This window comes from Cloeon dipterum, chromosome 4, assembly GCF_949628265.1.
Source record: "Cloeon dipterum chromosome 4, ieCloDipt1.1, whole genome shotgun sequence".
Taxonomy (NCBI): Eukaryota; Metazoa; Arthropoda; class Insecta; order Ephemeroptera; family Baetidae; genus Cloeon; species Cloeon dipterum.
This window is the reverse complement of record NC_088789.1, coordinates 25517219-25984926: the sequence shown is the minus strand read 5'-3', so window position 1 is coordinate 25984926 and position 467708 is coordinate 25517219. Positions and strand designations below refer to the sequence as shown.

Here is a 467708-nt window from a genome sequence, read left to right as displayed (position 1 = left end):
GAAGCTTAGTTGATTGTTTTACGCACATGCACAACCGCAGAAATGAATTTGGAAATATTTATAACCACCAACGCCATTCGTTGAATTCCTTATTTAACAATAAAGCTTCACTGGAACTTACAAAATGCGGAGGGATGTGCATCGTTCAAGGCTAAAAATATTTCCTTCTTTATATGTTGAGCATTTCTCTTGCTGATTGTAGCTCCCTGCCGTCTAGTAATAAACGCGTTTTCCGTGACAGACGAGAAAAGCAAATTTTAAATTAATCTTTTTTTGATGTTTCAGATATAATTTTCGGCAGTGTGCTACCTTGATTTTGGAGCAAGGTTTCCAAAAATGGATGTTGGGCGAATGAATCCCATAGGTGAGTTTTTTTCTACAGTTTTTCGGGCGGCTTTGAATTCGTTACCAATAAAAATTGTCCTTCTTTTCATTTGAATTTGTTTTTAGAGCGAGATGCTTATAGGAACTTTGACGACTCGAGTGTGGTCCGGAGCGATTTAAGGTATTTTTTTTTTTTAGTATTCATGTGCTTTTTAATAGACCCAATATTAATGCAACGGTCTTAATAGCTGCAGTAAACCCTTTTAGCTCTCTGAAAATATTGATAAACCTCTTAAAGCGTATTGGTCAATAATCTCTTTCATTACCAACTGTGCAGGTTCGACCGAGTTGAAACAAAGCTGCTCCGCCAACAGCAGGATAACGAATACCTTCAATGTTTGCGCGAGGACCAAGAAAGAGAGCAGAGGAAAGCACAAAAGCTGCATGACATTGAAAAGCTTCTGGCAAATTTGTGTTTAGATGAGGAAGAATACCAGAAAAAGAAAGAGGTCTGCTCATATCACAATTACATCACATCTTTCATTTTTAATTTAATGGACCTGTTGTGAACAAAATAAAATTAAAATTTGGTTTTGCAATTTCTATAGGAATTCGTCAAAATGAAGGAGTCAATGCTAATGGCTATTGAAGAAGAGCTTTTGAAGTTGTGTTTGGAAAAACACGAGCGCGATGCACAAAAGGAGGTAATTAAATTTCTATCGTACGGAAGATGTATATATAAATATCGAATTGTTTCTATTGAATGAAAGACACTCCACTTTGAGTGTCTATTAGCTTTAACATATTTAACAATGAATAATTTCCTTCAGCTACTCGATAAAATGAGGAAAGAAAAGGCCGCCAGGATTCCCGTGGAGCCACCAGCAGGCCTGCCAGAATTGTCGCAATTAGCAATCAGATTGCCCAACGGAGAGCGAATCACGCGACGCTTTCGCCACTCAGACAAGCTGAAGGTATGAAAAAATATAAACCCTCTCAGCGGAGCCAATATTTCAACATTTTTACTTCTTACAGGACGTCTTCGATTTTATTTTCTGCTACCCCAACGCGCCAGACTGGTTTGACATTTCTGTCCCTTTGCCCCGACGAGACCTTCACTGCGAAGGATCAAATGTTTCACTACTGGAAGCAGGACTTGTCGGCAAACATGCCTTGATTGTTACGCAAACTGACGCATGAGCAAAACCAGAGAGAGAAACAGACTGTGTGTGCCTAATTCACACACGTAAAATAGTTTTTAACAAAAATATCTGATGAAACTACTAGAATTTAAGTGTGCATATGTTAGCTAGGCATTTAAATACAAAATTTAAAAATAAAAGACTGCATAAACAAGCGGTAAAAAATTTAATTATTTCTAGGAAAACCTCAAATTTACTTTATTTACAAAATTTTCATTTAGAAACGTGAGTAACCCAAATAATTTAATCAACTTCAGTATCTAACAATTGAATTTCATGTAAGCTTTGCATCGCATTGATAAGTGATGAATCAATAAGAATGATCTCATTTTCTACCACTCCGTTGAATGAAGATTCAATTTAACTGATCATGCTGTTTATCTGCGTATAAAAGTGCGATATTTATGACCGTGATAGAATGAGATTAGGGTTCAACCGATTTTTTCATTCACACGTATTGATGACGAAATGACGTTTGATATAAAACCATTCCTCATAATCATGAGTAAATAATGAATTAATTTTAAGTACAAATATCTGCTGGCGCTGTCTTACTTTTTCATTATTTAAAAATTAGCAAATCTGTCTATTAATAAACTAAATTGAATCTACTTTGCGGCCCTTTGTGACAACGTAAAAAAACAATCTTCAGCCTCTAATGCGAAATCAGGGTTCGAATTTTTCCGCGGGTATTTTACGGAATTTGGCGCATTATTAAAAAACAAACATGCATTAATTTTGATCGCAGATCATAAATATTTAATGATTGACCAAAATAAACAAATTCTTAAAAAAATCAATTCTAGAGTGCCAATGATTTCACTAAAAGAAGACTGAAGACCTCCGGGTCTCAATTTTCAAAGGCGAGCTGACGCTGATGATATTTTTAGATTACTCCAAGGCCTTTGATCTTGTTGATCATTCACTTCTTTTGATTAAATTGCAGCAGTTAAAATTTTTCGGAATCGGCAATAAATTTTTTTCGCAGTTTTCTCAGCGGGAGAACGCACGCGATCAGGGGTGAAGGCGGAAAATTCTCAAAATGGGTTGAAATCGAGGCAGGTGTTCCACAGGGCTCGGTTCTCGGCCCATTATTGTTTTCCGTGTTCACGCATGACGTTGTGCATCTCTTTAAAGGGCGCTGCAATTATCACCTTTACGCTGACGACATACAGCTATACTTGAGCTGCAGGCCGGACGAGATTGTAAATTCTGTCGCAGTAATGAATGCTATTTTAAATGATGTTGTCATATGGTCTGAGCGACACGGGCTTAAGCTGAATCCGCGGAAAACGCAAGTTCTGCTGGTCGGGTCCGAGCGAGTTCACTCCAGGCTCGACTTAAAGAACTTGAGTAATGTGCGCATAATGGAAACGGAATTGCCGTATCGTGACGAGGTGGATGTAGATTACGTCGAGTTTGATTTCAGCGACCGAGTCAAAAACTTAGGCATTGTGTTCGACCGATACCTGTCATGGGAAGGGCAAGTCTCGCGAATTTTTCAAAAAGTCTTTGGCACGTTAAAAACTTTAGAGAAGTTTAGGAATGTGACTCCAGAAAAAATCAGAATTAAACTAGTAAAAGCGTTGATACTACCCCATTTCGACTACTCTGATGTTGTGTTTTGTAACTTGAGCGCGGCGCAGATCAATAGGCTGCAAGTATTGCAAAATCATCTCATAAGGTATATTTTCGGAGTGAAACGTGGTCAGCGACTTTCCCCGTTGTACAAAAAATGCCAAATATTAAATGTCACTGATAGACGTAAACTGCATATTCTAGTCCAGACTCACAAAATTTTGTATAATAATAGTCCTCAATATTTGCGCAATCTTGTAACAACAATGCATGATGTCGATTTTTTGGGTAGGTCACGGGCGCATCGAATGCGACTTCGGGCCCCCTTTGTCAGTGTAACAGTGCCTGAGCAGTGCTTCCAAGTCATTTGTTATCGCCTGTGGAACAACCTGTCGCCGAATCTGTGTATGAATGGGAACTCAAGTGCATTCAAACAAAAACTGAGCCAAACATTTCTTGCCAAATACTGATATGATAGACTGATTTTACTATTCCCTCTGTTATCAAATACAAAAAAATGCTTTGTTATATTTTTGTTAAGTTCTGGATGTGGATGTATGGGGCACAGTTGCCCTGCTGATCCGTAATAAACCAAAATTTGAATCTAAAAGAGGATTAATATAATTTTAAATAAAAATTTGAATTTTTCGAACTCTGGATTGTTTGGCGCAAAATATGACATCTTATCAAATTCGGAAAAAATACGGAATAGGAGGAAATCCCCAAATACCTGTTTTTTTGCTGCTAAATTTGTGAGCAATATATTAGGCCGTCTTTTGTTGTAGGAAAAAATTCCTTTTGACAGCCAAAATCACTTCAGTAAAGTGCGCTACATAAATTCTATAAACTATAGCAAGTGTGCGAAAGGAAATTTGACCTTTTTTATTCTTTTCTTTAAGATTATTGAATTTGACAGAATTTGTTGTTCTAAAAAATTGTATTTGCTGAATTGTGTTACAGGGTACAAGAACAAAAAATAGCTAGCATAAACGTTGAAAGCCTAAGACTTTAGAAATATATGCGACCGCTCGAGGTCGTTTTTTATGTTCAATATACATATATAAAACCAGGCTCAATCAAACCAGACGAAGCATGGTTACATTTCTATTGAACATATTGTTAATAGCCTATTTATAACTCGAGCAGAAAGACCTCTTTTGCAGGAACCAAAGCAACAACAATGTTCTATAGATCCTCCGCTTGACAGATTCTTCCACTCGAATAAGTTACCGACCGGGCTCACACTCAGTTAGAGGGGGAGAAAGAGATCAAAACAGCACAAGTTTTTATACAAATAAAATTGTCTTGAAAAATCGAAGCCGATGATGCAATAATGTGTGCCGGGAACTTTAAATGTCCTAATAAAAATATTTGAATATTCAAAAAATATTCATGGAAAGGTGTAAAATGTGGTGTGAATGTGGATTTTGTCCCAGAATTTTGTTATTTGGGTGTTATGTTTCAAGTATCAGGATTATCCTTTGGTAGGCATGTGGAGAACTGGAGAAACGAGCAAGGGCAGCCCTTATGGCAACTTATAGTATTAAAAACTTGCATGAATTTTCCATTGAAACGGCAGTTAAACTCTTTGACCTAAAAGTTTCTCCTACTGCCTCTTATGGCATAGAAGTTATTTGGCCTTAACTTACTTATGTATGCGTTTAATAATAAATTCATTCAAAATAAAAAAAAATATTCATGGCATCAAAATTATGATATAGCCGCGAATGTGCTTTCTTTTATTTTAAGTAATACTTCTTACAACAAACTAATTGCTGCCTGTGGTGGAACTGCCTGTTTAACTAATTGTCAGGGGTTTCCCTGACGAGAACACTATTTGGGCTCAACCCTGAAATAATGTACAAAGCTATATCCTTCTGCCCTGCGTTGCCGCGGTCAAGCTAAAAAACGGAGCTGTAATTCCAAAAGGGAGAACGAAGGGAGAGGAGCCTGATAACTACTCCGCGGAGAGGGCTATATTCAATGCATTTATTGTGTATTGACCATTGCAGGAAATAGAGAATAATAGTATATATTCTCGGATTCCAAGGACAGATGCCACCTGTCCATCCGACCGCAGAAAAGACCAGCGATACTGGCTCTCGCTCTCTCCCCCCTGACTCAACCTTCAGGTAGCTGCGCTCTATAGGCCTTGCAATTTTCATCGACGTGCACCACAATAAAAAATATATATCCAAAGGAATGGATTTTAAAGCTACAACCCTGCTTTGCTTTACAACTATGCCGTCAACCCACCTGTAGTAGCTTGGCAAATAGTAAGAGAACAGGCTCACGACTCGGCGCTGACACAAATTTGCATCAAAATCATTATTTCTACTGTCATCGCTATTATATTGTGTGCGTACATATTATGAAAAAATGCAATTAATTGTAGGGCGGGATTAGAACTCTCCACTGCCAATAATTTCTCAGTAACAATAAGTCAAAGACTTTTCCGCGCGTGCTTATTGGCTAGACGGCTGCAGCGCGCACTTGCCACTTGCCTTTGTCAGCTGCACTTGTATGAATCCTATGAATCATTATATTGCTCCGCGTCTCCTCGTCAGTCAAGCATCAGCAGTTTTATCAAAGTTGTTATATATTGTGCGCATTTGTGTTTCAATCCGACAAACAACCTTTTTTCCAGTGAATAGAATATGTTTTCTTTGCGATAGGGTAGAAAAAACAAGAATAAGCTAGTTTTAACCTTCGTAATTTCTTCATTCGCTTCAATTTCAGCCAAAGAGGTTAGTATTATTTTCCATATATATTTTAAACAATCGTGCATATGAACACCGTGCAAGTAAACTTCCTTTTATAATTTCAACCGTGGTAGAAGATAATATTTTGAGCTAAACTTCCTATTTTTTTTTTTGCTCTTTTTATCCCTGTCCTCTTGGACCGGGAAGGGCGCGCACTGCACTAGTACGAATGCTGAAACCCGGGTCCCAATAACACCGCGAACGGATAACATGGGCGCACCAGGCCGCACAGGGACCCAGCCCACTCAAGGGCCACTTGCCTCCGCACCGAGGACTGCATTGAAACGCTAGACATTCGTCCCGTGAAGCCAAATCACGCATGCTGGAAAGGTGCAAACCAGCAAGTAGCGAGTCGGCGCCGGTGCGCCTCCCAGCCCGTTGAACAATTTGAGCGTTTCGAGTCACTGAACTATTCACTTTTTGCCATCTCTGACATATTTGGTAGCCAGTATTAGATCTCCGAACTGCTCAAATACCTCTCATTGCTTTGACACTCCTGAGAGTGCCTTAACAATGCGAGCCAACGGGCTGGTTAATTTAAGTTGCCTACTCCTATGAAATATTATTATTTTTGCCTCTAAATTAATGTTGCTTTAACACTAATTAAAGTTTCAAATAATTAAAAAATATATCACGACTTCAAGACGGAAATCCCTTTCCTTTTTCGAGCAAATAAATTATCCGTTCGCGGTGTTAATGGGACCCGGGTTTCAGCATTCGTGCTAGTGCAGTGCGCGCCCTTGTAGGTCCTCGGTCAGGGATAAAAAGAGCAAAAAAATGAGAATCTATTTTTTGTATCATCATTTAGCCAGAATTAAAACAAAATTATATTTTGATCAGGGACCACCTTGTCTAATAAAAAGCAGCGGGCACCAGATTCGTGCGACGCGCAGATATGGCGTCCGGTGGAGTATGGTGCGAAAACACGGTCACGTGAAAATGCGCTAAAAGAACCAAGTTTTCGTGAATATTTGTGACATAATTTGCATTTTTTTTGTACTATTTGAGTCTTTTGGATCGTAAAAACAAACTTTTGACACTCGTACGGGAATCCAAAGAGGGCTTTTTGCTTCCCACATTCAGATCTGCGCAGTTTGGGAATAAATTTTATCGCACATCTGGCCCCCGCTGATAAAAAGGAAATCGATAAAGATCTGCTGATTTTGCAACTTGACGCAATGCATGAAATATTATTCTTTTTTATTAAACCTAAAAATATTCGGTGTAGAGTGAAAGCCAAATAAATATTTTCTGCGTTTCGCTTACGATTTGGTTTGCAATACTTAAAATGGGCATTTAATTAACAAATATATATATTTAAATTTGATTCGGAAGTTTCTAGTGTCGGCAGAAGTCTTATAAAACGTCCTTGACCGGATTAAAACCACTCTTATCATCGACTGCGAGAAAACATATCAGGAACTTTGCATTAAACGTCACACCGAATATCACACAGTTGGAATTCTTAGAACTCTTCTGTTATCATGACGATTTTTTATCTGGGAGAAAGCGATTGGGTTAAAATTCTAATATATTATGCCACATACGTCTTATAACAATTAATACTTCGGAAAAGTTAGTGATTTTTCGTCCAATTTCTGGAAAAAAATAGTTTTGGGGAAATTGCATGCAGAACTTATGCTATTATTGTAATTTTTTCTCAGTCATTTGTCATAAAATCCAGCTTAATTTTGGCCTATTTTGGTCCTGGTAAGTTCAAATCAATTTTCGAACGGATTTTCCGGGAAATTGACCTGGGGAAAATATTTTGTCTGCATTGCATACAATTCCAATTTTTATAAGCTTTCCAAATTTGAAAAGATTTTGGATCTCACACTCAGCTTAGCAGCTGAATTATTAAGTCAAACTCGTGCGCCTTTTATGTGATTTTACAGCCGTAGAAGGTTTTCAAAAATGGAGAAAATTCGGAAACCGCTAATAAAAGAAAGTTTTCCTTTGAGATAAATAATATTATCATCTTATTTTATATTCTGTGTCATCTGTGTGATAGCAATAAGAAAAAATCGCACTTTCTCGGATCAATAATATCATAGTTGTTGCGTGACGTGTTCTCTTTGTTGAGAATACAAAAATTCCCGCTCAATGAGGCGATCGCAAGGCTCGACTTTTTATATGTAATACAGCATCACGCTGAAATCACGTTGCGGTCACGGTCCACAGGTGGCGTCGTAATCGACTATAACCACCACTAACACACTCAACACTCAACACAGTATTGTCAACTCGATTGCGAGACATGACTCACGCTTTTCTCACTCATTTCGACGTGTTTTACACTTTGTTGTCTGCTTTGTGATACAGTTTGAGACAGACGGCAGCCACAACCGCGCTCACATTGAGGACGACACCGAGCGAGGAGGGCCTGGACAACCGTCGGGACGCTTGGTATGGAATGGAAGGACATGGGGGGCTGTTTGAGCATCATGACCTGCAATACACCTTCTGCAGCTGACGACAGATCCGAGGACGCAGAAGAAGAGATTGACGGAGCTCTGTCTGCAGCGATGCAACCATTGCTCAGGAACGTCGTCGCCGGAGGGATGGCCGCTGAGCCACAGGTGCCCCGCATGACCCCCGAACAGGTCGCCTGCATCAACAATAGTATGGAATCGTTGGTCACGGTTACAAACAGCGTTAGTATCCATCGGATTATTGAGGTGATGCGCCAGAATGGAGTTGAAATTGAGGAGTACAAACTGGTGAGTGAGTTTAGCCCAGTGACCTTCCGGGTCAAATATGAGCAGTGTTGTTTATTAAGTATGTATGTATGTATTTAGATATTTTAAATAATAGAGATCATCGATCACTCGTTTATTGATAAATTAATTTTGGAAGAAGGGTTGTCAATCATTTTATGCCTATGAGTTTAAACGGTTTTATAAAATGTTTGCCTTGAAAAATTGAAATCTGAAGCTTTTGCTTTTGAATTAGGTTTAAAATTAGAGGATAAAACCTATAATAATATTTGGATGGCAAATTCAAAACTTTTATAAATAAATTATTACTGTTTCAAGCATGATAAACTCTGCGAATTATTTAATTTTAGTTTTAAACTTTAAAGGACGTCAAGCAAATAATATTTGAAATTTCGTGCTTAAACATTTTTAGTCAAAAAGAGTGTCTTTGAAATTATTAGAAATGGCCACAGCGTCAGCAGACAAGAGCTGGACAAAGAAGAGAGGCCATTTTAATTTTGTGACAACCCTTAATATGAAGGCCACTTATAATGAAGCTTAATAGGTCATTATTTGTAAAAATCCTTTTTGCCTTAATTTGAAATACTATCTAAAAATTAGGAAATGATTAAAATTTCTCGCCGTTTTTAAATCTGCATGCTAATCAAGCGGTGAGCATCATCTGTCTCCCAATTGGAATCATGATCTGTTTAGCGTAGGTGGGAAATTTACTTCACAATTTGCACGCCGGAGAAAGGGATCAAAAGAAAGCTTTTTCGATAAATTTGGCAAATAATGCCAGGACTGGGGACCCTCCTAGACTTGGTGGTCATGCCCTGCCAGGTGCTTCCCATGAAGGGTATTAAATCCAGGTCCACAGAAAACATGGTCCTGGGAATACCCTCTTTAATCCCATCAGGTTGGCGCTGAAAGGGTTTTTTATTGTTGCTCCATTCCGATTGTTTGTCTATAAAAGCAACCCTGAAAAGCGATGACGTCACGATGCACTTGTTTGTAGTATCGCTTTGGCCTATTTCTCAAAATTTAACGACGCTCTGACTATTACAATTAAAAGAAATATTGACGTACATGTCCTTAAAATCACTAAATTTTGTATGAATCATATAGGATCTGTGAAACAATAGCTCACTTTCAAAATGTATCTGATTCATTTCCGTTCTGCAGACTGGAGACAACTCAAAGACCGAGCAGGATGTTCGGCAGTTCTACACTAAATTATTATATTTGGATCACCCCAACATGTTTGAGGAACTCTGCAACACCTGTCATCTTCTGGGATTCGACGACATAAACAAGCACTTCATTAAGCTCATGCCGTCACGTCCACGCCCCATTACACGGTAATATTCTAATTAAATAATTTGTTTGGTACAAGGTGATAAAATAAATCATCCAGACCTGATCGCAAATAATAACAAATTTAAAATTGGCTCGTGAAGTTAATTTTTTGGTTCTAACAGTCACTTTTCTTTTTATGTAAATCCAGGAAGTTGAATTTATCAACTTGCTCAATCGGCTTAAGCTCTACTTAGGCTAAGGAAATAGATCTTATCAAAATTGAAAAGATCTCCTTATCTTTGCTGTATATTTTAAGACTGATAAGTCTCAACTAATCAGCTATTTTAAATTGTCTTTTTAATCCATTACATAAATAAATATTAATATTAATTAATATGTTGTGTTTCAGCCAAATTAGTGAGGAGTCGGAAACAACTCAAACGATGCTTTCGTCAAATGGCGATGAGGCTCAAGAAGAATTTGTTGGCATGAATGAAGAACAACGCAATTTGATCATGAGCAACATAAACAAGCTCGCGGACCATATCTCCAACGCCAATCTCAAAGATGCTGTGGACTTGATGAGTGACGTGATACCTTCAGATCAATACTCATATTTTAAAGTAAGTCCAATTTGCGCATTTATTAATTTCCATCAAGGGTTTTCCCAAACGCACAGGGTTTTTTTAGTAACAGAAAATATGTCGTATTCTATCGTAATGTATATGATGTAGACCGACATAAAACTTAGGTTTGCAAGTAATGAAGATTTTATATTACAACGTTTTTAACTGACCAAAATATGGAGAGTGTTAGCTGAATGATTTTTACTTTTTATTCACTACTTGAAATTGTTGCTGGTAACAACGTAACAGAAGTTTTTGTGATAAAAATAGAAATACATATGTACAGTTTTGAGGTGTAAGTGTTGACTTCCTGTTTCACCATCTTGCTTAATTCAAAGTTACAAAAGTTGAATAACAGTATTTGAATTCCTTTCTTTCGCACGTAAAGTCATTATTATCGCTTAACATTTTTAATTTATTGTTCTGTTATTTATTGTTAATTAAGTTTTTCTTTAAAATATTAAGAACATAAGTATTAAAAATTTGGATTCCAAATTTGCAAGTAAAGCTGCGCAGAAAATGTATGCAAAGTCCTCTTATTGAAATATCTAAAAATTAGGAATATGCAATAAAATCCCAGGTTGCCGTTTGAATTTTTGAGAAAATCGGTTTAAAGAGGAATGATACTGGAAAAGCCTGGAAAATGCTCTTTGCCAATGCATAAACTCATCCCTTAGGATTCAGTTAAAGCCTAAATTGATTTGAGAAGCACTGGAATTTTTTGAGAAAATTGGCTGGAAAGTTACCGTGCTTTTCAAATGGCAATGGCTGTCTCCTTACTTGAAATCCGATTTAATTTCAAAACCAAGAGTTTCCCCAATGAGTGGCACACACCGTTGGACAGATCTCGACGAGAGGAATCGGAACATATGCCAAGAAAATATTCCAAGCACTGTAAATTTCGGAGAAAAATGGCAAAATGTTGAATTTTTATTGTAGGATGCCTTAAACAATTGACCGATAAACAATTTGTTCAACAATTTGCAATAATAAAAAAAACCTTCCTACAATAAAAATTCAAATTTCGACAATTTTCTCCAAAATTTACAGTGCTCGAACATATTTACTTGGCATATTCCGATTCCTCTCGTCGAGATCTGTCCAACGGTGTATGCCACTTATTGGGGAAACTCTTGGCTTTGAAATTAAATCGGATTTCAAGTAAGGAGACAGCCCTAACTAATCATTGTGGTGTGCTCAGCTCAACAGCCAAATAATGCAATTTTCCTTGTTGAAAGAAAAGGGTAAGGATCAATTCAACAATGAAAATTGGAAGTTTATTGAACTGTGCGCAATTTGTACGGCACCGAGACGCCTGCCTTAAATCGAGTTATTTTGTGTTTCAGAAGACTTCACACACCAACTCCAAAATTGTTGACTTTTTCTCCTACGTTACGCAGATGGAGTGTGAGGACCCGTATAGGCGCTTAGCTGCCGCGTTCATGCGCAATACCCAAGTGACAAATATCCTCAGCCAGTATTATTACTCCAAACCTCGCGAAAACATCTCATACCAAAAGTATCTTTTAATTTGTCCTTGGTTTCTGTTTAAAATAATTCAAAATTCCGTTTCAGCCCGCCTAGACAAACCAATGGAAGCGGAGCCAAACCATCTATTTTAACAGAGAAGCTCAGTGACATCAATCCTGATGTTAAAAAAGCGGTCAAGGAGGGAGCATACAATGAAAAGGCTAAGTTTGTTATGGAAACTCACCAAGATTTGGATGCTGAAGTAGTCTCGAATCCCGGACACATCAAAGTGAAACCATCCAGGAAGAGATTTGATTTGGACGCAAACAACAAATTAAATCGCAAGGTGAGTGCGTTAATATGTAAAACAAATGTAATTATCATTTTTTGAGTAATGAATGTTCCGGTAAATCATTGTATTTGATGATTTGTTGTTATGAAAGAACTGAACTTATCAGCCGCCAATCAGTTTGTTTACTTAACAATTAAATAGTGTCTTATTACAATCACAGGAAGTCTACAGATGCCTGTCCAACCCTAAGGGCTCGGCACTTGTGTTGAACATCTATTCATACCCCCATTACAACCATGAAGAGAAGGAGCGCCAGGGTTCAGAGATCGACACGAAAAATATTACTGCACTCCTGAGGGAGCTAGGCTTTCTAGTTACCAATTTCCCTGAGAATCTTAAGGAGGAAGTTACTGCGGAGGTAAAATCAATTTAACTCTCTATTTATTCAAATGAATTTGACTGGTCTTTTGCAGATGTTTAAGGGAGCCATCAGAAGCTTCGCCCAGAGCATAGACCACTACTGCACTGATGTGTGTTTCATGGTGATCATGGCGCACGGCGAAGAGCTGGAGACTAGTGGTAGAGGAAATGCAATCTTGTGCTCAGATGGCAAGTCGGTGAGTGACATAGTAATTTATTTAACATTTCAATTTAATAAATTCTTCCATTTTTCTCAGGTGCCTATGACTTGGATACACTCGCAGTTCAGCTCACAGTCGTGTAAATTTTTGATAGGCAAGCCGAAAGTCTTCTGCTATCAGACGTGCCGGTAAGAACTTGAAAAAGTTCTTTGGTAATCCAACTAAATAACTAACTCTAATCGTCAGTTACATGCAAACTTTCGGAAAGGTGGCGTTATGAAAAGGTGTGCAGTGAATTTTTCAATCAAAATCACTACATGCACATCTCAGTTTTAGTTATTCACACCAAGCAAAGTTAGGAATGTAGGCTGTTTGCATGCTTTTAGTTGGGCTGTAAAAATCTTTTCTAGTTCCGCCTGATATTATTTTCTCAATTAGTTAGCTGTCATTGTTGCTAAATTTTAATCTGCGTTTCCTTGCAGGGGAATGAGTCCTCAGAACCCTCAGGTGAATCAGTACAACCCGAAAATATCTCCTTTAAGAGTCGGTTGTACTGACGGACGAGGCCATATAGGTCAGCAGGAGACGGTCATACCGACGACTCTAAATTCGAATTCGGAAAGAATTCTGGACGATATGCTAGTGTGCCATGCTGCTCCGCAAGGTATCTGAAAAAAACTAGACCAATTTAATCAATTTACTAAAAATTTGAATTTCAGGATTTCAAGCTCAACGAGACAGAGAGATCGGCTCTGTTTTCATCCGAACCATAATCGAGGTGTTTGTTGCAATGGCCCACGACACACATGTCCAAAGGATGATGGTTGAGGTGAGTTACAACTAAATTACTTGCAAATAGAGGTCTGAGCGATCCGCGCCACTTTTTTTGCTAATATGGAAAGCCAGCCGCGCCAGCCAGAATGTTACTATTATTTTAAAACGCGGTAATTGGGAAAACGATTTAGTTGACTGTTACAAAGTATAGTACCATTTTTTAATTCGTGAAACCTAATTAGATACCCTTGTAAAAAATCATTTTGGGAAAAATTGTTAGAAAATAAACGTAATATGCGAGTTACTCGAGCCGCGCCATGAGCCAGCAGCCGCTTACATTAGTTGAGATTAAGGCGGCTAAGCCGGTTTAGCCAGCAGCCGACAATAATTCGGCAGCTCAGACCTCTACTCACAGAGCATTCAATTATTGTAATGTTGATTCATAACACCATCAAAATCAAGTAGTGAAGCCTGCCAAAAATTTTGGCCTTGAGCACTTTTTTCTGGTGCTGAAATCGTCATGCTGCACGTTACTGTAGGAGCCTGTTGCATGAAACTCTACCAGGCTGACTTGACAAACCTAATTTTCATCAAAGTCCATTTTTAGAACACTCCAGTGTATTAATATTTCGCTCATTTTTTATTTGTTAGTGCATTTCAAATGCTTGAAAAAAAATTGATTTTTATTGAACAGTTTTTTTAATCGATTTATTTTCAAATGTCATGCAATGTGCAAAATTATGTTGTTACTTACAGCATTGAAATTTGTTTTTAGGTCGATCGAAAAATTAAAAGTATGACCAATGAAACGTTCTGTCAGACGACGACATTCGAATCAATTGGATTCGACAGGGAATTGTACCTCCACCCTCACCTGTACCGCGACACGGAAGAGGAGCCTGAAGAAGGCGCAAGTTGCGTCACAGAAAAAGCTGGGACCTCTGAAGGAGGAGACTGTTGATTTAAATCTCGGTTGCTAATTTTTATTATTTATGATTTGCGCCAATTATGTATGTAATTTTGGCGACATTCCTATTATGTGTAAAGGTGTCATTTTCAAATTTTTGGTCTTTTAGCAAGGAAAATTGATTGATTCTCAATCTCAACACTTCTGGGTCCAGTATGATACACTGACTGCGATAGTTATTGCGATAATAATTGTAAACTTTGTGACGAACAAACTAAACCTTTTGTCAACACGATCAAGCATAATCGAGAAACTAAGTTGGTGAGCATTTACTCATTTCATGAGGTTTTCGAAATAGAAAAAATAATTTTTGATATGCAATAGTCACGGACAATTCGTAACTGATGAGTGATATATAAAATAAGTCGTTCTCAAGTATTTGCTCAGTTCAATATCCAAGCAAGCCATTGTGGGATTTAGAAGTATGTTTTGTGTGCTCTCTGTGGTGAAGTCTCGACTGATTATTTATGACATTTACGAAAAATCATGTAGAAACCTCTGTCAATTTTTATTTTGATTTTTCCGTGCCCAACATGTTCTGCGGACCATTTGATACTGCTTTTTAGTTTCATCTGTCGTTGTTTACGATTTTAGAACTTATCATCTTTAGATAAAATTGACTAAAAGCATGTTATTTCATTCATTGACTCTTTATGCATAGCTATCAGAGAACCAAGTGCAATTATATTAGATGTATGCAATGGAATATTGTGAATGCGTAAACTAATTGGGAAAGTTGAATTTCCTCAAAATGTATTATAAGTTACGTTAAGGCCAAATTAAAACTCATCTATTTTAGGTGAACCAAAGTTATTTTTTTTTATTTGAAATAATCCCTGCTTTTTATAGTTAAGGAAAAAATATAAATCATTTGCTTTTCATAACGCAGCTCATATAATTTTTATGCTGAAATCCCAAAAATATAGCCGTTTGCTTTAAATTAATCATTTTTGGAGTTTTAACTTGTAAAACCCTCATATAATTTACCAAAACTAATCAAATAATATAGTGCACGCAAAGAAAAACATCATTAAATTGATTCAACACAAAATTAATGATTAGAAATATTAGCAAAAAATTGCAAGGCAGCAACAAAATTGGCAGAAAATCTGCAATAGCAATGGAATGCCGCGGAAAAGCAAAAATCGACGTTTAGAATTTTAGCAGCGACAATGCGTTGCATGAAAAGAATTCAGATAAAGGCCAAAACAGTTAAGAAGATTTTCACTATAGCAATATTTCATTGTCAAAATTCTTTGTGAAATTTAGCAACAGTTTATCCCTAAAACCAAGGCCAAATTTCACTTCTGGCGAAATTTTGAAACTAAATCATGGTTTTACAGTAGGGAGACTTGATTAGCATGCAAGCTTTTGAGCCAATATTCTCAAAAAGGTTTTTTCCTAATTTTCAGGTAAGTACTATAATTTCAAGTAATTTTCACAAATTTTCTGTAACTTTTTTATTATAGAAGGCGTACAAATATAGCGATCGAGCTGCAATTAAGACTCAAGGTTGAGGTGCGGGCAGTGCGCGGCAGGTAACTCCCTCTACCTGAGAGCCCCTGAGTCAGGTTGAATACGTCATCGCCGTCTCGTTCTCTGGCTGGGCTGTCGGAATCTCTCAGCGCAAAGGTTGCAGCCATTCTGAGTGTGTGTCCGGAGAGAGCTGCAAGGCGCCAAGTGCAGCCGCGTCGACCGATCGTCGACTTTGCCATGGTTTGAAGTGGATTGCGCCGCTCCAGCGTCTGTCCCCGCGTGACAGATGATACGAGCTTGGTGACCAAGTGCGTGGCTTGATCGAACCTGCTGAAAAGTCATCCAAAAATCGCAGGTGAGTGCCCAAAATTCGCTGCGAACGGTCGGTCACTCTCGGCCAGGTGAGCGCCTCAAGGCCCCTTTTACTTTTCTCTGCGCGGCGTTTCTGTTTCGAGCTACCAAACGAGATTTACTTTTATTATATTCGTCAGTCAGACAATGCAGGGGTTTGTAAAAATATGAATCTCTAGGGGAGTTTTGTTGAGTGTTTACTCGTGTCGTAAATCACCGAAGGTGAAGAAAACCTGTGGGATTCTTTCCGCGGTTGCAGAAACTTGTAAAAGACGTGTGAGATTTTGTGTGTGATTCAAAAGTAATTGTCTATGTAAATTTCTGCAATGGCTTTGTCTACTACGTTCAAGATTTCATTCTAATAACTAAGAATATATTGTGTCTTTTACGTCATTCACTATGCTTTTTGTCCATAAGTTTCAACAAAAAAAATTGAAATACTTACAATATCCTCGTTCATATGCAACAAAAACCAAAAAGAGGTATTAAAAAATCTGAAATAACTATTGATATATTTTTAACCATTCAAAAGAACAAATTTAAATTATTGTATATTATATTTTACAAACAAAAGGTCCGAAGGGAAATAGTTTTATTTTGAAAAAAGAAATCAGGAAATCTTAAACCTTGAATTTCGCAAAGACAAAAATTTTTAAATTTTATTCTCTGCCCTTTTTTGCATTAATAAAAAAATTGAATTAAATTGAGTTCCTATATCAAGATAAAATCTGTTAAATAAAATTTCCCAATAAAAAAGATATGATCTAAATTTTCATTGCTTTTACTTTTCTCCCCCGATAAAGTTCAATTAACCCGGTACTTCTTCCCCCTCAATTTCCAATCCCTACTTTCGATCGAAATCGACAGCAATCAGGTCTAACAGCAACACTGCATTTTTCTCAAAAACGTTCATATAAAGAGTCGTGGGCGAACGTATACATATGAGAGTACTTGAGTAGGCAAAGCAGGAAAACTGGCTGGCAAATAAAGGGGCTAATTCTCGCCGCCAGAGCTGGATCGCCCACTGAAAACACAAAGCGAGAATCATGGCTCGCAACAATTAATTAAAGTGCATTCGAGAAGGCCGTCCTACACGTCGCTGTACAGTACACGCTGCATCTAAAGTGTTTTGCTGTTATTTGTTCACATCTGTGATGCGAGGTGATTTACTTCTGTCTCGGCGTTGACAGACGCCTCCAAGGATTTACCTTGTGTGTGCGTTTTCTACAAAAGAACTAATTTTTTTTCACAACAAAAGTTAAATGAGTGTAGCAAAAATATTCAAAAATTTATCGGATGTAATTTTATTTGATTATTTTTAATAATCATTAAAAACGAAATTTAATTTTTTATGTCTTGTTTGTGAACGTTTTGTTGTTATTAACACACAGCAAAAATTTCTAAACCAACAAAACGTACCGCAGCACCTATTTACGGATTTTCGGGCCGAGAGCGTTTTCACTTTCGTGATGTCAACAGTCGCGTACACGTCTTTTCGTTCCAGACCTCTCGCTCATTATGGTTGTTGTTATTTCTCCGCAAATCCTCCTCACCCACTGGCGATATAATGTGTAACAGTGCCTGAGCAGTGCTTCCAAGTCATTTGTTATCGCCTGTGGAACAACCTGTCGCCGAATCTGTGTATGAATGGGAACTCAAGTGCATTCAAACAAAAACTGAGCCAAACATTTCTTGCCAAATACTGATATGATAGACTGATTTTTACTATTCCCTCTGTTATCAAATACAAAAAAAATGCTTTGTTATATTTTTTGTTAAGTTCTGGATGTGGATGTATGGGGCACAGTTGCCCTGCTGATCCGTAATAAACAAATTTGAATCTATAATGGATATAATCTGACCCAATTCCTCTCAGCGTCTCCTCTCTCATAAATACAACATTATTGTGCTCTGCTGTGTGCGTGTGCTGCTGGTGCAGACTGACTGATCTTTTGCTTTCTCTTTCGCAGATATGAGGGCCCAACTGCTAACAACTGTGATCTACTCCTTCATGGTGAGCCCCTATCCAACACACATCATGATTTTTCTTTCGTTTTCGCGTTCGGCCGCATTATAATAATGATGCACCTGCGAGCCGGTTAATTACGCAGCTCCTGGATTTCGCCTTTTTCGGTAAATCACGGAGAGTGAGAGCCGCGCGCGCGTCTCTCTTGTTGACTTTCGTGAGATTTTCCAATCCAGCCTTCGGTGAAAAAAAAATAAATAAATACATCCATCAACGCGGCCTCTATGGCTTTTCTTGCGTGAAAATCGGCAAAGTCTGAGCAATGAATGACGTAGGTGGATTAAATGAGTGGGATGATGCGTATTGTGTGCACCTTTACGTGCTATTTAATCGTTCGGACCTTGAACGAAAAGGAAGAGCGCTTCGTGGGATGACGGATTATATTATAATGCGGCGCTTAATTGCACAATGCCGCACTGGAAATTTTATATCCTCGCTCTGTCATATAGATATACAAATATAGTGATAAGAACCAATTATAATAATGAAAAGATACGTATAGATATGAAAAACCTGCTTAGAATACGATCAGGAGAAATTATATATGGCAATGAGCAGAAAAATTGATATTCAGATAAAAGCATAATTGAGCTGGTGTATTGTTTATATATTCCAAGAGTGATTCGTGATTAAAAGTCTGCGGTCACCTGTTACCGCTATGCAACGCCAGTCCTTGTTTGCAACCAGAAAATCCAGTCGTTGGTAACGACCTACAATTAAATCGCTCCGGATTTTCATACTCGCTTGACTATACATCGATTGTTTCCTCGCTCACGAAAGGCATGAGTTTGGGGACTGTGCGAAGGTAAACTGAAAAAAAAACGGCAAAAATCAGGGTTTGCCAGAGTGTATTTAAGAAGGTCAAATAATGTTAAAGAGGAATGATACTGGGAAAGCCTGGAAAATGCTTGTTGCCAATGCATAAACTCGTCCCTTAGGATTCAGTTAAAGCCTAAATTGACCTAAGATGAAGCACTGTTATTTTTCGAGAAAATTGGCTGGAAAGTTACCGTGCTTTTCAAATGGTAATGGCTGTCTCCTTACTTGAAATCAGATTTAATTTCAAAACCAAGAGTTTCCCCAATAAGTGGCATACACCGCTGGACAGGTCTCGACGTGAGGAATCGGAATATTTTATGCCAAGAAAATAAGTTCAAGCACAATAAATTTTGGAGAAAATTGGCAAAATTTGAATTTTTATTGTAGGAACGTCTTTTTTATTATTGCAAATTTTTGAACAAATTGTTTATCGGTCAATTGTTTAAGGCATCCAACAATTTAAATAATTTTCAATTGTTGCCCAGTATCATTCCACTTTAAAACGGATGGTGCCCTAGAAAATTCAGTAAAACTCTTTTAACTCGTTTAAATTGTCGCTTTAAAACTTTTAAGATAGAATTCAAGTTTTCTACTGCCACTCAAAATGGACAGAATTATCCCAAAGATCGTCAGATTTTGAACGGTTTTCCCTTATGACTGGTTAAACCTTGCAGATTTTTTTAATCTCTGCTCAGCTCAGCACATGCCGTGGGCTATGAGCTTACCAGGTCTCAATAACATTGGGTTATCTTTTCGCCATCGATGTTTTTTATTGAAACTTCAGATATTCATCACTAAAGCCGCTGGAAACGTGCGAAAACTAGCAAAATTGGCACCCATTGAGCTATTTTTGAGCATTTCAAAGTAACTGAATTAACCTTTGACACGGACTGCCAGTAATTAGATCTCCGAAATTCTCAAATATAAAATATCTCCCATTAATTGCCTTGACTTTTGAAAGAATGCCTTGACAATGTGGGCCAATGGGCTCTGGCCGTTTATAATATTTATTATTCACACGCTGTTTCAAAACCCTGGCCGGTGCCAACTGCAACAAAATATATTTTAATCTAAAAATATCTTGATCGAAACGGGAAGTCAGGTACTCGCGGCTGCATTTTCTTTGATTGTGAGAGAACGTGAGTCGCCTCGCTCCCCCTGTGACAAAAAAACGTAATTTTCTTAATTTGAATACACGACGTGCGTGAAATTTAGAGTCCCAAAATTTTCTAGTATAGAAAACGAGAGTCTCAGCCGGAGAAATTTTTCCATCCATTATGCGTGAGGATCTCGTGCCGTGAATATTAATTTTCCACGGCGGTGCATCATCCGAAGCAAGGCAAATTTATTTGTCCCGAACACAAAGCGCCATTGTATGGATATCTATATACCCAGATTCTTTTTTCTTCTTAACAATCAAGGAATAAATATGTGTGTACCGAGTGAGTCGCATGTACATACGTACGTTATATATTATTCTTTCTCGGAGCGAGCAGGAGGCAAACCTTGAAAGCCCTGGCTGGCTGTGTGGAGGTGACGTCACCTGAAGGCCTCGCGTAGGCGCTGCGCCGACTCGCCTTGCTTGCAAGGAGGCCCCTGAGCCTGAGCGTACCCTGACGAGCAGCATAAAGGCGCCTTATGTCATATATGCATGCCCTTTGCTGATGTCACGCGCCGGGGATGCTTCATCTTATTTGCTCCGCGACCTTGCAGCGGCAGACGATTCCGGCAATTGTGCCGCCGATATGGAGACCAGATCAGCGTTCGACGGAGCTGAAAATTCGCGTGCAATTGATACTCGCTCTGACGCACTCTCGGCATAAACACACACGCGACTTATATAACTAACCGCCGAAGGAATTCGATTTCTTATAGAAAAGAAAATAATATCGTCTTACTCGCTTCTGTAACGAGGTGCAGACTCGAATTACGCGCGAGAGCCAATTTATTTACCATTTAAGCTGCAGTGAAATTAGCGCCGAGTCGCGATCTGATCGGTTCTTTGATGCATAATGGATGAAATACAAGCTCCAGTGCTTATTGGAAATGTTAGCTGGATTTTATTCAATGATGTGGGCACATTCTTTAACCTACGAAGGGTTTGATATCCATATTTTCAAATGATATAGAAAAATGCTGCAACAGTTGCAATTTCTACATTAAAATTTTGTTTAAAATATTGAAAAAAATCCGTTCAAAGTTCGCAAGACACGCGACACTTTATTAATATAATTTTGAAATTTTGAGTCACGTGTTAATTACATAAATAAAAGTAGGACGAATTTTTACATCATTTCAAGTTCAAAATAGTCAAGCCGTAGCGATTTCAGAACTGTTGCCAACCTATTCTCTCAATCGTTTAAGCAGCCGGTTTCTGTATATTTATGCGAGCCTGGCGTTCGTTGTGAATAAGTTTCCAACCATCTTGGGTCGCGCCAACATTTCCCAACGAGACATTACGCAAGCTGCTGCGCTCTTCAGCTTGTCGCGTCCACACCTGTCCAATTATCGCCGAAATATTAGCAGAAGTCCCGACCCAGCAGACTTTCCACACAATGCAAAGTCCAAACTGTAGAAAGCAGCTGCAAATATTTAATTTATTAACGCAGCTTTCTTCCTTTGTATAAATTGCCGAGGGTGGCGATATGGCGAATGCGAGTAAATCTCTGCAAAGACGTGTGTGACGTAAGTGCAAGCGCAGATATATATATATAATAACGATCATAGAGCGCCCAGTTGGTGTCATATTCACTTTCTCTGTTTGCGCCGCAGCGAGGCTTGTGGTGACCCACGAGCGTCTCTCGAGGGTCCCACGCTCTTGTCCTAAAGCGCTGCCTCTGCAAAATCTTCCTACGGCCGACCTTCCCGGACTCGCACTCGCTCTCGACGGACCTTTTTGCATTTTTTTTTCACTCTCTGCACGCGCGTGTGTGGGAACTGGAAAAAATATCTACTTTCATATAAATATGCATTTGATTATAATTTTAATGTGCATTGTTGTTTTCGGCGCGCAGCGGCCTATTTCGTGCCACTATTTTAAATTTGAGTCGAAGGCGTAGATGGCACCGGCGAAAGTAATTTTTGCGTCACCCGCGACTCACTTTTTTCGCGGGAATTTATTATTGAATATATATTCGCCTCCACTAGACGCTTTCTTTTCTCCGGTACATTAAAAGTGCGGTTCGTAAAAAGCCGCATTTAACCTCTCTGCTTACCGAAAGAAAGAAAGAAAGTCACGCTCTTTGCAGTATTTAATGCGGAAAACATGATTTTGACAAGTGGCTGACAACGGTTACGCAGCAAGTGCAATAAAAGTCAGATAACTAGGGCAATTTAGATAGTCATGCAATCGGCTTTTGAGGGTAAGACAGTAATAATGAGTTATGTTCAAACCATGCAGCTATAATTGTATTAACACGATCTTAAATTAATATTTTCAAACCAAAGAGAGCGTTATTTTCCCTTGAATTATCTTAATTTGCATGGTATTGATTTTTAACTGCTTTAACTTGATTACTCTCAATATATTATTGCACTCGTCTTTGTCATAATTATTAGAACGACCAAATTAAAAAAAAACACTCAGAAAATGTTCAAAGCCCTTAAACGATTGGTTCTTGGCTACAGAGGCGCGATTTTACAAGACTTTTAAGGCTTTGGTGTCAAAGCTAAAAGCTATGCCGTAAATTACCAATTATTTCGTGCAGCCAAAGCGAATATCAGAGGCGAGGGGCGGTTCGCGGCGCCGAACGACCAATTAGGCACCTGGAACGAAATGCTGTTATTTTTTTCCAGCGAACAATTAAAGCATTTATTCACGAGTGACACGGGCAAAAAGCATCTCTGCAAAGTGAGTCACGCAACCAGCATTTTTATCTTGATACAAAACGAACGACGACTCTGCTGCTCTGCTGTTGTAAATTGTCGAGGCGCTTTTTGCCGCCCATGCAGTTGAATTATCGCCAGCGCCTCTGCACTCGACCTTTTCTCGGAAAAAGTTATTTACTGCAAAACCACTTTTTGCTCCGTGTAAAATACACAATGACCGTCTCCGCTGCGGTGAATGCAAAATGTCACCTTTCCTCGCTCAACAGCAGGACAATGACTTTCACGTTCCGAAAGGTAATTATAAACTGGATAGATTGGATTTTTCGAAAACTACTTCTCGGGCGCCGGTGGAGGCGGAAAATTAAGGCAGGTCCACAGGGCGTGGCGGTCTCCAACATGCGTGGTGGCTATTTGTTGCTAACCTTCACGCTCAATCTGGAATTGCCCCTCGTATATAATATTATGTTATACAGATTGCACGCTTCAAATCGCCGCACTACGGTCTGATTGAGCGAATCGGCGCCTTTTCGGTGCGAATTTCGCGTTTGCGTTATACAGTTGGGCGCGGTGTCGTGCTGGTTCAGAGAAGCGTACCGGATGCATGATTTGGTGCTGGGAATCTTTGCTCTGACAGTTAGCAAAAACCTGTGAGAAAATTGTTCCAATCTTTGCTGCTAGAGTTTTTTTGTTTATTATTAAATTAAAGATAGAATATATTTATTTTCAAAATATGTTTTTATATGTAACGCAATTAGACTAGAGAATGGTGCAATTTATTATTCATCATCCTAGCATCGCAAAAACGTACAGTTGCAATTGCTCAACTCTCCATCCCGAATGCATAAATAAATAAGAGGATTGCATATTGCAAGCACAAGAGTTTTTCCTTATGTATTTGAAATTATTATCCTGCTCAGCGACCGCATTATTAAACGCATTCCGTCTCTTTGAAAATCATTGCAGCAGAACTGTTTGTTCTTGACTAAAATAATTGCTGGATGCCCAGAAACACACAGAATCGTGATTTTGTCTACTCGCGGTGAACGGCTCAATTAGCAAAGATCGAAAGTGAATTGAACCAGTTTAAATTGCACTCTGATTCATGATTTTTCTCCGGCTTATGTACCGCGCGCAGCCCACAAGAGCCTTATGTATTTTTACAATAAATTTACAACGCCGTGAGTAAGTATAGACGTTCACAAACACCTACAATGGGCGCGCCTCTCACACAGCCGTGCTAAAACCCAGCGAGACACTTTCACTGCTGACTGCACAATATCCAGCCAGTGCATTTAAACACGTACGTTGAATAATCATAACATGCAAGCAGCTGCAAACCAGCTCTTTTCAACTTTTCACGACTCCAGGCTCAACCGAACAATGAAATTGCGTTTATTACTATGCGCGTGTGTGCCGGCAGATCTAGTTTCTTGTAATTACTGTCTGCGTCTTGCGTCTTGTTATATTTAATAGAGGACGAAATTCAAAGTGATAATTCGTGTTATTGCCTTGTACTGTCAATTTGATTGAGTTGCAACATTCATGTAATTTAAATAGAGGTGGGGAGTAATTTGTGTTTAGCATTCTCTTAAGTAAATTTTCTTACTGTTTCACAACCCGAAGTATGAATTTTGAGACTGTATTTTTTTGCTTAAAGAGGAATGATACTGCAAAAGCCTGGAAAATGCTTGTTGCCAATGCATAAACTCGTCCCTTAGAATTCAGTTGAAGCCTAAATTGACCTAAGGAGCGCTGTAATTTTTTGAGAAAATAGGCTGGAAGGTTACCGTGCTTTTCAAATGGTAATGGCTGTCTCCTTAATTGAAATCCGATTTAATTTCAAAATCAAGAGTTTCCCCAATAAGTGGCATACACCGTTGGACGGATCTCGACGAGAGGAATCGGAATATGCCAAGAAAATATGTTCAAGCACTGTGAATTTTGGAGAAAATTGGCAAAATTTGAATTTTTATTGTAGGAAGGTCATTTTTTGCTATTGGAAATTGTTGAACAATTTGTTTATCGATCATGGAAATGGTTTGACTTTTTCTAGAGAAAATTAAATATCGTCCCTGCATTGGAAATAAATCAAAAGATATTATAATGTATAATAACAGACGCTCTCCAAGGCCAAAATCGAATGTTCGTTTTTGTTGAGATTTTAATCTCCAAATTAAAGACGAGTTTCCTCCAATTCTGTTGCGACCTCTGAAATGATTACAACACCAGTGCATAACTATGTGCGAACGCTAGACGGGTGGCAAACAATAAGGATGTTCCTCGAAAGGCAGCGAGCGCTTCCTCTCCTCCGCGGCTCCTGCCGTGTTGGAAGCGACCCTGAGAGCATCGCAGACGTGCAGTGGAAAAAAAATTCAACAAAACGATGAGTCAGGATGCTCTTAACACGTTGAAAGCTTTCCGTGAATGAGAAGATGCATTTTATTTGTTACTCACTTCCTCGCGAATAATAAAAGCGTTTATTATGCACGCGTTCGCCATTTTATTTCCGAGTCAATGCTCCATCGGAGCAGAGCGCCGTGTCGGTCTTTAATTAGCCGATTAAAGGATGCGCGTTCCTCCTTGCTTAATCGGCTGAATATAACAATTTCAGACGCAGCTGAGTGTTTCATTCACGTCATTATATCAGCCGGCGGCGGCATCTCCGATTTGTTCCTCAATATTCATGAGTTCACTTTAACTTAACGAGGCAGCTAACTGTAAAGTTGCCGCGGGTCGCGCGAAAAGGTCGCAGCAACATTTGGGCTTATTTGGAAGGAGGAAAAAACCGATCTCGGCCCTGGCGAGGCGCGGTTCAACTTCACAGTCAGAAAGACAATAAATCTGTACAAATGTTTCGCACGCCTACTCAAAGCAGCAGGGCTTTCCAGCCGCGTTTGTGACGATATAAGTGGACCTCGCTCCACTCCACAGGCAATTTGGCAGCTATATATATCGTAAAAAAACAAACAAGACGTCTTGATTTTAAGCAATGAAATATTTTAGATAGTTATTATTGTTCTTCTCCATATCTCCTACGAGATCTTCAACAAACTTTATTGAGTTTTCCAGAAATAGGTAGGAAATTAATTTTTCTCCTTATGCTGAATTTAAACTTTTGTAAATTAATTTGAAACGTTGAAAAAACACTGTGATTTATATTCGAAAGACAGTTGAATTTGTAATAGAAACCATCTAAAAACACTCGTATTAGCTTGAAAAAAATGGATTAATTTGACTATAACAATAAAATTCGGACCTATTCCCACTATTTAAATTGCTCAAATCATTTCCGAATTAATTCTTAATATTATGTGAATCAGAGGAATTCGTTTATGCAAACGGTGGCATTTCATTTCTCCATTAATAGTTGTGAGCCAGAAGGCTTGCTTGACGTGGGGTTTTTCTGTTACGTGAAAGCCTGCCACCATCTGTTTGGCAAACAAGGAAATTTTTCCTAAATCCAGATATGTCTGCCTTTGCACTGCATACCTCTGTAAAAGGAGCAGTCTGAACAGCAGTTTCACCGGTCGATGAGGCGAAATACTAACTTGCTTATTACTTAAGAGCTGGGAAAAATTATAATTTGTCAGCGTGGCGACCTCCGCCGATGAGGTGCATTACCCTCGTCACAAATGCAACAATATCTCATTCCGCTCTGCATTCAATATCCAATCCTTGTTTTTCTCCCGAGACGTACGTGCGAAAGAAGGAAAAAGCGTTCAACCCGAGACCGAGTTCAATATTCGCCGTGCAGCAGCAGCTAATTAAAATAATAATACCCGCGCTGCGACCGAGTACTATGCAACTGTGGAAGCGCAAAGTTCAATAACTGCTAGACTGCAACCTTCAGGCCGACGAGGAGCCATAAAGACGCGCTTGTGGAGGCGTTTGTGAGTCTGCCCCGAGATGAATTCTGCATCTCCGGGGGCAGACCGTCGACGTCGACGCCGCGCGCGCGGTCCGAATAGGACGATGACCCCCGACGCGATCGTATTGGTTCCGCGCCGAGCGTGTGTACCTGAAACACATGTACGTGTACATCCCCGCGCGTCGACGTAATTGCTGTTGAATCACACTCTTGAATTTTTACTCATATACACGCCGCGCGATCGAGGGAGCAATAAACGTGTTCCTCTCGTTCTGCTCGAACGTGCAGCTTCCGTCCGTTGGTGCGATGCATTATTAATTCCGCTGATAATTTATAATGCGAGCGAGTGAGCGAGCGAGCGCACGCCGGAATGTGAAATATACAGAATTATTGAACGCGAACAGCCGACATGTGCGCGCATGGTAATAATTATTATTATTGTCTCTATTGTACACACTCAAAAGTGAAAAGAAAATGAAACTTTTTCTCCTACGAGCTGCTTGAGAACTGCCGGTTGTTAACTTTACGATATACTGTAATTTTTAATTATTTGTCATGTACATGTTTAGAGTGTTAGATCATAAAATCCACGACGGAGGATGCCGAGACGAGCAGTTAAATTAATAGTTGCGTGTTTTCCGCGGGTACAGTTAACCGTCTTTTTGACACACACGCGGTAACAGAAAAAATGCACTTCCAATTATTGCTCTTTTAACTGTTTCCAAGTTTGGCATCGCTCGTGAGTGTGAAATCAGCGAACGGTGTGGCTGACAAGAGGTGAAAAATGATGTGTCTAACTGCATTTTTCAAACAACAAGAGCGTGCTGTGTCTTTTGACGCCGTGTGATCACGACAGGATTTATTAGACTATGTCTTTTTGGACTTGGACCAAGAGAAAACAAACGTGCGTGATGAGCCAAGCAATAAAAATGACTGATGGAGTTTCAATCGGTTTAAAAAAAAATATTTGTGTGAAAATACAGGGTTTCAGCTTTCAAAATTTCCACATAATTATCTTTTGCTATATGCATATTTTGAGATGGTATTAACTTTTCGGAATTTAAATTTATCTGATGATGGGAGTACCGAAACAAGTCGTTCGAGAAAACCTTGGTGAAGTAGTACGTAAAGCGCGAGCGACTCTCTTTCACCGTGCTGGAAAATCCCCAAAACTGGTTGGAAAGGTATAAATGTCAGTTCCATAGGCTCTTCGCAATCACTGCCATATGAGCGTGGGGTGTTTTCTTGTTTGAGAATACACAGGAGAGGGATAAAAATTAAAAAAGTATACAAAAACCTCACTCATTCATAGTAACAGATGACCGCTTTTTCTATTTTCTTAGATGCGGAAATATATTTTTTAAATCAGCCGTCACGTTATAGCTGACAAGCGCTGGACATAAGGAAAGCAGTCGCAGGACATTGTGACGTCACAATTGCTCAGGGTGTCAATAATTCTTAGGCTATATTTCTTTGATTTCGTCCTGGTCCCGGTAAAATTGCGCAACTTTGAACAAACACCCAAATTTTCACTGTCGAATTAATTGTCCTTTTCTAGCAACAAGGAAATTCGCGTTTGGGTGTTGAAAGTTGCGCAATTTTACCGGGACCAGGACGATTTTCCAGTTGCCCATTTAATGGATATAGCCAACAATCAGGGCAATAAAAAGAGGAATTATTTAATAATACCAGTCTTAAAATTAATGACATTACGATGCCCAGCACCTGCAATGTCTGAAATTCCAAAAATTCCACTGCTCTGATTTTCATTTTCTGTTTCTCGATTTCTATGTCCTGCAGGTAAGAACCAAGAATAACCGCAGTTATACATGCTCACCCTTATTACGAGTCAGGCAAAGATGAAAAGTTTTAGTTGGTTTTAGCTTTTATTTGCTTATTACTTCACGCTTGACTTGTTACTTCTCTGGCTCCTCTGGCTTGTTAAATTTAAATTTAGGATTGAGCACATTTCTCAAATCAAATTTGATCACGAGAAGTTTTAATAATACGCCGTTTAAAACGTGAAAGTTCGGTCATGCTCATTCTGCATTTTGCAAGGGAGAGCGATGACATCACGCGCAGTCTAGAAGATATCCAATCTGAATTCTGCCACATTCTGCGCTAATTGAACAGGCGAAACATTATTTTATATCCTGTGCATACGCGACTGTCTCTCCAAAATTCATGCCGGTGGCAGTGTGTCCGGCACAATGTGAGTTGTTTGTTGCTGATAATGACCAACTTCCTTTCGAATTTCTTTCACTTTTGCAATCTAGCGCGGGACCTTTACACTCTACATACTTTACGCGCCGCCGACAAATGCACTCTATTAGTTAATCCAGCATCTCAACACCAGAGTGTAGATCAACGTACGTCATTGTCTATTTAGAATTGTTGTACATATGTGTGAAAGGACGCAAAAGTCTATGTGATCGGTCGTGCTGTCGGTATTATGTAAAAAACAAAAAATATAACGCCGCAGCCGCCGGACCGACTTTCGTTTCTGCTGGAAATTCGCACTGCAGGAGCAAATAATAAAGAGAATGGAAATCGTCTTGCAAGGTCACAATTCGTGTGGGTGAAGCCAATTCACTTTTACTGCAGAGAAGATCAAATGAAATGAAATGTTGCAATGCTCCAAATACTTGCTGACAGAGATAACAATTGGCTTGTTAGCATCTGTCTATGTATCATATTTATTAGGCGGCAGAAAGTTGCTCGGCTCGAGATGCATTAATTAAAGCGAGCGAAGAAGGCGGATTATATGGTGCTTAGCTGCGAATACACATATCGCTGCGCATGCAGAAACAGAGCGCGTCGACATTAAACTTGGGCTGAAATTTCACGTCGACCTTCCGAATAGCAAACGCCGCTAGCGTGTGCGTGTGTCGGAGAGAGAGAGAAAGATGCATCCGCGCCGATGCAAATTACCATAACAAGAGATGGCATCGAAAGAAAGGAGAATTGAGCAGGAAAAGGCTTTTCGAGAGAGGAATGTGGCGCGGAAAAGTCGAACGGTTTATTTTCACCAGCTGCGTACGGGACAGACTGCTCTTCTTGCCGGTGTAAGGTTTCGTAATATTCCCATTCTCATGAGACACCGCTACTTTTAATGTATATAAAGGCACACGCATTCATTGGCACTCGAAAAAGTGTCGCGTGCAAGAGCCAACGCAGTGAGATAACAGTTTGCTCGAGTTCCCGTGAAAATTGCTAAAAACGAGCTGTTAAAAGAGACAGAGGAGAGGCACAAAAGGAAGTTTCGCCTAATTTAATTTACACTGACTGCTTTTTTCAAAAGCGGCAAACAATCAAAAGAAATAAATTCTGAATAAAGAAAAAGCTGCAGATAACTATATTGTACTTATCTTTTCCTTTAAATTCTTATGAGTAAAATAACTAGGAACAACCGAGCTCATTATCATTAAATATTATGAGTTTAGATATGTAAAGCGGATTTTCTCACTTAATATTTCCAAAATTTTCGTAAAACAGGGCTCAATTTAATTTATTGTGAGGAATTTACAAGTATTTTTATCTAAAAAATTAATTCAAAGCCAGCAATTCTCATTTTCCTCAAATTTCCTGATTAAAGAATAAATTTTTGGCGGTGAAAAAGGTTGTTTCCCATACTAAAACCATAAAAAAGCGTATAATTTTTATCTAATAAGCGTTTATTGCTCGAGTGAAATTGTCACTCGCACTAAAACTTTTCCCTTGGCTGCTGTTTCTCTTGCGGACGACTTCTACTTTTCTAAATTTTATCCTTATACCGGACGCAAGCCGCCGCCGCCGCTGTCTTTGCGTAATGGAATGAGTTCTCAGTAACACGTTAATAGTTTCTCAGGCTGATCCTTTGCGAACGAGTTGGTGATGCACTTTTACCATAAAGGAAATTGTACGTGCATCAACAAACCACAACAACTTCTCTATGTAACTGTGCGGTAGACCATTTTTGGTCGCACACAATAAAATTTACTGTCGCAATCAGACTGCATCGGTAATAAAATGCGTCGCATCGGCACATTTTTCTAACATACTTTTGTATTGAGTGTCGCTTTTGTTCTTAATTGGCCGTAGATCAGGTCGCCCGCATTTTAAATTGGCTCGATAGCATAATTATGAAACTACACCCGCAATAGAAATTAGAGCTCTTACATGGGAACTGCACGTGGGATAAAAAAATGTAATAATTTAATTAGTTCTTTTTTGCCACAAAATAAAAAATTTGCTTTCCGCCAAAATCAAGTTCCAAATTTAAATTTCACCCTCGTTGTCGTAGGTGCTGAGCCTGAGCGCCAGGGTCAACGGCCTGACCCCAACCAGCAGCGAAGGCATCGTAACAACCCCGGCTCCGGAGCAGGCGCCGGAAATGGACGCCGTCCGAGTGGAATGCGCCAACGACGAGATGCTGGTGACCATCGTTCCAGCGGCCGCCCCCGCGCCTCCTCCCTCGCAGGCCGCCAGACTCGGTCTGCTTGCCGAACCCGGTCTCTTCAGCGGCATGGTCTACCCCCGGGGACTGACCAAGAACAGCTCTTGCCTTGTCGAGTACGTCCGCATGACTGGACCCTTGCTCTACAGGCTGCCCCTCAGCTATTGCAACACCATGAGCAACGATACAGTAAGTTTTGAAATACTTCTAAATTTAAAAAAAGGAAATTGTAATTTTTAGGATTACGGAATATCTATAACAATTACAGCTTTTTTATTTGAGGGCCTGTATGCATAAAGTCACAGTATTTATAAAATTTTGAAATTTAATTGGTGTATTTTTATGCACAGCCCTCTGAGATATTTATAAATTATTTTAATGCTTATATTCATTGCTGTTTTGAATAGAAATTTATACAATTTTCACTTGTATAAGTACTTTGTTACAAGGCAACGAGAGAATAATGAATTGAATTGAATACACTCCAAAGCTCTTAAATGTTTCATACTATTCATTTTTGTTAATATTATATATTTGTTATTAATTTACTCTAAATGAGTGACCTATTATCACACTAAAAATTAAGTTCTAGTCTAAAAGCTCGCTCAGAAAAGCTTTTGACCTTTTCTCTGCAATCAGTTGCGTCTTGATTCTAATTAGAAATTCGCGACCTCAATTCTCCTTGGCGTCTCAGCTTATCGATTTGTAGTTTTCAAAGCTGGGTGGGATACGATGCATCTCGCAACTCATTCCTCAAATAAAATATTGCCCGTCATTCTGCTCATGCTGGTCATTCGCTTTGCGTAAAGTATTTAGATTGATTATTTGAATGGAAAAGGAAAGGGTTACGTTGCGAAGTCGAAAGTGGCTCCTATTTATGGCGATGCTACGCAAGATATTATTGTTTGAGATTCCCCCTTTCTCCCATCACTCGCTCGAGTTATGAATTATGCCCGGCGCGGAGTAGTTGGGTATTTTTTTTTTCTTATTGTTCGGAAATGAGCATGGGAGACTTTAACGCTCGACTGAATGACCAGTACATATTACAAAGCAAGGTATCTTTTCCGTGTAGATGTTCAACATGCGAAAAATCTATTCACGTTAAAACATATTATATGCTGTGTTTCTTTGAAGGAAATAATAATAAACTCTCACAATCTGCCGTACCATCAGACATGGAAGAAATCCCATTTTATATATTGAAAATGCAATTTTCTTTGTCCGCAGGAGGATGGTGGTGTTGAATACTTCAACACAATCGTGGTGCAGCCTCACCTGAAGCTTGTGACCTCCCAGGGTCGAGGATACCAAGTCAAATGCCGCTACGAGACAAGGGAAAGAACGCCGATCGTCGTCGCCGTGAACAAAACGTGAGATCACTCGTGCTTTTATACAAAAGAAGCGGCCGTGTCATCAGACAAAAATCTTTCTCGCACAGGCTCGTTGGTCAAGAGCAACTGACAGCGGCTCTGGTCGACCCGGCCTCGCTGCCCGGAGTGATGATGAGGATCTACACCGGCGACGGCAGCACCAAGCAGGTGCCCGAGAACGTCAAAATCGGAGATCCACTCTCCATGTTCATCAACCTGGATGAGCAGGAAAAGTACGGAATCACAATCTCCGACTGCATGGTCAGAGACGGACTCAAGTGGGGAGAGCAGCGCCTTTTGGACAAGTCCGGGTGAGTGCGATTGAAATGCCAAAAAAAAAACGACAGAAAAACTTATTGACACGCTCCAACAGGTGTCCGCTGAACCACGAGATCATGGGCCAGTTCGTTTACAACAAAGAGATGACCAAGGCTCACGTCAGCTTCCCTGCCCACAAGTTCCCCTACACTTCTTCCGTCTACTACCAGTGTCACGTACGGTTGTGCAACAAAGCTATTGGTGATTGCGAGGTATAACGGCGCTCTGCAGTTTGTATTTATTTATTTTCACACGAGTGATTTTATTTATAGGTGCCGAATTGCAATAAGACGCCAAACAGCGCCAGGCGCCGCAGGCAAGATTCAGGAGACGACGGTGCTCCGGCCACCATTGAGGTCTTCAGCGGACTTTATGTCAACGAAGGTGCTGACACCAGCAACCTGAACAATCCGGATGACGTCAGCAGGGAGAGGGTGAGGATATAATTAAATTAAAACGATTTTTATTGCCAAATATAAAAAAAGCTTTATTCGCATGATTTCGGTTCGAATTTTAATTGGAAAAAATTCAATTGAATCATTATGTGGTGCAAAAAAACCAATGTGCCCTTCAGTAAGAAAAGAAATAAATACTTAATGTTGCTAGCCAGCAGATTTATTGAAGATCAATGATGTAAGCATCAAGCAAAGCAAGTATGATGTCACCTTGTGACGACGCACAATGTATTTTGCAGGAAGTTCTTTTGTGAATTATTTCTCAGTATTTCTCAGTAGAGAAAAAGGCAAAAAATATAAAATAATGGCTGCTCAAGGACAAGATATTAATTAAGGGCCTGGAAATGATCAGATGTCTCAACGGGATGAAAAAGGACTCTCCAGCACTAACTATATATCAGTTTTCGCACCTTTCCAGCGAATTTTTCTATAATTACGAAAAATGTTTTCACTCATCCTGCATTACTTCTGTCTACTTGTGCTCTAAACTGAATTGTTAATTTTTAAATTCTAATTAAAAAAGGAAAAAAATTGTAATAATTTTAAATATTCACTTTACGACTCGGGGGATGAATAGGGATTAAGGGTGAGCACCCCAAAAACAATTCGGCTCACCAGGGAAAGTCAATCCAAGTCAAACGGTACGCAATTTTTGCATTTCTGACGGTTAGAACCCAAGATTTGGCGCTCACAACATTCGGAAAAATTAAATAATTTTTTTTTAAATTGAAAATTAAATTTTTAGAAAGCGAAGCCGAATACATACCATCTTGATATTTTTACACGAGTTAACACGAACACCCTGGGGCCACTTTTGAGGAGCATTTCGGATATTTAAAGTACGGCGCTGGTTTTCAAAATCCCAAAAAACACCCGTAAATTTTTGAAAATGAGCCTTGGTGACCTTTTACCTTGACCACAAATTTGGTGCTCATTCGATCGGGTTTACCTTATCTTTTGAATAATAGCAACAACTCGAAATGAGTTACTGCGTTCTCAAAATTAGTAAAAACCTTATAAATAATAATTTAACTAATTTTATTTTATTTTCACTCATCTCACAAGTAAAAAATATGGTAAAAGAATTAAATGTAAATCCGACATTTTTATTTAATTTTCCCTGCACTTACAAAATAAAGATAAAGTATGATCTGGTGCTGTTTCGACTGTTTCTAATAATTAGATCCGTGCAATAATTGTAGCTAATTTAAATTTTCCTCTTTTGCAGTCACCTGACGACCCCGACAGCCTGTGCATTTCGCAACGCACATTCGCCCTGGCCGTGGCAATCGCAGGCCTCGTGCTGATGCTGTTGGTTCTTCTGGCGGTGCTGATCCTGTGCGCCCGTCGGCGCAGAAGCCACAAGGACGTGTCCACCTCTGGCAGCTCACTCTACAGCGGCCCTTACACTAACACAGCCTACAGCCACAGCAGTTGAATCACATCCAAGTGCAATACAGAACTCTCTTCGTGATGACTGAATACTTTATATTATTATTTACAAAATTCAACTTCATTGTGCCACAAAAATTTAGGTTTAGTCATATTTAACACGATGCTCTTAATGTTTAATCTTATTACCGCCATAATTTAATGCGAAAAAGATGGGATCCGCAACTGTCAAGTTGCTTTGGCGTAATGAGACTGTAGATTTTTTAGCAAAACTGTGCTCTTCAAAGGCAGCTTAACGAAAAAAAGACGACGTTTTAATTCTATTTCACTCGAGGTTAGGGGAATTTCACGTGTCTAACTGTGTCGACATTTGGCTAATTTCCTGAGTGCTGGCTGACGAGATGGTGTTCGCTCGGAACGATTTTTTCTACTGTTAACTTCGTCCGGGCAAAGTTCTGTGGCATTGGATCATGGTTTCATTGAAATTCTTAAATGGAACTCTGGTACACCATTGCCAAACTGACTTGAACAATTATTGTTTAGATTAGTTGTCTGTGTGCGTGGGCCAAATGTCTGGAAAGGATTTTGAATGCATTTAATAACAAAAATTTAATGTACAACTGACAGCAAAGTTCGGCAAATAAAAAAAGTATTGAATCAGAATCACCAGCTTTTTATTGATTGTTAATCGCAAGATTTTTAATGTTAAAAGTGGATTATTACTGGGCAACAATGGAAAAATATTTGAATTGTTGAATGCAATAAGCAGTTCATCTATAAACAATTTGCATAAAATAAAAAATGACCTTGCTACAGAAATTTAAATTTTCTCCAAAATTTACTCCAAAATTTACAGCGCTTGACCACTTTTTTGAGAAATTTCGATTCTTCTCTTTGAGATTTGTCCAACAGCGCATGAAACTTTTTAGTGCAAACCTTTTTTGTGAAACAAAATGGGATTTCAAATAAGGAGACAGTCGTCACCGTTTGAAAATCATGCTAACTTTGCAGACACTTTTCTAAAACAATGCCACTTTTGGGTCAACGACTGAATCCTAAAGGATGCGTAATAATTCGTCCTGGTCCCGGCAAAATTGCGTAACTTTCAACAACCAAACGCGAATTTCCTTGTTGCAAGAAAAGGTCAACAGTCAATTCGACAATGAAAATTTGGGCGTTTGTTGAATGTTGCGCAATTTTACCTGGACCAGGACGAGTTCATGCATTGGCAACAAGGATTTTTCAGTATCAATCCGTGAAAGACTAGACCAGTAGCATAATATTATATTTCAAGATTTTGAATAGGGAAGTAGGATCTCTAGGTGAAATGCGGATTGATCGGCCAGTCTCTCCTACTTTCATGTTTAATTTTAGAATTTTAAATTTATTGAATATTAAAATGCTTGAAAAAAATCTAGTTTCATTTTCCTTTTAAACGTGTATTTTTTTCGCACGTTCCTCGACAAAGACGGTTTTCACTTGTCTAGCAAATCATTGACTGAAAGACGGAGTAATGTGTATAAACAGCTGCAATTATTGTGTTTTCCAATTGAAATTTCTGTAAGCCTGAGGAAAACATGCTTTGTGGAGCAAAATTGATTAGCAACAGAAAATTCAGGCGAAGAGTTAACAAAACTTCTATAATTTACCTTGTTTGCATGGATTTTATTCATTCCACTGTCAAGGACAATCATTAGCTCTATTAGAGTCAAAATTTGACCCGCTGCACAAATTAAATACTTGTCATCTAGCCCTTCTTTGAAAAATACAAGCTGTTAATCCTGTCTGTGTGAGCGATAAGATTGTGATACGACTTTACCGTGTCCCACAGAGCTGTGTATGGCAGCTTGGTTGTGTAAATTGTGTGCAGGTGACCAAAAACGAGAGCGTCCAACTCCGTGGGCCTAAAATTCACGATCGGATTAAAATACATCCGGAATTCAACACAAAAACACTCACTTTCCAAAGAAATACTGATTCTTTTCGAGTCTTGATGAGAGATTGCTGCAAACCTTATCTACTTCGTTGTACACCTGAATAAAAATCGTTGAGAAACAATTCACAGGGGACATAATTGCTGCATACCTCTTCAATACTTTTGTCATACCACTGCAAGGCTTTTAGCCTTGCAATAACTTCAGAACGCTTTGAGTAGCTGAGCACCGTACCTAGAGGCCATGGATACACAGAGCTGTACCTTGGAATTGTTACTTCCTTCAGTGTCACAGGCTCAACCCAGGTCAGGTAAAGCTGAATTCAATTCAATTAGCACAATGAAATGAAAATAATTATACTTTTCCTTTACCTCAGCATTGACTAGAACATTGTTGATTAAAGACAAATCAGCCCGCATGTCGGATTTTTGCTTATCGTTTAGATGGCCCGTCAAGCTTTTGCCCTGAGATTGTACACTAGTTAAAGAACTCTTATCATTATTAAATTGGCTTACCTTGTTGTTGACAAAAGTCACAATATGGTCCAGTTCAGGTATCAAGTATTTTCCACACTGGATAAATGGCACTCTTCCTAAAAGTAAAAATCATAATTATTCAACACCTTTTTGGATGTTTTGTTTTTACCTGAGGGCGACATAAACTCTGCATTTTTCCGGTATTCCACTCTGTACGGCAGATTGCACATCCTCAAAAAAGTCTGCACGGCAACACAGTTGGCATTGTCGGCGAGCAAGATTTGCTCGACATCGTATGGCATGTACAACTTGGTGTCGTTAGCCCACTCTTCATCCTCTGCGAAAAAGGCGCAATGAATCAGTTTTACGAGCTGCGGCATAATTTCCCGAGAGTCAAGCAAAACTGACAACCGAACTGCCCTTCAAAGGCAAAAATAGGGCGGCACGGTATGTAGCAGTGCAATGTCAAGCATGGAAACACTAAAAACAAACAGCCGGTTTGCGTAAGGTGTTTATACTCACGAGCCATTTCATTGGCCGCCACATTGCCGAGCAGGACGGACGGCATTTCCAGCGGAAAAGTTAAGGTGATTATAGCTGCACGTTATTCAATAATCTGAAGCGACTGGAGTCACATACACGAACAGCCGCGTGCGAGCTGATGATGGTGAAAGTGAAAAGTGGGCGTGACCTTGCCGACCGCCTGCACACTTAGGCATCCCGCGCTGATTTCCAGACCGCCGCAGATGGTGCTGCCATCTTTGCACAAGGCCACAGAAGAGTCCGGCCGCAGCCCCTCTCGCGGCAATGCCCGCCGACCTCCCCTCCAATCCCACGGTGTACACTACACACACCACACCATTCCGTCCATTGTCGAGTGTTGAGCGGAGAAAATTCGTTTGAGAAATAATTCAGTTGCTGGAAACTCGCGTTTGAGGCTTCAGGTGTGCGCGTCCTCGACTCTCTCTCACCGACAGGATTATCGGCAGTCGGCGAGTCGACGTGTGTGTCCCCGAGTGCCAAACAAGCCGCGGACAATGAATAAAAAGTGCGCGAGATGTGATAAAACTGTTTACCCCATCGAGGAGCTCAAGTGTCTAGATAAGGTGAGGCTCTCTAATGGTTGATTTTTTGTTGTCCTGAAATTCGCGCGTCCCCTGACCCGCATGCGGAGGACTCCTTTCAACCGGCGGCACCGCCAGGGTCGCCGGCAATCGGTTTGAATTTGAATCGACCGGCTTCGAAAGAGCCCAATTTTCCCAATTCTCGTCTGACAAGGTAAAAGAAGAGACCTGACCGTGCTCAGGTCGTTTTTTTTCAATCAAGCAGGCGCACGTTTGATAATTTCAACGGAAAAATTCGCAATTTTCGCTGCTGAGTGTGTTCGTCGTGAGTGATTTAAACGATCGAATTTCACCCGGCGGGTCTGAAACTTTTAAGAAAATCGTGACCCTGTCGGCATTCTCCTCTCCTGCAATAATTGTGTAATCGTTGCTATGGATGCGTCAGGCGTTATTACGTAGATGGAGAAAGAAACTGACTAAAGAAAGGGGAAAATGTGTGTATGGGTAATGAGGCTGTACACGTAATAGGGCCGTTGGATAGGGCAGCGAAGAAGAAGATGATAGAAGATGAGCTGACCTTGGCTGCATCATTGCCCCGCCCTCCCAAGTCTCCAGCAGCAAACCTGCAGCTGAGTCGGTCTGATATTATCTCTAATCTGACTGGCATTATAAACACAAAAAAAAAGGAAATTTCAACGTTCGCCACCGTTACTTTATTGTCACATCGAATAAATTAATCTTATTTTTCTGCTGTTGAAAAATTTAGATAACTACATAATTATTAAATTTGTTCCGATTTGTAAGTTTCCCTTCATTATGAAATTAACAAAAATTATTCAGTGATAACCAATTGTTTAAAACGCACAATCAAAGTGTGGTTGGAGTGATAAGGACTACGGCAGCCGATTGGGTCTGTGGCGAATAAAAGCGTGCTATAAGTATTTTTGCTTTCAAGGCTCCGTCCAAAGGTTGCCTGTCAGAGACAATTTTGTTTGTTCGCAATTATAATCATGAATGCGATTTCCATTATTTTACGATTATGACCGTTTGTTTAAGTGAGTGTACAAAAAACAAACAAATAAGCTTACTCAGATGTAAAGACAAGAAGAAGTGTTGCATTGTTTAACGAAAGGCTCCTGATTAAATCAAACTTGTGCCTGCCGTTACTTGTGTAAAGTTCTACATTGTAATATTATCTGTTTGCTTTTGGAATACATGATCTAAATAACAAATTTGAACCCCTATCACGGCGTCAATTTGCACAGTTCCTATTTTAAGAGTAAATTTATCTCTTCATATCAGTTTGATAGTGCATATCTGCTATTGAGGCCGAATTGTTATCAGGTGATTCACGAAAATCAATGTGCAAAGGTGCATCGGTTATAATTGTGTATGTAGTGTCAGAAGGTGCGAATTTTGAATTAGCAGGAAAAAGTGCGAAGTTTGTGAGTTTAATTATTGATTGTGAAATTTAGCAAAATTTTTTTACCTTACAAAGTACTTTTCTCTAAAAATTAAATGGCTTTGTCAGTTATTTTTCGCTTGATATCAATCCCTCTTGTCGAGAACTATCCAATGTTGTGCAAATTATGGGGTAAATTTCCCTAAATTGTGAAATAAATCGTAATTTTACAATAAGAAGACTGTATTGATGTTCGCAAACCTTTGATTCAATTGCCTTGCCTTAAATAAATGCAACCTGGGAAATTGAGCTGATTCCTAATTTTTAGATTGTATTATTTGCATTAAAAGTAAAAGAAATTTTTAACAAATATTTTCTTTCAAGCTTTATGCGGTCGCTAGGGAACGAATTTCGATTAAGGCGTGCTGAAATAATCTCGCACAGTGTGTACATTTCGATTCGGACTTTCACTGCTGCGCTTGGGGACAACCTCCTCCATCGACATGGCGTTGCCCTTTTCACGCCTGTGGCCTGTGTCATCTCCGTCTCCGTGCGTGAAGCTGCTTTTCCACCCGACCCCGGTGCTTTCGTCAGCGCCGCGCGGCAGTGTGCTGACACCGAGTGACGCAACAGGTGTTCGGTGTAATTGAAATCTAAAAATATACATGCGCCGCACACGCTCTGCAGGCACCGGGGGATATACCGTGATGAAGAAGTGTCGCTAATTGCCTTTTAATTCCGTGTTGCAGATATGGCACAAGCAATGCTTCAAATGCCAGGAGTGCGGCATGACGCTAAATATGAGGACTTACAAAGGCTTCGACAAACAACCCTACTGCGAGGCGTAAGTATTTTGTTTGCACTCGCGCAACGCTTAAATCCTTTGTCTTTGAAAGACGAAATGGGGGCCGACTACTATCACACGTCGGAATGCGGTTTGAATTTAAGTAATTGAAGAGTTATTGTGTAATATTTGTTTAGGAATTTCAGTCAGTATATGAATTTCTATATTAGGTAATCTTTGATCTTTGTTTCACTTTGGTCTTACTCGTCCTCTCTATTATGGTTTTCTAATCGATCCAGCTGAGAGATTGTATAAATGTATAGCCGCTAATCATCGCGCAGTTTGTTTACTTTCTCAACGCGAAGCGACGAAAGTTTATTAGTTTACGACTTTGAAATTTCCTTTCGTATAAATGAGAAGAATTTCGTTTTTTATTTTATTTTACGCGAGCCGTATAGGAAGCGGTTTTAATAAGAAATGATTTGTCACGGGTTGACTCATGCGTGGCCTGCCTCAAACCGCCCATTTCTGGGTCATGACAAGCTATACCAGCTTGATGATTACTGACTTCTTAAGCAATCCGTAAGAAGATCAATCTTTAAGGGGTTTATTGTTCATTAAATAATCGGTGAACATAAAGCCATAAAAGGAGATTGAGCCGAGAAAATGACTTTGGTGGTCAATCACGCGAATCAGGTCGTGTGGAATTTGATAAGGCTAAAATAGAAATGAAATTTGAAGAGAAATGAATATGTTAAAGAATTTTTTTTAATAAAAACACGAGTATGAGGTGAAATCGATTCACAGTGCTCCAATGCATGGGAACAATACAAAAGGTCGTTAATTTTTAAAATAGAAAAATTACTTTGCATGAGAGATTTCTTAAAATTTGCAAGGTATGATTTTGATTTAAAAATTTTGTTTTTGGTTCAAAATTAACGGACTACAGGGATCAGCCGACGACAAGGAAGAATGAAATAATTTTTTCCTAATTTGAACTAATCCTTTTCGTTTTTTGTTATATATTTTTTTTGGAGCAGTGCCTTTTGCACTGCAAAATAGCACGTAACGACAAAGCTTAACCTTGGTCCGTTCCAAAAAGAAAAAAACTAAAATTCTGCGTACAATTTATTTACATCTGACGCGTAATATGTTAAAAGCAGGAAAGCGGAGTGAAAAATAATAAAACCGCATTGGCTCGAATAAATTGAAATTATATTCGCGCGTATCAAGTGTGCTGTGCGTCTGGGGCGATTCGCAAAAACACGGCGAGGCGAGGGAAGGTGTGAAAATGCGGCGGCGACATGGGAGCCGCGCACCAAAGGTATCACTTTTCAAACTTCACCCCGAAGAGGAAACTAGTTTCGTTCTCCGACTCGCGGAGGATTCGTCTCCATCTCGACGAATTTAATTCCTCGTCAGTGTAAATAAAGTGCACTTTGATAATGCGACTGCGGCGACTTCCCACGCTCGCAATTAAGCGGCCGCCGCCGGAATAGAAAACGGCTTCCTCTCGTTAATGCAAACAGTGTTGCATGCGGGCAGATGTTTGATCGTTTATTTTTCCCTTTTTCGGCCCGATTCCTGAATTCGATTGTTTGCGCACAGCTGCCGTGCCCGCAGAGCACATTGACTGCATTTCCTGATCGCAGTATCGCCTTTTTCGGATACGAAACTCTCTCTAATGATCTGACCGATTGAAATGAAAAGTAACCTGTTCGTAAATGCAAATCGGAAGCCTGAAAAGTCGAGGCTGTTGACCAGCGCTTTTGTTGCAACACTCATGCAGTCGCGTTGAAGCTGTATATCGGATAAATTGGGCGTCGGATTACCCACCGTCCCACCGACCAGCAGCTTTTTCTATCGCCGGCGCGCATCTGCTGCGCCTGCAACGAACGGCCCACTTTATTGTCCAGAGATTTCCCTCGTAAATGCATTAGAACCGCCGCCGGCCGCAACATACTCGTTCAAAACCGATTACAACACGGCCGACATGAAAAATTTACGAGAAAAACGTCCTTGTCTTCTTCGTTCATCTTAAACATTTTGTTACGGATTATTCACAGAACTGTTTGACCTCTGGGGATATTTCACACTTCTTTCATATCAATAAATAAATTTATACACCATCTAGATATATATTCTCATGAAAAGAGAAGAAATAAAAAGGCGAAAGCTATAATTATACAGACAAAAAAGGTTTAGATACTCGCGGAGGAATATAAACAAATGGAAATAAAAACATTATTTACGACTTCCATTTATTAAACTATTAATATCGCTAAATTTGTATCGTACGACTTGAAAAGCATTTTTCCTCCCATGTTTAAAGCTTGTTCTGATACCGAATTTTTGGTGTCTACTTGCAGCTTATTGTTAAGAGTTGGACTATCGATTTATAATCGCAGAAACACATAATAAAAGTTGATTTAAACCAATTTGACTGCGATAGAAAATACCAAAATCAGAGATAAATTTAACAAGAGGCTCTTACGGGAGGAAATATTCGTTTGGTGACTTTTTTGAGACCGTTTATCTCTGTTTTAGGTCTCAAAGTGTCTATTTTAGCTCCCACAATAAAAAATACGCTCCACTATTCCATAAATTCGAAGCTTCGTCAACAAAAGAATATGGAGCACAACGGCAATGAAATAGTTCTCTTTTTAAATTCAACAGTATGCCGTTTCATTTTCCAAATGAATGAGAGCGCAGATGGCGAGAGGCGATGAACTCATTGTCGCCCGAATGTTTGTTGTGCTCTCCTGGCGGCTGCTGGTTCGCACACAAACGAAATTCATATTATGCCGGCTGACAGAGCGGTGCACATGCTCGGCATTTTCTCAGGTGCACTTAATTTAAACACGATAAGGTGGGGCCCTCCGGAAGTCAAACACGAAGAGTCCTCTCTTCTCTTCTGCTGCTCTCGGTGGCGCGACAAAAGGCTTACATTCTTCGCGTCGCGCCGTTCCATTGTGATTTTAAACACGCATTCGGCATTCGTCTTTTAGCGTTTCACAAACATATACTGGCTGGAAACTCGAACGGTCGCGGTCGGTCGTTAACGAGCAAAATTATTCGGCTGCCAATGAGTTACGGGCGCATAATTTCACCTCTCGACGCACGGAAGTGGGGGAGCACGTGGCTTCGTTTGTTTAATATTAATTTAAGACGCGTCTACTCAGTCGGTCGGTCTGGGCGGGGGCGAAACGCAATGAATCGGGCCTCATTAGGCGTCGTCACTCGAGGGCGGCTCCAGTGCTCCATCTCGAAATCCAAACCGCGCTGCTGCTGCTGCTGTTGACTTTCCATACTTTCCAAGCGACGGTTTCGCCCTTCCTTTCTGTTTCTGCTCGGCAAAATGCTCTGTGATCTGGAGCGTACGAGACAAAAAGCCGCACTTGGGAGAAATGATAACGAAAAAAGGTTAAAAAGGCCTTGCTTTTTGCTGTCGTTGTTCAGAGAAAGATTAAGTTTTCTAACAAAGCAAAAAGAAGGATCAGGAAATGGGTCTAAATCGTTTCTATTATCCTTCAAAAGCTGATTTGGCTCCTGGATGCCCCTTTTATAAATTATGATAATTCACCCCTCATTGTCAGATTAAGAGAAACCACATTCTGTGAAATTGCTCCGGGAATGGAAGCCAGGGGGAAAATTCCTCAGTGAGCTTGATAGCCTTATGCGTGTTCGTTTTTTATCTTTAGGTTACGGAAAGAGATTTTCTTTGGAGGTGTAGATAAAATATTTTATTTCAAAACGGTGCAGCAGACTTGAGATCTCTATTTCAAAAGATAATTGGGTCAGAACGAACTTTATTGTGCATTGTCGGCTTTAACGAGTGATCGATTGAGTCAACTGTTTGTAGTTTTTGCCACAGTGCTTTTATCAAAGTATTACCGACTAACGAGCGGAAAATTAGTAAGTTGCCAAGGTCTTCATCACGATCCTGTTCGGTACCTCCGTGAAATATCCAACCGTTTTGGTGAGTCTCAAGAAGTCAAACATGCAAGCCATTCTGCAGACAGGAAAATCTTTGCCTTGCTATGACACATTCCCCCAAGATTTATTATTAATTCCAGTTGATCAGTTCTTCTAAATAAAAAAATCTGCACACTCTTAAGAGTTGGAAACCATTTTAGCCATTTGGTACGGGCTTCTTCGAAGCAATTGCATTAAATAGGCCAGATGTAAAATTAAGAACCAGATAAGGCATTGCCAATGTCATAAAACTCTCAACCCTTTTTTCTTTTCAGTTTTTTTTAGATCCAGTGCTTTGATATAAAAGTGTTGCGCTCGTTTTTCTGACTGACTGTGGACTGTGGGCAACACCTCCCGTCGGTCCACAGTCCACACCCGCGGCGACGACGACTTAACGAATTTTTCAAATGCCGCACAGTCAGCGCGTATTGACCTTATCTGACATTCAGATGCATTAGAAATAAGACGAGACCTTTGGCCCGGCGGCACACGGGCCGGCCGCAGCCTCCAGATGGTCGCCGTCTTCGGCTTGCTTCGCCAGCCGGTGACGTCAAGAATAATAAGTGGCGAAAGAAAGAATCGCGCCACGCTGACGTAATGCCCGGCTCGAGAAGAAAAAGGCATTTGCGCCAATTGAGTCGAGATTTTGCCGTTTTTCTCTCGCGTTCGCCGCCCCCAAGATGTTTATCGGTCCGAGAATAGGAGACGGGCTCCAGACGCCCAACGCGTCTATTTCCAGATCGCTGAGGGTGAAATTCGAAGCGAAGAATCGAGCCAATTTGTCCGTCCCGGCTCGCTGCTAGAGAAGTTTTTGGCTATTCTTGCTCTTATTTGTTTCGTTCAGCGGCCTGGAAAAGAGCTACAATATGGTTTGAATTTATACAAATTAGGAATGACTCAGCCAAAAATATTCTCGTGGTGTGTTTCGGTATTTTGTCAGTCATGATTAACGTTGAGTCATTTTGAATTGAAAAGCATTCTAGTTCAGATATAGGCCTTGGAGCGACATCATGCTGGATGGAGTTTTTGATTTTAGACTGACCGTAAGTCATTGTCACTTAAGTCAGCGCAGTGATCCAGAGCAACCGCGTAATAACTGAATCAGAGATTCCGACTCGAATTAGAAAGTAGCAAAAGCGCGTCAAGATAACGCTGCGCTGAGTCACGGCGGCCGAGCTGCAGATTTGCCATCCACCCAGGAGAAAAATGCACCTCTTTACCGCCAAATTGTTGAGAGAATCCCACGTGTCAGTGAATTACCATTATTTTGTGGCGATGAGTGACGCATTACGCATGTAGACGCAGAGATGGTATCGCGTGCCGAAGCCGCCGCTGGCCCTTTTGTCCCCCTTCCCCGAAACATTAGGATCGGCTTGGAAACGGAATCCGCCGCGTGTGGAAGAAGGAACAATCGCGGGTGGAGCGTGTGTCGCCGCCGCACTCGACTTTGGTTTCACGCCGGTGTGAATGGACCAGAGCTGCGTACACTTTCACACTCGAACAGATGTGCCGGCTGCGCTGACCTGGATGTCCCAACTTTGTGAGCACGAAACCCCAGTCTGTTCACCAAGCAGGACAATATGGAGGTTCAATTCGTAGAGCTATAGTCCTTTGCAGTTTTTGCGGATGCAAAATCAACTTGGAATCGTCTTTTCGAAAAATAAAAAATACTTCTTCATCTCTCAAGGCCCTGTTACTGAACTGTTTGGAATTTTATTCATGCATCGCTGCTCTGTGGGGTCTAATTTTAGTCACTGTATCGCTACATAAATAATCTCAAGTGGCAACATCGTGAAGACTTCTACATTGTGAAATCGTGGTGTTCACATTTTTCGTGTCATTCGATGTCAAATGCTCAGCCAAAATAAATTTTAGCAGCCTCATCAAATGGGACGCACACAGCTAGACTAATTTTTGACAAATGCTTATCTTGCATGAAGAAAATTTATAACCATGCACATTTTTATGCTTTTAAGAGGTGCTAAAACGCTAAATGTTTTATTCTCTTCGAGGAAGTTGAACAATCACTGGCGTTGAAAATATTTACAATCTCTCGTGACCCGGGGTGGTAGTAGTGGCAGCAGATCGAAGGTTGGCATCCGTAAAGAAGGAAATACGCCAAGTGAGTAGTGCCAAGTCAGGAAGGCAAAGAGTGAAAGCGCCGCAATTGTTCAATTGAGCAGGTTTTTGTGCACTCGGCTTTAAATGCAGCTCACATGCAGCCGCGGACGACTCCAGCCACACTCTGCATTTAAATTCAATTAGAACGGGTATTTTTTTTATCGGCGCACAGCCCTGATCTAGAAAATGCAAGGCAGCTCCAGATTTGTTACTTTTTTAATGTTTCGACTTTTATAACAGGGCTGATGTGCGGTAATTGCTGCTGCTCAGAGCAGATGTAGGTCAGAAGAACACAATCGCAGACGAAGAAAAGAATTGGTGCTAATTTTCGAAATAACAGCGCAGTGAGACGAAAACTGAAGCGCAGTTGTTTATGTCCTTCGTGCTGTTAGAAAATCAGAGGAGGAATACAAACATATACAAACAGAAAATAAACAAATTAATTAAGACTTATGCCTCTCCAGGTACTCGTTTAGACTCCATTCACAAATTAGCATAAAAATCAAACTAGTTGTATCGGTATTTTAATTAACAAAAGCAGATTCGAAGCACAAACTGATGGAATTTCTGTATATCAGCTGCTTGGGAAGTGCAACAATGCATATAGCGAATTGGAGTACACGGCGCGAAAAGCGCCCCTTTTATCCCTCTACAAGTTTAACCGCATTGTTGGTTGTAGTGATTCCGTTGACCGCACAGCGAGGGGCACAAAGCCTGTGCCTTATCCTCGTAGCGCTTTCAGCTTTGCGAGACTCGACTCGGCTTATGCCGCAGTGTGCGAATGTAAGTGTAGGGGTTGCCAGACGAAACTATTAGGCAAAGATCTGCCAAAATCTTCGAGGTTTTATAGCCAGCAAACGTCTATAGTTTACTAAGTTTGAAGAAAAAGTCATATAAATTGTTAATTTTCCCTAAAAAAGATACAATCTATAGGCAGTATTACGTAATGGACAGAAAAGGTTTCTGACCTTCTAAAACACGTGAAAATTGTGTAAGAAACATTCGACTGCAACTCAATCAACTAATCTTGCTGTCACTAGATTAATGGATGCTGCATAAACACCATGTGCAGTCGATGACAAGAAAATTGTGAAAAAAATCGCAATTCCGGAGAAGAAATTCACGAAGCAAATTTGTACGTTGTTGTCTGAAGCCGCGTGGCAACCCTAGGTATGTGCACCTCGAGAAGTGCTGCATGGAAGCCCCGCAGCACTCGCGTTTTTCGATCATCTGGTCGTCGAGCAGAAAAGCAAGCGCGCGCCGTGACCCTTTTCAACTTTCTATATACGCGGGACCGACTGGTTTTTGTTTGTCGGCTATATGGCGCCGCGCCTCACTCCTGCCCTACCGAGTGCCGAAATACCGCGACCAGCCCGCGAAAGGGAAAGTCGCTCGCTCGTTCGTGCACTCCTTAATTATTTTTGTACTTATCGCAATCGGCCGGGTATTAGTTCCTTCTTCCTGCTACCGCGCGGAGATGCTCCTTGTGCAAATTAAAATGTATCTGTTTCGCAACGCCACTCATAACTCTCGCGATCGAGATGATTAGCAAAGAACGTATAAGAAAACCTGATTCTTGTTTTCTGATAAGCAATTTACAACATAATAATTACTCGAAAGGTGGAAAATCTTCTGCCTCTGTTATTGAAACTATATTTAGCTTTCTTTGAATTTCTATGGAATTGAGCTAAATTGGCCGGAAGTTTCTTCTCTAACAGAGCAATCATCATTTCGGCCTGTTTTTCACGCGAGTTAGACCAGGTGTCATTAGCAACGGACGAAAATTGTGGGAATAGAAAAAAAACAAACCCTTTGGAGTGGCATATGGAGTCGAATGCAGCGCAGCACCAATTGTCTCGCCTTATTTTCATGTAGGTCGGCTTGTTTCCATAAATTCTTGCGCTCTGACATCACCTTGGCCTGCCATTGCACTGCCGACACTCGGTTCAGAAATCATTACGCCTACAACACAAACACAAGAGTGTCGCTTTATAGACCTCAATGCGAGGAAAAGAGAAATTGCTAGTGTTTAATAAATTTCTAGTTTGCTTTTACTACATAGATACGACCTCATTTTTTTATTTTTAATTTGTTTTAACAATCTCTTTATGATAGTGACGATGTATTAAAAAACATAAACAGGGAAAACTAACGGAACTGCCCTTAAATCAACAAAAGCCGGCATCATTTTTTCCTAGAATGACCTCATCTGGTATTCCCAGAATGCACAGATACACACCGAAAAGAGCTGCTAAAATTGTGCAATGCTGGAGCAATTTTTCAAATTTAAGCCCTGCACACATAAATCAACAATTTTCCCACATTTTCGCCAATGCCAATTCGCAAATTGCGGGTGGCGAGCGAGAAAACAATTTATCCCACGCCGATTTTGGACGAAGCCATGCCTCGCGAAGAACGCATGAAGCAATCAGTAAAAGTGCACGATTTGCAAAGCAAATTGGGCCCGATAAGCGGTGCTGGGCCATCGAGCGGGCAAATTGTTGCGTCGGAAGTGCTCTCGCATTATTCGGCATGTGCACTTAATCGTCTCGTACGTCACACAACCACGCCGTTGCTGCTTCCCACACGTGCAGCCAGCTGCCGTCGACCCACTCAAGAGCAAATTACTCCCAAAATGGCAAAATGCGTGGTCAAAAACTCATTGAAATGGAATTCGCACGTCCACGCATTAAAACCTGTCTCAAATTATTTCATAGAATCAATTAAAACGTATTTTAGTTATTGAGGAAATTTTTCGTCCTTGATCTTGTTGCAAAAAAATGAAAGAAGCTGCAGTGTTATGCTTTGGTCTGATGAAATTTTGAATTGTTCCCAGGCACATCCCCAAGGCCAAGGCGACGACAGTCGCGGAAACGCCAGAGTTCAAGAGAATTGCTGAGAACACCAAGATCCAGTCAAATGTGAGTGTATTTGTTTATATAGCTGCGTTCTGTGGGAAGAGCAAACATCACCCGGTGTGACACGTTCTCGAATGAATTTTTCGCTTTAGAAATAGCACATCTCACTAAGGGGCTCGAAGTAAATCAGCTTTGCTCTCTTTACCATCATGATGTGCAACAGGAAAACTTTGTTATAACTACCACACTTCTTTCCTCGTTGGATTTGTGGCTTTAAGGCATAGTAACAGATAAAATTGACCCTTTCAATTGACGAAGTAAAGAAATAAACGGCTGTTTCCTGTCTTTGTTGGCTGCAACTCTCGACTTCTTCAGACTTAACAGGGGGAAAAGCTCACTTTTTGACTGACCTGCTCGCCAGATGGTTTAATTTCAGGAAACACTAAATCTCACGAGCGTATTTTCAAATCAGCTTCATAGCAAGATGTATGTAATATTGTTTTTGTTCTGTTCTATTTTTATTTTTCCACTCACATTGGAGTGACTTTTCTTTCCATTCTTGTCAACACGCGATTGCAAACAATGCGTGCAATTAGCGAGATGCCGATCACGCGGCTCCCGCGCATTGCAATTATGACGGCTCAAAGCAAAGTAAGCAGCACCAGAGCAGGCGTGATTATGCGTGAGAACGCGTGCACCTGCACCGAGCCAGTTTTTGTTTACGTCGCGAACCGACGCCGCAAACAACAGTTTCATTTAGTTTCGCACGAGTTAAACGATTTAAAAAGAGTAACACTGTGCATGGTTATTTCAGGTCAAGTACCACGAGGACTTTGAAAAGGCCAAGGGGAAAGTGACGCAGATCGCAGACGATCCGGAAATTTTGCGCATTCGGGCAAACACGAAAATCATCAGGTGCGTTCATCGCTCGCCGGCAAGGTCGTTCGTTCTCCGAATAACTGCGGCTTTGTTTGCAGTAATGTGGCGTACCACGGAGATCTGGAGAAGAAGGCTATCATGGAGCAGAAACGAGAGAAGGAGGAAAACGGTGATGCTACTCCTCGTGGTAATTTGGCTTTTCCTTGTCTCGCGACAATTGCAAGCATTTGCTCCTCTAGGGGTCCGAAAGAATTAGTTTTCTGCTTTGTTGGCTGATTTCATTATGATTTGCTGTGATTGCTACTGCATTTTATTTATAATTTGGTGGCTTTTTCCAAAACACCTTTTTGGCTGATTAAAAATCAAAACAATAAAGCTGCGAAATCAGTTTCTTTGCTGTTTTAGTACAGTTTGTGGTTACTTAAAGTGTTGTCTTAAAATGAATACCATAAAATTTTGCCAAAGAATCAGTGCATTCATTTCAGCCGCTTGCTCATTTGCGAGTTTCACCGTCCACATCCTTTAGAAAGAAAAAAAAACACCTCGCTAATCTCTAAACGCACCATGCAATCCAACCCCCGCTCATTAGCCGTCGGCTGTTTAGAAAACCACGTGCACAACCCTCCCATCCAGCACACGTCCATGCCCATGGCGCCCCCCGTGAGCAACAACCACCAGCCAGCGCCGGTGAACAACCACCACCACCAGCCAGCGCCGGCCAAGCAGCCGCACACACCCCAGCATCAGCAGCAGCAGCAGGTGCCCTCGTACCAGCCGGGCCGCATCGCCGACTACGACCCCATCGCCAGCCAGGAGGGCAACCGACAATACATTAGTCCTTACTCAGTCAGGCAGAGTGCCCAAACGGTGATTTACACGTCAGATCGCGGCGCAGGTACGCTCCAGAATTCATTGTCGCTTTGGCCCTCCGCTTGCCAACACACATCTCATTATCTTGTGCTTTGTCGTTTTGGTTTGGCTGCCCTGTGTGAATATGTTAGGCTAGTGGCCAGCTTGCGAGAGCCAAAAAATTATGGGTTTTTTCTTGTGGGTCAGCAAGTCTTAATTAAAAAGAAAAAATACATGAAAAATAAATATGATTTCCTATTTATTATATTGATTTAAATTTATATTGTCAGTATATCTCTTCAATATTTAAAAAAGGGATTTAAATCTGTCATTGTGAAACCAAAATTTATAGTGGGTGGAATAAGATTTTAGCATTTATGATTTCAAAACAATTTCCTTACAAAGGAAAGTCACACAAGTCGATGTTTTAGATTTTATTACAACCATTTTATTCCTGTAGCCCTTCCTCATGTCAACCACAGACAGAAAAACATGGAAATTTTCTGATTCGACGACTTACAGAGAAAAGGGCTCAAAATGTATTTATAAATAAAGTTTTCCTCAATATAAATTAATATTGGTTTCTAGAGACTCATTTATGAGGCAAAATGATTGAGGGGTCATTTTCGACGTTAAGGAAAAAAATATAAATTTCCCACCAGGGTTATTTCCAGGATTCGTGAGCTTAAGTAAACTAAACAAATTCTGAAAACTGAGATGAAATTTCCTATTTTTTAGTATTGCTCTCTTCAAAAATACGTTTCTAGTGTAAATTTTTCCTAAATCATGTTTTAGACACCTCAGAAAGTTTGAAAACGTTAAATATGACCTATTAGAAAATTTCCCGGCTAAAGTCTGTAATGAAGGGACTTTTCCGGAAAGTCATAAAATACCTGTTGATTGATGTGTCTTATCAAATAGAGTCAACAAATCAAATAGCACCACGATTGAATGAAAACTACTGTCTTTCTCATTTTAAGTTTCATAACTCACTAACTTTGTCAAATCTCCTTTTCTTAACTCGTTAAATGCTGTATAAATGATTTAAATTATTTTGCTAAAAACTAAAACGTCGAATCCTAAAAGTTTTAATTTAAAAAAATATATTATTTTAATTGTATGTTTGATCCTAATAAAACAAAAAAAATGAATAACGTAAAACAAAGCAATATTTTCAACCCCTTAGAAAAAAATTAATTGGTCTACAACTGTCCCAAATCGTTAAAACAATTATTACGTCTGTCCAATAACATAAAAACCAATAATTTGCTATACATTCATTATTTTCTTGCAGTAACAAACCCGCCGACGCGGAAAATCGGCTCAATCGCTGACCTAGACCCGGTGAACGAATACTACGGCTCGGTGGCGCAGGAGTACCCCGCAGGGTATGGCGGTGGTCGGCCGGGCAACCAGATGCCGCAGCAACACCACCACCATCAAGCACAGCAACAACAGCACTACCATCAGCAGCAGCAACAACAGCAACACCAGCAGCAGCAGCTCCTCGAGCAGCAACGCTTGCAGCAGCAAATAGCCCAGCAGCGTTACCAGCAACAGCAGCAACAACAGCAACTGCAGCAGCAACAGCATCAACTGCAGCAGCAGCTGAGAATGCAGCAGCAGAGGCAACAACAGCAGGTGCAGCAGCTGCAACAACAGCAACAACAACAGCAGCAGCAGCAGCAACAACAACAGCAGCAAAAATCTGCTGGGGTAAATTGCAAACTAAACTATTACCCCATCAAATGAAATGACTTCAGGATTTTAAATTATTTCAAATTTTTTACCAAAAGTGACCAAAAACGCCATTGAGGTAACTTTCTAAATTTTGCGGGTTTCCCGGTCGCCTTAATTTTTAATTTTGGACTTCAAATTTTCTCCAATTTGGTTAAAATTGGTCAGAGAACAAAAATTTAGACACTGCTGAACTTGTCTCGTCTGGAGGAACAACTTTCCTATTGACCTCAAAGTGGTAGGTCAAAGATCAAGGCCACTAAAATCGAATATTCAAAACGGAAATCACGTTTGATCAAGAATAAATTGAAATTATGTAAATTTGATATTGCCAATTTGTATATCGCAAAAAATCAGGTTAGATAAGTTTAAATCTTGAATGGTGGCATGTCTAAATTTTATATTAAAAAATATAAACTACAAAATGGTGTTTTTTCGGGTTTTCTAAAACGCTTTCGTGTCCAAATCTCAGCCTCTAACAGTCTGATTTTCAAAAACTGCACTCTGCTAATTTAACCTCAATCTCCACTAGAGAGTCAGAGTAGTTTATGGGTGCCAACCCTTCAACCCCCTTTTTGCACCCTCAAAAACGTAAAATTTTACACTCTGTTGTTTGCACCTCACTAAGTAATGGAATTATTTATTGTTTAGACTGTACATCACCCTGCAATTACTTTAATACATCATGGGACGTGAATATGAGCCAAGCAATATTCAGTTTTTGTAATTACATATAAATTATTTCCTTTGTGTCTCAAAAACTGTTTTGTAAAGTGTTCGTTTGCCATTTTCCATTCAGTTTATACAAATTTTTGATACCCATTTGATCTGCTTATTGGTTTAATTAAAATCTTGTATACTAACACAGTGGCTTTGACATTTTGCGTGTTGCAGCGAGTGTACCGTGCCATGTACGACTACGACGCTCAGGACGGAGACGAAGTGTCCTTTATGGATGGAGACATCCTGATCGGCTGCACCCCGATCGACGAGGGCTGGATGACGGGCACGGTGCAGCGCACGGGCGCCCAGGGCATGCTGCCGGCCAACTATGTCGAGCTAGTGAACTAATCAACTAAGTATTCGCACTTTCTATCGCATCAAGAAACAAGCTTTACACAAAAGTGACTTTCGTCCAATGGATTCCACGGTCTAAGCTTTTCAAGCAGTTGAGCAATCACTTCTGCGTCTTTTTTTGTATTTATTGAGTCCGTATTTGTATCTAGATTTGTGGCACGGGATTTTGATTTGCTCAAAATAATGTGGATAGTAGAAAGTGAAAACGTTGAAAAAAAAAAATTCTGCGTAATATTTCGGATTTTGAAGTATTTTTTAAATTTGGACACGGACAATTTTCTTCCTCCTGGACTGTAGTTATTTGTCAGTCAGACAACTATTATTCCTGATCGGGAATTTTATCCTTTTATCCGCCGGACTTGAGAATGCACTTTTTCGGCAACCGTCTATTAACTGTATTCTTAGCCTAGAAGATCACATTTGAGCTAGTTTTACGAGTGTGTACATGGTTTGTAAATAATATACTGTGCCTCATCTACTAGTTGGTAATCCGTCTTCCGACAACTCTCTGACCACCTGTCTGTTTTTTTTAATGAATGAACTATAATGCTATTCGTCCATCGGCAGTCGTGCTTATCGCTGCCGCCACATTCCGTTACAGCTTTTGCGATTGAGTCTATTGTAGAAATTATATCGTGTTAAGCAAAGAACGTAACACACATTTATGCAGAGTTAGGTTGATAAGTTGATTCATTAATAGTGCCTTGGCATTAGCTGCTAGAAAGAAACTGAAATTCAAATCGGAACACAAGTCAAACCACAATTATTCCTCGACCCGTACTAACAGCCAAAATATTTTTGATAATCGCTGAACTTGTGTTTACATTTGCGAATAAAACAAAAACATTATTGCTACACCAAATGCATTTCAATTATAATCACCAAAAAATCTAGAATTTCTTCGGGTTAGTGACAAAGTCATTGACGACTGTGTAGAACTCCGAGGTGAAGTCTGTGCCGACCTTGTTCACACGGCCGATCTTGTAGTACAACTTGTCTTTATAGTATTCGTACCTTGGCCATTCCGGATCGGTGACTTTTTTCGGCACGTTCGGGTTGCCTGAGATGATGAAGTTGGCCCACATGTCGACCATCTTCTTGGAGAAGGCTACCTCCTCCTTGTTGAAGGGCTCTTTGATGTCAGGCTTGGGGGTCAGGTACACCATATCGTCACCGTGCGGCGTACCTAATATTAATTCCCATAATATCATAAATAACTTAATGCAGGGTTTACTAATTTTGTCATGCGCTGAAAACAGCTGGCAAATTTTGGTTTTTCCTAATTTTTTATGTTTTGAACCTTTTAATCAATCCAGTTTTTGTTTGTGAAATTACACATTTTTAAAATTGGACCATTCAAAACTTTTTTACAATAATTTAATGCAAACGCAAAATTGCAATAAAATGTTTTTTCTGAAAAATTAGAGTTTTTGCGAATCCCGAGTCGTAACGATAGTTTAAGGTCTGAAACCCACCTTTCTTGAAGAGGCTGTTGGGACTGTCTCCAATGCCGTTGCCTGGAACGTGCAGGCGTCCATCGTACTCAAACGAGTACAGGTAGTTCTTTACACGGGTATTGTTTTTGGGCACCTGGGCAGCTGGGTTTTTCATCGTTACCGTGGACAGTAGCTGAAATTTCCATCAGCAAAATTTTGGAGGTGCGAAAAACTAGGATAAAGACTCACGTCCACTAATCCTGGAACTATGACAGTGAGGTTGGCCATATCTTTATGTGACGCGTAAGAGAAGAACTGCTTTTTATAGATTAAATCCACCATATGAAGCTTGTCATCTCTTATTCCTATGAAATGCGGCTAATTAAGTTAACAGATCTTCCAAAAATGCGTGCGTACCAGTCAAAGAGTAGATCTTAGGAAACAGATAAGTCCTGTAGAAAGTTTCTGTAGGAACGAACGTAGTTTTGATGTATTTAGCGAGAACTGAAATCAAAGATTCGTTAGCCCTGGCCCATGAAAAACTATTTAAATATTTTAAAATTTACGAAGAATGATTTTTTTTTAACTGTCATTAGAGATGGGGATGGAAATACCTCCATATTATTTATGCGGCTGATAAAAACTAAATATAACTAAAAGCAAAAAAAAATGTCTCACACACCCCTTTAAATTTTGAAAAAATATCTATGCCCCTTTTAATGACGTAAAAATTGCAATAATCAAAGGGGTTAATTTTTGCTACTCTAATTTAAAAAAAATATTTAGCTATATTTTCATATTTTCGCCCATATAATAATGATCATTAAAGGGGGTTCCTACGAATTAAGCTAGTTGACACGAGTTAAAAATCGTTTGAAACCATTCTGACTGATTTAAAGATATTTTTCGCACTGTTAACCATCCACATGGACTCGTGTCTGGTGACTCCAATCAAGAGGGGCACGTCTTTCGCAGCTTTGGCCAGTATACTCGGCTCGTCGGGCACTATTCTGGTAGATTCTGGTTCATCGGGGCGAGAAATTACTGGGCTTGCCGCTTTAATGTTTGCATTGGCGTAGTGCCTGGTATGTGCCTCCAACAGATCAGCGGCCGGCCGGCGCATCAAACACGAGGCAATCACTTGGTTATCGGTCGCGTTGTTGTATTTTCCTAAACATCGAAGCTTGGATGCGACGCCCTTCAAGTCATGATCAGGATTTCGGTTGATTGCCCAGTCGGCCTGTGCGGTACCGCTGTTCATAATTGCTCCGTGGATCAGTCCTGGAACAGAGGAAAATATTTTTTAGGGTTTGGTTGAAAAGATCGTTTTCTTTTTTAATGTTTTAGCTGCAATTGAATCCGTTGACAGATTGGGGGTTGACACGTCCATTTGTAATTAATCCCTGAGTGCATTATTTTATATTAAAAATGAAGGAGTTGAAGTTCATATTTACGTGCGGTTAAGAGTAAGCTTTTTAAATCTATTATAAAATAGAAAGAAGAAATAGTCATCCCTTTAAGCTATGGTATTTTTTCCATTCTATTTATAAAATTAAAATTCTTCTATTAGAAAATATTGCAATTATTTTTTAAATAAAAAAATTAAAGACGCTCAAAACTGAAATCCGGAAATTTAAAATTTTTCCTTATCGCTATACACGCGTGGCAAAATAAATTTAGGATTTCGCTTAAAAGGAGAATACGCCTATTGATCCAAAAAATATGATTTTCACTTATTTGCCATCATATTGAACAGCGTGAAAAGCAATTTAGAGGCCAAAATGAAGCTTGATTTTATGAAAACTAATTAAGAAGAAAATTAAAACTCTTCTACAAGTCTCGTTACATTTGTGAACTTGTTTTTCCAGAGCCTTTTACCGTTAAAAATTTTAGGGTAAAATCACCAACTTTTTTGCAAAAATATAAAAATTAATTTAATTCGGCTAGCTGAGTAAATTCCAATATCGACGAGTTTATTGAAATCGGACCACATTTCAAGAAATGCGGCTCTTTGAAATTTGTTAAAATTTAATTGGCTTAGGTTTAGCGAGCCATAATTATTCCTTTAGAAAATTGTCATCTTTTATCAAAACACTGTTGAATTGTAACGAAAAACACCATATTTTTCAAATTAAAAAGGCGCGTCCCCTTGTTAGTTACTTTTTTTAAAATTTTTAAGTAAATCCGAATCACAAAACCTTTAGCTAAAGGACTGATCATCAGGTAGTTCACGATGGAGGCTCCAGCGCTGTGCCCGGCGATTGTGATTTTTCTCGCGTTACCGCCAAACTTGCCGATGTGCTTTTTGGCCCATCGCAAAGACTCGAGCGCGTCCAAGAGGCCCGCGTTGCCGGGAATGATGTCGTTATTTGCGGCGAGGAAGCCTGAAATTCACGAATTAATTCAAAATTCAGTATTTCAGATAATTAGATACCGAAAGCGCCGATTCGATATTGAGGCACGACCAGGACCACGTCTCGGTCCAGCAGGTATTCAGGACCAAACTCGGCCGCCGAGCCGGTAATGTAGGCGCCGCCGTGGAAGAAAATCACGACCGGCAGCAAGGCCTTGTGCGTGAGCTGCGAAAGAAGCGGAGATCGAGGGCTCAAATTTAAAATTTATACAGGGGTGCTAACAATTTTTTTGGATTAATTAATGGGATCCTTTTGGCGGACGCTCAACCAGAAGGGCACCTTGAGCATCAATGTTAAAGTACAGCTAAGGAGAGTAAGTAAGTAGAGCTTTACAGGCCAACTATCAAGAACATTTTGCATTGTTAGCTTAAGCAAGTGATTCATTGAATCAATTGTTTGTGGAACAAAAGGAGTTTATTTCTACGATGAGCAGCAATGAAATCAGGACTAAGGAACAGCTAGATTTCAAATCGTCCTGGTCGCGGTAAATTTGCGCATCATTCAACAAACACCCAAATTTTCATTGTCGAATGGATTGTTGCCCTTTTCTTGCAACAAAGAAATTCGCATTTGGTTGTTGAAAGTTGCGCAAATTTGCCGCTACCAGGACGAAATGTCGCAAAATTTCTCCAAAGATTAAATAATGATTTTTCGTTTGATTTCTATCATTTTTGTCGGAATTTATCAAAAGGTATGCGAATTATGGGAAATTTTTAGATTTTAGAAAGTATTTCAAAGAAAAAAGGATTTTTTTTGCAAATTTTCTATAAAGCTTTATTTATTTTAAATTTACGGGAGGAGCCCGGTTATCTCGATTAGCCAGTTTGACCCTTAATTATTATTTGGAATCTTACGTCAGGAGTGTAGACGTTCAGGGTGAGGCAGTCCTCAGGATCGGGATCGGAAGAGAAACTTGCAGCCCGTGCAGTTTCTGGTGTGTCAGGCATGAGCCCGTCGTACGGGGGTTGCGGGCAGGCAACTCCTAGACGCGTGGCAAAAAATTGGCCAGACCATTTTTTCGGAATCGGAGCCTGAAATTTAAAAGCGACACGTGTTTCCCAAAACTTTCCAAGACTAATAAATATAAAGGCCCTTTAAGTGAACGAATGATGTCATTCTTATTTGTTAAAATAATTGCTGGCTATTTTCACTGTCAAAAAATAAATTTTTAGTCGAAATTGAATCACTTAACGAGGATGTAGTTCCAATATTATGCAGCAAACCTCGTCGAGTGAAAATTTTCTCAATTAAATAAGTTTTCGTTTGAATATATAATTGTTTAAAACAAAATGGCATCAATCGTTCAATTCTAAAGGCCGTTGACAGTTGGAAGTTTCCATAAAAAGTCTATTCAAAACAAAATAATTAAAAACTCACCACTCAATAGAAAAAATGAAGAAGATATTGGAGTGTTTTTACCTCTCTTACAAAATTGAATAACAAACGCCGCGTGTACGTCTCGGCTCTCGTTTTGATTTGCTGACGATTCAGCGCTTGTAAATTTCACCTTTTTACTTTTTCTGGATCATAGCAATAATGTTATTGACAAAATAGTGACTGCATTTAAGTAGGCCTACTCATTGCCTTTCATTTAATGTATGCCTTTATAATCATGCTATATAGAATTCAATTTTTTTAATCGGCTGGAAGAAAAAATCCAGAAATTCACCCCGAGTGTATTTCGTTTCAGAAAAGTGAAGCCTCTCTTTAAAAGCTGGTGATGAGCGATATATCATCGCTCATCGCAAACTAAGAAAATGCGGGCAGTGATATTATGCTATTAAATAAGATACAAATAACAAGCGCTGAACTCCTTAATTTTCTTCATCATCTGTGTTGGTGTCCCCTTGCAGAAAAATTTATATTTTATAAAAATAATAAAATATACCTTGAATCGATTGGGTCCTGACGGCGGTTCAGCAAAAGGAATGCCCTGGAAGCTGTGTATAATCCTGTTTTCACGAGTCCTGCCCTCTGTTCCGATCAGCGTACCGAGGCCATTCAGGGTGACCCTGGGCGAAGCGTCGGCAAGGACGCATGAGGCCAGTACCAGGGCTAAACCCGCCAGGAAGAAACCTCGAGCTCGCACCATGGTGACTGCCTTTCGTCTGCGTGTTTGCTTCAAGAATTCAGTGCCTAATATGATTTAAATTATTTTTAAATGTTCCCCCGCTTCATTGTTTTCTGAAAGCTACTTTTGCCTAATGGAAGTTATTGAAAACAATTTTAAAATTAAACCTAAAATTTCGGAAGCAAAATTAACCAAAATTGAAGATAATTGATTTGGTTGCATCGAGTTCATTGGCAGTTAAACAGCGCTAATTTCCTTTAATGAGCATTATTAGACGTTTTCTAATTAACTCTTCGACCGTTTTGATGATGAAGAAGACAATCACTTGCGAGTTTCTGGGTCGTATTATATTTATTTGAAATAGGAAATTACAACGAGCGATAATAGGCTCAAAGTGATACTGCTTGGCAAACGTGTGGCCGAGCTGTCCTGGATGGCCACAGTGAACTCATTAGTGAAATTTTGCTTTACTCGGGGAGTGATGTTGATTTCGTAATAGTACTTGTTGGTCGTGTTGTAATTTGGCCAGTAGGGAACTGATAACTTTTTCGGCTCGTTAGGATTTCCAGAAATAACGAAATTCGCCCAAAGATCCACCATTAGGCGTGAAATGGCCATTTCCTCTTCATTAAAAGTTGCTTTTAGTCTAGGTGCCAGGTAGATCATATCATCCGAGTGGGTAACACCTAAAACAATTCGACATGTAATTAAAAAAAAAAAATAAATGACACAGTCCATTATTCACCTTTGGTAAAAATGCCATTTGGATCGTTAATGCCATTAGTTGGAACGTGAAGACGACCTATATAATTAAAAGTATAAAGATAACTGTCAGCCTTTTTTGAGTTTAGTTTGGCCATCTGAAGTGCTGGAGCTTTCATCGTGAAGGTGTTGACATACTGAAAAAGTTATTTCTTACACATCACTCATATTATATTTTTTTAAATTATATTTACATCCAATAGTCCGGCGGTGATTTCAGTAAAGTTTCCTCTCTTCTCTGGAGGCACATAACTGAAATATCTTTGTTCTACCAAGTCATTGATGGTTCCAACTGGGTCGTACATCTCTAAAAAAATTTATGATGAGTTAATTAATTTTATGAAATTTTAACGGAAAAATCTTTTAGTCGATAACATTTTCTATGAATTTTTTATGGTGGAAAATATTTCTCACGGCAAACACGTACTGTCAAAATTCATGACTTGGTCGACGAGGTCCTCTCGAATGAATATTTCATTATTAAGCAATCCTACTGATTTCAAATAGTTGTGCAAAACTGAAATAAATACATACATACAATTATTGAGTCTTTGAAGAATCAACCTATAATTTAAAACAAACTCACGATCAATTATCCACATGGAATCGTGTTTGGTGGCACCAACCAAAAGTGGCACACTGTTGACTATTCCTTTCTTAGCAAGGTCCGCAGGTTTCTCTGGCATGAAATTTGTCTCTGCCGGTTCGTCTGGTCTGGACTTGACTGGGAGCCCTCCTTTGTACAAACCCTTGTTGATGTATTTGGTGAACGCTTGCAACAATTCCTCGGCAGGTAACTTAAGTAAACACTCGGAAACGCTTTGGTCGGCGCCTTGGCAACCGGAAAAATTGGCAAACGACGCAATTTTTCTTGTCTCCTGTACTGGTATTTCATCCTGCGCCCAAGAAGCGATTGCGGAGCCGCTGTTCATGATCACACCGTGCAGCAGACCTATTTCTCGACGTTTTAATACATATAATAAATTTATAAAATCGCACCTTTGGCCAAGGGACTTAGCATCAAGTAGTTTGCAATGGATGCACCAGCGCTTTGGCCAGAAACCGTCACCTTATTTTTGTTTCCACCAAATTTAGAAATGTGTTTATTAACCCACTTCAAAGCCTCCAATGTGTCCAAGAGGCCAGCATTACCAGGAATCATTTCATTTTGCATCGAAAGAAATCCTGGAGCGAAAAAATTTACAAATTAATCTAAATTTCACATTCAAATTATTTAGAATACCAAAGGGTCCTAATCTATATTGTGGAACAACAAGAACGACGTCTCTGTCCAGAAAGAAGTCAGGTCGGAAACTGATTTCGGAGCCAATCATGAATGATCCTCCATGGTAATAAACCAAGACCGGAAGCGACGCTTTATGAGTTAACTGTTAGATGAAATATTACTAAAAAATTGAATTATTTATTAAAAATAAATGTTACATCAGGCGTGTAGACGTTCAGGGTAAGACAGTCCTCAGGATCAGCCCGTGAAAAGTTATTTCGATGCTCCTCATTTTCTCTCAGTGAGCGCTTTTGAACCTGAATAGTGACCTGGCGGTGCTCTGGTTGAATGCAAGGATTTCCAGGGCTTGTCGCGTCCAGTTCGCCACTCCATGCTTTTGGAATTGGAGCCTGGAAACGTTAAATTTAAAAATACATATTGATTGTCATGCAAATATTGTATTTAATTTCGATTAGTAATTTCAATAACAAATTGAAAAATTATCTTATTTTCTATTGAAACAATTTACCGAACGCTACTATTTATGTTTAATTTATAATCAAGTCTCACAACTTCTAAATGCTGAGGTTTTTAGTTTGAATAGCCATATTCGAAATAAGCGCAACATTCGAAAAATAAAACAAATTATTTAACTGGTCAGAAATTAAAAAATAAAATGGCATAATATATTAATCTGAAAACTCTGCCGCCTTGAAGCATATTATAAAAACCTTAAATCTGTTGACTCCAGATGGAGGCTCAGCAAAAGGAATGCCTTGAAAACTGTGGAGGATCCTGTTGCCTCTAGTTCGATATTCCTTTCCAACCAAGGTGCCCAAATTATCGAGACGGACCCTCGGCGACTCCTTTGCGAGAACGGCGGTAGCTGCAAAAAGAATAAGAAGCGCTGCTGCTGCTGGGACGATGCGCTGCGACGACCACCCCATCGTGCGTTGAACAGAACGTGCAGCTGCTCGTGTAGAACGATTGCAGGTCTTTGCTATCTCGAACTAAGTCGATATATATTTTTGTTGGTAATTTCATAACGGGTTTTTCAATATATGTTTTCATATTGCTCATCACCATTTCAATAACAACACAATATTCATGTGTTCATTAAAACTCATCACCACTCAGCCTTGAGATTAGAAAATAAACAGGGAAAAACATGTTTACAAAATTTGTTTATATTAGTTTAAAAATTATTACAGGAAACATTGTTGCTTTAAAAATTGTTACATGCCAATGACAGTAAAAAATTCCCTTAATTTAAAATATTTTTATTCAAGATAAAAAATCGACAAAATCGCCAGTAAAATGATACTCAGATCGCTGCTGCTGCTAGGAAACCGTGCAGCCGAGTTCCGTAAGTGGTCCTGGATGGCTGCAGTGAACTCGTTAGTAAAATCTTGCTTTGCTTTTGGAACAGTGTTGATCTCGTAGTAATACTTGTCCGTCGAGTTATAATGAGGCCAATAAGGAATCGATAACTTTTTCGGCTCGTTTGGATTTCCGGAAATAATAAAATTCGCCCACAGATCCACCATCGTATTTGAAACAGCGATTTCCTCGTCATTGAACGGCTCTTTTACTCTTGGGGCTAAGTAAATCATATCATCAGTGTGGATGGCACCTGAATAATTTTTGTTTAGAAGAGAATTAAGATTTAAATGAAATTTCACCATTTGTTAAAATTCCCTTCACGTCGTCGATGCCTTTCGTTGGCGAATGGTAGCGCCCTTGGTAGTCAAAGGTGTAGAGGTAATTATCCGCTTCGGAATTCAGTTTGGCCATTTGGAGCGCTGGAGCTTTCATGGCGATGGTGTTCACGAACTGAAAACCGCAGATAAATCTTACTTGAAATTGCCATATAATTAAAACGGACTTCCCCTTTAATCTTTCATTTGATTTTGTAAATAATTATTATATTTTAAGTATTAAATTGTGAATTATTGTGTTATCCACGAAATATAGGGCTCATCTGTCAAGCCGCAACTGGTCGGAATGAAAGATGAAAGGAGGAAGTATTAAAGCATAGTTTGTTTTAATTTAAATATCACAGATAGAGCTCGTATATTGATTAAATCACGAGTCGCATGACGGTTTTGGCGGTGTCAAGATAATCGGACTAGAGGAATTCAACGGATACTTTTAAATTGCACTTTACTAATTCAAAATGAGTTGTTGCGTTCTTAAAATTAACCAAAAATCTCCTGTAAATTTGAATTTTTTGGTTTATCTTAAGAAAAGACTGATCAATGTTGTGAATTTCGTCAAATTTTCTTGACACCGCCAAAACCATCAGGCGACCCGCGATTTTCGCAAAGGTTTCCCGCCCAGAAATTTTTCACCCCAATTTATTCGAGATTATTCCGGAATATTCTTAGCACATTCGAAAAGATCAACCATTAAAATTATTCCAAGAGTATTCTAAGAATAACATAAAAATATTCTTTGAACATACTTAAAGAATGAACTTTTGGAATATCCTGGGAATATTCTTGGAATAATTCAAATTGGATAAAGTTTTAAATTTTTGTCAAATGTGCCTAGCATATTCCAAGAACATTCCCAAGAATAAATCTTGAAATTATTCCAAGAATATTCCAAAAGTGGAAGTGAACTTAGAAAATTTTAAAAATTATTTTTTCCAATGTCAAAATTTAAGAAAATTAAGCGGAAATGTATTATGGCCATAAATATAATAAATGATAAAATTATTTTCTTAACATTTTGCTAATTTCAAAGAATTAGTTAATTCAAAATTTTTTTTAAATTCATGCGACAAAGTTTTCACAGTGAGAAGTAAAATTATTTGGTTCCGATAGTCAATTATTCCACATTAGGTATTATTTTCAATTATTTTATTGAAGCGCTTAAGAGAGCGTGGGAAAGTGGAAAAAGAAAGCTAATGGAATGCGAGGGGGAGGCGGGAGAGTATAGTCAGCGTAAGCAGCGGCGGGCAAGCAAGCAGCGGCAGCACAAGGAGGGGGGAGGGAGTAGGCGGGCAGGCAAGCACCAAGCAGACTTCTGTCCTGCTTCGCTATCAGGACCCTCTCCCTAATTCCAGAAGCTTCCATATTCTCCAGCAGAAGCCAGAAAATTCGCATTAGGCTATTAGCATTACGTCAGCCGCGTCCCAACCGTCAACCGTCAACCGCGGCAGTGTTAGTTAAGTCATTTAGTCAATAAATTTGAGCAGTTTGGCCAGTTTATATTGTGTGCAGTGCAGAAGATATGGCCTCGACTTCAAGAACTTCCATACGCAGGTGTGTAAAATGTGTATTTATGTATGTATGTACGAATTTTGCGGAATTTTGTGTAAAAATTACATGTTTTGGCTGTCATCCGTTATTCTTTTTAATAAATTTTCGCAACCTTTGTGGGGTATCTAGATTTATGTATTTATAATATACATTCACATACATAATTCTGACAAAAATAAACTATCAAGAAGAGAAAACGCGGCATAAAAACTATTAATTTTTAAAAATACATTTTCTCCCGTAAGTTTAATATTATGTATGTCTTATAGCGGGATTATGTAATTTATGGGTTAGTATAGTAAAGTTACATACAGTTTCTGCCGGGTTATGTACACACACATCGCGCCAGTTCTTTTGAGAATCCCATAATTATTATGTAATTAGCAGGGGTGGCGAAAATTATGTATGTATTATGTAACTTAGCGGCGAAAAGTGTAATTTTTCCACACATACATATATCCATAAGCTAACGCATGCATGCATTTATCACCATTAAATAAATACATAATGATTCTCTAAAAAAAATGCGTTTGCATGCACATAGACATAAATATTTATGCATCCATCTAAAAACACCCATGGTAAAATTACACTTTTCACTGCTAGTTTATACAGTTTTTGCCAGCCCTATGTATAGTTTTTTTATGGCATTCTTATATAAGAACTGGCGAGATGTGCAGCCCGGAAAACCCCGAATTTTATCATAATTCAACGAAACGTTTGATTGTCATTGGCAACCATTTAAAATATTAAAATATATGTAGTATTGGCCTACTTAAAAATTAAATCTCTAACCTAATTTCGTTTTTAAAATATCTTCCTCCCCTCCTCATTCTGATTTTTGTATTGTATTTTGCAGAAGCGGTCTTGACTTTCTGCTCCTCTACCTCTATATCTTAAATTAAAGTGTGACGACCGGAGATGTGGCTGCACCTCTACCGAAGACGAAGAGGGTTCGGTTAATCTTGCAGCAGAGCAGAATAATGGCATGCAGTGGTCCGAAGGATACGGTATGTTTGTATATTTAAATTCCTTCTTAATCGCCATTTCATCTTTTGGCCAGGGTTTTGTATAATAGAGATAATAGATATTATTTTAATTTTCTTATATAAAATATCCGCTATAAAAATATCCAAAAAATATTAATGTAAATTTGAGCCCTTGACATTCACTCGAGGTGTTATTGGTACCCCAGTTTAAGCATTCGTGCCAACAACGTGTGCGCCCTTACCAGTCCTCGGTCAGAAGGAACAAAAATTTTACGAATTTTTTTGACTCCTGTAAAATGATTGTATACCTGTAATTTTAGTTTATTCAAGCATGTAAATTACAGACAATATGAATTTCAATGCTCACATGGCACTCCCCATATTAAAAAATGACCATTTTTATATGTTTTACATTTACGATCAATTCTATATATTTATCGTTTCTTTTACATTTTCCAGTTTAGTCTAATAATAATGACGATAAGATGCTGCAGCCTGTTCTGGTAGGAGGAACCTAAAGAATTGGGAGACCAGCCGCATTAGAGTATCGGACACAAAGAAGACCTCAACGTGAAGAACAAGGCTGTCACCCTCATCATTGACTCTAAAAGCCACAAGATGTGAAGTTTAGTGAGTGCGACGCTAGTGTATGTGTTCTAGTTAACAGTTTTGATCTAAAATCCCGCATTGGATTTTGAGGTTTATCCTTTCATAGTATGTACGCCCACTGATTAAGTTTTTTTGCGTATATCAAAATTTTACTAATTGTTTTCTATGAAATTTTTATCAGAACAGCTCTTTTTGGTTAAATATTGTGGGGCCATTATATCCCTGTGGATGAAATAAGTCATGTCTCTTTAAAATTCTTTTTGTGTAATTTGAAATTGATTGTCAATTCACCAGTTGCATAACTAAGCCGCCTTTGTTCTCGAAGCCGCTAATAAATGGTTCCGCCGTACACTTCGGTATTAAATTTTAATATAAGGCACTTCCGCTGCGACTTCAGACTCAATCCTGCTGCTGTGCTTTCCCCTATTACAATTCTTCACTTAATATGCTTTCTGTAGACTTGTTAAAATCCAACATCGGTTAATACATTTGCTGTAGAAATGTTGGATACGATTTTTTATTTCAAACAATAGTTTTAACGATTCTACAGCGATTGGCTGACCTGATTTTGGTTTTCGACACGCCCAAAGAAAGCATTTTGAGTGAAGAATGCACATCAGCAGCAGGATATGGTCTGAAGTCTCAGCAGAAGTGCCCTAAAATAAAATTTAATACTGAAGTATACGGTGGCCGGTGTGCCACCAATTGTTGGCGGATTTGAGCACTATAAAGGCTTATACAATTGGTTTATTCTGAAATTTCTTCCAAGTTCTAACACTTTTGGAAGATTTTTAGAATAATTATCAAATTTGTTCTCTGAAAGGTTCCTGAAATATTCATTGCTCAATTTACACAAATACAAATTATCCTTAAGGTAAAAATCTTCCAAAATACCATTAAAGTTTGTTCGAAGAATTATTTTAGGATATTATTAAAGGTCAATCTGTTCAAAATGTTCTAAGAATAGTCCAGAAATAATCTGTCCAAAATTGTAATTTGAATTTCCAGGCGGGGAGTTTTCTAATCTGTGTAGCCTAATGCAAATTGTTGTGTATGCAGTGTATTTACCTCTTTCTATGTCCGTATGTAATTTTTTTATCGAAAATCAATAAAACTCAATTGAGATTATGTAACAAGATAATTGTGTTATTAAATTAAATTAAATAACCAATTAATAATATTCTAGAGAAATTTTAAAGAATATTCCTATAATATATAGAAAGGATATTCCAAGAATAAAAATAAAAATATTCCACGGATAAACTTTTGGATTATTCCCAAGAATATATTAAGAATGTTCCTGGAATATTCTTTAGGGGTCATGATGAGCTTTTTGAAAATCCCACCCAGAATATTCCAGAAATATTCCCAAAATATTCTTGACGGAATATTCCCAGGAATGTGCCAGGGCGAAATAAAGGCGTGACATTTTCATATTACAAAAACATTCTTTCAGAATGTTCCCGGTAAAAGTTGATATATTCCAGGAATATTCTTGGATGAAAAATTTCTGGGCGGGTTTTTAATAATAAATTCACGTCTAAAAATCCGGGGAGAATTTCTCTAGCGTTTCCTCTCTTCTTTGGAGTCAGGTAACTGAAATATCTGTGCTCAATCATGTCATTGATGATTCCAACAGGGTCGTTTAGCTCTAAGTAGAAAAATTATTTTGCATTGAAGAGAACAATATATAGAAAAAAACTTGACGGTGTGTATATACCTTGCGTTTTTATAATTTCATCAACGAGGCTTTCTCGTATGAAGGTTTCATTGTTGATCATTCCAGTCGATTTCAATTTATTGTGAAATTCTGAAATTAGAAAATAATATAATAATCACGTTTAGAAATCACGGTGAGCTTTCACTGTTGGCAGCAAACAAGAAATCGTGTCTGGTGGCGCCAGCTAAGAGTGGTACATTATTGAACGCTCTCTTCCTGGCCAGGTCAGCAGGGTTCTCCGGCATGAAATTTGTCGCTGCTGGCTCGTCTGGCCTGGAGATGACAGGAAAAGGAGTCAATCCTTTATGAAACATTTTCACGAACGCTTGCAATAGGTCCTCAGGTGTTAAATTTAATAAACACTCGGAAACTGTTTGGTCACCTCCCTGGCAACCAGCGAAAGACGCAATTAGTCTGGCCTCGCGCACAGGCTCACTGTCGTGCGCCCAATCTGCGATGGCGGATCCGCTGTTCATGATCACACCGTGCAACAAGCCTAAATTTAGGTTTTTTTTTTTTGCTTAAATACATATTTTACTGTGATTTAAAACTCATACCTTTGGCCAAGGGACTAAGCATTAAATAATTTGATATGGATGCGCCTGCACTTTGGCCGAAAACCGTCACCTTGTTTTTGTTCCCGCCAAATTTAGAAATGTGCCGGTTAACCCACTTCAAAGCCTCCAAAGTGTCCAAGAGGCCGGCATTACCAGGAATCATTTCATTTTGCATCGAAAGGAATCCTAAAGTAATTAACATATATGCAGCTCGAATTTAAAAAAAACAGCGGGGGCCAGATCCGGTGGAATATGGCGCGAAAAAACGGTCACGTGAAAATGCGCGAAAAGAACCAAGTTTTGGTCAATATTGTGACATATTTTGCATTACTTGTACTAATTGTGTCTTTTGGATCGTAAAAAACAAACTCTTGACACTCGTACGGCAATCCAAAGAGAGCTTTTTGCTTCCCACATTCAGACGCCATCTTGGATCTGCGCAGTGGGAACCAATTTTATCGCACATCTGGACCCCGCTGAAAAAACCTTACCAAAAGGGCCTAATCTATATTGTGGTACAACGAGAACGACATCTCTGTCCAAGAGGAAGTCAGGTCTGAAACTGCTTTCGGAACCAACCCTGAATCCACCTCCATGGTAATAAATTGCAACCGGTAGTGATCCATTGTGAGTGAGCTGAGCGATATAAATTAGATTTTTTTTCTAATAATAAACTGATCGCATTATTATTACATCAGGCGTGTAAACGTTTAGGGTGAGACAGTCTTCAGGATCAACGTCTCCAGCAACTGGGTGGTACTCATCATCTGGTTGGATGCACGGTCTTCCTGGACTTGTTGCAACAAGTTTGCCACTCCATATTTTTGGAATTGGAGCCTTTTACATGGGTTCATGTAGAAAATTCATATTAATTTAATTTTTAAATAAATAAATTAATTAAATGCTCGCTGAAGTTTGAAGGAAGGGTTGCAAAATTTGTGTGCAAACCTATAAAAAAGTGAATTTGATCACAAAAGACTAATCAAGCAACTGTGCAGTAAATTTAAGAAAATTCAGGCCGTAAAATTTGTTATTTAATTTTCTTTGCACTATGACGAAGAAACACAGAATCAAACTTTCGTTTTAGCATCGCCTCTTCTGCTTTATTTATGTTTCGGAGAATTTGAGATAATCTCAATACCGATAAGAAGAGTTCAAGAATATTGAAAATTGAATATTTCCAATTGTATGTACCTTAAATCTGTTAACTCCAGACGGAGGCTCCGCAAATGGAATGCCTTGAAAGCTGTGAATCGTTCTGTTGCCTCGAGTTAGGCTTTCCTTGCCGATCAAAGTGCCCAAATCATCGAGACTGACCTTTGGTGGTTCCCTTGCGAGCGCATGGACTGCGAAAAGAAGAGCGGCGCCAATGACACAGACGACGTCACGTCTTGACATTTTCATTTTTTGAATTAAATACTCGCTGCTCGCGTGTTTCGAAAATTCTTTATCAAAAGATCGTTTTAGGCTATCCCAGCAAAAAATTTGGAGCGGAAAAAAGCCGCTTTTTCTTGCTTGCTTTTTTTGGCAACAAATTCGGACCTTTTTGCTTTTTTTTGCTCCGCTTTTTTCTGCTCGTTCTTGCTTCCAAGCGAATTCGCTTTATTTTGCGTTTAAGTACAGAGGCCTATTGCTGAATATTTTGGCAGCTATATTTAGCATTTAACTCGAACCATTTTACATCAAAGTTTGTGGACGTTTTTTTATCATGAATAGAAGTTCAGTTTTAGCTCATATTTCTTGGTTTCTAATGGGTTTCAGTAGATTTATATCGATTTATGCTTCGCTTTTTCTCGCTCTAATTCGCTTTTAGGGTTTTCTCGCATTTATTTGCTTCTGTTGTTGCTCTAATCGCGCTCTTCCTTTAAACTGGTTGTGAATTTAAATTGCTTTTATAAATAATTTTATTTACTCACTCGCTGAACCTACCAGTACCCAAGCTGCAGTGTTTTGTAACTCTTAACATAATAAGGAGACAGGTTTGTGATAAGAATTGAAAACTTAATCGGACAGTTTAGATGCAACTTTTATTTTTTCAAAAATGATGTGTATGTTGATGGCAAAGTATTCCAAAAATAATATTTTAATATGACAATTCCTCTGGCAAAAACCCAGGAAAAACTTTTTTCGTCCTGGTGTGCATAGGTTAACAACCAAACTTAATTTTCTTTGTTGTTAGAAAAGAGCAAAAAATCATTTCCATGGCAAAAATAAAATCAATTTTTTGTTAAGCTATGCGACATTAAAAAAAACAGGAAGAATTCTGCAAAATATACAACCTCAAAATTCAGTAAAATAATCGCCTAAGTGATGAATCGATCGCACGGGGACACATCACACAGCAACGCTTTATACAGTGCATTCTTCTTTGTGCACAAATAAGCAGCTTTCGCGTTCCTAAAACATAGAAAACAATACGGGCATAATAAATAAGAGAGCACAATAATAACCGAGGGAAGAAGTTGGGACCCAAAAGCTAAATAAAAATACATAGTGCGGAACTAAATGGTCAGCCCAAACAGTCGATTTTTAAAATGGTAAAAAAACATGTATGTATGTACATAAAAAATTCCAAGCAGCAAAGACGTTGCCGATTGGCAACACCCGAAACGGAAAATTTTAAGGATAATTTGCATGCATACATGCAAAAATCAAAATTTGATAAATTCACACATATGGTAGACTCACACTTGTCGCTAGGATAGGGCATTACATTGATTCTTCCCATCAGAGAACGAGAAGTGTGAGAGAGCGGAAAGTGTGGGTCCCCCATACATATACATGGGGTAACTTCCCGAAAATTTACCAATTTGGCGTGGAAAAATTATCGGTTGTAGCATGAAAATACAGATAGGGGACTCACGTGCGCTTTCCGATCACTCACACTTCTCGCTTTGTTGGGAAGAATCAATGTTAATAATGCCCTATCCCAGTGAGAAGTTTAGTGTGAGTTGGGCGAAAATGGTGAGTCTTACCATAATGCACGTCTGCCCGACCAATACATACATAATGTACATACAGAAACGAAAATTCTTGTGCCCTAACATTAGCTAGATTCGCCGAATGTCGATCTAAAAACAAATGGGCATGATCCGAACCGAATTACACATAAATCATTTTACAGAGATTGCTGAAAGAATGCATTAAACTCTTACAAAAAATAAAATGTTCGCCTACCTTATTTAGCTGGTCCAAATTCTTCTCTGGTGCAGCGTCAAGGCAGCAACAACGACGTGAATCTTTGTCACGCACCATTGTTGTAAGCTCCTGGGCGCCGAAATGGCCGAAAAGTTCGCGATAAAGGGCAAAACGAGTGAAAGAATTTCGAGCGAGCGTCGGTTTCAAATCAAAACACTTGCGCTGCCTTGTCAATTGGTGATTGGTGGTCATCGGCCGGCCGGCCGGCCAGCTAGCTCCCCCTCCCCCCTCCCGCGCTTGGCTGATCGCTGCTGCTTCTCTTCCCTCCCGTCACCCATTCCCTCATTCCCTACTGCGCCTTGTGTTTAAAAACGCAGTCAACGCACCCACCACACTACTTCCACTTGCACAGTGTTGCACACGTTCGATCCCTGCATTCCACTAATTTTTAATGAAGATGGGCGCGTGCTATTATAATGCTTAACGCGCTCTCTTTATCCATTGAATTGAATGAGTATTTAATTTTGGTTTTTCGCAATTACATTACATTATTGGTAAATGCTACCTAAGATTCTAAGAAGATTTTCTGCAATTATTTTGATTTATAAGTTCTGTTTTTAATGCCCTAAAATGCCATACTATATTTATAATAATGCTTTTTGAGGAAAAGAATATTTTAAAAAAGAATAATTAATCATAAAATACAATTTCAATTAAATTAACTCATATTCTACATGTTATTTTACAAATAAAATCATGAAAATTATCTGATAAAAATCGAAACTATTATATTTATATACATAAAAATGCAAATGTTGTTTATTAAATAATTGTTAATTGAATTAATTTGGTGAAAAAATTTAAAGTTGAATATTCCTTTCAAAAGGTTGCATAAAAATCTATCTGAACTATCTGAAGGAATCGGGCCCGGACTGGCGCCAAATTTTTTACCGGGGACTTGATTTTCGTGGCCCACCGAGCATCCGCGGCCTATTCCGCCCCCCCCCCCCCCGAGATTTTAAGTTGTAAAAATAATGATACATTTGAAATATTCCATTTTTTCTGCTTGTGACGCTATTATTTATAAAATTTGAGGTAAAAATATTTTAACACACCATTGGAAAACTGTTTTTTTTTTTAAGAAAATCGAACGCGTGACAAATTTGAAAGTTTTGGCTAAAATTAGCAAAGAGAGCAAGAAAAAGCGACTTCGCTCGCTCATTCACATTATTGATGATTAAAAAGCATATTTTGCTATCGTGACAAATATTTTGAACAAGGTCAACAGAGCAGAAAAAGCGAAATGGAATATAGATTATTTGGATAAGCAAGAAATTCCCACACAGAACTGCTATGAAAGCTAAAATATAAAGCTTCTCTGCTTTTAAGCAAATTAAAGCAGATTTGCTTTGAATGTAGCAGAAAAGTTCGAAAAAAAGCAAGCATGTTGGCTCATTTTTGCTACAGTTGGTTTTAAAAATTAATTTATATATTTCACATTACTTGAGCATGTTCTTTCTCGTACAATTGAATCACAATGGACAAAGACTGATTTACTATAGCGACTTAGCGACCGATTTTCATTTTACTGCGTTTGACCGACGGTAAAGAACACACAAAGCGAAAGTTGCATCTCGTCCAAATTTGTTATATAGTCGTTATCACATAAAATAAAATTTGTAGTGAGATTCCTAATCATTATTTTCTGTATGTATATTTTTACTGTGTAAACATTTTGTAAATAAATCAATTTTTAATCACTTTTTCGATGAGCAAAACTTCCCGATTTAATGACAAGTAAAATAGAGCAATTTAAAAAGGTTAATCTACTGAAAACAATTAAAAAATGCTGCTTCATACTTAAAAATGCTTCTTTTGCTTCCGTAACAATTATTTAAAGCAAAAGCGAACCGAGCAGAAAAAAGCATTAAAAAGCAAGCATATCCGCTTGGAACCGTTGAAAGCTAAAACAAGCATCGTTTGCTTTAGAGCAAAGACGAGCAAATTTGCTTTAAAGCTTACGGAGCAAAAAAGTTCGAAAAAAAGCAAGCAAGTTGGCTCGATTTTGCTACAAGCCAAAAAGAGCAACGCTTGCTTTTGAGAAAAAAAGAGCAAATTTGCTTTAAAGCGTACGGGAGCGAAAAAGTTCCAAAAAAAGCAAGCAAGTTGGCTCGATTTTGCTACAAGCCAAAAAGAGCAGCTTTGCTCGGCTCCTTCTTGCTACAGATTTTTTGCTGGGTATTGCGTTAGGATAAATTTTTAAAATCATGTTTTTTAAGTTTTCCCCCACACTAACAGAATAACAATTAGTGAGCACTATATACCTCAATACTTTTCCACTAATTGCGTTTCAAAATTAAAAATTGATTCAGTCTTGCACAAGATCTATAGCTAGCTTAGGAAATAATAATTATTGTTTATAATTTTTTTTTAGAATTTTTTTTTTTTTATTTAAAGAAGAATATTAAAGCAAACAAAGTTAATCCCAAATTACTGTTGGCAGCATGGATTTGAAATGCAGCACTTCGTGGCAAGCTGTCTTGGATGGCAGCAGTGAATTCGTTGGTGAAATCTTTCTTAGCTTTTGCCACGGTGTTGATTTCATAGTAGAACTTTTCAGTCGAGTTGTACTTTGGCCAATATGCGATCGGTAACGTTTTCGGCTCATTGGGATTGCCAGAAATGATGAAATTCGCCCACAGATCCACCATTAAATTCGACAAGGCGGTTTCCTCTACGTTAAAAGAGTCGTCTACTCTTGGCGTCAAGTAGATCATGTCGTCGCTGTGGCACACTCCTAAATAAGATATAGAGCAATTATTATACTTTAATCACTTTTAATTAATTGTCCACCTTCTTTAAACAAGCCGTTTGGATCGTTAATGCCGTTGCCTGGCAGGTGATAACGACCTTTGTAATCGAAAGTGTAAAGGTAATTATCCGCTTTGGTATTCAGTTTAGCCATTTGGAGCGCTGGGGCTTTCATTGTGACTGTGGTCATGTACTTAAAATCAGAAAAACGAGCAATAAAATAACGAACAGTAGTGGTGGTCTCAAAATTACGTCCAAAACTCCAGCAAGGATTTCTGTGAAGTTGCCTCTCTTTTCAGGAGTCACATAACTAAAATATCTGCGCTCTATTAAATCATTTATAGCTCCAACGGGGTCTTTAGTTCCTGTAAAAATTAATGCAATAGAATGGATTCAGTTTAGAAGCATTAAAAACGTAATATTTTGATTATTTTTTAATGCCAATTTGAAATTTGCGAAAGTTTTGATTTCAGGCATGAATTTAGCGAAGCATTTAAAATAACTTGGGAGCTTATTATATTCCTTTGGAAGTAATTGTTATATTATTCTATTTCATAAAAAAAACATCGTATTTTCGAATTCCTTCGTTCCCATTGTTCATAATCAAATCTAAATAGCCAAAAATTTGGAATTCATCTGATAAAAACTAATTAATATCCTTTTATTACCATCAATTTGCATCATTAGACCAATTAGGCTTTCCCGAATGTAGGTTTCATTGTCTTCCACTCCTAACACATTCAAGACACTGTGCAAAACTGAAAAAAAATTGTTAAAATTTTACAGGTATGGAGAGGACATAATATAAGTAATACTCACTATCGACCATCCACATCGAATCATGCCTGGTGGCGCCAGCCATGATTGGCACATTGGCAAACGCTCCTTTTTTGGCCAGGTCGGCAGGATTTTCCGGCATGAATTTCGTTTCTGCCGGCTCGTCCGGTCTGGACACAACCGGGAGTCCTCCTTTAAACGAACCCAAGTTGCCGTACATGACGAACGCCGATAACAGTTTGTCGGCAGATAAATTTCGCATGCACTCAGACACTTTCTGGTCGTCGCCAAGGCAGCCGGCCATGAGTGCAATTGTTCTGGCCTCTTTCACGGGCGTATCGTCCAGCGCCCAAGACACAATTGCGGAGCCGCTGTTCATGATTACACCGTGCAACAGTCCTTGATAAGAGTTTTTTAGTCAAATATTTACATTTTTAATGAAAAAAAAATTAAACCTTCCGCCAAGGGACTGAGCATCAAGTAGTTGGCAATAGACGCGCCAGCGCTTTGACCGAATACCGTCACATGACCTTCGTTTCCGCCAAACTTGGAAATGTGTTTGTTTACCCATTTTAAGGCCTCTAAACTGTCCAAGAGGCCGGCATTTCCAGGAATCAATTCATTTTGCATTGAAAGAAATCCTATTAATTAGGAGTTTTAAAAAATATCAGAGTGTATATAAATTAAATTACCAAATGGACCAAGTCTGTATTGTGGCACGACCAGGATGACATCCCTGTCTAGCAGAAAGTCGGGCCTGAAGCTTATCTCCGAGCCTATCATGAACGAGCCTCCGTGATAATAAACCACGACTGGTAGAGATCCATTGTGAGTCAACTGTGCGATAATTTAATATTTGATCGATTGATCGCTCGCAAGATTAGCAAGAGGTTTTGTTACGTCAGGCGTGTAGACGTTCAAAGTGAGGCAGTCTTCAGGATCGGCCCGAGAAAAATTATTTCTGTGTTCCAAATCATGCCACACCAAGTGCCTGCGAACCCTTTGAACGATCTGCTTATATTCTGGCTGAATGCAGGCAATGCCAGGGCTTGTTGCCATCAGGTCACCACTCCATGATTTTGGAATTGGAGGCTGTAATGTTATTTTATCAAAACTCTCAAAAGTACAAATAGATTGAAAAAATGCAGGCTGTAAATTTTATTTACACAATATTAATTTAAAATAAATTACAATGCATACGTTAATTATTCTAATATATTGAAGCATTATTAAAATTTCATACCTGAAACCTGTTGATCCCTGATGAAGGTTCAGCAAAAGGTATGCCTTGGAAGCTGTGGATCGTCCTGTTGTTTCGCGTGAGACTTTCCTTCCCGATCAGGGTGCCCAAATCATCAAGAGTGACCCTTGGAGGCTCATCTTCAGCGAGCACGTGGGCGGCGAAAAAGAACAGTGCGGAGCCAATAAGAGCAAGCCCGACGACGACTGTGTTTTTCTTCTTCAACATGCTGATTCTGACTGCCAGTAGTGGGTCCCCTTTGAACGAGAAAATCGCCAACGCTAATAGTGTTATCTTCGCAAGCTATTTTATCAAGCGGCCTTTGATGGACATATTTGTTTGGTGGCAGTGGAAAGGTATCAGCTAGCTTTTCAAGTTCAACAGTACTTTAGAAAATGGGGTATTTATCAATTAAAAATTAATTATCCTTATCAAATAGTGATAAATCACCCTATAAAACAAAAAAGGACATATATTATCCCCTGAAGGTTTTTAAGTTTAATCATAAAATTACTAATCTAAATTACCTGAATTACCATAATAATTTTTCGTTTACTATTTCTATTCTATGTGTCTATATATTGTTGTTTTTTCTCATCCATGTCACAAGTAAGTACATACTAATCATGCATATATATTCATACGTAATAAACTTAAATTAAGATGAGAGAAATTTAATTTAATTTTTTTGTAAATTTCTTTTGATGATTTTTTCAAGGAAAAATCATTTTAACAGACATTATAACAAATTACCAAATGTCAAAATTTATAATGTAGCTCAGTGCAGCAAAAGATTACCCCGAAATAATTATTTTAAATTATTTGGCTATGTGTGTGCTCCTTTTCTTGCCCTATTTTGATTTACCTACTACTTTAGTTCAAGAATAAACAAGACATTTCAATTTAAATTTGGCTCTAGAAGAAATTAATGAAGAAAATAGACTGATATATCTTGATCTCGTCCTCGTCTATATCTTTAAATGATTTTTTTTTTTGTAATATTAGAAATTTAAGCCTGATTAAAAAAATCGTTCAAATCAAAATTTCATGAATTTATAAAAAAATCTTGCGTTGAAATGAAAAAATCGGCTTATCGCCTGGGGCCAATCTATTGATTGTTCTAATAATAGTCTTCTCTGACCTCATGAAGAGCTTCAGGGATAAAGAGACTATTCCAGAATTTACGGACGTCATGACGCTCCTTAATTCGGCCTGATCTGCCCCAACGCGCGGGAGCGTGGACTCAGAAATTGGTTTTAAGTGAAAGTTGTTCAGGTCGTTCACTTGATGTAATTAAATGCCAATTTTATTCATGAAACGGTACTTCTTGGGTAGCGGCCGGCGGCCTCTCGCCGCGCCTTGGGACGACAACGATTTCCCCGACAAGGTCAAAAAGTGGATCGATTGAAAATAATTTGAATGGTTGGATGCAATAAGCAGTTGATCGATTAACAATTTTATTCCACAATTTGCAATAATAAAAAATCGACCTTGCGCTATAGTAAAAAATCAAAATTTTCAAATTTCTCCAAAATTTACAGCACCTGACTACATTTTCTAGGCAGATTTCGATGCCTCTTTGTTTTGAATTAAAATCAGGTTTCAAGTAGGGAGACAGTCCTTACTATTTGAAAAGCATGTAAATTTTTCAGTCACTTTTTTGTAAATAAGAAAAAAACCTGCAGTGCTTCTTAAGTCAATTTTGGCTTTAATTGAATCGTAAGGGATGATTTCATGCATTGGCAACAAGGATTTTTCAGGGTTTTGCACTTTTTTCAGCAATAATACTCTTTAATTATTACGATTATTATACACCATACTATTTTTCTCCGTCTGCAGGCGCGCGTTGGGACAGATCAGGTCGAAGAATGTCACGACAACGGATCAAAGCAAGCCGATCGTGAAATTGCTATTTTAAACCCTTTTTAACCTTTAATCCCTCGGATCTCTCACAATCAGTATAACCAACAATTTCAACCCTGAACCCTGAAAAAGAGAACCTTAAGAGGCACAATATTGGCACAACAGCTTTGCTCACATTATTGCTCACTGCCTTGAAGGGCGATGAGCTATTATTTAGGCTTTGTTAAGATAAATTCACTTCGCGTACAAAATCACACCTTTTTTCTCACTCCTATTTCAATAGATGCTAGAATTCAAAGAAAGAAAACATAAGGAAATTCCTAAATCTACAATCTGCAAAAGTGAATAGCGCAGCGACGCAGCGGCAGAGGGGGACCTCCATGGAAGTAAATTTCCCGCGTCTCATTCACGTCACTCTGAAGTTATCAACCAGGTGGCGTTGGACTCGCGTAGAGCATTAAATTCGCGTTTCGCGTTTACTTCGACTCAACCTGCGAATCTGCCAATGCGTAAGTCAGCGAAATTCTTGCGTCGAATGGGCTGGTGCGAATGGTGCTTGGGGGAAATTTGGCGCCGAAACTGAAGGTGAGAGTATGACCTTCGAGATACAAGCAAAATACACACTCGTCGAGTCGAACTGAATTTAATGTTCTAAAATCATGTATCTAGGTCACCAGCTATGGACGGTGACGACTACGGGCTGTGCGATGCGGCTTCGGCCGCGGAGATCGCCTACCTAAAAGAGCTGCAGGAGGACCAGAAAGAGGATGTCATTGAGACGGCTGGCGGCATGCTGGTCGACGGGCACGCAGCCTCCATTCTGGACCAGGTCATGTCGAAAAAGAAGACACTCAAACTAGTGGACAACTTCCTCAAACTGAGCGTCGACGACCTGAAGCAGTGTCAGCACCAGGGCCAACTCTGGTCGCTTAATGTCAATGACGCACTTTGTCTGCAACTGAGGCTCGTCTGGCTGCAGGGCGACGTCATCGTTGACTTTCCCGATTTTTTCGTTCTCAAAGACATGACGGAGAACACCTGCAAGGTCCTCAAAACACAGGAAACCACTGTCAGCTCCAGTTGGCTCGCTGAAGGTATATATAAAAGAGAGTAGAGGCTACTTTTTGCATTTATTAAATATTTAAATAACCTAAAAATTGTTAGCTTTTCCTCATATTTAGATAGTATAGGTAAAAAGGATTTTTCACCAATATTCTGTAAAGATTTACTTTAAAAGACTTAATCTTAAAGACATTTTGAATCTGAAAATATTTTTGTCTCAGGTGTCTACTGCTCGGTGATGGGCCAGTTGAGATCGGCCGGAGAAGACCCGCAGGTGGTGGCGCTCAAGCTGACAGACATGACGAACAACAATAATGAAGTCATCCGGAGTATGTGGCCTTTGGAAATCCACCAGCTGAAGAGCATGCTCGCCAGCAAGGGCCAAATCGAGTGCGACTCGTCGGAAAGCAGCTCCAGCAGCTGTTCCTGCACGAGCTCTTGCTCCTGCAGTGGTTCAGAATCGTGAAATGATATCAACAAAACGTGATGCTTTGGTTTTACAAAAATTCAAATTTAATTGTGGTTTACATTGGGGATTTTGCTTTAAGCGAGAGGACCAATAGTTTGTGCTTTCTATTTCTATTCCAGAGTTTTAAATAATCAATAATTGTTGAATTAAAAAGTAGCTGCTAGTGGCCACAGGGAGGCTCTTGGATCTTGCTATATTTTAACAATAAGTATTTTTTGTCTCAGGGTAATCAATGATTGCATTTGATGAATGGCTTGCCATTTTCACGGGTAACTGACTGAACATTAAAGGTTGAACTGAAATGTTACCACGCTAGCTCACAAGAACTATTTTTATGTCACGATGGAACACTCGCTGCAAACACCAATTTTTGCCCTGGACCTGGGAATTGGAATTGTTACTATTGAATTCTGCCTTCGAAACCGTCTTTTGTTTTGAACAAAAACCGAGTTTCAAAAGGTTTGAAATTAAACTCATTCATTTTGATGAATTTGTTCCAAAGAGCAAAATCCAGGAAAGAAATTGATTTTCAAGCAAAAAATAGATAATTTTTCAGAACTCTAATTTAAAAAAATAAGCTAAGTTTTACAACTGATTTTCGCAATAAGACCTGGACATACAAAAAATTGGTGGAGATTTGATTTGTTAGCTAACTGACATGACAAGATTTGTTTGTGGTATCAAAAATCTCAAAGAGGTGTAGCCCGCCACACTAAATAAAAGTGCAATCTTGTGAGAATGATGAAGGTGTTTAAATTGAAACGCTAAACCTCGCAGGTATATTATAAATTTTTATTAAGAATAACAGGGTTCATCCAGGATTACGACGAAAATGCTTGCAGCTCTCTGCAGGCCCAAAATATTGAAGCAATGGAATGTCCACTTTTTAAGTACGTTGCTTGATAACGAAACAATATTCCAGTATATTTATATAGAAATAATAATTACAGCGAATACGACATGTTCTCAATTTTAATCATAATAACCGCAATCGTCCGCGATAAAGCTATTTTATGACACAAATATCTCGCTGCTCTGTCAAGAGCAAAAAATACATTACACACACGCATCACAAGCAAATAATACGTACTTTGTATGCAACAAATGGTCCAAGAAGAGTAAAATCATTTACAACAAAAAGGTGTAGTCATAGTCGCTCGGTAGAAAATACTGTCCACTGCATTAACGGCTAATTTAGGCACAGGTACTCATGTCACTAATCAGTTATTTACAGGGTTGCATTTTCTCATAGTTTTCGCAATTTTCTGACCCAATTCACCGCTGTGACGAAAGCCCCTTTTGTTAGTTTTGGAAGCCGCCACCGTATATTTCCGATTAATATACTCAATCTTGCTGTTGTGCATTCTGCTCTTGATATAATTTCATCAGATGTGCTATAAACAAAAATCAATTCAGCCAATCGCAGTAGAAACGTTGGGAATGGTTTTTATATTTAAAAAAAATTGATTTTCACATTTCTACGGCGATTAGCTGACACGGTTTTGGTTTTCAGCGCACCAAAATAAATAATTTAACGAGCTGAATTCACAGCAACAGGATTAAGTCTGGAATCACAAGGGAAAAGTGCCTTCCAAAATGAAATCTACTGAAGGGGCTTCACTAGTGGTGAATTTATGATACGATAAAATTTTGTACACAAGTCTTTACAATTTTTTAATATCGAAATTTCACGGTCAACTCATCTGCAAGAAAATGTTGAATGAAGAATGAGAAAAATTGGAAAACCAGCGCGGGTATTTGCAACCCTGGTTATTAAACCAGCCCACGTTCGTATCTATTTAAAAACACAAAACTATTACCACCGCTGCGGTTAAACATTAACTTAATAATCAAATAACCTGCTCCGGAAGTTGGCTTAAACTTAGTGATGTCTGCGTGAGAGTGCGAAAGCTTCCAATAGAAAAAAGAGGACAGTGCAAAAAGCAGATAATTGAGAATATCATTTCAGGCATCGGTTATCACTGCAGTTCTAGCATTTTAGGTATAATTATATATATCTACACAGTACAAAAAGCTCGTTCGGCTGCCGAAATTTGAGCTCGCTCTCTGGATTTCCCTGGCATTAAGTGAATGAGAATGCGGTCAAGTCTTGAACATTAAGAGGACGGCACATGGTAAGCAAGGTGCGTAAAATCGAACTATGGACAAAATGAACAAAAATATGTACAAAAACGAGCTGTAATATTGCACAATTAGCTCTACGAAGAAACCAAAAAACGATCCCAGCTACCGTGCTCGACCGTCATCAACATGATAAAATAGCAGTTAAGAGGACGTGTTGCTTTCATTCGTAAGGCATCAAGGTTTCAGGTTACAGCTGGCGGGGAATGGTTCGTTCAGGGCGCGTTGTTGCGGGCGACATGCATTAATTGGACCAGCAGCTCCGAACCACCCGCCTGTCGGAGGAATGGATGGGACAGCAGTTCGGCCGCCGTCGCTCGCTGAGCGGGGTCGCGCACCAGCATTCTGTCCAAGAAGTTCAGCAACCTGGGAGACGCCTGCGGACAGTCAAATCGGAAAGTGAGCCACAAGTTTAAAGACGGGCATTTAGGATTGAATAAATGAAATAGGACTAAAGCCTGGTTGAGAAAAGGAGCTTGTGTTCCTGCCTCCACATCAGGATAGTTTCATTGAAACGCTAGTCATATACGCCCCTGGAAATTAATTCCCACATGAAAGAAAGGATTTAACCAGCAAGTAGCGAGTAAGAAAGCTTTCGCATTCCTCCTGATTCCGAATGTAGGCGAAAATCAGCCCAAACTCAACATCAGGACTGTCTTTGCCCGCTCATTTACCAAATTAAAATAAAAAATCTACATGTACGGCACATTAGGACGTTGGACAAGGTTTTTATGAAGTTTTTGCATGGAATTTAGTGTTATTGTTATTAATGGAGATTATTTTTGCAATAATTGTGTTAAATAACTTTTAAGAATTTTATGTGGAAAGAAATACACACGCATGATTTCATAACTATAATCTGCCAACTTCCAAGCCCTAGTGGAGCGATTTCGTTATTACATTGTTTACTTAAGAACTTACAAAACTGGTTAAAAGATTTTCATAATCAACAAAAGAGGCTAACACCTGTTTATCTAAATCCCTTCAGAAGAGAATTTGACATGGATTAGAGGAATGGACACAATTTTAGCTCTCAGGTATTGACAAAACCCTGATATGGTGCGTTAAACGATCGGTATTGGTTTACGCCCTAAATAAAGATAATTTCCCTCAACAAACGCAAATTTTAAAATGTGTGTACCTTGTGGGCGTTCTTCAGTTTCGGTGGAGGCATGTCTCTGATCCGCCTCATCGCCTGCAGGGGTGGCTCGTTGAAGAAGGGCGGTTCCCCGTCCACCATTTCTATCACCATGATTCCCAGCGACCAGATGTCCACCTCCGGTCCGTACGGCAAGCGCGAAATCACCTCAGGAGACATCCAGTACGGCGTGCCCACTAATGATTTCCTTTTTGGCAACTCTTGGGACACCTGGGCGCAGAAGCCAAAGTCTGACAATTTAACCTGCAAGATAAAAAGTAGTAATTTAATTAAGAGGTTCGATTTTGACCAATTTAGCTAACCTTTCCGTCTGCTGTAAGCAATATCGAATCAGACTTGATGTCCCTGTGGATGACTCCCTGCGAGTGCAGATAGGCGAGGGCTTTCAGGCACTGCAGGCAAACGGTGGCGATCTGCGCCTCGTCCATTCTCGCGTGCGTGACTATGTCGGTGAGCGCACCGCCCTCCAGATACTCCATCACCACCCAGAGCTCGTCTTGGACCAGGAAGCTGTCAAACATCTCTACAATGTGGTCGTGGTGGTAGTCCCGCATGATCACCACCTGAAATTCATACCATTGAGTGAAAGAGAAGCCATAAATAAAAATGAATATATTTAAGTTAAATTATTTTTTATCTTATCCTTTTGTAAATATTTAAATAAGCTATTGCAGAGATTTCTCTAGTTTAAACCACATTATTTCATGGGTCTGTAAACTGAACTTTACCTCATTAAAGAGCAGTTCTCGCCTCTGTTGTCTCTTGAGGTCCATTTTCTTAACGGCCACCTGCCTGCCGGTGGACCTGTCCAGCGCGATGCACACGATGCCTGTGGACCCTTCGCCGATTTTCATGAACGATTCGAGATTCTCCCTGGGATCTTCCCGACTCACGACCATTTGCAGTGCCTCCCGGAACTGTTCGTGGGTAAGTCGTTGTTGTTCGTAGTGTTGTTTGCTGCCAGGTGGAGGTGTGGGCGCACCTTTGCTTGAGCCGGCACCAGAATGCATTGAGCTGATGGAGCCCTGAGGAGGCGAAGGTCGCATGTTTTGGTTTTGGTCTGGCATTGAACCCATCGATGGACTCGCCTGAAATCGAAGCCACTCGGATTAAAAATAAATCGTAAGTTGGGTCTACTGAGTGGGAAGCTAGAATCGAGTCATTTCACAACTCTTAAGCAATGAGAAGGTGTAATTACTACAAAAACAAAGAGGTTGAAATCTAAAACCACTGTGTCCCTTGACAGAAGCAGTGTAACAATGTTAAAAAAACTTGCTCTAGAAAGATAAAGGAAGGAAAAACAAAAAACAAACTGCTTCCGTTTCCTCACTTGTAAATATTTAAATTACATGGTTATGTTTAATTAAGAAGCTTATTTACAAGTAATCAAATATTAGCTTCACAATTAATCTCAAAGAGCTGATTTGATTTCTTAGCCTGGCTGAGGAGAATTTGTTGTAATGATGCAAATTTTTAAAACATGTTGAATCCGGAAATATGCCTGTAAATTATCGGTTTTTTGCGGTTTAAAAAAATTTGCTTGAGTCATCATGTATCATAGCAAATAAATAATGTTGATTAAAAGAGTGACAAATCGCACTGTTGTTTTTTAAATTATTTTTTATGAGTAGAGCTTGATAGGCCAACAATTAAGACCATTTTTTTATGAAATTTGGCAACAGTTTATCTCTACAATGTGCAGTAAAGAAATCCGGACCGCAGACCGCAGAGCAGTTAAACTTTAGAATTACCGGGTTGCAAAAAAAAACGCATTTTTTAAATGAAGTGCAGTGGTAAGAGCGTTTTTTTTTCAATTTTTACCAGTTTCTTGCAGACAATGTTTACACCTCAATATTCAATAATTGTATAATTATTAACTAATAACCTCGACTTGATAATTTGTCAGAAAGAGAGATTGGAGAAATTGAGAAATTGAGGACGTAAATGGCAATTTAAAGAAAAAATCTGCAAAGTAGAGGAAATTTTTATCACTCTGACCGCAAATTTTAGATTTTCACATGGGAAAATGGAATAAATTCTTTTCTTGCTCAAGAAATTGATAAAGATTGAGTGGTAAAAACCAGTAAAAAAGCAGTGGTGAAAAATCTGGGTGGTAAGCAAATGCGACCCTGCAGATTTTGCCAAATTTCTCGAAAAATTAATGATCTTATCGCTTGATTTCGATCTATCTATCAAACGGTGTACGAAATTTAAGGAAAAATTCACTAAATAAATCATAGTTTTGCAGTAGGGAGCAGGGTTCGCAAAAACCTGTTTAGTGCGGGTTTTCGGCAATTTTGCGCATTTTTCCGAAACACACGAATTCTTATATAAAATAAAAAATTCTCATGATGGATGACCAAAAATAGGGATTTTTCAAAATCAGTATTAGAGCCACTGGTTCCACCAAGAGATTGAAAATTGTAACTCTCAACGCAATTTTCCGAAATTTCAGACTCTTTAGGAGCGAAAATTGACTATTTTAGGTTTATAAAATCGGAAAAATGCGGAAAAACCTAAAACTGGTGGGTTTTCCAGCCGGCTTTTTGCACAAAAAGCCAGTGGTGCAATTTTGCGCATTGCAAAATTGGCGAACTCTACTAAGGAGATAATGCTCACCGCTTGATTTGCATGCAAACGTTGGCACCAATTTTCTAAATTATTAAAGCGGCCAAACCTTAGAAAATTTAAGCTTTTTTCTTCATTTTTAGATATTTTTTTAAGTAAAGATATAAAATGTTATCCACAAATTACCAGTAAAGCTTTACTTTGATTTGTTTTAAGTGTGTTTAGACGGTTGCAATAATCATTAAAAAAAAATTCATGCTTTTCAGTCTTCTCACCCTGATCATGGGGTGGTCTCTCATAGCCGGGTGCATCTGCTGGGGCTTCTGCGGCGGGGGAGGGGGCTGGTGGTGGTTGTTGTTGGCCGTTTGGCCCTGAGGGTGAGGGTAAGGGTAGTGTTGCTGTTGTTGTTGTTGCTGCTGCTGCATTTGCTGCTGCTGCATCTGCGCGTGGTAGGCGAGCTGCTGCTGCTGGTTCATGTTCTGCGCCTGAGGGTGCTGGCCGTAGTTGGGCCGCGGCGGCGGCGAGTGCTGCTGGTGGTGCGGGGGCTGGAACTGGTGGTTCATCCCCGGGCCGCCGACGCCGCCGCTGTGGGGGTGTGGGTAGGCCTTCATGGGCTGCGGAGGGTACGAGTCGCGCGGCTGGGGCACATTCCTTGGCACGGCGCCAAATCCGTTGCCCTTCATCGGCACCTGAGCATTCATTAGTCAGGGTAATTAGCATTCAGGAAGCAAACCGGCTGACGGCGATGATTAAGAATGCGATTGCCAGTGTTGAATAACAACATATTCAAGTGTTTAGCAGCTCACGTACCAAATCCAGCGTTAGAATAGCATCTGAATAGAAAATAAACACATGCAAGTTTGTTGTTTCGGTCTAACCTGAGGAGGTGGCGTGTTCACGTGGTTCATGGGTCCGTTCTGCTGGTGTGTGTAGCTGTCTGGTGTCGTGTGCCCGCTGCCGTTCTGTCCAATGTGAGGAGGGTACTTCGGTCCCTGTTGAAATTAATTATTAAACAAAGGCTTTCATAAACGTTCCTCCAATGCTTAAAACTAGTCGTCGAATGAGTCAAATTTACAGGTTAATCCGTAGGTTACAAGCGAAATTATTATTTTTATATTGACGTAAAGGGGGCATTTTAATTCAGCTGTTATTAGTGCTAGATGAATTTTTATCAAATTCGGACAGCTGATAAAATTTGAATTTTTTGCATATACTGAAAAAAAAATATTTTTCTCTTTTTGAGGAAAAATCACCAACGATTGCAATCATTCAATTCATCTCGCTGAGTAGATTAAAAATATATATCAAGAATTTTTTTAATCCGACCACTTTTCGAGAAATTATGACAATTTGAAATTGTGACTTAAGGCGTAGATTCAGCAAACCATAAATTATAGGAGCTATTTCTTTGGAAAATTGTCATCTTCAATCGAACTGTGGCAAATAAAATAACACCATATTTTTCAGATTAATTTCCCTTGTAAAATTTGTTGCTGTCTCATTTCTATGCCATCAAGCAGTTTTAGAGAGTGAATTCCAAGTCATAATTATTATTACTGGGCCAAATTCGGCTTAACACGGTGTATGCCAGAAGTGGTTCGCCCTTTTTCACTTTGTTCATCTCTTGACAAGTAATTTTTGGGACCAACAATAAAAATGTATATTTTAAAATAAAAATAAATTAATTTACCACTGGTGGTGGTGTTTTGCCGAAAGGTTGCTGCGAATTTGGTGAGAGCTGTGGCAGAGGATAATTGTGATTTTGCTGCTCCGTCCTGTAGAGATCATTCCTCGGCGGCATGTTAGCTGGCAAACTGGGCGTGATGTTCCTGGACGGCGGCCCGGACGCCAGCACCTCGCCCTCGGGCACGGCCTGCGGCACGTTGGGCCTCACCGTTGCCGCCAAGTGGCGCATTCTGGTCGGACTGGACGACCGCAGCGAGTTGGAGCGCGCCACGCTCGACGTTTTCGGGATTCCGTTCTCCCGAGACGGCCGACCCACGAGGTCCGAAGGCCCGCGGACAATGGTCTGCAAATTGGACAGTTATTAGATTACCTTTCGGATTACGGATTCGGTCCTACCTTCAGGTCGAGGATTTCCGTCGGGGTGATCTCCGAAGGGTCCACCATGGGAAGCGGTCTGTTTGTACTCCTGAGGATTTGGTTGTTGCCAATGATGCCGGCCCATTGCAGCGGCAGGCCGACGTACCTGCCCTCCTTTCTGTCGTATCCAGTGTGCACCCTGTGCTGGAAGTTGGTTGGCGGCGAAATCAGCGGTTTCTTCTTTTTCTTCGAGAACATGGTTCAGATTTCTTCGAGAAGTGCGGTGAAACTTTTCAGGCGGTGAAAACAAGCGCAGCGTTGCTATGGCGAACTTTATGTATATACTGGGCCACTTTCGGCCAATCCGTTTATTTAATTTGTATGAAAGGCATGCACACACACGAAGGGAGTGACGCCCATTTCGAAATCGCTGGCACAATTTGTAAACAAGCCGCCTTTCGGCGACGAGACACGTGAGGACTTGATTTTTTCGGCGGTGTCAACTCGAAGACAATGCAACAGGTCGCCTCTTACCTAAATTTCGCAACAAAAGCGACGAAAAATAAGAAAAACGTCCACGCAGACGTTTGCAATCAGCCCCAACAAACATCCACGACTGCCATGATGGTTTTTTGTCGCAGCAAAGCAATTACGAACTGTGGCCATCTGTTGACAGGAATGTTACCTGCTAGGTGCGTCAATGATCTCTACCTGGCGCTACCAACTTGACGCAGCGCACGTCCGCACGATCGAAACGCGTGCCTCGTAGGGTTGTGACTTTGTGAAAAAAACAATATCAATTATCGATATTTGATATGATATTTGAAATATCAATATCACTGATATATCAGCGAAAAAATATCAGAATTTGATATATCAACGATGATATTTCCAGATGATCAAAAAATGGCTGCCGGATGAACCGAAACCGGTTATGGCTATTTTTGAGCTTAAAACCGATTTTTAAGCATTTTTCACCGGTTTTTTCATAAATATCGGTTAAATAAGAAAACATTTGAAAAATGGCGGTTTTCCACAGGCATATGGGATGAGTATTCAAATAATTTAAATGTTGCGCGCCTTTAAAACAGATGTTTGACAAGGGGGTGTGTCGGATCCCACCATATGGCGCCAAAATTTGCATCTGGCTGCTTTCCCTTCCCCCCTACCCGCCACATGGGTGTCTAATTAATTAATTAATAGCTATTATTAGGTAATAAATAAAATATTATAATTTAATTGTGCCATTTTAAAATTAATTTTTAAGTTTGATGTTTACAATATCAGCTGATAATGTGAGAGCGTCAATTTATCTTCAAATTAAAATATTGGGGTGTTTTTCTCCACATCATATGTGCTTTTCAACCTTCATCTGGCAATAAATAATTGAGTTGAATAGATACACATAAGAGAAATCAGAATGAAATTACTTTAAATCGTAGCAGCTGTTTCGTATTAAGTATTTCAATTTTTAATTTGGGGCTATGCCATCATCAGAGCAATTTTCGCAATATTATTTGCGTTATTTGTACACATTTTGATTGAAATAGTTACAATAAGTTCTTAATTATTCACCATTCAAATCAAAATTCATTGTTTACAAACAATTTGTTACATATCATTTTAATTCAACAAGTAAATGTGGTAACTGCCAGCTGACAGAGGTCATCTGTGACCGATCAGCTGGCGTGGGTGGCCTTTATTGCTGTCAGGGTTTAACCTGACCTACCTGACGTTGCTGACCATTGTTTACAAACAATTTAATTTAATTTTCATTCAACACAAAAGCTACTATAAGCTGACCACAGCTGAGAGATCATCTGTGATCGATCAGCTGAGACATTTTTCGCGCCTTTGTGCATTGCGAAAACTTCAATATCGGTTACGCCCATGTTTGGGGACGGAAAGTACAGTTTGATCCTAAACTTTTATGCGAAAACCGGCATGAAAAATGCCATCTGTCGGTCAAAATTGTCAACTAATATCAACCTTGATATCCGACTTAGTTAGATATCAATATCAGCCTGATATGATATATCAAATATCAGCCATGATAACTGATATGATATTTGATATATCAAATTTTTTTGATATATCGATATTGATATTGCCAACCCTAGTGCCTCGTTTGTGTGCGCCGTTGCCGTGCACATTCCGATGTTGTATGGGACGGAGCTATTTACACAATTCATTCACCCTCATTGATGTGCGCCCAAGAGACCGCAAAGCATAATAATAGTATTGCGGTACTTGGGAGAGATGATAATATTTTTACTTTTTCCTTCGTTTTAATATTCGTTCTATAGATCTCATTAGCGTGTAAATTCGTGGGGTTAACCACAAAAATTTACAAAATCCTAAATAAAAAAATACATATTTATGAAATTATTTTCATCACTGATTCTCCAAATAATTAATATTATCAAATTTATTTAAGGAGATCAGGGGCATAATATGATGATGATATCTGCGGAATAATCTTAAAAACTGCACCTCAACACATTAAATAATGTTAATCAAGGTTCAAGCAATTAAAATTTAGTAAGAGTGAATTAATATGCCAAAATGTAGAAGATAAATATCATTCCTTCTATGAGAACATAGAAGTTAGTGTTTTATTTAGCAGGGTTTACATCTTTTCCACAGGTTTTAGACCCAAAATGTGGAAACAAGCAGCCATAATAGATGCTGTGGCCTCGCAAAGTAAAAGACGGCCCATGTTGACTTTAACGATCTCTCCTGTAATTTTCAAACAATATATGTATAATTAAAATTCTTATACAATCCATAATCAGTTGATAATTACCAGCAGAATTTTTCTCCACGCAGTAGCAGCTGTCATAGAACTCACTGAAGGTTGTGCTTACTTCGTAAACAAATTCACAGAGTTGGTGCAACAAAAGATCCTTGGTGATCTTCACGAGTACTTCTGGGAATCGCAGCAGTACTTTAGCTAAGTTCCACTCCTTCTCGTGATCCAGCGAGATTTCCGTGCTCTTTGCAGCCTCCCGCAGCTGCTCAGGGCTGACGTTAGCGTTTCGTGAGATGGAGCAAATACGGGTGTAAGCGTATAGCAGGTAGACAGCCGTGTTTCCTTTGTCCTCCAACATCTACAACAAATAAAAAGTGATATTTTTATATGAAATTTAATTTTAAATGCTGATTTAAAGAAGGCAAGAAGTACCTTGTCGACTATTAATAACGTAACATGAAAAATATATTAATTTTGTCCCAAATTACTGTTTTTCGCCCCCATTTCGTACTAAGAAATCAAAGGTTCAATTTTTAAATTATTGAATAAGGCTTGAATTACAAATGAAAGGCAAAACTCTTACCTTATCAAATGAGAAAACATATTCGTGGTTCCGGTTGTGCGAAAGATCTGCATACTTGATACATCCATAGGCAACAGACTCCTGAGCAGCTTTCAATTCCTCTGGGCTCAGCACTTTGTCTCGCTCCTTTTCAACCAGTTTCTCTCCAGCCCTCCTCAAACCTACACAATATTCCCCGTGATTATCTCTCTTCATAGAATTTTAATCCCGCTGAAATACAAACCTTCATCAAGCAGGTCGATCAGTCGCACTGTGTCTCCAGACCGGGTCTTGAACTTCTTTTTGTCCTCTCCGAGAACGACGCCAAAGCCGAGGAAGTCGAGCCTAACCTTTCTCTTGTCGATGAACCCACACTTTTCGGCACACGCCCAGATGGTATCAAAGTGCGTACTCTGAAATGAGCGGCCGCTGAAATGGTGCTTAACATTTCAACCTGTAGAATTTACCTGTCCAGCGTCGACAACGTAAATGAGCCAGTCTCCATTTTCCTCGTGCACTCGGTACCGCACGCACGCCATGTCTGAGGTGTCGTAAGTAAATCCGCCGTCAGACTTGATGATGGTGAGAGGAATTTTGCAGCCGTCCGCCCACATAATTTGCCTGCCCTCATCCTCCTCCATGTAGCCTAATATCAAATTTAATTAATCAGGGTAATTTTTTTATGTTAATAATATTTACCTCCTTTCTTCAAGTGTTCAACTACGTCAAGCATCCTTTCGTGGTAAAAAGATTCACCATATTCCTTCAGAGTAATGTCCAGTCTATCGTAAATCGCTTGGAAGGCTGCAAAAATTTGCGGAAATGATTTTTAAATTCGCACTCAAGAAGGCAAGCACTGACAAAGCTTTAATGTTGTCAATGTCTTTTTTAAAATTTAAGATATCAAGGATGAATAGCTTATTAGTAGGGCTGTTATTTTAAGACTTTTTTAACGATTTTTTTCGGTTTTATACAATGTTTATTATTATTTAATGCAGGGTTTGCTAATCTTGCAATGCGCAAAAATGCACCATTGGTTTTAGCCAGTTTTGGGTTTTTCCGCATTTATCCTAGTTAAAGTTCCGTGCCTAACAAATCAAAAAGTATGTTTATAAAAGAATAAGTAGCTTACCTTTCCTGGAAACGTCACAAATAAGTTGCCAAGCCTTGATGTAGTCAGGTTGTTTTGCCTGCAGCTTCACAACACACGCGTAAGCCCTCTTCTTGAAGTCTTCGTCTGAATCGAAGCGAACTTTGGCTTCCTGCGCACCAAATTTTACAATTTGCCAGCCAAATTTAATGACCTATGCACCTTATAAAATGCCTGGAGGTCAGCAATCGGCGGTGAAACAGTCCTGAAGTTTGGGAACTTGTCCTCAAGATGCGCGATGAGCATTCCAAATTGAGTTCCCCAATCGCCGACGTGGTTCACCCGCACCACGTCATGCCCAAGAAATTCAAGCAGTCGACAGACACTCTCACCAATGATTGTAGACCTGGAACATTTTTAATAAACAGAAAAAACTGTCAAATTATGAAACATAATTTTAAAAAAATACTAGCATTGCCAATTTCATTTTTGTATTAGTTTTAAATTCATTCCAATTATTGATATATATGTTTATTAAAATGAACGTACCTTAAGTGACCGACGTGCATTTCCTTCGCAATGTTTGGGGATGAGAAATCCACAACAACCCTATGCTTCACTTCAGAAGGCGGCGGTTGAACCCCTCGGATGAGTATATTCTTCAGCAGCTCGTGTCCAAACTCTTTCTTCAGGGTGATGTTGATGAAGCCGGCGCCCGCAATCTCAAGTTTGCCGATTAGTGGGTTCGACGGGACATTGTCCTGAATCTTCTTGGCAATTTCTCTAGGAGGGGCCTTCACGCCTTGTGCTTTCAGTGCCTGTAAATTAACAACAAACATGATTTTTACCACCCACCAGGATTAAATTGAAGTTACCTGGGCCATGGACATGGCTGAGTTGCATTGGTAATCTCCAAATTTGGCGTTGCTCGAGGGCATGATGATGACGGGAGCCTCTGGCAAATCAGGGTACGCATTCCGGATTGCCTCGGCAAACACGTCGTTCAAAATTCCCTGAATGCTCAGCATTCCCTCGCCCTTGATTGGGACAGACTTAGGATTGGACTGAGAACCCGAGGCAGATTCCTCTCGTTTTATAGCCTGCAAGACAACAACAACTAAAGATATTACAGGACACTGTCCGTTATCTGTGTTGAGCATGATGGTATGTTTCGCGAGTTTGCATCATTGTTATCAGATATGATAACAAAGATACCTCACGCAACGTTACATCATTTTATATTACCGGAAGTGCATATGAAAAGATTGTGAATGAGTCATCATCAAGATGCCAAATTAAAAAGGACAAAACGATGTGCATTATTTTAATATTTGTGTGTACATATTAAATGTAATAAATTACCCTCATAAGAATGCTAAGTCTGTGCTTTAGCTTTGTGTTTTCTAACTGCAACGCTGACACTTCAGGAGAGGGTTCATCTTCGTCGTTCAAAAGGGCTACCAGACCTTCCACCTCCTTTTCGAGCAGCTGCACCTTTAACTCCTAGAAAGGAAAAATATAATTAAATATAAAAAATGCCACATGAATTTTTTATTCCTGGAGCCGGCGAAAAAATGTGAACCGAATTTTATTTGCACACTCACCGCTTCTTGAGCGCGTTTCTGATATTTCTGCACAACATCATCCATAATTCAAAGCAAAAGGAGTGAAACTGAAAACTGTCTTGACTAAAAGAAAGGTTTGCGGCTATTGTGACGAAATCCAAAAATTAAATTGGTTCTTGTTAGTCTATGTAGCAAAACCACAACAACACGTGTGATCATTGTTGCCAACTTGAATTGTCAGCGAATTGCGCCTGCCCAGTTTTGTAACGAAAAGAGCGGGAGGGGAAATCTAAAAACTCACATGTTGACGTCTTGAACTTTATATTGGGGGCAATAATTGATTCTTGGAATGCGGATTATTGTACGAATTTGTAACCTAAATAACTCTTAATTGTTTTCTTATACTGTCCTTCATGATATTTCAGGTTAAATGAATAAAAAAAACAGGAATTCTATAAAACAACAAATAATTTTGCTAGGTCTCTCCTTATTAAAAATTAAGGCAATCAGATGTGTGTTTCAAATAAGTTTATTTCTCAATGTACAATTTGCAAGTAATAAAATTTACAAAATGATTAACAAAAAAGAGGCAAAAAATAAAGAAAGTTTCAAATGAATGATAATTCCAAAAACTCAACTAAACACATTCAAACATTCAATTATTATCATACACTTCAGCTAAAGTAATTTTTTACCAGAGTTTACATAGCAAGAGTTAATGAATACATTAAGTTAAATCTCCTAAAACAGGAAACAGTAACCTTGCAATTGTCAAGACAAATGTATAGGAAGTTTTAGCTACCACTAAATCATGATTTTTTTAAAAATTTTATTTGAAGTCGTGTATGGGCATACAAAGAAGACAGACTTTAGAGATTTTGTCGTCAAATTCAACTTGGTTGGTATATTCTTAAAATTTGATTGATTCTTTTAGGAAAGAGAAATTTTATCGAATTCAAAAATCATTTCACAAATAAATCATTCACACTTCTTTCACAGTCAACCACTGACTAAAATTTAAACGGCTTCATGTAGTTATTTTATCACTAACCACAGCAATAATCACACATTCTTTCTAAAATCTCGAACATTTGAATTCAATATCTAAACTGAATTTCGATTTGACACTTCGGGTTCATCTACAACACAACCTCTACACGATTTTTCTTTGAATTTGTGGCACATTTCGATTTTCAATCTTTTCCATTCAGGCAAGCAGGAATTTATTTACATCAAAAGCAAATGTATGTGAATCTCTTCTATTTTTAATCTAAGTCTTTGGCGTTTTTTCTTAAAAAAGTTAAATGACTGGTGTGTGAGTGTTTGGTAGGCAGCATCTTTACTCTTCTAATCCTTCGAGATGGGCAATCCCAATCTTGCGAGCACAATTTCCTTCCTTAGCCGCACCAACTCACAATACATGTCATGGGCTGCAAGTATGAGAATTTAATTAAATTTCTGTTCCGCACCAATAGGGTGAAATGTTTTTACCTGAACTCTTTACAAGACCTCTTTCGATGTACCTCAAGTAATTCAGGAAATCACAAACGGCAGTGATCTGTGCAGAAATTTTTGAGTTAAAAATTTTAGGGGTTGAAATTAATATATTTATATTTTACCCTATTTCTGCACATTTGCGAAATGGGATGCCACTGCTCCTCCTCGCTTAGGCGCAATCTGTAGTTGCAAATACGCTGGGCGTCAAGTAAAGCACATTTTCTGAGGGAAGAGAAAATTGATTTTAAGATCTAAATCGCAAAACAGGAAAGAGAAACTCACTTGGGAAAAGTAGACTTGCTTTTCTCGGTGGCTGCCTCGATGAAAACGGTGCCCGACTGAACTGCCTCGTAGACTCTTGAGCCTAAATCGACGTTGCTGAAGTTGAGGCACAAGTCAATGTCTTCTCTGTAGATCCTTGAGAGAAACGCGTTCGTCCTGTCTAAGCTAGGGCTTTCTTTCCACTGCAGGAACTCTTTATGCACCACGGGATCAAACTGAAATTGATTTTTTCTTTTAGAAAAATTGAATTTACCGGGAAGCTTAGAGTTTTATAAATATCAGAAAATTTACCCGAATTTAAAAATGGAGAGTTAAAAAATTATAAAATAAATCAATTAGTTTGTTTTAAACGTGTAACCTCTTTCTCTTTTTTTCACGGTAAAAGACGTTTAAGATACTACACTTTTCTTTCTTTTTGAACTCAAACGTCAATTCTCAGTTCTTACCTCAATTTCGTCTTTTGTAGTCAAATCCTCTTGCTGCAGCTGAGCATAGCCAGTGTGGGCAGGGCTGCCACCCCTTTGCTCCTTGACAGGAGAGTCTGGAGGCGAATTTTCCCTACCGTACTTGAGGTTGAAATGCGACGGCGAACGTCGGTGCTTTCGGTTGAAGAGATTCATGCCTGGAATGGAGATCGGCCACTTTGTTAGTCTCAAAAAAGGCCACTTTGTCCCATTCTTTTACCAGACGAGGACGATGAGGGCGTCGAGTCCGACTGCTGCAGTTGGGGGTGGAGATGCGGGTTGGGCTTGCTCGGGGTGGACGTGATGACGAGCGTTTTTAGGGCCGCCACTTCCGCCTGCAGCACCTCCACTTTCATCTGGCTCTCCTTGAGCGCCTTTTCGGCCTGCGCTCTGGCCTTGTTGGCATCCTGCACCATGTTGTGCGCCTCCTGCAACAAAAAAAAACAGACACCGCCATGTCAAAATATTCTCAACATAAATATGTACATTTCAGTCGGTTCAATCAAGTATGTACATTAATACTATAAGTCGGCTCGCTACTGTTGAAATCCAGTTGTTCAATTTCCAAGGCGAGCTCGCGCAAACTCCTCGACAGCTGTCGCTCCATTCTCTTGGGCTTGGTGTCCAGCCTGACGTGTCCCTGTTTGGCTTTGCCGGTGAGCAGCATTTTCCACGACGGCTCCCGCTGCCCACCGCCCTCCGAGTCGCTCATCTCGAAAAATCAACGCCCTTTCGCCGATTCGACAAGGGGAATTGATGTTTTCTCCACTTCTTACAAGCAACTCGCTTTTCGCTTCCTGTCTGTAAATTATATCACTGCCGCTACGCTCGTTTCCTTGCGTGCTGGTTGAAAATTTTAAAATAAAAAACAACAAAGGAAAGGAGGGACGAGAAATCGAGAGCGATAAGACGGAAGTTGCGGCTAATGCGAGCGAATAACCATGTATTTCGTTCGCCGCTTATCAATTAGGCCGCAGAGGTGAGTAAATTAATTTGTATCTTAAAGTAGTCGTGAAATTCGGGCACGTTGTGCGTTGGAAAGTCTTCGCATAAATCTAATAAGGGGCTCACGCACCGACACAAGCCAAAACAAAGTGTTATTGCGTTTGTGACCTGCGAAAGGAATTATATATTCTGCATTATTATTGCGCCCTAAATTTACGCAACGCGCTGCGGCGAAAACTATCAAGTGCCGCTGTGAGACAGCTAATTAATAATGTAACATTATTGGGTAATCAATAGGCCACTAAAATTGACGAGAAGGAGAAACCTTCAGAAATATTTGATTACGCAAAATATATTCGTCATTTTATTTATTATTTGCAGAAAATTTATAAATAAAACTCAAGGAACTAATTTCTAAAGTGCAAAATGCATTAATTTTTGGCCTGTAATAGTAGAGAATAAAATTTATCAAAATATTTTGTACGACGTTTAAGACTTGTTAGTAGATCAGATCTGCGCAGTGAAAAGTAATCATGTTTTGACTGTTGAACCTGACTGCTTTTAAAGAGATAAGCCTTGCACTGAATAAATTCAAAGTCAGCGTAAAATGTATGTTGCGTGTGTTGAAGAGCAAGTGAAAATCAACAAACATGACCAACAACACGAATGTATTTGGGGGAGAGAGCAGGTATACTAAAAGCGCCGGCAGGAAGCGCGAGTCAACCAAGTGTGAACTCAACCAAAAACCTGTTCCTTGAACTTGAAATGGGTATTATTACACTGCGGGCCAAAGAGCATGACTTAAGACGTTCCAATCGCGTCAGCATCACAAAAAAAGAGGCGATGAATAAACGGGATGTGAATGAAAAACGTTTAGAGCGTTGATCGCACGTCTCTCGATTCGTCCTTTTTTGAATAATTCAAAATTGAAGTGATCGGATTTGAATCGTGCATGGTATTTTAGAAGGAAATTTCCGTTTAAAATAAATAGAATTTTACCTCTAATTGTAAGGCCAAAGCACTGTAAAAGTTTGTATTCCTACCACAAAATCACTTATCTCATTTGTTTTCTGTAGGCGACGTACACAAAAATAAATAATTAAATCTTTGAACTTTTAAAACAATTGTTTTTTTTTCAGTTTATATAACTGCAAATGCCAATTTCGTTATAAAGATCAATTTATTCCATGCTGTCTCAAGTATTAAAAGCGAATTCCCGCTCGTCTTATATTAAATAATTCTAAACCAGTAAACCATTGACTATTATTTAAATTATCAAATTTTTGCATTACCTGAAAGAGGCTGGCGGTGAGGTCTAGGACCTCGGATTCCACATCGGTCCTGATTCGGCTTAGCCTGGACACCTCTTCGTCTCGCAGCTGCAGCTCCTGCTTGGTGGCTATCAGAAGCGACTCCAGCCTGGCGATGGACTTGTCCTTGGCCAGGTCCTCTTTGAGATTCTCCTCCTCGTCGACGCCGTTCTGCTGGTGGTGGCCGTTGACCTCCGCGTTGACGTTGTCGACGTGTCCGTTTGATTCATGCTCCTCGATTTTCCTTGTCAACAGAATGGTGGGCGAGTCCGTCTTTTCCACCACGGAGTTGAGCAGCTCGTTGAGTCTGTTGTTGCTGTCCTCAGGGACGAATCCGTTCATCTTGTAGGGCTCGATGGCCACATGACCGTTTAGTTGCTTGAAGCCGTTGATCTGCAGGGGCGAGGACAGCTTCTTGCTCTGCTCCGGAGAGTGCTGGCTGCCCAGCGGAGGAGACATCTCTGCTGACAACAGAGTCGATTCAGCGCTTTCAGCAGGAGCTACCCATGCTCGCTGACCAGGCACGTCTGAAACAATCGTGTTCAATTCAGAAAGGGCGGACAGCGTGAATGAATTCAGATTTTTTTATGTGTATGTGTGCATCGAATTTGACGCCCGTTTGGCGCACGGGAATGCGCGCAGGCGAAACGTGTCTTTTTTACGACTGGCTGACTTTTGCGAATGCTACTGCATACACACACAGACCTGATTGTCCCATTGAGGAAGCAGCGGCAGCATGGATTGAGCCGAATGGTGGCTTCAATTGAATACCACCCAGAATTCTATATTGTTGCTGCCTGCCAGGCCGTTAATTGAAAACAAAGTTACCAAATGTGTTTTTGTTGTTTTTTTTTCTACGCAACATTTGCCCCCTTAAATATGTCATCATTTTGATAAATTGCCTCGTTAATCACAAAAAGTGACAAGAATGTATCCACGAGCGGAACAGAAGGGTAATTCCCTCTTAAAAGGGTCATAGCGTGCATTTTCTCTGCGACAAGCAAGGGGCCGCGGCTGCGGCTCATTTCTGGCAGATTCATGCCCCCGCGGGAGCAATAATCCGTCTGCGAAATGGCACACGCCACATACACGCATAGGGTGAGTTAGCCCAGAGCCCGGCGCAGAACCCAGAAGCTGCCGGTGCGGCTCATCTCGCTCACGAGCAGAAGAAACAATATACGCACGCCCCAAGACCGGTTTATTGTGTGCATGGGCGACACAATGCTCCAGTGACATTGACACAAATTGGCTGATGCTGCCCGACATTATTAACTGCGGAAAGAGCGCGGTGTCTGCCCCTCTACTCCTGTGTATGATCCACGACACATCGGCCTCGATTATTGTGATCATGTGAGACACAATAATGCACCAAGGAGAGGTCGTCACGTGTCAACGCTCAGCTTCTTTGGGATTTATTTATTGTGTTCGTGGGGAAATTGTGACAGAGGATATTCAATAAGTCGAGAGATAATTTGTACTTCCTCCTTGGGTTCAATTGAGGATTTCCATAATCTTTTTTAAATTAAATTTTAGAAACTGACACACTGACAAATATACAAACGATTAGACGTTTCAGTAATTTGGTTCAAATCTCTGACAAACATGACTTTTTAGAATCGGGGGGTTTTTCAATAATTAAGAACGGAAATTAAAAAAAATATAATGTGATATCCAGAATGTGGTTTTTGAGATTTTGTGTCTCAGGGAAATACTTATTTAAATATAATAACTGTCAATAACCGCAAAGTAACCGATTGATTTTTGAGAAAATAAAAATATGATCAAAAACTGTATAAAATCACTAGTAAATTAGAGAAAAAACATTCAACAATATTTAATTTATTCTTAACAATTATTAAACGATTCTAAAATTTACTTTTCACATTTCTTTTTTACACCAAATGGATCACATCTGTTTCTATTCCTTCTGTCAAAAAACGTTTCTGTTTGCCAAAAATTTCATCCACCGAAACAGGAAATGGCAAAAAGGACAGAAAGAAACTCAATTTGTCGCCATACACGCGGCAGTGTGTCACATGGCAGGAGTCAGTTATTGGGTTAGCAATCACAGTCGCACCGCAACATAAAGGCATCGCAAGGTGCGTGACGCCTCACGTCTGCAGGGTTGCTAGGCAACCGTGGCAAATGGAAAGGCGCTGCCGGCAAAAAGTCTGCAGATATGCCCGGCCAGCAGCCATCGAGCAGCCACACACCGGCATCGATTCTGCGGGGGGCGAACGGGCAGAACAACCCCCTTGACATATTATTACTATTATGTTCAAGTGCTGGCGCTGGCCCGCCGATTTCGCAGCCGCCAGCAGGTAGCAAGACTAGCAAGGTATATATATATATATTCTCCTCTCCCATTGTCGTTCTCCCCAGGGCGAATTGGCCTAATGCATGTATTTCACACGCCGATGCCGGCAATAATTGTCGGATTGGGCTTTGTCATGATTGGTGCCTGGAGACCAGATTGTGCAAATTGTGCAGAAACAGGAGTACGTGGAGTGATGATTTATGATTGTATAAAATCAAAGAATGAATGGTTATACATCCGTTCCATTTTTTTAAATTGGTAAAAGTACATTAAATTACTGAATGATCATGAATTGATGTCTATTAATGTCTCTAAAACCCTTTCTAAAGGTTTTGCTTCAAATCATTATCATTTCATTCAATTTAAATGATATTAAATAGACCTAAAAGCATGAATTTTTAAGAATCTTAAGGCATTTTCTTCATGCCTGGATGGAGTTGCATCTCAATTTCTTTGAATTGCACATAATATCTCATCTTCTCTACCGGAAATATCAAATTGTGATATTTCGATATGGCTCCTAAGAACTTTTAAAACTCCACCGACACTCCTTCCTGATATGAATGCACATTTCACAGCAGGGTTTCTTGTCTCGAAAGTTTCCGCATCAAACTATTTCAAGAGGAGCAATTTCATTTGCCGTACGGAGCGAAAAATCCTTTGACAAGAGGTGGAAAATGAGCAAATTTGCCGAGCCAGCCGTCTGGAGCATTATGAAGGAGAGGACTCTCTGCGTCAATAAACGGCCAATTACTCGCTTCCTGCGAGATGGAGCGACTCCGTTGATAATTGAAGTTTGCCTGCCCGCTGCCGGCAGAGATATGAGCGCAACTCCCGGGGTTAGGAAATAATGTGTGCCATTATTCAGGAAAAAGCAGCCATTCCCTCGAGTTTTTTTTTTATTTTTCACGCCGACACGAGAAATGCTTTCTCCATAACATCAGAGCGAGTGGAAAATTCAGTGCGCCTGCTCAAACTGCTGAGTGAGTGGTGTCGTTCAGCAGACTGACGGATTTTCCAACCAGCTCATGCAAATTGGCTCGGACCGGGCTTCTCATCACCGCGGCCAATTTACTTTTTAATCAACTGCCGCGCAAGTGAGTGAAATCAAATTATTCCACAAAATGTCAACTGGCGCTCAGCCGGCAAATCGCAAATTGCGGTTCTCGTGAGCACCGAGAAGATTGGTTTGAGGCAATTTAAGCCAAAATATAAACCACATACCAAGTCTGTTGTAAAGTCATCAAAATTTCAACAAAATTAACCGTTTTAATTAATTCATTGAATTCCAACCCTAAATTTTCTATGAAATTTAATGAAAAAAATCACTGATTTAAGAAGTGTATGAACATTTTTCTGTCAAAATTCCGCTATTTCGTGCAGAACTGGACTTTCCTCATAATATAATGATAATTGCAGAGGAGTTCATTGCTCCAAATTGCGTCTAGACCATTTGTCTCAATCTCTGAGCAGCGAAATTATCCGTTCCACGCAGAGGGAATAAGTCGAATTAATTGTCGCCCCTTTCATTAGGCTCGCACGCGCGTTTACATTCGCTTTTGTAGGTTTCCAACGTGATCATAGCAGCTTTTGTGCGTTTCCATCCTTCGCCAGCCGATTGACGTCACGCGAGCGAGCATTAATTTTTTCTTTTCTGACAAAGCTTTTATTTAATTGTGCACAGGGACACACGTGAGTACAGACACAGACAAACAGACGAAAATGCGTGCACGTGAGACTGCGCGGAACGAGTGCAGAGAGCCTTTTTGTTATTTTCTGCCTAACGGTGCACACACGAAAAATAAAGGGAGCGGTTTTTGTCAGCAGGCTTGCAAATTCACGTCGTGAGCGAAAAGTGTGAAATGAGGAGAGATTAATGCAACAGCACGAAAGGCTTTTGTTTTAACTGTTATCACTCGGGCTTTATTACTTCGCATTAAGTGTTTTTATGATTTTTATGAAGCATCACAGTAGTTATTACTTGAGCAAAACGTGCTCTTGTTTTGATGGCGAGGACATTTAAATAAAAACACTGGCAACACCATTGTAGTGGATTGGCTTGGAAATCGATAAGGATATACTTGGCCTACTAAAATTTACAAGCCTCATGTTAAATATTACAAAATTTCACTGTTCATAAATGCGCAGGTAGCCTTGTGAAGTGTAATTTGTCATTTTTTTCCTTAAAATTTAAGTGAATCAACTATCGCTTTGCATTGGACAGTGAATGTTTCCAATTGAGCTGAAAAGATGGTTCTTTTATTGATCGGCAATTCGAATTTTTCGACCAGCAGCCTGCTTGTATCGCGCACTTGCCATCTCGACGAGTGGCACGTTCCCCAAACGCTGCAGCAGTAAAAGTTTATTGGAGATCGGAGGCGAGATGCAAATTGGCGCCGTCTTGCACGGCAATCAATACATGCAAAAAAGTTTTTTGCATTGCGCGAAACGCAAAAAAAATTGACCACGGTCGCGGCAACGTGTGTGCAGAGTAATCCAATTTGCATCCTTGATCCTGTTTACCATTCTCGTGACTCAAAAGTTGGTTATTTATGACGCGTGTTTCACCAGGCTAAGAATCGCCTCCGCGTTTAAAAAAAGAAGTCTGGTTTGCGGTGCACGTTTTGTTTCCAGAGTGCGTGCACTTACACTCGGCGTGTGTGTATTTATGTGCGTCACATACAACCACACCAGACTCCGGGAAGAGTTTTCAAGCCATAACACTCAACTTGGAATGTGTCCCTTAACGGCCGTCAAGGGTCATAATGTTCTTTTAGATGCGGTTGTGGCATTTTTCTCGTGAATGTTACAACACAAGACAATGTCACGTATGATTTTTATTAAATATTATAGCATCTTTGTTGATATTTTTATAATAAAAAATATGTAAAAAGCATTATTCATGAATTTTTAAGCACCCATACGCCTTTTAGATTGAGACGAGTCTAGAGATGGGTATTTTTTTGTAATTCTGATGTTTAAAACCCGTTATTTTGATTTGGCAATATTTGCAAAACTCGAAAAATTCGTGTTTTTCAGGTTTTTAAGCAGAATTTCTCGCAAACAAACAATTAAAGACCAATCTAAAATTCCAAGATCATGAGCTTATTTCTAAAAATTTAATTACAAACCAAAATTATCTGTATTGACCCTTGACCTATATTATAGGACATAAAATTTGGTGTCTTTTCAATCGGGCTCAGTGAGAGAAATTCAAAGCACACCTTTTATTTTTGAAATTGCACCACTAAGGTCTCAAGGTTTACCAAAACTCTCCTGAAAATCCATAAAAAAGAATATTATGTAGAAAAATCTTCTATTAAAGACTCATTTCTGGTGTAAAAATTTCTTAGAGTTTGTTAACCTCATGCAAATTTTGTCTTTCGACCCTTGATATTCCTTCTAAATTAAAACGAAGAGGAAATCAACGAAAGAAACTTCATAAATGATGCTAAATAAAGCATCTGAATCCTCGGACAATTTTTGACACACTAAAAAGCAGAGGCAATTCGAGCCGAAGTGGGTCACCGCTTTGCAAACCTGGCGTAAATTCACGCGGCGGCAACCGTGTTCCGGCTAGGAGCTACTGCAATATAATATAAACATGGGAAAATCGATCCGCGCGGCAGCCGGAAAATGTTTGTTTTCCCCTCACATTTGTCAACACAAGGTCTTTGCCACCAATTGATCGTGCAAGATTACAATTCATGGTTAGCGGTTTTAGCGCCGCGAAAAACATTATCTACGCGATCGCACTATTAGACTAATTGGAGAAGATGGCACACGGCACGCAGATGCAATTATATTGGAAAAAGCGGGTCACGGCCGGAATCACCCCCAAGGGTGGAAAAGCACGCGTTTCAAACAGGAAAAGCCGACGAGTTCGCGTGAGAATTGATACCGAATCGGCATGTATTATTTCGATAACGATTGTTAATTATTTATCGATTTTTTATTAATATATTCCGAATTACGACCTTTCTGTACAATCAATACCGGCATTGTTCGAGTCGAAGACAAAAAACGGCCTTTTTTCCGAAGGTTTTCTTTTGTCGGGGTTTATCAGGTGGGCGTCGGCGCGGTGAAGATAAAATCTCTCGTAAAAGGAGATGCGCCCAACAATAGAGGGCTATTGATTACGAATGACCTTTTACAGGGCTTTCTCTCCCGTCCGATGAGCAGTGAGAAACGCGACGATTTGAACATGACACCAAAAATCATAAATTTTTGATGACGATAGTAACAACTCTCACTCGCGGCCCCCGGGTGCGATTAGAAATGCGCGCAATGAATTTGCCAAAATGATTTCTCCGCGTGCACCTGCGCCAGCCCAAAAGTGTATTAGAACGAAAACCCTACAGCGTGGAGAAAGTAGTAGCGATTTGCTCTCACTCCATTGGCAAGACGAGAGCATGGAGGCACAATAAACTAAAAAAAATATTAATAACAATGGAAACAATGCACGCGTGATTTAAACGCGCACGGTTGACGCCGGGCATTGCTCCCGTTTTTGTCCACTTAATTTAAAAGCATTTCATAATTTCTTTCCACTGCGTCTATCAAAATCAGATCCAGATTGCTCAAACGAAAGTGTAAGAGCCGATTAAAAGCTATTGAGTCTAACAGAAAATGTGGAAATTAATTTTCACCTTTAATTCAAATACGATCTAAAAATTAGGTTAATGATAAGAATTCCCAGGTTTTGCCGTTTAACTTTTGAGAAAATCGGCTCAAATGTTTGCATGCATATTATCAAGCAGCGAGCATCTATTGTAAAATACCGATTTATTTCACAATTTTCCTCAAAATTCGCTAAGAAACTTAATGAAAATATCACAGATTTAAGATTTATTTCAAAACGCCGCTATTTCGTGCAGAACTGGCCTTCCCTCCAATTATACTGATAATTGCAGAACAGTTCATTTCTACAAATTGCGTCTAGACCATTTGTCTCAATCTCTGAGCAGCGAAATTATCCGTTCCACGCAGAGGGAATAAGTCGAATTAATTGTCGCCCCTTTCATTAGGCTCGCACGCGCGTTTACATACGCTCTTTTGTAGGCTTTCAACGTGATCATAGCAGCTTTTGTGTGTTTCCATCCCTCGCCAGACGATTGACGTCACGCGAGCGAGCATTAATTTTTTCTGACAAAGCCTTTATTTAACAGAAAATTTGTGGAAATTCCTTTTTACCTTTAATTAAAATACGATCTAAAAATCAGGTAAAAAGATAAAAATTCCCAGGTTTTAGCGAGCATCGATTGTAAAATAACGATTTATTTCACAATTTTCCTGAAAATTCGTCATCATTAGGTAGATCACGACGAGAGGGAACGAAATCAAGCGAAAAATCATATAATTTTTCGAGAAATTTCGCAAAATCTGAAAATTTTCTGTTCCTTGGTTCATTATTTGCACAGAGATAAACTGTTGCTAAAATTCACAAACAATGATCTACTTGCTATAGCCAACAATGCAAAATGTTCTTCATTGTTAGCCTGTAAAGCTCTTTACTTTAATTATGAATCGCTTTTGAGACAAATCTCTTCTTTATCATTTCGTAAATCATATCTTAAAACTTTCCTCCTCTGCAAAAAAAAATCTCTTCGTGAGCTGAATCAAATTTTAATGGTGGGACAAGCCGCAACTAGTTCCCGCATGCAGGCTGGAATACCAGCAAGAGGCGTGTGAAACAATGAGATTTTAATGCATCTCTCGGTAGAGCAAAAGCAGTGCCGTCGAGAATATGAAATTTCAAAAAGGTGTTCGTGTGTGTGTGTCTGTGTGCGGGCATGCATATTTCATCCGGCAGCCTCGACACTAGCTGCGCCGTGGGAAATTTTCGCCTCATTACAGCATATTTTAAACACGCTCTGCACCTGGTGAGCAGTCGTCTCGTATTTCGACAAGTCGAAATATCCCAGTACGGCGTTTACATACTCTAGAAGGATTCCCCGAGATTAACTGCTCGTGAAGTGAAATTAAAATCTCTATAGCAGCCGCGAGAAAGGGGGAATTATAACGCATTTTTCGCCGTGCTAAGTCACGCGTGCAGATTTCCAGTTTTGTCATTTCGCTTCACATTCAACGAACGGCAGTTTATTATTTTGCAGTGGCGCAGAAAGAGAAAATTCCTTGCTCTATGCGCTGAGAGATATTGCGGCGTTTGTGGTTTTCGATCCAATTAATCAACGCGGCTGTTCTGCGTGCTGCTGCATTTTATTAACGAGATTTTCTACGCGAAACAAAACGAACAGCTCCCGCTGCGGTTTGTTTTGCAACATGATTTGGTGTAAAAAAGGCGGCTTCCCACATATCTATGTTTGTTATGACTACATGCTCACGCCATGAGGTAATTTTAATTTTTTAAATAATATGCAAGCGAATTAAAGAGGAATGATACTGCAAAAGCCTGGAAAATGCTTGTTGCCAATGCATAAACTCATCCCTTAGGATTCAGTTAAAGCCTAAATTGACCTAAGAAGCACTGTAATTTTTTGAGAAAATTGGCTGGAAAGTTAGCGTGCTTTTCAAATGGTAATGGCTGTCTCCTTACTTGAAATCCGATTTAATTTCAAAACCAAGAGTTTCCCCAATAAGTGGCATACACCGTTGGACAGATCTCGACGAGAGGAATCGGAATATGCCAAGAAAATATGTTCAAGCACTGTACATTTTGGAGAAAATTGGCAAAATTTGAATTTTTACTGTAAGAAGGTCCATTTTTTATTATTGCAAATTGTTAATCGATCAATTGTTTATGGCATCCAACAATTTAAATAATTTTCAATTGTTGCCCAGTATCATTCCACTTTAATTGCAACAGTATTAGTCAAAGCTGTAGTTTACAGGCCAACAATTAAGAACATTTTGCGTTGTTGACAATATCAAGTAGTTCATTGAGTCTATTGTTTGCGAAATTTAGCAACGGTTTATCTCTACCATGTGTGCGATAATGAAATCAGGACATTTTGTAAAAGATGGAGACCGTTTAGTAAGAGAGATAGTTTCATTAATGACAGAAATCACAAATGACGTTGGAAAAAAATAATGAAGCCTTTAAAATAATTAAAAAAATTCGAAAAATATTCAAATATTGATAGTGTTTGTATTTGTTTAAGAAGCACAATTTGAATTTCCATGCATGAATTGCCAAAAGTTGCAATTTATTCTTGGAAAGGCATCGATTTTGTAAATTCATGCAGTTGAAAAATTTTTAGAGCAAGGCTCTTCCGTCAAACACAGTCATCGGTTTGGAGCGGCGCGACATTCTCGAAATTAGTGCATTTTCCGCTAGAATTTGCGCATATATTTGACAGAACGCCGGGGGCAACATTTCGAGCAATTTCAGCCAGAACGACCGCAGCAGGCGTGTCAGCCAGTGTCATTTTCAATTTAAATGGAAATGAGGCGAAATGCGAGAAAGGGTTGAGTTTGTCGCGCGCGGCGCGTGTCCTGCTAATCCACTTTGTATGTGCGATTGTGTGTGTGTGCGCGCCTCTCTCGCCATGTAGAAAGCCGCACATCGCTGTTTTCGCGCAGCATCCAGCAACTTCCGCCGAATCGGCCGCTCGTAAAGCGATTATATATATATTATTCGTCTCGTTTTATTGAGGAAAGCAGCAGCCGCGCATCTTCGCTGCCCGCGCTAATTGAGTCCCATTTCGGTGCACGCGATCGGCCGGAATTTATGCAAACGACGCCGCCACCCATACACCGAAATGATCCGCCGAGTGTTTTGTCATTGTAGTAATAATTATTATTACTCATGCGTATTCCAGCGCAGCCATGACGTGACGCAACCACGCTGGAATGCAGCAATTGCAGCCGACTACTCGGGCTTCACAATTATTAATTTACAGCGTGCAACCTTTCGCCGATTGGTTTAATTGTTTCATTGCTCTCCGTGCAGTTGTTTGCATTTGGAGGACTAATTAACTGTTCTCGAAAATGGGCTGAGCATGCAATTCACGTGTAGTATATAAATAAAACACAATTTAGTTATTTTTCTTCAGCCTCGAAGAGCTAATTATGTAAGTTATAGGCGTATTATCATAAAAGAGCCACTATTAACAACCTCTCTCAGATCTTTCAATTTCCGCATTAGTTACGTTTTTTAATACAATTTTTTAATTTGTATCATAACAGTTGTATCCTATTCCAAGTGTACTGTAATGTTCATTAAGAGGATGCGTTTATGGGTGAAACATGAATGAATAATAAATTAATATGATAAAATGACTGCCTTCTAGGAACTAGGGAAGTAAAAAGTAAGCAACAAGAATTGTTACTTATGATTTAAATGCTACAAAACCATTTGGTACATTTTTATTCAGAATTTCTTCAAGTAGTGGAATGATACAGGGCAACAATTGAAAATTATTTGAATTGTTGGATACCATAAACAATTTGTTCAACAATTTGCAATAGTAAAAACGGACCTTCCTACAGTGAAAATTCAAATTTTGCCAATTTTCTCCCAAATTTGCAGTGCTTGAACATATTTTCTTGGCATATTCCGATTCCTCTCGTCGAGATCTGTTCAACGGTGCATGCCACTTATTGGGGAAACTCTTGGTTTTGAAATTAAATCGGATTTCAAGTAAGGAGACAGCCATTACCATTTGAAAAGCACGGTAACCTTCCAGCCAATTTTCTCAAAAAATTACAGCGCTCCTTAGGTCAATTTAGGCTTTAACTGAATCCTAAGGGATGAGTTTATGCATTGGCAACAAGCATTTTCAGGCTTTTGCAGTATCATTCCTCTTTAAAAAAATCATTGCAGAGAGTTAGCCAAAAATTTTAACTCTTTGTAACAGTTAACTAAATATTTGCTGGGAGAGTTTAAATGCGTCAGGCCAGGAGTTCCAACAATGCAAAATATCTCTGAGAGCTAGATTTTAGGTCAGCCCTGCGGGCAGTCTGTCGTCTGTCGCGAATTCCGGCACAAAAGAAGAGGCATCTCTTCTCTACCCGCAGACAAAAAGATTCACTCCCACGCTCCTCTCGGTGTACCAAAGTAAGTGCCGGTGCCGGGCAGAAAACACTCCACTTTTGAAATGTGCGATGAAGAGAGCCACTTTCCCTGCGCTCCGTTGAAAAGGCGGACACTGACCTTTCATTCTCCTCTCGGCGCGAATATATATTGATACACTTACTTTGGTCTAAACGTGAAAGAGCAGCGTTGGCGGCAACGGAAATGTAGGTGAGCATATTCCTTGGAATTCCAACGGCGTCACGCAACGATAAATGTCGGTAAACATGTCTCCAATTAGGCGGCGTATTGTAAGAGCATAATAATCAATTTATTTAGAATTGCGACAGTGTGCAGAAATAAATTAATTAGTCTCGCATGAATCATTCGAAAGGGCGGCCGCATAGTGAATGATTTCGGGCTCATCGTTTCCCTTTCATTGATCACAATACAATGTTTGCTTTAAATTCACTTGACACCAACAGGCAAATTGAATTAATTTGCTCTGTCGAGCTTCTCGAAAGATCGCTTTCCTATATAGGAAACGTAGCATTCTGGCTCTCTCCGCAGCCTTTACAGAAAATTTGTGAAACTTAATTGATGCGGGCCGCTTATTTTTTTCCAATAAAAGTCCCCCAAAACGCACACTTTCTGATCATCGAGGGCTTCCAGAACGTCTAGAGGCTGCACCGATTAAAACGACTAATTCTTTGAATTAATTATCTGAATGGGAGTGATAAATAAAGTAAAGTAGAGCTAAATCCGTGCCTTTGTCGCGCCTGAGGCAGGATCCACCTTTTCCTTTTTAACCTGTACTTGAAATACCATTTTAAAATTAGGAAAAAGCCAAAAACTTTCGAAGTTGAAGAAAGACTCAAAAGTTTTAATGCCAATCAAAAGCGGCGAGCATAATAATTGTCTCCTTATTGGAAAAACATGCTTAAAAGGAAAATTTACATCATAAATCGCACAAAAAAGTGATAGAATTCTTGACAAACTGTTTAATTTTGCGAAATATTTGGCAAAATCTGAAATTTAACTCTAGACTGTTCCTTGGTCCCTGTTTCGCATTATTGCACGTTGTATAGATGTCGCTAAATTTCACAAACATTAAACTTGCTATAGTCAACAAAGCAAAATGTTCCTAATTGTTGGCCAGTTAAGCTCTACTTCGTCGTTGGTAGCGGAAAAATCGCGCAACTTTCAACAACCAAACGCTAATTTCCTTGTTGCAAGAAAAGGCCAACAATAAATTCGAACATGTGAATTCGGGTGTTTGTTGAGCAATGCGCAATTTTACTTCGACCAGGACGACTTCAAGAATTTTTGCTGAAAAAAAATTAATTGTTATGTTATAAAGAGCTTCAGAAATGCAGAAAGAAGCCACCATTAATTTCAACTACAAGTTCAATGGCGCAACATATGGCTGCCACATTCGGACTCTTAAGAACTGCACCCCCCAAAAGAGGCCACGCTGAAATCAATCCCCGCCGGCGTGCACTATACTCTCTCCCTGTGTGCCGCGGCCGGGTGCGGGGGATGCAGTCGAGGGGTTTAGGTTAGGGTGACGTTTGAAAGGGGTGGAACGAGGACACGATAAATCTAGCTCTGTTGGCAGATCTGATCGCGAGTGGAGCGTAAACGTATCCTCGGTGCGCACACAATTATATTGAGGTTTTCAGGACGCATTCGAGAAATTGGATTCCGGCCAGATTGAAAGTGATTTCGCGAGGCTCTCGAACGAATTTTCTCCAACACTTCCGAGAATGTGCTTTGGCAATTTAATCAAGCGAGGCAAAAGGCATTAAAAGAAAATTCTGAAATAAGGTCGTCATAAAAGTTTCAAAACTATTCATTTTATTTTTGTTGGCTTGTTTGTACAGTGCAGAGTATTGTAAAATAACTCGAACAGTTTTGGCTCGCGTGTGAATGCCATTCCGAGTAAATTCAAATTTATTTAACTAAGAATTAAAGGGAAGTGTTGATTTCCTGAATTATCGTATGAAAAAAAATGAATGCTTTTTTGGCTCAAGTCACGCTCGCTTACGCTCTTATTACTGCACATTGCAGGGAAATGTCGAAATTATTTCACGGCAATTCAGTCACAATAACGGCTTGTAATGTAGGATGAGAGATCGTGGGCGTTAAAGGTTTAAATGTCAGACCGTCTGGCTTGCCTTGCAAAATAACCCTAGAACGCAGACGCAAAAAGCGGATTCATTATTCAATATATAGAAGGGCTGGAGCCGCTGAAATTTCATCTCGGCAAGTAAAGTGTCGTAATTTCCGGCTCTACGTGTGGAGAATTCCGCGGCCGTAAAGCGGCAAATACGCCGCGATTCGCACAGCAGCAGCAGCGATGAAGAAGAAAAAAACGCTTGCTGCTCATCTTCTTGGGTCTTCTTTGACCTCGAGCGCCTCTCCTCCCCTCCCGCGCACCTCCGGAGCGGCCTCCGGCCATTTAACGCGGCGAGTGGCCTGCGCTGGTCGCGGCAAAAAATGCCGGCCGCCGCTGCCGCAGCTCATCTCAATAATTCCTCATTACATATTATTTCTTGGAAGAGGCAGCAGCTCTCCTAGACTCTCTTGGGAATTACGCAGCGAATAAATTCTTGATTCTTTTAAATCGATGCTGGTATAGGAACGGACTGTTTGTTGTCTAACAATTACCTAAAGCCGTGTTAAATAACTTTTTTTGCATTTATTGGAATTCAGTTTTCAACCTAAATTTGCTAAAAACAGTTAGAATCGCCTCAAAAGAGTGATCGCAATTAAATGAATCAATGTTTAGACTATTTTTTACTGTGGGCTGTCTAATTTAGACGCCAAACGAGCACGAATCTTACATTTTAAGACGTGTTTTTCACTTTTTTCTGTCTTAGGAGCCCGAAAAACCATCTGAAATTATTATTTTAAAACTGTACAAGAATTGAAAAATAAAATATTTTAGCAAAAAAATCGCAAACAACAAAAAACGGTTTATTATTTGTTTGATAATCTTTCAATGGACGAGTTTCCTTCAAAAAAATTGCTAAAAATATGTATGCACCAAATTTAATTTAGCGGATAGTATGTTGCAGGGAATTTAATTTAATTTTTTGACTATCTTTAAGATTTCTTGCCAGCCTCCATCTATCAATCATCAATTTAGATAACTAAATAGAGAGGAATATTTAAAATCAAGTGAAATCAACGTGAAATTAAAAATATCTCTCATCTCTCCTCTGTCGAGTGTGAATTAAAAAGACGTGCCTTGATGGACCACAGGCCAATTTTGGCGAGAGCCGCGCCGCTGTGTTTATATATACACACGGAGGCACGATTGGACTCGGTGTCTCGCAGTCAACGGCCTCGCTCGGCTTTGCACTCATCATCAGCAATTGGGCGACGCCCCGGCCGCCAGAGCTAGCGAGCAAGGCTTGAATGGGCTAATTTCGCGCGTCGGTCATTAGCATAATTTTTGCGCTTCCTCACGCGACCTGCGCCACCCGTGCGCGATAACGAGACCGTGAAACTAAGTCCGAGAGAGATAAATATTGTGCCAGCAGGGAAAATTTCACGCCTGCTGCGCGCCGCGCGCTATTCTCGTCTAGTTATTATTCCAGATAAAAGCGGGCTTTCATTGCACATTCTATGGGAGAGGTGCTTTTCTCTCGCACACGTTTTTAATGAGAGCCGCACAAGGAAACTCGAGGCAAAAATCTTCGACGTGGGAGAGGCACAAGTCGAGAGGAATATTAGCAAAATATTATCCACTTGGCTGGTTTTCCCCGTCAGAGTGCGAATGTTTCCATAATAAATACTTTGCTTTGTGGGAAGTAAAACTTATACAGCTCGAGTAATCGTGTTGATGATCAACAAATTAGTAACAGAACTTCAAGTTCGTTAGTCATATACGATTCACGCTCCTTTAGCGTCAGTAATAATACAAGCGCGAGCACGCACGTGTCTGATAACAATAAAAATCATGTGTAGACGCTTAGGAATCTTTTAGTCATACACTTTTTTCCAAGTTCTAATGACGAGACTGCTTAGCAACAGGCCTCAACGATTTGATTTAGAGTAAAATCAAACAATATCAAATGCGGACTGAATTCCTGACAAACCGTGCTCGAAAGAAAACAAAAAGTGCAGGAAGTCAGTGATTTGATTGAACTGATATGCGGCTGTATTATTTTTAACTTGAGCAATCTATTTTAACGCCTTTAAATATTCTGAGACTTTTATCACCGCAGTTTTCTGAATTGTATTTTTGGCGATAGTTGTAAATTTTCATGTTTATTGCAACAAAAAATTGCTACAAACGTCCTAAATATTATACTTGGTCTAAAATGAACCTCTGCGTACAGCTCCTTCAATAACTCTGTGCTCTCTCAGCGGGTCAGAGCGCAATTATGATTATAATACCAACGCAAGAAATAAGAGAGTGAACGAAGAGCTTTTTACTATCTTTGTTTGCTCTTCAGGCTGTGTGTGTTTTTTTCCAGATGGAACCTTTTCTCCCGGAGCTGTATAGACAAACACAAAATGCATTCCTGGCGAGACGTTCTTTTCATGAAAGGAAGATTCATCATCAGCAGTGAGCTCAGAGGATACTTCTCGAGCGCCGCCGCCGGAAGTGAAAGCAATATATACATTTTTCGCAACGCTGTATTTGTCTTGTATTTTCATGGTCGTGCGTTTTAAAATTTAAACACACAAAGTGTTAATGGTAAAACTGTGTTTGTTGAGTATGTTATAAAGGATAAATACATATAATCTCGACATATTATTTCGTGACGAGATATAAAATTGAAAAAAAATCTAGCCTCCCGGTAAAGTGAACTATTTACGCATGGCGTCGTGGAGAGAAATTTAATTAACTTTGGCGAGAGCAATTAGGACGAAATCGTCGTTTTATATTGAGCGAAAAAGATCGTTCGAGAGAGTGAGAGCTGGCGTGGAAAAGTGCTGCGATTTTATACTCTGTATAGCGAGCATTAGCGGCGAACACTTTATATACGTATATATATTTTGTTTCACGGCGTAACGGGATCGATTGAGCGCAAATAATCTAAGTACGTATCTGCTGAAAGAGAACACCCATCTCACTCCTTGACGGATTTAGTTCTGTTCTGCCAGCTAGGCATTTTATAGCGAAAAATGCTCCATTTTTGTTCTCACAATGAGGAAAAGGCTAGAGAAAATACAGGGTTTGGAAAATATTGAAATTTGTCAACATAAATACCTATATCGTTTGAGCTGACGTAAAGATAACAAATTAAAAGGCCTACAGGCGCATGTGGCAATCAGGCCAGAAATATTGAAAGGTAAATATTTACAGAAAATTTGTGAGCTGTCCTTTTAACCTTTATTTTGATATACTTTATAAAAATGAGGAAAAAGGTAAAATTTGCCAGGTTGCCGTTTAAATTTTTGAGAAAATCGGCTGACAGATTTGCATGCTAATCAATTCTAAAACCATGATTTATTTCACAATTTAGAGAATTTTTCCTCTTAATTCGCACGAGGAATTGAAATCAAGCGAAAAGTCATCGACAAACCGAGAAATTTATCAAATTTCGTAACGGCCCTCATTTCATTAATGCAAATAGTAGAGATAAACTGCGCTAAATTTCTCAATGAACTTCTTGCTAGTCAACGAAGTTAAATATTCTTAATTTTTGGTCTCTACTTTAAGTAAGCCGAGAGCACTTGCTGCGTAGAAGTAATTATAATTCCGAGAGACAAAGGAGTCGACTGTAGTGTATCCAACGTTTCAAAAGCGATTGTCTATTTGCAGTCTGTCTCGGCTGACATTTTGCATTCACGCTGCATCCTTGCCGAGCAGATAAATTTCGCACTCGGACAAATCGCGAGCTGGCAGCTTTATTCCATCTCTGTGCTTTGAATTGGAAATTGCTCACGATAGGAACGAGTTGAGAGATAATAGCAAGGGAGTTATTGTGTAGACGCGCGCGGGGTTGAGTGTGTAAAACGCGGAACTCGGTGCCAAGAGTGGAAATCGCGCGCGCGCGCGCGCCCGCGTCCACAACCTTGGCTCGTGCATAATGTTGTGAGTGTGTAAAAATATCCTATATGATCACTCCTGGCAGACGCACAAAACAAATGCGTGTAAAATTTCACTCGGTATAGGCAACAGTTTTTTTTATTTTTGGATTAGGATACAAACACAACCTAGACCTCGTCCCTCGAAAGTGGGTTAAGGAGTCTCTTCTTCGATTCTGAACCGAAATTCCCGGTTGAAACGTTTATTGCTTTGGCCTACTCTCAAGAAAGCTCCAATTTAAATTAGTAAATGAGCTTTTGACTCTTGCTGACATTACTGGCAGTTAAACTCTCGAATCGCGTAAAAATTATCGTTACTTCAAATCAATACGAGCAATATCGTTAGTTTTATGTCCAAAACCCTCAACAAATCACAAAATATATTAAGTTAGGAATTAATAAACACTTTCCCATCAAAGTGGCCCAAAAACTTGATTTTTAAGTGGTCCAGTCTCCTCTTTGTTTGCAAATTTCTCTTTTTCAGAAACTGCGACGAAGAGTTTTTACGCAGTGACGGCAGCAAAATTGACCAAAAGCGTCACTAATATGTGATAACAACCGCTCACAGTTCATCCTGTCAATAAAAACAATCGTTTTCGCGATAAGCAAATCAACAAAATTCTTTGGATTATGATCTCGATAATCTCTATGGCAGGGAATTTTCTAATGCATCGCGGTGAGTGGCATGACGTCAAGTTTGGGAGAAAATCGCCGCGGGACGTGCTTATTTTGTTTACAATTCGGATTCGCTGCTGGCAAAGGAGGCCGGGCTGCTTTCAAAAAGATCCCACATATCGAGATATATCCTTGTTCGCATTAAATTCGCCAATTTCGTCACAGTACGCATTGTGTTTGTCTGCGGTTTTGTGTGTGAAGTAACAAAAGCGTGCTCGGCTGATTTGCACATAATTGGCCGCTCGTGGAATTTCGGTGCGAATCTCGTGAATGTCAACCTCCCCAAAGGCACGCGTAAGGTGCTAATTGGCAAGCCGCGATAATGAAACCGTTTCTTTAAAGCCAGGAGCACGGCTTTTTCAGACTTTGCTCAGTGCATTCTTTCAGAGTCTGCGGGGGAGATGATAAAGCGAAAGAGAATCTCATTCACAAGCCGAGATAGCGCTTTTCCTCTCTCTCTCTCTCCCGAAAACAATGCGTGAGAAAATTCCCAGGCACTCTCCCCCGCGAAGATGATTAAATTTAAGAAAAATCACTCCCCGAAATTAAATTTGAAAATTTTAAACTGATTCCAGTCACTCACCAAATAGGAAGTGGAGCGGCGTCGAAGCAGTAGCAGAGTATTATCTTTCTCAATTGATGCTGTGGTCCAGCTCGAGCAGGAAGAAGCTGCAATCGGAGCGAGCGAATCGACGTCCCCGCCAGCGAGCAAGCAGCGACTGACTGCCAGGCCTGTGAGAGCGATGCTTCGCGGCCCACACGGCGCGCCACAGCCTTCCTGCTCCCGGTTTAAAGGCCAAGGTAGGCACACTGCGACGCAATCGAGCTCCGTTCCCTAGTTCGCGCTCGCGGCCGCCAGAGGACACGCCAAGCCACTGACAACTACATAATGAAAAACCTAAATTGAGTGAGCTCGACTTTAAAGATATGATTATACAGTTTTATTAAATAAAATATTGTATTATGTTTTCGCGAAGCTTTATAAACATAATTTAACTCCTTACACGTTGAGTAGGCGTTCCAACGCGTTAATTAGATCTTCTTAAGACATTTTTATAGAGGTACGTGAAATTAAAATTATATTTTTATTAAAAAGCGCACCCAAATTATAATTCCTAGGAACTCGCCCCCCAAAAAAGGCACGTTTTACCCCAAAGGTGTGTCAATTGCAACTTATGGTTAGTCAGGAGTAATCTAGCTGATTAATTATTCAAGAATTTGCCTTTTATCTAGAGTTACGTTGCAACCTCTTTCGCGTACCCAGGCATTAATTCGGGCCACAGGACAAAACTCCCCAGTAGTTACCCTCCCAGTGGAGCAGTTAAAAGAATTACTTCTCAAAACATAAGATGAATTAAAATATTATTAAAATATTTAATTTATTAATTTAGAAAATGAAATTTAACTGTGATAAAGTATGAATTTTAGACGAGTGGCTTAAGGTCGCATAGATTCTTTAATTGCTAGGTTGAATTAAAGAAAGATGTACTTAACAAGCTACATTATGTTGCAAACTGGAACTTTAACGATACAGCATAAATTATATTGTGTGTAATTCAAATGAAACTATTTGACTCGTTTGCGAACACTATTGAAATAATTGAAATGCAAATAGGAACGGAGTAAACTAATTGAATTTGACTTTTCTTCGGATTAATACTTGACAAGAAAAGAAATTAAGCTCAGTGAAATATTGTTTCTCACCACTCACTCTGCCAAACTCGTTAAGTTAAGTCTGCGGACGACTTCCACACTAGCCCGTTTTTGTTGACGTGTGGAAAAATAACTCTCAAAGTGATTCGAAGGATTTTTTGTCCAGGGTTATGTAGTGACAAGCGGGTGCTCCGCCCGATGGAAAACATGGCCGAGAGGTATGTGAGGGAGCAATAGTTTCACAACACAGCAAAAAAAACATCTTTACGAAATGAAATCCAGATACTCGAGGATTAAGGGATTTGTTTGGGATTTTCTTTTGTTGCCCAAAAGTATTACTTGTGCAATGAAAACTATTCTGACACAAAGAACGATAAGCAATTTCAATTGGAATCCTGTATTGGTAAAATAAGGAATTCACAGGCGCGCCTCCTATTTACCAAAAATCCTGTTTTGGCTCCAAATCCGTCTCTATGTATTATTATTTTACAGTTAAAACATGATATTCAGGGATCAAATACTATACAATTATTTTATTTCATTTTAACTGTGCGATAACGAACACATAACTGATGATGCCGCTAGCCACCTGAAATATTATCTTCAATTTTATTTTAAAGAAATAAATTTATCCTACCGAAAATATGAGTGAGTTGTTGATTTCGAAAAATCCCCACGCAGAAAACGTGTAATTCGATGCTCTCACCAAGTCGTGTAAAGCTACAAACTGGTTCAAAGGTTAAATGAAATACCTGATATAAAATTTGTAAAATAAGTACTTCGGATTGATCTTTGCAGTCCATGAATGGCCAGCTTTTTGCACGTCCTACTGTCTCAGCCAGCTCCATCACCTGCACACGTTACGCATAATTACAATACAAAATTACGACAGTAAAAAAATAGATATAGTCACCCCAACTTTTACTCCGTGGAGTGCAATGACCAACAGAACAAAGCGTGTTCCACTTTCAAAGCAGGAAACAGCCCACATTAGGCAGCTCGATGTGGAAATCACAAAGAGCGGAAAATCTGCATCTCTGGTGCAAAACAGCGCGCAGCACAACGTTGTCATCAAAACGGTCAACAGCAGTTGCATGAGGTTAAATAAAATGAAGTGTCTGTAACAATTTCAGAATTGAAGGAATTTTCCATTTGAATTTTAGTAATATATAGAAACGAGGATTTTATTTTAAATTTATTGCCACTACCTCTGCCTTGTTCGAAGAGAGTTCAAAATATTCAATGAAATTTCGACTCCGTCTCCAAGTTTGCTAACATCTCCATCTGCAGAATATTTTCGCCTTTTTATGCGATCGCTGATGGCAAACAGTCTCTCTTTCAACTCATCGCAAAATGTAATCATGATCCTTTCTTCAGTCATAATAAACATGGACGCCAAGCGAGCTCCAAAGTGGCGTAATAGTTCGCCACCAGTCTTAACGAACAAGTTGTAGACTACGAATTTGGTGCAAGTGTAAATTAAAAACGCCGATGTTTTCACCAAAACCCAACTCGATGAGTTAGAATATCCAATGAGTTTATCGATCTCGTTGAACTGAATCAAAAGCCTGTTGACGAATTTCCGGTTGGTCCAGCTCTTGTAAATGATGCAAATGACGTTGAGCACGTCGAAAAACTGGAAAACGACGTACACGGCGAGCGTCGCGGGTCGAGAGGAGCCGACGGGATCATCAAAGGCGTCAACGAAATTCTGTATGCAGCGAATTATGTGCAGAATGTACAAAAAATGACCGAAACAAAGGACAAAGAAGCAAAGACCCTGGACCAGTGTGGATGGCACCAGCGTGTTTTCTGCGAAGTGGATTCGGCGGAACGGCAAAACGCACCAAGCGCGGCCAGTGTAGAATAAAATTCTCCATCTCTGCAGGTTGGAAAGAGAAGTAGCGGGATTGCTGCCGTTAGCCGCAAGACTCATTTTGGAAATGGTTTCGCGTTAAGGTATAAATGGAAAAACTTATTTACGAACATATTTCCAATATACCTACGTCAGAATTATTTATTCGTTAAATTTAAACGAACATCGATCGATTTTAAACCTGCACGGTGATTAGCACGTATAGCTGGCGATAGCACCGCCTGCCTAAAGGTGTGTGTTTGTCATTAAATTTTCATTTCATCTGATAAGGGCGTACCTGGAAAAATAGCTGCAGATCGATATCAATAAACCCAAGAGACCAGAAAATTTCATTTGGTGTGAAAGAGTCAGCTCGAAAAATGAATTAATCTGATGCGTAAAATGTTTTTCATATACACATGACTATTGAAATTTACGTCGTGCTGCAGATAAAGTTCTTCTCGAAATTGAGTTATTATACCTATTTCCATTTTAAATTTCTAGTTTACCGCAGATTTAACCTTTCCACAGATTAGGCACATTGTCAAAATTTTGCAAACGCAAAATATCGTTAAAAAAACAAAGACAGAAAGAGATATTTAGACACATTTTCAATCTTAAAGTTATCTGTAAGTAAATGCAAGCAATCATTTACTAATATGATTCTCGCTACAACTTTTTGCGGAAGCATTATGTGTATTCTGTATTCTTTTAGGATTGTTTTAATGAGCGGATTTTCAAACTTGTGATAAAATCCTTTTGCCAGTTTGGATTTGAATTTGCTTATTAATGGCGTTTAATTGAATCTAATAAAATCGAAATCATTGAATGGAACAATCCCGAAACAGCGGATAATTTTGAAAACGGATCTTTACGGTTTGCTTCTGATTCGATTAGAAATGAATTGTGCGCGCCAACGTCCTAGGAAACTAACGCGAGTTTCAATAATTTTTCGCAATTCAGTTTATTTTAGCCTTTTTGCGAATGAGTTTGATGCGGTTTCTGGCGGATCATGGAAATACAAAGGTAAATCGATGTACCCGTTTTAATCACAAGCAGGTTTATTGCACTATTGAATTATTTGCCAGTTTGAAGAAAATTGGTGGGTCTCGCTAATATCAAAATTAATTCTAACAGTGTTCAGAGAAACGAGATTTATTTTTTATCTAAAATAATATACTTATTGAGAAATTTTTCAGGAAATTTTCGGAAAGACTCGCTAGAATTAATTAAAAAGAAAAAATATTTAGGTTCTTCGTGTTGCGAGTGAATTACAATTTGATATATTTTTATCTTTGGTACAAATAGAGAAAAATCTAAATCTAATCTAGAAAGAAAGGGACGTGTCTGACAGACTATATACAGTTCTCAGGCTTTCCTTGAGAGTAATATGCCAGCTAAAATTGTAATTTTAACTCTTACAGTATTTGAACTAATTGTTAAATGAAGCAAATATTACAACTCGGCTATATGTTTAGCATGTTGCAAAACTAATGATTTTAGATGGCGCGCTCGCGCTTTAATCCGTTACTGTCGTTTTGTGTTACTGCCGAATTTGAGCTGGCCAAAAAAAATTTGCAATTACCATTCATGACAAAATAATTATCATAATTTTCTACAACTCATATTCCTTAAAACTATTTATTTATTCATTGGTATTTAATACAAGCGTTCAATTTTAGAATTCTAAGATGATTACAACGTAGCTGACGATTGCACCTCCTGCCTGAAGTTTGTGGTGTGTTGAATTAAAATTTAGCTTGTCTACTAAATAATTATATATACTTACCTGGAAAAGTAGCTGCAGATCAATATCCATAAAGCCAGAGGCAGAAAATTTCAACTGATGGGAAAGGGTCAGCTCAAAAAATGCGTTTATCTTGCGATTTTCGTGTCAAAATTTTAACGAGACGAGAAACTGTATCTTCTTTTACCTCATTGCGAGTTTCTTCCTTTAGATCGTATCTGTATAATTTAACCACTAGATTCTTCGTTTCTGCTGCCTGGAATGGGAACCTGTTTCATATTAATTAAAATCTAAATCTACAGCTTACCTCCGTTTTTACTTTTCCACAGATCCAACATATAGTTGACAGTTTGTAAATGCGAATTGCGGTTAAGTAAACCAAACTATACAAGAGTATTTTTCCTACTTTTTCGGGATATTGTACAATCGCCACTATTTGCAGTAAAAGATTAAAGCAATCTTGAGCTAATTTAAAAGTGAAGTAGTGTCGTACAAATTTCGCCACAATTCTTTGAGCTGAACTAGTCAATTCATATGCTTGCCTTACACAACTTATATTTACATCTGTAAAAATATTACTTTGCCCAGTGTGCAAATAAACTAATTTGGTTTCATTGTTGATCGCTTTCAATCGAAAATAAATTTCTAGAGTTAACGATAGAGAAATATCCTCTAATAAAAAGCACATTAAATTAGTAACAACAACCGAATAATCTTCAATTGGTTGATTTGTTTTAGAAGATAAATAAATAAAATATGCCCAGTCGCCGACGTTGCAAAAAAAGAAATGGAAGAAAAACATTTTCACGATAAATTTACTAGTATCAATGCTGTTAGGTACAAATGACTCGCATTTCCTAAGTAAATTGAAAAATTGGCTTAAATATTCGCATAAACCTAAAGTTGAAATAAAAATGCAAATGAGCATAGGAATTAATGAGTTATTAGATAATACTGCAAGAATCTCTGTTTTCATACCAAAATAAGACTCATCTTTAATGAGAAATAATATTTGATTAAATATTCGGATTACGTAAAGTGTAAGAAGAATTAATTGGACCGCACAGGAAATGTATTTGAGGACTGAGCTCTCTCGGAGTCGACATTTCTTTTCGTCAATGTCCTCGAATGGAAGAAGTCCAAAGCAGCGAAGAATGTGCAGGATGGGTCTATACACTTGGATTGCCATGCTGATTTTGCAGCATATGTGAATTTGTTTTTGGCAGCGGCACACGTCCTTGTTGTTTGCGTAGAGTGACACATTGATCGAATTTTGAATTCAAAAATTCATTAGAGAGAGTGAAACAAACAATGGTTAAATTGCATGTACTCATCTTATCAGAGTTTCATTTCCATTACACTCTACGCAGCTCTTTTTACTAAAAGCAGCTAGCACTAGAATTGCGTCTTTAGTAAATTAATTAAACAAAATATCTAAAAGGTGCACAGTGTCTGTGTTGGAGATAGTCGAATAGCGTTTTAGAATATTGTTAAAAAAAAAAACCATCAAGGACATGCGTTCACTTGAGTTGGGTAATCAAGAAAACATAACTTGTGACAGCTCCTCCGGCCTGTTGAAACATAATTAAATTATTGTTTGATTTGCTGTAAACAAAACTTACGGCAAACAAAAGTGGCAGATCGACATTGAACAGTCCGCAGGCGGAGAAAGTTACTTTCCGTGATAGGGCCAAATCCAAAAACGCTTGCAGCTACAAGAATTAGGAAAATTATCAGTATAGGTAGGCAAATGTTTTAACTTGGCTGTCTAGCAGGTTGCATAGCAGACGATTGCAAGGAGCTCACCTCCTGTGTCGTTTTGTGGTCCTGCCCGTGCCTGAACAAGCGACTCACTAAATCAGCAGTTTTCTCAGCCTGGAACAAAGAAAAGCAGACATTCATGCTAAACTGAATCATCCAAATTTGATGAAGTAATTTGTTAGTGTGTTTTATAAAATTCGACATGCTAGTAACGGTTCGCCGAAAATATTCTCTTGGTGCTTTTGTTAGAGGCTTGCAGGTTGATGGACACATGCACAACGAGGCAAATCGATCTGCTGAAATTTCCAAATTTGCCCCGAAAAGGTTAAATTTCCCGCCAAAAGAGTCAGAATTTTTGAAAAATTACGAGGATCGTGTTAAAATTTTTGGTCTTTTGGTGAAACCAGTGGCTATTTATTAACTGATTTTGTAAAAATCCAATTTTTTGGTCATGCATCATGATAATTTTTTATCTTCAATGCATATGTTTCGGGAAAATGCGCACAATTGCTGAAAAACCCGAAAAAACAGTTTTTTTAAATGCAGGGTTTTTTCCGTAAAAATATGGATTTTTGCGTACCCTGATTATTTTATGTGGTAGTTAGGAAAATATTTGTGTCACAATTACCTCGATTTGCAGACAGCCGCAGCTGGCAGCAAGAAAACAAATTCTCCAAGCGCAGTCCAGACCAAATACCGCACTCGTCAAGCACCAGGTCACGTTTTTTGTGGGATCATCAGTGTCGGCGCAGTGGTTGTAAATATTCATCGCACCGATGATGACCAGCATGATTGCTTGCGACAGATCAAAGAGCAGAAATTTCTGCGTTAGTCGCGCCAATGCAGACTGACTATCCGTCATCGCCGCAAAAATGGACCGCAAGTGAGCGAGTCTCACGAAATTTTTCTCCTCAACGTCGCTCCTGAGCAGCTCATTGAGCAACACGAGCCGCTTTTTTGTCTCCAGGCACACGTACGAGACTAATTGTTCGGTGACAAATATCATGCAGTAGACAAAGCGACTACTAAGGCTGAGCGGAAGCCTCGGATTGGCCGCTCCGAATATCATATATGAGTTTTTCACGAGCATGATGCTGGACGTGACGAGAGCGTAAAAACTCCACATGTCCCTGAACTGGAAATTCAATTTCTTGTCGGCATACTTGAAGTTTTCTATTATGAAAATTATGCATTTCGGCAGTTTTTGAGATAATTGAATCAAGGACAACACATTGAGGTGATCGATGAAGTAGTTCACCATGGCGAAGGCGGTGGTCACTGTCATTCGGATGTTGTAGGATTCACTGAGGAGTTCACTGAATTGGATGACCGAGTGGAAAATGTAGACGATTTCAATGAAAACTTGCAATAGTCCAAACAAAAAACGCGACAATTTCGTGATATACAAGTGAGTGGAGGATATTTTGGAAAAGGGCGCGATTCCAAATAAGCGAGCCAAGCGCAAAAACGGAACCATTGCCGCGGTTGTTCATTCGATCAAAAGCTTTGGAGAGCGATTGAACAGCAAATAAAACGATAAATCAAATTATGAGAGTGACATACGTGGCTGAGTCAATATTTGTGTAGCTTTTCTTCGAAGTTTTTGAGCATGACACAGTAACTTTTCCTTTGCAATATTTTTTATTTATTTAGTTGACACCAATTGGTAAACAGTTTGATTGTACGATTACTTATTTGTTTCTGCACAATGACAAACGAGAATTTTTAAATTAATTAACAAACAATAGAATTGTCTTTTTGTACTTCCATTTGTAAAGATAGGACTCTTAACAATTTGCAATATAAATTTGGTGAGTCAAAATAATTTCTCCTTAACTGGGAGAGCAAATTTATCTTAAGTGGACTGATGTTATTTCGAAATACATAAACATACAACATATTTTTAAATGCAAATTAATTCAAACAAACTTTCTCAGAGCTCATCTCGAGCTGAATTTTTGCTTATTATTTGCACCGACTCTTGGAAAGGAAGGGATTGCCAAAATTTAGCATTTCCTAAATCATCCACCGTCTCCATCTTTGAAGGGTAAGACGAGTTGATCAGCAAATACTGCAGCGGCGACTCAGGCTTCACTGGATTCCATAAAACTCCGGGAGCCAACGGAATACTACAAAAAATCGAAACACAATGTAATTAAACTGATCAGGTATAAGGAATAGGGAAATTTATTTACCCAACTTCTGCGAAAGTACTCCACAAGTCAGTCATTTGCTTCTGCAGATCTGCATCAAGCCCTGTTCTTGGTACGTCTTGAGGGATAAACGTGACGTTGAGGAAGTATGACACGTCATCTGCGTGGCTAGCACCTGAAATTTCAATAAAAATTTGTTAAAATGTTAAAACAAAAATTAAATTGAGCCAGCAAGTTCATAAATCTAAATTAAATGGAGGATGAGGGTGCTTCAAATAATTGCTGCCATCAGGAACAGCATTTCACCGCTTCGAGGCTTAATTTCAAACCTGTTTGCTGCTCATTTTTATTATAATTATTGTACAAAATATTCTGACCGTAGTCATTTGATGTTCCTGACATGAGATCACTCAAGCTGTGCTTTCCCCTGTGGGTGAAATGGTAAAACCACACATTTGGCGTGCGCGTCGCGTGCACCTCGGCAGCGATTTGCGCGTCCAATTTAAACAGTCTGTCAGAAATCATCTAAAAAAATACCAGATTTAATATTTTTGTACAAACCAGAATTTAATAATGTACCGACCTTTATGATCTGTGGCACGGATTTGGAGTCAATTTTCTCTCCGTTGAAATATTCCGTCCTGATCAAATCGAGCACCTTTTGCTTCTCGGCTGCGGAGACAGTGTAGTTGAAATCCAACAAGAAGGGCACCAGGTCATCGAACTCTGCGTCCAGTCTTGATAACTCGTGATCTTTCGACACGAAGGTTGCCGCTGGGTAAAGACCCTCGGATGCCGTGACTCCCGTAACCCATGGGAGCTTTGCGAATTTTCCTGACGCACAAGAAAATAGATAAATAAATACATATTTGCGACAAAAATTAAATTGTAGTGCATTTATTAGCTTTTTCGCTAAAATAAAATTGTCATTAATTTTTTAGGGTTGTGTTACTAAGAAAAAAAAATCTCAAAGAGAGAAATGAGTTTTATTTATTCAAGTTTGTACAGAAGGACAAGCTTGAAATTATAATTAAAAAATAATGAATTTAAAAACCTAATTTTTAAGTTAAAATTAGACTTTCATTTGTGTTTGTTTACCTGACTTAAGAAGATTTGCAGGCGTGTCGGTCAAAAATGCATCCTTTGATTTCTTCTCGACAACTGGTCCCAAAGGTGAAAAGGGCGTGTACTGCCAAACCTGCAACACAGACCGTTTTTTTTTTGTAAACGATACCAGCAGCGAAAGCTTCTCACCTGAAGGTGCTCCACCTGAGCAACGATGTTCTGCGCAGGTCGTTCTCTCAGGCAGTCCAAAATTTCCTCCGACTTTGTCTGCGTGCAGCCGACCCCAGCCGCGATTTTTAAGGATTTTTCTTTGGCGTTTTCGGTGAGCGCCCACCTGCACAAAGCCGTGCCGCTCATTGACACGCCGCGTTTGAATAAATCTGGAAAAAAGTCCACATTCATTTAATTTCTGAACGTTCATTCAAGAGTGAAAGTCACACAAAGGTGAGAAGAGATAAAACAAAACTGGTTTGCCAAGCTGGATTTGTATTTTTTTTCTCTCTCTTCCCGAGTGTGAATATGTATAGCAGCAGATGTAAATTTATAGCCATGCATGCTGCTTAATACATATTTTATTGATGTGTGCAGAGAGAGGCAAGCTGTTACAGTTTCTAATTATGCTATTTAATACTTATTGTAGGCTGTTCACGTAAATGTATGTAAATTATATATTAAGTTGTATTTATTTTTATTACCACTGAACGTTATTAATATTTCATACAAATGAAAGTGTTTTAACCCCTGATATATCCGGATAAAGAAATTTTTAAATGAAGCTCAAATTAATTAGAGTAAGAAAAACCATTTTTTAAACCATCATCTAAATTTACAATCACTGGCAGCTCGAATGAGTACAATTTTTGCAACATTTTTTTTATCACAACTCAAACATGACGGTCACAGTTGCTTTTGTTTATGAAATTTTTAGTTTTCCCAAAGCAAGAGATGTGTATTAGCACGCTAATTGTGAGATAAAACCCCCATACTTTGCTAATTCCTAAAATTTAACAAGCCCACATACCTTTGCTGAGCGGCGACAGGTAGTGATAGTGAACGCTGGATCCTCCTGCGGAGAGACCCATTATGCTAACGTTTTCAGGGTCACCGCCGAAGGAAGCGATGTGCTTTTTGACCCAGCGCAGCGCCTCCACCTGATCTTTCAGTCCGTTGTTGCCAGGGAGGACGTCGTCTTCGAAACTCAGGAAACCTGCCGATGGGAAAAACCGCGTTGAGTCACAAAAGTAATATACAAGTGAAGACAAAAAACCTTACCGAAGGGGCCGATCCTGTAATTGATGGTGACCAACACAATGTTGCGGTCTGCAAGGTATTTCGCTCCGTACTGGTTACTTGTTCCGAACATGAACCCCCCAGCGTGGATGAACACAATTACTGCCAGCGGTTTTTTCATTTTTTCACTATTCTGTAATTATCACATATTATAATCGAAATTTCAAGTATTAAATTTTATGAATAATTATTGCAGAATCGTCGCACAATTTTCCATACCTCAGGAGTGTAGATATTGAGGTAAAGACAGTCTTCATGCCCTTTGATGGCTTGATTGTCCATCGGATGCATGCGGTGGTCAAATGTCAGACATTGAGGCGCAATGATTCCCGCGTCCCATGTACCTTTCCAAGGTTCAGCCGGCTTGGCGAGCTAAAAATAGATCAGTTAGCGAAACAACATTACAAAAAAAAATCCATCTAAACGCGAAACGCTACGATTTTTTATTAGGAACGTTTGTTTAGAACAAATACTTGCGAAAAAGTTTCTAACACAATAAAAACGTCAATTTTTTTAAAATTAAAAAAAAAACACTTTTTATAATTTAAATTTTCAACCTGAAATCGAAGTTTTCCCAGCGGTGGTTGTGCGAACGGTACTCCGAGGTAGGCGGCGTACCTGTATCCCAGTTCTGAGGTCATCCATATTCCCTCCAGCGGGCCGAGCGACGTCGAAATCCTCGGCCTGCTGCCATCGCTGCTTGAAACAAAAGTTTAAAATGCAAGTCACCTCACAAGTCCTTTCTAAAGCTCCGCGAGTTTGTGTTTACGCTGCGTTAGAGCCGAGAACCGCGAGTGCCAACAGCAGGGCCACCGCTCGCCGCCACATCTCGCCGTCGACTGTCGCTCTCTCGCTATATTCGCACACACACCGGCCTCTTTACCCTTTCGTTCAATGCGGCAGGCAGGCTCCCAAACTGCTAATACTCTGCGTCTGTTTTGTGTGATATTTTTTGCTGATCACAATCATGAAGCGAGAAAATGGAGCATAATAATATATTGCTTCTCGTCATTTGAGAAATTTGTCGGCGCATATTTGGAATTTATATTAATCGCGGCTCAAATCAGAAATTTACCACAGGAAATAGTTCAAATAATACAAGGAACAAAATTTCTTTGCTCTTCAGCTTGCGTGTTGCATTCTTGGAAGGCTTTGGAAATTTCGAGATCATCGATCAGCATCTCAAAAATTCCCATTTTAAATCCTTCTTCGACTTTCTCGTGTTCTTTGCTTGCTGACCACTCGCGGGTCACGTTGAGGTGCCAAATATAGATAATGCATAAATTGTGCGGGAACCACAACAATTTCATATATTTTTATTAAATCTGAAATTTAATGAAATGTCGAGGCTGTTATTTTAGACTATCAACTTTTTCTGAGCTATTTTAAGCCTATTTAAACACTAGAAATCTTCCAAAACCTTCTAATTTGTTCAATTTGGCATAAAAGGTTTCTTCATGTAAGATTTTCTTCTTTAAATGAATAGTTTTTTAGACCAATTGAACGACCAAAACATTTTTTCATCATCTGTTAGCTTTTTAAAAAATATACGTGACGAGTGACTCAAATTGCCAATTTTGTCACCCCCAAATCTCGAATTTAAACTGTCAGAATTGCGAAAACTGCACACCGTTCGACTCATCTCAACCTCCCCTAGATAGATGAAGGGTTTTGAGGGTGATGAAACATCATCCCCCTTCCACCCTGTGAATTAAATATACGATCAAAATCGCGACGCTTAGCCCTTCAGCAAACTTATTCACTGATCACAATTATCTTAAATTAATAAATATATATCTACAGGTAGGTCTTAAAAACGAACTCATATTTCCCTTAATAGGGGTGAAAATAAATATCTAAATAGCAGAGCCAGAAATTTCATCGCACTTTTACCAATAATTTATTCTACGGAGGTTAAAAAGGTAAATTGGGGTTGGTGGGGTAGGCGATCACCCCAAAAACCCATCGGCTATCTAGGGTATTAGGCTAAAACAAGTCGAATGGTGTTTTTTTTTAATTTTCATTGTTCAAACCCGAGATTTGGGGATGACAATGTTGGTGAAAATTGACAGTTTTCATTTTTACCAAAGGTCTAATCATATTGTGCTTGATTAGTTGGTTCAATATATCACCTTTACCTTGCTAAACTTTCCAAAATTTGAACTTAAAATGCTTATGTTTCTCAAGAATTTATCATCAACTCAACTTTTTCTATTCACTTTGCAAATGCAAAGACGTTGCCCCACGAAAGACTTAATTTCCCATAGACTTAAAAATATTTTTTGTCAAGTTAAAGGTAATTTATTTGATTAAATATGAAATAGTAATTATTTTTGTAAACAAATTAATTTTATTCAAAATTTATTGATACGAAACATTGTACATGTATCAAAATATCAAATATCGGTTTTACTTTACAGCGAAATATCTATGAATATACATATATATTTACAAAATTTGCACTTCTTCCACCTTCCACTCTCCATTGATTAGGGTTGAAGCAGTGTGTGTGCGTTATTGAAATAACAGCCCTCTGACGTTTTGGCACGAGAACAATGAAACGCATTAATCTGTCATCGAGTGGACGGACGCTTTCGATGGGCTCCTATGCAGCGGCTCATCCACTTGGGCAGCTGGTGGAGTTTCGCCGTCATCCAAAATGCCGCTCTTCAGCGAGCACTGGATGCCTCTGAATAATAGACAAAGCTTGATTGACATCTGATTGGGGCAAAAAGGATTGTTATTTACCCCATAATCGCCATGACCAGGAGCTGCGCGGCAATGGTGATGATGAAGAAGGCCTGCGGGAAGGTGGTTATGGTCGCGTTGTACACCTGCGAGTACACGACTCCGGAAAACAAAGGCACCGCGTTGTCGGCGGAGGCCAAAATTGACATCACTTTCCCTAATAAAATTTCAATCAAATTAATTTAAATAAATTTTTTAGAGAAAATAAACATAAATTATGATCCGCAATTTTTTTAATAAAAAGGTTCTAATTTTTTTGTCCTTCGTTTTTATTTTAAACGAAATTGATTGCGTACCTCTGTCTCTGATTGGCACAACTTTGGTCACCATCGATTTAATCACAGGTGCAACGATAGGTCCGAGGGAAGATAAAGTGGCGCCTACGTAGAGCATGTAAGGCATTTTGGCCAAAATAAAAACCACTCGGGCCGCCGCGTGTGCTGCTGCGCCGACTAGCACAGCCGCTGCATCGGGCAGCTTGCAGACCTTGGTCATGATTGGCATCACACACAGTATGCCTGGAATTCAAACTCAGGGTGGAAAAATTGATGCGTAATTTTTTAAGTACCCAAAACGTAGACTCCTGACTGGTACGTCCTGAAATTGCTATACAAGTTCAGGTCGAAATTGAACGTCAGCTGCGTGTACAGATACATCAAAGAGCTCTCATCTGAAATTATTGAAAAATTAAAATATTTTGTAAACTTTGAGTTAAAAAAATACCTCTGTGGAAGGTGTAAAGGCCCATTGCGATGAGCAGGCCCCAGAGATACGCCCTCCGCGAGCCAGGCCTTTTTCGGAACACCGTCCTGATGGTGTCAGCGAGGTGTTGTCTGTCGAAGAAGTCGCAGAGGAAGGGTTTCCGCTTCTCCACCACCTTTGCGGTGTCCATGACCCTCTTGGCCGACCGCCAGTTGAGCCGCAGAGCCGCGTAGATCAGAGCCAGGACAAGCAGCGCCGCGTTCACCAGGAAACAAATCACCACGGACTCGCCAGTGGCGTTGAAAAGAATTTTTCCCAAAGCGACGCCGGTGGGAATGGTGATGAGGTATGACACCTGCAGCAATGTAATTCGCAAGGTGCGTTCCTGAAAAAATTAATTATAATTTATTTATACAGCAAAAATATTTTCAAATTGAAAGCAAAAAGGGTCTTCTGAAGGGTACAGATTAAGAATTTCAAAATCGAAGATAAAATTGTACCATAATTTGCTCAGTTCACGTTCACGTCAGGTGTTGAACACATGTTTTAATTATCTGTTTATCTTGAATATTTGAATACAAAAGAAATTTTTTAATCTCCTTTCACAATAACACGAATCGTAACATTCATTTTCACTCGATTTTTTTTTTTAAAAAAAATCAAAATTAATACCTCTGGCGTAGTGACGTCAGCCACATAGCTGAAGGTCGCCATGAAGATGGCCAGATCGGCGCCAGTGAGTGCAGGAGGCAGCGTCGCCGTGTACAAAGAAAAGTACAGGGGCCACGAATCTTGCCACGCATTTACGGCGAACATTACAGAGTAGAGGGTCTTGCCGAGAAGGCCCGCGAGGAGCGGTCCTTTCCTTGCACCCCCGTTCTTGTCGCTCCAGGCGCCGAGAAACAGTGCCAGGACGAGAGGAACGCCGTGCATGGCAATGGTGTTGTACTGCAGACAAAGAAAGATCAACTGGTTACATAATAATGAGACAGTTACATGGATGCTGCGGCGAAATTTTTCAATGTATAACGTTTATCACCCGCGCGAGGCAAAAGTTTTCTTAAGCCATCAACTTTTTTCGGGTCCCCTAAAGCACTAAAATTAGAGTAAAAGTTTTTCTTCGGTAATAAAGCAAAATTAAGTCCGGATTTAACCTTTTGATGACGAAAAACACATAATGTTTCGAGCCAAGACTAAATAGCAACCCCAGGAGGCAAGGATTTAACTTCCAAAAAACGACCACTACCTCATTTAAATCTTAATTAGTCATAATTAATCATCCTAACATCAAATCTCCTCGAAATCTGGACAAATTAAAGGAAACCTCGTGTTTATGAGGTTGCAAAATCCCGAAAAAAACACTTAATCTTTCGATTTTGGCAGTTTCAAACTTGGAAAAACTTTTGTCCTTAGATGTGTCGTAATTTTTTAGCTTCACAATCACGTTTTATGACTTTGGTATTTGACCTCCGTGTTTGTCAATGATCAACAAATTTTCAGCTTTTGTCATGAACTAAATTTAGAAACCAAAAATTTATCTTTATCTCGACCAGAAGCTAAGTTACGACCGTTTGGAAAACTTGATTTTTTTCGGAAAATAAAAAAACCTTGAACTAGAAATTGTTTGGAATTTCTGCCTTATATTTAAGAGTTAAACATTGCTGTCAATAAAAGAGCAACACCTTTACAAATTTCATCGAGTTCTGAAGACCTATAAATATGTCAGCAAGGGTTCGCCTTTATTTTGATCCTTTTCCTATTTAAAAAAAATGCAAATATTTATTTTTTATGTAAAGTTTTTCAATAAATTACATAATGGAGCTACAATAGAATGGATGTTTTAACTACGATATAGGATTTTTTAATCAATATTAAGAAATCAAGTTTTATAGAGTTCAAAGGACAATTACCTGAACAAAAACGGCGACGTACTTCTGGACAATGACCTTTTCCGAGGAGTTGCTGGCAATATTTGTGCAGATCTCGTCCGAGAATCCAAGATCCACTCGGCACGCGCGGTCCACGTAAAACCTCTGTTCCACGACGGACGTGAGCATGAACGCGAACATGTAGAGAAACATCACAGGCTCCGTTGTCACTTTGTTCAAGCTGTCCTTCAGCCATTTTCGCTGGAATTGCAAAATGCGCAGTCATTCGCACGAAAATTCTCAAATTTGGTTCGCAGTGAACTTTAAAATCGAGTCAAATATACCTTTTGAATTTTTGCTTCCTCCATTGTGGCCATTTCAGTCGGGGTTGCCTAGTCACTCGTCGCATAAATTTTTCACGGCCCACTCGGCCACCACAGAAGCATGTTGGCCTGCGAACAGAGTGAAAAATCACAGCCCAGCCATCCTTTCAATTATTATCGCGGCCAGGCGTTCGCAGCCCCTTCTGTTTGCGTTCGCTCAATTGATAACATCTCGAACCACAGAGATGCGTGTGTATCGCACATCAGCAAATAATCTCAGACAACTAATTAAATAATGACTGAACCTTCGGACCCCGCGAACAAAGATATAATAAAATTGAAATCAAAGTGTGATTTATGAAAGAATTGCAAAATGTATTTCCAAGTATGGAATAAGTGAGACGTAAATCATCCAGCGGTCCTGTGTGTATGAATTAAAAGAGCATTACAGGCCAACAAAACATTTTGTATTATTGACTATCGCTAGTGGTTCATTGGGTTTTTTTAAATTTATCAACAGTCTCTATGAAATCAGGACCGAAATTTATTTCAGATTTTGTCAATTTTCTCAAAAAATTAACATATTTTTTTGCTAGTTTTTGATCCCTTTCGTGACGGTTTATCCAACGGTGTGCGGATTTTGAGCATAAATTTTCTCAAAAATTTTAATGGAAATTTTAAGCATTTTCCTAATTTTTAGCTATTATTTCAAGTAACGGTAAAAAGGTTTTTCACAAATTTCCTGTAAAGCATTTTACTTTAAGAGTAAATAAAGGAATAATTATTATAAGGATGGAATAAAATGATTAAGTTTGGACTGAGTGTAGCTGATAAAAAAATAACAGATTTTCAGGTATTAAATATTTCCAGCTATTTAATAGAATATTTAAATATTTCCTATTTGCTTGTGGTCGAAATTAAGCTCGAAATTGTATTCATAAACTAAAAATGTTGCAAGTATTGCAAAATTGACTCTTCTCTAATAAATGATTATACAATTATACAAAATATGCATGGTTTATTAGTATACTATAGTGATATATTGTTTTAGTTCCCTTTCCTGTTTCAATTGTATTTCTCATTTCTCTCCACGACCCTGAAAGCCTGAAATATAATTCCTAAAGTCCCTGAAATAATTTTTACAAAAGCTTTTTTCTTCAGCCTTGAAAGAGACGAGAGGGAATTTAATTTATTCTATATTTGTAATCAGGAAATTGCTGAGCAACTCTGCTGTTAACAATATTTTAAAATACAAAATTTTCTATGGGCCAAAACAATTTTAGCCTATATAAATTGATTTATATCTTCAAAAATTTACCAATAATTTCAGACCATCATCCTCACAGTTTTACTTATTATTGCAAATTAAACTCGCGATGTTGATATTGACTCGTCCTCTTATACAGATATCTCGCGGTAACTGTTAACGCGCAGTACTCAGCAGGGCATACTCACATGAGCAGTGCACAATGCACTATTTTGAGCAGCACTTTCTTATAAAGCAGCGTAGCAGCTGATTTCGGAATTTCTCGACAGTCTCACAGTCAGTCGCTATGTCGATTAGACCCGACTTTGTCTCTGCATATAGTGCGAAAATCGACCAAAAGAGGTCTCCATCAAGCCGACACACCCTGGATTAGCGCAGGGATCGAGAGTGGCCGACTTTGAGACTCTCCTAGACACTTGCATAATCATTTTTAATAACCCTGCCAATATCCTTTTCTAAGTTTTCTGGGTTACTTTGGCGAAAAAATTGAATATTTTTACTAAGAAATAAACTAAATAATTTATGTGTGATTTATTTTGCTGTGAGATCCTAAAATAAAAGAGATGTGCACTCACAAAATGATAAGTAAAATTTAATTAAATTGAATTCGAAGGATTTATTTTCTTCCTTATCTATATAAAAACACTTCATAATAAAGAAGATAATAAACCGCATTTGAGATAAAATAAGAGGACTGAATTCGCTGCGGCTGCATGCAACTTTAAAATTGTCTAATAACTTTGTAATTTGATGAGCAATAAACATTAATATTATTTATATATTTTTTATGGTAAAAGCCATTATAAACATTAATATATTATAATGCTTTTGCAATAAATTGATCTATCAACTAATAATTCCCACGGCCTTTACCATAAAAAAATATATAAGAAAATCATCCCCATGCTAGCCAATTTAATTAAATAACTAGGAAGACGGTTAATCTCAAAATTGAATATTTCTAAATTATTTCGTTTCATAAACGCTTCATGTAGAATCTTTTAATAAAGCAAAGAAAACGTTTGAAGCCGTGTGAAATTGTGAATTGCGTGTGACGGCGGCGTTTATACTCTTAAAATTTAAAAGCTTGTGCTTTTCAACCCCTCGGCAAACAACGCACTCTTTTGTCTTTTGTTCCTCTCGTGGAAAGAGCCCTTTTAAAAAGCCAGCGCCAAATACCGCCGCGACGATGAGATGAGAAAGCAAAAAGAGAAACCGCGAGGCCGGGCTTGCGCGAGAGATGCGGTCGGCGGTCCAGCGCGCAGCATCTCTCTCTCTCTCTCTAGCCGGGGGCGAATTCACCGAGTTTCTCGTGATGCAACCTAGATGTCAGGGGGTCTGTTTTGGGTGGATCTCGCGTTGAATTATATGCAGCTGTTGTTTGGCAGCTCGCAGCGGCCGAAATGACGGCCTCCTGCGCGCAAACGGGCCTCGACCGGCGGCCAAACTGATGACCTCGACGGCCAAGACCATGGACAACTGTCCTCCAGGTGAGCGGCCCGCCCCACCCCCGCCCCTCCGCCCCCGCGGCTCGGTCCGCACGGCGGTGGCCGCCCCTGCGGCCGACTGCAGCCCGCGCGGCCGCTGGCCTGCCGAACCCGTGAGTGTATTCGGCTGCCAGCAGCTGGCCACCCTATTCGGCCCCCTGTCGACGCGGTGTTCCTTGCACCTAGGGTGGCCAGGTGTCTGGCCGGACACTAATTAGCCGATTGGCCGCCGTGATAATCTCATTTGGCATTTCGACAAATTATGTTTGTATTGACCGCTGCTTCAAAGAAACCCTCACCGCGGATTTTACTCGATGAGAGCTTGACAAATGGGTCCTACCTGCTTTGAAAACTTACTTTTTTACGCGTCAGGTGCAGTTCATTCAATGGTCAATGCACTGTGAAAAGCATAACATTACTCCCTGCCGCGCCCCCCCACATGAACCTTTTAACCTCTATTTGTCAAGACCTCCTAAACAACAATAGCCCCTAAGATAAATGTGGTAAATATTTCTAAGAGGTTTTATTTTTTTAAATCACACAGACATGTTACTCATGTTATTGGAACGTTTCAAGGACTTAGAAATTCACTGACGGAGCTGATTTTTAATCGATAATTCTGTTGCTACAGAAGAATCCGATCGACTCAATTTTAAAATGCATATTTGATCTTAGCACTAAAAAATTACACGAGAAAATATTTGTAATTTTAGATTTTTTATTACATTTTCAATAAATAGAGCGCAATTGCAATGCTATTTTTGAACTTGCATTTTGTAAACCAGGGATTTTTAGTACACCTAATGGTAATTATTTAATCAAGCAGGAGAATTGTAAAACTAATTAATCACTATGTTATTAAAAATCAAATTTCATTTTTTTAATAATAATATATTTCCCTTTGCGGATTTTTTAGTGCTAAAATGGAGCATCAACATTTAAAAAATTTAGTATTGCCAATTTTGTTTGCAAAATATCAAAACTCGTAAAAATATTTATTTATTAATTTTTTATTCATCTAGAGTTAAAAAAAATTAACTCAAATTTTGGGATTACGATTTGTAGGTCATTTAAGATAACGGTAAAAGATAATCCTTATCAATTTGCCCGTGCTAAATTTTAGCTTGTATATTTTTTTATCAAAAAAGGCATTTTTGCAGTCTTATGGAGGAAGGAGTCTACGAAAAAAAATAAAAGAAAAATACCAAAACGAGTTTACTCAGCAAAAAATTGTCCTAGTAGTACCGTAAATATGTGAGGAGCGTTCATTCAGCGTTGCAAAAAGATTCCCCGCCACAAGACTTGAAAATAGGCAGGTTCAATAAAACAAAAGTCCCAGCGGTGTTAATTTTCGAGATAATGGAAAAAATCTTAAGTTTCATTCTCACTTTAAAGAATCCAGAAATTTAAATTATTTTCAACTGAACAATTTTTAATTTTATTATAATTTATGCTGTTGTTAAACGATTTGCCTTCTTGGTCTGCTATTAATTTAATATACATAAAACTCCTTCCCGCGCAACTTACACGCTTACAAATTTAAAAAAATCTTAAGCATAATTGCCACGAATATAAAATCGGAATGAGAAAGGCACTAAGTAGGTAGAAATAACAGATAATGACCGGCATCCATTAGGGCTTCACGCTCTCAAACTTCCTTCGCTTGCATGTCGACTCCCACAATAGACTCTACTGCTCTTTTTCTCGCTAGAACAGCTAGCTCACAATCAGGCGAGTAAAATACACACACAGAACGAGTATGTCTTTGGATTTGTTGCTTATCCAAAGGCACATACACGTTTTCGAGACACTGTGTATCATTGCATCATTAGCGCGGTCTCGGTCGCCCACGGGGGATTCCCCTCTAGCTTTCCTCCTTGTCACACTCGGCAATTAAACTTGTGGAAAAAATCATTGACGACCCCAAAAATAGCGCGTTGGCACTCGCGGCTGGCACCATGCACCGTCGGGGCCCACTGCGGAGCGGGCCAAGCCCGATTCGGGAAATTCGGCTTGTCAGCTTGGCGCCTGTTAATAGTTGCCTTTTCAATTATCACCAATCAATGAGTCAATCCGAAAGCACTCTTGTGGGCCCGTGCCCGTGCCCGCCCGCGTTCTTTGAGCCATGTGCGTGTTTAAATCGTTATTTTTAAATTGTGGTCTCATGACTAACGAAGAAACACTTTCAACTATCGCAATTATCATCTTTTTGATAATCAACTTCCGCTGAACTCCAAGTGATTTGAATTCAATTGAGTTTATTTTATGTGCTACAGAAGAAGGAATTTGTTCAGATTAAAAATTGTGATTATAGTTACAATTTAAAAATTAATTGCTTTAAAAATTGGCTTTCATTTGGAAGCGACCATAAATGGAGACCAATTAAAAAAAATTAGAAATATGAAGGTAAGGTGTGATGTGCTCTCCTTGCTGGAAATTTGTAATCAATTACCAAAAAATTTAAAGGGGTCTTTGATTTTCCACTAGATTAAACGATTATCTTCAAATTTTCTAAATAATGGGGAAAATTGTGCTTTTTAATTCTTTTGGTTCTCTTAATTGATTGAGAAAAGGAGAAAATTAATCATTTCTCTACTTTTATCTCGTTTTATTTAAACTTGAAATCATTTGTCGCGACGAGATAAAATATTTAAATTAAAAAATTGTTTTAAATCAGAAATTATACCCCTAGTATTCTCGATCACCTCCCTCATTTCATCCAATTTATTTAAATTTGCTCCAAAATTAAGTCAGACCCGAGGAAAAATTAATAAACCAAATTTTATTAGATAAAATTTAAATTGTATTTGTAGTTGGGCCAGTTGCGTTTTGCCAAATCCCGTTAGTTTGGGCCACTTTTCGAGTTGGTCCCGGCCCGGTGCGTTTCCTTCCCTCTCGTGTACCCCTGCTTGGACGAGACTGACCATCCCACCTATGTGGCCGCGAGTGGACAGTGGCCAGTCGGTGTTCGCTGCTCAGACACCGCTTGCTCATTCGTGGTTTTGCGCCATTTCTGCTAAACGCGCGCCCGTGCGACAATCATTCGCCGCTGACCGCACTTTCTCACACGCGCACACTTTGTTTGTTTATGGAAGTTGAATGCCTTGGTTCGACGAATCGCTGCTCGATGCCTCCGAAGCCGAGCTCACCTCGTTTTGCCCCCAGAAACCGCTGCCCCCGCTGCCAAGGGGCAAACACCCCGTCTCCTGCTACGCTCTCCGCAGAAGGTCGGAGCGATGGGGTATTAAGGGTGAGTTCAGCAAGGGTGGCTTGAATGATATTCAGTATGCAAAGCGGTGGATGATACATTATTTTGATAGTTCTCAGGGCAGTTTGTAATTTGATAGTAAAAATTACCGAGCACTAACCTAAAGGTCGATGTGATTAGAAAAATTTAGTTTCTTTAAATGCGTTAATTATTAATTATTTTTTAGGAAAGGTAGTTTGGGCAAGGTCTGAAGATCTTGATGAATTTTTTTTATTGAATCCAAAGAACATATTTGACCAAAAAGCCTTAAAGAAAATCTTGACTTTTCCATATTTGCGGGTTTAACAGGTGCTTGTTTGTTTTATTTTCTCTAAATCAGTTCAAATTGTTCGCAAAACAAAATTTCAGACACTGTTGAACATTTCCTGTTGACCTTAAATTAGTAGGTCAAAGATCAAGGTCACTAAAATTGAATTTTCATAGAAAAGCTAATTTAAATATGTTTATTTGTTTATATTTTCCAATTTTGATATTGCCATCTTGTAGAACATAAAAATAGGTTGGATAGAATAAAATTTGGAATGAACTTTTGTGCCTTAATATTTTTTTAAAAAATAAAAACCATAAAATTTGTGCTTTTTCGGATTTATAAAAAAAGTTTACACACCCAAATTTCAGCTTCTGATTACCAGATTTTTAAAAACCACACACTGCTAGACTAATTTTAATTTCCCCTAGGTATCCGAAGTATTCTAATGGTGCCAATCTTTCAACCCCCATTTATGCACCTTAAATGACGTAAAATTTAAAATTAAATTGTTGGCACCGGAATTTAATGTTTATATCACCCTGAAACTACTTCAGTTGGGTCATGGGACGCGAATACAAGAAAAGTGGAATTTAGTTTTTGTAAATGCCACTCCTTAAACTCGAGATTTAGATGTCACATCGATCTCCAAAAGAAAATACGTTTTTCACAAAATCATATCTGGTAACCATCAGATTTACTAAAACTGCACACAATTCGACTCGTCGTGACCTCCTTTAGATAGCTGAAGTAGTCAAAGGGCTTCAACCCCTTTACAAGCTTATAACAAAAATGGAACTACTCTGTGCTTTTTATTTAAAACAGCACAAGTTTATTTATCAAAGGTTTGCGCCACTTTGCTCAAACTTAAAAACACTCAATAATGTTTATTCCTTTGCAAATGTGGTAGAAAATTAAATTCACTAAAAATATCTAGAAATTAGACCTTTGCCCTGGAGATTTACAGCAGTTCAGAACAATTAATGGTTCAAATACAGGCAATAATTATAAAAATTAGTTTTGCTAGTATTTTAAATTATTGCGTTCTCTTGTATAAATGCCAGAAGAATGTATTTTATTATCCTCTTAAACAATTTTCCCCTATGAGATGTGTAAAAGAGTGTACACAAAAACGTAATTTAAAAATGTCAGTCTATGGACCAAATTAATTACCGCACTATCAAAGCTGCTCTGCACTTTATGTCTTTATCTTATCTCTTCTACACTCTATTTTTGTTTTTGATAGCTTGCGTGCGTGCGTGCATGGTGTTTGCCCATCATGTCAACAAACACACATTATATTTAAACACGAGTCACTGCTTTTCATGCAGCATGTTATATTCAATCTCTCCCCCACTCTGAAAAGATTTTTCCCTTTTTTTCCTCAGAATCCGCCTCCGTTTGCCCATATTAAACGTTGACACACAAAATGCGGCGTGAATGTTTGTCGACCCCGCGGCGCAGAATAATTATCGCGCGCTCGAGGCATAAAAGGAAAGGAATGAGCGATTTAGCCGCCAACGTGGTTAAAGCATCTTTTCATTTCCATTGAGGTAGCAGCTTTAGTGCAGAAGCTGAAACAAAGCAGTGGCTCTCCTGACAGACGGAATCAGTCAGTAGTTAACCAGCAGGCAAAGCACAGCTACTATTTACTAAATACACCAACGACAACAAGATGTGAGTTTCTCCACTCATTTTTGCATGTTAGGTCTACTTTTATTTAAAAAATTAGGTTATATTTTATTTGTAACTGCAATTATAGGCTAAAAATATCACGTTAGTTGCTACATTTAGTGGAATTCATGATTGAAGCAGATTAGAAATTTAATTCAACTCTTCTCGAGTGCTCCTATTTAGTAACAGACAAAATGTCACGGGTCGGAGGACATGAGGTTAAGCAAATAACTCATTGACATTTACACCAGGAAAACAGTTCACTTTTTATTTTTACGGGTTAAATGCGACAATTTTGGAAAACTTTGAGACCTCCGGGGGTCCGGGGCGCAATTCCTCTCCCGATAAAACAATTTTCGTGTCTAATGTTAAGAAAAAAAACAACCCCTAAACCCTTCAGATGGTCAGGAGAGGTTGAGACAAGTCTAACGGTGGGTAGTTTTTGTAATTCTGATGGTTAGGGCCCGAGATTTGGAGTTTGAAATAAATGCAAACACACACTAAAGCTGAAATATTCGTTGCTTAATTAAGTTTTTAAAATATATTTCTCGAAAAACAAAGATAGCACCACTCTGAAACCTTCACAGAAGTTCACACATGTCATGGGACAACTTTAAAACACATTTTAAAAATTCCAAAATCCTGCTATCATTTTCAATATTTAAGTTAGAAACAAAAATTAACGGTATTTAATTTTTATCTTGATCTAGGCCATCAAATTTGATATTAGTTCGATCAGGCTTGTGGAGAGGAATCCAAATCACACCTTATTTTTTCTATATTGCACCTCGGGGAGATGTGAGATACTGAGGTCTTAACGTTTTCCAACAATTTCCTGTAATTCCGACGCAAAATCTATTTGTAGAGACCGATTTCTGATGTAAATGTCGTTGAGTTTGCTTGACCCCATTCCAATCTTGTCCTCGAACCTGTGACAATTCGTCAACAGAGAGCTGTTTTCACAGAATGAACAAAACAAATTAGTGTTTTTGTTTTAATATTGATTTTTTTAAATAATTCAATCAAACATAATTTAAATTACCGGAATAATATGGAATTTTTGGATGTAGGTCATGTGTTGTAAAAACATTTAATTTAAACCTGATTTGGGAATTTTCAAACAAATAAATACAAAATAACTCGCTGAACCTCAATTGTTAATTTATAAGTTACAATTTATTTGATCCTCCTTGACGGAAAAGGGCCAAATAATGAAACTGACAGACCATACTATTTGCCTCGGCTCAAGCATATCCGTCCGGCAGTTATATTTTAAACGAGGCGAGCCGCTGCACAAAATAGTGTCCGGGCGTAATTAATATTCATTATGGCGAGAGACAAGGCAACCGCCAGGCTCGTTATAAAAATATACATTCTCATATGTACGATTCTTTATTCCAACTCTCTTCACTTGACACTGGCGCGGGGTTTGTCTCTTTTTATTCGAATGGGGGACGAAGCGTTCATTAAGCTCTGTCACACAAACCAAGTGATTTACTGCATTATGCGCTCTCGTGATCGTCGTCAAATCTGCATTTTCATTCACGGCTTCTCCTCTATTGTTTGTCCTCTCTTTCTCTGGATGCTTGCTTGCTTATATACAGAGCAGTATCGAAAATGAAATAATAAAAATAGAATATGCGCCGTGGGTGTCGAACGAAACAATGGTCTCTTTTAAATATGACATTTTACGACCGGCGTGGCCGCCACATTAATGATAATTTGTTGTTCTTTAATGAGGAAAATAATATTGTAAAATATTGAACTGTTTCAAAAGCCGCTTTCAGTTGGTAAATAATTACATTCGTTTTTGAAATAATCACATGAGGCTCGTTTGAAAATTGGAGGAAAATTTGCTGCCACTCTGCCTACGCAACGCATTAAGTTTTTTGTCCGCCAACCGACGCACGCTTCCCACGCTTTGGTTTTGTTTTCAACGCGCGATTTTACGTAGAAAAGCCGGTCTGATTCACGCAGTCGAAGCTGACGCAGCGACCACATGCTCCTATATTTACCCATTAATTATTATATATTCTCGTGCATAATGACGCGACGATTACATCACACGACGCCAGCCAGCAGCTGACCGCCTATTATTAGGCCCTGATGCTGCATTTTCTGCCCGCTTGCTACAATTCCGCCAGATAATAAAGACGCGTGCTTGTTTATTTACAACGACGAGCAGTTCATTGAAATAAATTGGTCGCGTCGGCAGAGCTCGTTAAGTTACACTCGGTTGCGAAATTCCAGTGTAATTATTGCGAAGACGTTAAAGGACAATTTAATTGCTTTATTTATTGCCAAGAGTATTTTTTAACCAAAGATGGGGTGTTTTCCACTATTCATTTAATTTCTTTCTCCGGGTATTGTTTCGTATAGTTGTGAGAAACTGACCTCAAACCAAGAAGATAAGAACATAGAGTGCAACAGCTGGTCACCGCAGAGAAAATAACTCTTGTGGCGGGTCATTCATATAATTTTCTTTTTGGCGCGTCAATGCGGTTTCGCATAAGAAGAATTTGTTGCTTTTTTTAAAATTACGCCTGGCAAAAAATTAGTTTAGATAAACTCTTGTATAGATATCCTTGGAGTTGTTTAGAGGATAGACACAAATAAAAATCGCCACGGAGGAGAAATTTATCTTTTTTTTTTGTAAGCCCGAAGCTAGAGAAGCGTCATTGTTTTGTTAACCATTTATAAACACACGTTCCCATTTTACCGAGAAGATAGTGGCAGAAGGTTTCTAAATGTTATGCAGCCAAGGCGTTTTCGTTTCCGAACCAAGCATAATCTGAAAGAAAACATAGCTTTATCGTACAACTGTTAAAACAGGCTACAAAAAGGAATTATGCTGAAAAAGCAGATTGGGAAATATTCCAATTCGTCAAGAGAAATTAAAATCAAGAAAATTCTAGAGGTTTGCCTAATTCTTTTTTATTTGAAATTAATTATGTATTGTGTGCTTCATTAATCATAAATTTTCTTAAAGAGAAATGGACCAAGTTTCGTTCTAGAGAGGACATTTACGGGCAACAATTTTGGTTTTAGATAGGTTTTTCCAAAATTCTTAAAAAATGAACGGTTTGTCGCTTATTTTTTCACATTATTTCGGTTTCTCTCGTCATAATCAATTCAACGTTGTGTCGGTGTGCGTATTACAAGGTGCGATTTTTTTTAAAGATCTGTCTCTGAGAGCAGCAAATATTTGTTCTGTGGGTTCTGGCGATTTTGATGATTATTTTTCTGCTGAAAAGTTACCACAATTTACCGACAAATCAACGCCCTTGAACCGCTTCAGCGCATCATATGATATGAAACCGAGTCGAATAGTGTATTTTTTGTATTTGTGACTGCGTTAGAACTCAATATTTAGTTGACTCAATTTTTTTGGCGGTCTCTCCGAATGAAAAAGACGTTTTTCACCAAATCTCGGCTTTAAATCTTCGGATTTACAAAAACTGCACACTGCTCGACTTGTCATGACTTCCCCTTGATAGCTAAAAGATTCAACCCCTTTTCACCCCTATTAAAAATAGAAAAATGAATTTCTCGCAGAATAAAAGCAGCAGAAAATATTTTAAGCTATTTGTTCCCAATTTTTCATTGCATGGATCCACTTTAATCTGAAATTTTAAACATGCTTGGAGTAATTTTCGGATTAAACTATTTTATTTTAATTTAATTTAGACAAAAATATTCTTTGTTTATTCACTTTAGAAATCCCCTTAGTCAGTCTCGTCCCAACAGAGACAGTCGAGTGTTGGGTTTGCTACTTGAGCAGGAGGAAAGACAAGACACACGGAGAGATATATTTATATATATATGTGTGTGTATTACACCACACAGCACACTACCCCTCTTTGTTCTTTCCCGTCGGCATGCTCAATCTACTCGAGTTCGACACCGTCTGCAAGTCGGGCGCGCGTGCAACACATACAAAACACCGAGCTAACAAGGCAAACGGCCGGCGCTTTTATTTCTGTTGTTGTTTATTGTCAAGGCAGGGCACTCTACGCGGATGACGTCAAGTGGCTAAATATGCGAAATTGCCAATCCTTCTCGTTATATGCATCGATTTGACCGAATCTTCTGTTTTAAAGAAATGCAAATATCCCGTCGAGAGGGGATAGGGCGTGTTTTTATTCGCCCACCGCTTCTATAGACCAAAGGCAATCGCAATAATGTTCGTTTTCTGATCGCGCACGTGGCAACCCCGCATCGATATGTTGACGGAAATGAAAATATTAAATTATTCAATACAAAATTTTTATTTTTAAACATCAGATAGCAACATGGATGACGTAAAAATTAATATTGTGAATTTTAAATTTTCGCTTTTTAAAAAAAAAGTGTTTCGTCATCTAATCGGCGTATCTTTATGGTTAATTAATTAGCCAGAGGGATCAAAAGGCGTATAATATTTCGTCGCGAATCGCCGCGTTCGCCGAGTTCAAGGCACGAATGAATGTCGCGGTGCCTCGCGAGTTAATGCGCGTCCCACGTGATCTGGTGACTAAACGTCGTGGGCCTGGACGCAGCGCGTAGCCTGCTTCCTCGAATCACGCCCAGACAGATCCGAGGCCCCGGCCGCACGGCACACGCATTGCCAAACCTCCTGCTGCTCCGGTGAGCCCTGCATGCAACTCTCTGATAAAATCCTTATCTCGGTCCTCCAGTTCGTTTATTTTTTCTCTTCTTTCACTTCGACACAGCAGAGATAGGTTTATTATCTCTCGTGTGTGTCGCTTTTCGGCGCAGTGCGAGGAGTCGAAATTCGCGAGCAGCATCCGCTCGGCGCGGACGAGTGACGTGCACCACAAACAATCAATCTCGACTCGAGTTTCCGAAACAGTGCTTGTGATTCACGTCGGAGGAGCAGGGAAAAAACGAGCATGATTGCCTTACCACACTGCTTTTCGCATCTTGCCGCTTTCTGACGCTCATGGGCACCGTGCCCTTCGAGGGCCCAGACCCCATGTTCCTTAAACTGATCGTCCTACCGGCTGGACCGAGTTTCTTCGCGCCTGGAGTCTCAGCTCGCACCGCAAAAAAATGTGTTTCCTTTTATTACTATATCATTTGGGGGATTTTTTGAACAGATTGTAGTTTTTATTTTTGAATCATTATTCCTTTACAGAAATTTGATTTTCAGTGGTTGGTCCCATTTTTTATTGTTTCCAAAAAGATGTATTTGAATAGAAAAAAGATACACTCAAACGCAGGTAATTAATTAAATTTAAAACTGTCGAATGGCAAGCTCCGGATAAAGTTATCTAATTAGTTTAATGCTGAAAGGAAAAAATTAAATACAGTACACTCCTATTTCCCTCAAGCCATTTTCTTGAATTAATTTTAAATTTAATAATTATTTTTATTGAAAGGCAAAATTTTGAAACAAAAATCGAAAATCTACAAGAGGAATTTGCATTGACTCATACTCTTTCCCCATGTTGAAAGTATCGTTTGAGCTGTAAAATAAATTGAGCCTCTTTCCAGTGAGGAAAAATGCCCGCATAAAATAATGTAGTTAGGTCACTTCCTTGAGACTCATTTATCAAAGTTCCATTATGAACTCTTAGTCAATTTGCTGTTTAATTTGGAAATATCTTTCAACTTGCAATATTAACGGCAACTGACGCTATTTCAACGAACGTGATTTTTTTTAACAAAGTTTGCTTGATTTTTTACTATTATCAAATATCAACATATTTTTTTAGCCCTTTCTGTCTCTTCTATATCGAAAAATCTATTTTCTGGACAATTTTTTTAATACCGCGTGGAGATTTGATTATGTCATAGGTCCATTGTCAAATCTAGCGAGCTCCCAAGTTTTTTTTGTTTTAAACTCTAAAAAAATTATTGACACCGAATTGTTGAATTGTGTCTATCAAAAAAGACCTACTTGAGACATTGCAAATCGAAAATTATCGCACTCCTGCACTCCACACACACTCCCTTTTAAAATTCCGTTGCAAGAAGATCATCAATTGCGAAATTTAACAATAGCTTATCTCTAAAATGTGCAATAATAAAATAAGTACCGAGAAACAGTTAAATTCCGTCAGATTTTGCTAAAGTTCTCAAAAAGTTTAAGTTTTTCAATGATGTTTTCGCTTGATTTCAATCCCTCTCTTCGCGATCTAACAAAAAGTGTGCCAATCATGAGCTAAATTTCCCTTCTGGTGAAATAAATCATGATTTCAAATAAGGAGACAATCTATGCTCGCCGCTTGATTAGCATGCACACTTTTGTGACGATTTTCCCAAACATTTAAACGGAAACCTGGGAAATTTAGTTCTTTTCCTCGTTTTAGATGGTATTTCAAGTAAAAGTAAAAAGTATTTTTAACATATTTTCTGTAAAGCTTAACTTCAAGCAATTTTTAGGTGCAACAATCAGTAAAAAATTGATGGAACTAATAAGGAAAGTCTCGCTTTTCATTTTAGATCAAAAGAGGTCAAAAGTCAAGCATTTGTAACTGCTTAATCATAGAGGCGCCTTCTTTTATCTTCACAAATTAAAAAAAAAAATGAATTCAGCGATGATAGTCGCAAAATTTGATATGTCGCGGAAATCAACTGGAAAACCCAACCTTATCAGTATGTCCTAGCTCCCCACCTAGTTTGTGACATCACTGTCACGAAAGTTATCCGAAATTTTGGTTGTTTAAATAAAAAAAAAATAATTTATTCAAATTTGTCAACAGACGCTGAGCCTGGAGGCGGTTCTCCGCCTTTGGCGAGCAACAAGGGCGGCGGCAAGTCGCAGCGCGGAGGGAAGCTCGCGCGGCGCGCCCGCTCCTTCAAGGAGGACTTCCTGGACAAGCTGTCCAACATCCGGTCGAATCCGCGCTCGCAGTCGCCGCACTCGCCCAAGATGTCCAGCAAGGCGGCGACGAACGGCGGCGAGCTGGACGCCGAGCCCGCCAACCCGCACCGCGAGCTGGACCAACTCGTCAAGCAGGTTGAATGACAAAAATGGCTCATTTTAGTGCCGAAAATGCTAATGAGTTTCTGCGTCTGGCAGGTGCACCTGGCATTGAAACACCTCCGAGACGTGGTCAGCAAAAACAAGCTTGAGATGCTGCCCGGCAATGGAACCATCGTCCTCGAGATTGTAACCAATATTGTGGCCAACCTGCGCAATTATTTCATCGGCGAGCAGAGGTAAGTGCTGACAGAGAGAGAGAATTGCTGCTCAACCGCGAAACCAAAATTTTGCCACAGGATTTAATTAGATTTTGTGAATCAGGAACAACAATACCTCTCTTCTACTTTTAAAACTGATCCCACAAAGATTTTTCTAGAGCATTATTGTTGAAAATACCTCTTTCCGGAAGTCGAGTTTTAGCTACAATTAATTGTAAATTGGTGTGTAAATTGGCAAACGCGTATCCGTGTAAAATAATTAGTTTATTTTTGTTTCTAAGAGGTTATTTTACACTTACGGTGCTCCGCAATTACTTGTCCAGGAAAAAGAGCAAATTTTTAAGAGCGATCGAGCTGTTTAAAAATTCCTGTTGAGCGGTGCCACATAGTCTTTTAAACAATTATGCGTTCAATAACGTCTAATGCGTCTTACCCATTCAAAATTGATTTAAATCACCCTGTGTGCACAACAAAAGCGTTAAATTTCCAAATTTAAGATATAAAAATACCAAAAAAATCGCGATGATTTAAATTATTCACTTTTAGAGCCAGGGGACGAAATTAGGAGGGTTACGAGCACCCCGAAAACCATTCAGCTGACTAGGGGAAGTTAAGCGAAATCGAACGGTGTTCAGTTTTTGCATTTCTGACTGTCAGATCCCGAGATTTGGCGCTCACAACATTTGCAAAAATTGAAAATTTCGAGTTTTCCGGAATAAAAAAATGAATTTTTTTTCAAAACGAAGCTGAAAACCACCTTAAAAATTTTCACTCAAGATCCCCCTTACCTTAAGACCACTTTTCAGGGGCATTTCGGATTTTTATACTATCGTGTTGGTTTTCAAAATCCCAAAAAACACCCGGAAATTTTCAAAAATGACCTTTGACTATGACGGATGACCTCAAAGTTGGCGTTCCTTCAATCGGGCTTCACCACTTAGCTTATCTTTTAAATTGCACCAAGTAAAAATCAGTTATTTTCAAAATGTCCCGTAAAACCCGCATAAAAAGAATTTTTTCTGTTACACTTTTTGTTCAGACTGTTCGATTATGTGAATTTCTTCAGATTATCTTGACATCGTCGCCAATTCGCTCATTTACAAACAAATCCTTCAATAAAAAATGATTTTGTTTGTATAAATCCACTTTCAACCGCAACGCATTGAACAAATTGTAAATTTCTGGCGTTTTCAATCAATTAACAATAAATTAAAAAACGTTTTTCAGTTCGTCGCTGGTGTCGGCGACGTCGCATCTGCACCAGTGCCTGGCGCGGCTGATCCGGCTGTGCGACGACGTGGTGCTGTACGGCAGCCAGGCGCTCGGCAGGGAGAACATCAACCAGCTGGTGCAGTCGGTGCAGGACGCAGTGCAGTCCCTGGTGAGTCTCGCCCGCGAGAAGCTGGCGGCGCACAAGACCAACTCGATCGTGCACACCAAGTACAAGAACGGCGTGCACCTCGAGGCGAACGGCAGGGCCTCGTTGCCCGACATCCCGCTGACGCCGCGCGAGAGACAGATCCTGGCGCAGACGCCGCAGGGCGGCAAGATGCTCGGACACTCCATGTCTTCAGAGTCCATCCTTGAGGGACACGAAGGACCCCCGCCCAAACCCCCGCTGCCTAATAGGTAGGATTTTTTTAAATTTTTTAATGCAATTCGGTTTTCTAAAAATCTCTTTTGCTTTTTGATTTATTTTTAATTTTATCTTCTAATGAATTAAATTTGATATTTTACAACAGATCTGTTCTCAGAAATTTACAGCAAACGTTCTAATTTTTTTTCTTTTGTAACCAGGCTTCAGTTTTTGTTCTAATATGAATTTAATCCAATCAAAATTCATATTATTTACGGGCTGTCATAAACTTGGTAGATCTTTAAAATTTGTTTCTTGATAAGTTGTTGATATTTATTTTATGACGAGTTAAATTTTCAATTTTATTCCAGAAACCCGGGAGATTCGCCATCTCACTTGCCGACCGGCCGGTCTCGTTCGACGGCGCCGCCGCTGCCACCAAAGAGGCGCAATCGTTCGGCTCACACGGCCAACAATGCGTCCACCCACTCGCTCAGCCCCCCGTGCACCCCTGCGCCGCCCCCTGCGGGCTCCCTAGAGCTGGCCTCTAGCGCTGAGAGGCTCAGCATCTCTCCTGCCCACTCTGCTGGTGAGCGATCCTCTCAAAAATTCATATATATTCTTATTTTAAAATTTGCGTTTTTAGTTTTTATGAAACCCAAATGTTTCTAACGAAACTAAAGAGAATTGATACGAATTTTGATTTAAAAAAATTGCCCAATCATGATTTTCAGAAATGTTGGGGCAAAAATAAGGTTGGAAAGACGGAAATTTTGATAAATATTTTGACCTTGCATTATATCGATTCCTAGTGGAGATAAACTAAAAATATTAACCACATAGTCGTAACTTTTTAAGCCCAACATTTTTGCAGCTAACACTAAAATCGTCTGAAAATTTTAAATTTCATTCACAGAATTTTCTAACGCGAATAGTAAAAAAATATTTTGTTTTACAGGAAAAATGTTGGCCAATGAGGCATGCATAAAATGCCTAGATTAATTTGTGTTAGAGTTTTTATTTTTTTTATACGTCCACTTTTAAAACCATCAACAACGCTTTCCTGCGAGCTAATTTTTATTCCAAACCAAGGCATTTTGAGCTTTACTTTCCTGGAAAAATATTATCTGCCTCTAGAATTTTTGTCTCATTTTCCCTTTAATAAATAATTTTGCAGGCGGAAACGGAGAGGACTCATGTTCCCTGTTGAGCGCCTCAAATGCGGGCAGCATGGACTCGGTCAACAACCAGCTGCACATCTCGGACGACTACGATGACGACTCGTTTTACGTCCGATCCAACGGCAATATTTCCCCCAACTACTGGGGCAGTTCCTCCTCGCGCAGGGCGGTGAGCGACTTTGAAAAGCTCTTCAAACGACTGATTTTATTAAAAAAATCGTTTTTCAGAGCATTGACAGCCCCAGCAGTTTCTTCAACTCACACGATCTACGCGAACCACCCCCAACCACCCTTGCCACACCCTCAAACGGCCACATTAGCAGGATTTTGCTTAATTACAATGAAGACGTTCCTGACTTCAAAAATAGTATTGCTTCATCGAGGTAATTTTTTGTTTAAATAATTAAAACTATTTATGTTTGCGGAGTAAAGAGTTAGAAAGAGTTACATAATTGTGCCATAACTAGCTTTACTTACTTTGTTGTTGCAAAACACAGAGGAGAAGGATGTGCAGTATTTTACGACCAGCGTTAGTTACAGAATAATCTCCGACTGTGTGGAAATCTCATTTATATGCAAAAAAAACCTGTTGCAACTTTGAGCTCACACAGCTTCTCTTGATGCTCGTTTCCTTGAACATAAAGTAAACTGGCACTGTGAGATTTTTTAATTTTATATTTTCTAAATCGAAATCGTAATCATACTTGGGCAATTATTGTCATACTATAACAAAAGCAATTTTTAAAATAGGGGCTACTTGTCTTTTTCTTATAGAGTAAAGCTTTGCAGAAAATTTTATATATATCCTTCTTACCTTTGCTTGAAATATATTATCCAAAAACGAGGAAAAATATAAAAAAAATTAGGTGAAAAGTTTTGAGAAAATAAACTCAATTGTTTGCAGTCTAATCTAGCTCCTTATTGTAAAATCACGATTTATTTGCCAATTTAGAATATTTGCTCAAAATTCGCACATAGATTACGATGGGAGAGATCGAAATCAAGCGAAAAATCATTTAATTATTGTGAGAAATTGGGCGAAAACTGAAATTGAACTGTTCCTCGGTCCTGATTTCATAAAATAAATGCGCACTGTTGCTAAATTTCACAACAAAAATAACTTAAAATGAACTACTTGCAAAATGTTCTTAATCGTTGGCCTGTAAAGCTCTACTTTAATTCAGGGATATTTTTTCAGGATTTAAGAGGTGAAGGATTTGGGGATAAAAACTGAATTTGGTTAATTCCATTATTGCATCTTCTTGTTGACATTATTTGATCCAAAATTTTCAGATTTCTCTTAAACAATTCATCCTCCATTGAAGTATCGATGAAAAAATAGTTCTACATCATCCTTTTAAAAATTTCAGCTCCAGTTACGTGTCGCAACAAAGCTGCAGTTCTACAAGCGTGTCCTTCAGCAGCGAGACGACCAGTTTCGCCAGTCACTCAATGTCCTCGTCGAAGCGGACGGTGGTCACGTCTGAGCTCAGTTCCAGCACCTCGGACTACTCGTCGCAGCAGTCCAACTTCTCTGTTCTGAGCAACGGCACGGGCTCGCCGCCCGCGCTGCCGCAGAAGACGAAAATCCGGACGCCGCGGCTGCCGTCGCAGTACGACAATGTCGGCAGCACGCTGACCAACCTCAACCAGATGCTGCTGAGCAACCCCAACAGGGGTAGCTGCCTCAACAACGACTGCATCAGTCCGTCGGACCGAATTCCGCCTCCTCTGCCGCCCAAAATGAGACACAGTGAGCATTGTTTTAATTTATTTTCTTAATCGAAATATTCAACCACTTCTGATATTTTTATTTTTTGTATCTTTAAAGCAATTTTGTATGCTACAAATATTTTTATTTATTTTTGAATAATGTTTTACATAAAAATAAATATAATTGTTTCCGCAGAACACATAAAATATACATTTTATTAGTGAAACGAGTAATTATTATTGGGCTCCTTCAATCTTGGTAACTTGAATACATTTTATATAATAGCAAAATCTTAATATCAAAATGTGGCACATCCTCTTTTTGTAGAATTTTGAAATTAAAATGGAAGTGGATAAACATTTTTTATAATATATATGTTTCCTCTTATTCATGTTTATGGTCAGATGGAAATGGTTCAGTTTCAGTTCGCCGGAATGTGCACTCGTACATTTCCGTGCTGCTCCCCAATATTGATCCAAACGATCCAGAAAACAGTGAAGAGAATGTTTGTAGGTTTGATTTATTTTTCTACCCTGCAATGCTCTACCAGCTTTTGCCGTTTGGAGTGCCGTGTTGATTAACACAAATCTTTTGTACCTTAAACAGTTTGCAATCCATGAGTAGAAAATAATTATATAAAAAAACTCTTGACCAGTTTTATTTTTATTTGTTGTTTATTGTTCATGACTCATAACAGTTTTGATTATATTAATTAAGCCGTTGGTTTGGAGTCTCAAAATGAAACTTTTTCTAATCAATTTGCTTCCATTTTAAGTAAAAATCTGGCTTGTTACCTCATGAGTAGGGCTGTGAAATTTATTCTGAGCTTACAATCGTTACAGGGTTAATAGCTTTTTGAACCATACTTGAAACCGTCTAAATTAGCTTAAAAATAAGGAAATGCATGTTTTTTTGCTTCAGGGAAATTCTTTCAAGTTTTCATCTTTAAGTTAAGATGAAAAAACATAATCAACTCAACGTGTTGTTTCTGTATTTTTTTATTTTGTATAATTCGGTATATTATCAATATTCTGTCCTTTAGACCAACAAAATTTTAAATATTTACAGTGAACCAGTGTTAATTGGACTGAAACGATGTCTCAAAAAACCGTCTTTCGGCCCAGAAGCTTAATTTGAAAGGGAAAAAGAGTCTAAAAATAGTCAACCATTAATAAAAAAAACATAAAATTCACAGCCCTGCTCACTAGGAGACCTTGTTTTTGTCTAATTATATTTATTTGGAAAGTTCCATTCTTCACCTGGAGTGTTCCCAACTTCTCACAAATTAAATAGTTTTTAAATCTTGTTAAAACTCATTGATTGGAGGAAAAAATTTAGGCGTTAAAAATTAAACACAAAATGCAAAAGTCAATCAGAGGCGGAAGTAGCTCGAGATTGTGTTTTAGAATAGGTTTAACACTGGATATAAATTCAGATACCAGATTCTTGCCTCTGCTGACTTAGAAAATAATCTTCGTCACGCCCTCATTAACAAAAATATTAATCTTTATTTGTTTGAATATCCTAATTAATATTTTTGAACGATTTTTTTCCATTTTTAATCCAAGACTCCTTCTTGGCTTAGCAATTTCCGTCTGATAGCGAATCTATCTTAGACTTCTGAGAAAAATGGCTCATGTATGAAATAAACCCAAAATATAAAACTCTCTTTCCTTCTGCCGCAGTCGAGCAATGAAGCTTATTGTTAGAAAATGTACATTTTGCGCTGCCAAACACGCTCTCAATTCGACTCCATATTTACTAAATCCTGATTTTCAATTCGCAGTCAAGGCGTACATGGAGATGTTCGGCAAGTACTCGTCGCCGAGCACGGCTTGGTCCGAGAGCGTGACGCTGCGCCACTCGATGCACACGTACTCGGCGCTGCAGGCCGAGTGGGCGCGCAGCCAGGCCGAGACGATGACCATGTCGTCGACGCACTCGTGCATGTTCTCCAGCTCCAGCTCGTACTCGTTCACGCACTGGGCGCCGCTCGAGCGTTCCGACAACAAACCCAACCTGGCGGCCGCCTCGCCCGTCGACTCGCCGCCGCCCGCCCTGCCGCCCAAGATGCGAAGCGGCGGCGGCGGCGTCAACAACAACGGCCACCGGCTCTCCATCTCGCCGCCGCCCGCCACCACTTGCCTCGCCCTGCCCACCCTCGCCGTGCCCGCGGCCCCCGCCTCCCCGCTCACCCCGCTCACCCCTGTCACCCCCACGCCAACCGTGCAGCCCCCGCCGCCGCCGATCGTGCAGGCCTCCACTGCCATGCACGAGCCGCCCATTTACGACTTTGGCAGGTGAGCAATTTAAAAAAAAAATAATGTCATCTAGGGATGGGAAATGTGGTTCTGAACGTTCAAACTCTATAAAAATGCGGCTATAAAAGTTTTATGAATTAGGAAAAAATATTATAAATATTTATTTTTCAGAAACATTAGCTAAAAATTACAATTTTATCGGTCTGTGCTCTCTCTGGCAGTGCTAAACCTACTAAACCTACCAAATTTGTTTTTTATGTGTTACTTAATTTAATTTCCTGATTATCTCAAGCTCCTTAATGGACAGTAAAAGTACCGATAACGTTTATGAAAAAAAAACACTGGATGGTAAATTAAATTTGTTTAAGGCCATTATCACCTTACACATATAAAAATTATCCAATTATTTACAAAATGCCCTCAAAACCATAAACCTAATAAATTTTGCCTTATAATTGCGGGCACATTCTAACTTTAATAAATGTCACGGGCTGAAGAACAAAATTGGCATGGGATTTCTCTTGAAAAGCCAAATCAAACTGATACAAAATTTGATTCCATAGATCAAGGTCGGTCACTTTTATTAATTTTAGTTTCCAGTTCAATTCTCGGAATGAGCTCAGGAGTTGTGAAAATATGCTTAAAAGATGTCCCATAAAATTTATGAACTTGTGCGAAAGTTAAATTTATTTTTATTATTTGTCAATATTGCCAATTCCAAATCTCTTAGGTTCTATCCATCAGAATTACAAAAAATAACCACCGTTAGACTCGTCTCAATGTCCTCTGATCAGCTGAAAGGTTTATAGGGGGGTTCTCACACCCATTTCTTTTAACCCCCGGGTTAAAATTATCTTGGCGAAAATTTAAATTACTGAAAGCATGCGTCCTCAGGGCGTAAAAGTATTTTAAAAAATCCAAACTTCACCCTAAATTACTACCACATACTTACAATTATTTCAAAATCAAAATAGTTTGTTTCTCAATTAATTGCAAAATAAATCCAGCGTTTTAAATAGTTTTACTCCAATAAGGTGATCGAAGTATAGAAATTTTGAGGTTGAGGGTGAGTAGAGCATCCCCTAAACTCTTCAGCTAGACAGGGGAGGTAGAGACGAGGCTAACGGTGGTTATACTTTGCAATTCAGAAGGTTAGAACTCAAGATTTGGAGTTCACAATATTTGCCAAACAGAAAAAATTTAATAAAATCATATTTTTTTAGGTTTGAAAAGGTATTTCTTTAAAACAAAGAATAACAACATTCTGAAACTTTCACCGAAGTTCACTCGTGTCATGGGAAAACTTAACAGCACAATTTAAAATTCCAAAATCCTGAGCTCATCTCCGAAAATTTCATCTACTATTCATCATTCTATCTCTTCGAATATGGACGAACCCTGAAATGTTGTGAACGTAATAGTACATAAAAGCTAATGTTGCAAAAAGGAGTACAACATAATATAGCAATCCAGATTGGGCAAACATTGCTGCATGCTAAAACGATTAATCTAATCACAAAAGTAATCTCTGGCCGCACAGAGCCGCCACAAACAAACAGCCACTGATTGCTGGCAACTTACCACTTCAATTTTCACAGAAATCAAATGATTGCACTTAAAAACAATTAACGCAATTAACGCAATTAACTTAAAAAAACAAAAAATGTGTCTTTAAAAGTAAAAAAAAATCCATTAGTTATTCTAACAATATTGAACGATGCTTATGTCCTTCAGAGAGCTCCCACCGCCGCCCCCGAGGCCAACGTCCATCGCGCCCCTGCCGAAAACCACAGTTCAGGTTGCATCTCCTGACCTGACGCCCCAGGCCGACCCGAGCCGGAGCAGCACCTTCCCGAACGACGGAATGACCACCGAGGTGGAGGAGGAGGAGGGTCCGTTGGACGAGACCGACGTCACGGCGTGGCTCGTGTTCAAAAAACCGGAGGAGGAAGGCCCTGAAATCAGGGGAGGCCACCTCGACGCCCTTATTGTGCACGCCACCAAGGCAAACAAAAATGGTTAGTAGAAATAAATAATTTGTGTGCTGAAATCCTTATTTTGACTTGATGAATTAATTCAAAATTGGTCTCATATTGTTCAAAAGGTTAAAATTATTCGCCATTATGATTCATGTTTTTTGTTTTTAAATTGAACAATTGGATTTTTCGGACATAATTTATTTGTGTTACTTCCAAGTCAAGTAAATTAAAATATTTCAATGTTGTGCTTAAGATGAGGACGAAACAGGTATTTCAATTTAAACCCTTCATTTCCCTCAGATTTTATCTAATTGATGCATATTGTTTTGCAGACTTTTTGTACCAAGAGGCATTTCTCACCACATATCGAACGTTCATGTCACCGCTAGAGCTCATCACCAAATTGCAGCGACGCTATCGCAAGTTTGCTCAACCAGTCAATGATAATGCTAGGCAACGGGCAGCTAGAAATTCGTTTTCGTTACTTGTCAGGGTTGTTAGTGATCTCACGTGAGTCCAACCTTCCTTAACCAAAAAAACTCGTTCTAAATTCATTTAATTTACTTCCAGGATTAACGATTTAGAGACTGATCTGCTGAAGATACTGAATGACTTGATATTCACTTTGGTGGAGTGTGGAGACTTAAATTTAGCTAGGGCCCTACGGGGCAAGGTTCTGGAAAAGTGTGATGCGAAACGGTTCTGCAATACTACCCCTAATGCATATCTTACGTCACTTAGCATGCAATCAAGGTACTTTGTTAATAAACACATTCGCTTCTTTGATGATTAATTTGTTTTGTTTGTTCAGGATGTGCTCGCTGCTGGATTTCAAATCGGAGCAGCTCGCCGAGCAGATGACTCTGCTCGACGCCGAACTCTTCATGAAAATCGAGATTCCTGAAGTTCTGCTATGGGCGCAGGAGCAAAATGAGGAGAGGAGTCCGAATCTCACGGAGTTCACGGAGCACTTCAATAAAATGTCTTATTGGTGAGCGTCAGAAAATAATTTTTTGCGTCAAATGACGTAATATACCTCATGTCTTCAGGGCGAGATCGCGGATATTGGAGCAGAAGGATGCGAAGGATCGCGAACGATACGTGGTGAAGTTCATCAAAGTAATGCGGCACCTGCGCAAGGTCAACAACTTCAACTCGTACCTGGCGCTGCTGTCTGCGCTGGACTCGGCTCCAATCCGCCGGCTTGAGTGGCACCGCCAGATCACGGAAGGCCTCAAGGAGTACTGCGCCCTCATCGATTCCTCGTCATCCTTCAGGGCCTACAGACAAGCCTTGGCCGAGACACAACCTCCTTGTATACCATATATGTAAGTTCAAATTATAGAAACTTAAATTAAAGAGCAGAATGGCAGTGTAGCTTAGCAAAAATGCAGAAATGAAAGTTGAGTTGCCTCAAATCGTAACTTTTAAACTATATTACCGGTTATTATAGGAACCAAAATCACTTGTTGGTCCTGTTGTATTTTATAAATTCATAGAAACTGTAATAAATTGTACCAGCAAGACAGTATCCTGATTTTAGAGAAGAAAATTAGGTAACCTTTTCATGGTTAACAATTTATTAATGGGTAAACTTACTAAATTTATCTTTTTCTGAGTTTATTTCAATTTTTTTTGTCTGATATAATTGGTAATCTATCTTTTTCACACTTCTTAATATTTATTCCAAGTACTATTTCAAAAATTCCCGATATCTAAGCGTTTCTATCCTTTTCCAGTGGCCTAGTTCTTCAAGATTTGACTTTTGTGAACATCGGCAACAGCAACGCCCTCCCGGACGGAGCAATTAATTTTTCCAAGCGGTGGCAGCAGTTCAACATAGTTGAGAACATGAAGCGGTTCAAGAAGTGGTAAGTTAAATCCACCCTTCCTTTTTTTAATTTTACTGATTCCATGATTTATTTTATTCCGCAGCCAGTACCACTTCAAGAAGCAGGAGCGCATTCTGGCGCTGTTCAACAACTTTGACGACTTCTTGTGTGAAGAGTCCATGTGGCAGATCTCTGAAACCATCAAACCGCGCGGCCAGAACTCGGCCAAAAAGTAGAATTCGTCGCTGTAGATGTTTAAAAAAAATCGTGTGAACACAACGAACGCGGAATAGATAGGCCTACCACTTAAACTGATATTTTGGTTGCCGTTACAACGACTTCTAAGCAATTAACGAGGCTTTCTACACAGCATTGAGAATTATTTTCTCTTCCAAGTGTGATTTTCGATAGGAATTGTGTGATTTCCCAGAGAGCATTTTATTCGAGTTAAATTTACGTTGAAGCAGGCAATTTTACTGTCCACACGAGATGAAAAGAGCGCACCCGCTTTAAATCAAAATAATTAAAACTAAACACTATCCTAACTCTCGTAGATTTTAGAACAGAAGAAACGCGCGCGCGTATTAACTCACTAAAACAGTCATCGAAGTAGTCGGTAGAAGAGTGTTATTACGCATAAAAATACCCCAAAAGCAGCAGCAGAGTTGAAAACTTACCTCTCTTCGCTCTGTCTCTCTTTCTTAGTGATTAACCAAAGTAAAAGTACTAAAATAGGGAATCTAAATTAGCAAGTAGAAGCATCGACTGCCGCGAGGAAACGGAGAGCGTGTCTTGAAACCCCAGCAATTTTTACTTTTTAAAAAAAAGATTCAGTTGTCTGCCACGGACGCAGATTCCTATCGATTGGCTCTAAAAATGCTTCCTTTCGCGAGGCTACACTTGAATATATTTATAATTACGTACGATGATGTGACTTTTGAATCAGTATTTTAATCGACACGGAAATTGATTATTTATTTTGAACGCCGTAGACCAAATACTTTGGGAAGGAATGTTAGGATTGAATTCAGTGTTGTGCTCTGTGAGTTACAAATTTGAACGAATTGTGATTCCCATTATTTCTAATTTTAGCACGCGCGGAAAAACTGTTTGCGAAATCAGTGTCGTAGCCAATTTTTGTGTGGAGGAAGCGCCGGCCGGCGTGGGAAATGCAGCTTTTGCCTCCCTCGCGCGGCGGCGCAATTACACGTGTAAAGAGCTATAAAAAGGTACTAAAATCACTATCTTGCTAAACATGCAGTAAATACTCGTCGGTGTTTAAAATTAAATGTTAATTTAAATAAATGGCTGTGTGATCTTAAACATTTGTTTTATTCAACTTTTACAAAGGTTTGTACTATAATATTGATTCTAAAAAAATGCCATCTAGATGAGCGACATGAGTTTTTTAATGCAAGAAAATGCTCTTGTATGGAACGTTGTCGAATATCCGCTTAGTAATCTGGGATAATATTTCAGCAAACGCCTCTTCTATCGAATTCCTTAGCTCGCCGAAAACATCAGCCGCATTTTCGTTGAGGAACCTGTTCATGTGCGCACCTGGAGAAGAGACAAAAATTTCAGTCTAATTGGAACATGAGCTAAAATGTTAAAAAATCTCATTTTTTAGATAAAAATAGAAAAAAATAGATAAAAATGAGCGCCAGCCATTATAATTTTAAGTGAATCAGAAAAAATGCTAAAAATAGGGAGTTATTTTATTTAATTTCTATGATTTTGGTTGTTAATCTCGTGGAATCTTTTTGTCATTAATTCCTGAGGGGAAACTTTGATCAATAGTTTTAAATAAATTCGTTTAAAAGTTCAAAAAATTTATCATGCATTTGCTGATGGCTTAGAACATAACAAAAAATATTGAAACCCTCAAATTACATGAAATCATTGTGCCACGTTAGTTTTAAGAATTGATCCCCGTCATTCAAACTTTAAATGAACAGCAAAAAAATGCTAAAATAATCATAAATTAATCATTGAGCAAATCCCAGTAAAAATGTACAGGCAAACTGAATCCACGCATAAAAAATGATAAAGAACAAGTGCTGTCGTTTCTTCTGAATTCATACCGAGCACAGGATCGCCGTCGAAAAGGTTGCCGAAATCAATGTTGATCTTCTGCGGCTTGATGTTGATTTTGAAGGTTTTCACTTTGAAGTATTCCTCTCCAGCTCGCGTTTCAACATCATTCTCGATTTTAACGACCACGTTAACGTTACCTATACGCAAAGAAAATGGACAAAGTGAACCTTTTAGAAGACTTTTCTGAGGCCCCTGAGGATAAATATAAAGGTGAGTCGCGGTCACGGCTAACGACGAGCGAGTCTTTTTTCATTCATTACTAAATTTCGTGCCAAGAAAAGACAAAAAAGCGCATTGTTCGAGGGAAGAGGCGCATACGTTAACTTGGCACCGAATATTATATATTTAAACTTGATCTTTTGCCGGCCTTCCTCGAATCTTAATTACCTGCAAGGCCACTCATGAATCAACGAGCAACGATTATAATCTAATTTCCGTCAAGATTTATGTCTAATCCGCCTGTCAATACTCGTACCCAGCGTTATGTTGCTATCGCCCTTGCCCCTGATGGGCAGCAGCAGCACGTGCCCGTCGATTTCGTACTGGGAGATGATCTCGAGGCGCGGAATGGCTACTTCGGCCCTCAGAGTCGAGCCTCCTTCCGATATGTCGTTACTGAAGATTAAATTAAAATGAGATCAATTAAATCACCGCAGCAAAAAACGGCAAAAATCTGCTTAATAGGATTTTGCTATGAATTCCATTTTAAATAATATTTATAGGTTTTGTACATTTGAGGTTAATTTGGATTTAAAAGCCCCAAGAGTAACGAAATACAAATCACTTTTTTGTGCTTTTTGGCAGTCAAACGGACAAACAAATCTATTAAAACATGTTTTAGCTTATTTTTTTCAAACCAACTCTGCTGGTTTATAAAACAAACTATTAGCTGTGATTAAAAAATCGACTTTAAAAGGAATATAGAACTGCTAAAATACTCTAAAACAAGTTAAAGTTATAGTTCTACTGATTTTACGATTTCTAAATCAGGTCTGGAAGGCTTACAAGTTGAAAAATTAGTTTTGAAGTTAGTGTTAGATTTGAGATTTTGCTAAGACAATATCAAAATCCTTCATCTGTACATAATTCTTTGTTTAAAATGTACCATATTATAATTAAGGTAAATTTAATTTAGGGTACCAACCAGACTTACAAGTCTACTACTTGCTCCTGGACCTTCTTTACAAAAAAAGGTTTCAAATTCGGAGAGGAATTTATAATATTAAAATAAATATTTCCAATGATTTCATTGAATTATAAGTATCAAATTTCTAGATCTAAAACTTGATTTGCTGAGGACCAATGGCGGTATGGGGAGCAGAAGCCGGTTAGTCTGGCTCTCACGCACGTGTGTGTGTGTGTGAGTGTGTGTGGTGTGCCCTATGGCTGTCCTCACCTGCTAGAGATTAGCCTCGTGCTATTGAAACCTTGCAGCTCGGCCTCGCTGAGGGTCAACTGCAGCCGCACGGCTCCTCCACCTTCGGCGATGCTGATCTCGGACACCCGCAGTGGTTCTACCGGAAACACGCCGACACTCGGGATACCTGCGAGCAGACACACGTTTATTCGCCAGGGAAGACTGCTTTTCATTGAGAAGCCGGGCAGACATCGCGGCGGCCGACTCTTCGATAATTTCATTGATAGTTGCGCGCGTTCGCTTATTCAGGAATGATATAATCGAGAGCGTTGCGTGTCGCGGTACTCGCGGTTCCAAGAGAGTAGACTTTTTAGAAACTGGGATCGCTTCCAGGAATGCAGGAATGTTTTAAAGAGCAACCACAGCCTTCAACTACTTTTTATAGAGGAAATTATATTAAGTTTCAAGGGAATTTTGAAAGGGAAACTATGCCAAAGACGAGAATGAACCAGACGGAAAATTTTTAATTAAAAAAAAAATCAAAACAGCTTTGCGCTGTGCAGTTATTTTAACACGAGTGAAATGAAAGAAAAATGCTGATCATGAAGAGAAAAACGGTGTGCAGTTTTTTTTTTTTTAAATCTGGGTATGCTAGAATGTTAGAAGCCAAGATTTGGTAAATAACGTGTTTTCTTTCGGAGACTCAGCATAACAGAATATAGTGTGACAGCTAAATCTCGGGTTCAAAGAGTCGTATTTACAAAATGTGCATACCACACGAGTCGTTTTTACGTCATACGAAGAGCAGAAGTGGTTCAAGGGATTGCAAATTGAGGTGTGAACGAAAATTTATTTAAATTTCGCGTGTTTTAGGGTTCATAATGGTGGATGAAGGGTTGGAACTCTTAGAATACTCCGGCTAACTAGAAGAGGCTAACAATATTCTAGCAGTGCTGAGCAGTTTTTTAAAATCTTATGGATTAAAAGCTGAGATTTGGGCGTGTAAACATTTTCAAGAACATAAAAAGTGCCAATTTTGCAATCTATATTTAAAAAAGAAATAAGCAAATCGCCATTACAGATATCATAATTTTCCAAGCCTATTTCTTCTATCTAGTACAGAATATCAATATAAAAATTAAAAAAGTCAAAAATATTAATTTTTAATTTGAGTTACATTTCGGAAAATTGATTTTGTGACCTACCACCTTGAGGTCAACAGGAAAGGTGAGAACAAATTGCGATGATCAAGTCAATTAAACAAAAAGAGAGACCAATCTACTCATTCTTAGAAAGGCAGTTGAAAAAAGGACGAGTATATTTCCTAACAAATCTGGTTAAAATATGAATTTCATTCGCGTGCGCCTAATTGGCAGCCGCAAGGCGGAAATCGTCAAAAGGTTTTCATTGTCACACACACGCGTGTCGTGTATGTATGTGCCTCGGTTTGTCTGCGTCTCGCGACCTATTGCAACAAAAAGCGCAGAGATATATGTATATAATAATATCCACTGCGGCGGGGCCTTGGCCGCGACACCAAACGAGCGAGTTAACGCACGGGCTGAATTTGTGGAAATGTAATATTCCGACAAGACGATTTATAAGAACGGACAAGACAAGCGGCGGCGTGTGTGTGTGTGTGTGTGTGATGTGTGTTACCTTTGATGGAGAGCACGTGGAAGGCCTTCTGCACAGCGGCGTTCAGGCACGTCGAGTACTCGGCTTTCGGCAGAGACACTTTGCAAAGCGGAATCGAAGATGCTTTAACAATAACGAACCAAAGTGGTGTTAATAAAATACAGATTTTCTAGCATTTCGATGTCTTAATATTTCCTGTCCCAAAAAAGAGAATGACAAGAATGTTCGGAAGAAAATTAATCTCGAGAAAATTAAATGAAATTACGAAGTTGCTTCGCGGCGTCGGCGGCGAAGGCGAAAACGAGCGCCAAAAGCGCCGTCAACGGTGTCTGCATGGTCGTCACTCACGTTCGCCAAAGAAACCCCTTTTCATCTTCAGCCACCGTATTTATATCTTCCTCAGCTTGTAGGTACTCGAGTATTTAGGTTGCTGCTGTTGGGAATCAGGTTCCGATGCCAATAATATCGCTTCGTGTGTGCCCCTCCCTGAAGCCGCGCTAACACTTTTCCAGCCGAAGACCGACCACTCTTACTTAATAATTAAATAATTTCAAATGCCGTATACTCTATGTTTAGCGTGAGAATTGTTTGCTCATGGCCATGCCTCGATTTACCGAGATGACACTTTAGAATGCATTGCTTAAAAACCGTCCAAAATTGGAGTCTTACCATGGTTGCCTTATCCGAGTTTAAATTAGAAGAAACGAATCATGACAACATTGACGCAATGTCATTTTTACCTAACCTATGCTAATTTGAAAAAATCAATTGGAAGGATAGAGTGGATATTTAAAAAACAAGAAAGTATGTAATCTTGGTAATTTCAAGGGTAGCATAATTGTCATTATTGCGCGAGACGAGAGAAAGGAAATTCTCCCACAATATGGCATAATTAGGATTATTATTCTGCTTCATTGCAACTTTTTATTGCTTATATTTGTTCATTTTCTATTTTATTTGCATGAAACAGTTCTATATTAGAGGTCATATATATGGTCAAAGACAACTCTTTCATTTCAACTCTTTTAATTCAATATGAACTGACACTCCAATACGTTTGAAATTGATCCAAAATTAAAAATCTCGCATCACCAATATGTCTGTTTTACGCAAATCGTTTCCAGATAATGATAAGATTTTATTCCTCAAATAATTAATATTTACCCAGATTGTTTGACTTGAAATCAAAAGTTTTTAACTCTATCCTGATTGAAAAATGTCATAGTAGAGCTTCCATTATTTTAAGTAGCTATTTTGCAGATAATCAGAGCACCATGGTAATTTCCGAAAGTAGTTTTTACATATTCCCCAAGGAAATCGATTTTGGTGGACATCATACATCGACAAAAGCAATTTTGTATCATATAATGTGATCCTTGAGATCCGAAAATACTTCCTTCAAATGAAACCTTCAGAAATATTTAATATTCCGTGCGCGGGCATTCAGCTTTTGGGATTCCCACGACGCTCGTTTAACAGGTTTTGACCGTCAATCGAAGAGATACTAATTCGCGCGCTCTGCCTTATTACCTGTTGTCCTGTTGTCGCGTCTGCTTTTCGCACAAGTTTCTGCCTCTTTACTTTCGTCCAAGGATAAATCAATGTCAATGCCGACGCAAATCTTTTTTGCCCACGCTAGAGAAAAAAACAGAGTCGTCAATAAAATTCTCCTTACGCAGGAGATGAGTTTGAAGAATTAATGTGTGTTTACAACAAAAAACTGATGGATGCGTTTCGTAGAAGTCGCGTTCCTAATGACCCCCGCGCTTATTCAATCAATTTCTCTTTCAAGGTGAACGACTAGTTATAATCACACCGCTTGCATTTCAAACGGCACGTTCCTATCCAGAGTGAACATCAACAAAATGTACTAGTTGCATTTTTAAAGTAAAAAAATGTGAAAAATCCTTAACTTTCTTGAAAAAACTCTCTGAAAATGAGGTAAAAGCTAAAAAGTTCCAGGTTGCCGTTTGATTTTTGAGAAAATCGGCTCAAAAGTTTGCATGCTAATCAATCGGCGAGCATCAAAATATTAAATCACAATTTAGGAAAATTTCCTCAAACTTTGCACACAGTTGGATCGATTGCGACGAGAGGGATCGAAATCAAGCGATAAAAATCATTTGATTTTCAAGAAATTTTTTAAAATCTCAAATTTAACTGTTCCTAATTTCACTTTTGCACTTTGTAGAGATAAACTGTTGCTAAACTTTTCAAAATAATAAAATAAATGAACTACAATGCAAAATGTTCTTAATTTTTGGCCTGTAAATAAGCTCTATTTAAAGAGGAATGATACTGGAAAAGTCTGGAAAATATATACATCCCTTAGGATTCAGTTAAAGCCTAAATTGACCTAAGGAGCGCTGTAATTTTTTGAGAAAATTGGCTGGAAAGTTACCGTGCTTTTCAAATGGTAATGGCTGTCTCCTTACTTGAAATCCGATTTAATTTCAAAACCAAGAGTTTCCCCAATAAGTGGCATACACCGTTGGACAGATCTCGACGAGAGGAATCGGAATATGCCAAGAAAATATGTTCAAGCATTGTAAACTTTGGAGAAAATTGGTAAAATTTGAATTTTTATTGTAGGAAGGTTATTTTTTTACTATTGCAAATTGTTGAACAAATTGTTTATCGGTCAATTGTTTAAGGCATCCAACAATTTAAATAACTTTCAATTGTTGCCCAGTATCATTCCACTTTAAAAACTTTCCAATTCAAAGGTTGAATTTGCAACAAAAAATCAGAATGTTCTTTTAAATTTGTTTTATTCATAACTTATTAAGTTTATTTACAATATCATAAATAAGTCAGTCGCACAAATAAATTATTTCTCAGTGGGAAAAATGCTGGAGTAAGGAACCTGGGAGAACAGTCTGTTGGCGATCTGCTTGCAAATCTCTCCGAACGTCTCCTCCACGGTGGGCGAAATCTCGCCCCAAATGTCGATGGCGTGCTCGTTCAGGAACATGTTCATCTGGTCACCTTGAAAGAGAGATAAAAAATAATTTTCTAAATTGCTGCTTTGCGATCAAGTGTCTCACTCAGTCTTTTATCGCCGTTGAAGAGGTTCGCGAAGTTGGTGTACACCTTGCCCGGGCGCAGCTTCAGTTTGAACGCGTTCACCTTGATGTGCTCGCGGCCGTTTTTCTTCTTCACGATCTCATTCTCCATCACGTACGTCGTCTTCAAGTGGACTGTAACAATTAATTTGTTGTAATTATAGTCAAAAATATGATATTTGTAATTGTAAAACTGTCCTTATAAATAAATGAAATCCTTAAATGACTTTTAATTGTGTTAATTAATTTAAGTAGTAATTCAGGAAAGGTTTTGTGGTGTATAAATAGAAAACAACTCTTAATGTCCTTAATTAGCTAAAAACTAGAGAAGAGTTCCTTTTGCGGAAGCGGCAGATTAGAGAAATAAAACAATCAACGGACCCAAGGTGATGTTGGCCATCCCATCGCCGTGGATCGGAAGCAGCAGAATTTTGCCGTTGATTACGTAGTCGGCCATCAAGTCGAGACTCGGAATGAGCATTTCGCCGTGCATATTGGCCCCGCCGGCCAGGAACTCATTTCTGCCAAAAACAAAAGGTCACGTTGCTTTTAAAAATTGGCGATTTTTGCACTCACGACACGCTGATCGACTTGGCGCCCGTCAGACCGGACATGGTCGTGTTTTTGAACACGAGATCGATGTTGACCGGGCCGCCGGTGCCGTGCATCAGGTTCATTTCCGTGATCTCCATGGGGTCGATCGGCAGCATCCCCAATGTTGGGTTGCCTGGAATTAAGGGAAAATTCAAATTATTAAAATGCTACAATGATTATTAATCCGCGATTCCTCACCATTTGCTAGTGATCTTATTCCAGTTTCTATGGCGTTGTTCAGACATTTTTCGTAATTTTCTTGCTTCAAAAAGCAGAGGGGAAATTCAGATGCTGCGAATAAAGAACATAGCTTATTAATTTGGAATTTGTTTAAAATTAAAAAAAATGCTTTGGTTACGTTTATTAAACAAACTTAATTTGAAAAAAATTGTAGAAGCATAAATAAATTATTTTTTATTTGAATTAGTTCTGTTAAATTTGCTATAAAAATATTTCGTAAGGATTTTAAATATTGAGTATGTCACTGAAATCAATAAACAAAATTTGAATCAGCTTTTATATCATTAAAAATTATTCAGCAGAGCTAGTGACATCTTTTATCTTGCTGATGATGCAAAAAATAAACCCCACTAAACTAGCTAATATATTTCCAAAATAAAATGTACTTACGAAGGGTGGCTGGCTGCTTAGCCGCGGTGGCGATCGCGACGAGCGCCACAAACGTGAGCAAAAACGCACTGAATCGTCGCATGGCCAAATTTTTCCTTTCTTCTCGCACTCGGCTTCGGAAACGCACTGACCTAAAATTGACCTTGCGGCTGCATTTATACCTTGGCCAACCCTCCTTAACACTTTTTCTCTGTTTAAGGCAGAACACTTAAAGTAGCGTGTGGTAGGCTAAATTATAAAAATATATAAACACGCGCCGGCTGGTCTGTCTGTGTGTGTTTGTAATTAATTTCATCTCATTGCCATTTCCAGGTTTGTCGGAACTGACATCTTTATGGTCTCTGCACATAGAGGAAGTTGAATCTCATTCATTGGCACCGTCTAGTTCCCGTCCAGTTTTGGCAATTTATTTGGAATAGTGAGGGCAGCGGCGTCTTTATTTTTTCTGGCACGTGCGATGGAATAATGAGGGAATTGTTATTCCAATAAATCTAAGCCCATTTCAAAATGAATCTAAATCATACTGTTATAAATTAGAAACCTATTAAAATCAACGATTTTTAATAATAAATAATACTATGTCATGTATTTCAATTTATGAAAATAAATTTAATTTTCCCAATATTTAAAGAAGAAAATATTTGTTGAAAACTTAACTTTTTTGACAACAAGATTGATTTGATTTTGAAAAATAAATCCATATATAAGATTTATTAAATTATCAATTTTTAATTAATTGTTAGCCATTTAAATTGTTTTTGTAATTTGGAATCCAGGCTGATGTATTGGGCATAAAAGTAAGAGCCATTTTAATTTAAAAAAAGCCATTTTTTTTCAAATTAAATCAGGATGAGTGGCTATTTTCAACGAGTGCAATTTTTCTTATTGTTTATTGAGTGATTCAGTCATTAATACAAAATTGTCTTTTTAGAAGACCGTCTGACAATGAATCGTGATTCGTTAATGCGACGCACTGAATTGTTACGGAATTCCCAAAAATATAAAAAATGCACAATGTAAGAGAAAGTGTTCAAGAGAGTGACCCTGGCACCCCAAATCTGGGCACTCTCTTGTACACTTTCTCTTGCACACATCCCTTTTGTTTGCACCCATAATTCAATTGAGGAAAAATAAAATTTTAAATTGTTGTAAAATTAAAAGCATCCAACAAAAAGCACAATAAGACAAACAATTTCAACAAAAACAACCAAGAGAATAATTTATTTTTAGAGTCAAAACCATAAAACCGTTTTAAACTAAAAAGTAATCTCAAATATTTTTGTTTGTATTTTGGTACCAATTATTAACTAAAGTTTCCACAAAATTTGTTAATCTATTACTGTTTAAAATAGTTTAATGAGGAATGATACTGGAAAAGCCTGGAAAATGCTTGTTGCCAATGCATTAACTCGTCCCTTAGGATTCAGTTAAAGCCTAAATTGACCTAAATTTAAGTTTTGAAGGACATTCAAACATTTCGGTCATTACATGTCTTGAGATGGCTGGCACCACAAGTCGGTCCCACGCGTCCAGAAATGCGCCATGATAGATTCTGCCACTCCTAGTGTAGCCATAGCCAACACAGGCAAACAAGGTTTCACACACAGTTTTATGAAAGAATGTTTCACACTCTTTTGAGGCACGATCTTGATGGAGAGGATCTTCAAGCTCTCGCCTCGATTCAAAGCCAATGCCTGCATTTAAGAATTAGATAAATGACCTGATTTGGTAATGGCGCTAACCGTGTGAGGGCGGATGTATTTGACTTTGATGGAGTAATCCAGAAACTCTTTGAATTTCAGCTGGTTCATCTGGTGCTTCTTTGCATCCACTGATTGCTTCTTATTGGCCCGCATTTTCTTGCTTTCCAGCACGATCTCATGGCGAGGGCAGTTTCTTATGAAGTCCAAGACCTGAGATTGTAATTTAAAAAAATGTAAATTGAACAGTTTGATTGGTGTCCTGTCAAAAGATCTGAAATCCCTAAAACTCAATAAAATTTTGCAAGTAGAAATTTGTGGCTATTCCTACAAATAAATAGGAGCTGACCGATTTAAATGTTGGAGTAAAACAAAGAGACAAAACTCAACCATCTCACTTACAGCTTCGTGTTTGCTGATGACTTCTGCAATGATGTGCATGATGCCAGTTTCAATTTCCTCACAAGACCGAAGCCCTTCAGTGTCTTTTCTGATCATATCTTGGATAATGTCAGGTCTGTCATCACCATTCAAAACTTGATGAGCAACTTGCTCCAGTCCCAAACTCCGCGCCCTCTCAGCTAGAGTGCCTTTTGCCTGGACTTTGAACTGAGCCATCTACAAATAAATTTAATTAAATTCCTCATTTACGTCTCTGATAGTTTCAGCTTACGATATCATCAAGCTCTGACACGCTTTTCGCGGCTAAGATGCTCTTTCGAACTTGTGCATTCATCCTACCCTGCTGCCGAATTTTGGCCATTGCTGATTTAGCCTTTTCTTTGACAGTCCTTAAAATATAAAATTAGTAAACCGAACTGGAAGATTTAATCATTTGTGTACTTTAACTCCTGGTATGCATCTCTGACCACCCTGAGCTGCTCCGCCTCCATGTTGTTGGTCAGTCCCCGCCGATATCGCGCGATGAACGGAATGGTGTTTTCGTTGTCAAACAGGGTAATCAAATTATTGGCAACTTTTGGAGCGGTGTTGTGGTACACGCAGAGAATGTCTGCCGAATCCCACAAAACCTAGCAGAAAAAATAATTGCTAGATCAAGAATTATTTATTGCAACTCACCACACAGTCATCATCCTCATCAGCCTACACCGAAGTTGAGGCAACAGCTGGTCTGGATTTGGCCTTGAGCGATTTATTCGCTTTACCTTTTGGTGATATTTCTGAAGAAGCACAACGCTTCTTGGCCTTGGCACCTACTTTCTTGCTCATGGTTCTTTTAGCAGTCAAGGAAGGCCTGTTGACATAAAATATTAGGAACGATCTTGAATTTTTTTAAATCTTTTGTACCTGATATGAGGTTGTGGAGTTTGCACCTCTACAATATCATTGCTGAGCAATTCCTGATTTAACAAATTTTTAATCAATCCAAAATGAATAATGCAACTTTTATTAGTACCACAATTTCCACATGGTTCGCTTGATTTTCAATCCGATGATTTCTTGATTTTAAGGGTGACAGTTTAGTTGGTCTTTGGCTCGGAGAACTGATAATTTTATCGTTTTTAGTGGCAAAGAGTGAAAATTAATAAACTGCAATACCTTTTGCATGTTTTCTTGTTACTGATGTTGTTGTTGTTGTTGTTTAACTTTGCTAATTTGTTTACTGGACCCTTTGTGTTAATTACAGAATTACATTTCCACTTTTCAGAAAGAAATTCAAGCTATACTACCAAGCTGATAAAGTCCTCTTCTATATCAGGTGTACGTCTTGCACGCAAAGCTTTCTTGCGTGGGACAGGCTGCTCCACTAATATAATGTCATTATCTGAACTTCTCGTATTCCGTTTCCCTTGCACGGCCTTCAGGTATGTATTTTTCGCTGGCTTTGGCAGGTTGACCTCAATTACAGATTCTTGATCGCTTTCGTCCAGATTTATCGTCGAGTTGAAGCTGTCTCGTCTTGAAGTCTGCCTAGTGCTGATGAGGTGGTGACCTGTGAAAGTGAAATTAAATCACTGACAGCTCTGGCAAGTAGCCTGGATTGAAATTGGTCGGGCATGACAATACAAAAACTCACTCGAAGAAAACGGCATGATATCGAGGATTGAACTGCAAAGCGGCTTCCTGGCGAAATGTTAAATGCAAAATGCTTTAAAAGCATTAAAACACAAACAGTTGACTATGCTAAATAGGCTGCATAACTGCGTCTGCGTGTTCGTTTTCGTTTCGAAATGTTATTATTATGTCTTTATTTGAAACTTTGCGTTTTTTACCGGTCAATGCAGTTTCAACGCCATCTATGGGCTACTACCACGATGAGAAAGAGAACGAATTTAATTTTCCCGCGTGAGTAAAGATAGTGGCTAAAACTTATTCCAATATGGCATCTTTCAAAAAATTTTAAAGACAAGCTTTTATCCAATTTATTTAGTTAACCTTAATTTATATACAATATTTAATTAAAATACACATTATTATTCCCTTCAATTTCAAATTAATTATTAAGAGCTACTTAAAAAATGTTAAAAATTATTCCGCATATATCCATTACTTTGGTGTTAAGTTGGCCAACTGATAAGCCTGAGAGATTTAATACCAAACGCGCCATTGTGCTTCTTCTGCCTTCTGCCTTCTTCCACGCGGCACGCGATCAAAAGTTGATCATGAACGCCAAGGTAAAGCTAGAACCAATTTTACGCGGTTTCTTTCTATTTTAATGTTATCCTTGTGTCTAAAATCGTTCATTTTCTTTTGCAGAAGGAGCCTATCCAGTCGGTCCAGGTTTTCGGGCGCAAAGTAAGTTAATAATTCCACTTGTTTATCCTCGCCGGCCATGTGCTCCCGCATGTTGTCACGCTGCTATTTTCCGAAATGAATCTCAATCTTTCAGCGCTCAATCTGTCAATTGAGGCCCAAATCGTGTTATTTTAACGTTTGTTGACATTTTATTACCGCGGAACCCTGCATGCTGGGTCTTGGGCGGGTTGATGCAGATCGGCACTTTCTGCCTTTGTTTCCCATCAAAGATCCCTTGGAAGGGGCAAGGCAGGCACTTCATGCACACATTGCAAGATACCACTAAACTTAAAAGTTTTAAGATCAGGGATTTTAAAAATAAATTTAGATATTTTAATTTTAAGATGGATTTAAACCAAAATTAGTCTCCTTTTGCATTTTGCTTATTTCGAATTCATGTTTGTTACAGAAAAGTGCCACTGCAGTTGCCTACTGCAAATTGGGTAATGGCCTGATTAAGGTAAATGGCCGACCTCTGGAGCTGGTCGAGCCACGAATTCTGCAATTCAAGCTGCAGGAGCCCATCCTTCTTTTGGGAAAGGTTAGTAGCTTAAACTTAAACTGCCAGTTTAAAGCAGTCCTAAAACGTTATCCTTTTGCAGGATCGCTTTTCGAATGTGGACATCAGGGTCCGCGTGAATGGAGGTGGTCACGTAGCACAGATCTATGCCATCAGACAGGCAATCTCGAAGGCTCTGGTTGCTTATTACCAGAAGTGTAAGTTTCTTTTTTAATTAAGTTTCGTAGTCTCTTTTTTGAGTCTCTTATTTGGTGCTTATTTAACGAATTGGTTCATCCTGATTGCAGATGTCGATGAGGCATCGAAGAAAGAGATCAAGGACATCTTGATCCAGTACGACAGGACGATGTTGGTGGCAGATCCCAGACGCTGCGAGCCCAAGAAGTTTGGCGGTCCTGGTGCTCGTGCCAGATACCAGAAATCGTACCGTTAACTTTATTGTATATTCCAATTAAATAATGAGCGAATTGTTATTCCAATAAATCTAAGCCCATTTCAAAATGAATCTAAATCATACTGTTATAAATTAGAAACCTATTAAAATCAACGATTTTTAATAATAAATAATACTATGTATGACCTGATAATTTATTGTATTTTATTGTATATGACGAGAGCAAGAATAAACAAATATAATATATTGTCATGTATTTCAATTTATGAAAGTAAATTTAATTTTCCCAATATTTAAAGAAGAAAATAATTGTTGAAAACTTAACTTTTTTGACAGCAAGATTTATTTGATTTTGAAAAATAAATCCATATATAAGATTTATTAAATTATCAATTTTTAATTAATTGTTAGCCATTTAAATTGTTTTTGTAATTTGGAATCCAGGCTGATGTATTGGGCATAAAAGTAAGAGCCATTTTAATTTAAAAAAGCCATTTTTTTTCAAATTAAATCAGGATGAGTGGCTATTTTCAACGAGTGCAATTTTTCTTATTGTTTATTGAGTGATTCAGTCATTAATACAAAATTGTCTTTTTAGAAGACCGTCTGACAATGAATTGTGATTCGTTAATGCGACGCACTGAATTGTTACGGAATTCCCAAAAATATAAAAAAATGTACCCTTTCTCTTGCACACATCCCTTTTGTTTGCACCCATAATTTCAATTGAAGAAAAATAAAATTTTAAATTGTTGTAAAATTAAAAGCATCCAACAAAAAGCACAATAAGACAAACAATTTCAACAAAAACAACCAAGAGAATAATTTATTTTTAGGGTCAAAACCATAAAACCGTTTTAAACAAAAAAGTAATCTCAAATATTTTTGTTATATTTTGGTATCAATTATTAACTAAAGTTTCCACAAAATTTGTTAATCTATTATTGTTTAAAATAGTTTAATGAGGAATGATACTGGAAAAGCCTGGAAATTTCTTGTTGCCAATGCATAAACTCGTCCCTTATAGGATTCAGTTAAAGCCTAAATTGACCTAAGAAGCACTGTAATTTTTTAGAAAATTGGCTGGAAATTTACCGTGCTTTTCAAATGGTAATGGCTGTCTCCTTACTTGAAATCCGATTTAATTTCAAAACCAAGAGTTTCCCCAATGAGTGGCAAACACCGTTGGACAGATCTCGACGAGAGGAATCGGAATATACCAAGAAAATATGTTCAAGCACAGTAAATTTTGGAGAAAATTGGCAAATTTTGAATTTTTACTGTAGGAAGGTCCTTTTTATTATTGAAAATTGTTGAACAAATTGTTTATCGATCAATTGTGTATGGCATATAACCATGAAAATAATTTTCAATTGTTGCCCAGTATCATTCCACTTTATGATGTATACAGTTTCTCAAGAACAAACGTAATCTCATCAAAAATAATTTTTTGAACGCTTGAAATAGTATATTTACACATTCATGCAATCATAATGCTCTTGGTCACACCTCTCATGAGTCCTTTGAATGTCCTTAGAATATATAAACGTGTAGAAACTTGAGCAAATCGCTACCTTTATCAGCGCTAGAATTGCACGGTTGTGTGCTTGTCTTACACAACCGGGTAGCACGTAAAAATGTGGCATTATCAAAAGCTAGGAAAATCACAGCATATAAAAGATCTCTTTTTTGCTCACACCTCAGATTCAGTCTTTCCTCGTGAAAGGGAATTGCTGAAAGGACACTCTTCAAGATGTTGGTCGTCGTACTCTGCGCACTGGCAGTTACTGTGCCTGCCATGTCGCAAATGCTGCGTAAGTAAAAATTTCTGTTAAAAATTAAATTATTCGAATATCTGAAGAAAACAGCAGTCCACTTATCACATTTAAATTTTGAAAATAGAATAAATTTTAAAGGGTTTTTAAATATTAATAATTTCCCAATCCCTCTTATTGGTTTCTGAATTGTGATACTGAATTTTTCCTCTGCAGCCGCAGGACTTCCCCAATGCAAATCATCGAGCTCGAACTTCACCATGTGCTTGACTGACGCGATTCAAAAAGCAGTTGACATGATGATGCATGAAGGTTTGTTAAAGACATTTTATTTTCAAAAAGCTCTGAGTAAATTTTAAATTTTATTGCAGGCCTACAGGAATACCACATCCAGCCGCTCAGCCCCCTCGTCATCGGCGATATGGATTTTGTGATTGAAAATCCATTCGTCATTGTCGACACTCCGACCCACTTGTCCAACGTCACCGTGGCTGGATTGGACAAAATCAAGTTCCTCAGCACGAGGTGAACATATATAGTTTGCGACTTTTATTAAATTATTTTAATGCAATTTCCTAATTTAGCACTGAATACTGCCGTGGAAAATGTGGCCTGACCGGCGTCGCTTCGGTGCCGATACTCCACATTACCTCATACTTTGATGCCACCCTCAGGGTCTCCAAACATCCCCTGTTTAACAAGAATGGCACTACCAACATTACGATGTGTAAGTCATTTTCAAGTGATGCACTCCAAATAATTTATTTATTTTCTCAGACGACGTGCGTTTCAACTACGGCATGGACTGCGAGAAAATCAGACGATCTGGGGAGGAATTCTTCATGGCCACGAACTTCAAGATTTCCCTCGTTCCTGCAAACGCTACGATCGCCATCGCCATGATCGACAGTGCAGGTCCGAGCGACGTGCTGATGGAAGGAGCGCCGACATGGATGATTCTGGATTCGCTGGACCCGCTCATCAGCAGCATCATGAGCAACGTTTTCCTCACCATTACCAACAAGCTAATTATGTACGTGCCAGCCAACTCCGTTTTCCTGCCCTAAAATCGTGTTACTCCGTTTTATCGGCAAATAAATTTGACTTTTGATGCAAGAAACCTTTGGATTTCTTTTCTCCGAACAATCTCATATGCTGACAAAACTTGAAAGAATTTAAACCTTTTTCCATCTCAAAAGAAAAGATTTACTTAAGAAATGGCAGTTTATAGGCTGGAAAAATTTGCAAATGGATGTTTTTTTAGGAAAAATAACGCTGAAAAAAGTAGTCTTAAAATTTTGATAAGAGTGCTAAGTAAATTTATCAACCAATTTTCAATATAAAACGGGACAATATTTCTATATTTCTAAAGGCTTTCCCTATTTTTAGTTTCAAAGCAATCTTTATTATGGTTCTGTAGGGCTATTTTGCCCCATACATTGCCATTTCCAGACAAAATATTTTTACCGTTTTTACTGTTCACATTCATTCCAATGCATGCATGGGGAAATACATAACACGCCCTGCCGAATCAAGATACTGATATATATTATTAAAAAATTAAATTCCTCTTAAAATTAAGTAATTAAAGTAAAGAAAAGTATCGAGTCATCCTTCCATTCAACACAGAGCCGAGCTTTCATACGGTGACAGCAACATGAGCACTGTGTGTGTTTTTTATGAAAAAATAACCCAAATAACATCATGTTATCCATTTTACATCTGTTTACACGTAGTTAGTTTTCATTAAACAAATAATATCAATAATATTATCATAGTGTGTGGAAATCAAATAATATTTCCCGACCCGCTACTCATTTTAAATTTAATGTGAGTTTATAAAGGAGAGAAAAAGAGTTTATTTTATTGTTGCACCCTTTTAATTTTAATCAACTTTCAAATACACGAAACCGAAATACTCTTTTAAAACATTGAATTGGGCAGTACTTTTATGATTTTGTTGCATAAACAACTAAAATAAGATTTTATTTCTTTGTAAAGTTCATTCTCCCTAACTTACGCCCAACTCTCATGTGTTTTCGCCACGCCCCTATATTTACGCTACGCAACAAACACACAGACAGACGGCACCTTTCGCTAGCACAGTGACAGTGATTCTGCATTAATATTCCACCTGACAATGGGGTCTCAGGGCGAAGAAAGTGTCCACCCTGAAGTTTTGCAGCAAGAAGAACCGGAAATTGTAACCACCATATTAGATGGAGGTGAGATTTGTACTGAATGTCGGAAAACATCGTCCACACATTTTTTGGATTTCCGTGGGTGCCATTGTGAACATACCGAGGTTGAATTATTTCATTATTTGACGTCATAATTTATTACTTTGCATCAGATATAGTCTTGTTTCGATTTAACAATTTATATTTATGCCAATACATCAAGGCTGTGTATCGTCCTGGTCCCGGTAAAATTGCGCAACGTTCAACAAACACCCGAATTTTCATTGTCGAATTGCATGATTGTTGACCTTTTCTTGCAACAAGGAAATTCGCGTTTGGTTGTTGAAAGTTGCGGAATTTTACCGGGACCAGGATGGTAATTATGTACTAGCATGTTTTACTATTATTTGAAAAATGTATCTTCAAGAATTCCAGAGAGAATTGATTAGTTATAGAATATGAACTGTCATTAATTTCTATTTGTCATGACTTGCAGTGGCCTCAATCATGCAGATTTACGGATGGTACATATTCGTGGGCATAGCTGTTGGTATTTTGGCGTGGCACAAATGGCTGAGGCAAAAGTACTGGAACTGGCAGAGAGAAAAGGACGAGCGAGAGTACGCTGCGAAATATCACAAAAGTAGGTAGTTCAAAATACTCGTCTGCATATTTTATTCATGGCGGAAATAATTTTCAGACCCTGACATTGGAGTTGGTAGATTTCGAGAAGAAGCAATGTTGACTGCACGCAGGAAGCAGCAAGAAGAGTTGGCCAGAGCCTCGGCTCTGTACGCGGAACAGGAAAAGGAAGTATGTTTGATAAAACTGTGACAAAATGAAACTGTGTATTTCATTTTTTGATTTGTCTTCTTTTAGAGACAGGAAGAACTAGAAAGACTGAAACTGGAGAACAATCTACAGCGCAATCTTGGCATTAATCCTGGTCGCAGGCTGGGCAACACTTTGGACAGCAATGCAGATGAGGTTATGGCCAATGCTGAGCTCATGAAGAAAGGCCGTGCTTTCAAGAAAGGTGAGCTGGAAAGATGACGTGTTTGTTAAGTCTAGTTTAATCGATTTAAATTTTATTCATTATTCTCTTGAACGTCATTTTCTTTCACAGAATACAATCCTCTTGATGGAGGAAGTGGAGGAGCTGGATACAGGGCTCCCAAGAAAGGTTGTCCTGGAGGTGGCTGTGGTCGCAAGTGAACAAGTATAGTGTGAAAAGAATTTATCTAATATATGTCTTTTCTAATTCAATAATAAATTGTTTGTACAGTCAAGATTTTTTCACGTAATTTGAATGAATTAAATCATTGACTAAAATTTTTGATATAATTAGTGAGATTATTCAAACATCTGGAAAAAGTCTTTAATTATTTTTTAGTGTTACGAAGTAAATGAGTGTTACAGACCACAAAAATTTTATATTAAAAAAGGGAAACGCCATACTACATTAGCCTTTTAATAAACTTATGTTTATTTAACCTGCTTATCTTTTAACAGCCTAAAACAGAAATTTTATAATATTTTACAACTTGAGTCTCTGCCTGAAATGATTGACAAGATTTTGGTAAGGATTGTCCAATTCTTGAGGCGATTTGGGCACTTTGACAAGCCGCCTGAACCTTGGCGACATGATCACGAGGTTGTGTGCCAGTCCGCACGTGCTGGACACCGTCCAGTAGAGGCTCATGCAGCTGGGCACCGTGGCCGCCAGGGGCACCATGCCGACGCTGAGCAGCCTGAAGAAGTTGGTCATGTACCTCTGCAGCTTTCCGGGCGGCTGTCCCGACTTGGCCGTGCGGGTGGCCACCTGCATCTCGACGATGGCCAGGTTGATCAGCCCCAGGGCCACGGGCAGGATCCACGAGGCGTCCGGCACGGTCAGGTTGGGGATCCAGAGGCAGCCGCCCTGCGTGAGCTCGAGGAAGGTGATCTGGGCGGGCACGGCGCTGGCCTCGGTGGCTCCTGCCATGTTCCTCAGGGACACCGACAGGCACACCCACATGGGCAGCTGCGCCCAGATGACCACTGTGGACTTCAAAGGGTGGCAGTTGTCCCGCACGACGCGCTGGTTGAACTGCTTCTTCATGGAGCGGCTGAAGGCGCTCTTCGCCTGCTTCTCGTCCCAGTTGAATTTTTTGATCGCGATGGCCGTCTCGGCCTTCATCTCGGGCAGCAGGTCCTTCATTTCCTGCCGGATGTTTTCCAGCCTGGCGAAGATCTTGTGCTGGTAGACCGTGAGCGGCAGGGTGATGGTGGTCCTCAGCAGGACCGTCGTCAGGCCGATGCTGGCCCACCAGGGCAGTCCGGAAACCTCATGAATGCTCTCGAGCAGCGACTGCGTCTGCTGGACCGGGTAGCTGTCCGCGAGAGACTGGAAGAAGCCCTGAGGGGCGCTTTCGACGTTTCTCCTCTGCTGGACGGCGGGTCCGACGGCTCCTGGCACCCTGACAGTAAGTGACCTTGTGAGGACGGGACAGCATCGTAACACTTGCTGCATTTCTTTACAGCTGCAACAAAAAAATTGTAAAATTATTAGTTGTGAGTGAATCATTGCAGTATTGGAACTTTCAGGACTTGAGTAAAGATAAAAATGGAAAGGGCAGTCTAATTTCAGACTCATATTTGCGACATCAAATTGGTATGAATTAATATGAGCCATTAAACCACTCTAAATTATTCCACTAAGGGAGCTCTTAGGATTTGACCGACGTTTTAATTTTTGGCGAAATTATCGATATCGTGTAGCGGGAATATTTTTTTATTCAACTGAATTTGCGAGTTAGGGAGCTCTGGAGGTTAAAAATCCTAATGGGGTTTAACTGGGAAATTCATTCATCCAGCCTTGGTGATATTTGACAGGTAAACTAGTTGACAAGACAAATCGATAGTAGGGTCTTTGACTTTCCGGAAAAGTCCCTTATTTCTAGGCTTGACTTCAAAAGAACAGGAAAATTCTCATATTTCGTCTACTTAAAAGAAAGACGGCTCAACAAATCATCTCTTCAAAAGCCACTACAAAATTAAGAGCTAGAATATTCTTATAATTATTTAACCTTTCACGTGTAATTTTTGGATACACTATTAAAAATCCGATTATATCCACATTAAAAATTCCACACCTCCTATATCACCACCGCGTTATCATAAACACAAATTATTACTTGTAGTATATAATTTTTATTTATTCAGTGACTTCTTATCTTACACCAAAAAAATGACAAGACAAGGTTCACAACACATAGATTTTATAAATCCAATTTCAATTAAAATTTTCCTTTCCGATGACATAGTTTAAAATATATTTGGGCACATCCATTGTCTGGTCGTCAATCAACACGATGTCAAACATATCCATGAATTTTTCCAGCCGCTCATTAGCGTGGTGGTACAGGAATCCAATCTTGATCATGGCCTTTGGGTTCTGAACTCCGTGGCCCATGGCGGCGTCGCCTTCATTGTCGCCCATCAGAATCACATTTGGTCGATTCGCCAGGAGGGAAAAGTATTCCTCGTGGGCTGCGACTGCACGTTGATTCTTGTTGAAAACGTGAATCATATCACCCTGAAAAATATTTATATTGAAAATCACGCCAGTTGAGTAACTAAAATTTGTTTTTTAATTAAAACCGAGACTACAATATTCAGGTAAAATATTATGAATGTTTGTCATTATTTTGCAGATCTTAAAAAGCAATTTCCTTTCAAAAGCTTTAAAATTTGAAATTTACCTTAAATTTGAAGACAAAGTCATGACCCAGAGAGAAAAAAAAATAAAACCAGAGCTGGCAATAAAAATGATGAAAAAATTATCATTTTAATTCACTCTTTTTCACAGAAGAAATGAAACTACCTGGAATCCAGCCAATTTTCCAGATTCCGAATCCCAGTTGAGAAAATTAGAGATGATTCTGACATTATCGAGCAGCATTTGATGCTTCTCTAGAGCGTGCCGGACGACGTCTCCAACTCCGGCAGAGAACACCAGGACCGGTACCCCTGCCTTCTTCAAGGCGTCGAAAATGTCTTTGGAGCCATCCCTGAAGATGGTTTTTGAGGAGTAAATGTGGTTCTTCAGGTTCTCCTTGGACACGTCTGCACCGAAGAGGAGCTGCTCCGAGTCTTTGTACCACTGGACCATGTACGGCGTCTTCTCCTCCACGCTGAGGTCAGGGTGCACCTCCATCGGGTGGTACTTGTGGTAGAGGACCTCTGACTGCGCGCAGTAGCCGTCGGGAAGCTGCGGCGTCGAGTGGAATATGCCGAAAGTGGTCAGGCAGCGCTCGCCGTCCTCGTGGTCTTTGGTCAGCGTTTGGTCAAAGTCAGAGATGACCTGCAGCTTCTGCGAGTTGCCGTCGATGAACTCTTCAAACACGCTGCGCATGTAATCAGGGTTCTTGATCCGCACCTGCGGCATTTTGATCAGGGCTTCGAGCAACTCGGCCATCGCGCGTCTCTTAATTCTGCAAGCGAGAAACTGCCGTATTCAACGCGCTCGTCAACAGACACTTCAAAATCTCTTTGCCGAAGGATTTCTCTCAATATTTTTGTAAACAGATTCGTAAACGAGTACGTCTGAGGTCAACTCTCACCTGTTTTTGTGCTTTTAGAGCTGCATCAAGAGAGAAATGTCGCTTTTAGATAGGCCGCTATTTGAAGCCACTCGCTCTTCGCTGTTTTAATACTTTTGTCAACATCAAAACATGTGCTTACCAAGGGCGTTCGGTCATTCGCCAATCAGCGCTGACTCTTAGCCAATCAAATTTAAAAGGTTTCTTTCTTCATAATTTTATCTTGTGTGTCGCTTGAATGATAATTTTATAAGGATTTAATCGAAACGAAATATAAATTTAAAAGCATGCTAAAAGTCAAATAAAGATACTAATTATATTGCATACCTTTAGTGTTTAATGTTGCATAATAAAAATGTAATCAAATTCATTACAGAATTATATAAACAATTAAAGTCAAACTTTAGACTTTTACTCAAATAGTATAAATGGTCTCAAAAGAAAGGGTAGTAGGAGTCCATGAACTTTTAAATTATGAAACTTAAGACACCATGAAAAGACGATATAAATATTATCTTTAATTTATTAGACGCCATCGGCGTACAACCTGATTACAATTTTAATATATTACATAATACTATGTATATATTTATCAGACATATTTATTACCCTTCTTTCATTTAATTGATTCTTAGAAAATTGTTGAACTTAAATGAATTTAATTAAGTAAAACAAGACAGATTTCAAGATCATGAACTTAAAGCTTACTTTAATTTTTACATTAAATTTATACAAAACACTGCAATTTGTGATCAATTCACTAAGCTTAGGCAGTTGGTGGTAATTTATGCACACAGAAAATAGAAAAAGAGTTTCAATTGATAGTTTAAACATAAATATCCAGGGTTCGAAGAAACCCAATTTTAAAAAAAAACCCGGTGGGCTGGGTTATACTGGTTAAAACCAGGTTCAACCAGTTTGGGCCAAGACAACTTTGTTTTCTTCACAATTACCATTTCACTGTCAGATAATTTTTTCATCATTATACTTTTCGAAATTTTAAAGGTTTTTATGCTATTATATGAAATGAAAAACCCAGGGTTTAATATCTGGTTTAACCCGGTTCTAACCGGGTTGATAAAACTCGGACCCCTGAACCTATCATTTTGAATTTTGCGAGAGTTCTAGTTGCTGAAAATTAGCACAATTTAGAACCATTCTTTCAGAAGGAATTTCAAATAAAAAAATTAATTCAAGATATGAACCCAAAATAAATCAGTTGATTCAGTCACTTGATAAAGGATCTTGGCGCAAGATAAATATCAAGACATTATTTGATTCCCATTAACAAAAGGAGTGGTGCTATAAAAACTGATGAGTAGAGAAATTCACGATAACTATTCACCCTCACTGTTGAGGTTTTTGAGTCGGCAGAATAATGAAATGTTCATGATTGAAATGCAAGACCAATCCTCTTCCTGGCAACCTCAACATTCAGTACTTTGACCTCAACTCTCTCCCCTGTGACAAGCTTAGCGCCATTCCACTGACTGGTGTGCAGCAAACCACACTGGCCGACTCCAATATCGACAAAGGCACCAAAGGTCGTGACGTTTTGCACGCAACCTGTGAATGTGTCTCCAGGCTTCACGTCTTCTATTTTGGTGCAGCCTGATCGGAAGACAGGCCCAGCGTTTTTCAGTCGAATGTCGTAAGCTGGACCTTGCGTCAGGGCCTCAGTCAATTGAGTCACAGCCTGCTCATCTTCCACCCCAATTTCAGTCGCAATCTTTGCAGCTCCTAAATTAATAATTAAATCAAATAAAATTTTGCTACTGTCACATTTGATCTTACCGGCAAAGGTAACATAATAGCTCAATTTGTGAATGAACTCAGGTTTTCCAAGGTCCTCCAGCTCAACCCTAGCAAGTCTGATCAAGTTCATCGCTGAAGTGTACGCTTCTGGGTGGACATTGGTGCTGTCCAGCAAATTGGGCATGGGGCCTTTCTCGACCTTCACAACAGGCACAGCCTGGTAAAGAAAAAAAATAAAATCAGGCTGAATTAAGCTCAGTCCTAAATATCAAAGAGCAGCTACCTTATTTCCTGGCCAAGCACCAGCTCTGCTGGAAGGTATCACCCTGACAAATCCAGCGCACTGCTCGTACGCCTTTGGCCCGATTCCTTTGACCTCCAGAAGCTGTTGCCGCGAGGTGAAGGGTCCATTTTCACTCCTCCACTGCAGCAGATTCTTAGCTTTGGTCTCATTGAGGCCGGCCACCTTCTGCAGGAGGTACACAGAGGCCGTGTTCAGGTCCACGCCGACAAAGCTCACACACTCTTGCACCACCTCATCCAGGGTAGACTGCAGTTTGGCCTCAGCCAAATCGTGTTGATACATTCCCACCTGCAAAGTAAATTTATTAGAGAGAGGAAACGAGAAAAGCCAACAAGTCTTTAAACAAATCCTCTATTTATAATAAAAATTAAGGGTTTAGAAACAGTTTAAGTTATTAAAAATTATTTGTGAATTAAATAACACTTCTCATCCAAAACAACATAATAAATTAAAAATAAAATATTTCCCGAGATAAAATTTTCATAATAATTATTGTTGGCTAAATACGAATTTAATCTAATTTGAAGCAAAATAAATTCTCAGTCTCACCCCCAAGTGCTTAGGTTCAATTTTGACAAGCTCGGCCAGAGGCTCTTGCAGTCGTCTGCCGATTGAGACAGCGCTAATCACATTTGGGTCCAAAGAAGGAAATTCCGCTTTGGCCACGGGACTACATGAGTAAATCGAGGCTCCCCTCTCGCTGACAATGGTGTACGAGACCTCGACTGGGTGAAATGCCTTCTTTTCGATCAACTTGCCAAGCCAGGCACATGTTTCAGCACTTGCTGTGCCGTCGCCGAGGGCTATCACTTTGGCCGTGTACTTTTTCACAACTTCACGCAGCTTCTCGCAGGCTGGACTTTTCAAGCTGCTGTCTGAAAAATCAGATTTAATTTTACATTGCGCATTGCAAAATTGGCAAACCCTGATTTTGACCCTCCGTCAAATACATAATTTGAAAATGTCATATTGCAGAATTCTTACCTTTAAAGACAGGATGAATAACGTCTGTGTGTTTGACCTCTCCCGACGGAGAGATGACAGCAATCTTGCAGCCGTGCAAGAAGCCGGGATCGATGGCGAGGACAGTGGCACCCTTGAGTGGCGGCATGAGCAGGATTTGCTTCAGATTGGACGCGAACACATTGAGACTCTCCTTTTCGCCCATTTTGGTGAGTTCTGACCTCACCTGATAATTTAAATTCCAATTTAAGTTTTAAAAGACATTCAAACATTTCGATCATTACATGTCTTGAGATGGCTGGCACTACAAGTCGGTCCCACGCGTCCAGAAATGCGCCATGACAGATTCTGCCACTCCTAGTGTGGCCATAGCCAACACAGGCAAACAAGGTTTCACACAGTTTTATGAAAGAATGTTTCACACTCTTTTGAGGCACAATCTTGATGGAGAGGATCTTCAAGTTCTCGCCTCGATTCAAAGCCAATGCCTGCAGTTAATAATTAGATAAATGACCTGATTTGGTAATGGCGCTAACCGTATGAGGGCGAATGTATTTAACTTTGATGGAGTAGTCCAGAAACTCTTTGAATTTCAGCTGGTTCATCTGGTGCTTCTTTGCATCCACTGATTGCTTCTTATTGGCCCGCATTTTCTTGCTTTCCAGCACGATCTCATGGCGAGGGCAGTTTCTTATGAAGTCCAAGACCTGAGATTGTAATTTAAAAAAATGTAAATTGAACAGTTTGATTGGTGTCCTGTCAAAAGATCTGAAATCCCTAAAACTCAATAAAATTTTGCAAGGAGAAATTTGTGGCTATTCCTACAAATAAATAGGAGCTGACCGATTTAAATGTTGGAGTAAAACAAAGAGACAAAACTCAACCATCTCACTTACAGCTTCGTGTTTGCTGATGACTTCTGCAATGATGTGCATGATGCCAGTTTCAATTTCCTCACAAGACCGAAGCCCTTCAGTGTCTTTTCTGATCATATCTTGGATAATGTCAGGTCTGTCATCACCATTCAAAACTTGATGAGCAACTTGCTCCAGTCCCAAACTCCGCGCCCTCTCAGCTAGAGTGCCTTTTGCCTGGACTTTGAACTGAGCCATCTACAAATAAATTTAATTAAATTCCTAATTTAACTCTCTGATAGTTTCAGCTTACGATATCATCAAGCTCTGACACGCTTTTCGCGGCTAAGATGCTCTTTCGAACTTGTGCATTCATCCTACCCTGCTGCCGAATTTTGGCCATTGCTGATTTAGCCTTTTCCTTGACAGTCCTTAAAATATAAAATTAGTAAACCGAACTGGAAGATTTAATCATTTGTGTACTTTAACTCCTGGTATGCATCTCTGACCACCCTGAGCTGCTCCGCCTCCATGTTGTTGGTCAGTCCCCGCCGATATCGCGCGATGAACGGAATGGTGTTTTCGTTGTCAAACAGGGTAATCAAATTATTGGCAACTTTTGGAGCGATGTTGTGGTACACGCAGAGAATGTCTGCCGAATCCCACAAAACCTAGCAGAAAAAATAATTGCTAGATCAAGAATTATTTAATGCAACTCACCACACAGTCATCATCCTCATCAGCCTGCGCCGAAGTTGAGGCAACAGCTGGTCTGGCTTTAGCCTTGAGCGATTTATTCGCTTTACCTTTTGGTGATATTTCTGAAGAAGCGCAACGCTTCTTGGCCTTGGCACAAACTTTCTTGCTCATGGTTCTTTTAGCAGTCAGGGAAGGCCTGTCGACATAAAATATTAGGAACAATCCTGATTTTTTTAAATCTTTTGTACCTGATATGAGGTTGTGGAGTTTGCACTTCTACAATATCATTGCTGAGCAAATCCTGATTTAACAAATTTTTAATCAATCCAAAGTGAATAATATAACTTTAATGAGTACCACAATTTCCACTTGGTTCGCTTGATTTTCAATCCGATGATTTCTTGATTTTAAGGGTGACAGTTTAGTTGGTCTTTGGCTCGGAGAACTGATAATTTTATCATTTTTAGTGGCAAAGAGTGAAAATTAATAAACTGCAATACCTTTTGCATGTTTTCTTGTTACTGATGTTGTTGTTGTTGTTTAACTTTGCTAATTTGTTTACTGGACCCTTTGTGTTAATTACAGAATTATATTTCCACTTTTCAGAAAGAAATTCAACTATACTACCAAGCTGATAAAGTCCTCTTCTATATCAGGTGTAGGTCTTGCACGCAAAGCTTTCTTGCGTGGGACAGGCTGCTCCACTAATATAATGTCATTATCTGAAGGTTTGGACTCTACCGCAGGAAAATTTCCCGCCGAACTTCTCGTATTCCGTTTCCCTTGCACGGCCTTCAGGTATTTTTCGCTGGCTTTGGCAGGTTTGACCTCAATTACAGATTCTTGATCGCTTTCGTCCAGATTTATCGTCGAGTTGAAGCTGTCTCGTCTTGAAGTCTGCCTAGTGCTGATGAGGTGGTGACCTGTGAAAGTGAAATTAAATCACTACATAACAGCTCTGGCAAGTAGCCTGGATTGAAATTGGTCGGGCATGACAATACAAAAACTCACTCGAAGAAAACGGCATGATATCGAGGATTGAACTGCAAAGCGGCTTCCTGGCGAAATGTTAAATGCAAAATGTTTTAAAAGCATTAAAACACAAACAGTTGACTATGCTAAATAGGCTGCATAACTGCGTGTTCGTTTCGAAATGTTATTATTATGTCTTTATTTGAAACTTTGCGTTTTTTACCGGTCAATGCAGTTTCAACGCCATCTATGGGCTACTACCACGATGAGAAAGAGAACGAATTTAATTTTCCCGCGTGAGTAAAGATGGTGGCTGAAACTTATTCCAATATGGCATCTTTCAAAAAATTTTAAAGACAAGCTTTTATCCAATTAATTTAGTTAACCTTAATTTATATACAATATTTAATTAAAATACACATTATTATTCCCTTCAATTTCAAATTAATTGATAAGAGCTTACTTAAAAAAGGTTAAAAAATATTCCGAATATCCATTTACTTTGGTGTTAAGTTGGCCAACTGATAAGCCTGTGAGAGTTGTAATACCAAACGCCATTGTGCTTCTTCTGCCTTCTTCGCTTCTTCCACGCGATCAAAAGTTGATCATGAACGCCAAGGTAAAGCTAGAACCAATTTTACGCGGTTTCTTTCTATTTTAATGTTATCCTTGTGTCTAAAATCGTTCATTTCCTTTTGCAGAAGGAGCCTATCCAGTCGGTCCAGGTTTTCGGGCGCAAAGTAAGTTAATAATTCCACTTGTTTATCCTCGCCGGCCATGTGCTCCCGCATGTTGTCACGCCGCTATTTTCCGAATTGAATCTCAATCTTTCAGCGCTCAATCTGTCTCAATTGAGGCCCAAATCGTGTTATTTTTAACGATTGTTGACATTTTTATCGCGGAACCCTGCATGCTGGGTCTTGGGTGGGTTGATGCAGATCGGCACTTTCTGCCTTTGTTTCCCATCAAAGATCCCTTGGAAGGGGCAAGGCAGGCACTTCATGCACACATTGCAAGATACCATTTAAAAGTTTGAAGATCATGGATTTTAAAAATAAATTTCTCTAAATATTTAGATTATGGATTTAAAAAAATAATCTCCTTTTGCATTTTGCTTATTTTCAATTCATGTTTGTTACAGAAAAGCGCCACTGCAGTTGCCTACTGCAAATTGGGTAATGGCCTGATTAAGGTTAATGGCCGACCTCTGGAGCTGGTCGAGCCACGAATTCTGCAATTCAAGCTGCAGGAGCCAATCCTTCTTTTGGGAAAGGTTAGTAGCTTAAACTTAAACTGCCAGTTTAAAGCAGTCCTAAAACGTTACCCTTTTGCAGGATCGATTTTCTAATGTGGACATCAGAGTCCGCGTGAACGGAGGTGGTCACGTAGCACAGATCTATGCGATCAGACAGGCTATTTCCAAGGCTCTGGTAGCTTACTACCAGAAGTGTAAGTTTCTTTTTTAATTAAGTTTCGTAGTCTCTTTTTTGAGTCTCTTATTTGTTGCTTATTTAACGAATTGGTTCATCCTGATTGCAGATGTCGATGAGGCGTCGAAGAAAGAGATCAAGGACATCTTGATCCAATATGACAGGACAATGTTGGTGGCAGATCCCAGACGCTGCGAGCCCAAGAAGTTCGGCGGTCCTGGTGCTCGTGCCAGATACCAGAAATCGTACCGTTAACTTTATTGTATATTCCAATTAAATCCTGAAAATTTTCAAATCTGGTGTATATTTTAAACGAACACCTTCTAAATTAATTTACAACTTCCATCGGTTAGCACCATCAATAGTCTCAACAACTGCTTGATTGTGGACTTGATTCTCAAAACTAACAAGCAGCATTATTAGATGACATATTTAGTCTAATTAGTTAACCTCAGCCCCTTTCAACCCTTGCTATAATTTTAGCTTAAATTTGCTACTATTAGCATGCATTCTTGGGGTTTTAAATTATTTAAAATAATCAAAAATAATCTTCATACTACTATGTACCATATTTCTAATTTGAAAAAGTTTTTTAAATTTATTGTAAAAATTCCAGCATATTAACTGTTTTCGAGGGGGGTCAAATATAACAATTTGGGAGTGGAGGGTGAGCATACAAGATCTCTAGCAGAAGGAAGGGGCACAATTGATAGTCGACTTTAGACCATATTCATGAAGTGAGTTAATGATTGACTTTTTAAGAGGGAAAACAGGATAGAAATTGCTAGCTTTTTGACCAGGAGTGAGTTTGCGTCCCTTATTTTTATGCACCTCTAGATGTGAATATACACTAAATTAATCATATTAAAAAATGCATGGAAAATCAACAATTTCCTGTTAATTAGCAGTATAGATGACTGAATCATATTATGCCTCAATCTGAAGCTATATTATTTTATTCCTGATTCACATTAATTTCAACAATCTTAATCACTGCATTAAAACAAATAATATAAATAAGATAAAGTACACCTACTCCCCGTTTTTATTTCACTAAAATATTTTTTGACAGTTTTAACCAGCTGTAATCTCCCGAGGAGTTTCCCAGCGATTTTTACCAGTTTTATGCGGTTTATCGCAATTAATAAAAAAAAACTCGAAATATACTAATTTTACCATTAAAACTCATATTAAACGTTATCTGAAAATCTGGGGTTCACGGTGTTTAGTAATTTAAATTTCCGTAAATAAAATTTTTTCTAAACCAAATTTTGTGAAACTTTTGCCTTCAAAAGTTTGCAAGAAAGCTAAGAAGGTAAAATTCAATAGCTGCAATATTTGTTTGCAAAAATCCGGGAGAAATTAGCCGTAAAAAACCGGATTTGCAAACAACCGAATTATTCCCATGCCCTGGTTCTAACACATAATATAATCGGGGTAAAAGGTTGATATTTCTTTTTCAATTTCATAGATGAATTAATTTTAAAATTTGGAAACAGGCCGAGTTAGAAAAACACTTGTAAGTATATCCCTTTAATGTCACGTACCGCCCGGTTTTAATTTTTTGATGCCCTCAAAGATCTTTTCAAAATTAAAATAATTGTTGATTTTTTAAAATTTAATTTCTGAATTGAATTTTTCGGGATTGATAAAATATTTCCACTTTATACAGCTCAAAAGCCATTATTCAAGATTATATAAAAGCGAAATTATAGATCACGAGAAGTTCTCGATCGTAAGCAATAAAACGTATTTCAATTCTGCAATGTTTTTGCAACAAAAATGGTTAGCGGTGAAAATAATCAAAGTCATTTCAAAGAATTCACCTATTGAAAAAATAGTACGCTTTCTTCACAAGTTAAAATAATTTTAAGGCGATGATAAAGAGTGAAATTTATCGGTCTACGCGCTTAATTGTAATTGAATCAATTCCAAGGGTTGAATTATTTGCAAGAGCAAAAATCTGACCGTTGAGTGGCAGAGGCCAGGGGGCGTGTGCGCACAGACGGGCGGGCGGCCACTGGGCGCCTAGCTCTGGCCGGCGGCCAAGGCGTGTGCGGCGGCGGCCCCCGTGCTAAATGCGTCTGCGTGAGTGAGCAACGTGACTGAGTGAGTTGCCTTGCGAGAAGATCACTGCCAGTCGCCCGCCGACCATCCGCACCGCAGCACCCCTGAATACCAGTGCCGCTCCACTCCACACTCAACTATCTTCACGCGTCTGCCTGCTGCGCCCCTGGCCGACCCCAACAGCCCCTCGCCAGGGCCGCGACCGTCTTTTTGCTTTCGTCAGAGGTATGTTCTCTGCGGGGACTTTCGAATTAAATTTCTGTAGCAAATTTCATCGGTTCCAATGAGTACTGTGAAGTTTTATTTTGCACAAGAATAGAGTGGAGATCGGATTCCTGTAGTGTTTTTTTTTAGTTAAATTGAATCGGGTACTGGTTTAAAAATTTAATTCTACCTTATATTTAGGAGTTTCTAAGTCATCTCGTTTAAGCTATGAATATTCTAGTTTTTTATGTGGTTATCTTATAAGTTGTGTTTATCTCACAATTTTTAATCCTTGCAATCATAATTAGTTACATTAAACTGTCAAGAGCCTATAAATAATAGGGATTTTCCTCCTGTCAACAGCCTTTTTCAAGCCACAAATCTCTCTCTGCTGATCGGCAATCATATCACTTTGAATTTGTATAATTGTGCATGCAAATCCAAGCGACGAGCACATTATACAGTCTCCTTATTGAAAATCACGATTTATTTCGCCACAAGGGAAATTTGCTCACCAAAATCATTGAAACCCGTTTCAAGAAATTTGGAAAAATCTGAAATTTAACTTATAATGTTATTCTTTGGGCCTGATTCCATTATTGCACATTGCAGAGATAAACTGTTGCAAAATTTCACAAACTCAATGAACTGTTTATTATCTGTAGTCAACAATGCAAAATGTTCTTAAAATTGTTGGCCTGTAGCGCTCTACTTTAATAAATTCTTGGATGGGTTTTTATATTGTTAATGCAAATAGAAACAAACTATTATGTATTTCCGGTCAATTTTCATAAAAAGATTTTTGTTTGCTTCTATATACATATTTGTTTAAGCAAATGCATAGTGGGGCTTTCATTTTATCCTGAAACGCATATGACCCGAAAGTAAACAAACATTTGCATCCTCTTCATTCAGAGACTTGCAATGCTCTATAAACTTTCAAAATTTATGAGAACATCATATTTTCCGTGCATTATTTTCAAAGAATATGCTTACTCTCCTGCTGAAATAATCTCTCTCACAAACGAAATAAATATGATACGTACGTGCAAGCAAGGCGACGCTCTCACACTTGACTGGCGCCGTTCTGTGCGCTCACAATTTATTAAGAGTGGCGAGGATTTTAACCCTTTTGGCACCAAGCTCTCGTGTTGCAGTCACGTTTTAAAAGTCTTTTCGCCGGCGGCGCGACTAGAGTTAATTTCTTCCGCTCACGTTTTCAAAACAGCTGAGTTTTCATGGAATGAAATTTAAAATGCTCTCTTCACGTAATTAATTTAATCTGCAGAATTTTCGTATGTACCACGAGACACTAATTCGATTCAAATAAAAAGCGTATAAACCAAAGTTAAAGGTTTAATAGCTATCTAATTATTTTTTAATCATTTAAGATTAGTTTTGGTTTGTCAGAACGAGCGTTTGTTTATCAGAAATAATTCGTTTCAGATAAAAAAAAACTAGATAATAATTTTAATTAGTACAAAGTTCAGCCAAATTATGATATGTGTCAGATGACTTCTTGAAATTAAAATTTTGACAGCAGCAAAAGCCGCAAAAATACATTTTAAGCCGAGTTTCAGTTTTGCAAGTTGACGTGCGCTATGTTCGTGTTGTTTTTAAACTTGAAGCTGCCTTCAGAAGTACACATGAATTATCCTTGACGTACCACCTTCGAAAAGCTATATTTTTGGCACGGACACACCAGCCACCAAGGGGCGAACGACCAAGCAACACAAAAATATATTTATATTGGACTTTTTGGCACATATTGTGCCCTTTTGGCAAACTCTTTATTTGTTTCCGTCGACTGCGGGCAAGCCAAAAATAATACCATACTTCCCATGGGGCATATTTTATTAAAAAAGATCGGGACCGCTCAATTTTTCTTTAGTAAGCAGAAAGAAATCTTTGAATCTGATTGTGTCTTAAAAGATTCACAGTCTGCGCGGCTTGAGCACAAGACGTACGTCAATAATCTGCGTCATTCGAGGAAATATACCGAATTTTTTCTCCCTTTGACGCGGCGTGTTGCGTGCGGGGGTGTGTCGCGGATTGAGTAAACACATTTCATTCAGCAGGATGTGGGATTATTGCAGGGCACATGGGCAGTGCGTTTCTTTCTAAATTTAACCGTTTTTATATTTTGTGTGGTCGCTGTTGCCGATGTTAAAAGCTTTTTTATTTAGTCGCGAGCGTCATAAAACAAGAAAAGCAAATCTCAATAGACGTTATAGTGCTGGAGAAAGGAATTTTTAACAACTCACTCAGTCAGTGACTCGTCGAAAATTGTTTTCAGGCCACTGAACGGCATAAGTCTATCAATTCAAAAGTAAACACGAAATTAAGTCTTCAGAGATACTCGTTTCACCATGATAAAATAAATTAAATAATTAATGAAATTTTATGTTTTGAATTTATAGCATTATTTGATGCAGCCCACGTAAATCAAAGTGTATATTTTGCTTTCAGCTGTTCGCCAGCGGCAAGATGATCAAAGTGGACGAGACTGACCCAGTGGGAGGTAAATGAAATGTTCTAAATTGTATACACACACTTGAATCTAGACCGTGCAGTGCGGAATCTTTGATCGCTCCTTCAATTTCACAGCGCGATTTTTCTCTCAAGTGAACTTTACTCAGGGAGTTTTATTTTTCATTTGTATCTGCCCTTGACGCGATATGTATTTTAGAAATTTGCAACCTCACGGAACAAGCTGCTCTAATTATTATGTACTTTCCATACTTGAACCCCCGCGCGTGTTTGCCAGTGCAAAACGCATTATTAACAACAATGAGAGAGTGCAAGCCGCTAAGGGATTGCCTCACTCGCAAGTTCCGCTGGCCACTCGCCAACTCTGCAGCTGAATTCCTATCTGTGCAAAATGTGCGTTCTGATGTGAAATGAGAAATTATTTCTCGGCTTTAAGGAGTCAACAACACAATAACTGATTTTACAACGAATTTTGCAAGTTTTTTCAAATTTTAATTCTGATCAAGATCATTTTAAAAAAATTTTAAATAGAAAATACTCGAAAATTCTGTGAACCAGGTCCAATTAAGTGATCAACTGATCGGCCTTCTCAACGTTTTTGCCGCCTGACGTTTTCGTATTCTATAAATATTTGCGCCAATTGGCACTGCGCTCTGTATATGCTCCGATTAAAAATCGTCTCTGATCGGCGAGGGAAGAAGCGAAAAATAAATTCACACTCTCTTGCTAGCGACCTGCTTTTTACGAGACTGCCTGCATGTATAGACATTTTGCTGTTTTTACTGCGCCGACAGCTGTGTTGGAAATGCCAGCCAGAGCGCGAGAGCGAGACTTGTACACACGGTCGTCTGAAAGCCACTGTGCGCCGCTATTAGCGCCCCCGAGACTTGAGATAAGCTGCCTACGAGAGCAGCTCCATATTCCTCAAAGCTGGCATTTGTCCTCGTTTCGCCAGCCACCACTCGTGTTTTCATTCATACGATACTCATGTCTGTTATCGAGGAACACGCACCGCCATACAATTTATTTACCGCGCCATTTAATAATAATATCCGCTGAACTGGTTTCATTCCTTTGCGAATCAAAATCGGCCGAGTTCAAAGATCTGGCGGGGCTCTTTGGATTCCTCTCGCCGAGCCCGATCGAATAAATACCAAATTTGAATGCCTAGGTCAAGGACAAAGGTCACTTTTGTTAATTTTTGTTTTTAATTTAAGTTTTGGAAAAGAGCTGAGGATTTTGGAATTTTTAAAATGTGCTTAAAAGTTGATTCATTTACATTTGTAAGCTTTTGGGAAAGTTTTAGAGTGGTACTCTGTTTTGTTTTCGAGAAATTACGCATAGAACTTGAAAAACGTCGAATTATTCGTCCTTTTCGTGCTTTGCAATTATTGCCAACTCCAAATCTCGAGTTCTAACAAAAATAATTTCAAAAACTGCCCACCGTTAGACTCGTCTTGACCTCCCCTGACCAGCCAAAGGGTTTAGGGGGTGCTTACTAACCCCCTTACAACCCCCTTCTCTAATTTGAATGGCAAAAATCAGCTAATAGTTAAGCGCTGCATTTAAAATTGCCCAAATCTCACTTTAAATTGCCTTATTTCCAAATAAAAATAAGATGCAGCGTTTGAAATATTTTTTCGGCATTTACAAAATAATTTAAAAGCAATTTTGCGGTTGGATCACCTATACAAACCAATTGGAAATTTACGGACTGCTCTCGCAAAAATAAGCAGAAACGCTGGTTGATGAATTAATTTGCGCGGCTAATATTCGGCTCATTAGTGCATCCATCTCAAGCTCTCGGGTACACACCATTAATCAGCGGCGAATTTATTTTGGCGAGCCGAGCGTGAGTCAGAGGCGCGCTCCCGTGCTAAAATGCGCCACGCGTCTCCCAAGAGTCGCACCTCGAAATCACACGTGACCGCATTCCGCGCTCTCTCGCCTCTATGAAAATCCCACCTAATTGAGCTAATTATAATTACCTCGCTCGCCTTCAATGAACGTATTTTGAAGCAAGAAAACACCAACATTACTAATTATCGTTTAGGCGTGATGAAATGATTTAATTTCAGCGTTTTCTCCGAGTTCTGTGGCACTCGGAATCGAAACAAGGATTTTTTAGTCCGAAAAACCGACAGTCTTGCTTCTAGAATATTTTTTAAAAGGCCCTGGCATTTTGCAAAGTTCTGAAATAAATTTTATTGTCCTGTAAGTCAGCGGGGGCCAGCAGATGTGCGATAAAATTGGTTCGCACTGCGCAGATCCAAGATGGCGTGTGAATGTGGGAAACAAAAAGCTCTCTTTGGATTGCCGTACGAGTGTCAAGAGCTTGATTTTACGATCCAAAAGACACAATTAGTACAAGTAATGCAAATTATTTCACAATATTGACGAAAAACTTGGTTCTTTTCGCGCATTTTCACGTGACCGTTTTTTCGCGCCATTCTCCACCGGACGCCATATCTGCGCGTCGCACGAATCTGGCCCCCGCTGCTGTAAATGAAAATTGGTACAAATTGCTGCAGTTTAGAGCAAAATTAGTATTATTTTTTATTTGTAAAATATCCTGGAATCACATTGAAATTAAATATGATGCATTTCATGCAAATTTTGAATCGTATTTATTTTTCTTATTAGAAATTAAGTCCTTGAACGGGACTAAAATAAAATTTTCCTCAACCTACAAAACGTTGAATGAAAAAGTCACTTAAATATTATTAAATACATATTTCACTCTTCTAAAGAAAATTCTGGCATTAAAGCGTGAAATTGTGTGTTTTAAGTAGCTTTTCATGCAAAAATAGAACTCGGAGTGCAAATAAAATCATTGGTTTTATATTGAAAAATGGCAAAAATTCCAAATCGCTTTCCCTTTTTCTGATTAATCGAAAATTCCCATTTTAATAGGGGTCTAAAATTAAAATCGCTCATACTAGCTGAAAATTTTGAATGAAAGAGTGGCCGCTTGAATTTCGAAATTCTACTTCTCTTCTCATCTCCCGGCAGTCCTTCAAAGTTCAGTCCGTTAGCCCTTGAACCTCGCGGTTTAGAGCAGACGCGCGCGTTTGTCTTTCGATTATGTAATTTGTGTCACTTTTGTGCTGCAGAGTTGGAGCCAAGCTTCCCATACCACGGGGTCAACTTCAGACGGAATGTCGACATGAAAGAGTTCTACGATCTTCAGACCGAAGTTGGCAGGTACGGTACTAATCAGCGAGTGGCCAAGGTCCAATGTCACTCCCGCAGCGCAGAAAAGGCGCCGATCGATGCATTTATCAATCCTTGGCAAGCGCGGCACGCGGCGCCCAATATAGGCCGCGCATTTAATGAGCCGTTACCATAAACAAAGCCCGCACAACTGAGAATTTGATAATTTATTGTAACGCTCAAAGCCGAAGCGCCGACCGGGTTTTACTGACTCGCCTAATTGGCCCTCGCGCGGTTACTTAAGCAGGACGGAAATCGCGTATATTATTTAGTCCAGACGTCTCGTAACATGCTATTCAAAAGTAACCCTTAGGCAAGACCGTCTGAAGAACTTTTGAAGTGTAAAATTCAATAAATAATTGTTTAAAGTTTCTCTCCGTGTTTCTCATGGCAACGAATGAGTTTTTGAAGTCGTTAAAAGGTAGCCCCATCACTTCTGCCTTGAAATTAGTTTTTTTTCTGAAATGGGAATTTATTGACTTGGAAACAGTTCATTTAATATCCTGAAAACCAACACTGGTCCTATTCTGATTGCTACAGAAACTTAATAGTATATAATTAATTATTTTTCTAATTTCTGTGGACAAAATATTTATTTTAATCAGAGGGTTGAGAATTTAAGACATTTTTAATAATGAAAAATACCACCATTCACCATTTTAGTTCAAACCGCCAATAGGTGGTGCTAGCGGTTACTTTTGAATTTAAAGCACATTTTTAGTTGCGATTTCAGACTCAATTCCTCACTACTTAAAATAATTTCTTTTTATGTGCTCAACCCAAATGAAATAATTACTTTCGCCACTGAAAAATCGGATATAAATTTGGAGCCAATTTCGGACTATTTTAGCCGACATTTTTCTCGCAATTTTCTTGCCTAAATAAATTCATTTTTATTTTTTAACAGTAATTCACGAAAGCATATTTTTTTACTATATAGCGGTGGAACGTCCAGAGCAAGGCCATTTCAAGGCTGGACCGCTCGACACCAGTTAGACGTTCCACCGCTAATCTCGAAAACTAAAAACAATGTCATGGTGAATTTTTTTCAGTAATTTTACCTCATATACACGTAGCTTGATAATAAGAATAAAAAGAGAAAAATCAAACGTGTGCTTCTTTGATTTTTTCTTTCTTTAATTAAGGTTTAAATTGCTAAGTTTTAAAGGTCATTAAAACAAACTTGTTAATTTAAAACGCAGCTCACTAACATTTTCGTTTTTTGGGGGTTAATATACGAAACTCAAAATATCTAAAACTAGAAATGAAATTAGTCGGAATTCTGGTGCATTGCGCACCCCATACCACCCTTCAAAATGATACCTCACACAACGTAAATCTATCCAGAATATAATATAATGGAACACACGGCCCTTCATGGAATCAAGAGGTTTTTAATATTTTGAAAAAGGCCTGAAAAATATCATTTTGAATGTTTTTTAAAGTTTATTCAGGCCTCAATAGAAATTTAGACTACTTTGGGATCCAAAGACGCTAAAATAATTTGAAGTGTGGCTCAGACGTACTAGATTGGCAGCAATCTAAAAGTAAAGAAGGGGAGTTAGACAAAAAAAATCGACCTAAATAGACAATTAATCGCGTGTTTGCCAAGTTTGGCCAAAATACTCTAATTTCCAATTCCAAAATGTCTAATAAAAGCAGCATTCGTTTAGAAATGCAGGAAAAATTAATATCATAGTGGGTTTGCCTTATATATGTTTGAAAGACAATAATTATGTTTAGAGTTTAAATTTTTAAACGTAAAATTACGAGCTCATTTCCCCTTCAACGAGCGAAGGAATTTTACACATACAGAAAAACCAGTTTAAAATGCATAAACTTCATTCCATAACTTATTTTTGAAACTGAGATGTTTTCATTTCTCAATCCGGCGAGGAGAGCCATTATTAATTACGCTCGGTAGTGAAATTTAAAGCAGACATACCTGCAAGCCCTTGCGGCTGACAAGAGAGAGAGAGAGAGAGGGAGAGAGAATTAAAGTGTTTTGGATGCGGCGCCAAACTTTTTCACGCTTTGGCTGTTATTCAAGCCGTTTGCGTGCGAAATTAAAAGAACAACGCGACCAACGACACGGCCGCGATTGTCTCATCTGATCTTGGGCCTCGCACAATCTCCGTCCGTCCGCCCGTCCGCCGGATCAAAGCTCTTTTTCTACGCCGCGCGCGCGCTTGCAAAATTTATCCGTGCCCCAAAGGAGCCACAGCAAAAGGAATTAATTCTTGCGTCATGTGTTTTCGTTGAACCGCATAGGAGAAATTATACATAGATTCAAGGACTTATTTATTTTTGTGGTTTGTTTTAGATAGTTCGTTCTCCATCGCAGCTCGCAGTAGAGTTTTGAAATAATATCTGTTGATAGGAGGAATATAAAGTATAAAAGAGAGGAGATTGTGGACAGAGCCTAGAGTTTTTTTATTAGGAACGTGTAGAAAATAAAAATAATTAATGTTACAAACATGATTTAATTAGAGTTTGTTGGCACAAAGGCTAACTTTTTAAATTAATATTATTTAGCACATTAACGGCATTAAATGTTTTTAGGACCTATTTGGAGGAACTATAAAGTCTAGCCCTAAAAAATTTTGAATTAATAAATCGAGATTAGGTAAATGAAGTACAGAACAAAAATGAATTTAATATGCTTGATTTAAATTAATAAAGAAAAATCCCCGTATTTCCCAGTTTCACGAAACAATAACTCACAGAAAAAATATTGATTTTTACAAATTCCTGTGCAGAAATAATTTATTGAGCCTCTCTGTCAATACTTTGAACAGTGGAGCTCACAAGAAACAGCGGGGTCCAGATGTGCGATAAAATTAGTTGCCACTGCGCAGATCCAAGATGGCGTCTGAATGTGGGAAACAAAAAGCTCTCTTTGGATTCCCGTACGAGTGTCAAGAGTTTGTTTTTACGATCCAAAAGACACGATTAGTTAAGTAATGCAAATTTGGTCACAATATTCACGAAAACTTGGTTCTTTTCGCGAATTTTTACGTGACCGTTTTTTCGCGCCATAATTCACCGGACGCCATTTCTGCGCGTCGCACGAATCTGGTCCCCGCTGACAAAAATGAATTCAATGCTTAATTTAAATTAATAAAGAAAAATCCCCGATTTCCCCAGTTTCACGAAACAATAACTCACTGAAAAAATATTGGCTTTTACACATGCCTGTAAAGAAATCATTTATTGAGTCTCTCTGCCAATACTTTAAACTGTGGAGCTCACTAGAAAATTTGATAGAAAAAAATCAGGATCTATCCTAACAATTGAATTAGAGACTGGGTCTAGAATGTAACTAAATATGTACGTGTTAATTTTTATTCCATACGAAAAAAGAAAAAATTACATAAATAAGACATTTTCCAAACAAAAGAAAAATTACCGATGGAAAAGTATCAATTTGGCGAATATACGGCGGTACTCTCCACTGTCTTAACACACTGGGCGGCGTGCCTGGGGGCTGAGGAGCCGAAAATAGCGCGCCGAAGAGCAGGCATTCCGCTCGCTCGCTCAAAGTCATTCATGGACCTTTCGAAAAACAACACTGCTCGTCCGCGGCCGCTGCCGCCAACTAATCGGACGCGACCCGCGGGGGCACTCGCCGCATCTGGTCGCGCGCGCGGTGTAAACAGTTTTATCAGTCGCAATTATTTATGCTACATTGTCCGCGAGTGTCACGCTAATTGAAATTGCAGCGCAGCTGTCACACCGTGTCACTCGTTATCGTGCTATGTCCGCAGTTAAAAATAGTTTGCGCAAGCCAAAGGTCCAGCACTCAATCAACAGCTCCGCGAATAAGTCTGCACATGGAAGTGCTAAAACATTTTTATAGGGGTCTTGGAGAGAAAAGCAAACATTAAGTGGCATTAAAGGATTTTTAACGTGATGTTTCGCCTACATAAACTTAAAAACTAATTGTTTTTTATAATTTCACATAAGGGATGTGTAAAAACCGATTATTGATTATTTTTCTGGGATGTTTCATTGCTTGAGCGGTCAAAAGAGTGCGAATCAAATGATTTTAAGCATTTTTGGCACAATTTCAAAACCGTATATTTTCTGATTTTTAGCCACAAAACATAAATATTTTATTTTGTCATATTTTTACCAAAAAAAGGAAACTGTTTTCTAATTTCCCTCGTATTTTTACATTTAATTTGTAATCGTGCCCATTCTGACGCCCCCTTTTTAAATTCCCGCAAGTTGCACCCCTCCAAGGGCCACATATTTAGGCTCCTAAATGTGAAAAGAAATATCTTTTCGCTTTTATGACAAAAATTCGTAAAGAAGCCTGTGAAAACAGCGAATTTTTAAGAACCACGTGCCATCATTAAAATTATTTTGCCATTTATAGAATGATGAACACTTATCGCAAGTTATTTGTTTCATCAGGGCAAAATTTGCACCGAATTTTGTAAAAACCTTCTCCGCCGTCGATATATACAAAAGATAAACTCCAGTGAGTGAAAATGTGACCACACCGGCGCTGGAATTTATCACTTTGACGTATGCAGCAAAAGTGAGAAAAATGCTTCTTGGATTTGCTCATTGTCAGCATAACATATTGCAGTATTCATGAAAATATAAAAATCTAGAATGTTCTTGGAATGCCTGGAAACTGTCAATCGCTGTACAAAATATTGAGTTTATTAACTATTAAAATTTTCCTTGCTGCGAAAAATCTAAAAAACAACAATGAAAAACATTCTGGGCAACAGGATTTTCACATCCTTCTGAACACTGACGACGCCCTTTTATTTGCTTTATAATAAATGGTTATCGTAGAAGAAGCTTCAAAAAATTTAAATGGCGCTTTGTACAGTAGGTTTGGTGACCGAATTATGTTTATTTCTCAATAATGAAATAACAAAATCCACGGCACTTATTAATAAATAATTGCGTGAAAATTTTAAATATCTAAAAATTTTTAAAACAAAATGTCAAATAATACATGATTAAAGAGGATTCAATTGATAAATTAAAACAACAATTTTCTCTATCAGTTATTTTATTTCTTCGATTATAGTCACATCTAAAATTTTACAGCTATTAGCGAGTAACTTCTGTACGTGAAGTTTTTAGCAGCTATACTATGTATATATTAAAAACTAAAATATCAGAAAAATTAAGATTCATGCCGGTTAAAAGATTTGATTACAAAAAATATTTTAACAAAGCTTGAGCTGAAAGAAAAACCTTTCAGTGGCCGGAATAAATATAGTTTGTAAATAATTTAAAGCCATCAATTAAAGATAATAAAATGTAGCACGTCTTTCTCTCCTTACACACAAACATTGTTGCCGGTTTTTCAACGTGAAAATGTTACAAAATGTGCAGCAAAACTGCAATGCCTTAGTTAAGTCGATGCTTCTAGGTAGGAGAGTGTGAATCTCTTTAATATTGACTATGCCGTATATGTTATTAAGATTGTGGCAACTAATCCAATGTGCTTTTAGTGCTTCAGGACTTGTAAACAGATCCTGGCACATCAAACAATAAGAATTACCACGTCCAAACCGTTTGCATGCTAATTCTGGAAAACAAAAATTGTGTGATTGCAACCGTTGAGTGTAAATAAAAAATTTGCAATTATGACATTCCCTAAATTCACTTCTATGTGAATTTATAGGTACGAGTGTATTCTTCCACGAATCTGACAGAATGATTTCGGTCTTGTTTTTGTGCAGCTCGGTATCTCTGTGTGCCTCAATGTCAGGGTATAGTCTCTCACAAAAGCACACAAAAGCCAGATGCAGACTCAACAGCGTCTTTGGCAGCAATGTTCTTCGGGTCAGCTGAAAAATAGTTTTCGAATTTTTCAAACCGTTCCAAACCTTTTGAAAGGAAATAATGTACCTGAGGAACTCGGAAAATGTCCTTCGACCGCATGCCTTGCTGCACCTTCTTCTTTAAACTTCAAATTTCGTTGATGCTCGGACCGAATTCCGCCACCTGATTCTTGAGATTCAGACACTGGCTTTTTTATCTCCTCAACGGGATTCGCTGGCGACTCTAAAACATAACTATGAACCGCAAATGATTATGACCGCATTTGTTTCGAAATTTTAAACATGATTTATTTACTTAGGACATTTTGTGTTGGAGCACGAAATACTTGTTGGGCTCGTAAAAGAAGAACCACATGTATCACACCGTCGCATCGTGAAATTTTTCGTTGACTGAAAATTGAAAGGTGTTAAAAGAATAATGGATTTTAAAATTGCTTAACTACAAGTATAATATTGTACGCTGAATTCAGATTACAAAAATTACCTGCTATTGAAATTTTTGTCAGGAGAGTAGCGAGCTATGCCCTTCTTTTGCTCTGTCTGGAGTTTATCTGGCAGCTTGGCTGTACAAATGCTCGACTGGTAAATTTTTTGGGGAATTCCTTGTATTCCAGCCAGTCGGAACTCCTTAAATATCTCTTGAATGTAGGATACAATCCGGCAAATTCGTGCATGTGTGGATAAAAATGCAGAAGTTTCTCTCGAGCAATCGGCATTTTTCAAATATAGAGTAATATAGAGTAAATAATAGAGTACTGCAGTGGAGCGTTTTCCAAGGCGCATTTTAGATGCTATAAAAATAAAACAGTTTTTGGCGATTTATAAATGCGTGGTTCAACATGATGCTTAAAATGGCATTATTCGTGCTCATTCAGTGTGTCTGCGACAATATTAGCAATTATGAATGAAAAAACTCGACCTTCCAGTAATATTTTGCGTCTTGAATTTTGAAAAAAAAAATCAAAATTTGTATGATTTGGGTGTTATATTACATGGCATTATTTAAAACGCGGTCGAAAATAAATTAGTCTTAAATTTTGGATCGAAATTAATCAATCGTTTTCCCTCCGAGAAACACGACTAAAACACAGAAGCCACGGATTTTGAAGTCTCTTTCGTACTGTTCGCGTGAGAAGCTCTCATTAAATTTTTCGCTTTCAATGGGAGAATGGTCAAAAGCATATTTTTCAATCTTCAAACACATTTATATCTCGGCTGTTTTCAAAGTAATTTCGGAAAAACAATTTTGAATATATTCAGGGTGAAAATCCGTATGTAAGGCGAAATGTTAATAAAACAAAATGAACAATTATTTAATTTACGATCTTATTTCTATTTAAATTCAAGATTATACTCTATATTTTTAGACATCCAGTACAGTAAAATCAATAAAATCTTTGCTATACCATATTTTCACAAGTAATCATAATATTTTGTGTTTGTTTATAATTCAGAATCATTCCGCGCAATTAATAAAAAATACGCTGATTTATGGTTGAACTACTGTGGAAAATCGATCAACTATACTCTTTTACATGTATTACTCTTCCGATTTACAAATTGGAATACCTGACAAAAATGGCAGCAGAACTGGAAAGCGCCAAGGTGCGTGTCTTTTGGGAGTAAGGTGTGGATTCTCCTGATCTCATTAATGAAGTAAATAATATTATTATACGACAATGGGAATTAATCCAGTGTGATTCATCGAATTGTACTTGGCACATCAAACAATACAGTAATAATAATTGCTTTTTCAAGGCATTACATTTGAAATTGTGGAATTGTTTGTTAGCAAAAGGTGGCATTTGTGGTCGACCGGTTTGAAACGTTTAAATATATTATTTATAGTTTAATAAAACACAGCCCTAAAGCTTTTTGATCTCGCAATCGCGCCTATCGCGAGCTATGGTGTGCAGGTGATCTGGCCGCACCTGACACTGAGTGATTTTGCCAAGCTAGAATCAGTAAAGTCGAGATTTCTAAAGAGAGCACTTGGCTTATCAAAGTATATGAAATCGAGATTGTCTTACAAGCTGGCTGACACTAGTTTCTTTGTAGATGACTTAGCTGATAGATTTGCTCTTCCTCACACCACAAATTATAATAAATTTATTCAAAACCAGTGGTTTAAGATTTTCCGGATTGAGCCGGGGTTTTTCGACACGCCCGCGATGGTTGACCAGAGTTGGAAGGCCGTGTGCTACACAAGCAGGCACACGCTAACACGGCATGCTTGTCACGGCTTTCACTATCTGCTGTGTAAAATTAAAGAATTTCATAGTGAAGCTCTTCCAGGCTGTGTTTGTAAACTTTGTGATAAGAGCATGGATTTCTATCACTTTTTAAGCTGTGACAAGAACCAGATGAGTCTGACCCAGGCAGCAAAATTACCTGCCAAATGACTGACCTGACAATTATCTGTTATATAATATAATCTGTTGTACACAAATAGGTGTTTAATAAACGAAATTATTAGTTTAAATAAAATTAGAGGCCACAGCAAATGGGTCAAAAATCGACTAATCAGTCTATTTTATTATTTACCACATCATATACGTTAGTTTTAAATTCATGTAAATCAATTTGAAAATATGTCCATTTTCGTGTTTTCGCCTGCCAAAAGGTGTTCACGCATTACGTCGTGCACACTGACGTCGCGGGTTGCCTGCCGACGAACCGTGCAGGCGCGCGCCTTTCTTTCTCTCTTTGTTTCCGAAATCTCAACACTCGAGACCTTGAGCCGCTGGCTTCCGGCCTTTTGCTTTGATCAAAAAGCGATTTGCCTTGGCATCGTTTGCCCTTCACAGATTGAGAAAAATGAGCGCGTTAACTCGAAGGACACTGTTGTTGTTCGATCGATGTGTCATTTTTTTATGACGACACTTCACAGCGTTCCAGCTTTATTACTCACTTTCACTTGGTTAATTGGGTCAAAAAATAAAAATTAATGCAGAAAACAATGATTTTTCTAGAGCTGAATTTTTAAATTTCTGATAGTTTACCGCCTAATTTTTTTAAATTATATAAAAATAATATGGAAAAAAATTAATTCCCATTCGCTCTTGGACTGAGAAATACAAACAACCTTGAAAATTCCTAAACGATAACTTTATTTCCTGCAAACTTCGTAGATAATGTTGTATAGCTTAATTGAAACTGAGTTTCCGTGTTTGCAGAGGGAAGTTTGGCACGGTTTACAAATGCAAGGAAAAGGCAACCGGACTGGAACTGGCCGCCAAATTCGTGCTGACGCCGCGCAAGGAGGACCGCCGCAACGTCGAGCGTGAAGTGGAAATCATGAAGTGCCTCCAGCATCCTAGACTGATCCAACTCTACGACGCCTTCGACAACGGCAAAACCATGTGCCTCGTTCTAGAACTGTGAGTACAAATTTTCTGTTTCACCGATTGCTATTTTTGTTTTCAGCTTTTTCTTTTGACATTTTTTTAATTCTTTTACAATCTGAGAACAGTTTAAAGGCAATAAGGAAAAAATTAAATCAATGTATTCAGTTAAATCAAAGATCCGAAATTTAAATTAGGTAACACGATTCAATCAAAATGAATTATATTTAATGCTTTTGCTCAAAATATTTCATTTGAAATTGGTAAGAAAGGAAGAGGAGGGAGAAATATAAAATTTTTAATTTAGAAAGGAGTCTGAAAAGGAGTAAAGACGAAGCCTCGTCAGCTTTCAATTAAAACACTGCTCAAAAATTTATCGAAATTTAATATTCTTATAACTCGTCACCAAATCTTTCTACGTGTAGTCTAACGGTCTTGAGCCCTTCAAAGAAATAAGTTGAATTCTTTTTCTTGCTGACGAAATTTTACCTCTTTTTTTGAGACACTAAAAATGCTCTGCTGTCACGCAGAAGTGGTCCAAAAATCGAAGCGTGCTTGGACGAGCGTGGAACATCATTCGGCAGACGAATTCTTGACGCCAATCCAAGGTTCGGTAAAGAGGACGTTGCACCGGCCGTTCGGATTCGGTGGGCAATAACGCCGGCTTCTGAGATTTAGTGCATGAGAGGGTGACGTCGGCGGCTTTGTTATGGACTACACTCCGGCCGTTTATTTTTGTCCGCCTCAAATCTCCAGTAGCCGTCCAGCTGTGGCAGCGGCAGGCTCAATAAAATTCGCCACTCCATTCATTTCGTCTGCTGGAGTAAAGAAAGATTCGCACTCACACACACACGCCGGGAATAATCAGCGACGGAATGCACATGGCGATTCTCGGCTGGAAGCGTGCCAGTGTTTTGGCTCGGCCCGGAATTCCGGCGCTTTTTACGATATTTTATTTTCGAACAGACACTCTGCATCGACGTTTGAAGTCGCATTTTTGCCTGCATTCCACTCCGTGCTGCATTTGAAGGGGCACAAAAAGTTGCTCACTTGCAAATGGTGCAATGAATGCAAGCATTCCCTTTCAGAAAAAAAATTGGCAAAGAGTGCAAAGTGGATTTTCCTAAGATCTTTGTTAAGAAAATAAATTGTGCGTTGAAACCTGTTGATTGCAAGGGCTTACGAAAATTTAGAGCATTTCTTTTTTAAAAAAAGTGTTCGCGATGCTTAAAAATTATATAGCAAAATATCTAAATACTCATTCAGTGTTTTAAAACAAGTTTAAATCATTTTAAAGAGGAATGATACTGCAAAAGCCTGAAAAATTCTTGTTACCAATGCATAAACTCATCCCTTAGGATTCAGTTAAAGCCTAAATTGACCTAAGGAGCACTGTAATTTTTGAGAAAATTGGCTGGAAAGTTACCGTGCTTTTCTAATGGTAATTGCTGTCTCCTTACTTGAAATCCGATTTAATTTCAAAACCAAGAGTTTCCCCAATAAGTGGCATACACCGTTGAACAGATCTCGACGAGAGGAATCGGAATATGCCAAGAAAATATGTTCACGCACTGTAAATTTGGGAGAAAATCGGAAAAATTTGAAATTTTACTGTAGGAAGGTCCTTTTTTATTGCAAATTGCTGAACAAATTGTTTATGGCATCCAGCAATTCAAATAATTTTCAATAGTTGCATTGTATCATTCCAATTTAAAATAAGACATGCACTTCAAATCGTGTTTATTTGATGCTTGCACGACTAATAGGCACCCAGAAAAATACATTTCAAATCTTGATTTGAATTTTCTGAGAAAGCGACGCTGTACAAACCTCTCGGTTTCACGTGCGCACTGTTTATTCTTTGTAAAAGAAGAAAAATGACGGCGGTAAAAGCCTCAGAAACTAGTTTTAAGTGTTTACAACTAGCAAATTAATTGGCTGCTCGTTTTGTCTCGTGGCGAGAAAAGTGGGTCTTTGCGCGACGCAATCGCTGTCACCGTCTCGCGAGACGCTTATATTCATCGCGCTTGTCCAGCCGAAAGACGGTGCACTTTACACAGGGCGCCGGAGCAGCGGCGCCGACGCCGAGCCATTCGTCACATTTGATAGATTTCTGCGACGCAAAGATCATTTTTACTCGAGACGAAAATAATCACCAGAGCAAAATACTTCCATCATCCACTAATTTGTCTCGGTAAATTTTCTAACTAAAAATAAAATGATGAATTATAGTCTACTTCACAAATTAGGTCAATTTTGCAAGACTTGAAAAATACTGATTAAAATTTAAAATATTTAAATTGCTTTTTCATAAAATACATCAAGATTTTCCATATGAAATGCTATTTTTTTATTCTTTTGAGTAGGGGTAAAGTATTTACAAACAAATATAGCTAAACCAGAGCTAAATTTAACTGTAAAAGTCTGATAAAATCACATAAAAAGGTTAAAAAGTGCGTGTATTGAGTCAGCGTAGCACTAAAGAACCACTATAAAGCAAATGTTGCTATATTTATGCAAGGGGTGAATTAGGGGTTGATGAGTGATGGTGTATAAAACCATTTTGAAGACGATTTCAATGATTCAGGGCCTGCTACTGAGAAATTAGCGCTGTAAATATGAATTAATTTTAAAAAGGCGAGGAGAGGATGCTGAGGGATGAAAAGGGGTGGAAGTTACCACCCTGAAACTTTTATGGCTCGTCAGAAGGCATCAAGACGTGTTAAATGGTATGCAGGTTTTGAATTTCTGACCAGCGAAAGCAGAGATCTCGCGTTCAATGTTTATTTTGATTTTGGACCCAAAGCCGGGTTTTGACTTTTAACCCGAAATATCTCTAAAAAAATATCACCGTCGCAGGTTTCAGGTTAGATGAATATTAAAATTTGCATCATTTTATACATTTACTCTAAAAATATAAAAATGTGCTTCTTTTTCAAAATTTATTATTTAAAACTTGTGACCTTGACCTTTGACCTAGCCAAATATTTATTTAACCTCAATTGTTAGGTATAAAAAGTTACCTAAAATAAAGTTTGGTTCAAGCTCTAAATATTTTACTGAACATTTCTTGGGTCTACAACTCCGACGGTGATAATGACAAAAAATATAGGCCAATTTTTTAAAAATATAATTCAATGAAATATCTAGATATGCGCCGTTCTTAGTAACAAAATTAAAATATACGTTTTTTCCTCGTGACAGACGTTCTATATCATGCTAACGTGTCGTTCGTAATAATTGTGATTTTGTGTCGACGCGGACGCTGGGCATGGGCATCGCACGCAGAGTGAAGGCCAGTGGCGTTTGCGAGAGCAAGAAAGCAAGCAAGCAAGGGGTGTTTATTTTGGGGCCGCCAGTGGCCAAAGTCAGAGTCAGATGGCGATGCGCTTCGGCACAACACACTCACGAATGCGAGTCACTCACTATAACGCCCGACTGTTTATCCCCCGCTCGCTCATTTGCGCAACTTATTAATTCCCACATTGTAAAATCCGACGCACCATATTTGCGTCGTGGCGGGCAAAAAACTCAGCTGAGCCAAACGCCAGTTAAGAAAGACGTGTCTAGATTTTTAAAGTGTCTTTTCAAACTCGGGAGAGAAAATAATATTTTCTAATCAAATTCATGCCGATTTAATCCATTTATCACCTTGAATATTAAGATTCTCATATTTATGAGGACTCTGTATATTCTTTACAAATTTAAACAAATATTTATTGTATCTCAATTGAAAATTTCAATGCTGAGTTAATTTTTAGTAATTTCATAACCATAATTTTTGTGATTTACCGTGCTATATTTTTATTTTACTTTATTAGGGTTGTAAATATATTCAAATTTATTTATAATTTTTCAGGTTTGCTATAAATTAAATTAAATTTTAAGGAAAATTAGGAAAAACGAATTTGTTTGATTTTTTGTTGATTCACATTCATAGCACCGTCGATTCAACTGTTCGTTTATCATGATCAACCGGTTCCTATTTGCCAATGTTTGCGCCTTTTTCTCAACAGTTCTTTACTGCAATGTGGTAGCTTGGGGAAAAAACAAAGATATAATATATCACTAACAATAAAACTAATGAAGTACAATTTCGAACAGATTTTATGTGTTTATCCCGTTTTCTGGCATTTTGAAAGGAAAAGCAGCTCTATTAGTGAAATTCCTCTTTAGTGTCGAAACAACAACAGCATTGGATGCTTTTAGCCGCTAATTCGGTGCTCGCGGACCAATTAGGGAGCATCTGCTGTCAAGGTTTGGTCCGTATTTCAAACTCTCACAGCTCGTGTGACGACGAGTTTCGCGGGTGGGAGGGTGGGTGGTTGTGGTTAATGCTTGCTGGCTGTTGTGCGAGCACACGTCTTGGCATTGGCCTTGTTGTTTATTTAAAATCCGGTCGAAAGGGTTATTTTTCGCGGCTCTATGACTTGCTCCAGAGGTATTCGAACAACACACGGCCGCATCCGCCTTTTCTCTCTCTCTCTCTCTCTCTCTCTCCTTTGCTTGATGGAAACAGCATGTTGTGCGCGCGTCTGCGAAAAATTAAGCGTGCAGCACGCCACGAAATTTATTATACTCGTCGCGAGTACAGAAACGCCGGGCATGCAGGAGGTTAGGACCTATATTTAAAATCGCAAAGGAAGAACAACGTGGCTGTAAACGAGGAAAGAGGAAATAGTGAAGTTCATTGAAGAAATCGTTACATAAATCTTATGTTATAATTTCCAACGCCTTTTACGTGGAAATTGATTCACAGATGTTTAGGCCAGTTAAAAAATAAGCCCTGATTTGTCAATAACTTTTAACGCAATTAAAAGAAAAATTAACAAAAGGCAAGTATATTTCCAACACCATTTTAATCAAAGTCAAATGCACTGCAACTTTCCTGTCACAATTCATTGGCTTCAAAATTAAACTTCTAAGCATTTCAAATGTTAAAATCAAATACACAAAGATTTTATTCCTTCCGAGCTCCCGATCACTTGCTAACTTCGTTGAATCAAAGGTTTTTTCAGTTTTTTCCCTGGTCATCGTTGTTAAAAATTGCAAGAGTATAATTTAATAACACCCCATCAACTGAAATTAAGCTATCAAAGATGGTTTCATTGCTTTCTTGTTAATTAATTTTGAAATTAGAGGATTTACGGGAATTTTGCTTATTCTGTTTTAGAGTTTTGGAAGTATGGATTCAATCAAGAGATAATTGTGTTTTTTTCAGGCAAAATTCAATTTAACTCTTTAAGTTCTCAGCATTTACAGAAAATTAGGGAAAATCCTTATTACCTTTTACTTGAAATACTATCTAAAAACAATAGGGAAATGTTTAAAATTTCCCAGGTTGCATGGCGTTTCAATATTAGAAAATTGGCTAATTAAGTGGCGAGCGTAAATTGTCTCCCTACCGTAAAACCACGATTTAAAGTTTTTTCCCTGAAATCCGCACACCATTGGATAGATCGCACCAAGATCAAGCGAAAAATCACCGATAAAACCATTTAATTTTTCGAGAAATTTGGCAAGATCAGAAATTTAACCGTTCCTAGGTCCTTATTTCATCATTGCACATTGTAGAGATTAACTGTTGCTAAATTTTACCAACAATAAAACTCAATGAAATTCTTCAACAGCGCAAAATGTTCTTAATTGTTGGCCAATAAAGCTCAAATTAAAGTGGAATTATACAGGGCAACATTTGAAAATTATTTGAATTGTTGGATGCCATAAACAATTTGTTCAACCATTTGCAATAGTAAAAAAGGACCTTCCTACAGTAAAAATTCGAATTTTGCCAATTTTCTCCAAAATGTACAGTGATTGAACATATTTTCTTGGCATATTCCGATTCCTCTCGTCAAAATCTGTCCAACGGTGTGTGCCACTTATTGGGGAAACTCTTGATTTTGAAATTAAATCGGATTTCAAGTAAGGAGACAGCCATTACCATTGAAAAGCGCGGTAACTTTCCAGCCAATTTTCTCAAAAAATTACATTGCTTCTTAGGTCAATTTAGGCTTTAACTGAATCCTAAGGGACGAGTTTATGCATTGGCAACAAGCATTTTCCAGGCTTTTCCAGTATCATTCCTCTTTAAAATAAAAGGTACATAAATAAATTATTTTACGATTAATTTCAAAGAGTTGGCCGCAAAATTTCCTTTGAAAATGAGAGTGGATTGCCTTCCAAGAGAATCATCCAAATCCCTTTGACTATTTCCATCCCTAAATCCTTTGCGTGGAATCCAGAAATTACAGCATCTCGCTAGATTACACTTGGCGAAATGTGCAGTCGCACGGATTATTGCGCAACGAAGCCGCCGACGATTGCGGCAAGTGCGGGCACCCACCACTAATGGACCGACGTGCTAATTATTCCGCGCGTGCTCCATATTATCATCTTCATATTCCGGTCTTTTCAGAACGAAGAGTGCAACGGAAAGTTGCACACATGTTGCAACTCGGCCGACAATCGAGTCGCGTGCGCCAGACGCTTGCTTATTCTCTCTCATTCTCTCTAGTGGCGATAAGTATAGTGGTAATAACACGTCGACCGCTTCTCAAAATACGCAAAATGCAATAAATAAAGCGAGAGCGACAGAAAGAGAACATTAAATCTCGAGTTTTGTTTGACTTTAGACCAGCTGTTTCTGTTGTTCTCAGTGACCATTACAACGCGTTTTTCGTGTAAGTTTCCATTAGCAGTTAATTTCCAGATGAGCAATAGAATTAATTATCAATTGCAAATTTTGCAAGAAATTATTTCTAATTTTATAAACAGTGCCACAACGCGGAGCCAAATCATGGTTTCCACATCTTTAAAAAAGGAAACTGTTGAGCCTCTAGCAGGCTTGTTAATTTGTTTTAAAACTTTATACTGTAGTAATTACATTAATTAGAATGTTTCATTATGTTTCCAAGAGCCAAAAGCATTTTAAAATGAAAACTTTAAGAGTATAGCTAATAGTTGATTTCTTTGAATAATTCAGAAGCCCAAAAGAACGTAAAATAAGAACAAAATTAATCTTTTGGAAAGCTGAAAGAATAAAAATTACATTATAATTTAAAATAAACAGGACACAGAGATAGCAATTGCCTTCTCAAATTTGCTAAAATGAGTTAAACTTTTATCCTAGTGAATTTTAATTCATGTTTGAACACAAAGAATTAGAAAAAGGTCAAAATTATCCTGGGATTAAACATCTACAAATGAGCAAATGACAATTTTAATTCTCACGAGGCTTATTTTAATTTAGTGTGAAATTATAAATAACACATTTTGCTGAAAATTCTCTTTTGCAAATTTCAGGATAACTGGTGGCGAGCTGTTTGAGCGAGTCATTGACGACGACTTCGTGTTGACGGAGAAATCGTGCGCCGTGTTCATGAGACAGATATGCGAGGGCGTCGAATTCATCCACAAACAAAACATTCTGCACCTCGACATGAAGGTCAGTTCACTCTAGACACCACACTTCTCTGTGTGTGTATTTTCGCATTCAGTTCAATCTTTAAATCGTGACTCGGTATCTTTGCAGCCCGAGAACATCTTATGTCTGACGCGGGCGGGCAACCGAATCAAGATCATCGACTTCGGTTTGGCGCGCAAGTTCGACCCTGGGAAGAAGCTGCAGGTGCTTTTCGGCACTCCGGAGTTCGTGGCGCCTGAGGTGGTCAACTTCGACCAGATCGGTTTCGGGACGGACATGTGGTCCGTCGGGGTCATCTGCTACGTGCTGTGAGTTTAGGCTTCATTTCATATAGTTCTCGTTCTGGTCGGCGCGGAGACAATCCGGTGTCCAGAAGGGCCGATTTATCGCCGCCGCCTGCTGTGGCTGCTATAATTAATTAAAGCAGCTGCCAGCGAATTTTGCAATTTGGCGCGAGGGAGCTAATAAACGCTTTAAATAAGCCCGACAGTGGTGCGTTTGCAAACCGATCGATTTGTAAACAGAAGTTGCCAGCGGTTGTAATTCGTGACGCTTTTCGCGAATTGGCACAGGGGTTTGAGAAAACTGCGATTATCTTTTGAGAGCGGAGAGACTTTGCTCGACTTTTTTACTGTCATGGAAGTTTTGCATTTCTGGTATAGATTTTGCGTTCAAATTGTGGCAAATTTTTTATCTTATTTTTCCAAAATCATTCGCAATTCACCAGTTGCATAAACCCTAAGTGTTCGAAGCCGCCAACAGATGGCGCCACCGTAGACTTTCGATTTTAAGGCACTTCCGCTGCGATTTCAGACTCAATCTAGCTACTGTGCATTCTTCAATTAATTTGCTAATTTTTGACGTGCTGAAAACCAAAATCGGTTCAGCCAATCGCCGTAGAATCGTGAAAAACTATTTTTTGAAATAAAAAAATCTTTTCCAACGTTTCTACGGCGAATGGCTAAACCAATTTTGGTTTTCAGCACGTCAAAAAAAGCAAATTAATTAAAAAAAGCAAAATAGCTACATTGAGTCTGAAATCGCAGCAAAAATGCCTTAAAACCACTTAAAACAAAATTTTTAAGAAAGTCTGTGGTTGCGCCATCTGTTGGCGGCTTCAATAACTAAGGGTTTATGCAACTGGTCAATTCCGATGGTTAAAACTGCAGATTTGGAGTTAATAATATCTGCAAAAATCGAAAACATTCGTAGTTTTTTAAATTTCATGCATACGTTTTTGAAAATAAAAATATAACTTTGAAAATTTTACAAAAGTTCACACACATGTCATCAGACAACTTTTAAGCACATTTTCAAAGTTCCAAAACCCTGAGCTCATTTCCAAAATTTAAATTATAAACCAAAATTAACAGTAGTGACCTTTGACCTTGTCCTAAGACATCAAATTTGCCGTTAGTTTAACCAAAATTGTCTGAAATTGTTCCATAAAAATTAACATTTTGTAGACACGTGTTTGTGACCCAATTTTTTATTTGAAATTCTCAAAGTCATTCCCTAAATTCTTGTCTTCAACTGTGAAATATGTACACGCGGTGAAAATTAAAATTAAATCGGCTGTGTGCGCGTGACTCAGCTAATGGCTCGTAGATCACAGATCGGCAAAAAAAACGCGGCGTGCTTTTAATTATAACATGCTCACTAACGAAGCCCATCAATCTCTGGTGCGCAGACTGTCTGGACTGTCGCCATTCATGGGCGAGACTGATATCGAAACCATGGCCAACGTGACCATCGCCAACTACGACTTCGACGACGAGGCGTTCAACGAGATCACCGCCGAGGCCAAAGACTTCATCGAGCGTCTCCTGCTCAAGGACCAAAGGTACGCATCCATCTTCTTTTTTGTTTTTAATTTATTTTGGAGGGAAGAACACACTGAACAGAACGTAGAAATATTCTCTTAGTCAACTGCTGGCGAACGCATGGATGAGGCACTACTTTTAGATGCAATCTGAGCTGGTCGGCCGCTTTTTCACGAGCGACATTAGACGCGATCCGCACTCTCAGCAATCGTGGAGGCGGATCTTTTGCACTATATAGAGATTGCAGATGGACAAAAAGCCCACGCATGACTCGGTTTGCCGTTTTTAACCCTCTCTCCGGAGAAAAAAATGTTTGTGTCGATTTTGTTTTTGTAGCTTTTCGATCAAACGCTTTCAAATCATTTTATTTTTGCTTCCAATATTTAAATTTTCGTGGTCATGTTATGCTTAGAATTTTTTGTCACATTATTCATTTGTTGATTAACAATAAAAAAATTTTAAAAACTTAATGGACAAATTTTTAAATAAATTTTTGGACTCTTTTTCATTGTTTTTCTATTGAGATTGGCAGAAAAATCCAATGTAGTAAAACTCTCGAGTTGACACATAAATGATTTAATTATCTTTTCACTCTTTGTCTACGATTTTTTAATAATCTAAAATGACCACTCCACATTTTATTTAATTTTATATCATATAGCTTGTTTTTGATTAGAATAGTCTAGTGACTAACCAGATAAAATCGTTAGAAAAAGAATGGCAAATGCTTGATGTAGAGATTGACGTCTACATAAAATATTGCCTCATCCATAATTATTTATTCATTAACACAAATTAAACAACACCTTGGCAGCAAAGTCAATTACGTTTCGGATGTAACAAAATATGTCGTGATTCAAACTGATGAACTGTATTCTTCATTGTTCAATTCTGAATTTTCTTTCATTGTGCAGAGAAGTTAAGTGCACTTGTCCTGGTTGGTAAAACGTCGAATTTAATCATAAACGATCGAGTTTATTCGGCTTCTAATTATGAGACGGTACAAAAATCTCTAAAGTCAACGAAATTAAACCGGAGCTGTTCAAGATTAAAGAATGTTCTAATTTAATTTTTGTGCCATCATGATTATAGGGCTTGCAGGAGTATCCGAAATTAGGTCATGATAAATAAAAAAAATATGACGCGTTTCCAACAACGAGTGGACAATATTTTTAAATCCATTTCTCTATTTGGTTTAAAGATAGTTGAAAACGAACTTTCTGCCGAGGTGTCACACGGAAACGAAGCACAATATTATTCAATTAAAATTCACTCATGCCAGTTGAACAAGAAACATACATATAGAGTTGGTCCTAATTAGGCAGTCAGCCCAAATTTTACCCTAAAAATTTGAAAATCTGTAGGTAACTCGCTGCTGGTGTACCAATACAAATTTTTACACAAATTTTCCAAATATTTCCAGGAATTCTCTATTTTCCAACCAACAGCGAGTTCCAAACAGATTTTCTCGTATTTATAAAATAATAAAATTTGATTTGACGGCCTAATTCGGAGCCAGCCGCAAAATAAAACATCGTCCATTTGGTGCATGCTAAAATGCCAAAAAAAAAAACAAATCTGGATTTTTGCGCCTTGCTAGTGTCTCTCTAACCCGGGCTTGTTTGTCTGTCCGGAGAGCAGCGCCCGTCTGACGGCGTCCGAGTGTCTGACGCACCCGTGGCTGCGGAAGCGGGCGGCGCCGCAGGGCGCCGCGCCGACCGCCGTAGTGGCGGCCGCGGCGCCGACCGTGGTGGTCGAGGAGCCGCCGTCGCCGCCGCCGCTCGACGTGTCCAAGGAGAACTTGCGCGGCTTCGTGGAGCGGTGGGGCGAGCACCCCAACAGCCCGTACGTGTTCGACCAGGCGTGCCACAGCATCTCGCTGTCCAACTGCGTCGCACCGGCCGGACAGTCGGCCCACTCGATGCGCGTGTGCTCGCCCTCGCCGCACAGCTCGCTGCCCAGCTCGCCGGACTCGGTGCTCGAGTTCGGCGAGGAGTTCACCCACTACAGCTTCCAGGTACAACAAACACCCCAGATCGGATTTTTGCTCAAGAAAAAAACCTGGTTGCTACGCATTTTAAACTGCTCTGGAACCCTTTGACAGGAGAAATCTGAAAAAGGGCTTATTTCAATTTTTTAATTGAATTTTTGGTTAACTAAATTTAAAAATAAAAATTATAATTGAATACAATGTTATAAAAACAAAACAGGAACTTACAGGATTTTTGGACTATTTTAATTTAATTTTTACTCTTTTTACTGAAATTTAGCAGATCCCAATGTAATTTGTAAGACTCTCTTCGGCTGTGTTAAATTAAATTACGATTTAAAATAATTTCAATCTCCAAAAAAACGCCCTGGCAAAAGTTGTTTAAAAATTGCTGTAAGGGCTGTTAATTTTAGACAGTCAACTATTTTTTCTGAGCTTTCCCTAATTGGGAGACCATCAAATGAGCACGAATCATGAAATTTTAATATTTACTATATATGTTGAATATAATTAAAACCAGGCTACTATATACTTTGGCAATTATTTTTATCTCAATCATAGCTGCGCATATCCTGAAATTAATTTCTGCAAAAATTAAAGCGCTAAATCCTGACGTTTTTTTCCTTTAATAAATTGCTCACGAGTTTTTTTATTAATATTTGCTTATTGGCTAGAGAGCGAATTAAATCAGAGATAAGAGTTATCAGAAAAGTCACCGAACGCATTTCAAACCCCATGCCTCTCGGTTATCGCTCTTTATTCTCCAACCAATTATTTGGTGTCTTCTTGCAGCTAAAATAGTTGGTCTATCGATATATAATCGCGGAAACATATTAAAAATTGATTTAAATCGTTTTAAGTGTTTGCACTCGCTGTTAAAATCAACTTTTAATGCGTTTGTGCAATTATAAATCATTAAGACCATCTCTTTTGCTGCAAGTAGACACTAAAAAATTAATGGTTGCGGAATATGGTTTAAGAGATCTTCCGCCGTGGGGTTCTAATTGGCTAAAAAAGGCGTTCGGCAACTTTTTTAAGAGTGCTTAATTCTGTTTACAGTCTCTATGACATTCTTTTTCTTTAAAGACGTTAATTCTCACTTTTCAAATAGATAAATTTATTTCAAAAACTCCCTCGAATTTACCTGTCAAAGATTCTAAAGCAGTATAGTAAAAAAAGAGCCAAAAAACTGATCTCTGGCGTGCATTTGGGCCGCATCTTTCAGGACGCGCCGACCGCCGTGCACAGCCGCCTGATGGAAAGACTCGCCACGGAGCGGCGGGCGTCGGACAGCTGCTGCCTGTCTTCACGGCGCGTGTCCGGCCAGCACCTGCCGAGCCTCAACCTGGCCGACGAGATCAAACGGCTGTCGGACCGACTGTGCCGACTGATCGCGCACGATCTGGCCAACAACAACACCAGCCTGCCCAAGTTCCGGCTGTCCGAGGTGAGCCGCGACGTGCCCAGGGCCAAGCCGGACAGCCCGCTGCGCTCGCTGAGTTCGTCGTCCAGCCAGTCGGCGCCGTCGTCGCCGACGCGCCTCTCGCCGGAGCCGCATTCCACCGCCACCGACAACCGCAAGTGCATGCGCTGGGGACAGATCGAGATCGACATCGACTCGCACACCATCAGAAACATGCGCAACATCTTCGAATCGAGCAACACCTCAAGCAGATCCACCACCGTCGTCAGCAGCAGCAGCACCACCACCACCACCACGACCAGCTCAGAGTGCAAGAGTAGCAAAAAAGTGGTTGCCACCAGCCAAAAGCAGTCTGTGCCGCTCAAGTCGCTTTGATGCCGCACTTCACGAACTTTTTCCATAGTGGGGGTACATATTCGTTTTTGTTTTCAACCCTATAAATTTCCTTGTTTTATAATATCTGCATGAGGTCTTAAATATTTAAAATGCACAACCTGAGGGCCCCTTGAAGTTGATTCATATATCTTTGGATGCCACGTTTTAGTTTTAGGGAATTTTATTGAAATTTAGTGGACAAAATATCATAGTTGGAGGACAAAATTAGCATGGGCTCAAGCAAACTCAACGAGTTCTACGTCAGAAAGCAGGCTTTAATGGGAGATTTACGTAATAAAATTTGCTATCAACATCATATTCATTTTAACGGGTGATACAACCCTTTTGGAAAACTTTGAGACTTCAAGTATCTCATCTCCCTATGGTGCAAGTTCAAAATTAAGCTGTGTTTGGAGTTTGGATTCCTCTTGCCAAGCCTGATCGAACTAAAACCACATTATTTGAAGATTAAAGGTCTCTCTTGTTAATTTTTTTCATTAAAATTTTGGACTTAAATTCAGGATTATGGAATTTTGAAAATTTGGTTTAAAGTGGTCCTGTAACATAAGATTTGTAAACTTATGTGATAATTTCAGAGCGGATATTTTCGAGAAATGCCTCTTCAAAACTTGCAAAAAAACTTTTTTTTACTTTCGTGTCTCGCAAATATTAGCAACTCCAAATCTCAGGTTCTATTTATCAGAATTGCCAAAACTAACTACCGTTAGAGTCGTCCCAACCTTCCCTGGCCAGCTGAATCATTTAGGGAATGTTCGCCCTCAGCTCCTAAGCTGCTATAAATTTCAACCCCCTTGATAAAAAGGAAAAATTTAAAACGCTTGAATTTTTCATTCTTTTAACATTTTGTTGAGAAACAAACTGTTTTAATTTTGAAATAAGGGGAATTAGAATGAGTTCTGGGTAATTTAAAAAAATAAACCCAAAGGAAGCACATATTATGCTTTAAAAGTAGCTCATTTTTACAATTAAAATTGTAGCAAGGGTTTGAAATATGTGGAGGGTAAACTACAGATCTGAGGAGGTCGAGACGAGTCCAACGGTGGGTAGTTTTCGCAATTCTGATAGTTATAACCTGAAATTTTTAATTGGCAATGATTTTTTTTTCAAAATTGAATTAAAATTTATTGAATTTCTCTAAAACAAAATATAACACTCTGAATCTCTCACATCAGTTCTCACGTCATGTCACAAGACAACTTTTAAGCAAATTTTCAAAATTAAAAAACGCTTCAAATTCGATTTTAAAGCATTTTTCATGTTAAATCCACTTGTATTTTTTTTCTTTTTAGAAAAAGACAACAATTGAAATAAAATAATCCTCCTAGTGATCTCACTCGTCTAGTTGAAAAATGCCAAAATTATATTAAGTTTTGTCTAATTTTGCTCTTTGATTTCTGCTTGCAGCGCGCGCATGACCGCGTCCGAGGCCAATGAGCACGCGTTCCTGCGCAGCCCTGGCGCTGAGGGACCGCAGCTGAGCAAGCGCAAGCTGAAGCGCTACGTGATCAAGAAGCGGTGGGCCAAAGCGGTCAACATGATCGTCGCCCTGCAGCGAATGGGCGCCAAACTCGACCTGTGACTGTCAGGGTGCTCGACGGACTGTGTCAAAAGACAGGACTTCTTCCTCTTGATTACTCTTTCTCTCTCATTGAATTATTTTGTTCCATTAATCAACTGCTGCAGATTATTTCAATGTTTTGTCGCCAACGAGATAATTTTGCTTCTTGATTTTATTTGCGAAAGTTTATATTCCATATTGGACTTCTAAGGTGACTCGTAGGTGCAGTTTTTTCGTCTCTCTCAAACCCGAATCCTACTTCGTGATATTATTAATTTTTTTAATCGAGTAAGGCCTAAATGTATAAATGTACATAATCAATAAAAATGAATGATTACGAAAAGTTTGATTTTATTTTGTAAAACACAAAATGTGTTACTCTATCCGCAGAGTTGATACAGGAAATAAAATAGCTGGAACTCAAGAAAACTGCTGGTCGCCTTTGAAGCCTTTCGGGACAGCCACCCCTGAGGCCTTCAGCTTCACTTCGATCTTTTTTATTTTCTTGACTGAAATAGAATGACACATTTAGAATGTGTAAAGCCCTTCTGTTATAATCAAGACTTACTACTAACTTTGTTGACCTTCCCAATGCTGAGTGCTTTTATCCACTTCCTTGCCTCTTTAGAAGAGACAAAGCCTCTTTTCATTGTGTCTTCCAGAGGAACCAACCCAAAGTCGGTCGTTCCATTCACGTCCAGTGGAATATAGTCATCAGTAAGTTTCACCTCTGGAGAAAATTTATCTTTCATTGAAAAATCAACTCATAAAAATTAGTACATACTTTTCCTCTTCTCTGGTTTGGCTTCATCCTCGAGCTCTCTCTTTTTGAGCCCTCTCCTGATCTTCTTATTCTTCTTCTCAGCAGCTTCAGGGACATCATCCAGCTTCTCAAGGACACTTGTGGGCAGCATTTGAATGCCTGTCTCGGTAAAATCTTATAGAAACATCAATGATAAGAAATTTGATTAAATCTCATGAAAATTTAAATTGCTATACCTCCAGTTTCGTCATCATTTTCGCCTCGGTTTTGTGCTTTTGCGGATTTCTTCTCTCCCAAACCCTTCTTCTTAGCCGCCTTGTGCTTTTCTCTCAATTTCTTGTTCTTCCGCGCTTTGAGCGTCTCCTTCTTAGAGACATCAGTTGTTTCTACTTCAGCAGGTGCCACATTTTCATCTTCAACAGCTTCATCTTGCTCCACTTTTTTACTTTTCTTTTTCTTCTTCTTAGCAGGAGGCTCATTTGTGTCCACTTCTTCCTCCTGGATCATCTCAACTGCTTTAGTTATTTTGCTCTTCTTCTTTTTAGGGGCTTCAGCGCTGTGTCCATTTTCCATGATAGCAGCTGGTGCCTCTTCCTGCTCCGTGTTTTCATTCGTCAATTTCCTCGACTTCCTCTTCCTCTTTTTGGCCTTCTTGACGTTGTTTTCTACCTCTTTCTCATCTGCATTCTTAGTTGGAGTGGAAGATTCCTCGGTTTCAACCGGATTGGATTCTTCTTTTTGCTTGGCAGCTTCCCTCGCTAATTTCATTGCAGACCTGTCTCTCCATCTTATCCTTTTCCTCTTCTTTTTGGCCACTTTGTCTGCATCCGCTGTTTCTTTCTTGTCCTCCTCCTTCTCCTTGGTGTTTTCATTGTCCAAAGGCTGCACGACGACTTTCTTTTTCTCTTCCGCCTCCGTCTTTTCATTTTCCACAGGCTGGACGACGACCTTCTTCTTCTGCTTCCTCCGTTTCTTCTTCTTCTTCATCTCAATATTCACCTCTGAATCCTCTTTGGCATACACCTCAGCAGCAGACAGTTTTCTCTCCTTCTGCACTTCTTCTCCAGCAGGTTTCTTCTTCTTCGCCTCAACAACCACCTTTGAAGCCTCTTTGGCGTACACCTCAGCAGCAGACAGTTTTCTCTCCTCCCGCGCTTCTTCTCCAGCAGGTTTCTTCTTCTTCTTCGCCTCAGCAACCACCTCTGAAGCCTCTTTGGCATACACCTCAGCAGCAGACAGTTTTCTCTCCTTCTGCACTTCTTCTCCAGCAGGTTTCTTTTTCTTCTTCTTCGCCTCAGCAACCACCTCTGAAGCCTCTTTGGCATACACCTCAGCAGCAGACAGTTTTCTCTCCTTCTGAACTTCATCTCCAGCAGGCGCAATTTTCTTCTTCTTTTTCTTTTTCTTCTTCTTGTCCACCCCCTCTGTCGCAGGCACCTCATTATTGTCGATGAGGATTTGTTGTGAGGGTTCTGCCACCACTTCGGTACCTTCAGCTTCCTCTACAGGTTCAGCAGCTTTTTCCAATAGCTTATTGGCCTTCTGTTTCAGCTTCCTTTGCTGCTTTTTCAGCTGAATTTCCTTCTTCTCCTGGCGGATGTGTTCTTTTGCCTTGATTTCGTCCTTGATCATCTCCTGCACGATTTGTTTTGACGACTTGACGCTGACCTCTTCAGGAGCCTCGTCCGAGTCTTCACGGTCAGGCACATCTTGGTCATCAACTTCCATCTTCTCAGACTCTTGAGCCTCGACTTCGTCACCCTCAATTTTAGATTCTTCAGCTATGTTGAAGAAGTGTTCTGCCAGAGACTTCTTTATCGGGCTACAGACTTTCTTTGGAGACGCCTTCTTCACGGGAGACACCTTCACAGGAGAAACCTTCTTCACAGGAGACACCTTCTCCTCTGCTGGCTTTGAGGAATCCTGGATCTGCTCTTCCATTGCCTCTGTCGACTTTTTCTGCTCCTTCTTAGGACTTTCCTTTTTAGGAGACTCGTAAAGAGCTTCTTCTTCTTCTTTGTCATTTGTTGTGTTCTCCAAATCCGCCGAATCTTGAATTAGATCCGAGTTCTGATCTTCTGTGATGGACAGCTCCTGAATTGGGCTCCCCACAGACATTTTCTCCAGAGATGTCTTCCTCGGAGAGACTGTTTCTGATTTCGGACTCACATAGGGTCTAGTTTTTAGACTCTTACTGGCGCTTTGGAGTCGATCTTCTGACTCATTTGAAGGTTTCTCTTTCGTAGGAGTTTGTTCCTGAGAAATTTCAGCGTCATCAGGATTTGGAGCCTCATCCTGCTGCTCCACTTCAATTTCCATGACCTCTGTAGTTGACGTCTTCTCCTCTTTTCTGGGACTTCCCTTGACATTTTCCTTGGGAGACTTCTTCTCAGGGGATTTCTTCTTTGGAGAGCGCTGAGGCTTTTCATCCTCAGACTCTGAAGAATCCAAATTCACCTCCACTATCTTCTTTTTAGGACTCTCTTCAATCTTTTTCTTAGGGGACAGCTTTTTAGGGCTTTCTTGCTCCTGCCTTACGTCACAACCCATCAACGCTTCTAGAGATTTTTTAGGGCTCCCCTCAGGAGTTTTCTTGGCCTTCCTGGGCGATAACACACTTCGAGACAAATAATAACGTTCAGTTCTCTCCATGCATTCGGTCAAATCTGAGTAATCTCGAAATAGCGCTGACTCAAATCCATCTTCAGTAATACACAAAACCGGCTCTTTTGTGGGGCTCGCCTCAGGCCGCAGAGGTTCTACCTCCTCGACTTCTTGTTCCACTTCAATTTCTTTTGCTACAGACACCTTTCTGGGACTCTCCTTCATCTTTTTCTCAGGAGATACCTGGAGTTTTGCTTCTTCAAAACTTGATTCAGCTTCCTCAATCACTTCCATTGCTTCAGTCCCAAAATTTTTGGGTGCAGACGCATTCCTCAGAGACCTCCTAGGTTTCTCTTCCTCCTCATTCTCCTCACTCACTGATAACGCTTTCTTGGGAGATACCTTCTCTGTTTTAGACACATTCAATTTGCTGTGTCCATTTTCTTGGCAGTTGTCTGACAGGTCATCTGAACTTTCAGATAAGATGGAAGATATCCTCGTTCGCTTCACTGGAGAGGTTTCCAACTTTTCCTCCAACAGCTGAAACATAATATCAGGATGAAATAAATATATTGTCAATAATTTTGTAGTTAGATTATTTTAAAAAATCTCATTGGACTTTAGTAGAGCCAGGAATACACATTTTATATAAATAACTTGAATAACATTAATTGCATGAAAAAAATATTTCTTAACTAGTAGATAAAATTCTCATTGGTAATGAATAATAGTTTGTAATAAATCAAAAATAGAGAACCAGATAAAATTGCTCACCCCGAGTCCGGGTTCAATTAGTTTGTGTTAAATATACACGCGCTCAAAGCAACCTTGCTCACAGATTAACAAATCACAAGCATGCAACAACTCAAGTCTGAGCTTGCTCCGAGAGAATTAAGGGATGCACTCGTGTCTGCTCGACCGCTGCAGGGTAATTGCGTGTGACACCTGCTGCAGCGACGAGGGCGCAGCAAAGGTGACCAGCCGTGCAGGTACGTACTCTGCACGGCGGTCCCCATAATGCAAGCTTACAAATTTTAATTTTTAAGTAAAATAACTGTCCATGTACCATCCAATGTTTTGAAAAGGGGGGAAAGGGTAAAACTTATAAAAATAAGTTCAAAATGACCCCTAACTAGTGGTCTCGGCCAGTCACGCAAGCCACCGGTGGAAAAGAGTCTAAATTAAAATGTGCAGGAAAAAATGTCTTCTGGCTCTACGAACTGTTAAGCACTATTTAACTTCACGTTTAAAATATTGTTAGCCACGCCAGCCACCGGTGAAAATGGCGCACCGGGCAAAAAATATCGGTTTGGCCATCCCGCCAGCCACCTTCAGTTTAAAAATTGAGACCTCTACCTCTAACCCTTAAAACCCAAAAGGTAAGTTAAAATAATTGTAGAAGATACTGCATTTAGTATAAATTTATAGTGTTAAAAAATCCTGCTTTGAAGCAGGATCATCACTACTAGCCAGTGAAATCTGGGAGAAAATCATAAAATTTAGTCTAAATTACACAATGGATCGATTTGTCTAGTCAAGAAGATTCTCAGAGTCTGCATACCAAATTTCACAATGATTGGACGAAAATATCCATTTTTCTTTGATGGAAATCCGCTTGGAACGTCATACTAGATATTAACATTCTGTGATGATAGATAGTTGGTATTTTTCTTATCTGATTTCATAAAAGGCTACATTATGCATGGTGCAAAAATGCTAAAAATATACTTTTAATTCCGGTTGGTATGTGGGCGGGACTTCCTTGTAAGAATAGTTAGTTATCGTCAATCTATTAAACTCACCGTCATTTTCTCTAGCAAAACTTTTGGTTCCTCTGACAGCTTTTTGTCATCCCTCTTGCTGTCTTTGACATCTGCCTCAAAATCAGAGGCGGCCTGAAACAAGGAAAAATCCAACGTTAGGCGCTACATCCTCTCCAACATAATGATTTAATGTCTGCGAGCAGAGCAACTTTATAAGACCCGTCTCGATTTGCTCCAGAGAGCTCTGCGTAATAATGAAATCTGATTCTTTTGAATAACACGACACGGATCTTAGTTTACAGCAATGTCAAGTTCAAGCTTACCTCAGTGCCTTTGTTGCTGGAAGCACTTGATCTATCCTGAATGAGAAATAATGATGTCATGAATAGTTTTAAATTGGTCGAAATAGCCTTACCTCAGCCGAAAAGAAGTCATCAATGTCTGAGTTCTCCTTTTTGATAAATTTCTAAAATGAAAGAATTCCATAAGACAATACTTACAGACAAAACCAATTTTTATTTACCTTCACCTTTTGCTTCATCTTGAAATCTGTGGATTCATCTCCACTGGTATCTGAAGCACTCGACTCTTCTAAAATTTTATGAATATTTCCACGAACAAAAGATGCCTTTCTGAGGGATTTCCTCGGGCTTCGTGATGATGGCTGTAAGCATGGAATATATTGAGTAAATTCAAAGCGATCACAAAGCGTTGTTGTAAAAAACCTCGGACTTCTGAGAAGAGACATCTTCACCAAATTCAGAGTTTGAATCCTCGTCCTGAAATGATTTTCTCTGGTTAGAAACTCACAAATCTATTTTAAAGTAAGCCCGAACCTTTCCAGCTGTGGACCTTCTCGCAGAGTACCGCCTCGTCCGTTCAATTGTGTCTATCTTTTCGGACAGCATGTGGACAGGTTCTTCTATTTTCAACCTGGACCTGGTGGAGTAAGCAGGACTGGGAGGTGCCTGGTTTTCTGACATTATTTTCTTTACTGGAGTATGAACCACGTGAACAGCTATGTTTGCTGCGGGAGGAAAATGGGAATTTGATTATTAGATATAAAAAAAATGTTATATAATTTCAAAAACCCACGCTTGAAATCAGCATCAAGACTGCTTGAACTTCTTGCCGATCGTCGTGTCGACACTGGTTTTCTGGGGCTTCCACTCATTCTCACGAACCTAATAGTCGCAGTTTAAGAGGGTGGGAAAAACAAAAATTCATAAAATTTCACGATGTTCCATAAAGCGCGGCTACTTGACCGTTTAGATTCTAAACCACATGGCCGGAAGGTCCGCCAAGTTAAGCGCAAAATGTATCAACAAAAGCCGGTTAGAACCGGTTATAATTTAATTTTACCGGTTATTTTTCGCAACGAGATGCACCTTATCATGAAGAAATCAGCTGACCTGGAGCTCTTCTAACCGGTTATAGCGACGGCAGACGGTTAGCGGTAACACACACACGTGTTTTTGTTTTCGTTTCGAGTCGATCAATCTCTTATTAGTGTTTTGAGAAGGAAATTCATTCTAGAAGGTCGAAAATTCTATCGCCTCATCAGCCTGAATATGGTTCGCAAGAAAATCGACAACAGAATCCGACTATTAATTGAAAATGGAGTCAAACTCGGTCACAGGACAATGTTTGCCATTGTTGGAGACAAGGGACGAGATCAGGTGTGTATCATAATTAACAAAATAAAATTAAATTAGTCTTCATACGTAATGATTCGTCTTCAGGTGATCATTCTACATCACATGCTGTCCAAAGCGGCAATCAAAGCGAGACCCAATGTGTTGTGGTGCTACAAAAAAGAGCTTGGATTCAGCAGGTTTGTGTTTTTGCTTATAGACAAAAATTGAAAAAAATCCATATTTTTACTGGAAAATTTCTATAGCAATCGAAAGAAAAGGATGAAACAGCTTCAAAAGAAAATAAAAGCGGGGAAACTGGATGTCAATGAAGATGACCCTTTCGAGCTGTTCATTTCGTCCACTGAAATTAGATATTGCTACTACAAGGACACTCACAAAATTCTCGGCCAAACATTCGGCATGTGCATTCTTCAGGTATGAGGATTGATTTACGCGTGCATACGCTTTAATAAATGATGATTACGCAGGATTTTGAAGCCATGACTCCGAACCTCCTAGCAAGAACGGTTGAAACAGTCGAAGGAGGAGGACTGGTGATTCTTCTCTTGAAATCTGTGGACTCTCTGAAGCAGCTGTACACCATGAGCATGGACGTCCACGAGAGATTCAGAACAGAAGCGCATCAAAATATTGTCGGACGCTTTAATGAAAGGCAATTTTTCCCTAATCGCACTTACTGCTCATTTAACTAATATCGTCTACCTCTCAGATTTCTCCTGTCTCTCTCCTCAAACTCGAGATGTCTGGTCGTCGATGACCAGTTGAGTGTCCTTCCTTTGTCTTCACACGTCCTCAACCTGGAGCCAGTGGGAGAGGTTGGCATTCCTGAGGGGGAAACAGAGCTGCTTGGCCTGAAAGAGAGTCTGCAAGACACGCAGCCAGTGGGCGCGCTGGCCAACATCTGCCAAACTCTGGACCAAGCCAGGGCCCTCCTCAAGTTTATCGAGGCTATTTCAGAAAAGTCGCTGCGCTCGACTGTCTCTCTAACTGCGGCCAGAGGAAGAGGAAAATCTGCTGCTCTCGGACTGGCCATCGCAGGCGCCATCGGTTTTGGCTATTCCAATATTTTTGTCACGAGTCCCAGTCCTGAAAACTTGAAGACTTTGTTCGAGTTCGTTTTTAAAGGTAATGATTTGTCTTATAAAATGTTTAAATAATGAATACAATTTTTCTCACCAGGTCTGGATGCGTTGGAGTACCAGGAGCATTTGGACTATGACCTGGTGCAGTCTTCCAATCCAGAATTCAACAAGGCTGTGGTGCGAGTGAACATTTTCAGGGACCACAGACAAACCATTCAGTACATTCACCCCACTGACGCCCAAAAACTGGGACAAGCGGAGCTGTTGGTCATTGATGAGGCTGCTGCAATTCCTCTGCCTTACGTCAAGAGTTTGTTGGGCCCTTACTTGGTTTTCCTCTCTTCCACAATCAATGGGTGAGTAAATACACAAATCTAACTTTTTACAAAGTGTAATTATTAAATAGGAAGGAAAATCGATCTTAATATGGAATGAGAAAATGTTTCTATGAATGCAGAGAGAATAAAATAATGCTGTTAATTTAAAATCAGCACTCTTGATATTATTCTCTTACATAAATTTTTACTATGGTGTCTATAAAATCTTGCAGACCTTGTAGAAAATCATTTTCTTGTCCTTAAAATCTTGAAAATGGTGTTATCTACCAATCATTCAATTTCTGATTTTGGAATTTCTGTATTTATTTAGATATGAAGGAACAGGCCGATCTCTGTCCTTGAAACTGTTGAAGCAGCTCAGGGTTCAGACCTGTTCTATTGGCGAGAACTCCAACAAGCAAAAATCTAGTTCAGCTACCACAAACCGGGCGTTGCATGAAGTCGTGCTGAATGAGTCCATCCGTTACAAGCCTGGCGATGTAGTGGAGAAGTGGCTGACTGATCTGCTTTGCCTGGACGTGACCTCTGTGACACCTGTCTTGTCTGGCTGCCCTCCACCTGACAGCTGCGAGCTCTACTACATCAACAGGTTAGCATTCATAAAAATTGATAAGAAAGAGTTTCCTTGTAAGCTTTGTTATGTTTTTTTATTTTTAATTATATCTTATTCTACACAGAGACACTCTGTTCTGCTACCACAAAGCGTCTGAAGCGTTCCTGCACAGAATCATGGCATTGTATGTAGCCTCGCACTACAAAAACACGCCAAATGACCTTCAGCTGATGTCGGACGCGCCTGCTCACCACCTCTTCTGCCTGTTGGGCCCTGTGGACCCCAACCAGACGTCACTTCCTGAGGTCCTGGTGGTAGTTCAAGTATGCCTCGAGGGAAATCTGTCCAAGGAGACCGTCGCCAGCGGAATGCAAAGAGGCAAGAAGGCTTCTGGAGATCTGATTCCTTGGAATATTGCGGACCAGTTCAAGGACCAGGACTTCCCCTGCCTCAGCGGTGCCAGGATCGTGCGTATCGCCACCAATCCCGAATACCAGGGAATGGGTTATGGCTCAAGGGCGATTGAGATTCTCAAGCAGTACTACAGCCTTCAAATCCCAGCCATTGACGAAAAGAGCCGGCCGGCGGAGGCCATCGTCTCGGTGGATTCAGAGAGCGTTGGACTGCTTGATGAAGTCATTGGTGAGTTGATTATTTTATTCAGAAAAATAAAGTCTCCTGATAGTCTTGTTTGAATGACCAATTTTTCCAAGGTTGGACTGTCAATAATTGAAATATAAAAATGTCATTCCCTTTGTAGATTTCATTTTCCTATTTCCTGCAACTGGTCTAGTTACAATATCATAAACAAACATTTTCTTCGACAGAGCCGCGCAAGAGCCATCCTCCTTTGATGCTAAAGCTGAGTGAGCGCCCTGCTGAGAAACTGGACTACATCGGAGTGTCCTTTGGTTTAACACAGGAACTCCTTAAGTTCTGGAAAAAGTCGCATTTCGTGCCTGTCTACATCAGGTAAAGTCTCTCATTCCCTTCTCGAAACATCCTTGAACTGAATTAACAGGCAAACTGCTAATGAATTGACTGGAGAGCATTCGTGCATCATGCTGAGCGTGCTGGACGACCAAAATGGAAGGGAGACCACTTGGCTGAGAGAGTTCTGGGTAGATTTCAGGCGCCGCTTCATCTCGCTCCTTGGCTACCAGTTCAGAACGTTCTCACCCTCTTTCGCCCTGAGCGTCTTGCAGAACAAAATGTGGAAAGACGATTATAGACGTGAGTGAAAATGATTAAAATGTATACATTGATTGACGTTTTAATTTCAACAGAAATGTCGGCTGCTGAACTGGACGTTCACTTCACCCAGTACGACCTGCAGAGACTGGAAAAGTACTGCAACAACCTGGTCGATTACCACCTCATCATGGACCTGATGCCAACCCTTGCAAAGCTACACTTTCAGAAGCACTTGGGCGACACGCACATTTCGGCTGTGCAAGCGGTAATAATTTTTTCTAAGAGACCTCTAAATTAATTATGTAAACACATTATTATCAGCATGAGTTTCATATTTCTTTGATTATGTTCAATTATACAAGATAATTTAACTACCATCCTTTTCCCCAGCAAAATTAAATTTAAAATAAACCCAAATATCTTTTTTTTCCCTATATCACAGGCGATCCTGTTGGGCGTTGGCCTGCAGCACAGAACCATCAATGAAATTTCTGAGGAGCTGGATGTCATGCCTTCTCAGTTGCTTGGTCTGTTTAACCGCACCATTAGGAAAGCCCTCGCCCACCTCAGGGGAATTGTGGAGAAGTCGACTGAAGCCCAGCTTGTGCCCATTCCCAAGAGTAATGGTTCGACCCAGCTTCGTCCAACTGAGCAAACTCTTGAACAGGAACTGGATGAAGTTGCTAAGGTAATATTATTGTTTTTCAGCGCAGGTAGATGTCTCATGCTTGTGTTTTTGTTAATTATCAGGATCTCAAAGCCAAGCAGAAGATAGAGCTTGAGCTTTTAAAGAAGGAGAACTTGGCCCAGTACGCTATCAAAGGATCGGAGGACGATTGGAGCAAAATTCTTTCTAGTAACTCCACCAAAAGCATGATTTCAATTAAAAGGTAAAAAGGTTAATAAGTTAATTCCTTGCTATCACTAAAACAATGCAAATTTCAGTGGACTGAAGCGTGCTGTTGAAGAATCTAAAAACACACTTCTCGACAAAGCGGCTGAGTTGCCACAGAAAAAGAAAAAGAAGAAATCTGTCAAAAAATAATTTTTATTTTAGCTAATAAAGTTACGCCAAAAAGGAGTATGTTTAAAAACCTCTTGTGTCTGATTTTACTCGAAATAATTCCGCTGACTTTTGTTAACTAACAGGAATGTGGATTTTTAACAGTTCCAGCTCTATTTTCTGTTATCTCGGATTTTCATTGACGTACAACACTTAAGAATAGGCTCATATCTAATCATTTAAATTGCTAATTCTACTCTGTCGCAAAATTATAGGGATGCTGGTTAAGTAGCATTTTTGTAAAGTCCAACAATAAAGTGGAATATCTATCTTCAGGGAAATTGGATAGGTAAATTAATATTATCTTGCAAGATTTAAATGAACATTAAAACAACTCCATCAAATTTTGATAAATATCATGGTATACATCCGATTTTAAATTTTTGGGATAAATTAATTCAAATTAATTATGTCTATAACATAAATATCCCATCTAAAAGTATATTGAGTCTATTCAAATTGGTGCTTTACCAGATCGTGCGTGAAGTTGTGGGAATTTGCGCCTTGAATGAATGGAAATTTCCACTAACATCTTGGGAATTTTTCTAATTTAAAAATAGTTATAATCATACTCAAATATAATAAATTGTAGGGCATAGTGACTCATTGTCAGCATAATGTAGGTACTTATCAAATAAAAAATATGTTTGCTCTGATATGTCTCCCGCGTCTGGTCATCTGCTTAGGATGATTCACGAGTCAAACAATTTGAACAGCCAGAAATTAGCAAAGCTGCACAAGCATCTTTCGCATTGTGTTCATTTTGCACATTGCTTCCGTTCCGCCGAATTCTTTTTCCCAGGCGGGAGAGAATACAATCGACTCATCTCTGGTCACCTTTTGTTTTTTTCTCGCACACTTTCCTCAACCCGTTAAAAATAAGATAAAGCCGCGCACCTGTTGCGCAAAAAAATAATAATGGCATGCCACACACGTGCGGTGGCGGCAGACGGCGGCAAAGCGAGCGCCGAAGCGCCACGCGAGGGTTGCCACTTGCCAGCTAGACAAATTATCAAATATTATTAATTTTTTTTTGTCATGTTATTAGTCTTCATAATATATTTTTGGCATTTTATAAAACTATAATATCTGGAAATAAAATCTATTAATTGAGTTTTTTGGATTTAATTAAATGCTCTTTAAATCTTACGGTCATTTGTCTACCCTCCATTTGGATTAATATCAGTATTTTTTTCATTTTCTTTCAAATTTTTAAATTAAAATTTATTAGCAGAATAAAACAGAGATTTTAGCAATTTTATAGGATTTGGTAACCATAGCTGTTTTTGCGCAGGAGGTCTCTGAATGCTGCGAGAACAATGCAATTATTCAGACACGAGCACCTTGCACCTGCAACAATTATTAGGGGGCAGCAGGTGCGGTCGGCGGTGCGTGTCCAGATTCCGACGACTTTTAGCTCGATCTCTCGCTTGTTGCTCTCAGGTGATACCGACCGCGCGCGGCTACCGCGAGAGGCATGAGAGATCTATCTGTGCGCTTCTCGCTTCTCGAACAATGACGCAATCAGTGACGTGTCTATGTGAGCGGTGTGAGTCACGGCCAATTTTACAGTCGAGAAAGCAGACGGAGAACACTGACGCCTAATGACGTCACAAATGGAGCCCACCGGATTCATTTTTTTTTTCATTCGCCGCGTCCCCGATTTCGGGTCAAGGCGCCCGGGAAGCATTGTCAATACTAAATAAAGGCTGCAGTTTCACCCACGGAATTTCGGATTTCGTGGACAAGTCGATAATGGCCGTGTTTGCGTGTTTTCCACTCTGCGATCGAACTGACTGAGTAAAATACAAACAGAATTAATGCGGCTGGCCTTGGCGGCGGCTCTCCTTGGAAGCCTACCGCGCAGATGAACACACCGCCGCCCCAGGAACACACTGATATATTTTTTAGCTGCTGAAATGGGTGCATACAGCTCCACTTGATTTTGTTTTGCTGAGAAAGGAAAAAACACGAAATTCCTGTATCAATGTGATGTACAACTGAAACACGTGACAAAATATCGATTGGATAAGCATGCACGCAGGAAAATTATTATATAAGAGCTTTACAGGCGGACAGTTAGGAAAATTTTGCTTTTTTGACTGTAGCAAGTAGTTCTTTGTGAAATGTAGCAACAAGTTCATCTCTAAATGCGCAATAATAAAATTAGGACCAAGGAATAATTAAATTTCAGATTTTGCCGAAATAATCGCAAAATTAACGATTTTTTCGCTTCATTTCTCATCGCGATCTATCAAATAATGATTTAAATAAGTATTAGCATGAAAACGTGTTTGGGCCGATTTCCTTTCAAAAATTTGAACATAATTTTTTAGCTTTTTCCTCATTTTAAGTTATTATTTCAAGTACTGGTAAAGAGAATTTTTACACAAAATTTCTTTATAGCTTTCCAGCAACAGTTTTCAATTTTACAAAGATAGCAACTCGCCGCAGCAACAGTGTTGCGTTTTATTGAAAGCAGAAATCTGCGCCACCGTAAGGACAAGGTCGCAAAGTCTGTGGCTTTGTTTTGTTATCTTTCAAGTAGTGCAGCAGGAGCTTATTGTGGTTTTATAGCCCCGGGGTCTTTTAAATTTCAGCTCGAAATTTACAATATTTCAACCATACTCTCAACTTTCGAATTATATTTCATGTAATTCTAAGAATTGATAGCAGGTTTAATGGCACTCTCATAAAATATTCGTTTATCTGAAATGCAGTTGCTTTAGAGGAAAAATGTGTAAGGGAGAAACATAATTTACGTGGCATTAGGTTACGTGGTTAACCCACATCGAAATGTTTTTTAGTAGTGAATTTAAAATGCATAAATGAAGGAAAAGGTGGCTGAAATGTGTTTCCTCTGTGGTTAAGAATTGAATTCAGCAAAAAGGTCAAATTCAAGGCATAAATTCTATTTTTGAAGTTTTCTTTTTCAAATGAACGTTGCCGATGCGACAGCAAAATATCATTTTTCCTGAACTGATGCAGATTAAAACCTCCTCAAAATTTGACAGTTAATACAGTGTTCACGCCGAAGATTTTGACTTAATTTTGAGTTGATATTAACGACATTTACCATGTTAAAGGTTGTTAGTTGAATGATCAGGGGATTCCTGGTTATTTTGATGTGAAAATTCCACGAAAAAATCAGTCAAAGTGTAAATATTCTGATGAATAAATTGTAAAAATATAGATCGGTCTTAAGAGGTTATTTGCTATTATTAAATTTTAAATCTGCGTGTATACGGAAAGTTCTTAAATTCAATTTGAACCTGATTTCAGATCACAAAAAAATCTTACTTTTTTAACTGAAACTGGAAAATTTGCGTTTACGGTTTGTTGAATTTCACATACTAATTTATTTTTTTTCTCTTTGAGTGGCCAGAAACAAAATACAAAAGTTTTAAACCCAAACCAAAACCCTTGATGCCTTCCTCTGCCCGTAAAATTACCCACAGCTCGAAAAATAAAGCAACTAAAAACAAATTAATTTGCTGTTATTCTGATAAGAGAGTGTTTCAGGCGATTTAATTATTCAAGGGATATCCTCTTTAGCAAATAAATAGACACAGGCGCTTCCTTTCCGCCCTGCGCATTTGCGAGACTATACAAATATACGCAAAATATTAATGAGCCTGCTCAAGTGCGTCACCTTAGTGCGCGACTTTCCCAAAAGGGTGGCTAATTACACCCCATGAATAAAACAAAGGAAATGCGCATGTTTGACTTTCATGGAAAACGAAAGCTTTGACTATGCACGACTGTTTCCTATATTTCTAAAAATACCCTATAAGCTGAGAGATATCCAAATTTTCAAGTTTTTGTATTGTTACCTCTACGATAGACTTTTTAGGTAAAAATATTTGATCCACACCTGATTTTTTTCAGGAAAGGGATGATGGTTTAAAATTTGAAAATAATTCTTGTATATAAGTACTCGACAATATAAATTTTCATATGAAATATGGTGGCAGTAATGAAGAGGAAATTAAAAATTTTGACCGCAACGAGGATAAAAGGGCAAAATTTTATTTTGTTAATGTCGCGTCTGATCAAAATTAAAATAGCTTTTATAGGAAAAGGAACAGAGTGTGAGTTGGTCGTATAATTTAACAGCCAAAATTCACTTGAATTTGTTCTTTTTTATACATTAAACTGGTATATTATACGGTCAATTCGAGCAGGCAATAAATAACGCAGGCCGATAAACACACATGTGGTCAATTGACAAGTTTTTTTCTCTCTGGAGGCAAAGATAAAAGTTGTGCTCTAGGAGCAACGAAATCTGCTGCCGCGGCCGGCGTTTTTCTGGTGCATATGCTTTTCATATCAAAGTCACGATAAAATGTCTTGCTTCCTGTACGCCCTGCTTCAAATCAGCAAAAGAAATAATCGTGCGCTACACGTTGATAAGTTAACAGATTAAAAAAAAAACACCCAACAACAAAATGTAAAAATAAATATATAAAGAAAAGAGGAAAATGCAACTCGGTTTTAGGGTTAGTACCAAAATAATTTATGAATCCAAGATGCAAGCGTGATATCTGAAATGTTACAAGGACAATTTAAATTTTGAAATAATTAAAATAAATATTGGATCCAGATTTCTGAATTATTTTAATTAGATCTTTAACCAGTTTTCTCATGGAAATTTGGAAAATGGCTGTATCACAGATAAGAGTAAATTTATTGGACCGAAAAGGAAGAGGTTTGAATTTATATACAGCCAAAAGAGCAGAACAGATTGAATATTTTTACAAATTTTTAAGAATTATGTAACAGATTTAAAATAAAACTGGCCTACAGCTGGTCTAGACTTAATTTTGCAGGGCCATTATTTTTAATTGCCAATAAAAGAATCCAGAAAAATCATTATTGTTACAAGTAGTAGAGCTTTACAGGCCAACAATCAAGAACTTTTTGCATTGTTGACCATAGAAAGCAGTTATTGAGTTTGATCGTTTATGAAATTTAGCAACAGTTTATCTCTACAATTTTCAATTTTGAAATTAGGACTGAGGAACTGTTAAATTTCAGATTATCTCGTAAAATTAAATGGTTTCGTCAATGATTTTTCACAGCTTGATTTTGATTCTTCTCGTTAACGATCTACACAATGGTGTGCGAATTTTGAGGAACAAAAGCAAATCCCTAAATTGTGATATACATCGTGATTTTCAATAAGGACGCAATTTTGTCGCACACGGCTTGTTAGCATGCAAACCTTTTTAGATAGTTTATCAGAAAAAAGTAAAAAAGATTTTCTGTAAAGCCATTTGAAAGGTCGTGAAAAATTTGTATTAATAAACAGGTTCCTGGATTACTTAAAATATCTGTCTCTCGTTAATTCCCAACCGCATTTAAAAATACGCTTACGCGGTTCAGTAAACGGAATAAAAACAAAAACAAAACCAGCTGAATGCTTAATATCCTTTGTTTTTCCGCAATCGCGGTTCATTGGCTCATCGCGTTCTTCGATTTGCAGAAGGGGCCGTGCAATTCTGCGAAAAGTCAGCCGAAAAACGCAACGCCCGAATCGTACGACGTATGTGATGCTGCTGGCCTGCTGAATATGGTGAGTCACCACCTGTAGCCGCGTGCTGGAATAAGAGATTGGATCCAGCGACGTGTTTTCATTCGGAGGTAAACAGAGAAGAGAGCACCAAGCTTCTCAGAATTCGAGCCTGTCTGCTGCGATTGGTCGTGACGTCAACGGCTGCGGCCAATCAGCGCGCGGTGCCTTCGGTAATTCCAATCCGCGGCAACCAAAGCCGGCACATGGCCCCAGCCTTACGTAAAAGCACGGAGCGCGCCGCGAACAGGCACTATAGACTCATGCCGCCCGTCGAGTGTACTTCGCTTATCAACAACGGTGCCGGGGCACCACCTCTGCAGGCCATTTCGCCGCTCGAGGACCACTACATGCCCTTCTTCGGTGCCAACCCTTTGGAGTACTCCTCAGCCCCGTTCTACATCGGCAGGCAATCGGAGGTGCTCCTTTCCAGCACCATGCCGCCGGAATCCCCAATTCAACATCATGTAAGTACCAAAATTCGCAAAATCCTACTTTGTTGTGGTGACTCAATAAGCGCGCTCAAAGTTCTTTCAACCCTTTTGTCATTAAAATCTATTTGGACGCTTACTGAGTCATGACTGTTATCATTTTTGGCCAGTGAGACGTGTGAGTGTGAGTTCGCGAAATCGCGAGGTCGGGTCAGCAATCGGCGCTGAAAAAATACTATTATCTCATCGTTTTCCTCGCCGCGCAGACAGCAGACACGAGTTTTCCTCATTAACCTCGCGGTTTACATTTTACAAATTGGGTGCACCGCAAAAATGAGGCTGATAATTTTATCGCGGCGTGTCGTATCTTTATGTTATTTTCGCACCGCCGCCGTGGATGAGGAAAAGGGTAGACAAATAATATATCGCGTCACGTCGGCGCCCTGGCCAGCATTATGCCGCACGCACCTTGGGGGCGCGCATTTGCTGGCACTCTGGCAGACGAGCTCAGCCTCTGCGATGCTCAGGTCTGTGGAGCTGCCACCTCGCTTTTCCCACTGGACCGGATGGAATTACAACAACAATGCGGTAAATAGCAAATAGAGTCACAGCTGTTCTGTCCATTATTGTTTTGATTTTTAATGATTTGAATATATGACGGGTTAAATTAATTATATAAATATTTAATCGTTATATAACCTTTTTGTTTAAAATTTTTTAATTTCATTCTACTTATTTATTATTGTTTTTAAAATTTTCCGGCTTTGAAATTGCGCGTTTGGATGAGGTCAGCTCGCGGTTGGAGCCAATAATTGCGTCGCCAGATAATTAGCATCTACGCACACGGGCGAGATAATCAGGGCCCTGCCTGCTTGCTGCCTGCCGTTCACCTTTCATTCTTTACAAGGTGCACACACATACACACACACTCGGATCGGGCGAAATGCGGTTCGAGGCGGCAGTCTCGGCTACGTCATCAGTTCGTGGAATCGTACCGCGGCGCTGGCCAATCAGAACGCGGCGCTATTTGCAATACTTTCCTCGTTGAGTCAGTGAGGTAGTAGGGCAATATAGATTTTGTACGTAGCGGCCGGTTGCCATGGTGACGCGGCTGAACGGCGCCTCCGATTGGTCGAGCAGCTCGCTGGAAAGTCCCGGCAGATATGAAATTTACAGCCCTGACTTTCCTCCTCGGATGACGGATGAGTGGGATAGCGCGCCGCTGCACACGTTTATCCTCGCGCATTTTTACCTGATTCTCCGGGACACATGATTGGCAACATGCAGGCAGGTAGGAAGGCCCCGCCGCGGAGCCCGCTCGTCCTCCTAGTCAGTCCTGGCTGCTGACACGCACGCGAATTTTCCGCGCCTTCTTTTCCTGTCATTTTACATTAATATACACGCACGTGCTGCAACACGCTTCCTTGTCATCGACATTACGCAATCTGCATGTTGGCTAGAAAAATCGTCTTCGACCGTCCCGGACCCGTTACCCCCATTTTCGGATCCATGGAGGTAATAAAATTCCCGCTGGAAATTTTTATAATTATTTTTTTTCATATATTATCATGCATATCGTTTGGTCTGACTCACACGAACGTGTCGCGCAACGTTGGCTAATTTTGCTGCCTCGCCGCAACACCACTGCCACCTCGACTCACGCACGAAATCATGCTCTGTTCCAGAATTTGAATATGAACTACGGTTCTGACTCGTTCCCGTTCTCATTTGACCAGAACTACCAGACTTCAAACGACGACTTTCACCCAATTGTGAGTATAGCGCTATATAAAAGAGCAATAAGCGTGCTGCTGGGGGTATTCTCGGAACTCTTTTTATATTGCCCCTCTTGCATGCATATATATTTAATGTGTGACGAGGAAACCGCAGTGGCGCCTCTCTCATTATTTTGTTTCGCGAAAATCTCGACTGTTTTACGAAGAAGGCTGTGCCTCTTTCAGAGCTTCGAGTCGCAGACCTCGAGCATTTTCAAGAGTTCATGTGACGTGCTTGCTGAGGGTAAAGACATGGCCATGCAATCCACCGCCAACTCCAAGCTCATCCCTATTTCGTCCCTTGGTGAGTAAAAACGCTTTTTTCGCCCGAATTATTATCATTTAGGGTCCGAAAAACTGTCACTTCTTATCGTGCTCCTGCGCCGGAAATGCCTCACATGCCAGGCGCAACAACTGTTTTGGGCGCTCGTTTCCGTTGAGTGTGCGAGAATGGCCTTTTTGAAATTTTTTCTTCAAGGTTTAAGGAATAGAAAGAACAAAATTGCACAAAAAAAGGAAATTTAATAAGTTAATTATGTTTTCCTCGGCTCAATTTCTAGGAGAAGCTGTTTAAAATGTTGATTTAAACTTACCAGGAAATTATACAGTCCGCAAATAAATTGGATATGGCCAAAATAAAGCTGGATTTTAAAATAAACCACAATATAATCCGTTCGATTTTTTTAGAGCATAATTTTAAAATAATCACCAACTAAACCAAAAAGTATAAAAATCGAACATCATTCGCTGATTGTGAATTATGTCGTTTTTTTATGTGAAATCCGCCCACTGTCGTTTGAGATATCTTAAAACTTTGACGCAGGGTTGCATTTGCTTACCACCCGGTTTTTTCACCACTGGTTTTGAACGGTTTTTACCGCTTAATTTAAACCAATTTCTTGCGCAAGAATTGCAAGAAATGAATTTATTCCATTTTTCTTCTGTGAAAATCTAAAATTTCGGTCAGAGTGCTCAAAATTTCCTCCATTGTGCGGATATTTCCTTTTAAATTGCCATTTTGCTGCCTCAATTTCTCCAAAAATTCATCTCTGACAATTTTTCAAGTTGAGGTTAGAAACTAATAATAATTCGAAAATGATTGTAAAAACGTTGCCTGCAAGAAACTGGTAAAAATTAAAAAAAAAACATTTTATACCACTGCACTGCATTTTTTTTAAATGTGTTTTTTTGCAATTCTGCTTTGACATTAGGTGTGGATTTAGCGAAGTATAAATAACGGGAGCTTTATCGTTTTCTTTTTCCAAACACTATCGAATTTGACCATTTTTTTTCGGTGCGTTTTCCCTTGGTATTCTGGTCTTGCAGAACGTTTTTGTTCGTTAAGGAAAATTTAGAGTAAATTCAGGCTTGAAAGTGCCGCAAATGGACTATTTAAATCAAACACTACAACTTTAGATACTAGGCTTTGATGCGCTATTTATATTAATTAATTCATGCAAAATTTCCTTGTTTGAACTATAATATTGGCGTGAATTTGTACAAATATTCACGGTACGAGAAATCAAATTGTGATGTTCGAGGAAAACTGTGCAAAACTAATGTATTACCAGCACCACTTTCCTCCTAATAAATCTGACCGTTTTCTCTCCCGCTGTTGCGCAGAGCTGGATGCGGCCGAGTACGACAAGAAGCCACTGGCGAACAGTCTGTGGACCAGGGAAAACATCTTAAATTGGTTCGCCTCGTACGGCATTGAAAGGTCGCGCGTCGAGGAGCTCAACTTTACCTCGGTGGACGACTTGTACCGCATGATGACCAACGACATCGACCTCTACGCCAGCAAACTCGGCGTCAGCTCATTGGATCTGCAGAAAGCGTGCGACGATCTTTACGGCTACAACCCTCACTCTTCGAGCTTCAGGCAGGACGCCGGCCACGTGTTTCCCGCTGGTGAGTGCTTTTTCGCTCTCGTTTTTCCTCATCCAACAGCCAACGAGGAAAATCTTGTCTCGCACGCACGTTATCTATCTGCGTGATTCATTCTCCGCGCGCGATGAATGAAGCTAATCGGTGAATGGAGGTGTCAATTTGGGTTTGTTTGCTTTCGGATTCCAGGTAATCACGAGATGATGCACGAGGTGAAGCAGGAAAGCAGCTCGCAATTGGACTATCCGTGGGAGCAACAACAGAGTTACTACAAGGAGGAAGACCTCTCCACCGACGGCGAAGCCGAAGAATTCGAGAAGCAGGAAAAACCACAGGTCCAGCAGGCGCCGCGACGCACCGGCAAGAGGGGCCGCCCTCCCAGCATCCTTACCAAGGCCAAGCGCAGAGGTGTGTGTCTATTACTAATTGATTGTCATTATCGATTCGCGGTATTACAACAGCGTATGTGTGCAGGAAAGAGAATTGCTTTAATATAAAGCATATAGTGAATAGGGTATCGGAAAAGAGGGGGCTGGGGGTTTCCCCGCCGTATATAGCTTCTCGGAATTCCCGCCTTATGTGAAATGGGCTGAAAGACTTGGGAATTTCAGACAATTTCAATTCTATCCAGAAATTTGTGCCAATTAATTAATCCTAAAAATGAAATAATTTAGAACAAAATTCGAAATTTAGTTTTTGGGAAACTTACAGATAAACATAATATATCCTTGTAAATCCTACAATTTTGTTCGCTAAATTTTGTTTTACACTGAAAAATAATTTACCTTTCGTTTAAAATCTACTTATGCAAGGCAAAATTATTTCAAGTCTTCTGCAAACTGAATTCTGCTGACAAAACGTTTTGACTCATCTGAAAGAACATTCTCCCTCAAATATGAACTAGAAATTTTGTCACCAACTGGAATTATAATATCCCAATTTTGTGATTTCAGAAAAGTCGCACGGCAAGCTGTGGGAGTTCATCCGCGATCTGCTCAAGGACCCGAAATACTGTCCCAGCCTCATCTGCTGGGAGAACCACGACGACGGCGTCTTCCGCTTTGTTAGCAGCGAAAAAGTGGCCAAGTTGTGGGGCGACAAGCGGAAAAACACCAACATGACCTACGAGAAGCTGAGCCGAGCGATGAGGTGAGCGTCTTAAAGAAATAAACTCAACCGCAAAAAATAACCTCTTTGCATGTCGTGACAACCAATAACCTCACCCAAACACCTGCATGTTTGTCCAGGACCTACTACACCCGTGAAATCCTTGTCCCTGTACCCAAAAATGGTCGGTACCCAAAGAAGTTAGTCTACAAATTTGGCCCGAACTCGCATGGCTGGCGAAGCCACGAAATTTTGACTTCGTATTGACCGTAATTTATAAGCGTAAGGATGCAGTCGCTTCAACTTTGGCTTCTGTATATCCTGGCTGCTTTGTAAATAGAACGACCTCCCAGGGTTAGTCACCTCAGGTTTTTTGAAAACATTTTTTTTACCACATAAGGCTTTGACCTCTAATAATAATTTTCAAAAAATCTCGGTCACTCGCAACCCTGGATTTTTCATTCCTTGGCCACGAATTTTCTCTGAGTAGAGCTCGGTTTTAATTTTGCACCATTTCTTGTTTCAGGTATTACTACAAAAGCCAAATCCTCCTACCAGTAACACACAGAAGATTAGTCTACAAATTCGGGCCCAACGCCGTCAACTGGCGGTGTGAAAACCCCAACTTCGCACGCTTGTCCTGAAGCAAGCGTCGCGAAGACACCCGACTCTCAATTGATCTCTCGACGAGACGCGACTGAACCAAATCGAGAATGCTCATTTAGAATATCAAACGTTTGGCCCAGCCGAACGGAGTCCCAAAGTTTTTTGCTCGTTTCCCTTTGGGGAAACGTGGCGGCCCTCCCACGGTGAAGATTGTTGTTCTTCCTGCTGGTCTCTGCGGAGTTGCTGTTCAGGATGTATTTGTTGCTCTCTTCTGGAATGTCACACACTATACTTCCTCATCGCTCCTTGTAAATTTGCTTTGCATCATTAATTTATGAATTTTTTAAGTGTTATTTCTTAGATGTTTCCCTATCTCTCATCCTTATTGTTGAGACTTTATGTTCCTCATGTTCTTAAAGACACGATCAATGTTATTCATCGTTCTCAAACTTTTGATAGATGTTTGAGCCACTTTTTTCTGGCCGCTTTTATTCATCGAACACATTCCACTGGAATTGATCATGCAACGTTATGTTTTCAATCGAATCAAAAGCATCAGAGCATACAGCTTGGCATTTTGTGCTGGAGTATTTTAACTGTTACACACTAAGAATGAGGGACGCACAGCGTGTCGATGACCCCCTCCACCAAAGGCTCATTGTATTTCAAGGAATGCAAGAGTTTCTTGTATTTTTCGATTATTCATGTAATAAAAATGTAGTTAAGTGGAATTGCCCAATTTTCATTGCTAATTTACCCCAGACGAAACACTAAAAGTGATTTCTTATTAAAATTTATTAACATATATTAGTTAGCTCATAATTTACAATAATATTTAGTGTTCAACAAATTGGCAGCGGAATAATCAATAGTCTTTGGTCGAACCATTTCGTATTTTTGACAAGCGATCTTTTGAATGAAGAAATGAAGAGCTAAGATTGCCAAAAATCTCAGCATAATAATAAGTAAGCGGCCGTGGACAGTTACTCTCGGCGCAGATTATCTAGTCTTGCCTGCAAATCTGCGTCGGCGTCAGAAACAGGCCCGGCGGCCGCAGGGACGGCTGTTTTTCCCTTTGGCGCCACAAGGGAGCCACCTGCTTCAGGCAGCCCTGAAAGTTGGTCCGTCAGCTGCAAGCCTAGCTCATCCAGCACTTGTGAAACCACAGCGTCGCTGAAAGGAAGTTTTAGATTAGAATTATTTGGACTTCCCAATGGATCAACTGTTGCTCAGTTTTTAAAGCCGCCAACCAATCGCACCACTGTCTACTTCGCACATTTAGTGGTTGGTTGACGTCACGATTTTAAATAATATTGTGTGGAAACAGATAACATAGCTACCACAACATTGACATATATTTCAAAACGACACACTTAATAATATTGTCGTCATTAACAGTCATAAAATAAAATTGGCTTCAATTTATATATTTATAAAAATTAAAAGGAATGGTATTACCTTTCCTCCTCGTCTCCCTCATCCTCCATGGCGTCATCGATGGCGTCATTCATCATTTCCTCCTTCATGTCCATAATTTCAGACTGCTTTTCAAACTCCTGCAGGATTTTCTGGATCTGCGGCAGGTTCAGCTGTCGGTTCATGTTCTGCATGGCTTTGGTGACGCCTTTCATGGCCTCAGCCATGGCGTTCTGAGACCGCAAGGTCTGCACTTTAAGTGACACGGCCTGGATGTTTGCCTTCATCAGCATGAACTTCTTGACGTACCGTCTCGTCCGCACCAGGTCCTTGGCCATGATTTTCACAGATTCCTTTGAATGAACAGCATTAAATTGTTAGAACAAGACCGTCATTTGTATTGACATCCCACCATTTGTCCTTCCTTTGCCATTTTCTTTATGTCCATGATGATTTTCTTCTCCTGCTGCTCCATTCGTGCCTTTTCCCTGTCCAGGTCGCGCATTGCCTTGTTCAGGGCCCGCTGATTTTTCCTCAGCATCTCCTCAGGAGTCATTCTTCGCCCAAACAACCACTCCATGGTGAATTCCTTGGAGAAAATATTATTTTAAGGTATGTAGATACATAGATGGCTTAAAGTAATTGACAATTGTTCTTACCTCTACTTCGCAAACGAATTTGAGGAAAATTCAATTTTAATCCAAATCAAGCGTTGAGGCGTTTAGGGAATGATGGGATCAGGTACAATCAACTAAAATTCTGACTCTAGCTGTGAATCATTCTTTGTTATCGAAGCAGTTGCTGTCATCTGATTTTGTAAATAAAGCGACTAGTGCGCCATCTGCGTACAGGGCCGAAACGTTACTTATCTATCCATTGACAGATTAAGTTGTTTTAGCGGGAAAACTTTTGCTAACGTTGCGATGAATTCATAGTGATCGCTCAACAAACACACAAAGTTTTAATTGTTAAATTGTTTGTTGCCTTTTTCTTGCAAGAAGGAAATTCGCATTTGATTGTTGATTGAGCTATATAATTATATGCGCGATTTTTTCTGCTACCATGACGAATTTATCTTTCCGTAATTTTATCATGCTTTTTTTCTCAATTTTTAAAATGATTTTAAATGATGTTTTGATATGAAATGAGCGCTTAAATTCTTCCAAAAACAAGCATTAAACAACAATCAATTTTATAGGATAATTAATTGTTAATTTCAAAAATGAAAGTGCATTTTGAACGTCAAAAAGATTTATTTTTAATCACAAAACAACACCTGTCTAATAACATGGGTTGTATAGAGAGTTCAGTTCTTCCAGGATGCAAGCAGAAATTAACAGAGTTAATATCCAAGAGCGAGAAATACGCTTCTATATAGGACGATAATGTGAATGCAATGATACAAATTTTAAGGGCTCTCAAGACACACCTGGCCACTAATCTCCACAGCGCGTGCATAACATGTATTGTTTCGTTGAATCAACATACTCGAGAAGAATGTGGTGCGATCGTTTGATAACAAACAAATGTAAAATTTTATAATAATGATAAGCTTGAGTATCTACAGACAGTGTTCTCTTTACTCTTTGCCACTCCAGCAGGCGATGTAATTTTTAAATGATATAGACCGCGAAAGAGCCATTTGCATAAATTTAGAGTGTCTAGAACCACTAGAAGCCAACTTTTAGTTGAATTCCCTTTCCGGCGTGACTGATCTTTTATTTCACAGCTTTATTCACTTGCAAACTAGATATTTTCTTTACAAATTCAATTTTGTATAAAAAAAAAACAAAATGCCTGAAAGACCTAGTGACTATGTACACTGGGAACTTAGGCAAATGGCAAATTAAGTAGTAAATTACATGGGAATGTCAGGTACACCACTGGATGATCACAATTTGGCCCTGGCTTTGCAGGCGACGGGCATCAGACCAATTTTGGCCAAAAATGAAGCTACCTCCGCGATGTACTCGTCGGGGTATTTCTGGAAGTGGCCCACGTGGTGCGAATCGTCCCAGACCTTGAAGCGCACCTGCAATTTAGAACATTCAGTCAAAGCGTTTCAGTCAAAGGTTATAAAGGGAAAATTACATCGATTCCCAGCGCTTGCCAGTTCTCGGCGACCTTCATGTTGCTCTCCGGCTTGCCGATTGGATCTCTCTTGGACACCAAGAATAAGGCTGGAGTTCGTACCATTGAGCTGTGGTACATCTGACTAGATCTAATGTAATGCTGCGTGGCACCCTCATAGAAGGTCCGCATGTGGTACCTGGAAACCGTTTCTAGTGAATTATTACACACCAGGATGTGAACTAATTTTAAATTAGGCTTTTAAGTAGTGGAATGTTTCGATTCTACGAAAATTCTATTTTTTTTTTAAATTTGTCTTCATATTTACCGAACATATTTGCGGAAGGCGGTCTGCAGCATCATATTTCTTGGAAACACGGCACTTGGCAGGCCATCTGGTATGTCCTGCATGTCAGCAGCGCTGTCCCAAATGTGGCCCACGATGTTAGAGAGCATCGGCTTGTACCTGGCCTCGTCCTTCTGCACCAAAGAGAGCAATTCGCCCCAAAGGTAGCCGCCGACGGAGAAGCCATGGATCAGCATTGGACGTTCGCGAGTGTTGGCGTCCAGGAAGTGCAGCAGGTCGTTGGCTACCACCTGCAAATCACGCCAGAATTCTTGGTTACCACCCCAAGCATAAATATAAAAAAGTTTAATTTTTTAAACAAATTTGATGAGAAAAATTAGATTCACCTGACTGCCCTTGGCGGGCCAAAGCAATTGCCAAGGTGTAATGCGACACGCGAGCACTTCAAATCCGATCTTCAGGTAGAAGTTGGCGTATTTAGCGATGTGCTTGTTCTGGCTCATCAGCCACGGCAGCATGATGACCAGCGGCTGCTGCGAGTTGTCACCCTGCTTCAGCTTGAGCGACTTGGACAACCCTGGCGCTGCTGGCGTCCCACTGCCATATTCCAGAGACCTCCTTGTGCTGCTTGTCGTGAACTGGAAATAAAGGGAAAATTTTTAGCTTTAATATAGATAAGGGTGCATAATTTAATTGACAGTAAAATTCAAAGGACAAAACTCCTTCACATTTTTTGTTGGCAAATTTTTATTTCAAATAAAAATAACTATATAGTTTAAGAGAAAAAAAGCATCAGCTCTAAAATTCTCACATTATTTCATACCACAATAATCAGATTATCTCGAATTTAATGGTGCTAGAAGAACCATTTAGACAAGCCTAAGAGGATTTTTTGTAAGGGGTAAAATGTTGCCTTAAGTGAGTGTAATTTCGTAACATATCTTAAAGTCTCCAGGATGATGAAACTAGTAGTTTTTGAGAAACAAAGAATCAATAAAGGTTAAAAGAAGGTGTTTTTGAGTTCAGGTAAAGATTGAGAAAACAAAACCGTACGATTGGTTGATTTTTACCCTCAGGACATGCTTGGAGACAAACAAGACCATAAAAACAGATGAGAAATTTGAGAAATCGAACCCTGGCATCGGGGTAGCCCTCTAGCAATTAATATAATTAAAATTAAAATTTGTAGCCACTTGAACGACGCCTTGACAGGATCTGTATTGGTTTGATTTGCAAGATCTACACTGTTGGAATGACCAAGTCGAGAGCTTACACAATAAAGTGCAATTTGACCACTAAAACGCTTTGAGGGTGCTCAAGAACGAGATTGTAGGCACATATCAGGGGGTGGGGGGCGGCAATGGTGCCCAATCAACGCGGAATTCCACGAGAAACGTTTCTAACGCCGGTTGGGTCCGAGTTATGAATTTTTTAACTCCAAAAAACACGAATTTGACATTATTTTTTCCGCGGGACTGCTGAGCGGCCTCTATGGGCCCGGCAGGCCACCGCTTACTCTTGAACGAAAGCCTCTCTAATATAATGTACCACAAGTTCAACGTAATTGCTGATTTTTCGCGCAAAAAACGCATACTGTGACGCATAATTAAGGCTCAGAATGTAACAAAAATTTAATCCTGATCAAATCTCTCATGGAAACACCCAGAAATTATCCTAGGAATCAAGATAATTTACCAGATGCAAATTCTGGGTGAGCTGGTTGATGTGAAGGTCCTTGATGCGGTCGCCTCCCTTGCTTTTGCCGCTGCTATGCCGCACGCTGACGTTCCCACTCATGGCACCGACCAGCTGCAAGCAGGCGAATTTCGATTAAGACCTTGAAATCGAAGCGATCGGATGTTTTCCAATCCTACCTTGAGACCGAAGGCGGGCTGTCTCGGACTAACTAAGCTCAGTGATGTCAATGACTTGGAAAATTTAAACAGAGCCATTTCTTGCAAGCTTGAAAGCTGGGACAGTGACAAGCGCAATGGAGTCTGAAACACAAAAAATGTCTGCATTCAGTAAAAATTCAAAGAAGGTTTTGGTTACTAGCTGATCATAACTACCAATTAATTTTTTTTTCTGAGAAACCAATCGTTGTGGGAAGATAATCGAGCATAAATCATGCAATTATAAGCCATTTCAACCGTTCAAAAATGCTAAAAATATTAAATTGCTTTACCTTTAATTTTTTTTAACAGTTAAACCGTGTTAAATTATTTGTTGTACACAAAGAATTTTATTTAATATGCGAAATTTCTGATCGTGATTTATTACAGTTTTGTACTCCTGTTCTTACGCTTATCTATGAAATAATTAATCTACTGGAAGCTGCAACTAAGATGATAATTAAAATACGATTTAGTAGGCAATGAAATTACGTTGTTTTTTTTCATTCTGGGCTCCTTGACACACTCCTCTGGTTGGGACAGATCCGAAATTATATCAATTTAAAATAAAATCAACACTAAATTCCGCTAAATTCTACAATCGAAATAAAAATTGAAATGGCTTACAACCAGTTTGAAGCTTTCTTACATTTTGGAGTTGATGGCTTGAGAAAACCCACGAGATAAAGCGACCAAAATAATCGGTAAGCTGGCCTAAATCATTCTATTAACATGCGTGCTTTGTCTCTGCTCTGGAAGAGATAATCAAGAAGACTGGCCGAGCGAGCGAGCAATTGAGCAGGTCGTTGTAAGCAGTCGCGCAGCGCGTGGACGTGGACATGTCGCAATCAAAGAATATGTATCTTTTTATCTATCAGTAAGCGGCTGCTTTCTTTTCTGCTCACAACGCGACAAGATTTTTTTAATGTTACTAAGGACGTTTTAAATATTTTCATAATCTGTGGTCCAATACTAAAACACTGAAAAATTAAATTGTTCTAAATTTAATAAAGTGAATAAAAAGCACCCTTCAACCAATCGTATTAATTAAAAAAATTTTCAACTGTAATTAATTTTAATATTTGTCATTGAGATTGGAATAAATTAAGTGTTTTTATTTTAAAAGCCATTCAACCGTTTTTCAATGTGAAATTTATCCGGCAATTACGATTTTTCAAGGACAAACGAATTTAGCTTCGCTCCTTTCTAATGATAATAATGCTCCTTAGTAGTAGTAAAATATTACAAGTCATGGTGTCGAACGCGAATTTGATGAAGTCACGAGAAAAGAGACGAAAATAACAATTTGACTAGGGCCTGAATGAGAGAGTGACGCGATTTTTCTGTGGCCAGCAAAGAAAGCCGCAGACACAACGTGTCTTTTGAAGGCCGTCGAGAAATCCACCATAATATTCACAATGCACAAGAAATGCAGCAAAGGGAAAGCAGGCGCACCACGAGAAATCGATAAATTTTCTCATGCGGATTATTTTTTTGCCGGTTTGAGGCTTGAGACTCTTGAAAGCGGCGTTAATTTAATTTAAAATGCTCAAAAAGCAGTCCTCTTACGAGTTACGGGACTAAAACCTATTTCAGAACAGAACGCTCGACAATCAGTCTCAGTAATTTCGCAATTCATCGACAGGATGCAGCGACCGGAGAATACACAAACAACTAACTGTCAAGCAGCTGTGCGGTGCGCAAAGGGTTGAAAATCGTGCAGGAGTACGAGTTTACGTTCAAATTCTGGGCTCTGAAAGAAAACCTAACGAGCAATCTTCATATCTTCATGCAAATCAAAAAATAATTAATTTCTCACCTGCTAATTCGATCGTAGAGAAATCCAGGTCGGAATTCGGATCGTGGCAGACTGGCCGGCCGTGGGTCGAACGGTACACGTCCTCTCTAGCCGATTATCTAAACAGCGATTCGATTGGGGAAATCTCAGACCGTCTGTCTTATCGCACATGCGGTCTCCGTATCAGCGAGAGAAGAGAGGCGCTCAACCCTTCGGCCTCAGCAACCTGCCACACTCGAGAAAAGGACAACTAACAAGTTACTAGCGTCAGCCGTCAGCGGCGAGGGCAACGCAAAGACAACCGAAGCAAAAACAGTGGCGTGACACTCGCCGCTGGCCACTCGTAATCACGGGGGCGTGGCGCACAACCGGTTTAAACTCTTCTTAATTCACCTTCCAGGCGATTAAAATTTCTTCAATTTTTATTGCGTTCTAATAAACAAAATTATTTTTAACGATTTGGTAAGCTGATGCGACAATAATCTGTAAAATCTGGAAATAATCGGAATGACAGTCGGAAATAATGCTAAACTGCTTTCAAAATCTTGTGCTGGTGCCGCTAGTGGTTGCGGCGGTTGCGCAACCAGCTGGTAGAGAGCAGCATTGGTACCGTTGACTCAAACTGTATTCGAGCGGGTTGCATATACGGCAAATTGCAGGCGTTAGAAATATTTAATCTGCCACAAAAAGTTCGATTAAAATAAACGAACATTTTTCAATCAGCTTGAAACATCAAATTGACGTTCATTTTCCGGAGTATATTTTTTGTTTTTCAACGAAAATCGCATGTAGAAAATCATTGGATGGAGGAAAAATATGAATTTCCCTGTAAATGTTACCAATTATATAACTATAAGCTATATTTTCATATTTTGGCTATCTTCGACAAAAATTAAAAATATTTAACCTACCGGAAACGGGTTTCTAACTTGTGCATTCATTTTTCAGGAAAAGTTGTGGGGCTGAAAATTTTTAAAACACGAGAAAAACTTCAAATTTAATTATCTCTCATGATTCCATTTGATTTTTCTAATTTTTTGGTGTGGTTGGGGTTTCATATTAACAAAGTTTCGCGGGAAAAATTGAAATCACTGTGAAATTTGCAGAAACGGAACAGAAAAATTCCGTTCGCTAGGAATTCAGGTTGCAGGGACAGTGAACGACACTAGGCTACACCTAGAAAGCTTTTTCAGCCGTTTTTCCTGCACCTTTTTCGCTCTGTGATTGAACAAGAATGTGCAATAATTAAAATGCATTGAAATTTCTATTCTGAGAGCGTGTAAGAATGAGGTTTGAGTTATTCCCTAGTTGAAGGGGGATTGGGTTTTTTAAGCCGGCTCGACGACAAAATAAATTACTTGGTCCAACTAAGGGTTGACCCATAAGCATTTTCGGCCACAATAAAAATACCAAGAACATTTAACGCACTTTATTAGTTTATTGCACCTTTTGAAGAAGTGAAACGCGGAGCGAAACGATTTTATTGCGCCTCTTTACCACCTTCTGAAAGTTGCCACTTCAAAGGAACAGCAAAATCATAAAATCATTTTGCGAAGCGACACAAAAGCGCTGAAATGAAGATAAATGGAGCCTACGAGTTAAAAGGTACAATGGACAATGGACAAGGTCAGCGCATGACATGAACAATATAGGCGAGTTACCTGTATTTTTCGAAATTTTATTACCCACTTTTTTGACCCACTTTAAACCCTAAGCTTCTTGGGTGTTCGTATTTTGTCTAAGTGGAAATAGAAAGCGAGAGGCAACGAGGATTTTATTTGCGAAAGTGCGTGGAAAACCGACGGTGAGGTGGTAAGACAAGCAACAGATCAAAATTCCGTTCCAAAAAAAAAATAAATATCATCTTTTACATCGTCCTGGTACCGGCAAAATTGCGTAACTTTCAACAACCAAACGCGAATTGTTGCAAGAAAAGGTCAACACTCAATTCGACAATGAAAATTTGGGTGTTTGTTGAACGTTGCGCGATTTTGCCGGGACCAGGACGATACATATAATATCTTTAAAGTGGAATGATACTGAGCAACAATTGAAAACTATTTAAATTGTTGGACGCCTTAAACAATTGACCGATAAATAATTTGTTCAACAATTTGCAATAATAAAAAAGGACCTTCCTACAGTAAAAATTAAAATTTTGCCAATTTTCTCCAAAGTTTACAGTGTTTGAGCATATTTTCTTGGCATATTCCGATTCCTCTCGTCGAGATCTGTTCAACGGTGTATGCCACTTATTGGGGAAACTCTTGGTTTTGAAATTAAATCGGATTTCAAGTAAGGAGACAGCCATAACCATTTGAAAAGCACGCTAACTTTCCAGCCAATTTTCTCAAAAAATTACAACGCTCCTTAGGTCAATTTAGGCTTTAACTGAATCCTAAGGCACGAGTTTTCCAGCATTTTCCAAGCTTTTGCAGTATCATTCCTCTTTAAACAAAACATGACTTTTCTGTTATTTTGGAACTACTAAACACTAGAATTTTAAGTGACCTGCGTCAATGCATCGATGTTTCCTTATTTGCTTGATTGATTTTCTCTTGTCGAGTGTCGAGTTCCCTAAAGAGTTGCGGAAAGAGTTAAATGAGACACGGAATGGTTTGTTCAAAATTTTTTGTACAGTATTTATTAATGACAAATTACAAATGATTTCAACAATGATTTCTCTTGCGTAAAGTCAGAGGTAGATGCGTTTGTGTGTGTGTGTGATATTAATAAGACCAAAAACACAAAATGATGTTTCCAGCGAATTCTCCACAGCATGCACAGCGAGGGTATAAATAGTACAACTATTTGATTTTTGCGGCTATTGTTCAACAGTTTGAGGAGTTTGTTTGTTTGTTTGTAAAATCTGCAAATAATCACTATTGACCAGATATGGTATATTTATATGTATGTTTGTATAATAATTTCTCCGATAAGAAAATACAGCAAAAGGAGCAATCAGTCAGACTATTGCTGGACGCGTGAGGTAGAAACGTTCGGCGGACAGTCGTGCGGACACAAGTCGCCGAAGTCAAAAATACACATTTACACGTGAGGAATATTTTTCCATATATATAATTTAAGATTACTATATAAACGACGACACACACATTTCGAAATAGAAAAATCTGCATTCACCCCATAAAAATATCTCTGCTTGATTCTTTTAATAATTGCGTTTTCAAAAGTGAATCTCTCGTTCGCGGTGCAGGAAAAAGTGTGTGTGTGTGTTGTGTGTTTGTTTTTCCTAAGATGCTATCAATCAATTTCTCTCGACTTGGTGAAAAGTTTGACCCTGTTTTTCGCTTATTTCATCTCTCATATGCATATTTCAAAGAGATGCAACTTGAGTTTTCGTTCACAAGGCTTCCATTTGTTGTACTCGTGATTATACATTAAATTCTGTATTTGAACGGATTCATCGTCTGCTGTTATCTATCTATATAATATATTATATCGATTGGTCGCGGCGTGTGTCGACAATACATTTCTTATTCAAGAGTGTATACGTGAAAAATTGTGTTGTGTCTATAATATATGTATATTATAGTGTAGTGACTGCAACTAAACGTCTCTGTCAGAGAGGTAGTGAAAGGCACGTCTTTTGACATGTATGTAACTTTTTTTTATCAAAGTCTGCGACCGAAAAATTCTTTCTGCGTAAATCGTTAGTGTTGAAAGCTTCTTGCAAGTGAATTAGACGAAAGATTTAATCTGGTTTGTTTTTGAAGCCGCCAACAGGTGTGTCCGTTGTATAATTACGGTTTTCAGGCACTTCTGCTCAATCTTACTGTTGTGGTTCAGCCAATCGCCGTTAAAGACCGTCTTTGACGAAGTTTCTGAGCACACCAATCGATTCTTGAGGGTAAAATGGACATTTCTCCGGCCAAAAAGTGCAGCGCGACGTGCGAACCTTTTTCCGCCAAAACAATATGAACGTAAATGTGAACGCCAACCGCCGGCTGCTAGCAGCTGACGTGACGCCTCTCCTCGGCCGCATGCGCAGTTCTCGCCTATACGTTCATATTGTTTTGGCGGGAAAAAAAGGTTCGCACGTTGCGCTGCATGTTTTGGTCGGAAAAATATCCACTCTATCTAATTCGACCCTCAAGAATCGATTGGTGTGCTCAGAAACTTCATCAGAGACGGTCTTTAAATAGTAACAAACAAAGTTAAAAATCTTTGCGTTTCCACGGCGATTGGCAGGACTAATACATAAAAAGATATAATTTTAAAGCAGGATCGAGCCTGAAATTAGAGTGAAAAATGCCTCAAAATCTAAATTAACAACTAAGACCATCTATTGGGGTGAAATTGTCGATCAAAATTAATTTTCCGCAGCATAATCGGACCAGAAATCAGAATAAGCCATCTTTCGGAAGCTGCAATCACAATAAAGATGTACGCAAATAGCAATATTGTATGTGTTTATGTATGTGGGTGAGAGCGGACTATGTATTTTTTTTGTACAAGCATTTGGGTGAGAGGAACCGATTACGAATCAATTGATTTTGCTTCATACGCGCGACAAATGATCATTTTTACGGATTAGGAACCTTGCTGTGCTTCATCTTCTTTTACATTTCTGTATTACGCTAAAATGTACATCATAAACACGCACAGAATTCCGCGCCTCTGTAAAAATAATTGCACGAACACTTCAGAGCTCAGTTTTGACGAGGATTTTTTTGCAAACGTGAAAGAACAAAAAAGAGACAATCGACGCAACTCAGCTTATGAATTTAAGTAACCATTTTGATTATATAAAACGCGCTGGCACGTCTCCCGAAGTGTGACGATGATTTTTCTCTCAGAAAATCTGATAAAAAATACAAATCTCTGCTTCGTCCACTTGGGAGTCGGCGGCAGCGCGTTGCGATCACTAAAATACTGGCGAAAATATTAAGATTGAAGTAACCGCGTGAATGGAAGAATGTTTTTAATTTAAATCACTCACGTGGAAACCTCGAGCTTGGCAAGACACAATTAATTAATTAATTAATTAACAACCAAGAACTTAAATTAATGCTAAAAATCCTCTGATTCAGTTCTTTTGATATGTGAAATATGTGACAAATTTCACTTTTATATATATCATAGATAAACGTTATTTACACAGTAAAAGACATGTTCGAATTTCCGCTGATGCGTGTTGCTCACTCTTTGCACAAACAACATCCAGAGAGATAGACCTAGCAACAACTATCTTCAACACCGTCAGCACAGTTCAATTTATTAATCTAATATATATATTTAATTACGGTGAGAACTATTAGGAATATGTGTGAATTCTTTTGAAGAGCGCATGGAACTTCTTACCAATGTTCATAGTTTCACGCAAATTTCATTGCGTGGCGTTGCAGTTTCCTCGTGAATTGCAACGGTGATACACAAAAATAGTGCCATTTGAATTTGTGGTCAAGGACGTGAGCCAGAAAATCTTTGCGACAGATTTTCTGGTAGTCAGGCGCTCGTTTTTTAATGTAGTGGACGTTTCATTTATTTTTTTGCGCCTCCAATGTCCTTTATTTAGCCATCAATAGATAAAAATAAATCGTGACAGCGATTCGGGAGATTTTAAACGTGGTCGTTATAAACTGATCCGGATTATATTGGCGTGAGTGCGCGAAAAACGGACGTCGCGAATGAGAAAGAATAAGCTGGAGGGGTGCGCGGTGTGGCTCGAATTTATTCAAATTCGGTGAAAAATCAAGAAGTATAGTGACACAAAAGTCGCGGGTTTCCGGTAATAATGATCGCAGTTGATTTTCATGCATACGTGATTGACATTACGCATTCAAGAGGCAGGGCGCGCGCACGAGGGTGAAAATATTTTGATCAAGTCAGCCACTCTGCATTTTTATTTGACTAACAATGCATTTTCCTTTCCAATTTATCCGCCCGGCGAAATATAACAATAATCAGAGAGTGAGAAAAAGGAAAACGAGAGGTGGAGAGAGAGAGAGAGAGAGAGCAATCAATTGCGTAATTTGAATGAACTTCCCTGCATCTCATTGTGTCGCCGCCGAGTCGTTGGATGGAAGAATTTCAGCTTTTGACACGTTGGAAATATAACGATTTTTCGGTGGAAACGTTCCGTTTGGCTAATTTATTCCCGGCTTGATTGCAATTGACGCGGAAAGTAGTTCAAACCGTCCAAACGACTGATTCGCATAAGTTAGTCTCTCAGGAAAAATATATGTATTATTTATTTTTTGAATAAAGAAAGCAGCTCTTTGAAAGACGAGAATAAAAATACATCTCTAGTTTATAAAAGAGGAAACGGAAGGCATTATTTAAATTAAAACGCCGCCAATCGAACCTTTTCTTCCCTTAACGAGCCCTCGTTGATTTTCCTGCTGCTAAACCCCCGCGTGCAGCGCACAAGACGGATTTGACTAATTTTCCATCTTGAAAATGAGACGCGCGTTCAGTCTCGCTCGCGGCGTTTTTATTTTTTTTTTCAGAATATTACTTTGTCTCTTTTTCTCCTCTCCACCCCGCAGTTCGGATACATTGTTTAAATTAATGAAGCCGCGGCACAAAATGGGCGCCGACAACCGGGGGCTGATGCAGTTAAACACACCTGCCCACCCACCCTCTCGCCGATTAAAATGCGGCGAGGGATGCGTTCAATGTGCTCCCCGTTATATTCACTGTTAAAAACCCTCTTTGCTCTGCTTTTTAGGGAAAAAAATTCGGCAACCGATTCGACATGGTTTTTCCACTCTCATTCGCCAGCAGCTGAGCTCGCGTCTGATTTATTGCAGTGCAGAATGGGGGAGAAACGGCAATAAGAGGGAAGAGACGGGATGAAAACGGATTAAAATTAAATTTTTGGTTGCGACTTTACGAACAAAAGATTATTTAAAAAGGAATGGGAGCAGGATATTGGCCAGAACGGATTTTTCTCTCAGTGGAGGATGACAAATTAAGGAATTCCGATAATTTTTTAAGCTTAAACCGTTTTAAAGAGAATCATTTTTTTGTTTAAGGCAATGCTGGAGGAAAATTACATAAAATGAAAGAAGAAAAACATTAAAATATAAATAGCTCGCCCTCCATTAATTAAATAAATATTTTAATTCCACAAAAAGCGTGAAAAATAATTTATCTAATGGGAATTTCAATTTATTTTAATGTACGTAGATACTTTTTCAAGAAGGGGTAAAACGGATTGTTCACAAATTTTCTGTAAAGCGTGTGCTTTCAACCCTTGCCTTTCGAAGGTCGAGATGTTTTTTCAATCAACGATCAAAATGGAAAGCGCAAAATTGATTTTTAAACTGCAATACAAAAGGTCAGCGCAACTCCAATATAAAACTTTTTCTCATACGGTTTGAAACTTTGCTCGGAGCAAAAGCCTTTTTCCACCCTCGCACAACCCCTATAACAAAAACGTATTTTTCTTTTTATGTATAAGACGAAAAGCAAAAGCAAAAAATGGACGCGCGCACTCTCTTTCTTTTCTTTCCTCCTCTTTGTCTCGTGCGCTGCAATATTTATTCTCCAGCGAGTTGCCAGTATTAAATTTTGCACATCCGTCATGCACCGGCGAAAAAGGCACCCCCAAAGTGGCCACCCCTTGTGCGTGGAGCCGGCCCTTCCTACGCGCGGGCGGGCGAGGGAAAAAGTTTTGTGCTGCTCGCAATCTCTTGATGATGATAGGGGAAAGGGAATAAAAGTTGAAACACTGCTGCCAGAGAGAGAGAGAGAGAGCGGGCGAGAGAGAGCGAGGAAAAGAGAGGGTGAAGCGCAAAGAAGAAACTTTTTGAGTGGCAAATTCTCGTTGCTGCACCGGCGCATGATATTCCGCCCTTTTCCCTCCCTCGAGCTCGACGAAATGAGCCAGCCTTTGATTGGTCTGCACTCCGTGAAATCCATTAAAAAGTTATTTTCCCTCTTTTCCGCAGATAATAGACTCTCGTTCCAATAAAATTGCTCTCGAATATCAATCCGAGACGGGCATGCACTTCAATCGGCACAAAGAACAGGCGAAAGGATTTGCCGCGTGGAGAGCAGTTCCCGCGCCGAACTTTCTTTTAAGGAGGTCATTTTTACTCTCTCTAAAATATTTTGCTCTCTTGAACTCTGAATTTTCAAAAAAATAGCCCATGGGAATTACAAAATCATGAGAAAAAAGGAAAATGTGCTAAAGGTTCAGCGAAATTTTAGAAACGGAGTTTTAAATTTTCATATTGAACGGATTTAAAGGGGAATGATACGGGGCAACAAATGAAAATTATTTGAATTGTTGGATGCCATACACAATTGATCGATAAACAATTTGTTCAACAATTTGCAATAATAAAAATGGACCTTCATACGGTAAAAATTCAATTTTTGCCACTTTTCTCCAAAATTTACAGTGCTTGAACATATTTTCTTGGCATATTCCGATTCCTCTCGCCGAGATCTGTGCAACGGTGTATTCCACTTATTGGGGAAACTCTTGGTTTTGAAATTAAATCGGATGTCAAGTAAGGAGACAGCCATTACCATTTGAAAAGCACGCTAACTTTGCAGCCAATTTTCCTCAAAAAATTACAGTGCTTCGTTGGTCAATTTAGGCTTTAACTGAATCCTAAGGGATGAGTTTATGCATTAGCAACAAGTATTTTCCAGGCTTTTGCAGTATCATTCCTCTTTAAATTTATAAGAAATTAATAAATAAAATAATAATTAATTAAATAAACAATCTTTAGAGGAGCTTGATGGACAACAGAGAAATTCATTGTTATGCTTGCATTGTTTGCAATTTTTTTTCAAATATATGACAGGAAATGTTTATATCATTGAGCAATTAAAAGCAATTTTATTGTATAAAGAGGTAACTGAATCAAGTGATGGTGAAAATAAGAAACAATTTGCTCTCTATAATTTTAAAACAAATAAATCCATGGATTTCTAAATAAATTTCTTTGATTTGCTAGGTTTCACGGTTTTGCTTGTGAAGGAAATTCTGCCCTTTACGCAAAATAAACCCACGATTTTCAGTCGGCCAACGGGTGGAACGTGTAAATTCATAAATCCCTAAACTATATTAATAAAACTACCACTTTGAAATGAGAAAATGTTCTACCCGATCGGTAAAAAATGAATATCTGTCCGCTCCTCCTTTTTGGCCGAAACCCCTGCTTTCAGAATAAACTAGTTGCGATATAAATTCGATTCAAGGAGAGAATTGCACTCCCCCGTCGCCGTCGCCGCCGCCGCCGGACCATCTTTTCAGATGCCAGGCACATCCATTTCCTATCCGTATTTATCAAACCAGGAAGGGCCGACGCGCATAAAACACGCCGAGTGCAAATCCCTGTAGATAAAAAAGTGCATCTTTTTTGGCCTGGGGATGAAGAGTTGTTGCGATTTCGGCCTGGAAAGTGCGTGTGAGTGAGTCATACACTGCACTCGGGGCGGCGACCACTCCCTGCCTGCACAACCGGCTCAATTTGTTGGCATAAACACACACCCCAGCTAACTTCTAACTGCGTCTTGATCGCCCCAGCATCTCGCCGTCGTGTCATTCGGGAGACGCTCTCAACTCGATTGAGCTTTTGGGAAATTCGCGGAAATAAAAAGAGGCCCTTTTTTAAGAGGATGGGGTGGAAATTCGAGAGGGGCTAGCTGCCGCTTGGACATTTCTCATTTTTTTTCTCGTTTTATTAAATTGAATAAAAAGGAGACGCAAATAGAGGATATAAATCAAGACGTATTAACTGTGGTTTCGGCTTCTAAACAAATACTAATAATGTTTTATTTGGCTGGCAAAAATTTATATTTGAAAAAATTCAAGAAAAATTCTTAGGGTTTGATAAATTTTAAATTCTCCCCAAAGAGTTTGTTTTACGCTGTAACTTTTATGAAACCTTTTTTTTTGGTAAACTCCACTTATTCGGAATTCTGAAATCTGAGAAAATTCTCCAACATTCTTTTAAATTATTTAAAAAAAACTTGGAAATCAAAATTAAAAATATCAGATTTTTTGCACGTGCCGAAGTGGAGCTAAATTAATCAGCTCAGAAAATTTTGAGCTACTTAAGCGATTCTTCCAGCCAAAGTCTAAATTTCCGGAAAATTTTGCCCGATTTGTTTCACCAAAAAACTCATAAAAATACTCACGATTTAACGAAACCTGCTTCACAATTTCTTTTAAATTGCTTCCAATTTTTAATCCTCCTTTTGTTTTTTTTTAGGAAATCTTTGAGATGGTCTCAAGCAAAGCTGCAGCCATTTTTCTTTCTCTTAAGCAGCTGAGATTAAAATATGGCGGGCGAAAATTAATTAATTAGGCACGCGCGCAACCAGAAGGGACGACAAAGGTTTGATCTCCTTTGTTCCGGCGCGCTCGTCTGTCTCGGAAGTGGAAATTAATTTAGCAAAGCGCGTCATTTTTTTGTCGGCAGAGATGCTTTTCATTAAGAGCTCCTTGGCTCGTCTCATTTTCTAATCTGGGTAACAAGTGCTTTTGTTTGTCTGCGTCTCCTCTCCTGCGCCGTTCGTTTCGCCCACGTTAATTTATTTGAAAAATCCACTCTGCATAACAAAGGCTGCAAAATCTCTCATCCCTTTTTTTCGCCCGACGTAATAAATTACTTTTTTATCTTTAATTAGACCGGGACATTGCACAAATTTATTCCATTAATTTCCCAGAGCGCTTTCTCGCTTCCTCCGCCGCTTTTTTTAATGCGTTTTTTTCCAACGGGCCGTAGAGGAAATTAATGGCGAGCATAAAAAAAGCGGCTCAATTGTCTTTATCTCGTTGCTACATACGCAGAGAACTGAACAGAAAAAAAAGAGTTTGCGTATAATAATAACCGAGTGGGTGAGCGCCCGTGGGGTGGCGAGTCGAGGGTGGATGAGAGAGGGATGATATAAAAAAGGTTTTATAGAACGCGCGAGCTGCCAAGGGGTGGAGGCGGGCGGCAAATAACCGCATGAATAATAAGACGGATGGCAAAACGCAACTTTTTCACTTTCCCGCAATACTCGAAAAGGAACAAATTCTGAAACTGGGAATTTTAAAACAAAATAAAGCCGTTTTTTTACATTTTTAATTAAAAATATGAGTTTCAAGGCAGCTGTTTGAGACGGATTTCGTATTTTAAATTTTAAAAGCAGTCCATTTAAAGGAAAATATAAATTTTTACTATAAAAATATTGATTTTTACGGTTTTTAGAAACCTGTGAAAAAACTTTTGACACTTCAAAGTATCGCGCATTTCCCCGTTTTGCAAGGGTTTTTTTATTCATCTCGTTAGAGCTCGATCGAAATAGCACCGAATTTGATGTCCTAGACCATGGTTGAAAGTAAAAATACCACTAATTTTGTTTGCTAATTCACCAGTTGCATAAACCCTAAGTGTTCGAAGCCGCTAACAGATGGCGCCACCGTAGACTTTCGATTTTAAGGCACTTCCGCTGCGATTTCAGACTCAATCTAGCTACTGTGCATTCTTCAATTAATTTGCTTTTTTTTGACGTGCTGAAAACCAAAATCGGTTCAGCCAATCGCCGTAGAATCGTGAAAAACTATTTTTTGAAATAAAAAATATTTTCCAACATTTCTACGGCGAATGGCTGAACCGATTTTGGTTTTCAGCACGTCAAAAAAAGCAAATTAATTAAAAAAAGCAAAATAGCTAGATTGAGTCTGAAATCGCAGTGGAAATGCCTTAAAACCGCTTAAAACAAAATTTTTAAGAATGTCTGTGGTTGCGCCATCTGTTGGCGGCTTCAATAACTAAGGGTTTATGCAACTGGTCAATTAAATTCTGGATTTTGGAATTTTGAAAAACGTGCTTTTAGGTTGATCCATTACATGTGTGAACGTGAGTGAAAGTTTTAAAGTGGCACTTTTATTTTGTTTTCGAGAAATTACGCCTAAAACTTGAAACGCAACGAATTTTTCGTCTTTTTTACGCTTTGCAGTTATTGTCAATTCCAAATCTCAGGTCCTAACCATCAAAATTATAAAAATTATCCACCGTTAAACTCGTCTCAACCTTTTCTGACCACCTGAAAGTTTTAGGATGTCTACCCTTCAACCCCAAGCTCTAATTTTAATAGCAAAAATGCACAATTTCCTCAATAAAGGGGCGTGACTTTGGTGCTATTCCTGGAAGCGGCGGAAAAAGGAAAATGAGCGAGGCAAAGGTGTCTCATTAAGAGCAGCACTCCCGTTTTAGCAGCGACAAAGACAAAATTAATTTATACACGGCGGCGGCGGCGGGAAAATACACATTTTGAAAAGGAGCCTCCTTTATTCTTGCCTCTTTCTGCACAGCCCCAGGGGAGTTACTTCTTTTCTTCCTGCTGCTTTTTGCCCTGCCGAGAGAGCGAGCGCGCGCACCGCTCTTTCGCGAGATCGTAATTAAGTCTGGTAATGGAAACTGCTGCGGAGAAATTTCGGGCCTCGGCGCGTTACCATGGTGATCTGCACGAGCAGGCAGGCTGAGCGAAAGCGAAAGAAAGGGCTCGCAGCAGCAGCAGCAGCACCCTTTTTTTATTTTAGCTGCCGCCGCCTGCTTAAAAAAATGAAGGGGGTATGAAAAAATCGTGTGCGCGCGTGGGGTGCGGCGGCGGCGGCGGCACGGGTGGAAGAGAGAGAGAGAGAGAAATATCTCCCCGGCAATAGCCACCCCAAGGCATTAGACTTGCACAAAGAGAAAGAGCGACTCATTTTTTTGTGCCGAGGGTGCGGAGGAGGAGAAGAAAGTAAAGAGAGGCAGTGGCGGATCCCCAAAGGATTGCGACGCCGAAAAAATACAGAAGGGCATCGAGAGGGAAGCTGGCACCGCGCCGGTGCAATTTATTACTCGGGCAATTTAATTAGAAATCGAATCGCGTTCCCGCGCATTATATGAATTTTAATTAATCAGCGCGGAGAACTTAACGGCTGGACAGTAATTGATTGACTTTTTGCTTTTTTATTATAATTGTGGAAAGGTAAATTTTAAATTTACCTCCGTTTCCACTTTCTTGAGAGTGAAATTTCCATGTTTTATCTTTTATTTTTGTAATTAACTGGCGGCAGTGGAAGACAGTTAGTAATTTCCAAAACGAGGGAATTTACAAGGGGAATTAATCCGAAAAATAGTGTTTTTCGCCACAATTTGACAGTGTTTGAAAAAAAATGATAATTTTTCCGGTATTTAAGCGTTGTGTCTAAAATTTTAAATAAATAAATTGTATCATCTGCTGTTATTTTTAATGTCAGTCATAAAAAGTCTAGTTTCTTTTTCCAAGAATTAATAAAAAGTGGCAGATCTCTTTTTTAAATGTGAATTAAATTTTTTAGGAATTTGAATCTAAAAATATGCGAATAAATTGTGTTTGAAGAAAGGCTCCAGCGATCTACTAATTAATTTCGAGCGGCACTCCCAACTTTCCGTTCGCGGAATTTGCAATTGAAATTGAAATCAATCAGGAGCAGTCGTGTGCTCGAGTGTGCTTCTTTCTCATTCGGCGGCGGGCGGCGGCGCGCACAAAGGAAGAGAGGGACGCGACGCGCTAAAATTTCCCGATCCTGCGATGCTTGCTAGCTATTCAGTCTTGGCCGCGTGTTCCTCCTTCATCGTTCGTGTTTGTGTATAAGTGTGTGTGTAGAATCATGCGTGTGGCAGGGCGGAATCGTCGCAAAATCAAAAAAATCATCAAAATGTGAAAATAAACCAAAATCAAACAAAAGATTAATAAAAGGGCCGAGAGGATAGTTTATTTTTGTTTCTCGAGTCGCCAGAGGCGTAACATAAGCGCTGCAAATCAGAAATAAAAAGAGGGAGTTGAACGGAGACCAAAGCGCAGCACTCTGCGTTTGTTAAAAGGTTGAAATAAGTCTGGACGTTTTTTTAGCTCAACTAATATTGGCTTTTCACAAAACGTCCAGACTTTAATCAAATAATTTTTACATCTTGCTTCATGAAAGAAACTATTAGCCTGATTTAACTCCGTTCAATTCCCGTCTTCACAACCAAAAATGATGAATCTCGCGGCGTGCACACGAATTGCACGCCGCGAGATTAAATAAGTTGCACCACATAATAGACGGCATATAGGACGTTTTTGGCACAATTTGAAATAATAAAAAAAAGGAATAACGTATTGGGAAAAGGGCGGCAAAGGATTGTGCACGCCTCCTCATCACAATGTTCGAGGTAGCCCAAGGCGTGCCGGCCTCGCGCCACTGAGGTAATAAAGTTATTTGTTTGTTGCTTTCGCAAAAAAGAGGAACAATGAGAATCATATTGATCGATTGACCAAGGAACTGTTTGTGTGACAAATACCGACCAACTTACCAACTATATGTACACAATATGATCTAATTTGTTTACTGGGCACAAATTACTTGGCACTTGCGCAAACACTTTTCATTACAAAATAATATTTTCACCTCCTTATATACTGGTGTCGTTCGCAGTAGATTTGTCTCAATTTTCTAATTTTGTAACAACCTCTGCTCAGCACTCGCCGTGGCCTTGAGCTCACCAGGTCCCAGGTCTGCGCGCACACATAACATGGAACCGGGTGGCCGCAGAGGAGCTTGGGCCCAATCTGGCCATCTTTTCGCCTCCCGCACCGAGGTCTTTAAATTAAAACGCCAGACATTCGTCCCGAAACCTGCTGGAAAGGTGCGCAAACCAGCAAGTGGCGAGTCGGAGACGGTGCGTCTCCTAGCCCACATTTTGAGTCTCTCTAAACTAACCACCTTTTGCCATCTCACTGACAAAGGGCAGCCAGTATTAATAATCCCCGAACTGCTCTGATACTCCTGAGAATGCCTTAATAATATGAGCTGGTTAGAATGATAAACCCAGCATACAAATAACAACAACAAGATTGGCCGAACCACGCATTTCTTCGAATTATTTAAATTGTAAGAAACTGGTTTTTGGGATATTGTATTAAATTATCTTTATTAAATTATGGGGACAGGTAGTTGCTGCAAGACTCATAAAATTGTGTCTTGGATGAACAAAAAAATTAATTTTGCGAGTAAATTATGTTGAAAAATGAATATTTTATGTTTTTCCCCTTTGGTCAAATCTGGGAAACCGCGGACAAATTGTAATTTTACGGATTTGGAAAACCCTGCATTATTAGCGTGTCTACTGCGCAACGTGATTCGGCAGCCAGCGTGAAAATGTTTTCAGTCCGCCCCACTCTTCCTTGCAACGAAATTCCTAATTTGATATAGGTTAACGTTCCAAAGTCGACCTTTTGGGTTTAGTGAGCAATTTATAATGTGAGGTTTTGTTCTATCTCTCTCTCTAACCTACTAGTTTGATTCGGCTACCATTAGGAGAGTCGCGACCAACTCGGCAGCAACCCGTTGTTTTTTGATGTGCAACCGAAATCATTGACAAAACGCTGTCCTTCCTCGTCGTTGTTGTTGTTGTTGTTGCTGAGCATCTTGGTCATCGACAAATCTTCTGGTTCTGTCTGCACTGGTGGCACCAACTGTTCAGTAGACTCGTACGGCACCTTCAAAAACACAAGAGGGAAATTTGAACGTTAGTAAATGCAGGCGCAAAATGTTTTTCGATTTTTGGGGCAGGCATGACTGATTTTTGATACATTACTCCTTAAATTTACCTCATCAAGTCATAATTTTAAGCGCATTAAGCCTAAATTTCGGTAATAAATTATTAAATCAACCTGCTAGCAATAAATGGCAAGTATAACATATTTTATATAGTTAAAATTTCCGAAATTTCCGCTTTAAAATGCCAATTTTTGCCTCAAACTTGACTTTCCTGAAGATATAAAATTAAAATTTCAATCTAGCAACATTTCTGAGTACCATAAAGCCGCATCAAGATTGAACAAAAAATTTATCTTAAAAGTTTTTTTCCCAAAAATCACTGGGGTCCAGATTCGTGCGACGCGCAGGTATGGCGTTTGGTGGAGTAAAGAATGGTCACGTGAAAATGCGCGAAAAGAAGCAAGTTTTTGTCAATGTTGTGACACAATTTGCATTACTCTGAACTAATTGTGTCTTTTGGATCGTAAAAACAAACTCTTGACACTCGTACGGCAATCCAAAGAGAGCTTTTTGTTTCCCACATTCAGACGCCATCTTGGATCTGCGCAGTGCGAACCAATTTTATCGCACATCTGGCCCCCCGCTGAATAAAATGCGAGCATGTAAGAGCGGTTCCCTTGTGAGAATAATAATAATAATTTCCTAGCACACTCGAGAGAAAAACAAAATAATATAAACCCACCGAAAAAAAGGGGAAGAACGAGAACTAAATAAGAATGCCAGGTGGGGGCGTGAATCGTGGTGTCTGGCGGCAATAGCGAGCTACTAAAGGTTTTTCATTTTCCTGTGCCTAATGTTAGGGCTCGCGACTCAAAAGCTTGAGGTGTTGAGGTGGAACTGCGTTCCCTTTGCTCCAGTGCACGATTTAAAGCTGCTTCCACAACACCAACGAAAGCCTCGTACACAAAAGTAAAGGGGGAATGTTAAAGGTTATTATTGATATAAATGTATCAGTACCTGAATCGGTTTCTGCGCTTGCGCGAGCGTCAACAGAACTAGCCACAGCGACACAATAATCATTAGTAGCATAGAAGCGAGCGTGCGAGATAGTTCATCCCAAAGCCAGCTCGAAGATGTGATTGATGGTGGCGCCTGTACTGTTTGTTGTCAAGACTGTGCGCGTTGCAAAAGGAATATATCCCTGACTGGGTAAGAAAGTTGTTCTTTTGTTTTAATCAGCGGGGCCAGATGTGCGATAAAGTTGGTTCGCACTGCGCAGATCCAAGATGGCGTCTTAATGTGGGGAAAAATGCTTTATTCGGATTGCCGCACGAGTGTCACGAGTTTGTTTTTACGAACCAAAAGACACAATTAGAACAAATAATGCAAATTTTGTTACAATATTGACCAAAACTTGGTTCTTTTCGCGCATTTTTACGTGACCGTTTTTTCGCGCCATAATCCACTAGACGCCGTACCTGTGCGCCGGCACAAAAAGCCAACATACTATCGAAAGTGTCCGAAAATAACCAAATGCACATTTTTGGATTTGGCATGAAGTGCAGATTCAAAAAATGTTTTTTTTTAAATCCGAGCATTTTTCGAAAAGTTATGGTACATTAAGGAAATTTAAAAAATTATTAATTTCTTAAAAATGGTGTTACTTTTCGAAAAATTCTCGGATTTTAAAAAAACAAACATTTTTGGAATCTGCACTTCATGCCAAATCCAAAAATGTGTATTTGGTTATTTTCGGACACTTTTGATAGTATTTTGGTTTTTCCACGAGGACACTTTAGCTTTTACCAAAAGCAACACGGTGCGGAAAGTGTCCAGTCAAAATCACCCTCTAGCCCAAGGGCGAATTAAGAAAAAAATCTTATGAAAATGTTAAAAACGCGCAGATTTTGGGGCCATTGGGGGTGAAGGGCGGTGATTCTGGCGCCAGTCAATGCCCCTTGATGTGGCACGTCCACTCGTGTTTAGTTTTTGAAAATCCAACCATTTTTCGAAATACCATATTTTTTTCCGGATATGCCGCCTAGCCATCTCAGCGGGTTAACAATATTTTCATCGGTTGATGAAAAATTAGGGAGAAAGATTTTTCAGGGCGAATATTTTTGGGTTCTCTTAAGACTGACTGACGGTGTGTAGCTTGTCAGATTAAGTTGACACCGCCAAAACTGTCCTGCGACCTGTGATTTTCCCTAATTTATGAACGACTTATCCAGCATAATTAAAACTAGATCAGAGCTTCCTTCTTAGAATGCCTGCCCTCTTAAGTAATTCGGTTAAATTTTATAAATTATAAAACTGACCTGCAAAGTGCTGTTGACGCGCACGACGCTTCGTTCTTGCACAATTTCCATCGGTGTGAAATTGTCCGACTGCGAGGTGCTGCTCTCCATGTCGTCATCCTCGATGGTTTCGACGGGCGAGGAGCCCATGCTGGTCAACGTGTTTTCTTCTGGTGCACTGCACTTGTGGTGGTTCAGGTGGTGCCGGCGCCGGAAGTGGAGGGAGCATCGTTTGCACTCGTGCGGCTTTTCGTTTGTGTGGATCAAGTTGTGTGCCTTCAGCTGGTTCGAGTCGGAGAATCGCTGTGGGCAATTCAAGCACTGGTAGGGCCGTTCGCCCGTGTGCACCCTGAGGTGCCGCCGCAGGTTGGCCACCTGCACGAACTTGCGATCGCAGTGCTTGCACGTGTACGGCTTCTCACCCGTGTGCAGCCGCCTGTGCGTCTTGAGGTGGTGGTCCCTGGTGAAGCGTTTCTTGCACTCTGGGCACTCGAACGGCTTCTCACCTGTGTGCGTGCGCTCGTGGTTCTGCAGCACGTGCTTGTAGCCGAAAGTCCGCTTGCACATCTTGCACTGGAAGGTCTGAAAACAAATCAGAAAAAAAATATAATAAAATACAGTATATTTTTTTTTGCTCTTTTTATCCCTGTCCGAGGACCGGGAAGGGCGCGCACTGCACTAGCACTTATGGTGAAACCCGGGTCCCAATAACACCGCGAACGGATAACATGGGCGCACCAGGCCGCACAGGGACCCAGTCCACTCAAGGGCCACTTGCCTCCGCACCGAGGACTGCATTGAAACGCTAGACATTCGTCCCGTGAAGCCAAATCACGCATGCTGGAAAGGTGCAAACCAGCAAGTAGCGAGTCGGCGCCGGTGCGCCTCCCAGCCCGTTGAGCAATTTGAGCATTTCGAGTAGAGCGTATTCCAATACAGGAAATGGAAACAGGAAACAAGAATTCCTGCTTTTTTCCGGGAATTCCGGCAGGACAGGAAAATATTTTTCAGGAACAGGACAAGACAGGAATTTTGCTTCAAAACAATTCCATTCTTGATCTTTTATATCAAAAATATATCATTTAAAGACAGCATAACTATTCATTTTGATATTGCTTTACAACGCTTACTTTCTTTCATGTAACTAAACATTTAGCCTAAAAATTATCCTAAAAATTATCCACAATTTTGCTTTAATTTTTTTTTAAAAAAGCACAACTCTTTAATTATAGTTAGTGGTGTTTGAACCAACAAGCATGTTACCAAAACAATCTACTGTATATAAAAAATAACATTTTTCGCTATTTTCTGCAATTTTTTCATTTTAAGAATTTTTTGAAATCCTTTCTTGGATATTATGTTCTGTGCGGGTGCGCATAGTATTTTTTCCGTTTAGTTCATAATGGGAATTGGATGAATTAGGAATTATATATCAACAGACACAATTCAAAAACTTTGAAATTCTGTCAAAATGGAAGTTTCAAATAATTAAAAGCAAACAAAAAATAGGTATAAAAATTAAATAAGATCAATTTGTTCAATAGAATTTAAATTTAAGAAAAAAAAACAGGAAAAACAGGTACAGGACAGGACCGGAAATCCAAATTTGGAACAGGAACAGGACAGGAAATTTTACCCGGAACAGGTCAGGATAGGAACAGAGAAACCTTTCTTGAATACGCTCTAATTTCGAGTCACTAAACTAACCACTTTTCACATTCGTGTGAAAATTGCTATGGTATGTTTTACTCCGCTAAATGAGGCACATTTATTTATTTCTAATTATTCCACTGATCACCAATAAAAAAAAATGAAAAAGCCACATGTACAAAGCGAAGTTTGCTGCGAATCTGGGCAAATCAAAGATAGTCGAGTCGGGAAAGGTCTACTAAAACACATTCAAAACACGCTAAAATTTATGTCAGCAGTGATATTTGAGATCTGATGGAAAATATTCAAACTGTCGGTCTTTGGATTGTTTGTAATTATGTAACCGATAATATTGACCTTGACCGTTGTGAGCAAGTTGCTGGATAAATATGAAATGTAGATTTTTCTAGACACCAAAATTTTCAATTTTCCTCCATCCTGTCTAAAGTTAAAATTCACCCCAAAAATCTCTAACTTTGATTTCCTACGCATAATATATAGCAAACGAAACTTTTTCTTTCCTAAATTTGGCTTAATATTTTTAATTGAAATCTTTCTGCGTCGTAAGAAATTTAATTTAAATCAATTTAAATTACAAAATTTGAAGCAATTTTAATTTAATAGTATTACAGTCTGACGAGACATGACTATCGTTCTAAGCTGACAAATTCCCTGTTTAAAACCGTTACACCAGACCTATGGCATCGATTATTGTCACAATTGTTGAAATAATTTCAATTTTAATAGGAAAATTTTGAAATAAACTGTTTGTGAAGAAACGGTTAGTTATTTTTACAACGAAAACCACACGAGTAGGTTCAAAGTTTAATTTGCTATGATCTTTTTCAAATTATGTTACCGGCTGAACATAGAAGATACACAGGTTGCATACTACACAAACCTCCAAAGACGCTCAAGTCGCGTGTCTGTTCCCGAATAAATAGGATTATATGAAAGAAGCGAGATAGCAGATATGTATATATTGTGTTATTTTTGTTGATAGTTTCTTTTGGAAATGACAAAAGAAAGTCATCGATTGTAATCGTGATGCTACAAATACACAAAGAGAATAGACCAGACAAAATACTTTTAAATAGCTTAAACTCACTTCATTTCATGTAATTTCTGGTTGATTGAACCCGATTATCCGACTGTGTATGATTGTCCTCCTTGTTCTACAAATTTTCTTAAAGCAGCGTTAAGAAAATCTCTAAAATCAATTTATGGACTTAATTTGAATTTCTGAACCTATTATTCCGGATAAAAAAGGAAAGTTGAACAAGAGTTCGTTGTCTGGTTTAAAAATGTTGATGACATCATGTGACTTTTTCATTCCTGTCAAAGGGTTCACGGTAACTCTTTTTTCCCGTTAAATTACGAAATATCTTTGCCCAATCCTGCTTTTACAGTCTGGTCTGGTAAATAATCACGAATATTGGAAAAAGACGTAATTTTTTTCTCATATTCTGATGTAATACAGGAAACACGTTTTTTTTAATTTTATACAAACAGGAAGGGACGTAGGGTTTTAAGAATACCCAATTTAAATTCGCTTTCCCTCTAAATTTAAATTATTTCTTTTCGCATTTCCGTGCAGTGTAAATTTTTTATGATAAGTTTCTAAACTTCCCAAAAACTGCCAAAAATAAAAAAAAATTACGGCACCTTTCTTACCTTGTTGCGAGTAGGTGCGGGTGAGTTGTCCGGACTGTCTGACGGGCCAGGGTCCATTACTGCCGGGGAGGCGGGGGCCTCGACTACTACAGGGCTGACTCGGGCGCGTGGCCTCCGCTTCTTGGGCACATGCTGCGTCTCCGGACTTACGGGCAAGAAGCTGGGTAGAGGCAGGCCAGAATTGCTGAGCGCTTGCCAACGGTATAAATGCAGGTAGGCAAATGCCGCAAGGTTCGCGCTCAGGTCGGCATTATCTCTAAGGGGCGACGTGCCCGCCGACTCGTCAGACGCCCCCGGTTCAGTCCTCATGAAGCCACAACACTCGACCGTGGAATCTGTGAACATAGTGAGAGAGAAATGGTTAGTTTGTTCAATTCATGCTTAGCGATCGAAACCAATGGAAGGGAAATAATTGTCGTTAGTTGATTGGTCGAACTAATACGCGTTTCATAATCTTCCATAGAATGGTTATGTGTTGAAAATTTAATTTATTTTAATATTTAGGATTGGATTGGAAACATTAAAAAAGCTTAAAAAGATAATTATAGCCCAACACGGAAACATTATGTGTCAATTAAAAATTTCCCAAATTTACCGGAAGGATTTTATAGAAATTGCTTTGGGGAAGGGACATTAATGGAATTTAGTAATTCGGCTAGACAATGTGATAGAAAAGGTTCCCGATATAATAATCACCAAAGACGCGAATTTCGGCTCGAAACCCGGCCAACAAACGCAGGGCGGCAACAAATGAAGCGCCCGGCAGTCAAAATCACCCTCCAGCCCATAAGTGAATTAAGAAAAAAATGCTAAAAAAGCAGATTTTGGGGCCGTTGGGGGTGGAACAGTGCTTAACATACGCAGAGTTTTACGGCAAGTACAACCAACATTGATATTTCACTCTACGACCCATGCTCAGTTATTAATTTTTAAAGGTGATAAAACGTGATTTACGGGGTCCGGTCAGGGCCCTGTGGGCCGGCGGGCGGTGATTCTGGCGCCAGTCAATGCCCCTTGGTGGGGCACGTCCACCCGTGTTTGGTTTTTTTTCAATATCAAACCGTTTTTCGAAATAACGTGCATTTTTTCAGCGAAAATTTCAGAAGAATAAAATTTTTCAAACATGACCCGGAATTTCCCCGGATACGCCGCCTAACAATCTTAGCAAATAAATCAAATTTTGTGAGACTTTCGGACAGTAATTCTAAAAAGTGGACCCGCTACGCTATGCGTGACTTATACCTGCGAGGCGGTACGCGCTATGTGGGACCCGCTACCTGCGAGGCGGTACGCGGAGCTCTCCCATTTTATCCTTACAAGGGGTTTTCACCCTGCGTTTCGAGAATGGCGTCGACCTGGCCGATTTCTCTTCGCTAGCGATTGAATCCCACCGGGAGGGTTACGTGAAGTAAATAATGTCCCAATGATTGATTAATTAATTAATTACAGTGAAGGTTAAGAAATTGTTTACGTAAGGAAAATCATATTTTCATTTCTAGAGATAATGGCATCTTTGCTTTGGTAAGGTTGCATTGCTATTGTCCCCTTAATTAATTTTTAGTGTTTTTCTTTTTTTTTTACTGAAAATTTGAGAAATTGGTTGTTGTTTATCCCGGGTTTTTTGAGCCGATAATGGATAGGGATTGCGCATCTTGATAACTAACAACTTCTAATAGTGGGATGAAGTAACATGTCCGCAGTATGGCTTAAAGTTGTGGCAAACCCACACATAAACAAAATAAAACGTAACTTTATCGGTGCTTCACAAAATCTTATGAACTATGAGCAGCAGGAAAATTTGTCGTATCTTAAAATAAGACAATTTTAGCATTGCTGGTGGTCCGGACAGGGATAAAAAGCATAAAAAAAGAGAAACTGGAAACCGAAATGCGGTCCTTTTTGGTTTTTCACACGGAACCAGAAATATTTCAACCGGAATAGGACCGGACAGGATTTTCAATGCACCAGCAAATTTTCCAGCTTTATTTTTTTAATAAAGATCATGTCCCGCAGCCAAAAATTGGGATAGAAAAACCTTAAATTTCAGAATGATGATATTTTCCACTTAAACTAGCTAAAGTGTTATAGGGACGCTTAGCCCAACCCCTTTCAACCCCATTATTACTATTTTGATAATAATTTAAGCATTTTTCCTCTGGGTTTAAAATCTTCTTCTAAATTGTGTGTCTTTGCATAAAATTTAATAGTGATGGACTTTTGTTTTCAAGAAATATTATTTGAATACACTTCAAGAATAAAAAAGGACTTGTTCATATTCCGCAACTTTTGCAACTCTAACTCTATCTCGGGCTTCTAACCATCACAATTTCAAAAACTAACCACTGTTGAACTCGTGTGAGAGAATAATTATTCGATAAAAATAATTTAAAAGCGTCATAATTAAATTAGTCGTTGCAAAAGTTAATTGAATGCAAGCAAAAAGCACAAAAATAATGCGTTGGTGGTGAGAGAGACCGTCCGAAAATATTTTTTAACTCGTTTCAACATAATCTCTACGCCAACTCTACAACCCCCTCGAAAAAAGTACATCATTGACATAACTCTGAATTTTTTTTGCTCTTTTTATCCCTGTCCGAGGACAGGGAAAGGCGTGCACTGCACTAGCACGAATGCCAAAACCCGGGTGCCAATAACACCTCGAACGGATAACACGGGCGCACCAGGGCCCAGCCCGCTGAAGGGCTTTTTTGTATTATTTAGTATTTAATTTAAAAATAATATCCTGTTTTAGTTTTAAAATAAGGGACAGTGATAATTTAGAAGGAGTTTTGGATATTTTAAAATATTTTTAAGCCCAGAGGACAAAGTATGCTCAAATTTTCACTATCAAATTGTTTACAATAGGGATGGGGTTGTAAGTTGTAAAGGGGATATCGAGATTTGAAGGCGCAAAGAACCCAAAAATTGAATGTTTAAGTTTTTAATTTTTAAGTGTGATTCTCAAAAACTAAAAATAATTGAGCTCAGAAATTTACAAAAATGCCGGTTTTCTTGTTTTTTTTTGTGCGCTAAAACCAATGCTGCATATATATTGCAATATACGTGAACCCTGATAGTAGAAGAAACTATTTTAAAAATTGTTAAGATCATTTTGTTTTATTTGATTTAATTTTTTTTAAAAAATCAGGCAAAAACAGGAATAAAGTTGGTGCAACATCACCAGACAAGAAAATCCAATTTTTGAACAGTAACAGTTATTATTTTTCCCCAGAACAGTAAATCCTTTCTTGAATACGTATTATTGTATTGATAGCGATCATAGCCAGGTGTAGATTTAAGAGAAGTTGTCACTACCTTGACATGGATTTTAGAAAAATAGAAAAAGGGTAAAATTGTACCTGCTTGCATGCAGCAACGGTAGTTCGGCAAGAGTTGTTTACGCAACCCTTATTGAGAGGAGGAAGCGAGAGATCTGATGGACACATAAGCACAGCAGAGAGCACGATAGAAGCGTGCCGAACGGGCGACTGCTGGTCTGCCACTGAGAGCAGACTCGGATCGCGCCGCTCTTGCGCGACTCTCGCTAGAAACTGCCCGTGTGAAGGGTGGTGGAGGGGCGGCCAAAAGCTAATGGTAGCAGCCAGCAAGACAGCGAAAGAGGGGTTATTTTTACTGTATATTTCGGTTAGCTTGGCAGAATGCCTTTGCACGACCTCGCATCACCAACTGACCTAGCCCAAAGGAGGCCTTGCATTAGGCGCCTCCAGCGTGAAGAGCGCCCTCCAGATACCGTTCCAATAAAAATCACTATCAACTCGATTCGTAGACAGCAAAATCTCACTTTGTCGTGACACTTCTCGGCCAGAACTGCCCCAACGTCCGCCAGCAGACCCAAGGCGCGGCACGCCGCCACCACCCAAAAACCACCGTTTTATGTATAAAAAAATTGTCCTTTCTTTATTTTGCCTTAAACGTTAAGCGAGAACTTTTTAACTTGTAGTAGCTTTGGCGTAAAAGTTAATTTCATAACATAAAACGGTGGTTCTTAGGTATAGCGATCGGCGGCCGCGAGCCGCGCCTTGGGTCTGCCGGCGCGCGTTGGGGCACTGCAGGCCGAGTAGTGTAACCACACACTTGGAAGTTTATATATAATCAAGGGGCAGAGAGACCTCACATATCAAACACTAACTCAATTTATTGTTTGTTTTTTCTATAAATTTAGTTCGCTCCCGTTTTCAAAAACCTCAGATTCCAACAGTTTAACAGATATATTTAATCAGAAGGACTTAAAGTGGAATGATACTGGGCAACAATTGATCGATAAACAATATGTTCAACAATTTGCAATAATAAAAAATGGACCTTCCTACAATAAAAATTCAAATTTTGCCAATTTTCTCCAAAATTTACAGTGCTTGAACATATTTTCTTGGCATATTCCGATTCCTCTCGACGAGATCTGTTCAACGGTGTATGCCAATTATTGGGGAAACTCTTGGTTTTGAAATAAAATCGGATTTCAAGTAAGGAGACAGCCATTGCCATTTGAAAAGCACGGTAACTTTCCAGCCAATTTTCTCAAAAAATTACAGTGCTTCCTAGGTCAATTTAGGCTTTAACTGAATCCTAAGGGACGAGTTTATGCATTGGCAACAAGCATTTTCCAGGCTTTTGCAGTATCATTCCTCTTTTTTCCAAAAAGACTTTTTAGGCCAAACTCGCAAAACAGAAAATCATATATGTATCACTGTTTATCCAACTGTTCTTAAAGTAGAATTTTCCTCTAGTGGTATGTCCTCCAATCATACATTCTGAACATTTCAACATTTTTCTTCGGCAGTGAACTATTTCCGAAATTTGAAACTCACCTTGAATTTGTTTTGTATGTGACAAACTTAACCCCACGCGATAAACTTGTCCATTAACCGGCCCACTGCATTTATTTGTAATTGTTGTCCTCCTTGAAGACTTGGACGTCCCCATCAAGCAAATTTATATTGTTTTTGATGCTAGTTTCATGTTTTTTTTTTTTTTTGAGTAAACGATGCGATATTTTTTGAAACCTGGAGCCTAACGGTAAGAGCCAAAAAACCTAATCAAACTTGTTTTTGTTTAGAAGCAACACGTTTGCTCCAACTTTTCTGCCTGCAGCCGTATGTATTATCGGTCATTTGGGTTTAAAAGGTGAAAAACCCCGTTGTTTTTCTTTTTTAAGTGCTACTGCCACTTTTGAAATTCACGTATAGTTAATTAGAAAAGTGTGTTTGTGCCCTTATGTTAACAAGAGTATATGTATTTCGAAATTGCGTAAAGAGATAAAGCAGTTGGTTTTAAAAAAATACGATGATAATAATAACCAAACCCTAAAACAAAGTTCTAAAGTCAAAAACCACAACGGAGTTGAAATGATTGCGGGTAAACGCTCAAGGGTTTGCATGGTATATATATGTTTTAAATAAACAAACTCGAGGGAATTTTTTTAAAGGCAACAAACGTCTGTTGACAGCAGCAAGAAAATAAATAACGTTGCTTTAAAATCTGGACTCATAGCAGACTGAATGTCACATGAACTGTGTATGTCGCGTCGGATCGGCAAGCTTTAGAGACAAAATTAGTACCTGAAGTTTCAAAGAATTAAATAAAGATCTCCATGCGGGGATGTTAAAAAATGGCCACGAGGAGCCCAAGCTCCTCGGCAGCCACTCAGGACTTTTATTATCCTCTTTTCAGGGTTTTACAGGGGAGAGATGACGATGGTGAAACACAAAGGTATTAATAAACGCGCCGCAATAGCATCCCTCTCTCGAGCGCGCGGCCTGCTCGCACGCACACACATCAATGCGCGCGTTCCGGCGGTCGCACTTACACCTCTCGGCGGAGTTATTGGGACCCGTGGTGAGCTCATAGCCCACGAGATGTGCTGGACAGAGGTTAAAATAAATAAATAAATAAATAAATAAATAAATAAATAAAAGTAATGTAAACAATGTAAAGTGTTCAGCAAAATACCCGTTTTTAAAAGAAAGATGAAATCCCGTTAAATTTGGGCGGTAATCGCCCTCCCACACTGAACCAGCCCAATCAATGTTCAACTACTTCTTCTCACGAGCACAAGTCTTTTACGTCGCACTAAATGAGCTGTATTTTTATTAAATAATAGGTTTCATGTAGCATTTTTTTAAATTATAGAGAGGCCGTTTGAAGTATTCCTCCATTAATTAATTGAAATTGTTTATGTTCTTAAATTACAAATAATAAAAAAACTTAAGCAATAATCCGCATGGAATTTTTTAAAGAGTAAGTTTCAGGACTTCTTGAGAAAAATCCAAAGTTTGAAAATACCAAAGTTAATTCCAAGAAACTCGAAAAAAAGTTATAAACAAATATTAGCCAAGCGCTTCTGTGGGAAATGATGCAGCTTCTGCGAACGCAAAGTGTCAATTTCGATGTAAATTTTCGGATTGAGATGGAAAGAAGAGGAAAAGGAAAACAGGCGCATTATATAATCGGCTTCAAGGTGAATGCCGAGTGTGAGAATGTAACCATGTGGGGAGGGCAAACTAGAAGAAGCGAGAATTGTGCGAGGGCGGCCAGGGATGGGTGGGCGGGGGGGGGGGTGGTTCGGCGGGGGGGGGGGGGTGGTTCGGCGGGTGGCTGGCCGCTTTCGCTCCCTTGCAAGACGATCTTAAGATTCTGCCATGCACATGGTCCATCAACGAACAGCGACCTCCTCTCCCTCTTCCTGGCAGCACACAGTTCAAAGACCCCGTGGCCTTCACGAGTCGCGTGATGTAAAAAAGAAGCAGAAAAATTCTCAGCAAAATGATTTCCTCCCTCGTATACTCTTCTTAAAAAAGGTACCTGCATGCATCGCCCTTCTATTCAACAGGCAGGGATATTTTTTAAAAGCAAATCTGTCAAGCTTGTCAGTTATTTGCTTCACTCCGCAGGTATCTTTGTGAACTTCATGTCCGAAAATCTTTTTTTAAAAGATTTAACAGACTTTAAAACTTGGGAATTTGTAATGTGCATCTTTTGTGTTCTTCTGGATCAGAAATCCTTTTTTTTTTAACATTTTCCCACGTTTTCTTTTGTCTTTACGTGCGCCCGATCGCCGATGCTTTTCAATAAATAAACAGTAAGAGGCAAACAATAAGCCATGGGAGGCTAAATATTTGTAAAAGAAAAAAGTATCACGACGTTCTGCTCCTTTTTTGTTTAATTTTTTGCCCCGCAGGGGACAGCGGGCTGCATTTTTGACCATAATGTGTAAAATGTCCTCGCGCAATCTACTCTCAAAGCACTCTCTCGCTGGGCAAAAAACTCATCTGTACCAATGGGAAGCTGATGATTTGTACTTTAACTAGTGACAGAAACAAAAACGAAAAATAAATAGATTTTCAAAAATTCGGCGAACACATTATTTGCTTTCTAGGTCGAGTAACGCGTTTAGTTGCTGTCGCTCACACTTTTTCAGTCACAACAAAACAACAAAAACATTTTGGTATAGCGTTGAAATTGAAACAAACACAAACATCCTTGTTGCAAGAAAAGGTCGACGACCAATTCGACAGTGAAAAATTATAGTGTTTGTTGAGCTATACGCAATTTAAATTTAAAATTTAAACGTTACCAAGACATTTAGTAAATTATTTATGTTGTGACTGAAAATTTTGCCGATTTCTCAAAATCTATCCATTTTTTATTTTTGGTTCTGACATAATTATAATGTTAAAGTTCAAATCTTCACCTTCCCATTGATGCAGAAGAATTTTAGCCCAGCAGAGGGGCAAAATGCTGCACGTCCGCGTCACTTTCTTTATTCACTTTAAAAAAGAAAGGATTAATTACTATTTGAGATAATTAGTGAACCCCGAATAATAAAAAAAACTAAACGTCCGTAAATAAAATCAGTCGGCTTAATTGCTTGCTTGCAGAAGCAATCCGAACGTAACAAATTCTGAGGTGCATGCCGGCGTGTTTCTTTCACTTTTATTTTTCCCGTTTGCGTCCCACGGCCAAGGAACGCGAACGAACGGAATTGATCTTGCGGCAGCTCGATGTGATTATTTCACGGTCCGTCATGTTATTTACTAGCGGCGAATTGTTGAGGAGCAAGGAGGGCATGAATAGAAGAGAGGCGCGCGCGATAACGTTTTGCCCGCTCATTGTGCGTGGGTCTCGAGAGAGCTGGTCTGTTGTCACGCAGACGTCTTCGAGGATCTGTCCGTCACCTTTCGCTTGGCTGCAGCTTTTCCATCGAAAGCGAGAATTGTGTGCGTATTCACTTTCCTGCATGCATGCACCAAAAATTGCATCAAATTACAATGAAGTGCACGTGGCGGTCCACATCCACATGCTGTTTTTCTTCGCTCGAAGACCGTCAGCTGAATCTTGTTACAAAGGGAGCGGATGAAGTGCAATTCACGATCACGTGTTTGAATAAGTTTTCTTTGAAAGTAAATATGAATAAAATACGCGCAAACAGGAAATTTTATGAAAAAATATTCAATTACGAAATGACCCATTCTTTAGACGAGAAAATAAAGTGCTGAGGAAAGGTTTATATCGTTTAGGGAGGACAGTGTTTCGTAAAATTACTTGCTTTAGCCAACAATGCAAACGTTCTTAGTAAAATTGTTAGCCTTCGAAGGTCTATTTCAAATCAATGCAGTGAATAATAGCAATTTTTTATTTTATTATTCAATCAATTAAGTAAAATTGATGAAATAAAAATTTGATTTCTTTTCTATCAGGCTGGTGTACGTTTTTTGGCTATAATCAAGACAATAAATAATAACTAATGAGGCTGTGAAAGAGTGTTTGTTATTTTTGTTGGTTAAATTACTGCGACCTTCGATATATAACGCGATGAAGAACGCACAATTTGTTCATAACATGTCTTGTAAAATGGATTTCGTGATTGTTACGAAGAGTTTTTTTTAAAAACAAAACCTGCTTTGTAAAACCCTTTAATTTAATATATTTAATTGATTGACTTTTGAGCAATAATAAAGGAGAAAAATAATAATAATAAAAAATACACAAGGGACAAAACCATGTAGCAATCCTAAAGAGTTAAAACATGTTTCACAGTATTGAATTTCATAAAGTTAACTGACGGAAAGTGGGCATTTGATCAGTTTTTAGTGGGAATATAAATAATCTTGTTTTTGACAGGAGAAACTTTACCCTCTCCCACGACAACCTTTTGAATAGAAAAAGGTAAGAATCTCTCCATTTTACTCTTCCACCCGCAATATAACCAGGTCAAAACTGCAAAGAGATATCCAATGAAAGGCCTGAAAGACCGAAGCCGTTCGTCCCTTCTACTACCATAAACCTTCTTACCGTGCAACCCCTATTGTAAGGTGCCATAAAATAATGTTGGATTTCTCTTTCCACATAATAGAAAAAGGATCGCACCCGTTAATGTACAACACGGGAATTTAGGTTAACGCCAAAATAACGGTATATATACGAAGATGGAGGAGAGAGTCAGGGTTACTTTTCTGATCTCTCCATTTTTCCCTTTTGCCAAATAATCGTTAGCCTCCTTCGCAGATGCCGCGCGTTTCTTCAGAATTTTCAAGTGCAGCTGCTGCTTGAGTTTCGTCCCTCCCGCGATCGATTGATTTCGTCCGAATGACACGAATGCTGTCGATTTTTATCGTGCATATATGCGTTCGCTGGATGTATTGGATAATTGCTTCATTAGTTGGGCCTAGTAAATGAATTTACGGCTCCGAGTTGCGTTGCGGGCGGAAAATGGGAAACACGCGGGCGGCACATTCAAGCGTGACTATATAGCACCTTGTTACCGTTTTGCTGATAAAATTCCAAAAAAGGGGCTCAAGCCTATTTCCAGGGGTAATTATATCCAACGCAGAGTATAGTCAAAAACAAGAAATTCATTAAATAGGAATAATACTGGAAAAGCCTGGAAAATGCTTGTTGCCAATGCATAAACTCATCCCTTTGGATTCAGTTAAAGCCTAAATTGACCTAAGGAGCATTGTATTTTTTTTTAGACAATTGGCTGGAAAGTTACCGTGCTTTTCAAATGGTAATGGCTGTCTCCTTATGACACCTGATTTAATTTCAAAACCAAGAGTTTCCCCAATGAGTGGCACACACCGTTCGACAGAATTTTTCCTGTATAGGAAGGTCCTTTTTTTATTATTTATTATATTAGACACCAACGGTGTACAACACAGAGTACATTATATAACGATATTATTTAACTGCAAGGTCCTTTTTTATTACTGCAATTTGTTCAACAATTTGCAGTAATAAAAAAGGACCTTTCTATACAGTAAAAATTCAAATTGTGCCAATTTTCTCCAAAGTTTACAGTGTTTGAACTTATTTTCTTGGCATATTCCGATTCCTCTCGTCGAGATCTGTCCAACGGTGTGTGCCACTCATTGGGGAAACTCTTGGTTTTGAAATTAAATCGGATTTCAGTAAATAGAAAGCCATTGAAAAGCGCGGTAACTTTCCAGCCAATTTTCTCAAAAATTACAGTGCTTCTTAGGTCAATTTAGGCTTTAACTGAATTCTAAGGGACGAGTTTATGCATTGGTAAGCTAAAAGTTTGATAAAATTCAAACAATGGAAACGAAAACCACTATCAAGAGAAGCAAACATTCATAAAAAAAGTTGTTTCAATCGCCAACAATTTGATGAAAAATGCAGGCAACGCTTTTTTGTAGATGCAATCTATATACTAATTTTCAAAAAGTTCATATATCTACCTTTCGCCATCCTGCCTGCTTTAATTCCATGCAGCATGCTCTGTCCTTGGTTGAATTTACCCTCTCGGTGTTGGAGGCAGAAAAAAGTGCAGATTTGCGACTGCGACGTGTGTGTGTGCTATCTTGAGGCACGCGCTGCCATCGGCGAACAACTGCTTCGACTCGCGTGCCGTCAGTGATTACGGACCTTGGCAAAATCTGACTGGCACAAACCCCGGTGGCTGCTGCACCACTTTTTTTCCTCCGACCCCCGTAAACTAAAAATACAAATGTGGAGAAAGAGCGAGAGACACCCTCCACGCATCAGATTTTCCATGGCGATTCCCCTCTTTTCGAGCCAAAAAACTCGCGTCTCCCACCTGCCCTAGCTGAATAAAAATGATGCACACACACACACACACACGCGGCGGTGGCGGCGGCGGCAGCCACCCAAAATAATATTGCTGTTAACTGGCGCAAAAAACCGCCAGCATCACTGCTCTAGGTGAAAAAAAATCCGTAGTCGTTATTCAAACAAGCCTTCCGGTATAGTCTGCGGATCATCCGCAATCCTTTTTCTTTGTGAGCACGCTTGATCTCAGCCACAAAGCAGCGCATTACTGCCACTGAACCAGAATCCATTTGTGGAATTTTAACCATACGTCCGTACCACCTACGCAAATACTGAGGATTTAAAATTAAAGAAGAATGATACTGGAAAATGCTTGTTGCCAATGCATAAACTCGTCCCTTAGGATTCAGTTAAAGCCTAAATTAATCTAATAAGCACCGTAATTTTTTGAGAAAATTGGCTGGAAAGTTACCGTGCTTTTCAAAAGGTAATGGCCGCCTCCTTACTTGAAATCCGATTTAATTTCAAAACCAAGAGTTTTCCGAATAAGTGGCATACACCGTTGGACAGATCTCGACGAGAGGAATCGGAGTATGCCAAAAAAATATGTTCAAGCACTGTAAATTTGGGAGAAAATTGGCAAAATTTGAATTTTTACTGTAGGAAGGTCATTTTTTTATTATTTCAAATTGTTGAACAAATTGTTTAAGGCATCCAACAATTTAAATAGTTTTCATTTGTTGCCCAGTATCATTCCACTTTAAAATGAATGCCCCCCGCGATACAGTACATAGTTTCATCCCTGCAAGGCGTAATATACAATAGATTATATAGGAGGCGCTCATTTTTTTTTAAATAATAGTGACTTTTCGTGTTTCCGACTGTGAATAGGAGCTTTACGCAGGTCAACAAGTAAAAAGAGCTTGTATTTTGTATTGTTGACTATAACAAGAAGTTCGTAAGAGTTATATCGCTGGTGGCAGCGGCCAGTGCCGCAGTAACTGCTCTGAATGAACACACAAAATTCTTCTCACGGTCGCTGCAGAATGATTGTGCATCGTTCAACAAACACCTAAATTTTCACTGTCGAATTGATTCCAAAAATGATATTCGCGTTTGGTTGTTGAAAGTTTTGCGCGGCTTTTCCGCCTCGAGTGTGCAAAAATCACTGGACAATTAAAACAACAATTAAAATTCAACCCTTTGTTGGGAGGTACTGGCACTGCCGCTGCCACCAGCGATAATTATACTCGTAAGAAATTGTTTTTTAAATTTAGCACAACTCTTCAATGTGCTACAATGATATCAGGACCGACGAACAGTAAAATTTCACATTTTTCCAAATTTCACCAAAAATTAATTTTATTTCGGTCCCTTGCTCATGGCGAGGTAACCATTGTGCTAATTTTGAGGAAAAATCCCCTAAGTCGTGCGATTTCCAATAAAGAGAGACACAGAAAGTATTTCTCGCAACTTAGATTTTAAACCCGATTTTCTCAAAAATTAAAGCAGCAGCCAGTATATTTCTAATTTTTGATAAAGTATTTCAAGTAATATATGGTTTGTAAAGAAATGTTCAAAAATTTTCCAAAAGTTTTCCCGAGGATTGATTACGAAGAAAATAATTAAAAACCATGCGAAATTGACGATCAAGTGTGGGCGATATTTTGTGCGGAGAAAGTTTTTTTACTTGTGCGAGGTTTTAGAAAACAAATAAATCAACTGCGTTTTATATATTTGTAGCAGGCAATGTATAAGAGCCAAAACCGACGCTTCATCATTATTTCCCTCTGCTGCACGACAAACATTTTATTTTTTAGGAAAACCGCATTTTGAGCACTAGAGGCAGCAGATGATTGCTATCAAATCGATCATCATTCCCGCTGGTTCTTTTTACCCCCATCATTTATTTGTACTGCTTGAAAACAGAAAAGGGTGCTCGCTGCGCACAATGGACACCTCACTCGAATGACATACAATTTGTGCTCAGAGGTATAAATAAAACATACATATATACACACAAACACGGAGAAAATTGCTCGAAAATAATACCTGGCTCTTATCAGTCCACATGCATCTCTCGGCCGCGCATTTTCAGTAAAAAGAACGCAATTATTACTACTTTGTTGTTCGGCTATATACATATAGAGAGAGAAGGAGGAGCAGACTCGCACAAAAAAGAAAAAAAGAAAACACGTGACGCCAATTTTTTCCCCGATAGCCGCGGCCGGCTGCGTATTTTTATTGCATTTAGATGGGTCACTGGCCAGGTCAGCGAGCCAGATGCGATCGTTATTATTATTTCTAGCGCACGAGACAATGCCTAATATCAGATGGTCCGTTAGAACGGTCGGCGAGATAAAAAACTGCTGGCTTAGGCTCAAACGTGTGGACCCTTCAAATTAAACTATTCGCGCTCGCACGGGCGATAATTTGTCGAAAAAAGGTTGGGGAAAGTGCTTTCGATGAAAAGCAGCGGCTTCGAGTCAAAAGAGGAACTAAAAAGGCGCACGCAACACTTATTTCGCCAACATAAGGTGTCTCAGGCCCTTCTCATAAAGTATATTTATTATACCATGGCAACAAAAATGTAGTTGTGTATGTGCCAACGTCGGTTGCTGAATTTAATGAACGAGACACATCTACTGTGTTTACATCTCGATCGAAGGAGGTAATTTAGAAAACGTAAACTAAATTAAGGGATAAACCGATTAATCTTTGACTTGGATGTCAAAGATTTTAAATTTTCATTCGGCCAACCAATTAATAAAAATGAATAATATCTGGCTCCAAACAGGAAATGGTGTATATATGTTTTCAAAGATGCCAAAAGCTAAAACTGACCTCAACGGCAATAAAAATCTTTTTTCCCTGGCACGGTATTATATTTGGTATTATTCGCAGCTAAAATTCAGTTTCAGCAATAATTGGGGGACAGAAAAATATTTTTAACTGTTCTGCGTTTAAAAATTTTCAACCTGAGCCCAGCTGGCAGAAATGTATATTTTTTGGCCTTATGAGGACCACCGAGCAGGTCGCATACTGTGCACGGCGCTCCCGATCGTCTCTAGATTAATTATAACATTTTATTACAATTTAAAAGGCGTGGCTGAATTTTAATCAGGGCGATGAGCAGTGGCCGGCGGCCCTGCAAATAATATCACGCGTTCTCTTGTTCAATAGACGCGGCAATAAAGAGAGGGTAGTAAATGCGGCGTCGGCGGTGGAGACGACTGCCACGCACACGACGATCGGAGTTAGGTGTGTGTTTGTGTGTTTACATTATTTTACAATGGCACAGTACAGAAGCGCTGACGGTCGGAATGACTCAGTGCGAGATGCGAGACTGCGAGACGGACCGGGCGAGTGAGCGAGAGAGAGGAGTGGCCAGCGTGCATGTCCATCAGTCAATATAAACTCACGCATCGCCATCATGGAAACGCGAAAGCAAGCAAGGGGTGCGGGCAGGCAGGGGTTGGACCCTCCCTAGCTTTACCTTGGCGAGCGAGGCGGCAGCTGCCATTATTGTTGTTATACTGGCCGGCCGTTACCCATTCTAATATGCAAAACTCACTTTCCCGTTCGCCGACCATGGGAACAAATAATATAAAATATACTAAACAGGCTCGACGGAATATATATAAAGAGTTTTGCTACGGCTTTTGTACCAAATGCGCACATTATGCACTCGTAGGCGCCTCGGGTTTCCAGCTGATGCAAATTATCGAGTGTTGTTTCGCCTTTTATTCGTGATTGCGTATATTGAGAGGACATAAAAAGGATAAAAAGATCGGCGTAACAATGAAAATTAGCTACACATGCACTGCGAAGCTTTTGATCTATTTTGGAGCCGTTTCGGATAGCTTTATAAATGAAAGTTTTGGTCATTGTGAGCAAAAAATGTTACTGTTTATTGCTAATTTTAAATATTTATTGCTTGAATTATAGAGAATCATGTACAATAACAAAAAAAGACAAGTGATGTCTGCATACTCTCCCGAAACAAAATATCTCACGTGCCGTAAAAGTTTGTGGTCTATCACTACAAGGAATGTACAATGCAACACAGTACCTTACGTTCAGCCCACAACCCACTTAAAATGTTTAATTAATAGATTTAAATCTAGGATCTAGGAATTTAGATAAATTTCTGATATTGTTATTCTTGCCATGTCATATACATAAAATACAAATGTTGAGGTTGAAGGAAACAAAATTTGTATGAATGAATCAATCAGAACTTTGCGTTTAAAATTTTTTTCAACCAAAAAATGCATTTTTTCCGAATTTGACGGGACACGCTTTGACCTTAGTGATTATTTTTACTCGTTGCGCAATCTCAAAAGTATTTTACCTTCTCTCTAATCCAAAATCTAAAGAATTTTATGAGTGTACCCATCGATACTTGCATCAGAAATGTTACTTTATAGATAGAAGCGAGGAGCAAATGTTTCACGCAGAGGAAATTGAAGAGCTGCGTTCAATCTTGTGTCAGTGGCAAGTGCAATAATAAATAATTCTCCCGGCACATGCATGCCGATTTCCACGTCTGGACGGTGATGCAACACTCATCACAGAGCAAATCGCATTCCGGGTCTCAAGAGAAAGGCGGAGAGGGTGCGAGAGAGGCGCGCGTCTCTCTCGTCGCAACAAGGATGCAGATGCGAGAGAAAGTATACGTATATGTGTTCGCATCTATTCATCAGAGGGAGAAAGAATCGAATTTGCAGCCCCTATGGCGAGATGCACCCCTGCCGCTTGTCCGGTGCAGATGAGAAAGAGCTAGAGAGAGCTGACCAGCCGGGGGTGAAAAAATGCACCCCTCCGGCTTGTAAAGCCGCCGCACCCTTTGCAACTCGCTCGCGCTCTCTCTCTCTCTCACTCTCCTGGTGAGTCGATCCCAATTTAAAATCGGCTGTCACTCAAGAGACGCGTTTTTTCTTGTCGCGGCATAGGATGACCTGGCGTACAGCTTTTGGAGCGGAAAATGCGTCTTTGTGCCACTTTCTTGAGAGTCCAGCTGCACGCACCTGGACTTCGCGGCAAAGGGAGTGACCATTGTCGCCCGTGTTCCTTTTCAATTGCAGCATGGCAAAGATTAACGCGCGCCCTGCTTGCAGTTTTTTTCAAACAGCAGCAGCAGCCGTCGAATTACTCAACCGCAATTTACATTTTTTATTATCATTCATCAAAAAGCGCACAAGAGGGTCAAACGACGCATGTTCGTTCGTTTGTTAACGAAAATATTGAAATTCGTTTTCTCTTCTGAGCACCGGCCACCGTGATCGGCCGTTTCATCTCGATCCTTTTCATTGGATGAAGGAGAGAGAGAGAGAGCTGCGTCATCATGGACATTTTCCTTCCGCGTGAATTAATGAGAGCGAGTGTGCGGCTGAGAACAAAAACGATCGTTAGCTGCAATTGGACGATTTGTCAGAGCGCGGAGTAACGAAAGGAGCGTCATTGATCTGCTGATTGGACGGACATAGAATTGGTCATGAGAGCCGCAAATAACTGTATTCAGCCTGGAACGGCCGGAAAAAATAAAATGTGATATTACATTTTTGTCTGCATCTTATATAAAAAAGGCTCTTGTCGGTTGAAAAATGAGAATTTTCGTGCAGGAAACCTGCTGCTAATAACTGAAGTGGATTTATATGGAAAGGATCGGAGATTTATATTTTTTTGGGGTAAAAAAGTTACTGCATCCTTGGTTATTATATTATTACCTTTGTGCAACGGCCGGCTATTCATTGGGAAAACGTGAGACGCTTTTTCAATATTATTTTCGGATGGAATGATTGCAGCCCCCTCATCCATTATCGCATCCCAATGAGAAGAGAAGAAACGCAACACGATTCCAAGAACCCACCTTCGCCATTATATCAGTCCAAAGGAGGGAATCTTGAAAGGAGCAGGCCACATATAAGGGCCAAGAAGTATGCAGCAGGGTCGTTGAACCTGGCCGGGGCTGGGGCTGGGCGGCGCCGCGTGCAAGCCATCGAAGGGAAACCTGACCCTCTCAACGCGATATAAGTAGAGAACCCCAAGACGAAGCTCTCAGAATCCGATGATAATTATACCACCGCTGCTCTGCTGCTGCTGTTGGGCAGTTAGTTTCGTCGTCTTGTCGCCGTTTTTTATGTGACTCGGAAACCGCATTGCACGGCAGCTGCCTAACGTGAAAGAGAAGACAAATATGCCGACAGCGAGGGTCCAGCACCCAGCACTTGTTTTATTTTACAAGATGTGCTCTGCTCTTAAATGACTGTTTTCTTTTCGCAGTTATGCAGCAATATTTTTGCCTCCTATATATATATAAAGATTCTCGAGTGGATTTGGGAAGGTCGGATGTTCGGCCATTTTTATTCTGAAGCGGTGCTGGAGGTTGAAGCTTTGGAACAGATCAAACGAGAGTTATTGACCGCAGAAGATGATTTATTAATGATATATTATTAACTCTAAATTTTGCTACATTAATATATATGATAAATATGTAAGGATTAAGTGTTGGTTAAGATTGATTTCGTTAATCACAGTTTTAAGTAGTGAAAAAGACATTGTTAAGGCATTCTCTGGAGTGTTAAAGCAATGGGAGATATTTGAGCAGTTCGGAGATCTAAAATGCTGCCAGCTGCCCAGTGCCAGAGATAGCGAAAAGTGGTTAGTTTCGTGACTCGAAATGCTCAAATAGCTCAACGGGCTGGCGCGCTGGCGCCGACTCGACATTTGCTGATTTTTTAGCGGCTTTAGAGACAAATTTCTGGCGTTTTAATAAAATACCTTGGTGCAGGGAGGCGACAAGATGGCTACATTGGGCCCAAGCTTCTTTTTGGCCACTTACAATCAGGAACCATGTTACCCACTCGGCGGTCTTATTGAGCTCAGAGCCTATTATACGGGAAGGGTTGTGCACATAGGTTGTAAAAAAGGGTGTATTTGTAGCTGAACATTTCTAAAGAATGAGGTGTTATAGAGATCCGTCCCTGACTCTGCGTGCTGGCACCTTTGTGATTTATCGAACGATTTTTCCCTTTATACTTCATCTTTTGTTTTCTTTGCATCACCTTTTATGCCGCCAACCTTGAAAAGTATATTGCTGCAGCAGAACAATTTAAATTTCCTTGTATGGCGTCAAAAACAAAAAAGCGGAGAAGAGACAAGGGTCCCTGGGCAAATCCACCAGCACAATATTATATGATGCCTCGCTTAAACTTGGTGCATGTAAGCAGTTTCTTGATGCATCGTTAATGGTGATAAAAATGTTAAAGCGCAGGTGGTGTCCGCTTCTAAGATCCATTTTTAAGCCGCATTAAATAATCTCCTTTTCGCTCGTGCTTGCATCACGAGAGAGAGCTTGGGGTAGCGGAATTTTTATATAAAAAAATGAACCACCAGCATATGTCCGGGATCTTTTTTTCCACTTTGGAAGCCGGCTGCTGACCAAAAGCTGCGTCCCTCTCGCATCGAAAGCATGTTTGATAAAAAAAGCAGCACGTGCTTTGTATTTTTTTGAAAGTGAAAAGTGGCCTAGCAATAAGCGTTTGGGGGATTTTTTCTAGTTGTTTGTAAATAAGCAAAGGAGACGACGCGCAGGTTCTGGCCAACATTTTCCCCTAAAGCATAATGGTGTTTGTACGAAATATGAATGGCGAAAATCTGGAGCTTGTCACGAGTGTCACTCAAAATCAGCCGTCGTCTTATTAAGACGTGCGTGCGGAGCGAAACGGTCAACGCAAAATCTGCAGATTGGTCAATATCAATAGAATTCAGAAAATCAGGATGAAAACGTTTCGGTTAACGATCAAGACACGTCACTTTTTAATTGGCACCTATAGATGGGATTTTTACTAAAAAGAAAACTGTCCGTTTTTTTAATTGAAAAAAATTGAGCAAATCCAGGGTTAAAAAAAACATTTTCTGTTAAAATGTATATTTTTGAGCACGCAGTGAATATTTGTTCGTTAACCGTTTTTCTTCTCGTCTTTTTCGATATTTCCTAAAAACTTTTTAAGTAACGTTAAATAAAAATTTAATTTACAATTGAATCGAGTTTCTAAAAATAATATCATTACTTCATGATTCAAATAATTAAAGAATACCTCTGCCGTTGTGGTCCAGTGCACATTCATCTCTTGGCACGCTCGCAGTGGCTCTGATTGCCTGGCGCGACGGCCGAAAGGGGTGAGCGTGCGAGGAAGGGGTTCGTCGTTGATTATCGCAGGCAGGAGCTCGTGGCCCCGCCTCCGCGAGCAACTCTACGCGCCGCCAACCAGCGATAACCCTTTTGTTCAAAGGGGAGAGAAGATCCTCTTGGCTCAGGAATGAGGCTCTGTTATGAAACTCCCCACTCCGTTTGCTACCGCGCTTTGCTATTGACCACATATGGACACAGATCGGTCTATGTCGATTTCTGTACTATTTGACAGAAGTATTAAATAAAATGGGCAAAAATTTTCTTTCTTGAAGGAAGATGTCCTCCTATAGCTCAACATGAATGATTTAAAACTAATTATTTTATTGTTTAAAAATTTGAACTCAAATATTGACGAGTTATTTTAAATGGAGCGTGTTCTTGTTGGAACGATATTTTTTAGAGCATCACTTTAATCCTTTTTTATATATTGTAATTCTAAGAAGTTTGGTGTTGGCAGGCCGGAAATGAAAATATGTGATATACACAAAAATGGAGGGCGAGCATATCACCCAACAAAATAAATTTGCCTGCGCCACTATACGACTATAATATGAAATGCACGCGGGCTGTCACTTTCTTTCGCTTGCCGGGAGTTTTGTTCGCGGTTTGTTTCCTTAAAGAGGCGTAATAGGTTGTCAGTCAAATTAGTTGCTGCTTCAACTCTTGCCACCGAACGACATGCGAGCGCTTTGGCTGTTTATCCCCGACTCCTTGGCAACGCGCGGCGCCCAATTTATCGGCCGATTATGTTTATTTTCGCTTTTTTGTGTGTGTGTAAAGCCTCTTACGACGACGTGCTACATCGTCCCTTCGCAAACTGAACACATTTAGAGTGTGCGCGCGCGTCGGAAAATTCTGGCTCACAAAAGAGTCCCCAATTTTAAGCCATATTCTTGGTTGCAAAATTGCATGGTACTTGAAACATCGATAAAATACAATTTGAGCGCACGACAATTTTCAACAATACATTCTCCTCTGGAAAATATTCTTATACCTGTTGTCTTTTTATTTCAATTTCTACAAATATGGCAAAAAGTTCGAGGTTGCGCATTAATTTCTTTATACCAGAAAGTTTATAATTTGGGGAACTCCTCAAATCCAAATTTGCAAAAATTATAATAGGTTATATTTTTTAAAATAAAAAATATTTTACTGTGTGTTTTTTTATTTTTATTACTTCCAAGATGGGGCAAAAATTAACAACTTTTGGTTGGTTAGTTGGGAGTGGCTTATTTTAGTACGCCAATTGTCCAGAAGAAAAACCGCATCACGCAATGCCCCCGCTATTTATTCAAATGCCAGACATTCGTCCCGTCAAAATAATTAACGCCGCGAATTATGGAAAGGTGAAGTATGTCGGACTGCCGAAAGTAATCCTTTCAAGAACATTTACCATAAAAAAACCTCCTGCGCAAAAACCTGCTCCAGCTGCTAATATATTATTTTGCCGTGTGTGTTATATGTATCTCATCTTGTCCTTTGGACGAATTTTTAGCAGAGGACTCGCATCGAATCGAAGGGGAACGGCTTTGCAAACTAATCCCTAATTCAGAGGCAGTTTCCTCTCTCTCTGAGAAAACCGACAAATCATACATCAAAGCGCAAACTTTTTCCCACAACTTTTGTACCTGTTTCGCCGTCATGTTTCCCTTTTCAATCGAAAGCCTACTTACGCAAGTTGCACACGGAAATCGGAAGTTATGGCTCTCGCCTTTGCTGGACATAATCAATCATGCGAGCTAGCGAGCGGGCGAGGGCCGAAAACGGGAAAAGAAAGAAAGCCCAGCCTCCGTGGCTGGTGCAAAACGCAATATAAGAGTGCACACAGGAGCAGGAGAGAAAATATATATATATAAAAGCGCAGGGAAGAGCGCGCGCTCTCGCTCGTCATAATGAAAAAGGAAAAGGGGGAAGCTGCTTTCGACCGGCGTCCGGGAAATAACCCTAGCTGCTGGCAGAAATGCATGCAGGCGCGCGTATTTTATTGATTGGTCCCTTTCGCAACTGGCCGCGTTCATCCCCTCATTGGTCACTACACTTTCGGCCCCCTGTCTGTCTGCTTGCCCGCGCCTGCCAGTATTGCACGCGGCCCCTTCGAGATGAGAAACAGCATCCTTTCGGCCCCTCGAACGAAAAGTAATAACGCAGCACCTATCCGCGTCCTTTTCACATTTTCTTTTTCGCTTCGCAAATAGAGTGTATTTCAAGACCAAATTTTTGTATTGTCTGGAACTTTTCTTGCCGAAACTGGTATTGTTCCGGTATTGTTTCTGAAATGAATATTTAAAAATTTCTTGTCTTGTATTGTTTTTCAAACCTTCTTGTTTTGGTATTGCTTTTCTGACAAAAAAAATCTTGTTTCGGTAATGTTTTTTTTTTTTTGAAAAAATTCTTGTTTTTGGGATTTTTTCTGGAAGACATCATTTTTAAGTTGTATATTATCAAATCTTACTTTAGCATTTTAATAAAATTGTCGTTTTGCTTGATTAAATATATTATAACACTGAAACTAGAGAGGGGACCAGGGACAGGGATTACAGGATTCCCGTCCCGTCCCTGAGGGACGCGGGTTGAATTTTTTATTTCAAGACAGGGGTGGGACGGGACAGGGACAATCTTCAGCGGGACGAGGGACAGTTTTATCGGCAGCAATGGCAAAGTGCAGCATTAAAAGCCTAAAGATTCTCACTTTGTCAACTCGAGGAGGAAAAAAAGCTATCGGGGTTCGCCAAATTTGCAATACGCAAAAATGCAATAGCAACACTGGTTTTTTACGCAAAAATTAACAGCTGAAAAACACCTAGTTTTGTTTTTGTCCGCATTTTTCCGAATTTTACCCCGAAAGAGTCGTATACATATTTCGTGCAAAAATAGTCAGAAATTTTGGAATATTGCAATGAGAGATAAAATTTTCGGTCTCTTGGTATAACCAGTGCAGGGTTCGCAAAAACACGCATTTTTTTGGAAAAAAACCAACTGCATTGCATAAACCTTTTTGCGGATTTTTCTGCAATTTTTATTGAAAATAAAAAATTTACACGACCAAAAATAGGGATTTTTAAAAATTAGAAGAATTTTTCTATGAAAATTTCTCTACCACCATACAGAATTCAGGAAAAAACAATATTCTTGTATTGCCTTTTCCAGTATTGGTTGGTATTGTTCTGGTATTGAATTTTGAAAAAAATCCGGCAAAACAAGAATTATTTTTCGGTCTTGTTCTAGAAATACAAGCTATTCGCAAAGCAGAGGAGCAGAACTCTTTGCAGCGTAAAAGTTTCAAATTTCAACGACAAATTTTGTTTGCCAGAGTGTCAATAGCCAGGCACTTGGCGAAGAGTCGAGAATATTCTAGAAGTAATTATTAAATAGGTTGTGGTGGCAATGAATATCGTTGTTTATTTGAACAAATTGACTTGTGTTGAAAGACGGGACATTGCGACGCACGTATGCATGGGAACTGCAAGCATCATGACGCGCGGTGCGGAGCAAGAGTCCTCCAGCGCATCTTATATTTTCGCTCTAAAATGCACTACCTTATGCCCGTCGGATTTCTAGTTCAAATAATTATTGAGAATAAAGGATACAGTAGAAAGTAGAGATGAAGAGAAAGCGCAGTGCACCGTTACGTGGCGGCCACGTAAATATTTATAGCATCATTTGAAAAATTACTTCCAGAAAATACCTAATAAATTTTGAATCAGATTCTATGTTATGTGCAGATTTATGGGTGTCTCCTCTCTGTAAACCATTAGATGAGCTGACGCCGGGGGTTTAACTTAACCTTTTCAAAACTTGGTCCTTTGTTAAAAAAAGAGTCAAAAGAAAAATCCTTTTTAATACATTGCGGGCATTCATGTTTTCATGCCCCCATACAAGTTGCGTCTCCTGTGGCCTGCGCCCTGACACACGTGAACAATGCCAGAATACGAAGAATCAACTCCTCTTGTCGCACGTATGAAAGAAAACAATAAGAGGAATTTATCCCTTGCCAAATGGTCGAGGCTGCTTAACCTAAAAAGGGCTTTGTAAATCTTTGGCAGTCTTTGTGTTCCTCTGGGGTCAATGAACGTACCCTTAAATCAATGTACCAAGGTATGGGTTATTTAATTCAAGACATGAGTGGCAGTTTCTTTTTTCGGTCACCTCATATATAATGTTCTGAATTCTGAGAAATGCCCCAAAAAAACTGCTCTGATTTATCTGGGGTTATTGTGTGCACGCCTTTTTTTTATAAAAAAAACCTTTCTTTTTAAATAAAAGGGTTTTTTTAAACCCCCCGTAGCGCCTTGACCTACATTTTATGAAGGAAACAATTTGTTGGTGGAAAAAGTGCCGCAAGTTGCATAAATATGTATGCTATGTCACGCGCAGGTGTAATTTTTTTTGTTTATTGCTACTGCAGTCGGTGTGCTTTGTTCTTTTACTAAATGAAACACATAATATCTCGGTATGATTATGAAAAGACCTCGTGAATTTCTCGATTATTTCAATCTTTTGTCACGGAACAACCGGCCGCGCCCTCCACCACGGTATCGCTGCTCGATGCATTGTCAAAAAATGGGATTCGGCCGTTCGACATCTTGATCGACGCGGCTCGACGGCAACGAGGCCAACCGTTACGCAACACACGTCCCTATAACTAGGGCTGCGAATTTTAGACGGTTGACTATTTTTTTCTAAGCTTCAGATCATTGTGGGACTATCAAAAGAGTGCAATTTTAAGCCACTTTAACCACAATTAAAACCGTCTAAATTTGCCAAAACCGTCTTAAACCGACTAAAACCCGTCTAAAATCGTCTAAATAGTTACGTTTGGCGTGCAAAATTTCCAAAAGTGTGTATTCGGGAGAGTTTTAAGGGTAATTGTCGATTTAAATCGACTTTATTTCTCCATCCTTTTTTATAGCTGTTTATTCTCACAATTAGTCAAAGTCATGTTATCACATGAATGTACTTTAATTTTACATAATATGTTGTTAGGGGTGTTTCAAAGGGTGTATCCTGAACATTTGAACAAAAAATACGGGTTCCTTTGTTTTTTTTTTGCTCTTTTTATCCCTGTCCGAGGACCGTTGGGTAATCGCGATTTTTGGAAATTTTTGGTTCCTGATATTAAATCCGAAATATCAAGGTCTCTTTGTGACAGATTGGAATTTTGATGTGGTCTTTTCACCTCCAGACGAAACTTTTTAAGTACAACAAGTTTTTCATTGGTCAAAAATTTGTTGGTCAAAGGTCAAGGTCACAAATTCGAATGTAAAATGTTCAGTTAAAAATATCGCAAAATACGCCCCCTCAGATTTTTTTCATAAAAACGTAAAAAATGTAGCCCTTGAATGCGTTGAATCGAATGGTCAAAAGAAATTGATGGAGACCTTAACAGATCGCGAGATATTTTGAATTTAAGGATTCGTGTCGGGCGTCCAGCACAAGGACAACATCATCCGGCGATTTTACTTTCGTAATTTACGCCGGAATTCGATCTGTAAACCGACATGTTATGCATATGATTACCAAGAAAAATAAACGAGCTTTCCAGTAGTGTGCTTAAATTTTATTTTGGTTTCACACTTCTCAAGAAATAGCGGCACGCGAAAAGAAAATAGAAAATTTTCGTATGTGTTAATTAGCGTAAAGTGTTACTAGTTACTACTTGTCTTGACGCCGCTTGATGCGGGCGAGCGCTCTAAAAGTGGGCGCGACCAGCAACCAATCAGCGCGCTCGCCCGCGTAAAAGTAAAAGGACCAAATAATAATCTTCTCGCCGGAAAGAGCATGAAATGAATGCGCTAATTTCTCAAAATCTATTCATTTTTCGTTTTTGGCTCTGACATTATGTTAAAGTTCAAATCTTCGGTACCAATGAAAGATTTTTTGCCCAGCGAGAGCGCTTTGAGGAGCGATCCTGCGAGGGCATTAAACATGGCCAGCAGGGGGAAAAAGCAGAGTAGTCCTACAGCATCACTTTTGCGTTGCACGCCACATGTTGTATTCCCACGATCACGCCCACCTCTTCGGATATCAGATATTCCTCGTGGATATATCAGTTGATATATTCTGATATTCAAATTATCGCGGAGGATTACGGAAAGAGAATGGCAACTCTGGGCATGAGGATAGCATTGTACATTGTTTCAAGTTCGAGCTAAAAAAAACAGTGCCGTAATCCACCCCACCAACATTGATTTGATATGGTATTTAGGATATCATATCAAATCGATATATCAAACTCGATATGTTCAACCCTTCAGTATGTGGTTGACACGCATTGCAGAACGCTGCGTGGTGTTTTCTCCTGACTTTGTGTGAGATCAGGGCGGCCCTCTGGTGACCTAAGGAGGCCTAGGAACCCTGAGAGACCAAGGCGAGAAAGAGGTGAGCGACTATATGTGGGTTTTGGCGGGCGATCCGGGTGGTTGACGTGAGGCAGAGCAGGTAAAGTCGAACGGTGACTCCGCGTGGAAATTGGCCCCACCAGCTCTGACGCATGCCCAGTTCTCGCATTAATACAGGTACATATTTTTGGCGGTAAAAAGGTCCTATTTGTGTTACGCACGTCACGCTGGATCTTTTGGTAGGGAAAAATATCGACTTTACCTAATTCGACCCTCAAGAATCGATGGGTTTGCTCAGAAACTTCATCAAAGACGGTCTTTAATTGCATTTGTTTCTTTTCATTCAAAATTATTAAGATACCAAAGTGATAGGGATGAATACATATTATTCCATTTGATTCGGCTGAATACAAAGCAACTCGATGACTTTCGTGGTACCCAAGCTTTCTCGCAGATGGCCGGCACCTTTTAAATAAATAAAGAACCGCGAGAGGAGGTAGAAAAAGCAAATCAGCATGCACTGGAGCCTTTTGTGCGGAAAGAAAAAATTCATGAGGCGGCACTCTCGCTAGCCTTTGTGATTTTGAAGAGAGGGTGCAGCGAACGCAAATATGAAAAATACACTGCAGATACGGCGCGCATCTGATGCTTTTTACAATAACGGAAGGATCGGCGAGCGGAATGATTGATTGTTGAGCAAGACGGAATACCTCCCACCACAGCGGTGGAAAAATGTGCTGATATAACTCCCGAATAATAATCAGCAAATAGTGCACAATCTCAGGTCCGGGACAACAATGGGAAGAAAAGACGGACCTTTTTACTTTATTAAAGCAGCTGGATGGCGTCTTAAGCACGTGAGAGTGTGATAGCGAAGGAGCAAACGGCGGGGAAATGTCAAACTCATCAGCCCTGATTTTGGACACGGCGAATAATAAAACGAGCTTGGCTACAAAGACCCACCGACCGGTTCATGCGCTTCTCTTCTGTCGATCTTTTTATATCGACGGACTTATAAAGGGGCATGTTTTGCTCAAGATTTTCTATTTTTCCGAAGGATCAATCTCCCTTTTCATTCGGACCCTGCATTTAGTTTTTGTCAAAGGACTTGCATTTGCTTTATTCACAATCAGCTGAACATCGAATTTATTATTGCTCGAAAGTATCGCGTCTTCACAAGGCACATTCTATATTACCGTTGATTGAATAACAATTCGTGCCTTATAGCAGAAATTTCAATGAAATAGCCACAAATTTGAAGAACAAACCCATTAACCCTGTCGAGCGTCACAATTTCTGGCTGAAAATTTCCGGCGAAGCCCATGGTGATGCGAAACAATCGGAAAAAATTATGATTTTTCATAAAATTCAGTGAAAATTTTGGACTCCAGCAACACCTGTCTGGGAGTTTCAACACCAAGGGAAACTGAGGGGGCAAAAATCTTGTCAAATTAAGTTTTAATCCGGTATGCGGCTATTAAATAGCAAGCTGATCCTGAAATATTTTGGTGTTTGAAAATCAGACCAAAACTGTCCATTTTCATGAAGGGTCCATAAGGGGCCTTTCAGCTCCGCGACCAAGAGTGTTTACCTGGAAAAACCAAAAAATCGAAAGTGTACAAAAACCATAATTTTACACATTTTTAAACTCGTCAGGAAGTGTTGATTTAAAAACTGTTTGGTTGTCTAAAATCTGAGCATTTTTTTTAAAGTAATGCCATTTTTGAAAATTCGAAATTTTCCAAAAATTCTTTTAAGTTTAAACAATCAATAACTATTTGACAAATAGTCCAATTTTATAAAACTAAACAAAATAAATACAAATACACATCTGTCAAAAATTTCAGAAAAATTACACTAGCTTTTCAAAAAGCATGAAAATTTGAAAATTGTATATCATTCGATTCATCTCGTTCAGTAGACTCCAAATATATCTAGTTTATATTTCATCCGACCACGTTTAAAGAAACTATGGAAATTTAATATTTCTTTGAGAATGGATTCAGCGAGCCTTATTATGTTATGATTACCGGATACTATATTTATTTCGTAAATTGTGATCTTAGGTCTATCTATAGTTGTGTAGTTGTTCCCATTGTAAGAAAAATGATTTCATTTTAGATTCAAAGTGATTTTTTTGCGGTTCAGCAACTATTCTCCACACCTCCCCACATTCAGGACACAACAATAAAAATACAAGACACAAAATAGACATAATCTTATTTTTGTTATTCGACCGTTCTTGTCATCCGCAACATTAGCATTCCTTTGTAAAAGGGGGGTTTCATCGGGTTTGATCATATTTTTGAAAAAGGGTCCAGAAAGAGTATTTTCCAGAAGAGGGGCTTTTTTATTATTGTGCAATGATTCGTTGTTTTTCAAACGATTTATTGTCACTGTATGGCTTTGCTACATTGTTTGGCCTGTTTTTCTGTCGGTTAAACATGCTGGACGCAAATATCACAGAAGTTATTATACCTGCCTTGCACACACCTGCTGTTTGCTACTTGAAAGGGTGTGCCAGACACATTTTTAACCTATTATAGTGGCGCCATACCACAGTGGCCAACCAGAAAGCAATCTATCAATACAGCGGTTTAATTCTCCGACCTTAAAATCTCGCCAACAGGCTCATATGGAATTGGAAATATCTGGCCCACATCTAATCTAACTAATACTGATTTTGAAAACCGGGAAAGAGTAAAAACCGCTATCTGAAGAAATTACTTGGAATTTGGAAGTACAATAGATCTCGTTATGTGTATGAATTTATTGCAAAAGACTATAATTTGTACATAACTGGCTTGAAAAAAATTTAATTTACCAGAGACTGATGTGTATAAAAAAATTTGTGAATCTAAGAAAACAAATTGACTGCTTATTTGTGACGAATTCTTTGAGACTGAAACTATGATTAATGAGAACTGGCGTGGACCAGATTTTCCCGACAGACATATTTTTACAAGATTTGCTTGTCATGGCTATCCCTTTGCTTTCTGTAATAATACAACTTTCCATTATGAACCTAATATTGATTGTAGATGTAATTTCTGTGGCGAGACATATGAAAAATATCATTTTAAAACGTGTACGGCAAGAAAATTGACTCTGAGGGAAGCTTAAAAATATTTAAAAATTGACAAATTGTGTAGATTTAAAATTGTTGCACGCATTATGCGTTTAATAAAATCATTAATTAATTAATTGTTAGATTGCTTTACTGCATTTATTTTACTTAAATTATGTGTGTACTGGTCCCGCAGTCTAAAAAAAATTTGTCCAAAGAATATACCTATTTAACAAGGCCCTGGAGGCGGCCAAACAGGCAATGATACTACGCGCACCAGCCCTGCAAATCTGCTTAGTATCGCCAAATAATGTGCTCGAAATTATACTGAAAAAGCACTGGAAACCAGCCTGGGAGCAGATCTCAGGTCGGGGTACCCTGAACAAGGTCGTTAAATTTACACGTTTAAGTCCAATGAAGCACATAGTCCGATGAGGATTCATGACCGACGATCGGCCGAAATAAAAATCGCCCAAAAACATTCCGTACGCGAGTCGCGATGCCAAAAACACGCTAAAAATTAATTTTCTATGGGCTCGGAAATTCTGCATGAAAATCATTTTCCAGGCCGACGACGGCCCTCCGCTTGAGATGACGTATGTCCGAAAGACTTTTCAAGTTTTCTCCGTTTTGAAAAAATTGCGAATTTTCAATTTCACATGCTATATGGACGAGTGAAAAAATCACGATTTTCAAAGTTCATATTCTATCTCCTCCTTAGGATCTTAATCCGATCGGCTCCTATTCAGTCTCAAAACGGTTCCATGCATGAATTTCGCGTCGATAGAGGGGCAATTTTTTCGAATTTTAGTCCTGGATACGATACTAGGATCTAGGACCCCCGGAACTCAGGAAATGTTGAAAAAAAATACTGAAATCAACCAATAACAATATGCTGTATCAATCGCACTTCTGTAAACTCAAAATACTTTTATCATCTGAACGCGAGATATCATTGTCAGCTGCCTAAAAAGGGTTTTGTACACGTACGTTCCTCCACCAACTCTCCTCTTCAAAACAGAAAACTTAAAAATAAAAATAAATATTTAATCAACATTCTGGAACAATTTCATCAATTTTGAGACGGGTTAGAATATCCGTGAAATTGCAGCCTGATGTATAACAAAACGGGGTGCAATCAAAATGATCACCGTCATTACACACGCGCGCCGGTGAAACCGCGTGGCGAGCAGGGAGGCCTGCTCGTTTTGATAAATTAGAAGACGCGCGCGTAATCGGTTCCTCCAGGTTGTCAGAGCGAAGGCAGGCTGCGCTTGTGCCGGCGCTTAATTGATTAACAAACTGCTACCTGCTGCGGGGAACCCTTTCTTCGCGAGATCAAATCATTCTAGGAAGGCCGATTGGCGCGGGGACGCCTGCGGCCAAATTACACACCGCACGCGGAAAGGGAAAGGGATAAAAAGCAGAACCCTTTTTTTAAAAAGGAGATGAGCAGGTAAAAGCACGCGCGCCAAGCGTGTGCTGCTTTTTTATATTTTTGATTACACTGGCACGCGCTGCGAACAATCGTCGGCTGGCACTCCATAAAAAAGTGTGCTGTAGCTGTTTGAGAGGAAAAAAAATAGGCAAGGAGGCGAATGCACGGCGGCGGCTGCACCCCTTTATCAGATTTCCGCGTTCCGCGCATTGCCTCCGCAGAGCAAATGAGGAGGGAGCCGTGGATAAAAAACCGTGATCTAAGGGCGGTGCGAAAATTTGTAAGAAACTATTAAAAATTAAAGAATTGAGTAAAATTTAATTGTTTCATAACGAAAAAAGTACTTGAATTTTTCCAGGAGTTGGAAGTTGGAGCCCATGATGCCATAGTTGAATTTAAATTAATATTTTAAACCAAGAGCTTATGCTGTTTAATGTCAACCTAAAACATAAAATCTCTTAGCCAAATTATTGTAATTAGCTTTCATAAATATAAATATATATTTTTTTTGTAAAGTAAAATTCCAAACGATATTATAAATTTAGCACTGCCCTTGGTAGATAAAGAAAGGCTTGCAACAGTCTCGATATGATTAAATTTTATATACCTGCTCCTACCCCTTCATGCAGCACAACCCTTGTTGGCAACAACCCCTTTCGCTATTTTTTGTGACCCCTTTTTGCCGTGGCAGCAAAAATGATGAGCGTGATTCGCAGGTGAATTCCAGCGTGCATTATTGCACACTTGCCGCGCCCTTACAAATCGCACCCCTTTCCACAACCCTTTCTAATGGGATGAATTATTGCCGCGATCGTTTTTTGTGCTGCACAAAAAAGCAGGCAACCCTTATTAGCCGCTTCACCCCTTTTGTGGAAAGTAAACATGGGCAACGAAATAATTAACTCTCTCTCCCGATACAGTTTTTTTTTCTAATCGTGACGGGTCTATCTACGCCGGGGGTTGACGTCAGGTGCCGCGGCCTAATGGAAGCGAGACAGGTGCGCCGCGCGCATTGAAATAATAATGAGCCGGCTAAGTGAATTTATAATCAGCTCCGAATTATTTCGCGAGAGACTCAGTGTTCCAGATGCTTTCCTGTCTCGTTCTCTCGCACTGCTACGCACATGGCGATAAATCATCGGGAGTGCTGCAATTAAGATGATTTAGATTTTTATTCCGCATAAATTCATTTGACTCTTCCATTGTTCCGCGATCAGCACGAAATGATTCATGGCTCCCCCGTTTGATTATTTTATTTCGTGTGTTCAATTTCGTCCACATTTCCGCTTCTTTAAGAGAAATTAATAGCATTTTTTTCCGAAAGTAAAGAATACCATTTGCTACCTGATCACTGACAAAAAGTATACTAGAATGAATAAATAAATTTGTTTTAATTTGTTTATTTTTTATATAAAAAAAGAAAAATGTATATAATGTTCCATCATGGAGCATTTTTAAAATTTTAAGGTATTGAAAACAACAATTTGATTAAATAAGTTTCAAGAGATTAAATATTACTGTTTAAAATCAAGCTATCAAAATGTTTAGGTTGTTTAATAAGGACTTAATACGTAGGGTTGGAAATTTTAGACGATTTAATTTGCAAGAAAACGGTTCATTATGATAAAAATGGACTAATGGCCTTGAATGATCTAAACCGTTAATGTATTTCTGTTATAAATATTATGTTGGTAACACCGTTCTTTTATACAACTTTTTAGATTCAATCTTGGCCAAAGGAGCTCAGCAAGCCAGGATTACTTTTATAGATCGCATATCTTACCCTGGAATCCAGATTGCTCTAAAGCAGTACAATCCAAGCCACCCGAAAAATAAACAAACAACAAACCGCGGTGGACAGAGAGACAGATGAGGCAACAAGACTTCTCGCTAAATCGCGGGTTAGCAATACAATGCCAGTTGAAAAAATTCAATACACGAGAAGCGCAGGATTGAAAATCACACGATGGTAATTGGTGTTTTAGTTTTTTGTTTGAGCAATAACATTGCGCAGAGGACCTGCTGGCAAGCACCCTTTCAATTGATAGGATAGTCAGATCAGCCTCAGATCATACAGCAGTGGCAATTGCAGCATCCGCATCCACCAATGATTGCAATTTTGCTCTCGACTAAGCATGGAAAGATGCAACTTTGTATTGCAGTTAAATTCGTAAATACGGAAGTCACAAATGTGTGCAGTTTAGCTCTTCGGCGCTTGCCACGTGTTTTTTTTTGTAAATTTGTAACACCATAATATTACTGCGACCTGTTTTCAGGTTGAGAAAGAGCAAAACGAAGGTGATTTCAAGCCGATTGATTAAGTGGCGTGCAATGCTATTGTTGGAATTTTATCCCGTTCTGGTCCCAGTAAAATTGCGCAACGTTTAACAAAGAGCCAAATTTTTACTGTTATATTGACTGTTGACCATCTCTTGCAACAAAGGAAATTTAAGTTGAGCAATTTTACCGGGACCAGGACGATCCCTTTTTCTACAAAACCAGGTGTCTGGACTTATTTCGCGGAAGGTGTCACTGTAACATTATTTGTTGTTTGCCCTGCAGCTCTTTCAAGGTATTTGGTAAACCACCGTTTCTTCACCAACCACGTGCTCCATTTTTTGGGATTCCAAATTATTACATTATTTTTGTAATAAACTTGTGTAATTGCGTATAATTACAGATTTTACAATAGCTTATGAAGTAAAACTCTCCCTGGCCGGACTTTCCCGCGAAAAATTGTATGACACTTGCATGACCTTATCAATATTTTTAATATTGAGTTTGATCGGTACTCTGGAGGTTTTGGGCTATGCAAAGTAATTGCAGAAACTTGTGTATCTTTTTGTCAGTTATTTTTTCCCTTCCGCGAGCAGGGATCTGAGCGAGAATGAGAGAGCGACTGCATGGTCCTCCAATTAAGACCCGCAGCTGCACAATATCGCCCCTGTCGGCTTTTGATTGACTCCTCCGGCGGCCACAGCAATGAAGAAAGCCGCCGCTTCACTTGAGTATATTTATACCAAGAATGGACCTCTATGCTGGAAATCCGAAAATGGAGATGCTGCTCCAATTACTTTACTCAACTAACATCACATTTTTTTCATAATTTGATCGATCACTCTCGAAGGGCATTAATTGGGAGTAGACTCGATTTGCCATATTATTTAAACAACGCAGTCGCATTAATTAAATAAAAGCATCTAGATTACTAGGACAGCGAACACTCCATTTTTAGGAAATTATAAATTCTGGAAAAATTTAGAATCATTTCCTCCACAGCATAATTCTCAGGGTTTACATATCATGCATTAAAAATTAAATAAATCATCGTTTGACGATCGCTATACGTTCGTTTTTATTTTTTTCTTCAAAACCACGTGCAATATTTAAAAGCTGTTTACAATTTACGAATTTATTGATGAAAAAGTATAGTAAAACATATAGTGGTGTCGCTTGACTTGACAACGTTCGGCGTGCTGGTAAGCCAACCCTTCAACCCCGCTGCATTTATATCTGTATATCTGTTACGTGTAATTTGCACATAAATGATTGAATAGCTGCCATAATATATGTGCAGCTGAACAAGCGTAAGCCGATAATTACTCGGCAGCACTTTCATTCTTAAAAATAAATCGTTCTTAAAAAAATATTAAAGAAGTTCAAGCAGAAATTGTAAAACCATATTTGAGAGAATAAATATCGAATCTGTAGGCTTGAAAGAGATACAGTTTATAGTGAGGTATTGTTAAGGAACACACACCGGCCAGTGGTCTTGTCATCAACGCTTGACAATAAGGATAAGCTTGTACGTATAACAAAATGATGACGCTTGCCTGTTTGGTTGAGATGTCTGAACTTGTCAGATTAACACAGAAGGGTGATAGTTACAACATTTTTGTTACTCTATCTACTCTACTCTGTGGCAGAGGCGTTAGTCAGCAGCCTCCAACAAAGGGTTGAAATGGAGAGCGATTTTTACAACACTCTAATTTGTGTTTCACTGTTGAACACACTGACAATTGCCCTTGCCACACATTGGTTGCCACACACTGTGTCGGGGGTTCTATATAGCTTCGAGGATCCCCTCGTGGGACTTAACCATTGACATTTCACTGTTTCAAAGTGAAATTAATGGTGAGAAAGGATTCTTATATAGAAAACGCAGGTACAAATTTTCCAACAAAGGTTTTTCGGTCCAGTATATAGGTTTCCTGGGAAACAATTCCCACGGGGAATACATTGCTGACACATATTTTTTAGAAGACGATAGATCACTACTTAATGTCTTGTTAAGAAAGGCAAAAATATGAAAATACTTGCCCTAAAATTAAATTATTTTTTTTAAAAGCTAATAATTTTTCATAATATCATGTAATATCAGCCTAAAAAGGTAACTTTCTTAACATAAAACTGCCTTGGCCATGACATGTGAGACAGAACAGGAATATTTCTTCAATAATTATATATTATGTTATATCTTAAAATCTAATAATGGCTGCCCGATGTCAGACATGGCAAAAGGTGGTTACTTTAGAGACTAAAATGCTCTCAGAATATCTCAACAGGCTGGGAGGAGTACAGGCAGTGTTCCGAGTTTTATCCAGCCGGTTTAATCCAGGTTTAAAGTGGAATGATACTGGGCAACAATTTAAAATTATTTGAATTGTTGGATGCCATAAACAATTGATCGATAAACAATTTGTTCAACAATTTGCAATAATAAAAAAAGGACCTTCCTACTGTAAAAATTCAAATTTTGCCAATTTTCTCCAAAATTTACAGTGCTTGAACATATTTTCTTGGCATATTCCGATTCCTCTCGTCGAGGTCTGTCCAATTGTGTATGCCACTTATTGGGGAAACTCTTGGTTTTGAAATTAAATCGGATTTCAAGTAAGGAGACAGCCATTACCATTTGAAAAGCACGCTAACTTTCCAGCCAATTTTCTCGAAAAATTACAGCGCTCCTTAGGTCAATTTAGGCTTTAACTGAATCCTAAGGGACGAGTTAATGCATTGGCAACAAGCATTTTCCAGGCTTTTCCAGTATCATTCCTCTTTAAACCACCGCATGGGGGTGCCGAGTTAACGAGAGAGTGAAAAATACCTTTTTAGTGAACTATTTCACGTAGAAAGTTTTATTGCATGCCGGGCTCTTTATAGGTCAAGACAAAAAGGTGTCATATATTTTGCTCTCTGTTCATTTTTTTTTATGTTTTTAGGGGAGTGAAAGAGAAGAAAAATCACCCGAAGAAGAACGGCTGTGCTTTAGAAATGCGGCAATTTATTTTCTTGGAAAATATTTCTTCATTTTTATGGTATATCAGATTCTCTATTTTAAACCAGGTTTAAACCACCCTATTTTAGCCGGCTTTATTCTGGCTTTTTTTAATTTTTTTCACAGCTTGTCAAAAATCCACAAGCTAGTTTAAAAAATATTTTTTGTTGCAGCCAAAAAAAGCAAAAAAAAAAAACGGAGTAAGCCGGATAAAATCCGGATAAAACTACCTCGTTTTAGAAAAAGCCGGCTTTTTCGGAACACTGCGTACAGGTGCCGACTCACCCATTGCTGGTTTTGCACCTTTCCAGCGGATTTTACCAGACAAATGTCTGGCGTTTGAATAGGAAACCTCAGCACGTGGAGGTGGAGCCACGTTGGGCCCAAGCTGAGCAAAAGGTTAAAACTGCAGTTGAGAAATGCGCCTATTGGGTTGCAATTCTATGAGCATTATCACTACAAAATGCTTATTTGTTCGGTCAATCGAGTGGAAACCAATTATTTGATGTTACACCTCAAGATTTCCAAGAGGCTATACCGAGAGCCTTTGGTGTCTAATGGGCCAATTCGGATTACAAGAAAATATATAATAATATTTGTTCAGATCAAATCGTAAGTGTAAGATTATTTTTCCTCCATTAACCGTTTACATCGCGACTTGATATGTGCGACAAATCTTGTTATCCATATAAAACGAGTAGAGTACTTACCCCTGATCGACATTGTTGCTACTGCCATTGAAAAAAGTTGAAGAGTTCAGAGCTGTCATGAAATAGTTGTTCCTCGTATGCTATCCTTGGAGATACTGATCTCTCTCCCAAGCGAACAACCACCACTCTGCGGTAACCCTTTTGTTGGGCAGGCGCTTTTGCTTTGCAGGTATCAATATGTAGGAATCATATGATTGATTGAATTTTTGTTTTTTCAGCCTCTAACTTTGGCGTTAAAAGTTTCAAATAAATGAAATTTTACGATCAGATAAAATCACAATTATTGCTAATTTTTAATATTCTTGGGTTCTAATCGAGCTCACGAGTTTTTCATCAAAATTTTAAATTCCCAGAACGGACAAACAAAGCCAATAATTTCATTGCCTTTCCTGAAACTATCCTATAGCTCACGCACTATATATAAAAAATGCGATCAATGTGCACATCCATTATTATTATTTCTACTTCCTGGGCGGATTTGACAGCGGCTGCAGTTGCGGTTGCTTCCTTTAGGCTCGTGCCCACGATCCTTTTTTTTATAACGGCGGGCGGCACTCTCGTCAGTTTAATGATCAGTTACTAAGCAACGAAAGCGAACGTGTTCCTTTGTCTTTTGACCCGCCGAAAAAGGATTTCATTGTTAACCCTTCAGCGCGGAAAAAAAAATACAAAAGCAATAATACACCGGTCTCACTTGGTTTATACAGATTCCTCAATGGATGCACGCGCAGCCCCAAGCGTAGCACGCTTGTTCAATTGTTGATTTTAAATGTTTGGAAAATAAACAAGGTCATTTTTTATTATTGTTCAATTTGTAATATAGGTCTGCTGGTTGATGCCAGCCAACAGTAGTAAATCAGATTGCTTGAGTACAGTTGAAATTTTATTGGCGACTGTTTGTTCAGCTTTCAAAAGATGTTAAATTAATAGATAAAAAGAAACATGGATTGATAAAGAAAATAGGAATGCTTCTTGCTAGAAGTATTTTTTTTTCTTGAACGAGACTTTCTTTAACTCCGCAGTCCAAAATTCTTTGTTTTTCTCTCTTGAAAGTGACTGATGTACATTAACTTGATTGGCTTTAACGTTCTAAAAATTTATGTGTTTCTGTAGAAAGTGTGGCTTATATTTCTTGTGTTTGATGCTGAAGAGTGAAATATTATCTCAAATTTTCCAGTCCAACAACTTGCAGACCAGAGATCGGCTATCTGGCTCATCGTTGCGTGTTAAATTTGTAATATAGAGCTCTTACGGAGATTTCGGTCCGGTCGGTTTGGACAACAAAAAGGAGAATTGTGCAGGGCACCCCAAGTGAAAAGAAAAAATGAGAGACGCGCGTTCATCTAATATTCATAGGGGATGCTGATGATGATACCTTTCCACGTGTCTGTGTGCGCGAGCAATATTGCGCCGCGTTATTACCGCACATGAAAGAAAACGCAGCCGGGCGCATTAATAAAATATTTATGAGAGCGTGCAAAATTTATTATGATTAGGGAAAAGCCGTTCTCTGCGTTTTCTTTCTTGCATGCACCAAAAGGAAAATAAAATGCAGCACACAGATTTTCTTCTAAGCTCGACGAGTAGATCAAAATTTTAAATTGAATAGAAAAAATCTAAAAATATTTTAGTAAAAAATAATTTTATTAACATATTTAAATGTTGAATAAATTATATATCCACTATAATTTTATTCAAACCTTCAATTTAGAACACTCGCATTAATTCGGGAAGGCATTAACACAATTTTTTTGAGATGATAAAAATTTGGAGTGTCCATATAAATTTCTGGAACGCTCCAGAGAGCATAAAAATGATAAATGAACAGAAAAATTCCACCATGTAAACAGGTTTTGTGCGATTGATGAATAGTGTGTCATTGACATGCTTATTTTCATGGACATTCCAAAAGAGTTCAAGGTCATGTGTAGCCATCGCTCTTTTACAACTTGACGAATTTGACCCCTTAAATAACCTGAACTTCCTCTAACAAAAATTACACTATTTTAAGCAATACCTTCTATGGCCGAATGAACAAAAAAATAAAAGGCATAAACAACGTGTAATTTTTCAGAAAAAAATTATAAAAGATTTCCCTTATTTTTCACGCGAGAAAGTATATCAAGACAAAAATTTGACATTAAAACGATTTGAATCTGTCCCTAATTTAATTCAATGAGTAGCAGTTTTGCATTTAGCATATTTACAAAGGGCACGTGCGCTGCTGTTAGGAAGCACCGCGAACGTCTCAACACAAGTTTTTACCCTATGCTTCCTATGAACGCTGTGTGCAACCGTTGTTTACGAGAACAATATGAAGAACTCACGCTTCCAGCTTTGCTCTCGTGGCTGCGATTTTTTATTTACGCGTCTAATAAATGGTTAAAAAAGCCGCTTTCATATATACGCTCCCGGCCCCCTTGAAATCCCCTGGAAATATTTTTTACGCGAGCAGCACGCCAGTTTTTTACAGTGAAAAAGCGACAGCACGCGAATAGCTCTGCGAATCACTTGTATTGAAAAGGGGCACGCGCTTTTTTAACAACCTCTCTGCTTTTTTTTATCCCCGAGCAGACGATGAATGCGTCGAATAATCGAATGCGGACGGGGACAGACACACGCACTTTGTGTTCTGCGGATTCTTTTCTGTCACAAGTGGTGGCCTACAGTTGAAATTTTTCCATTTGTGAAGAGTGCAAAAACTACTTTGACTTTGGATGAGAGCCAAAAGGTGTCATATTTGGCAGCTGGTACAATATTTTATGCAGAAAACAAACGATGGTAAGCTCACGACAGATTGATATTTAATTTTTCTTCCTCGAAAGGATAAATTTCTAAAAACACTTTGACGCACACAATAATTCGAGTCGCAGAGAATAAATAAAAAATATACTGTCCCATTAATAAATTCAAATAAATATAATTAATTTTTTAAATTTTAAAAATTGTCCGCACAGATATTTGGCCATTTCAGATGGTTTTGCTGGGACAGTCTCTATTTGACGACTCTACGTGTCAGTGAAAAAACAAATTTAACTGGCTTCAAAGGATCATCATGCGATCAAAATACGCTCTAGTCACGTCGTCACGTCCCATGACCTTTCATTTGTGTTCCGATTGCCATCAATAACGATTGAATTCCTATCACTGTCAACCCCCTGCTCTTAACCCTTATTTAGCACTTTTTACTCATGTGACTCATAGATTTCAAATTTTCTATTATTTACTCTCATTTAATTAAAATTTTACCAAATTAAAGCCAGTAAAGGCCAATGGACGATGGATTTAGCGATCGGAGTGAAAATAAAAAATTAAATACAAATTAACGAATTTAATTATTAAGTAGTTGAAACAGGACGTCGCTCCCGGATCTCCTGTGTGCAGGGTGAAATGCCCAATAAGGTGCTGTGTGCTGCTCCGTGCAAACTCTCTCCTGCGGTCACAACAATAAACAAGCGTTTAACTTGTTTAGAATAGCGTTTGTGATTTAAAAAACATCGATTCAGTATGCCCACTTGAGTACTGCATGCTTGAAACAAAAATAATGAAGAGCTAGTTTACATAATTCGTCAAAGTTCCCACGCTCTTTCACTTTCGTTCGCCTTTTCAAGTTGCGTGCTTTTCGCCGTTTAATAAATATTATTTGGTCCCATCGCCGACGCGTAATAATGCAAACAAATCAAAATAACAACAATAAAAACGATGGCCTGGAGACACGTCAGCCACCGCAGCCGCTGCGGCTTGCACCGTACGAGAGGGAAGAAACCCTTCTTTGTTTATAATTGCCGTCCGATTCATCATAGAGGGCCCCCAATTTTTCATGTGAAATACGGCCGTGCAATGCAAATTCTGCGCCGCCACTGGCCCTCGTTCTAAATGTTATTTCGGTCGCCGCGAGGTCCGAAATAAAAACTCTGAAAACTTATGTTTCGCGATCACGCTACTCGAAAACACCATTTGCATACATTAGCAAGTACGTGAAATTTGGACAGTGTTTTACGACATGCTGTGTGGCAAACGAGAAAACTTTTGACAGCAGCGCTCATCGATTGAACCGCGCATTTTTCGCCGCCTGCCTAAATAAATAATTCACCCCCTTACCGCGCCCACGGGGTACGGGGTGTCAAAGCAGCCCTCAAATTGCCGCCTGTGCCATCTTTTTATTGATAATACATCAAGCGCTAATGAAAATAAATTTCCAGGCACTTCCTTGCGGACGACTCTCCGACAAAGGCGAGCGTATACGAAGTGTAATATGATGGGCGTTACAGGGCAGCCCGCATATCCACCACCATGGTGCGCATGGTTTTACCCGAAAACTCTCTTTTTATGCTGTTCTCCCAAAACCACATAAACAATTTCTTACTCTTGTAATCTAATTTAATAAACGCGAATCTTGAGATCATATTTGTCATTATAGTTTGAGTTATGTCCCTGAGGTTGATTAATTTTTTTTAGGTTGTGGCGATGCGCTGCACTATTGCGCCTACATCGACCGACCAATCACAGAATCACAGCACAGAACCACGCTTACGTCTCTGCAAGTCTATCAACTACCAACATAAACGAGACACGTGTAGTCTGAGTCCCAGAGAAGATCTTCGTACATCCAATCCAACATAGGGTAAGCATAAGCAAGGGCAAAGGGCCTTTTCAAAAAATGTTTTTACGTGTTATTTTCTTTCAAGGAAGAGGTATGTACTGAAGAATATTGCATCACTGTATACAATGTTTTCAGCATTCCATGATCTTTGTTTTTAGATAGAACACGGAACACCCAAGTATCACCGCACAAGAGGACCGATTATATTCTTTTGTAGAAGTAATAATGTGATCCGGACCCATGTAATCCACTCTGCGATGTTATTGAGACCCAGTGAGCTCATAGCGCACAGCATGATGTGCTGAGCAGAAAACAGAAACAAATACAAAAACAAACATCTCAATTCATTCATGTATTTAATATTTCAGGAGATAAAATGATTTTGAATTGTAATCCTCACAACATGATGCCTGTCAGGGTTTTACCTGGGGAGCAGCCGTTGATATAAAATTATCTAAATCCTCAAATGGGGAGGTGTGGAGTAAATTTTATTTTGATTCATACCAGGGCTACCAACCTTAAGCCAACGTACCGTGTGCTTTATTTGCCAAACGCTTGATGATACGCGGATTATTGTTATGCCTGGCTGCTCCCTGTAACTTCCAGAGTCCACACAGAGCTGGGAAGGCTGTCTGACGTACGATCTTTCTCTATTTATTCTCTCTATCTGCTGCTGGGCCAAGCCATTCTCCTCAATATTATTAATTCTGGCTTGCTGTTTATTATATTTGCTCCCTCTAATTAATGCTTCCAACAATAAAATTGCTCTCCTTAAACAGTGGTCCACTGAACTATATTATTTAACCGAATTGAATAATATAGTTCAGTGGACCATTGTTTAAGGTGAGTGATTATTGGTAACATAATTAGAGATTTCCAAATTTCACAGCATTTAACTAGAAAAACGATTTACGTTTCACTAATTTTTTTATTTCTACCCAAAAGCAACGAATTTCCGTGTTTAGCAATGCATTTGATCAGAACTCTCATTTCAGGCCCGTCTGTATGCGTCATATTACGTATACTTTTATTCCTTCCCTCCATGCTGCAGCGATGGAGGATAATTACAATCAAAACTAATGTTCCCCGGGCTGAGGAGAGCAAGGGCAGGGTGTGGCGATTACTCACAAGTCTCTTTCCCATCCGAAACTCTTTACATTCAGCCAAAGCCTACTATATCCCTTCGTCCGCCATATCTCTCCCAACATCACGGTCATTTTCACTAATCCAATTGACCACCCAGTTTTAGTTTTTGATCATAAATGCAATAGGATTTTGGACCCCACTGTCTCGTGATCCCGGAATTCTTAGTCGTGAAAAGGGATTAAAGTGAATTCTTTAGAGATTAAAGTTCACGAAAACACACTGTCTAGACGTCTAGTCTAGAGAGCTTTGAGAAAATTATGAAGCGCAATAATAAGGCTTTCTTAGAACATTTAAATTATATGCTTCCAGGAAAAGAAATAATTAGACATTGCAAAGCTTGAAATTATTGTATTAATATTTTTTGCCAATATTTAATTTTAATGTAGGACTTGTTTAACAAAAGCTCTAATTGTAGTCCAGAGCGGGTGAACAAAAAATAAGTGAAATTTAAAAGTTTAGAATGACCTTGTTAGAGTTGCTGCTCCCAAATCTACAGCTAAACAGAAGGGTGGTAATTGGATCAACATAATGCCAGTTTCATAATTGTGCCTCTTTTTCTAACGGAATCAAACACTGCCTTCTGATCCTGTATGTATTTCCACCAACGCAGGGCACAACGGATTCGATGCATGTGCTGTTGTGAAAGGCGATATGCGCTGCGAAACCCTTCAATAATCAGGCACATGCAGTGCGCGCGGAATTATAAACAATGCGCCGCGTGGTGATATTAATGGGGGGATGGTCGGTCGCGATCTAGGACTGCCTGCGTCAGGAGGGCTTTCTTTTTGTTCTCTTTCTTTCTTTCTCTCTCTCGTGGCCGAAAACAAAAATAATACATTTGTGCTGTCGACGCACGTAATAGTATATTATCCCGAGGACTAACTCCACGCTGGCGGAAAATATTGTGTATTTGTTGTGGGACTTCCTCTTCCTATGCTTCTCTTTTGCAGGAAATATTATATTTGTACGTGTGTGTGTGTGTGTGGGTCTGCCTCACTTCCCTCGTGCACTCATGGGATCCGCGCGCGGCACTCAAAAAGGCTCCAGCAGTCAATTACGGGAAAAAGATTCTGCCTCATCAATGTCCGAGCAAAAGGCACTTCGCCTCAAATGTGTGCACAGGAAGGGAAATTAGTTGGTTAGGTTAGTGCATTGATTGCTACTTTGGAAATTTTAAAAATTTAGATCATTATAGATTATAGTCAAGTCTTTTAATTACCCTCAATTGGTGTGTCCAGTGCGCCCTATTTCATGAGATTGTAGCACCCTGCGCCTCTTCGCGCGCATCTGTGGCACATGCGTGGTACCAAAAGCACGTTTGCCGCGTTTCTTTTGTTCCGTCAAATTTTATGGTCATTAATAACTGTCGACCTGCTGTCGACACACAACCGCATGTTATCGATGCTTACCGCTTGTTTGACAAAATCTGTGAATCCTCATTAGGGGTTAGTTATTTCTACCTAATGTATTAATGCAATTAAGTTACTTATCAAGAATATGTATCAGTGATAAAAACGCAAAGACTCAGTCAGATCTCAAAGATAAATTAAGATTGTAAAATGCCATGTGTAACATCAGACTAATTCTTGTCAACCATTGAGATGTTTGTTAAGATAAATAATCATATTATGCTCAATGTAGTACAAATAATTAATGTTCAACAAGTGATTCAAACAATGACTGCTATAATTGTGACTAATTTTGTATTTGTATTTTTCCAGTTCTAATTCATCATCTACAAGCAACTGCCTTTCTCTGCCTTGCGCGTTCCTCCTTGCCTTGAGAATTAAACAAGATTAAAAATGCAAATATACATTCAGCAATGATAAATTTTCGAAAAGTAAACAAAATAAAGTAAGGGCAAAGTTCATTTTCCCATTAAGTATGTAACTTACCTCTAATTAAAAATTCAGGTTTGAATGATTTTAATTTTTCATTATTGTTTAACAGCAGAAAGATGATTTTAGTTTTTCAGTTTTCGCCCGTCAGTCATATGGTGCTGACGTGGTCGTTTAAATCAGCAGGACCCGATTCAAAGGGGTGAGTCCAACCGTCAGTTAGCAAAATAATTTTTAATTTATATTATTTCTATTTCAGTTTGTGAGTGTCATTAGAGTACGAGCGGTTCTGTAAACCAGGGTAGCAACAAAATTCTTCATAGAATTTTATTGGTCTTCGTCATTTCAACCAGTTCTGTCGGAAAAAACCGTGTGCGCGTCGCCAGTTTGATTTGAATCCTTAAGGGGTAAGAAAATTTCTTTAAAAACACTCATATTAGAACTTAAAAAATTGAAATTCATAAATTTTATATCTGCATAGTGTGTGCTTTAAAAATCGCACTTATACTACAGTTAAAATTCTGCAGATTCGTTTATCGCAAAAATGCAGCAATGTGTATTTACTCCCTACCTTGGAAAAAAGCCTTGTGATTACACAGCCGACGCCTAGCTGATTTCCATGCGGGCCAAAATTAATTTAGCAAGCGTCGCGGGCGAAATTGCAATTTATGGTTTGGAATAAAGTTAAGTGTATGCATTAAGACGGCGCGGTGGTGCTTTTTATTCATCCCACGAGATGAGACTAATGACAAACGCTGAAAAATGTCGAAAGTGCGAGCGGGCGACGCACCCTCTCTCTCGCTTTCTTCCTTTCTTCAATCCGCACCCCACGCGGCTGAAAATCCACCCCACGCGAGCGACATAAAAAAAAACTCATTGCCTGCGTGCATAATAGAGGAGAGAGAGAGAAAGAGAGCAAAAGTGCAGTTGCAAGTCGGTGCAGCGCGGCAGCAGCCTTCATCAATGCTAAATTAAAGCGCCGGGCGGAAAAAAAGGGTATAGCAGAAGGGGTCTGCTGGGGATGCAATTTACTTTTTTTACTCGAGGGGTGCACGCCGCGAGCAAGCGAACGCGCGGGGTAAGAGCGAAAAAAATGAGACGCGTGCGAGCAAGGGGTGCATTTCGGAGAGGCGGAATAAGAGATAAGATTTTTTAGCCGTCGTTCCAGCGTCTCAAGCCACTTTTGCCCAGACTGGATCCCTGATCCACCTTCTTGATTCAAGTTCTGGCTGACTCGGTCTGGTTGCAAGTCGCAATCTCATTCAGATAAAAAACATTATTGGTTTTGAAACTGCACGTGGGGCAAATTGAGAGAAAGAGTATATTATATTATTGGTCAACACGAGTTGCAGTATAAATAATAAAAGGAGTTTCTGCTTCTTTGTTGACACAATTTATTTTTGCGTAATTTAGAAAATATACTAATTTGTTCCCATTCAAAAATTAAAATATAAAAAATGCATAGTTCTGCGATGTCACTGCCAAGACGAAACCCAATAAATCTCGCACTGTCGCAACGCATTTTGGACCAGTTAAAATTTTAAAGGATTTCAAACCTCCTAACTATATGATAAACGACTTCGGCAGCAATTGGGATTTCGAATGCAAGGATTGCATCTCTTGCTTTAGCCCCAATGAAAGAAGGTAAATAAATATTGAGTTTGGTTTTTCATTGTGGACTTCTAACCAACTTTATTATGTGTCTCATTGCAAGAGGCTCTAAAAGTTCTCCCTAACTCCTGCATGATTCTCTCTTAACAGCTGGATTACATTTTGAAATGAATGGTTTGTTAAGAAAACTTATAGTTGTTTGTTGTTTTCTCCTAACAATGCGTATGTTTCGGTTTGTTTAGACTAAGGAGAATAAAGCTTTTGTCGTAAAGCTTTATTCCCCTAATATCAGTCACGATCACTCACTCAATGACAAAAAAGGATGCGGAAGACACCCACGTCTCTATTATTTTAATGTTGACCTCTATTTCTCGTAAGAAATTCGTCCTTTTGTTGATTTAAGATAATTTTCCTTGACTGGATTTTAAAGCTGCGAAACAAATCGTCAAGCTTGTTCGAAAACTATTATTACTAAAGCTTTGTAAATGGTGACAGAAGACTAACAATAAATCCGATAAATCTAAACAAAACGGCAAAGTGCATGAACGCAATGCATGTCTAAGCATCAATTATACGTATTGTGCCGCCTTTGTTAACCATTTCTTCCTTTTTCAGTTTTTTCTGTTACTTCAAGTCAAAATGTCATGTTGGCGGCTAGTTTGATTGATTTTTTGGATTCTTGAGAGCAAAAATAACTATTCCCTGCAGCGCAGGGTTCTACTGTGGGGGCAGAGACGACGGGGCACGGGAGTGGAAAAGAAAGACACTCAGCTAGCAATTTTCCAAAATATTTTCTTAGTTTATACAAAAGCGAGTCGGCGAGAACCCGGGAATACGCGCTTTTCTCCTGCTCGCTGGACTTGCAAAGGGTAGCAGAAAAAACTCGGTGCATTCGTAATCACGCGGAGAGAGCGAGCGACGGGAGAGTGGCGCGCGTGGGGTCGGGAAAGTCGAGAGAAAAAATCTTTCTCCGGGCTGTGTGTGAGAGAGAGTGAAGGGGTGACGATTTTTTTAAAGCGAAGGGGTGGCTGAGCCGAAGGTATCGATCAAGGCTTTGAAGATGATGATGACTCATGGGCGAGGGTGGCCGCTGCCTCGATTTTTTCGTATCACAACTACTGCAACCCCATCCAAGCCCTCTCAAAAAATACACATCTCTTTTATTTTTATTTCGAGTCAAATACTGATGGAAATTAATATGTTTGTGCTTGGGTTATTTAAGTTAAACGATATTATTTAACCGTATAAAACATAATGTTTAGTTATCAATTTCGCCCTCATTTTTTTTTAAATTAGAAAGGTAAAAATTCTCTGTACTTACGGTGGGGAAACAGCAGTGTTTGCCTCGGATCCTGGAACAGAGAGAAATATGAATGAATGAATGAAACGGGAGAAAGACAAATTTATTCATAAAGCCGTGTGCAAATTCGTTAATGAATCAATTAGCGTTAATTGCGGCGGCCGCGAGCTCTAACTAAGAGATGAAAGCGGCACTTGAGTTTAATGAATGCGAGACTTGTGGGGGGAGAGAGCGGAGGGAGCGAGAAGAAGAAAGAGCAGACTTCTCTTTTTAAAATAATAATTGTGTTTGCTGTGCGATTAACTCCGACTTAAAACGCAAAGCACGCCTCTCGCAAAAACAGCACTTGTCACCAGCAGCGAATTATGAAAAATTACAAAATTCACTCCTGCTTCATTCAAATGCTGTGATTTTTGTCGCGGAGTGGAGCGAGGGCTGAGGGTGACGGTAAGTCAACGCTTTGAAGTCAAACGCACTAATGAAATCGAAATTTGATTTTAATATTAGATTTTTTTGTTAAATGAAAAAGTATACTAAAATACTTATTCACTACTTTTGCAAGCACAAAATATCTTTGAGGAAGTGGCAAATTTATAAATTGTTTAACATTTGAAAATTAATTTATTTAGATACGAACGTAGCAAGCTAGATTTGCGGACAAAAATTATAATTTAAAAAAAAATAATTTTTGCCTTCTTTCTTTCCTCTTGTAAAAAAGCATGTTATTGGTATAAACATCACAGGGAGATGGGAGACATTTCCCTCTGGCGGTTTATTGTCAAATAAAGTTTGGATTAGGTGATGGAACCGGCAAACGCAACTTTGATTGCACTTTAGCGGAGCAGAGGTGGCGATTGCCGGCCAGTTTCCCCCTTTGGCGGGACATAAAATGACGTCACGGCGTCCAGCGCGTTTTATGGCGTGCACCACGCCTTTTCATATTACGCGCAGAGGGTTGCGCCTCGTTTTATAGCATCGAGAGCGGCGTCTAGACCTAGGGCAGACCCTTGCGTCGCGTGATGTGCCGCTCTCGCCTTGTGTGTGTGTGTACTTATTCGAATGATAGAGCGGAAAAGGCAAGGGTGCAAGCTTTATATTGGCTTTTCCCCGGCGCGCGCGCGTATAAATTATGCCACCGCCGAGTCTAAGAACAAACTGCAGACGCCTATATAGCTGAATCATTTTCGCGGTAGAGCCGATGGCGGAGAAAATGAAAGAGAGCGAGAGAGAGAGAAAGAGAGAGAGAGAGAGAGAGAGAGAGAGAGAGAGAGAGAGAAAGGTGGATTATTTGTTAAAATGCCACGTGATGTATGAAGGTGATAGAGACGCATGGGTTCTACTGGAATGGACATAATATTTAATATTGGCCCTTTTTACACGTTCGCCGAGCAACTTAGCCACTCATTGTCAGCGCCGTTAATTCCTCAATAGCGGGCGCGGGCCGGTCGGCAAGGATTCCGAGGGCCGCGGAAATCTCAAGACACCAATTGCACCGCAACGCAGCCATCTGTCCTTCTGTCTACGGGAGTTACGGGACTTAACTCCACATAAATTCATCCTACTCAGCGAACAATGTAACCCGTGAAGAAATCGCATCGACCCACGATAAGTTCTGCTTTTCGCAGCCGATCAAACTGTAGCGTTCTTCATTTCATTTCAGCTCAACAAAATTTTCATCGAGAACACCGACAGCAATCCCAAGATCACAACTCGAGTGATAGATTACCAGGCAACCGTTTCCTTGCTCTTTAAATAATACTATTACTGAAAATTCTGAAAAATCCTTTTTACCTTGAAATAGTACCTAAAAATGCGGAAAAAGCTAAAAATTACCCGAGTTGTCATTTACATTTTTTTAGAAAAAGTTTGCATACTAATCAAGCGGCTTGTAAACTGTTTCCTTATTGAAATCATGATTTATTTCGCCAGAAGGGAAATTTAGCTCATAATTCGCACACTATATTGGGTAGATGTTAAGATCAAAATCAAGCAAAAAAATCATTGAAAATATGGTTTTTATTTTTGAGTATGGCAAAATCTAATATTTAACTGCTTACGCGACCCTATTTTGATTCTTGCGCTCAGTATAGAGATAAATTTATAATTCCCATGTTTCACAAATAAACTCGATAAACAACTTCCTATCTTCAACAATGCAAAATGTTACTGTTGGCCTGTTAAGCTCTTAATAACGTAATTCCAGCTTTAATCCCCTCTTTTCATGTACAAGTTTGTTCTCGTTTTGGAGAAAGATAATAATCATTTCTAAACAAGTTCCCATCCCCTGGTGGTTCGTGTATAACAGAAAAACCACCCTCATCAGAGACAAACAGAGTAATTATGTTTGCTCGTGTGCATCTGCAGCGATGCAATAAATAAATAAACAAAACGCACAGCACACACACACACACGAGATTAATAATGCAAGCGGTGCAGAAGAAAAACATGACCTACCCCCATCGACGGACTGCGCGCGTGCTATCCAGCTGTCCATCGGCGGATAGCGCGTAATAAATTAGCCCGGCCGGCAATACTAATCAAAATCGAAATCAGCTTGCACTCTTTTTTTATATCGCGGCGCGCACAAAAAGTGACCCTTTTCGCCTGGCAGCGTGCGCGTGCGATATTTTTTCCTCCGGACCTACAGCAACCCTGAATAATAAATTACGTCTGGCCGACGAGCAGATGAATGGCTGATGCGCTGCCTCATTCCGCCCACTACACATTTCGCTTTTAATAACAACCCTCTCACCCCCTTTGATATACGAATTTTTAACACCCGACGCTTTCAAAACAGACACGAGATGGGAAAATGTGTTCGCAATCAGCAGGCAGATGGAGAAATCGAAATTTATTATCGAAATAATAACGTCTGATGTTCCAATCATTCTCCCATATGAGATATTGAATTAACTGTTGGGTTTAAACGTAACAATGATGGAAAGACATTATTGTAAAGTTTAAAAATGTGGTATATTCAACGAATAAACAGAAACCATTTTTACAGATTTCTGTAGAAATGTCCCAACCGTGATTTCCAGATATGTTTATAGAATGAGATATTTAAGTGTTTATTTGAATTAATCAAACACAAGAGTTCAAGCAATACATTGTATAGGAAATAGGAAGAATGGGAGAGATATGGTAAATAAAAAAATGAATGAAATTGTTAAATTATGAGAAATGTGTAAAAGAAATTGTTACACAATTACATTTTTAGCCAATTTGCCTTTAATTCATATTAACAATTAACTACTGTCATAAGCATATCAAGAGATACTACTTTTCTGGAAAAACATTAATTTATAGTTTAAAATTATCCAAGATTTCCTTGGCTTTACAAATCAAACAAAATTTATAAAATTTATTCTATATTTCAAGAACAAAAATCGTCAAAAAAATTATAATCCTCAACTTTTGAACCTTATATTGCAAAATTAATCTTCCTATCTATCCCGAAGATGTGAAGCTCTTCAGTATTGTTTGCGCTACTCACGCATCCTGCTGTCTCAGTGGCGGGCAATCATCGCGTCGCTCAGAGGCGCAGGATTGATGATGCTTGGCACGTCAGGGAGCCGCTCAAGTTTTGTGTAGAACAGCTGATAAGGGTTCGAGTTTACAGTTTCAAACTATCTGCACTGGTTAAGAGGTCATGTAGCTACACTTAAGTTTTGTAAAAAACAACAAACTAAAAAAAGGAAAAAGTAACACGCTGATCATATTATCTAGAAAAGCATTACGAATTCGATTGTTTCACCAAAAACTGTAACGTCGAATCCAAAGAGTTTACTTGTAACAAATGGACAGATCGCTTGCTTCATAATAATTAACACCCTCATTTATTTTGGAAATGGAGGTCATCTTTTCTTGCCAGTAAGGTCATTCGAAGGACAACTTTCGCCCAATTCTAACTCAAAAATATCAATTTCAGGACGCGTCTGGCAAAAATTGCTGCACGAGCTGGAACGCACTTATTGTCGGCGTCACAGATCGACGGACAGCGATACTTTGGTCAGACTCCGCTCGATCCACCGCTATTAGCTGACCCATCGACCACCGGATTGTTGTTTGTAAGCAATATAGCGATGCTTGCGAGCTGGTCCTCCGTCAAAGCCACGTTCGCGTACTGCAGTTCGGTGACGGCGAAGATACTAAGCTCAATGAATTTACTCAATTCGCAAAAATCTGTTCGCAATCTTCAGTTTATACGTCATATCCCTCATTTAGCGTTATCGTAGGATGCCATACTTGCTCTACCCAGAAGCCAAAATCCCACACTCACTGTATGAAACACCCCTAACAACATATGTAAAATTCAAAATGGAGAAATAAAGTCGGTAAAATTGACAAATACCCTTAAAAGTCTCCCAAACACACACAGAAGCTAGGCTGTGAACAGGCTGCGGTGACGTTCAGCCGACGGAATCCACGAACTTTAATTATATTGAGCAAAAACTAATAAAATTGGTCTGGCTTGTTTAGCTAAAGTAAGAGGTAGGCGAGACAACACGTTAGTTGAAATTAGAATAATTTTTGAGAGCGAGAATGAATGCCTATAGCTCGTAGCAAGTTCATATTTAAATTAGTATAATACATTTACATTTGTTCCGTGAAATAGATACACGCATTCTCAAAGAGTGCAGCTCGACCAGTATAGGGTAAATTTTGAAGCTATAATGTGTTATTGTTCCAAAGGAATTTCAATGTTAAAGGATTTTGTCAGTCAACAATCGTCCCAATTTTACCCACAATAGAAAAATCACAAATAACCAGCCAAAGAGATAATAATACCAGATTTCAGAAGCTCAACAACCTTTTCCGCCAACAGAAAATTTCATGCTCTAGAAAACACGATCCGACTTATCTCAACATAAGCATGACAAGATACATTACAAAGTACGACAGTAAAAGAAACCGTACCACACACAAAGTTTAATCTCAACCACCAAACAACCTTCATTGTAGCTGAATTGCTGTGGGTCATCAAAACAAAATTTGGACAGCAATGAAAATAATAATAAATAAGGGCGCGCACTGCACTGGCACGAATGCTGAATTCCGAGTGCGAATAACACCGCGAACGGTTAACATGGGCGCACCAGGCCGCACAGGGACCCAGCCCACTCAAGGGCCACTTGCCTCCGCACCGAGGACTGCATTGAAACGCTAGACATTCGTCCCGTGAAGCCAAATCACGCATGCTGGAAAAGTGCAAAGCAGCAAGTAGCGAGTCGCCTCCCAGCCCGTTGAGCAATTTTAGCATTTCGGGTCACTAAACTAACCACTTTTTGCCACCTCTGACATTGGGTAGCCAGTATTAGATCTCCCAACTGCTCAAATACCTCCCATGGCTTTGACACTCCTGAACACGCCTTAACAATGCGAGCCAACGGGCTGGTTCTAAAATTTCATTTTACAGCAACCATTTTATAAAAATTTAGTGATATTTGAAATGTAATTAATGATATGTAATATTTACTTCATTATACAGAGCTATAAATGTATTTTGTTCAAATTAATTCATCGTAAAACGTTCGCTAAAAATCATATTTATAAAACTAATGCAATAAAAACGACAAAAAAGACTGGTGGGCACGATATTTATATATACATCGACTTTGAAACCAGTGCAACACGTCGTGGTCCTTGCTTGCCGTTGCAAAATGAACTCTTACAGCAGACAAAATATTTATTTCAACATATGTAACGCAATAAAAGTACTGTTGGATATTGCTGAAGGACTCCCCATTTTTTTGTCCAATAGTGTAAGAGTATACTGCTGAAGAATAACTGCTGCTGCACATGTGTATTATTGTATATTTTCAACGATGAGCAGAGAGGGATCTGGTGAGGATTGTCAGTGAAAACGATCAAACATTCCTTTTAGGATGAAATATAGTGCGTAAAAGGGGTGATTATAACGGCTGGGCAAAACACTTTTATGGTTGCCGCTGCACAATCGTAAAAATTGTCATTTAAAGCGATGCACGTTAGAATCCTTTAAAATGAACAAATAACTTTTTTTCACTCCAGAAAGATCGCGAAGGCTTAATGGTTTTCTAATGTATTAAGAGTCAAAGGATCATTTGTCACTGCCTGTCAAAAAAAGGGAGCTGATGACCATGAATCGGTGCTGACATTATTATTTAATTTTTAAATTTCCACTTGTCCTGTGTCTAAGTATTGCTATAAAATATTCAATAATGTTCCTATGCAGGAATGGGAGGCTCATTTTGGAGCGATTTACAACAATGCCAAATTAAGCGCTTCAGATTCTCTAAATCTAAAAGACCTTTTAATAAATTACACTAAAAATCCTACTGTTAAATGGTTCCTAGAAGAGGAAGTAAATTTATCTATTAAGGAACTAAAAATTAAGAAAGCACCAGGGCTTGACTTGGTAACAAATGTTTGAAAGAGTTAAACGTAGTTTTAAATAGTGAACTAACGAAATTTTATAATGTATGCCTTCAAAATGGTATTTTTCCCGATTCCTGGAAACTCTCTAATTTGAAGCTTTTATTTAAAAACAAAGGTAGTCCGGAGGATGTAAATAATTATAGAGGGATCAATTTATCCTCCTCTATGTTTAATCTTTTGGACAAAATGCTTAACAAACGTTTGTATTCCTCTCTAATCAGCTATATTCCATTAAATCAATTTGGCTTTATTAAAAGGAAATCCACTGTACAAGCTGTAAATTTACTTATTCAACATATTCACTCAACAGTAATTGTAAAAAAGAGACCCCTGTACGCTTTATTTTTAGATTTACAAAAAGCATTCGATTCTATTAGTACAACATTTATCTTTAAGAAAGTCGTAGATACAAAAATCTTTTCTTTTGAAGAGCTAAACTTGCTTGCAGAAATTCTTGACGTAAATTTTCTATTAATTAATGATGGTATTTCCGTTTCTGAAGAAATTTTACAATCAAACGGGGTTAAAAAAGGAGGGTGCATGTCACCCTTCCTGTTCATTTTTGCTATCAGTGATATTAACGATATTATGAAAGATTTCCCTGGCGTTAAATGTATTTTGTATGCAGATGATATTGTACTTTTAAGTGAAAATTTAAATGATTTTTCCATTTTATTGCCCAGAATTACAGACTACCTAGCTATAAGATGTTTAAAATTAAACGAAAAGAAATGCCAAGTCATGAAATTCAGAGCCGGTGGTCACGGTTGCTATAGCAAAGTAGAGTTGAACTGGGAAAAACAGAATAAAATTACCTTCTGCTCTTCAATTAATTATCTCGGAGTTACTTTCCAAACTGCAGGTGTATGTTTTACCAAACATATCGATAAGAGAGTTAAAGCCTCAATATTTGCAACAGGCAAAATTAAAAATTTGTCAAAAAGTTATATTGTCACAGCCAAAAAATTATTTGATTTAGCTATTTCTCCTGTTGCCTCATATGGTATTGAAGCTGTCTGGAAATACTTGACTTTAAAAGACTTAAATAATCTTGAATGTGCTTTATTCAAAACCAGTGGTTTAAGATTTTCCGGATTGAGCCGGGGTTTTTCGACACGCCCGCGATGGTTGACCAGAGTTGGAAAGCCGTGTGCTACACAAGTAGGCTCACGCTAACACGGCATGCTTGTCACGGCTTTCACTATCTGCTGTGTAAAATTAAAGAATTTCATAGTGAAGCTCTTCCAGGCTGTGTTTGTAAACTTTGTGATAAGAGCATGGATTTCTATCACTTTTTAAGCTGTGACAAGAACCAGATGAGTCTGACCCAGGCAGCAAAATTACCTGCCAAATGACTGACCTGACAATTTTCTGTATATAATATAATCTGTTGTACACAAATAGGTGTTTAATAAACGAAATTATAATTAATGTGCTAAGTCAAGATTTTTTAAGAAAGCCTTATGTGTCGATAAGAGAATGAAATCAAGATTTGTATATGAGCTAGTTGAGACTGATTATTTTGTAAATGACTTAAAGACAAAATTCTCCCTGTCAGACACACCTGTGTATATTAAATTCTTGGATAATATGATGCATAAAAAACAAAAAATTCACCCTAATTTTTACAGTACCCCAGCTATGACAAACAAGAACTGGTGGCTACCCTATTGTAAAGATCGAAGTGTTTTTACGAGATACTCTTTCCATGGTTATCATTTTCTGTTATGTAAAGATACAAACGTTTTCATCTTGATGTTTCTGCTCATTCTGTTTGCCAATTCTGCGATGAAATATGTTTAGACATGTATAATTTCCTCAATTGTAAAAATAATTCAACTACCTTATTTCAAGCTGCTAAATATAAGAAATTGCAGTTAAATAATATCGTTATATAATGTACTCTGTGTTGTACACCGTTGGTGTCTAATAAAATAAATAAAAATAATAAAATATTTTAGCTACTTTACAATAATCTAGCAAAATTTTTAAAAGTCTGATTATAATTTTGTAGTATATCGCCATTAAAATTGCATATTTCATTGTTGCGGCGAATCACGCGCAAGTCTATTACACTCACAGAAAAAAACTTCACAGTGAGTATAAAAATGCGGCTCTGAAATTGATAATGCAGCTTTGAGTCTTTCACCAATAGTTTTTAATTGTTTTTACCTACAACTAAATTTTTACCAATTTCTTGCGCAGAAACGCCGATTTTGGTTTTATTTTTTCCCTAATTTTTCTTGCGATTTACAGTAAAATCAGCAGAATTAAACTCACAGAAAAATTTTCACTCTTTTGGATGCCGCTGAGTGTGTAAATTCATGAGGTCTAATCCAAATAATGAATTAATAAAATGGTTAAAAATGACTGAAACCATGATCTGCAGGGTCTGTGAGTACATTAAAGAGATGTGCGCTCGCTCTTAGATTGAGACTGAAAAGCGAGCGAGCGATTTGGCCGATATGGTTATCACAGTGAGTATCAAAAGCGATCGGCCGCTTCTCGTACTCACTGTGATGACGAAAATCGCCGCTCGCTTCAGTCTCAACTGAGAACAAGTGTTTGGATCTCACAGTGAGTACGAGAAGCGTCCAGCCGCCTCTGATACTCACTGTGAGACTCAAAGTTGCATTATCAATTTGAGAACAGCATTTTGATACTCATAGTGAAAATTTTTTCTGTTAGTGTATTATTTTATTTTAAAGGTACAAGCAGCGTAAAAAAGCTTGAGAATATTGACCAATTATTGGGTGGTGTTCTATCCCGTAGTGGAGCTATCCCCTAGTGGGGCTATCCCCTAGTGGGGCTAGAAAACCCCCCAACAACATATGGAACATTCCCCAATTCCTTATGGAATGCTCCAATAAATGCTGTGCAGCAAGTTGTTTATACCCTTTTGTACATCGCTACCTTTTTGTAACGGCAATGCACGAGAAGGGGTTTCGCCGGTGCTGGTTATGAGTAAACAAGGGGCAGGTGAACAACGTTCAGATTGCCAACAGGTAGGCATTGCAATTTCAAAAAACAACCTATTGTAGTGCCTCTACCTAATGGTGTAAACCTTTACCCTGAAGTTCACCTGTGCACCCATGCCCGAGCGTTAAGCAGCTACGTGTTAACGCTCGCAAGGCCAGTGAAATTCAGTGCTCCTCGCACGCCCGTAAGAAAACTTATAATATCTTATACCTTGTACGCAGTGAGTTAAAGTTCAAATATCGATGACTATTTATTAATTGCAGTACGCTGACCTTGCCTGTATTATTCCTGGTGTAATTAAAATTGTTCTCGCCTCATAAACTGACCCGACCCGTTTTACCGGGGTAAGAATTGTTTTAATCAATTTATATTTTATTGCTGTGATGTTAATTATACTATATTTACCTTTGTATTTTAATGTGTTAATTTATGCCCTTTATACTTTACAATTTTAGTTGAATTTTACTTTTATAAATATCTGAGATTCTAAATTGTAGTACGCATTATTGACATTTTCTTGACTGAATTCTTATGTAATTCCAGTTCAATATCGAGGCAACAATAAAATCTGGTATCCAAACCATTTGAGGGAATTTGACTCTCCGTTTATTTCCCCATACTATCCTGGATCCTAAAGCAGCTGCGTATAAATCAAGGTGTACTTTTATTGGCAGCCCTGCCACCGGTAAGTGTGGTCAGCCCCGTATCGTGCTTGCAGTTTTCTTACTGTTTTTTTCGAGTTCTTTAAGGATGTCGTCACCCAGATTCGGATTTACTTTCTGCAATTTTAAATTTTCAAAAATCGCGATTACCCAACAAAAGCCCCCGAATTTTTTGCTAAAAATTTCAGGTTACACCTCTAACAACATATATAAAATTCAGGATGGGTAAATAAAGTCGGTAAAAATTGACAATTACTCTTAATCCTATCGCGAAAATCGTCTTAATTTGTTTGGGCCGGTGCATTAGGTCCCTGAATATCGGGTCCAGGCGGGCTCAAGCAATGGGGTGAGTTAAAAAATTGGGTACAAGTGGGTCCGGGTAGGCTCTAGGCCAACTCACTACTTTCGCTGGTTTGCTCCTTCCTCCATAGCGTGCGTGATTATTTTTTGGCTTTACAGGACGAATGTCTAGCGTTTCAAAAAAGTTCTCGGTATGGGTATCGGTATGGTGCGACCGGGTGCGGCCTTGTTATTCGTTCGCGGTGTTATCGAAAACGGGGTTTCAGCATTGTGCTAGCACAGTGCGCACCCTTCCCTCTCCTTCCTTTCACAGGGATCGAAAAGATTGGAGGAGGTTTGAAATGTCGTGTATGTATTACAAAGGCAACCGCATAAAATATTTATTTTTTTTCTTTAAAATATAAGAAATGGTCAATACAGCAGTTGTATAAGCCCTTAGTGTTCGAAGCCACTAAGACCGTATACTTTAGAATTAAATTTAATTTTAAGGCCATTTTCCGCTGCGATTTCAGACTCAATCCTACTACTGTGCATTCTTAAGAAAAAATTTATTAAGAAAACTACAGAAGTCCAGCCAATTCCGGAGAAGTAACGGCTGGTGCTTGTTCTTCTGCAGAAGGCAGCTCAATTATTGTACATTCATATGCAAATTACAAACAATAAAAAAAATTATTAATCATTTATTAAATTATAAAATCATTTCCGACGTTTCTACGGTGAATGGCTGGACTGATTTTGGTTTTCAGAGCTTCAAAAGAAAACAAATTAAGTGAAGAATGCACAGTAGCAGAATTGAGTCTTAAAATTATGTATATTACGTAAGTATACGGTGGCACCATCGGTTGGCGGCTTCCAACACTAACAATAAGGGCTCATACAACAACTTGTGTATTAGATTTTTTCTGGATTTCGAAACAAATAATATGATTAATAGCAAAATCATCTATCAGCCGTTGAAAATATTTGTATCGCATCAAATCAGAATCGCGCAACAAACCTGTTATTTGTCCTTGTCAACCCATTTCACTAGGGTCCCTTTCTATTTTTCTAAACTTGAGCTGCAGGTAGTAGACAGAACTTTCCATGTCTTTCTGCAGCCAAACGTGCACAAACATATTGTGCTGTCTTGACCTGCCACACAATGCACTAGGATGATCCAACCGACCGCATTTTCACAATAACTCTTTTCGGCCCGGCCCAAGCCCCATACCCACCGTTTTTACTTCTCATGTCCCTCTTTCTTTCGTCAAAATAACAAACTGCCCGTGGGAATGAACGAACGTTTTGCAGAGGTATTCAGGGGATAGAGGATCAAATGCGTAATCGAGAGTGCGTAACAAACAGAATTCAATACCGAGGGTCGAAATATTTGATGAGAAAAATTTAGGGTCTGCAAGGGTCTGCAACCTGGCCTGGCCACCTATCGAATATCCGCCCCTGCAGCGAGAAAGATGATGTTTTTTTACGCATTTTGCACTCTGAACTCGTGGGTCGACGACCCTCGGGTGGGTGAGAACTTTCCATTTCCTTCAAACGTGTAAACAGGCCTTTTAATACAAAAAATTATTATCTAATCGCACGGTCCGCGTAGGCTTTCAACTTGATCCTGCGCAGTCATTGTCGAATTACAGTGCGGACTCTTGCTGGTATGGCATAACAACCTTTCATTTTACTTTTTATAAAAAAGGACCTATAAATTTGAAGGAGACTTCTTTGTCATGTTGGAATATATGCCAAGGATCGTCAATTCGTCAAGAGGGTAAAATGGCATGGTATAGCATGAAGGTACCAATCGATTTATTACATTTCATTTCACAATAAAATGCTCCTTTTTCTCCGGTACCTTTTTCACACAAAAGAATCAGACAAAAATTATTTAACGATAGAAAAATGCCATATTATACTTCAATTGTGATATAAATTATTTCAAGTCCTGTATAAATTTGTTGAAATCGTTTACCAAACTCTCGAGGTTAAAATTTAATTATTTATATAAAATTGTCTTTTTTCTCCTATTTATTTGTTTCACTTAACGATGCGATTTGTTTCAAAGATTAAAGAAAAAAAAGGAAACGAGTTTTTTAACTATCTTTCGAGCCAATTACACAAAGCGTCTGAAAATCCGTTTTCACTGCGTGCTTTTCGGAGAGGATATAACAGCAGTTGCCCGCAATTTGTTTCCATTCCTCAATTTTATCGCGCTCTGCTTTTAATTCGATGTCTCATTCGAGGCCTATTAAGAAGCGGAAAGCGTCGAATGTTTCTGATTCAATTTGTCACCGGCGCGAAGGCAAAAACGAACCGATTGAGCCGCTGCCCGTGCGTGCTCTGCGAGAAAGAGAAAAAAGAATTGCGAGCGCGGTGCCAAGAAAGAGGTCGCATATTGGAAATGTTTCAATCGCGGCCGGTGGCGTTGGGTATAGGAGGCAATTAGTTGGGGCATTTACATTTTGATCGAGTAACAAGGCAGCAACAGTGTCTGCGTCCAACTCCTGTAAGCTTGCCACACTTTAAATAGATTTTTAAAATTTTATTATTTTAATTTAAACTATACACCTAAACATCAATCTACTTTATGAAATTAAATGCAGTGGTCAGAGCTTGTACTTATTAGCAGATTGGATGAACTTAATTTAATTTGAAACCAGAAAAACTGTGAAAAAATTAATTTTCAATTAAGACTGTGCGAAAAATGCACTTCACTAAATTAATCTGATTTTCAGCTGCGGATCTTAATTTAAAATATTTATCAATCCAGCACACTTGAAATAAATGTTAAATTTGAGGAACACGACGTACTCATAAGCAAATTGCATAAATTTCATTGAAACTTAAAATTACAACTGCGAGTAAAACATATTCGCTCTTAAGAACTCTTGTTTTCAAGCTGCAGCTCTACTTCGAAAAAATATCAGTTCAGTACATGCAGATGCAGATTGGACTTCAAATGTTTGGTTATACTAAACTGATCATGAGCTTTAATTTAAAAAAAAATAAATAGCTAATAGTTTTAACATTTATGAAAATTTTTAATGACTAAATTATCAAAAAATTTAGAAAAAACTATAAATTTTTAACCATAGACTATAGAGTATATTTTGTTTAAATAAGTGCCTAAAAAGTATGTGGCAACCCTATAGTGTTGCGTACCGCTAGAAGGTAGGGGCTGGCTCTCGTCCTAATGGCATCACCGGCTCTCTAATAATATTGATGATAAGAAAAGGTTACTCTTCGTGCCGAGCTTCGATGTGACGGAGTGGATATATAACAAGTGGCAAAAACGCAGGGCTGCCTCTTACGCATATAGAATGCTTCAAAATTCCTGTCGGTGGACGGGCGGCGCGCGACGAAAAACAAAAGGCAAGCGCGTGACAATACGCGGCGATAAAATAAAAAAAGGGATCATCGTTAAATGGATTGGCAAGGGTTAAAAATAAAGCCAGCTACAAGAGAGAAAAGAAGTTGCTCGGGCTGAGTTCGTCATTCTGCTTAAACGCAGTAGCCGTTAAATCTGCGCCTAGCTACATATTAAAATAGACCCTGCGTTAAATTGGATCAAACCCTTCTCTTTCAAAGTAATCTCTCGCTTAATGACTCGATTTTGACACAACATCTTGAGCTTAACGGTCACTTTGTTACGAGGAATGGCTTGTGTTTGAAATTGAATGTTACATATTACTAATCTAACTTTTGAACTTTTCCCGCACGAATTGGGAGAGTGCGTGAGGCGTGAATAAAAGTTAGTAAGGAGTGAGTCAAGAAGCAAAGTGCATGTTTGATTATTCCTCCTGAACCTACAATTCAGTATACAGTTACAAATATTAGATTTTTAATAGCCTTTCTCTGGTAAAAAATATTGCAAAAACAAATTTATTTTCAGTCCTCTAGAAACAAAATATAAAAACACGCCGAGCCATGAAAAAAAATTAGACAAATAAATTCTAACCGACAAAATTTTAAATAGGAAATAATACAATGTGTAGATGAAATTTACTTCAAAGGAGCCTTCGTGTATCGTGTATGGCTACATGGTTATAAAAGTCATAAATAGAGACGTTTTTCAAATTAAACCCCACTTTTTGTGCTTCCCTACTCGATGAAGAAACAACTCTCCGACAAGCCTTTCCGCTTAAAATTAAGTCATTAAAACAAAAGGCATGCGTGCAGCCGCAATTTATGCGCATCCAATTAGCCGCCTCGCAACCCCTTGCGTCGTCACTTTAGCCCCTTCACACCGATCGCCTTCCGAGAAAAATGAATTTTACATAAAAACGCCGCTAATGAAAATCGGCCCATCACGCGTGCCGGCAAAAAAAACGTTATAGAAAAATATGGCAGACTGGCTGCGCGTTTTTTTATAAGAGGCTCCTTTCAAGAAAGATACAGACACTCTCCGTCGTCGGTTAATAGAGGGTGGCTTCTTTCGGGGCTGCAAGTTGATTTATACTTCTTGATAATCGCGAGCAGGCGCCACCTGGCGTGGGGAATTAACTCAGGGGCGCGTTTCTTCGCAGACAAGGGATGCTCAAATATAGGGGGACGTGAAAAAGGTGCACATCAAAGTGAAAAAAATTCCTCAGATATAGAACTACTCATATATTCACCCTCTATGACCATCTTGACGACTGGCCGATATATTATTTTCTTGTAGATTCGCAATATTTGCACGTTTAAAACACCTATAAATCAAGAAAACCTTTAATATAGATTTTAATTTTATAATTAGAGTTATTTCTTTAATAAATAGAATAAATAGAAATTAAAAATCCAATGAAAACATCTAAAGCTTTAAAACTTACCAAACTAACTGAAAAAAATTCCGTTTATCACCCGATATTTTTTAGTTTCAAATTGATATTTACATTTTCATAATAATATCTTACATAATTATAACCATTTAAAATTACACTTTCCCATTAATGAATTTATCTTTCACGACCCTGCCGGCAGCCGCGAGCTGCGGCTAAAAAAGCTATTGCTAATCTCTCATGCATCCAATAAACGCCGCGTCCGATGATGATGCTGGCTGGCGCGCGCGGAGCAGCTGATGGATTTTTTATTATTTGACTTTTTTCCATCACCTGCTTGCTGCATAACGTAGGTCAGGACAACAGGCGTGCGCGTCTTAAAAAACGAAACTTTCGACAGCCCGCAGCTTTGGAGCGATATGTGCGCGCTTTTTAATGCCAAAGCCACCCTCCGACGCAGCCCCCTCCCTCCCTCTCCCATCAATGCAGTTGCATTTAACGCCGCCGATGATGCACATCAAAATTTCGTGCTTCGAATGGAAATTGTTCAATGGGTTAATCAACGACAGTGTGAAGAGGGAAAATGATATGAATTGAACAATATTATTTATTTATTTATGCTGTTTGTTCAAAGGCTTTTCAATACAAGCGCTCAACAATTTATAATTTTCGCTTTGATGAGAACAGTTTGTCCTAAATAAAATTTACCCAATTTCGTCAAGTTTAGCCCATATTTTTAGTTGAAATGTTGAAAAGAAAAGAAGTGATTTTATTTTGTACCTATATTTAATCCACCCCCATCTCATGATCCACTCGAGAATGCAATGCCTAATGCCGCGTGAGGATTGCAACGAGGATTAGCACGCACTTTCTGTGCTAGAAGATTTTGAAATAAGCCTGGTTTAATTTATTTCCAATGTGATTTTGAAAAAATATTATCAATATTTTGTTAATCTTAAAGGGTTTTTTTTTGTGATAAAATAGCTGCGATAAGCAGCATATCGAGCACCAAGTTAAAAATTCTGACCTGCCCGGGTAAAATAGGTTCTCTTTTAAAAAATGTCCCCTTCAAGATTTAGAAAATATTGACAAACTTTAGAAAATCTTCCAAATTTCATTTAAAGAAATAGTTTAAAAATAATTGTGAAAATAGAATGATCTGATGAAGCTTTAAGATAATATACTACTTTTGGTAAAATAATTGCGTCGGAAAGTTTTGCAAATTTTGATAATTGAAATAAAAAATAAATTAGTCAGCGGGAATGTACGGTTTATAATCTTTTTGCGTTCCTTAGGTTTGATATTTAACCATTTTTTTTAAACCTTTGCAAAACACTTTCCGTAGGCTACGAGCAGCTATGAGCTCACCGGATTTTTAAAAACTGGAAAAATAACCAGCAATTTTGTATTAAACATAAAAATTCACAGAGTAGATTAAACAAACAATTTTCATTAAAATGATGGATAAAAAACAAAGGAAGCAATTAAGAAAATGCGATTTTTCAAAATTTTTTGTGTTCCGCACACGAGTGGCACGAGCCAGTTTTAATTACACACCATTTTTTGCCGATCACTCGCGGCAGCTGAGCAGGCGCGATTTCCAAAAAAAGAAGGAAGTCGGTGTTCGTTTTGACAATCACACGTATTATTTTCGTCTCCGCGCGCGCTTGCAGCGGCTGCCAGGCTGCCACCCGCCTGATTTAATTTTCCCCTTTGGAGCTAGGTCAGTAATAGAAGCGGCGAAAACGAAAAAGGGGGAAACAGTTAAAAAAAGAGAATGCTGCATGCACTCGAATTATTTACTAACGAGGGAGGAAAGGGACCGACTATTTCTGGCATTCCGCGCGCAGCCACTTTCGATTGCGCACATGTGTTAAGGTCGCGCATCCCAGTGCCGCGAGATAATGATGTTTTGCCTTGGAAATGCGGAAGCTGCACTCGAGATTTTACTCCTTTTACGCAGAAAAGTGTTGCTGCAGCTGCACGCCGAGGAGAGGGTAAAAAATCCAGATTGGGGTTAAGCGTAAACCATGTGACAACATCATGACTTTCTTGCTTCATCACTATTCCTGGCTCTTAAAATAAAAATTTTAAAAGGAAAATTGAGTCATACATTTAAAGAGGCAAACACAGTATTATAAAATATAGCGTTTAACAGCAAATATGTGAAAATCCTTTTTACCTGTATACTTGAAATAATACTATCGGAAAAGTTGCCCAAGTTGCCGTAATTTCAATTGAGAAAATCGGCCCCAAAGTTTGCATATTAATAATCAAGCGGCAAACATCGCAATGATTGTCTTATTGTCGTTCACAATCTCGTTAAATTTCAACCAAAAATCGTATACCGCTGGATGGGTCGCGATGAGAGGAATCGAAATCAAGCGAAAAATGACTGACTAACCGTTTAATTTTTTCGAGATATCTGAAAAAATCTGAAATTTTCCTTTTTCCAGGTCTTGACTTCATTAGTGTATGTTGTACACACATTTTGAAATTCTCCCTGTCTTTTGTCTTTTAAGGCGCTACCCTGAAAAGTTTCCAGTAAATAGAGAAGTGTCTGATCCCTCTGTGAGGTGTACAAGGAAAAACCCCCAAGTGGACCAAAATGACCTATATGTGCCAATGGTGAGTTTAAGATTTTAGCATTCCAAGAATATGCAATCATCTCCAGCATGAAGTGAAAGAAATCTCAGATTATAAACAATTCGTGAAAGTGGTGGAAAAATATTGAGCGATTATAATTTTTATGACTTAAATGGGTATTTAAAGTGTGACTTTAAAGACGTGTGTTTGTAAATGTGTTTAGTACGTGTGATGATGTATTTAAAAATTGATCTTGACAACTATTCAAAAGTTATTGTACCATATATTTCGACTTAATGAATAAAGGAAAAATTGAAATTGAATTGTAGTGCTGTAGTTGCTGCGACAGTATAGTGGCGTGTGAGGAAATTTTTTGGAGATAATAAGAGAGCACCAGGTTAGGGAATTGCCTGTTACTTTGGTGCGTGTCATTCTTTTATGGTGGCAAGGCGCCACAGCCAGTTAGTTAGTTACTGCTCAAAATGACAACCAAGTTAAGTTGTACAAAAAATCGCTAAAGAATTGACGCAAAACTCAAAATTCCAGCTGCGTGTTGGACGTAACTGTTATTAATCGTCGCTGTCACAATGGAAAATGTTCATTGTTGTTGGACTTAAAAGCTGTCTAACAATAAGTGTTAATTCCTTGTTAATGATAACAGTGCTTTGAAGGAAGTGGAATTCAGACCCCCTATAGCTGGAGCAGAATCTGTTATTGGGCGCTTTGGAAGCAATTGTTTAGGATTGATTTGTCGACAAGAGTTAACTGCAATTCAAACGATTTACTGACAAAAGAATCGCAACCAGGCTAAAGTATAAAAACATCAAAGAGGCGGCACCTTCACAGGACCCCTAAACGTGATTAAAAACGGGAAATAGTGCACTTTATAAGTTTCAACAGATGTCATACTTACTGGAAAACTAATGATCTATTTTTATCATAGAAATATTGAAAGTCATTTTTCATTCGCGGTGCGTCGGTGGACCTCACACCGGCTTCCGAATTTGAGTGTCAATATTTTGAAAAACTCGAGCATTCCCTTGATAGCGAATTGCAAAACGAGATAGCGGGTGCGTGACTCTTCAATTCCTTTTCACTCTTACTCTCCTTGTATGAGCACTGAGTACGAATAGCACGAATAGACGCTCGTTTCATATTTATCGCCTTTGGTTCGATTGAATGCGCTGACTCCAGCGGCCGAAAACTAATAAAACGTCAGAGGAGATGCGGAATTCCGGATGATAAACGACGGTATTATTGTTATTGCCGAAGACGCAACTTCTTACATACAATATTCCGAAGAGAAACGTCGTCACAGTGGCCAGGGGCAAGATTTCCCTTCCCCTTTTGCCGGCGAAAACCGTAAATTTTAACAAACGACAGATGGGACTCAAAGGATGCGGATGGGGAAGATCGCGTGCGAGGAAGCGGTGGCGGCGGCGATGTAAGCCGCGCCGAGTGGCGAGTGTGTGCATAAATGAGACACCCTCGAAAAATTCGAGCCGCTCTGGCTTCTGGAATAGTGCGACGCCGGCAGAGAAAGAGAAGAGAGAAAAGCGGCTGATTAGCTCTTTTATTTATGTGCAGCAGCCACGCTCACCAGTTTTCGGCTTGCTGCCTCCGTTGCCTAGGTCAGGGCAACTCCAAACAGCTGCGAAAGCAAATTTTACTTTTGGCTCCTTTTTCATGTAGTTTGGCTCGAAAAATATTTACAAATATTACAAGATGAGCAGTTCGCCGCATATTCAGAGGTCGATTGAACACAATTTTTTGGCGTGTAATATTTTAGGTGGCAATAATATGTATTTTCTTAAATTAATTGGTTAACAGATGGTGAAATTCCAGGTTTGAAGCTCATGAATAGTATCTCAAAATTCCCAGAAAAACAAATTCTGTTAATGAAAGGTGGACTGCAACTCTTATTGACTGCGAAAATAATGACAATAATGCCCAAATTTCATATTGGTGCCATCGGGATAGTTTTGCTGCAATTCTATTTCATTTGCTTACAATTAGAAGCACCGAGAGGGCCTAGGGTAGACCTAGGAAGGTCGAAATCAACCTTCAAGGTTTGGTCCTGTCGTGAACCTGAGACAAAAATTTCGAAAATTTCCAATTTCATCAAACTTGGTGTATTTTTAAAGGTAGGTGCCGCTGTACAGCTCAAATATAAAGCCAAAAATACCGAACTACAATCCTGAAACTGGTCCTTGAAATAATTTTGGTAGCAGTAGATCCTGACGTGATGTAAAAAAATTTTTAAATTTTTAAATCTTCATAATTTAAGAAAAGATCATAACTGTTTTGTAAGTATGGAGTTACTGTTATGAGGCGCTGTTACCTATTTATCGATTTATAGGCCAATACCAGCTTTGCCCTCCTGGGTAAAGTTTTAACAAGATGTTTGCCAGGTATTCTGCCTTTTCTCACATGTTTTATATAAATCTGACGACTTTTTAATAACATGAATGTATTTTGACTAAGTGTGAGAAAAAAACAAATAAACAAATTAGCTATTAAAAACTTTTTAATTCTATTAAACACAATACTCAGTTAAACGCTGAAATTATATTCTATTTTAGTTCCCAAGCGGTTTTTTCCCTTGCCTCAAGAGCAGATGTGCTTTTTTATCCCGAGTGGACGTCGAGATAAAGGTAAGAGTGGTTTGTCGGCGCCGGGAGAAAATAAACCAGAGAATATTCCTATGACAAAAGAGCACAGCATGTGCTGCGCAATAAATTTAATTTTTGACCGGCTGAGCTGCGTTTTACCGATTTTACGATTTCGCTCTGGTTAAAGCCGCGCTCGTTATTACTCCTTTTGAGCGTGCTGGACACGCAATTGTCGCGTGTGAAATATTGCATCCGTGCGTTGGTTCAATGCATCTGGGATTCAAGGGACGCTCGTATTGTAGGAAAAATATAAAGAATGTGATTTTAAAGGTATCTGAGCAGAGCATGAAAGGCTCCAGGCTAAATTGCATTCAGAGTCAGTTATTAGAAAATTTGAGGGTGGAATCATCGGTACCAAATATCTTGTGCCTTTCTGGTAAAAGATACAATCGGGCTGTGGAATTTATCCGATAGATGTGTTTTGAAGCTTTTAGAAATCAATCAAACGATCATTTAACAGCTCCCCCGTTATTCTTGTAAATTGGCTTTGACACTCATTTTATTATTAATAAAATTATTATTAAAAAATGTTACTTTTTATTAAAACAAGAGATAGGCCAACGAGCTTTTTTATTTAATCGTTTTTACCGTAAAATTCAGAAGGAACTTTAGGTAAGGATCTCCTTCTGCTAAAAATATATTTGAATAGTTTAGATGTTTATTCTCACAATTTGTCAAAGTACATTCATGTTATCACAGGTCAGTTTACAAATAAAGTAAACACAAATTTTAAAAAATCACGCATTTATCCAATCAGATGCGTCAAAAATCACTCACATGCAGTTTTTGTGCAATATAATGGTCAATTCGCCAATTACCTGGGTAATCAGCTGTTAATATACAAATTGTGCTGGAGATATTTTCTCGATAAATTTTCCAAGCCAATTTCATTTTACGTTTGTAACTTTCCCGCCGTACTATAAAACAGGCGCCACATCTGTGCGTCGCGTGGATCCGGCCCTGCGGTGTTAACGACCCCCTTTTAAATTATTATCGGACTTAGAGTGGCTCTCTAGAATCCATTTTAAGTCATAGGATTGCTTTGATGTAACAAAAGCAAACCGACTCATTAAATGGCTTTTAGCTGCAATACCATCCTGACGGCAGGTCAGAAAAATTCCGATAATTTATCGGCCTATTCAATTGTCCGGCATGTGCCCTGGCAGCCAAGAGACAATGCTCGCTCATTGACCGGAAGGACACAGATCAGTAGGTCGCCACAGGGGGCAGAGCAGGAAAACGCACTCGCTTTCGTTTTTTTTTTCGTCATCAGAGGGATGCAATGAATCCCTTGTGTGAGACAAGCAATAAATCTCCAAAGGAAAAAAGAGCCGCACCGCTAACTCTTTCGCAGATGGGCAAGTTTTAGGTCGCGCGCTGCAGCTTGATCCTGCCGAGCATTTGTTGCTTCCAGTTGTTGATTTTAAGCCTTTTATTCTCGCAAAAGGAGAAAAAAATTCAGCTGCCAGCATAGAAAGCTAAAGACCGTTCTAATCCTCACACACGGCCATTATGCGCACTGCATTGTCGAGCGGATCATCATGGGGGTGGATTAAATAGAGGTACAAAATAAAGTCACTTTCTTTCTTTTCAACTAAAAAGTATATGGCCTGAACTCGACGAAATTGGCCAATTAGTATTATTTTGTCAATTAAACTTACGGCAAACTCTTTTTTGCACTAAAGCGAAAGATAGTTTTCTTTGCAAATGTAGGTTTTGGGATAAAATATAAAATAATTCAGACGTTCAAAGCAAATTAAACTGTCATCAGCTGTGAAAACTAAGAATTATGAATTATTAATATTATTTTTGCAGACAACAATAAATAATGAAGAATAAATTTAATTTTAAGTCTGGCATGATCTGGTTTGTTAACAATATTTACCACAAGTTTTCGCGTTTGCAGGCTTCAATGAAAATTTAAAACTCTTAAAAACTCACCAATCAATAACTATTTCACCCGATTTTTTAAACAAAAACAAATAATCTTTTAATAAATATTTGAAAGAATTCCACTGTGTCAAACTACAAATAATTCAATTAATTCTAAATTAATGGAAAAAGAGAGTTAATTTTGAATGATCCTTCATTTTTGTAAATTAAAGAATATTTTTTGGAAAAAAATGAAATTTATGTAATAAATAAATTATATTTTTAAGAAAGAAATTAATTTTAAATAGAGGGTTCGAAAGGTGAGCACTTCTTGCCTCTAAGGTCAGTAATAGGCCAAAGAGTGTCACAACAAAGCCTCTTAGAAATTTTCACAAAGCTTCACACGTAACTGGGATCATAATATTTGAGGAGCGTTTAGGATTTTGAAATTGAGGTGCTTTTAAAAGTAAACAAAGCGGTGGACATAGACTTGTCAACATTAAATTTGTTGGTCTTTGGAGCAAGCCTCAACTAACTGTCCCATGAATAGGTTGGTGGTATTTGTAAAGAAGTGTTTTGATTTTTTTTTGTCGGAATTGTGTAGTTTTAGATGTAATACTAATGTATTGTAATATTATTTTAATTAATTACTCATTAATTTACAAATTTCACCGACTAAAAATGACTTGTTGCATTCTAAAAATTTGCCAAAAATGTCCCGTAGAGCAAAAAAAAATGGAAACCGCCGAAACTCGTGATTTTTGCTGATATAATATATAATAGAATTGAATGCAACGCAATTCAAACAGATATTTTGAATAATATATCGGATAAACTACAGAACGCCTCCCTCCTTGGCACAGATGTGCAGTGAAAGAGTTCACCACACGTAGTATAGAGTTGAGCGATCAGCACACAAAGGAATATTTTTTTCTGAAAGAGACAGTCTCTGCATCCCTCGCGTTTTGTTTCCGCCCGATTGCCTTGCCTTTCTTCCACGCATGCTGCAGTGACACTGCTCATATTCTTCTTCTCTAAAGTGCAGCAGCGAGCGCGCGTTTCCCGTGATGCAGTTCCGCAAGATTGCGCCCGTATTCTATCGCTGGCGCGGCATCTTTCTCTCTTACGCGGGGGTAGCACATTACGCATTCTTTGTGCCGGTGTCACAACATTCGCCCCTTTTATCAAAACACCTTCCTCCGCTAATTTTTATAACCGGCGTGCAGTTTACATTGTGCCTTCGATAAAGGACGGTCGATTGTGAACGGCAGCTTGTTCATCGGGATCAAACGGTTAAGCGCCAAATCTGTTTTTTTGTGCCAGCTTTTATCTTTGATGTCTTCAGTATGGTAAATTTCTTCGCAACCTTCATTTTTTTTCTTTACCAAAGGATCTTATTTTAGAATTCAAATTAAATTTTAAAAATATAAATATGTAAAGCTTTTAAGGGCAGGAACACGTCCAAATAGGAATTGTGCTGAAATTTAGAATTTAAATTTTGTCTTTTTTAACCTATTTTTAAAAAGGGACAGTGGCTCTCAACGAGGGAATATGAACACAGCTTTTACAAAATAATTTACCTGGGAATTAAGTTGCATGTTAACATTACGTCAAATATTATCTGTTGGTTAAAAATATTTAAAAGGTTGTTTTATTACATAAATTCCTCTTTACAACTCCTTTGGGCACCATAAATACCTTTGTTCAAAAGCACATTATTTCATAACAATAAAGGATTGCAGGAATATGAAGTGGTTTTATCATCAAGTGCAAGTCGTCGCGTGGCGCTGAGCAACCACACCATAAAAAAGTCTTTTTAGTTCAGCAGCACGTTTCCCAAGCTGGGCCTATCTAGCCGCCCTTTCATAATATGAAATTCCACCGTAAGCAATTAAGCATCTTTTCAAAAAAGTTCGATCCCTTATATGTGCTGCTCTCCGCTCTGTGCTTCGAATCTAGATAAAGCTGCTGTCACTGGACACTCTTTTATTATATATTGCGCAGGGAAACACGTATTAAAAAGCCAGTGCGCTTCGTGAGAGCAGGTAGAAGGCACAAAAAAATCTAGCATCACTTTTCTTTCATCGAGCAGAGGGTTTATTCAACTCGGCATAAAAAACCACACCCTCGTCAAGTTTTAATGCGAAACGCTTCGTTTTTTCGATTCCTATAAGTAGAAATGAAAACGCGCACGTTTTTATAAAAATAAATCCAACGACGTTGGCTGTATAGTTTTCTTTGCTGTCCCGCAGTGACGGTTCTGTGAGTGTAATAAAAAGGGTACAATGAGGCAAAGGGTTAATGCGAACGATTCCCCTTGAACTTGTTGCTACTCACAATGAAAAGGAGATCCACTCAATTTGACAATAATGACTGAACGAATAACTGTCTCACTAACATTGGAAATAAATATTTTTCCTTTATGTAGGCATTCACCATTAACAGAGAAAACATAATATATCTTCCTCTCTTTGTAGTGATTTATCACGAATTTCAAAACGTCAACTGAGTTTCTAATCTATACTGATAAACTGCATTTTGATGAGCATCCAAAATGAAATAAAGCAACTTTATACTTTTTAATAGTCTCGCTACTTGCTGGTTTGCACCTGTCCAGCATGCGTGATTTGGCTTCACGGGACGAATGTCGAGCGTTTCAATGCAGTCCTTGGTGCGGAGGCAAGTGGCCCTTGAGTGGGCTGGGTCCCTGTGCGGCCTGGGGCGCCCATGTTATCCGTTCGCGGTGGTATTGGCACTCGGAATTCAGCATTCGTGCTAGTGCAGTGCGCGCCCTTCCCGGTCCTCGGACAGGAATAAAAAGAGCAAAATAAATAGTAAATTAACTGATGAAATTTGCAAACAAAGAGCGATTAAAAACAAAATTAATCTCCTATTTGAAAATCTCTAAAATTTTAATTTCATCAACTTTTTTCGGAATTGGAATTTTTTCTTAATTTGCGTATTTATCTTCGGTACAACATTGTAGTATCGCCTAGTATGCTGTCCAGACATTTGCAAACAAGTCAAAATATTATTACATAGCTCTGACAAAAAAGCTTATTGACAAAAAATATGGTTTAATGGTAACTGAAATGTAACATTTAATTTGGCAATTTTATATTCTATAAGGTGTTACTAATGAAATAAAAGGATTTGAAGATAAAACTCACAACAACAATTGTTCCTCTTACGCACGTGTAGGTTCTATTGTGTTTAACTCTCCTATTAGGGGTATTTTTTTAAGTCAATGTGTTCCACTAAACGCCACATTTCTTTACAAGAAACACGCTTTAACACGTCTGTTCTAAATGTTTATGGTTTCAAACAGATATCAATTGTCAAATTCAACATGCCTAATTTATCGACGGGACAGCAAGCAGTTAAACAAGTTGACCTTGTAAAGAATAAAAGGTTCAAAGGTACCCTGTAGAGTTAAAACTTGAAGCGAAAAAAAATTCAAACCCACCCATACGATAAGCCCGAGGCTATCGTCATGTGTGGTATAGTGAATGTAATAATAAAGACACAATCGAGAGAAGGAAAATTTGGCAGGTCAGCGAAGAATTGTAATGAGAGCGATATATGCTGACAATGTGTTGTACGTCAATTCAACAGAACAATTTCCAAGTGCCGTAAAAATTGCGCATAGCTCAACATGCCTTTGCTTTGTACATGTGCCTTTTTCACTTTTTTTTTGAATTCGTATCAGTGAAATAAAGATTAAATAAATAAATAAACAGCCAAATGCGATTTTCCTTGTTGCAAGAAGAGGCCAACAATAAATTCGATATAATGAAAATTTAGGTGTTTGTTGAGCTGTGCGCAATTTTTATGGCACCAAGACGATTCAGGGTTGCAAAAACCACGCATTTAAAAAAATGCAGTGCAGTGGTAAAATGCGTTTTATTCAATTTTTACCAGTTTCTTGAAGGCAATGTTTTCACCTTATTTTTCAATAATTTACTAATTATTAGCATAATAACCTCGAAAAAGGAAATTTTGAGCACTCCGACCGAAATTTTAGATTTTCACCGAAGAAAAATGGAATAAATTCTTTTCTTGTATTTCTTACGCGAGAAACTGGTAAAAATTGAGAAACCAGTGGTGAAAAAAACCGGGTGGTAAGCAAATTAATGCAACCCTGAGACGATTTGAAAGAGCAAGAGCAATAATTATTAATGGACAAGCTTCTTGTCTGTGACATTTTGGCATTTATCTTTGGGCGGTGCGATTTCCCTACAAAAATGTGGAAAGCAAAGAAAATTCAACTTCAATGAATACCGCACCGCGGCATGCAATATTGTGAGCTTTATTGGTCGCTACACGCAAACCACTTTTTGAAAAGAAAATACATGAGACGATATTTTTACTTCGCTCATTTGTAACAGACCCCATTCGGTATTCCAAGAAGCCCTTGAATGAGGATGTCAATCAAGTAGGAAAGAAAAGTTACAGAGTAAAAAAATCTAACAATAAGCTAAAAATCCTTTATAGTGAGAAGATTCACACAAGCTTCTTAAAAAATATTTTACCTGTCCAATGGTCAGATTTAACTCTAAGATCCAAAGCAACCGCGCTAACCCTGCAGAGACGAAACTGATGTGGCCAATAAATTACAAACCCCCCAACGTCACACGAACACCCTGAGGCTCCGGCTTAAAGCGTTAATTTTCCTTTGAAAAATTCAGGGCATTGTTCCTTCTTTAAACAAATAGGCTAACTCTTAAAATCCGTGCAAGCTGAACATGTTTCTCATTTTTCACTCCAAACTTATTATGTCCAAACGTCAGATTTAATCCTAAAATGCACTGCATGCGCATTAATGAGTAATATTAAGAAAATCTGCTTTAACTAATGGATGCAAAAAAATCATCCCTTATTCGGCCGCAGAGGCCCATCATCCCTCAACGCGGGAGAAACACCCGATACTTTCCAATTTTTTCCACCCCAAATTAATCCGCGGCGGCGTGTAGGTGCGGTGAATCGAGGCAGGAGAGACGCGTGCAGAGGGGCTGAGAAAAAATCTATTCCAATTTGCAACCCTTCAATAATCACCCCTTTGGAGAGCACGGCGCCCCTTGAAATGATAATGTACTCAGTCGCATCAAACATTATGTACTTGTGCGCGCAGAAAGTTTTAATTGGGGCGACGCCGGCTCAAAGTGCGCTCGCGTTTTTTCTTCGAATTGTTATCGAATTACATCATGCACAGCCGCGTCGCTTGATAAAAGCAGCGCCAGCTAGAGGTCCTAATTAATTTTTCATTCCGCGCAAAAAAATGCTCTTTGAGATAAGTCTTTTGCTACTTTATATTTTGATAGCAAATAATGATCAAATATGACAAGTCATCAATATGACAAGCTGATTTTTTAGCCGACGAAGGTTTTCCCCGATAAATAAGGTTGTTAAGTCCGACACTTTGGATTATTGTTTGTTTTTAATTTTGAGTCCCAAAAGTTTGTAATTGTTTATTCTTGCACGTTCACTACATGAAAAATACTTTAAACGAAAATATTATATTGAAGGGGTTTTTTCAATATTTTTTTTAAGTCTGCTCTTAATGTCATTCACGTGGTGGTTAAAATTTTTATATATGGACTTTACGCAGTTTAAAAGTTTGTAGAAACATAAAAAATGAACTTTTATTTTAAAAAATCCTGTCTGGTTTTTTTCTGGGCACCATACTTTTATTAAACTGTGAATTTAGAGCGCATAAAACTCTTAACTAATAGATGATACAATTTACTATCTAGTTTCTGTTGATCAAAGATTTGTTGCAGTGTTGGATATTTCCCAAACTTTTATAAAAAAATGTAAATTTAAAAGCAGAGATAATTTTAAAGCTTTTTTTAAATTATCCTGAATATATCATATATTTTGGCGACTGCTGGTCGTGGCTCGTCAAAGGGCTCGGTTCGCGCGAGAGGGTTTGGATCGGACTCTCTCGCAGGGTGGATCATCTAGGGGGCAGTTTGATCTCACATTGGATTTTGGGTCGCGTGGGCAGTGGAACAAGCAGCGCTGGCGGTGCAACAGACGGTGCAACTAAAGGCGACAGAGCGCGCAAAGCCTTACAATGCATTTCACACCGCGCCTCACCAGGCACAACAAGCGGAGGCGGCGGTGCAACAGGCAGCTCCACTATCCCTGCCGGCGTATGCAACCTGCACGCAGGTCACTTTTGCTCCCCACTCGTCGCTGCAGCGGCTATCATACTCACAAGCCCTGCAGCAGCCATAGCGACACGAGTGTCTGAATTGAATCTCGAAGCGATCTCCCGCCTGAGCTTCACGCGCGATACCTGCTTTACATTTCGCGACTGCCTGTCGCATCTTGAGCCAGTGGATATTTTTTCCGACCAAAAAGTCCAGTGCGACGTGCGTACGTAGCACATGTAGAACTTTTTTTACTGCCAAAAATATGAACCTATACGTGAGATGTGCGCACGCGTCAGAGCTGGCCCCACCACCTGACGTCACGCCCCTCCTCGGCCACACCTGCTCTGACGCATGCGCAGTTCTCGCATATATTAAGTGCACTTTTTGGTGGGAAAAAAGATCCACTTTACCTAATTCGACTATAAAGGATCGATTGGTGTGCTCAAAAACTTCGTCAAATACGGTCTTTAATACCGACATTTTCTGACCATATTATTTATTTTTTAACATTAGTTATGCAGGAAGATTTTTATCAGCGATATTCTTTACATCGATTTACAAAAACATGACCAGTCTCTTACTCTCAGCGCCTCCACGCCGCGTGCTAATTGGTCAAGCGCAAAGCTCTGTTGTGTAACGCGCCAGCTAACAACATTGTTTTTAATCTCGCGGGCGGGAACAACCATCATTATTTTAATAAAACGCAATTTGCGTTCAACATTTATTTTAATTTTTGTAAACATTATTTGGAAGACAGCCAGCCAACTTTGTACAATTCTATACGCCTCGAGATAATAAGTGATGACTCAAATGTTTTATAACGCGGCACAAAAACTTTTGGATATTATTATAAGCGTCTCGCATTGGTGTTAAAATAGCCATTTCTGGGAAGAATGTTACAAAAAATAAAATGAATTATTCTTTCTTTGAATAATTTACGTGTCAAATCCAGTTTTTAGACAATTAACTAATACAACGTTATACCATAAATCAGTTTACTCCGTGTGCGGACTAAGCTTTCCCTTTGGCCATTTTAATAACAAGACGAGAGGGAAGAAGCAGGATAAACCGTTTGTTGGAAGAACGATGATTCCTTTCCGAACGTCCGCCGCCGGCTATATCTGCCGACGATTCCGTGTTTGGTCGACTCTTTGATATACAACACGTTTGGCGAGTTTGAATGGAATTGGTCAAACAAGCAGCAACAGAGGGCGAAACCCTTCAGAAGCAGATTTCGTGTTTCACACGCCTCACAACGGCGAATGCGTATATATGCGCCCACTTGTCCGGCCGCTTTTCTGCTACATGTTCCCTTATTTGCTGAGTAACACTAGGCCTCCAGGGGCCTCGGCCTCCGCGGGTTTCTATAGAAACACCCTTTTCTCGTGTCAACAGCCAGTCTCCTGCTGGACCAAATAGCAGACCAGCTCACGGAGAGCGGGGAAAACGCACCAAATCACAGCAATAGTTAACCACTCCTTTTAGCACCGATATACGTGCAATCAAATTTCCGGATTTATCACGGGGAAAAATTAGAGGAAGTACAGACCTAAGAAAAAGTGTGTGGCTTATTTGAACCCTATCTCACTTGCTTCCTAATTTTTGAATAAAATTGGCAAATAAATTCAAGGAAATCACGAATTAAAAATTTAGTGGATACGTTTTTATTTGAGAAAATATTTTTGTGTCCATGTAAAGCTAAATGTGGAACCCCCGGAGCGTTTCACCGCACTCGCATGAGGAAATTTTGGTTAATGCCGGCTCATGATAAACGGTCGTTAAACAGAAAATAATAGATCTTCCGGCCATAGGGCGGAGGGCCAGCAACTCGCTTTTTTATGAGCCCTCATGATGGACTCGTTTATATTCACTTTCCTGCTCTTTGATTGTTTCGGACAAATTACTTTCTCGAAATGACTTTTTAACTCTTCCCTTCTGCTCCCTCAATCACGCCAATTCACGATTTAACAAGAAACTACTCGTCTATTTAAGTGGAAAAGGGAGGAAATCAAGATAAAAAATAAATTTGCCGAATTAGGGGCCAATCCCGTTTCCAGGGAGAAAAATAAAAAAATTGAAACTATTTCTTAAAAGTTAGACCAAACCTATGGGGTTGAGAGCTGAAACAATGGTTATAAACCGATTTCAAGCCTAAAACTTGATATGTTTTTCCACACATGGAAACGGAATCTTGAGTGCAAAACGAGATGCCACGGACACAAGACAACATCCGAGCACATTCTTTTTGAGCCGACTTTGTATTGACATATTTATCTGGTGAGAGCGGAAGTGCATCAACACTTCGGCCGCTGCTGCGCCTCCCACGCTCGACCCGCACTCATCTGATCTATATACTTCAAGGCAGGACAGGAGCAGACGAAAGACGAAATTCGCCGGAGCCCCTTTCCAAAGTTAATTTGCTGCCTGCGCGTCCAGCCAGCTCGAGTTTAATATAATAACGGCGAAGGTTTCCATCTTCTCGCATTTTTATTACGAAAAGCAAAGGGGGAATCCGTCTCGGTGTTGCCCTGGCAACGGCCGGACACGCCAAAAGGGGATGAAGCAGCAGTTTATAAGGAAAAGGGTGGCCAGTCGAGCAGACGCAGGGGATGAATAAAATGATACAAAACACCTTGACGCGCTCTCTACCCGCATTCGCAACGCTGGACGAAAACGAACGCCAATTTTCGATTTTGTACTCTCTCTGCAGATGTTTTTTCCTCTAAAAAAAATAATGCTAATCTGCGATCCGCATTTGAACGCACGTGTCGACTAAGGCGTAACTAATTGCGGCGAAAAAGGCATTGATCCTCGTGTCGTTCAATTTACAATCGAAAAGGGTGCATAATAAAAAGGGAAACGGCCAAAAATAAATTTATAGGAAATATAGTTAACTGTTTAAAATAAACCCAAAAGTCCAATCCATACATATTCAACGTTATTAAATAAATGCCTCATTTCTAAACTAAAATAGCACATTTTACAAATCAGCTCATCATAATTTTTAATTTCAATTTTTTTTTAAATTTGCTGCTTATTTCCCAAGATAGACGCTTGGAAGGGATTTCATGATATATTCTCTAAGCTTTTTTGACAACGTATTTCTGTATTAGTCATTTCAGGAAACCCTTCTAATCATCTAAAAATTATCAATACTCCCCTCTGTCAGTCAACAAGAGTTAACTTCTTCCGTTTCCACAATATTTTAGATCTCTCCGCGCGGTCCAAAAGGATAAATGAGCCGAGGGGCACATTAAAGGAAAGCGTGGAAGCGGCTTGATAAAGTGCCAAGTCGTCGACAATAAGACATTGTGCGCTGTTTTTTGTCAGTTCAGCCACATATCCCGTGCAGATAAACTAGAATTTATCTCTCATTCACACTCGGGTGTCGGCGTTTTCCGAAAGGGGCCTGTTCAAACAGCGACCTAGGCTAACTGTATTTGCATTACGCGCCCCAACGCGTGAACCCATTTTGATATCGCCAGCAAACACACCTTTCTTGTGATTTATAGCGACGCGATTAGGGCCAGAAATCGCGACGTCTGCGGCCCGCAAATATTGAGTTAGGCCCCCTGATTACAGGAGAGTTCTCGTGAAAATGGCCTAAAAAGGTCGGCAGAGATAACGCCACGGCTGATAAGTCATTCTCGAAAGGTGCTCTCATTTCAAGAGGGGATTTGCCAGGTGATAAATGCAAAATTACTCCCCTTGGAGCTATACTATGATAATTCTAAAAAGTTTGAATAATTATAACTTTTTAAAACGCAAGTTTTAATTTTTTAAAAATGGAGGTGTCAAGATAATTTGACAAAATTTACTACATTGATTACTCGATCAATCTTTGCCCAAAGAGAAACCTTAAAAATTTAATTTTTTGTGGGTTTAACGGGATCGTTTTACCGAATTTTGAGAACGCAACAACTCATGAGGTGCGCGTTGATCTCCTCTCGTAAAGGTAAAGGTCGCCAAAGGTCATTTGAAAAAATTTCGAGTTTTTTTTTAGATATTTTTAAAACCAGCACCACGCTTTAAAATTCCGAAACGCCCTCCAGAAGAGTATAAATTGGAAAAATTAATACTCTTATTTTAAGCACAGATTGAGGATAGTAATGTAAAACCAGATTTTATTTAATTTCAACGGTTTCCAACAATATTAAAAAATAGTAACACAGATTTAATCTGTATTTTAAGCTTTCGTGGTTAGGGACGGCCGATTGGAACGGATTCATGAGACTTGAGATTTCCCTCAAACACAAAAACAAGATTAGAGACGTTAGCGTGCGAAAAACACGAGCATATAGAATCCGAATCACCTCTTTGGCTAGACAGACACCTGCATTAACTTGCGTGAATTAAGCTGAAAGCTCTGATCGAGTTTGACGTGCCTCAAGAATGTGCAGATTCGGCCCCGAAAAGCAAAGTGTGCGCCCGTGCCAAATCACCGTGAGCACTCTCTGCTTCAATTCGAGCCGCGCAAAACGACGAGCAAGAAAAAAAAATAAAACGCGCGTTCGTTTGTGTAACATATGTGAACCCTTGCTGCCATCAGAACTCTTTTTCGCCGGCAATTAACGCGTAATGAGGAGACGGCTGTCGCGACAATCACTCTTTTTATTCTCTTTGCTCTCAAGTGTCGACTTTGAAGGTTGGCCTTTGTTTGCGACGTGAAAAATGGTTTGACCGTTTCCGTTTTGCAACATTAAAAAGAACAATAAAAATTAGTTAACAAGGAGATCGCAGTCAAGGTGCCCCAGTATGGGGCCCACCGTGCAGGGTATGCAACCTGCACGACGGGACCTTCGTCACTGTCCAGTGCTGGCAGGGCGCCCATCACCGGGGGTGATAGGCGCAAAAAACAAAATGCGGCGCCGTCGCCGGCAGTGCCGGCGGCGGGCGGCGGGCGGCAAAACGGAAAAAGCTTGTCAAAATTGACTCGTTTTAGATAAAATGCGTTTAGTGATTTCTGAGTAACACTTGAACAAGAGAGCAAATTTATATCTGTGTAAAATAGTTGATTTATTTTTCATTTCATGGATGAAACCGTATTTGCGAGCGAATGTGATAATTATTGTTTAAAATAATCGCGCGCCAGCTAACACAAATGACAACCAACCTTCTAGCGTTACTCTTTGGGAGGTCTTACTAAAATGAAAAAATCAGATTATTTTACACAGCTATGTGTTTGCCAATTTTGCCATTACACTATTTCATAATTAATATTGTAACAAGCTATTTGATAACCTAGAATAAAATTTTCAGATTGACATCTTTATCTTTGTTCTAAATAAATTCTGGCAAGTTCTTTAGCCACCTCTCACATGTTACAACTCATTTGGTTTGAGCTTGATTTTTACTGAGTGAGATTTAAAATCTTTAAAACCATGCAGAGATTTGAATTTAAAAATATAAAGATTTTAGCAGTAATTAAAAATGATAAATAAATTGATTCAAGAAGGTGTGTCTAAAATTTATAGTTTCGGTCGGTATATTTGACTTGAAATTAACTTTTACGACCCAAACGTCAAGAATCCCTATAAAAGCTTGGATTTTATGGGCCAAACTCGAGAATAATTATTTTTATTTTAGATCAAATAATGTTATTCGTGCGAAGTAGGAACTAAGAGAGACGCGAACAAAGAATTCGCACCGCCGCCGAAAAACAGATTGACCTCGGAGAGCAGGGGTTTAATTGAATTGATCCTCACGATCGACCTCTTTCTACTCAGCTGAAAACAAATTCTTGTCGCATAGCGGGGAAATAGACTCGCAGCTGTTAGCAAAAGGCAGGCAGACGGATATTTCAAACATATATAGGAGACGGCAGTATAAGAACGCAACCTGCACACTTCACAATCTCGTCCGGTTGCATACACAGCGGAATGGAATTGGAGAAATTATCTATCGTGATGAGTTTGATTAATCCCGCGCGAGGAAGCTTCATTTATTATTTTAATCGTTAAACCTTATTTTGGTTAAGAGATTTACTAATTCAAATTATTCGCAGGAGCTAATAAAACAATAACATAACGAATAAAAACTTCTGTATGATGCGATTGTTGAAGCAAACATCAACACCAGATCTGACAAATCGGAAATCCCTGTCATATTAATTGGGGCCAGCGTCCGGGAGGTGCCAAAATTCTGGAATAAGCTGCGCACTTCCTCGTTTCTGGGCAGCAACGTGTGCCACATCGAATTTTGCACGGCAGGAAAGAGCTGTCGTCGAACATCGCGCGATGAGCACAAGGAAATGCGCGCCGCATCCCCTAATGCTTTTGTTTTTCTCGCTGCCACACACGTAACCATAAATTTCGGGCCGATACACAATAATTCATACATTTCGCCGCGCACGTGACAGGTAAATGCGAGTGCTGATGATTACTCACTCGCTCACTCTCTCCCGTGTGCGTGGACGCACTCTTTCCTCCCCTTTTGCTTTCCCTTATTTTTGATGTGAGCTGGGCTGAGCGAGAGAGAGAGAGAGAGAGAGAGAGAAAGAGAGAAAGAAAAAGAAGCTTCAGCGGACCTCATAAATATAATCCGTCTTATATGTTGCCTTTCTTGTTGCTTCTGCTTTTGCCCGGGTTGCCATGACGACTCTTCACCGTGCTCGCGGTAAATTTTGGGAAACTACTTTCCTCGCACTTTTATACGTACACACTCGGCAGCATTGCTCTGCTCCATCTTTCCCTGATCCTCTCGCCAATTTTATTCTCCATAAAAAGAGAAGCGCACGACGAAGAGTAAACACAGAGCCCGAGCTGTCACCATGTCATTTCACAGCACTAAATCTATATCAAGGGGTTTCACTATAAAATCGTTATTTTTTATCGCTTAAAGTTTTTTTGCACTCTAAGAATATAAAAAAAATAATAATGAAATAATGCATGAGAAAATTAATAAACGTCATTAATTATAAACAAAATCAATACAATTGAGAGCAAATTCAAGCCAATAATGAATTTTGTTCGCTGACACGTTGCCATAATCAACCGAAAGAAACAGATTCGCCAAGAAAACCATGAATGCACCGTTTTTGCGAGTTTAACGGACATTTAAAAGTCCATAATTTCAGAATTTTGAATTTCATGTGACTTTGTTCAGGTTGGTCGTTGAACAAAAATTCGGACAAAGGGGAAAGGCGACACAGTTGAGCTTTGTCTAGTCAATACAAATGACTTGTGTCTGTAGACCTAAGAGCAGAAGGTCATTAAAAAGTCGGGTTTAGGCCGAAAAATGTTTGAGTTTCGAAATTATCTTTTTAGAGTAATAAATTGTCTAGACAAGTCAAAATGTGGAGTGGTTATTTTTACTAAAAATCTAAAGACAACAAAGAAAATCTTTGCCGGTACCTGAAAAATGTTCTCACGCTGGAATCTGAACATTTAATGGCCGCAGATTTTTTTTAAAAACACCGCTATAGACTAGTCTCTACCTGGTAGCCAACGTAAAGTGTCACCCCTTCAACCCTCTTCTTCCACCGAAGAGAAAACAAGATATAGATACTTTTATTTATTTTTCTCGCCCCCACTGTCCAATTGCACAACGGGATTGAGTGTTCCACGCCTCAAACCAGCGCATCATTAGATGTAAACACGAGTATAGAACGGTATGCAGTTTTTGTTGTTGTGACTGTTGGAACTCCAAATTTAGGTTTACATAGAATTAAATTGCGACGGCCTCGAACGAAAGAACGTTTTCCCCCAAATCTCGGCTCCTAAGCATCAGGCTAAAACTGTAGAACTGCACACCGTTCAACTTGTCATGGCCTCCCTTATAGCAGAATAAGCAGTCAAAGGGTTCAACTCCCGTTTCGTATACCCATCAAAATAGAACAAATGCATTTTTCGCAAGTTTAAAGCAAACGACGCGACCAATTCAGCGTGTTAGCAGTTAAAAATAAAAATAGCTAGTACTAAAATTGCAAAACCTCTATGGTTTGTCGATCAAGTTGGCGTAACAAAATTTTTAACCAATGCGGTACACTTTTTCTTAATGCCGCATAAAGATAAAACCAATATGTCATAAAGATGGTGCTGGAAACAAAAAATTCATCCTTCGGCACTATATATGGTCAATTAAATACGACATATTAATTTTGTTGTTTCTTCGAACGAGATCCACGTTTGAAATAGATGTGATTAGGTAGAACTCGTAAAATTAGAATAGAACTCGCAGATAAAAAAAAAATATGTGGCTGGAGGACGGAGGACGTGCTGTTCTGAGAAGTGAAAAATGGCGGATTCCAGGTATTTGCCAAAATTGAACGCGCGCACCTCCTTCAAAGCGATAAGATTACACAAATATTGTGAGGACAAAAAGGGTTCAGTGTAAAACTGCTTCTGCCGGGCCATTCTACAGATAATAAAAAGGATTGTATATATGCGCACGCAGCATCAAAAACGCTGCAACTTTGTATTGCTAGTGTACGAGTACTCATCTGACGGCGGGCATTCATTATTTTGCAGATAACAGTCAAATGTAAACAAAGATTGCCCTTTTGCTAAAACTGATTATGTAACTTTTCACAATTAACTGACGGACACATTTTAATTTATTTTTCATTTTACGTAAAAAAACATGATTTTTTTTTAAACATCTTCTCGCCACTTCCCGTGGGCTATGAGCTCACGAGGTGGTCCCAATAATACCGTAGAGTGGATATGGAAAAATTGGCTCGAGTTTGGCCAGAGCTTTTCGCACCAGAGTCTATTGAAACGGAATGCTAGGCATTCGTCCTTATAAGGTGCGTAGTGCGTAAACAAGCAAGTGTGGCGATGGCGAGTCGGTGCCTGTTGATCTATTTGTGCATTTCGAGCCATTAAACGAACCACCGATCCCCTATCGCCATCTCTGACAAAGGTCAGCCTATTACCTGAACGGCTAAAACTCCGGATAATGCCTTTAACAATGCGAGCCATACATAGCAGTAGAATAAATTGAAACGGCTTAAAGGATAAATAAATCCTCATCAAAAGCAAGTTATCGGACCGTGTAAAGATTTGATGTTTCGTCCGTTATTGAGTTGCCGTTAATACAGGCCAACCTGAGCAGGTACTGAAAAAGCACAGTAAACAAACTGATTCAACCCTGTCGGTGATCGCCCACTCATTGTCAGGCCCAGACGGTTTTATAGACTGTAAACGAGCCTCATGTGTATTTTTACAACGCTGCCAGACTTATAGGAAATCTAATATGCTTTTCCCAACACGCGCACGCACGCAATTAACTCTTTTGTAAACAATATTCCGCGGGGGCTGAAAGGGTGTAATAAAAAAGGGAAGGAGCTGGCCGGCGGAATTCAAGGCGGCGGGCGCGAGATAGACGACAATGAGGCGGTAAATAAAAAGTAAATAAAAAGACCGCAGAATGATCCTCGCTAAACCACGCGAGAAATCCTTTTGGAGAGGCGTAAAATTGGGATCCTATTTTCACATCAAAGTCCTCAAACCGCTAGGAAATTGATTTAAATGTGTCTATAACTACTTTGTTTTTGTTTTTAAATCAGGATATTATTTGCAAAACATTTAGCGCCGCAGAAATTTGGCCGAACGCCCACTTTAATCCCTCTGCACTGTGGAGACGAGTCATCAAACTCAATTAACATGGGGTAAGATAGGACCGAAAATATGCAGATGGCACTGCGAATTGGATGCGCAAACTAATAACCCTATTAAATTTGAATTTATCTTTGTGATGAATTATAAGATGATGATTATGTAGGGTACCTACATTACGTCAAATAATGACCATTCTGCATCGCGTCGGTTTATATATGCTCGTCAAACAATGTGATTTGTCTGTTGTGTGAATTTGTGTGTTGCAGAATGGTCATTATTTGACGGAATGTAGGTACCCTACAATTATATTAAGTTCATTGTTTGAAATCATTATTTTTAAGGTTTTAAGTAAGGAAAATAAATTCCCTAAAATAAATAGAATGAGATTCTATTGCCTGGAATAAAATAATTAAAAAAAATCCGTGCAGAGAAACATGAAAAATGGAAAATATCTCTATCAAGAGATTTTAAAGCTTAAAAAATATCTACCTGCGTAGTCTTTAGCCTTTATCCCAGGAATTTACTTTGTGGTTAAAATTGTAATTTTAAATATTCAAATAATTTTGATGACATCTAAAACATCTCTAAGGCTCTTCTGCTTAAATATTTATATAATATAATGTTGTTTAATTGCCTACTAGATTAAATAATTACTTTTTTCCGACATAAATTGTCTTTAATTGAAATATTACTTAAGAAATAAAAAAAGAATTATTTACAACTAAACGCATCAAACTGGGACAGTTTTTGGGAAGAAATGTTTCAATGGGGAACTCTTTTCATCGACGCTGTTTCAAATTAAAACACCACACGATTTGACAACTCAATTTGAAACACAAAGCCTCGAATCTGAAGAAAGCAATTAACTTTAATTAACCTCTTTAAAACTATTCATCGGAGAGTGTTATACTATGCTTTAAATTATGCCACTATAATTTATGTGCCTTTTTATCGATTTAAGGCGCATATTTCCTTTAAAGCAAAACGTTAATACGTTTTTTGGTAATTTTCTAATGTCCATTGCCGCGGTACAATTGCCAAGCACAAAAATGGAGGAATGATATTAGTCACCTTTCAAAATGGCGAGCATTCAATATGAAACCAACAATTTCCTCGGTGGGTTTCCCCAGGGGAGATTATAACGTTAGAATATCACTTTAGTTCAAATAAATGTTATTCCATGTTGAACTAAAGCCCAACGAAATATAAATTCCTTTGCCTATGGTTGGAGTGTTCCCCTATGATTTAATTGTTCAAAGTGGAGAAATTATAGCTATTTTCGCACAACGATTTCGAATAATGATAAAATTAATTATATTTATTTATAGATTAACTAAAATATAAACTTTACCCCACTAATGAATTCTTAATAAAACGACTTTAAAAAAGTACAAAATGTCCTTGAAAACATAATTTTGCTTTTTACTTTAGATTAAAATCATTTAAAAAATTGTAAGTCTTAACATATTTGCGGTCGCAGCTTGAATCATCTCTTACCTTTTGTCGTCTGAGCTTGTAAATTTCTTTTCAGCCAGAGGGTTCGCAGGCTCCTGGCGTCCCAGTGTGTGCGGCGAATCAGCTCGAACGCAACCCTTTTAACCCTATGAACGAGTGTCTGGCCGACCGAAACAGCGTGACTCCATCTCTGGATGTTGCGCCGAACGAGCCGGCCGACGAGAAATAATAATTCGCACTCTTAACGATTTTAAAATCGATACAAATTCGCGAGACTCGGCGATGGAGATTATTTTTATTCACTTTTATCAGCACCGCTTGGGAATATGAGGTCTTTATCTGCTACGCTAGGAGTTTTCTTAGAAATTGTCACCGAACTTTCAGGTGGACCTTGGCACCAAGACTTTTTGCTGCGCAAGACGTGAGAAAGGGGCACGTCTCGTCATAACACTATCATGTCAAACAAGTCTGAGCGAGCGTTTACTGCGTTTGGCTTTGGAAACTCTTCTCTGACAGTGAGGCACTTTACTTTTTACTCCTTTAAAAGCTTGAAAATATTCTTTGCGGTCGAAATTTTGTAAAAATTACATACATTCCTTACCCACGCGCTTGTGGGCTTGCGTAAATTTTATTAGGTAGCTTTTCTTAATCAAAATGACATACCACAGTAACGAAATACCTATGTAAACAAAATTTGATTTTATTTAAAATAACCTGTCTTGGTGTTGTGTTTGCCAGTGTTTAGATTTAACAACACAATAACGGTAAAAAAAAGCAAAAAACAAGCTCTTTTCCTAAGCTCTGCGCCAAAAAAAATCGAAATTTTTAAGTCGACGCCGATTTCTTGTTGTTAAGTTGCAGAAAACCACCACTACCGTTATACCATTGCAGAGAAATTCATGAAAGGTACTCACCATCACCTGCACTGCAGAAAGATGGTTTTTGTAGAGCGACGAACTCCGCCAAGGAAGATGCAAGTACATTTATGTATGTATGATGAGCTCAAATTCTTGCAGGAAATTCACTCTTCTTCTGTCAAAAGTAATCAATGTTCAATTTAATTATATTAATAATTGAATGAGTTGCGGGTTACCATTTAACAAGAAAATTCCGCCTTATGCAAGATGAGCGATGAGACAATAGTGATCGTTGGAGAAAGGCAGGCAAAGACGAGCAGGCGAGCAGGTAGAGGAGGCAAAGCAGCTAGCGGAGGGGGTTAAGTTCCAAGTTCCTGATTGATGAAAGAAAGAAAAGAGTTGCAGGAATTTGCATGGCGACCCAAAGCAATTTGGTGCAAGCTGAATGCTTCGGATTTCTCAAATTCATCCGCCTACAGCACTAGCATATCCGAGATACATTCATTATAAAATTTTATATATTTTGTTCTCACCTCTCGACGGAAACCTGCTGATGCTTGTCGATTCCATGAGAATCTTTCTGCGTACTAAAATATCTCTTTTATTCACGGGAAAAATGGTTCTGGATGAACAGGATTACAATACAATGCTTATTATTTTTATGATGTCGGTATAGGGCCGTTATTTTATTTTTGGTTTAAATATTACTGCACTGATTGTGAGCAAATGTGCGTTTTGATATCATAAAGGTCGATAAAAGGTGTGTAATGCACTAAAATTCCGACCAATATCATTTTTGGTCTCGGAGATATTGAGTTTTTAAAATCGAAAATGGGCACGGTATTGTGTCTATACTGCATCAAGAAGAGCTTCTAAAGGTATGGTGAAGGTGTATACACAATACAGTGCCCTTGCGGTCGTGTTGTCGTGTTGACTTGTTAAATGGCATATGACTGCCTCAACACCTCTCTATGTATCTCTATACCTCCTGCAGAGATGCATTATTTATTGCCACCTTTAAAATAATTACAATTCCTATTATTTATTGAGCCGTAATAGCTTAAGTACTAAAATTCCTAAAATTTATCAAAATCTTTTCTACATTGTGGATTAAAAGTGTAAATATTCACGAAGGCCGTTTTTTGTCTGGACCACGTTAATTAACAGTTACGCTAAAAAAAAATCGATTTTTTACAAGTGACATTACTAAAACAAAACAACCTTAAAAATTGTATTATATGTGAGATCAAGAACTCCCGATTTTGAAATTGCGAGAACCGGAGCGGATAACACGCGTCAAAAATGAAAGAAAATTCTGACATTTTTAGTAAAGTAGCTAAATGATAAAAAGGATAAAAAGAAAATGATGCAGCCTATACACTTCGTAAACTGAGCAATTTATAATCCGGCCCGTCAAAAATATATGTGGTGATGTCTAATACACAAAACACTCCTCACAATTGTCTTGAATCGCATTATTTCAGGAAAAATTTAAAGAAAGTTGTGAACCAGCCCGTTGGCTCGCATTGTTCAGGCACTCTCAGGAGTGTCAAAGCAATGAGAGGTATTTGAGCAGTTTGGAGATCTAATACTGGCTACCCAATGTCAGAAATGGCAAAAAGTGGTTAGTTTAGTGACTCGAAATGCTCAAATTGCTCAACGGGCTGGGACTCGCTACTTGCTGGTTTGCACCTTTCCAGCATGCGTGATTTGGCTTCACGGGACAAATGTCTAGCGTTTCAATGCAGTCCTCGGTGCGGAGGCAAGTGGCCCTTGAGTGGGCTGGGTCCCTGTGCGGCCTGGTGCGCCCATGTTATCCGTTCGCGGTGTTATTGGGACCCGGGTTTCAGCATTCGTGCTAGTGCAGTGCGCGCCCTTCCCGATCCTCCGGTCCTCGGACAGGGATAAAAAGAGCAAAAAAAAAATATGTATTATAGACCTTGACCCAGTAACCGGTATGTATAGGTTCAGGTAAAGAGTGTGACAAAGATGAAGGATGGCGCTATTCAATGTCGCCAAACAAAAAATCCACCCCCATGGTATACGCCCTAGGGTTCTTTTGTTAACAATTAAGTTAGTACAATGCTTGGACTATTAATTTAGAACCCTCCCGACCCTGAATGTCTTGACTTTGGCTTCCAAGAAATATAAAGGTGTCTTTGAAGTTACTGGCAGGGTAAAATTGCCGTGAACTGGGTCAAATTTTATAATTCACAAATCACTTTGAATTTTCCGAAAAAGGTTTCAGGATAACTTACTTCTTGGAAACAGTTCCCAGTTACTGCGCTGCCATTAATCACAGGATGGTTCTTTGACACGGCAGTTGATACAGAATAATAAAAAAATCAATTTTTCCAAAATCTAATTAACATCACTAGATATAGAAAGATCAAAAGTTTGATTGTATCCGAAATATTTCATAACAAAAAATGTGTATTAGACGCGGCTTCAACCAAAGAAATATGATTTTGCTTTATTAATTTGTCAGAGAATTGATCGCCAGACACTCAAGCCATAGACGTCCCACCACTTATCTCGAACACTATAAACAATTAATGCTATATCTTGGATTTTTCGCAGAACTTACCTCATTTCAGTATAGCTCGATAGCAAGCGTAAAAAGAGAAAAATCAAAAGGGTGCCTCTTTGATTAAATTAATTAAATAAATATTTCATTTAAATTTAGTTGATTTTTTGACGTGATCGGTATACAGAGCAAAACTTTTGGTTCAAACCGCATCTCTCTAGCATCTAGAATTGGAGTTACATACGACTGATCTTTGTTTGTCGAAAATAAAAGGCCAATTATTTTACAAACTATTTACAATGCCATCGCATTTTTTCACAAAATTGAGTTAGATCACTTGTTGGGCTTCATCATTTTTTTTATTGACGAGGAAAAATCAAAGTGGTACATACATCTTTACAGTAATTGACTTTTATTCATTTGAAACTAATTTCATAGCATAGTTTTAAATACAAAAAGTTGTAGATAGGACACTTACAATATTTTGTGTACAAGACCGTATGCATACTGTTGATTTTGTTTTTTGTGGGTTAATTAATATTCTAAACAAAATGCCTTTTTTATTACTTTTTATCCCTGTCCGAGGACCAGGAATGGCGCGCACTGAACTAGCACGAATGCTGAAACCTGCTTGCTGTATTTTCTTTTAATTCTTTAACTTAATGTATTGACATGAATAAACAAGTATACAAATTCTCTGAAACCGAATTCTGATGCATTGCACACCTCTAATCGACCTAAACAACATTATGTGAATTTTAAAATGTTACCACAACGCAAAATTAATGCTCAGTCCAATAATTTATACCAATAATCAAGTAAAAAACGGAACATTTAAATGATTACTGCTTTATTAATCCACTGCGAACAATGTTTTCAAAATACATAGCAATTTAAATTACTTTTCACGAACAGGTGATATCAGTAACTGTTTCTTGGAACAATTTTGCGGAAGAGTTTTCTTGTGTAATGCTATTAACTGCATCAGCAGTCAGCATGATTATGTATATTTAAACATCAACGGTTAAAATTTGTTCAAATAAAAGTCTCAAAAGAGGGTTGCAACCAACAATTAATTGAAAAATCCATCTGTAACTTGAGCCAAACGTACATTAAATAATTTCAACCATCATTGGTTAAAGAGTAAAAACTAAAACTTAATGAGGGTGTTTATACATTCATAGGATTCGAATAAAATGCCTCTTAAATAGTCACAACAATGGATTAAAGCTCTTGTCAAAATAAAAAGCTCAAAGTAAATGCCGCTAAATGAAATCAACCAGATCAATCTCCTGCAGATCAAGAGGTTAAGTACCGGGAATGCTAGTTATAACTGGGTGAAAATGACTTGATTGTTGATACAACCTAACTTGGTACAACAGATCACACTACAATAATTTCACAGGTGACTTCTCACTCAGGTTTCACTCCATGGAAAGAAATTGGTCCTTCCGCTTGAAGTATTCATTGAGCCTCATTTTTGCATACCTGTGGAAAAGGTTTTTATTAATTTAAATTAAGACAAGCATTGTGTCATAGATTGTGCATAGGGTTTTAACTCCAAAAACAAAATCTGTCTCCACAGAATAATCTCTAGTAATTAATATTGTATATATTTTTCAAAGAAACCTATTTTTAGATAAAATCTTATCTGCACTAATAAGATTAGAATTTAAAATTGCGATATCTCATTTTTCTAGTCAAAAAATCTGGCGAAACTCACTCCAAATAATCAAAATCAATGGTCGAGTGTTCAGCTTGAACGAGAGCCCAGGTTGCCCAGAGGAAGTGCGACGCCAGCGCAAACTTGTTAACCAGCACCAAAAGCTTCTGGACCTCGTCGTCGCTCACATCTGCGCCCTCCTTGTACTCGCTCAGGTACACCCTGATCCAGGCCCGCTGGAAGTCCTCGTCAGGGTACAGGGAATAGTCCACAGTGCTCACACCTGACACAGAAATAGCGTAATAGTAGAAAAGCCAAATGAAACTGTCTGATTTTATAATTTCTACGATTCCATCATAATTTTTCACCTGCGAATTCATTGAAATGGTTGCCAATGTCGAATGCCTGATGGTTGTAAGCAGCATACTCGTAATCAATGAAGGTGACAGAGTTCCTCTTCTCATTATACACTACATTACCAAGAAGGAGGTCGTTGTGACAAAAAACCACTGGGCTGTTGAGCTGCTTCAGGTTTTCCTCCAGGCTGGCGAATTCTTTGGACAAATCACTCTTGCTGGGTATCTTGAGCTCCTCAAAACTAAAAATTTCATTAATTTTTTACAAGAATTGAGAATTTTTAGGTACATTTTTTGTTTGGCTGGGTCTGAGAACACGTCCGGCGCAAGCTGCAAAAACTGTTTGGTTTTGCTCCAGGCCATAGCCTCCTGGGGCACCTCTCCGCACTCCAGTCTGTGCATTTTGGCCATCATGGTCGCCACGAGGGGAAAGACAAGGGATGAGTGGCACGATTCAGTGTTCAGGGTCACTCCGGGGACAAATTCGTAGGCCAGGCCGTTCTCAAAGGTGGCGTACACGCGAGGAGCATAGCCAGCATTGTGCATAACCTGAATTAATTGTTTCATTTTAGAGCGAGTTAATTAAAAATCAATCCAATTCAAAACATCCCAATTTGTACTTTGGCACTAAAGGAGGGCTTTTTCAAGGGCATAGGAATAATTCGTTTTTTTGCAAATCCAGTTTTTGCAGGTTTTTAGCGGCTGGTTTCTCCCAGGTTTTTGCAAACAAATTTTGCAGCTGTTGAATTTTACCTTTCTATATCTCTTGCAAACTTTCATAAGACAAAATTTTCACAAAATTTGTTTTAGAAAATATTTTATTTACAGAAAAATCCTTTGAAATTACTAAACACCGTGAACCCCGGATTTTAAGATATCATTTAATAAAAGTTTTAATGGTAAAACTAGTCCATTTTGAGTTCTTTATACTAAGTGCCTAAAACTGGTAAAAACCGCAAAAAACTATTGCACTGCAAGTTTGGGAAACTCCCATGGAGATCCCCAGCCCTGCTAATTACCTTGAGATTCCTTGTTTCCGCTTGTCTATCGATCAGGAGGTCAGTTTTGGCACCATAAACTCTAACTAGAACAACATCGTCGCCATCTGTTAAATCTTCTCCACTCTTGTAGCTACACGCAACTAGTTTGTTTGTAATTCCGTCTGTGAACATCTGCAAAATACAATAAACAATCAATACATTTTCAAATAGATTAACCTGATAATAAACTACTTTTAAACTGTCATCATCTATGTATTAAAAATAATATTAACGATTTTATTATTTCAAAATCGACCCTGAAACTTTGAAAATAACAATATAGGACAGGTTCTTGGGTTCCTTTTTAAAAAGGTGATAACCTCTAACTCTAAGCTGACCTCTCGGATTTACTCAAAATTATCGGGTCAAAAGGTCAGCATATTCAAAGGTCATCAGCAGTTCGTTTCGGTTTCGCAAACGCGTCTCGCGCATTAATTTGCCGGCAGCTAATAACATGTTTAGCCTCTTATTTAGCGCCTGGACAAACACTCGCAAGATACCGATATTCATGGTGACGTGAAAATAAAAAAAAAATGAATGCGTCACTGGGGGGGATCTGCTTTGTGCAATAATTCCCCTTTATCTCTCAAAGAAGCGCGCGTTTGGCACGACACGCGTTTATTATGTTACTTGCGAAAGTGGTATGATATGAGGACAAACTTCAAGCACGCGCCTGTTTAATCAAAATGGAATTTTTATAGATTTCAATTCGACTCATAAATCTATCAACAGCGATATTTAACTCTGAAATTAGTCAGAGTAGAAACAAAAACACGTTTTTTTTCTTTTAATTTGAAATAAACGAGCGCTTTTCTTATAAAATTATCAGAGTAAAAATACAAAAGACTCGATTAGAAATAATTAAAACGAAAATAGATAATGAACATCATACAATGGTATTTAATCGGCACTTACACTTTTTTGACTAGTCTGGGGCTGTTTAAATATCTTTAAGATTTAAATTTAAAGTAAGACTCAAACGAAAAAAATGCGTAGTTTTTGCGTGAGATTGGGATGGGTCATGGTTCACCAATCATTTACAAAAGAAAGTGTGGTAGCGGTCCCAATTAACAATAAAATATTATCAGGCGGTCATTTTTAATTTATTTTTAACGCATTATTTTTTAAAGAGAGCGCAATCCCGGAAGCAGAACCCCTTCTCTTGATAACAACGAGCAACTCTCTAAAAAGAGGCCGTCTCAGGTACAAATTAAAAGCATTCTTTCGCCTGATAAGTTAAACAATATGATTAAATAACTTATTAAATGCACATAAGTTACCATGATTTTAAATTACAAAAAAAAGATAGGAAACACATGTCATACTTCTATCAGAAAAGCTGGTTGCACAAATCATGTAAAAAAGTGAAACCATTTAAATTTGCTGGTGGTGCCGGCATTGAGTGATAAGATTGACAACACGCCACTCAAATTTATGAGAATGCTCCTATATGCCGTAATCGAAACACCTGATGGGAGCTCCTTCGCTGGCTTTTAATTACACCACAAGGCCTAAACCATTTCTAGAGGCAGGTGACCTTGCCCACGGGAGGTTGCGTAGTAAACACAAACAATAAAGCATTCCTAACTGGGCAAAGAAAATCTTAACTGGAATTATTCAAATTAATTCAAATTCTTCTTGGTCCAGATTTTTAAATTTTCACGAAAAGCCAAAATTTAATAAAACCTTGAAGTGGATTTGGTCCTTTTGCCATTTGGGCCGGATGAACTTGAGCACTTCAGCGGCGCCGTTTTTGATATCATTCTCCTCGACAGTGACGGGACAGTGGGGCAGTTCCTGGACGCCCCGCATTTTCCTCAGTTTGGTGCGTGTGTGCGCTCCGAAGCAGCTACGAGTTGCGACTGACTGCTTGTGTTGCTCACCAGTCAGTGCTCATGGTCACTGCCGTCCTGGCTGTTCGGCAACGTGCACAGCACACGAGACGGGCGGGTCGCCTATAGTTTAATCTGCCTAGGAAAAATAAAGAAAGCCGACTATTATGATGATTATTATTGCGACAAACATGTTTTTCTGTCAGAGAGTGGAGGGGATTCTTTCTATCACTGGAGAGCATTGCCACACATCAATTTGATTTAAAAATAGTTTTGTAGGGTTTCGTTTAGCGCACTTCTATCATTAATAGACAAACCTGTGATTTTTGCTGCTCTACGGTCAAATTGTAGATGACCGATAAATGATTGTCTTTGGGTTATGCTTTGGATTAAAAGGCGTAGGTTTTGGTCTAATCACAGTCCTTGTTCTTGGGGAATCTGGGAAATTTTGCGGAAAAACACGTCATTTAACATGATTTCGCCGTCAATGTTTTCGTCGCTGGCGCTGCAATTCAGCGACGAAATCGCGAATCAGCGAATTTGGACCAAACCGGTTTTTTAAAAAGCAATTAGAGAGGAAAATTTGGAATAACTCTCACTAAATCGTCACAGTTTGTATCCAATTAAATTAAATTGACTAAATTTGAGAGTAAATTAACGGCGAACGTTTGCGAAATTGGTTTAAAAAATTTCCGGTTTCGCAATCAGCAGTAACCGTTTAAAACCGAGAACCGAGTGTCTTCTGTCTGTGTTGACGAATGACAAAAGGGTCATCTGATTGCCAGGGTCGGCTGCGATGGCCTCTGCACTAACAGGCCGCCTCGGCCGTCAGGTCGCTAACAAATTCCTGCCGACCCTGTTGACTCCGAAACTGAGGCTCAGGGTGAAGTTAGAGCATGGATTCCGTCAGTCAGCAGCGCTTTTCAGTGCGTGGGCTACGTCCTTGCTGTCTGTCGAGCGGACAACCTAAATAATAAGGTCACTCTTGCGGCTTGCAGTTGTTGGCTCCGAGATCAAGATGCCATCGTTGTCCCCGACCATGGCCGAGGGCACGATCGTCAAGTGGCTGAAGAACGAGGGTGACCCCATCGCGGCGGGCGACGTTCTCTGTGACATCCAGACTGACAAGGCCATCGTGTCATTCGAAATCGAGGAGGAGGGAATTCTGGCTAAAATTTTGGTAATTTTTTATGTTATGAAATGCAGTATATTGTGATCAGGGTAGAGGACAGGGCTACTGGGCAAGTGGGCAACGCCCTGTCCGCCCTCAGTCAAATTTTTGCTTTCTTGCCTGCCAAATCACCAAATAAGTTAAATAAATTGGTGTCCTTCTTGGGGCCAGGTTAAAATATCTAATAAATTGTTCTTGTCAGGTTGGGAATGATGCAAAGGACGTAAAGGTTGGAACATTAATCGCCCTGATGGTGGCCGAGGGTGAGGACTGGAAAGACGTGGAGATGCCAGCGGCAGGGTCAGCGGCACCACCTTCCTCCTCAGCAGAAGCAAAACCAGCTGCTAGTCAAGCTGCACCAGCTGTTGAAAAGAAAACAGGAGGTGGCCATTCAGGGTACAGTGACATTCACAATCAATTGGCCTCATTTTTATAATTAAAATTATCGGCTTCAGCGGTCAAGGTCCTGCGGTGCACCGGCTGTTGGAGCAATTCGGCCTGAGTTCTTCCGACGTTCCTGCCACAGGCCCTAAAGGCAACCTTTTGAAGGGTGATATCCTGAATTTAGTCAACCAGAAGGGTTTGAAGCCCAAGGCCCCTCAGACCGGTAGGATTTGAATTTGTCAAAAAATTTTAATCTGAGGAAAAAATTCAGTTCTGCCACCAGCTGCCAGCAAAGCTGCTGCACCTGCTGCCGCCGCCCCTGCCAAGACTCCTGCTGCCAAAGCCAAACCCCAGGTAGCGAAGGGAAGCAAATTCATTGACGTTGAACTTACAAATATGAGAAAGACAATCGCCAAGAGACTCTCACAGTCCAAGGTACTTGATTACATTTTAGTTTCTTGTTTACTCAAATTCTCATTTACAGTCAACAATTCCGCATTCTTATGGAGGAATCGATTGTGACATTTCTGAAGTGCTAAAATTGCGAAAGGCTTTGAAAGCAGAAGGCATCGCCACGTCCGTCAATGATTTTGTTATCAAAGCAGTTGCAACCGCACTCAGACAGTACCCTCACATGAATTGCATTTGGGATGGCCAACAGGTTAATTTAGCAATACATTGAACGTACTTTCAACTCAATAACATTTTGCTCTGCAGGCTGTTCCTGTAGGTGATGTTGATGTGTCTGTTGCTGTCGCCACAGACACAGGCCTAATAACACCAATTGTAAAGAAAGCCAATGAAAAGGGCGTGCAGGAGATTTCGGCAGTGGTGCGCGATTTGGCAGCCAGGGCGAAGCAAGGAAAACTCCAGCTGAACGAGTTTCAGGGAGGAAGTTTCACGTAAGGGCTAAAAATATACGTTAATGCAGGGGTTTACAAGTTATGAGGCTCCAAATAGCCTTTAGCTTGTTATGAAACTCGCAGTTAGAAAGTTTACATACCTATAAGTCTAGATTTACGGTTAAATTTTCTTTAAATAGGATATCAAACTTGGGCATGTTTGGAATCAACCACTTCAGCGCCATCATCAATCCCCCGCAGTGCAGCATTTTGGCAGTCGGAACTGGCCGCTTGATTTTGGGTAAAAATTTACTTACTCAATCACAACAGTTGTTTCTTACGAAATGATTCTTCAGGTTCTGACGGCAAACCGGTGCAAAGCATGAACGTGACCCTGAGCTATGACAGGCGGGCAATTGACGAAGAGCAAGCGGCAGAGTTTCTTTCTGGCCTCAGGGACATTTTGAAGGATCCGTCTCGCATGTTGCTTGGAGGTGTGCCGCCCTCCATGAGGGCCAGGGTTGGCATTTGAACTCACCACTGTATGTGAGCCAATTAGTTGGAGGTAGATGAATGTTAACAAGCACAATTTCTGCAAAATAGAAACTGTAAATTCGATCGAGCTCCTTGGGTTTTCCATCTACTTGCCGGAACAGATTTCTCATTATGAAAGCTGAACTTTCCTGATTGTTATATTTATTTGACAAGTTATGTGCTGAAATGATCAATAAAAAATTCCTGTTATTCGTTGAAAGGCTGAATTTTCATTAATTATCATTCCAAAATTCATATCCAGATTTTTTAGGAAATTTTAGCAATCAGCTTACTTTTAATGTTTAAAAATGTGATAAAATCTATTGGCTAGGTAATATATTAGAAGGCATAATTTTTAAAACATAAGGAAAATAAAAGCTCTAGATGGAAGATTGTTTTGACAGTATTCTGAGATCAAGCACAAAACAAAAACTATTAAAAAGTTGACTATCTCGTGAAGCTTTTAAGTAGTTCAGATCCAAAGTTTTAACTTGAAGAGATCATGTAATTATGTGCCTTGAAATAAAAGGATAAATGCTTCAAGAACAACCAATGTTAGTTTAAGAAGTTATTTTATTGGAAGTTCATTAATATTCTAAGCAACATTTTCGGTTAATAAATAATAGCAACTGGTTGGTCACTTAGAAACATTGTTATTTAACAAACAACTAGACGATAATAGTGAAAAATCGTTAGCACACTCAATACTAACAGTGTATAATAAATATTCGGAATGACTTATTATTGGAGCCAGAGCTAGCTGTACCTGGGCGTCCTAGGAGGTGGTGTGCGGCCCTCCTTGACTACCCTGAGTACTTGTAGTATTGCAATCGTGTCCATCTCCTTCTGGTTCGGCCGCTCATTGTCCAAATAAATATCAGCCGCGCGGCTGCTGAACCTCTCGAGGACCCTGGTGCGGTAGTCGACCGTGGTCGAAACGGGGTTGCCCGTCAGGGTCAGGTACTCTAGGTTAGGCAGGCCACTCAGGTGGCTCGCCTCGGACACGTCGGACACTGTGTTCCTGGCGAGGTCCAGTCTCTCTAGCGAATACAGTTTGGAAAAGCCGCCCAGGGTGCTGATGTGGTTCTCGGACAGGTCGAGACGCACCACGTTGCCCAGGCAGCAGTGCAAGTCTTTGATCGAGTAGAAGGCGTTGGCCGACAGGCTCAGTTCGGACAGGTGCGGCAGGTGCGTCAGTCCGGTCACCCTGTTCAGCTTGTTGTGACTCAGCTTCAGCTTCCTGACGTGCGCCATCAGCCGAAATGACTCGTCTATCTCCTCCAGATAATTAAAACTTAGATCTAATTCGGTAAGCCTAAAACAAACATAATTAAAACATTAAAAAATCCCTGCTTTCAACCAAATTAATTTCAATTACATGAAAACTGCACAATTAAATCAATTTAGCTAAAGAAAACTGTAAAATCAATGTAATTAATGTAAATGTGGACAAAGCTTCTCGTTCTCACCTGTGCCAGTTGTAATCTTCGCCTGCGGACGCAACGTCCTTGTGGAGGGCGTCGCACATGGCGAGCGTGGCGATGGAGCGCAGTTGCGAATGGTGAACAGCGAGTGAGTGCACGTGCGCCCTGATGTTCTGCGCGTCCTTGATCTGCGTCACGTTGACCTCGGTCATGACCAGGTGACGGAGGCTCTTGAAGGCGCTCAGGTTGTACGGCAGGTTGTTCTGAATCAGGTTGCTCGTGTTGAGCGGAAAATTGCTGCCCTCGATCTCGACCTTGGTCAGCTGCCAGCAGAAATCCAACACGTGACTCAGGTCCAGCCGCTTGTCGGGGATGTCTACCGGAGGACACGGCTGCCGCAGCCTTTCGCTGATTGCGTGCAACTGAAGGGGAAACAAAATTTATATATTATTGTCTCTTTTGATTTTAGAATGATGAAAGAAAAAGGATTCCTTTCTTTTGCATCAGATAAATATTTTTCTGGCCAATGAAAGGTTTAACTTCACTTCTCTTTTAGCGCTTATTGAAATATGTATTTGTCCAAGTGTCACAAACTTAAAAAAGAACACAGAAAAAAGTTGTTTAATATTTTTTGTCAACAAAGAAAACGAACAGTGATTTTCTTTTTTTATTGAGAGTGAATTGAACCCGTTTTTAAGCATACCTGAACCTTAATTTTGTTTTTATTTAATATGAATACTTCTAGCATTACCACCAAAACGAACAAGACATGAATTTTTCCACGTAGAATCATTTGAAAATGCAAAAAATCTTAGCTGTAAAATGGGTAGGGAAACTGTCTAAAATATTTAGATAAAAAACGAGGACAGTTGATAAGCTGTTTTGACTGAAAAACTGATTGGACGAAAATTCCACTAAAAGACGCAAAAATATGAACTTTTTCTTGGTTTGTAGTCTGTTAATAGACGCATTTAAGACGGTTTTGGCAGCTTTAAACGATTACAAGTATGGTTTAAATGGCCTTAAATTGCATGATTTGTGCTCAACTGATGGTCCCGCAACGATTAAATGCTCAGAAAAAATAATCGACCGTCTAAATTTCACAGCCCAAATGATACACGATGAGCTAAAAGACATTTAACTAACTAAATGTTAAAAAAATATTAGAGTAAAAATTGTATAAGTTGATTTTAGAGATAGATCTGCACTGCAGAATTGAATTTTTAATTTTGCTAAACTTCATGGTTACAATTTAAGGAAAGGTTTGTTTTATATCCTTTGGATTCAAGTCGCTTTTAACGCATCCTTCATTACATTTAAAATACAATTTATTTTTCTAAATTTAAGAGCTTTGTTTTGTAGATAGTTACTTGTTAATGCTTTTAAACTTCTAAAGAGACGAAAGATAAAATTTTAAATCTCTTTTTTAACATTTTATGAATATTGAAAACATCTATTGCTGCAATTTTTAAAATGAGTCTTTGGACCCAATAAAACATTCATGTTCACTCCACAAAAAGACTTAATTAAACATAGAGCATTATCTTTCATTTTTAAGTTTGTAGAAATTATATTATAATTATTTTCAGACAAATCTATACTACTAAATTATGCAAAATTATCCTGTACCTGCAACGGAGTGAATTTGTAAGAGGAGCTGTTCTGTAGGAGGAGGTCGCCCTCGTTGAAGAACTGGAGGGCCATACCCTGCAGCAGGTAGAGCACCTCATACTGATGGAAGTGCAGGAAGAAGGCCAATTCTTGTGGCATGGCAATCTTCAGGAAGTTCATCACGCTGCGCAGGTACGTCTCAAGGGCCGCCCTCCGATTTTCGATGAAAACAGGGTCCTGGTTGCCGATCACCTTCTTGGGCGGCAGAAGGTCTTTGGCCACGCCATGGTCCGCCACCAGGATTTCGTGCAGCGCAGCGAAAGCACTATACCGGTGCTTCACCTGGAGTCAAAGGTGTTTTTAGTTTTTCATAACAAAATTCTAATCTAGTTTTTAATATTTTTTAAGAAAATGGAAGGGTTATAGAAAGGACAGTAGAAACGGAAAAGATAATAAATATGTACGTAGGTTAGTAGTTTTGACGAAATGTCACGGGTTGGAGAACAAAATTTGAATGGGGGAGAGCAAACTCAGTGACATTTTCACAAGACATCATTCAAACTAGTAGATTGCTCCATAAATTTTTGTTCGATAAAGAATTCATTTGTACGGGCTTTATGGAACAATTTAAGAAAACTTCGAGACATCAGTATGTCATCTCTTTGTGATGCAATTTCAAAATTAAGTGGCTCTATAAATTCCTCTTGCCGAGCCCGATCTAATAAACACCAAATTTGATGTCCTACATCAAGGTAATAGGCCACTAACGCTAATTATTATGTTTCTAATTTTAAATGTGGAAATAATGAGCTTAATAAGGATTTTGGAAATTTGAAAACGTGCTTAAATGTGTGAAGTTGTTTGAAAATTTTACAGTGGCATTATTATATGTGAAAAACCTTTTAAGACTTGGCAAACAATGAATTTTTTTCGACTTTTTAGAGTTTGGAAAAATGTTAACTCCAAATATCAATTTCTAATCATAAGATTTTCAAAAACTACCCACCAGCTGAAGGGTTCAGGAGGTGTTTAACTCCACACTTTTCACCCACATGCTACAATTCTAGTGGCAAAAATGCTGTAAAGCATGCTTCCTCGGGGCTTACAAATTTTTAAACTAACCAAAACTCACTCGAAATTACCACAAAATAATCTATTTTAAAATTCCTACCTTTTTTAAATGCAAAAGAATAAAAAAACAGCGTTTTAAAATTATTTTTGTTTTCTAAGGTGGTTGAAATTTGCCAACAACCCTTCAGCTGGTCAGAGGAGATCGATACAAGTTTAACTGTGTTCAGTGTTGCAATTTGGATGGTTAGAAGCCGAGGAATTGGGGTTAAATAATTTTCTAAATTCAAAAATTTGAGAAAAAAATCGCGTTATATTGAGAGTTGAAGATGAATTTCTCTAAAAACAAAAAAAACACACTAACAATCTGAAAATTTCACACGAGTTCACACGTCACGAAGCAACTTTAAAGAACACTTTCAAACCAATATTGAATATTGACCAAGATAATATAATATTGACAAGCATTGAGCTCATTCAAATATTTTTGTTTGTAAAACTATAAAAATAACACAGTTCGTTAATTTTCGTAATTTATTGGTTGACAGAATTGATTTGAACCGTTTAAAACAGTACAGTCATAAAAGTTTATGTCTTATGTCATTGAAATGGCTTTATCAAGTTAAAAGCTGCTGCTTAAAAGGTTTCTCAACTCGTACAACGCCAGTTATTAGTTAATGTTTACCTCATCTTTCGTCTTTCTTTCCCAAAAATTAGGTAATAAATAGTAAAATGAAGCAAAAGTTTGGCAACAAAAGCTTTCATCATCTGACAACTATCATACAAATTCGGACTAAATTGAACCTCGATTAAAATTTCAGTAATTCATACCAGTTTAACCGTTTTAAAATTTTCAACCTCATCTTAACTGTTAAAATTACAGTTATCACGCGACACACTTCGCAAAAACGCATCAATTTGGGCAAAAATTTACAATTTCATTCCGAGGTGACTGTCCTAGGCGCATATGTACATAGACAAGGCACTCACCTGCCACTTGACCGGTCCCAGGGTGACATGGATGACGTAGATGGTCACCTTGATGTCCCGCTCCACGTACGGAATCTGCAGGCCGATCTCGTTTCGGTGCTGCAGAAAATTAGCCATTCTTGCCAAAAGTGGACTCGAACATAAGTCACATCCTCGTCATGTGAACCAAATTACGACTCCTCAACGCTGAATTTGTTGACACCCAGCTGTGCTGACAATGAGTAAACATTGTGGTGCAACTGCAGCGTGAGTTCGAATATCTGCGTGGAGATGGCGCACCATTCAACGTCTACGCGGGATAGTAAAATATAATAGATTAAAATTCCTCCACTCTCCATTCTATTGTCAAGTTGTTACAAATAATAGAATATTATAGTACCTCTGCCGGTAATTTCTGAAAGGAATAAACTAAAAATTCTAAAAGAAAGACCTAGTTGCAATTCCAATAAGATTCAGCAAAAAGAAAAAATGGTAGAACTTTTTTAAAAATGAAATTCCAGTGAAAATAATGTTATTGTTGTTTTCGTCAAGATCAATTTTACATGATTTAATTTAAATTTTCAGCATTTTCATGTTCGACATAAATAATTTGTTTCCGATTTATTGAATATTAACGTTAATATTTTTTCAGAGATTTAAATCTCGTACATCAAAGTCACGAGCAAGATACTCTGACAAAAATATGAATTATACCTACACCCTGTGTATGGGTTCAGGTAAAGTGTGGGAAAAAGATGATGAATGGCGATATTGAATCACCAAACAAAAATTCCGCCCCTATTCACCCGTGGGTTTTTGTTAAGCAAGCTGACTATACATATTTAGACTTTTTCAGGCTCCGCGGTCTGGTGTATTAGTCACCTGAAACGAATGGGAAGCTCAAAGGGCAACCCTGGTTTAGCCGCTTCTCCTATATAAAATGAGGGGAGAAGAGCTTAGCTTCAACCGCATAGGTGACTGCTTGCCTTTGTGCCGCGGAAAAATGGAATATCGGGAATATCTCTTACCAACCTTTTTCCGCGGCACGAACATGTCAAATGTTACAAACGAATTAAATTTTCAATAAAATATATTTAACAAAATTATAAAATTCTTCCTGTGACTTGAAGGAAACTTGCCATTTATGAATTATTAAAACCTTTTTAATAGTTTGGATGAAAATCAAAATTTTTGAGCAGTTCTGTGAGCAACCTGCCACGACTGTGACTTTGCCTGGTTAAATGCCGCAGCAATAAAAGCAAAATAATGGGCGATGAGGAGGCAGCTCGCTTTCTTGTGGTGGGAAGGAATCTGGCTAAGGTATAGTGCCCGAGGCAAGTGAACGAAGTTACTCGCTCGGCCCCTCTCGGCGTCAGGTTGTGCTCTCCTCTCTCAGGTCGCGATGAGAAGCCGCCAGTATGGTGTTTGCCGTTGATTCGTGCGTCTAAATTTGGTTCTGTTTGCCCCCGCGTGTGCCCCTGCCCCCTGGGCTATGTGAGTGACCCCCAAAAAGGCCCGACCTCGGATAACCGGTCGATATGCGCCCGGCGTTCAAGTCTCCGCCATCGGCTTCGGCCGCCGACTACTTCGGCTGCAGGTCTGTTCTTTTCTTTATATGTGTATTCTATACCGCCAAGCCCGAGAACGAGGCAATGGCTGTCTAGCATTAAGTTCACTGAAACGAGAGAGAGATTTACTTTTGAACACACACGTGTCTCGGGCAAGTTTCCGAAACGAAATTGTTGCTGAACGTTTTGATTTGGAGTAGTTTTGAAATTATATTTTATGCTTCGCCAGGTGACTTTTCATTTATTTTCGAGTGATATAGAGTACATTTAAGGTCGTTGGTTTTAAAATAAAATTTCAAACAAACAGAATGATATCAATTTAAAATAGAAAGCACCAGTGATTGGATTGACTGGAAATTTTTAAACTTCAATCATCGGCATTTTTCTGCTTTTATGCCAGGACAAAAAAAAATTAAGTTCCTTAGCAAAACAAATAATGCAGTTCCCAGGTCCAGTGGCAAAGCTATTCGAACCCGGAATGAAATTTCATTAATGATAATATGTTAAGAAATTTTCGTTCTAGTATTTGACACCGGCGGAATGCATTGAGACATTAATACTTTTGAAAAGAAGATAAAACTTTTATTGTGGCAGTAATCTTTTCTGTTACGCAACACCTCCACCCATTTAAAAATATTTTGTGACCCATAACAAGGTCTTGATAAAAAGTTTTGTGCTTGAAGTGTCGGCACACTGTTTGATTTTATTGATATTTGGCTTAAAAACTATTAAAATTTGCAATTTAATATTATCGTGATTTCACCCAGATAAGGAGGAATAGGAAATATTCGATTTCAGGTTTTTAAGTTAGATTAAATCTGGATAACATTATAAGTTGATCTAATAAACCTCGAATATTTTTCGAAATTGTGTCACAACAATGGCTAAAATTGTTTCTTTAAGTTGATGCATACACAGGGCAGCAATCGAAAGCTATTTTAGAATCAATTAAAAGTTCACCAATTTTCTCCAAAGTTTAGACCACTTAACAGATTTTGATTCCTCGTAACGTTGATTGTGAAAACTGTTTGTTTTGAACATAAAATTAATATTTCAAGTAAGAAGACAGTCTTTAAACTTTGGAAAGCATGCTTGTCTCAAACATTTACAGTCAATTTGTCTTAAATTGAATCCTTAGATATTTTTTGTTAATGCATTTTGGCAACAATGATCTTCCGGATATTGCAGTATCAATCCTCTTTAATGGAGCTGATTGTGAGTGAAGACTTTCTTTCCATCAGCTGGTCATGCTACTCGGTATCATAAGTTATGGTTCAGCCAGTGTTTGGTGCAGAAATCACTCTAAATTTCGCGTTAGGTAGACGATCACTTTCTCCACCGACCAGATGGGCTGCACCTGATCCAACAATCAATCTCGCCGCACGCGGTGTCAGGTTGCAAAGGTCCGAAAAAGTGCCATTATTTCCTGGTGCTATATTCGTGACGTGAGAGCAGATAAGGATCTTGATAATTTCACAAATAAACTCACCTGCTGACGATTTACATAAATTCAGGTGGAGGGAGAAAGGGAACTAGAATAAAAACTCGTTGACACGCTCAGTCAGTGGGAAATTTTCGGTGCAAGCAGTGGAGACATGATAATTAAGCGCAGTTTAATTGCATTCAGCGCCGGCCGAGCACGATGATTCGACTCTTCTGCTTTTATTCTATTCAGAAAGGGAAAACGCATGTTAAAGAAGACAATCGCCACTTCGCTGGAATCGAGGAAACGCGTGAAAGAGAAGGGAAATGAAATTAGCTTCTTCTTCTCTCGATTGTTGAGCACAAATAATGGTTTTATATTCTTCCCGTTCTGGGTCGCTTTAATTTGTCCGAAACGTGCCGGTCTGAAATCAAATTTTCCCACTCCTCTTGGAAAAATAAGGAAGAAAATCTCTACCTGGAATAATTAAAAAATCTGTAGACACATTTTAATTTAAAAAATCCACAGAAAATTTTTAGAATTCTGATTTAATTGAAGGAGAAGGCAATAAATTTAGAATTAGGAAGACGAGCTGATTCTATGGTTTGAGTTGGTTGTAGTGGATCAGGTCTCTTGCAAGTTTTCTTAACAGGACTAAGTGAAACACCCTTTTTGTTAAAAATTGGTGGGTATGTAATCAATATTTTTCTTTCCCAATTTCTTTGTTGAACATTAATCGGTTGAGAAATAGAAGAATTTTTCCTTGTTCTTCAGGAAAAAGAATTAAACCTCTGATAGTCCAGAGAAAATCTTTACGGACAGAGGATACACGTCTTTCTAATTTCTATTTAAATGCTCTCTCGAGAGTGGGACCGCGTCTTGAGGAGCTGTGTGTGTGTGACTGGCATTTCTCGCTGACTGACCAGCGTGGGAGTCGAAACGAAAGACCAAATTTACTGTTACGTCAAGTAAGTGCCTACGCCGCACAGCGGGTCGGGCGCGCGTGTTTTTTCTGCGTGGTTTTTCCGGCATGTGCCAGCGCATTTCCACTCGAAAGGGCAAAACAGCGAGGCTGTATAAATGCAATCCGAATTCCCGCACGATGACTCACTTTCCAAACATTCGAGAGGTCGACGTGTGGTTTTTTTTATTTTCTCCAGCGCCAGCTGCGGAGGTTGGAAATAAAATCCTCAGACACTCCTGTTGCATAAGTTAAAAGTTTGTCTCTTCGCTGCTCGCGCAGGGTTATTGCTCACTCCGTTGGCATTCATTCCGCCGACCTGCGGGTCACTGCGAGTCGAGGAGTTTTCTGCCACGCCGCTCGCTGCATTCCGCGACTCTTGAAAAGCAACACCAATAATTAATCAATTCGCTTCGAGCAAATGAATCTGAATTGGATCTGATGAAAAGTCGAATTTCCGATATCCACTAGCATATCGAGAAACGGAAACAAAATCGATTCTCCTCGGAAGGTGCGTGCTGCACAATGAATTCCACAAGGTGTAGGATGAAATAGAATGTTGCACCTTAAAGCTGAAGCAGGTCTTTTTGTACACGTAGAGGACGACAGAAACACCTTTAACGCATTTACCCTGATTGTGAGTGAATGAAGAGCCCTCCCCCGAGTGCCGAACGTCTCCCCTTCATCTGTACAGTCATGGTTTTTTTGTTGTTACACTGAAGGTTGGATACATGCAGCTGCCCTCTACAGCTCTCATCCTTCAGAGAGTATTTTCTATTCCACCTGGTTGGTATTCCTGGGAAGTGCAGCGACTGTAATCTATTCAACAATAATTCCTTTTTTTGTAACTTAATACCAAGATGAAATTTGATCATTTAAAGATCAAAGTCCAACACGCGTTAAAATGGTACATGCGATGTTACAAAATTCAAGAATTTGATTTTTTCACTCAATATTCGTCGGTAGAATAAAAACGCTATGTCATTTAGAATGAACAAATAAAAATCTGAAATGATCATTCGTCTAAAATCCTTCTTCTTCGGATTAGGAGTTTAGATAAAATCAATTCTCTGCTTCTGTGCGTGCATTCCTTATTCGCTAACGGAATATTTGTCACAAGTCACTTGTCACGACCACTGTGCAGAACAGCGATGCGGATCGTTCTGGATTGGAGCTTTTCGTCTTGCCAGATTAACCTTACTCCTCTGCGACTGAGTGATTCTCCGGAATGGAAGAAACGTGGCACATAATATATGTATATGATGGATTGAAATAAACGACACAAATCGTGGAATATATTAAGCGTGTTGCATTATGCTTTTCAAGGCTCTTCATTCACTTTGAGAAGTATTGGTGGAGCGAGCGCACAATTTACGGACCAAATCCCAGTTTTATATGATCCGAGGGAACGATAAAAATCGAAAAAGTGTGTAATTGTGTTTGTATCACGATTCACTGGCTTCTCTAAGGGCCAGAAACCCTGCTCGTCCACGCCGGCTGGTCGCTCGGCCATATTCATAGTCACGGCTCGTAATAATAAAGAGTGAGAGAGAGAAAAAGAATATAGTATTATACCTTCCAAGGTCGCGTCCATTATAACTCACACGACTCGCAGGAGAGAGATGAAAAATTTTCGTTGGGTGCGGCCCGCCATGTGCTCGGCAAGACAAAAGCGATGGAAATTCGGCACTCGGCGTTTTGGCAATAAAATTTTATTATTTTTCGTTTTATTTGTCCTGTGCGAAATATAATTGTTGTTGCGGCTCTGACGAAGCCCGCTCACGGCAGATCGCGATAAGTGCAGTGCCAGAGGAGAGTTGAAAGAAAGAAACAGGTTTATCGCGCTTTTCCGCACACAACGCGTTTCAACATTTCAATTGACCTTTGTGCCTCGAAATTCCCCAAAGGCCGCAGAAGGCTTATCGCCGAGTGCAGTTTCTTTTACGGCTTGACCAAGCAGAAACGCTGGAAATTGAACTCACAAAGCTGTAGTAAAGAAGGAAAATGATGCAAGGCTGTATTGTTTACTTTTTAGGCATTTTCTACATAAATCGAATTTAATCTTTGAGGATGAGGTATTGAGCTTTCCAACAAATCTAGTGCATGTTGCAATGAAATTAGAAACTACGTAATGCTACTGGGAGCAATTCTATATCATTTGAGCTAAATTAAATCAACAAATTATGCATGACATTTGACTAATCGTGGATAAAATTACACGCCAATAAGCCCTTACTTATCCTTCGCCTATTTGACGGCTTAGAAAAGCAATGAGCCTCGCAATTTAATGGTCATTACATTACACAGTTTCCAGGCGTATATATATAGATCAGAAGGTCGTACTAAATTATTTAATTTGCGAGAAAAACAGAACTGGTCTCGCTGGCGTCAACCCAGCAGGTTTATTTGTCGAAGAATTTGTTCTAATTACGTGTCTGATTGTGGAAAATAAGAATTCAGCACGAGTGTTTGTTTCCCTTTCGGTTTCACTCACTCAGCGGTTGGTTTCCACTTATAGCTAACCATACGAAATTAACAAGCTGTGATAATCACGCACTAATGCGGCGGAAATTTTGTTCCCACAGGTTGAGCCGGCGTCAGCAGAATCCGCACTAATTGCCGAGCAGCACCATTAAAGGTAAGTGCCGCCGCCACCGCCGAATTATTATTATTGCATTTTCCCTTTTTCAATTTGGGTCCGTAATTCGCCATCACACTTTCGGCTTCTTTTCCGTCCCGAGAACGCCTTTGTTTACTCCGCCGAGTGTGGAGAACGCGAGCATGAGCGTGGAATATTACGATTTTTTGTTTTTTTGCTCTCCACCGGCACGCCAGCAAACCCAGCAGACTGTGCGTTTTCTCCTTCAGTTCGTTATTCGTTCCGTTCGCAGAGTGCAAAAGCGATTTGTGGCCGGCAGGCTCTTTTCTTGGCCTTGACTCGCCGTCGCTCTTTGCGGCGTATCCAGATATGACTCAAAAAGATGACGCGATTCCTTTCCTCCTCGGGCTCGGCCCTTTGTGCATTTTTGTGACTTTTCTAACAGGTGTCATAACTGATATACGCATTGCAAAAGGGCCAAAAGCAGCTAGCTTTCTCTATTTTTTCCTTCTCTGGGTTTAACGGCCAAGGGTATAGAGGACGTCGATTTATTTCGCAGAAAATTGTGATGATAGCTGTCCAGTTTGAAACGTCTATACATAGCTTCTGGCCAAGAGGATAAAAATGTTTTACGGGACGATGGATTTTGGTCCCTATGTGATGCAGCAAGAAACTGTCACTGTCAGAAAAGGAGGATTTATCCAACTTAGATTTGTGCAGATCCAATTATTGATTTTTCCTTAACCTTAAAGTGGAATGATACGGGGCAACAGTGGAAAATTATTTGAATTGTTGGATGCCATAAACAATTGATCGATTAACAATTTATTCAACAATTTGCAATAGTAAAAAAGGACCTTCCTTCAGTAAAAATTCCAATTTTGCCGATTTTCTTCAAAATTTACAGTGTTTCAACATATTTTCTTGGCATATTTCGATTCCTCTCGTCGAGATCTGTCCAACGGTGTATGCCACTTATTGGGGAAACTCTTGGTTTTGAAATTAAATCGGATTTCCAGTAAGGAGACAGCCATCACCATTTGAAAAGCACGGTAGCTTTCCAGCCAATTTTCTCAAAAAATTACAATGCTTCTTAGGTCAATTTAGGCTTTAACTGAATCCTAAGGGATGAGTTTATGCTTTGGCAACAAGCATTTTCTAGGCTTTTGCAGTAACATTGCCCCAACATGATAGTTTGGACGGTGTGGACCATTGAAATGCATTTAAAATTTTCAAGCCTCTTGGAACAATGTTGAGCAATGAATGATTGGAAAAAATTAATTGTTGTTTATTGAAAATGTGGAGTATAATTATGATTATGTAAACTGTTGGATTTTTCCATTAGTTTAACCCTTCAACGCAAAAGTCTCTCAATAAGAATTGAATAATTAATTTTCATGCAATGTGCCTGAACTTTCAAAACACAAAAGTAATTTACAACAATGCTGAACCAAATCTACCAGCTAAGAGCGGAGGAAGTAAATTATATATGCAAACACAAAACATGATTATGAGCGGGATCCTTGGCAAGTCTAAGCCTGGAATGAATTTCAACTCGGAAATCCGGGCAAAACTTTGCAAAGCCCCCTCGAATTTATGCTGACAAAGCAGCTTTAATATATCTCTTGCTTTTTCCACCTCGATTGGCTTTGCAAAGACGATATTTCTCTCTGCAGCGTATTTTCAATTCGACGCCGGTGCTCACACACTCGTGCGATAATGCGCGCATATTTATTCCTGCACGTATCGGAGGATTACGGCAGAGATTAGTCTCCCCGTATGTGCACCGTGGAAGGGAGAGAGAGAGACACACATTCATTAGACTTGCCGTCGGTGATTATTTGAGCTGAGAGAGCAATTTCGCAGCCACGCTGATCACCGCAACTTCCCCTCACGCTATACGTTGGAAATCATCCCCGTTAATTGCGCCGTTAATCGTCCGCTCGCATTTATCCTCGAGTGCACCCCAAAAAGCGCGAAGTCTGACTTGGAGGCGACGAAATTGTAATGAAGCACCGCAGCCGCGACGTCGTGATGCGGTTTTGACCAAAAAAGGAAGCTGAAAAAAGGCCAAAAACGTGGGACCGAAATTTATATCTTAACTTTAGGCGTGAAATCTATTCAGCCTTGGAACGTCTGGTTTTTATTTTTTCCCCAGTCTGCTAGGTATTAATTTGCGAATCGGAGCAGAGGAATAATAGTGTTACGTCTCTGGTTGTCAGAAATGTGGTTAACGGAAAATTAAGAAATATTTTAATCTCTGGCTTTTAATTTTTTAGTCTCCAGACGATTTTTTGGTCGATTTAGACGGGTTTTTATAGGTTCAACTCGCACGTCATTCAGGCTCTAATGGATTTTTAATAATTCATTTTCTCGGAAAATATAATTTTCTTACAATAGAGTGAGTAAAACTGAAATTAATTCCTTATACTGAAAATGATCTCAGTGCATTTTTAAACCCTCTTTTGATTAAATAAGTTTGTGGCCCATTTTAATATGTTATTCCCTTATTGAAAAAAAACCATTCGCCAAAAAGTATTTTTTTCTATCTCCATCGTGTCGTCAAATTCTTTCACAAAGAGAGCACTCAAGTGATCTGTCGTTTGGAGCCAAAGTCAGTGCTGATGGAGATGAAAATAAATAAATATAAATCTCGGTTGTGAAACATCTCTTTTACATTTAGATAGGGAATGCGGTGTGTGGGCACGAGGAGAAGAAATGGGAAGGAAAACAATGTTGGCAATGCGTCGACTTTTCTCCTTATACGCCGAAGCTGCAGGAGAGCCTTTGTTCCAAAGCAGTTAATCAACTTGTAATCGCTTTGTGTGTGCGGCCGCGGGGCTCGCTGCTCTCGTGTACCTCGCTTGCATCACTCTCTCATCCAACTTTCCTCGCCGAGCGCGCCTATTAATGATATTGTTGTTGGCGAAGACGCGACGAGAATCGAGCGAGCGCATAGTAAAGGCCGCAGCAGCAGCAGCAGCAGCCGACCTGTTATGTTATGGGCGCCCTTTCCACCTGCCAGCCGTGCCGCTCTCGATTTCGAGAACCAAACACACTCATATACAGCGTTTCGAAACACTCACGCGAAAATATTGGTTTGGTAATGTGTTGCATACTTATTGACATTCTAAAAGGCATTATTAATTCCTTTCCATTGTCTAATCGAGGGAAATGCATGGCAACAATCTAACTTTGCTAATCCGATTAGTAACCAATATTGCTTCCAATGAAGAAACTTGTTTCAATGAGTAATTATTTTGCTCCTTTAGCTTGAACACTCAGAGGCTCGGCAGTTGATTGGTTCTTTATTCTCACACTTTGTCATAATATATGTACATAATTTTTTATCACATGTCAATCAAGTGAGAAAGGGCGACACACTTCAGGAAAACAAGTAGTGACTAAGACCCTGCCCTGGAGGACAAAGCCGAAGTGAGCTCATTGTCAGACTAGTAAAAATCATAAAGACACCACATACGCCTTGCAGATGGAAGGAAACTGTGCCGCAGAGCAGTCCTTCAATGCGGGTGGCATATCGTTCCACCCTTTCACGACACGAAAGTCAAACAAAGTTATTTTCTAGCTTTTACTTTGAACTAATAGAATCAAAGGTCACTCAGAAACAAGGTATCCTGAGCACCCTGATAACTTTCAAAAGGTTAAAGAGGAATGATACATGCAAAAGCCTGGAAAATGTTTGTTGCCAATGCATAAACTCGTCCTTTAGGATTCAGTTAAATAATAAAAAAAAAAAAAAATTGGCTGGAAAGTCACCGTGCTTTTCAAATGGTAACGGCTGTCTCCTTACTTGAAATCCGATTTAATTTCAAAACCAAGAGTTTCCCCAACAAGTGGCAAACACCGTTGGACAGATCTCGACGAGAGGAATCGGAATACGCCAAGAAAATATGTTCAAGCACTGTACATTTTGGAGAAAATTGGCAAAATTTGAATTTTTACTGTAGGAAGGTCCTTCTTTTATTATTGCAAATTGTTGAACATATTGTTTATCGATCAATTGTTTATGGCATCCAACAATTTAAATAATTTTCAATTGTTGCCCAGTATCATTCCACTTTAAATTGCCCATATTCTGAATGCTCAAGACTTGGCCGTTCCAACGGTGTTCAGATCCTGCCGATCGATCCAATACAAAGCCCATCAATAGCGTTGATAAAGTGTCCACATGAATGATTTCGATCGTTTTACGGCTACCCTGACGCCAGGGATCGATTTAAACCGGTTGGCACGGGTTCCACCTGAAAAAAGTCAACCAATCGTGCAATTTTCATTTTCTCACTATTCGCTTGAACTTAAAAATTGCCCCTTTAAAACCTTTGACCCTCCGCATCTCATAGAATAAAAACATAATCTTTTAATTTTATTATTTCTCAAATTTGGAATATTAACACAAGTATGGCTCAGATTTAATACATCAGCGAATTTAAAAACCTTTTAATACAATAACTTCACCAGAAATTTAAACATAGCATCCTTTAAGAGCTCTTTGTTTGTTTTGATCCAAATAGTTGCAACTGTAGCGGTTCCCGCACATCTTGACGTAAACTAAGTTTGCATCAACTAACTCCTATAAATAGATATTATGTCGCTATCGCTGTATGATAAGCGTATCTCAACCTTCCACCTTTCACTGACCGATCAACCTCAGCAAGCAATGGTCATGTCATCTAATACTCGCTCTCCGGCCGGGAAATTAAGTCGTGCGTATTATAGAAGTTTTAATAACTATCGACCCGAACACACACGGGGTAAGATACTTTATATTTGTTATTACATTTGACTCGTTATTTTATTGCGTATATTTAATTGTTTATAAAACTTGACCTTTTGTATTTAAATATTATAGCCCAAATGCTATACGCTCTAAAATAAACGACAGATAAAAGGAATTTAGAAGTACATATATATTATCTCTATACCCCACACGATCAACGTCTTCCAAAAAGCGGCCAATCGTATTGCATGTTCCAAAATAAATATTTTGAATTTTAAATGTCATGAATATTTATAGCCGATTCTACTCTTGTATATCACCCGAAGGCTTATTTAAAAAATTCTCCTCGGATTTACATTTAATCTCGAAAACAATAAGGGTATCGCGCAACGTGCCACTTTAGGACGCTGTGTAATAAATTCCATCGCAAGGAGCAATTTCCATGCGACAATAAGCGTGATGGCACCGTTTGCGCCAGTGTGAAAACTACCAGGCCTGAGAGGCGATAAGCGGGCGTGCAATAAAATATTAATTACGTCTGACAATGAGATCAGCAGAGAGGAAGAGAGAAAGAAAGAAAGAAAGAACCAACTCTTTCATGCGCGCCGGTCGTAAAAGCCGGAGATAAAACACAGCAGTCGCACGCGTTTCGAAAATAAGCCACACGAAAATTTTGACCACGGAAAAAAGGAAAGGCTTTTAAGGGGTTGTTAGCTAATCGACTGTTTTTATTCTCGTAAATCTTCGTAGAGGATAATTGATAGGGAAAATTAGGGCTGTAGATTTCTAAGCGCACGAACAGCGGGGGCCAGATGTGCGATAAAATCGGTTTGCACTGCGCAGATCCAAGATGGCGTCTGAATGTGGGAAGCAAAAAGCTCTCTTTGGATTCCCGTACGAGTGTCAGGAGTTTGTTTTTGCGATCCAAAAGACACAATTAGTACGAGTAATGCAAATTATGTCACAATATTGACCAAAACTTGTTTTTTTTTCGCGCATTTTCACGTGACCGTTTTTTCGCGCCATACTCCACCGGACGCCATACCTGCGCGTCGCACGAATCTGGACCCCGCTAAGCACGAATTAGGCGATTTTAAACCATCGAAAGTACACTTAAAATCATCTAAAACCGCAACAGCCGGATAAAAATAATCTAAAACCGTCTAAATCCGTCTTAAACTGATTTATTCGCATCGAAGTTTTTAGCGAATAAAAAACAGCCAAAAATAATTTTATTTTATTCGTGTTCATTTGAATTTCTGTGCAAAAAACTGGATTTTAAAACTATATAACCTTTGGAAAAATTTGGGCAAGGATTTTCCCACCATTAACTTAAGTTCACAGCAGAAGAGTGTCAAAGTCTTGGCATTGGTTCTGTTTGTTTCTTCCAGAGAGATAAAGTGTCAATGAATGAGGCTCGTTCAGCGGCGGGTGATCCAAATTACACGGCTAGGAGGCCTTTTCCATGCTGGAAATAGATATACGACTCTAATGACTTTCTTGTTCTCGTCCACCCCGGCGTGTGCACCTGCTATATGAGAAAGTGACGCGCCGCCGACACGCACACGCCTTTTTTAAAAATTCATCCGGCGCCTCTTCTTTTACTTGATACCTGCCTGCAACGTTATTTTTAGCCGCAGCCACACAGCACGCACCGAAAGCATTTACTTTTATTCCGAAAGTTTTACATCATATAGCCGCCTCTGCTTTATGGATGCAAAGTTGCATGCCAAACACCCCGGGGAGAGTGCACTTTTTGCCTAGTTGCGCGGTTGAAAGTTTGCTTCACCGCGCCATAATGATCATCATCAGCATAGCAGCAGGTCGAGAGAAGGGTCTGCCAGGAAAGCAAACACCGAAGAGTGTGTATATTGCAGCCGGAAAATTAGCTTTCAAAGCACCGAGCTGTGCAAATTTAATGCTAGACTAATAATTTAGATTTAGAACTGCGAATAATTAACAAAAATCCTTACAAGGCAGAACAATTATGTTGATTGTGCTGAATCAAAAAATAATTGCTCTAAGGATTGCACTGATTAAATTGAAGGAGCATTATACTTTAATAAAATCTGCGAGAGCAATTTTTCTAAAATCTTTTTGCAGGTTTTTGTGCCTGATCTCGATTTCTATGTCCTATGTCGTTAAGATAAATGTCAAATGATTTGTATCTTCCGAAGGACTTGCTTTAATTCAGAAAAATAATTCGCTAAAGCAAAAGAAAGCCAGTGATTACCATATAATACGCAATCAAACTTCGGATCAATTTTCCAAAAATAATCACAAGTCAGGAAAGCCAACTCCTGCATGATTAACGCAGACTTTCGGATGGAATTTTTATAAAAACTTTTTGTTCAATAACAGGAACACATGTCATATTTTGCTGCTCAAGTGTTGACAGCTCTAACCTTGCCTGTGAGCCGGAAGAGTTAAAAACAGCAAATTTGGCCGTAAAAATAAGCTGAGCTAGTCATATCACGTTTAAAATTCGTTTTACACGCAACGTCAAAATACGATTTTCAAATCCTTTACGAGATCGGAGCGGCCTTCTGTATAAGTACGTGCAATATTAAAATTTCTGCGTACGGCAGGTCGTAATTATTGCTGGAAAACATATCGGATTTCCACCACACGCAGGCAGCTCTGAAAGCCCATGCAGCAAGCGCGAAAACAGGCGATTCCTTTGTGCTCGCCCCTGCGAACGCGGCAGTCGAGAGTCGTGCGAAACAGCGTTGGCTAATTAAAAAAGTGCACAAGGCGCCAGACTAGTTACGAATCGGCTGCTCCGACTGGGGCGGCTTGCCAGTTTGAAAAGAGCTCAATATGGTCTGAATATAATTTCACACCTTGTCGCGCAAAATCAAAAGGGCGCTGCTTTTAAATTTTTTCCGACTTGAACTTTGCGAAAAAAAATTTATTTATGTTTTTAAAAAGGTCCGAGTTGGTTGATCAGGAGGGGTAGAAATCGAGCAATAATTTATTATGCAGAAAAAAAGAAATAAATATACACGCAGGTGATACATGAAATTAAATTAAAATTTTTTTTATCTAATTTAGTCCACGCAGAACTTAAATTTCCTGTTTGAGTATGTAAAATTAAAGAGTTTCATCGGAAATAACCGCAAATTTTCGTCAATCTTCAGAAATAGGGAAACTGAAAATATCAAATTAGCGAAAATTGGAGGAAAATTTCATATTTTTTAGATCTCATTTACTCCTCTTTGTGTAAAATTCTGAAATAACGACTCGTGCTGTTATTTCGAAAATACAGACACAGCTCCATAACGTTTAATTTGTGTGAGATTTTTTTCTCTTTTCCTGGATTTTCGCCCCAGCCACAATTTCTACGCAAAACAAATGTTTATGGCTTGCGAAGCTAGAATTGTGTCCTGTTTGCCTTTGATAGCCGTGCGCGCGCGCTATTTTTCTCCGTTTCGCGTTTTCGCGTTGCGTCGTGCGCGCCGATACATCACACTCGCGGCCGGCAAAAGAAGATATGTATGTACACGCGGCGTCCGTGAATAAATTTTACGAGCGCCGCGTAATCAAATGAAAGAGTGCTTATTTTTGCAGAGGCAGAACACCAGACACCCCCGCACAAACACGCGACTTCTCTATCTCCGCAGAGATTTATTGTTTATTGCCAGGAAATTATTAATATTTCAGGAGGAAAAACTCCGTGGCGGATCGGAGGAGAGGAAATAACGCTCATTCCGGGCCGAAATGGTGCAAACACAGCAGGAGGTGATTTTGCACTTTTTGCCAACTGGCGCCGGAACGAATAATGGGATTTTTCAGGGTTAAAGCCAAAGGGGAAACGAATTAATTCGTTTTTATATTACGAGCGAACGATATTCATATATTTTCCTCCTTTTTAGTCTGCTGGCCCAAAGGGAGGAAACAAATTTGCTTATCTTAACACCAAGAAGACATAACAAAAAAAATCATGCCACGTTGCAGACAAGTCGAGCTACCTGGGAGGTTTGCTCACGCGATTGTGCAATTTGCGCTTCTTCTTTTCCATTACACGCAAACGCGCGGTGTGGCTCTTCGAAAAGCTCGGCTGCAAAAAAAACTTAGACAAACGCAGGAGTTGAGAGTGAAGAGGCTCGTTGACCTCGTTGCCGCTATTTGTCAATTACGCTTGCACTCGACGAGAATAAAAAAAAAACACACCCACACGTACACAATCAGTCACTAATTGGAATGCAGCAATGGAGACTCAAGCAAAGCTATACTCTTCAAAGAGAAATACATCTAAATAAAGAGGAATAAAATTCCATGAAGTGGAAGCATTTGTAAGAGAGTAAGCAAAGCACGGATAATGGAGTCTTTATGTAACCTATAGAACATATCAATGAATTAAAGAGAAAATAGTAAATAATTTGAAAAGTTTAGAAGTGTATATTAATAGAAAGCCCTTCAATCAGAGTAAACGAGAAATTGATAAAAAGGCTTTTTTAGAGTGTCAAATTTCCAAATTGCAGAATATAAAAAAGCAAAAGTTTGAGATGATTTAAAATATTCACTTTTAGTCTTGGGGGATGAAATTTATGGGGGTGAGCACCCCAAAACTTATTTTGTTCGCCAGAGAAAGTTTAGCCAAGTAAAAAGGTGTGCTCTTTTTGCATTTCTGACTGTTAGAGCCAGAGATTTGGTGGTCAAAAAAATCAAAAAATTTGTATTTATCAAAATTCAAAATTAAAATTTCTTAAAAACGAAGCTGAATTTCCCCTTGAAATTTTCTCAGAAGTTCACACGTACCCTGAAACCACTTTAAAAGGGCATTTCGGATTTTTAATGTATTCGCTAATTTTTAAAATCCCGAAAAACACACGAAATATTTCGAAATTGACCGTTGGTGACCTTTAACCTTGACCAATGACCACAAATATTTTGGTGTTCATTCGATCGGGCTTGACAATAGGAGTCCAACGCGCACCTTAATTTTTAAACGAGTTATTGCGCTCTCAAAATTGGCAAAAAATGTTCTGTAAACCCCTCAAAAATGAAATATTGTGTTACCCTTTTGGTTTTGTCGGGTTATCTTAACATCCGACCCGTGATTTTCGCTTTAATGCTACTTTAAAATCCACTTACGGTTCGTTTGAGAACAAAAATCATTGAAAAATCTGATGAATAAACCCCTCTTCATTTAATGCAGCAAATCCACCCCAAGCAGATGAGTGTCAAAGGCTTGCTCTCCAACTTTTCACGCTTTCATGCATTAAAAATGTCGCGAAAGTGTTCCTTATCTACGCTCAGAGTGCCTATATAATAAGAGGCTCAACCCCCTAGCCGAGAACGAGAGCGAGAGCGCAAATATTAATTTACGAGATAAATCGGCTTGCGAGTGTGTGTGTGTGTGTGTGGTGCCTTTCCGCTTATCGTACGCGCACGCCTCTGGAGCCAGCCGCGGCGGACGGGGCGCAATCCCCTCGTGAGCTGCATCCGCCGGCAGCAGCAGTCGTCGTCGTTCAGTTCAGTCATGCTGGTGATGCGCTGGGGGTCGAGCCGCAGACGCTCGGCGGCGGCGTCGCGCAGGAGCTCCTCGCTGGACATGCGGGACTCGCTGCTGCAGCAGCCGCCGCGCCCCGAGAAAAAGTGTCCGAGCTGGAACTGCCTCAAGTGCACCTCCAGCGCCGACATGCCGTCCGAAAGGGTCTACCTGCCCCTGTGGGAACTGTCCAGCACGCCCAGGGAGAAGCGCCGCATGGGCTACGACGTCATCAGGCCGGCCACCACGCAAAAGACGGCCAGGTACTCTCACCCCCACTAATTTAAATGATTAAAAAGATGAAAGGAGTATGTAATTTGGATTATAATCTTTTGCCGGCTATAAAATGGAGATTTAAGAAATTCTCTGGCTGATTGTGAGTGTTTTTAACAGATTAAATCACGTTCGTTCATCATAACTTTAAATTTCAAAATGTGATTTTTTTAATTTTTGAGAAAAAGAGAAAGATCTTAATGTTTGAAATCTCTTTCTCTTCATTTATAAATAAATATTTATAACTTACGTTATGAGCATACATCTAAGAACTATTAGAGAAGATTTTATGCTATTTTAACATATTATAAAATACATTTTCGCAATTAATAATGGATTGGTAGGTAATTAAGTTAATTAGAAAGAAAAATGAGAAACCAAACTCAATCTACTTGTGCAATGATTAATGAACATCCGTTGACCAAATAACCGAGATTGGCCACCCAGAAGAAAATAATCATTTTTTTATTTTGTAAATGTGAAAGACCGTGAGAAAAGGTCAAACGACAATTTTCAAGAGCACCCCTTAAGAAATTCCTATTATATTTAGGACAGCGGGGCTCTTGCTCATTTATATTGTTGCTGTATAGAAATGAAGAAACTGTTTGCCTGTAAATTTCAAAAGAACCCAATCCGACACGCACATCTGGTTATTTGTAAATAAACAACAATTACGCAAATGTAGATTTATGACCATTTGAGGGTGACTGACACCCTTTGTGACAGGACGCTTTGCTCGGCGGTAGAGAGTAGGCATTCATTTGTCACATAGTTGAGTTAAAAATGTTTTCTTTATTTTGAAAAGAAACTATTTGTAAGTGTCTTATTTGGTTCAAAAGGTTGTGGAGGGAGAAATGAATCAATTTGCCGAATTCATTTTAATTTATCACACACATATAATTAAACAGTTAAAATAACATTCACTTAAATGCAATTAATTTGCATCTTGCATGAAAACATAAATTATTAACGTTGGCAAATTAAGGTCATCGACAGTAAAAACCTGTAAATACCAAATGATTAAGAACGAGGCAATTAACTGCCAAAAACCCTCCAAAACTGTCTAAATTGCCTGTTAATCACGGTAATAAAGTCATATTCAGCAAAAGTTTAACTGAAAAATGAAATAAAACGATGAATATTCCATAAATCATGTAATAATAATCTCCAAACTTATAATTGGAAAATCGTGCGTCAGGAGCGAATGCAGATTCGCGGAAACAATTTGTGTGTTTGCAAAGAGGAACACGGCGTGCGCGTTGCCGCAAATAAAGCTTAAACGAGCTACATGGAAAGGGAAATTTAGACCAATTTAGTCCTTTTCACAGGAGCCACTTTGATCTCCTGTGAAACATCACAATTGCACGCAGCATTCACCAAAGGTGCTTGCCTTTCCATATCTTTTCATTCTGGCCCAATTTGTGCAGCATTATTTCGAGATCCAATTTGACAAGATATATGCGCGCTGCCAGCGGGGGCTTACTCGTGCGCAAAAACGAATGCTGCTGTTCCCTAGCACACTTTGCAAATTCGCCTGTTTATTCAGAAAACAAAGTCCGCCTCTCCGCTGTTTGATCAGCCGGCAATTGGATTCAATTGAGTTGTTAACATGCGTCCCAATTACGTCGTCGGAGCAAATAGAAGCAAAGTCCGTTCTCGGCGCATAGAACGGGTTGAACTCGGATTTTTCCTTCGAGTAAAAAGGCAAACTTTTGTTCCACTTCTCCGGCATGTCAAAAGACGAATAAATTTCCCTCCGAGGGGTGACTATCACGCACATGAATAATTAATTTCGGGCGAAAAGACCATAAATCAGAGAATATGCATTAGGCGGCCGTGGGCCACGTTTCGTCCGACTCTGTTTGAATATTAAAACCGAGTTAGGAGGAGTGGAGTGGAGACGTAATATTTCAATTATTGCCAGGCCTGAGAGACACTAATGTCCGTCCGTCCCCCTCTCGCACCCATTACCTCATTCAAGCGTACACTAGACTTCGTTTGACGTCACAACTCAGAATTTCATCCGAGTGCAAATCTTCGGAATCAATTATTTTGTCGCAGCCGAGCGGGCCGGCTCATTTGCCGAGGCAATGGCACAGAAAATTAGAACAACATGCCTCGCGGAAAATGCAAAATGCCAGTGAGCACTTTTTTACTGCCTCGCACTAAATGGGATATTTCGCCTTCTGAAAATAGCTCTAGTGCTGAAATAAAAAATTAATTTATTAATTTATGGAGATTTCAGTCTGAAGGAAGCCCTGCGGCGGCTGGAAATCACAGAATTACAATGTTTCAAAAAGGAATAATATTTAATCCAAGAAAATGAGATGAAAAAATGTCAAACAGAGGCTTACGAATTATTCCACATTTTCAAAATATGGATTCATTTAAATAAAAATGTCTAACTCTATGGAATTATAGTTTTCGAAATATTTATTTTTCACTTTCTTTTGAAACACAATAATACAAAGTATTCTCAATTAATTTATTTCCTGTGAGTGAAGAGTGAGACTTGCAAGGGGGTTTGAATGACCTCTCTTTGTAGGGTTCAAATCATTCAAACGTTTTGGAAAAAAAATATGGAAGCCAAACATCCGTCTTAGGTTGGAAATAATAACATAAGCCGGCGGAAGACAAACGGTGCGCCTTCATTTCGGGGGATATAATGCGTCGAACAGAACAGCCACAGCCACCGTGGGAGAGCCGATTAAAAGAGTTCAAACCGTGAGCTGCTGGGGTATGGCTTGGGTGCGCCGCCGCGGGATCGTGGAAAGTAAACAAACAAACTAAACTGGGATATCAGCAGGAATGAGGAACTTTTAGCAGGTTCCAATTGAGTTTTGTTTATGGTTCAACAGAGCAGATGTAAGAAAATCCAACAATAGAAAAATAAATTTTAATTAAAAATAGACAAAAAAATGCTCTGTATACAGAAAATTAAGTTACAGATTTTTTTTAAAAAATCCATTTTGCCTTTACTCTAAGAACTATCTAAAAATTTGGAAAAAGCTTAAAATTTCTTAGGGTTTGCCATTTAAATTTTTGAGAAAACTGGCTCAAAAGTTTGGATGCTAATCAAGCGGCAAGCATAAATAAAATTGTCTCCTTAATGTAAAATCACGATGTATTTCATAATTTATTCCTCATAATTCGCACACAATTGGATAAACCGCAAGGAAAAGGGATTAAAAACAAGTAAAAATAACTATTTTCGAGATATTTGGAAAAATCTAAAATTTAACTATTGCTCCTTGGTTCTGATTTCAATATTGTACATTGTAGAGATAAACTGTTGCTAAATTTCACAGACAATGAATTCAGCGATGCTCAAGTTTTCGTTAAATTAAAAAAGTAATAACTTCACGATTTCGTTCCACTTTTCGAAACCCTGATAATCTTATCAATCCTTTTCCTTATCAAAAGTCGTGCCTTCCGTAATTACCTGCGAGTGACGAGTACACAAATTCCACGCCCCGCAGTGACCGTGGCAACAGTCGTAGACAACACGCCGAGTCTTTTACCATTTCTCCACCCTCATAAATACACACACACACAACCGTAGCTCACCCACCGATGAATGTGAGATGCATGGGGGTGTAAAAAAGGCAGCCGGCGTGCACATGGCGTGACGTCACTGCTCGCGGCGCCGGAAATAGGGGCGCAGCGCACTTTTTCCACTCGCATTGTCCGCCGCGCGCCCTCATTAAGGTGTGCGCGTTTTGACTGTCTAATGAGCCGGCCGAAAACTGTTGATTCGCAGCCAGACGACGAGTCGCTCTCGCCAAAAATGCCGCCGACCGGCGTGGGCGTCGATAACAGGTAACAATTATGTAAATTTTGGGTGGGTGACCAGACTGCTAATCGAATTGAACGGAAAAGCTAGGTTCAAAGCCAGTTGTTTTCATAGTAACCAAACGAAATGTGAAAATCGACTGAGAAACTCTAAAATTGTGCTTGTTTAAAGTCAGAATCAAGGCTTGCTTTACTTATCGCATGTCACATTTATTTTCTCCGCAGCTGTGGAAAAGAACTGATGCCGTCTGTACACACCATGCAATTGCAGCTGTGCTCACATTTTCACGTGGTTTTGAGCGACACACATGTTTTGCCTCTCCGCCAACGTAATTTAGCATGTGAAGTTTTTACGAGATTTGACCCGAAAATTAATGCGTTCGGAGATTTACCGTGCAAGCTGTCTCTCTGAGATTTTACATGTGTTTTTTTGCTTTTTAAGTGAAAAAAAATCAAAAAATTTAAAGAGAGATAATTGAAAGAGGGTTGAAATGATGAAGGCCGATGAATTCAGATGACGAATTTGGTTGGTGTATTGGTTTACAGTTGGAAATCCGATCGGATACTTAATCAAATACCAGAACTGAAATTGTTTTTCAATAATGAGTTACAAATTCTTTTTGCTAACTGACTTTGAATCGGGTTCTGAACTATTAAACGTCTCACGTCAGCACCGTGTGGCTGACGGACGAAAACTGAATTCTTATTTTAAAGTCATCTTTCTGCTGTTAAACAATAATGCAAAATTACAATAATTCAAACCGCCGACAATTGTTGGCTTCCAACAAAAAGCAGGACCGCGTTGTTGTACCGCTACATATCCATTGCTTTAAAATACAAGAAGCTCACGAAGGGCGTTGATGTTTATATGGGATGCAAACACAATTAGACCGCACACTTTCGAAGCTCATTGCTTTTTACTTAGAACAAACATTTTAACATTTAAAAGGGTTCAAGGTATGCAAATCAAATAAAATGGAATGGCTGATTCCTTTTAACAAGATAAAATAAAACAGCAGAAATGAGCAACCCTTATTTTTATCTGACGTTAATAGGGATCAAGAAAATTATTTTGGGTTTTATTTATTTTTTGAGTGTATCGATCGCTTTTCTCTAAATTTATCTGATCACAAAAGGGCTGTGCTAGTTTGAATGATATTCGACTAAAAAGTGCTTTGAGAAAGGCTATCGGCCACTTTTGATGGACAAAAAATCGCTACTCAACGGTCATCAGCCGAGCCATTGGTGTCAAGCCGATTGGCTTTTTTTGCGCGTCACAAGATGGGAAATTTCACGTCCCATTTCATTTCGTCAAAATTTGTACGAAAAAATCGGATAATCGTGGTCGGCGGCGAAGAAAACGAGGCTCCTTTTACTTGTCACACTCGAATTAGAGAGCTTTCCAAATGGAAGGAGCACGTAATTAGGCGCTTGATTGCCCTATAAATTGATCTTCAGCAGGAACTGCTTTTAAAAAAAATGCTTTATTGTTTAATGAGAAATTCGAAATCATTCTACCAATGAATTTAATTAATTATTGGCTAATTTTCCTCGTAATTGGAACTTACACGAGCTTAAAGAGGATTATGTAGGGAAAAATTGTTGATAATTGTCTATAATATTGTCTTGAAATTGGGAATTTTAAATTTTCCCACGTTGTCGTTTAAATTTTTGAGAAAATCGGCTCAAACGGCGAGCATCAATATTCTCCTTATTATAAAATCACGATTCAATTCGCAATATAGGGATTTTTATCTCAAAATTCTCACACCATTGGAAAGATCGCGACGGGAGGGATCAAAATATTCGAAATCAAGCGAAAAAATAATTAATTTTTCGATAAATTTCGCCAAATCTGAAATTTAACTGGTTCTCGATGGCCTTGATTTCAATGTTGCTAACTGTAGATGTAAACATTTAAGTCAATAATGCAAAATATTCTTAATTGTTGGCATATAATGTAAAGCTCTCCTTTAACTCTTCACTCAAATTTCTCGTGTCGTGAGTGAGGTAGAAATTAAAAATTTCAGCCTCAAAGTTGCCAGGCAACAGCAGTGGAATTACGATGATCAAATCCGCACGCACTGCTCTCGCACATGAAAAGTTTCCTCTCCCCCGCGGGCAGAAGAGGGAAAAACACTCTCGGCAGCACACATACACATATAGGGCTCGCATCGGCGCACAAAATCCATCGCGTGTGCAGACAGACGTAATTATCGAGACAAAAGTGCAGGCGCAGACTCGATAACATATTTTGCATCGGGTAATGAGAGCGAATATTATTTCGGTCGGAGTAATTAATATTCAGCGTTCGCTGGTGAAAAGAATTAATTCGAATGTGTGTTCGGGGACTCGCGGGATGCATCATTTTTATTTTGAAGCCTCCACGTTATTGGTTTTTATATTATTCGCGGTGTGCGTTTACTCCTCGCCGCACACACTCTCGCTGATGAATTAGTCCGCAGTTTTTTTTATTACTCGATTGAGTCCAACTCGGTTAGCAACGTATTTTTATTCTCTATATAATGTTTCAAAATATGTATAGGCGTCTCGAATTGATTGATGGCCTGACATATCGACATTTTTACTCTCACTCCATTTGTTATTCACTCGGAAGATGCGAGTAAACATTTAGTGAAAGTAATTTATCTTGAATATTCGTGAGATTTGGATGATGGGTGATTATTTATGACGAGGAATGCTTCTAAAAGCTCTTAACTATCTAAAAAATTCGTTCAGGAATTTTTAAATACATGTTATCACAATAACCTTTTTTATTTGGATTCCTTAAAGGAAATTCAGATTGTTCGTTCACTTTAAAATCGTATCAATTTCATAAACACATTAAGCTTTACAGAAAATTAATGGCAATTCAACCTCGGCAAAAATTCATTATGGATAGTGTCGGAAAATATAGTCTAGTTTTTTTTAAATAAATAAATAAAATTCACAGCGTTGTCTAACAATTAGAGATGACCTCATAACGTTCACATCCAGCAAAACTATGTTATTTTTGTGATAATATTTTGCTTCAAAATTTAAAATTATTTTATAGAATTTTTTATTCCTTAATTTTCTTCAGAATGATCTCTTGTGGCTTTAAGGCTTAAGAGCTTGAATATCCGTGAAAAATGTTCGGTTGGGATGATTTGCATGCAACCCATCATTTTCCCACCGATGATTCATTATTTTAAAGCAGGAAACAGTTGCGATCAAGAACAGTTATACGTTATAATTATAAGGGAAAAAAGTAATATTTCTCAAGGTTGGTTTTGTCGCTACATTTCGTTTTTTCACGCAAGTACTCACGCACGTACACGTAAACTAGTTTTGCCGAGCTGCACACAAGAGAGTCGAGAGAAACCTTATCCGAGGGATATCCTTTCAAAATCTCGTGTGCACATTCAAGCCGTGCAGGGGTCTCGTATGTTTTCAAACGCACACACGCAGCACTTTATTGTGCTTACAAAATAATAATGATGATCCGCCGCGTCTTTTTGTGTCTGGCGCGTTCCCAAGCTGAAATCAGACGCGTTTCGTTTCGCTTCCTGCGCGCTCTTTGATTCGCCGAGAGGTAGGGAGAATCGGTCCATATCTGTAGCACAAGTAGTTGAAATGATGATTGGGTTTTCAGGAAATCCAAGGCCTCTTGAGGGGGGGAAAAGGGAAATCGTCTCTATTTTTTGGCCTATTCAAAAGAATTGCAAAAATCGCAAAAAAACACCCTCTCCTGGAAGAGAATATTTTTTTATATTATTATCTTTTTAGAATCCTTAGAATCCAATCCTTTCGTCGCTGGGGGCCCCTCCGGGGTCACAACCGCAAGGCACCCCTCATTAAAATATAATGCTCAGAATTTCCGTGAAGATTTACCTGACGATTGATGCGCTTTGGAAACAATGGAATCCCCCTGCTTCGTCTGCCGGATTCTGCTTTATTTTTTACTTAACAAGGAGCAGCTGCAAATGAAAGGCCCGGCTTTGCTTCAGACGCACGCGATCTAAGCAGGAATAAAACCCTTTTTCGGCTTTTTCCCGTGTATTGTGCTTCCGTGACCACTTGTTGAGCGCGGCCGGACAGTGGCGGCTCCACGCACCCCGACTGTATCAGCCGCTACTGCTTCGCCCCCACGGCGGGCTCGGTGGAATTGATCAAACTCCCTAAGTTTCGATTTTTAAAGTGGAATGATACAGGGCAACAATTAAAAATTGTTTGAATTGTTGAATGCCATAAACAATTGATCGGTAAACAATTTGTTCAACAATTTGCAATAATAAAAAAGGACCTTCCTACAATAAAAATTCAAATTTTGCCAATTTTCTCCAAAATTTACAGTGCTTGAACATATTTTCTTGGCATATTCCGATTCCTCTCGTCGAGATCTGTCCAACGGTGTATGCCACTTATTGGGGAAACTCTTGGTTTTGAAATTAAATCGGATTTCAAGTAAGGAGACAGCCATTACCGTTTGAAAAGCACGGTAACTTTCCAGCTAAATTTCTCAAAAAATTACAGTGCATCTTAGGTCAATTTAGGCTTTAACTGAATCCTAAGGGACGAGTTTATGCATTAACAACAAGCATTTTCCAAGCTTTGCAGTATCATTCCTCTTTAATTTAACTTGCTCGAAACATGAAGTATTTCAATTCAAATTGAATGGCTTCTTTTTGCTTTAATCTTGCACAATTTAGTGTCGGAGTGAAAATTTCTATGGTGCTCATATTCATAAAATTAAAAAATAATTGGTCCATAGTCGTTAAAACCTTTGAAATAATTTAGAAATCCTTTTGAGCAAGTTACCTTTACCTGCACCGAATGCAACAAACTCTAGTTCAAAATATCATTCTTCATTATCGCTGTCTTTAGAAATGCAAACCAACCTCTCATTTCGTTACGTCACAATACGGGCTCTCTTGAAATGAATTTGGCACTGACGAGGACTACTCTCGTGTCGAAATGAAAAAATCAATAGGCGGCATGTGTGTGTGTGTGTGTGTGTGTGTGTGTGTGTGTGTGTGCTAGACGAACGAAGTATGCATAAAGTACAGGTTTTGAGCGTTGTGCTGTGTTGCATAATTCATACACGCGAGTGCAGGGCCTGAAAACAAACAAAAGGCTTTTGTTGCGGGCGCAAAAATGACTGGAGAGCACGCCGAGCGAACTCACTTTTTTTATACTCGCACGACGTTTCGTATGCGCGGAACAATGCATATAAATGTATTTTCCGCGAACCCGATCACTCGCACGTACGCGTTTCCAGCGGAAAGAGAGGGAAAGTGCTGTGAAATGGCCCGTGAAATTGTCCTTTTAGCGTTCGCTGAACCAGCGATGATAATTGCACTGTTAAAACTCTGAAAATTCTTCTACGACTTCCAACAGCATAAAAAATGTTCTTTTAAAAGGGAAATTAAGATTGTTTTTTATTTTAAATCTCTAATTATGATTTAATGCTGATATGTACTGTGACAAATATTTACCTGTCCAATCATAGACAGTTAAAACCTATAAATCAACGAAGAAACAACCACGAACCATTAAGTGTGCAAAAAAACGATAATAATTAGCATGAACTTCACCAAAAAGCTAAAAAAATAATCAGACATATTTTTAAGCAATTCGAATTGGTGCTGAAATGGTTATTAAAAAAATGGTAAAGAAAAACACCGGTTCCCACGTATCTGTACAAATTTACTGCCTTATTGCATATTAATTTAATTGTTTCAAAATGTATTTTTGCACTGTGTTGACTCACAGCCAGGACCAAACCTTTATTACTGACGTTCGAATCAACAAAGAAACATGTGACCAGGTGGAGAACAAAAAGCCATCTGCGTGGCATTGTGATTCTTGCGCTGCAAAAGGCGCTCGCGATGAAAGGGAAACTACCACTAGGCTTCTTATAAAAGGCCCTTTAAAATAATGAGCCTTCGACACAGAGAGAGAGGAAGAAAAGTGAATGAACAGTCGAGCACGACTCTCCAGGCCTATTCCACTCAAGGTCTGCACTCCATTCAAGCCCCACAGACCCGCCAAACCGTGGAGCTATTATTGGAAATGGAGTGGCCAATCCTGAATCCTAAATTTATACACATTGGGGGATAATTTTTGTATTTTATTTCCCCAGAATAAAAAAAAAATCAATCCAAAAATAGATTGCCTGAAATATCAGATTTTATAGAATTTTATTTATTGAGTTTATAAAATTATCCTTTAAAAAATATATACAGATTAAATTAAAATGATATACAATCATTTTAAAAAGAGTTAAATACTTAATATTAAGAAATAATTTTAAGCATATTTTTTGTATTTATGATATATTATATTGTACTTTTAAAATATTAATTTATTAAGTAAAAACTTAATTTTTAGAACCACAGTTACTTTAACAAATTTTAATAATTAATTTATATTAATAAATCCCAACATTTGTTTCATCATCGATTACAAGTAAAATTTAGGGTTTCTAATTTATGTCTTTCTTTTTTTCCAAATGATTTTTAAAGAGATTAAACAATCATAATGATACACTTATACATCCATCACGTCTTTAAATATCAATTCCTTGCAAGGGGTCGGATTCCCATGCGGCTATGAGTTCATTACTTGTTTGTTTAGCTATGTGGCGCACATGCACGTGGGACCCCACAAGCAATTTATCACACACATGCGGAGGGAGACTATACTGTATTATGTACATGTTTCTGCACGGTCTGGGCTCGAGTGCGTTCGCAACAACTGCCGGAAACGAGCAACAGAGCAACAATGCGAAATTAATGACGTTGTAATATTAATTCAAACAAATTGTCGGCCAACTAGCCGCAAACAATTCGAGAGGCATGCACGCTCGCATCTCGATACGACGATTAAAGCATAGAGATTCTCACACGCAATTGCTGGATGTGTGCTCTCTCTCTCTCTCTCTGGCGAATGCTAATGTTAATATGTGCGCACCACCGGCATGCAAATAATACTTAGTTTCTTCATTAGCTAGATGATTGTGAGCACAGGTGCCGGGAATGTCTATTTTGAGGCTGACTTTGAAACGATTAATTTGCATTAAATTTAGATCAGACTATAATTATTATTCGATTTTTAACCTTGCTAATGATGCTCTTTCTTTGTTTCAGGTGAGTTGTGGACTCTAAGATTTCGTGCTAGTCTCATGAGTTTAGAATAAGGTAAAAGACGTTTATTTGGTATTGAAAAAAATCCCGATATTGTATTTAATTTACGAGGGCACTGTTCGAACCAGGCTGAGAATTCGATCAGAAACTGCTCTAAGCGTTCCAGGTCAGTTTAACGGGGGAAAATTAAATTAAAATTTAAAATTTTCAAGTTATGATCGAGTCAAGTATTTATTAAAGTTAGCCCAAAAGGAAAATAATTCAAAATGACATTTTGTTTGAATTGAAAAATTACGTCCAAAGACCATTTTAGGCCATGTTGCCCTGGAAACTATTTGGAATTTAAACAAACTTAAAGTATAAGGATTAAACAAGTTAACAAAAATGCCGAATTTATGAATTATTTATTTATTTAGGCTCGTACTAGAAGAGGTGATTTAACTATATAGCCTTTAAAATATAACCCAGAGGCCAGTGATTAACAAAACTAATATTATTTTAAAAAAAATGTGTATGGCTAGCGGCTTTAATTAATAATATTTAAAATTTTAAGCCTATAAAGGTTCACAGAGAGTGAATTTTAATCATTTTGGCACATTTTCCGCATTTCGACTTTTGCCCCGTGTGGAAATTTCCCTTTGTGCGTTACTGCAAAGCCTTTGTGGAGTGCTAGCTGTCGAAATTTTGGCAAAAGTCTGCTCAGATCCTACGTCGTCAGCAAAGCTTCAAAGGTGCATGAAGGAGAAATTCAATATCGCGCGTTTGAGCAGCAAACGTGTTTCTCGGGGCCATTGGAGGCTAATTTGCACGCCAACACACAAAGACTCGCGGACCTCAAAGACCTTTTTCCATATTTATTTCGCCGCATTTTATATAACGACCGTGAAATTCTTCTCCGTCCGTATAATATACGAAATATATTTTTTTGACGGAAATCTGGCCGGATGAAAAATGTTTTTAATTTTCCCAAAATCGGATTAGCAAAACGTGTGCACGCACGCAGGTCGCGGTAAAATGGTTTTGCTTGCAGAGAAAAATATGCTCCACTTGAGTCTGACGTGCTTATTTATAGCTCTCCCCACTGAACATGAACCGAGGTAATTTTTTGCTTGCATTTTTTAAATGACCCCTTTTCTGAGCTCTTCTTAGAAAAAAATAAATAAAACACGATCATGTTTCTTTTTCTCGCATATTTCAATTATAATTGACTTATGACTTAAGTCGAGGGTGGTTCCTTCAGTAATTATTTGCATTAATTTGAGACTTTTTTAATAAAAAATGTAATTTCTCTTGAAAAGTAATTTAAATTAGTTATATAATTAATCTAAATATTGTATTTGAATTTTACTTTTAAAAATACATTGAATGGAAAAGGCCAGATTGAGTTTTATTTAAAATAATTAAGAATTTGGAGAAAGTGGTCATTTTTTAAAAACTTCATGATTGCAATAATTATCCTATCTCAAAATTCAACAATATTTTGAAGAAATTAACCACACACTTCCAGCTGATAATTACAAATTCAACCAAAAACTTATTTTCCTGTAACCAAAGCAATTTCTCTATTCCTCTCTGGATTAGTCATTATTTCATCAGCAAACTTTCGACTGTCATAATCCAAATTCGGGCTTATCTGCCCAAGAGCTCTATTAGGAAAGTATGCAAGTGGGCGTCTGCCCAAACAGAAATCACTTTCACTACCGCTCGGCAAGAAAGAGGCTCTGCTTTGCTCTGCAATACGCGCGCATCGAATGAAAATAATTCATATGCAAATGCGCAGAGACGGCCGGCCGCGCGACGCCGGCAGCACTGGAAACCAGTCTTTTTTCACCCTTTTGCTCGATTTTCCTCGCACATGCATGCAAAGTACTCAAGGTTTGCACGCGTGTGGATATTAAGAAAACACGTTTCGGCTTCGAATGTATTTTTTATGTTGCATCGGCAGGAAGAGCGAGCGCATTTTTGTCCGTCTCGCGCGTCTCTCTCTCTCTCGCTCGCTGCATCTCGGCCTGAATTATGGATTACAAACACACCTACAGCGTTGACGTAACGTGTTCCGAACGGCTACCTGAACTTGGCAGGTATATAGTGAAACAAAAAGTTTATCTCCGGTGATTTCACGGTCAAGGAACCCGAAGCCACAGAAAGTTCCGAGTCGCCTGGGGAAAACGATAAATGTGTATTCATGCTGAGCAGTTTTCATGAAGAAAATTGTTTTACGTTTACAATGTTATACAAATAATCGGACTCTTTAGAATTGTAAAGATCTCCAAGGTTGAGGTTTTAGTAGCTTGGTAATAAGTTATAAAGCTTACGAGGCAGGCTAGTTCGTACTTTACGAGACCTAGCTGATCTAAAACAGGTTGAAAATTTGCTTCAAGGTAAAAATTATACAATTTCTTTGGAAGGATTCGATTCGTATCGCTAAGTAGATTCCAAACATGTCCAGGTTTTTTTTTAATCCAACCACCTTTTAAAATTTAGACGCGGATTTATCGAAAATTGTCATCCGCTTATCAAATTGTGGTGACTAAACGCCATATTTTTCGAATTAAATGTGTTGCGTTTTCCGTCGACGAGATGCGCCAGATAAAAATTTGCAAAACAGAGAGTGAAAAAAGGCGGTCGCGCCTGTTGAATTTATGCACGAGTTGGCGAAGCAAGAAAGAGTGAAGCCGTGCCGTAATTAAGGATGGAAATTCTTCTTGAAAGGTGGAGGGACGGGACGCGCGCTCGCGCGGAGAGGGGCTCCATCCAGCCAGCCAGGGGTCAAGGCAGGCCAACGCTCTGCACCGTCTTTTAGCACCATGTGCACGCCAAACGCCGGCCGGCCGTCCGGCCGCCAGGGCCCGCCCTCCCCGCGATCTCTAATTAATTTTATGAAGTGCTGGAATGCCGATTTTCTTATCTGCCAGAAAATTAATAAGCAGCCGCGCTTCTGTTTCCGACGCTCTGGTTTTTTTTCTTCTAAATTTGATTGACGTGGAACAACTTTCCGATATTATCACAACAAGAGGAGATTATGGGCCACTTGGAGCTCAAGTTTTTCCTCCTGAGGCAGTTAATAACAAGATTTTTTTAGATAACGCTGTCGAGATTTTAAACTGGATTCTAGGAAAAAACGTTGATGCACGCTTTTTCAAATTAAACGTTCAAAAAAAGATTCAATTTTAATCTGATTTAGGACATGGCAGAGTTATACACAGCAAAATAAGAAAAGCCCTCGTAATTCACACACCATTTAATACAGATCTCTACAAGAGAAACTTCAATCAGCCACAACATCTTGTTTTTTCTGTTATTGTTTCGTTGTTGAGTTTGAATTATGAGTTTTTAATTATTTTGACACAATTCTAAACCGTATTTTTTCTGAATTTGTTACAAAACCAATTGATTGTTAATGTCGCCATGGTTTTACCAAAAACTCGGAGAAATATTCGAATTTCCCGCGGACTTTTAGTTAATTCTACGCCCTTTTTTCAAGTAATTTGAAACCACACCCATTCACACGCTCCCATTTTAAATTCCCGCAAGCTACGCCCCCTCGAAAGGTCACTTTTAGGAGCGAATCGAGTGCGGACGTGTATTTTAGGAGCGAATCATGAGTGAAAAATGTTCAAAACATGCCCAAATCAGCGGGGTCCAGATATGCGATAAAATTGGTTCCCACTGCGCAGATCCAAGATGGCGTCTGAATGTGGGAAACAAAAAGCTCTCTTTGGATGCCGTACGAGTGTCAAGAGTTTGTTTTTTTCGATCCAAAAGACACAATTAATGCAAATTGTGTCACAATATTGACCAAAACTTGGTTCGTTTTGCGCATTTTACGTGACCGTTTTTTCGCGCCATACTCCACTGGACGCCGTACCTGCGCGTCGCACTAATCTGGCCCCCGCTGATCGACATTTTCCAAAATTTCTTTTCAAACGCGTACAAACAACCTCATGTTTTTAACAGTCACAATGAAACCCACGAAATATAAACAAGGGCAAAAAATGCTTAGAATTTTCAAATTTAGGAAACTAATTATTTACCACTGATCATCCTCTAAAATAGAATATTTTAACAAATACAAAAAATGCTGTGAGTTTGGTAAATTTCAAGGTCAAAATGGCTGGATGTATCTGCTTTGAACCGAAGTTTGATGCAAAACAGCATAAAAATGTAATAAATGAATTTTAAATAGTCCTGTCTATGCGCGGCCTTAATGGCCCCTCTAGCTATTGCTGAGACTCTTATAGAAAATTAAGGCCGCGCAGCTTCGCTATTTATCTTTCCTCGATGGAAATTTGCAAAATTGCCTTCCGACGCCAGGCAAACAACAAACAGCAAAACAGAGGCGCCTCTCTCCCCGCTTCTCCGCAGACGAGTTATGTCATAAAAACAGTCTAGCAATTAAAACTAAATTTCGCTTTCCATATGAAAAAAAAACACACGCCGTCGCCGCCGAGTCAATTAGGAAGCGGATCTATTTCTCGGTCCTTTTTTCTCGCGTTTGCAAAGAAGCGAGTCACGTCCCGATGGAGGGTTTATTTATTATTATTACTGTGATTCCGTTAATTTGAGTAGTCGGTGCGCTCACTCGTGCCAGCTGCATCTCGGAATTTCGCTTTTCAAGGCAGTCTCGTCACGCCTGCACCCGAGAATCGCATTCCGGGAATGCGGATTTGAGCGAGTTAATTGGTCTTCACTTACAGACAGCATACTAGAGGAAATGGTGGCCTTCGAAAAGTTCATAAAACTGTACGGCATGAGGTGTCGATGTCGATAAAATCGTTTCTAGCTATTTTCTATGTCTGAAAATTGCTCCTCAGGTTCAAGAGGCTGAAGGTCGACAACATAGCAATCACCTTTTCCAGGATTTGGTGAATAAAAATTTTCACAACGCCCCTTTCCATGTAAATGACAAACATTTTTATGTCTTTTTCATAAATAAATAAAACCTTGTTGTGTTGTATAGAGATATTAACTCGTATAAACATATACAATCTCATTTAGATATGGATTAAACAGCAAGCAAACACTCCTCCTCGGCAATCGCTCCATTCATAATAATTATATTGCACTCGGTTCGGCAGGCCATTAAAAATGCAAATCTATTCATTAGTGTCGTGTTTCACGAGGCGTGTGTGCTGACTGCAAGAGTATAATAATTACCGCCTCGTTATCCTTTATACACACACAACATCAAGATCGACGGCGATTCCCACACTCGCGCTACATTATATTCTCGATGGCCGGAAAAGCGCTCCGAGGGCAAAATCGTCCGATTTACGACTCAATCATTTTCGAGAGGGCCGCTTTATGTGCTTTTATGGTCGACGAGCGGAAAATTCCTGCTAGAAAAGGCCGACCGGAAGATTCATGCGTGTGATGCTCCATTTATGCGGATATTTTGAATCACGACGCACCTGCCGAACCGTCTGGCGCACTTTCGCCGACTTGGATCAATACTCGCTCATGTGCTAATTGCCGGCTGTGTTTGCTTTTCGGCTCGCGTCGTAAATATCTCGCGAATCAACTGTGGCAGACGGCAAAGGAAAGTGATATCACGGTTTTGGCGGTGTCGAGATAACCTGACAAAATTTCATCAATCAGGCTTAACTTACAGAGAAATTAACAAACCAAATTTTCATTTTTGCTGGTTTTACAGGAAAATTTTGGCAAAATTTGAGACTGAAGCAATGCAATTTAAAAGTTAAGGTATGCGTTGATCTTCTTTCATCAAGCCCGATCGAATGAGCGCCGAATTTGATGTTAAAAGTCACCATAGGATTATTTTATTTTTTGGGGGGTTTTCATGATTTTGAAAAACTTTAAAATTCCGGAATGCCCCTCAAAAGTGATTTCAGGGTACCTGAGAATTTGTTTAAAAATTTCAAGGAGGTATTTGGCTTCGTTATTAAGAAATTATATTATGAATTCCAAAAACACGTATTTTTTCATTTTTGCAAATTTTGTGAACGCCAAATCTCGGATTCTAACCGTCAGAAATGCCAAAACTGAACACCGTTCGACTTGGCTTGACTTCCCCTGGCGAGCTGACTGGTTTTTGGGGTGCTCACTACTCACCCCTCAACCCCTATTGGCCATAATTTCAACCCCCGAGTCAAAAAGTGAATATTTTAAATCGACGTGATTTTTTGTTCTTTTATAAATAGTATTGAAAATTTGACATATGGGATAATTTAACCCCTTTTTGAATGGAAATCCCCGTGAGAGCCTGGAAAGCTCACAACTATTTATTGGTCATTTTCTTCTAATTTCATGCATCGTAAGCTCCTCGATATTTTTCTGAAGCGAAATAGCAATGAAAGTAAATAACCGCATTTCCCCCAGCAGTTGAGTGTCTTTGGTCTTTACCTAGATATGAATCTCCGAGGATTTCTGCTTCGCGGCACTGGCGGAAAATCTCCATTCCTCTCGGGGCTATCAGACGATTTTGCCTGCCAGCCGAGCCAACTCTGCTTTTTGCGCTCATCATTCAGCTCAGCTGCGGCCAGAACATAAAATATGGTTCCGCTCCGCGAGTTGCGGCGGCAATAAAAATATCATTACACGATAGACGCGCGGTGCAAGCAGGAATAAAACTTTTTCGGCCGATTTCCGACAGATAAATCAGCCGTGAGATTTTTGAGCCCGGCAAAAAGGCGCAATTTAAATTGTCGTTATCTAATCCTGCTCTTGCGGTGCCGAGGAGAGAGAGAGAGAGAGAGAGAGAGAGAGAGAGAGAGAGAGAGAGAGAGAGAGAGAGAAATAATAATAAATTTGGTCGGTGAAAAAATAACGACCTGCTGATCCGCTTCGCCCAACCGCCTCGACAAGGAAAATTACTAAAAGCATCATCAATCATGTGTTTGAAACTCAGCTCGGTTTTTTTTTTTTTTTTTGCTCAAAATTCATCTCAGGAATGCTAAATAGCCACCTCGGAATTGGAAAATAATTGCTCCGTGAGTGAGTTACTTTTGGCTATAGCTACAAATTCATAAAATGGATTATTAAAATTCAAAAATATTAGGTAATATAGATCATTAATCATTAAAAAAATATACCTTCGTTGAAAATAAATTTTTTCAAAGCAATTTCGATACATTTACAGAAGCTTTAAATTTATAAAAAAGGATTTGATTTAAAATGGAAAATCTTAGCCCTGTATTAAACTAAACAAACTAAAATTATAACTCAATTACTCTCAACAGTTTTTAAAAATTTTTAAACCAAAGTTAGTAAAAAAATGAATTGGATTCGCCAATTTCATAAAATTCTTTGTTAACACAGGAATAACAATTTTATAAATAAGTGGAAAAGTAAGACTTCCTCTCGGTCTAAATTTTGGCAATCGCGTTGCGGCGTCTTCCTCTCATCTGAGTGTGTGTGTCGGCAGGAATGTGGCCTTGCCGGCGGTGTTTGGTAAAAAAATAAGCGTCGGTGAGGCACCTGCCCGTCCGTGTCAGTCGGGACCAACTGACTCCGAGAGTGAGTTCGAGAGGAAAGGCTGGAAACCGGCGGGCGCACACATCGCGGCTGCCCCCACGCCTTTACGGCCGTTTGATGATGACTCCAATCGCCAGCCGCACACATCGCCGCGCTCCATGATTTATTGGCGGATCCGGGAAAAACGGCTGCCTGAATTATCTTGCAAATCACGGCTAACCAGCGGCGGCGTGCAGGAATTCCAGAGGCACGATTCATATTTTAATATTTTGTTCCAAGCAACGCAGATAATGCATTCAATTTTTTTATCATGAGAGATTCTAAGAAAATGAGATTTTAAAAAAATAAAAATGTTTGAAAAACTAACAAACGACATCTACATTTTATTTTATTTTATAGATTTCAATATTTTGAGCCACAGGGTCAAGTTAGTGCAGTCCTGAAGGTTCTAAATGACCTCAAAAGGCTCCATTTACGTCCTGCTAGTGTGCCAAACTAAGTTAAACACAAATAATAAATCAAATTCATCGATATTTGGTGAATTTTTATTTTTAGGATAAAGCTTCTCAGGTCTAAGAGCCAGAATTCAAACTTCAAACCGGTAGTGCAGCGGAACTGCACCTAAAAATTTGGTGTGCTTGTGCAGAATTTTCCGAGAGAAAAAATCGGAATATGTATCATAAAAACAACTATTTTTTTAATTAATTGAGGTTCACGATTATATTTTTGGAGCACAAAACGTTCAAATCGATTTGGCCTTCACATTTCCAATTAAAGGAAAAAAATTAATATTTTCAGCATTTTCATTTTTTTACCTTTGGAATAGAATTAAAGTGGAATGATACAGGGCAACAATTGAAAACTATTTGAATTGTTGGATGCCATAAACAATTTGTTCAACAATTTGTAATAATAAAAACGGCCCTTCCTACAGTAAAAATTCAAGTTTTGCCAATTTTCTTCAAAATTTACTGAGCTTGAACATATTTTTTTGGCATATTCCGATTCCTCTTGTCGAGATCTGTCCAACGGTGTATTCCACTTATTGGGGAAACTCTTGGTTTTGAAATTAAATCGGATTTCAAGTAAGGAGACAGCCATTACCATTTGAAAAGCACGCTAACTTTCCAGTCAATTTTCTCAAAAAATTACAGTGCTTCTTAGGTCAATTTAGGTTTTAACTGAATCCTAAAGGACAAGTTTATGCATTGGCAACAAGCATTTTCCAGGCTTTTGCGGTATCATTCCTCTTTTTAAAATAAATTTAATATTGCGCACGTAAATTTACGCAACGAGGTGAATCGTGTTTCGGCCTTTTTTTATTCCCAACGAATCAGTTATTCAAAGTAACGGCGTGGTTTTGCTGAGTGCCCCTTTAATCGCGGCTGGCGGCACGCACGGGTGTCGCGCAGCGCTGCCTACCGTGGCAGGCGCGCGAGGAGCGCGAACCGTCCGCGAGAGGCGTTTGCTCGCGTTTCCGATGCAGCCGTAAACTCGCGTTTTACAGTCGCCTTTGACCGCTCCCAAGGTGCGAATTCCGCGTAAACCGCGCGCCGCGTTCGTAAAAACGACAGGCTGGCTTTATGCGTCGCCACTTTACAGCGCTGCAAACTTCGACTTTTCAATTACATTTGGCCAGAGCCACGAGTCGCGCTCCACCCAATCTCCAGAGTGTTGCATTTCATATGTTGATGGCCTCGGCGAGTGAGTGTCACTCTCTCGTGCAAATGTCCGCGACCTGGACGGATTTCGCAATAACGCGTTCAAAATGTAAAGTTGCTTCGGAGAAAAACGTCGACTGTGAGTCACAGTAATTCTTTTGATTCTGACGCAAAATTCGAGTCTTAAATTTGCAGATTATCTTTAAACTGAGAGATTTAAATATATTTTTGGGAGAAAAACATTATACAATTTTCACAGATTGCAACGATAGCTTACAACTTGTCCTAATATGTTAGATTCGATTGTGTGAATTTATTATTATTTTTTTTTGGTTCAGCCAGTTTAAAATCGCAGGCAAAATAAATGGCGAGTTTCAACCCCGAATTCAGTCAAATACCGTGCTATGTTGCTCTCGCATTTATTATAAAAATATCGATTGCTTTGTTGCAGTAATCAATTTTGAATTACGAGGGGGTGGATTACGGCACCGTTTTTTAGGTCGACCTTGAAACACCGTACAATGCTAGCCTTATGCCCAGCGTTGCCATTTTCTGTCCCAAGGTGTATGAAATATTTTGTTTTGTTTAGAATATAAACTCTTAAAAAAATAAAGTTAGCAATGGAGGAGAAATAAGAAAAGCAAAGAAAATAATTTAAGACAAGGCTATCATTTTTTTGCATGATACAAAGGTAAGTTTTTATTATCCAAATAAATTTCTCAAGATTGAATTACTTTAAATTTAACCTTTCGAATAAGAATATTAATTAGAAGCTGGAAATATTTGAGCTATTTTCTTTGCTATCAAGTGAAAGGGCTTTTTATTTCAACCTTTCAATTCGCACAGATAGAATTATTTCCTCCAGCAATGAATTAACATATTTATATCACCTTGAAGTCTCCAGATTATCATTTAAATCTTGTTCTGCGGACAATATACATAGTTTGTCACTCGAATTTTCAATTGTTTGTGTCGTAAATTAAGACTTAACTCACGCTGATGGATGCAATTTATTCATTCACTGTTTAACAAGCCCGTTTGCTACTCTTAAAGAGTGTCAAGGCAATGTCAGAGATAGCAAAAAGTGACTTGAAATATTTAAATAGATCGCCACTTGCTGGTTTTCGCACCTTTCTAGTAGCTTTGGGAACAAATGTCTGCAATTTCAATAAAATACCTCGGTACGGAGAGGCGAAAAGATGGCCACGATTGGGTAGAAGCTCCTCTGTGGCCACTCAGACCCCATTTTATCCGCTTGGCGGTGTTCATATGTATAACCTAAATGGGGTGGTCAGAGCAAAGGGTTCTAAATAAACAAAATAAATCTGCATCCTTTAAAAATATGGGTTTTCGCCACTCCAAAATAAATAACACGTCTGTCCATCAATTATTAATAATTGACAGCAAAAACATACCGCACGTGCACATTAGGGCAGCTTTAAATTATGAACTTCCGGGCGAGCTGGTACAGCGGCGGCGGCGGCGGGGGAGGCTGTGAGCTGCGAGATCGATGCGCGTTGCCGCGACCTACGCTAACAAAGCGTCAAAGTCACTCTGACTAATGCATGTCTTTGCCTCTCGGCACACGTGATTTGGTGAAGGTCGCTTGACTTTTCCTGTTGTTTCGGTCGCTTTTTCACAGGCCCGGCGGCTCTTTCCTTGGGGTTGTTCAAAAGAGGGGTCTTAAATATTTATTTTCCCCGCTGTGGAGGTTTCCAATAAACTTGAGTCAGTGATGAATGGATCTGCTTGAGGATCGTTGGTCCCGATTTTATGACCCAGAATTCCTCTTTTCTAACACTCAAGCAATATTAGATTTTGTTTGTTGTATGTTATCCTATAAAAGTTATCAGCTAACAAGACATGGGAGGAGATAAACCTAACATCTTATCGCGAACTGCAGAACTGCGAAGCATTCCTAAATGCGTCGTTTCTTGAATTTTGTGAAAAATGCAGGCGAGCAGGATTTCGAACTTTTGACAGCTTCATGACGTTATTGGTTTCGTCAGCGAATATAAAAAATTTGGTAAAAAAATGCAAGCTTTTCCAATCGATGAGAAGAAAGCGGGTCAGACGCTCTTGAAGAGGGCCCGAGGGACTTTGCGACGAGGGCATAGGGTGGCCAGTTGCCTCAATACCAAATTTCTGAAGCAATGCAGATACCGAGGAAAAAGTCGATCGCGTGCATATCTCGAGAAAGAGGAGGTTACACAAATTAGTACGATAGTTTGAAAAATGAGCCTGGAAAAGAATTACTATTCTTACATAATATGAAGTATCTGAACAGAAAAATCTACTCTATCGAAACTGTTCAGGCGTCTAATTCTAAAATAATCGCAGCGTAAAATCATGAAAGAATGCACTTTGTTGGGAATGCTTTTTAAAAGTAATATCCATTAAGCGTGTGACGTGTGACTCATTGCGGGAATAAAAACGCCGCAGGAAAATATAAAAGTCGGCATTCTAGCATGAACGTAGCCTCAAAACCATTCATTCATTTTTCATCCCAACTCTGAAAGAGGAGGAACGTGAGCATGTGTTCTTAACACTACTTTGAGAAACGACAACAAAAAAGAAAGAAAGAAAGAAAATATGTCGGAAAAGAGACAAAGAGAGCGGTCCAGAGTATTTGGCCACCCTGGCGAGGGCCTTCCAACGGGCCCCAAGCGGCGGCATCGAGCGGCTGCGTGAGGGTGCCCCCTCCCACCTTCTCTCTCTCTCTCTCTTTCTCTCTTCTGCTTTCTCACTGCGAGCGACGGAGGACGCAGTCAGTGCGCGCGTCGGTCAGCCGACGGAATGGTGCTCGAGTGCCGCCTCCAGGACGCCGTCAACAACAACAACAACAACGATGCGGCGCCGCACCTGTCCGTGTCCCTGTGCTGCATCTGGGAACAGCCGGCCCCGGCAGGAGCGGCGCCGCCCCCACCGCCTCCGGTCACCGTGCGACCGCCGGGCCGGGTCAAACGCAGCCTCGCCGACCGGGCCTCGTGGGCCGGCTTCTCGCAGTCGGCCCGCGGCCGCAGCCACGTGCTTATGGGCACTCAGGTGCTGCCCCGCCAACTCAGGTAGGCGCCCTGTCGCTGGCTTTTATACTAGTAATTGGAACTGTCAAGAGTGCTGTGCAAACAGCGCTGTCGGTTTTGTTTGGACAGCTGGCGATCTTTCGCAAAAATTAGGCTGTCAACTGCGAGTAGAGAAAAATGAGGAACAAAAATAATTAAATTAATGGTTTTATCCGTACCTAAATTAGGTGCGAATAGGGTTTCACGAAAAACGAATCAAATTTTGGCAATTTTCCAATTTAATTTCATCCTTTTCGCACCAAATATTTTGTTTGGGTGTGAGAAAATAGAGAGCAAAAAATACACAAATAGGGAATTTTATTAAATTAAATTAAAATTAGCATCTAATCCTGAGTATAAACTTTACTTTCATAGAAATGAATGATTCAGAGTACGTAAAACTAATAAAAAATCGTGCCAGAGATGCACTCACTCAGTCCGCAATTGAAGTCTACATCTTACTTTAACTGTGTGGGATTTCCCAAGGGCAAAATTATGCAGATTTAAACTCTCGAGTCTGGCTGGTCTTGTTGCACATCTGGAAGCAGAAGGGAATAACGCGTGGGAATTTCTTTGTTCATACTAAAAGTGCAGCCAAACCAAACGACTTCCACTCCTAAATTATTAGGAATTTTAAAGATGAACCTATTTATCACGAAAAAAAAACACTTAAAATTATCATTGATCGTTTAAAACGTATTTTATATTTTAATTTACATGAGAATTTATAAAAAGGAGTTTATGAGGAATTTTTAGGAAGTTCAACTGAAATAGATTATCAAAAATATGATATTTTGAAAACCAAACGAGGAAAACAGACAAAAAAGCATATCATAATTTTTAATAGTGACCTTGTTTGGAATTAACTAAAATTGTTTTTAGTAATTTTAGCACCTGTCTACCAAAGCCTGATAATTTCGAAAACAAAGCTTTAAAAGGGCTTGGTTGTCACTATATTTTGTTTGTTTACTTTCCGCCATTAATAATACCGCGCGTCGGCAGCCTACCTGGCGCTGGAGTGGCATATCATTCAATTAAATTGTCAAAAAGCTAGCTCGCGACGCAACGACAGCTACACTTTTTGATTAAATCTCGCCTTTTTCCCAGAAACTCCATTTCTAATTGCCCGAACTCAAAAGAGGGAAGTGCGGGACGGTCTTCGATTGTGTTCTCGCGGCGGTTTGGTTCAGCGCTTGATCTCTCCTGACGCACTTCCCCGCGCTGTCATTAGGCGCAATTATTTGGACTCGGAAGAAGCCTTTATAATTGCCGGTGGTTCTACTTTATTTTCGGGTCATTATAACACTACCTCTCATTTTCTCTCTCTCTCTTTCTCGCTTCATCCCAAGAGCCGGCGCGTTTGTTTGTTTGTTTGTTTGCTTGCTTTTCCGCTCGAATTCAATTTCTTTTGCTGAGCGCCAGCCGAGAGCTGTGAAATTGCAGCCTTTGTCTCGTTTCCCTGCGCCAAAAGAATTCCTCTCGCAGAAACCTGACACATTTTCGCGCTTTTTATCTCTTAGCCGGCGAGCGAGCGAGTGAACGAGCGTCGTTTACGGTTAAGTGATTATGCGCTAACTGTCGAATTTCCCTCTCGTTTTCTGTTTCGACAATTGCGCGGAATCGACTGCCGGCAGCGAATCCTGTTGCGATTCAATTTGCGGTCGCTCCAGCCGCAAATTTGACACCGAGAATCGGCCACTAGTGTAATATTCGAAATCCTCCGCTGGTTTCGGGAGAAATTGGATACAGGACACATTTTATTCTGCTTATTTCCCTGGGCGCAACAATTGATGGAAGAGGGGGACAGACAAAAAATGCTGATGCCTCGACACAGAAATACAAAAAAAGGAAGCTAGCATATAGGACTTCCACCTCCAATATTTGCCGTTCGACAGATTTAGATTTCGGCATCTGCTCGCTCTTTTTAGCCAGAGGATGTTTTTCTATCATCGCCGCCAATTCCGGATTTATGTCACCGCTTTTACTTTGATTGTGCTGCAGTCAGCCCGCAGCTTCCGTCAGAAATTTGACATGAATACGAATGTGAGAAAAATGCGGCAAATTATTTAACTAAATTCAAAATTTAAATGCAAAAAAAATCATGTAATGCTTAGTGTGCTATATAATCAGGTGTTCAAATAACATGGGACGAACAGTATTTTTATTTAGTGTATTTCCATGTAAGAATGACGCTCTCCATAAGTCAACTTGTGCGGATATTTCGACTTTCATCCTTATATGAAAATTAAAGAATGAAATGAAATTACTGTTGGTGCTGGTGAAGATTACGCAACATTCTTGTTGCCTGCTGATGAACTATCAATTTAAATAAAGTACGGCACATCTATCAAACGGAAATTTCAAAACGCAGGGACAAATTTGAAGCATCCTGATCATTGTTACTCTATGCTTCAAATTGATTTGCTATTGTCCAGTGCCCCTTTTTATTACATAGTTGATTCCAACTCGTTGAAATTTGTTACGCTTTAAAAGACAATGTCCTTGTCATTGAAAAACCAGCTTCAATAACAACTGCAAAGGTTCTGAAAATCTGCACGTTCGCAAATTTGCAGGCATGTAATTATTGCGTACACAAAAGCGGAACTAATTTGTGCTGCGCAAATCCTTTTTACGAGTTTCAGAGCGGCTGCAAATTTTACGCGAGTGCACATTAAATGTACGCGCACGCGGCAATTACGCTCACATACGTTAGCGAAAAAAACTTTCCGCAGTATTAAAATAGCGGATGAGCCAACAGCACTTTTTCGCATAATAATAATGAAACGCACACTTAATTAAAACAATTCTTGATGCTTGGATTATTCCACTCGTGCATCGGTCGCGAGTTGCAATGAATGAAAGTCGTGAATAGAATAGACCTCAACCAGGATTTCGTAATCAATTCCTGGAGAAGCAGGTTGAGAAGGAGTGTTTGTGCCTCTTCACTTACAAAGACTTTGATCTTTACATACAAGGATGCAATTTGCTAGCAATTGCAACTTCAAATTCTGTTCACTAAGTTCCAGGTGATTAGAAATGCCTGAACCTTTCCACGCTGTATACTATAGAATTATAATTATTTTTCAAAAACCGTTGCTAATGACACTCTTTCTTTGTTTTAGGTGAGTGATGGACTCTAAGGTTTCGTCTACAATTTGCTAGGATTAGTTGTAAAAGGTTTCCAACCTTTCATCAAAGAGGTATTTAAAAAGGACTGAAAATTCCACATGAAATGTCAGTTTTTGGAAAAAGGTTTTTCGCGACAGATATATTGCGCTCATTTGATCTTCAAGTGACAACTGGAAGCCCAGGAAAAATAGTCGATCGTTGAAAATAAAGGTTTACAGAAACTCTGTAAAAAAGGTTGCCGTTAAGATTTTTGAACAAATTTGTTTAAAATTGTGTATTCTTTTTAAGCGATGGTCTCTTTATTGTAGACTCGCGATTTATTTCATTAAAAGCGATATTTACCGCATACTTCGTAAAATCAAGTGAAAATTTACTGACAAAACGTTTAATTTTTTAAGAAATTTGGCCAAATCTGAAATTTAAAGAGGAAAAGCCTGGAAAATGTTTGTTGCCAATGCATAAACTCGTCCCTTAGGATTCAGTTAAAGCCTAAATTGACCTAAGAAGCACTGTATTTTTTTGGGAAAATTGGCTGGAACGTTAGCGTGCTTTTCAAATGGTAATGGCTGTCTCCTTGCTTGAAATCCGATTTAATTTCAAAACCAAGAGTTTCCCCAATAAGTGGCATACACCGTTGGACAGATCTCGACGAGAGGAATCGGAATATGCCAAGAAAATATGTTCAAGCACAATAAATGTTGGAGAAAATTGGCAAAATTTGAAATTTTACTGTAGGAAGGTCCTTTTATACTATTGCAAATTGTTGAACAAATTGTTTATGGCACCCAACAATTCAAATAATTTTCAATAGTTGTCCTGTAGCATTCCACTTTAACTGTTCCTCGGTCGTAATTTTACTATTGCACATTGTAGAGATAAATAAACTGTTGCAAAATTTCACAAACAATAAACTCAATGAACTACTCGCTATTACCAACCATGCAAAATATTCCTGTAAAGCTCTGCTTGAAAATTCGCAGACTTTTTCAAACAAAATTCCAACACGCCAGAAAAGAACTCGGCAATCGATTGAAGTTGCCAATTCAACTGGTATAGTGAGCAAGGATGCTATTAATTCTTTCGTTTTACTTGCTGAGGACCCTGATGAATTGTCTGGCAAACAATCTCAGGCCTTCTTAGAGTGGAGATTAGCCCTCCAAAAGTTTTGCCTCTGAAACACGCGCGCACCACAGAGCTCTATATACATATACGCAGCGAATGTATAGCCGGACCGCAACCAACACGTGCATGCTCTCTGGCCGCTTTTAATTATAATTTACTCGCACCCTCTTCACGCTGCTCCCTTGCCGGCTCGCGTGAGTTTTTTGCGCGTTTGATTTAAAGGGCTGCCTGCCGTGAATAATAAATACACAAACACACATATGTGTGTGTGCGAAAGTCGAGAACGACCGCACCGCCGAGTTCAAGTGCCCACTTGTACTTCTTGGCTGCTCCAGAGAGCAGTGTGTAGCTGCTGCTAGGATAAAAATCGATCTCGCCGCCAGCCAGCTCACCCAATTGAAAATTTAATGCGCCCACGATCCCGCTAATTGCCTGCAAAAGCCTCGGCCGTCCACCGGATAGACGTAAGACTTACTTGTTGCTCTCGTGGTGATGAAATCGGAGATGGGACAGTATCAAATTATCTTCAAATTGACCACAAAATAATTACCCATAAAATTAGTGAAGGTTTCATTATAGAAATTAAGCGTTTAACACTTAAATTTGGATAAAAAGCAATAAATAAATGGAATTTGAGGTTCTGGAACCTTCTAGCTGTTTTAAAATTTGTTAATTTACTTAAAAATCTTTTTAAAAATGAGAAAAAGGGTAAAAATTTCCCAGGATGTTTAATTTTTTGAGGATATTGGCTATTGCTAAATCAAGCATTGTCTCCATCCTGTAAAACCACGATTTATTTCACAATTTAGGGAAAATTCAAAACACCATTGGATAGATCGAAGCGAAAAAATCATTTAAATTGTTGATAAATTCAGCAAAAAACTGAAATTTAGCTGTTCCTCGGTCCTGAATTCATTATCGCACGCTGTAGAGATAAACTTTGTCCGAATTTAAATTAAATTTTCACATAATAGAAGCAACGTAAACGTGGAAAGTAATTTCACGAAACCCAAATGAGTTTTTTTTCTCCCTCCTCAGAAATCATATGCTTCTGGAGAAAAATCCTAGCGCACCACCAATTATTTTCCAACGTCGGCGCGGCTCGGGTCGCAGGCTTTGCCCGTTTTTATTTGCGGTCGCGTGCATATAAAAGGCACTCGCTGCGCGGATTTATGATCTCGGGGCAAACACGCATAAAAAACGCGCCTGCACCTACAGCTTCAGCCTTTTCAAAAGTGTCGTCCGCAATCAATCGGTGCTCTGGCTCGACTGCCGCAAAATCCGGCTTTTGGCATCGGCACAATATGCCTCTCGTCGTTTGCAGAAACAAAGCGCCAACAACTGTACATTCGTGGTTCGCAGAACTTCTCTCATTGTGCATAATTTATTGTGCTGATGCGTTGCCAGCTGACGCCACCTCAAAGTCTTCTCAAAAGCCGAATTTGACCTCTGCCTGAACATTTTTCAAAGCTTGAAATGAGTTTTAACGGGGCTTTTGTACTCAAAAAGTGGTGAGCTCCAACGTATTTTGACCAACGATGAAATAAATTATCAATATAATATGTCACAGTTATTTCAAAGTATGGATAAAAGCAACGGCAGTGTGTTTTTTAAATTTGTTCTGATTCTAAAAATGTAAATATTATTGTGACTATAATTATCGGATTTTTGAGTCTAAATTTGAAGAGTTTTATTCTTTGGCGAAATTTCACGTAACCTCGAGATTCATTCACCGCATTATTTGCACTTTCGCTTTGGGCAAAAAGAGTAACTTACCGTTGACATTACGCATTCCTCCGCGCAGCCCGGATCGACTCATTTCGCCTGCTTAAATCGCCTTGAGTCGCTTTTTGTGCTCATACGCAAAAGTTGCCGGCCTTATGCAACGCCAAAAGAGACCAAAACCAGTCCTGAGCCAACAAAGGCGACGACGATGACGACGACACACTTTTCACCGAGTTTATCTCTCTGAAGGATGCGTGGCAATAACAACTTTTTTTCCACTCTCGCCTTTCCACGCACGCACCCCCCGAAAATCACTGCGGGTGCATCATAATATTCGCTGCGGCGGTATGTTATCGGCGGGAATTGCTCATTTCGCGTGATATACGGCCAATTTATGAAAGCGCGCCACGATGCGCCGTTCTCCGCGCGCGAGACGGAATAATATGGTGCAAGGAAATTAGCTCGATTGAAATTCAATGTCGTGCGTGCATGCGTGCTGCGCTGCTGCTCTTTTCGGCCTGCCTTTTTTCCCTTATTCGAAAGTCGAGAAAGAGACGTATTTGGCCCATTGTCACCGTGCATTCATTCTCGATTTACTCAAACGGGACACAGAGAAAGAGTACGTAATTAGGCTTGAAATTTGTACAGAATAGGTTTTTATTTTATCGAGGACATCAATTTCTAAATTTACGTAAAGGGCTTCCAAGAAAAATATCCTTTTCTTAATTTTTATAGATTCCAAATAATTGTTATCTAAAAAACAGTTCATTTACAGTATAACAATGTTATTGTGAAAATGATCATCACTTTGTTTCAATTAACTTTCCCCTTATTGTAGACATGATAAATGTTAAGCATTTCCTTCTGCACTAATATTAAAAAAGATTTCGCATTGGCCAACACAAAATACTTGATTTGTAAACAGCAAAGCAGAAGTAATTGTAAATTTGAAATTCTGGTTTGATTTAATGTGTTCTAATTAATTGTGTAAATTATTTAATTAATTTTTATTTTTAAATTTTCCATATAACCCTTTTAGATTGTTAATTTTTGTAGAGAAAAAGAGTAAAATGGAAAATTTAAAGATAGATTTCAATACTTTAGTTAAATAAATTCAACGACGCTACTAAAACTCGATATATTTATTTCGTCACCCGAACTAATAGCCTCGGAATCATTATTTCCTGTACATTGAAAGCTTTTACAAAAAAAATAATTAATTATTTAACATGGCTACGTGTTTGCCAATTTATTGCACACCAATTCACAATTAATTTTAACAAATGTTTAGGTAAATTTTCAACCCTTAGATTCTGTAAACTTGCTGAACGTGGAATTTGAGAGTGCAGAATTTCGGCGTTGCCAAAAATGGAAGGAATTATCGCACACTTTCGTCTAAAGTGAGAAATTGCCAATTCAGCACATCGATTTTCGCCAGCCAGCGACACTTTCCACACGCCCAGCACAAGGGAGGATTTCGAGGGTCACTCGAGCGTTTTTATCTGGAGACGTGCGTCTCTCTCATACTCGAATTATCGACGTGGAAATGATTCTGAATCTGTGCCATCGCCAAAGCACGCGTGCACTTGTTTTCCAGGCTCAACTCGTGATTTATCATTTAGCTCTGCGTGCATCGCCGAAGTAGCACACACATTGCACCGCTCGTAATTGAATGAGCGAAAAGAAGATTATTTGGTTCGCGTGCGCGCCACCGTTTTTGCATAATTCCGTCGGCTCATTTCAATTGAATGCTGGGAGCGAGCACTTTCTTCCACAAATTGTGTTTGCAAAACTAGGCCAAATTAAGGATGGTATGCTTGGACAGAAAGTGAGATTTTTTCTGATATATAGGACGTTTTTATTTTGAACATTTTAAGCCCAACCAATGCAGATGAATTGTTGGCTTGTTTTCACTCAGCTGATACTAGAAATATTCACATAGAAAAATTGTATAAAAAATAGTCCTGAACATTATAATAAATTATTTTTACTGTTCATCATCATTAGCTTTATTGCAGATAAGTCTAGTGCGTTCATGTAATCCCAAAATTGTAATATACAACATGAATGAATTTCTACATTTTAAATGTTTGAATATATTTAATATTTGATTTATTTATTTTTGTTTTTGACATGTTTGCAAATGTTCGTACCGAATATACGCAAATAAAGTACATTTGCAATAAACAAACGTTTTACATTAATTAAACATCCACAGACAAAACACAAAGCAATATATTTCAAGAAATCTCCCAGCTTTACAAAATCTAATTTAGTACAATATTTTGGCTTGAAATATTATTAAACTAGACAAGCAGTGAGGCTTAATTTACATGTGAATGGGCTATACACAAACATTAGCATGATTTTATTCCTCTCGTATTGTTAAGTAATATTCAATATCACTTTTCTTCTCTACAAGGAACATTTTTTATATGTATTTTAAAATTTATTTTCACTTTTAGTTTAGCTCATGGAGATAAAAATTCTCTATATTTAAGTTGTTTAATTTGACTTTCGGATATTTCATTTAAGACAAAACAATTTAAAATTCTCGACCCACATTTTTACACTTTTGATTATTTGTTTCTAAGAAAACTCTTAATTTAACACCACATTGATCGCATTATGTTTCACTGAAATTGACCTCATCACTGCACTTATATTAAGGCTCATTAGGATAGATATTGAAGGCAATTCTCTCTTTTCTTAGTTTGTCTAAGAAGTCGATACTCCGGGTTCTCGGACAAGTTAACATCTGGATTGAACCACCATGTTCACAAATTTGTAAGACATTCCTGATGCTTGTGGGAGGCTGAACTGTTTGCGGTTTTTGTCCAGTGGATGGGACCAATATGTTTTATCCTGACCAAGACAGTATTTAATGGACCAGGGAGATTTTACAATCTTCACAAAATTTAGTCCTAAAACGGGATAGTAAATCTCCCCGTGTCCATCATTACGCACGTGACAAAGGAGTTGTTTCTGGTCAAAACTTTTCCATTGAAGTTCAGCAAATATCGAGTTGAAACCCAGAAGTGCCATCACGTGCAATGATTTGTAAAAAGCGTCTGAAAACTCACGCTTCTCTGTTACTACTTCAGCCAGCACTAGAGTCCCGGCAGGAATTTCTATCCCAGCGATGTCTGACGAGTCTAGTTGTTGCCAGTATCCATCGTCGTCAAGGTAGAAATTTAATGCCGACCAGTGCCAAGACCTGAGTAAAAATTCGATTAATTTTGTTTGAACGGAATTTTTGGGTAGAAGGTTTTCTGCCATTTAATTATATTTAAAATATTTATATTCAAATTATTCCAAAAGTGAAAGTTAGATAAATAGGAACTTAAATTAAAATAATACACAGTTAGGGATGTAAGGTACAAATTACCTTCTTGCTAGCGTGTCGTCAAGAGAGCGAATGTGTTTAGGAGAATTTCGTGCGCTCGAGAGAGGGAGGCTCTTGCGGTGCCTTTGTGGCGCCTTCACGCCACTACTGCACTAATAACTGTTTTGCATTTAACCTGTATCGCCAGGTGGCAGTACAAAGGTGTGCGACAAGCAGTGCACCCTTACTGCACCTTCTCCCCCACTGCACCTTAAGCCTCGCACCAAAGCAGTCGCAACACAATATTCTCTCTCCGGCTAGGATGAGATTTGGTGCGGGAAAATTCCATAAAAACGATTTCCTATTAGACCCGAACTACGGGGTAAGTGTCATAATTGTTTGTATTTGAATGTGATGTTTTTATTGTTATGATTATTTATTGTATTTGTGATTTTTGATTATCCATGTAATTTCACAGTCTTGATCCTGATCTCGGTCTTGGTCTTGATCTTAATTACTAAACCACGAGACATGAATAAAAGACGAATTACTACAATGAGAAAGACGCATATATGTCACGGCTTCCACGTACCCACACCTTTATTTATACCTGAGATTCTCCCTCCGCTCTCCCCAGGGAGCGCACGAAAATTTAAGTCGTTACTTATCGGTACACAACAATTATATTATCATCAGATAAAACCCTGACAAAAGACTATTTGGATTTTAGGAAGGAAAGGAATTTCTAACTTGAATTTCAAAATTTGTCAGGAATTTGTTTTTTTCTTGTCTTTGAAAAAGCTCACCAAAGAAAGGTTGGAATTTTTCCTTTATTTGAGGAATTTTCTATCGGAGATTCAAGTTGCGGGGTTGTCAATATCGTTGGTCTTTTCTCTTTTAATTTGCAACTCAAAACAGGTCAAACAGACTGAAATTTCGCGACTGAGTCATAAACACTTAATCTAGTATAGATTAGATTCATTATAATCAGAAAGCAATCACCGGCGAACCATCACCAAAGAATTTTGTTTCCCAAATAAGTTGCCCTTGTATCCTCTTGCGAATTATTTTCACAAAATTACCAGGTTTTTATGCCTAATGCGAAATTAAATCATCTGGTCCTAAATAGTGTATGTACGCATGGTAATATTCTAATTGAAACCGGCTATCGGGCTATGCTCCCCTAAATTGAAAGGAAATGCCGTCACAGCAGGTGTTCGCTGGTAGCTTGTTGCATTTCCTCGCAAAAGCAAAGGCAAAGCACCGTCATGCTCTTATCTTTAAACATTCGGCCCGATAAGGGACACATGCTTCCGCGATAAAACGAAAGTGCCATCAGTCGGTGTGGTGCGGCCGAGGCTCTGACTTAAAATCGTGGAATTCGCAGGAAAGTGTGAGAAAAAGGAGAGTTTATTATTTGCAGCATTCATGGATCCACCACAACAAAGGTACTTTGAAATATAAAGCCTTCAGCAGTATAGGACGAAAGCGACGCTTTTATAATTCAGCACAAAGACTCGCCTGGATCTTATTGGTATAAACGCCTGAAAAGGAGATAAACGGTTTTGCTGAATCGTGATGTCATTGTTAACTGATGAGTCGTATAAAGTGTCGCAAGAGATAGCACGGAAAGAAATTATTTGACGTTTTATTATTGAAATTATTTTATTAAATTCGATATTAATTACAAAAATTGTCTCGTGTTTTATTTCACAAACATTATTTTTGCAATTCTTTCAAACCAATTTTTTTGTTCAATAGTTGACCGAAAATCTATTTTATGTTTCAGCGCTCGAGAATTTCTGCCGGCCGGTGTGGCGACCTCAACTCCGCTGAGGCCAAAGTCGTTCGCGGCACCAACAGACAGTGAGACTTGGTGAGTGATCCTCCTCTTTATTCACGTCCAATCTTCTCTCGGTGCACACCTGTCAATGACTTTGGTTTTTGCTAAACAAATGCAATATAGCAGTTGATTAATTTACAATCCCGTTAGGCGCCCTCGCCACTGCGAAAATAGCCGACGTAATTGCGCACTAGATTGAAAACAAACACAAAACGCAAACAACGCGCATAGTCGCGGTTTCCCGCGGGGAATTGGATTCACGGTTCGTTCCGTAAATTTATGATTGATTCTGTGACCAATTTTATTTTGATTTATAAACGAAAAGGGAATTTATAGAAAAACACGACGTTATTAGTAGATTTTTGGCCAGTAATATTTGGTTACAAAAAACTCTTTATTTGTCTCGGAAACATATAATCAAAATTCCCTCTGTATAGAAAATAGATAATATCAGATTGCCTGCGGAAAATTCAATCCCAACAAAGGCCGCACGAGCACAAACCCAATATTGGCTCTCGCGACGCTTTTTGAGCAAACAGAGAGCGCAGGAATTTATTATTGACATACGGCCCTTTTCTTCCCTCTTGGAGTGAGATTAAAAACGCATGCATGCGCTCGGGCAGGTGAACTCTCGTTGTTAGCTCAAATGCAAACTCTCTGGAGGGGTGGTCAAAGCAAAGCAGGTTGCAGTCAAATCTTTGGAAGGAATTTTACGAAAAAAAACGGCTTTGACTGACATTTTCTGAAGAGTGGCAATTAAATCCAAAAGAGCTGCTTCCAGAGAGGAGTTTTGTAACTTCTTTTTTTTTTGTAAGCCTTGAACTGCTTTAGGAACTAATTCAATCTTGATGGGATCGAGATTCCGATTGAGATTACTATCTTTTTAACTAATTTGATTTTAATGGCTACCATAGGAAATCTAACAAATTTCTGTTTTTGTTTTTTCGTTCAATATAGATTTTAAATATTCTCTAATTAAAAAGAAGAATTCAGGTGACTGTGGGAAAGGGCCACTGGTGTCCATAAGTCATCTGGCATTTCTCTTGATAAAGACACATTTTAACCGCTGTCTCATAAAAAAGGTCGCCGAAAAATTCCTTCTACCGTTGGAATGCGACATTTTTTTCTTTTTTTGCCTCAACGGGTTAATTAATTTGGAATTCCGTTCTCCTACTGGATCATTTTCGCGTTGCACAACCGGCACGGCTCGAATTACCACCCGCAAGCAGCGCTGCTATAGTTTTGCATTCTGCTGCACAGATGGCGGCTGATCTTTCTCTCGGCGAACGGAATGCCGCCGCGTCGGGAAAGGGGGATGAGGGATGATAAATTCACTCGTTGCTCCCATGACGGCATGTTTCTTTGTTTGGCTCGGAGAAAAGTAAATTATTGTTTCTTCCAGACAGACGCAGAGAGGATCATAAATTTTATGTGGGAAACAGAAAAGGCTATTTTTGATATCGTGTTCAAGTTGATAATTTTTATAATGAAGCAATTATTGCACTTAAGAGATAGAAAAGTGCAGAATCATGCTCCTATCATAAATTTTAAAAATGTTGAGCATTACTGGCTATAATTCGAATTTATTTAAACCTGATATTTAATTAAATATCCACTTTGCTCCTTTCCAAAGTGATTCAAGTCTGCGTAAATATCATCTGAAATTGCCACATGCCATTAGGCTCAATCGCGGCGCGGCTAAGACGATGACAAGAGGCTGGAAAACGCAAACGCGCCCACTTCGAGTGGCGCTTAATTGAATTTACGACGCTCGTGGCTTTTAAATCGTCTTTTACTGCCGAGATGCGCCAGACGATAAGCTGAGAGTATGTATTCGCCGCAGCCGCTGCTGCTGCTGCTGCTGCGCCGTGCAAGCGTGCACCCACAGCGAAAGTTGCACACGAGTCACTGACCTGGCTCAATAAATTTCTGCCATTTATTTGATTCGAAGGATATAGCTGTACTGCACGCGGCCGTGTCACCGAGAAATGACGAGAGTTAGTAATGAATGTGCCAATTAACGTCTTCATAGTTAATCACGCCTATGAACATAAATTCATAAGTACAGGAGGTCTGGACTCGAACTGGATTGTTTATTCTTGTTTAAACGCCTGCTTTTATGAATAAATTGCCAGTTGTCTGAATAAAAACGTCGATGGACTGCAGCTGCGACGAGTGATGAGGCAGTTTTATGCCAGGATTATAAAGAGAAATGCAGCCGGAGATCTTTTCTGCTGATTTTTAATAATTATTGATTATTCCTGGATCATTACTTAGCTATTTAACTTTCTAGAGAATTTCTTTTTTTTATTTTAGCTCCTTTAACTGTTCAATGTAGGTTTGAAACTTTAATTATGTATGTTTAAAATATATTGATTTCTATTTTTCAACAAGTTCTGACCAGTGGGGGCCAGATTCGTGCGACGCGCAGATATGGCGTCCGGTGGAGTATGGCGCGAAAAAACTGTCACGTGAAAATGCGCGAAAAGAGCCAAGTTTCCGTCAATATTGTGACATAATTTGCATTACTTGTACCAATAAATTGTGTCTTTTGGATCGTGAAACTCGTACGGGAATCCAAAGAGAGCTTTTTGATTCCCACATTCAGACGCCATCTTTGGATCTGCGCAGTGCGTACCAATTTTATCGCACATCTGGACCCCGCTGGTTCTCACTTAAACAGATTTTTAATTTTTAATTATCAAATACGTTGATTTCGTTGATTTCTATTTTAAAAATTAACGCAAATTTCCATTGTTATTGAAACTTTAGATATTTTTTTTTCAAACGGCATTGTACTATTCGGCATCCGAGGGGAGGCTGTGAGGTCGTGGACCGGCATCTCTCGCCCGCCACCGCCGAGATCCGCAATGATAATTTCGGGGCGGAGGCGGTCGAGTCTTTTTGCGAACTCGTCCGAGCGCCGGCTGGAACGGCGGCTGGGGCGTGCGAGCGCCGGCAGTCGGTGCTCCAGACTCGGCCGCCGCAGCACGTGGTTCCGCACGGCCGCGCGATGTTCACCTGCCTCTGGCACTGCTGGTCGTGGTACTCTTCACTTTTTCATCCCCTTTTTTGTCCTACCTGCCTGCCTGCTTTCGCTCGACTCCCGAGACCAGACGAACCCGGCAGTTTCAATTAGTGCAAGGGTCGTTTCGCAGTACAGAATTTCTCGAGCATCGCTGAAGACGTCTGAGGAATAAAATTATACCAAGGCCGGTTTTTTATTCGTGCATGAAGCTTGAAATTGGTCCGAATCCTTATTTTCTGATTGGCTGATTCTGCGAGACAAACCAATTAAAATTTATCGCTGCAACTAAATAATAATAAAAAAAAATCAATGCCATATATTCTGAACAGAGATGTACGCAGAAAGTGAAATTAATCCTGCAGCAGTCTGTGCCAAATGAGTGGCGGTCGATACCCCACGCGGCGTCGGCTCTTGTTTTGCTTTCAATTTGCCCGATTATCGCGAGTGCGAGGCCACTTGGCGCCGGCGGATGAGCTGATAAGCACCATCTTAATGGGCACTCGAGGGGCTTCAGAGGCCCTGCCTGGCTTCGTGCCCCGCGCCGGCAGCCAGTCGTTTGCGAGAGGCGTCGCGATGGGTCCGTCACCCGAGGAGCACTGCGCCACTTGGCAACGCACGCTGCGTCGCCAACCACCACGGTCAATCTCGCACCCCCGCAAACCCCACCATCGCATTAATTAGTTTCCTTTATTCCTTTTTGATCTTTGCTAAAGAATTTACTCGCTGAAAACCGCTTAGAACGTAAACTTTGACATGAATGAGTTGCTTAAAATATTATGAATCGGCGAAATGTTAAAATTTGCATGAAGTTAAATAGATTTTCAACAATTACTAGAAGATAGCATACTTTTTCCAAATTATAAATATTTACGGGTTTCCGCGGTGCAATTTAAAATATAAGGGGCCATTTGGATTTCTCTCGCCGAGCACGATTGAATTAATGCCTAATTTGATGTCTTAGGTCAAAGTCAAAAATCAATAGTGTTAATTTTTGTTTACAACAAAATTTTTAGAAATGAGCTCAGTGTTTTGGAATGTTGTAAAATATGCTTAAATGTTGTCCCATGACATGTGTAAACTTGTATGAAAGTTTCAGATTTAAACAAACCTTTTCAAAAGTTGAAAAACAACGAATATTTCGACTTTTTTGTGTTTTCAAATATTGTCACCTCCAAATCTCAGGATCTAACCACCAGAATTCCAAAAATTACCCACCGTTAGACACGTCTTAACCTCCCCTGACACGCTGAAGGGGTTGGAGGTGTTTAACATGCACCCTTTTCAATCCCCATGCTACAAAAGTGTGCTACTCAGCATTCTGGTCATCATCAGGTCAATTCCACCAGCCGAAACAAACTTTCCTTGAAAATAAATAAATTTCTCCTTCGATTAGTCACGATTTTTAATTTACTAACACAGAGTGAAATTGTTGCAGGCTCGACCCTCCCGTGGGCCAGACACCGCACCACACAGCATTCGCCATGGACGTCATGAAGGTAATTACGCCAATCACCATATAAATTTTCCAAGCCCATTAAAAGAGTGAACATGAGAGGAAAACCCACGATTCTCGTTCCTTTCACCGAGACGCAGTTAGACTGAAGGAGCTGCGAAATTTTCCATCTTCCGCACGCGGCTATATTGATTTTGCGCGCGCGCGCGAGACAAAAGTGGAAAACTGTCTTTGTGCAATGTCTCGTTAAGCCGCTCGGCCAAGATCGATCTTCATTCAATTGGCGGCGCACAAAGGACATGGCAAAAAGCAAAGCGGCTGCTGGCGCCAGAGATGTGCAAAACAGTCGTTTGTGCTGACTTGAGATTAAACCGAGTGTAATAATAAGGGAAAATCTCGAATCACGCGCAGATGAGAGAGCATGAGCAAGTGCCAAAGCCTGAAAGATTGCTTTGTCCTTCTCTTCTCCTTGGAGAACATGGAAACGACATCTTTTGTGATATTTATACTTTTCTCAACGGCGTTAGTGCTTGTATGTATTTGAAAGAGAAAGAATACAGTCGTTTCTGCATATAATTACTCGACTATAGAGCTCAAACGGAATGTAGATGGAGGTGATTTCCCCAATGACTATATTTTTATTAAAAAATAAATACATGCTCTATTTTCTTGCGCAAGAATTTCCCGATAAAAAAATATTCAGACTTCTACGAAATTAAAAATACATTACTTCCAGTCTCCAGAGAAAACTAATCAACATGAAACTCCTCTTTTCTATTCAATATGAGCCAAATTGAGACAGACGATATTAAAAGCAGTGTAGCGTGCAAATTAAACTGTCAAAGGTAAATAAAATCTGTCACAAAAGCGAACATTGCCGAAATTTCAATTTTCGTTCAAAGCTACACGGCAATCTCGCCATCTCGAGCACGTTTTCCAAAACGCTGCAAATTACGCGGCGTGTGTTATACCTGCGTCGGAATTTATTATCACCGCCGCTGCCAAGGAGGCGGAAGCTCAAAAGAGAGAGTGAGAGAGAGGCGCACTGACTGAATATTTTCGCACTCTGCGCCACTTTCCGCCTCGACGTCGTTTCATTTTCCAAAGAGCTCGCACGCTCGCTCCCTCGCCTTGTCAAAATAATATTCATACACTCCCGGCCTTTCTGACGAAACATTTGCGAGGCACCAACTGATATTGTTTTCCTTTGCCGTTTGCGTGCGACTGGGTGTGAGAAAATTATGACTGTTTCATGATAAACATTCCCTTGAAATTTATGTAATTGTTGAAGCGAATCTGAAATAACCTGCTCGATCAAATATGCAAGGCCAATATCGGAAGATATCAAATATTGATTGAGCCAATTGATCATCCTTCGAAATAAAGTATTAAACCGGACGCAAGTGTTCTCCACGTTTTCGCTTTATCTCGTTCTCACGTGCCTGCGCCTGTCGGGTTTTCTGCCAATGCAAAATTAAGTAGCGGAAAGTGGCGAGGGTGAGTTTGTCACTCATGTATGAGGAGGAACGCATCGATTTCTTCCCCGCCCTTTTCTTGGCAAACTCTAGACAAGCTAACTAAACTAATCTTACAAAAAAAATATACTAATTAAATATAAGTAAGGAAAATTATAAAAAAAAACTCTACACAACGTGAAAAGCACTGCTTTGCCAAAAAATTGTTTTTACTATTATATCGATATTTTTAGAAATCTTGTTCAGTTTTGACTTTAAAAGACCCTCTGTTTACAACAGTGAACTAAATTTCTAATATTATTTTAAAGAGGAATGATACTGGAAAAGCCTGGAAAATGCTTGTTGCCAATGCATAAACTCGTCCCTTAAGATTCAGTTAAAGCCTAAATTGACCTAAGGAGCGCTGTAATTTTTTGGGAAAATTGGCTTGAAATTTACCGTGCTTTTCAAATGGCAATGGCTTTCTCCTTACTTGAAATCCGATTTAATTTCAAAACCAAGAGTTTCCCCAATAAGTGGCATACACTGTTGAACAGATCTTGACGAGAGGAATCGGAATATGCCAAGAAAATATGTTCAAGCACTGTAAATTTTGGAGAAAATCGGCAAAATTTTAATTTTTATTGTAGGAAGGTCCTTTTTTTATTATTGCAAATTGTTGGACAAATTGTTTATCGGTCAATTGTTTAAGGCATCCAACAATTTAAATAATTTTCAATTGTTGCCCAGTATCATTCCACTTTAAGCCTCCAATTACATTCTAATTTTATTGTCCTTTTTTTAAATTTAGCAAGAAATCCATCTCATCATTGCTGGTAGTAGTAGCTAGAAATGGAACACACAATACAATGTTCGCTGCAAGAGTTGGATAATCAGGTCTTATGATAATAGAGAGTGCCATAATTGGCTTACAAAACGCTCTCGGCTACCTGTTGTCGGTTGAGACGGAAAATCTGCACAAAAGACGTGCGCCCAATTAGTCCCCTCGATGATAAAGAAGCCCTTCCAGCCGCTGCGCGGCTTGCACAACCGCCAGAGACGTAAGCCAGTCCGCAATATATGCCATCTCGATTATTCAAAGAGTCTGGAAAAGCTTTCAGCCGCGAAAATGACAGGTGCTGGGGAATTATTCGGAGATCGCGATAAATCTTGCAGACGCGCCGGCGGAATTCCAGCGCACCGGCAGCCAGCGTTGGTCTGTCGGGCTTTAAGCGCACCAGATCGATACTATAGCTAACTATCAACACACAAACCTGGGTCAAACCGCTGGGGATTGTGCTTTCCGGCACTTCTGCTCCGGTCCATCTGGAAAATTGCAGATAAAAAGCCAGTTCGCAACCACTATGTACTTGAGCTCCAAAGTTTTTCTGCGGTTGTTGGTTGTTAGCTCTCTAACGAGCAAAAAAATTGGATTTTTTACAGCAGATTCAAATGTTGAGCATCCCGGCATTTTTGCGAATTATTATTTAATAAAAAACAATACTTTGTTGTTCAAATTTGTAAATATTTTATTTTCCAAACGGAAACTAAGGTAAATTACATCTCAAATGTCTGCTTCCTAAGCTGAACGAGGATGTAGAAAATATTGGGTTTTCCTCTCAGGAAAATGCCTGTTTTCAGGATTAAAAGTAGATCAGTCCATTTCCAGATTGAGCCGAACGCTGTCAGTTATGTTTTATTGTCATTTTAACACGTCTGCATGGGATTTAGAAGAAACCATTAATAATTCCTGTCAAATTTGATAAATTAATGTGTAGCATAAGTTCATTCTTTGATAAGGTCAGGAGGTCATCGGCTTTTGGATAAAAATTTCTTTCGCCACGGAGTGCAAACAAACTGCCTTTTTGCCCTCGTGACGTCACATTTGCATAATTGACGAGCGGAAAGGTGCAGCAAATGTTTGCCTGGCTGCCGGCTGAATGGAGCAATCAAAACAATCGAATACAATGCTCGGGGCGAGTGGGTGGACCCGAATCCGGTCGCTTTTTAATCCCATTGTTGGCTGCGAAAAAAAATCATCGGCGGCTTCTTTCTGCACAATCGTGGCCGCTCGGTGCCTCGATTTATATTTCAGCAGGATTCATTTTGACTCGCGTATACCGAGGGTGTTTAATTAGCAGCCATTGTGGCGCTGAAAGACACGGCACGAAGCTAATTCGCGTGTTTGCCTACTCGCTTTTGGTGCTGAAATGAATGTAAAGCGCCGCGGATCGGGCAGACAGACCGTGAAAACCCGTCGAGTGGCTTGCATTTCGCTTCCACATTAGCTTTTCATCAAAGGCGGCAAAGCGGGGCTCTTCCATACATGCACAATCTTTTATTTTCCCGTTCCATCCTGATATGAAAGCGAGCGAGGCAAATTATGTTTTCAAAGCGAAGTATATAGCCCGTTTGAATTTGTAAGGGCTGAAAATTTGCAGGAATCTTATGACGTTAATTACATTTGAAGTGTAGGAAAATGTTAAAGACTGGCGTACTTCTGATCCTCTGCTCGTAATTTAAACAATAATTGATCTTAATTATTAATTAATTTTAAAGCTCTATAGCAACATTTTCTAGTGTCTTAAAATCATTTTAATGTGCCCATAGAGAGAATATCAGATGCCTCATAAAAGGTGGCATCAATTAGATGACCCTTTTTCGAAGAACAGCGTCATATTTCACAAATCTTGCAACATTCGATAAGGAAGTGATGGTGTCAGCTGTAAACTTATCATTGTTTTTAGAGAGGAATTTATCAAAAAGGTCACTGCTGCAAAGATTAGGCTCGGCTGCTGTTTCTAAACAAATTACTCGACTTTTAAATTAATTCAGTTGCAAAATGAAATGGAGATTGTAAAATTCATGGTCAAATAAACTTAAGGTTATTTTAATTATTGCTTTATTTTTATAAATAATTTTTCATAATTAAAACTTGGCCTTGCTAAAAATGGTGCAGACTGCCAAAACCCATTCCATTGGCCTGATTTAAAATTAGACTGGATTTTACTCTCCCTTGTGCATAGAAAGAGACTAGACCCATTCTCGCGTCTGTGTTAGTCCATTCTTCTCTCGTATCTGAAGCACACGTAGCGCCTCTTTGTACGTGTCAGCACTTTATTTTGCCCTTATAATCATTTGGCACGCGCGGACAGATCAAAAGAGAGCAATCAGGCGGCGCTACAGCACACCCAGCGAAAGAGAGAACGATGAGAGTGTGTGCCGCAGTATGCTAATGCGATGGAATGCGCAAATTTATATGCACTGTTCTTGCTACTACCTGTAACACTGGGTCGCGGTGTGTGCGTGTTGCAGCACGGCAGGAGACGCAGCAAGGACAACGGCGGCAACGGCAGCAGACAGACGCAGCTGCGTTCGCCCATGGTCCAGCGGCCATCGGCCGCCAAGGTCACCCTTCAGGGGTGGCTCTACAAGCAGGGTAGCGAGGGACTGATGCTGTGGAAGCGCCGCTGGTTCGTGCTTTCCGAGTACTGCCTTTTCTACTACAAAGGTGAGTGTTTCCAGATTTTCTTAACAATAAAAAAATACTTCTAAAATGGCAGAAAATAATTAAAAATTTGTTATGAATGAAAACAAATCTATAATTTTTTGCAGTTCTGCTAATTGTGATTTGATTGGATTAGTTGTTTTATCTTTTTTATGCAAGCTTTATTTTATTATTAGAGTTGTAGATTAGTGTATTAATTTTATTTGTAAAATTAAAAAAATATATACAGTACCTGGTTACTAGTTTAAATTATTTTTCTCTATGAAACGTTATTGTATATTGTGCAGTAGCCAGTTTACTACAATAATTTAATTTGTGACCGATGAAACTCTTAATAGATAAAATGAAATTAAACAATTACATTATCAAATTTGTAGTCCCTTAGCAATAAAAATAATTAATAACCCATTAAAATATGTTTATTATTTGTAGGACCGGAGGAAGAAAAATTGCTGGGTTCAATTTTACTGCCCTCGTACAAAATTAGTCCGTGCGCGCCGGACGACCGCGTCTTCCGCAAGTTCTCCTTCAAAGCCGAGCACCACAACATGCGGACGTACTTCTTCGCCGCCGACTCGCGCGAGCAGATGGTCCGCTGGATGAACGCCATGAGCTTAGCATCTATTCTGCAAACCGCTCCGGTGCCCTCGTGAGTTTTCCTCGTGTTTGACATGTTTTTATTAAACTGTCTGTTTTATTTGCTTTTTCAATTCCTCGCTAAAAATGAAATAAAATTTATAAAAAAAGGTAGAATTCAAGTAAAAACTTATTGTTCTCTTGAAAAAAAAAACACTTTTTAAAAAATTCGCAAACTTTGAGCCCCTGTAATTTATTTTTCTTGTAAAAAATTTCAAAAATTCAAAAGCTGATTTTTAAAACAAGTTCGTTTTGTAATCAAATTAATTAAAACAAACCTCTTTTTCCTCAGATGGGAGGAACCAGCATCGTCAAGCAGGCCGAGCGTGTCGTCGGTGTCGCAGAGCGCCGACGACAGCGACTCGGGCTTCCACGGCTACCGGTCGCCGCGGGCCGCCACCACCCCTCGGCAGGGCGGCGACGGCGCCAGCGCCAAGGACACCGTGGAGACCAACGGCTGGGGGCCGCAGCCGCTGTACGCCAACGCGCCACCCAAGCCCAAGAGACTGCCGCAGGGTGACTCGCCCGAGCCCAGCCCTGAGAGGCCGGCGCACCCTCAGCAACAGCAAACACCGCGCGGCGGAATCTACGGCGTCTCGCCCAGGCAGCACCCTGAAAACCGGACGCCTGATCCATACGGCCGGCCAATTGATTACGAGGACGTGTACGGACGCAAAGGCGCTTGGCCACCACCTCCTCCTCAGGTACAACACCATTTTAATACCTGCATGGACAAATAAATAAATTAAACCAAGGGATATTTAAAACGTTTTTTTCTGTTTGAAAAATAGATGGATTTAGATTTAGAGAAATTAAATGGTGCTAAATATTATAGAAAATATGATGAATTATTTTAATAATATGGCTTGTCAGTGCAAAGGTTTTTTTAAATTATTTTTACAGTTTGACAGTTTAACTCTAATTTAAATTAATTCTAGCATACTTTTTAATCAAACATGTAAATTTTGTGATGTAAAAATGATCCACTGTTAATTTTTTTATAATATAATATAGCATTGCTTTCAAGTTATGGACTGGACAAAATTTTTAGGAAAAAATCCTATAGGATGACATTTAGTTTTTAATGGATCATTTTTTACTTTCTGAAAAACCACTTAGTTTTTTACATTAAGGTCACTTTGGTCCAATTAGACGTTGTAAGTATTAACAACAACTCTAAAAACAATAATATGTTATGAGAGCTGTTAAATTTGCTTAGTTAAAAAAATATCGTTAAAATCCTCTAGCTCATCTATGGTGCTAGAAACTTTTCATTGGTCATTATCTTCTCATATCACGAAAGTCTACATATCTTTTAATTTTGGTTGATATCCAGGGTTTCCTAGTAATTAAAAAAAAATCATCTTAACAGTGATAACCTCAATTATTTATTATCCTAACAAGAAGAAAAAGTAGAGCGCTACTTAATATGAATTTTTACTATCACTCTCGTTATCATCATGCTGCTTTTCTGTTGTGACTCGCTGACACTGATTTCTCGCGACCAATTACAGGCGTACATGAACGAGCCGCCGGCCAAGCTGGACAACTTCAGGACGTCACCGCAGGAGAACAACAATTACTCCAAGCCCCCGCCGGACGTGACCAAGACCTACGTGAAACCGACAGGGCCCCTGCGCAACCAGGAGGCGCCCACCAAGCAACCCCCGCCCGCCACCCTGCCCAAGCAGCTCTTTAGAATGGGCAGCCCGGCGCCCACACCGGCGGTGAAGCCCAGGCCCAAGCCCCCGGCGGGCCATCCACCGCGGCCGCACAGCGCTGACTTTTTGGAGGTGGACGTCCGGGAGACGCCGCCGAGCGCGGTGCAGCGGAGGGAGAGAAACGGACCCCAAGGGGAGAGACCAAAGTCCAGCATCGACGTCCACAATGACGACTATTGGTAGGTTGCGGCAAAATTTCTAATTTAAATAAAAAATACAAGCTAAAAAAGTTTTCAAAGATTACTAATTAAATTTCTGTTTTCCAGGTCTGAAGAAAGCTACGCACGGAAAATGCGCCAGTCACTTTACATGCACGCTCAGACCCAGTCGGGCAGGGCGACCCCCCTGCAGAAGCACATCATCGACAACAGGGCAAAGCCTCCAAGTCACAGCAGGTCGCCGGCTCAATCAGAAGGTCAACCTGCTGAAGAGCAGCCCAGTTCAATCAGGAGGCACAAAGAACAGGTGGATAGGCACAGCAATCAATTTATGAGAAGCGCCAGTGCCAGACTGCCGAGGCACAAGTCTCGGGCAGAGGCGCATGAACAAGCAGATGCGCCAGGCAGCGAAAAGAAAATTCAACAAGTGAGTGGAATATTTTATGGCAGATTGTAAAAGATGTCGCGTCTTTATTGGTGCTGTAAAGAATTTGATTCTTTTTACTGGGTCGGCAACAAATCAAAACTTAAAAACTGTATACATTGGTAAGATAAAACTCCTCTTTTTGGCCGAGTGTAAAAATTCTGTTATTGTAAGGTCAAATTAATTTTAATTAATTAAGAAATTCATTTTTATTTTAATATATTCTATAAAGGAAATAAAATGCTGGCTGAATTGACGTTTTCTGAAAGCATTTAAAAATTTAATCAACTGTCTACAAATATTTATTTTATTTTCCCAGCGAGAAGAGTCAATGCAGCGACTGCTGGAATGGAAACAGCGGATGCTGCAGTCGCCGCTGACGCGCAAGTCATCTCCGCGGCCGCACGACAACTCGATGCCCCACTCGCCCCTGTCGCACCTTCTGCTGAGGACCCCTGACGCTCCTGCTACCCCTGGCAGCGACGCCGGTTCAGTGACCTTCAGACCGAGGCGGCAGCCGACCAGGGGGCCCAACTCGTCGAGCTCGAGTCGCAGTCGGAGCCAAGACCCTGGTCGGCGCTCTGCGCCTCCCATCCACAGGCGCAACTCGTATTCTTCGGACGACGAGGGTGAGTAACTCGCCCCTTCTCATGTTTTCTTGTGTGTGTGGTGTACTAAAAACAGCATTATTTTTACCTCTATTTATTCATATCTGGTGGCATGGCAATACATTGGTGCGCGCATGTAATGGCTGCATAACACCCTGGGGTAAGTTTTTCGTCTTCTGTGTCACACACTTAAACGAGAACCAACTTTAACAACAAAATAAAAACTCGAAAAAGGTGTGCAATCTGTCTGCTTGCTGGCATTCTAAAATCATTTCAACTAATATCTTCTTGGCAGCGGAAAGTGTGTCTGCTGCGTGGCCTCCTTGAATTTCTCTAAATTCATCAGGTTTAGGACGAAACATAATATAAAAAAACAAACAAAAATGTGTAGTTTAGAAGAAAACAAACAAACGAAATAAAATCATCAGCATGGGCATCGGGCACTTGAAATTAAAACAACTCTTTTACTTTCTGGAAACGTTTTGCATGCTCTAACTAAACCAAAATCTCTCTCAGAAAATTGATAACACTATCCATTCCATATTTTTATGATTTTTGTTGCAACCGTTGAGAGTGCCCAATATTTTTTACCCAGATATCCAGCGGGAGGCCCGCAGTAACCGGCGCCCGAGAAAGTCGGCGACCGCGTCCAGCCAGCAGGCAGGCAGAGCCTCCGACCAAGTGGACACAGAAAGACGAAGGGTGCACAACCCTTCGTCAGGTAGTGCCGTCGTGCTTCCCTCCTCCCCCGACTACGTGAATATTAACGCGTTTGGCGAGAAAAAGCAGCACCGCATTCCGCCCGATATGCCCTACTCGCACGACTCGCACGGCTTCAGGAAGAGCGGCGACACCCTCACCAGATACGGACCTCGTCAACCCTCCCCGAAGCCGGAACCACCCCCGGCCGTCCCTTTGCACATGCACCCCGCCATCGGCAAAACCACGCCGACCATCCAGCGGCTCGCACCTTCCGAGGACCGAAATGGAAAGCACTCGGACAGCGGCTACGACTCCCTCAGGATGCAGAGCGCGGCGGCCGAGATCAAAAGAACGTCGCCGCCGAAAACCGGAGTCCTCAGCCAGCCGACCGACGAGTCGCAATTGATTAAAGAGTTCTCCTACCAGTACATCCACAGCAACGTGCAAGATCTGCCGTCTCCTCCCAGCACGAAAAGTAGCCCTGAGGAAAGGTCCGCGAGCAGGGTCAAGTTCCAAACTCAGGAGATGCCCTCCAGGTACGAGACGAGTGAGCAACTGAACAAATTCTCCTCGCCTGACGCAAATGACGATGAGGATATGTCGAGTTTGATAAAAGCCAGGCAGATCAATCTCAGGAGTTTTGCGCTGGGCGAGCCCTCCTCCGAGGAGAGCACTCCGCGGAAGCCTCTGCCGGCCAAGAAAAACGCACAGAGTGGCGGAAACAACAAGTCAGTGCGCGACCTCCTGGCCGACTTCGAACGCAAGTCGGCTGCCCTGGCGAAAGAGCAGGAAAATATCAACGCCAAGGAGGCCAGGCGATGCGTCTTCAGCGACACCGAAACGCTTCTCTACGACACGTCGAGCGACGCTGAAATTAACTACGTCCACGAGAGCAAGTTGAGGAAAAATGCGACGGACATGAAGCAGCAGCGGCGGTGCGTGTCGCGCGCCGGAGAGCGCAGCGACGACGACGACGAGGAAATCGCTGCCGCGCTTGGAATTAAGGAAAGTTTCATCAGCTCGGGCAGAGAACTGCACGCGAAACGAAAAGAGCTGCAAAATAAGAAAAGGAAGCAGCCAGCTAAAAAGCTGCAAGTGGAGGACTTGCACCCATCTGGATACATACGTCTCAGTCTCGCGGAGTCGATGGTGGCCCACGAGGACAGCGCGTCTTCCAGAAGCTCGCCGAGTCCCAATCCGCGCGTCCCGGATAGAATAAAATCACCAGAAATCGCCTTGGCTTTGGCTGCGGCTGAGGATCATTACTTACCGATGACTCCGTCCAAAAAGTCGATTCTCGAGCCGGTGAACACCCCTGCTATGCAGTTGGAAGAGTGCTCCTACGTTGAAATGGGTGACGGTGGCAGCGTGCAAACGCTAACAAACGTTTTCGAGCAGTCGACCGACAAGCGAATGTTTGAAATTCAGCAGAGCTCTGCCAACGACGAGGAATCGCATTACGAGTTCCTCTACAAGGCCTCCACCAATTACGAGCCAGTGTACATGGAGGTGTCTTCGATCGATCCATTGAAGCCCCTGAGCCTCTCCTTGCCGAAGATGGACAGCTTGCCCATAGAGCACAGCAAAACATCGAGCACCTCCTCGAGCAGCAGGACCGTGGTCTACAACGAAAGCGCCAGCGACTCCCTCCGCGCCCTCCCGGACATCCTCAACTCGACGTCCAGCCAAAAGGACAAGTCGGACAGTGATGACGCGGACGACGAGGCTTCCAAGGACTTGGAGACCTTGGACACACCCCACCACCCTAGATTTAGCTTGTCCGACACGTTCCGTCCAGCTTCCTACTACCTCGGCGTTGGAGGCCGTGGTAACGATCCCCAAGACTCGTCAGACAGTGATTTAGTGTCTCCCCCTCCCATCCCTGCAACCTTGCCCCCTCTGGACGATGACGACGAAGACTTCTCGCTCGACCTGAGTAGACAAGAGGTGCGCAAGTGGTCGGACGAGGCGTCGTTTCGACTCCGCTCGGCTCCCAGCAGGACCTCGATGGACGGCGGCGAAGCGGACAGACTGAAAAGGAGACCCGTGTCCGAGGAACTGCTGGACAGTTTCGAGGAGAGCTCCTTCCTGACCGACTACACCAAATACGGCATCTCTGAAAGCGCCTATCACAAGGAGATAATTGCTCAAGAGGAAAACATGTACGCCACCAACAAGCCAGTGCCAAAAGACGTCAAGTCGGACTTGCTCTTCAGGGAGAGATTCCCGCCTCCGGTGCAGCAAGCCAGCGCGTCTGCGGCCGAGCCTGAAAATCAAACGCCTCCCAGGGGTCAAGGCGAGGCATCGCCGGGCAAGAACGAGGCGATCGGCGGAGCGCCGTATTACTACTCGGACCTGCTCAAGGCGATGGACGAAGAGACCAACTCGATGTACGACAGGTTCCAGCAGCACGCCATGAACCAGCTGCGCACCAGCTCGAGGCTAAACAACCAAAGAAGTGACGGCGTGGACGGCAAGCGACTCAGCGACATCGGTCGCCACGTCAATCCCATCCCCCTGATGCTCAACGGCCTTCTGGATCTGAACGACCCCAACCTGATCGCCGAGGAAATTAGAAACACCACCGCAGGCCTCGTCTCGAAAAGTGTCCCCGTGGACGAGAGGAACATTTACGAGTCGGACACCCTGCGGAAGATGGCGCAGAAGCGGCACCTGCAGAGACGCAGGTCGAAGACGCCCGACCCCGACATTGCCACGAGAAATCTGTACCCGGTCGGTCTGCGCGACAAGTCCGAGTCCTCGTTCGAGGCACGGCGGCGCAGCAGGTCGCTGGAGGGCCTGGTGGACGCGGAGGAAAGCACGCAACCCCCTCCAGAGGCGCAAAACGAGGGCGCCGATCCGTGGGAGGAAGACACCCTGTGGAGGGAGTCCCTGCGCAGGGTGAGCAGGGTTAGACACACCAGGTCGCTCGACGACCTGGACGAGAGCGATCCTCCAGCAACGCCCGCCCCCGCTCCGTCCGGTCGGAGGAGCGTGGACCACCTGGCCGCAGGAGGCAGCCAGACGCGCTCTGCCAAGGTGACCAGGGACGTGACCTACGTGAACGACGCGGCGGTGCGGCCCCGCATGATCCGCTCCAAGGAACTGTACGAGAACGACTACCGCGAGGGGAGCAGGCGGAGCAGCTCGAGGCAGAACCAGACACCCGACGAGGACTCGGGCGTCTACGAACGCCTGCTGCCCACCGAGAGCATGGAGCGCAACCGGCGCGGCCAGACCTTCGTGGACAGGTACGAGTTCGACGTGGACAGCGAAATGTTCAGACAACCGACGCAGAACGGCAGCCAACAGCCGCATTTTTTAGAGGAAAGCCTTCCTCCCTCTTTCGAGATCGACCGCGAGAAGCTGCGCCAGTGGGACCTTCTGTCGAGCGCCCCTCTGGAGGACGGTGCCAAGCCACCGTCACCAGCTCCGGCGCGAGTTCGTCCGGCAGAGGAGGACCCTGCCGAGCCCAGCAGTGGGCCGCAGAATCCGCAGTCCACCAGACAGGGGGGAGGGAGGCAACCTACGGCACTTACCAAACAGCCAATTTTCAAAAGCAAAGTCCAGAGCAACCAGCAGTCATTAGGAGGTAAAAATAACAATCCCACGATTTTGCATGGCTTTGTTTTGCATGCTTCTTTTTATTCCAGCAGCTCGCACTTGTTATGACAGCGACGAATTGTTTTGCGAAAGAAAAGGGCATCATTTATATAAGCGGTCGGGATGCGTGTGTGCGAACTGTGCGAAGTCGTATTTTTGCGCTGTTATACTGTGCACGCGGTGCCATCAAATCGCAATTAAGAGGGGGCGCTATATATGGAAACAAAAAAGGCCGATGTGCCGTAAATAAGAATCAATTTTCCGTACAAAAGGGCACGTGCCCCTGGCGTCGCGCGCGCTCGCCGCCCGCTGTATCGATTCTGCTATTAAAAACTCGGTGATTTATGCTGACACAAAGTGATCAACGCCGGCTCGTTTTTTTTTCTCCGGCAGCTCTCGACCTTCTTCCTGCGATCGTGAACGCACGCATTATGCGAAATATTAATGGGCACAAGTTTTGTCAGAAATTTATAAAGCTTAGGGGAATCACCTACTTTTTATTTCTCAAATGCCATGAATTTGTAATGCGTTTTAGGCATGAATTGCAGATTTCCCCAAAGACCGCCGACAAAGAGCTAGGCCTCTCCAACAGCGGACTTTGTGGTGTTGTGCTCAAAATTAAATTATTCTGTGTTTGTCGGTTTCGAAACCCATCACACAGAGCACTACCCCCTAATGGAGGGAAGTGTAAAATTGTCCAAATCTAGATAATGATGACGAGAGAGATACATTTTTTGTCTTTCAATAATTTAATAAATTGGCGTGAACAAGATATAAATTTTATTTCTGCTTTTTATGGACATTTCAATGAATTTAATAAGTGAAATTCTAGATTTGGGCTGTTGAAAATTTATGTTTTGTATTTTAATTAAAATTATATTTAAAAAACTGGTAAAAAAAAACTCATGAGATGAATCATTTCTTAAGCTTCTAATTTTTTAATATCAAATATAATTCAATTTTTGTATACTCTGACCACTGTTTTTCACACCCCCAGATTGAAAAGGGGCGAAATTAGATTATGCAAAATAGCCGCTTGCCTCCCCCCGCGAGCGAGCCGATGCACAACACTAGTAATAAATGTCTCCGCACACATTCTTGTGTACGCGCACCCATCGATTTTGCTCTACCGAGTAGCAAGCGAGCGAACGGTGGTCGGCCGACCCCCGTCATCTCTTTCATCCCCCGGTAGTACACACTCGCGCCGCCGCCGCCGCCGCTCCCCCCGGCCGAGAGCGTATCCAGCGCGAGTGCGCGCCGCCGATAACTCTTCTCTCGCTCGCTCGCATCTCGGCCAGCGTATGTAGTAAAGTCAGTCAGTGGCAGCTCAATCTCCGGCCGGACGACATCAGCTGCAGCCATGGGCGGGCAGGTAGCCCTGATTTGCGCTAGCTGCTGGCCAGGTAGGCGCCCAGCACCTCTCCGGGGGCTGCCGTTTTGTTTCATTAATGCCACCCTCCGGAAGGAGCGTTTGTTTTGATCGATTAATGGCCCGCCGCTCACGCAGCTCTTTAGCCTATTGTGGCCCACATCGCTCTCAAATCCAAATCCGTGAATGAAAATGGCCTTTCTGAGCACGGATTTTTTGGTTTTCATGTGGTTCAGCGCCACAAAAGGGAAATTCTGTGGTTTTTATCAATTTTTTAGTTGGAAAAACAGCAATTCTGGCAGATTTAAAAGAGGCCCATGTAACCTGTCATCAGAATTCAAGACAAAACTAAAACAATTCCTTCTTCTGAGAATTGAAACCATTTGTTTTTTCGTAAATTATCATTTTAGTGGAATAAAGAGTTTGTTTAAACATCTTTTAGGAGGACATAATTTGACACTATTTTAAATAATTTTTTCTGCTCTAAAGTACAATTCAGGCTCTGCAAAAAAATACGTTTTTGATATAAATCTGATTATGTTGGTCAGCTATAGAGAAGTTCGAGATGTTATTCAGAGTTGTGTCGTTTTATGGCCGCAATTTGGCAATCAAGTCGTGTTTAACAGTAGTTTTAATCGCTTGTGGTTGAAATAGTCTGTTTTATAATTTATGAAGCCTGAATTCGACGACTTTTTAACTGCCGTCCGAATAGGAAAAAAATAGTTTTGTAATAACCAATCTAAAAAATTCTCAACTTTAGTCTAAAACAGAATCCAAACAACATTCTCTAACACAAAAATTACGTCATTGAAATTTCAGAATGCACTTTAGACGCAATAAAAATTGCATCAAATATAATTTTTGGTGCCATAATTGGTGTCGTTTACCGAACGAATTTAGAAACACGAGAGAATCCCCTAATTAAGGATTTTTTACACGGTCCGAAAAGCGCGTAATCAGCGTTTCCTGCTGGTAAATAACGATTCCGGGCTTCCGAGCGAAATTTGACCCTTGGCACTTGCGTTTCCAACAGCAACCGGGTATCAGGTCCAAAGCGCGCATCCTCAGGCGGCTTCCAGGAAACGAACGCGTGTCTATCTAATTGCCCAGCGCGCACAGAGAGCTGTAAATCGTTCGTTTTAATGTATGCATCGCGCATTTTTCCACCACGCCGCTCCGTTTCTCACACACGAACGAAGATTCCGTCGCAGTCGTGTCGTCCTCACGTGAGTGCTGCCGCTGTTGTGTTCTCGGAAATGCAGATAGCCGCCAAAGTGGGTTAGCGGACACTTACTCTCGCGACCGCATTTTGCTATACCGCACTCACGGATAGAAAATGCAGCAGCAACGTGATTTTCGCCGCGACTCTTCCTGGCACAGTACTTATCTCTTGGAATGTCGCCACCCGATAAACTAGTTTCGACTCCCGATGCAGATGTCTGCTGCCAGCCGCGTTTTTTACCTGCAAAGCAGGTTTCGACCAACATTTATAATGCAGTCGATCACCGAACACGCTTTCGCACTCTCTATTGTTATTGATTTTAGTTTCGGGCCGGCTGCTCCTCTCTCTCTCACACATGAGCAGAGTGTGTGTAAATATTTTGCCTCTCATTGCTGATTTTGTCTTTCCATTACACTTGACTCTTTGAGTCATCCTGCTCCGCTCCCTCGCTCCCGCATCACGAGTTGCTGCTGCTTTCTTTGCCGACTTTCCCTCTCTTCCGGGCCTGCACCCTTCTCAGTGGGGGATGCAGCTCCCTTTTATTTTTCTTCTTTGTGTGTGCGCCAAAAATGCCGTCTTTTCTCTTTACACTCGAGTGCTTGGTAAATGAAACTCGAGATAGGCCCGGCTTTTTGGAGGTGGACGCATCACGAACTTTTGTCCGCGTCCGCACGATTTTGAAATGTGTTCGGCTTTAATATATTCAGAACCGAACCGCGTTTATTTACTCGGCGCGCGGCGCGGCTCCGGTTTCAAAGTGAATATCGGCAGAGTCCACCCGGTTGATTTCAAAGGCTCGTTAATTTTGTGCACCGGCACGCGCGCCAGTGCCACCAATTTCAATGCAAATCAGCAAAGCGGGACGTGAAAAATGGTCAACGTGCCGGTGTGGAAAGAGAGTCAAGAGCCAAATTATTCGATTGCACGCTACAGCCGGCGTTTTTGTTCTCGCTTTAGTGGATCAACCCTCTCGTCCCTCTTCCGTTGAATAAAACACAAATGAGTGCGCAGGGTTACATTCAAACCCCTTCTGGTGCTGATTTGTGAAAATACTTCAGCTTGTTGTACGTTTAATTTGATTTCACAGAACTCTAATAAAAAATTTTAATCTGAATTTACTGAAGGCCCAAAGACATTAACTGGATAGCTGTTTCTGGGTGCTAATAAAACCGCCGATTGAATAACATATAGGGTCAAAGTGGCCGCAGAGGAGCTTGGCCCAAATTGGCCATCTTTCCGCCTCCATGCACCGAGGTCTTTGATTTAAACGCCAGTAATTTGTCCCTAAAGCTGCTGACAGGTGCAAAAAGCATCACAATTGTCTAGAATCAAACAGTTTTTTTAAATGATGAATAATTAACCAGCGGGGGCCAGATTCGTGCGACGCGCAGATATGGCGGCGAAAAAACGGTCAAGTGAAAATGCGAGAAAAGAACCAAAGTTTTCGTCAACATGGTGACATAATTTGCATTATTTTTACGAATTGTGTCTTTCGGCTCGTAAAAACAAACTCTTGACACTTGTACGGCAATCCAAAGAGAGCTTTTTGATTCCCACATTCAGACGCCATCTTGGATCTGCGCAGTGGGAACCAATTTTATCGCACATCTGGCCCCCGCTGTAATTAACAAAACTACACAGTTAATTTTTGAAAGAAAATACGAGAAATGATCCTGTAAAATGTCTTTCGATTGAAACTGTCGCTATAAAGTGTCATGCTTGCTTATTAAATCATCCCCGCAACAAATTGGGGGCTGCTCCGAGCGGCTTTACAACTCGCCAAGAGTGATAACGCGGTTTGTCGCTCTCTTGGCCCTCTGCCACCGCCGCCACTTCCCTCTTGCCCTTGCAAACAGAGTGAAAAAAGTACACGTCCAAACTCACGGGGGTGAAACTCGGTGTTTGGCCCGGCAGGAAATCAAAGTTTTATAACAGAGCTGCGGAGGAAATAAGGCTGTTTAAACGACCGACTTATTGATGGTCACGCAAGCCAAAGAGTAGGCGTGTGTGAGTTTTTTTATTTCACTGTTTTCCGAAGGGGTTGCTTCATTCCTCCACTGGTAACGCGACACCGACTTTAAATGTCATCGTTGGCGTGTGTAATCGCCTCCGGTGTCAATTAAAGACTCGTTGAATATTCAGGACGTGCGCTCCTCGTAATTATTATTGTTTCGAGCGGCGGAACTAATAAGTTTATTATGAGAACGGTGGAAATCTGAGATAAAATAGGGGTTCGCCTCGCGACGTTTTGTTTATCTTGATGGACTAGAATACTAGAATAGCAGTACCGTGACTTACTCACGGAAATAGAATAACAATTTTTTTTCCGCGTTCGTAAAAATCAATTTAGCAAAAAGATCATTTCAATAAAAGCAGGCTCTCTCGGGCAACATTAACCCCGTTATTTTTTTATGTAGCAATCAGCGTTGGCAAAAGCGCAAGTATAATGGTCATTCGCTGTCTGCTCGTGATCCGGCCAATATTTCTGCGAACGACACTGACAAATAATACCGGATTCGAGTATGACGCGCGCGAGAATTCCATCGTCTGGAAGTTTAGCCGCATAAATAATCAGCCGTGCACATTTATTTCGCATCTACAGTCGGATTTGCGACTGGCCGCCGCTTTTTTCGCGCTTGGCGTGCGCGTCTGGCGCCGATTCGGGCCCAAAAGCCGTCTCGTCTGGCGCCTTTTCTTCTTCGCAATCTAAACAAGGCGCTGGCTGGGCCAAAGGGGTGCTGGAAAAACAGTTGGGCTTTAGCATTATTATTACTCCGACGCCGGGGGAAGTGTTAAAAGGCCACACCAAAATGTTTTTTTACAGATCGCTTAAATATCTAGAAAACTACAAGATAAAAAATTACTCTGTACCTGAAAACCTGGGAAAGCAAAATGTTTTAAAATCAATTTTAAAATAGGCATAAAAAATAATATCGATAATTTTTTCTAACAAAATGCATTCTATTTAAAATTTTAGGCTCAGGTTCGGGGTCGATTCAGGAAAGCATTCCAGCAGTTCGCAGCCACCAGCGGCAGCAGCAGCGGCCGATGACCGTGCAGCCAACAGCCTTCACGAACCTGGAGGACCCCGTCAGCGCAAGTCACGCCGCGTTTAGGGCTGGGGCGAGGCTCTGCAGCCGCGGGGCCTCGCCCAAGGTCCCATCGGCTGCCAGTTCGCCCCTCCCACAAGGGCTGCTCGGCCCTGACGAGGGCGTCACCATCTCAGACACGGAACAGGCTCGCAGATCGGTAAGGAGAAATATTTATTATTGAATTTCCTTTTGAGTTTTCGTGTCTGCAATTTTATATAGAAATGTTAAGGGTTGCACAGTAGCTAGAAAAACTGTTTGAAAATTCACTTTTGATGTATCCGACACTGAATCACTTTAGAAATAATGGTCTTGCTTTTTCTTGTAGCACCGTATCCTTGCGTAGAATTAGCATTTTCGTTCAGGTGCAGAAAATTAGCTTTGTGGAAAATTTGTGAAAAATCCATTTAACGTTTACTTGGAATACTATTCAAAAAATCCCAGGGTGCCGTTTCAATTTTTTAGTATATGCAGCGAGCATCAATATAATTGTATCCTTATTGTAAAATCCCGATTTATTCACAATCTAGGGAATGTTTCCTCAAAATTCACTCACCAGAGGATAGATTGCAACGAGAGGAATCGAAATTAAATGAAAAATAATTGACAGAGCCAAAGAGCTCTATGATCTCATTTTAATTTTAAAATGTAGCTAAAATTCCAATTCTATCCGCACGGGAATCAATGGAATAAGGAAAAGTGAACAATTTTAAGATGTCGTTAAATAGAAAATAATTAATCTATATCGATGAAATAAGAAATTTCACCAACATTGCACTGCCAGTAATAAAAAATTAAAAAAGTTGCCATTCTCTTTTCCTTTTTTAATAATTGTTTGAAAATGGGCATATATACAATGATTTCATCTAAATATTTATTCCTCTAGTTATGGCATCTTGAAAAGACAATTTGTACTGTGAAAATTTGGATCATAATTTTTTTTAATCGCTGTGTCTAAATAAAATTCGTGGTATTGTGACAGTTGGTTAAAGCTGGCATGTCGCCGCTGAGCAGAAAAATGACGGCCGGCGCGTTGCTTGGTCGCACGCACGAAGAGCTGGTGCTGCTGCTGATCCAACTGAGGAGGGAAAGCTCCTCTTTGAGTCGGGTGGCTGAGTTGTGTCAAGCCGAAATCCTCAGTCAGGTGCTGATTTTGAGTGCATCTATATGTTCACTGGGCTCGGAAAACAACTTGAATAACAATGATACACGAGGCTTTGCAATAATCTGTGTGTTGCTGACGCAAGTCGGGGACAAATACTAACGTTTCGTCCTGTGGTCTGTTTTTATGCCGCTCTCGGTTTTAACTCTCTCTCAAGGCTGAGAAGCGGTGCGGTTTCGGCTGGAATCTAACCAAGAATAACCCTGTTTTGCTTGTGAAATCGCCGCGGCGGCTAATTGCTTACACTAATTCGATCGGGTCGAAAGCAATATGATCGACTAATCGGCCTCTTTTTCTCACCCTTCAGGCACGTCTGGCCGAGCTCGACGCGGCGCGCAAGGCGGAACACTTGAGGCGCCTCGAGGACCTCAAGAGGCACTTGCAGGAGATTGAGAAACAAGTACGCCCTCCGCCACTTTTGCTCATCTTGCTAAGGTCCGTTGATTTTCTGTAGCATGAGAAGGGTAAGCCGCTGGTGACCCTGGTGGACAACATGGTCAAGCTGGGCTCCATGTACCGCGGCTCGTCCATCAGCTCGCTGCCAAGAAGCGCTGCCATCACGCCACCGCCGATGCAGAGGTTCGACTTCAACATGTACGAGCAGCGCATCATGGAGTGGAACAGGCTCAGTCCACCTGAGCATGCCGAACTCCAGGTTCATGTTCTAACGACTTGTTTAATAGAAATTCTATCGCATTGAGCCAAATATAAATCAATTAATGTACCTGGACAACATTGAACATGAAATTTATTTTTTAACCCCTTGAATTCTGAATTGATTTTAATGAGGGAGAAATAGCAGAATGGCCATTTTTATAATTATATAGAGCTAAACAGAAATCCTCAATATTTGATTAGAGGCGTTAAATGAAATTCAGATGACCTCAACCCTCTGGTCATGTTTAAAATGCGTAAAATTGATTAAATTTTGCTTATAATGGTAATTTTTTTTAATTACAACCGATCCTGGTACGTCTAGGGGTGAGAAATAGGAATGATTTATCAGTGTGGTAAACCTTTCTGCAGCACCACAGATTTTGGTGTCCAGAAGTGTTGGATAAATTATTAAAGCAGGTATGGGAGAAATGGGCGGTCTTCGTGGTCAACGCCATCAGCATCGTCGTCGCTCAAGCCAAAGAGTGTCCCGACAATCAGGTTTAATTTGAGCCACTTTTAACTGTTTACTCACTCAATTTTTCACATCATTTGATTTTTCCCGGCGAAAAATGCATTCTTTTTTTTTAACACCCTTTGACTGCTTCTGATATCTAGGAGAAGTCATGACGAGTCGAACAGTGTGCAGTTTTTGTAGATTTGATGCTTAGAAAACATTCAATTCCGTTGTGCATTAAGGCACAAACAATAAAAAAGTGAAAATATCTTGTTTTTAGGCTGCAAAAACTGGGGTTAAAGGGGTGGTAGACACCCTTAGTTTACTTTGGATCTCTAGGGGAGGTTGAGAAATGTCTAGTGGTGTTTTCTGTTTGAAAATCTGACCATTAGAACTTGAGATTTGGGCGTTAGAACATATTTAAAAACCCTGACAAAAGGCAATTTTCTTTGTTTTTATTTATTTTGTTAACTTGTGAACGGCTTCTTGCAGAGAAATTTGCTCTTAAATATTTAATTCAAAACAAACAATTTTTCAAACTTTATATTTATTTAAAAAAATGTTTTTATATTTAAAACTAAAATTTCGTGTCCATTTTAGATGAAAATGCAGCAGTTGTATCACCTTGAGCGGCAGTTGCAAGAGCAGGCGCTGATCCTCCAGAACCTGCAGCAAGACAAAACCCTTCTGCAAAGAGCCATGGGGGGTCTACGCCACAAACTAGCAACATGCACCGTCGCCGAAGGTGAACTGTATCACCAGCAGAAGCGGCTCATGGAAACGGAATTCAACAGGGTCAGACACCTTTTGGCCATGCACTCCAAGAAAATGGAGGACATCGTCGTGGAGAACGCCAGGGTAGAACACGACATCATGATGCTGCGGCAGAAGGCGGAAAACCAGAGGATGATGAGCAGGTCCGCCACGCCAACGATGATGGTCCAAGGCTCAACGGCTGTTGACTTGGAACTGGAGCTACGCAGGGTGCAGAATCTGGTCGGTGACCTCCAGAGACAACGGCATGACCTCAGCCTTCAGGTTGGTGCCAAATAAATCATTTAATTGAGTAAACAATTGTTTACTTCAATGGCAATTGTAATCCATTTAATTAATTTTCCACGATTTAATTTTTGATCTAAATCGCAGGTAAGGCAACTGACAGAAAAACGGCACAGCCTGACGCAAACGCCAGAGCTGAGGGGCAAAATGCATCCAGCAAGCTCGCCAGCGCACTCGCCGGCCTCGTTGCCGTCCACCCCCAGGACGCGGAGGCCGTCCTCCACGTGGTTGGAGACGGACCTCGACTCGATGCACTCGATAGACAGGGCGGTCGCGTCGCCAATGTCACCACTCTACGTCAATACGGAGATCCTCGACTATTCTATGAACGGAAAGGAGCCCCTCACCCCCGACGACCTCTCTCCGCCTCCGCCCCCTGCCCCGGAAGACCCGTCCTTGTACAATGGCTCAGCCACCACTTACTACGAGCCGCAGGACATCAGCGAGGCTGACGACCGCATGAAGAGGTTTTATGGTGAGAAAGAAAAATAATTAGAAAAAAATATTTATTTTCGGTGGAACTTTTTGTAAAAATTGAAACCCTTGATTAGGAAAATTATCAGTGGCGTTTTCCTTGTTTTTGCCTTTGAAACTGCAAAAATACGAATTTCGTTAACCTTGATAAACCTCTCTTGAACGCTTCTGCTCGTCACAAATCCAACGGTAGGTCGTTAATATATTTTGTGACTAGGAGAAGAAGAAAATAAAACGTTTAAGAGGTTTCTCGAGGGTGAAAAATTTCGTGTTTTTTCCAGTTTCGAAGGCAAATGTCTGGAAAATACCGAAATATTCAATATTTTTAATTTTCTGATAATTTTAACGTCAACAGCAACGTTTGAGGGCTTATAAAATTACATCGTACAGTATAAAGTATCGAAATTATTTTCAAAAATTCCATTGTTCCGGAAAATTGGTGAATTTTTTTGCTTAAAATTTAAGCAGTGATTAAATTCCTCTATTAAAATGATTTTCTTTTATTGTTAATCCTCAGGCATCATTCCCAAGACAGAAAAGGCTGAGATCAAAACAGTGAGAATCGTGAAGCGCGAGTCTGAACGGCGCAACAGGGTGAAGCAGCGGCCGAGCATGGAGATGGACCTGTCGATGGGCCGCGTGAGCGAGGAGGACCACCCGCCGCCGCCCACCGCACTCGAGTTGTCGCTGCTGATGGAGCTGCAGGCCCAGCAAGAGCAGCAACAACAGCAGCCAGTTGACCCGCACGTGTTCCAGCGTTCGCTTTCGCTGCCCCGCGGCTTTGGCAAGCAGCCTCCGCCGCCCCCGTCCAGGGCCCTCTCCCCGCGCAGCGACATCGTCACCCTGCGAGCGCACAGGACGCTGGTGAGTCAGAATTTTTAAATTTAAGGGCCGCCAATACTGCAAGAAATGTCTGCATGGGTTTCAGGAAGAATATACATTTTTTCAGTAGTTAAAAATCATTCTCTGATAAAGAATGAAATTTCTTTTGTGTTTTTCTTTTGCATGAAAGGTTACCTTCTGAATTTCGATGTTATTTGTTTCTATTTTTTCTGAAAATTTAGATTTTAAATTAACCAAGATGTCATCTATGATCAAATTTGCATTATTTTTAATTGCAATACCAATTAATATATTTACCGATTTTATTTTGAACTGTATATAAAACAAGGAAACTCCAATAGGATTCTACGATTTCGTTTTAGGCAAAATTATTGAAATTGTGAAGCATCCAACAAGTTTAGAGATTTAATTATAGGGGAATTTTTTTGTTTTTACAAAGTAAGCGAGGTATGCAGCTCCGACAGTTAAAAATCCCAATGGGATTTAACACAATAAATCATTCAAATTTTAATTTCGAAGCCAGCTTTCAATAAATCACAATGAAATATCAATTTATTCATTTTTCTTAAGGCTCATCAACAGTCAAATTTTTTTATTTTGAGCTCACTACCAATTAAAAAACAGGACATTTGTTCGTCAGCTTTCACAAAAAATGATTGGGTTTTGCTTCAAGATTAGCCTTTAAAAACTTACCAAGTTTAGAACTATTCCCTGTGGAATTTTTTAAATTTATTTTGAAACGTCAAAAATTATCAATCGATCGATTTTTCTCATTTGAGTCTGCAAACCAAATTTAAGCTCAACTGAGAAAAATCTATATCTTTAAATCAATTTTGAAATTTTCTAGAAATCCATAAAATCGTCCAATCGAAATTTTCACCACTAATTCACACCAGAGAAAGCTTTACGAATTCAATAATTTCGCCAAAGAGTAAAACATCAAAACCTCGTTAGAAAAATTGTGTGAAAAAAACTGTTTCCATCCGCACAATAATTTGAGCTGTGAAATTTAGACGGTCTGACCTTGAACTTGTTATTTTAAACATCTAATTTGGTCCTAGAATCGAAGAAAAAAAGTGCCTCTAAAACCAGAGTCAAATGAAGCTGAAAATTGAATTAAAATCCCAAATGTTTTACAAATAAACATAATAATCGCGTCTAAATTTGACAGCGCTCGACACAATCAGTATCGTCATTCGATGTTCACACATCACATATCGCATCCATCAATTCTCGTTTCGCACTCTTGAGTGTGTGATTTTCTAAATGTTGACCCTTGGCCCTTGGCAAAACGCAGAGCCCGCAAGGCGAGCGGCCGCTGTCGGCACACGCGCAGCTGTTCGGCGGCGCCGCCGAGGAGAGCCCGCGGCTGCTGGACGAGGGCGTGTTCGAGGGCAGCTCCAGCTCTGGCCCCGTGTCCCCCGTGTACCAGAGCGAGGCGGCCAGGGCCATCGTGCAGGAAATGACCCGGCGGCGGACGGTGCCCAAAACCAAGCGACGGCACCACACGGTGACCGGCGGCCAGCAGAGCAAGGCCGATTCCAACATGGTAGCCCCCCGTCAGCAATCGCGACACTCTGCACTACCCTCTGCATGACACTAACTAATTATGTTACTCACTAATGCAATAATTACTCTCTTTCTCTCTTTTACTTTTGTACTCTCTAACTCGTTTGTCGCGTGTGTGCCTTGGTGACTTGAACACTCACATTTAGCAATAGGTCTAACAAAGCAATCGTCTCGATTTGGGGCAGTTTCGTTTCAATTAATTTCACAGGATTTTTTCATGAAGATTTTGGACACCTCAGTTTTTTTACAAAATGTCACACCTTAAAATTCTGGACCAAAATTCATAAAAATTGTATTTTTTACAGAGGCTTAAAGTTTCAGATTTTTTCTGCAACGTAAATTAGGCATTTTTAGAATTTTAGCCCCTCCAAAAAATTTTGTCCAGGGCGTTTTTAATTGCTGGAAAAACGAGACTAATGCTTGGCCTATTTTAAAAATTTAGGGATTCGTCGATCAGGATTTGTTTTGCTTGGGAAAGATTATTCAAACCTAAAACTGCTTAAATTATGTCTCATTCTTTTTAACACGCTTTATTGAAATTGTTGGAAAGCTTTCCCAAGATGTGGCAGTAATTTGGTCGTTTCTGCACACTCTTCACTCAAGTTTGGCTTTTGTGTATCGAGAAAACGTGTGTTTCTGTTGTTTGTAATATTTTCACAAAGATGGTGATGCTCATCTTCTCTTGTAATACTTGAACCTTTGCAGCTCTCTTTATTGTCTTCTGTTTCGAGTTTTTTGCTTCTCTTTTTAAACATTAAATGTTACGAATTTGCCTGTTCTAAAACGCCTCTTTGGTTCCAATCTCCAGGGCTCAGGTGCTAGGGCGCGTGACGACCTGGACATGGAACGCGCCCTGAGGCGCAGGGTAGCCGGCGCGCCAGACGTGGTGCGTTCCACCCTGAGCCAGCGGGAACTCAAGTACAACGAAACCACCATCGACAGCATCCTCGGCACCCCCAACAAAATCGTGATCCCGGAGAGATACGTACCAGAAAAGGTACGCTCTTGTATATGCCTTTGAATTAAAAAGATTAAAATTAATATTCCTTGCAGGAGCCAGAAATGTCCGCTGAGGAACAGCTGCAGCGGCTGCGCAAGGCAGAGTCCATCAGGAAGATGCTGTCGGAAACAACTCCTCTTACCTCAGAAAGTCAAGGTATTTTGCATAAAGGAAAATCTGGCTATAAATTTATTTAAATAGCAGCGGGAGCCAGATTCGTGCGACGCGCAGATATGGCGTCACGTGAAAATGCGCGAAAAGATCCAAGTTTTCGTCAATATTGTGACGTAATTGGCATTTCTTGTTCTAATTGTGTCTTTTGAATCGTAAAAACATACTCTAGAAACTCGTACGAGAATCCAAAGAGAGCTTTTTGTTTCCCTCATTCAGACGCCATCTTGGATCTGCGCAGTGCGAACCAATTTTGTCGCACATCTGGACCCCGCTGATTTATAGCTCATTTAATTAATTTTCTTTTTAATATTTATAAAAAAATGCCTGACCATTTTTCTTGCTTCCAGCGCAATCTCCAACTAACGAAGGCAGCGGAGAGGAAGTCAACTCGACCATGAAGCTCAAGCTGGCCGCGGAAAAGAAGCAGCGGGAACACATTCTGCAGCTGAACCAACTGTTGGCGCAGCAAGTGAAGGAGAAAAGCAAAATGGTCGCAGGTAAAGCGGCGAACCCAAATACGTATTTTTACAATATCTGCATGCAGATTTTTTTTGTTCTTGTGTATGTTGGTTTATCAACAAGTTTTCTCTAGCCTAGCACGTTTTCCTGCACGAAATTTTCGTTTGTGATTTTTATTTTAGTTACACAACCTCAGCTCTTGATTTTTTCCCCCAAATTCCATCCCAGAAATTTGATAATTTCCATTCGAATCGCGGCTCTGATTGGCCAAAGTGACCTGTAGCCCTGCTTGCTGACAGTATTTTGTGCGTGTGTTTGTGTAGGCTCCTCTCAGGGCAACGGCAGGATGTGAGAAGCCGCCGCCGCCGACCCTTCCTCCGCAGGTATGTATATAGTTAGCCACGGCATGCTCGAATTTTTAGCACTTTGACGAATCCTCGCGCTTTAGAAATAGCAAAGTATCATTTTAGAATTCCGAGGAAAACCCACAGCAAAAGCAGTTTTGTTTGTCGCTTTTCACAGCTGAATTTTTCTGCTCTTTTCTCTCTATACCAGCACATTTTGATTTTTTTTTTAACTTAAACTTGAGAGCAGTCCAGGGAGATTCCTGCTGGATTTGGTTTTTAATAAAATCTAATTGCAGCTCGAGCCTTGGAAATCGCGCCGTTCAAGGACGCGAGCACCGAGGACGACGACTCGTCGCCGATTTCGGAGCTGCCGCTCATCCAGCAGAGGGACAACTTTTTCTCCTGAGTTCCGAACAAACCACCATCAAGGGCTACTAAAACGGATGATTCGTTCATCAAAGTGCCTGCTCGTGCCATTCATTATCAGTTTAGTAGACAGACGGACAAACAATCATATATACAAACACACACGCAGTAGTTGCTCACTTGAAAACGCACAACTAAAAGACGTCAATTAAAAAATATGTTTTTTGTTGACATGCTATGTATTTAAATAAAGCAGAGAGTTGATGAGATGGTATAAAACGTATATGTACGAATAAAGATAGGCCATAAATTATTAATTGATCAAAAAGCGTGCCTGCCTGCGCGGGATCTACTATCGTTTTCATTGTATTAATTTTAAAAGCTCGTAAAAACTGTTGTTATACAAAAACACACACACTCAAGAAATCGATGCATGTGTATTTATAAATCTTAAACTGTTCTACCAATGTATTGTGAAATAAAGAAGTGATCATGTGAAAAAATATTACGGGGAGGTTGTAAATAGACTATAATTCAATGTTTGGGGCAATATAAAAGAGCTGAAGTAAAAAATGTGAAAATATAGATGGAAATAAAAGCAACATGCCTCGTTTTTTCTAAGCTTCGATTTTGATTTCATTCCTCACCCCATGCACAAAACAAAATTGATAAAATATCAAAATTTTGATCTATATGGCTTTTAATTTTAGGCGATCGAATATTTCTTTAATAAATTGTAAGCTGAAAGCCTGTTAAAGCACTCTAGAAATCTTATAAATCTGCCAAAACCTTCAAAAAGTGAATAAAACCCATTTAAAACCGTCTAATTTATTCCGTTTAGCATGCAACCTGTCCTCAAATATGATTTTCTCTTCAAAAATAAATTATGTTAGACACAAATTGAACGCCCAAACCCATATTTTTCACAATCTATCATTTATGGCAATATTGTCACTTCCAAATCTCAGGTTCTATAACGGTCAGAATTACAAAACTTACACACCGTTAGACTCGTCTCAACATCCCCTACATAGCCAAAGGGTTTTGAGGGTGCTCAACCCTCACCCCTCTTCCACCCTATGAATTGCAAAAGCGATCAAAATCGCGTCATACTGCACTTCTAGCAAACTTATTCACTGTTCACAAATCCCTTAAATTAACAAATATCTACCCCAAAACTACCACCTTTTATCCTTTAAAGAGAGTGAAAACGTTAAGATTAAAAATTTTAAAAGCTATAATAATTAAAAAAATTAAACTGTTACGATAAAAAAATTTTTAACAGCAGAATCAGAAATTTCATCGCAATATTAATTGTAACGACGGATGTAGAAACTAAAGAGGCAAATTGGGGTTGCTGTATGTGTGATATAGGGTGATCACCCCCCAAACCCTTCAGCTATCAAGGGGGGAGGTTGAGACGAGTCAAACGGCGGTGTGCATTTTTTGTAATACTGATGTCTCAAACCTCAAACCCAAGATGGCAATATATATTTTAATAATTGTTAGTAAATATATAATTTTACATAAAATAGCGTTATTAGCAGGATTCTAGCAGTTTTGAACTATGTAAATTTAGCAAAAAAAGCTCTAAACTTTGAGTAAACGGAGAAAACATGGAAATATAAGAGAAAATCGTGTCTCTTTTAGTGTTAGCAATGTCACGGGACCAAGAATCAGAAGTAGGCAACCTGCACTGCACGTTCACCCCACCACTGTGCTTAAAAAACTAACGGCGCAGCGTCACGATCCAATCGTGGTTGCCGCGCTTTTACCTTCACAGCTCACAACACCAGCTGTAGTCTAGCGAGTGCGAGTGCATGGATCGTATTTAGAAGCTATTCCTGATTTTAAAACGTTTGCTACAATCTATTTGACCGTGCTAGCAGTGAAATGAGGACTCCAGCTGAGAAGTTCGTCATCTATCCTGACAAAAAGGTACGCGATTGTCATGCTTCAAGAGGATTTCTCAATCTGAAATAACGACAAGAATTTTCGTACATCATAGCTATGGAAAGCTAGTTTTCGCTGCCGAGTTACAGTTTTCGCCACCCCTACTTTTACATGGGATTCTCATAAGAACTGGCGAGATGTGTAACCCGGCAGAAACTGTAACTTTACCGATAGTTAACTGTTTTTTTTTTCAATTTCAGGACGTGGTTGCTACTCCACCGTCACGTGCACCTTTGCAACAAAAATCATTGACGACCCTCAACCCAAACAAGCAGAAAGCGGTGGCTTCCCCTAAAAAGTGCGACGAAAATATTGAGATTAACCAAGAAAATTGCAAACCTAAAGCGGCTTTTGATTTGTTTCCTTCTAGGAAATTTAAGTTATTGCCAGAAACAAAAAGTACAACGGAAATTTCCACTCAGACAAACGCACAGTTTGAAGCGACTGGAAGTGTGACTGCCGAGGATCTGATTGAAGGTACCAATTTCACAGTCAGGTTGTCGCTGGTAGTAAATAATTAATTTATTCTCAGACACACCGAGCGAGCACTATTGGGAAAGGTTGGCGAAGAACAAGGCTGCTTCCTTGGAAAAAGCACTCGAGGAGAACAGACTGCTGAAGGAGCAGATCAAAGCGCTGGAGAGCGACATGAAGATTAAAGACGAGATGTTGGAAGAGGCTAGGGCTATGGCTGAGGTTATCAAGGTACAGCATCAATTTAATAATGTCTGTATCAAGATCACTAATGTTTTAATTTAGGAGCTCGTTGATTAATCACAAGCTGAAGATCAGCGCTGACTGAGAACCCGGACGAGCGGTTCTGCCAAAGACTTAAGTCGTGAGAAGTGATCACTTTTAATTTTAGCTGCATGTAAATACCCGTGTGTGTGTTTTAGGAGTGAAAGTAGGCAGTTAAAACTGTATTAATTAAATGATGTGAAAATAAATCTCCTGAAAAGCATCAGTCGGTGGGGTTATTGAACTAAAAATCCAGATTGCGCAAATTCAAAATATTAATTTAATAAAAATCCAATCCCTTACAACGTGAGTAAGTAAGTACGCACTTTCTATCATAAATAATTAAATTTTTGTTTGAGAAAATGAAACTGGAATCGACGAATTAACAGCGAATTTAGTCATTCTTCTCTTCCCTGTGATTGTTTCCGCTCCTCTTGTACCTGTAACGGAGCTTGGTTCGCTCCTTCAACTTCTGCGGAATGACCATTGAGGTCGTGATCAGGTTGCCCATGAACAGGATGAAAAACAGCACGCTCAGCATTGGTACCTGCAGATTTAAGATGATTTAGTTTGAAAATTCAAAATGGTGCCTTAAAATTTCGTTTAAATTCCAAATTACGGAATAAAGTTAAGTAATTATTTTATTTTTTAAAGATGTTAAATAGGAAAATAACAATAAGACAGAATGATAATTTTTCCAAGATCATACATGTCATGGAACAAAACATTAGTTTCTCTTTCATTAAATTTTCAATAAAATATTAATACAAAAAGTAGTTTAACTCTTATATTTTTTTAAAAATTAAGCAAGTGAGTCTTGTTAAAAAAAATCAATAAATGGGGGAGATTAACCTTTCATAGAAAAATTTGTATTTTTTTCTTACCTGCCAGGTAGCGCCTGGCATTTGGCTGAGGCAGTAGAGAACGTAGGCGTTGTAAGCCTGGAAGGCGTAGCCGATGTAGAGGAAGGGCAGCAGGAAGCTGAGTCCCTTCCACATCCACGAGTGGAAGCCTTCGATGGTGATGTCCATGTTGTGCCGCTCGCCCAGGGTACGGAGTCGGTAGAGAACACCTTGCTGGTAACGGAACTGAAGGTACTGCACCACACCTGAGCAAAAAAGACAGAAATTTCATTCTTTAATCAATGTCATTACTTTAGCTTGTTTAACGCTTTGGGGGCATGAAAGGGCAACTTCAGCAGGATCAAAGGGGCGCACCGAGCGTTGCCCGCTACACCCTGAATGCCTGACAGGCCAGTCCAGCCCTGTGCGAATCTCCAAAGGGTCAAAACTAACGTTTGGCTTCGTAACTCAAAAATGATGCTGGATTGAATGTTTTTACTGGTCATTTACCTTTAACTTGTTAAAAGATCAACACATTTGAGGCAAAATATTTGCGCGTTACAGCGGGAAGTCTTATGGGGATTATTTGAAATTACTTTTCAAATTCCGTAAAATTAACATTATTCATTTCCTGAAGAAAGAGGAAATAGTTTGACAATTGAAAGTAATCAGCAATTAATTATTGATAAACAGTGGCCTGTATTGTGGTCATATGTATTACTTAACAGGAAACTTTGTCACTCTGTTCAGCAGACAGCAACAAATTGGCTGTGATTTCCTTCTCCCACATAACAATATAATAAGTACTAATTTGAATTCAATTTTTTATCTAATTCTAAGAATAATTTCAAATAATGCATGACGCACAGTGCAGTGGTAAAAAGCTTTTTTTCTATTTTAACCAGTTGAGCAAATTTTATATTTTCGCAGGGGAAAAATGGAATAAATTTATTTCTTGCGCAAGAAATTGGTAAAAATTTAGTAGTGAAATGAAAATCGTTAAAAACCAGTGGTGAAAAAACCGGGTGGTAAGCAAAATGCAACCCTGACGACGCACAACACATTTTTCCCCTCCCCCCCCCCAAAAAAAAGGTCATGCTCCAAACAAGACTAAGGTTTATAAAATATTCTTAAAAATTGTCAAAATCCATTAATTTGTCAACCCAGAGGGAATGGAATCGATTCAAATGAATATTTTGGTCATCCAAGTTTGTGAAAAATTTAAATTTGTGTCATGCCAAGTTTAAATTCTCCAGGAAAAAAGGAGCTTTCACAATTCTCGATAACCAAAAGAATTTCACTGCACGTTTTACGAAATTTATAGTGCTGAGTATTCTGAAAGGTTTTTTTTCTGTCTAAAAAGGTTATGTAATAGGCATGATATTACAAAAGAGATTAAGGCCACTTCACGCAATCTCTATGAAAATGCGATAACGTTTGAGAAATATTATTTTTAAATAATCACTAGTTCATTTTCATTAATGAAAACTATTCACGAGTTTCAGTGGGTTGTTTGCTAACTCTACAAATCGTCCTGGTCCCGGTGAAATTGCGCAACGTTCCAAAAACACCCATATTTTCATTGTCTAATTGATTGTTGACCTTTTCTTGCAACAATTCGCGTTAGGTTTTTTAAAGTTGCGCAATTTTACCAGGACTAGGACGAAATAATGCCTTATTTCTCCTAATGTGATTTTCCCAGCTTTTAAATATTTGTTAAATATTATGACATGTTTGGAGAAATAAAACGAATTGAATTGAAAATTGATTAGAGGTCTCAGCCAGCCGCGCTGCGCCGCGCAAACCGGCAATTTTGGGTCATATGGGCAGCCGTGAATCTGGCTAAGCTGCGCCAGCCGTTGGTGAAAAAGGGTCAAAAATTAATAAGTACAGGAGGAAAAAAATGTCTTGCAGACCTTCCGGCCGTTAAGCACCATCAAACTTCATGATTAAAATAATGTCAGCCACTTCCAGGCAAAAAAAAAACGGCCAAGCCGGTTCGGCCAGCCACCACCTTAAATCTCACGGCTGAGACCTCTCTCTACCTATGATTAATTTAATCAATATCTCGTTGAGATAGGGAATATGTTATTCAATTCAATGTGTATTGACGTATTCATTCATTTAAAGATAATTAAAGCTGTTTGACTAACAAGGCACTAAACACCAGTGTAAACTAATATACTATAATCCATTAGAACTTACTGATGTAGACGTTGAACCACATGAACTGGGTACGGAAGTGGTACCAAGTCTCAACGTTGGGCCAAATGAGCAAAACCCCAGCGGCCACCGTCGAGATGAAGTGGTGCGTCCGCCACCAGCCTTTAATTCGAGAGCCGTTCACCTTGAGGATGCTCTCTCGGATGGTCAGCGTGCAGTAATACCAGACCAACAGGAAAATAAATGCCAGCTCCAGAGCCCTGAATCAATCAGTTGATGGAAATTTGGGACTTAATGGAGCCGAATGAACTTACCTAACATTTACGAGCAGATTGATGACGGACAAAAAGAAGCCAATAACACTTAGAACTAGTTTAAATTTCTCATATTCTTCTTTATATTTTAACCTGAAACAAGAAGATTGATGTTAAGGATTTTTGTGCCTAAAAAAATCATTTTTTAATGAAAATAATTTCCTCAAAAGTATTTTACCAGATTAAATATAAGTTTTATCAACAAGTAGTACATTTTGCAAGTCTAGACAGAAAAATTAAACATAAACTTCCTTCTATTTATCAGAAATAATTTGTTTACTAATTTAATATTACTAAAATAGCCTTTAAATAGATTATAGTATTTTGACTGCGCTTGTTGCCATTTTGATAGCTAGGCTTACTTGTTTTCTTTGTTCAAAATAGAAACATTGACATTGCCGAGGATTATCGTCAAATATAAGCCATTGGACTTGGGCAGCGACTCTTCCATTTCATACAGCTGCGATTTTCTGACCAGAATGTTCTTCTCCAACTGCTCCACGGCAGATTGGTAGCCAGGATCTTGGCCGAATCTGTAAAAAAGGTCAGCCCTATTAATAAACACACGCAAACAACACACGGCGGTCTTTATCATCACTTTTTTAAGCTGTTTTTCATGACGCTCATGCGATAACGCTGGTGGCTGATCTCCTTCACGCATTTTCCCTGCAGCTCGCCGACCTCCTCGAGTTTGGCGATGTACTGCTTGTTCAGCACCTGCGATCAATGTCACTAGAGTTCAAGTTGAAAGGTCAAAATTAAACCGCAACCTCGAGGTTCTTGAATTCGGCCGAGAGGTCATCCCAGTCCTTGAAGCACGAGTCGATGTCGGTCAGTTCCATGTCGGCGTCGTCGGCATTCGGTCGGGCTACCTGTTGCTACCACGATGACAGGCCGCAGGCCGAATTCGATCGGTGAACGTTCACGCGGCCGCGCGGTCGGCACGAGCGCCAAACGGTCTCACTCGGCTCGCCACCGCACTCATGAATCGCTGGCCGAACGGCTCGGCGGGCTCGCGGCAAGGTCGGTCACCTCGCCGAACTGACGTGTCTCCAGAAATCGATCCACTCGACGAAATTGCGATGGGCCGACGGCTTTAACTCCTGCTTTATGATGCTGCTTAGGTTTTTCTCTTCGTTTATGTACTTGCACAGATGCTTTTTGGGCGAGTGCGAAATAGCAATAACCGGTTTTTTTAAATTCGCTCAAACGTTTCCTAAATTTAAGTCTAAAACACCGTTATAGATTGAATTAGTTAAAAAAATAGCTTGAATACTCATTTCACTGGTTTTAAAATCAATAAATTACTGCATTTTAATGGAAAACATTAAACCTTTTTACCGGTACTGATTGGAAAACCGGTTTAAATGGTCGAACGTTATCCAACCAAGCTTGTTGCTTGGTATGTGCAGCTACGGGATAGGCTGAGCGATAAGGGTTTATATTTAACTGGCTATTAACCTGTTAGGAGTGGGAGCAGATTGCTCGCTGATTGGTTCATTCCTAATCATGCTATAATCCCTTCGACACGCCACATTGGTCCAAGAGAAGACGCGCGGTTAAGCCAATTTTCTCTCAGCCCGGCTTATTGTATATTCACTGACGACCGTAAAGCACGAGGCGGTGGGCTGTTGATCATTATTTATTGTTAGATATTGGAATATGGGTTCAACATTCACATACGGAAGAGTCGATGCAAAATAAACGAGTATCTCACTCAGTTTTAGGTAATGGCGGCACGAGTAAATTTAATGCTTAATAAAGATATTGATTTTAGAAATAATTTAGAATTGAAAAAGATTTTTACGTTTTTAGTGACATAAAAGTCAATTTTGTACCACATTTAATTTACAATAATGGCATCTATCAGAGCTTGAAAGACTTCCCTGCACTCTGAATCGATTGGTACTATGCGTTTTTAAGAAATTCTTGTAGCTAGGAGACTCTTTGCTGCACCACATCTGCAAAAAGCATTCAATTTAATACAGTCATATTAATTTTTCAAGAATGATATTACGTTTGCATAGCTTAGGAAGAAGAGTTGTTCTTCAGTAAAGACTTTCATGTTTGTTAGGTGTTGTTGTGGTTGTTGAGGATTCAGTTGTCTGATTAATATTGGGTTCAGTTATTACCTCTATTTCGTTCGCCGCAAAATACATAATCGATTCATTATACATATTTACTTCAATTGTTTACAATTAAATAAACTTACCACCCCTGTCTAGCAAAAAGTAAACGGTGGCACCACTTGCAGCGGCCACCAAAATTATCAGGACAACAATGATTGTGAGGCGGACCCAAAAACTGAAATAATAATGTTTTATTTGTGTGGATTTTGCGCTCGTTTATGTTTTATTGCCACATTATACCTGCACATTGACATCGATTTTCGTTGTTTCTCCCTACCTTCTTCCGTCTAACAGAAATAAAACAATTAGAAACTTCATGAAAATATTATTTTTTAAATAGAGGATTGAATTTTTACTCGTGAATTCATCGACGCTTCTGGTGGGGACAGTTTTACTCGAGTGGTTTATTTAAGTATTAAGTAGCGATTTTCGAGGATCTACCGAGATTAAAATTAAACCTTTGACCCTTCGGGCTGCTATGGGTAAAACACACAGCTAAAAATTGTATTTCTTACCTCGCAATTTAACTGAGCATTATGCATCTTGCAAGTTGGAAAGAGCAGTAATACCGGAAGAAAGTGTCACAGAACTATGGTGTCCTACTGGCAAGTAAAAGTACCTGTGGCAACAGCTTTAGATGTTTTGTTCACTACTTAGGAAAATGGCTTCATGAAAAATACTTTATTATTTAGCCTTGAATAATTTAAAAATGACGTAAGCTATATAATACAATTTTATGACGTGGAAAAAAAATGAATGAAAATTTTGGAGCTATTGATTTGGTTTATTAGACATTAATTGACCAAGTTGCATAAAACTCTAAGTGTTCGAAGCTGCCAACAGATTGCGCAACCATAGACTTACTTAAAAATTTAGTTTTAAGGTACTTATCCGCTGCAATTTTAGACTCAATCTAACTACCGTACATTTTTAATTAAATATGCTCTCTTTTGACGTTCTGAAAACCAAAATCGGTTCAACCAATCGCCGTAGAATCGTGAAAAACTATTTTTTGAAATAAAAAAAAAAAAATTTTTCAACGTTTCAACGGCGAATGGCCGAACCGATTTTGGTTTTCAGAACGTCAAAAGAGAGCATATTTAATTAAAAATGTACGGTAGTTAGATTGAGTCTAAAATTGCAGCGGATAAGTACCTTAAAACTAAATTTTTAAGTAAGTCTATGGTTGCGCAATCTGTTGGCAGCTTCGAACACTTAGAGTTTTATGCAACTTGGTCAATTTTGAATATGTATAATACTCTTCTGATTGCCAAAATGTCAAACACTGACGAATTAACTAGCTAAATTAAACTGAAAAGTTGTTTCCTACTGAACATCTAAAAATTCTTATTATGGATCCGTGCGGAAAACAAACTTTTTCACAGCTCTAATCTAGTTATAATTCGTCCTGGTCCCGGCAAAATTGCATAACTTTCAACAACCAAACGCGAATTTCCTTATTGCAAGAAAAGGTCGAAGTTTCAATTCGACAGTGAAAATTTGGGTGTTTGTTGAACGTTGCGCAATTTTGCTGGGACCAGGACGAATTATTGAATTTAAAGTGGAATGATACTGGGCAACAATTAAAAATTATTTAAATTGTTGGATGCCTTAAGCAATTGACCGATAAACAATTTGTTCAACAATTTGCAATAATAAAAAATGACCTTCCTACAATAAAAATTCAAATTTTGCCAATTTCTCCAAAATATACAGTGCTTGAATATATTTTCTTGGCATATTTCGATTCCTCTCGTCGAGATCTGTCCAACGGTGTATGCCACTTATTGGGGAAACTCTTGGTTTTGAAATTAAATCGGA

General features: G+C 39.4%; 37 protein-coding genes and 4 long non-coding RNA genes across 70 annotated transcripts; 16 read left to right on the top strand and 25 right to left on the bottom strand.

Annotated features, from left to right (window-relative positions):
* The first annotated feature begins 8081 nt into the window (after positions 1-8081).
* Positions 8082-15380, top strand: LOC135943582 (caspase-2-like). Of its 3 annotated transcripts, XM_065490210.1 has the most exons (12): positions 8082-8272; positions 8336-8586; positions 9748-9923; positions 10271-10484; positions 11834-12006; positions 12063-12303; positions 12470-12667; positions 12723-12866; positions 12927-13018; positions 13313-13494; positions 13550-13659; positions 14380-15380. In XM_065490210.1, exons 2-12 carry the CDS (start codon positions 8392-8394, stop codon positions 14563-14565), a joined length of 1911 nt encoding a protein of 636 aa, XP_065346282.1. In that variant the 5' UTR covers positions 8082-8272; positions 8336-8391; the 3' UTR covers positions 14566-15380. The 3 variants fall into 3 exon arrangements, with proteins under 3 accessions (XP_065346282.1, XP_065346281.1, XP_065346280.1); XM_065490209.1 differs by having other exon boundaries at positions 8082-8586; positions 11837-12006; XM_065490208.1 differs by having other exon boundaries at positions 8082-8586.
* Positions 15381-16194: 814 nt separating this feature from the next.
* On the top strand, positions 16195-35572 carry pio (piopio). The gene is made up of 8 exons (XM_065491825.1): positions 16195-16402; positions 18369-18412; positions 31222-31563; positions 32602-32744; positions 32813-33055; positions 33118-33274; positions 33335-33496; positions 34746-35572. The coding sequence occupies exons 2-8, from the start codon at positions 18371-18373 to the stop codon at positions 34953-34955; spliced, it is 1299 nt and encodes a 432-aa protein (XP_065347897.1). The 5' UTR covers positions 16195-16402; positions 18369-18370; the 3' UTR covers positions 34956-35572.
* A 981-nt stretch (positions 35573-36553) lies between these two features.
* Positions 36554-38003, bottom strand: LOC135944699 (metaxin-2-like). Its single transcript, XM_065491828.1, has 7 exons — positions 37842-38003; positions 37489-37656; positions 37359-37435; positions 37215-37307; positions 36995-37159; positions 36869-36942; positions 36554-36813 (listed from the first exon to the last, which is right to left on the bottom strand). The coding sequence occupies exons 1-7, from the start codon at positions 37885-37887 to the stop codon at positions 36657-36659; spliced, it is 780 nt and encodes a 259-aa protein (XP_065347900.1). The 5' UTR covers positions 37888-38003; the 3' UTR covers positions 36554-36656.
* Positions 38004-38175: 172 nt separating this feature from the next.
* LOC135944696 (LIM and SH3 domain protein Lasp-like) lies at positions 38176-54920 on the top strand. Of its 2 annotated transcripts, XM_065491822.1 has the most exons (8): positions 38176-38425; positions 40535-40629; positions 49502-49586; positions 50338-50438; positions 50501-50589; positions 51007-51297; positions 52546-52967; positions 53883-54920. In XM_065491822.1, exons 1-8 carry the CDS (start codon positions 38357-38359, stop codon positions 54057-54059), a joined length of 1329 nt encoding a protein of 442 aa, XP_065347894.1. In that variant the 5' UTR covers positions 38176-38356; the 3' UTR covers positions 54060-54920. The 2 variants fall into 2 exon arrangements, with proteins under 2 accessions (XP_065347894.1, XP_065347895.1); XM_065491823.1 differs by lacking the exon at positions 51007-51297.
* On the bottom strand, positions 54288-56803 carry LOC135944698 (carboxylesterase 4A-like). Of its 2 annotated transcripts, none has more exons than XM_065491826.1 (5): positions 56414-56803; positions 55919-56005; positions 55751-55866; positions 55541-55694; positions 54288-55251 (listed from the first exon to the last, which is right to left on the bottom strand). In XM_065491826.1, exons 1-5 carry the CDS (start codon positions 56760-56762, stop codon positions 54956-54958), a joined length of 1002 nt encoding a protein of 333 aa, XP_065347898.1. In that variant the 5' UTR covers positions 56763-56803; the 3' UTR covers positions 54288-54955. The 2 variants fall into 2 exon arrangements, with proteins under 2 accessions (XP_065347898.1, XP_065347899.1); XM_065491827.1 differs by having other exon boundaries at positions 55919-55966.
* Positions 56804-60318: 3515 nt separating this feature from the next.
* LOC135942475 (carboxylesterase 4A-like) lies at positions 60319-62935 on the bottom strand. Its single transcript, XM_065488600.1, has 9 exons — positions 62705-62935; positions 62192-62383; positions 61992-62136; positions 61748-61933; positions 61335-61700; positions 61176-61265; positions 60943-61055; positions 60732-60885; positions 60319-60672 (listed from the first exon to the last, which is right to left on the bottom strand). The coding sequence occupies exons 1-9, from the start codon at positions 62918-62920 to the stop codon at positions 60338-60340; spliced, it is 1797 nt and encodes a 598-aa protein (XP_065344672.1). The 5' UTR covers positions 62921-62935; the 3' UTR covers positions 60319-60337.
* Positions 62936-63253: 318 nt separating this feature from the next.
* LOC135942473 (juvenile hormone esterase-like) lies at positions 63254-70542 on the bottom strand. Its single transcript, XM_065488597.1, has 9 exons — positions 70309-70542; positions 69808-69951; positions 69606-69750; positions 69115-69300; positions 68703-69053; positions 68558-68647; positions 68376-68488; positions 63656-63806; positions 63254-63606 (listed from the first exon to the last, which is right to left on the bottom strand). The coding sequence occupies exons 1-9, from the start codon at positions 70516-70518 to the stop codon at positions 63254-63256; spliced, it is 1743 nt and encodes a 580-aa protein (XP_065344669.1). The 5' UTR covers positions 70519-70542.
* On the top strand, positions 64307-67996 carry LOC135943602 (uncharacterized). Its single transcript, XR_010575230.1, has 3 exons — positions 64307-65242; positions 66099-66249; positions 66688-67996. It is a non-coding gene; the product is annotated as an uncharacterized LOC135943602 (long non-coding RNA).
* Positions 70543-71122: 580 nt separating the features above from the next.
* Positions 71123-72538, bottom strand: LOC135944212 (uncharacterized). Its single transcript, XR_010575289.1, has 2 exons — positions 72292-72538; positions 71123-71511 (listed from the first exon to the last, which is right to left on the bottom strand). It is a non-coding gene; the product is annotated as an uncharacterized LOC135944212 (long non-coding RNA).
* A 2161-nt stretch (positions 72539-74699) lies between these two features.
* On the bottom strand, positions 74700-77323 carry LOC135943990 (carboxylesterase 4A-like). Its single transcript, XM_065490663.1, has 9 exons — positions 77084-77323; positions 76741-76932; positions 76533-76677; positions 76296-76481; positions 75883-76239; positions 75732-75821; positions 75316-75428; positions 75106-75256; positions 74700-75049 (listed from the first exon to the last, which is right to left on the bottom strand). Exons 1-9 carry the CDS (start codon positions 77306-77308, stop codon positions 74700-74702), a joined length of 1809 nt encoding a protein of 602 aa, XP_065346735.1. The 5' UTR covers positions 77309-77323.
* Positions 77324-79370: 2047 nt separating this feature from the next.
* Positions 79371-81216, top strand: LOC135942157 (uncharacterized). The gene is made up of 3 exons (XM_065488138.1): positions 79371-79528; positions 79613-80037; positions 80227-81216. Exons 2-3 carry the CDS (start codon positions 79623-79625, stop codon positions 80469-80471), a joined length of 660 nt encoding a protein of 219 aa, XP_065344210.1. The 5' UTR covers positions 79371-79528; positions 79613-79622; the 3' UTR covers positions 80472-81216.
* A 29-nt stretch (positions 81217-81245) lies between these two features.
* On the bottom strand, positions 81246-89045 carry LOC135942156 (serine/threonine-protein kinase PAK 5-like). The gene is made up of 8 exons (XM_065488137.1): positions 88426-89045; positions 88034-88372; positions 87222-87335; positions 86619-87032; positions 84504-84863; positions 84078-84338; positions 83758-84018; positions 81246-82993 (listed from the first exon to the last, which is right to left on the bottom strand). The coding sequence occupies exons 1-8, from the start codon at positions 88642-88644 to the stop codon at positions 82832-82834; spliced, it is 2130 nt and encodes a 709-aa protein (XP_065344209.1). The 5' UTR covers positions 88645-89045; the 3' UTR covers positions 81246-82831.
* A 1909-nt stretch (positions 89046-90954) lies between these two features.
* On the bottom strand, positions 90955-94564 carry ArgRS (arginine--tRNA ligase-like protein). The gene is made up of 12 exons (XM_065489740.1): positions 94395-94564; positions 94153-94293; positions 93666-93890; positions 93340-93608; positions 93013-93196; positions 92833-92962; positions 92400-92504; positions 92168-92346; positions 91945-92113; positions 91722-91882; positions 91193-91496; positions 90955-91125 (listed from the first exon to the last, which is right to left on the bottom strand). The coding sequence occupies exons 1-12, from the start codon at positions 94437-94439 to the stop codon at positions 91016-91018; spliced, it is 2022 nt and encodes a 673-aa protein (XP_065345812.1). The 5' UTR covers positions 94440-94564; the 3' UTR covers positions 90955-91015.
* A 304-nt stretch (positions 94565-94868) lies between these two features.
* Positions 94869-117611, bottom strand: LOC135942756 (guanine nucleotide exchange factor for Rab-3A-like). Of its 2 annotated transcripts, none has more exons than XM_065489039.1 (8): positions 117451-117611; positions 98836-99380; positions 96819-97026; positions 96581-96756; positions 96135-96349; positions 95975-96074; positions 95847-95913; positions 94869-95785 (listed from the first exon to the last, which is right to left on the bottom strand). In XM_065489039.1, exons 2-8 carry the CDS (start codon positions 99310-99312, stop codon positions 95703-95705), a joined length of 1326 nt encoding a protein of 441 aa, XP_065345111.1. In that variant the 5' UTR covers positions 99313-99380; positions 117451-117611; the 3' UTR covers positions 94869-95702. The 2 variants fall into 2 exon arrangements, with proteins under 2 accessions (XP_065345111.1, XP_065345110.1); XM_065489038.1 differs by lacking the exon at positions 117451-117611 and adding an exon at positions 99559-99610.
* A 1423-nt stretch (positions 117612-119034) lies between these two features.
* LOC135941724 (uncharacterized) lies at positions 119035-119348 on the bottom strand. Its single transcript, XR_010575004.1, has 3 exons — positions 119300-119348; positions 119158-119247; positions 119035-119109 (listed from the first exon to the last, which is right to left on the bottom strand). It is a non-coding gene; the product is annotated as an uncharacterized LOC135941724 (long non-coding RNA).
* A 4215-nt stretch (positions 119349-123563) lies between these two features.
* Positions 123564-124021, bottom strand: LOC135944686 (uncharacterized). The gene is made up of 3 exons (XR_010575357.1): positions 123929-124021; positions 123745-123834; positions 123564-123693 (listed from the first exon to the last, which is right to left on the bottom strand). It is a non-coding gene; the product is annotated as an uncharacterized LOC135944686 (long non-coding RNA).
* Positions 124022-125505: 1484 nt separating this feature from the next.
* On the bottom strand, positions 125506-129322 carry LOC135943425 (venom carboxylesterase-6-like). The gene is made up of 11 exons (XM_065489949.1): positions 129161-129322; positions 128949-129087; positions 128611-128763; positions 128374-128524; positions 128123-128308; positions 127291-127481; positions 127135-127234; positions 126620-126870; positions 126414-126561; positions 126079-126211; positions 125506-126012 (listed from the first exon to the last, which is right to left on the bottom strand). Exons 1-11 carry the CDS (start codon positions 129217-129219, stop codon positions 125817-125819), a joined length of 1707 nt encoding a protein of 568 aa, XP_065346021.1. The 5' UTR covers positions 129220-129322; the 3' UTR covers positions 125506-125816.
* A 1396-nt stretch (positions 129323-130718) lies between these two features.
* Positions 130719-152465, bottom strand: LOC135943313 (proton-coupled folate transporter). Of its 3 annotated transcripts, none has more exons than XM_065489786.1 (9): positions 152359-152465; positions 134054-134161; positions 133752-133970; positions 132514-132789; positions 131863-132226; positions 131708-131809; positions 131436-131657; positions 131140-131296; positions 130719-131080 (listed from the first exon to the last, which is right to left on the bottom strand). In XM_065489786.1, exons 2-9 carry the CDS (start codon positions 134084-134086, stop codon positions 130957-130959), a joined length of 1497 nt encoding a protein of 498 aa, XP_065345858.1. In that variant the 5' UTR covers positions 134087-134161; positions 152359-152465; the 3' UTR covers positions 130719-130956. The 3 variants fall into 3 exon arrangements, with proteins under 3 accessions (XP_065345858.1, XP_065345860.1, XP_065345859.1); XM_065489788.1 differs by lacking the exon at positions 152359-152465 and adding an exon at positions 137144-137162; XM_065489787.1 differs by lacking the exon at positions 152359-152465 and adding an exon at positions 135488-135600.
* On the top strand, positions 136580-160990 carry C3G (C3G guanyl-nucleotide exchange factor). 6 transcript variants are annotated; one of them, XM_065489783.1, is made up of 18 exons: positions 136580-136789; positions 148683-148939; positions 149003-149142; positions 150352-150753; positions 151072-151289; positions 151878-152050; positions 152110-152264; positions 153252-153634; positions 154000-154104; positions 155382-155895; positions 157591-157874; positions 158089-158103; positions 158168-158345; positions 158406-158588; positions 158647-158826; positions 158885-159163; positions 159575-159706; positions 159771-160990. In XM_065489783.1, the coding sequence occupies exons 1-18, from the start codon at positions 136750-136752 to the stop codon at positions 159901-159903; spliced, it is 3771 nt and encodes a 1256-aa protein (XP_065345855.1). In that variant the 5' UTR covers positions 136580-136749; the 3' UTR covers positions 159904-160990. The 6 variants fall into 6 exon arrangements, with proteins under 6 accessions (XP_065345855.1, XP_065345852.1, XP_065345850.1 ...); XM_065489780.1 differs by lacking the exon at positions 136580-136789 and adding an exon at positions 139835-140036 and having other exon boundaries at positions 154015-154104; XM_065489778.1 differs by lacking the exon at positions 136580-136789 and adding an exon at positions 139835-140036.
* LOC135942472 (uncharacterized) lies at positions 160981-169204 on the bottom strand. Its single transcript, XM_065488596.1, has 13 exons — positions 169049-169204; positions 168617-168709; positions 168401-168551; positions 168206-168345; positions 167807-167959; positions 167592-167747; positions 166290-166394; positions 165025-165102; positions 164781-164882; positions 163161-163308; positions 162240-162379; positions 161752-161901; positions 160981-161227 (listed from the first exon to the last, which is right to left on the bottom strand). Exons 1-13 carry the CDS (start codon positions 169128-169130, stop codon positions 161076-161078), a joined length of 1650 nt encoding a protein of 549 aa, XP_065344668.1. The 5' UTR covers positions 169131-169204; the 3' UTR covers positions 160981-161075.
* An 830-nt stretch (positions 169205-170034) lies between these two features.
* Positions 170035-171839, bottom strand: LOC135942469 (S1 RNA-binding domain-containing protein 1-like). Its single transcript, XM_065488594.1, has 6 exons — positions 171834-171839; positions 171592-171779; positions 171422-171539; positions 171151-171366; positions 170791-170961; positions 170035-170742 (listed from the first exon to the last, which is right to left on the bottom strand). Exons 1-6 carry the CDS (start codon positions 171837-171839, stop codon positions 170533-170535), a joined length of 909 nt encoding a protein of 302 aa, XP_065344666.1. The 3' UTR covers positions 170035-170532.
* Positions 171638-172973, bottom strand: LOC135943316 (uncharacterized). Its single transcript, XM_065489794.1, has 7 exons — positions 172787-172973; positions 172440-172702; positions 172309-172379; positions 172166-172253; positions 172057-172109; positions 171829-172003; positions 171638-171779 (listed from the first exon to the last, which is right to left on the bottom strand). Exons 1-6 carry the CDS (start codon positions 172800-172802, stop codon positions 171853-171855), a joined length of 642 nt encoding a protein of 213 aa, XP_065345866.1. The 5' UTR covers positions 172803-172973; the 3' UTR covers positions 171638-171779; positions 171829-171852.
* A 290-nt stretch (positions 172974-173263) lies between these two features.
* Positions 173264-174666, top strand: LOC135943318 (small ribosomal subunit protein uS9). Its single transcript, XM_065489796.1, has 5 exons — positions 173264-173384; positions 173467-173505; positions 173915-174046; positions 174108-174222; positions 174313-174666. The coding sequence occupies exons 1-5, from the start codon at positions 173373-173375 to the stop codon at positions 174456-174458; spliced, it is 444 nt and encodes a 147-aa protein (XP_065345868.1). The 5' UTR covers positions 173264-173372; the 3' UTR covers positions 174459-174666.
* Positions 174667-176556: 1890 nt separating this feature from the next.
* LOC135942468 (uncharacterized) lies at positions 176557-177261 on the top strand. Its single transcript, XM_065488593.1, has 3 exons — positions 176557-176719; positions 176779-176921; positions 176972-177261. Exons 1-3 carry the CDS (start codon positions 176616-176618, stop codon positions 177259-177261), a joined length of 537 nt encoding a protein of 178 aa, XP_065344665.1. The 5' UTR covers positions 176557-176615.
* A 996-nt stretch (positions 177262-178257) lies between these two features.
* On the top strand, positions 178258-179834 carry LOC135943317 (selenoprotein S B-like). Its single transcript, XM_065489795.1, has 5 exons — positions 178258-178419; positions 178871-179017; positions 179075-179187; positions 179254-179410; positions 179501-179834. Exons 1-5 carry the CDS (start codon positions 178335-178337, stop codon positions 179587-179589), a joined length of 591 nt encoding a protein of 196 aa, XP_065345867.1. The 5' UTR covers positions 178258-178334; the 3' UTR covers positions 179590-179834.
* A 2-nt stretch (positions 179835-179836) lies between these two features.
* LOC135943315 (cytochrome c oxidase assembly protein COX18, mitochondrial-like) lies at positions 179837-183099 on the bottom strand. Of its 2 annotated transcripts, XM_065489793.1 has the most exons (3): positions 182979-183099; positions 182240-182849; positions 181544-181951 (listed from the first exon to the last, which is right to left on the bottom strand). In XM_065489793.1, the coding sequence occupies exons 2-3, from the start codon at positions 182831-182833 to the stop codon at positions 181649-181651; spliced, it is 897 nt and encodes a 298-aa protein (XP_065345865.1). In that variant the 5' UTR covers positions 182834-182849; positions 182979-183099; the 3' UTR covers positions 181544-181648. The 2 variants fall into 2 exon arrangements, with proteins under 2 accessions (XP_065345864.1, XP_065345865.1); XM_065489792.1 differs by lacking the exons at positions 181544-181951; positions 182240-182849 and adding an exon at positions 179837-180896 and having other exon boundaries at positions 182979-183055.
* Positions 183100-183488: 389 nt separating this feature from the next.
* On the bottom strand, positions 183489-188703 carry LOC135943311 (S1 RNA-binding domain-containing protein 1-like). 2 transcript variants are annotated; one of them, XM_065489785.1, is made up of 17 exons: positions 188544-188703; positions 188296-188455; positions 188160-188259; positions 188033-188100; positions 187890-187977; positions 187781-187833; positions 187554-187728; positions 187317-187504; positions 187147-187264; positions 186876-187091; positions 186516-186686; positions 186264-186467; positions 186001-186205; positions 185566-185891; positions 184996-185304; positions 184752-184929; positions 183489-184697 (listed from the first exon to the last, which is right to left on the bottom strand). In XM_065489785.1, exons 1-17 carry the CDS (start codon positions 188557-188559, stop codon positions 184345-184347), a joined length of 2928 nt encoding a protein of 975 aa, XP_065345857.1. In that variant the 5' UTR covers positions 188560-188703; the 3' UTR covers positions 183489-184344. The 2 variants fall into 2 exon arrangements, with proteins under 2 accessions (XP_065345857.1, XP_065345856.1); XM_065489784.1 differs by having other exon boundaries at positions 183490-184697; positions 188160-188455.
* Positions 188704-189033: 330 nt separating this feature from the next.
* LOC135943319 (small ribosomal subunit protein uS9) lies at positions 189034-190229 on the top strand. Its single transcript, XM_065489797.1, has 5 exons — positions 189034-189123; positions 189206-189244; positions 189646-189777; positions 189839-189953; positions 190044-190229. Exons 1-5 carry the CDS (start codon positions 189112-189114, stop codon positions 190187-190189), a joined length of 444 nt encoding a protein of 147 aa, XP_065345869.1. The 5' UTR covers positions 189034-189111; the 3' UTR covers positions 190190-190229.
* A 1828-nt stretch (positions 190230-192057) lies between these two features.
* Positions 192058-221672, top strand: LOC135941826 (MAP kinase-interacting serine/threonine-protein kinase 1-like). The gene is made up of 10 exons (XM_065487565.1): positions 192058-192226; positions 194675-194726; positions 197809-197899; positions 206901-207104; positions 214374-214515; positions 214603-214802; positions 216185-216337; positions 217959-218334; positions 219533-220138; positions 221531-221672. The coding sequence occupies exons 2-9, from the start codon at positions 194693-194695 to the stop codon at positions 220103-220105; spliced, it is 1773 nt and encodes a 590-aa protein (XP_065343637.1). The 5' UTR covers positions 192058-192226; positions 194675-194692; the 3' UTR covers positions 220106-220138; positions 221531-221672.
* On the bottom strand, positions 221530-228128 carry LOC135941824 (trichohyalin-like). 2 transcript variants are annotated; one of them, XM_065487561.1, is made up of 11 exons: positions 227910-228128; positions 227651-227841; positions 227540-227593; positions 227338-227478; positions 227230-227280; positions 227138-227173; positions 226854-226946; positions 222684-225591; positions 222469-222621; positions 222253-222414; positions 221530-222193 (listed from the first exon to the last, which is right to left on the bottom strand). In XM_065487561.1, exons 1-11 carry the CDS (start codon positions 227986-227988, stop codon positions 222105-222107), a joined length of 3957 nt encoding a protein of 1318 aa, XP_065343633.1. In that variant the 5' UTR covers positions 227989-228128; the 3' UTR covers positions 221530-222104. The 2 variants fall into 2 exon arrangements, with proteins under 2 accessions (XP_065343633.1, XP_065343634.1); XM_065487562.1 differs by having other exon boundaries at positions 227344-227478.
* A 156-nt stretch (positions 228129-228284) lies between these two features.
* l(1)G0020 (RNA cytidine acetyltransferase l(1)G0020) lies at positions 228285-232733 on the top strand. Its single transcript, XM_065487563.1, has 14 exons — positions 228285-228493; positions 228557-228648; positions 228715-228886; positions 228940-229124; positions 229182-229597; positions 229652-229910; positions 230203-230481; positions 230570-231087; positions 231273-231417; positions 231467-231678; positions 231732-231904; positions 232082-232327; positions 232390-232529; positions 232585-232733. The coding sequence occupies exons 1-14, from the start codon at positions 228386-228388 to the stop codon at positions 232682-232684; spliced, it is 3045 nt and encodes a 1014-aa protein (XP_065343635.1). The 5' UTR covers positions 228285-228385; the 3' UTR covers positions 232685-232733.
* A 5732-nt stretch (positions 232734-238465) lies between these two features.
* Positions 238466-244811, top strand: LOC135942384 (ETS-related transcription factor Elf-1-like). 4 transcript variants are annotated; one of them, XM_065488475.1, is made up of 8 exons: positions 238466-238741; positions 240391-240477; positions 240667-240784; positions 242104-242391; positions 242557-242775; positions 243321-243516; positions 243615-243756; positions 244001-244811. In XM_065488475.1, exons 1-7 carry the CDS (start codon positions 238481-238483, stop codon positions 243739-243741), a joined length of 1296 nt encoding a protein of 431 aa, XP_065344547.1. In that variant the 5' UTR covers positions 238466-238480; the 3' UTR covers positions 243742-243756; positions 244001-244811. The 4 variants fall into 4 exon arrangements, with proteins under 4 accessions (XP_065344547.1, XP_065344549.1, XP_065344548.1 ...); XM_065488476.1 differs by lacking the exon at positions 238466-238741 and adding an exon at positions 238825-239293; XM_065488478.1 differs by lacking the exon at positions 238466-238741 and adding an exon at positions 239418-240220.
* A 46-nt stretch (positions 244812-244857) lies between these two features.
* On the bottom strand, positions 244858-246324 carry Vps2 (vacuolar protein sorting 2). The gene is made up of 4 exons (XM_065488479.1): positions 246156-246324; positions 245909-246085; positions 245539-245849; positions 244858-245253 (listed from the first exon to the last, which is right to left on the bottom strand). Exons 2-4 carry the CDS (start codon positions 246074-246076, stop codon positions 245064-245066), a joined length of 669 nt encoding a protein of 222 aa, XP_065344551.1. The 5' UTR covers positions 246077-246085; positions 246156-246324; the 3' UTR covers positions 244858-245063.
* A 405-nt stretch (positions 246325-246729) lies between these two features.
* On the bottom strand, positions 246730-251836 carry l(2)k09913 (lethal (2) k09913). Its single transcript, XM_065489827.1, has 7 exons — positions 251585-251836; positions 249748-249870; positions 249569-249682; positions 248260-248511; positions 247895-248163; positions 247588-247765; positions 246730-247528 (listed from the first exon to the last, which is right to left on the bottom strand). The coding sequence occupies exons 2-7, from the start codon at positions 249823-249825 to the stop codon at positions 247388-247390; spliced, it is 1032 nt and encodes a 343-aa protein (XP_065345899.1). The 5' UTR covers positions 249826-249870; positions 251585-251836; the 3' UTR covers positions 246730-247387.
* Positions 251837-265258: 13422 nt separating this feature from the next.
* On the bottom strand, positions 265259-359822 carry LOC135943314 (protein krueppel-like). Of its 2 annotated transcripts, XM_065489789.1 has the most exons (6): positions 359749-359822; positions 359570-359687; positions 319265-319295; positions 272669-273003; positions 269366-269926; positions 265259-267046 (listed from the first exon to the last, which is right to left on the bottom strand). In XM_065489789.1, exons 2-6 carry the CDS (start codon positions 359636-359638, stop codon positions 266861-266863), a joined length of 1182 nt encoding a protein of 393 aa, XP_065345861.1. In that variant the 5' UTR covers positions 359639-359687; positions 359749-359822; the 3' UTR covers positions 265259-266860. The 2 variants fall into 2 exon arrangements, with proteins under 2 accessions (XP_065345861.1, XP_065345863.1); XM_065489791.1 differs by lacking the exons at positions 319265-319295; positions 359570-359687; positions 359749-359822 and adding an exon at positions 276028-276182.
* Positions 359823-362872: 3050 nt separating this feature from the next.
* On the bottom strand, positions 362873-367449 carry eas (ethanolamine kinase 1). Its single transcript, XM_065488620.1, has 7 exons — positions 367248-367449; positions 366785-367069; positions 365078-365230; positions 364348-364607; positions 364071-364300; positions 363763-363985; positions 362873-363527 (listed from the first exon to the last, which is right to left on the bottom strand). Exons 2-7 carry the CDS (start codon positions 366908-366910, stop codon positions 363464-363466), a joined length of 1056 nt encoding a protein of 351 aa, XP_065344692.1. The 5' UTR covers positions 366911-367069; positions 367248-367449; the 3' UTR covers positions 362873-363463.
* A 203-nt stretch (positions 367450-367652) lies between these two features.
* Positions 367653-370081, top strand: LOC135942490 (pyruvate dehydrogenase protein X component, mitochondrial-like). Its single transcript, XM_065488619.1, has 9 exons — positions 367653-367856; positions 367929-368110; positions 368304-368497; positions 368557-368708; positions 368757-368920; positions 368970-369146; positions 369203-369387; positions 369528-369628; positions 369684-370081. The coding sequence occupies exons 1-9, from the start codon at positions 367727-367729 to the stop codon at positions 369857-369859; spliced, it is 1461 nt and encodes a 486-aa protein (XP_065344691.1). The 5' UTR covers positions 367653-367726; the 3' UTR covers positions 369860-370081.
* A 335-nt stretch (positions 370082-370416) lies between these two features.
* Positions 370417-375177, bottom strand: LOC135943378 (nischarin). Its single transcript, XM_065489875.1, has 4 exons — positions 374955-375177; positions 372915-373238; positions 371331-371707; positions 370417-371176 (listed from the first exon to the last, which is right to left on the bottom strand). The coding sequence occupies exons 1-4, from the start codon at positions 375069-375071 to the stop codon at positions 370618-370620; spliced, it is 1377 nt and encodes a 458-aa protein (XP_065345947.1). The 5' UTR covers positions 375072-375177; the 3' UTR covers positions 370417-370617.
* Positions 375178-376301: 1124 nt separating this feature from the next.
* On the top strand, positions 376302-458369 carry kmr (kramer). 10 transcript variants are annotated; one of them, XM_065490996.1, is made up of 23 exons: positions 376302-376530; positions 381471-381523; positions 426156-426242; positions 430673-430733; positions 435460-435655; positions 436085-436301; positions 436581-436992; positions 437803-438188; positions 438276-438594; positions 438911-439220; positions 439795-443493; positions 449073-449344; positions 450167-450328; positions 450654-450746; positions 450801-451001; positions 452058-452495; positions 452604-452991; positions 453508-453854; positions 455131-455382; positions 456211-456399; positions 456456-456558; positions 456924-457073; positions 457679-458369. In XM_065490996.1, the coding sequence occupies exons 4-23, from the start codon at positions 430719-430721 to the stop codon at positions 457786-457788; spliced, it is 8259 nt and encodes a 2752-aa protein (XP_065347068.1). In that variant the 5' UTR covers positions 376302-376530; positions 381471-381523; positions 426156-426242; positions 430673-430718; the 3' UTR covers positions 457789-458369. The 10 variants fall into 10 exon arrangements, with proteins under 10 accessions (XP_065347068.1, XP_065347061.1, XP_065347059.1 ...); XM_065490989.1 differs by lacking the exons at positions 376302-376530; positions 381471-381523 and adding exons at positions 391683-391979; positions 457359-457418; XM_065490987.1 differs by lacking the exons at positions 376302-376530; positions 381471-381523 and adding an exon at positions 391683-391979.
* A 1156-nt stretch (positions 458370-459525) lies between these two features.
* Positions 459526-460662, top strand: LOC135943109 (uncharacterized). Of its 2 annotated transcripts, XM_065489519.1 has the most exons (5): positions 459526-459686; positions 459902-459999; positions 460072-460178; positions 460234-460406; positions 460461-460662. In XM_065489519.1, exons 1-5 carry the CDS (start codon positions 459642-459644, stop codon positions 460473-460475), a joined length of 438 nt encoding a protein of 145 aa, XP_065345591.1. In that variant the 5' UTR covers positions 459526-459641; the 3' UTR covers positions 460476-460662. The 2 variants fall into 2 exon arrangements, with proteins under 2 accessions (XP_065345591.1, XP_065345590.1); XM_065489518.1 differs by having other exon boundaries at positions 459902-460178.
* Positions 460663-460696: 34 nt separating this feature from the next.
* LOC135943108 (transmembrane protein 120 homolog) lies at positions 460697-464930 on the bottom strand. Its single transcript, XM_065489516.1, has 7 exons — positions 464529-464930; positions 464357-464475; positions 464121-464291; positions 463759-463851; positions 463487-463704; positions 461324-461547; positions 460697-460986 (listed from the first exon to the last, which is right to left on the bottom strand). Exons 1-7 carry the CDS (start codon positions 464598-464600, stop codon positions 460834-460836), a joined length of 1050 nt encoding a protein of 349 aa, XP_065345588.1. The 5' UTR covers positions 464601-464930; the 3' UTR covers positions 460697-460833.
* Positions 464931-467708: the final 2778 nt, after the last annotated feature.

What these genes read in the sequence shown, in the direction of transcription:
- LOC135943317 (XM_065489795.1), top strand. Translation starts at nt 178,335, where the DNA reads ATGGGGTCTCAGGGCGAAGAAAGTGTCCACCCTGAAGTTTTGCAGCAA. An exon ending in CGCTGCGAAATATCACAAAA is followed by an intron (nt 179,018 to 179,074) that starts GTAGGTAGTTCA and finishes AATAATTTTCAG; the next exon opens with ACCCTGACATTGGAGTTGGT. An exon ending in ACGCGGAACAGGAAAAGGAA is followed by an intron (nt 179,188 to 179,253) that starts GTATGTTTGATA and finishes GTCTTCTTTTAG; the next exon opens with AGACAGGAAGAACTAGAAAG.
- LOC135942384 (XM_065488475.1), top strand. Translation starts at nt 238,481, where the DNA reads ATGGCCCCAGCCTTACGTAAAAGCACGGAGCGCGCCGCGAACAGGCAC. An exon ending in CGGCCACGTGTTTCCCGCTG is followed by an intron (nt 242,392 to 242,556) that starts GTGAGTGCTTTT and finishes TTCGGATTCCAG; the next exon opens with GTAATCACGAGATGATGCAC. An exon ending in AAGCTGAGCCGAGCGATGAG is followed by an intron (nt 243,517 to 243,614) that starts GTGAGCGTCTTA and finishes ATGTTTGTCCAG; the next exon opens with GACCTACTACACCCGTGAAA.
- LOC135942475 (XM_065488600.1), bottom strand. Translation starts at nt 62,920, where the DNA reads ATGGGGTGGTCGTCGCAGCGCATCGTCCCAGCAGCAGCAGCGCTTCTT. An exon ending in CTGGAGTCAACAGATTTAAG is followed by an intron (nt 62,384 to 62,704) that starts GTTTTTATAATA and finishes TAACGTTTCCAG; the next exon opens with GCTCCAATTCCAAAAGCATG. An exon ending in CCAAGTCATGAATTTTGACA is followed by an intron (nt 61,056 to 61,175) that starts GTACGTGTTTGC and finishes AAATTTTTTTAG; the next exon opens with AGATGTACGACCCAGTTGGA.
- LOC135943315 (XM_065489792.1), bottom strand. Translation starts at nt 180,886, where the DNA reads ATGCAGCAAGTGTTACGATGCTGTCCCGTCCTCACAAGGTCACTTACT.
- LOC135942469 (XM_065488594.1), bottom strand. An exon ending in TGTCAGAGCTTGATGATATC is followed by an intron (nt 171,367 to 171,421) that starts GTAAGCTGAAAC and finishes ATTTATTTGTAG; the next exon opens with ATGGCTCAGTTCAAAGTCCA. An exon ending in AATACATCCGCCCTCACACG is followed by an intron (nt 170,743 to 170,790) that starts GTTAGCGCCATT and finishes TCTTAAATGCAG; the next exon opens with GCATTGGCTTTGAATCGAGG.
- LOC135943311 (XM_065489784.1), bottom strand. An exon ending in AACAAGAAAACATGCAAAAG is followed by an intron (nt 187,978 to 188,032) that starts GTATTGCAGTTT and finishes TAAAATTATCAG; the next exon opens with TTCTCCGAGCCAAAGACCAA. An exon ending in GATGCATACCAGGAGTTAAA is followed by an intron (nt 187,265 to 187,316) that starts GTACACAAATGA and finishes TTATATTTTAAG; the next exon opens with GACTGTCAAGGAAAAGGCTA.
- LOC135943582 (XM_065490208.1), top strand. Translation starts at nt 8,275, where the DNA reads ATGGAATGGAAGGACATGGGGGGCTGTTTGAGCATCATGACCTGCAAT. An exon ending in TGTGCTCAGATGGCAAGTCG is followed by an intron (nt 12,867 to 12,926) that starts GTGAGTGACATA and finishes CATTTTTCTCAG; the next exon opens with GTGCCTATGACTTGGATACA. An exon ending in TCCAAAGGATGATGGTTGAG is followed by an intron (nt 13,660 to 14,379) that starts GTGAGTTACAAC and finishes ATTTGTTTTTAG; the next exon opens with GTCGATCGAAAAATTAAAAG.
- LOC135942756 (XM_065489038.1), bottom strand. An exon ending in GCCCTCATCGTCCTCGTCTG is followed by an intron (nt 96,757 to 96,818) that starts GTAAAAGAATGG and finishes TCTCCATTCCAG; the next exon opens with GCATGAATCTCTTCAACCGA. An exon ending in CTACAAAAGACGAAATTGAG is followed by an intron (nt 96,350 to 96,580) that starts GTAAGAACTGAG and finishes AATCAATTTCAG; the next exon opens with TTTGATCCCGTGGTGCATAA.
- LOC135942157 (XM_065488138.1), top strand. Translation starts at nt 79,623, where the DNA reads ATGGACGGTGACGACTACGGGCTGTGCGATGCGGCTTCGGCCGCGGAG. An exon ending in CTCCAGTTGGCTCGCTGAAG is followed by an intron (nt 80,038 to 80,226) that starts GTATATATAAAA and finishes TTTTTGTCTCAG; the next exon opens with GTGTCTACTGCTCGGTGATG.
- Vps2 (XM_065488479.1), bottom strand. Translation starts at nt 246,076, where the DNA reads ATGGAGTGGTTGTTTGGGCGAAGAATGACTCCTGAGGAGATGCTGAGG. An exon ending in TGGCAAAGGAAGGACAAATG is followed by an intron (nt 245,850 to 245,908) that starts GTGGGATGTCAA and finishes GTTCATTCAAAG; the next exon opens with GAATCTGTGAAAATCATGGC. An exon ending in GAGGGAGACGAGGAGGAAAG is followed by an intron (nt 245,254 to 245,538) that starts GTAATACCATTC and finishes ACTTCCTTTCAG; the next exon opens with CGACGCTGTGGTTTCACAAG.
- LOC135942468 (XM_065488593.1), top strand. Translation starts at nt 176,616, where the DNA reads ATGGATTTTGTGATTGAAAATCCATTCGTCATTGTCGACACTCCGACC. An exon ending in ATCAAGTTCCTCAGCACGAG is followed by an intron (nt 176,720 to 176,778) that starts GTGAACATATAT and finishes TTCCTAATTTAG; the next exon opens with CACTGAATACTGCCGTGGAA. An exon ending in CACTACCAACATTACGATGT is followed by an intron (nt 176,922 to 176,971) that starts GTAAGTCATTTT and finishes TTATTTTCTCAG; the next exon opens with ACGACGTGCGTTTCAACTAC.
- LOC135943319 (XM_065489797.1), top strand. An exon ending in TCCAGGTTTTCGGGCGCAAA is followed by an intron (nt 189,245 to 189,645) that starts GTAAGTTAATAA and finishes TGTTTGTTACAG; the next exon opens with AAAAGCGCCACTGCAGTTGC. An exon ending in CAATCCTTCTTTTGGGAAAG is followed by an intron (nt 189,778 to 189,838) that starts GTTAGTAGCTTA and finishes ACCCTTTTGCAG; the next exon opens with GATCGATTTTCTAATGTGGA.
- LOC135942472 (XM_065488596.1), bottom strand. Translation starts at nt 169,130, where the DNA reads ATGCGACGATTCAGTGCGTTTTTGCTCACGTTTGTGGCGCTCGTCGCG. An exon ending in TAAGCAGCCAGCCACCCTTC is followed by an intron (nt 168,710 to 169,048) that starts GTAAGTACATTT and finishes CTTTATTCGCAG; the next exon opens with CATCTGAATTTCCCCTCTGC. An exon ending in GCCAAGTCGATCAGCGTGTC is followed by an intron (nt 168,346 to 168,400) that starts GTGAGTGCAAAA and finishes TGTTTTTGGCAG; the next exon opens with AAATGAGTTCCTGGCCGGCG.
- LOC135943425 (XM_065489949.1), bottom strand. Translation starts at nt 129,219, where the DNA reads ATGTGGCGGCGAGCGGTGGCCCTGCTGTTGGCACTCGCGGTTCTCGGC. An exon ending in GTTCTCGGCTCTAACGCAGC is followed by an intron (nt 129,088 to 129,160) that starts GTAAACACAAAC and finishes TGTTTCAAGCAG; the next exon opens with CGATGGCAGCAGGCCGAGGA. An exon ending in TTACAGGATCGGCCCCTTCG is followed by an intron (nt 128,309 to 128,373) that starts GTAAGGTTTTTT and finishes TCCCATCGGCAG; the next exon opens with GTTTCCTGAGTTTCGAAGAC.
- ArgRS (XM_065489740.1), bottom strand. Translation starts at nt 94,439, where the DNA reads ATGGATGATGTTGTGCAGAAATATCAGAAACGCGCTCAAGAAGCG. An exon ending in TGAACACTTGAAGAAAGGAG is followed by an intron (nt 92,347 to 92,399) that starts GTAAATATTATT and finishes ATTTGATATTAG; the next exon opens with GCTACATGGAGGAGGATGAG. An exon ending in ACGTTGTCGACGCTGGACAG is followed by an intron (nt 92,114 to 92,167) that starts GTAAATTCTACA and finishes CGCTCATTTCAG; the next exon opens with AGTACGCACTTTGATACCAT.
- pio (XM_065491825.1), top strand. Translation starts at nt 18,371, where the DNA reads ATGAGGGCCCAACTGCTAACAACTGTGATCTACTCCTTCATG. An exon ending in CGCCTTTTGGACAAGTCCGG is followed by an intron (nt 33,056 to 33,117) that starts GTGAGTGCGATT and finishes ACGCTCCAACAG; the next exon opens with GTGTCCGCTGAACCACGAGA. An exon ending in AAGCTATTGGTGATTGCGAG is followed by an intron (nt 33,275 to 33,334) that starts GTATAACGGCGC and finishes TTTTATTTATAG; the next exon opens with GTGCCGAATTGCAATAAGAC.
- C3G (XM_065489778.1), top strand. Translation starts at nt 139,886, where the DNA reads ATGCCTTGGTTCGACGAATCGCTGCTCGATGCCTCCGAAGCCGAGCTC. An exon ending in GGAGCGATGGGGTATTAAGG is followed by an intron (nt 140,037 to 148,682) that starts GTGAGTTCAGCA and finishes ATTTGTCAACAG; the next exon opens with ACGCTGAGCCTGGAGGCGGT. An exon ending in TTCAATAAAATGTCTTATTG is followed by an intron (nt 158,827 to 158,884) that starts GTGAGCGTCAGA and finishes TCATGTCTTCAG; the next exon opens with GGCGAGATCGCGGATATTGG.
- LOC135941824 (XM_065487561.1), bottom strand. Translation starts at nt 227,988, where the DNA reads ATGAGTGGAAGCCCCAGAAAACCAGTGTCGACACGACGATCGGCAAGA. An exon ending in AGATGAAGCAAAAGGTGAAG is followed by an intron (nt 227,281 to 227,337) that starts GTAAATAAAAAT and finishes CTTTCATTTTAG; the next exon opens with AAATTTATCAAAAAGGAGAA. An exon ending in ATGACTTCTTTTCGGCTGAG is followed by an intron (nt 227,174 to 227,229) that starts GTAAGGCTATTT and finishes TTTCTCATTCAG; the next exon opens with GATAGATCAAGTGCTTCCAG.
- LOC135942156 (XM_065488137.1), bottom strand. Translation starts at nt 88,644, where the DNA reads ATGTTCTCGAAGAAAAAGAAGAAACCGCTGATTTCGCCGCCAACCAAC. An exon ending in GCAAAACACCACCACCAGTG is followed by an intron (nt 87,336 to 88,033) that starts GTAAATTAATTT and finishes TAATTTCAACAG; the next exon opens with GGACCGAAGTACCCTCCTCA. An exon ending in AACTGAAGAACGCCCACAAG is followed by an intron (nt 82,994 to 83,757) that starts GTACACACATTT and finishes GACTGTCCGCAG; the next exon opens with GCGTCTCCCAGGTTGCTGAA.
- LOC135943314 (XM_065489789.1), bottom strand. Translation starts at nt 359,638, where the DNA reads ATGTACTTGCATCTTCCTTGGCGGAGTTCGTCGCTCTACAAAAACCAT. An exon ending in TTTCTGCAGTGCAGGTGATG is followed by an intron (nt 319,296 to 359,569) that starts GTGAGTACCTTT and finishes TCTCTGTTCCAG; the next exon opens with GATCCGAGGCAAACACTGCT. An exon ending in CCGCACCTACTCGCAACAAG is followed by an intron (nt 269,927 to 272,668) that starts GTAAGAAAGGTG and finishes ATTTGTTTTCAG; the next exon opens with ACCTTCCAGTGCAAGATGTG.
- LOC135944696 (XM_065491822.1), top strand. Translation starts at nt 38,357, where the DNA reads ATGAATAAAAAGTGCGCGAGATGTGATAAAACTGTTTACCCCATCGAG. An exon ending in AGCTCAAGTGTCTAGATAAG is followed by an intron (nt 38,426 to 40,534) that starts GTGAGGCTCTCT and finishes TCCGTGTTGCAG; the next exon opens with ATATGGCACAAGCAATGCTT. An exon ending in ACACCAAGATCCAGTCAAAT is followed by an intron (nt 49,587 to 50,337) that starts GTGAGTGTATTT and finishes TGGTTATTTCAG; the next exon opens with GTCAAGTACCACGAGGACTT.
- LOC135944699 (XM_065491828.1), bottom strand. Translation starts at nt 37,887, where the DNA reads ATGCCGTCCGTCCTGCTCGGCAATGTGGCGGCCAATGAAATGGCTC. An exon ending in TGACTTTTGTCAACAACAAG is followed by an intron (nt 37,308 to 37,358) that starts GTAAGCCAATTT and finishes GTACAATCTCAG; the next exon opens with GGCAAAAGCTTGACGGGCCA. An exon ending in ATGACAAAAGTATTGAAGAG is followed by an intron (nt 36,943 to 36,994) that starts GTATGCAGCAAT and finishes ATTTTTATTCAG; the next exon opens with GTGTACAACGAAGTAGATAA.
- LOC135943378 (XM_065489875.1), bottom strand. Translation starts at nt 375,071, where the DNA reads ATGGCTAATTTTCTGCAGCACCGAAACGAGATCGGCCTGCAGATTCCG. An exon ending in ACAAATTCACTCCGTTGCAG is followed by an intron (nt 371,708 to 372,914) that starts GTACAGGATAAT and finishes TTTCCCCTTCAG; the next exon opens with TTGCACGCAATCAGCGAAAG. An exon ending in GAAGATTACAACTGGCACAG is followed by an intron (nt 371,177 to 371,330) that starts GTGAGAACGAGA and finishes TGTTTGTTTTAG; the next exon opens with GCTTACCGAATTAGATCTAA.
- LOC135943313 (XM_065489786.1), bottom strand. Translation starts at nt 134,086, where the DNA reads ATGGCCACAATGGAGGAAGCAAAAATTCAAAAG. An exon ending in CCTTTACACCTTCCACAGAG is followed by an intron (nt 131,810 to 131,862) that starts GTATTTTTTTAA and finishes CAATAATTTCAG; the next exon opens with ATGAGAGCTCTTTGATGTAT. An exon ending in TGTGCCAATCAGAGACAGAG is followed by an intron (nt 131,297 to 131,435) that starts GTACGCAATCAA and finishes AAATTTTATTAG; the next exon opens with GGAAAGTGATGTCAATTTTG.
- LOC135942473 (XM_065488597.1), bottom strand. Translation starts at nt 70,518, where the DNA reads ATGAAAATGTCAAGACGTGACGTCGTCTGTGTCATTGGCGCCGCTCTT. An exon ending in TGAAATTATAAAAACGCAAG is followed by an intron (nt 68,489 to 68,557) that starts GTATATACACAC and finishes TTTTCTACTTAG; the next exon opens with AGCTAAACGACCCTGTTGGA. An exon ending in TTCTCCCCGGATTTTTAGAC is followed by an intron (nt 63,807 to 68,375) that starts GTGAATTTATTA and finishes TGCGGTTTTCAG; the next exon opens with TTCGTGAACACCATCGCCAT.
- LOC135942490 (XM_065488619.1), top strand. Translation starts at nt 367,727, where the DNA reads ATGGCCTCTGCACTAACAGGCCGCCTCGGCCGTCAGGTCGCTAACAAA. An exon ending in GAATTCTGGCTAAAATTTTG is followed by an intron (nt 368,111 to 368,303) that starts GTAATTTTTTAT and finishes TGTTCTTGTCAG; the next exon opens with GTTGGGAATGATGCAAAGGA. An exon ending in AACTGGCCGCTTGATTTTGG is followed by an intron (nt 369,629 to 369,683) that starts GTAAAAATTTAC and finishes ATGATTCTTCAG; the next exon opens with GTTCTGACGGCAAACCGGTG.
- eas (XM_065488620.1), bottom strand. Translation starts at nt 366,910, where the DNA reads ATGCGGGGCGTCCAGGAACTGCCCCACTGTCCCGTCACTGTCGAGGAG. An exon ending in AGGACCAAATCCACTTCAAG is followed by an intron (nt 365,231 to 366,784) that starts GTTTTATTAAAT and finishes TGTATTTTGCAG; the next exon opens with ATGTTCACAGACGGAATTAC. An exon ending in ATTGATTTTGATTATTTGGA is followed by an intron (nt 363,528 to 363,762) that starts GTGAGTTTCGCC and finishes CCTTTTCCACAG; the next exon opens with GTATGCAAAAATGAGGCTCA.
- LOC135943109 (XM_065489518.1), top strand. Translation starts at nt 459,642, where the DNA reads ATGAGGACTCCAGCTGAGAAGTTCGTCATCTATCCTGACAAAAAG. An exon ending in TCATCTATCCTGACAAAAAG is followed by an intron (nt 459,687 to 459,901) that starts GTACGCGATTGT and finishes TTTCAATTTCAG; the next exon opens with GACGTGGTTGCTACTCCACC. An exon ending in TGCCGAGGATCTGATTGAAG is followed by an intron (nt 460,179 to 460,233) that starts GTACCAATTTCA and finishes ATTTATTCTCAG; the next exon opens with ACACACCGAGCGAGCACTAT.
- LOC135943108 (XM_065489516.1), bottom strand. Translation starts at nt 464,600, where the DNA reads ATGGAACTGACCGACATCGACTCGTGCTTCAAGGACTGGGATGACCTC. An exon ending in ATGAAAAACAGCTTAAAAAA is followed by an intron (nt 464,292 to 464,356) that starts GTGATGATAAAG and finishes CCTTTTTTACAG; the next exon opens with ATTCGGCCAAGATCCTGGCT. An exon ending in ATTTTGAACAAAGAAAACAA is followed by an intron (nt 463,852 to 464,120) that starts GTAAGCCTAGCT and finishes TTCTTGTTTCAG; the next exon opens with GTTAAAATATAAAGAAGAAT.
- LOC135941826 (XM_065487565.1), top strand. Translation starts at nt 194,693, where the DNA reads ATGATCAAAGTGGACGAGACTGACCCAGTGGGAG. An exon ending in GGGGTCATCTGCTACGTGCT is followed by an intron (nt 214,803 to 216,184) that starts GTGAGTTTAGGC and finishes TCTGGTGCGCAG; the next exon opens with ACTGTCTGGACTGTCGCCAT. An exon ending in TCACCCACTACAGCTTCCAG is followed by an intron (nt 218,335 to 219,532) that starts GTACAACAAACA and finishes CGCATCTTTCAG; the next exon opens with GACGCGCCGACCGCCGTGCA.
- LOC135944698 (XM_065491826.1), bottom strand. Translation starts at nt 56,762, where the DNA reads ATGAACAGCGGTACCGCACAGGCCGACTGGGCAATCAACCGAAATCCT. An exon ending in GTCCATGTGGATGGTTAACA is followed by an intron (nt 56,006 to 56,413) that starts GTGCGAAAAATA and finishes CTTTGATTTCAG; the next exon opens with TTCTCGCTAAATACATCAAA. An exon ending in CAACAGCCTCTTCAAGAAAG is followed by an intron (nt 55,252 to 55,540) that starts GTGGGTTTCAGA and finishes AATTAATATTAG; the next exon opens with GTACGCCGCACGGTGACGAT.
- kmr (XM_065490987.1), top strand. Translation starts at nt 391,708, where the DNA reads ATGCTGGTGATGCGCTGGGGGTCGAGCCGCAGACGCTCGGCGGCGGCG. An exon ending in AAGCCGAAATCCTCAGTCAG is followed by an intron (nt 450,329 to 450,653) that starts GTGCTGATTTTG and finishes CTCACCCTTCAG; the next exon opens with GCACGTCTGGCCGAGCTCGA. An exon ending in GCAAGGCCGATTCCAACATG is followed by an intron (nt 455,383 to 456,210) that starts GTAGCCCCCCGT and finishes TCCAATCTCCAG; the next exon opens with GGCTCAGGTGCTAGGGCGCG.
- LOC135943990 (XM_065490663.1), bottom strand. Translation starts at nt 77,308, where the DNA reads ATGTTGAAGAAGAAAAACACAGTCGTCGTCGGGCTTGCTCTTATTGGC. An exon ending in TTCGATGTGGATGGTCGATA is followed by an intron (nt 75,822 to 75,882) that starts GTGAGTATTACT and finishes ATTTTTTTTCAG; the next exon opens with TTTTGCACAGTGTCTTGAAT. An exon ending in TCCTTGCTGGAGTTTTGGAC is followed by an intron (nt 75,257 to 75,315) that starts GTAATTTTGAGA and finishes TCTGATTTTAAG; the next exon opens with TACATGACCACAGTCACAAT.
- LOC135943316 (XM_065489794.1), bottom strand. An exon ending in AAGAGGACTTTATCAGCTTG is followed by an intron (nt 172,380 to 172,439) that starts GTAGTATAGCTT and finishes ATTAACACAAAG; the next exon opens with GGTCCAGTAAACAAATTAGC. An exon ending in AACAAGAAAACATGCAAAAG is followed by an intron (nt 172,254 to 172,308) that starts GTATTGCAGTTT and finishes TAAAATTATCAG; the next exon opens with TTCTCCGAGCCAAAGACCAA.
- LOC135943318 (XM_065489796.1), top strand. An exon ending in TCCAGGTTTTCGGGCGCAAA is followed by an intron (nt 173,506 to 173,914) that starts GTAAGTTAATAA and finishes TGTTTGTTACAG; the next exon opens with AAAAGTGCCACTGCAGTTGC. An exon ending in CCATCCTTCTTTTGGGAAAG is followed by an intron (nt 174,047 to 174,107) that starts GTTAGTAGCTTA and finishes ATCCTTTTGCAG; the next exon opens with GATCGCTTTTCGAATGTGGA.